Raw genomic sequence first — 468,915 nt, 5'->3', positions numbered from 1 at the left:
AATTGCCATGTGTTATTTCAATATATTATTTTGATATGAGCATTTATAGATTAGCCTGGAACTGGATTTTTTTCCTCCTTTTCAGAGAGGACCTAAACTGCGTAGAGAGGAAGAAAATACATCTTGTTCTTTCGGCAACTATCGATCTGTTAGATATTGTGAATACAACTTGTATATAAATCTATTAAAAAATGAAGTATATATTTTTTACACTGAATATTGATTTCATATATCGCCCTTTCAATCTCATCTTAATGTAGTATAGACTAATTTCTGGATCTGCGCAGTTGTTTTTCTAACAGATATTACTTACACTTTATTAATATTTTAATAATTAATATGTTATTATTTTAGATATATATATATTTTGCATATTTTATTTTTATATATTTTATATACATTTTATTTTACATATATGTTTGAAATAAAATGGAAAATTCTAAAACAAATACATTGCCTCAGCAATCTTTGTCAAGTTACATATTATGATTATATATGATGCGCTGATAGAATAAGAAGGATATTTAATCAGATTGATCGAAAAATTTATTTAGATTTCTGGTATATATATATGACTTTTATTATTGTCGCATTCAGTGGAGGCTAACTGCAGACCCAACGCAACAACTTGAAAATATTAAACGCTACATATAAAGTATACATATACATATATTTAGGATTAAAAGTTGAATTTGTATTATGAATTTAGCGCACTTAATTATTGTTTTAGGTACAAAGAAATATTTTATTATTTTGCTCCCAACTTTACACATTATTTTAATGCCGTTATTTATTTTTTTTTCTGTAATTATATATGTATAGTTTATAATCGTATATTAATATTTTTGTTCAAAAACTTTAGAAATGTTTTATTTAAAAAGTTGGCTGTTTAAACATTTAATTAAATCGATTAAATTTACTTGTTTACTTTGTGTTATTCCAATTTTGTATTAATTTTTCAATATATTAATAATTTTATTTTATTTATATAAATATATTTTAATATTTGTAATTTTATTGGGAATACCGTTAAGTTTTTCTGCGGTTGCGCAACAAATATTGGTATTTAATAAATCAACTGCATATAGAGTATTAATAAACTCGTTATTACCAATAACCCGTGGTATTTATCTTATAAAAACTTTTATGTATAAGAGTGTAATGATACCAAGTTTTTCGAATCAGATGTACATATAATACACTACTGTGCTACGTTCTTGACTTCTTGCACATGCGTCGAAAAATTGCGCAACGTGGTGGGGCTGCAGCCTGCACTCTGCAGCCTGCAGCGTTCGCTTTGGAGTTTGGACGCTTTCGTTTTCGTGCTGAAAGCGGCAGATGGGGCCGACGACGACGACACGTGAATCACGTGGTTCGTACAAGCAAGAAAAATATAGGTTAGATTTTTAATTTAACATTCCCTTTTTTTCTTTTTCCCCCAAAAATCCAGCTTATTGTTCGTAACATCGTAACTTACAATGTTTGCTATAAAATCTCCCGAAAATATATCCAGAAATAATTGTCACATAAAAGATAATAACGAGTTTAAAGAATACAATTTGTTCGAATTACATTTCGGAGCTACTTGTCTCCGCGGTGTCAACGTCAAATGTTTAACTTTTCGCACGAAAAATGTTTTAATGCATCGCTATAATTACAGTCGACATGGAGGCGCTCTTGAAAGAATTAGCTGTGGAACTGTACGAGATTCAGGCCGTGAAATTCGGGGAATTTAAGACGAAAATCGGTTTAAAAACGCCGGTATATTTTGACCTGCGTATAATAATCTCTCATCCGAAATTAATGGTAAGTATGTTACATATGTGAGCATCTTGATATATATATTGTAGATTTATATCAATGCAGGGATTAACTTTAATCTCGATTTAAATCGCTTATTCTTAAAACTAGAAGAAGATAAAAAGTGTAAATTAAACTGAGATTAAACTCTAGTTATTAAACTCTGGTTAACTTAATTGATGATTAACTCACTAGACGATATTACTTTTTTCAAGCTGGATAAAGGTACTAATTTTCTGACGCATAAAGAAAATATTAAAATACAGACAGCCGATTACATAATCAGAAATTAAATTGTTGTAAGCACTTTTGTCAGTTGAATTAATTTTCAATTGAGTTAATTGGAATTTAACGGAAGTTGCTTACGCCGTGCAATGCAAAGGATACTAATTTATTCTTCCTTATCGTAGGCGAAATTGGCGAGAGCTCTGTGGACACTGGTGGACGATCCTACGAAAGTGTCCCGAATTTGTGGTGTCCCGTATACCGCCCTGCCATTAACAACACTGATATCGGCGGAGGAAAATATTCCCATGTTGATGAAGAGAAAAGAGGCAAAATCGTATGGCACAAAGAAGTTAATCGAGGGTGCCTTCTCACCTGGTGAGACTTGCGCGATCGTTGAGGATATTATCACGAGTGGTAGTAGCATTTTAGAAACTGTCGACGCCTTGAAGAAGGAAAATCTGAGCGTGACGGAGACTTATGTGGTAATCGATAGGGAGCAGGGTGGCAGAAAGAATCTCGAGAATCATGGGCTCAAAGTCAAGAGTCTGTTTGTGACTACGCAACTTATGAAGTATCTCCTCGAGGCTGGAAAGATCACACCTGAAATGTTCAAGACTATCGATGATTATCTGGCAACAAATCGGGCACCGAGCGTTTCCGTTCGAGGTAAATTACTCGTAATAGATATTTTATAATTTATTATGCCGAGCACACTCTACATTCTAATTTTGTTCCAATCTTAATAACTATTGCGTTTATCTACAGGTGTGCCGGACGACAGACTGGAGCTGCCATATAGTAAACGCGCAAAATTAACGATGAATCCATTGGCCTCAAAATTGCTGGAGCTAATGGCATCAAAGCAAACTAATCTCTGTTTAGCGGCCGACCTAAAGGAAGCGGACGCGATTTTGGAATTAGCAAACGTGACGGGGCCTCATATTGCCGTGCTGAAGACTCATGTGGACATCATAGAGGATTTCAATGAAAGCTTTATTCTTCGGCTTAAGAAACTGGCGAAGCAGCACAGGTTTTTATTGATGGAAGACCGCAAGTTTGGCGATATTGGCAACACGGTATCGTTGCAGTACAGACACGGCTTGTACAAGATCGCCGAATGGGCCGACTTGATCACGGTGCATCCGGTATCGGGAGCGTCTGTCATCGACGCGCTGAAGAAAAGCGTGGAGAATATCAGCGAGCCCCGTGGCATTTTCCTGGTCGCCGAGATGTCGTGCGAAGGTGCGTTGACCACCGGCGATTATCCGAAGAGCGCGGTCTCGATGGCGGAGAAAGCCTCCGATCTGGTAGTAGGTCTCGTGAGCCAATCCAATCTTTCGGCGCAACCCGGACTGCTCCAACTGACACCCGGTGTCAAGCTGTCCAAAAGTGGCGACGGGTTAGGTCAACGATATAACGATCCGAGATCTGTTATCAATGCCGGTGCTGATTTAGCAGTCGTTGGCAGGGGTATCACGCAGGCGCCTGACGGTTATCTGAAGGCCACTTTAGAATACAGAAGGGAACTTTGGAACGCGTACGAGGAGCGGATAAATGCAATCAATATTACATAGTAATATATTGTAATTGATATATCATTTACAAATTATTTTTCTACAATTTTATCTTCCGTTTCAGCGGGATCTGCGCAAAGATATTTTTCTAGCGCGTATATTTTAATGAATATTTTAATTGTTAGATTTTCGCAGTTCAGTTTTTGCATATATTCCCTTTTTCGATGAAATAAAAATATAAAACACATATGTATGTACATACATACATATCATTTTATATGATTTTAAATTTTTCAAAGATAATCTAAATTATAGTAAAATAGAATGAAAAATTCTAAAACAGTACATTGCCTGAGCATTTATCTTTGCTAAATGATTATGACGCACTAATGGAAGAAATACATTTAATCGGATAAAGTAGAAAGCTTCTTTATATTTTTGGTAAGACTTTTTATCTATAGAATAACTGCAAAGACAATAGCAAGAAACCTACGAGTTTTTGAAACCACGATTTAATGTTAAAAATAGGTATGTATTTATTATTAATCGAACTTTGCATAATTTGTACAAATACACAATTTATTCCACAGAATTGATGATAAGTATATTATTTTTATATGAATACATATAACACATACATGTACAAAGCAAAACTCCGTCTGTTTTTTTTCCTATTTTGTGACAGATAAATCTAAAGGTGTTTACAGGGTAAGGCCCTTCTTCTCGTCGTAATTTTTTTTTAATTTTTTTAAATAAGTGATCACGAATTTGAACTTGGTAACCGTCGAGCACGTAGTACAGTATACGTTCAGAAGTTATTTTATTAAACGAATCCTCTGCGTTTTACGCATTGCTTTCTCACAACCCATCCTGACGTGCTAACAATCCCTTTTTGAAAAACTCATATTTTTTAAATTTAAAATGCAGTAGCTTCTCGCGCTCGCGTGTAGATAACAAATATAACAACATACACATTATGAAACTGAAATATCGAGCGAATCTCAATCTCTGTTATCAAAACATGAATTTAAGAGAATTAAAGTAAAGATGAGATTTTTGAGAATAAGCTGCTCGATCTCGTTCGTTGCGAATCGCAGATCGCCGAGAGAGGCGGCACGCGGCACGCGGCATCGTCCTGAAGTCAGTCGCGCGCCATTCGTCAGCGAGTAGCGGCGATTTTTCCGTGCGATAATGCACGTCAGGTGTCAGTCGACAGCCGCTTGTCGTCGCGCGCGGATCATCGAAAAAAGGGGAAGGAGAGAGAGAGAGAGAGAGAGAGAGAGAGAGAGAGAGAGAGAGAGAGAGAGAGAGAGAGAGCGGCACGACAGATCCTTGAATCTTCCGCAAAACCTAACTGATAACGAATGTCGCGAAGGTGACGGCAACGATAAGCTGAGCCCGAGCATGTCGGCGTGACATATATCGTTCGCACCATCGTTAACCAGGTAATAAAATTATCGCTGCGCAATTTGTATAATCCCGTAATCGCGCCATGTGCCGCCAACTTCGCTCCGCTCGCCGTTTCGAAACGCGAAAGCGTGGTGTCGTCGTGTCGTCGTCGTCGAAATGATCGAACGACGGACGGCGCGCGGAACGAACGTGTCCAAAACTTTGAATACTCCGAGTAATCAAAATTACGTATGGATATTCTACGTAATCCTTTTGCAATAACCAAATTCCGCAGCGTATACATTCGAATTTCTACGATTCCGCAAAAATGGTGGACGTGACGTTTCACGGGCTGGCGCTTCTTGTCCGCCGATTTTAGAGAGCCGAAGCATCGTCCTTCGTCCCTCATCCGTACACCGGCGCGGCATGACGGAGACGACGACGACGCTGACGGAATTCGAGGAAAGCGTGTCCTTCGACGCGGACGATCCGGACTTCGCGCCGCCAACGTCGGACTCGGTGCGAGATGTCCTCCGCGACGCGCGTCGCTTCGCCGACGCCAAATACGACGTTAGCAAAGGTAGGCTAACACACCCCGACTGCCTCCTAATCGCTCTCCCCTCCCCACCTCCTCTCGTCGCCGGCGGCGTTCTTTATTTTTAGCCTATTTTTAGTCTAATCTTAGCCCTCACTTTAAACTCGCCTTACAATCGCTTCAATTTACGGCGGACTAATGATCGTAATGGAAGAGGGGGGGGGGGGAGGGACTGAACGTTAGAAAGCGAACGATATTCATTACCATCGATTATTTTCACGGTATTGAACTTCGAACGGTGGTGTCGTTTTAAAAAGAACGCCCACAGCTTGTGCTTTCCGTAAATAACCTACGCCCAGAAAGTAGTCCTCTTTCTTCTCTTCTTTTCCGTTTCTTCGCGAAACGAGACGTGCAATAATAAGGCGCAAGTTTTAGAACAATATATTTTTAATCAAACTAAACGTCAAATCAATTATTTGTTTATCGATTGAAAATCAACGACAAAAAGTTCATTATAATTAAAAAGAAAAGAACTCGCGTCGTTACAAAATACAGCGTGCAATCGTTTTATTGTATTTTTAGACCAGACTGTCCCAAGGTTAAGCAAAATCGATGCCGAGATTATGGGATGTCGATGGCGCGATGAGGTGTCGTTACTTCACATTGCAATATTACGATATTACATAAGACGATAAGTACATTTTCGACTCGTGCGGTTATGAAATTTTGTGGAAAGTAGATAAATTAAAAGGAATTGACATTCCACTTTCTATAAATTTATATTCTATAATACTCACACGAACGTCGATGATATCTCGATATCGAGAACGCGATCCTAAAAAACTCTGCCCTTTTCTACTATCCTGTCTATCCTTCCATCCTCTTGCAAGTGAAGAATACAGTTTTTCGATAGAAAAACCATATTGTATTATATACCGCTTTCTAAGTCACGCTTTATTCGGTTATATCGCTATACGTTTTACACTCTAAAGATCGACAAGATTGTCTATCTAATCGCTTCTAAGATATACAAGACGCGAGGTATACAATGGTGACGGTTTGTGACGAGAAATTGTGACGAGAGATAAAGAGAAATCCGCGCGAAATTCGAGTAGGAGATCTCCAAAATAATCGGCAATTATCTCGAGGAGATTGGGTATTTCTCGTTTCGCCGCTGCAAATCCAGTGTGTCATTTTAACTGAAGTTCTTTTTACACATTTCTTTTGCCGTTTTAAATCACGTCATTTAACACGGTTGAACGTATTAACTTTCAATTTGATTAATAACGGGTTAATTTAATTAACATATGCAACAAAACATGTAAAACGAGTTTCAGTCAAATGTGTCATTATCAGACGTTTATGCGTGTAGAAGTAACACACTTGGATTTATAGTGTCCGTTTTGCTTTCACGCACAATCAGAAAATTCGTGTACTTTTGTGAAAAAATATGCTGATTAAAGTTTTTGTATTAAATAATCAACATGTCCATGTGTGTGTAAATTTAACACATATCTGCTATGTCAACTAAACAAATATAAAATGTAAAATTATTAAAATGTTTTAAAAAATATATTAAAGTAACAATTTTTTTGTACATATTAATTAAATGTGTTAAAATTGGCAGGAAAAGAGTGCTAATTTTACTCTATAGTTGTTACATTTGTAAATTATAAAAAGGACATTTCTTATGTGTTAATCTCATCATAAAAGTTACGTTAATGTACACCCAATTAACTCCAAATTACGATCAAAATTACATTTCTTTTCTGTTGAGAATATTTTAACATGGTATCTCAGCGTTACACTTGACACAAACACATTATGTTAAATTAACACCAAAATTGAGTGGACCGTATGTTAAACGTAACGCAAGTTTTCCTGTGTCTTAATGTGCAGCGATGCTCGTGTTGGCGCGTGTCGGTGTGCCCTCTCGTACATTCGTAAAGCGGCCACCGGCCACGCGCCACGTCCGTATCAGCGCGGCGCGTGACCGATGCGTGCGACATCGCGACTCGACGAGCGTCGCGCGTGTTAGATTTTAAAGTGCGCAAAATGCGAAATTCTCGCGCGCGCAATTTTCTCACGGATATTCGGATACGCGGCATTCCTGATGAGTGATGAATAACGAAGAAGAGAGAGGGACGCGCGCGCGCGCGCTAGCGCTTCGGCGCTCGATCCGTTCTTACGCAAAGACCGACCGCTCGCACTTTCATCCGTCGATCTTTGTCCGGCCGCGGCGTGATATGAATGAATTAACGATGACACGGCGACGGAAGTGCTACATTTGCAAAGCGAAATCTTTTGCGTAACGGAATTTTCCTCGCGCACGTTCATTCGGGCCCGGTCACGATATATACAATGTATAATCCGAGATTATATATTCTTTGTAGGAAGGGAAAAAAAGTCCATCTTTTATTTAAAAAACATTTAAAACGCGTGTCTGAAAGAGATAGCACAACTCAGTGACGTGTTTGCAATAGCTTTTGATTTTTATGTGCCGTCTGGATTGTCTGGACTTTATCTCTGGATTCGAATAAAAACATGCACGAATTTTGATGCGAGAATATGATTAAGTCGGTACATCGCTGAATATATGATTTTATCTAAGCTTCTTTATCGCTCTCTTCGATTCATATAATATAAATGTATAGGCGGGATAAAAGCATTAAAGTGAATCGCGAGAGTTTTTATAAAATTAGGTAAACATTCGTGAAAAATCAAGATCGTTAATTCTGATTACACAGGATCAGGTTATTTAATTTTTTAATACATTTTATATAGACACAAGATTTTTTTTAAATCGTAGATTTATATTAAAACGCGAAGCGAGAAAGGTGGGGACACGGAGAGAGTCGTAATATTTTCGAACGAAGACTCTCACATCTCGAGAATCGCGTATTCAATTTCGCGGAATCAATTCTCGCTCTGTTGGTTCTGGCTAACAATCCGCCTACTCTTTGCATATATTTCCATGCTGTTGCGATAAACCGCGATCTTCTCTCGCGGAGGGATGAATCAGCGCGCAGACGAAAATGAGGATCTTCTCGGAAGGATCTCCCGCGCGGAGAGAACGCGCGCGGCGCTCCTTATCGTTCTTGCCCCATCCCCCGTCGTCGTGCCCCGCGCGCGACTCTATTATTATATTATGCTAACACGCACGGCGCGGCGAAGGGCACGAAACTCGATCTACCGACAAAATTGGATCCGCGACGGCTATCGCCTTCCTTCCCGAGAACTCGACGTACGTCGGAACCGATGCCGGTGGTAGTGGTGTTAAGTATACGTCTCGCACGTGCGCTAATCGTGCAAATAAAGAGCATCCTTTGTTATATGCGATAGGGGTGGAGGGAGGGTAGAGAGACGCTCCTTTGTCGCCACCGAAGGGTATATCATTTGGGTTCTTGGGTAGGTTCATTGTAAATGACGAGGATTGTCGAGTATTATTTTGCAAAAAGGGAGAGTCTAGTGTGTATTAATATAGCACAATTAAAGCATTACGTGTCTAAAATTAATTAAATAAAAAATTATATGCCGTAGAGTCATATATTATTCGATCTTTTTATTTCAAAAGAAAAAATATATTACTTTATTAATCTTATTACGTATATATATATATATATATATATATATATATATATATATATATATTGTGTACGTGACTGCATTTTCTTGAAAATAAAAATAATAAATAAAATACATGATTTCACATATAGATATATCGTATATTTTATTTGCTATTTTTATTTTTAAAAGAATACACCCACATATATGTATAAGGATATGTTTTTTCTTTCAAAATAAAATGCGATTATACATATGTATAAGGATATGTTTTTTCTTCCAAATTAAAATATCAAATAATATACGATTATACATATATTTTCTGCAATGCTACGCACACCAAACTAAAATTAATAAATTATATAATTATATTTCATACGTTACATCTTCTTTGTGAAATGTTTAACTTTAGAGAAAGATTAAACGTAGAAATTAATTAACTAATTTTTTGTTTGACATAATTTTGCACGTATATAGATTTATAATTACCGCGTACAGTTCTCTACCCTATCAAACGCATCGGTTTCTCATAATCGCCCGTTAGATGGCGACTAAAAGCCTTTTTCTAAGTGGAGAATATTGAAGCTGGATAATCTTATGACTAGTACTCAACCTTGTATTCTTTTTTTTATGCAATATAAAAAAAATGAAGAATATATTGATGAAAGTTAAATCGAATCTTACAAAAAGGCATCACATTCATATGTCATTGCATATCGTACATATGAAGTAAATGAGAAACATGTAATTAATGCGTTTAAATTTATTCCTTTACGTATTTCGTTTCTCTGCGCAGTGAATTTTTTTTAGCACTTAACGGCCTCAGTTTTTTATTTGCGTTGTTGCACAATCTGCTACGCATTGCATGCACGGAAAAGAAAAGATGTTGAAGAATTGCTTTCGATGTAGAACATATTCTGCTAAAAAAAAGCAGACAAGTTCAAACCCGAGAGATTGAATTGCGCGTGCACGAGTGGTTCTCCTTACACGTGCGCACGTGGCTCGTGTACACGCGATGAATTCAATAATACACGTGAACCAGCGAATTCACCGGGAATCCCTATTCCGCAGCGCTTCTGCCGCTTCTACGTTTCTGAAGTAAATCGAGCATAATGAAACGCGCCTGAAAGAGAACTAGGAAAAGATTCACAGATCACGAGGCGCAGTTAAAGAAATGGTTGTTTGGCCGCTCGTCCCATTTGTTTTGCTTCTTCGTCTTTCCATTTACAATATTTACATCAATAAACTCGGAGAGACTCGTTTCATCATCCCGAGAGATCGAGAAAAGTTGGTTTCTGTTTTTTTTCTTTTTTTCTTTTTTTTTGCGCGCGAAATTTTCTGCGAAAACAGGATCGCCGGGTTTATCGAAGACCCCCTGCGCGTACGTATAGGCGCCACGACCTCTCAACTTTCACATTAGCGTCTGTGATAACGATAATAAATCATATACCATACTACGTATATGCTGCGGTTAATTCAGAAATTATTATCGCTTTCTTCTCGATTGACCTCTACGTGAAGTTAATTCCATTTTTAGAATATGTCGACAAAGTTTTGGGGTTCTTGATATACGTTCCCCAGAAAACTTTTGCTACTAAAAGATAGAAATCCAAAGGTACATATGTAGTTGCACGAAAATGATGAAATAACTTTTTTATTTTCGATTAAGATGAAAAAAGTGAGTTGAAACAACATATTTTGGACTTCTGTACCTTTTTACGTGTAATAACTCTAAATTGTTTACTCTCCTCTCGTTCTATCTGAAAATTCATTTTTATTACGAAATTATTCTGAATTGGAAAAATATACGTTTAAGGGTGAATGCATTCAACAACGCGCGTTATCGGCCTATCCTATGAAAGACTTCGGTTTAAATTTATCTCCCAGCAGCGAACTCGTCGCTCACGCACTTTGCGATCCGAAGACTGCGTTCGCTATTTGGGCGCTTTCGTGCTGATGAAAGCGTCACAGTCCATCTTTATTGCTCATTACATGTTGAAAAAAGATGGAGTGATGCTTTCAGCACGAAAGCGTCCAAAGCGAACGCAAAAGTGCAGCGTCTATATAGACGCGTATTATTTGTTTTTTCGTTTTTTTTTTCGTGGTGACAACGGCCGATATATATACCGCGTTAATAAAATGTTGATGCGTTAAATGGAAATGATCGACAGACGTGCCGTAATATATTCGACATAATAATAAATTCTGAGGCGATGCACAAAAAAATTTGTCTACCGAAAAAAATCAAGCCTATGTGACAGTCACTGTTTTTCCTTATTTATCAATTTTATCTCTTTTATGTGACGTAACAATGTAATTAACGTTATTGTATATTGGTGGTAATAAATTAGGAAAGAAATATATTTATTGTCACGTATGTGTAAAGTGACGCGGCGGTTTAAATATCGCACGAGTTATTTATGTAACCAGGCAGTATAAAATATGAATATTTATCCGAATCGTCGCGGATGCACCTTCACATCGCGACATTCGACATGACCGTATACTGCTATTATCGATTATATAAGCGTTCGTCGTCTACAATGCGCGATATCGCGAAGATTCCACGAGTCAGTTCGCCGATATACGTATAATAATTCGATCGCGTTTCCGCCCGACGACGCGCAGCACGACGTCAATTGTAATTTTACGTGGCCTTGTATTGTGAAAACCTCACGGGCAGTGGCTAAGCTATAACTTAACGCGATAATTACATAATGTCGCAAAAAATACAATAGGAGATACCTAATTTTCAGTATTTTCACTTAATGGTAATTAAATGTTCTTTTTCAAGGAATTCTCACCGCACAAGTTTTTTTTTATAAAATATGTTCGACGAATCGAATTGAATTATTATTTTAAAATCCTCTCTTCCACGACAAATATTATTCTCATTAAGCGATTTAATAGTGAGATAACTTTATTAATGGAAGTCGCATTTTTCTTTCTTATATTTTTCTCAGAAACATACATTTTTTTGCCGCCAGTGACATATTGCGATTTGAGAAACTCTGTATCACAGAGAATAACTGGAAGCGAGCGTTCTTGGTGCATGAGCCAGAAGTATGAAACCTAATATATCTCCAAGGAACTGCCTTTGTCCGGGTATGTCAAACTCGTTATCGGCGTGATCCACTTAATGAGACGAGCGGCAATGGAGGCGTCGGTAGGTACGCGTGCGGCCGGCGGCGTAACGTCAAGTTCGCGCTTTAATGCCGTGACGGTCATCGACGCATTCTGTGTCTCCCGTCTCTATATACATATAACTATTTGCATTTACATATACCAAAGAAAATGAGAGTTCAAGAAAACAAGATATACAAGACGATAAAAAAATGATACGATATAAATAAGTTTTTATCGAAGCAATAAAATCTAAAAGCAAAATAAAATCGATATAAATAAGAAAAGCGAGATGACGATGGAGGAAATTTCCGCAGAAGTCAGCTTTAATAATAACTTCGACTCGATTTTAATATGACAGGATCGTTTCTCTTTTTTTATTGTCCGTCTGGTTGTGCGATTCGAACGGAGTCGTGTGCGCGCGACGACCGCGACGCCGAGATTGCAATGTCAATAACAATCCCTGTTGTCTTGAGTTGGCGGGAGAGATAAGTATGACGAAAACATACCGGGGCGATACTCACTTGGGGGTCTGATAACCCCCATCGAGGAAGCCACCGCTTTTTTTCATCTTATTTATCACTGACACTATATATATATACACATATATATATATATATATATTGTTTTCTATATTAGGCATTAGCTTGCATGTGCGTGTACGGATATGTGGCACGACATTTACACAACGAATTGTGTAACAATAATCCCGTCAGTTTACAGCAGAGTTTTATTTTAAAAGATAACAGCGACTCCCCTGCGTCCTCCGTGATACGTTGTTGCCAATCTCACGCATCTTCAATAAAATTCAGATATACCGTTTTATGATTGTCGAGATAAATCGGCAAAATGATGCATAAAAGTCCCGCTTTCTCCGAAAAAACTCTAGCGATCTAAAATGCTAAATTATATAAATTTATCGAAAATCGACCTAAAAAGAGGGAGGACCTCCAACGTGGGGCATCTTTCTCCGCGGAAATACGATATGTCGTCGTAGAAAATGCAAATTGCTCTTCTCTCTCTCTCCTTTTCCGTATTTTACATGCGTCGTGCACATATCGGGCAGGAACGAGTTTTCGTAACGATCTCTCGGGACGTTTATTGATGTGGACACACTTTTATTTTTTGCTCTATTAAGTCTTTATTCAACGCTCTAATCACGACGATGCTGCCGCGACTTTCCTTCGAAAGACGTAGTCACCTTTGCATATATCTTCTTTTAAAGAGTATTTTTATCCATCTTTATTCACGCGACCTAATTGTTTGCCTCACTTGTTTCATCTTCCTCATTCCGGAATATTCATTCCGGGATGATCGTCACGGGCGAACCGTAAGAAATTCGCTTTTATCTCGTTCCGCGCACTTACTTAAGCAAAGCGAATAATTTCTCGAGGTTTTCCTACATACGTGAAGTCCTACGCAAATTCAATTTATGCAGCCTCTACATAAATTGTTTCGAAGCAACGACGTAACATCGTCAGGAGACAACTCCGTCATCCATTCATCGCGGGGTTTGCGTGTTCAACTCTGCCTTTATAATTTTTTTTTTAATTCTTGTCAGAGGTTCCGCACCTCCTACGTAACGAAACTAATTAATGAGTTCTTTTCTTTACTCTTTTTTTCATCGTCGAAAATATACAACGACGAGTGGTTTGTGTCGTGTAACTTTTTTTTATAATTATCGATCTTAGAGAGAGCGATGAGCGAAGGATATTGGATTACGTGCGTTTCATTATAGTTGTTGAAATGTTTATTGAGGTATCGTCCTTAAAGCTAAGCTTGTCGGCAGAGTTCAACTTCTTTATTTAGACGGCCTATTCACCGCCGGGCCCTCCTCTATATAATGTAGAAATTACGCGAGTACACATGCATGCATACGCCATATGTACGCACACGCGGACACACACGCGCGAGAATAAGCAATTTCCTTAAACGAAGGAAGTGGGCAAGTGCCTAACCTTCTCTCCAATAAGAGTCACAACCTGAATGGCGCTTTACAAGCGGTAAAATGCATTCACGTGATCGGCATCTCGGGTATATACTTGCAACTTGCAACTCGCGCTGCGCGTGTACTTACCTGCCGTGTCTCTTGATATGACGTTTCCCAAGTAACTCGAATCCCACGTGTCGTTAGATATCGATTTCGTGGCCACCGGTCTACGCATCAGGATTTCAATTGGCATTTATAATGTACCCCTCCATCGATTTTCCAAGTTATATTAATTAATCTTTACTGAAGTTGTTGCAACTTGATGCTGAAAAGACGAACGACGTATTTTGAAAGTATACATTATGTATAATATGTACATAACGTTTATAGAAAGTATATTTTTGTACGTAACGTAGCATAAAAATTCAAGAAAAGATTTTTCATTACACTTTTATCGTCGTTACGTTTTCAGTATTATTTTATGTTACACGCGTATAAAATACTTTTTGTAATTTAATGCATATAAAATTTGAAGGAAGCGTGTTTAACATATATTTCACAAGGGGAAATTCTATAAGATTTGAAGAAAGTATATTGGAAAGCGGTAAACTCGCTCAAAATTTCACTTCAGTCTGATCTAAAGAAGGTGAACCTGGATGGTCAACCGAGGAATCTCGACGAATGTTATTCTTATTGCGGTTTATCCCGGCGGTTTCGTCTGCGCGCGTAGCTCATCCTGACCGAAAAAGAACACCGTACACGGTAGAACGGCTATTTTTAGCAGCCGGTGTTGTATGTCCTGCATCTTTTATTAGCTAAGCAGTTTGCGTTGAAAAACATTCTTGACAGAATTGCTGATAATTCGGACTGCATACGTAAAACCACTTTGCAAAGAATTGCACGCGCGCGCACGTGTATTATGTAATCCTATATCGACAATAGATCTTATCGCTGATCTCGAATAAATTCTACACGATTGACTTTGTAATGATACAAATTTGCTTGATTTTGGAATAATACGCAACGAATTACTTACTCTGCTATTTACACTTCTAATGATCTAATAAAAACAGGTCTTTGGTCTTTACGAAAGGTTTCGTGGAAAATTAAATCGATTACTTACAAAGTCTTTATCTTAATCTTATTGAAGATATTTCAAACTGCAGATTTAAATGGACTGCTGCTTGAACGCTGATTAACACATAATATCTAATTTCGTCTATTTTTTGAAAAACGGTAAGAAACGGTAATTCACACAATTTGTAACTGACATTTCTACGGACCTCGTCGTTCGTCGACCATTTTCTCAGACGCCAGATGGTCCTGAGATCTGTTTGCCTCCGATGCGAAATCACCTGACTGCCGCTGCCGGTGCAATCCGGCTCGCATATGCTTTGAGAAAAGCTGCGTTAAGAGAATAGTAGCAGTGTCATCATGTTTACCCGTTCAACTGTGTTTACGGCGAAATACGCATCGTACGCTATACCATATGTCGACTATATATATGGCCCGCTAATAAATTAAATTTATATTTAGCCACGAATAAATCGCGTCGTGTATAAAAATAGCCACTTCCAGGTGCGAGGTGGTCTTTAGTTTGTCTGAACAATTATTTCGCTTTACTTACGCGCTTATTTTAACCTGCAGTCCCACCTCGAATTCCTATAAGGTGCTTTATATTCTTCATTATACCGGATATTGTTTGAATGGCTGATTTTTTTCAACCTATTCTCGAGTTCAAACTCAAGCGAGCAACATATTGTCATTTCTGAAGAAAATCACGTTATATAGAAATATCGCGTACTATATGCACATTTATTTTTATTTGAAAGTTACATTTATAGTTTGCCTCTTTAATACTAATTCTAAATAAAGTAAATTTAATTAACATTTTATATGCAACCCGATAAAGTTACATATTACGCGGAACAATAAGTTTAGAGTGAGAATAATATTTGAATGAATATACATATTTTTGAAAACTTAATGACTCAGGTCTTTCTTGCGTATGTCGTCGCACGCACTTGCGTGTGTATTTTAATTTTTCTGCGCAAAGAATTATATTTGACGCAATCGACATTGGAAATGCAAATATTTGCGATTTACGTCGCGAAAAAACCGTCGATCTCTCTTTACCCCTCTCAATCGGGCGGGCCTGTCGTTAACAGAAAACACAGATTCCCCAGCATTCTACGGCTCTTATCTCAGGTGTTTGAACTCCGTTGAAATGTCAGATAAGTAATGAGCGCGTTCGGAAAAGTATATCTTTTGTTGCAAGCTCGCTATATACTGGTACGATCGCGCTCGTCATCGTCGACCTCGAATTTCGCAACGGCACACGCGCGAAACGTGACCACGAACGCGCCGCGAAATCGTTTATCTGATAAGGTGCGAAAAGTGGCCGCGTTCTTATACGGCAGCCGATTTCCTTTCCGTTCTCTTCACCCAATAATAATTTAATGAGCGTTGATAACTTAAAGATAACTTACAGATACGGGATACGTGACGTAGATGTAAAAAAGAAAAAACCGGTCGATCGTTTTTCGATCGGTCACGCTTATTTGCATTGATAAAGAACATTTAAGCGAGCAACATTTTATTTCAGAATTTATAAAGTTCAGAATAAACGAGACAGGAAATTACATGTATATAATTTATAGTGCGATATTATAAAATACGGCGCATACATATATACCATTATATTAAATTGTTGTACGGATATAAATTACTTTTTTATTTTCAGTTAAATTATTATTATTTACTTATGTTTCTATAAATATATAAGTATACATATGTTTCAAGATTAAACAATTATCGAATTTTTATAACGAAATTTGCGTAACTTTTTTCTAAATATAAAATATACATTTTAGAAATGAAAAAAATTGATATTATATAAAATAAGATTTGTGAAAAAAAATACTTGAGACAAGGGGAATCGATTAGATATTTATATTTGTGTCCGTTCACGTGATCACAGCAAATGATCATGCTTTGTTTTCTGTTTGGGAGAAATTTTTGGTTCGAGGAACGAGAAATGAGAAAGATTATGACATATCATCAAGAAACGAGTCACCAGACCCGATAATTCCTACGATAAAGTGCCGCTGGCATACATGGGTCCGAACGTGCGCGCAGCTCTGAACTTCAGCACGCGTGATAAATCACGCAGACGAGACAGAAATTTACTGCGTTTATTGGGGCAACGCACGCGCTGCAAAAGTGATTTACATACGATGAATGATGAAATTATGAAGCTGCAATGAGCGAATCAGAGCGAAGACGCGTGACCGGAATCTCTATTTCGAACGCGGCGTGTGCAGTAAAAATTACCGGAGTTTCCTGACCAATCGATAGCCGTAACACACCACGCAGGACCTATGACCTTGGTGTCTGGGAATTATCTCGTTCTGTAATATTCGTAGGAATATTACCACCACTCCGCTTGGATTCCTTCAGTGTACTCCCATTTAATTCCGCCTCGCTGCTCTCAACTCGCTGATTGCAAATTGTTAACTAATTTTGACCTACGATACACGCTCGCGAATTGTGCTGTAAAGCCAGTATTATACAAATTTATATTAAGAAAAAAAATCAAATTTAGATTTGAAAGAAATGCAGCAGAATTTGATGCTTGATAATTTTTGCTATTACAAAAGTTTATAGAATAAAAATTCACTTAATATATTAGCTGAAATTCTTTAAGGGGATAATTTAACAGAATTCTGGATATGAAAGAAAGAATAATTACTTTATGTTTAACATATAATTAAAATTAAATGTTGCCGTATGTATGGAATTAAATATTATATGTATACAACGCTCGATCGTTAGATGTTTGTAGCGCGATAACTTTATATAGATCCATGTGCTCGCGATTGCATCACAAATTGCATAGGCTTGCACGCAAGCTCGGAGGAAAATTTATTTAATAATCGCCCAAGGTCGTATTTATTTCCGCATGTTTATATAATTTTATATAATTTCCCTTATTGTCTTTTTAAGCCAGTAATTGGAAATGCGACTTGAAGCGTCTAAAGAACTATCCGAGTTACTCGAATAATCGAAGAGGCCGCGACGAGAAGTCAGCCTGGAATGTCCTTGTGACAAAATCCGTGAGCGTGTAATGTAAGATTTTCATGGATCAGTCGTAGAAATTTTATCATCGCGATTTTTCGATTCATGGAAAAATAATGCGGTAGCGGCGGGGAACGCGTTCCGCATAAACTTCTCATATCAACATACCAAAGTATGCGAGAATAGTGCGGTCACGCATGGCTATATGGTGTAATCCTCGAGAATGGAATATTCAACGAAGCCCCTTAACGGAATCGCGGAAGGTTTGACGGAAAAGCGAGTGCGTCGTAATAAATATCTGAAACGACGAGGCGCAAGAATGCCTCCGGGGAAAATTTCAGCGAATCGAAGGAGCGAGGTCAAGGCGCCGGATAACGCGTAGCTCCTTTTGCCTTGTTAAATAAAACATAAGGTCGCGGCACGCAATGGTACGGATCATTTATTTATTTTGCCGTTCGTGCGGTATGGCCAATTACTGAACGAACAATCTTTCCCGACCGCCGTTGCCGGTCGAATGCACGCGAATCTCAGTGAACAAAGCGGCTGCCGGAAACGAGACACTTTAGCCACTGAAGGGACCATATACATCATGTGTAATTTATAATTTACTATTCAAATCTGATTTGCTAATAAAATATGCGTTAAGGTAATTTAAGAAGAAAGTCATTTCTCTTTTTTAAAACACGACTACTTTTTTTTAACATTGATTAGATTGTAAATCAAAATTTGATACAAATCAGACTTGAAAAATGAAAAGAACAATTTAATAAAAATACCAGTTCTCGACAAGCACAAGCGAAGTCATATGACGACCCTGCAGACAATTCCCGAGACTTTCAAGTCGGTCGTTTAAGGTCGACCATAATGAAGCGGTACATATAATTACCATTTATGGAAAAATTATACAATCACTGAAGCGATGCGAAAAACTGCGGCGAATCACGGTTTATGCACGTTCGTGCGAGTTGACATTAAGTACGATAACGAGATTCTTCCTGCCACAATATTACTGACGACATTATTTCGATTAAATTAGAAAAGCTTTTAAACATACATATATATGTATATGTATATGAGTCATTATATGAATGGAATATATTAAATCGAATCGTGTCTATAGACACGAGTAAAAATCGAAGATTTTCGCGTGTACCGATCTTGGTTTTAATTTTGCAACAGGCATTATTATTTTACTATCCTTATAGCATGACATATACGACATTTCGGATATTGCGGGGAGATACGTTCGTTCTGGATATTATGGATTCATAAGAAAGATGCGATTAATCAATTGACGTCAAACTTTTTTGCGGAATATAATAGGTACTAAAGAATTTTTTTATTAAGTGTTCGAATATGTTGAAATGAGAGAAAACAATCTTTTTGGCAAGTTAAGAAAAGCGAATATATATTACGGGTAAAATATGCTGACAAGATATACTCGCGGAATCGCATCTCGCGCGTTGTAATTTGCAAGCACGTACGAGAGGGGTGCATCGACACTCGGTGCGTCGTACGACTTATCGCTCGCTGCTCATCAATCCAATATGCCTTAATCGAGTTAGCCGGGAAAAGCGTTTCAAGGTCGCGATTTATTGCCTCGTACGCGGACGACGGGCATTGAGAGGCTGGCGACCAGGAGCGGGCGACGCGAGATGCAAAAGGCGGATGCAAGTTCTATAGAATCTATTTGCGATCGCGCGAAAATTTATCAATTACATTTACAGTAAGATAGATGTAAAACTGATGGACGTGTGAAGCTACTAATTGATATCAAACCCTGAACTTAATGGAGTTCACTGCGAATCCAAGGGTGTTATTTTTGCACGCATAAACGTATAAAAATTGACACATTTGACTAAAGCTCTTCTTATACATGTCTCTTTATGTGTCAAACTACGTCATTTAACACGTTTAATCGTATTATCATGTCATTTAGACGTATGCACGATTGTTACATGTTACGGTAAATGAAACGTTAGTTAAAGGTCGAACTTCTACTAACATAAGAAAAACTAATATCGACGACTTAAGTTGTCAATAAATAGCAATTAGTTGAAATGTTATCTGGTAAACTCGATATATTGGTGGCGATTATATATGGCGCGGAAAGAAGTGCGCTGCTCCAATGAGCCAAAGATCTGAGTTCAAATCCGACCAAAAATCGTCGGTTTTTATTTGATCGCCACCTCTCGGAATGGGTTAATGGCAACCCGCCGAGGGTGTATCTCTTGTCATGAGCACACCCCTCTATATTTGAGAATTGATCCTCCAGGTTGGACGCTAGGCTAACAACCTGTAAAAAAAATTATTGTTAAGAAAGGGAGGAGGCCTCGAATTTGATGAAGGCCGAACTTCAGGAGGCTCGATCTTGAGCTGTAGTGCCATTGAAGAAGAGAAATTCGATAAATTAAAAAAAAGTAACTCTTTGATGATATATATTGGAATCGCGGACTTACAGTCTAAGTCAAGCGCTTATACCTCTCATCACTACTCGCAACTACAGCTTGACTTCCCTTATGAAAATGTGCCCTTCATTGCCATTAAAAAATGCCATTGAATTCCCATTGTTCCAGACGCAATGGAAATAAAGGCATTTTTGCCAAAGATAAAAAGTTCCACACAAAATCCCATTGGTATTGCTATTGGTATATTGCCACTGGTTTTGCCGTTGGTATTGCCATTGGTATTGCCATTAGTATTGCCATTGGTTTAACACTGGCAATACCAATGGGATTTTGTGTGGAAATTTTTATCTTTGGCAAAAATGCCTTCATTTTCATTGCGTCTGGAACAATAAAAATTCAGATGGCATTTTAATAAATGGTATACTATTTTGTTTTTAATATAAATGCCTTCATTTCCCATTGCCTTTGGTTCAACGGACAATCTAATAGGAGCTCTTGCCTTAGGCGACTAGAATTAGACTGTGAGTGCGTGATTATACCTATACACATATATCAACAAAGTGTTGCTCATTTTTTTTTTAATTTATCGAATTTCTCTTCTTCAATGGAACTACATCAGCGTCTACAGCTCAATGCTTTTATTGACGCACGCACAAGTGCAACAACGATCGGAGTCCTCGCCAGAGGATATTCGAGATGTGCCGAGTACCGAGATTACATTTTGAAACGTCGGAAGCAAAAAACGCCAAGGATCTCACACAAGGTTCGTACGCGCCTCACGTGCGTTCCTCACATAGAATAACACCAGCATTCTCGGATCCTCTTCCTACTTCACGTCTCAAACTTTAAAACAGTTTCAAGCGTTCAAGCAAATTATCGTTTAAATTATCTTCCGTCAACTTCTCTCAATCTGCGATCTATGCAAAAAAATTCCCTTATCACAATTAAATTTATATCTCCGCGTATAAATATTTATCGCAAATTCGAATGTCCGTTTCGATAAATAAAGATTCCTCATCGAAAGCGTTCATTTCGCTTCGACCGTACTGGAAAAGGGCGGGATTCAAGGATTTTATGCGGATCACGAATATCGAGGAATTGCATCGCCATTTGCGAATCTTGTTTCTCCTCCTCTTCTTCTTCTGCTCTGTGTTTTCCGGGAAGGTCGGCGGCTGGTAGTTGAACTTGGAACCTGTGCAGAGCGGCCTTGGGAGGTCGAGGACTTATTTTCGCATGGGAACGGATTAGCTCTGTGTTATTTGCTCCTGCTGCGACTTTCTTTACTTTTGTGGAAATCTGGCGTTTCGTATTCTTGTTCAGAAATTTTCCTCTTCTTCTAAGGCTGTGTTTCGATATTCATTGCAAGTATTGAAAATCTGTGGTTTACGTTATGTATACATATATATATTATAGATTTTTACTATTGGCAGTGAATTTCGTAACGCAGGCAGCCTAAGAATGTATTTTGTTGTAAGAATGTCAGGTGTTTTAATAACTCTTATGTGGTCTTATTCTGGATCACAATATTTATTTCTATACTTCTGCCTTTTTTCCCATCTAACCGTATTATATCTAGTACCGTATTTTCGAGAGTTTTCGCAAAAGATTATCGTGACTGACGACACTTCATCATTGTGTCTGAAATGTTGTGTGTGTGTATGTGTGTGTGTGTGTGTGTGTCCAAACTTTCTCGATTAACTACTGTTATCGAACAGCAGAAGTTCGACAAAATTCTCGACCCTCGAAACTTATTTACTGGCTCCACACGCAACAATATCTATATACATAAAACAAAGTCGGGTTAGCTACAGCACTTATAACTCAAGAACGGCTGGACAGATTTTAATGATCTATGATTTGTTGGATTCGTCTCCGCCCCGAATAGCAGAATAACTATTAAAAAAAAAAAAAAAAAAAAAAAAACGCGGCCGGGGCGAAGCCCGGCGGGGCATGCTAGTTTTTCATAAAATAAGATACATCATAATTAAAATAAAGCTTGACGTACATATTTTGGCAAAATCTTATATATGTAATATATTCGTCTCCTTCTCTCTCTCTCTCTCTCTCTCTCTCTCTCTCTCTCTCTCTCTCTCTCTCTCTCTCTCTCTCTCTCTCTCTCTCTCTCTCTCTCTCTTTCTCTCTCTCTCTCAAGGCAAGGGAAAAATATTTTATACAACGCTTGAATGATCTCATCTCGTTTTCTGCTTCATGATTTCACCGGACGACTCGTGCGGCGTCCATCTCTCGTCGAAAATACGTAAAAAGAGCCGATCTCGATGGCAAATATTTTTCCCCGTGTGCAAATAATCTCGTGTTACCATCGTGCGATTCCCACACGGTCGATTTATCTTTCCGCGGAAATGATGAGAGACGAGAAATTTGTAGCGAACGGTATCGTGTACGCTTTCTTGGAAAATGTCGCGTTCGCCGGCGTTTTATTGCGTTTGTCTCTCTGAGAAATATGCATTTTACCGCAACCTTGCGAATGCATTTACTTACGCAGATTAAACGGCGCTCGCGCGGACTTGGAACAGTTGTCATCACGCGCGCGCACGTGCGATATATACATATACATTTTGTCATTGTTTTCATTTATATATCGATCTTATAAGATTGATCGTGAATTTTATCTACCTTGGTCTACAGGATAAGTCCATTATCGTGTAAATCTCGGTACCTTCATTTCTTAATTCTCCTTAGTAATTGAAACAACGCGCGTTTCCTTCGAGAGTTAACTGTGTATCTATTTTATTTCAGATCATTATAGATTATCCATATTAAATTACACGCACCAAAATCAACCAAGATTGAATTCAAAGAATAAATTGTAGATGTATTGTTTGTGTCATCCTTCTTGCATGTATTTATTCGAACCAAATGTTTTGAAACTTTTATAAAGATTATTTAGAAATATTATGTGTATACATTTTTCTAATATATGCAAATCTTATATAAATTTGTGTTCCACACGCTTACTCTTTCTCTCTAATTAGATGAAAAGATCTTGTAGAACTTTCAAGTTGAATTATGCAGAATTTTTTAGATAAGCGAAGTTGAAATATGCAAAAATTTTAAGATAGTGGAATGAAATACGCGCGCATGTATATCGCGTTGACATAATTTTTTTTACCGTGAGTCTGAATCGTCGTGTTATTTATTGTTTTTTACGTTTTTATTCGTTCGCGCGCGTGAGCGAGCGAAACGATATGTGTATTCGCGAGGTTGTTGCCTGCATCGTAGAATGCAGACATTGCAGACGTGAGAGATTCGCAAAAACCAACGTCCTCCTATATCTCGCTCTTCCTTCCTTTCCTCATCCTCCTTCCCTATTATTCTGGCTGGTTTCTATTTTGGCCTTTTATATTCTGCGAATCTCACCGTGGCGCGGATCCACGAGCCTGAATGTATTTACCGGGCGGTTTTGTGATTCCCGAAACGCGGCGCATTAAAAAACTTACGAACCTTGCACCTTGCATATGTCGTCTGATTTACGCTCATCCGTGTTTATGCTGTTATCTCATAAAACATGGCACGAGTTTTTCCGAATGCAACGTGGCGAGATGTATTCTTAACGCTTCCAAAATAAATTTACATTTCTATAGCAAAATTCAGATATTCAACTGCGATGAAAAAAAATATTAACATTCTATTCTTAAATCTGATCAATAAACGAGACAAGTCTCTCGGAAAAATTGATCATTTCCACTTTTTACAATTTTTTAAATTTTGTCATCAATTTTCTCATTTTATTTCATGGACATGATTAATGGATCAATTTAACTTCTGAGAGGTTCATGTATAAAAAGTATATATGTTTTAAGTGTTGACATTTTAAAAATAACATGCTTTGATCTTTGTTATCTTAAACTAACCACGGTTCCGAAGTGTCGATCCTAAAGAAAAACAATTGCGCGAGTGCCTAAATATACTTGAATATTTGTAAAACGCTGAAAATAGCAGACGTATCGACTTACGTGCGCAAGTGATAATCTTGAAGCAAAAATAAAATGTCTAACGTCAATCGATTTATCTCTATTTATTTGGACCCGCACAAGAAAGAGAATCAATATACCTTTTCAGGTGCGAGGTGACGTTCAGCTCGGTATATGCACGAGAGACCAATTCCGTTTTTATATTCTTTCCTTTTGCGATAAAACTTATCAGCGGGGCCAAGCGCGATAAAAATCTCTTATCGATGGAAACAACGGTGACCGTGCTTGAATATTCTAGAGCTTAATGGACCGATAACATGTATGGAAATTTTTCGTCCAACAGGCGTTTACAATGTCAGGAGAAATCCGTTTTTTTTTTCAGCAAAATAATTATAGAACATATAAAAAATATATATATTATGGAAAAAGTTATACTAGCATTCGTATACCTATTTGGCGTTTTACGAATATTCTGCTGTAAGTACATATCTAAAAAATCTGCAGTCATTTTCTCTCACAGCTGCGATTTTTCGTGATTAATCTCGGCTTATAATGCGTACATAAAATGTCAAATTAAAAAATTCTCAGATTACAGAACCAGCGATTTAGCACGGCGTTCCGTTACTTATAAATGCGCGCAATCATCAAACGCCTTCCTTTATTCTCGTTTTAACTGGGCGATCATTTAAGCCTGGTCCGATCGATTAACGTCACCATGAGACGATTCGCGACTTCTTGGCGACCGGCTCGAACTGGTTTCACTTAAGACTCGTGTGAGATGGAGACATTGTTCGACAGTTTGCGTACAACATCTGTGACAGTTAGTGATAAATTGGGATAATTCGACAACAGTAATAAGAAAAAAAAGTTGTTACCGCATTTCTCGGCTTGTTTTCAAACTTCGTTCGTTATCACACGATCATTCATCAATGGTATTTTTATCAATATATTACTGATATGAGAAAGAAAATTGTAATTTTGTATTTACTTGACATTTCGTTTTGTTGCAACAGATATTGCACAAGTAACTTTCTTGAAAGGTTACATTTTTATATTAGTTATGCTACTTTTTTTATTTATGCCGTTTTACACATCGAAATATTTTTCAAAACAATATTTTTCTATCCGATAGAAGTATTTGTAAGGGCATCGATACAAGATATTGTAACTACAAAATAAACAAAAAGAATTATTTGCACGATATATTTGGTTACAGAAATAAAATGTTTTATAAAGATAAAGAATTATACAATTCTCTTTTAAACGTATATATTGCTAAATCTCTGTAGGATCTCTATTTTTATTTGAAATTGATAATATCCTTTCACTGAAAATAATCCCTTGTTTTTTTGTGCTTGCATCGTGAAAAAATGAATAGCAGTTTTCTCTCCTGCACATTTAGATTTGTATAGAACATTATCGTTTTTTTTTTAATTTGAGGAATTTTTTAATTATGTAATTTTTCTTTACTTATCTTATTTGCGATTACTCATTTTAAAATTATTTATTTATTATTAAATTGATTGAGACACAAAGAACAATCTTAATGAGCATTTTGATACCTTGTATCTTTTTAAGTTTATTCGGGATTAATTCGAGGCTGAAGGCCTTTGTTATCTACCTATACTTAACGTTCTTGAAAGGTGAATCCCCGAGAAACTAACGAAATTAATTTGCGAGCCAACGAATACAATCCTTGAGACACTCGTATTTCCTCGATTATCAATGTCAGTTTATCTGTTTGTTTGCTTTATTCATCAGATGTGGAATTGCTCGCAGGCCAGACGGTGATCAAAGGCCTTCCCGCGGCCAATCGTAAATTATCGAAATTGTTCCTGAACGACGTTCGCCGATCGAATTCTCGCATCGCGCGCGCTCTGTGCCGCATTATTTAGCTGAAGGCTGACGCCGCGGTCTTCCGCGGAAATTCATTTCATCATGCAATTCTTCAAATTTCAACCTGTTCCCGTCCTTGGATAAAACGCGTTTAATAGCGCATTTTATATTGTCGGCCGTTTTATATTGTCGATCGGTTCAATAATTTTCCCATTTGCTTCTGAAGTTACCAGGCCGTGTATAGCGATAAAGGAGCACTGCGTTTGTACGGGATATACATTGCGAAATTTAAAGTTAAACAATTACTCTCGTACAAAATGCAATATGCGTGAATACTATTATAATTGTCAGCTTTGTTATTACTTACACGTAGAAGAAAAAATATTCTTGATTTGAAAATATCTTCAATTTCAACGTGGAAATCTTGAAATGAGACTATATTGCGTTAAATAAAGAAAACTTACGAAACGAATAAAGTTATTTTATATAGTTCAATCAAGAAAGAAAAGTTGAAATAAAAAGTTGAAACTCTTATAAGAAGATTGTTGCGTATATAATTTTGATTTAACACTTCTTTTTTTTCTGTGCGGAACGTTTTATTTTTATCGTATGGTATCGAATTCGATATAAATAATCGTTCGGCGATTAACATCTAATATTAAAATTAAAAATGATAGCAGTGAAATACCGCATAAGATTTACAAAACATATCAGATATTATTTTTTAAAATTCAATTTGATCGAAGATTCAATCTTTGATAAATGTTTAAGATTAAATCTTCGATTTCAAATCGAATATATTTCTACGATAAGGAGCCGTTTAGAGACTTGTGATAGCCTCCGAAGTTCGTCACGATGTTTATCGCAATCATTATTTTGAATAAAACTTGCAAGTACGTAAATACGCGGCTCTCTCCGGATAGGGCTCGTGCGTACATTCCTTATATATTGTTCTTCATGAATTGCGTTTGTGATCATTTCACGTCGTGATAACGTAAGCTATTTGTACACACGCTCTCGTGACGTAAGAACGCATTAAGAGATGAAATCGCGGTTACATATATATATGCCGATATATACATTTTATGTAACTGCGCCGCTCTGTCGTACGAAACCGTATTCGCATGATCGGACCGACAATACAGGCAGTATTTCTTCTAAGAAATCGTATAAACCGTGTATGAATTCTGCGCGATTGCTTGTAATATCGTTATACATATTACTGGAAAGTTTTAAAGTCGTAAAGTAATTTTTTCGGTAATTTTTCATCGGCCGCCGCGTATCATAACGCGCGTGGAAGAGGAGCGTTCTCCTTTCCTTATTTTTTACGCTTCACGAAACATTTCTCGTATTAAATTTACATAAAATAATAACATTTGGCGAATCTTCTCGGAAATAAACGAATATTTTTTATCGGGCATATAATACAATATGTTTCGACGGTGAAGTTTTGCGAGCGATGCTTCAGATATAAATAAGACGTCCATTGCGCGAGAACGTTATTTTATTTTTTCGTGGATTTATACCGGACGTCGGATCGAATCGTGTCGGGAAGTTTGATAAAACGTGGCGTAAAACGAGTTACGAAAGCGCAGGATGAAAAATGTGTTAATCTCCGGCGTCACGAGACGTACGCCGCGCGCCGGCTCTCTCTCTCTCTCACGTGATCTTATCATCACATGAGGGGCGACAAAGGACAGCGTGAATAATTATTGCTCCGCGATATCGCGCGGTCGAGACGATCACGAGGAGCGGAGATAGGGAGCGTGTGGCTTTTATTACGCGCTAAATTATCACTCGCGAACTCGTTCGCCGGGAGCGCTGCCTCTTCGCGCCGTGTATGGATCATATATATATATACGTCGTCCGGATGATCATTTGCGACAACAATCGGAGTATTAATTGCGGGTGCATATACACCGTCCACGTGACGATTGCTATGACGATTGAGCCACCGTTAATTAACGGCGTATGTTGCTTTATGTGATTTACGACGGTAACGTGTCGAAGACACACGTGGGTATAGTACCGTAATCGCATTTTGTGAACTTCTCAGCTATATACTGTTATTTTCTATTGCATTGGTGGTATGTTCAAATAGAAGTAATCCTGGTCTATGTAATTTTATATTTTTTGAAATATTTTCTGGTTGGGACCAATAAATCAGAAACTTTTAGGAAAGAGAAAGTTGTTATAGCAATTACAACTTTTTATTGACGTTATCGAGAAATGATTGAAGATATCTCTTCATTACAAAGGGATTTGGTAAAATTTGATGCCTGATGTGAAAGATTTACACATAAAAATCATCTGTCAATATCAAATGATTATACTGGATGAAAGACGTCACACTGTTATTTGTTCAAGTGTCGCTATTGCCGCACACTATAAAACCGCGAATTTTAGAAGTAAACGGCTAATATTTGTTTGCACTCGAATGTATATAAGTCGCTTTCGCCATTGTAGAATTGCTATTGCGTTTCCTGATCCTATTAAAGCTTCTCGAAGCTTCTTACAGCTTTTAATCGCAACGATATATAAATATGATGGATTCTATAGTGTTCGATGACGTCATATATTAATGCCGTCACGACGGTGTTATTGAATCGTAAAGAATCACTGACGTCTTTAACCACCTTGCAAGGTCCTCGCATAATCGCATATCCGTGACGTCACTCCGTGAACTGACCAGTGATAAGTACTATATCGATCTGGAGTTATTTATTACACCATTCTTTTTCCACGCGATACACTCGATCGAGAGTGTATCCTTACCTTTTAATAAAAAGTGTATTTGCGCGACGCTTAATGCTCGTCCTGAGAAAAACTGCGCCGTCCGAGGTATCCGGTGGGCGTGGGAGGAAAAAGGAGGGAAACAACAAGACGCCGGCAGGGCGAGTCGGGAGATGCCTCGTGCATTTGCAAATAAGTGCGGAACACGCGCGAAGAAAGCATCTCGAATGATTGGCACGTGTCTCCACGCGTAGCTCGTTCGCGCAAGAACACGTGCGCCTGATGATCGGCCAATTCAGCGACCACACCTACACACTATACACACCCGCGACACGTGTGGGCGTTGGTGCATATCGCACCACCCACTTCCGCCCGGAAGTTCCGTGTGCAGTGGATCCACCCCAGTTCCACGGTCCACCACGCGTATAACGACCACGAGGAAAGCCCGAGGAGTCTTATATATACGGGAGCGAGAACGTGTCGGCTTGAGATCGATCGACGGGATTATCAGGAGGATCGAACAATGTTGCATATATCAATTCTCGGCGATCGTTATCGTTGCGGCAAAGTTTCATTGTCATCGCGGATCGTATTATCTCGAAGAGCGCTCCGATACGGCTCCGATTAATATTTCTTTCGTTTTATTAAGAGTCGAAAAAGTTTCAGCTGTTAATCGAGTTTTCATAGCACTTTCCCGCGTGCGACTGTATCAAGATTCAAGAAATAAATTTTTAATTGTACGTAACGTTCTGATTCGCGTCTTATCACGACCAATTCGATTCATTAACGATGAAAAGCTACGAGTTTCTATTACGGGAAGTTCATATATGGAAATTTCATTGAAAAAAGATTGCAGAGTTTGCCGCAAATTATAGATCGTTTAAAGTGAGCGTAATGACTATATTGAAGTTGTAGATAAATATTTTACTAGAATCCACTTCCTCGACGTGACTCCCGCACGCCCTTTACACTTTGCCGAGTTGAAAAACCCCAGGATTCATTGGACAAAGTGGTAGAGCACGCGCGCGGACTGAGAAAATTCACAGGGGAATGAATATTTTTAACGATCGTATTATAACAGAACCGTAACCTTTTCCACGGTGAATCATTATGCGCGCGCCGGTCGAAGCCTCGTGGCCTCGACGTACATACATACGTGTGCGCCCGCGCCGTACCGTTCAATTTGTTATGTACCAGGAAAGTAAGAAAAGATGTCGCAGATCGTAGAAGGAAAATCGTTCTTTTCTCCGCATGCCGTCCCCTTTTTCTTAAACCGCGCCATGGCCTTTCGGCGCCACGCGTAGTCGACAGTCGTGCGGCAATTCGCTCCGCGATTAGCCACTCGCAATGGATATTGCGCGGAAAAAGCGACAGACCTTTATCTTATCGCGTTTAGGAGGAATATTAGTGGCATTTAAGAAAACATTAGGCACCGTCTCATATCTGAAACGGGCCGTGATAATTATATGTACGAGGGAGAGAGAGAGAGAGAGATATATCCGTTTTAACTTTAAAGGCGCCATAGTCGAACGAATATTATCTTGACGCATTTGAGGCGCATGCAAATTATAAAATCGTGTACCATATTGTCGTAAATCGTCGACGAGTACGCTCGACAAGATCCGATAAATTGTAACGAGATAGATCATCGATATTTATTTCGCGCGTCATCCAGTCCGACAACATTCCGGATTCCGGACTATCGACCATCCACAATCGAAATCTATGTGTCACCGGCGTTGTAAATAATTCAGAATTTATTATGCAGAATGCGCGTATACATCTTTCGCGCGTAACTGGTACAAGGTGTCCCTCGTAAAAAAAATGGTACTTCTCGCACCACAGGTGCTTTATTTAACTTCTTCGATTAATCGCGCATCGCGATCCTTTTTTAACGAAAATCGTAACGGAAGTGTAATTAGGGGAGTTATTTAATATATTAATGATTATAAATTATATTTCCAGTTCTCGAAAGTGCGTAGGCGACAGAAACTTGATATCTTTATACGTATATGCTCGATACCACGCAAATGGAATTTAATTTCGCGTTAGTTGCTGCGTTTCATAATTTTGTTACAATGGTGGCAGAAACACAGAATTGATATTGCGATAAAGTTGCCGGAAAATGACGTTGCACGAGTCGCAAAGTCTAACGGTTTCTCATTCATCATCCCGAACGCATACGCGGCGACCTTAGTACTCGCGCTATAAATACTACCGCTTTGTTATAAATTATCTGTCCCGACACTTTCTAGACATTTTTAAAATGTCAAACTGCGTTACAAAATGTAAAAATCGTCGGTGTGGGAAATGTCGAAATGTTCCTTTCTCGTTCCATTCTTATCCGCGGATGATCCCAGGCGAGTTTTCCCAGGATACCTATATCCCCGTCGCACAAAGGATATACATCTCTGGGCATTATACTTTGAGGAAGCCTTCCGGGGCGTGAGAATTGAGGCGCAAAGTCGTTCGCTTCGGTACGAGCGAATCGATAATTCGATATCCGTTCCGCGAACTTATTCGACGACCAACGAGCTGGAACGTCAGCTCCGCGTTGGCGGGGCGATAAAAAAAAGTATATCTCTGTTCGACGAGCTCTCCTATACGATTTGTTCCTTTTCTGAACTTTCCTCCGTTTAAAATTTCTCAATACTCATTTAATTGGATACTCTTCGGCAAATTCAACAAATCTAAAAGAAAAGAAAAATCCAAACTGGTTTTTTACCGCAGCATTTTAAACCAAGTAAGAGATATTTTTACACGCAGAATATCATATACATAAATATATACTCTTTTTTATTATTGCAATACAAAAAATATTTAAAAAAAATTGTTTATCAATCGTAATCGGTCTTCGATATCCGGAGAAAGAAAGTTGACGTCGGGCATCGGATCCGCGCGTTGAGAACCACTACGGTGCAAGAGCGAGCGCGTACTGCGCCGCGCGCCGCGTCGCGTCGGCGGGCAGACGAAGAATTCGTGCCGCGCTTCCCCCACCCTCGGGGCGTCTCATCCCCACCACGTCACCTCTCTCTCTCTCTCTCTCTCTCTCTCAACCTACGCCCGCGCCGCCGCGGTGATAAAAGGACCCCGCCCGACGGCGGCGTCTCAGTTTCATCTGCGAGGTTGTGGGGTGTGCTACGTACCGTGCGATTTCTCTTGGACGTTTCACGTTCACGTTCCGAACGCCTCGTTGCGACTTGCGACTTGCGACCGTTATTAGGGATCCGACGTCCACGTCGTTCAGTGCTCCGCAGCTGGCGTGCCCGAGAGCTCGACAGCGCGAAGAGATTTTCCGAGGAATAGACGAGTATATAGGTAAGTCCGAGAGCATTCGTTCAATGCGGGGCTCCTCTTTTGGCGAGCGCGAGCGAGAGTGAGCGAGAGGGAACGACGCGCGTATCGACGCGCGGCTGGGCTCTGGCTCTGGCTCGCCTGACGCCTGCCTGGGTCTGGCGCGCGCGAGATTCCCGCATTTCCTGCGTGAGTGAGTTAAGGGGCTCGCGACGGTACGCGTCGGTCCCTTCGTCCCGAAAGGAAGAAGTTCAACGCGCGCTCGAAATTGGAGCGGAGAGGACAGAGACGACGCGCCCCGTCCGGAGTATTCCGATTGTTTTTCCGCGAAAATTTGACGGCTGATGAACTCCTTTATCTCGTTTTTCTATTTTAGATTGTGATTATTTCAAAATGCGCCGATCGCGTTGCTAAAATGAAACGCACCAATTCGCCCACGTTCCGTTTAACTTTTGCTCTCGAGAGAGGCGCCTCGAGGAAAGCGTTGAAAACTCCGAAGGGAGAAGCCTGACGCGAAAACCCCCGCGAGAGCGTCGCGACAAACGCGCGCGTGTCGCCAGTCGCCAGGTTGGCGAACTTGGCCTTGGCTCTCTCCGATCCTTTTATTTTTCCCCACGATATCGCGTTGTTTTCGAGAGCGGCTTCCACGACCGGCCTTCTTCGGCTCCTTCCTCCGCGTAAGCCGGAGAAGCCGCGTAATTCCGTTTCTCTTCCGACGCGTCCGCGGCGACCCTCCGAGGAGACGCTTTCACCCGCGATCTCGTTCCGAGAAAGCCAAAGAGGTCCGAGGGAGAGAGAGAGAGAGAGAAAGAAGGAGAAACGCTTTACGTCGCAATGTCGAATTACGCGGTACAGCACGACGCGCGGATGGGTCGCGTTGTTTGTGAATTCGCGCACACGCGTGCCAGTTGTCGGAAAGGAATGACCGAGCGACGGGACGGCACCGCGTCCGGGTTGTGAAAATGTCGCGAAATCGGGACGTAAGGCGTCTTTCGAAGACGTCACGCGTCCTTATTCGTGGGACATTTCGTATTGTGGATCTCACGCCGTAAATGGCGATGCAATTTCTATCCCCCTCGTCGCGAACGAAGTTTCGCTGGTTAGCCTCGTCCTCGACGTCGATAAATCAAAACGGCCCCGCGGATGGGGACGAGGAAGAGAGCGTAATTGGGACCGCGGATATATTCGCTCTACGAGACTAGAAAGCTTCGGGTTGAGGCGCGATTGATAGATCATGAATCGCCGAGAAGCGAGATAACGCAACGATCGGTCGTCGCCTTCGCCGGCGATATCCGTCGTCGCAAGACCGTTGTACGCATACGTTATACGTATACGTGTGTCTTTGCCCATGCGGGTGGGATCGTGGCGCGAAATTGCCACCTGGCCACTTGACGGTTTGCCAAAGCGGAGTTAAGCAATCGGCCGGGGCCGAAGGACAGCGTTATTTTGCGTCTCGCGGGCGCGGGGCTTTTTTTCGCCGCGCTCCGACGCCTGCCCTCGCTCGCTCGCGAGCCGCGAAGAGAATCGATACTCTCGCGTGCGAGAGACGAGCGCGGGTCCCTCGGCGCCCAACTGGCGGCTATCGACCGGAAGATTGCGTCGCTTCGCGTCGCGGCATATCGTGGAGAAAATCTCGATGCCGAAAAACGTCCGATCGCGCCCGCTAATTAAATCCAGAGCGATCAAGCAGAAACGAATCGAACTTTTGAAACAAATTGATATGTCCGGGGCGATCACCCGAATACCTGACGTCGAGAATTATTTTAGAGTCGTGCTTCTGATCGAGTTGAAATAAAATTAGATCCTAATTAAGTTGCGTAACGCGCTAATTGATGAATGTTGTTTGAATTGAAATCGGTTGAAAGAAAACAAAACGTAGTCTCTTGCGTAACCGTATAGTGCTTGAGAAAGGAAATTTATTTATTTATTTGCATTTCTTTTTGTATTTCTTTGTATTATTATTGATGTATATACAAGAATTCAAATGAAAATTTAATTAGCTGGGCCACGGAGAAAACAGTATTCGAAACCGATATATCCCCGCGACGTGCCGCTCTCGCACGATCGTTAAACTTAACTTTAAAGTAGGTACGCCACTTTCAAAACCCGAACGGCGCAGTTATCGGCGGCCGCAACGAGGTCGGTCCTTCCGCTCGTCGCTATACTCTCCTCGGCGTGTGTCGTAAGAAACGACGACGCGGCATGCAGCATTGGAGAGGGGAAACCCCCGTTATGCCGCCGGCATGGCCGCGAATTCCTAAGGCCGGAATTTTAATTTCTCAATCCTGTTAACGCTTCGCGACGTTCCAACGCCCCGAGAGTGACTCGCCCTCGTTGCCCCCGCGCGACTGACCGTACTTATGTACTTGTGCAACCGCCACGGTTGCTTTCCGTCCATCGGAATGCAGCGCGCATCGTCGAAGCGCCCAGCCGCTGGAGATATCCCTCTCTCATCGGACCTCGGTATTACGTAAAAGAAAGAAAGAATGACTCGGCGTCTGGCGGAGGGTCCCGAGTACGTCGAAACGATTAAAATTGCTCGACAATCCGCTTAATAAATAATCCATCGACTGCCGGTAGACACGTTTTTGCTCTTCTCATGGATCAGTCGTCGCTTGTTGGTTTCTTTTTTTTTTCTATTTTCATTATTGATCTCGCTGTTACTTATTTTTTTCCTCGTTGGACTTTGTCGAGAGCCCGTCCTCGGGGAGAGGCCGCGTCTTTGCTGACCGGTCGCGTGCAAAACCGCAGGCCGCACTTTCGCGCGCGCCGGGGAGTCCGCTTCCAGCCGACCTGATTCCACCCCGGCGCGCGAGCGGCCCGACCTACGGGCATTCGTGTGTGCGTGGGTGTTATCCAGAATAGCCCGGGGTCGATCGATATCCCCGTGCAGCTCCCGCGTGCTCCTCGTGGGTTGTTGGCCTGATTTCCACCTTACGGGAGAGCGCGGCGCGACGCGGCGGCGGTAGACCGGTATAGAACGGCTGCGGCGCTCTCTCGCCGCATTAGTGCGAAGAGCCGCGCGCCGCGCATCGGTTTGTGAACGTCTGGAAAGAGATCGAATGTTGATGAGAAAACGCGACTCTTGCGTGCGCGTGCGTGTCTTTTTCTTCTCTTATACCTTTTCCATATTAATGTATGTACGGTATATTCCGAGATTAGCCAACCGACGAATCGGCGAGAACGTCTTCGTTGAAACATTTCGCCGATTTCACTTTTCTGTCGAGGAAGAAAACGGCGGATCGACGCGACGCGAGATCAAGTCGGATATAAACCTCTTAACGATCCGCGAATGCGCATATGCCACTTGCATTGCCTTCACGCCCAACTTCTATTCCCGTCGCGTCTAAACGGAACGAAAATACGCTCGCGTGGACCGGATAGCCGTTTCGGCGCGCGCGACTGGTTTCGCAAACCGGAGCTCGTGTCTCGAGGGCTAATCTTAGGATTTATAATTGTTCGCGAGAGGGAACGGATATTCTGCTCGCCTTTAAGGGAATCGTGTCGCGCGACACGAAGGACAGAGAAAACGAGAGATGGGCGATTTTGATATAAATATTGAAATATATATCCGCGTGCGCGTGATTTGTTACGTAACGTTTGTACCTCTCGGGACGAGCTAATTACTTTTAACTTTTATTTGTCTTTTAACTCTAATTAGAATGATAGCGTATTTTTCCTGGGATCGCAGGTGTCGCGTCCCGCATCCTAATTACAGATACAAGTAAATTGAAGGATATAATTTGTGTCTTCTAACCGCTCGCGTCCTGATTAGAGCGCGATCATTAACGAAGGAGTATTGTGCCATCCCCGACGCGCATGGCCAATTAGCCGCAGTCCTCGAAGGTGACTTGCGAAACCGAAACGTCCGTAGATTAGCGATTAGCGGAGATTAGGTAGCCGCGCTAATTCGTTTACAAGTGTTCGTGCGTGCACGCATGTCGGAAAATGGGCAGGTATTTTCACGGAAGTATACCTTTTGCGCTAATGAAATTACGATTTCCGTAATTTTCCGGCTTCGTTAACGCGAACGTTAACAAACGGACGCGTGACCGTATATACGGATATGGAAAATTCTCTTATTTACGTTATAAACGAGACTGCAATTTTTCCATTCAATATTGGATATGTTTTCGACGATAAAAATTATTTTGTATATTCTTAGTAGTTGAAACATGTTTACCGTTCTCAGAAATTGTTTCTGCAACAAGATTATGACGTTCGAGTTTCCGACAAAACAATTATTCGTTCCGCCCAGCACCGATATATCGAGACGATTAAATCCGAATCGATCGTAGAGCTCTCCGTCGAAGACCGCGCGACGGCTCTGTAGCACGCTGTGTATGTGTATATTATTCTCTCCTAAGAATGACATCGACCGGTTTCAAACGTTATCGCTATCGCGAACCCACGCGCGCATGCATGCCGGAGGGGCTTCTCCGACGGGCGTTATAAATAATTCCAGGCGAGAGTGGCGTCGCGTAACGTCGTGGAATCGACGTTATCTGGCGACGTCGTTGACGGTTATGGCGTCATTCATCTCGCCTCGGGAAATCTGCCCCATCGACTCCGAGGCGTCGTCGTCATCGCCGCGTAGAAGATATATAGACGGGGTGATTTGTGTAACCGTGACGTTACACCAGACTTGAATCCGAGACGCTAACCCGAGAGAGGAAAAATGTTGCGAGCGAATAATGCGACACACGTTCTTAGGATCTTTATTCATCCCCGGTACTAAAAATCTTGGCAATCAAATCAGCGACGGTTGGAAAAGATCTCTTTCGAAAGACGTCGCGCGGATCGGACAATTTACGCCTCGATTGTAGATATCGATGCGACGGCGCAAAAACGTCGTTCCACGAAGTGCTTATTCGAAAGTCGGTTCGGGACTTTAGTCGGGGCGATCGACGCTCAATCTTCTTACGAGATTAGCCGCTCTCCGAGAATAGCGCGCAAATGGAAAGAGATAGGCTGTGGTCCACTTGACGCTATATACAAATGCTTTGAAGCGTTCTCTTCTTCTCCTTCTTTCTTCATTAGAAGAAAGGAGAAGAAGAATGCTTCGAAGCATTTGTATAGCGTCAAGTGGACCGCAGCCTTAGACCGAGGTACATATGCATGCGTATACATACGCGAATCACGAGCGGCATTAATAAAATCCGGTTATTTATAGACCGCCAGCTTTGTATATTTACGGCTTATATAGTTCTATTTTCGCGATAGCGTTACCTACTAATCCCACGGTTGCGGGGATACCTCGGTTTATCCTCTGCGATATTCCTTTCATCGGATGTCTTTCAATCGCGCTTTTTTTTTCCTTCCGTCTTCACACGCCCGCTTCTCCGATGTGGAAATTTGAGAGAGCAGGCAGATTTTCTCCCGCGTGTATTTTGCTTTTCCCTTGTCGTTCTCTTTCTCACGCCGGAATAATCCGGCAAAATCTTTTGGACGCAAGTCGAGTGTGATCCTTTTCACAAGTGATAAAATTCCACGGTACTTCCGTGGTGTGTATTTCAAAAATACTTTGCGTATAAAGTGAATTTTATTTTTTGAGATAAGTCATCTTACAGGGATTACGCGCTCGTCAAAGTCCGGTTGGCACCGCGACTCGTGAGAAATTGCCGTTACCTGCTTCGCGATTTATAACTCACTGAGTCATCGTCATCGGATCTCCTTGACGTCGCTCAAATAACGCGCAATTATACGTACGACAACTTTTGGGGTTTCCGAAATTATATACCATCAAGTATAGCAGTGTAGCGGAACGGGACGAAAAGCGGTTCCCCAGCCTTTCCTTGGCCGGATCGTGCAACGCGCGGTCCACGCGGTCCACCGCCAATTGGTCCCTCTAAATAAATCTTCATTGAATTCCGGATGAAAATGATCAATAATTATTAAGTCTTGCATCATTTCCGTTGAACATCTATCGGGAATATATATAAGCATTTTGCCATAGCGATTAATGAAAAGTGCATCTTCGTATCTTCGCGAGATGACGCTCAAGCGAGATATAGTCCGCGAATCACTCTGTTTACACGGAGCATCATTACGGTCACGCGTGATCGTAATTCGTTCAACGAGGAAAACGATGACCGCTCGGCTCCATGAGAGGGAAGCATGCGCCAGTATACACGCACAAAAAAAATAAATAAAACAAAAAAAAAGCGAAGCGTTCCCGCTAAAAATAAATTTCTCAATCGCATATGCGGGACGTTACACGGTCTCGCCGATAAGGTGCCCTCAAGGCCCGCTTAGATTTTCGCGAAACAGTCCGCAATTCTGGGAACGTCGCTCCGCAACCAAGCGGCCGATCTGGCTTTCGTCGTATCGCGTCGCGCGCAGAAATGCATATGCACGCGCGCACGATAAACTTTTATCGGCGCGGCTTTCGCAGTTACGCGACATACGCGTTATCCTTGCCTCGGCGTTATCGAGGTGTCGTACCTAAGGCGCCAGCGGGTCGCCACTTCCGTCCACGATTATGCCACTATTGAAACGATCTCGGAACGGTCCTTGATTCGCGTTTTCTCGCGCGCGCGAGGCGAGGGCGGCCCGTATATAGGCGCGTATCGATTTATCAACGAGGAATGCCGAGAATTCGTGCGCGACGGCGCGGGATGACTCGGGTTTTTATCGAACGATTACGCTATCGCGGCTTTAACGAGAATCCAACGCAGAAACATACGCGCGGACGCAATGCGCGTTATTCGCGGGGTCCCCCGGGGGGTTAATAAATGCAAATGCAAATCGATCGCCGCCGCGCGGCGTAGCGCAGTGCTAGGTGGCGACGACGCGAGATATCGATCCGGCGCCGTGCGTACTTTTAATATGACCCGCGACGAAATAACGCGAATATCGACAGCGCGATGTTTTTTGCAAGCGATATGTATCCTTGACTTTCTCCGCTTGTTCGTACTTGATCGCAAGACTGTCAATTTCGTAACAATCCTTTTGTAACGACACTCCCGCTGAACGTTGCCGTACTGAATGTGCCTGTAATTTTTTTTTCGCGCGTCGTCGATTTTTCAATTTTTCGAGTTTATACCCTGGAAAACCAGCTTATCTCGCGATGGAAAGATATAAGAACCGAGAAACGTGGCGGGTCGTGAGACACTATTCAAGTTGTAAGGTATAAGTTTATATTGTATCGCGCGAAATAAAATATTTTTTTCTGGATGTGAATCGCGCGCGATGTCGGTAAAACGAATAACAATAGGCGAATTCGAGTCGCCTATTCGCGCTTGCAGCGCTCGACGAAAATCGAAGGTGCTTCGTTAATATCGCGGACGCAAACCACACGTGTGTGTCGGCCTGTCGATGTGCTTTCTCGTAGAAAGTAAAAGCGTTAATTCCGTGCCAAGGTGAGATCGCGATGAAATCCGCTCTCGCGGACAGCTCGCGGTGCCCTTCGCTCGTTGTCAATTGCATACATACGAGGTTCTTACATACGGCATCTAATAAATCACTAAACCTAATCACGGTAAATCTCTAATACACGGACATTACGCGACAATCTCCGCGCGGCCTCGGTGTTTAAAACCTAAGGTACCTACAAATCACGAAATTGTCCCGACATTCGTAATTGCGGGACACGTATATGTATAGGAAAAATTTCTCGTTCCTCCGTTATTTTCGCGCGGAGAATGGACGGAAATGACTCCGCGATATTGCAATAAACTTTTGTAATAACTGTAGGTACACTCGGGAGCTCTCGAATTGGGCTTTGACGTATGGCGAAAGTATATAAGGCGGAATGATAATGATTAACCTTGGTCTTCGATATAACGCTAATTCTAATGGAATCTGTCGCGTAACTTTTTTTTTATACGTAACCGGGCCTGATCGTATCGTATCCGTGCGTCAATATTTTAAGATCTCTTATCGACGTTATCGGATTCCGGGGATTTCTTGCGAGTCATTTGTTTGCCGATGTTTCGTTTATAAAGCGGCATCGAAAAATCTTGGAAACTTCCGCGAGAGTGCGTCTGAAGAGTCTCACTTTGTTTATCCTACATGAGCATTTAGTCTCTGTTTTACATGAAATTTATTCGTCTGTATAAATTAATGTTGCTGCTGTTTGTCGTCTATTTTTGAACGAGTTAAAGTGGATTTTTTGTTCACATATAAACTGAGCTTTCAATAACATTCAGTTAAAATGAGACGTAAAATTGAGTGTATTTTATTCACGCGGCTCGGAAAAGATTTGCCAAAAGGTTTGGTTTGCTAAGAATGCAATCTTTTCGAAACTTTTCTTCAACTCACAACTATACGAAAGTTATTCATATGTTGATCTTTTCCAATTTTGAAAAGGACCGGAAATTCGTCGAAGAGATCGTTACCGTTCCCAGCTTTAACAGCGATATTTATTGCAAAACAGAAATAGGAGCTTTTCGCTGATGCCAGTGAATAGGAAAAGGTTCGGCTTCTTCGACACGACTGGCAATTTCATTGAAATAACTACTCACCAACGTTTCGACCACAAACTGTGGTCTTTTTCAAGTATACATAAATAGATTACAGCGCTCTTGCAAAACAATGGAGCACTTATTTCAATAAAATTGCCAGTCGCGTCGAAGAAGCCAAACCATTTTTGTTTTGGCTTCGTTTTCATTATATTTTAAGTATTTTTTTTTCCACTTCGTGTTTCAGTACCCACTTATCAGTGCGACATGTCGGTCACTTCCGTGCAACCAGCCAGCACCGAGAGCCTCTCCCGCCACGGGTGAGTAAAATAATCGATCTATAAATTCTTTCATGGACATCGGATTGGACTGAAGCGGACAAGTCGCGAGTTATAATTGCAAATATCTCGGACGTTGGTCGTCTCGCACGAACGAGTTTTCCTGCTACGGATTGCGTCGATATTGGGCGGGTTTTCCTGCGGCGAGACTTACAATTAGCGCGATATTAATCTGAATTTCAGATCGTCTAATGATCTGAAATGAGATATATCCCGACCTTGGCGTCGCGTCGATCTAACTTTTTCCCCGACACGAAACACGACCTTCGATTCCTCGGCGAAAAAAATGGAGCGCACATGCGGCGCTTCGGCGCTGAATAACAAGACGGTTAGAGAGTCGGGGCTCATTATCTCGCATTATTTATCTTATACGTGGAAAATGTATGGAAATACGTATGGAAATGGTTACTTAACGAGCAGCAAATGATAAACATCTCGTACCTCAGAATTGAAACCTAGAGTCATTTATAACTCGACTATTAATTTCGTCGCGGCTAATTAGCGCTATAGACGAGCGGCGCAATCTTAAATGCGTGGCGCGGGATGCAGCGGGGAAGGAGGAATATGCTTCGCGATTCGCGCGTTAGCCAAAGCCCGGCGATTTCATTTTCCCGTTTCCCAGCATCGAAGCGCCCGCGCGGCGCCATGAAACTCCTATACGCATTCCCATCAATTCCTATATGCATTGCGTGCACCGGAAACGCCAATCGCCCACTCGTTGTTGAGGATTGAAACGGAATCCGAAATCCACCGAAACAGAAAGCGATTAATTTGGAAAAACTGAATTGGACGAGAAGGAATGAAGGCGTTATTAATTCGATTACTTCGTAATCTCTCGTGTTCAAACTTTCGTGCGGAATCGCAATGAATTACCGACCAATTAAGTCCCTCAATTGAATCAAATCGCGCGGCTGAAAACGTCTGCAATTTGAAATACTCTTTCCGGGGATAATCACTATACTCCACCAATTATCCCCTAATCATCGTTGCGTCGCGACGGAAATATTGCGGCAAAAATCACGATAGTTTTTGTCTTCGGAATATACCAACGGTTACGGTGATACTTTTATTAAAAAATATTACATACGTGCGCGCGAGAACGGATTACTCATTATTTGAGCTATTTTGATTAAAGAGTTGTGCAATTAGCACGACGCAGAGGCGCTCGCAATCCCAACGATCTTTGCCTCGCGACTTACGGTCATTCAGGAAAACCTTCGTTCCGCGGCCTTTGTTCCCCCAGTGCCTATAATACATACGCCGATTGCATAGTCGTGTCGAGCGTACGAAAACACGAACGCGCCGGGCTCATTACGCGTGCGTTCACGTCGCCGTCACGTGAAAGAGAAGCGTGTTTTTTCCTTCCTGATTATACCATACGCGCACGTTCATTCGAGCTAATCGCAGCTCGCGGCCTCTTTCTTTCGGCCGGCAGGTTCAAGGCGGTTTGCTCTCGCGTATCCTTATCCTCGTCCCGTCGAATCACATCTTTGGCAATATCACGGAGCGTATACTTGAATTCGAAGATATTTAAATTCGCAAATTTGCCGTATTGGACTCTCGCTCTCCACGGACGAAGTACAGAGTCCCCGAGAGAGAGAGAGAGAGAGAGAGAGAGAGAGAGAGAGAGAGAGAGAGAGAGAGAGAGAGAGAGAGAGAGAGAGAGAGAGAGAGAAAGAGAAAGAGAAATTGAGGTCGGCGTTATGTAATGGAAACTTTACGAAAGAGATTGAGTTATAATGTAATTAGCATTAAGAGCTTCTCTAACGAATGACCGATTTCTTTTGGAAGCAAAAGTGGAACAATAGCGTTTTAATTATGAAACAGTTGCCTCAGGCTTGATTCTCTTCACGTCGGGTGTATGGCACCTGATGAAATCGAGCAGGCGACATAGAAAAGCTAGGGAAGAAAGGAAAGGGAGAAATGTCATTGGAATTTGTTTTATGAATTTAAATAGAATAGAGATTATTTTGTGAACTTGATAGAAGAAGCTATAGGAGAGATTCCAGAGATTAGACTGTAGTTTTTAACAATAATGAAATTATATAGTCTCTAAGAAATGGGTTCCGCGAGTTTAATGAACATTATACTCATTCGCTAGCGTAAAATTGATAGTCGCCTAATTTACATGAGTTGTCGTTTCGGTTTACAGGAGTAACATCTCGTTGTCCCGCCACAGCCTGTGCGGAAGCGTGGACGACGGTCTGCAGGGCTCGCATCCCCAGTACCAGGATACGATCCTGACGATCGAGGAGCTGCGCGCTCAGCTGAACTCCTGCTTTACGTAAGTTGACTTTTGCTCCGTTTGTTTTTTCACATCGTCATACGAATCGGCTATGCGCGGATCCGCGACGGACCGTGGGACTCGTGGGAGTTGATCGGCGGATTACGCAACCATCACGTTATCGAGTGACGTGTCACTGGACAATAGAATCCAGTACGATCCGGAGTCACGGCGACGGCTCCAATTCGTCGCGTCGCGACGCGTTTAATTTCGCTAATTCGGGAGAGAAATGTGTTACTCTTAATGAGGACATTATTACTCTCTTGGCTCGTCGTGGCCAGAAGTCGAGGAGGCGGCGAAATCGATTCGGTCCCTCGGAACCGTTTGACATTTTGGTATACAAATTCGCATTGTCGCGCGATTGCCATAGTGTGTCGAGCGTTTGGGGGACGTTTATCGGCGCGGAATTCAAGAAACGAGGCTAGTAGGTATGCCCAGTGCTTATCTGGTGACGCTTGACGCGGTTATTCCGATAAATCGATACCCTACATCGGGCACACGCAGGCCTCGAGATATGCAACGTACGGTATTTCTGTGAAATATTCGCGTGGGCCGCGCCGTATCTCGACTAATCAAACGCACATTCGACGTTCCAGAGAGATATTTCTTCGTCCGACAGAAAATTCTCGTTTGCCCGTTGATCTGACGCATTTAGCGATTAATCTATAATTTTGCGCAATTCTCTCTCTCATCGTAATTCTCCCACCGGTATCATTCGAACAGTATAATTTCGCTATGTATTATCCCTGTCGCGGTATCGACGAGCAAATCTCGCGTAAACCGGATGAGCTGATCGAATTGTTAAACCGCGTACGACCTTGCTTCTCTAAAAGACCGTCCTGCCGACGATATAGTTTTGCGATGCAAATCACCCTGCAGGAGTTCTCCCGCGAGCCGCGAGCGAATATCGCGTCGTTGTGCCGCGCGTCTTTCGGCCGCGTGTCACGCCCCTCTGTTATTAGCATAATCGCGTGTGCATTCGCCCGACGATTCATTATCGTTGTCTTGTTTTCTGCGCAGGTGCGGGGTATCGTGGAGCGAGGAGCACGTCTCCCTGGACTGCAGCGAGTGCGGCGGCTACTCCCTGCAACGGCCGTGCCCGCTCTGTGATGGGCGGTGCCACACCGCGTGGAAGCGCGACCTCACCATGGTAAATATCCGACTCTCCCTCCTCCGAGAGAAGAACCGATAAATTTCTCCGGCCTTTCATTAACTTCCGTTCGATTTCCTTCTCGTTAAATCGTTAATTGACACTTATCTTTATTTATTTTCTTTTTAATCTTTTCGACAGTAAAAACATCAAATTTTTTTGTGAGTTAATTGAAAGACAAGGATTCGTACATTGTAATTTATGATTCGGTAATAATTTTGGGTTTGGCTGTATTTTTTGCTGAGCTGAAGATCATTAAGCAAATAGCGACTTAATTCACGAGGTCGTCCCTGTTCTCGTTGCAGTCCCACGCGAGTGGTAAGGCGAGATGGATCGGTGAGTGTGGGCTGAGCTGCGGACCGTCCCTTGACGAATCGCTGGTGCCCGCGTTGGAGAAGCTGCGGGCCACCTCGTGAACGGCGCTGGCCCGAGCACCGCCAACCAAGCACAAGACTTAAAATCCATCACCATCCATCTAGCGTCACCCACTACCATCGTGTGCGAGACCCAAGAGAGAAAGAAGTGAGAGAGAAAGAGAAACGTGTGAATGCAGACCGTGGATGATATGCATTATGTTCCTGAGAAGGGCGGCTAACAAGGGAAAGAAGGACCTTTCGGGCCCTTCCTCGTGGGCTTCTTCCCCGAAGATACAAAGGCGTACCCAGCTGGTCCCTCGACATCGGGGACCACCGTCGTCGTTTATTCTCGTCTTTCAGACGAAAGTACAAAGTTAAGCGATCGACGTCCGAATTCTACAAAGAATTTCTACGTTATACAGAACGATTAACTGCGTTGTAGCGAACTGCTCGAATCGAGAACGGATTCCAATTTACTTTCAGGATTTTACACCTGTGCCGTGAAGTTCATTTCGATTTCTTCTCCAGCGAGATTTCTGCTCAGAAGATTGCACTAACAATTTCTATTAGGAAATACAATTTGATCTTTTTGTGGGCGATTTCTTGCCGCTGATATGAAATTACATTTTTGCTATGAAAAAAACTTCTTTACAAAGTTGAGAAATAGATAATTTGCCAAAGAGGAATCTTTCTGTTCGAGAATATGTCGACGTATCCATGAAACAGATTTGATTTTTTTTTTTTTTTTAATATTTTTGGATTGCAGATTGTCTTAAGTTTAGAACAGAAATATGTATATAATATAAGCGTAAAAAAATGAATCGGAATATTCGGAATATATTCTGGAAATTTTTCTTTCTCAATTTATTCAGTTTGAATCACTTATCCAGTTTGTGTATATAAAATACGAAATGTGAAACCACGCGATGAAAAATAAGAGAGTGTAATCTCAATTTATGTGAGACGGAGCATTTTGTCTTTAGACTTGATTAGTATTATACGAATTATATTTTAGAATTACAACAGCCAATGTCTTTGTGTAAAATAACTTTGGTAGTCGTGATTCCGAAATGTTTTTATACCATTCGGTTTGGCCGTTGTGATAATTATCTTGAATTATTTGCCACTTGCACACTTAGCAGAATTGAATTTTTTGATGTAACTTCCGTTTCATGCATCTGAATCGGTTAGTTTAGAAAATGGCGTAAATCCATACTTTTTCCACATTAAAACGGTCAAAAGAGTTTTTACGAAAATATTTATTCTAAAGATTTTTATATTGTACGTGTAAATAATATACTAACGTCCTTATCACATTATTAGTTGTCATTTGAAGGCGATCTTTATACATGTTTCATAAATAACATCCATTTTAAAACAATTTTAATTTCTAGACTCAAAGCACTAAAAAAAAAAACCGATTCACTTGCGAAAAATTCGATTTCTTACCGCGGATTGATTATTAAGAATGTTTTCCAATTTTTTGTATCAACCAAAATTGTTATAACATTTTTCCGAAGCGCGAGATTCGCACGAGCTAACGTCGCACTTCGGAAAACATACACGATAGTTCAAATATTCGGTCGTTCCTACAACGATGCGCGAGAAGCCTTTCACTTTACTTTTTTACGTAACGGAAGTTACACCTCGGCCTCTGTCGCGCGAAGGAGCGCGAGTTTGCATTACGAGAATCATAGGATAATTATTAGGCGACAATTTAATCGATCGAGCGATCTGACGGCGAGAAGCCCGTCCGGGGGCCTTTCGCACGGGAGCACGACGTATCGATTTCGTAGATGATGTTAATCATTCGGTATCCCTCGCTTTCAATTGTCACAACTGTATCATCGGCGAAATAATTTCGAGCTTGCGACTGTATACGATAAAAATTTAGTCGAAGTTTTGCCTCTCTAGCGAGGATTTAGTGTTTAACGTGACGTGATTCAATCGTCATAGCCCTAAGGATCGATAGGCAATCGGTGTGTTACGAATTCGAGAGTAGTTATTTCCACAAATAGCAATTAGAAAGTTTATCGTTCGATGCGTTATTGTACATCTAACATCAAAATTGGTACGGCGAGAAGATAAATGAGAAGGGTACGTAAATATATGGTTGTACCGTTTTGCATTGTAATGGAAAAATTATACGAATCTCCCCTGCGTCTATGAAAGTTTAAAAAGAGCCGGTTGTGTATAGCGTTTCTCGACAAAGATACGTCTTGCTCGCTTTAAATCGTCCGCTTTCCTGTCGAGCTTTTTTGCCAAACGGTCGGAGGCGTAGCTCGACCCTCAAGTGCGTGAGAACGTCTCGTTGAACGCGGTTCCACAATTGTATACTCGGCACAAAGAAAACTGCGAGCGCCAAAACCAGGCATCTTCATTCTTAAAAAAACAAATATCTAAACGATCAAAATCAAAATTATACAATTATTTATGATCTTTATCTTTAATGCGAATAATATTTATGTTTTAAATATCTTAGCGACAGAACGCAGATTTATTGAAATATATTCATAAGTTATACATACGAAATATGATGCGCTTATATCCTATTATTATTACAGTTATTACAATGGCGCTCGCAGATTTTTTTGTGTCAAGTCACGTTGGAAAGCATTTACGTCGTGCCAATGACTTTTTCGGACTTTTATTGTTTTATAAGAATCCCGCCTGCCGAAGCCTTTCTTAGCGAGATGTAGGAACAAAAAGGATGTTTTCAGACGTTTACCGACTTTCCTCGGTAGCGTATACTATATATATGTATTGCGAGTGCGAGTATACATGCTCATCAAAACATACATCCTCATTTATTAAATTAAACCGTAATGTGTAAAAATTGTCTGGAGTATTAGCTCTTGCGGTGAGCTTTAGTTTAATGCTTTAGAGAAAGTCCTCAGTAGTAGTTTTTATTTAACCTGCGAACTTCTTATTTATGACGAATACTGCAAAAGTATGGGTTTAATAAATACTTGCAAAAAATCCATTGTGACTTGTCAATACGAGTACCCTTTATTCTTATCCTTGTATAATTTAAGATAATTCCCCGAAAGAGAAGTATGAACCGTGTGTATTTGATATCTTCTCTCTTTATTTTATATTTATATTATCTTTTGCATTAGAGAGGAATATAACACCTTTCGTCTCTCTCATGGCAGTATAATCCTACTTAATTCAAAGCAGAAAGAGAGAGAGAGAGAGAGAGAGAGAGAGTCTCACAAGATTATTTTGTAATCCAGTATTATCTTAAACTACATTAGTGTTTATGAAAAATAAATAATCCACTGCTTAATAAATGATTTAGTTTCGCTAGGTAAAAGGTGTATCAACGCTTTATTGACAATTTTCGCGATTTATGTACATTTGCCACTATGCCAAGTAACACGCTCACACGATCTTTTTTTTACAAATCGAGACTATAACGGTATTTTGTATCTCTGTGCCGCGTATTTTACGTAAATCATGTTTTTACGAAGTACATAATATTAGTACCAACGCTGGAAGACAACATAAAAGCAGTTTCAATCAATAAAATGGAAATATGCGATTATTTATAAATAATTTTTATATTCGTTATTTTATTTCCTATCGTCTTTTTTTATATTTATCTAATATTTATTACGAAACTCTCTTGAGAAAACATAAAAATAACTTTTATTTTTATAAATTATTTTAAAAATAAGATTCTCACTGAAAAAAAAAGAATAAATTAGTAAATAATAATATAGTAATAAATAAACTGTCGTTATAGTTCCATAATATATTCTAGAAAAAAATAAACATTAATACCGCTTCTGTGTTGTCTTTTAGGATATATTTAAGTATACAGTCGCAACGAACAAAATATATACGAGAAAAAGCATATTGTCAAATAACTTTTTTAAATATTACGTGCTCATAATCGTATTTGCATATAAATAACGCCTACAGATATTCCAATTATTCGATCACTTTTCAAACAAAAACATAAGAGCTTATACGAAGCAATAACATATCAATTATCATCAATATTAATTGTCATAAATATTAATTCATTTTTTACTGTCAATCGATTCTTCACAAGAGCATGTACCGCGAAAAGGAGCACTTAAAAATCAAACAATTCTTGTACATCTCCATAATGACAAAAATACGTAAAAATAAACATAATAATCGTATTGGAGTACAGAGGTACAGCATCAAAGTACCATTACGTGCAACAATAACTCAAAATATCAACGCTCTATTTATAAATAAAAATTACAAAGGTTTATCATAATTTCCAATAAACACTCAGAAGGTGTACAGGAGGTAAATAATTATTTTAAGAAACAGATCTCCTGTCAGCAGAGTTTTTAATAAGTTCTTATCAAAGGTTTGCAAAAATCTTACTACACATAAATTTGTAATTCAAGCGAAATGACGTTCGCGATCGAGTTCGTTGATATTCGTTGACGGTCTGCTATCATTACACGCGAGAGTACGTTGTACTGGGATCGGAGCGCAATAAGAACGTGTCGTAGCTGGATACGTTGTATTATATTACAGGAGAGAAAACGTATTTCCTGAAAAGGTCCATGTTTTATATACAGACCTCCTTCTGTTACCGCGAATTGTTCTAGTTTCGACTATTACTTGTTGAACTGAGTACCGATTTCGCTGAGCGAGATCGCGCGTACTCCCTCACGTAGACGAGAGGACAATAATCTCAGCATCGGCATCCTACAAAGACCATTACTCCTGCTCGTGCGACTCACGGCGCAAGCGAGTGACAAGAATCAACTTTGGTGCACGATGAAGTTGGTGAGTGTATGTATATGTGTGAAATAAATTAATTAACAGGTTTGTTGCGCAATAGTAGTTTTAGCACTAGAATCGTCACGGCGACGATTTCTTTGCGCTAAAACCTCGGTCCAAATAATGCTCAATATTAGGCTGCGATCGAGAATTGCGCTGAGACCGAAATTCGGTGGCGATTGATGAGAATCCTAGAGCGATGGATTTTAATATTGTCCATTTATAGAATTAATCTAGTAGGAACGAATCGCTGGCGGAACTGTCGCGCATTCCTGTTGATCGAGCGTAACGTCGATCACCGGTCTAAAATCCAGAGACACCTTAAATAAATAAAATAAGATTAGAAGTTGTGAAATAGAGAGGTTATCGAATGAAAATATTAAAACGAAAAACAGTAATAAAAACCTACTAATTAATGTGAATATCGAGCGTAAGTACAAATTGAAAAAATTAAGAAAACGGGAGAAACGTTATTTATAAACACAGTAATTTTTAGATATCGATATCTCGATCTGCTGTCTATAAATGACGAGTAAAAAATACCTCTCCTGTTCTCGGATTGATTTTCGACAGCGTGTGTTTCCTCCAATGTTGATCGAAGGGTTTCGGTTGTTGATTTTCAATTGGTTTACTGTAATCGTATTCATCGATTCTCTGTTTATAATCCTCGCGAGCGTGCGCGCCACGACTCTCCTTTCTGTTCTCCGCCCCAAAGATGGTCTGCATCGCGTTGACCATGAGATTTTGCAGCTCAAGCGTCTCTATCAAATCGGAATTCCATATTAAAGATTTGTCAGCGACCTTTAGCTCGCCCAGTTTCTTGTAGAGATCGGTCATCTTCCGACAGCCTATGAAAAAAGTACATAATGTTTTCAATGCTGTTACACAACATTCATAAATTCTGCCGTGCGATTGTGTGCGAAGAAAACGTCAATGTTCTTTTTCTTTTCACCTTCTTTCAAAGTTTCGGCTTCTCTGAAGACCGCCGCATGCGTCTGCATGGTCTTCTGCATGGTCAGCCTCAATTCCGCGGTAGAGATGGAACCGTTAGCGTGTCTTACCCAGTCTAAATTAGCTACCGTCTCTTCGCCGGCGTTCTAAAACACACAAACAAGACACAACATATTATGTATCATTTATCTTGCAATAAAAATTAAATGTAGTTTACACATATACCTATAACGTTAATAGAAAGTTTATATTTGAAATAGTAGAAACTTACAGGTTTTAGGGGCCCAATCGCCTCACCAGGCTTATTCTCTTGGGCAATAGTCTTAGCGCAAGCACGCCCGAATACGACTAAATCCAATAGAGAGTTGGCACCCAATCGATTAGCGCCGTGAACAGATGCGCAAGCTGCCTCGCCGCATGCATATAAGCCGGGTACTACTTTGTCTTGATTGTTCTCCTTGGTTAACACTTGACCTTTATAATTCGTCGGCACACCTCCTGTAAATATAATGTTATTAGGCTAATCTTTTCCGTAGAATCGCGGAAATTGCTGTGAACAAAATAGTTTGTGATAAATTTTATTAAAAAATTACTCTGTGTCACGTTTGATAAATTATTCAGAATATTTTCCTACTATATAAAGAAACTCAACCGTGATGACTCCGATGGCGTCATCACTAGAAATGTCAGGGCTTTCGACTGAAATCATCAGCATATTAAGTGAAAGAAAAAACTCATCGCGTGACAGCTATTTTAGAGTTCCACTTTCATTGCAAAAGCGAAATAAAATTCATTTCTTTATTGACATATTGATTGCTAAGCGCGTATAATCTGCGCCAAATAATATTTCTCAACGATGCTTTAATAAAAAATATTAATTGTAACATCCGCATTCCGCAATTAAGTATACTCTTTATTATAGTCCAAGAGTCGTCATTAAAATCAATCATTAGAGACATTGATAGATATACTTACGTACCCATATTATAATGAACGGTGGGTAAGACGGGGATGGGTTCCCGGGTCACGTCGACGCCAGCGAATATCATCGCCGTTTCCGAAATTCCTGGCAACCGAGCGGCTAGCTGTTCAGGCGGCAGATGGTGTAGCTGCAGGTAAATATGATCTTTCTCTGGTCCAACGCCTCTAAGCGGAGAAAAAGAACTATATTTACCACGAATATTTCCGAACACGCGACAAAAGACGCGTCTTTATCGGCCAATGACTCTTACCTGCCCTCTCTAATTTCCATTGTCATGGATCTAGACACCACGTCTCGCGATGCCAGATCCTTCGCCACCGGTGCATAACGCTCCATGAACCTCTCGCCCTCGCTGTTTATCAGATAACCACCTTCGCCGCGGCTGCCTTCTGTGATCAGACATCCGGCGCCGTAGATGCCTGAAATGAATACAATGTGTTTTTGATTTGTGCAAATCAAAAGAAAGTACATGATATTAATTATCTAATAATTTTAATCGTACTTGAATACTGAAGATTTATTTCATTAAGTATTTAAAAGTTTCAATATTTAATTTCTCAGCAATTAAATGTTACTTGCATTATTATCAATTTCTAAGAATCATCGAAATACCTCAAATCTATTTATAGACATATCGATGTTACAGCAATAATGTGTTTCTAAAACGTATTAGGTATTAAATCTATACCTGTAGGATGAAATTGCACAAACTCCAGGTCCTGATTGGGCAGATTGGCTCTGGAGACCATGGCGGTACCATCCCCGGTGCAAGTGTGCGCGGATGTGCAGGAGAAGTAGGCGCGCCCGTAGCCGCCGGTGGCGAGCACCGTGTTCTTGGCGTGGAAGCGATGCAGCGTCCCGTCCTCCAGGCAGAGCGCGATCACACCGCGGCATTCGCCACCCTCCATCAGCAAGTCGAGGGCGAAATACTCGACGAAGTAATTGCAATCGTAGCTCAGCGACTGACCATAAAGTGTATGCAGCAACGAATGGCCGGTCCGGTCGGCCACGCAACAGCATCGATGAGCCTGGCCGCCCTTACCGAACTTGAGGGACTGACCGCCGAAGGCGCGTTGATAGATCTTGCCTGGTGGAAAGAACAAAAATGGTCCGTAATTAATTTTTATTATCATGATGGATGATATTCTTTGATTTTTATTAATATTATGATAACACTAGAAAATTTTTAAAACTTTTGTCTTAAATTCTTAGATATTTAAATGTAAAGTATATAAGGTTTTGTATTAAATGTATATTACAATGTGATAAATTTTGACGAAGATAATTTTAAGATTTATTTATTGTGAGTCAGATGGGTTAATATACAATATACATGAACTGATGGAATTCTGAAGCTCCTCTAGGTATCCTTATTCTCTCCGTTTAAAATGAAACAGAGTCTGTGATGACTCGTTTCATTTTAAAAGTCTTATGATAAGCGACAATCTTCAACTGCATGGCAACCGAGCAATGACATTTGTTATTTCCACGATATTTCGAAAAATTCGCGTTTTAATTTCTCGATTGCGGGGACAAATTCTTGCTCTTTCTACAATTACTTCTTATCTACGAGTAAGATGTATCGGTGCATACGTAAATGGTGATAGGGCAAATACACCTTTTTCGAGATTATTGGTAAATCATGGAAGACGACAATGGAAGGAAAGAAAATAATGAAGTAACGGCAGGCGTGGAAGAGGCTGGAACCGCAGGGCAACAAGAAAGAGGTTCTGATAATCAGTACCAACCGATAACAAGACCCCCCTCCTCCAGTCGTAAACGTACTCGAGACGAGTGAGTTACATAAACATAACCGATCTATAATTAAGTTAGACGTAATATATGACAGATGAACACACCTCCAGATTGCTGCCCTATATACACATATAAGTTACACTTATTTTAAAACATATTTAAAAAAAATATATCAGATTCGATCAAATTTTTTGAAAATACACACATATATAATTACTTCTTTATTTTCCATTTATAATAATTGTATGATGCATATATGTGCACAGAATAGATTCCAGGCAACACGACAGAAAGCCATCCCGCTCGCGATCAAGATCAAGCAGGCCTCCTCCGCGGAGGAGGCAATTGAGAAGTGCGAATGCTTTTCTCAATTTTATGCAAGACTTTAGGCAGGTAACGAATCGCAAAAATGGCATGGGGATAACATATGCGAGCGTTATGTAAGTGGAACAAATTACAGGATTATAACAAGCTGAAGGCAAAGGATCAGTTTCGTTTCGGTGGACAAGCGTGGCGACAAATGTCATCCGCGGAGAAGATGCCCTATGTAGAAGCGGCCAAGCAACAATCGCAGAACAATAAGAACAATAAGAACGCGCAGCAGAACAAGCCTAACAGCAGCGACTCCTCGAAGAAAGCCGATCAGAAGGACCAGAAAAAGAAAGAACGAGAGGTTCGTTCGAATTAAATAAGCATTCACTAATTTCCTACAAATTTTTCGGAACGGAATTAAAATTCTTTACTGATGTCTATATATATTTCCTAAAATTTTGCCATTAAATTATTATATATTCAGTTAATTGCATATCAATAATTCATAAAAAAAAGGAAAGTTTAATATATATGTTTAATATTTATATGTCAAAGAGAAATGCAAAATTATATAGAGCTTGATAGTTTTACTAATTTTATAATTTTTACAATCTATCATTACTCGTAGATAACATACGGTTGTTTACGTTTCAGGAAAGAAAAGAAAGAAGGCGTTCAAGAAGCAGGGGAGACGATTCCGACGCGGAATCAGATTCCGCAACGTCAGGAACAGGCGCGACTATGACCAGCGACGACGTCTCGGATCTGAGTTCTTAGACGTATATTTATTAATTAAACTAACAGCAACAAGAACGTTTCGGAAATATGTACGCGAAACAATTTACTTCGATTACGTGACACTAGTCCTTGGTATCGTCTTTAAATTTGAATAAAGTTATATTGGCCGCTTTCTCTGTATTTTCTTGCAACTCTCTCCACTTTTTAAAGTTAAACCGTCATACTCTTATTTGCAGATCTTTACGCTCGAACTCTAACCGGCCCTTCTCTATATCGCAGATTCTGTAATGATTTTATTTCCTAAGGAACCTTTCAATCTTTTTAAACTTTCAATTATTTCAATTATCTTTTTATTTTTATTACGTATAGATATGTGTGTTATTTTTTAATATTATATAAAATGTAAAATATATAATTAAAAAATACACCATCCGGTCCATTGCCTCCACTTTCACTCACCGTCGGTGGTGCGGCTGAAGGGCATGCCGCAGTTCTCCAGCTCGATGACGGCCTTCGGCGCTTCACGGGTCATGTAGTGAATGGCATCCTGGTCGCCCAGCCAGTCCGAGCCCTTGACGGTGTCGTACATGTGCCACTGCCAATTATCGTCCTCCATGTTGCCCAGGGCGGCGTTGATGCCACCCTGGGCGGCGACTGTGTGCGACCTCGTCGGGAACAGCTTAGTGACCACCGCGGTCTTGAAGCCCTCGGCCACGAGGCCGTAGGCCGCGCGTAGACCGGCACCGCCGGCTCCCACTACCACCGCGTCATACGTGTGATCCACCAACGGGTACTGCTTGGAGATCTCGTCGGAGATCTTGGCCGTGCGATCTGGCGTGCGGTGAAACCTGCGGTTGCCGAGGAGAAGCGGCAGTCCCAGCTTGTTCTGCGGAAAGGAAGCGAAGCGGAGATACCAAGGGCAAAAAAGCGAATCGTATACCGCAAAAGATTACAATGGAGCGTGTACTCTCATTAACTGATTCACTCGCTAGATTATTTAACGTAATAGCTGGCTGTAGGTATTTCCATTGCACATTTTGTAAAATTTTGTAATACAAAATTTAAAGATGTACGTATAATAAAAAATATATATATATTCGGATGTGTAATATAAAATTCGAATTTTATTGAGGTAAATGAAAGAATTCTAAGCAACTAGACGGAATAAGAAAAAAATAATACTGATAAAATATATTCGGATGCGCAACGTAATATAAAATTCGAATTTTATTGGAATAAATCAAAGAGTCTAATGTGCAACGATAACGACATACCTACCAGACATTGTTGAATTTGTAGTGTCAAATTATACTCAATTATATTTTTAACCATTCCTATAGGTCGCCGCACTGTTCCTACTCAATATTTTAGTTCGTTTAGTTTAGTTAACTAAACCAATCAAGTTAAAATAATATTATTTTGTGTTATAATATAAATTTCGATGCACATAATAGTTAAAAAAATAACAAAATGTTATTTAACACAAGGTATTTGATGTTTAAATTTCATCCTTTAATATTTTACAGCTTTCTGCTTTTATAGATTGTCATTTAGGAAGCTACAGTTTCCTATTTCATCTAGGATTTTTCAGCAAATTGTTAGGTAAGACGTCACGTGGACACGTTGTTATTTATAATGAGTCACGAATCTGCAATTGCGTATACGCGAGATCGTACATATATGTATTCAATTCGACATATGTTCTATTTATATGACCATATGGAGACAAGCATCGTCAATATAGACAAAACGTACCCTCATATTTTTTTTCAGATTATACATATTTTACATAATTAAATATAGTTGTACAGTACTTACATAACTAAACAATTTAATGCTATTTGCAGATAAGATTTTACGCATTCCACGATCGCGCAAGTATTGCAAGAACATTGCGAAAGGCTCGTGACGAAAATATGAATATTCCTTTTATTTATTCAGGATAAAAAGTGGAAGCATTACGCAGTCAATATAAAAAGATAAGATTGATGAGAACAGCGTTTAGGATAGTTGTAATATTGAACGCTGATTCGCAACTTTACGGAAAGCTGATATAATGTGCGCACATTTTTATAACGTTTTTACGAAATAATTTAACGAGCGTGTCCCTATACAAATAATCGCTTTAAAGTTATGTCTGCGGATAATTAGCGGGTTAATTAGTCGCCAGGAGAGAAACATCGATCGCGCAATGAGTCTCTTTACTTCTTCGTCGTGTGTATCGCGTCGCAAAATAATTAAAAGTGATAAGCGCACCAATGCTCGGGGGACACTTGCAGAAAACGATAATTTTCCGTGGCTTATCGTCAACTTACGATTATTTGTACGCAAAGATAAGGCAAAAAAAAAAACATTTCCGTTCGATTTTGAGATCGCGCATCAGCGATATTAAATGATCGTACGGTGATCTTTCGGAAAGAGAGATGAATGAATAATTCAACATCGCTGTACCAATTAAAATGCAAAGCTCTCGCTCGACCTGAAATATACCACGTTGACGAATCTCACCTTGGAAAATATAAAAAAGGAAAATTTTCGACTCGGCTGATTTGCTTCAATGTCTCTGTTTCGTTTCGAGTTTTAAAAAAGTAGCTTCGTTAAAAATTTAACTATAATCTACGTCGACGCGATCAACCGTTAAAGGCCGCGAGATATCGCGGAGGCGCGTCGATTATTAATCATTAAGGTAACGGCAATGTATTTCCACAGATGTAAACTTTATTATCTTTTTAATAAAACGCTCTCGGCGCGCGCGTATCTAATTCGCTGCCGTGACAAAAATCTTGATAAGAGATCTCGGCGCTGTTTGACAATCGCAAATATCTCGCGCGCGATAAAACTTTACCCTCACGTCCTATAACGTGAAGCTTTTCCACAAAATCCAGAAACCAAGACGTGAAAATAAAGCTCGATATCAATGTCGACGCGCGACGCGAAATCTCGTATCCAGGTGTGCCTCACGTTTATCTCGTATCATTGAAAAATTGTCAAATTTAATCTCGAATTAATTAAAACAATCTTTGACTGTATAGTCAAAGACAGTCTATATAATCCGTCTTCTCTATACTGTTAAATATTGAAGGATGAAATTTAAACCAATACCTTGAGTTAAATAACATTTTGTTATTTTTAACACAAAGTAGTAAGGTAAGTGTCCCAATGCCGGGACACTTAAGACCTGTGTCTGGACACCTTTATAAATTTAATTTTTAAATAAGTGTAACGCGAATTAAAATCAAAGATAAAAATATAATGCGAGAAAAATATTTTCATCTTTGATTCTTTGATTTTAATTTGCGTTACAACTTATTTAAGAACTAAAATGATAAAAATGTCGAGATACATAGATACGGGTCCGGGCATCGGTAAATTTACCTTATTATTTTAACTCCATTGGTTTAGTTAAATTAACGACATATCGAGTAGGAGTAGACCAAACGACTCAAATTAAGTATAATTTGAAACCACAAATTTAACAAAAAAAATATATATATATGTGTAGTCGAAGAAAACAATTAATATCGACGGCAAATCGAACGACGCGTCCTCCCGTCGAGATTTTACCGAAATAAGCCCTTCGCCGCCCTGGCCCTTTCGAAAAACCAGTATACCTCGCCGGATATCGATACCTCGTTCTCACCGCGCCGCGCGCGCAAGCTAATCGACATCGACGCCGAAACGCCGTAAAAGCGTGGTGATCTCGACTCGGGAATGAACTCGGAGTATATGCACGCTATCGAGCCATCGAGCAGCGCGCACCGTTAGACGCGAGAGCAAGCGGAGCAGCCCCCGTTTGACCGACGCGGCCGAGCATATGGAAATAGATCGGTTCCGTTCTACCCCACGGTGGAGACGGTGGAGTGTCTCTCGGGGAACGGGCGACGACGGGGGGCAGGGGTGTTCCTCTTCCCCCCGCCTTCGACGAGCCGAAGGGGGATGCCGCGCGTATTCGGGCAACGATCCCCGAGCAACGACGAGATTCCGCCCGCGCGTTTCGTCGGTCTCCGCGCACACCTTACGTAATTGATGCGCCGCGTCGCGCGCCACGGCGTGCAGCACCTCATCATCGCGGTTGTCCACCGGCGGGACGCGGCGAATAAAAAATTACGTAACGAGGCTCCGCCGCGGGCCTCCGGCGTGGCCCTGACCTACGTCACGAGGGTAACCCGTAACCCCCCCCCCTGCGCGGAGTAACGGTGTCGGCCGACGGGATCGTTCTTTTTCTTCCTTTAAGATGGCGCGAGGCCGCGCTAGGAACGCGCGAGGTTCTCTAGGCCCCAGGTGTGTCTCTCTCCGCGGCGAGAGACGCGTTCCAGTTCCGTCGGGGGGGGGGGGAATTCGAGTGTTTCGAGTTCCGGACCCGCGGGAAACCGCGGACTCTCCTCCCTCCCCCGGCGCGCCGACAGTTTCTCTCGGCCGGCCCCGCGCGTTCCCTCGCCGCGCGGGGTGGAAATCGGTGCGGCGAACGGGGAACGAAGCCTCCGTTGTTCGAATTGTTTCTCGCGAGCTCCCGGATTCTCACCAGCGTCGCCGCACCGGGCAAGCTCCTCGGCAGCAACGACGTCGACAGCTTCAGCATCCCGCTCATCTCGCACGTCGCCCCTGCTCCCGCGTACTTGGCTTCCCGCGCGTCCGAGATACACGGACCACCCCGACAGACAGACGGACCCGCGCGCGCTCTCGCTAACACGCGACTGACCGTAACTCGTAACCCTCGCCACCCGTTTATCGGCCCCCGGCTTCGATCAGCTCGGCTCGGCGGCTCGGCACCGACTGTGACGCCGAGCGTCGCCGGAATGCTGCGCGCGCACAGTGCTGCCAACGCGCCTGAAAACGTCCTTCGAACGTGCGGTCCGCGGCCGCATCGCGAATGAGAAATATATATATATATATATATGTTCGAAGATATGCGAGTTAATTTTGAAAATCGAGAGTCTAAATTAGAAAACGAACAGATCTTCTGTTCTCAATCCTTTCGTTGGTTTTAAGTTCCACAACTATACACGCGCAATTATATGGAAATGTCAGATATATATAGATGTAGAATTAACTCTGAAAATTCATATTTATATAATAAATTTGTTTGTCTCTCCTGACTGCATATTTTTAGAAAAAAAGGGACAACGATCTAGGAAATAAATTTGCATAAATAAAATTTGCTCCTTCGAATTAACTAGAACGAAATAGAAAACCATTGAGAACCGCGGCTCTGTTCGATTCGACGATCAATGTCGTTCTAGGCCACCCGGTATAATTCGAACGAGGGGGCGTAACGTGGCGCGTAAAACGTGGACCACTTTTACCGTGTGAATATAAATTAAGATGTGCACATGTAAAGACTACAATTTCTCCGGCTCTAGAAATTCGCATTCTTATCTCATTGTCAACAGCGTAACTTTTATCTACGTATATGTCACGTACATATGCATTAATTGCCGCAAAATAAACCTGTTTACATAACACAGCAATTTTCAAATAATGTGCTCGATCGATATTCCATTTTGTATATTTTATATATACTTTATTTTTTATGAAATAAAAATCGTAACATTTTAGAAACATTTAAGAAAATTTGCGACTAGGGTACAGATCATCATATATTTCTTGGATTTGCAGGCATGCGTAACTAATATGGATATTTAATAGAATATTACGTAAAGTTAGTGAAAATTTATATATGTCGTCTGTAAAAAGTTTATTGAGAGCATTTATCAGCGCAACAGTATAATTATATTATCAGCGAAGGTATAGTTAACGCTTTATATCTTACGAAACTAGGTTGCGGATGTAGTGACGTTGCTGAAACATGTTGAACCAGTTGAACCATGACCATGCTCGATGTCTTCTCTATATAAAAACAAAAAAAAAAGAGACGATTATGAAGTTTCGTCAACATTCTTGCATAATTTCTCTATCACAACCTCAGCTCCGGCAAACAAAGTTCGAAGGAACGTTTTACTAAAATTGCTTTAAATTGACATGGGCATTAATTATTTTTGCCAGTAAACTACTACTGTAAATCGACGCGTGTCGCGTGCGAGGCAATTTATGCAAGGTGTCCGAGATGAAGTAATATTTAAAAGTAATATATTTAAGGAAGAAATGTATTTTGACGATTTTCTCGTTGCATATTCCTCGATTTCTGATGGTAAAATATCTACTTTCCGTATTTCGTGGCTCCCATTGCGGGATTAGCGAGATAACGCGACAGCCGACTTAGATTCATAATCGCATCGCGTTTCCATTACGTTTCCAATTATCCGGCTGCTGGCGATTACTCATTTCTTGAGTCAATATGCGCGAATTGCAGGGGGCACGTGCTGGGCTTCGGTTTCGTCTAGAGTAGTGTCGATAACGGGCCGATAAGAAATATAAATCTGTAAACAGAGCGCGCCGTTAAAAATCGTACTAATCAATAACAAATCATTGAATTAGAAATATTTCTAATAAAATGCAATGAATCAAATGTGTATTTGATGCAAATCGAGAGACACATAGTCAGTTTATTTATAAATAAATATTGCTCATGTAATAATTATTAGTTTTCATGAGCAGGATTTATTAGTAATATATTTCAATATCTTCTGTAATAAAGCGTAAAAACTTTTTTGTATTTCTTTTAATTTGTAATCTCCGAATGGTTCGACTTTGTTTTACCGATGATACTCCAACGAGAGAAATTTAATTTCATTATTATTATTTTTTTTTAGCATTTTAACTAACCGTTCCATCCTCCTGAGCCCAAGTAAGCGTATGCTTACGCCAGTGTTCTGTGTAAGGTCGTTTCTTCTGTCCCTCGAGCGGTTTTGTATAGTCATATTCGTCAACTCTGTCCTAGAAATGAAATAAGCATTCACGACTCTCTTTCTCTCTCGATTTCAGTCGGTTCACAATTAAGATTGTGTTTACAATTTCGAAAAATTGCAGCCGGCAGCGTTACTTATTTGCATTAAATTACTTACTTGCATCTGTACAAATTTGAGATATTCTAATTTTTTTTCCATTAATGTAATTCATCTATTTGAAACTCTACTTGACCTTATAGTCTTCCCTGGCGTGCGCGCCTCTCGACTCCTTTCGATTTTCGGCCGCGTATACGGTGTGCATGCAGACGAGCATCATGTTTTGCAGCTCCAAGGCCTCGACGAGTTCGGTGTTCCAAATGAGGGACTGATCTTGCACCTAAAAAAAAAAAAACATTCCATAGAGATCCACATGTGCGTCTGGATAAAGTGGGTCTAGATAAAGCGTCTCGCATATGTGTATCATCGTTCTATGCAACGACACGTCATTACGCCGCCGACCGCGATGTAGCGGTACAATTATTCGTGCAATCATATATAATCGGGCTATCGTTAGTTCCGGACTATAATTATGGAATGCCCGTATTCGTGAGAGAGAGAGAGAGAGAGAGAGAATCTGGGATTTATATAGAATAAAAAAAAAGTAGAGTGTATTTCGTATAGTATTATAGTCACTTATTCGAATTTAAAATAAAAAACAAAGTGTGTTTCCGTATAATACAAGCCCCTATAATATAAGCCTACTGTCTCTATAACATAGTCTTAATATATTCTTATTTATATAGTTTCGTCATTATTCCTTGAAACATATTGGGAAAATTGTATTTACATATGCATCTCGTTTATATGTTTTAAAAGAGCTTCTAAATATATTCTTTATAAATAATTTTATCATTAAGATAATGAGGCGCGGTGATTAGCAGCTTACGCATAAGTCTGGCAGATCGCAGGTGTAGAGACGGGACATCTCCCTGCACGCGCGCTGCAAAATATCGCAGGTCCTTAATACCCCGCAGTATTTCTGCATCGTATGTCTCATCTCGTCGCGCAGCTCGGCAACGGGAACGCAGCCTTTCGCATAACGGGTCGCGTCGAAGCGACAAATCGACTGCTCGCCGATGTCCTGCAGCCAAATCACCATTTTTGATCACATGCATCTGTATGCTAATTCGTAACTCGTAAAAGGCGGACCTTCCTCGACCTGGACACGCAAGTTCTCGTTCCACGGCTTTAATAATACAGTTTTAAGCAAAGATTTATCCGTCAAAAAAATAAAAAAATAAAAAAATATGTAAAGAAAATAATAAATAAAAAATAATGTAAAAATAAATTTATAAATATGTTTTAAAAATTTATAAAGCAATTGCCACAAAATATAATTTGTTTAACTATAGCAAAGAGATTCTTTGCCGAATAATCTTAAAACATAGTGTCGCGAAATAATCAAAAATATAATATCATAGTTATGAGGATAGTAATTTGCGACACTGACGATATTGCGTTTTATTAATTCGTGACCACAAAAAGTTGCTTTTCGGAAAGATAGGAAAGAGAGGCGTGTCCGAAACGTCCCATAATTTTTTTTCCTTACTGATGACAGATCCTCGTGACGTTCGCCAGGCCTGGCGATACAGTCGATCTGGTCGGCGATGGCTTTGCCGAAGACGACAATTTCCAGGAGGCTGTTAGCACCCAGGCGATTAGCACCGTGAACGGACGCACACGCGGTCTCGCCGGCTGCCCAGAGGCCTTCGATCGGTCTGTCCTCCTCGTTTTCTCTCGTTAATACCTGACAAGGTGTCATTTATGTCGAAAATACAATTACGTCAAATAACCGCATCGTAAACGCCGGTAGCCGCCAATAATCTCTGTTGTTATCTGTGTAAACGTATTTACTTGGCCTGTATATACAAATAATTGAGTACGCACACGTTTACTTTTGTCAATAAAACAATTCATGTCTATTTCTATCAATGTTAGATTGACTATAATTTCGGTTCAACTTTTTATCGTTCTCTAACTCTTAGAACTATAGAGAAAGATAAAAAGTAAAAGTCAAATCTTTTTTAAAGAGATTAAAGTTAATCTGCTTTGATAGAAATAGACATAAGTGTATTAGCAATAGTAATACGATTATATAACTAATATTAACACACTTTTGTTTGATGAATAATGTTACATATAATGTCTAAAATAATACAGCGACCGAAAATAAATATAAAATAACGACCGAAACGGTCGACTAGGCTGGCAATTTTTACATCGGTTAGTTAAAAGTAATTAAAACAATTGTCCTACTAAGAAAATATAATTATATTGTTTCTCACTTGGGCACGCCAATTTGTAGGCACGCCACCCATGTTATAATGCACCGTGGGAATCACGGGGATCGGTTCCTTCGTCACGTCCACGCCGGCGAACACCCAGGCGAGGTGCGAAATTCCGGGCAACCTCTCGTGTATCAGCTCGGCCGGCAGATGATGCAATTGCAAATAAATGTGATCCTTCCTCTCCCCGACGCCCCTGCGAGAAATAGCGCGAGGCAATGTAATTTTCCATCAGCGAAAAAAACGCTCCCACATGAATCTCACGTGTTCTTACGCAACTAATTCAGCGTAATTAACAGTGTATTCCTACTTCCAGGAAGTTGATATGACGAAGTCTATTATCTCTTGCTCGTTTGCTTAAATATTTAAGTATCTATTGGCATAGAAATTATTTAGTTACTTCTAAATAAAAGATTCGCGACAGTAAAGTCCACAGCTACCACAAAGTTGAAGTAAATTTTCTTTCATCTATCAATCCTACTGCCTTTATACAAGATGTTCTAAGCATCTCCGCGAGTTCTCCATCCTTTCTCCCATATTTAAATACGTTAATTCGTTTGGTCTTTCAGCGGAAGGGGAAAAGAACGAGAGAATTATAGAATACAAAGGATCGCAGCAAAAACCTTCCGTCCAGTATTTCGGCGGTCACAGCTCTCGACACAACGTCGCGAGAGGCTAGATCCTTAGCCACCGGCGCGTACTTTTCCATGAAGAATTCTCCCGCGGAGTTGACGAGTTTGCCGCCTTCTCCCCGGCTGCCCTCGGTTATGAGTATACCGCTGCCGTAAATGCCTGCAGCGCGAGAAAGATATCAGTCGATCAATTAAGAGGAACCGGATAAGGAGAACGGAGTCGTCGGCGAGGTGTGTAAGCCGATCTGAAAATACCGGTCGGGTGAAACTGAACGAACTCCATGTCCTGCAACGGCAATCCCGCTCGACACGCGATCGCCATGCCGTCGCCGGTGCAGGCGTGCGCCGCGGTACAGGAGAAGTAACATCTTCCAGCACCGCCCGTTGCAATCACCTGCGAGATTTATATTATTATAAATTAATAAATTCATTTGTATCAAAATACACATGGTCAAATATACGAGTGGTAATGAAGCTGCGCCGATGAACAAAAAAGTAAATTATAATTATATTGTATATTACATTATATATTGTATACGTGTTAATAAATAATTGATGCGTTATCTTTTCTGTAAATAAAATAAAAAATATATAACATTGATCTTGTAGCCTTTTCTTACTGTATGATGAGCCCTGAATCGATGCAGAAGTCCAGTCTCCAATTCCCAGGCCAGAATACCTTTGCAGCATCGGCCGTGCATGAGCAAGTCCAGGGCGAAATACTCGATGAAATAATGCACGTCGTAGCGAAGACTCTGGCCGTAGAGGGTGTGAAGCAGCGCGTGGCCGGTTCGGTCGGCGACGGCGCAGGTTCGCAAAGCCTGTCCGCCTTTGCCAAATTCCAACGACTGGCCGCCAAAAGCACGCTGGTAGATCCTACCGTCTTCCGTCCGACTAAATGGACAGCCTACAATTTTTTTAGTATATTTATTTAATTGTTAACTTCAAATCATATATACATATGTATAAGTTAATACATATTTTGTATTAAACAAAAATATTAAAAAACCACTGTACTAAATAAAAATACTAAGAAACACATAATTTATATATATTATATATAAATATATTATAAATTGGTAAGATATGCATATACTTCATAGATAATTAAATTTAATATTGATGATATATGCACATATTAACATATACATGTTATTGCATACAGTTTCTGAAGATAATTATATTTGTGATTTATTGGGTTTTACCGTAATTTTCGAGCTCGTAGACCACTCGAGACGCTTCCCTCGTGAGCAGATGTATAGCATCCTGATCGCCCAGCCAGTCGGATCCCTTCACTGTATCATACATGTGGTACAGCCAATTGTCTTTCTTCCCGTCGGCGATAGCAGCGTTTATGCCACCTTGGGCAGCGACGGTATGTGACCTAGTTGGGAAGAGTTTTGATACCACTGCCACACGGTATCCTTTTTTACCGAGGCCAAAGGCCGCTCTTAATCCTGCGCCTCCCGCTCCTACTATTACCACGTCGTAGCAATGGTCTATCAAAGGATAGTTCTGCAAATCAGTAGCGTGAATAATTGAGCAATTGAAATAAATATGCTAATTGAAGAATTCAGAATAACCCATTATCAAAAGGCTCTAAAAGATTGAATGCGTTAAGAGAATATTTTAATTAAAATAAAAAAATATATATTATATAAAATTGATATTCGTGTTTTCAAAGTTAAATTTGTATATTTTAAAAAAGGACAAATAAAAATAGATAAAGTTATTTATATGAAAATGATTTATATAATCATGTTAGGAAATAAAAGAGGAGAGAGTGAGGGTCTAGCTTTTCTTTTATATGGAGTATTTAATATATTATCTATGAAGGTTTTAATTAAATAATTTTAATAAAATATACTTACACTGCCGCTATCGTCCACGCCGCATTTTGCCTTTTCCGCTGGGCTAACATTTACATGAAAGCTTCGCGAATTTCTGATTGTCGCGCGAGATTGTCTCACGAATTTCTAGGGGAAAAAAAATTATTGTTCACTCTTCAAATTAAAAATAAGATGCATTTCGTATTAATATAATAAAGTCCTACAAGTATTCCACGCGTTTGTATTAGTCGACTGACCGACCGATGCAACATCTTGGCAAATATTTTCTAGGTTCGAATGCTCTTTGACAACTGTCATGACTGGTGAAGCTCTTTCAGCTTCTGCATAACTCATTTGTCAGCTAGTAAAACAAATGAGAAAAATTTTAATATATCTTTACCGCATTTACAAACTGAATCATAATATACGTATATATGATTCTTTTCGTGAACAGTTTTCTGATGCAGATTTTAGGAAATTAAGATAAAAAGGATTATATATAAAATGTAGCATGGAAATGAAAAAAGGTCAGAGTTTCCTTTCAGAATATAAGCATCGCAGTTTATTGCACTTGCAAAAATACAGTTTAGGACGTACGTATGATTTATGTTTGTTGCGTATATAATTAGTTCGAGATGCATTCTTTCAAGTTAGAAGTCGAGTCAATTTTGTCAAACGCTTATCGCAATTACTCTTTGGTATACGTTACGAACACCAGAGAGCCAACGTGTTTGACGAATCACTCTTGTTAGAATCATATACAGGTAATCTTTGATTAGTACAGCTTATAAAATGTTATCTAATCATTTTCTCGCACCTCGTTCACTACTTTGAAAAAAATAGTTTCTCTTTTTCTTTCCAAAATTTAAAAAAATATAATGTTTGACGAAATGTAATATAAAAAATGATGGAATCGATAACTTTCTTTCTGAATTTGAAACCTATGCCTTCTATGCCAGTGGACATTCGCGAAATTCTCTATTTTTCTTTTATTTACCTCTCGAGACGTAAACATACCGATCTTATTATATATTTTTCGGAGCGTTCTGTATATTAACTCGGATTTTCAGTATGTATGTAATAAATAATATTTTCTTACCGCATTAAAGAATAAATATGAGAGTAATACTTCGTAAGATTCAATTGTGCATTTCTATAGTTGCACATATTTAATTTACTTATAATTAATTTCCTTTCTTTGCATTTTGCCGACACTTTGCATTTCATGATTCCTCATTAATGACACGTTAATTGAGCGAGTGTTGATACTTTTATAAGTACGACTCACCTAATCACTAGCGATTTCCTAATCTTATTTTACAACCTTATTTTACAAACTTTGTTATACGACATTAGACACAAGAATCCTGTGAAGATTGGGCGAATTAAGCGAGTTGATAAAAATTTGTTTTCGTAGAATTAACTGAGTTCGGGAGATATTATCTTAATATCTAGATCACTTAGCGCGAAGTGTATAACTAAATTTGAATATGATAAAAAAACACAAAGAAATTCATTTCAATATATTTTTATTCTGAATAATATATTAATTCTGAATAATATATTAATTTTGAATAATATATTATATTCTAAATAATAAATTAATTCTGAATAATATATTAATTCTGAATAATATATTATATTCTGAACAACAAATTAATTCTGAATAACCCGTGTTTTTTTAAATTCATGATTCGCCACTCACTAGAGTTAAAATGGATTAAACTAAATATATAACAATTTAAAGAGCGTTACCATTCACACTTTTACGAAATATATTAACATTGATTCTTCTTAATTCCCCTATTTTCAACAGGAAATATACTTGCTTGATTCTCTTCACTTGTATAAAAAGCTTATCAAAAAGTCGCACTTGTGAATTTGTAGAAAAAAGGAGAGAGTCCTCGATCGCTCGGCGACTCTCGGTGTACGCGTACATCATGTATTTGTGACAAAAAAAATCATATATATCGCTTACAAATATATCACTAGACTACTCAAATATAGCGAGCAAATCGACGCATTGTCTACAAAGCGAACTAAAGTAGATTAAAAAATTACTTCTCCGGCGATGTAAAAACGCTATCTACTAAAATAAAATTCACTCTCGAAACTCTGAGATTTATAAAAATCGCCTGAATTTTATAGCGATTATATTATCGTGATAAGGCAGTTAATCCATCGCCTAACAATCGGAGAATATTTTCAGAGTGTATTCTCGATCTCGCAAAATGCTTTCGAAAATGCAAAAATTACAGCAAACTTTTCCCTTCGAAAAATACTAATTGTATTCTCGATCTCGAGAAAACCGCTCTCGAAATAAAAAATTAGAGCATATACTCTTTTGTCCAAAGAATATTTTTTCGGTAATATTTTCTTCTTCGGTTCGTTTTCTCTCAAATATATCAAAAAATACAGCACGATTAACGCTCGGAGAACGATGTTCACAACGCGAGCCTCCTGACGCCGCACTCGCAGCAGAACTTGGCAGTTTCCGGAAATCGTTGACCGCACTCGTGACAGAACTTAGACATCTTGCACTTGGCCGCCGTTTGAATCGGCGACGTACCGTTTTCGGGCGCGTCCTCGTCGAGACGGTCGATCGTGTCGTTGGCGCTGCGTCCATGGTGTGAATATTTGCGATTTAAACTGGGGGGCACACACAAATAAAACTGAGCTTGAAGCATGCGAGAACAAGGAGAACGCAGATGTGAATGGACGACAATTATTAAGGATTACAATTGTTAGTCGTCAAAAAACATGTGACGGCATTTTTAGATTTGTATTTAGAAATATTCATATTTTATTAAATTTAGTTTTTGTAAAAATAACAAAGTTTTTTTTGCAACAGTTGTATTACTGTCATTCTAATGTCCTTTTTTATCAGTGTAGATAAATTTTAATCTCGGTTTAATTTACTTTTTATCTTTTTCTAATTCTTAGAACTAGAAAAAGATAAAAAGTAAGTTAAACCGAGACTAAAGTTAATCTGGCAATGGTGGAAATGGACATAATATTTATCTTCTATTTTACCGTTAACCGATCGATCGATGAAGGCGAAGGATGTGGGTAAACAGCAACTTTAAGGACCAACCTGCTGTAAGCGGAGTCGTTGCTGAGCTTGCTGTGATCCTGCGGCTTGTAGCTGTCGGGCGAGGACAGTTCCTCGTCGCTGATTAGACTGCCGTTTCGCTGTCTGTCGCCGCCGGGGCTGGACAGGTCGAAGGACTCGTTATTGAGGAAGGATCTCAGTCCAGGAAACGCATCCCCCTCGAAGGACGTCATTAACTCGTCGAACATCGAGTTCGATCGTTTGACGTCCAAGTCCGAGGAGGAGACGATCGAGTTGAGACTGAGGCTACTGCCGGACAGGGATGAGTAATTATTGTTTTTCTGATTGAGATTCTGGTCCGACGACCTTTGACCGTTGGCGATCCTGGAACCTTGAACCTTTCTCGCGTCGCTCAAGGTCTTCCTGTCGAGGCCCGAGTTGATCCTGGGCGCGGACGAGGCCCGGATCGAGCCGGATCGGTTGATTAACGGTCTCGCATTCTTCTGCGTTTCTTTGTCGAAGATTTTGCGCGGTCTATCGGCGCTGAAGATGACGCCGCGACGCTCGTCGACGCCCAGCGCCTTCGATCTGTCAATAATGATTCGTCTGCCCAATTCCCTGACGGGTTTCGGGCTCGCGGAATCTGTCGCATCTTTACCCGCGAGATCGGGCTTCAGGAAGACCTCGCGCGAGATCGAGTTGGTCTCGGTGGAGTCGCTCGAAAAGTTGGACATGAGATCGTCGAACTCAGTGGGTGGCGCTATGAGGGACGACCTCCTGTCGGAGGGAGGATATTTTACAAAGGCGGAGGAGTGCGAGAGAGGATAGAGAGTATCGCGAGTCTGGACTTTGGGACTCCCCGTCGTAGACTGATCGCTCGTATCCGACAGCAGGTCGTTCATCTGCTGCTCAGCCAGCAGAAAGGGATCGTAATCCTTGCATGTGCCGCTGAAATTAGAATCTCGATTAGTATATAGCCTTTAATTCTAACTTTTTACATCAGGAACTTTCTTGCATAAAACAACGATATACGAATATGATGCGATATGTGTGACGACAAAGTATGTTTCGCTCTAAGTGTTCTGCTGTAGATAAGCTGTAGACGTGCGCCAATCAATTTTTCAAACGACAAACATTTACAAACGCACATGCAAGCTCGAACGCGCGTGGTGCAATGTTATCCAATCTGCTTGCTGGACGTAAATTCTTTTTTTGAAAAATTTTGAATCAATCTCTCTTTTGAGTTAGTTTGAAGTAAAAAGCAAAATCTTGTAAAAATAAATGGAATTGTTGCTTTGAAATGAATTTTATCATGCAACAAAATTTTAAAAAGATGTGAAAAATAAAACTTTAGATATATATTTTTTTAAATAAAGGAAAATTGATTCTAAATTCCAGAAAACCAATACTATTTTCTGTCAATTCTATCTTCTATGTAGCGCCCTAAACTAAACTAGAATATGGATAATTAGCAATTAACATCAATAACATTCAAATAAAATATCTATTATATCATCCTCTTCCCGTACTGGTTCCATGCGTCCTGGAACTTACGTTCTAGCCTTAAGTACGAGATTAAAGTCCGGCCTTCTGCGTACATAATTGCACCAGGCGGGACGTGTCGCCAGATCAATTTTCCTACAATATTGTTGATACATTAACTACCTAACAACTACCTTAACAAATATACAAAAGTATATGACAAATAATACAAATAGAAATCAAAAGAAACGATTCTACCATTTACAGTGCAATGAGCAATGCCGTACATATTCTCTCATCAATCGCAATTTGCACAAACTTATACTAATTTAATTATTAATATTACAATAAAACTCATAATCGATCGTGCGAAGTCAGCATTGCAACATTTTATACTAATAAATTTATGTCGAAGTTATACGCTCCACTAAATATAATATTACTGAAATAACAAAAATAAACCAAATTGTTACAGTACTAATAACATATTCTAGAGAACAATGTTAAAATGTTTGGCAATGACAATTCTACTTATGATAAATAATTCCTATTACTTTCTCTACCTTCGATTGATTAAGGGTGGATTCAGGACAGGAGGGAGGATACGAATTCTAGGATTTCTCTTAGCAAGCTTGTATTCAGCGTGATACGCGGGATAGAGACTGGTTAGTCTGCTCCGCGAGACCTTGGAGGTCCTCTCCCAGTACGATCTCTCGGCATCTTCCCTCGTCTCCGCCACGTCGTCCTTTATATCAGGTAGATCCTTGGACACCTTGCGCCGCCTGCTCGGTCTGATTATCTCTATGGTCTCTCGTTCGTAAGCGCAATTCGCTTCGGGCCGTCTGATGCTCGCGAGCTCTACAAATTCGACCGAGGATATCAGGGAATCGGTGCTACCGCGAAGAAGATTCATGTTTTCCCTAATTCTGTGCTTCATCTCGATCGAATTGACCGATCGCTCTCGCGCGGCTCTTTTAGTCGCGCCGGAAGCGCGTCTTGGAAAATTCACGCTCGCGTTCAGGAAAATTTCGTTGCCGCGACTCCGTCGTGACTCCTCCTCTGCGTAGTCTGTCAATGTGACTGATGATCCTAAATCATTAGCGCCTCGCGCGTTACGTTCCCCGACACGCGCAGTATTATCGCTACCATAATCAAATTCGCTGTCTATGTTCTTCTTGCGCGAAACTTCACCTGTCGTAATTTCCGTTTTAATAATTGAACGACTGAGGAGCCTTGATTCGTCGTTCGAACAGCTGTTGTCTGAATCCACGTTGAAATCTGTCTTTCTATTTTTTGTGTTAGTCTCGATATTTTCAAAATTATCGGAACTGGAGTCTTTTTGACATTGTCCGTTGCCTTTAATGTGCACAGGTATGTTATTCATAGATACATTTGAGTAATTACTAGTGGTAGTTTCCAAATTTCGTGGAAACGAGTATACTTCAGAGTTTAATCTCTTCGAATTTCTCTTAGGCTTTTTATTACGGAGATTGGTTAAACCGTCCTCATAATTTTCCTCAACTATTTCAGTCTCTTCAGCATTTCTTCCACAATTTCTTTCTGGGCCAATACTTTGACAGGATGCAGGAAATGACATTTCTTTGATATTTCCGGTTAGATCTAACGAGTTGTGACAGCTATTGCTTTGACATGCTAGTGTTTCATCTTCAAGACTCGAATTGCAATTAGCTTGATTATTGTTATTGTTTAAAGATATTATGTCATTTATGTTAGGTTGATCGCATATAAAAGTTACTACGCTCCCTTTCAATTCAAGTGAATTATTGCAGCATACACCACTTTCGCATTGTGGTATTTCATCCTTAAAATTTAGATAATCTTGACTCTGATCAATAAAATTCTTTTTCTTCGATGCAACTGAATGCGTTTCGTCGAACGAGGGAGATTTAATTATTTGATCAGGCTCGGATAAATTTCGCTCAGTTTCTTCGGTATTGTTTGTACTTTCAATAATTCTCTTATCCATCGCAACCTCTCGATTTTCTTCATCTTCTTTATAGACACTTAGTCCATCCAATTCTGCAACATCTGCATCATACATTTTCTCAGTTTCTTTCGTATCTTCAGTATTTATTTCGATTTTTTCAATGTTACATTCTTCAATCTCTTCATAACTCGCTCTTCGCTTATTTTCCTCGTCTCTGCTGTTTATATTAAGTTCCTCCGTTTTGCATGCTATCTCTTCAATTTCTTCACCACTCATTTTCCAATTATCTTCTATATTTTCATCATTTACTTTCAACTCCTCTGCTTTACAGCCCACCATAGTTTTATCATCATTTTCTTCTTTATCTTTAATAGACACTTTTAACTCTTTTATTTGTTCGATTTTAGTCTCTTCGTCGTTCGCTACAGTTTCTCTCCTCAATTTTTCTTGATCGAATTCGCAGATTTCATCTTCCTTATCTTTTACGTAAAATTCTACGCGAGGACTATGCTTAATCGGCTTCCACTTGCTGTGAAAAATCTCAATATCCTCCGAGTCTCTTATCAAATATGTCTGATTTAGATTCTTAATACCGTCCAACCATGCGACGTCACTGTTCTTCACTTTATCAATCTCGCCGTCTATCGATTTGTCATCGGTTCGATCGCTTTCTGCAATTAATGAATCTTCTTCCATTCTATTTCTGTTTTCATTTCCTTTCTCTCGATCACATAGTCGCTCAAGATCAAGCAGCTGGAATTCCCGTGAAAAATTATGATCAACAACGAGAGTGTCAGCTTGAAGAGTATCCTTCTTACGGCTGATCTGCTTCCACGTTACTAACCGATCGTCCTTTTGCATGTCCCTGTGTATTCTGCAAGGCTGCACAGTCATTCCTAGAACTTTATCGTTCACGGCAATGTCGTTGATTCTTGGATGACCCTGACTTCTGGCGGAAACAATACTTTTTTGCATCCTGGCGGGACAGGCTTCTCGATTTCTCGCATCGTCGTTTTGAATGCGTTGGGAGATCGTTTCGTTTCGGTCGAATTGCCTTCTGGACGAAGCAATTGGCGACGTGATCTCATTGGAGGAGACCGGATTGTTAATCCTAGGTCTCGCAGGAGGTACGGGAAAGTGGAGAGAACGACGGGAAGATGTTGCAGGGTGGAAGGATCGGCAGGGCGTTGATGTCAGTAGGGAGTCGTGATCTTCCTCTGGCCTGAGGAGACGGAAGCAGGATCAAGGGCATGTGCCTGATAGTCATCAGGAGAAGGTTGTCGGAGTTAAGTACAATTTTACAAAATAGATAATTTCGCGAGAAATATTTAAAAAATGTGTGGTTGTTTTTTTTTTTCATCAGATATACTTCACAAATGTTCTTGTTGTAAAATCAAAAATACAAATATTTTTATACATTTAAATTGTCTCGCTTATTTTTTTAATCATTTAAGCAATTAATCATAGATTGCTTCTAAGCAGCCTCGTCCTCTTTCCTTCTCCTCATGGGCGGCACTAATAAGTCTATTCTATGTGTTCTACGCTTATTTTATTTTATACAAGCCATAGAGAGTTTCGGACTTTTTTTCAATATTTTATATAAAGAAGTTGATCAAAATCTCACCTATTCATACGATCGGCAAGGCGCGACTTCATAGGTCCGGATGAGGTAGGAGACTCCTTGAGTTGTCCAGGACGCCTTCTGTACAAGTCAAGTAAATATGTCAAAATAACTGGGCACCAGTTTAATAAATTAGAAAATTAAATTTACCAATGAGAAAAGTTAGAAGATCTGACTTACACGACGGCAGGTTTCTGCTTGACTGGACTCTCTCGATTGGAATTAACGCTCGAGATACTCTCCTTTGGTTTAACGAGCGCCGGTGATGACACTGAGGTCTTGGCGGCCTGATTCGTCGTCGAACCCGGGCTGTACTTCTCACGATTGATGGCTCGTCGATTCTTCAGGGTTGGCGCCCTGTACCTCATGCGAGCCTCTAATCGCTCCTTCGCCAGATTAGTCGCCGGACTCACCGGCATCCGAGTGACTCTGTCTTTGCACCAAGCCACGTGACGGTCATAGGCTTTGATGCCGAACTGTCGGTTGCACGTGGGACACGTGCCCTTCTCGTTAGCGCGTGTCGGCGCGCCTGACGAGGTCAGCGAATTGCATTGTTTGTGCGAATCCATCTGCAAGAACGGATTGTGGAGATGTGGAAGTTTCATTTATAAATAAAAGATATGAAAACAAAAGATATTTTGTACAACAAATTGCACAAAAAATTGGAGATTAATTTCTTATTTTTTATGTAAAAATACTTTTTTCTCTTTCTTTTTTTGATTTCATGTAACGCACTCAAAATTATTTAACGTAAAATTCAGTTTAAGAAAGAAAGAAATCTTCCTGAAATAATTAACACGTAAGAAGATCGTGAAGATCGGACTCACGACTTCGCCGCGTGCCTCACGGATCGTCCGCAGGAAGTCGTCGTGGGTTTTCTTCCAGGAAGACCTGGTCGTCCTCTCGTCCTGGTGATGTCGCCGGACCTCCTGCTTCGGCAGGAATTCCGCCAGCTCGGTGCCCTGAATCCTCTGCTTAGCCGAGTCGAAGGGTTTGCGCTTCTTGGCGGCGGCGCGCTCGCATATCCTCGCGTGCTTCTCCAGCGACTCCGGCATGAAGGTCCGCGCGCAAATCGCGCACGGCAGCAAGATCGGCGGCGGCGCATCTGCGTCCATTTACACACGGTCCAACAATTAGTGGGCCCCCGCAATTCAAACCCCTCGCGTAATAATAGTGGATGTTCTATATACGTATAGATTTTCTTTTTCTCTCTCTACAACCAAAACCGCGAACTCCGATCACCTGGTCACCGGCTGCGTCTGTTCGTCGTCAAACGAGATGACTATTTTCTCCGCGATTCAAACCCGTTGTGTCTTTGAGATTTACGATACGACGCGAACCTGACGCTCTTTTCTCACCGAATTAATAAATACTACATTTGCATTTTCTTTCATTTTTTTTTTTTTGATGTCCCATATACGCGATACTGCGGCATCTAATACGGAGATCCCCGGCACGCTAATACGGAGATCCGTTCTGACTCACCCCGTGGTAATCGCTATTCGATCTGACAAAGGCCACGAATCCGCGGATAATCGATATTTTCGCCGACAACATGTCGAGAGATCGCCAAATACGACGGACAGGTATGACACGTCACGTAACGAAACGCGCGCACACGTTTAGAGACGAAATCGTGTGAGTGCGCGACACGTGCTCGTCATCGCAGAGCTCGTCTCGAGTCAATAAAATCTAACATTTTACCATTTTATTTTTTATTTCTCGAAATAAATACGTCTCTAAAAATATAGCCTGCGAAGATCTCCTTTCACTATATACGCAATGATAATGTTTATTATATTACATTTTTATCTTTCCAAGCATTTCGATTTTTATTTTTTATTTCTCGAAATAAATAAATATCTGAAAATACATTCTAACTATATGTTCTACATGTAATTTAAATTTGTTATACATATTAAATTTATTATATATGCGTTCTTATATCTTTCATCCAGGCATTCCGTCAATAATCTCGCTTTCGTTCCCCCCCGGTGAGAAAAAAAAAACGCGAGATCTCGGAAGCACTGCGTAGCGATACAACACGCCGCGATTGGAAGTGTCGGGAGAATCTAAATTGCAAATTACACTTTCTTCGATCGGCGCAGGTATTGCGCAACGACTGTAGCTACAGTGTTCTCTTCTTGCGAGATCACTTCGAGAGTGGCCCAGTTATTACGAGCTATGCGTTACGAGATAACGCCGCCATTCAATGAGCCATTCATTTTCAAAGACGACGCGAATCCTATATACGTTTCCTTTCCTACGGAAATTTCGACGAGACGAGTATATTATAGACCGGTTTTTGCAATATTTTTGATTTACGTGACCGTTTCAAGGAAAGCGACGAATCCATTCCTCTAAGCACGTGGCATACATACGAGATCGCAAAAAGTAAATAAATTTTCCACATATACATATATGAAGCTTTATTTACTTTCATTAGATTTCCATATCTCCATATTGAATTTAAAAAAATCCTATTTTATCATTTTTTTAATAAAAGAAAAGGATGTCCGGAAACTTTTTTCTATTCCTGTTAATTCACCACAAACAGCACTTTCGCACATTCGAACCAACGATGAGCAGTAAATTCAAAAATAATCGAATCGTTGACGCGGGGAATACAATACTTCTGCGGCACCACGCGGGTGATTTCAATCGCGCACTCTCGCGCGACTCTTATCCGGTCGGATCTCGCGTCGAGGGAGAGACTCTCGCTTTCTCGGTCCCAGAGGGTAACGTTAAGAAGCGACCGATTCTCAGGTGCGCGTGTCGCGTGGACGCACCTGCGGCGCCGACTCGCGCGCCGACGAGGATGCCGAGGACGACGAAGAGGCCGAGGGGATCGCCCCCGCGAGAGAGAGACTCGGCTCTCTCGCCTCTCGGGCGAGCAAGCTTCCTTTTTTAGGCGTCATCGCGAGTTGCCTCGCCGCGAGAGTCACGCGTGTCCCCTATCCGTCACCAGACACACGCGAGAGTGTCCGTTCCTTCCGTCCTCGGATCTTTTCCTCTCTTTATCGTCCCTCCCCTCTTTCACGAGCGAGAGGCGACAGTTTCGTCACCTGTTACCGAGCTTTTTCTCGGTGAATTCGAACAGATTGTTCGATCGCAAATTGAGGGCTCGAAATTTTATTGTCACCTCCAATGCCGATGCGAAACGAGACAGCCAGCCACAGGTACGGGCTTTAGCTAAATGCGCCGCGCCACGAGAATGCGGTCGTCACCGTATTTGCCTCCGCGACGCAAATTTCACGTTATTATAGAATGCCCGTAGGATCACATTATTATTCACGACGTGCATGAAGTCCTTTTACATTATCTCATCTTTTATATATCTCGCCTTTTATACATATCTCAGTCCATCGTACCCTGTTAAATTCGTATAATAGTGTCAAATAATACTCAATTCTATCTAATTATTCCTATATATATAGGTCGCCACTGTTCCTACCCAATATGTCGTTAATTTAACTAAAACAATGTTAATTTGACTAAACCAATGGAGTTAAAATAACTTTTTCGACACACATGGTAATTAAAAATAACAAAATGTTATTTAACTCAAATATTGGTTTAAATTTCATCCTTTAATATTAAAAATACTGTGTCGCCCATTCTGTTCAAATCGATCTCTTTACGTTCCTCAATTTTTCTTTTAATTTTCTCATTCCGCCACCGAGATTTTTGCCCCCCTATTTTTCCACCTGATCTCCGGCAATTCCTCATTGCACGCGCGAGGACGTAACGACAAACAGCACGACGTTATTAAATGATCTCATCGCATCGAAACCGCTTATAGCGACGCCTACAAGTTGCTTTTGCTTACGTTTCGCTTCTACAGAGTCGCGCGAACTGACGAAGGTTTTTTTTTCTTTCCCACGTCAGAGTTATTGCCGTTCTTCTCCCGTCGTCTATCGTCTAAGGTCGCCGGGAGTCGCTAAGTCGGTGCAAATTGATCAGTATGCACGGCGGAGGCGCGTTATTACGATTCTCATAGCCGCTTTTAGACGTGCGTGCGCGAGTAGCGGGAAAATAAATATTTTCACTGACGCCGAACGTAAAATGAAAAAGAGATTCTTCAAAGTCGAATAGCTGTTCGAGAAACGAGGCAATAATGATTAATGATGATAATCGTGCGCAGCTATTGAAGCTATTCTGTTAATTTAAAGCTTATAAATCGCAGTTTATTTTAAAGAGAGAGAGATAAGAGGCGTAAGAAAACGGAGTTGTTATACTCTTGTAATAACAAATTTTAATATTTTTATTTAAAGAAAATTTTTTTGAAGCGATTTCCAATTATATGACGATAGTAACTCGCGGTACTCTGCTATAAGAAGTTTATATTGCCTTTATTTGGATTTGGAAAGTGAGTTTGGATGTCAATTTGTACCTGCTCGTTGCTGAACGTAAATAAGCACATATGACATTCTAAATATGTAATGTACAACATCAGCAGCGGCAGCAGTTAATTTCGAAAATTTCGAACTACGTTAGTTTTCACACACAACATTTCGACCGCGTTACAATTTATAAATATTTTTAATCATGGCACCGTTAACACAGTTGTATTCTTATCGCAAAATACACATCGCGAGATCAAATGCGAGGCCAGATAAGCACGAAGTAGTACATTCTAATCCCCGACAATTCGCCGATCGTTTAAAAGACTCGAACACACTCGCGCGAACGACATCCGATAGCTCGGTAATTCGAGGAATAAATTCGATACCAGGGAAGCGCGATGCTGGAGCAAAGGACTCGGGCTCACCTTCCTCGGGGAACAGCTCGATCTGTATCTCGCGAATGGACGATAGACGATTGAGACGATTGTTGCCGCGCCCGTCGTGGAACAATACCCCGCCGTAGAACGGGGCCTCGTCGTAGAACGGGCCCCCGTCCGCGAGTCTCTTCGGGACACAGCACAGCATCTGATTGCGAGCGCATCAAGACACCGACTGAGAACTACCAGAGAGTCTGAGAGACCGCGCGAGGTCGAGCCGGCACTCTTGTTGTAAGAGCCGGGCGCTCTTACAATCGTTGTAACCGCGAGTATATCTTCGCGACGGAAGTTTATTTTCGGCCCCGACTCGCCGTCTCACAAAGCGAAACTCTACTCCTTCTCTCGTCTCTTTCTTCGGTACACCTTGGCCGCGCGCTGGGTAAACGGTACAAAGTGGGGACCAGAAAAAAAGCATCCGACGGTTCCCATATTCTCTCCGATAAATGAAAAATTAACTCTGTACAACGTGTGTGTATAATTCTGATCTCCTTTTACGTATATATTAGAAATGGAAGATATTGCTTTTCATCGTCCAATATTCTGTCATCAACATTCTCCATTTTTCATTATTATTATATACAAAAACGTGAATTTGTACTTCTTTAGTTTGCCGACGCGAATATAAACACTTCGAAATATGGATGATAATTAATTTAAATTAAGCTTTAATAATTATTTCTTTCTCTCTGTGCAAAGACTCGCAATTTTCTTCGGCATATATAACTATTCTCCTACTTTACTTCTTCCTTCCATAACTATACATTGGTAACCACAACAAACCGTTTACTCTATGATACGGTAAACAACACAAGGCAACAGAGAAATTAAATTGTTGTAAAAATCTACAATATCCTCCGTTGTAAAAAGAAAAAAGGGAAAATATTTATCCAACCTAATTCTTTTTCCTTTAAACGGCTCTCGAAATAAAGGACAAAACGTAGCGGAGTCGGAAATATCTATAAGTATACGCTATTAAGGCCACAAGAGATCTAGCACGTGCATCTCTCTCCCACGCCTACGAGCACTCACAAAATCCGTATTAAAGCCGCTCCCTATTACGAAATAGAGGTCGATAGCTTCTCCGCCGTCCGGTTCCCCGCGATATTTCTCGTAACTGGCGCACCGGTGACCGCGGCCGCCGGTTATCCCTATAATTAGAATGGACGGGGACCGTCCGCGCGGAGAGCGAGAGCGCGTCGAAGAACCGGAAGCGAAGCACGACGACGGTGACGACGATGATGGGAAAAGCCGTGGAGAAAGCGGGGAATCGGCCCAGGGATCTCTCGGCTCCGTTTGTCATTCGTTCGTCGTAATTATGCACGCGCGACAACGCACACTCGCACGTACTTACCCTCAGCTTCAGCCATGTTCGTCGTTAAGGGAAACACTGGTCGTTATGGGAACGCCGTTCCCTCCTCGAGGCGGGGATCGCGGTGCGCCCTTCTCGAAACCCTCTCGCAATATTTCCAATTTAAATCTACTAGCGGGTAAAAGGAAATCTCCGCGCGTGAGTTCTTTTATAAAATTAAAAACAGACGCGTCAAAAAATTTCATAGTTAAGCCGCAAAACACAAGTCGTCTATATTGAAAAATGTTTTTAAAATTAAGAAACTAAATTAAGGATTAGCAAAAGTATCCACAGAAAAGATCTAGTTCGTGAATTACATTTAATGTGAGTATTTTTTATGAAAAAAGAAACGCACAGATAGCTCAAACGGAAAGTAATTTAAAGGATGTCAATTAATATTGCCCTAGTATTTTTTTCATTGTGATATATATATGTATTCTTATTTCTAATAGAGTCTGTAGAATTTACGGAGTATAAACTGTTTCGTTTTTAATCTTATTTGAAATTTTCTTCTTCCATTTCTTCTCTCTTCTCATTCGGACGTACGTCTGCCCCTTTGGAGCGCGCTCTTTAAATACGGACTTTGACATCTGTCATTCACAGAGATCTGTTTACAGATCTCCCGAGAACCGCGAGAACGGGTCAGCTGATCGCCACGCATGCGTTGAACATGCGCAGGGTGCAAGATGAATATATGTAGAGGGTGACTTCGACCAAACCCCGATTAATCTAATTTGCAATTAATTCAACTGGCGCAATTGCTTATTGCAAAACATTCAGCTTTATATAATTCGTTGTTCCTAATTAACCAAAAATTAATTATTTTATTATACAAATTATTTATATACCTATATTATAAACAAAATGTTAAACAGATATTATTGGTTGATAAGTTAATTATCATTGAGTAATTGTAAGTTAATCTCAGAGTTGTTATTAATTAGTATTAGAAGCATGGCACGATATTAAAATAAATATTGAATTTTATTGCATTATTATTTTGTTGGTGTTGAAATTTTTTGTAGCGTTGCAAAGAAGCTTTTATCAATCTCGAGATTGAGCGAATTTTGCTCAATTTTGCTCAAGATTTGCTATTTTTATACCGTTCATTATTTTACCGATAAAACAAATTTCAATTTCGAAAGGGTTTCCTCCTTCGAAACTTCGCGGGCGACAATTATGTCGTGTATTATATCGCATCGCGTTACGGCGTTGTTTATTATGCCTTGGGATCAGGTCTCGCGTCAGTATAGAACGGAGTAGAGTTCGAAGTACGCGATACTACACGTCTAACCTAAATTTCTTATCTGGAATTTCATATGTGAAATACAGTGCCGCGGCGAAATGATAGCCATCTCGAGATTCGCGATTAGAAACGGCTCCGCTGTTTCCCAGGTACTTTTTGCAATTATGTGTTTAATTTACAAGAAAAACTACATAATTATATAATGTCTGTGTACGACTACAGACTGCATCATCATTCGCGATTATACACGTGCACGTGTGTGCGCGCGTCATATGCATGTCACAGCATTATTTCACACGCGCTTGCTCGACGTTGATTGGCTCGTGAGAACAAGGAAGAATCGCGGGAACGTTTCAAACGGCGCCGCCAACCAGTTTCGTGATGTTATCGATAATTATTAATGTAATTGTTGACCCACATTTATTGTTCGATGTTGCAGGGAAGATACATCGCAAGGACATTATCCACCGAGAAGAAATATGTAGAGACGACCGAAAGAAATGGAGTAGAGATATGATTTATTTTTACTCTTCTTATAATTATATGTATATGTAGAATGTTATATCTAGAAGCGTTTCCTTTTATCCTATTTAACTCTGCTAACTATTATATCATCGAATATGTAATGAAAATCTTAAAAATTGAAATTTTAATTATTATTATTTACCATTTTTGCTCGTTTATAATCTTAACACACTAATTATTGTCAAATGTTGTTATCTTAAAATCCCAATTCTACCAGCAATTGCAATTACGATCCACATACACACTCTTTAATAGTTATTACAGTTATTATTCAGCTTGTGCCATCCGCGAGACTAATTAACTTGTCGGCTTTACCTCAGGTCAGAACCATTCGTTTGAGCGACTCTTCTTCGCGCAACTCCTTATCGTTGGAGATGCTGAAAACCCTGGTGAGAGAGATCAAGAGGGACGAGGACAACAAGGACCTCCGGTCGATCGTACTAACGTCTGAGCCATCAGGGAAAGTGTTTTCCGCCGGGCACAATCTGAAGGAACTGGTTCGTAGCGCTTGCGGTCTCACTTTTTTTTACAAGAGCTCTTCTTCATTGCACGGAAAAAACGGATCATCGGCTTGCATCGTTTAGACGGCTGTGAACGCCAAGTCCCACAGAGACGTATTCGAGATCTGTTCGGAACTGATGCGGGCCATCAGTCAGAGTCCGGTACCGGTGATTGCGGCGGTGGACGGTTTGGCAGCCGCAGCCGGCTGTCAATTGATCGCGGCCTGCGACATCGCGGTGTGCACGGAAAGAAGTTCGTTCTCCACTCCAGGGTACTCTTCGCTTATCGTCATTTAATTACCATCTTATTTAGTATCTCATCGTCTACTCATCTCTCTATACCATTAATTACTAGTTCCGTACATTATTGAATGCCATTAATTGCTATCGTCTGTTCGATGCTTGATCGCAGAGCGAATCTCGGGATATTTTGCTCGACGCCGGGTATACCGCTGGTGCGCAATGTCCCAAGGAAGAGCGCGATGTATATGCTTTTCACAGGATTGCCGATTTCCGGCACAGAAGCTTACGAGTGCGGTCTCGTTAGCAAAGTCGTGGCGAACGACAAGCTCGGTGAGTCGCGAAAAATAATCGAAAAGTCATTAGAAAAATATAAAAATTAAACTGAAGAATAGTAAAACTAATTCGAAAATATTTAGAAGTAATTTAGAAACGTTGTAAAGAGATGTAAAATAAATATTTCCCTTTCCTTTATCGGTATTTTTTAAGTTAGTGAGGAAATTATCTCCTACAATTATACATATTAGTATATGTAATATGTACTAATATATATCGATAGTATATTAATATAATAAAATGAAAATATTAATAAAATTAAATAATATTATTTTTAATAACACAATAGTATATGTTTACACAATTAATTTTGCACTTGTATAAATATTTTGTTATATTTTGATTTCAGACGAAGAAGTTCGTCGAATTACAGACGCAATCAACACAAAAAGCCGTTCAGTCGTGCATATCGGTAAAACGTTCCTGTACGAGCAAATAACTCTTGATATATCGACAGCGTATGCTCTGGGCACCGAGAAAATGGTAAACAATTTGAAAATGAGAGATGCACAGAAAGGAATACAAAGTTTTCTGGAAAAGAGAAAGCCCAATTGGTCGCATGACTATGAAAATAATTAATTATATCTATGTAATGTTTTTTTCGTATGTGTAAAGATTTTTTTACAATTAATATTAATATGATACTTTTTACTTGTGTATAATTTCAATAATAAAACAATTAAAAAATATTTTTTTATATGTAATTTATGTCCTTGATGACTCAACTTTAGGTGATACGATAAAACAAACAAATAATATCGTTATCGCCAAAAATAATAGCGGAAAAATTGTGATCGTGTAGTCAAAATGCGAAATAAGTCAAGCTCGTGAAATAAATCCAGGGAAGAGAAATACATATATTTTTCCTTACGTTGCATTTAATAAAGAAGCTAGATGCACAATTATCAAACATAACAAAGTACCTACTTCGAATTCTGACCAACAAGCATGTTAATTAAAAATAATATAAAATTAGTGGCTTAATTATATACGAGTATATATGGCTGAAACAACTTTTGTCTGCAAAGAAAAAGTTTGTATCTTATAATATGTAAAAAATCAATCAATCAAGGAGATATTTACTCTTTAATAAACTTATAAATTCTTAATCAAAAGGAAATGGTTTATTTGTTATTATTGAATTTGCATTGCGATCATAGAAATTAATATTAAAATTCCGTGTATTTTATTGGCAATTTATGTTTTTTCTACAAATGCAGATTACCTTTAATATATATATATATTTCGGTTATTCTCTTTTTTTAATTCTTGAAACTAGAAAAAGATAAAAAATAAGTTAAACCGAGATCAAAGTTAATCTGTCAGAAATTGATAGTTCTATAGAAGCCAAGTTCATCGATCAGATGATATGTTAAAGAAAAAAAAAATATATTAATCAGTATATGTGTTTATGTTAATCCATATCATACTGTCCACGACTGCACTCGGGGAGCGCGCTATTAAGGCCCGGGCACATAGAAAAACTTAAGCAGTAAGACGTACCGCTTACGTTATGTCTTAAGTTCTTGACTGTGATTGGCTGTTTTGCTCACTGCTTACGTTTTACTGCTTAAGTTTTTCTATGTGCCCGGGCCTTTAGCGTTATTTTTTTATTCTATCTTTGTTTTACTATCTAATGAGCGATAGTGCTAATAACGCGCTCCTCGGATGCAGCTTATATCATACTCAGCTAGAAATGATTAAAGTCATACTGATTAATCCATATTTCATATTAAGAAATTTCCCTCAATCTTTTATGTACAAATCTAAAAAACATACAATTATCTGAAACCGGCCCTTATATACACTTTACGTAAAAACTACAATATCGTGAAATGTATACGTGTGTTAAATAGCATTTAGTGAAAATACAAGAAATATGAGAGAGATATGGCACATAATATTTATTATTTAACTAATATTCCAAAATTTCCCATAATTAAAAAAATCCCGTATAATTGAAAAATATTATCTTTAAAGTATCTTTCTATTTTGTAAACTTCTATAAAATTACTCATTTCTAAAAAGTAATGAAAGTAATAAATTAAGTATAATAAAAAAAGAATTATTATCAAAATAAGTTTCAAATTTCGTCAAATTTTCCATTTATCGAACTCTTCCTATCAATCGCAAATTAATTACAGCGGATCAATTGGAAGACCATGTATCGAATCATGCAGAAAAATATATTTATCGCGCAGCTCACCCAATTATTTTATTTAAACGCTGAATTATACTAGAGCATATATATATTCAAAACGCTCACGTGCATCATTGATGCGACTGCCCTATTTATGATAACCGACAAAGAAACTATTAAAGAAACATTTATCAAAAGAAAAAACATGCGGTGAACGTTCGTCGCAAGATTCGCGCGTGGTAAAAAGCACGAACGTCGTTTATTCCTGGTCTTGTTTTGATTAAATTTGTTTGTTGCGATAACGCTTTGCCCTCCTTCGCGAGAAATCTTCGTTTGTGGTCCTCATGCTAAACCGATACGAAAGATGACGTCGAAATTTTTTCAACATCATTTCTATCTGATAAACGGTTAGCACAAACGATCGTTCTCTTTCTTTCCCGACTGGTATCCTAACGCGTTCATGATAAGAAACGTAAGCCGATTCTACGTTTAGTACTACGGTACTATACGGTATCGAAACACGAGAATATTTAGACGCGTGTCGTGTAAAATATTATTTTTTCCTTCTACAATCATTCGGACGCATTTGCATTTTTAAGCTGTCGTATCGTGGCATTCGTCTCCGTTACACGAGTCAGACTACGATACTATAAGTTCTCGTTTACCGAAAGACGATAAGACCGCGGGTTCGCGGTGGTCGAGCAACGTCAGTACGAGAATCTCGAAGTCTCGAAGGCCGCCGATACGCCGTTCTTATTAACCACAAATAAAAAAAAAAAAACATTTCTCTTTCTCCGTCCGTCTCGGCCGCGCTATCTTCCTCGATGTTTCTCCGACCGAGCTTATAAGTGACGACCGCCGTCGCGCCGGAAATCAGTAATCACTTTGGATTATTCCGCAGCGTATTCCGAAGCCGAAGAGAAGCGCACGCACGAGTCGCGAACAAATAGCGCGACGCAAAGCGAAAGTACGACAAGGACAAGGCTCTCCCTTGGTTGATGAATCTTACCGAGGCCACCATCGCTGGCGGCTGCCTGAGGCTCGAGGCTTCCCGGAGGAACGAAATTAGGAAGACAGGTCGGGACAGGAAGAGAGGAAGCACGCCGACAGCAAGCCTGGCGACACGAAGACAATTAACAAGAAAGCTGATAACAGAATTGCTTTTCGAGAGTTGCACTGGTCAGTTGGATTCGGCGAGAAACGTAGAAAAACATTTGCGTGCAATGAGAGCGCTGCAGTTTTAACAGCGCTCATACGAATCCCTTTTTGTATACGGGTCAGCTCATTTTACGTCCGCTGTACCTTGTTAAATTCGTAGTGTAAAATTATACTAAATTTGAGTCATTTTTCACAGTTTCTACTCCTTTCGCCACTACTCCTACTTCATCTGTCGTTAATTTAACTAAAACAACGTTAATTTAATTAAACTAATGAAATAAAAATAATACTGTCTTGTGTTCAAATAATAAATTTTGGCACACATAGTAGTTAAAAATAACAAAATATTATTTAACTCAAGGTATTGGTTTAAGTTTCTTCCTTCATTATTTAACAGTGTATCCTAACAGCAATCCTTTCCGCGGATTTACGAGAGAGCGAATCAATAATTATCCGCATTCCAATTCTATAATTTATTTGAAACAACAGCAGAGAACGTACAATTACATCATTTTTCAACATAGTCTCCTTGCTTTTCAACGCACTTGTTCCAGCGTTCCACAAGCTTGCGTATACCCTTAAAAAAATTTTTTTTATTTGTCCCTTAGCCATGTATATGTACCACTTCTTGCACCTTGGTCTATGGTAATTCGACGAAGTGAAATCTGGATATGTAGCGTTTGAACAGTGTAGACAACAATATTTGAGCACGCATTGTCATGCAACACCAACATGTGCAAGAAGCGGTGCATACGTGGCTGAAGAACCAAAACATTTTTTTCCAAGGGTATATGCAAGCTTGGGGAACGCTGGAACAAGTGCGTTGAAAAGCAAGGGGGCTATGTTAAAAAATGATGTAATTGTATGTTCTTTACTATTGTTCTAATAAATTTTAAAAATAAAGTGCGAATAATTATTGATTCTGCCTCGTGAAATAAAACGAGATACACAAAACTCGGAGGACGAAAGAGAGAACGAACGAGGATCGTAAGAAACAACCAATATAAATATACGAAAAATTATTATGTCAATTGGGCGCGATTCCGATTTATCATTCCCGTATGAAACAGAAACGTGCTTTGGCGGTAATAGTGATGGCGCAGTAGTTATCGCTACGAGCGAAGATCAAAGCTGTTAACAACACGAGAGGCATGATAGTAAAACATTAATAGCTATGTATAGAAAGATCGTAACCCATGCACATGCACGTACACATATACATATACATGCTTGTTTTGATTCGTCACATGACTAAAGTTCGAGATATATTCCTTGTGTATGCAGCATTTATTAATAACTACTAAATTAAGTAACTTTCTTTCTTTAGATGTGAGATATTTCTTAGTAACGAAGTGTGTGCTGTAATTATTGCATACCGTACATAAACATATATATTGAGGGTAAAGCCATAGTGGTGTAAGTCAATATTTTAACAAATTTGACTTACACCGTGGCACTATGGCCTTTACCCCTCCATAAGAATTCAAACAGTAAAATTCAAATCAATCAGTTTACCAATTATTAATAAATGTATTATAATTTTTATAAATCAGATTATCACGACATATGGAATATTAATTGCTGTGGAACGCACGGAATTTTGATTTATATAACAAGATGCGAGAATTTTGATTATTTAATCTTTTCTAATAAAATATATATCATTTACGACGATATTTATTTTTTGTAGACTGTGGAAAAATGTCTTCCATTCCGCAGGGTGCTTTCGCAGTATGGAAAGTCCGCGATAACGACGAACGCGCTGTTTCCATGTTCGCGATGGAGAAAAAAGAGAAGGCTGAAGAGAAGAAAGAGAATATATTTAATTCGAGGCCTCCTCTAGAAGGTAATATATCTTATATATAATATATCTTTATTCAGTTTCACTATTTTTTATAAATTCAATTTTTATTTCGGATGGGGAAACGCTTGATTTAACTTGAATTTACTCGGCTATTTCATTTTACTGAATTCATTAAATAATGCAGGTTGGGAACTGACGCCGCTTAAGTACAACAGCAAGCTGATGAACAGCATCTGGGGATTGTACAATCGCTATTCGGTGCACAACTTTAAGAAGAACACCGACGCCGAGAAGGGGGCCCGCGGTGGGGTGGCCGCGGCGATCTGGGGTGCCATTTTGGAAAACCAGCCCCCGGCCGCCAACGCCGCCGCCGCCTCCGCCACCGCGGAAGCCCCCCGGATTATGAGGACCGGAAATCGCCTCTAAACGCGACGCGGCCACGTGACTTCAAATAACTACTCAGAGATGATAGTTGGGAATGAGAGCGAATTGTGCAGCGCATAATTATCTAAAATGGGGTAATAAATGTATAAATACGCGTATTTAGGGAAAGTTACGTGTGTATAACGAAAGGCGTATTATATATACTAGTAATTATACATATTTTATGAGAGCTCTAAATGGCAATTTTGACACTTACACTTTGAATTTTCGTCTCGATTACGCTATTATCAAGTTATTTCAATATTGTTGTCTGTATAACATCTTTTTATTGCAAAGTTATATTTATTACTGTTTCGCAATAAGACAACTCAAAATCAATCGTGCTACGATACATTATTGCAACAAATAGAAAAAGACTCTGTTTCGTCTAGGGATGTATTATTCCTTGAAATCGAATCATCTGATCAATTTATCTGGAATCGAGACATTTAAATGCCTTAAATTTATTTTTTGCAGGCAAATATTTGTATGAAAAATCGACATGTTTCTTTTTAAATAGTGTCAATAACGAAATTATTGAAAATTGAGCTACGACTACGAAATATCGCGAAATATTCACGATATATGTAGTGACTGATAATAAATCATGTGATCATTTATATATTATTATAATAAAATTGATAAATGAATAAACCCCCCAAAGGTGTACGTGTCACATATATCAATTCATAATATTATACTACTATGTTGCGTTTCGATATTTACTGCCAGTACTAAAAATCTATAGCGTATGTGACGTAAACTATAGGTTTTCAATACTGACAATGAATATCGAAACGCAGCCTATATTAAAATTAATGCATTAATTTCTATAGCTTTTTATCTCGGAATTATTCAATGACAAGTAAAACTTTTAATTTTACCATCGTCACTGATGCTAATTTACGGCTACTTCGATCAAACATTGATTAATTTAATCGGTGATTTAACCGCGACAGAATTGTTTACGATAAATTTTTTAACTATATCCGTTCTGTCAGCGCAATTGAAACAAGTAGAAACTTGCACATTGTTTCCTCGTAGTTTTTAATTGTGCAAGTAGAAACTTGCACATTGCTTCCTCATAGTTCCTAAGTAAGTGTGCAAGTTTTTATTTTATTCGAGGTATAATTATCGGTATTTATTTGTTTTGGCTTCCTCATAGAGGAAGCTTTGTTAGCAAAGGTTCTGATTTCACACTTAACTCTTTTGGGGACTGCGTAAATAATTATATACATTCACTAAAAAATACTAAAAATACTTGTCCACTTAAAAACTAAAACAATACTTTATCGATAAAAAAAATCAGCCCGATATTATAAATATTTGAGATAGCGATTTAATTTTAATTCTATTATATTTTCCAGTTTTTTCTACCCCTATTTCATATATAATTGATTAAAATTTGGTTGATCAGATCAAGTTTTATAAAGCTTCTATGTATGTACGAATTCTTCGAAATTTCAAATGTGTGTAATACGAGATCTGATCAATCAAATTTTAATGAATTATATATGAAATAAGGGTAAAAAAAAAACTGGAAAATATAATAAAATTAAAAATAAATCGCTATCTCAAATATTGAGAAAACGGCAGCGTAAAACACATTTTTCAAAAAAAGGAAAATCTGCATAAAATCTATACCGGTAGACCGATTTCAATAAAATTTGAGGAGGACATACTTTCTATGATACTCTATTTGTGTGCAAAAATTCAAACTGGTATCTAACAAATTGTAGAAGTAGATGCGTGTACAAAAATCCGTACACACACACACACACACACACATACATACATACTTCCGGACATTTTTTATTAATATGATTTTTTGACATTTTAGAACATTCTAAACCTATTTCCATCAAAATCTCGAAAAAAAATTTTTTCACCATTACAAAGCTTCCTCTATGAGGAAGCAAAAAAATTAATAAATTCTGTCCACTTATGTTAACAAAATTATAGGTATTACTTTTTATAAGTTAATCACTGATTAACTTATAATTAACAGCAAAACTGTTCAAAGTAAAATTTCGAATTATATAATATTTATCACCCGTAATTTAATATTTTTTTGTCAAACAATAAAAACAATTAAATAGTTTTATCCATGTTAGTAAAATACTACAGGTATATTATTAATTGTAATAAGTTAATGAAAGTTTGATCGAAATCACCCAAAGTCACCCTCTGATATTATCTGTTGGTAATCGCGCAGCAAACTTCACGACGCTCCGTGCGACCGGTGCGACACGATGGGCGCGGGCGCGGAAATCGATCTTTCGATTTGTAAAAAGGTTCGATCGGCACGAGCCATCGAGGACGCGTTTTATCGCGTGTTTACTAATATAACGGGTGGCGTCTAATCGATAAAAGGGAAAAAGGAGGAAAGAAATGGCTCTCTACGACAATCAACATTGGCTTCTGTCGCACATCAGGGACAGCTTTCTCGCGACAGACGACACAGGTTTGTATGTACTTGTGACGAATCTAGGTTAGAAACGTCAATGGATTAATCGCGAGGCGTTGCACCAATCTGGAAATGTCCTGATAATAAGGTATTTCCGATAACACGCTTGTTGCAAGATGAATTGGATTAAAATTAATCGTTTATATGTCATTGTAACTCAGTAATAAATGAGCTAAATGTGTCAATATATATAGTGTTCCATGTATAGTATTATGCTCTATAATATAGACTGTGTGGAGCATAACAAACATAATAAATGAACTATAAACTATATAATATAGAGTCTATATTATAGTTCATTTAGAATTGTAATTATTTTGTGCTAAATACTTCGTATTACTCTCGATTGAAAGGTATGTGCGACATGGTGATATTGGGGGAGAATATTCCTAAACAGTTGAAGAAAAATGGAACACTGCAATGTTATCCCGGGATGGAAGAAAGCGACGATGAGGATCTGGACGAAATGGGAGAATCGTATGACATACAAATGGGTATATACTTCGCTTTCTTTTTATTTTGCATAAGAATACTTGTGTGTCCTATAAAACTCAAGTCAAAATTGATTCGGTTCGAGATTGTCGGCAAAATAATTTCGATGGCATATACATTTTCTTATAACTAGAACTAAATTGGAGCACGATCCAAATTATTTTCAATTAAATTCCTTAATTATGACGCCCTCTTGTTCGCAACATCGTTCTAGAAATGGAATTCAGTCACAGACAGAGATCTAACACTGCGCAAAGACTAGAGAAAATGGACATAGAAAGGAAAAAAGCTGCCAAAGTCAAGCATGTCAAATGGGAGCACAATCCTGATGCCGTGACGCCGACAGATCAGTCAGATCTGTTTCAAAGGAAAGATTTTCGTAGGAAAACGCCAGTGAAAAAAGGACAATCTCTTTTGTCGGAACAACTCGAAAAGTGTCCAAATTTACCACCAAATCCATTCAAGGAATATGCCAAATTTGACGGCAACGTATGTAATACTGATTTATCGTTTCCCTCAAATGAGCTCCAATTCCAAAAGATCTTAATAAATGAAAATAATGTATGTTACGCAAGATTTCTCATAGCAAAAAATAGAGATTGTGCATTATAAATTTTACAGCTTTGTGATCTTCATAAGAAACATAGATTTGCTATATATTTAAAAATTTCTTTTGCAGGCGCAGGTGAGCATCCCTGTGAGAAAATATAGGATATTCATGTGTATGCTGCCGAGAGAGGACAGGATGTATCCACTTCAGGTGGTGGTAACAGTAACAGCACGAGTATTGGACTTCATCGGGTTGATTTGCTACAAATATGCAAGTGAACGTCCCGATCATAATTTAAAGTCTGTATCAAGTTAATTCCCGTTTACAGAACCCATTGCGTATGCTTTATTTACGAAGTCTCGTCGGCCGTTAACAGGGAAAACATTTCACATTATGGACTGTACATCACTGAGGATGACGGTGAGATAGATTCGGCCTTTCCTTGTTTGGACCCGTACGAAACTATCTCCAAATTCGAATTCACTACGCTGGGCCTGATCGAGATGAAGCCGAGCGATAAAGCACGACACAACACGATCAGTTGCATTCAGGCGAAAAATGAGGAGGACCCGGAGGTTAAAAGCAAGGAGCAGGAGGAAGTTGCAAACGACCTGGCTAAGATGGAGGGTCACACTACTGCGATGGAGGCGCCGTTGTATCAATCGTACAGGTAGTTCAATATTTTACGTCAAATATATCGCTTTTTATAAAGTATTTCAATTGTTAGCATAGCTACATTGAAATAACAAGTGATTAATAAATAATTTAAATGAAATTATGGAAAAGTAATGAATAATTATACTGTTGAAAATTTTAAGGGCAGTATAGTATTGAGAATCAAGTTGTAAAAACAGTAAAAGAAATGGTACAAAGTAATTGTTGAGGTGTGTTGCATGAGAATATACACATCTCCAATTGCAGGGTATATATAATTAACAAGATGCGAGCAAAGACTGAAATTCATCTCGGAATATCGGGCGAGAAGATAGAGATAGATCCAGTGATAACGGGCAAAGGCGCTGCTAGGTTTTGGAATAGACAGCGAGCAGTCAGTTATCACATAGACAGCATCGCCTGGTGCGAAGTGACCGAGACTAAGGGGTCGAAAACTATATTTACGCTGGTTTATACCCCGCAATCCAGTGCTCCAGATAATTTTCTGAGTCAGTTATTTTCTTTTTACATAATTACATATTGCATGATGATTTTATTTCTTTCGATAAAAAAAAAAGATTTTAAGAAAAGTCATTTTTCGCAAATTTATAATTATTTTCAATTTTAAAAAGCTTTACAATGAAGATTTACGTTTCATGGACGATATTTTAATGTTATTATGGCGTTATAGGCCAAAGTCATTCACTTCACCAATCAGCATCGTTCAAAAATCACGATTTTGAAGCGGATTCAGCGACGGCCGAGGAGATTGTACGGAAAATCAATCACATATTGGAGCTGCACAGCAGCCAGTCAAGAAAGGAATATCTCGCGCAGAAGGAGAGGAAAGCAGCGAGGAGGAAGAGCTTTCATCTACATAGATGACAGCTCTATTGGTTATTCTGTGCAATCTTAGATTATTTGAAGCATTGAATATTAATATACCACAGAACGTGATCGTAAGAGTCGCTCTAACATCAGAAATATCTTTATACGATCGAATCAATATCTCGAATCTCCTTGACGTGCCAGAAATGGCGGAAAATAGACGGTCTTCTCTAGAAACTAGACGTATTCCATAGATATAAAGTTTAATGTTGTGTAATATCGGTAAATTATTTTGAGTATTTATTACATCTCATCTCTATCTCATTGATGCGAATGCGCCACAATTACGGTCGTCACGCACCAATAAGTATCGTATAATCGATCGAGCGTTTTCCTACCCAGTGTTGTCATATTTAATTAATTTAAGTGTTATTTATACTTTTACTATTGATGCTCCTACCTGTAAGTTTGTAGAATTGAAACAATAAACGATACCTAAAGCTACGTCTGCTTCATTGCTCTGAGATCTTGATAACATTTCCAGTGGCCTTGGATATATTGCTCTCCATTCTCTCCATGAATCTCCGGTTCAACCTGTGTACATGTTGACCGAGCGTAGACATCTTCAACGCCACGTCCAATAATTTCTGACTATTTTTGCAGATGTGTTCGTAATTGGGACGAGTCAAGACGAAAGTTCTCTCGGCTGCTGTCAGTACATTTATATCGAGAATCTGCCCGTGTCTCTCCGCGCTTGCTTTCTGCTTGGTTAAGTTTTTCCGTTGAGCTTTGCGACTCTTGTACTCCCGTTGCCAATCCTTTCGCTCTTGCCTGAGCTTCTCTACATATTCCTTCAGATTAAAAGTCTCGACATCGTCCTTAGCATTGCACTCTTCTTCATCTTTGTTTGGGTCTGCCGTAAGTCTGCTTTCGTTAATTGTAACATCATTGACGCCTGGAAGATGTTATTTAGTTACAGTTATTAGAGTAGTAATTGATCTGGGGAGCTCAGCAGATTCGTTGTACGGAAGTTAACATTTTCAGAATAAAATTGTTCGTAAGAAATAACTACATTTATGAAAGCAGTGCCATTAATGGAGACCGGTATATTCCGATCTCCAATTATTATGTCTTTAAATTCGGTGATGGTGTTTCGACACAAAAGTCTCTCGCGATCGCAACATGTCACTTCGCAGGGTGAACTAACCTCCATTGTGGTCGCGCGTCACGGTACGTGTTTGGAAAACCGACGATCTCCGTTTACGGACGGTCCTCTCGGATTTAAATTCCTCGTGGAACGTCGACGCATTAGCTGTAGCCATTATCGAGCGATTTGTTGCACCGAAGTGTCATTTCTCGTCAATGCTTTATGCTATAAAAGTCGCCGCGCATACAATAACATGGCGGAGTAATTTTCAAACATTTCAAACGAACGCTCGCACGGGAGCATATGACGCGTTTCAACCAATCAGAAAGACTTGGAGAATCAGCTGATTTCATTCGTGAATCACGTATGATGCCGATGCACATCCTAACGTAAAATACGTTACATGTGTAATTATTGCATAATAATATGATATTTAATACACATATAAATATAAATATTAATAATATAATATATATATTTGTATTACTACATACTTTTTATAATAAATATAATAATAAATATATACAACAAATATCAAACATTTCGCAATATCATGGCTACGATTTTAACGATCTAATAATCGAGCAAACCAAACGAAATAATTAATCGCGCATTTAAATTCTAAAATTCTCGTTTCACTTTCAACGGCGAGATAGACAAAATTAGCTTGGAAAAAATCACGAACAAAAACCGTGTTATCGCCGCGTTCAGTGGAGGATAACTGGCCTAATGATTTCACCTAATGATTTCATTTATTATTGGTTGATCGCGCTTCTCTGTGCGCGCATTGTCTTTAGCCTCTGTATGATATGTTATTTGTTAAAATTACCATCCAATGAAACGATCGTAGAGATCGTTGGGACGATCAATAGGCTGTGATCCATTTGACGCTACAAATGCTTTGAAGAGTTTTTCTTCTCCGTCTTTCTTTATTGAAAGAAAGAAGAAGAGGAATGCTTCAAAGCATTTGTAGAGTTAAGTGGACCGCAGCCTTAAATTAACAAAATTAAATTATAAATAATTTTAATTCTCTACGGAAAGAGCCGCTGCTTGGGTCAATCAATTGTCGTGTGGCCCGCGTTTAGTTCGCCTACTTCCGGGGAGCAGTCCAGCCAGACGGCGCTGATGAGTACCGTCCTCCCCCCCGCCCCTCTGTTTTCCTGGAGGGGGGAGTATGTACCCTCTTGCTGCCAAAAAGGGGCAAGGGGCAGCGCGTGAAGAGAGTGCGATGCGAAAATTGTCAAATATCGGGCGCATGACGGCGGTGTGGCGAGCCCGGTGAGAGAGCCCTGGCGTTGGTGGTGTGTGTGTGTGGCGTACGTAGGAAAACAAACCGGGACAAACATAAATAAAAAAAAGGGAGGAGAAACCAAAACAAACACGTAGCCGCGTTAGCAGCGCCGAGGAGTCGTGGCCGTGCACGGGGGCGCGATGTCGAGCACCCTGGAGAAGAAGATCATGAATCTGGAGGAGCGGCTGCGGGCGGAGAACGAGTCGCGGGACCGGGACAGGCAGGTCGGCGCCGAGGTCGGCGGCCCGGGCATAGGCCTGCACTCCTCATCGTCGTCGTCGTCGTCGTCGGCGACCGTGGGCCCCGCGTCCAGCCCCGCGCTCCGCAGACCCCGGCAACGTAAGCAGCCCGCTCTGATGCGCGCAAAGATCCCCGCGAGTCCATCCTGGATCCTCCCCTCATCCCGGATCGATGCGATCCACCCCGCCGGCCGATGCGTTGTCGCGTTCGCGCGCGTGTACAGGTTATGTTGACCGTCGCGCCGTTGATCGATCCCCGCACTGTTGATCTCGCGATTTAAAGACCCGCGGAAGCGATTCGGCGGGATCTCGCTTCTTCGTCCGCCTCCTTTTTATCGCCTATCGTTTGCTTGCGTCGAGCGTGGTTCGCTCGCTGTTTGATTTACTCATTTTTTGTTGAACCACTTTTAGATCCGTATACCGTAAACCGTTTATTATTGTAATTGAATTCTGATACTGAATCAAAAAATTCAGAGATTACTGGTAAGTGGCGCAGGATATAACATTACTATAGCTCGATGTTAAATATATATAGTAATATATAAGATTGATAGCTGAATTTATATATAAATTGAGAAACTATTCAATATAATATATGAATTTATTAACTGAATCCATAAGTTTGATGTTAAATTTTTGAAGAAATAACTGAAATACTTTTCAACATTGATATTAAGATCACTTCTGGTTATTAAAGTTAATGTAGAGTTATTTATAATATAATGCTGAATTATAAGAAAGTTTATGTTTGATTATAAAGAAATAAATATATGATGGAAAGAACGGAATAATGTATTAAAATGTATCACGCATCTCTTTACAGTTGGGGATATGGGTACCCCGACACGACCCAGAAGACAGCTAGATCTGCCAGTGTCGCAGATAACGCCGCCAAAGATGCACGACAGCGAAGTCGAGTTAAAGCTGCAGGAAATCATGAAGATGAACGGCATCCTGAACATCAATGGTCAGAGGTATCAGACAGAGATGAAAGACTTGGAACATCTGGGCGAACTCGGTAACGGCACTTGTGGACACGTTGTCAAAATGAGGCATAAACCGAGCGGCGTGGTAATCGCTGTGAAACAGATGCGACGCTCTGGGAATGCGGAGGAGAATAAGAGGATAATTATGGATCTCGACGTTGTGCTCAAGTCGCACGACTGTCCGTACATTGTGCAGTGCCTGGGTTGTTTCATAACCGAATCCGATGTTTGGATTTGCATGGAACTGATGGCGACGTGCCTAGATAAACTATTGAAGCGTAGCAGGCAAGCGATACCGGAGAATTTTTTAGGAAAAGTTACAGTAGCAGTAAGTTTCTTTATGCTTTCGTTTATTAAGTGTTTTGTCGCAACATTTCCAAAATTTCTATATTTGAAAGTCTTGGAGAAATTATAGTAAAAGAGAAGATATACATTTGAAAAGAAGATAATTTTACTGTATTATTATTTTCAAAGTTAAGATACCATTCTGTGATTTTTTTCTAAAAATTTGAAATGCAATATTTTGGAACGTTTTTATGATAATTTTGAAACTATTGTGGAAAGACGAATTTACATTATACATTCTTTCTCTTTAGACAGTAAAAGCGTTGTCGTACCTGAAAGAGAAGCATGGTGTAATTCATAGAGACGTGAAACCTAGTAATATATTACTGGACGAGACGGGAGGGGTGAAACTCTGTGATTTCGGAATTTCTGGCAGACTGGTCGACAGCAAAGCGAAGACGAGAAGCGCGGGATGCGCGGCGTACATGGCTGTGAGTAACATGTGTATCACAATGTAGAAGAATGTTCCAATTTCTTAAGTAATGGAATAACTTATCGTTTCGTTTTTTGTGCAGCCTGAAAGGATAGATCCACCAGATCCTACTAAGCCGGATTATGATATAAGGGCGGATGTATGGAGTTTGGGCATTACTCTAGTGGAACTAGCTACGGGAGTATTTCCTTATCGAGACTGCAAGACTGATTTTGAGGTAAAATTTCCATTGGAAATTTATTTCAGTTTCTTTGTTATTTTCGTGTGGACGTAGTTGTACGGAAAAAAATTAATTTTTAGATTTTTTTTTATTATAAGATGTACTAAATATGTGTAGTACTTATGTATTGAAGTTAACTGCATATTGGAGTCCTTTTGCTTTTAGGTTTTGCTTTCTCAGTGTGGAACTTTATTTTTAATATAGCTGTATCTTTTGAAAAAAACTATTTTAAAGTGGCTTGATTTCTTTATATATAACTTTATACAAACTTTATATATATATGTAACCACATCTATCTACTTATATCGTTTCTATACTTATTTTATTATTCTACTCACATTACAGGTACTGAGCAGAGTAGTACAAGACGATCCTCCGTCTCTTCCGGCGGATGCGCACTTCTCCAAGGAGTTTAGGAATTTCGTCAGCTGCTGCCTCACGAAGAACTACAAGCACCGGCCAAAGTACCACAAGCTCATGGAACATGCCTTTATTCGCAAGTACGAAGTTTTACAGGACGACGAGACAAATTTCGCCCTGACAAACTCCGGCTGTCAATGGTTCATACGGCAGTTAGAACCAAGGTGGGAACCAAGGTCTGATTGCTGTTCGTTGTACGCTTTTTTTAGATTAGACGTAATATTTAGGATGTTTAATATTGTGATAGGAAAGACAGGATAATGATATAATCATTAAAAACGCTAGCGTGATAGCGAGATCGCGAACTTTTAAACGTGGCATGAAATTTCTGACTAATAAAGATACTGATCTCTGGTTTGGTTATCTATATTTTTTTTTTATCTTTTGGCAATAACCAGGTTTAATCGCGTTTTACGAGCGATTTTTATAAAGACTTCATAAAGACTTTGTGCGCTTAACATATTCACAATCAGTGAGTTTTGAACCGAAGCGTTTTGCGAATTGGCCTGACGTTGGATGTTAACGATTGTACGAAGTGTCTTGGAATTATGGCGTTTTTGACTTTTAGCCAGCGGATTCTCTCTCGTTGATTGCTTGTTGACTTTTGGAACTAAAGAATGATCAATTTGAGAATTTGTCGAAAAAATTACGGCCGAAAGAAAGACGCGACATACTCCTGGAACATCCGGTATATATTTATCTCTGATACTGCTTTGGAAAAAAAAACCTGACATTTATAGTTCCTTCTTTCGAATTAAAAGTTTGCGTGCGTGTTGAATTGTGTTGCAGCGTTGAGCTTGAGGGAGGCAGCGCGGCGTAGCATCCTCCCTCTCCCTTATTCCTTTCTTCTTTCCTACTTCCGCTCCTTCCCGGACAAACTGCCTAAAAATCCCCGAAAGAAAACTTTAAAAAAAGTGAAAAAAAGAAAAGATAGACTACTCCCCGCTACTCAGAGTATCCAAAAATCTGGCCAATTTTCATTTCGAGTTGTTTGGTTTGTGCACGCGCCTGTTACACATCCCACCCTTCAACCCCTACTCACGGTAAGCATTGTTTTTTTATTTATTTCAATATATTTTCGTTTCTTTTCGTCTACTTTTGTTGCGTTTAGCGTACCGACTCGCCCACTCCGCCGCAATGCACGCATAATTTTTCCCTGTGCACATGCCCTTTTTCTTTTCTTTTTTTGCAGATTGATTTCGTGAAATAAATTTTTGCATCTGCTATTGCAGATCGGGGACGAAATTGATGCAGCGAAATTAATGTAAGCGTGATAAAGAGGATTATGGATCGTGTAGATATTCTAATCATGGAAATTTTAATTGTATTGTTTATTTCCTTTCTTAATTTTGTCAACAAAATTTTTATACATCCTAGGATTTCTTGTGATTTTTATGCAAAGTTTTCGCCGTGAGCAGCTCGTTCCATGACTTACACGACAATGCGAAAGATCTTGATTTTGCAGCATAATCCTCCAAAAGTTACCGGCACGGTTTAGAGATCTAATATATCTCTCTTAAAAGAAAACTTCTGTCCTCATCTGCATTTTGCATGCTATAACAATTAACGATTAACGTTCTGCTCTAACTTTCATTAACTCTTCTAGACTGAGGTTTTTTGCAGAGTCATCACGATACGATTATGGGATGATAATGGTACACACATATGCATATCGAGTCAGATCGCATTTTCACGTTGAAAGGAAATCACCGTATTTATAAATTTATCTTTGATAAAATTTCATTTGGATGGCAATTTAGTTCCAGATTGCCAGGAGGTCAGCAGCAGCGAGTTTCGGGTCATGTGTCTCTGAAGCAGACAGCCCATCTTCGGGCGCAATCCGAGATGCCAGCCTTCCTGAAAAGCAACGTCAATAGCATCAAAGAGTCACCGAATTCCGGCTTTCTGCCGTTCCATCAGCGTTCCAATAGCGAGAACGGCGCGAACTACGTGCCCTATAGTCCGTACGCTCTTCGTCGGAAGGAGATCGCTCGACCGTTCTCGCCGCCGAAGTCCAAGGACGCGGATCAGTCGGAGCCGAACCTGCCACCGCGACCTTTCTCACCCTACCGGCAGCAGAGCATGGTCACGAGGCACGATTACAATTCTTCGAATCGCTGCTCGACAACGAACGGTCAAGGTAGACAGGAAACGACGACAACGACGACGACGACGACAACGGCGGCGAGACCGTTCTCTCCTTACAGGACTCAGGACACCAGCGTGGACAGCAATGGTCGGCCGTATTCCCCGTATCGCAGTAGCCGTTACGAGGAACACGACGGTGGCAACAAGGCGGACCGATGGCAAGGAGGCGTCTCGAGATCGCTGAGTCCCTTCACCAGAGATTATTCGCCCTGGCGACGTGAGAATGTCGATCCACCCGTCATTCAGCCGCCACCTGCCACGTATGACAACAGCGGCCGTTACTCACCGTTTCTACAGCATAGAATTGCGCAACCACCGTTGCAGCAGCCCGCGACACTCCAAACCTATCCGCAGACGCAGAACATCTACGGTAGCCCAATGATCAGCCGCAAGAGGTAATTGAAAGACTTAAATTGGTTCACCTGTATTAAAATGCATTGTTATTTAGAACTCATTAACACTTATCAAAGTATAATGTGTAAGGTATTTTACAATTTTTATTTCTTTCATTTGCAAAAATATTTGCTGATTGACTATATATATAAATTAAATACTCTATACTCTTAATCTTACATCCTTCGTTCATTCTTTCATCTGTTTATTTAATTTTAGTCTAACCAATTGTATTTTTTATTATCTTTTAATGTAAAAGTTCATCTTTTAATCACCTTTATTTAATTTATTTTATAATTTAGTAGATATGCATAGGTTACCGCATTTAACAAATAATACCACATATGTTTACTTTCTGTATCACAATTCGCAAAGAATTTTGTCATAAAGCATCAGGTTTTATCATTTTGTATCAGGTTTCCTTCGGAGCCACCGCCGCAGGGATCCCATGGCTCCTCTAGTCCACAGTTATTAATCTCCCGTTTCGCGCATCAACTGAAACAGGAGTCACCGCCGTCGTCGTTGGTGATGCCACCGCAGCAGATCGTTGGCTCGAAGGAGTCCGCGAAGAAACGCTTCGCGTCCTACGTACGGCTCAGGCTCGGCAGTGAGCGCGCTCCTTCGCCAGAACCACCGCCGAGACTGAGTCGCGGCGAGTCTCCGCTTGCCCTCAGGAGGAACTTAATCGAGCAGGCGTCTCCCTCCTTTCCACGAAGGTGTGCATCTTCCAAGGAAATAATTCCTTATATAATTATGAATTATATAGTCATCAATTATATAATCATTGATCGTTCTTTAATGACACCAAAAGAGAATGTGTAATATGGCAGATGATTTGGGCTTCTTCTAGGTACGTCTCGCCTTCTCCGCCCCAGCCGCCGCCTAGGAGATTGTCGGAAAGCAATTCCGTGCCTGGTAGCCCGCAACACGTGCGAGCTCGTCTACGCTATACGCCTGAACCTCAGAGAAGACCTCCGCCACCATAACCCACCGCTACAATCATTAAGCCTTATTATTATTCCTTATTGGTGCCATATGTGACTACGGACACCCGGATGGCGATCGCGTGTACCATGGAGTAGTGAGGTGCATCGTTGTCCGGTAACGGTTGCGCGCACAGAGCGAGTCACGGAACGTGTAGACGTATATACACGACGTGTTCTCGAAACGTTTATAAACCAAATGAAAAACATGAAGAGGAAACGGAGAAGCGTGTTCTTAATACTCGAGCCGTCGCGAACTCGAAGTTGTACGCGAGTCGAAGACTTAGTACGGGAACGTCGATTTAGCGTGCGAAACGGCTGAAATCGCCGGAAATAATATTTCATCTTGATTTGACATTTTTCACGCATTTAGATTCGCGGACACTTCGAACGCGAGAATTGCCTTAAGAGACACGAGGACTTATACTCTAGCGAGTGTGAATATTTCAGATCTCTGAAAGATTTCTGAGTACTTCAGATTTCTGATCGAAGAATATTTTCGGAATTCCTTATTGATGTTAGGACATAGAAAAGAGTGAAACGCGTCTTTTTCGAGTTTAGAACGCTTCACACGCTAAAGTCGTAAATGTAAACTTCTGCACGGTCGAGTAGCTTAGCTAAATCGCGCCGACCGCCTCGGTTTGATTGATCCTGGCGCGCGAATGCTTGGAATGAATTATTTTCTACAAGATACCGTAGGAAGGAGAGTAAATAATTGCATAGATAAATCCTCAAAAGAACGATTAAATAGTTTCGGTACAAATTCTCGCCGAGCTCTTTGCCTTGTGACTGTTCTAAGTGGAAGGGAATAATCGATTGAAACTAGAATTAATGTTGTAAAATCGAGAATGCGATCGACACCCCAAGGCCCGCGTGCACGCGTTTTACGTACGTACGCGAGGGGGTTGTTCGCGCGACGTTTGCACGGCTTTTCTTCGTCGCGAGATGCGAATTGATCTACCTTCGTCAATAATTCTCTTCTCGATGTGTATTTATAGTGCAGTACGCGATGAGAATATCGATGCTCAACTTTTTATATCGTTTGCGTATTAAAGAAAAAAAGTACAGTGACGGAGGAATGCGGCATTAATCGCGATGCACCGCGATGTTTTTTCTAATCAGCCTCGACAACACAATACATACATATTTATGTATATTATATATGTAAGTGTATATATACATATATACATGTATATGTATATATATACACGCTCGTAAAAAAATGTACCTTATGAAAAAATATACTTGGCGCGAGACGCTACCGCGTCTCTCGATACATACGCAAAAAAAGTATATATGGTATCGTGCAAAAATGCGTAAACCGTTCCTATCGCTCTTCGTTTACGCTTCTTTCTGTCAATCTTGAGAACTTTGTCAAGGGAAGGAGAGAGACACAATAAACGCGCAACGAAACTCGCTCTCTTCTCTCGGACGGCCTTGCGGTACCTCTGCGACTCGAATTGCAGTCTGACATCTTTTCCACGATTTACTATTAATATTAATGACTTTATTATTGAAGCAACTTAAAGTTAAATACGAGAGCGAGTCGTAAGTTTACGAGTGCGTAATCCAATATCGATAGTCCAACCGAGAGGGATATTATCGTCAACACTTTTCTTCGCGACAAGAAAAGGGGAGGAAAAATAAGAAAAACGGAAGCACAATAATGTCGCGGTAGCACGTCTCGTATAGTCCTACGGGGGGGCAAATGTATATTACTTAATCAGCAGTACGTGCACGGCGTCACTCACACCAAACACACACACACTACACATACACACGGTTTTAGAATGTTGTAATTATTATTTTTAATTAACATTTAATCCCTAATTACGTTCAAGTCTACACTCGTAATCACCTTTGTCATTTATTTGACAAAAGGATCTGTTGCAATGTAAATAAACTTATATTTATACGAGTTATCCGCGCATCTCTTTTCCCATTTCCTCCTTCGCCACTCCATCCTCCGAATTCTCGCTTTAAAAGTATATCGCTACTATTTTTGGGTCATGCTTTTGTCATTTTAAATTGAATTGGTGCGTTCTACTATACATACTCGTCGTTCGTCGTTCGGAATAACAAAAGAATTGCGCAAGTCATTCGTGCAGCCGTCTTCACTGATTACGATGAAACGTATATAATAGTATAAAAATGCAATCTCTCTGACCTTTCGGCGTTTTCATTTTTATTCAATCGATTGGAAAATATCGAGTAATATTGAAAGAAACATATACTCCGTCTTAATTTAGTTTGATAGACCACATTACTTCACTGCTGCGCAAATAACTATAATTATAATATATACCAGATAGTATAATATAACTACATAATATATGGAAGAGATAAGAATTTTATCGTGACATATGGTTTCATTCTTATTCAAAGCATCGATTAATTCTCGAAGAAAACTTGCGTCCTTTCGAGGTTAATTTTTTTTTTTGCAGCACATGATTTATTATCGTGTACGTTTTCGTACACGTCCTAATTGATATTTGCAATTGAAAAATATTGAACCTTTTTTGTGTGCATTGGAGAAAAAAATATATTTCTCCTAAATTAAATTTAACAATATACATTATTATCGTTACGCTCTCTCATCTGATTACCGGACACACATAGATAAGAATTCACCGTGACATACTTTTAATTCTTATCAAAAAAATAAATTCCTTCCTTTTTTTTAAGAAGAATAAAGAGATGAATGCAAAAGAGTATATATATATTAGCGAGACAAATTCAGAAATATTTATATCATCCCGATCCTGCGTTGAAAATTAGGTATTCCTATATAACTTTATGAAACAAATCTCTCTGTCTTGGTTTTATTTTTTACGGAATTATAATATATAACAACATGACCTAGTTTAGTCTGTATAAGTATGATATTATACCCAGACAAAAACGTCTTTTAGACGTTTTTTAAGCGTCTTTTAGCCTATCTTATTTCCGTTAGACGTCTTACGTCCTCGCTTTTGGACATGTGTGTGCTGTCTGACGGGTATCTAATATATAATATAACACGATACATATATAATTTATTTATCATAATTTGTAATTATATATATATATATAATACTGTAGTATACAGGTATATCTATATTATATATATACCGGACTATATATATATATATAGTCCGAGCGATTTCTGAATCAAATCTCCTGTTGTAGGTCATTTAATCTAGCATTATTTTACGGTTCAGTATTTACGCAACAGTAAAACTTTGGCCTTTAATTTCCCGATACAAGCTCATTATTTATGGGAAAGAAGAGGTCCTGTTCGGGAGAGATGCCACATAATTAAGATGCTTTCCAATTACATCAAAACTCAGATAATTCGCTCATTATTGTGACGTCATTCTGTCTTTGTCATTCATTAATTGCCAAAAAGGATAGAACGACACGTCACAAGTGGGAATTATCTTATTTTGATGTAAATGGAAAGTATACCTATCCTTCGGTCTCTACATGTAAACATATTGTCTACAATATGAACGGCATTCCCACGCCGTCAGCGCCGGCGTGTTCAGTTCGGAGCGTATATATATATTTTTATCATATCATGCCACGTAATCTCTAAGCAAGTTTTTTTTTCGCTGACGGCTCATGCGCATTGAACGCTAATGGATTTTCCAGCTTTACGCCCCGCCATGTTAAGATCGCGCTAATTTGCATTCTCTTATACACGAGAGAGCCGATCGAACTTCGCGTCGGCCGTTTCACGGCCGAACTTTGTAACGTGTCACGTTACACCGTTATGTGTGCATGACGACTCATCGTGTGCGGGTATATATTCCTCGGAAAAAAAGTCGCGTCGCTCGACTATATTAATAGATATAAACATATAACGTTGAGATTACAAAAATAAAGAGGAGAAGCAAAGGTGCGAAAGTCTTCGAGTCGAGATTGACATTTTGATACGTAAAATATTTCCATGTAAAGTCGTGGAGCTAAATAAAATTCTCTCGATCTCGAGAGAACGAAAGAGATAATTCAGGATCCTGAATCTCCCAAAAATATTACACATACACCTTTGTGGCTCATTCGTCTTTCGCGAAATAAAGAAAGATATATTGCTATATAATTCACGCTCGGAATAATTCAAACGTGCGCGACAATTTTATTTTTACTACGAGTAAAGTTCGCTTCAACAAAAGGCAGAGTTGATCAACAATTCGTCGTCCATTTTTGGACCGGATCGTATATTGACTTATGACGCAAAGATAGAGAGAGGAAAGAATTCATTCTCCGCCCGATGAGTCGACTATGCGAACGTATATATAACGTTGTATTTGACGTATACGTGTGATGGTTACCTAATGCTTTAACAACGCGCGAACTTTAGGCGTTTTTTGTTCAAAATTGTACGTTTTAATTATGTACGCGTGTTTCCCATAAATTCTCTAAGCAGAGTAAGGCCGCGTGTGATACATACACACGCAGTAATGTAATATACATATATCCAGACAGCACCATGTCTAAAATCGGAACATATAAGACGTCTCAAAAAAGTCATTGAGACATCTTTTTGATATTGTATCGTAAGACATCTTTAAGGACGTCTTATGTCCCCGATATTTTACGTATATGCGTGCTGTCTGGGTATCTATTATTTCAATTATTTGACTCAGGCTCAGGCTATCTTCATCAGGGTCATGTTCCAAAACTCACTCTGGGTAACTAAAATCTATAGTTTACGTCACGTACACTATAGCATTTTAGTTAACTAGAGTGAGTTTTGGAACATGACCCAGGTGGGACGGCATTTATGACGCCGCGTGTACTAGATGAACTTCGTCTGACGAAGCGATCTACATGGGAATCGCTAATATAAATGGTTCTCTCTTCCTCTCCACCCCCCTCCTTCCTTTCATCGTCATGACCATTATTCTCGAAGACCACTCCTCTCGAGTCTCGATAGATGGAGAAACCTTATAAATCAAGCATGAATTAAATGTTGAAGGTTAATTTGACCAGACGCCGCGCGACAGCGGGCTGTAGGATCGCGGAGAGACAACAATCGTCGTCGTCGTCCCTGAACAATCAATATGGCTTCCAGTCGGCTCTGTGAGCGCGCCAGCCGCCAGCGTAGTGCGGCCATCTTCCTCTCTCTCTCTCTTTCCCTCTACCGTTCCTTCGCGGGAAACTTTTAGCGCGGCTGGCTCGGGCCGCTTCGCGCCGCTTCGGGATCGTCGATCCGATTAGACATTAGTTGAGCGGCCTCGGGCCTCGGGTCGAATCTTCTTCAACTCGCCGCGACTGAGCCGAGAGCCGAGAGCAGCTTGGAGTGGCTCGATCGGCTCGGAGCAGTCGGAGCAGCTCGAGGTAGTCGATGGGAGCAACAAGACACGCGTGCGTGCGGAACGCCTTTTATTCTGCGGCACGGACAGTGAGTAAAGGAGAGAGAGAGAAAGAAAGAGAGAAAGAGGGGCGGAGGGAAGTGGTGAGTGGCGTCCTGGCGTCCCGCCATCGGTGGCGAAGGAGAAGGAGGATCGCGTCGTCGATAAGCGTCGCCGATAAGCGCGTCGCGTCGGGGTGAGATTGATCGTCGCGCCGGAAAGCGGCGCGTTAGCGTCGTCCGGCAGGTAGGTAGGACGAAGACGAAGGGCGGAAGGGAACTGGAAAAGAGAAACACAGTTCTCCGCGCGAAAGACGGAAGGAATTGGAAAAAGAGAGAGAGAGAGAAAGGATAATTCGAAGGATAAGCGAGAAAGGAGCATGCACCGGTAATCGGAGAAACAGGGGCGGCAGCATGAGGTACGTCTCCGGAGATGCGCGTCGTCGCTCGTCGCAGCAGACTCGGTAGCTATAGCCGCGCGCACCACCAGGCATGGCCGACGTAGCGTCGCCGGAAGGCGACGACGGGCTCGTCGCCGCGACGCCCGAAGGGTGTCGAGCGCCACTGATGACGGAGACCGGCGGCGCCAACGGCGGGACGGGGGACATGGCCGTCGCCTCCGCCGCCGCCGACAACGGAGTTGTCGACGACAAGGTCAGTATTCATGAGATCCTCGAGGGGATGACGAACGAGTTTAACAAGAATGTGAGCCCGACGAAGAATGAAATTGAAAAAATGGAATTGGAAGAGAAGGTGATGTCGCTGTTGCCGTCGAGGATCGTCGACGAGGTGTCCAAGAGGGAAAGGGAGTCCGACGAGGTCAGCGAGGAAGCTGTTGAAGGTCCAGAGGATGTAGTTACCTTACGGACGCCGGAGGTGAATCACAAGGATGAGGAGGAGAGTTCGGCGGGCAAGCAGGAGGCTGTCAAGAAGGACAACAACATACCCAGGATCGTCTTGACGTTCAGGACCATCGACGAGAATACGGATCACGGCAAGAAGACCAAGATATCCAGTTGTTCCTCTAATCTCACTTTAGTTCCCGACGAGTTGGCCAACTGTGATCAAATCGGCGGCGTCTCGGTAAAGATAGAGACCTCTGATGAGAATTCCGACGTAGTGGAAGAGTCCCAAGCTGAGGAGTCTCAAGCAGAGGAATCCCAAGCCGAGGAGTCCCAGACAGAGGAGTCCAAAGTTAAGGAATCTCAATCGGAGAAGTCTCAAACAGAGGAGACAAAGAAGAAGGAATCTACAAAGGTGACAGAATCGAAAGTCGTGGATGAGAATAAAATAGAAACTGCAGAAGAGAAACAAAATAGTGATGCGCAACTTCCTATCCGGAAGAAGTCTGAAACCACGGAGAATAATGCTGAAAACTGCAGCGCCAAGACAACGCTCGCAGAAGGTACTGCGCAACAAGAAACTACCGCGCCAGTTACCAGGAAGAGAAGAATTGGGCGACCCAGATTACGAGCACTTAGGTTTTTTATTTTCCTTCTACTTACAATTTTTGAATATTTAAGCGTGAGATATTTGTAAACCCGTTTCCTTCATTTTCAGTGATTCGATACCTCGGGATGAGGAACCTCCCGGTCCCAAGCGTTCAGCTAGGAGGTTGTGTAAAGAGTCTGTAAAGAGCACTGTACTGGAAAGCGCCATGGCACGTAAGGAGAAGTCCAATTATACGGAGGAATACAAGAAAAAGAAGTACAACAAACCGGGTCGACCCAAGAAGATTGTTCCGGGCAAAGATCCGATCAAGCAGACACAAGTAAAACCGTCCGATGTCCGTCAGGAGATGGAGACGTCGCTGACGTCTGATAATAGCACGACTGAGATGTTAGAGTCTTCGCGCGACACTTCTCTACCCGAGAACAGCGTGAACGACAATGTTATGGAAGATTCGCAGTCGGTCTCATCCGACTTCGATGGAATGCCGAAGCTATCGCCGATGACGAGGAGCTCGGAATCACATACCAAACTGGGCAATTCCATCGGCAGTCCTAGCAGCGACGATACACCTTTGGCGGATATTCAAAAGCCTTTTTTAAAACCTGCTACCCAACCCGCCATTCGACCCAAGAGGGAGAGGGGACGTCCTCGCGGAAGCACTCAAGCAGCGCGGAAGATAGCAAAAGCGGATTTGTACGAAGGTGATGCAATAAGAAATAAATCGTAATCTCTTCCGGTCACAGCTGTTGTAATCAAAATCAATTATCTTGCAGATGGTTCTCCATCCGTTGCGGAAGCTGGAAAAAATAACGATTATCCTGAAGGTAAAACTTTAGCTTTTAACTTAATGGATATTAAGGTAGGTCCTTTCGCAGCATCTAGTCAAGTAACGGTCCGTCAAGAGGTATATGAAAACAAACATATTGCAATATTCCAATAATTATAATAATATATAATATGATTTTACACGCACAATTTAATTGTATTTAATTATTTACTAATTAAAAAAATATCAACCGCACTACTATTGTGATATTTTTGTTAATTAGTAAATAATTAAATACGATTAAATATTGTGCGTGTAAAATTATATTTTATATTATTATAATTATTGGGATGTTGCGATATGTTTGTTTTTAATTACTTCGTGACGGACTGTTACTTGACTAGGTGCTGCGAAAGGATTACCTTAAAAGACAAATAAAAAATTATAATAATTAAAATGAAAAGATTGCCGTTGAAGTATTAAGACATTATTTTACATTTCTCTTCTTTCTATCCTCTGTTATAAATGTGTATAAAGCAGTGTTTTATTTATTAACTATGTTTTATATCAACACTTTAATATACAGACATGCCAGTCAAACGAACTCGCCGGAGTATGCCGAGCCCAAGTCCCGCGGAAGGACAGGCATCAAAGCCGGAATCAACGGCGATTATGAGTGAAGTCAGTATTGTCATCTAAGCTGCTTAATCTAATATTAGTCTAGTAGATCGGGATTACAAATTCTTAAATATGAAAGATTGTATTAATATATTTATTTAAATCATTTAATTTTGAAACCTCGTTCGATCGGCACATGTTGATAAATATCATTACATCTCCATATAATACTTTCCCAATCAGTAGGAAAAAAATGTTTACAACAAACTTTGACTAGGATCCTTATTCTTTTTTCATCAATTTTAGACGTACGTGCAATCCATGCTGTGCCTATGCCAAGTGCGATCTCAGTTATACGTGACGATAACCGGTACCGGGGGACCACTCTACTGTACCGCTATCGACTCGATCGACAGCCGGGTGGTGGGCTGCTGTAACGAGGTGGACGCCAACGACGTGGCGATGCGGCGACCCAGCACACGCGTGCCTTTCATTATCCTTTGTCGTATGCACAAGGAACGACTGCTGCGCCACAATTGTTGTCCTTCCTGCGGCATGTTCTGCTCCCAAGGCAGGTTCGTGCAGTGTGCCAATGGTCACCAGTACCATCGCGAATGTGAGATCTATCCGAACAAGAAAGGCGTCTGTCCGCATTGCGGCAGTGAGACAGCAGCCTATGATGTGATGGTGACTATGAACGGCATGCGGCGGCCGGTTTTCATTCCTACGCGTAAAAAATTTTCCAAATTGCCATCTGCAAAGATGAGCTTACCTGGAAATGGTGACAACACGAAATTGGCTGAGCGTCCGCCCAGCCCGTTGATCAAGCCTGACGTTATCAAGATACCCGAACCGTCGATTAATGCTGAGAGGCCAGAGCGTTATACCATCATGAGTCTCTACACATCCGTGAAAAACGGGGATCTTGAAAAGTTAGTGAATGTACTAGGTAAGTAGATACTTGAGAAATAGGCAAATATTAAAATAAATCAATGATAATTGAGTTTGTGAAGTTGGAAATTTTCAAGCTTGGAAATCATATTCTTTTATATTTCTATTTTTATCTATTTACCTTAAATCTCTCATTAAATAAATGTTTTATTCAGAAGAGATAGACTAAGATAAGCTAAATGGAGTTTTATTATTTACAATTCTCCGATTCAGATTCTTTGTAAATTTATATTTTTAGCGAATGATGAAAATGTCATTTACTTTGATAGCTTAATTATCGTATCGATATAATGTACGATTTATGGTTTCCAGCATGTGGTTATAATGCAAATCACACATTCCGGGATTACGCTCACCGGACCGGTCTGCACATAGCAGCAGATAAAGGACATTTGTCATGTGTACACGTTCTGGTTCAAGCTGGTGCTCAAGTAGATGTAATGGATAGGAACCAATTAACTCCGCTAATGCTAGCCGCGAGTAAGGGTAATGCTGCCGTTGTGAAGTACCTAGTCAGGATAGGCGCCGATGTAACACTAAAGGGCGAGGACGGTATGACCGCCTTGCATATGGCTGCCAAGTCCGGTCACCTAGAAGTCTGCAAAATCATTCTAACTGAGTGTAAAGTGCCGAGAACATTAGTAGGTAATGTGTGTTGTGCCGATCTCGTCTTTAAATATAAACAATCTGTTTCTTGCTTTTTTAGTTTTAATGCTTTACGTTCTCTTACGTTTTTATTTGCAGATTCTGTTGACGATGGAGGCTGGACTAGTTTAATCTGGGCGTGTGAATTTTGTCATACGGATGTCGCACGGTATTTATTGGACAAGAAGTGCGATCCGCTTATCCGTGATGCCGAGCAGAATATAGCGTTGCATTGGAGTGCCTTCAGCGGCAGTTCCGACATCACGGAAATGCTTCTCAACGAGGGATGCGATGTGAACGCTGTCAACGTCCATGGTGATACTCCGTTGTACGTTTTGTGTCTCTGTTGTAGATTGTGTTCTGAAAATTTTTCTTATTTTTATTTTTTCATATTACGCGAACAGAAACATCTATTGTGACCAATGACTATTCTAAATAAGCTGAAGTTTTGAGATGATTCTCTTTAATTATAAAATAATATTTGATTTCTTCTTCTTTCAGACACATAGCAGCTAGACAGGATCAATATGCAGTCAGTGTTCTACTGCTAGCACGCGGTGCTAAAATAGGAGAGGTGAATGCTGCCGGCGAAACCGCGGTGAACTGTTGCGCTTTGGATGGCGATACTATGGCTGCTTTGAGATTGAACGCAAAAGTCAACGAACTCTCTGAGCATATGTGGGAAAAGACAGTTAAGATATTGACGAAGTAAGTATATATTATCAAGTACGCACGATTATCTGTATAAGAAAATATATGAATACGCTGTATAATTTTACGAAAAAATTGAATTTTCTTAATGGTTGTTGTCGAGTTAGATATATTAAGAATTTTATTACGCAATTTTTATCGAAAATATTGTTAATTTAGTTACAACATCAAAGATTACGTGTATAATAAATAAAAAGTAGCTTTATTTGTGTCTGATCTTTCGTTCTACAAAAATTTCATTATCTGTTTTTTTACAGTGACATTTCACGCGGAAAGGAAACAAATCCTATACAATGTGTTAATGGATACGATTCCGAGGACAAGCCGACGGATTTTCTTTACGTAACGGAGAATTGTTTCACGAGCAATATTAATGTGGACCGCACAATTACATCATTGCAGTCTTGTCGATGTGAGGATAATTGCAGTACCGAAAAGTGTTTATGCGGAAATATAAGTCTGCGATGTTGGTATGATGAGGAGGGAAAACTCGTTCCAGAATTTAATTATGCAGGTATCCCTATTTAAATATCAACATTAAAAAAATTTTATTCGTAAGAGCAAAAAAACTTTTTATAGGTCCATAAATACATTCATTGAATTAGTAGCAAAGGAATTTATTTTACGAAAATGATTTTATCAAGATATTAGCAAATAATATTTCTGTCATAGATCCACCAATGTTGTTTGAATGTAATCCGGCTTGTGACTGTAATCGTATTACGTGCAACAACCGCGTGGTTCAGCATGGGCTGACGCAACGGTTTCAATTGTTTCGCACAAAGGGCAAGGGTTGGGGCCTCCGAACTCTCCGGCATATTCCTAAAGGCACTTATGTTTGCGAATATGTCGGCGAGATAATCTCAGATTCTGAGGCTGATCATCGCGAAGATGACTCCTACTTGTTCGATTTGGACAATAGAGTAAGATACATAACTTTTACTTTGGTTTAGAAAAAAGAAAAGTAGTTTTGCGCTGCCAATATTCACGCGCATATTGTTTCCCTAATTCTTCTCTTAAGGAAATAATTTTTCTCTTGGATTTTGCCGTCTTTCAAAGAATGTAACACTATAATTTATTATTTAATTCTCTTAGAATCTGTTTGTGTTTTTATAATGGGATGACAGTTTTTTTGCTCTAAATTTTTTATACGCAGAAAATCAAAATCGAGTCGTTCCTTTGACAAAGTGACAAACTATCTGACGCATTCCAATTTTTTTGTGTGCAATCATTTTTACATAAATTTTAATTCTATATTTAGATACGTACATAATCTGAGATGTAAACAAGTTGTTTTGTCTACTCTATTCGGAGATTTTAGACACCTTTTTGAAAACAGAAGATTGTTGTTTTTCGAATCTTCTACGTTTACAATTTGTTTCTTTACAACTGTTTCTCATTGGTGTTCAGCTTATTAAATTTATAAGTCATTATATTCAATCTAGATTGACAAAAAAATTTTTTACTTTATGTGCAGGATGGAGAAACGTATTGTATAGACGCGAGACGTTACGGGAATATTGCTCGGTTCATTAATCATTCGTGCGCGCCGAATCTATTGCCGGTGCGAGTGTTCGTCGAACATCAGGATCTGCATTTTCCAAGGATAGCGTTTTTCGCTAATCGCGACATCGAGGCAGATGAAGAGCTCGGGTATGTTAAAAAGCGGTGAATTTGAAGTCATTGAGATGCCGAAAATCACTGAGTACTCTCACTGAGCCTCTAAATTAACTAACAGGACACAAAACATTGTTGCACTTTCCGTTAATAAATTGTTTAACGTTTTGTTTTTCGTTCGATCGACAGTATGTAGTTGTAGTTTTTTTTTTCACCTTTGTTACTTCATATTTCGTCTCTTAATTCTGTGTCGTGACTCAAATATATATTGTGACATCAGAGTAATCCGATTCTGTTCACTTTTTTTTATTAAAAATGTAGACTGACAAAATGTTAAGCTAGAACTACATCTATCGTAACGCTTTGATCTGGCAGCAATGAAGCCGTCGTAAACCGTATACCTATGCCAATATGTCTATAAACACATTTTTTTTTCGCATGTCGAGAAAGCTGACAGGTTAAGTTATGTTGTAACGCTACACAAGCGTCGTAATCGTAAGAGTTCAAGCTGAATCAACTCATACGATGACCTTACGATAGCTATTACGACGAGCGTTACGATCGCTTACGGTGAACATTACGATAGATGTAGTTCGGGCTGTTCATCCAATAAAGATATTTGATAATAATATTTAAATAACCCTTATAATTTTTCAACATATACTTCTATATTCGTTCTTTCATTTGATTATTTATTTTTCTAGAGTTCTAGAGAGCTAAAACAATCATAAATTGCCTTCTCATTTTTCTTGACATAATTTTGCAAGATTTCAAGATTTAATCTTTCTTTTTATTTAACGCGACTTCTAATTAGTATATATGACTTACTATATCTACCCAGATAACACAACGTCCAAAATCGGGACATAAAACGACTTAAAGACATCTAAAAGACGTCATATTATAAAACGTCTTAAATATGTCTTAATGACGTCTTTAAGTCGTTTTATGTCCCGATTTTGGACATTGTTTTATCTGGATACGTATGTAATTAATATTAACGCACGACGGATTAAGGTGACGGTATCTTTAAGAATATTCACACATCACAATCTGATCTGCTTTTTTTTTTACGTCGCGTACTTTTCTGCTAACATCGCACGATAGACCAATATGGATCTGTTTGCCCTTAGCTTCGATTACGGCGAGAAATTCTGGATAATAAAGTGCAAGTCCTTCACATGTACCTGCGGTGCCGAAAACTGCCGTTACTCTGAGAAGACTATACAAGTTACGCTGGATAACTACCGGAGAAAGATACAGCAGGAGGAAATGTTGGCAGCTCAAACCTCGTCGTAACCCTAATACGATTTAGCTTAATTATTTAGGTGTTTACGATTTTTCGCGAACGGACACGACGATGATAACGACGGCAGCGATCGTCCCGTCGATCATAGTTCTCCGCGCCGTGAAATTGATTGCCGCAATGCCCGCGGGGTCGTAAAAGTACAAATGCAAAACGGTGGTGGAATGATAAGCGTTTGATTAGGTTCTTTCATCGATGTTTCCTTACGCTGTAATATACCAGTCGGCTTCGCAGCGGTCACGTTCGGTTATGTTATTGTTTTTTGCCGAACACCGAACGCGCGCGCTCGTCCGTGTTGAGATAAAATGCCGGTAAAATAAATTGACAGCCGGTCTATCAAGATTGTTATCACTCATTTTTTGAGTATAAATAAATTTTAATAGTAATTTGAATAATAGTAATTTGAAAAATAACCCACGGAACACAATGTTCCAAATCGGGCACATGACGTCTTAATGACGTCATTTAGACGTCATGTGACCGATTTGGAATATCATAAGACATCTTTAAGACGTCTTATGTCCCGATTTGAGACGCGTGTTGTCTGGGAAACGACTTGCGAGAGTGTGTATATTAAGAAAGGGACAAATGTATATGATATGTATAATAGTCAGTTTATCAAAAAGATTTATGATAGATTTTTGCGAAGGTTGTTTTATTGGAAGTGTCTCCCATTTTCCTTGGCAGACCGGTGGTTAATACACGGAACAATTTTGTATTTTATACGATGAATCTTCGATTTGATTTGAAAGGCTGACGGAGAATGTAATAATTGTAACACGTTTTGCAAGATATCCTTGTTACATTCTCTCCTAATTTTCTTTTAAACTCAAGGAGATTTCAACATTATCTCGTCCATATTTTCTCTCAGGCTTGCTCGTACTTGTTTCCTACTACTTTTGCCGATCTTCTCCGCGAGAATTCAACGACTCTACGAGAAAGTGCCACGTTGATTTTTACTTTTTCTCCCCTTCCTCCCTTTTTTTAACGAGATATCGATGCGCATAATATATGACGATTAATAGCTAGTTATTGCGTGTGCGAGGGTGCGAAGGTAGTGAATTGCGTGTTGAGACTATTGTTATGGTCCTGCTTGGACGGAGTATGTGATTGCAGGACAGATAAGTATGTGAAGCTACCATCGCTTTTAAGTGAATCGATGTTGGAATGATTGCAGCCGCGTGTTCGTGTGTTCCTTATTATAAAGCGTCACGCTATTTTATTCCAATTAGTCGCTCATCTCAGAGTAAAGCATTTTAACGTTGGATTCACTACAAGCGATGTAATATATAAGAATACACCTTTTTGTACAAACGATCGACTTTTTGTATAATAAAAGTTGCCCTTTTTAACACGCGAGTTCTTATTTTATACTAATCTAATTGAAATAATGAAAGAGACAATTTAAAATTTTACAAACAGATTGAATGTGGGATTGAATTTTTCAATTTTTTTTACATTTATTTGTTTTAATTTTAATATTTGTGAAATAAACTTTTTTTATAGTAAGTGAGAATAAATGCATCTTCATCTACCCAGACAACACAATGTCTCGAGTTTGGATATTGTGTTATCAGGGTAATGTCTTCTGGTAAGGCCATTCTTTAAAACAAATTTCTCATTTCACATAAATTATTAAAATAGTACAAAGAAACGGTTGAAAAATTGAGCTAACTTTAAGAGTGTTAATTTCAAAGAAATATGCGCATCTCTATATCTCCTAAGTGGTTCTTTCACACGATTTTTCCGATTCGCATTCAAAGTCAAGAGTATACTAATGAGACATTCACTTAGCGAACCGGCGAAAGAAAATTAAAAGTACCATTATCGCGTCGGTAAAAAAAAAATCCTCGTTTTTCAAACGGAATGAAATATATAGCGCCCCGCGTCCCGCGCCCCGCGCCGACGGGCAACGGGCACACCTGCGCAGTGAAGCGGGCCGCGGGCGGCGGCGCGCCGGCGGCGCCGACCGCTGATTGGCCGGCGCGGGCGCGCCGGCTCGAAATTCAAGCGGGTCCCGCGGCAGTTAGTGTAGCGACTAGCGACCCGAGCGACCGTGGAAGCGAGCGCGCTTGAGGGCGCGACGCCACGCCGTGTAGCCCGCGTAGAATTATTCGTAGGTACCTTTTTTTCACCCGTTCGGGCGCGCGCGTCCGCGACGCCTTGCCATCACAATCGCTCCGCGTTTCGTCGTTATACACCGAGGTTCGCGTTCGCGCGCGATCGTGCTCGTGATTGTTCCGCCGCGAACGCTCTTTATAAGAAAGCCCTTCCTCCTCTCCCCCCCCCCCGGCCCCTGTCGCGACTCGTTTTTACGTTTCTCCCCCGGTTCTCCGGTTTGCGGTTTTCGCGTGAACGCGAGCGCGCGCGCGTGCTACTCTTCTCGCCGGTTAAAAGTTCTCGGTTCTCGGCCGGCGAAGGGCGAAGGGCGAAGGAAAGCGGTTAAACGTGCCGAAAGAATGTGCCGATCGTCGACGACGTGTCGACGTGACGCGACGCGACGACGCGCGGTCGAGTCAGTGAGCGTGCGACGGTGTTGATCACGGTGCTGGCTGGAGGCGATCGTCCACGGGCACGGGTGTTTAGTACGACGATGACGACCAGCTGACGGATGTGTCTCTTCTCTATCTCCTCACGGCGGGGCTGACGATTGAGCGGACAGTGGAAGGTAAGCCGGAACATATTTCTTTCTTGAGGGGAGGAGATGGGGTACGCGAGAGTCGAACGTCGGACGTTGAACCGCGCGTCGTGATATCGTGCTCCATTTTGCGATGCTCGCGGTCGCGATTTCACGGCGTGAATTTCACATTTCACGCGCCGCGTTCCAGCGACGTTCTCGCGTTTCCACGATACGAAGATACGAAGATTTTTTTACGGTAAAGTGAATGAATTTCTAACGGAGCGCGAATCTCAGGGGCCCATTATTTGGGCGCGCTCTATTCGCAGTTTGGGCCGTGAGAGCGTTTCCCAGACAGCACCGTGTCCAAAATCGGGACGTAAGAAAAACATTTTTTTTTTCGTAAGACGTCTTGAAAGATGTCTTGCGTCTTGATCTTGGACGTGGTGCTGGGTTCAAGCTTTCCGGTTGATTGCAGACGCGACTTTTCCGGCCGGCTCGTTGCTCGTTGTTCTCGCGATTGATTTCTCACGAAATTAAGCTGCGAAAGCTGGCACGAATCACGGGCGGATATTAATATCCCGCTGCTTCTCGTTTCCTTCCTTTCCGCGTGGAGCTCGAGCTCACTGAATCGTCAAGGCCCGGTTCCACGAACGTCGGTTAACTTTGAACTTTAGAGGTTAACTCACTCTTCGTCCCTTTCCAACGTCCCTCTTATCAGGGCTGGTGTTTCACCATCTTCGATGATTTCGATTAACTGTAATCTTCGATTAAACTCACTCTTCTCGTCGCTTTCTAAAGGGGCACAGTTGGAAAGAGATGGAGAATGAGCTTAATCGAAGGTTACGGTTAATCGACGTTGGTTGGTGAAACTGCAATGGCCCCTAGAAAGAGACGAAGAGTTAACCTAAGGTCAGAAGTTAACCTTAGACGTTTGACGTTTGTGAAACTGGACCTAACAATAAGTGTTCGAGCTCAGAAGTGTAACAATAATACTGTTGACAAGAATCGTGTAATTTCCCGTTTCCTTGATATACAAGGTGGGCTGAAAAAATGGCAAGGAAGGAAGGATATATATTTGTACTTTTAATTTGAGATAAAAATCGTCGCGTTCTTTAAACGGACGCTTCAATCGATCCTCGATTGTTAGTTATTCGAGGATTAAAGAATTTCGATGACAGTCTGTTTTCCGATAGAAGTAATTAAGTATTTTATTAATTTTAGCGGTAGGCAAATAAACGAAATAAATCAATTTATTTTATTGACTAGTCTCTTTTTCCTCTATGCGCGCATTTTTCTCCTATTTATAAATGTATTAAATGTATTAATGCTGTATAGAAACAATTTATATTGGATTCTTGATTCTGTATTTTATTTTTGATTGCAAAAATTGCGCTGTTTTTTTTCCGAAGTAAGATACTCTGAGAATATCCACATTTAAGATGCAGAGATTATACAATAACAAGTGAGACAGGATATGTATATGAATCTGTAACGATTAATTAGAGAAGATGCCCATTTTCGGTCGGATTAGCTCTTGGTAGCTTAATAATTATTTCTGTATGAATTTTGCATACCTTTTTCCAACTCGTTGTCAGTAAACTGCGCGCCGATTATTTATCGGTCTTGAAACACAGAGATTTTTGTTGGAACAGTAAATCCACGTACTTAAATTGATAATCGAGTTAACTTTTGACGCGCTAATAAGCATTCTATTTAAATCACGATAAAAAATTTATTGTGAAAAATATCACCCCAGCCAGGGTTCGAACCTGGACCGCACCCCACAATTCCCCCTAATACAGTTAAAAGTTAAATCGATTATCGATTTAAGTATGTGGATTTACTGTTTCGACAAAAAACTGTGTTTTAAAACCAACAAATAATCGATGCGCTTATTGAGTTGGAAAAATTCAAAGTATACAAAATTTACACACAAATATTATTATTAGGCTATCGAGATCCATGCAGCTCGAACGAAATTGGCTTCTCTAATTAATTGCAGATTATAATTTTGTATAATTAATACGGTATCAAATGTATAATTAATATAGTATCAAAATAGATTGTTCGTGCAAGTTTTCTACGAAACCTTCTACAAAATATTTGATATTTTTTTCCATGTAGATTCGCACAACTACATAGTTCAGTTAAAACGAGGCTTTTCAAACTTATTTCTTCAATATTTTATTCTTTTCTTCGTCGAGTATCGTTACGTTTGTTGCTCGCGATAGACTCCGACTTTTTATCTCGGAAAGTTGTGACCTTCCCCCTCTTTCGGCTACTCTTATTTCCCAGAATATCAGGTAATTACGAAGCCGGTGAGTATTAGTTCGAAAGCGAAATTCTTTCGATGAGGCAATGTTGCCCGGGAACTGATGGCTTTTTGTTGATTCCGACCCGCGTACAATTTACGAACTTCCGCGGAAGTCGAGGACTTGTATCGGAGCGGAAGGAAGATTTTTGCCGAAACGCAAATAAAACTTTTCGATTTAAAAGTTATTGGTCTGAAAAAAATTAAAGTTATATAGAGAATAATCTAGCGATTTTTGAAACGATAATTGCAGCCGCAATCATCATCTTGTTTCGAACCTTTAATATCTCGATGTTTTAAATTATTTCGATTACTAGTTATCTTTTTATTATCTTCGCAAATACTATTTAGATATAATACACATAACGTATCGCTGTGTTGATAATGCATCTTTTAACGAGGAGTTAGAATTATCTTTTTTTTTTAAGATAAATTTTGCAAAAATTAGCTATCTTAATTAGATTATAGAATTAAATTTTGATCGGGAGGAAATTATGTCAGACATTCTATATTTACTGTATATGCGAAATGATTTCCTTATTTGTGATTGCACGCGTATTATTTTTTCTATTGTCTGTTTTTTATAATGCAAGTTTTATTCGAAATGAAATTCCCCGATTTTCGCTATAGATACGACGATATACTATATTTTTAATCAGAGCAGGTTATTTTTCAAAAAATGACAATTATGCGAACTTTTAAGGATTAAATGTATAAAAGAAAAAATATAGATATATATGAATGTAAAAAACATGTGATGCGATATAATAAACGCATTTGCGTTTGTTAGCTTGTGTCGGTTTATAATGGTTTATAACTTCATGCTTATATATAAATATAAAAATTATATTTTTATAATACATAGCAAAAGCTGGTCGTTTAATTAGAAAGACTGATTTCTGTTGATTCTCATATTCGCTTACTATTTACCAGCGAAGCAGACTTGATTCTTTACGTGAACTATAAACAATGAAAAAACTTCAGTTTTCTTACCTTTCCAAACGATGAATATTCTAGGTTTTGTAGAAAGATTAATAGTATCGATACGTTTTTACTTTCCCTCAGGCTGTATTCTGTACACACGTATCGACAGCTGTCTGTTTGGTTGATAAGTGTCGTTGCGCAGCTTTTACATGATATGAAAATACCTACACAACGACACTTTACCAAACTTATCGATAGGTACGTGTGTACAAAATAAGTATTTAATCTGTTTGTTCTTTTTCGAACGGTGCACTCTAGTGCAATAAGTTAGACTGAAACAAAATATACTTGTCTCACTCTAACTTATTGTTCAGGAAGTTGTTCGAAAAAGAAGACGTACGGCGAGTATAAATTTGTATCTTACTTAGAGAAGAAAGAATTGTATTCATTATTATAAATTTACAGAAAACAGGGTTTAACGTTTTAAATAGAAAAATGTATTCTTTAGATATAAAATAAAAATAGTAGTTTGATTTATCGAGTTTTTAACAAAGTAATTTAACTGACATGTTTTTAATAATACAACTGTCAATAACGCTTTACCTGACCTGAAAAAAACTGGAGATTCTTTGTCTCTAAAGTACAGAATTATGAAACGTAGGGGAGTACAAGCACGTTTCTCTAAAAAAAAATATATTGCAGTTTCCTGCGGAATTTAATTAGGAAATCGCTAATTACCTGCATGATCGAAGTTCCTTGATATTCGCGGGCGTAAATGAATTGGTTCTTGAAAGTGCAGTTTTTCACGAGGTTTTGCTTCCCCGCTGTACATTCAAATATCACAGGAACTTTCCAACGACCTTTGAGAAATATTTTTATCTTTAAAGATCGTAATTTATAGCAACGTCCCCTTAAATCGAACTTTATGTAAAGCTTTAAGTGCCTTCGATTTTTCTTAATTAAAGCTGTGGGTAAACAGTTTTACTCTTTTTATATATTTCGTCAGTCAAGTTTTGAGTAAAATCTAATTTTAAGCTACTGTACGATAAATATTTTATATTATATAGACTGACAATGAGAGAAGAAAATATTTAAATAAAAAAAAATAAGTGTGACTGTGCTAATAGCTTATTTATTTAATATAATATATTTTTACACTTTTAATTTAAATAAAAATATCTAATTCTAAATAAACATGCGTATTAAGTAAATAAGCTATCAGCAGCCACCTAGATAAATATTTTTTTTCTCAGTGTACTCTTTATTTACTCATCGCGGTATAACAAGCGCGAGTAATGTATTTTGTTACAAGCCGGTTTGCTATATACGGTGAGTTACAATCGACAGATCTTGCTTAATTGGCCACCCGCCGCGTTCAAAATTGTTCTTTCTATCATATAATTTTCGCGACTGGCATTATCGCTCATTATTCACGACCTTATTTCGCTGCTTCTTGTTATTGGCCACACCATCGTTTCTTACTTTCTGAGCAGAGATTCTGTTCGTTTATGGGCGAATTATTATTTAGATACTATAGGAGCTTCTCTCTGCTTAGTTATCAGAATTTCTTCCACAAAACAAAGGACAGTTTGCAGAGGCAATCTTCGTAAAATCTGTTGCGTTAATGTAATATGATGAAGGGATGCATAAAGATGCAAGTTACTTTTTAATTAAGGTTGCTTAATTAAGTATTTTTATGAGAATCTCTTTTGTTGAAGAATTTTATCGCGTATAGGTTTAATTGTCATTCTCGGAAAAATTGTAGGATAATTTTTTTTGAAACTTTTTCTTGATGGGACTTCAAATAAGTTAGAATTTTACGTTTCTCTTTCTTTTAATTTCTCTCTTTCTAACACGCTGGATAATTAATTGTTTGAATATATGTTTTTGTATATCGAGATACAAATTTAAATAAAATTTCTTTTATAAATACCTATATACTTACAAGGGAACGGTTGGAAGTGTCCCTACCCGATTTGGATGCGCTTTGGATATGTTGTTGAGCATCAAAAAATATTAGACACGTATTTTTTTTGCGGCGTATCTCGACAAAAATAATTAGGTGGGTGTGGGGTTAATTTAATTTTTAGCGAATATCTATTTAATTTTTGATGCTCAACAACATATCCAAAGCGCATCCAAATCGGGTAGGGACACTTCCAACCGTTCCTTTGTTAGTGTCTTTTTCTTTGTAATTAAATTTATTATATTATGTACAATTTTTGCGTTTAAAAAGTAGAGAATAATAGACAATATAACAGAATTGGTATATAGATATATACGTGCAATATTAAAAATTTATTTTAACGCGAGTATTTCGCCGTGTCGTCATCTTCACAATATCGGCTCTAAAATATTGAAAATTCAAATACTGACGGCAATAAAATCCAAAATACGTATTAACGTGAAAATTCGTCACAATAGTCGTGAAACGAACGCAGGCCGTTAAAGGCATGGCATTAATTATAAATGTTCATAAATTTATTGTTCTTTCAGAGATGAACAAATCTTCACTGAATATTCATTGAATAGTAAGCCTCGCAAAAATTGATTACGATCGTTTTTTATAACGAATTTGCTACAGTAAAATTATCGTAATCCGAAAAATGTTGCTTTGCTCGTAATCAATAAATAAAAATTAATTTTCGCATCTTTTATCTTGTAGCTTTATATGTAATATAAATCCTTTTCTGATTTATTAATCTGATAAATAATTATCCTTATTTTATTTTTACTTGTATATATATATATATATATACATACAAGAAAGAAAGGTTTTAAAGGAAGAAAATAAAAACGATTAAATAAAAAAAAAAATTGAAGAGAAAAATATGCCCTCCATGACCTGTCGCGTGCAGATATCTCCTGTCGCTACACTCGTGTATTGACTGCTATTTACAAAAATAGGTCTTCCCACATTTGGCGATTATCTGTGATTACGTTCCACGATTTGTTACATGGTTTCATCGAGCTATACTCGCACGTCGCGAGAGAGAATCGATCTGTTGGTTTTCAATGCGGGCCGCGCGCGCGCCATTGCTACACTCTTTGTCTGATCCGTCATTTTTCGATATGCGATTAAACAGCACTGACACACGCCGGTACTCGCGGAAAAAATTCGGTGATCTCTTGGATACGAGATATTTGAAAGCTCGCGCGAATGTGCAATGGGATACGCATTTTAAAAACGCACAAGCGCTTTCAGACATGCAATTATTTACGAAATAATTGCGCGTTTATCGTTTATCTTGGAATTATTATTTGGAAATATAAACTGAGACAGAGATGAATTAGTAATTAGTAAAACTATACACAAACGTGTATTTTAGTTATAGGAACAATATTTATAGACGGGTTATTTGCGAACATTCGATACGTATATATAGTTTCGTTTGACAAAATTAACACGGCACGGAATATCCTCTATTTTGCTTTAAGGAACTAACGCATCCTGAGTCGGTTATGACCTAAATACACGGTCTGTATATATTCTCTCTGTGCAATGTAAACTGAAAAACGGTGAACAACAAAATGCTCCAGCGTTATCGTCGAGAAACAATTATAAGTATCGTGACTTTTTTTATAATACGTGTTTTTCCATTATAGAATTCGGTACTCAACGAGATAGGGCATCGTTCGCACGACGTCATCGCTATCGCGAAGTCAATGGATTTTCGTGTTTATCTCTCCGTCTTTCGCGGAAGCTTTAGAATATGTACATCACGCTCGTATACGCATCCAAGTCAACCGATGGTTTACGCCGCCTGCACGCGAAAGCTGCAGGGCTGGCCTTAGTGCCATGGGTTGTATTAATCACTCGAATTAGTACACGCGGAAATAAAGAGGTATTGAACCTTTTAAAATTTATTTTGGGGAACTATGACTTGCACTTGAAACTTATTCTTTATAAATCGGTATACTATCGAAGATATTAATTTGTCATTTTTGCTTTTTAAAAAATTAAAGCACGTTACTGATCAAAGAGAGAATGTTTCTGTTGTTTCTTCGATACTTTGAAAATTACCTTGCATGGATGTAAAATTTTGGTTTTGGAAAAAGATGTTTGAGAGTCTGGATTTGAAAAAAATTAAAAAAAATTTGTTATTAACATTATCTTTGTATAACTTGTTTTTGTAAATTTTACACATTATTACATACAAACTATGGTCGTTGTTTATTTTGTTATGTTTTTTTATGTTTTTTATCTTATGTATGAAATACAATAGGGTGAGAAATTTGAAAGTAATCTCTTCGAAAGTATCGGTCGTAGAAATAAAGCGAAAGTATAATTATCAAAATTAATAAGTAAGAAGCTTGTTGAAGAAAAATATCGATCTTTTTGTTCTCGCAAGTCCGCAGTCGGGGAACACCTTGCTCGTTCGCGTTTCTAAAGCTTTCTAGGTTTCCGGTAACGCCTTAAGAATACGGCACTAGAGCTTAGAGTTGTTTCCTTGCTGATTTGGATCTCCGCTTCCTTCGCGGGCTAGAGTCTTCGAACATGGCGCGCGTAATTTCTCTTGATCACCCGGTAACTTTAAGAAGGGTGCCGTCGCACGCAGATTTCCATTCGCAGATAGCGATCTCATCGTCGATCCGGTGTCCACCCGGATGATTGTATCTGAACGCGAAGCGAATGTGAAATCACGCGATAGTGACAATTTGTGGATACGTCCGATACAATCGGAACGGGTCATTCCCTGTGGCCTCAATAGTGCGAGAATTTAAGAGCCTTTAAAGAAATAAAGACTGTGATACTCTATAAATAAAAAAAAATAGGTACCTTAAAATACCGATGCCAATTTATAAGATTATTGCGTTCAATCTTAATCTTTACGTTATGTTACAATATTAATATTTAAAAAATGCACAAATTAAATAAATTAGTTAGAATGAAGAGGTATTGATATCGAATATATGAAAATGTGGTCAACGTACAGTAATATTATTCAATATTTTACCAGATAATTAAATTATAGATATAAAATTAAATTATAAATAATTAATTATAATAATGTATTAATTTTTATGTGTTTTCCTCCACATTAATTTATTACTTAATTTCCATATGATATCATCTTACATCATTATTTAATATTGCATATTGTCCTTGTGATTTGGTATGCAAATCGATTGCAACGTTATTCCGCGTTGTTGATAACGAACAAATATACATATAACACAATGGAGAATCGCATTCGCGCTTGTAACTTATTAGATATCTTCTCTATTATCGTGACAAGAAGTTATAATATAGTTTTGAGACACTCCGTACGTGGCGTACGTTCGGGATCTTATTACCTTCGTCGAAAGCCAAAAAGCTGTAACTATTACTATACGTTTACGCGAGCGTTACTTCTGTAGTAACTTACGATATATCACTCGTTTACGCGGAGTAAATTATCGTAAGTTACTACAAAATCTCGTTTACGCAAAGGAATTATCGTAAGTTACTGCAGAAGTAACGCTCGCGTAAACGTAGTATATGTACGGAACGTTAGTTCTCGCCTTTAGTATAACATAGATCGCTTTTTCGCTCTTGTCGCGTTGAAGCACCTGATTACGTTATCTTTCGCGTTCGAAAGTTGTTCCGTAGACGGATGACATCGCGACTATAGAAACACATTATCTACATTTAATTATCTACATTTATCTACAAACGATTCGTCGAGGATATTGTAGCTGAATTAGACATTAACTTAAACACTGCAAATCCAAGTGTGTTATTTTAATTGAAGCTCTTCTTACACATTTCTTGCCGTTGTAAATCACGTTATTTAATACGATTGAACGTATTAACTTTTAATTTAATACAATTAAACGTGTTAATTTAACTCGCAACAAATGTAAAATGAGTTTCAAGTCAAATGTGTTATTTTTAAGGTATATTAAGCTATATCTAAGCCAAATTATCAGAACACAAAAAATTTTATACGGAATTAATTTGCTAATTATTTGCTATTTTTTTGCTTTTAAAAGTAATTTTTTTGCTCCAGCTGTTAAAAAGTTACGAAGGGCTGGATAGCTTAATCTTAAGCTATCCAGCCCTTCAATAGCTGGAGCAAAAAAATTACTTTTAAAAGCAAAAAATAACAAATAAGTAATTAGTAAATTAATTCCATATAAAATTTTTTGTGTTTTGATAATTTGGCTCAGATAGCTTAATATAAGTACCTTTATTTTTAGACATTTATGCGTGTAGAAATAACACACTTGGATTTACAGTGAATGCGTCTGCAAATCTCTCTCTCTCTCTCTCTCTCTCTCTCTCTCTCTCTCTCTCTCTCTCTCTCTCTCTCTCTCTCTCTCTGACAATCGTCATTTAACGTGAAAGCCGCGTATTTAAAGGTGAAAATTGTGTCACGCGGCGGGTATGTTGATCGCGTGAATTGTCTAATGTCTAAATACTTATTGCTTTGTGCGACGCGTTCACAGCCGAAGCTATTCGATTGACGACGTGCGCATTCTTGCGAGCCACAGGGATTAAAACACGTTCCGACTTTTACACGCTCTTTTCTGTTTCATGTCGATATTTGCGTCTTCGAATACGTGGCTGCCTCCACATGTGGCGCCTGTATACATAAATACACACATATGTGCATTTATGCGGCGCCGCCGTGGTTTCACGAGTGGCTGACCACAAGCCACTCAGTCTTTTCCCATTTTCTCGGCCTTCCCGACCGTTTTGGATATACCTGAATAAACACAAATCGCGCGCATAAAGACGAGAATGATGTACCTGTCAAATCGAATTTGTAAAAAGTCATCTTTTTATTTTCAAAATTTCAATGTAATCAACAAAACTCCTACGGTTGGCTTTTTCTAAAAATAAAAAATAAAATGTAGGCGTTATGTTCTTGTACGAAAGTAACAATGTTTAAAGTCATGGAGTTGCTAATTTTATAATTAATTATTTTATAAGTGTTAAACATGTCAGTGTGGACATTACAAAATAATCTCTCATTATCTATTATTCTTTAATTGATAATCGTATTTTGACGAACTGTTGTAGATTCTTCTTTCCCTCTCTATAAATAATTAAGAGTAAATTGAAAAGTCAATTTCACATAACTATATTTATATATGTTTTATTGTGCTTTGACGTATATTGACAGGAAAAGGAAAAGAGAAAATTATGTACTGTTCGGCAATTTACAAGTGTTTGCTCAACGGGGGAACATGGTTGTAAAGGCAGAAACGCTATATTGACGCGTACCCGGGTACGAGCCTAACATCGCGATAGCAATCCTTTGATGTAGGGAACTATGGTACACGTGGCTGCAAAATTAGCGAACGTGGGCCAACTAGATTTGCGGACGTCTGCCATGGCTAGAAACATTAGGTTCTCTGTTTGCCACCGTCGTCAATTTATCGATCGAATCATTTTTCACCTCGATTGACATCAATATACCTGTTACTCGAACAAATAGGACATCTCGCATTAAACCGCACAAAAATGAGTTTATTTAATACTTATTTGTGTATGTGAGAGTATATATTTTTGGATATTCATATAAATTAATATAACTATAATATTGAGTATATAGTATATAGGATAAGCAGAATATATAAACACATTAATTAATTACATAACGTTTATTATCTCTTCAAAATGTATTTTGAAGAGATATATTAATTTACTTTTCACAAATATCTCTTGCGTGAATTGATTAAATGTAATTAATTTAAATGCGTTTTTAAAGTGAGAAAATTCTCTGCGCGGAGCAGTTGTTTCAATATAATGTAAACATAAACACAAATGCAAAGCTTTTTGCTTTGCGTAAAAAAATTTCCTTTTACTTTCAAATTCTACTAGCGACAAGTTATCGACTCCGTCAACTTTTATAGAGGATACCCGACTGAGACAAAACTTCGCTCGAAACTTTTCCGGAGGTAATTAAGAATTTTTCTTTGCTCCTCGTTAGGAGTTGCGGGATGTAGTAGGGGGGTAATCTTGGGGGTACAGCGTTTTGGCGTGTCTCGTATGCGAGCGAGAGGAAGGAATAAAGCTTAACTCTAAAGCGGGTTTCCAATTCCAAGCAATCATAATGGATTTTACCCAGGAGGTTCAACAACGTTGGCATACTAATTAGTGTCTCGGTCGCGCTATCTCGAGCAGCATGCAATGCGGCGCTCGTCTCAGAAGCATTTCGGAAGCCGCGACATAGCGAGTCTAATGATCCGGGGGAAATCGACATCGAATCGCGCGCAACAGCGTGTGCGTACGTACATATATACTGCCGCTTCATCGCGCATGAATAACGCCATTTGAGGCGCAACGAGTTTGCTTACACTGTTCATTTAATACATCGCGAATAATTCAACGCCGCCGATTGCGGATTCGTCGTTATTTGTGCCGCGTCAGTATATATTTGCCGAAGTACATACGCGCGAAACTATTTATACATCGAAATATTCAGGATGTTCTCGTTTGATGCAGTTTTCAGAATAAAATAAAGTCGCGATATGAAAGAATAAATAGAATGTTTAAATCTGCGTACTTTATTTTATACGAGGAATTACGTTTGAATTAATTTGGTATAAATATTTTTGTTCTCTAATTTACAATAGAAACTTGACGAAATCGCTGTATAAAAAAAGTCAGATCTTACTTTTTATTTTTGCAAGAATCAAAGAGAGGAATATTGGTTATTTAACAAATATTTAATAAAATATTTGTTGTGTTAATTATTATCTTAATATGAATTATTACTTTTGTTAATTTCCAATTTTATTATTACATATATATTTCCGAGAAAGAATACCTATACATCGTTTAATGTAGAGGTATAGCGTTATTTGACATCTTCATCCTAATTTCTCAAAAGGAAATAAATGGAATTTTCACTTCAACACCTCCGGATATACGTTTGCAACACGCCCCTGTTGCATCTGACCCGATCTCACGTTGTTGCTCCCTTCTGTGCAAAACGCGTGCGCGAGCAGAGGCGGCTGATGGATTTGCGTTGCATCACGAAGTAACGTCTGTTCAGGTTACTATGATATATTCCAGGCCGTCGGATGAATGAAAAAGCACCGCTTTGAAATTTTTACATCCGTCACCGTTGACCGTTATTGTCAACACTTCCTGTACGCTTCGTTCTCGCGATATATAAAGCGTATCAAAAGTTATCCGCGCTATTATCCACATCTCTCGAGACATCGATCTTTATCAATCGAAATTTTATGGGACGCTTCTTCTGGAGATCCCTCAACGTGTAATATTATACGCCATTGTAGATTCACAAATTAAAATCCTCTTGAAGTTCTTTGAAATGCAAATCACAGGGGGATATAAGACTTTAATTTATCTTATACTTAAACGCTTTTGGTCTATTATCGTTTGCAGAGAGCATTGTCATTTCCAAGACTTTTATTGTGAAAGAATCGATTTTGAACAGATCGTTTTAGAATATGTCGCGCAATACACGGATTTAAATCCAGATTTATTCGCACCGTATTCACGTCAGCCGATGACGGCTTTGATGAAAATCGGGAATGAAATTCGAATCGGAGTGCGACATTAAAGCTTTCATTTCACGTACGCCGTAGTGGGAGGGAATTTGCGAGGGATAATAAAACGCGAGGGAGTTTTCTCTACGAAGATCGAAGATCGGTAGAATAAAATAGCGCAAATAAAATATCTGGGAAACAAAAATATCTCGTCTCGGAGCGGCGAATGGGCTCGGGATATATTGGTATTAACGTTGATTCCATTCGCGCTGCCGGCGGATTGGTCCGGACTTTTGCTGAATTCCGCCATGAAACAAAACTGAAGCGGGCATTAATAGCAATTTTTACAGGTTCACGACTCTGTGAACCATTCGTGAGAGCCCCGTGTGCCGAGGGTGTAAACGTAAATGTGATTTCACAAATTCAGGATTTAAGATGCGGCTGTAAAAAAAGGACGTGACGTATTTTTATCGGAAAATATAACTCTGAAAATAAGTGGAAAAATAAAGCATAAAACTTTTGTTACATGTTTAATAACGTTAACGTATTATTCATTTTCATCTCTGCTTTAGTAACGAATTGGAAATGGCATTGATATCTTTGTCGTTTTGAATTGTCGCGCGATAATTGCATCACGTCGAAAGTGTCTGCAGATAATTATCAGTTATATTAATTACCATTGGACCGATAACTGTATAAAGTGGCAATTGTAATCATTACGCGTTGTTATTTTGTTCTGTATTTACTTTATGCTCTGCCATGCATTCTCTCTTTCTCGGAACGTTTCAAAATTATAAAAAAACATAGTTACCGACCCCCTTCAGAGCTCCTTCTATCGAAATATTTAAATCTCCTGTTTTTCCCTCTGCCACATTAATGAACTAACTCGTTACCTCCCACGAGTTGGTTTTTCCCGTCAGCATAATTTATTGAGATTGAATAGTCTTCTCTTGCGTAATGAGAATAATGCGTAATGTTGAATATTTAAGAGCAAACTTAAATAGTTTCTTTATATAAATCATCTTTGCTTCTTCTGTTTAAGAAAACGGTTTGTTTCGGTATTGAATATATTAAATACTCTTAAAAAAACTTCTTATACATAAAATTACTTTTAATCTTTTAATTAAGACTAACCCCAAGAGATTTCAATCTTATTAATTTCTTATACAATGACAATGAGACGAGTGAGTGTCGTGATAATATCACGTGGTAATGGGTCTTTGTTCGCGTAAGGATAATGTTTTGCGAGGGGCGTCAGGTGCTGTGCTCGCGGGAGAACCTGTGGCACACAGAAGGTCGGTCGACCGAACTGAGGGGTAAGGATAAGGACGAAGGGAGCGAGGTGGCCGCCGCCACCGCTGACGGGCTCGATGATGCCAGCCTAGGCAGAAAGACAGGGAGAGAGAGCAGGGGTGGCTATATATAGCAGCGCGCCCCGGGCATCGATCGTCGGACCTGGGAGTCCGGATTCGGCACTGTTCACTCGCTCAGCCTCGGCGCCTCAGCCCGCGAACCGTGCGAGAGTACTTCCGGTGCTCCGTACGTACACTACGGAGCTATCACGACGTTCGATCGAAAGTATTATGTTGTTGGGCAACATCGATTTTTTTTCTCTATTTAAATTTCACATTTGTGCACGCGCGCGCACACACATAAATGTGAAATATAAATAAATATATTTATGTATATAATAAATATCAATACGTAATTTTTTGATCCATTATATACCCGTGTCGGTGGAAAATATTACAACAAGATTACAATTTTTTAAAATAGCTCTTTTTATCTTTTATGCAAAAGCAAATAAAAAATATGAAAGAAATGTAAAATTATGTATGTGTGGATCACAGGCATAATACACACACTTTTTCCAAACATATTAAATAAATAGCAGTAGAAATGAACAAAACTAAAAATAGAAAAAATTTATACAATATTTTTGCCGGTGCTGTCGACATTAAATTACATTATTTATGTAGTACCTATATACATTTATTTTATATATTACTCATATATTAATTATATATACATTTCTCATTTAATCATATATATTTACTCATCTATTTATCTATATTTATTATTTCCAAGACTATAAAAGAAGATATATTATAGCATTAAATTGAGAAAATAAATGTTGGCGTATAGATTTTCTTTCATTAACTTTGTGTTGATTTTTTCTCAATAAAAATTCGATTGTCTGTTAGTGATTTTCGATGCTAAACATATAACTTTTATTTTAATTTAAAAACGGCAGACTTTATGCATGAGTATCAGCAGTAGCACAATCCGCGAGTAGTCAGACACCGCGTTGAACTCCGAAGCTTGTCGAGAATGATGCTCTTAACATCAAATACGGAACAATTTCATGAGCTTCATATATCGTGAAACTCTCGCGGTACACACACTGAATATTAATTAAAAACATGCCGCAGTTCTCTTACTCTACAGATTGCATCCTTCATTTATTTATTGCATATAGCCTTCGTTGGAAATTAATCCAATATAAGTAATGGTGCACTCTACGAAAAGTTTCCACGACAATATGAATTAATCAAAGCACTTAACGGCGGTAAAGCTGTTAAAATGTATTTTTCAATATAAAATTATATATAACGGGTGAGCAAAATCGAAATTTGAAAGAAATATATACAACTTTTAGTTACCGAAGGTTAATATCAGGATGATAATGAAAACGCGGCTTATAGGCAAGCGAATGTTAGGGAGCTTATGCAATTGTAATGAAATAAGCGGTAAGCAGGACTGAATACATCAAGCACGGTTTTATCGAGATTTTCTGTTTCCCGTGCGTGACAGAATCTACCTTCGCAGTCACGTGCCGTTTATTAAAATTCCATCTGAGTGCCTTTGTGCAGCTTTTTGAAACATCGTCAAACGCTTTATTCCATTCGAGAGAGGACTTAGAATTTTGAAAGCGAATACAAAGCCTCGTCACTCATCAGTATTTCGGCTGGATAGGAATTATTGAACGCGATTTTAATTTAACTCGGCGTTTCTCTTTATCATTTTGATTCCTGAATTTTCTCTGTATAATTAAAAGAGAATATTTCATTTAGGTTTGAAATACTGAAATATTTCTTTTATCTACACTGCATGTGAACACTTTATTCTAAATATTTATTAGCATTTAATTAAAATGCCAATTTTTAATTTGGTTGAAATATTGAATCACTTTAACCCAAATACACTGCGAATTAAATGTATCAAAAAATTGTGTAAATTATTGATTTGCTTTTAAATATTGAATATGATAGTTTTTCCGATTTAATCGGAATATTGATTTATACGAGTTTTATGTCGGAACTAATTATGTGATATAATTTTGTCTCCAAATTATTTTTAAATATTTAGAATAGTTAACATACTATAAATATAACAAACCTCTTTTAATTTTATTAAAATATCAAATTGTCTGATTTTTTATAAAAATTATTTTTTATTAGAGGAAAACTGCTTTATACCTAATCTATAAATCGATTTAGATTTAATATATGACCAAATTTGCATATATATTTTTCTTTCCTCGTTTATACAACGCAGATTTTATCGTGCAGAGAAACAAAGAAACGTGAGAGAATCTCGCGGTCTTATTTCCCGTGTAGTATACAATCGGGGGATGTATCGCGGTACAGATTGCTTCCGACAATTGGGTTTTACCTCTAACTCGCGACTTGTTGCACTTGCGAGAGATATACAGTCGTATGGATGCTGCGGCGTTCATAGCTATCGATGTCGCGCATCTGTTGCATGGGCTGCAAATTAATATCGATGTTACAGTGCATCTCATTCCATACCTTATACCGTACAATACTCTAATTTCGAAAATTAATTACAGTGAAGAATTTTAACAAACTGTCGAGATTAAAATAATTTTTGATTTGTAAGCGATCAAAGTTAATCAATGATATCGCGCCAGAATTTGCCAGTGATTGGCACTTTAATTTCTATCCTGTTATCTATTTTTTTAAATTCTAATTGATTTTTACCCCTCTGTTGAAGTTATAAATCGTTTAAAATGGGCTTTAAACGGTTAAATATTTCGTATTTCGCGATAACGAATTATACACGAACACACCGCGGTAATCAGCGCTCGGCACTTTTTGTGTAACGTATAGCGGGGCCGCTGTGGTAAACAAAATCGCCGCGCCGTCATTCGCGCGGCAAGGCTCGAGCGAACAGGTAATGTGAGCTGCTCCGCATTAAAATTCTCCGAGACGATCGAAAGAGTACGAAAAGCGCGAGAAACGAAACGTGCATCGATCTCGGCAAACAGAAAACAGAAATTGTCCACGCAGCTAATTGACGTCTATTAACGATTAGTTATCGTAAGCGTGTCGAAACAAATCTATCTATTACAGATAAATATTTTGCGCGATTTATTCATTTATAGAAGAATTCGAACCGAGATTCGAACGGGTGTCGAGAATCGTGATTTATCTCGTTCATAATAATTATATTATAATGCTTACTTCTTTAAATGTATCACCACATTACGTGTTAAATCGTTCGCTGATTTAGATGAGATACGCCTATAATTTTCGGATTGAGAACGCGAAACGGAAAGACGTGAGATATATATAGGCAACCGTATGTTAATTTGAATTTGCAAGGAATATCCAGTGTGGGTTTATTTCGTAGCGAATAAAATACTCGTATTTCATGGCGACGACGTGTTCTCGATTGTGTTTTTGGCTGCGGACGGAGTGCTGTTTTACGCGCGACCACTGTTTTGTTTTATACTCGGCGCGAGAATCGCGCTCACTCGTGCCGCCGTGGATTATCGTATTACTTTTCGAAATGCGATCATGACAAGTACAGATGATTGGCGTGCACGCGATCGTATTTTTGCGAGTGATTGTAGCATGAGTGCGAAGGAACAAGAAAAAACGGGAGAAAAGGAGAAGGTATGGGAAGGCATCGGAAGCACCTAAACGGCAGGGCGATCATGCGGTGAGAAATTTTCTTCTTTTCTTTGTTATTTGCAAAATAAAACCGAAATGATGTTTATCCGAATGATCCGAATGATGTTTATTATTATTATTTCATGTGCACTACAATTCTTTCGGAAATTGCTATAATTTGATTATGTCTATATATGTTTTACGGTGCAATGTTGTAGTTTACATTATGATAGTAGTTTTATATAAGGATTTTTATTCTAACCTCTAATAAATTATTAAAATACGCTATATTCAGTATGGAATATTTTATATTATATCGACATCGATAAGCAAATTGTGAGATAGCCGCAACATTATTACGAAACATCTTTGCGAGTCTTTGGAATAAGGATCAAGACAAGCTCTGTCAGACCAGTTTGCCGCAATATTGCTTGCCGCGCTCATAATTGCAGCCGCGGTTATATGCCGTTTAGCCTAATTAGTAAGAACACGTCGATGCTTTAGTTCGGGGAATTGTCAGGATGCGCCGAGCTTTCAGCATATACTCGCATGCGTATATGTGTACTCCGTTCGACTCCATTATTAGGCTCAATGAATTTATGTTTTAGCGAGACGCACAACGCGCGCGTTTCTCGCGCGCGTTGCTTTAGATTCACGTATAAAGATTTTTACGTACAAAATGCATGTGAAACCTTTCAAAATGCCATCACGGTTTGTTTGTTTTTCAAACGGTTTGCTTGTTTTAAGAAACTTCGGCTGTCATCCAAAAGAACAGAACAAAATAAATCAAAATGTTTTCGACGTATACTCACACTCACAGTACGATTTACTTTACTTATTTGAGGCATTGAACTTTTATCGTAGATACTGACAAATTTGTCTTAGAAAAACATAATAACTACCTTTTTACTTACCTGAAGATTTACTTACATTAAACAAAAAAGTATCGTAAAATTAATTATTTATTTCTGTGATTATATACGCTTAATACAATATACCTGATGGGAGAGAGATGAAAAAAGGGGACAATACTCCTAATTATAATTTTCTTGTTGCATATCCGCATTTGCAAGAGTTTGTCGAGTTTTCATTTTACTCTATATTCATCGGATTATGTTATACAATATACCACGAAGGTATAATTATTATTATAAACTATATATTATGTATAACTTAGGTAAAATAAAAACTGGATTATAGAATTAACGTACCTATATGTTAGAAGGAAATCCTCGATAGGCCAAGGAATTACGCGATAATCCTCGGTGCAGTTATTCAGAAAATCGTGATATCCTTATATCTTCAAGGAAGCAAGCAATATCTATTGTCTAAAGGTCCTTCTATTTCATCACAGGGAGTATCCCTCATTTCACGAAGAGAGGAAGGCGGCATTAATTATATACGACGCGATGCTTCCAGAAAAAATTGCTTGCTTCTCGATTTCCGAGCTCTCTCTCTTTCTTTCTCTCTCTCTCTCTCTCTCTCTCTCTCTCTCTCTCAGCTGAGGGAGAGAGCCATCTAAATTGAAATATGACTGTAATGCGTATACTCGTCGATTATCTTTTCTCAGCAAATTTCTTGTGCAAATGGATCTTTTATTTGCAGAGCAAAACGTGTTGTCGTTTTCAAGCTCTTGGGATGATATTGTACAAATATCATCTCCAGGAAATATACTTCTTTTTTTATTCTTGCTTCCTTATGAAAACATATATAATATAGAAAATTATTAAATATACAATGAAGTTATTATCTTTGAATAATTGTTATTATACAGTTTCAGAAGAAGTTTTCTGGAATTATTATTGCTATTAAAACCTTGTACAAAATTGTCTTTAACCCTCCGTGGTCACACCTATTTTTTCAAACAAAGAAGTCACTCTGGGTCATTTTGACCCAGTCGATTTTTAACGGTTGCCATTTTAATAGTATCGATCCGATCGGGTTCAAATAATTCTGGATCATACGTTGAACATTCTAGAATATAAAACAACTGCGGTTTTGTGAGAAATCAAATGGCAACATGTTGAAAAAAATCGTGAATGAGTACATGATTAACGGTCAAACTCTTGTAGATGGCGAACCAAGCTCCATTTTAAGCTAGGTATTTAGCTGATATTTAGATCCAAATGAGGGTGGGTCAAATTGACCCAGTGTGACTACGAAGGGTTAATATACGGAAGAAGACTTTCGTAAATATTGTTTGATTCTAAGTTCTTACACGGCATTAAAAATTACTAATTATATAAAATTTATTGTTCTTTGTTAATATTATGACATCTTTTGCTTTTTACAATCTATTTTTCGGGTTGAAAGTTGCATATGCGTTATATCGACGAATTGATTCGGTGGAAAGACATTGTTGTGAAAATTACGAAATCGTATGATCGTATCTTTGAAAGGCAGATTGTTTCAAAACGCCTCGTATTATCCGCGCACATAGAATTATGTACACATGCATATGTACATATATGGATACTGCGCGGAAGTCATGGATCGGGTTTCTGGTTTCTGCGCTAAGAAGATTGCGGCTCTGGTGTCAGATTAATGAAATTAATTCGCGCAACTAAGGCTCTAACGAGGTCGCGGTTCTTCGTTGCCATAATACATTGCAATTATACCCTGTGGGAAAATTTAACCGCACGCTCGAATTTTATTTACTATACGCGCAGCTGGCATCCGCACATATACTTAACAGCAACAAGGCAGAGTGAATTATTTTAAGAAATTTAAGCTGTATTAACGGGGAACCTAGCTCGAAGATAATTTCAAGTTAATGCGAATTTAATTAAAAATTGTTTTTCTCGTAATTTAAAAATTAGTATGAGGGGAAATAACCGGGATATTATACTTTCGCTGATATAATTTTAAAATTAATCTAATATTGCTCGCATCAATTTGGAATGTTGTTGCTAGATTGCAAATCGCCTGAAACACTTTATAGTCTTCTCTGTCTCGGATCCTCACTATTAGTAAATTATATTTCCAGACGCAGTTCTCGAGTAATTATAATTATACAATTACGCTTCGGATCATTATAGGGCGCGTTTTAATGAAAGATGTCTTTGTTCGACAGAGTAGCTGAATCCTTTTGAATAACCTTAGCGATACGCCTTTGGTCCTTTGTGCGCGAAACCGTAATACATTTCCTGCACGAAGGCACAACATATCCTGATCTTTGAAGCTATATCGTGTAGCTCGGCACAGAAACATCGTTGCTCGGCTCGTCACATGCTCGATAAAGTGGCCACCGGAATTCCTGTAAACTCGAAAGCACGCGTCACGCGCGCTTTGCAATAAGGCCGTGAGCGATCGCGGCGGTGATTCTCGAGAGAGACGCACCGTCGAGAGGCACCTCCGTTCTCTCCGCGATAAATTAACGGACATTAATTAATCTCGCGAGCATGCCTCTTCCGATTTTATGATTTATGTCTCGCCGTTTCCGTTTACACCGACAAAAACTGAATCAGCATTAGGGCGAACCGATTTGCATTTAAATGGCGCACCGGCACACATCGATCGAGCGAGCGCGTTGGACCTAAGTGGAACATACGCCTACATAAATTATTATAGGATTAAACTCTTAGCAAAGTGGTAGCGGCGCAGTGAAGCATGTGAATATTTTACGGAGCGATGTTTTGTATTGGGGGAGAGGGGGGACTTTCGCGAATCAAGTATGAACTATATCAAGCTAAACGGACAACGAGATCTCATCTCTCGATTAAAAACGAATAATCCGAAAAAAAAATTAATTTTATACTATAAATTATTTGTGTTTAGTTTTATTATATAAATAGATTACGGATTAATTACTAGCGCGTTAATACGAAATAAACTTGCTATTAGTTTTTCTTTATCAAGATGAAAATTCTATTTAATCTATCGTATTATTCACGAAAATTTGCAAGAGAAAGTTATTCCGATTATTCAGAAATACTCTCCCACATCGATAAAATGCCGACCCTTTCATCTTTCCTTTTTGCTTTTTTTTCTCTCGCCAGAACAGTAGTGTAGTGTCTTAGTATGTACGGGGTAAACGCTCGCGACATTACGGACACCCTCATCACACCCTCCCGGAGAGGAAAATTCGATATACCGTTCTTCTCTCGGAGGGGTTGATTGGAACCCGAGGCTGCTCTCAAGGGTGATTTTTCGCAGTTTCTTTCCGGACGGGTAGGAGCCAAGATTGGAGGTTGAAATGACGATAGAGGCGTTACAGCGACGTTACCTTTGAGGGTACGTTTTGCTATCGATGACGCTGTAGTGTGCGTTGCTTATCGGAACCCCACCGGCGCGGCGATCAATATTTTATCAGTGTGCTTGCGGTTCGGGTACAGTCCCAATTACAATTTTACATTATATCAATGTCATGTCGTGAGATACCCACGTCGTTATAATATAATCTCAAATTGAAACTCTTATTGCATTTAAAAGACAGGAATGAGAGGAAATACTGAGGTTACTTTTAAAAGAACAAATTATAAGAGAACTTTAGAATGAGTTTTAAAATAAGATAAAATCAATAAAGCAAATCTATATTTTATAATTAAACATTAAATTTCATTTTTAAATACACACATAAATATTAGGGAATACAATTTTATTCTTGCTTCTTAAAAATTGATGCTTTTTTCTGAAAATGCCTGGAAAATTCTCATTTTTTTCAATCAATACAGTATACTACAAAATAATATTTTGCAAAAGTACTGAAAAATATATAATTTTTAATTTAATGAAATTCATAAATTTTTTTTATAAGCAGTTGTTTGTTTGCTAGATAATACTGCTTGTTAGAAAACTTATAAAATTGGAATATTTTAATTTGATTATTGTTTGACTATTTCGCAACAATAAAAAAGCACATAGAATTTGGTTACTAACATTTTAAATAGATGTTGTTTTTCTAGCCATTAATGCACTAATGGCCGGTGATGAAAAAACATTACTTGACTGCTTTTTAGATGTATACCATAGGTATAGGATAAAATTCAGTCAATCCACTTTACGCTGAACTCGTCATAAGAATGTCCGTTTCGATTACACTTGCATATGATGCGAAAACGAAGTCCGTATACTTCGGAGATATTTACGTGCGGAAACTGGTGGATAATTACTATCGATTTCCCGGGCCGCGTTGTGTGTGCAAACCCCCGCGATGACCCCGCGGTCCACCTGTTGCTAGGCGCGGACTGTTGGCTTGTTACCTTTTACGATGCTTCCTGCGCTGCATCGAGAATCGAGATCGATACAACCATTGGATTTGAGATAGAGGAAATAAATTTAAAGTGCCGGGATTTTTATATTATTAACGAGAAAGCGTGCTCGTAACAATTACGAAAGAAAATGGATGTTGTATTAAAGATAAACTCTATTGCATTTTACAGAACTACGATTTGACAGAGCAAAGATATACATCTCGTATAAAAAGGAAATAAGTTAAAACAGTAAATTTCTCTAGAGAATTATAAATATTTTATCTGACAAAATCTCCGGGATTACACTGCAGTTTTGTAAGTTTTCTTTTCCTTTCCATTTTTTGAAATTTTTTTTAGCTTTGGCATATTACTAGTCACATATCTTATACATATATATATCTGGAGTAAAATTTACTTTAATATATCTTTTATTCTGAATGAGAGATCAATTTTTGTAAATTTTTTGTTTGCATTTTGAGAAGAGTAAGAAAAATGAATAAGAAATAATCAATGGACATTTTTATAGGATATTTTTACCGTCAGCAATTTGCTTGTCTGAATCACGCAAAGAATTCTTCGTTAACAATGTCGCCTTAATGAGAGCTGGCCTGAACGAATTCTGTAATATTCATAGCCACGAAACTCTGATCCTTAACGACAATGGTTTTGTCGCGACACAAATATTCTAGAATCTAGACTCCGGTCGATTGTTAACATTAATTATTTTTGCGTCTTAATTTGCCTGTTTTTTACCAAATGTCATGTCAAATTATTCTTAAATTCTCTCTAACAAATTTTTATATTCATACTTGCCATTCGTTATCCGCGTGTGTCTAAAATGATTTAAAATCGTTTACAACGCAAGAAAAGCAGAAAAGAGAAAATGAAGGAACAGTTGTGTTTATAAGATTCATTATTCTAGTCTTACTGTGCAAACTGCAGGCTGACTCAGAAATTTCCTCTAAAAATCTTTTTTATCTTATAAAATTATGAAAATGATTGAATTGAAAAAAATTAAACAAGCTTCTATATATCTGCATCAGTTATTACCACGAAGTGACAGAAGTGACATACGCTGTTCTACCCATTATCTTTATCTATCTCTGTAATGCAATCACAATTACAGAGTTCTATCGTCCTTTTTTATCGCGTAGTCTAGCCGACGTGAAAGCCTTCCTCAATATACTTCCTATGATTTATGTAGTTACATGAATTATTTGCATCTCTCTCGATCATATGCTGATATCCCGATCTCTAATTTCTGCATAATCACTGCTCGCAGGATTTGTAATCAGCTTTTTTTACCACGCGGATATGTTGACGTTAATCGCGAGCTCCTCCTGCGATGAAAGGAGATGCGATGAGATAAGAGTTATTTAGGAATCCTGTACACGTAAAATGGACACTCTTACGTCACGTTTGTGTTTACCATATAATAGACGAGATGTTCTGAAAGACGACTAGACTTACGCGAGCTTTAGATATTTACTAGATATTAACCATTTTTAGCAAATATTATTTAATTTAAAATTTATTTAATTAGATGTTAATTTGCACATAATTATATAATTTATTTACATATATTATGTATATATTATTTATTCAATTATGTATCAATTAATTATTCATTAAGGCAGGAAATATCGAAGATCATATTATATACGGGTATACAATGTTACGGGTATAGTGTTACTCTTCGTTAGATAACGCATATTATATGTATTATTTATATATGTATTTATATGATGTAATTTATATAATTAAGTGTATATACATATATATTTAATTATATAAATTACAGTATATATAAATACGCATAAATAATATATTAGTTATTTAAATAATTATATAACAGTGTTTTATATATATATATAAGTAAATTAATTATATAAATATATATATCTACGTAAATATATTTCAAGAAGATTTTTAATAGAGCAAATAGGTCGTCATTCTCTCTCCCTTCTCTCTCTCTCTCTCTCTCTCTCTCTCTCTCTCTCTCTCTCTCTTTGTCTATCTCTTTTATTTGAGTTAATTATCTGTCGTCGGAAGACGTCCGTGTGCATTGTTAAATCGTGCATTGAAGTTATGGAGTTATATATCAATATCGCGTGTTGCGTGCGGGGTATATGGAACGCGTATGAAGCACGTACTCGAACGTCTCATCGGATACAGCGATGACGACGACTACTGTCATTACACTATATCGTAGCCGGATTGCCAATATCAGGATTGCAGTACATTACGCGTGTAAATCCGGTCTTCGACTGAGGCGGAAAGTGCGGACGCGTTTTAAATTTACGAGCAGATATTGCGCGACTGCAATTGCTGTCCTGAAAACTGTCTCCGCCAACGGCAATCGAATGCCGTAGCGAAAAGTGGAAAATATTATTGGGTGCCGTATACAGGGAAATGAAGCAGTTTTGTTATCAGGCTGCCGAGGGCATAATATTAACGGATATTATTATTTGAACAAAGTATTGCCATCAATAAATTTAATATAAGACTTAAACACACAATTAAATCATTATAATTACTCCAGTATAAAATAACATAATCTTTTTTATACAGCTTAGTATAAATAAATTTGAGTGAATTTTCGGGATAAATCATCAATGATTTGCCCATGCGATAATTAATTTAATTTTGGATTATAAAACAATTTAGTGTTCTAAAAGTAAAATAGCGCAATTAATTTAATTTTGCTTATCTAAAATATTAATGGATTCAAACCTTGATATAAAATGAAGTCGTCGTTTATTAAAAATTTGTAATAAATAAATATATATATATATATATATATATATATATATATAATTTGATGAATGAATTTTAATATATTATAAAGCATTTTTTGCTTATACATTTTTTTTATTTTAAGACTGACCAGCAGCTTTATATACTCTTTTGACATAAACGCGCTTTTTTTTTGTTAGAACACGTAAATTGCGTTTAGACGATGGAATTTTCCCATAGGGAAAAAATGTCATCAGAGGAAAAGGCAAAGAAATGGAAATCCTTCGCCGTGAGTATATCACGCAGGCCGTTTTATTTAGCCGGAGGATTTACATTTTACCAAGTTTGGGGGGTTTACATTTTTTTTACGGACGCCTTCGCGGAAAGAAGATGGCGGGTCTCCTCTGAGAGAGCATCCGCCCGTGTTATAAAGAGGTCGAATATATGTTCTATATCTGGTGCTGTGTAGATGCGCTCACCGAGCATCAGTTCACGAATTACGATGTTTGTCGTAATTATGAATATCGTGTGTTTGCAGTCGCAACAGTGCGCTCGCGTGTTGAACGCAACTCGAGTTGGCGAATAAATAAGTTACAGAGCACACAAGTTGCACGCCCCCGCCGCGCCGCCGCGCCGTAGAGAGACGCGGGAACTAAACCACTTCTGCGCTCCTTATCTCGCTAATCGCTAACCACCCCGTGTAACATGCTCCCGATAATACCTGGCGGCGCATTGTGCGGTTCGATATTAACGTAAGTGGAGGAGATCCGCCGTGAGATACATATAAATCTGCCATTTAACGCGAGAGTTAAGCGACGAATTAATATTGCTGCTTTTGATTCTATCGATAAGGGTGAGCTTTTTTTTTCACTCCGAGTATTTTAGTGTTTCATCTGCGTGCCCGATATTTCCTTTTGGAAGTATCAATTATTCATTAAGGCAGGGAGATATCGAAGATCGTATTACGAGTATAATGTTACTCTTAGCGTAAAACTTTTAAATAGAATTCGTTAGATAACGTAATAAAAGATAACGCAAAGTTTATCATTGAACTGTTAAGTGGATGTTTGTCGGAGGTCAGAGCGTAATTTTGCTAAAATAATTGTATAATGTTTATAATAAAAGCGAAAAGAGTCTATGTCTCTTTTTCTCATTTTATTATTAACGTTAACGTCAACCGTGACGTAAGCGTTGTGAAAGTTTTACTCGGCATTTACCCATTTATCCAGGCTTCCTCTTCCCTCGTAATACTGAAAATAGCTTTAATTAAATCTCTTGCTCCTAATCCTCTATGTTTAAGTATTTGTGTGGGAGAATATTAATAATATACTTCTCTAAGATTCTAAGATTAAATCTTCTTTCTTTTTTGTAATACTTTTTTCCGGAAATAACTGTATATGTACTTATTCCCTAGAGGATGAGCAGTTATGTACAAATGTAATATATTATTTATACATATTGATAGCAGAGCAAGCCTGGAAAGCTTATTATGTTATTTTATATATTATTTAACGTGACTTGTAAGTCACGAATTGTTATTTAATGTAACACGAAATATACATAATAATTAGACATTACATTAACTATTCCTCTTAATCTTTAATATATTATATATTATATATATATATATATATATATATATATATAATGCATCGAGTAATGCATATTATACAATCTTAAATCTTCTTAAAAGAGATTAAACAGTCCAATATATATATATTCTCAAATTAAAATTATATTGCAAACTATTTCGCTTAAATTTTGTAGTTTATTCACGAGTGCAGTAATTCAAGACAGCTTTTTATTCTTCTCTTAATTACTTTTAATCATCAATTTTTATTATTATTATAATATAATAACTATTGTTATAATAAATTTATTATTATCTCGATAATTTCAAGAAAAGTCGAATACAAATTTTTGAATAATTCTTTGTTGGAGTCCGAGTGTCAACTTAAGACGTTGTATAGTAGTAAACCGAGTATAAAATCGACAAATCTGTCTTAATCCTAAAGGTCGAGACACGTTTAATTAGGATTCATTCACTCAAATATTTATGAGCGCGTCGTGTCTTCTTTCTTCGAGACGAGACGAGGTCCTTACGTCGCAAAAAGGATCGATTAATGCACGTGACGCGTAACGTGCAGAGAGCGGCTCGTAATTATTGTCGGCTAACGTGGGCGTTGTGCATCATTGCACGTTAATCGATGATCACACGCCGCGTTAAACGACGTCCGCTATAATTAGCAGCTCAGGTGGTCACTGATCTTTCGTGTCGGAGTTTTACGATTATCGTTTCTCGGCTTATCGCATCTAATTATTTTCGGGGGTGCATTTGAGTCGCACTGAAAATTGCGATGAGAATAAAAATATTATACTGATGAAAGGATGTATACAAGATGTTCCAATATAATATTAATCCAGTTTGGTATCGTCATATTATATCAAATCGAGTATAACGGTATGGTAATTCATGCTAGTTACGCATATTTTATGACAGAATCCGTTGTAGATAAATTATTTCTGTTATTGAACAGATATATGAAATTAATATCATAGTACATTTCATCATTTGAATAGATTGCTCATTGGTTTGAAGAGGTTATTAATTAAATTTTAGATCATTATACCTCTATATCTGATGTACAATTTGTTTCGACTTTTTTTAATAGAAATTTAATTTGATTGTTAACAGTCAAAACGTTTAATATTAACAATTGAAAAAATATTCTTATCGAGCTGTTATTCAATTTTTATTGCTTTTCTTAAGAAGAAATTAACTTTTTTTTAATATGCGATCAGTACACGATCAATACACGATTTTATAGTATATCATCTATTGGTGCATTTATATAATTGCCAATATGTTGCAAGCACATTTAATATGCAATTTGATTATTATTGAATTTCGATCGGAATTTATAGCTTCATCGATACTGTGTGTACATTTACACTATATTGTAACAAGCATAATTGAATACCTGTTTTATACTCCCGAATGTTCCATTTGCGTACTGCAACGAAATAATTTTGGCATTTGTCAATTGTTCTCTTGGTTATTATAATATAGAGGAACTGTACGCCTAATATCGTTCTCCTTATTCCTAATTTTGCATCTTATATTGAGACTGTTACGTGTTGCATTCTATCAGTGAGCAGTGGAGCTGTTGAACAAAGCTGCTTTGGACGATCTTTTGTTTTATTTCGATCAGAACTGTGATATAAAAAGTAACGTTGCCAGTTCATTGTTTCAACGAGGTTTCGAAATTTTGCAATAGGTGTCTTCCGTTATTAAAACAGCAAAAAAGTGTATCAAAAACGAATTTCTGTCATGAAAACATGTGATATTGTGTTTAATTTCGTTCCTAAATTAGAGATATTCGTATAATATTGCTAACCAATATTGTGATGTGCTTTAATCGGTTATATTTCTTCCTTGTGGTATTTCTAATTCCGCCCTCTATAAGGAATGTTTATTATATCGCCCACTTTTCCCAACTGGTCTGCCTTTGGAATACCTCTGACGCTCCCTCAGCTTCCTGCCCAATGAGTAACAAGATCTTTTTCCGAGAGTAAATCGGCCAGGCGGGATGCTGACCATATTATCCCACCCTATAGTTCGTGAAACTCCATGCATGGGCTTTCTTAATCGTTAAAGAGGATATTTTTACCAACCTAGCTTATGTGCCCTATTTTGAGTTGTTTCTATTTCCAGCATATATTGTGTGTCATAATTGTAATTTTAATAAAAATGTGTAAAGGTGCGATATTATAGGAATACTTTTTTCGATGTCGTCAAATGCTATATATTTTTTCGTTTTCCTTCAGAAAAGATAGTTAAAGTAAATTTTGAACACATTCATGCCATGGAGATCATAATCTTGGAATAAAATAATACGGTTTAGTTATATTCTTATTAGGAGTTTTTAGTCAAAATTTTGATTAAAAAAAATGGGGTACGATATTAGGCACGCATATTCCCCTGTACATATATTTATCTTATATTTATTTATTTTTTAATTAATTTTAATTTATTTTTCTTTGTTCATGATTATGTAAGAGTGTTGAAAGATTCTTGCGGGCAGGATTTCACTCTGAGAAATTTGAGAAAACCATCTCTGTGATAAATGAACCAAAATATAACACAAGGAAAGTTTCACGGAACAGCTTACTGAAAACGGGGGATTATAACACTTTATTTTCTTTTACTACTTATTGCCGATAACGTCCGAAAGAGTTAAATCTTTTCGAGTGAACGCAATTGGAAGAAGGGTACTTTGGAAGGAAAAGCACCTTTGCAATTTATCGACAAAAAAATGAGGAAAAAATATAGTTATTAAACTGCTCGAAATCGAATCGAATCTCGCTTAAAAAATATACTTGATTAAACCTATTTAAATTGTAAAATATTAAAAGTATTACACGGAGAGAATTTTCTCTTAAAATTTACCCTGAAATCATATGGTAGTTGTGGGACATGTACCACCAAGAATTTTATGCGAGCTATTCTGATTAATATCTACCATAATAAAAGATATTAATATCTATTACATTAAAATATAAAAAATATGTTTGATTAATTTTATTAAAATATATCTAGGAAATTTCAAGAATTTTTTAAAATTTACCAATTTGCTTGGTAATTTTTATCATGTTGTTTGTAAAATGTCTTTTGTATATTTTAAAAATTCCTTGGTTGCCAAGTTGTCCCAAGTTGTAGTGAATTTAAGGGCAAAATATAACAAAAAATTCTCTCCGTGTAGATATACGTGTTTTTTTTATAAAACATAAGTATAAAAAGTATGTTAATATTATTTATAATAAATATAAACAATTTCTAGAAAATATATCAATTATTTAATTTTTAATAAAATATATTTTAGAAATTTATTATGATTAAACTTTTTAATTTGTGAAATTGATTGAGTTTATCGTAAATATACGTTCGTAAATTACATGTTATTATGATATAAGTTTAAAAATTGAGTTTGTAAAAATTAAAATATTCATGTCAAAATTCAGTCCTCTTGCGAAAACACACAATTGCATGTTTTTGCAATAACAATAATTAAAATTCTTTTCAAACTCACCGAATTTAAATGTTTGTTCCACATTTGATGAAGAAACAATTAACAGCGACGAGTTAATTATGGGCCGACAATAACCAATATGCCGCGATGCAATTCCCGAGTGTATTTATTCCGTATATTTTTTGTGGCGGATATTTTCATGGAAATGAAATGTTTGAGTTGGAATAGCGGAAAAGCGGGAGGATGGAGTTTTATTTGCACTCCTGTCTATTTCTTATGCGACTTGCTTTTCACAATCCAGTTGAGCGCATGTAAATTCCATGTTGAGCGTTTAGTACCCGCCGCGCATCCTAGGGAAGCTGCAATCGATAGTCAATATACTTGTTGCGCTTCGAGGGTTGCCGGTTGGAAAATATGAGATGTTTGCTCGTTCGCGCGTTCGTGCATTTTTATGAGAAATCTTAGTAATAATGTCGGGAGGTAAACATGTTTATACGGCAAATATTCGATGGCAAATTAAAATCTTTAAACGTGTTTATTATTTTTAAAATTTTTTCTACGAAACTACGCTTATCCACACCCACGTAAATATATTCTATATACAAAAATAACATAATGGATGCAAATGCGTTCTGGACATTATTATTTTATTATTATGTATACAAAGTTTTATAATCATTATTAATAGTCCTTTTTTCATTATTACAACATTATTGCGTGATAGAAAGATTAGTATCTTCTTTTTGCTCTCTTCTCTTTTTTACGTTTCTTTGACGGATCTCTTGAAAATCCTTCGCTTCACAGAGATTCGAAATATCACGGCAAGTGTCTCTTGATCGTCGCGTTTTGGTGCTCATTCTGCTTTTAAGGCAGAATCTTCCGTTTTTCTGCTGTCAATCTTTATAACCAGAAATTAAGACGTCGGCAACAATTAGAGAGAAAAAAAAAGAAAAAGAGACAGATTGAATTTTCTTGTTTCTAGCGTGTCATCTATGTTGCAAAAGGATAGTAGATAATTTTTTGAGGTTTGAGATGGAATTATTTCGGGAAAGAGTTTATTTAAAATTACAAAAACGGAGGAAACGATTAAAAGGTTGCCGCTGATTCGCGCGAATTATCGCTTTTGCAGCACGATAACCATTTTGATATTAACGAGCGCGATATTTTACGCTACTATCGCTGCGCTAAATTTACAGGCTGCAATTCAGAACAATTATTACGCGCTCATCGAACGATACTCCTCGATGCAGATTAAATTTCTCGTCTTTTGACATTTGGAATTCTGATGCAATGTTTGTAATATTATATATAAACGTTGCGAAAAATTACTATTTTTAACGAGCATATGAAAAAAGGAGTTATATACATATTTGTATAAACATATTCGAAATTAATTTTGAAAGACGATTTTATATACTTTTATTCTTTTGTCTTTCAATTTCTTCTGGATATATACATATTGTGTAAAAGTTATTTCAAACAAACTACAATTAGCGTCAGATTTCAGAATTTTGTCTATAATTTTATACATATGTTTATCCTATCTCTTCAGATAGTTTTTATTTTAAATTCGCTTTAGACGATCTATAATTTACATGAAATTGCAGAATAGAATTCTAATATGCTGTATTGTGTGCAATACAAGAAAATATTGGAAGAATTAAATATGTGTGTGTTAAATATATCATATACTTAGTTTATAAAATTATAAATGGATTTTATTCTGAATTCTGGTATAAATTATAGACCGATTAAAGGGAGAAATTTTAAATTTAATTATTTTGAAATTTAATATGATAATTTTCATACATATATATTCTTGTACTTGAATTAAGATAACAGTATTGAATGAAAGTAATTCTAAATCAGTGTAATACATCAAGTTCGTACTTTATTTCTTATCTTTGAGATAAAGATACAATTGGCATTTCATAATTATGCAGCTTATGCTTTTATTAATTATGCAGCGTTTTTTGCCGTTGTGTATTTTCATCGATAAGTATTGTTTTGTTTGCGAAAGAAATCATGTTGATGCGATGTGGAAAAAACCATGCTTTGGCTATTTTTAATAGCGAAAAAACATGAGTGTTTATGGGGGAGTATCGCACGAACTTTCGGCCGACCGTATGTCTTTCTTAACAGCGCGCAGCCGATATATTTCCGTGTCTTAAAAAATGAATGCCGTCCATTTTCCCTGAGGATTTGAATTTATCGGCCAACTTGCCGTTACCTCGACGTCCGCAACCGTCGCCGTTGTTTGCCGAATGCAATTACGCGAAAGCCGTTCGATGTTTTTCTTCCGCGAGCAAACATTACGAATTGTTCGGCAGTAACAATGCTTTATTATACATTTATGCGGTAACATCGCTGAATAAATGCAGGGTGCATTTGAAATAGACGATAGCATTTTAACAGCGTGCTCTTTGAAAACGGGAGTAGGAAAGATTTATCAATCTATATATATTTTTTCTTATTAACTTTTAATTTATTTAATGCAGACAAATATTGTAAGGTTAAAAACTAAAATGCTTAACTATTTTATTAAAGAAAATATTGCGCAAAAAACCCGTTGTCATAATTACCCTTATTATTTCTTATATTAAACTATCGGTTTTATTTATAGTATCGCGGCGCGTTTACAATTTATGAGACACGATGAAATAAATGGTGCCATATACCATAGCGTGCTGTGTGACACATCCAATGAGCCATAAAACATAAAGATGATTATTATCGGTTAAATAACATATATCAATTTCATTTTAAGCGACACTGCAAAACGTCTTTCACTTTCGCAAAATAATTGCACGCGCGTACCATTTTTGATAGTACATTTTGTGTTCTTTTGGAGCATTTGATACTATAGTTTCTGTTTATTTTATTTCATCAATAAATTTTTTTTTATATTGAGCCAGTGCATTATTGTTTTCGGCTCTATTTTTGTTTTGGTTTTTTGGCTCCGGTTACGTTTTCGAGAAGTCCGCAAACACCAGCGAGTGTAACGTGAGAAACAAAAGAACGGTACAGATATGCCTATATATGACCATGCATGGTCTCGATATTTCCGAAAAACGTGAAATTGGCAAGTTTGCATTTTATTTACGATATTTTCACCGACGACCGTTCGTACGGTATCTCGTAATTTTGAGTGCCGCGTCACACTACATGCAATATTTGGAGGATGGGAAACCGCATTGTTACGTGGACGTGAACGCGAGGACGTGTCCGTGTGTGCGCTCGCACACTTTTCCGCGTCGAAGCAACAGGGTGTCGCTAGATCTCTGCCGCATTCGGAATATCTCGGAAAATGTACACCGGGTGACCAAATAATTCAATCTTTGTCGGATCATTTTGCGCGCAGTGTTTCAAGCGCTAAATACTTGATCCATTAATGGACTTTTCGTTGCCGTTTTCATGTTTCTCACATCTTGCTCTTGTTTTTAATTGGGAGAAAATAATCCTTTTAAAAAGAAAGAGAAATTAAAATGATGGTATGTTAATTTGATTAAAAGGGAAAGTCTCAAAATTAAAATAAATATGATCAAGAACAATTCGAAAATTAATATATATAATATAGTTTCGCAGTGGGGTACGCAGTAAGATGTTTTTAAGTTAATTACAATTTATGCATATTATTACGAAAGATTAACCATCCTAAGCAGAATAAGAAATTGCGAGACTGCAGTGTTAATGAAAAAGGAAGATACATTTTGCCGGTACGCATCGCCGAGTTCAAAATTAATGTTATGATCTTAATACAATTACTTCTTAATCTTCGGGAACGGTTGCAATTTTATGTGACACATAAACTTCTTTATCTTTTGTCTCGAGATCGGGATCTGAGTTATGAACGCGAATATTACGCGTTTTGTCTGAGGCTTAGACTCTGAGCACTATATGTAAAGCAAGTCATAATGAAATCTGCTGCCACTGGGAAAATCGTTGCATTCGCGATCGTATCCACGCGAAATATTGAATCGAGGTAAAAAAAAAAAAAAAAAATTTTGTTTTACAATACACATGAATGAATTTTGTGTCAAAGTTTTTTCGAATTCTCTAAAAATATTGTAACTTCAGTTCCTGCGCGATTCCATTGTTGAGGAAATCGTGATTTTATCGTTGCCTTTTATCGCTGCGTTTGACAGTTATGTTTTTTTTTGTAAACATATAACTAAAAATTCGTGAAATGATATATAGTATCTTCAAACAATATATCGATTAAAGTTAGAATATAATTATCATTTGGTTAATTTTCTGATAAATAATACACAATTAGAAAAAAGATAGCTCTTTAGCTAAATTTTAGCTGTGCATTCAGACTTACGAATTCTTGATTTAAAAAAACAGGAATATTTATATCTTGTTTTTTAATCTATTATGTATTTTCCGATTTTGTGAAGGAAATCTTGGTATATATATTATACCTTTATCAGCGCTACAGAGCATCGCACGTTAATTAATAGCGAGAGGTTTCTCGAGATTTTGCCATTACAGCGGTGTGAGCATATATATATACGTGTTTATCCGAGCTTCATGCGGGGAGAGCGGATAGTAACTCCCGGAGCTCTTGATACGTGTGTGGCCGCACGTGGAAGTGCAACAGCTCGCCGGTAAATCTTCGTAATTTCCAGAATACGCGCGTCGGTCGATCGGATACCGGGTGGCCCAGCGAAATTGAGTTTGCTCTCTCACGGTAGATACTTCATTAATCTTCCTAGCCTATACCCCCCCCTTTCAAGCTCCCTTTTGTATCGCTCGGGGTTGGTGAAACGCGAGACCACATTTTCTCATCGACGATCTCTCCCTAATGGAGCACGTGATTTTCTCAGAGCTTCTCGAACCAAGTTTTAACATTGATACACTTTTTAAGAGACAAAGCTCCTTTCTTTCGACAAAATAGTTTTCAGATTTTTTGCTTTCGTATAATATATAGCTTATTCTTTCTTTTCTTTAATTAATTTTTTGTCGCAGACAATTTTTTACGGTATAGATAAATTATTACGTATATCTATCTTATTAGAACAATTTCATAATGTTAATAATTCTCTTTCTCTTTTTTATTCTGTAACATTGTACCCGTAATTGGCTCACGTTACGCAGTATGGGATTAAATAATATTTATTACGAGATGAGAAAAGTTGTTACAACTTGTCATCTTAATAAATAGGACATTTTTATTATGTCAGGGTAATAAATAAAATATCGTATTTGATATTGTGCAACACAATATAATTAATATTTATTCATGATAATTGGAGCAATCATTTTGATAGAATATTATTGAATTTTTTTGTTTCAAACAGAATGGAACAGAAATATAAAACAAAATTCTTTTTCTTACTGTCTTTCTCTCTAATCCATTCTTAAGTTACGTATAAAATGATATCTTTTATACAGTACACCCTATATAAGATTAATCGTCTACGTTGTAAGGATTTGATTCTCATCCGTTCCTGTAGTTAGAGATAAACTAATCTTCCACGTTTGCTAATTTCTAATCTGCGCAGACCTTCTAACTCTATTCAAATTCATCGCAAATACGAGAATAGACGCAAATTCAAGGACCTTGATATCTCGGCATAGGATGATTTCACCTTAAAGCGATATATATTTAAAATCTCTCTGGTATATCTCTCTCAAACGAAACATATATAATTACATGTTATACCTATGTAACTCTTTGCAATTGTTCTGTTACATCAGTCATTCTCAGAGATATATTATCGTACGTGAACTTCTAATTTATTCTATTTATACATAAAGCTTATCGAGCATTGAAGAAACAGTAAATATTAATGTATTTGGTAATACATTTCAGATATTTTACATGTATAATACATTTATTTTTAATATTCACATTGTGATTTAATTACACATTGTTTTTAACCAGGCTAAAAATCTGATTGTGCATCGGACTTCAATCATTAAACAATTTTATATCCCCTAGTTACGCTACATACCTATTTTATATACTTTTATATTTTCTTATTGGATTAGTATAGAGTTTAATGAACTCGTTCTCATATATATAATTTTATCGAAATCGTCGCTTAACATGCAACATCGTGAATTTAAGTATCTCGTTAGTATATTTTGAAATGATATGCAAATTTGTCGTGGTCGATCTCAGTAGCGGCTCTCTCTCTCTTTCTCTTTCTCTCTCCTTCTCTTTCTGGTCGAAAACCAATTTGCGAAATTCTGCGACCCAGCGTGCCGCATCGAAGGACCGGCCGCAATGGCGGATTTTAATCGGATTAGAAATCGCTGAACAACTAAAAGTGACATATAATTTAACTCGCGTTATTTTCTCCCGTTATCCGTGGACAACGCGAATTAATCGGTTGCCGGCATAAATCGCATGGTAACATACACTTCTAGTCGACCATTGGATAATTACATTTTGTTTTTCGATCCGCCCGAACGTTTGTTTCGTTCAGCCGCGTGATTGTGTTATACGATATCGTGTTGCTGAGATAAATTCGGAAATGTGGGAACATAATAAACTATATTTTAATTTTATTTAATTATCATATTTTATATAAAACATTTATATTATTACACTGAGATAAAAAATTGTTAATCCCAAGAAATATTTAGTCCGATACGTTTAATTAAACATTTTAGTTAGTTAACTAAATATTAGTTGTTTCAACAATTTATTTAGTTTTTTAAATCAAGAATTAATTAATTCAACTAATGTTTAGTTAACTAACTAAAATGTTTAGTTGAACGTATCGGACTATAAATATTTCTTGGGATTACCAAATTTTTTTTTAGTGTATCTATTATTAATCTTTTTTACATCGTTTTAGCCATTTGTTTCTTTATTCTGGAACATTATTGCATGCGTAATAGTATATTACACTACAAGGGCCGAAAGTTGAATTTTCGGCCCTGCGCGTCATGATGCCCCGAGGCGAAGCCGAGAGCATCATGACGAGCAGGACCGAGATTTCAACTTTTGGCCCGCGTAGTGTATACGATTTTTCTTCATAGCCGGTCGAAAGTACGTTATTAATTTTACTTTTTAACTTTAAATGTTAATAAGCATGTTTTTGATGCCTGCCCTCGACATTTGCGGCACGGGCGAAGCGAGTGCTGCTGGTCGGGGGGGGGGGGGCAGGCATCAAATACATTCCAAGAGTCAAGTCTTGTCATATTTTGTAAAAATAAATTAATTCTATTAGCTTTCAAGTAATGTAACATTGTCTCTTGAATTTAATGTGCTTTTCAAAATTGACCAAACACTCCATAAAGTTGACGGCTTTAATTTTTTAGATAGGTCCTTAAAATACACAACCAAATTATTTTCTTCACAGTTTGACAGTGAAGTTTGTGTTCTATCTGCCACTTTTTATACGTGTCGTAAACAAGATTGTATCGATCAACAGACTTCTTTGGCAACGTATCTGTATTATTATCAATCGCGCTTCTGCATCGAAATTTCGTATAACTTCTTCCTCGTCTACGGATTCATCAGATGACATATTGGACAGAACAATATTGATGACTATTTTTAAGGTTAAAGAGCGTTAAGGTTTAAAGTTATAGAGAGCGCGCGTGTTACTTTTTACAGGGAGTAATGTTAAACTTTCGTCCCTGCTATTAGGGACGAAAGTACGTACTTTCGACCGAGGTATAAAGAAAAATAATGTTCTACAACTTTGTTGATATCTGTCCTATAATAATTTTTTAAATGTTATTTTATTTTGAATGTTGCCGCAATTTTTTTCATTATATAAAAAGCCTGGAACGCGTTTTCACCATAAAAGACAGCATTAGAGTTGGCACTAGATTACCATCGTACCGTTATTTACGTGCTTCCGCGTGAAACTGGGTTTATACGCGCCCCTGCTTATGTGACCATTCTGCGGTTTTATTGCGGCCCTTCTTTTACTTGCGAATTTAAAACGCGTCGTATTACCATACATCATTTAAATCCTTGTTGGCTCGAGATCGACTGCGAAAGTTTTCAAAGCGGTCTCCTCTTATTGGTCTTATATACGTATTGATATTGCCGCGGCGCTTTATTAAGACAATACATCTCTTGTATTCATTGCCGTTCCGCATTGTAAATGACGTAATTAACATCACTCTTGACAATTAATTAAGCAGACGTCTTATGACTACGTCACTTCATATTTTATATATGTATATGAGATAATTTCAATATTTTAATTTAGCAAAATTTTTCCTTCCTTTAAAAATATTCATTAACGTAGATGCAAAACAACCTTCTTTACATGCTGGAAAACTTTACGTGGGAGGTATTTCAAGTATTACGCATTTATATACGCAATTATATAAACGCGCAGAATCCTGGCTATTAACATCGCGACGTATTCACTGTGATATTTCCAAGCCGAGCTGAAAGCATGGCATCGCACGTGACTGCGTAAATGGACTGATTTGCCATTTGGAGCCTGGCCACATACGACTGTAACTATAATATACTGCGCGAGTCCAGTGATATTAAGTAAATCCTACTCATATCTCGGTTGACTACTACTTGCGCTTAATCCTTCGATTGCTATGACGTTAATAATATATTGTGAAATAGACGTTTGCAATCTATCTGTCGCGTTGCCACGTTTACGTAACGGTTATTATTATTATTATTATTATTATTAATTAACATATTTATAGTCATTATCGCTTTCGAATTACGCTTTATGCGCTTATAGGCAAAATTATTAAACCTGTTAAATCTAGCTGTCAAATAATTAAATCAATTAAACCTGGGAATTGATTCGTCTAAAAAATATTGCAGTAGGTAACTTGCTTTATGAATAAAATTGCTCTAAACCTATAAATACAAGATAACGTGAAAAATATATTGTTTGTATTTTTCACTGTTGTTGACGAGAACTTGGATGCGAGATCTTATGTTATTTTGTATTTTGTGTGCAGTGTACATCGCTACGGGCGACCAAACATATCCTACCCATCGAGTGATACGTAGTTCTATCTATATAGCAATATCTACTAGTTTTCGAGTAAACCAAGTAGGGATGCACGTGTGTGAGGTATTTGCTTCTCTCCGACGCGATCAAATCACCGCGAGGATGATCCTCGCCAAATATAATATATATATCTCGATTAAATGTTGAATAAATATAAATCCCGTTAAATAAATATTCAGTCATGCCGTATAGCGCGTATTCCTGCGCGATCGCGCGTAAACCACATCGCAAAATAATTGCACGTCGAATATTTGATATTTGACGCGTATCGCATGGATGCGGCGCGCGGCGGCACATATGATCCGTGGGAGAATAACACGCACGGTCGGCCAACGATATTGATTTTATTTCTTTTATGAGACCGGCGCGGCGGGCGCGACGGATTGATATCTCGTCCAAGAGAATTGGACGATCTCATGCGCGAACATTTGTTGTTTCCCGGGCAACGGTGAAACATGCGCAAGATTGACGCGCCCGCTACAAATATTCGTGGAAGGCTATTAATATCATCCGTGTCCGCGATAAGATGTCTATAGCAATCGACAGATCTGCTACGAGCGCTCGATATACTTCAAGTGTCGAGTGTCGGTTCTACTAGAACAGGCACTACATGTGTCCTATGAGATCCGTGCAATGTAGACACAACGCGACTGAATTAGTATATATAATTGAGCTTGTACATACCTTTGGAATCTTGTTGACTTTATTGAATTTTGAATTTGAAAATTTAACTGTCAAAATATATCTAATGTTAGTAGAAGAATATAAAAATGTGATTTATAAAATGACGCAATAAAAATATATATTCAGATTATGGACATTCAATCACGCGCATAATTAGACATTTATTTGATTTTCGTAAATATATAGGAGAAGCAATAATAAGTAAATTTTACTCGACAAAAGACTTACTCTGCTTTTTAAAATGTGCGCGTCTATTATAAATTGCATGCAAAATGACGTTGTTCATCCGCCATTGAACTGAAAATCGTTATCCGTAAAGTGCTGAATAAAGATATGGGAACGTTGACCTGAATATTACAGACATTGTTTGCTTTCATCACAGGGATGTACATACGTAACACGTATATAGTCTTTCGGCACAATAATACCTCCAAAAAAGCTTTCGACGCAAATGCATTATTATATTTGTCAAAATATACGAGTAATTGGATAAGTACTGCCACGTTTGATATATTTGCGAGCTGATTATTTAGCGGCGTTTCCGTCTTCTTAATATCATAATGGATTTGAACTCTCCGCAATCGATTGCGATAAAAAAAAAAAAAAAATTATAATTAACTTAATATAATTTATATTTTATTTCCCGCGGTGCGAGGGAGGTGACAAGAGGGTGCTTGAATTTCATTGTCATTTTCGATATTCAGCGACTCGCTCCGGGGAGCTCGGCTAATATACGGCAAGCTATAAGCTTTGAGACGCAAACTCGATTAAGCTTACATTCCAGGTTGGGTCGCGAGAGATATATTTGCCGGATAATCAGAAGACCGAGCTGCAACGGACTTATACCTAAAAAAAGAACGAGGAATTCAGTTTTGTGTGCTTGCCTTTGATATACTTCATTTTGCACAGCCTAACTTTGTTTTAACTTTGTTTTTAAAATTTGTCACGGGCATCCGGTCCTCATTCCATTTTTAAGAGAACTTGACTTGAAAATTAATCGAAAAACCTCACGTAGTGAAAATTTAGCCGCGTCGAAGAATATCGATCTAGGAGGAAGCTTTTTAAGAAGAAAGTCCTCTCGATGATCTGCCAATTTTCTCCGGACGATCGCTCGATTAGGTATAGATTTAGACTAACTCACGGGGATAAGAGGACAGGCAGAATGTGCCTCCTCATCGAATCTGCGTTTAGTATCTTTTGTTGTAAACGTTTAAACTTTCGAAACTTATTCGCGGAGTAATTTGACGACGCGGAATGTACGTACATTCTCGTTCGATTTAGACGGCGCCAAGGAATATATGATCGGGAAATAGTTTTTCCGATTGAAATCTGCATACATCATCCGACAATAGACTGATGCCAATCTTCTCCGACTAACGACCGGTTGGTACATGCTCTCAAATATTTTACCACTCTGGCTGTCCTCCAAATCATATCTTGCGAGAAGATCCTTGAACCTTAAGCTGCGCTCTAAATTGGTAGTTATCCCGGTAGTCCGCGTTCTATTTGATCTAGATTAATCTAGAATTAGAGACTGTAATAATAATATCTCCTTTTAGCTGAGAAAAAGAGGAAAAAATTGCACAAATATAAATATTAAATCGGATTAAACTTCGAGTCAAATAAATTAAATCAGCGAGAATGAAAATATTCGTTAATGGCATATATAAAAAAAAAGTGTTCAAAAAATTTAAAGATATAAGAAAAGAATAAAGTTTACATAAAAAAAAATCATACAAGTTATTAAATAGAGAATTGTATTATCTTTTCAGTGTTATACATATAATTTTCTTTTCGCATTATCACTTGTAAAATTGTCTTGCTATTAACTTTCTTTTGGTTATTTTCTGGTTTTTACGGATTATATATCACCATTTTTGAAATATCAAACCTTTTGTAATCCAATAAGCTTAATCCTTGCGAGACGTGGATAGCGCGCTTTATTAGATGTGTCTCCAAGTTTCACGGGGTAGGAGGTCACCGCGTGTTAAACGAAGGTCCTCGTCTCGCGGCTGTCACACGACACGTTAAATCGCGTCGTCTGTCGATCGGCGAGAACAAGGAGGAAAATGAAGGACCCTCTCGTGACGCGCGCGCGCGTGTCCATGAACACGGCTGGCTTTTCAACGGTCGATATTCGGCCATTGGCGGATCTGATCGGGAAATAGCTTTTCCGGCTGATGAAGCTCGCGACACGAACAATACGCTGCTGCCAATCTCTCCCCCGTTCCGACGACGATCGACGGAGGGAAGCGCGTACGGGACGTTCGCAAAATCGGGCATCGCGATGACGACAAGGACGGCGAACCGTCACCAAGTAACGCACAGGAGAGACACATTTGAGTCTCCGAGTATTATATAGTTACGGAAACTGTTACGTGAGGATTATTTCAAGTTTGGCATTTGTCTTTTCTACTATGACACAGTTGTCAGAATCGCGAACGTCGCTTTGTTAACGAATCAAAATAACATGTATTAAAATACATTCTCCAATTATTTGCTTCGTTAAATATCTCTCAGTAATTGAGACCCTCTATTTAACCCTTCCGCTTTCTGAACTTTTTAAATTTATTCAAGTTTTTTTTCTCAGTGTTAAAAAAAGAATAAACGCAAAAAGTACAAATTCTTTTTTACTGAGACTTGTTTCTTCTCGCGAATAAAATTGTTGAGGAATTGGATATGTGAAAAAGGTCATACTGTGTGTGTGAGGTTCGATCATTGCACGTTTTTACTGTAGTGCGATATATCACTGGGAGTTATATATATAGCGACGCGAATTGAGATAAGATATATGTAGGTATTGTTGCAATACCATTAATTACTGCTACTATATATGCGATAGTGATCTCTATTTTATTGTCGTAACTATTTAAAATTAGTGGAGATATATTCCTGGTGTAAGGCGTACTTTACGATTTACATATTTACATATATTTATAGGCGAGATTCATCACGAAACAATGCTTATTCATATGCGCTTTTGTGCGATCGTAATTTCTACCGACGAGTGAGAAAGCAATAGAAACCGTCAAGCGCTCGTTCGTCAAATTTCTCTTGGCAGCAGTCCACTTCGGTCGATGGGATTGGCGCCGGTTTATCGCATGATTATATCGCGATCTCGCGCTCAAAGTATCAACTTTGGCTATGTTCCGATATACGTTATTATACAATAGTTTACATACACTATAGATTTTCAGTATACTTGCAATGAATATCGGAACACAGTCAGTATATTTACTTTTTGGGAGCTCTTTCTTTTTAAGAATAAACACCTTAGTTAGCCTTAGTACAACGATGGGGTACAAGTTGAATTGACATCGCGCATTTCCGCGAAAAGTGTCGTATCTGAATATGATGAATAAAAATTTTACTTTTTTGCATAACTTTATAATGCCCAATGATGAATGTGACTAAAATGGGAAATAGAACCGTATGGTATATATAAGTATCGTGACTGCTAGATAAATTATACTGGCACAGACATCGTTTATACCTGCACGCATAAGAATAGCATGGGAAACATTTTTTTCAAGAGTCTTATTCCTTTCTCAAGGATCCTTTTTAATTTACGAGCTACGTACGCCTGAGATGTATTCTTTGTGTTATCAATCTGCCCGTTTACGATAGTTAGGATAATGGCCGAGGATTCACGAATCGCGTTTCATCCAGGTCACAATAAAAGTGTCGGAGCTGCTTTGGATACAGGAAATTTCAGAGCAGAGGATGTTTTTCTCGCTTTCGCATCATGGAACCAACTTTTAAATTTATAAATGTATTCATTCATTAACTGGTGTATTTTCTGGTAGAAATGCGAAAATTCGATCTCGCTAAAGCCATCTTTCAAGAGAATCCAATTTTTTTTTCTTTTTTGTTTCTTAATTAGGAACCGATTCCCGCCGGAGGAGTTTATGAATAGTTAGAATCAACTTTATCGTTACTGTTTTGTCGTTCCGTTCTTGCGTTTGCATTTCTCTGCAATAATTGTAATTCAAGTTAACTTTAATGGACGATTGCGCTAAAAGCGTTTCAATTTAAACGGCTATTTTTGTCACTCTCCTGATTTGCATGCAATAAAGCAAATTCACTAGTTTCTTCTCGCTTGTATAACACCGTGTTACTTGCTCCCAGGATCCTGTAAAGACACTCCTGGGGATAGTGTATATAGCCTCGAGGAGATACGTGGTAAAAAAAAAAAAAAGTCGAGTCAATATATTAATAAATTAAGTCGATGTATCGTTACTGCTCCGGAAGCTTCGGGAGGGATAAAATTTTTTCACGAAAAACAGCACGGAGGTGATAACTTCGTGTATTGACTCTTTATTTTCCAGCGGAACATTTCCGGGATTCTATATATGATTTTTCAGATTTGCGCTCGTATAACCACAGAGAAACGTCTTAAGACGTTTTTATATAAGAACTTATACTTCCGGAAGAGAAATATAAGAAATGCATCGGTTATAAATATTGCATCTTTTATATATCTCTCTCGCAGCTCTTTTATTATATAATAAGCAAGGTTATCGAAATGCAGAAAAATGCAACTGAAGAAGATAAAATTAAGATATAAAAAACACAAAAACTTAATTTTTAATTATGTTATATCGATATGTTATAATTTTATATAAAACTATGGTCTTTTTCATATAATCTTATATAGCATATGATCACGATAATTATACTATGCGATTGACAGTTTGCTTTGTTTGTACAATGAGATATGATAAATGATATCGGATGATAAGATTTAAAAGTTTAACGAGAGAAACGTATGACACGACAGAGGGGTTAATTATACGCACCATTTACGGACTCGATAAATGACCGTCGAATCGTAGGTACTAATCGTTTCTGGAACACGTGCGCGCCGATCATTTGACGATTAAATGTCGACGCGTGTGCCACGGGCGGCCGGTGGGAATTTTGTAAAGCGACGTTAACGCGAGCGTGCGTGGCATATGACGTTTATGCTTTCATAGGACACAGTATTAACGCGTGTGTCGGCTTTCGATGTTGTCGGCCGGTCAAGATTGCGTTACACGTGTTCTGAAGATTGATCGTTCTTCGTCGCAGACTGACATAATTGTCGCGTATAAAACCTCGTTTCGCGCGCGCTCATATCTTGACGACGAGATTTACAACTTCGTATAATGACGACCACAAGCTTCGAACTTACTTTTGGGCAAGTATATAGAAACTGACGAATCTGTTTGATCGTATTCAGACGAGTGGTAATGTTATAGTCTTCTATACGATATAAACTTATTGCATAAACAAATTTACGAGTGTGAAAATTTTATTTACAAAATACGAAAATTTGCATCCGTATAATATATTTCTATAAAAAGATATGATATTATAATGACAAAAATCTTTATTCAGAGGAAATACATTTTTTTGTTAAAGCTACAAGTTTTCTATCGTATTAATATAAGATAATGCATTTTCAGGCCTATCAGTAGTCAAAGTATAATTAGAGGATATATATATATTTTGGGTCTCCTCTCCTTTATATACAGTTCTGGAAAGTATACAAAGGGCGTCTTCAAAGGGCGACTCACCGTGCGCTCGAAGAATTCTCTGTGATATTGTATTTTCCGTAATCAAGTTCCGGTCCATTGTCGTCGGGTGAAAGAGCAGGTTGTTCAGTTTTTAGCCATATAGTATAGTCTGCGTAAAATTCCACGCGTCAAAAGCGCGCGCGGCAGGTTGCACAGCAGGCTGCGGACGATTTAGATCAAAGGAGCTGCAGGTGCAATTACCGCGTGCGCAGCGCAAACGCAACAGAAAATCGCAACGCAGAGCATGCTCTGTCTTTCTTACCCCCCTTCTCTCTCTCTCTCTCTCTCTCTCTCTCTCTCTCTCTCTTCTCTCTCTCTCTCTCTCTCTCTCTCTCTCTCTCTATTTCTCGCAAGTTTGTTTATGAAGTGTCGGATACAGACGGTTGACGAAATGAACCAACTGATTTTGCACAGAATCCGGATGAGAGAGGAATTTTCTTCTCTTCTCTGCTGTCATTCCTCTTTCTCCATTAATAGTCAATGAGAACGAGTCACTAGAGAAAGAGAGAGGGAGAGAGAGAGGGGGAGAGGAAGAAGGGGAAAATTAGATCCTGCTGAGCCTAAAGTGCAGGGCTGAGAAAGGGTGGGAAAACGAGTCAACGCGCGGATTATCGTTCGCTCTCGCCCAGTAAGCTCTATAGAAATTTATCCCGCGTGTATTTGCGAGATGCTGTATTTTCCATTAGCTCGAGATGGTTGTTTTCTTTAATTCAGCAAATTATTAATGACGATTTATCATACACGCGCTTATTGTGAAGTTTAACAATAACATAATTAAATATTTTATATTTAAATGCAGCGTTGGCACGCTCGTAATTAATGTAATTATAATTATATTATAAACAAAGCTTCCTCTATGAGGAAGCAAAAAGATGCACGCAAACTTATTACGTGTTTTTATTATTATCTCTCAACATTATCATTTGAAGAGTAGAAACAAGTATAATTTTAATGGTTATTGTTGATCTAATTTTAAATAATTTTTACTAAAGACAATACTATAAGTATTTTAGGACTCAACAAATATATTCATATAATATGAACGTCTTAATTTCGTTTAGTTTATATATTATGCATATTCTTTTAATATTTAGTTTTTATAATTTGCGATTTATAGATCAATTAAAGGTCATAATTGCATGGCATAAGATATATTTAGCTCATTGTAATCTCTGCATAACTGCGCCTTATGTCATGTCTACGGTGCGTGTAATTTAGGAGTAATTCGTAACATCTATCAAGATTTTGCGTAACTGTTTTATACTGCGCCGCGCCGTAGTCGGTTCCTTGTCGGAAGTTTCCACTCAAGCTGCACTTCGTGCGAGTTTCGGTTTGTGACATCGCTGTGACATTAGTTGAACTTTGCCATTATAGCCGGCCGACTATCGGACGCGGCGCGACTCCGCTACAGTTCTAGTGATTAAAATTTGAATTATTTGGGCAACTTTAACATTCGTTTGTCAATTTGCGAGGGTGGATTCCAGGAGAAGCGTAATGTATAATTGTAACGCGATGCGTGAACGGATAAAAAGGTCACGATGCACTGTTTCATCGAGTGCGAGCCTTTTGGCAATTCGTCGATTCGCATGAAATGACGAAGGCTTTTCACAAATCAAGTTACAGACGAGCAAGGAAAACTCGTATTGCATTTAATCTCACGTAAACTTTATTTCAATAGAATTCAGATTTAATTATGGTTCTATTATAGATATGTTTTAGGGAATTCGAGTATATAGAATAGACTCGCGGAACAAATGTATTTAAATTAAATCGAAAATCTATTCTCTTCGGTTTTTATTCGTTTGAATATATGCGAAGATGGTTAAATCAATTTTTACGAAATTACGTAACGTGTTTTATCGTCTATTTAAGCACGAAAGCATCCATCTTAAAATTTCATATTCGGAAATTTATAATAACATTTTTGTTGTCGATCGCGTAACGTCACGTAATAAGATTTATCTCATAAAGTAACAAAGAAAATGTATACTTTAAGAGCATTTTCGTTATACGCGTGGTACGCAATTAAAGCCTGCTGTATTTTTTTTCTAACGTGCACTCAACGTTTATCGATCAGTAAGATTGTTATTAGAGAAGAAAATTCGCATTTTATCTAAAATAATTAATCTGGAATAATTAATCTAAAATAATTAATTTGAACCTTATTATGTATGGAGAACTATTCGCTCTTATAAATATATAAAACACGGTTGAAAGTTTTCCACCCTAACAGTGATCTTATAAATTTGCTTTTCCTTTTTATTCCACGCACGACACTCTCGAAACGATTCCCTGATGCCATCGATTCACCCTCTTCTTTTTTCCCGTTTCTACCCCCCGGCACAGGAAACGGCTCGGGGGTAAAACTAATTTTACGAGATATCGGCCGATTCCTTCGATTCTTTATTAGATTTCCTATGTCGATGTGGTACTCTGTACCGAGTAGAGAGGAATTAGCGAACGAAAAATGTTCAGAGATGATTGCAAATGTTTTGGAATCTTTTGCTAAACGAGATTATATTGTTACTTTCGTGCCAAAAGTGCAAATGCGAAATCACAATTATTTTCACTTAGAATTATCGTATATAGAATTATCGCATTTGCAATCTTTTTTCGATATTCAGATGACAATCTTACGTTTAATAATTCAAAATAATCGTATCAGGATATTAATAATTTGTCTAATATTATCGTAAATATGGAAATACGTGAATTTCTAAAGGTGCGGATAACTTTATATTTGCAATAAAAATATGATCTTTATTTTCAAATTGTTTCGGAATTTATCTGGATTAAGGCGCAAACATTGTTATCAAGCGGACAAGGTATAAGATGAAAGAGAATTTGTATATATACGCGCGAATAGAAGCATGTGTTGTTCTGCTGTCTATAATAGAAGCAGAGGGGCAAAAAGCACTTTGGAAAACGAGGGAACTATAGAGGTTCGGCAAATTCGTATTTAGATGAGATAAACGAAAAAAGCTACGGCAGGAATACTTATGAAAAGAAGAGGTGGTCTGGACAAAGGAAGTGGAGAGATGAAAAGGATAATGGATGGAATAAAAACAGGATCCTTTGCGGATGGTTCGTGCGAGAATCGACGAGAGAGATTTTCGAGCGATATTCATTTTGTTAGACTAGAAAGAGAGAACGAGAAAAAGACCCGTACAAAGAGAGAGTATGCACAAATATATGTGAAGGGTGAGAGATAGAGAGAAAGATGGGCAGAGGGAGACTGGGAGGGTTAGAGGAGGGAGGAAACGAGAGAGAGCAGGGCAAAGGTTGCCGGGTAACACAGCGAGGGTGGGATAAGAGTTCCCCGGGGTGCCTAGCAACAGGTTGCTACCCTAAAATTTCGACCACCGGCTTTGGCGCGGCGTGCGGGAAGACTAGCTACTGCAACCTGCACGCATACGCGACCTACGTATTTTCCCTAAACTTGTTTACGTAAAGCGCGTCGATATACGCTCCTGTGCGCGGTTCGCCTTCGATTTCTCATTATCCGCCATGAAAGCGGTCGTGAGGGAGGAGAACGAAAATAAACGAATAAGCTTGTGTTTGCACGATTTCAGGACTCGTCATTATTTTCTAGTTTTCTTATTGTGTTTGTATAAATAATATAGAATTATAGACAAAATGACTATAATATAATTGATATAAAATGCAGAGTAGTTTACGTAATAGTTTACGTAAATAAACTTTTAACAGATGAATAATTACAGTTTAATAGCGATAGTGTACATAAATAACTGTAAAAAGAATAAAATAAAATTGCATGCGAGATGGATCTCTCGTGAATGGGAAATTGCAACTATAGATTTAAATTCGCGAAAAATTGTATAAATGATACATCATCTGTCACTTTTACATATCAATGTATAAACCGTCTCATAAATTTTTATTGAGTTACGATGACATTGTCTACGCACGTTATTCTCGATGCATTATATAATAACAATAGAGAATGGGAGAACAACACAACAAACCTGTTCTTGACTTATTCATATCGACTTTTATTTCATTATGCATTTATGCAGGGAATAAGCGAATGAATGGCTGATGCGTGTGTGTTAGACGAAGGCGATTCGGTGAAACGATGACATAAGCCTGATGGGATTAGTTTAAGAGAGAGAAAGAGAGTCAGGGTAAAAACTTTCAATTGATTATTTTCCAGCACGAATGAGAATATATCGCAACATGAGTAATGTCCATTCGCGTGAAATTTCGCGTTGCGAACGTGTTAATTGAGATGCGTGTAGCGTGCGCTGGTGTGCATGCCCGTAATGGATTGTAATTCTGTTTTGTTCATTCGATAAAGCCCGGACCGGATAATAATTTGTGCGCTCAAATAACCGTGCGAGAACTGACGCGTGTTAACGCCCGCGAATTGTCGACGAATATCTCGCGTCACGATTCAATCCGCGAGGAATCGACATCGACGGAAAATTGCTTTAATCGCCGTGAACGCATTTCACATAGGGGAGAGAGTATTATGCGGATCCGCTGGTGTAAAATGTAAAATATCCTCGAGACGTGAATTTTCCAATAAATCGATTTTTCTTCACTATATAAGGATTATCGTTGTGGTAATCGCCGAAATCACACAACTCTCTTTATTGTCGAAATCTCTCATTTTTTGTTTAATTTAAAGCGACATTTTATTGCGATTTTAATTTGACGCACGCCTTACTAAATAAAATATTTTGGTCTTAATCTCGATATCCATCTTGTCGCAAGATATTCCGTGGCATTTCACGAAATCATAATTTCGTAGTCTAAGCGCTTTGAGCTGCACCGTCATTTGGAGAACACGCAACGTGTAAACTGTATACCCCCGATATGCTCTTGATCCATGGATATATGTACTTATTTAGTGTACGTGCGCCTGCTTAGCATAATACGCTTGGTGGAGAAACTTTGTGAAACTCTCCGCCGTAATAAAGTCCTCGAATTTGATAGTTCAAGGAAACAACTATCATGTAACGCGGATGATTTACCGTATACTTTCCGCAACCGAAATGATTTTACTTTGAAATATTTACGACGTTCATCCACAACTCCGTATTTTCATTACGGCTGATTTTATCGAGCGTCGTTTAATCTTTTATCGTTCCCTAATAAGTGTCGGGTTGATATCGATATAAAATTCCGCGAACTTTATATTTATCAGAATATTTATGAAGGACAAACTATAATATATAAAGAGAAGTCTTTCGCACATTTTATTAAAATGCAATGTCGAAATATTACCCGCAGGAAAGTAGCATCTCTCCGAGGTTTTTCCTTTTGCAGACTTCTTACATTGCACCGAGGTACTAATTGCCACGGAAGTATTACGAATTCTTTGATGACTTTTCTGGTGCGTTTCTATTCATACGGCAGATATTCACGCAACTTGCATTTCCGGTTCGCCGAGGGTAGTGAACTCGGCGTGTACGACGATGATTAATCGGATTTTGCAATATCTAGATATAGCGGTGGCGCTTTATTTTCCATCATTTCAGTGCGCGCGACGGACGCTTTCAGGAAATGAAGAGAAAAGGTAGAAATGTGGAAAGGAGAATCCACGTTCGTGACATTTGAAAAGCCACGAGGGAGCCAATAGATATACAGGACGCGGCCGCGGATAAATAATTAATAGAATATTTTACGCACGTTGCCGAGAGATGATTCCTTTAACGTTGCTTGATGTGTAACACGAATGAATGGCGTGTAAATCCGTATCGAATTAAGACTCGTATACTTACCGTGGCATCGATGGGTTCGTTCTTTTCTCTTCTTTGTATTCGATACGACCGACTTTTTCCCATTGATCCGACGAAGATTAGTTCAGGCATCACCGATACGTTAAGGGAAAAAAAAGGCTATTAATGGCTGTGGCACGCGTGCCAGAAAATAGACGGGCACAAGTGCTCGATCGCGTGACTGCCGGCCGCCACCGATGCGCCAAGATTAGGCCAGTCAACGTAACCTAATTAACGAAAGAACGCTCTGTTGGGGATTTCTTCCACGCCTCGTTAGTTTATACCTTCGCAAATTTTTCTTTTAACCGAGAGCGGCGATTCCGGCCCGGACAGTTTATCGTTATACGTGATTCATGCGTGCCATCTGATTTTAAGTGTATCATGTTGATTTATGACCGGCGACCCTAATTTTAAAACTGAATACCTCAGATAAAATAATTTTTAGTCAGAAACGCTAGGTGCTCGTCACTCTTTTCTATTTTATTTTTGCTGCGATATCGTTTCCGACACATCACTATATATATATACAGAATAAACTGTAACGCGTTCTCTCTTTTTTTTTTCAAGAGGTTGAGTGTAAAAAAATAGAGATCCGAAGATACGTGTCAGCTTCACGTTTTCATTGTATAATACGAACATTATAGTTACAACATTTTTATTTTAATCAGGATTGACTTATAATTCTGATACTTTTTGATTGGTTTTTTTTAACAGAACTCAAGTCTGATCGAAATAAAACAGCTATGACGATTAAGCGTAAAAGATAAGGAATCTCTTTTAGAGTACTTTCTTGACTATTTTATCCCGAAGAGAAATTTTATAAATTATTGATATTTGACTTCCTATTTTTTAATTGTTTGAATTTATTTATTATACAAAATTTTAAAGAAAAGCGTCAAGAACTTTTTGGAAGAGATTTTTATCTCGCAATTATATAAAGTAACTTCTATTTAATTAGCACATTTATACATTTTCCAGGATGTTGGGTGGCGTGGCAGGTCGGCACGTGGCTTCACGTCGGCGTGGCAGCAATCCGCTGGTGCGTGGAAGTGTGGGCCTCATCGGCTATGGTGCCACATCCGGGATCGGCGGTGCTGCTGGAAACGCAGCTGATGGCGGCGCAACGCATTTGGATACGGTGCCCCGATATGCCGCCAGGAGACGGAGGGCTGTTACCACCAGCGATCACAAGAGCTGCGCCCTTATACAGACGCGGCTCAAGCTTGGCGATATTATGTGAGTGATCATCCTTCCTCTCTCTGTTTTTCTTATTTGGTTCCTTAGCTACGAGCAGTTACAACCATGTAGATATCCAGCTTGGAAATCTTACGACATAAAAAGGAGAAAAATGATTTTTTTGGCTGAACAACCAAGATCTCTTTTATTGATGCATCGTATTTGATGGTAATTAATATAGAAACGATATAATGCGCGCGATTATGATTTATTCGCAATTTAGTCTTCTTTTATTTGTCGATTATTTTGAGAATGCATCTACACATATAGTTATAGTAGGTTAAAAATAGAATATTGTTTATCGTCTACATAAAGTTAAAAATTTTTTAAAAAGCTCTTGAGGTCTTTGTTTAAATTATGATGATGGCTTTATTAGAATTGTAAATTAGAATTCTGCAATAATGTATTTTTCGATATTAAGGCATCACGTCTTAGTAAAAGATAATTTTAGTTTTCCATTATTAGCTATATTGACCGTCAATAGCTTTTGTGTGAAAATAATAAATAAAATACACATAGGGGTTCAAAATTTATGTAGGAGACAATTAATGCTATTGGCAATCGCGTTTTATTATTTCCTTTTTAACCGCATAGAACAGTCACCTAGGGTGATTTTTACATTTCAGTGTCGAAAAAATGAAGCTCATGTCACAGTATTTTTAATGTGTTTCTGTTATTTTTTAATTTTTTTTGTTTTTTTTTTTTACATTTTTTAGAAAATATTGAGTAAATCTATATACACACTGTCTTTAAATACTAATAAATTACACAGAAAGAATATATGTTTTATCATCATTATAGTTTAATTGGAAATAATCTTGTTAATTCAATAACAGTATTAGTGAAACAGTACTTATTTTATTAAAAGACATACTTATTCTATTAAAACAAAAGCATGACGTATTGAATTAACAAGATTATTTCCAATTAGACTAATGTTGTCGATACAACATCATTTTTTCTCCGTGTATAGAACGATGAAAAATATGCAATATGTAATTAATAACAATGATTTATAATTGGAATGTTAAAGTCGCCTCAAGTGACCGTTTACGGAAAGTAAATGAGGTGACTGCGTTTCTGATGAGTTAAGAGGTAACACGAATATGCCAAGAAATCTTAACGATATAACTAACTGACTCATGGGTACAACATATCTCTTATCACTTGAAATTTATTTCTAGTTTTTATGCTATCGCTATATCCGCGCGTAAACTATTTTACCGACATTGTTTCAACCCCTTTTACCCTACGATGTTATACCGACAAGAGTCGACTATAGATAACGTTGATAAGAGCAGCAACCAACATAAACTGTACTCTGATAAAACAGGACTCGTCGATAGGTACACGTTTAAATCGAGCTACAACCGTCGGTAATATTTCCTACCCCTGCATGTTCAACCCTTAAACAAACATCGGCAAGTATAGAATGTTCTTGCCTTGATATTGCACTACCTTAATGGGTTGCTATCTAAATGATTCACATTAATATCAACTGTCGAATTATTATTACTTACATATTTTACAATAAAAACCGACATTTGATATTTATTTTCTCTTTTTTTAAAAAATAAACTAGTTTTTCGATCTCTTTAAATTTACATCATTAATAAATTATAATAAAATTATAATAAAATTTTGAAAACTGAGCTAATTTTATTAGATAATTAATTTATTATTATAGATTACTATTTTCCTATAAAAATAGGAAAATAAAAAAATGCAAGAAAGAAATATTAGATGACTTGATTAGGTATATACCTACATGATGTAATCTTAATATATTAATTATCATGCAGTAGTACCTCGATATTACATAGATATTATCGTGATTTTTTAAGCTTTTTGCTCGGTTTTTACGAGAAAAATACGACCGATTTATCCGCTAAATTATCCGCCAATGATAACCCGAGCCTTCGGTCGCGTCGCGGAGATGGTGCCAGACGAGGAGCCGCGTCTGACCGTACCGGGTCATGCACTACTGCGGCCGAATTAAAGTCTAATGTAGCGAGGTGTCTGTACACCCCTCGCGTCGTTCGTCCGTCCGGCTCTACACACTATCGATTAGCCTTCGATTGTTCGGTCGTTACTTTCTATTTCCAGCAACGCGCGCGCCGTCGTTGGCCGTTCACCAGGGCGAATCTAATTACGATTCCATTAGCGATCGTTTCTGCGACCAATCATTTTACCGTTTTCCTGCGTTTTCTTTTCAAAACACTTTTTAAATCAATGCACGGAAAGAATTTTCTCTTAAAATTTACCCTGAAATCATGGTAGTTGTGGGACAACGTGTACCACCAAAAATTTTATGCGAGCTATTCTAATTAATATCTACTATAATAAAAAATATTAATATCTATTACATTAAAATATAAAATATGTTTGATTAATTTTACTAAAATATATCTAGGAAATTCCAATAATTTTTCAAAATTTACCAATCTGCTTGGTAATTTTTATCACGTTATTTGTAAAATGTCTTTTGTATATTTTAAAAATGCTTTGGTTACAAAATTATCCCAAGTTTGTAGTGAAGTTAAGGGTAAAATATAACAAAAAATTCTCTCCGTGTGGATGTCTTCTATTTCCGAAACGAGTACGTCGATCTTATGGACTTTCATGAATACCAAGTGATTCTTTCATTAAAAATTTAGCAATCCTATCTTTCGGTAAGATTGTCTCTTTTGTTCGAAGTCTTAATTATTTACTCATAATCACGTTTAACGACATTCTTTTTCCGTCTTTCCCGTTTGTTACTCGATAGTCTAATATCTTTTGTGATATTTATTATTATTGTTTCCTAAGATGATATATCCCATTGGAAAAATTGACATACGCTCACGTAATTGCCAGAAGAATTATCGTATCAACCATTTGACTATAGTATTCCACTTAGAACTGAATTATCGAATATCGATTCCAATTAATTAATAACGATGTCCAGCTTCAAATTTTATAGGTAATATCGTGTAAAAATACCCGTCCCATTTAAAAAATTAATATTTTACATTATTAACGTTTTGAAGTGTGGTATCTGGGCAATTTGGATAATGTCCCAATTTTGAGTGTTATTATCATTTTTTCGATAAAACCGAATTGGTAAAGCACGAATCGCGACACGACCGGCGATCGTGGAGAGGGTAAGCGTTCTCTCTCTCTCTCTCTCTCTCTCTCTCTCTCTCTCTCTCTCTCTCTCTCTCTCTCTCCCTCTGTCTTTCTCCCGACTTCTCGCAAAAATAGAATCAATAAAAGGAATCGACGTTACGTGGAAGTAGGTCTGCGCGCTATCCCGCGAGTCAACTCGACAAGGTTTTCGACCTTTGCTATTAAGGGACGTACCTATCCGAGCGCCGCGCCGCCGATCCGAGCACCCTCCTTTATTTATCACGCTCGCGATTCCGCGTTGTCTTCGCGGTCGCCGGCGGATCGATGCCCCGAACCGACGGATTTTATTAACGAGCGCGAATCGATGCTGCTTCGAATGCTTCGAACTCTATACGCGCCTGGCCGCGTATAGAGTGAAATTTGCCTAATCTGAGGAGAAGAAAAATATATCAGAGTGCATGCGAACATGTAGACGTTGTACTTAATTATACGTAATATTTATTTTAATATTATCTATATATTATTATATATAATTAATATAATTTTGCTTGATTTAAAAGAATATAAAAATTTGTGACAGTAAAATATAATTTATATATATACATATTTATATCAGATTTACTATTACAAAACAAGTAATGCCGACTGTGAAATGCATTTCTTTATTTCGTGTTTCGTTTTATAGACATATAGATGTTTAGAAAGTGAAGTTGATTCAAATTTTATCTTTCGTGATTAGTTCAAAAACATCAGTATGCATTTCAATATTCTAATTTACAGAGCAGCATTGTCCCATTAGTAAGTTTAACATAAATCGTAAATTATTCAAAAGTACTTCTGTAACTTTGTTTAATATTAAATCTTATTAATAAGAACAACAAAACTGACTTTTCTTCACGTTGCAGAAAATAATTTTAATTATTTATATTTAAGAAAGAAGACTCTTTACACGTAGATAATCATTTTTCGATACTCTTTTAATTCTGAATTTTGTAAGTACCTATAACGTATTTAAAAATTATAGAAAGGAGTTTCAAAAGAAAGCAATATTTTTTCAAGATGTCATGAAAGCGGCACAAAACATTTTCTACCCTCTGTGTATATTACGAATATTTTCTTACGTTATATCTATATCTACATCGAGCATATTTTATACTGTGTGCCGAGCCGAGTACACTTTTATTAGCGCTCGCATGGTTCGTGGGAGCGGCGGTCCAATCCTACGCATTGTCGGGGTATCCCCCGGCCATGTTAGGCGCATGCAAGAGCCCCAGCCGATACCATCTAACCCTGATCGGTCCTAACCCTGAAACCGGATCTACTCCCGTGCGCTTTCAAACACGCTACTTTTCTCGATTTTTGCACCGCTACAGTTCGCGTAATTATGCAGTAGTATACAGGGTGACTGTGAAACAATGTTTGAGGCTTTTCCAGTTTGAAGAAGGGAACATATGGTTGAGGGAATATGTGCCGTGAATTTTCTCTTTTGAAGAAAGTTGCTTTGTAAGATTGAGGCGAAAATAAGTAGAAACAATTTATACAAGTTGAAAATTTCTGCTGGCTTATATCTATCAAATTGGGACGTTAATTTCTAGTTAGTTTTGTAAGGCATTGAAGGATTCTGAAGGGTTTTTATAGATTTAGGGCAAAGTTGCTCCTGGAAGTGTGCGATCTAATCTTATCCTATATATTCTTCAAAATTATATGCTGGTGATAATATTTTCGCGAGGAGTGCATCAGGACTTTTTTCTTGCACAATAAACTTATTTATATACAGTGTATCTGTGTATTTGTATCTGTAACTATCGAACTTAGGCAAGGATGTATCTTGCGGACATTCTGTATTCGTCTCGTGCGAGCTCTCGATACCGAGGAATCGAGACGGTGGGTTCTTTAAAGATATTCGTAGCGGTTTTAACGATGAACGATTTGTGAAGTCGAACCGATCGACTCGACGACGTGCTCTCGCTGCTTTCTCTTCTCTTCCTCTCTATCTTCTTGCTGGCTTGTGACTTGATCCCTCCTTGTCTCGACGGTGAATCGAGTCGCGGAGTCGAGTCGACTCAGCGCGGTCGTGTGTTTCAGGCTGGCTGCCGGCTGCCGCCGCCGTGAATCAATACCCGCATTGCGCGTGCCACCTCTCTTTCTCTCTCCCTTGCCCAGCCTCTATTACCCTCTGCTCCTCTCTCTCTCTCTCTCTCTCTCTTTCTCTCTCTCTCTCTCTCTCTCTCTCTCTCTCTCTCTCTCTCTCTCTCTCTCTCTCTCTCTCTCTCTCTCTCTCTCTCTCTCGCTCTGCTTCTCTCTCGCCCTCAGTCGCTCTTCGTAACTCTCGCGCCTTTTCTCTCTCGCCGTTACCTTTCCTCTCTTTCTCTCTCGCTTACTTTCCTTTACCTCCTCCTGTTTATTTTTTCTCTCATACTTTTTCACTTTCTCTCCTTTTTCCTCATACGCTTTTCTATTTCCTCTTCTTTTCTTTCCATTTCTTTCTCTTTCTCTCTCTCTTTTTTACTTTCTTTCTGCTGGTTTCTTCTCTTTATTCTCTATTTCTTCCTCGTTATCGTCCTATCTTTCTTTCCAATACCCGCGCGCAATCTTTTTCTATGTTCTCTTCCATGTGGCAATCGGCAGTTTCCTCTATCTCTTTGTCTTCCTTAAGCTCCATCAATTCATTTGTCTTTATATCTCATATTAGGGATGAAGGATAGAAAGCTTCTAGCTCTCCGAGGATCGGACAATCTCCACGAGACACGCAGGAAAACCGCGGACAAACACATATAGGTATACGTGCGAAAAGCCACCCGCGTCGTTGGCGCCGCCAAGCTGACGTCTTTTCTCAACGCATTTTCTTCTCGGGAATGTGGAAGTACGAGATGCTTCACACTGAGTCGACTCGCTCGCGGCTTTGCCGATCCGCAGTCCAAGTTTCCTTGTCGCGCCCATGAGAGGCCTCATTTCACGCACGCACGCACGCACGCACGCACGCACGCACGCACGCACGCACGCACGCACGCACGCACGCACGCACGCACGCACGCACGCACGCACGCACGCACGCACGCACGCACGCACGCACGCACGCACGCACGCACGCACGCACGCACGCACACACACACACACACACACACACAGACTTACAACTTTTTTCCTCGACTATTTTAGGGCTTAGGGCGTTTATGCCTAGCTTCGAAAATTTACTGTTGCAGACAGCAGTAGTAAAGGTCTTTATTAGTCAGTCATGGAATGTACATTATTTAATGGTACATCTTTATCGATGATTTCGTATTTTTAATCAAATGTTGCCGTCTGCCTAATCCTACAATTGAAAATTGTAGTATTATATTGTAAAGTTTATGTATAAATTTTAACTATGCGCGCGTGTTAGAAACGCGAGATAAAGTTTATACCATCTTGTTACATTGATAATTAATATTTATTGCTGAATGCGGTTGTCTGATTTTAAATTACGTTTGCATACGGGCTAAGAATTTTAACCGCGATGTAGAGATATTTTATGCGCTTACCCTCATTCGTTCAATAATCCTTTTTTTGCGCCAACCTATATCGAGGCATTGCCACGCCGCGACATTGTAGCAATTTAAAGGGTTTAATCCGGCGATTAACGTCGGCGCGACGTCTCGGCGACGAGTATCGTTTTTCCTAACTTTATTCGAGCGATAATTTTTCCTCTTTATAGCGGGAATAAAATGGTAAATATACGGGATAAATATTGAGGTTTACCTATCGTCAAAGTCACCATCGTTGCTGTCGTCGCCGTCGATCGGACGATGTCGTCTCTCTTTCCCGAGGCTTTCTTGTTAACTCACGGGACAGGGGCAGGCCTGCGGAAAAATCACGTATGTGGAAATCGGCCCACGCGCCTTCCGTTTTATCGTCTGACGTCACTCATTTTTGAGTTATTCTCAGCGCAGGAGGAAGCCGATGCGCATGGGAAATGTGTTGCAGTCTGCCGCTTATGGTTTTTTGATTTTCTATCCGAATTAAGTTTGAAATTGGAAATTAAATATTTTTAACATCGTGTATTCGTTTCTTGGAAAAGAGATTGGAGTTTCGCGCAAGCAGAGAGATATTTTGGAAGATTTCTGATTTTGGTTTTGCGACTTAGATTGTGAACCAAGAATGGTAACATTTTAATTTTTAATAAAAGATAATAATCCTATGAGTTATTTTTATAATAGACATTTTTTTGAATCTTTTTTGAGAATTTTTTTCATTCGAACATTTTATTGTCGTTAACTGAGAAAATCGATTTTTCAAAGAGATAATTTTCATTTTTATTCAATAATTTAAAAGTAATCTTTTGAAATTAAAATAGAGAATAATGCTTATGTTATTGAATAACGGCTATTTTTTTTAAAGAATAATTCATTCATGGAAAGACTGGACTAATGATGCAGTCACAGTGGAATTTTAATTATGCGATAAAGCGCCAAAGACAAATACATGTAACACCTGTTGTTACGCCATTAATGTAAAACGTTTGTGCACGCGTTGAAAAGGCTTGGTTACAGAATTTTCTTTTTTCTAGAAGAAAATTCAGAAAATTTTTTCTTTTATGGTAAAAGGTTAGAGGCTCTTGATAAATCTCTCGAATTTTACGATTGTCTTTAATTTTAAGTTAATATCGCTATTAAGCTTAAGATTTATTTCTGCTTTTGTTTGGTTCTGAGTTTATCAGACTTCACCGAGCTTACAATTATTATCATCTCTTTGAAATTTCTGAAAAGGTCAGAGAACGCGAAGAACTTTACATTAACTAACCTGGAAAACTTGAGGAATTTACGATATAAAAAAGTTGCAGGGGGGAAAAAGTTTTTTCAAATAATTAGAGATTATCGCCCGTGGCAGGACTGACTTAGCAGAGCGGTAACTACTAACGGCTCACACGTCACCATGTTGACATTTTCCTGATATTTACGAAAATTAGATTGCCATTAACCGACGGACCTTTTATTTTCCCTTCGCACGCACGCATAGTTCACGCGAATCCCTCGGCATCCCCCGAGGCGCATCGATATATATTTTTAAAATATTAAGTCTTATGTGTAATATTTTTTAAGACATATATTCTAGCATTTTTCTAAAGTAAGGACAACAATATGGTAAACATATAGAATCTTTATTTTACGCCTTATTTACGCGAAAGAACTTTTTTTTACAAATAAAATATGGTTTTAATATTTATTTCTTTACGTTACGATTTCTTAAATAATCAGTTATCTTATAATATATTACATGTAAAGTAATTGTTTTATTTTGAATGAAGTATTGCATTTCCTCTCGTTTTTCAAAATGCCTACAATCGAGACGTAACCTTTCTATGATGTTGTTTCTTGTCTGCATAAGCAAACTCCTATCGGAACGATAAAGCGAAACTCCGGTGCGCGCGTGAAATTTACAAGACGGCAGGGACATTCTCGGCTTACACTCGATGAAATAAAAACGGAGCGGCGACATCGTCGCCCGCCTCTGCCGGGTCAGTAAACCCCGGCGACTGCCGCCATTACTCCGTCGCGTTCTCTCAGGAATAATATTTTGTAATAAAACGCCCTTGCGTAACGGCGTGTCCGGGTGGTTCCGGGTGGTTTCGGGTGTCTCGGTCGCTCCTCTTTTATTTCGCCAACCTTCCGGATCACGATATGTCGCTCGGAAATTTAGGGGGACGACCGTCGGAAGCCGTTAACGCGGCTGCGAGGAATATACTTCGTCCAAAGATTTGCGCCGCTAAATACGCCTCCCGTTAAATACGCCTCAATCAAAGGCTCTTAACAGCGCTCGATTGCCTCGCTTTAACATACTCGATTATATATCTTTCTCATTAATTTATACGTTGCGGAGATTGCACGTGAGCCGCTTATTTCGAAATACCGTCGCGTCTTGTTAAATATAACGTTAGGAAATATCACCACATTTATTGCTATGCCGTAATTAATTCATAATTACATGTAAATTATATTTAAAAATAAATTATAATTTTTTTCACACATTTTTGGTTTAAATAAATTTGATTATCTATAAAGAGAGCGTGGATTGCGTCATAAATGTCATCTTTGGATATGTGAAGGAAATAAATTAATTCTCGGGCGGCCGATCGAGAAAGAGATTGTACGACGTGGAAACCTTATTGTTCCATCCTTCTCGTAAGGAGACATAAATCCATTTGCCTTTGCTATTGTATATACCTATAGCTTCACGTCGCAAGCAATAAGAAAGTCTCATCATGGCAAGTCAATGATAGCTGGAACGGCGTCATATATCTGAATTAAATTACAAAAATTACTTAAAAGGAATTATTTCAAAAATTTATATTACGTAATATGCCTTCGAAAATATTTTTAATTCCTGTTACGCGCGCGCGTCTAAGGGTGTATGTGTGTACAAGTAAATAAAGTTGAGGATTAAATTGAGTTAAGAAAAATTTGCGTCTCAAAAAAGGCACAATAATTGGATAGGAGTAACTGGACGAAAATGAAATCTAAATAAAGCTTAAAGTATATAATGAATCAGGTGATGGCTATAGTCATATATGGAAAAGATCGTGAATTTTAATGCCCAAAGAAAAATCGGACCTTTTCGTTCAACTCGCTGTATCGAAGACCAACGGATGAACAGGTTTAATGAGGTTCGAATGGCTTGACTTACGAAGCTTCGTGTGTATATACGCTCGTCGCAATTCTGACACATTATCGGCATGCCGATAAAGTCGTTATATACACGACAGCGGATCGCGCGGTGCATTGCCCGGGTTGTTTTGCAGATCGATGGAGCAAACGTCCGGCAAACGTAAATTTCCTCGGCGATACTTCCTTCCGATTCTCCCGTGGATTTATATTCCTTCTCTCGCGGACTTTCCGCCAGGAAAGGACTGACCGCGCGCGCGGCGAACTTCGACGGACTTTATTTCCGCTCGGTATATTCTCCCTCAACGATCGCTCGGCTTATCTGGTTTTAAGGGGCCTTCTCGAATTGATATATATGAAGTCCGAGATGTAAGAAGTATAAGATAGTATGAGAGATGGCTATAGGCATCAGGTATGAGATGGATGTACAGTTTGTGGAATTCGCGTTATTATAAGCGTGTCTGAATTTTGTTAGAATCTTGAAATGAATATCAAAGAAATCTTCGCAATACAATATACTAATATATTTTTCTAGAAATCAGAAAAGAAAAGTGTCGTTTCGTTGAAGATTGCTATTAAAGAGGGTGTAATATACCAAAATGGATTCGGCTCCTTCATGTTGACAGCCCTATTGAGTTAGGACGTTTGTCTGTTTGTTGACAGACGGTGATATAGGGTCTTCGCGATCGAAGGAAATGAAATTATTGTTATCTCTGCTAGAAAAGGCACGTGCTTTCGCATATTGCTGGGCTTTCTACGTCGTCTGCTCAGCGGGATATCTTTCTATGGCTGGAGCTTTTCACATCAGGTTCCATTAAATCGTAATTCCTTCGCTTTTATATCTCGTAAACACGTATATACAATATAATAGCGCATACGCGTATCCGCCTTAACTAAATTATCTGCATACTTCTAACGAAAAAGAAGACTAAGAATTTAACGCCGTTTGAAAGATTGTGCATGGAAGAGAAAATGCGTGATTAAATTTAAGTAGAAAGATGAGAAAAAATTCAGTTGTATCCTAAAATAGTTAACCGATAAAATCTCTCCGTTAGCAGAATTAACGAATTTCAATTGAACTCATTAATATTAATGGTTTTTATTTTTAGTAAATTAAATAGACTGGAATTTTTAATGCTCAAAAATTTGATAGAAGATACAATTTTAGGCTCTAAATAAATCTGTCGTTTAATCGTAGCCGAAGGGGCGTCAAAGGTAGTCACTTGACAAAATCTACCCGCGATACCGAATTATCTTCCGTGCAGTCCCTCGTGAACAGCCGACTGGTTTTTAGCCATAGAAAGCCCATATGGCACGTTTATCGGGACGCGTTATGATTTCTAGGTCGATCCTCATTGGCCGATACGGACGTGACGTTATCGCGGTGCCGCTCTTTGATAGACCGATCGTGTGATTCGATTAAAATTCTCCATCCCTGTGTTGTACAATATAATCGCGCGGATGCGACGTTACAGCGGGCTACCCCGGCGAATGACGAAAGCCGCAGGCCAACGACGTTGTTTTCGTCACCGTCATCGTCGCCCTGCTATATCGAGAGAAATCGATCACCGACGAGTCGAGTCTATTGGAAAAGCGTGAAGCAACGAGACCAAATTGCGCCGATACAATGAAAATTTCCTGGTAAAGCCGACGACTCGTTTCGTCCAACTGTTTCAAATCAGGCACATTGGGCCTAAGGATGAACGGAATCCATTCCGACGTATATTTGCTCTCGTTCAACTTTTCGTTATTTTTAATGTAATTAATTATAAATTTTGGTCGGTATCTTACCGGAAAGCGGAGCGCACGCTTGAACAACAAGCAAGAAAGTTTCGGAAGCGAGGAGTGTGAACTTAACTAAAGTTGGGTCATAAAACTAGGAAGGAAATATAAGTGCTGCTAAAAAATTACAAAAAGAAGATAACGAGAGTCGCGCACGATTTTAGAACGTTAAGAAAATATTTTTAGTACTCAGTGTACATAATTCGATTTATAATTAATTAACTGAGAAAATTAATTAACCTCGATTGTTAGTGAAATTGTTTTTATATTACGTATCTCCGCAGAAGAGTACCGTAAATAATATATCTAAAATAATCATAATTAACGTATGTGAAATGTTAAGAGAGCCGTGTAATGCCAGCTGTAATAGCCGTTATCTGGGATTTTTGTTTGAATTCCAAACAGCGATGGTTGAAATACCATCGATGCCAATAGCGTCGTTGATGTCATTGGCATGCTTCTGAAATGACGTTACATTTGAGCTAACTAGTAGCCAGATACAGCACATACATAGCATACCCATCTGCCGTACGTTATCCCCGCGTGATACGCGGTGACTTTCGACCTTTAACGTAAGTTTGACGAGGGGGATGGATGAACTCGTAGCAAAGATAGTCATGTCCTTCTCGTTACACGCAATAGTTATTTCAATTTGCAAGATATCGTCGAAATCGATCTATAGACCGGTGACAACGACAACAATTAATATGATAACGATAAGAAACAAAGCGAACTGAAAAATATTATCTATTTATACTTTAGTAAACCTTTTTATCTTCATTATAGAAATAATGAAGAGATGATAAGAACTTTTTATTTTCCTGAATGAAGAAAGAATAATTGGGTATGATAAAAATCGAATGTTAAAATTAATAATGATTGAATTTTTACTTGCTAGTAAAAAATAAAAGTGAAGAGAACTTTATCTTTCTTTAATTTAGTTGACTGTGATATGCTTTAATTATGTGTATAATATTTACTTTAGAAAAAGACTACTTTTGTTCATGTTTTTTATTTACCTTGTAACGCGAGGATTCCCTAGAAGTGCCGTCGTACTTGACGCGTGAATTAAGTGTAGCCGTTTAATAAGTTAAACATCACGTCGTGCAACCACGATGCTGCAATTCTTCCGCTTTGATTCCCGGCAGAAGGAAAATAGTTTGTTTGCATTTTCTGTTTTCACGTTTCCTGCTTGGTTTTCCCTTCCGCCGAGAGAAGAGAGATGCAACGTATAGCCAGAAAACAAAGGTATTCTACAGATACAACCACGTCTCGCAGATGTATCTAGCTATCATAAAACCCCGCCAGCATACATTTCTTCTTATATTTTTCTAGTAAAAGATTTGGAAAGCTTGATTTATTTTACATTTCTGTGTTTTTTTACTAAAAAATTTTTACACGTTATGTTATATCTATGATTGATATGATATGTCACAATTTCGTTTTTTTTTTATTCCAAATTTCCCATTCAAATTTCTTGTGTCCCATATATTCGGAAGGCGCTTACTGAAGTCGTCATTCGATCCCTTTGTCACACTTTCGCGATCCACTTTTGAACATCAGTCTCTGAACGTTAGTTTTTTTGCTCTTCAAAGGCTTCTGGTCCCCTTAATTCTGCTTTGTGGAGTAATCTCATTATACTTCGCCTTTGGCGGCGAAGGGTTAAAGGCGTAGAGCCAAGCGAACGTATAAAAAAAAATCACGCTTTTTTATCCCCGCGCGGATGTGATGTAAAATTATCCAAAGTCGTTCTACTGTACTGTGCGACAACTTATCTTCAATTTCCACGACACCGACCTAACCTGTCAGCGGTTTGATTGGATGGGAATGGCTGAGGAATGAGAGTGGCGAGGGAGGATGCGGCAGTCGAGAGTTCGACGTCCCATATTCCGCCTAATCCCTGTCAATCGATCGTCTTTCAGCTTTTTGTTGTTCTTTTTAATCTTCTTTCAAACCTTCTACGATCAGGTCTCGTTTGAAAATAGTCCTGTGGGAATATTATCGCGGATGACTTTTTAGATAAAGTCATATTCCCACGTCCTCCGTACCTTCAATTAATGTAAATAAAATTATTCTGTCACGAGGTATAGTTTATTTTTATTTATTATTTTGTTTAAAGCAACTCGGATGGTTATTAGAGTAAAGGAAATCAAGAGACACGGTAGTGTCTCGCACCAAGTACACGCGGAGCGAGACCGACCGTGATAGTCAGTTATAGTAATTTTTACGCTGGAGAATATTTATTGAGTATAATATTAAACATACAGTTAATATTAAACATTATTGCTATAAAAAAGATAGGATAAAGGAAAAGAAAAAAGAGGAAGAGATAAGTTAGGAAGGAGCGTGAGTAGAGACAGTAATGGAAACAGCTATTAGAGCGCGCGGTTGTAAATAAAAATTGCATAACGGTGGGTATGTAAAGAAGAAAGATGGAGGCGAGGTGTGGATGGATGCGTGTTTTAAGTAAGAATTGTAAACCAAGTCTTTTCTTGGCGTATAGCTGAAATAATATATATATATATATATATATATATATATATATTGAACATACAGTTTTTGATACTTTCAGACGAAGCAAAGTATGTATATCCATATTTCACAAATGTAGTATATTTGATATATCATTACTCCTCATTTTTTATTTAAGATAGTAAATCTGCTTAAATCTATATTTTTAATCGGCGGTTTTATTGAAGAGTGCAGGTCCGTTCGCTTTAATTACGAGTGCGGTACAGCTCGTTGCGTTTATTGTCTCGTCGAGATACGATCTAAATGGGAAGAAGGATGAAAATGGGGAACGAGGACGAGATTCAGAATGAACAATGCAGTCGCGATGAGGCGGCCCTTAACCCTTTCGCGCCTAATGGCTTAGATATCAGGTCACTCCCTTTCCACCGCAAGTCATATCCCTCTTCTTAATGAAATGTGTACTTGGAATTGCGAACCGTATTTCCGAAATGTGTCATAATTGCAAAAAATCAAAATTTTAGTTAAATAGATAATAGAAAATAGTATGGATCGTATAAAAACTGCATTATCACTCATGATATGTATAAAGATAAATCTTCTTTGCTAATCTTCTTTATTATGACTTCGAGAGATTTATTAAAACATTTTATACAGTTATACTACGATAATTAACCGATTACGATAAGTATAATTGCATAATTATAATGATACATATAATACTGATAGTAATAATTGTTATTATCGATAATAATTGTCATTAATTGCATTAATTAATAGATGTGTAAGCGAATGATGGAAGATTATAGGTAACTCTGCCATGATTGATATTATATCAATAATATGAAGACGTTATTAATTACTCAGCGAATGTGGGGTACTATATTAATTCCGTGCATTAATTGCCGCGTACATTTATTAGTCTCTTTGTAACGTCGAGGTAATGGCGTAATAACGCGATATTCTTCGCGAACGTGGTAATTTCTAAATAATCGATCGGCCGATTCCCCGTGCGCAATTCTCTCGCGGGAGCGCCTCTTCTTCTCTCTAGCTCGGACAGATGAGAACAAAATAGTATCAATAGACAATAAAGAATGCAGTAATCGTTGAATAGCATTATCTCGCTGACGCTTAAAGCAGATTATATTTATATATCTATTGATTACAGAAGTACATAAATAATGAGCTTGATGCAAATATAGAAGTGCGAAGTATTGTATATTTTACGAAATGTCAATATAATGATACTTGATGGTTTTCTATTTTACGATTTATATCACGATACGAAGCTTGTGCGGGTTTTAATTTTCCGATTTATCGATTTTTCACAATTTTAGTACTTGACTTTGTTGCCTATATACATATAAAATATAAATATTCACAGTCGTTGATATATTATTCGATGCTGATATCGATATATTCTCTCTTCTTCGGACGTATATATTACATATATCGTTACTCGTCGTGAAGTTCTCGTGAACTCAGCATTGCTCCGATTGACAGATAGCAAAAACGAAAATTGTCTAACTTACCCTTTTTTTCCCACCATTTCGTTCTCAATCTTCAGTTACTGCTCTGATTTTACCTTTGTATACGAAAAAGTGGCAGGAACCGCGGTAATTAAGATAATTGGAGTAATAATTCCTGGCCAAGAGAGCGACGTCACGCGATACCGATGCTGATAATCATATTATATACTGGGTGCGCTAGACTTATCGTAACTCACTTTATTTGCAGATGTCTTGGAATAATAATGCAAATGCCGCTGAATAATAATGTTGAAATGCTTTATTTATTTAATAGTCCATAATAACTTTTTTAATGTTCTATAATAATTGATCCAAATAGTCGACAAAATCTAATTCCTTGCTCGGTTTTAAATAGATTTTATTTTAATAGATATATTTTCATGCCGGATTTAATTGGAAAGATATTGATGTTAGTGGTTCGATTTTAAAAATTGGTCAAAGAATTTAACATCCCGAACTGCTCTTTTTATGTTCGAGCTGTCTTGCATTATATTTAATTGCCGCGATTTGATCTTCTACTTCGGAATAATGTTTTCTGAGGAAATAGGTCAATCTGATTTTCCCAACAGTGCATTCGATCTTTCTGTTTCTTCAGCAGATTTTATCAGCGTCGCGATTTCATATAAAAATATTTTTGCAAATTTCTTGCGGATCTTTTTCGTATACACGCATTTTCGCATGCACACTGTTTTGGTTTTTTTTTTTAGCTAGAACATATACATATATATATATATATATATATATATATATATATATATATATATATATATATATGTATATATGTATCACCTTTCAGTTAAACTTTCGACATTCGAGTATGGTTTATTCGCGAACGGTATACTGCCGGATACCAACGCACTACTTTATTTTCTGGAAAGGGCAAAAATAAAACGCTTATAACGCATGTGTAATATTTTGCTGTACGCATGACCGACGCCCTATGGATTCTCTGCGTGCACGCACACGCCGCCGCAGTCATCTCTCCTGAAATAAATTGGATTCGGTACCCTTGGGAGATAAGCGCGCCATTTCCGGTTCCATTGGAATCCACGAGGGGAGAAGTCCATCCTCGCGCCTCAGACTGACTTAGTCCTGACTTTACGGCGGTGTATTATTGAGAGAAGTTGTTATATACCGCATGAGAGCTTGAAATCCAGGCAAACAGCCATTAGCAATCGATACTCCCGTAAACATCGAGATACTCGGCGACGAATTAATCAATTTGCGTCGCTCAATTTACGCCTCGCGGTTTATTTATTACCGCGTCTGATAACGCGAATAACGAAAATACACGTGACAATCGGATATCTTGATTATCGCGGTGTCTGAAGAGAATCCATAACGGTATATACAAATAATTGAAGAGAATCATCATCGAGGGAAGCTTTCTGAAAATTGCAGGTATCTCTGTAAAAATTTGTGGCAATAAATGTGCGGATAAATATAGGTATAGAACACCGCCGAGAAATAGTTACTGCTGTTAATCACAAGATATATATCTTTAGATATTCTCGTCAGAGATATTCACGGCATCTGCAGATAATTCGAAGGAATTTCTGGAAACATCATTAATGAAGATGACTTTAATTTAATCACATTGCAGTTAATCGAAGATATATTTTTAAGTGTTTATATGAATTTTATTTTTGGTAGTTAATTATCGGTAATTAATTACGTAATTAATCATAATTATTGCTTAATCTTATATTATTTTTCTTGATTTCATTTGTGATTTTTTTTATAATCATCTCGTCGCATGCTATTAATAAATAATCGTGTTGCTTTTCGACGATAAATGAAAGGAGCGACGCAATTGTACAAAAAGGATGAGATTAATATTCCGAGCATTCTCACGAGCACGTGGAACTTCGTTATCGATACTCTCGTGTTCAACAATATTCGCGCCGGTAGTATTCACCCTTGACGCGCGACACTATGGGGTTGATAGAAGCTGGGCGAATGATAGCTGTTCGTAAAAGAGACCAAGTGCATTTAACGACGGCGAGTTGAGGGCGAGTTATTAAAAGCTACGCTGACATCAATGGCGTGAATATAACAAGTGATCGAAGTTAATTCGTTAGTGTTAACGCGTTAGGATTAATCGCGAATTAGCTTGGCGGAAAACCCTAATCGCTGATTCGAATCTTTCGTTTCTCAGGACTCTCATGTTTTTTCGACACTGGGCGAACGTAACGACGACACGCAACGTTTGCGAAACGAACTGTGCGTAATTAACGAGAGTAAAAATTCTCGGGAATTCCGCAATCAACGACATCAATTAACATTTACGAGTTTAAAAATAAGCTGGCAATATCTTTTTGGTCTGCTAATTTTGTCTTTGACATTTGATATTTTTGATGGAAAAATACAATTGATATTTGTTACATAATAATAAAACGTGCAATAATTTTTTTGGAACTTTACTGCTTAATTAGCTAGCGTAATTTAAAGAAATACAATTGTTGCTAGACGAATTATAATGCGCAAGTATCATTTTTTTTGCAACATGCATTATTAACAAGAGTGATTATTTGACCAAACTGATGTTTAATATCGTATAGAGTTACATTAATTCATTCGACGTTTCGACACTATAGTTTTGTGTCCTTATCAAGAGATTACTAAAACAACGAAGTCATTTTATACATAAAAAATATATCGCACAAGGAACAAAGAACGTAGAAAGGGAAATGCATTATTAACAGCGAATAATATGTTTTTTGAGACTTTTATCTATATTTTATTCGAGCCCGATCGAATCAACAAAACGCAATGGTACCCTTGCGTGATCCGAAATGTCACCCAGAGAAGGTTCATCCCTCACGCAAACGGCACTGTTGCATGAGGGTTTGTAGGTAATAGGAGGGTAGCCACCGACAGAGAAAGAGAAAGAGCGAGACAAAGAGAAAACGCAGGGGGGCTTTCAGGCCGGGGATGCGAATGATGGGAGGGTGAAAAAGAGAGAGTATAAGCCAGTGGAGGGAAAGCGATGGACGAAATCTGGGTCGTCCTGCGCCGCGTACGGTTCGAAAACTCGGTCAAGTTTTCTGCACCTGCAGGTCGAATGCCGAGGCATTCGTGACAGCTGTCATTGTCGTGATCGTTGCTTTTCGATTCTCAATTTTTGTCTGTTTTTGTCTTTTTCCGACTGTCGTTTTTGCCTTTATACGTGCGTCCGGTCGGAAATCCTCCGAAAAGGGACGGTGGAAATTGTTTTACACGAGGCGAAGGGCGTTCCGCAAACTTTCAAAGGTAAAAGAATGCTACGTCTGAGGAGAGACCGCTTGGAAATTTTTCTTGTTTTAAGAATACAACGCGGTCTGGTATAAAAGTATGTAATGCGAATCTTTGTTACTTGGTTATGCTATCTTTTGAGCTTGAGAGGAGGACAAATATCTGAAATTTTACGCTGCATCGCAAATTAAATTGTGTACAGAATTATTAATTTGCTTCTAACAAAAGCGAGACGTGCGCGTCTTTAAGAAGAAGGAGCGGTAATGTTGTTTGTTAAAGACTATTATAGCTAATCGCAAGTCACATATTACATAGATAACTATCTGTAACTGAACTGCGAGTCTGAGTAAAAAGAAAGAATCTTTTGTGTCCCGATTCGAAGTTTCAAATTGAGTTTGTATTGAAATCTCGTTACGTCAAATCACAAGTGTATATCGCTGTGGACAATAATCCTGGATGCAATCTTGTTATAACGAAGTTATTTCATATGTTCACAAGAGTATTTTATTCTATATTTGTAATGGTATTTGTTAAAATTTTATATTAAATTTTATTTGATTTAAATATATATCGAAATTATATTAAATATAATTTTGATAATATCACGGAAACGTTTCTTATATCAGGAAGATATGAGTTATATGTTATGTAATACTGGGTGATAATCGAAAATTAAATAGCTGTTATTTTGTAATAAGTGGACAAAGTAAGATAAATTATACGCTCTATAGAAAAATTTCATCATTTTTATTAATACATAATGCAAATACACATTTTTGAACATGTAGAAATAAATTTTATACGGAAAGGTCGAAAATTCTGCTTCAATAGTTTCAGCAACTTCCTGATTATCCCTGAGTGTATAGCGTTTATTACAAAAAAAATTATTATACTTTATATAAACCCGTTATAACGAGATTCCCACCAACCAGTATTATGATGGAATTTTGTTTCTCCGATGCGCGAGGTTTAGCATCGACGATTTTTTTCTATATATATTAGCGCACGTCACGTGCTCGGCAGGGTGGTAACGGCGGCGGTTAATAATATCGAATTAAAAATAGTACACGGATATTAATAAGGAGGGCTTTTCTTCATGGCACGATGAAAAAACAGATCGATGAGCGCGAATGTACGAGTGTGGCGGGGCTCCTCGTTTTCTCTTTTTTTTTTCATAGATATCAATCGGACTGATAGCATCGATCGTCGTCGACTGGTTGACGTCATGTTTCGACGTGAAAGCGTGTATGTCGGTTCGGTTTCCGGTGGATTCCCATCTTTGATAGCTATAGATGTGGCGCGTGTCGAAACACACTTTCTCTCGGAAGAAGAATCCGGCGGATCTTTTGGGGAGATGCATCATTCAACGGATTTAAACGGATTTAAAGAGAGGAACTTGTGTAAACATTGGGCTGATCAGAAAAAAAGATTATTGTTATATAAAATCTTGAAAAAATTTTTGATGGGAAAACGAGTACCGAGACGAGTCATATTATAGATGATAATATATCAAGCAGTATAGATATATAGCATAAGATGTTACGCTATTTAATGTTGCTGGGTTATTATTCTTGTTGTAGCGTGAAATGGTTGGGAGTAAAATGTTTTTCGTGACGCTATACCAGTAACACATCATGCATTGTTATCTCTGTTACAAATGACGTATATAAATCGGAATCGACACGAATGTGTAGGACAAGAAATTGAGAAAGTACGAGAGAGTAGTGATATATGGGGGGGTCGATTGTTATTCAATCAAAATTTAAAAACAAGTGTGGGAAGAGATAGACATGAGAAATGGACTAGGATGCCGAACATCGAGAGGCGCAGTAGCAGAATAGAATGGACAGGATACAGGAATTGAGATATGGTATTTGAGGTACATATAACCGAATGTAACGGAGGACTGAAATATTTAAAAGAACAGGTCAAAGAAAAAGGTATGCCAGCGAGGAGAAGGAAAATTAGAATATCGCGAAGAGCAAAGAGAGTGTAGATTGCGTGGAATTAAAGCGGAAGCCTCGGCGTGAAATTGTGTTTAAATGGCGAAATAGGAAGCAAGTAAAGATTGATGGATGATATAATGGCGCGAAAGAAAATTGAGAAGAAACTTTGTAGAAATGGGACGCCCATTGCAGAAAAGATTTAAAAAAGAACGAAAAAGAAGATATTAAAATACGGAAATTAAACGAGCTTTTTTAAAATAAAAATAAGGATCATAAAAATATTCTGACATAATGATAATCTTCTATATTCCAAATCGTTTTTATTATTGCAGCGAACATAATCGACGTTCTTGTAATACTTTTGAAAAAATTATGTTGACTATAACAATAAGTCACATAATTGAAAATTATAAATACGTTTGTATTTTTATAATTGTCATGCAATTCGCGACACTTATTTTTGCAAAATAGAATTATATTAGACCAGTCGGAAAACTTGAATAGTCTTCGATCGAGATTGAAGCTTGATCGATCATGGACATAAACGTCTGGCGTGCCAAACACCATCGATTCCAACATGCGGGGGCACGTTGACGTGGACCCCGTTTCCACGACGAAGTCGAGCGAAGTCGAGCGAAAGTTTACATTCTAGGCTCGAGCGCAAGTATTTGTTAAAAGCTTACTCGATTTGTTGTCCGATAACTTATTCGTAATAGGAAGTAATGCTGCAATATACTTTTATCTTGAAATTAGAACCGTTTTATCTAAATAAATTGACTGTTATCGATATCTTACACGACAATTCTACGAGACGTTTATTTTGGTACTTAAAGTAATTGAAATCTTTCTCGCTTGAATATCGCGCTCGCTACGTTTGTACAATGGCTGAAAATTGTCGGTACATTTGTGGTTGTCGACGATCCGTTGTCGGCGGTAAATAATAGCGCGTGCGTGCGGAAAGCAGACAATAATCTCGCGTTTACTGGAACGTAAAATCTGACGAGCGTGCGCATTAGACGGGGAGAAGAGACGGCGCGCGGGGTAATATTTTCCTCAGAGGAATGCGGCCCGGCAAATCGATTTTCCGCGAATGAACCTTTAAAGTACGTGGCGAGGATGCCGAATCCTCACATTGGCGGGTACCTCGTAACTCTTGGTATCAACGCGACAGTTTCGGTTTCGCTGAGAGGAGAGGATGAGTCTCGTGAGAGAGGAGAATTACCGATGTTCTCGAAACGATTTAGCGCTTGTCGTGATCGAATAATGAAGATGAGCGACAAATAAGAGTAATATAGAAAGAATAAGAAGAAATTTTTATGAAATACTGTAAGAAAATAGTTTATTTATAATATCATAGTTTAATAATATATATTCATGGTTTAATTATTATCTACAAGAGAGAGGAAAAGTGACTAGAGATATAGATATATAATTACGAAGAAACGTAAATACTTCAGAATTTCGCTTATCTTATCTATTAGGTTGTCAACTTGATACAAACAACATGAAAGTAAACATTCAAGAAAATATCCAGAGAAGCGAGAGAATTAAGCTCGACTGCTTATCGTAATTAGTGTGCGAATGTTTAGGGAAATATATATTTTGATAAGAAGTAGATGTGTATAGAAAAGTAGGATTAAGATTGGAATATATCTCATCAAACGTGATTAGATACTGCAATTTTTTTTATTTAAAAGATTTAATTTTAATATCTTTTATTTGTTTTTTTTTATGAAAATATATATTTACATAAAAATCCGCCGTTTACTTATGATATTATCGCTATGTAGAACAGAGACTCAGAGTCAAATAATTGTAAGAGATAGCAATCGTTCCATATCTTTGATCGTTCAACATGGACAATTATTTACACAAGATTTATCTTTCTTCGCTTTCATTAGGTGATTTATCAAGTGTGGCTACTGTAAAGAGTAATTTGCAAATAGTGTAAAGCTATATTAATAGAACTATTTCCACTCCAATCGTCGCATGATCATCTCTCTTAGGAAATGCCCTGTGCAGAATTTCTCTCGCTTTCAGCGATAATCATCACGGATTTCATGAATGGTAGTTGGCAAATATTACGATAACGGAACTGATAACGGAAAACTGATTTTCCGCTTCCCTTCGTCGCTCATCGCGAAAATAATCGTTTTCCCGGGGGAAAACGTTGTGTACAGGATATTATACCTTTTTTCTCGCTTTCGGCTGCTCGGTCGGGAGGCTATCATCGGAACTGAATCGCGTAAACTCACCCCTACGACAGAACGCAATCGGTCGCGGGATGAGACGCGGGACCATTGCAGGTGGAAGAGGAGAAGGAGGAGGGAAAGCGAGGAGCAAAGAGGAAGAAGTAGGGTGCCGAGAGAGCGCTCGGTTGTAGGGAGGGGACGGTACGGGGGAGGGGACTGGGACGAGAAGGGTTCGGCCGGTTAGTCGTACGTATCGCATCAGGGTGCATGCACCGAGGAGGGGTAGGCCGCGGTAGGCGGGGGTCACGGAGTGCGCTGACCTACTGTTCCACATTCGTGCGCCGCGCGCACAGCAGCCTTTCCGAACCTCGTGGGGTCGAAGAGAAGGTAGAGGAGAAGGAGGAGGAGGAGGAGGAGGAGGAGACCGCGGGTTGCGAGGACGGACGAGAGCGAGGGGACGGAGGACGAACCCAGAAACCCAGAACGCTGCCCCTGCACCCTCTGCCGCTACCACTGCCGCCACTGCCGTTACCGCTGCCACCCCTGACAATCCCATTTCCCTTCCCCCTTCAGTCCTCTGCTCATCCTCTCGTTTTCGTTCGCGGGCTCCGCAGATTTAAAGCCGATTCCTTTATACACGTAAAATCGCGCGGCCATCGCGAGCGCTCTCTCTCTCTCTCTCTCTCTCTCTCTCTCTCTCTTTCTCTCTCTCTCTCTCCCCGTATGTCTTTGTGTTTGTTATTCGGGGATAGAGGAAGGAGTAAGGAGGGAGAGTTGCCCCCAAAAACAGTGGGCTGATTCATTTAGTTAGTTCTACGGGCATAAAAGAACGAAATCAATCGGTGTTTTGTTACATCGTTAGGTCAAGGAATCTAATTGCTTTCTATTTTGCAAATGATGTAATAACAAGTTACAATTTACGGAGCTGTTATGCCGTTATTTCGCCTAACAAGAAGGAGACGGGAGGGAGTTGGAGTTTGGTGATTTATATCTCGCATTTGACGCCGAATATATAATCCTTTAATTTTTGGGGATAACGTTATATGCGTTATCGCAATAATCGGGATTAGAGAACAGTACGACCACTTGTGTTCAGGATTATAGTTACATTCTAAATATATATATTTCAAATCCTGTATCACCTGTATTGCCAAGTTATAAACTTATCCTATATTACAAATTTATAAACTTTCATCGACCCTTTGTCAAAGCCGAGTTTTCCTTGAAAAACTCATCAAAAGATTCACGATTGAAAGGAAGTTGATCAGAGCAGTTGATCGGAGCAACCTCATGTGAACTCTCGGCTCGCATAATATCTTGATGTGTTCTAAAGTTACGAGTAACTTTTGATGGAAGATGGCAAAGTCCATTCGTAACTAAAGCTCATTTACAATATGGCAACCAGAGGATATTCAGAGTCCTTGTTGTGGTCTAACATGGTTCATGAAGTAATATGACCTTAAAATCCTCTTTCAGATGCTTGAAATAAAGACGATTTTATTGTATTATTTTTATTTATACTTGATTAAAGTTATTAATTCTTAATGAGCACTCTCAATAGCTTTTAATAATAAATATTAGTAAAAGAGTTAATAAATAAATTCTCAATTTAGATATTTTGAATAAGAATTAATAAATTAATTCTTGGCGAACAATTATAAACAATATATTTAGGACATGAGAACCTCTTCATCACGCGGTTCGCTTCGCGTCTAATTAATTAAGTTCTCACGCGCGGGTGAATTATGGCTAGGTGGACGATGACTTCCCGTCGACGCGCGTGGACTTCCGGTCACCTTTCTACGAGACGTCAAGAAAACGGTCATCAGATAACAAAGCGCTGCACGCCGGAATTTATTATCGTGACCGTTTAGCAGCGGCTCGGCCCAGGCCGTTACCTCGTTTCATTCGCGGCAAGGCCAATTAACGCTCCTCGAGTATTGAGACCGTTGAACCGCCTCTCTTTTCTGGGGCGCTTTTCCATCTCATCGAATTCCAACGAATTTCTTTGATCTTTGACGATTGCCTGATCTTTTCGGTATTCTGGAATTTTAACGCGGTCACGAATCCACGTGTACGAGACGATTATTTCTATTACCGTTGAGGTGTCGGGGCCCGAAGCTCGCTGCATACGCGAGTGCAACGCGAAAAAGCTCATCCCTACCCTTGAAAAGCGAGAGGGCGCATGCACCAGTAACCCCCGGCGGTATCGGTTCGACGCACACAAACGAGAGCGAAAGCTCACGCACGTTCGCGAATTGGCACGCACACCGGTGTGCTCGCGTACGGTGACACCTGGTGGTACTCGACGAGCTTGCGGTCTAAGCTTCGAAAAAGCCCGCCAGTTAAACTTGCAAACGGATAAATGGAAATTAACACGATTAGTGGAGGAAGGTATAGCACATGTACCACCGGCTGAGCGAAAGTATATTTTGTCTTGATAGCTATTATCTTACTCGAATAATCGGTTAAGCAGAAGAAAGCCCTCATCAAAAGGCAGTTATCTGTCTCTCTCTATGTAACTAGGGAAAAAATATATTACAGCTTGTTCCTTTTTTGATTTTTCAACAAATCTAATTATTTTTCGCAGTACGTCTATTTCTTTGACTCGGTTTTTGATAATTTATGGATATATTTTTATGTCTGAAAATATAACGTATGTAATATTTACAACTCGAACATAGTCCCTGTGACATTCGAAAATAGTGAAAAATAAGATAAATTTGATTACGTTGTTTTATCTTTTCGCAATTCTCGTTTGAGAGAAACGCGAGAACATATCTTTATCTTCTGATATATAAGTATAAAATAAAATCAAACCTCAGAAGATTTATAATTATATTCTATTATCACGTTTTGTGTGTTATGAACACCAAACAATATGAACAATGTCAAATGTTTACGTAAAATTATCTCTAATTCAAAGTAACGTAGTTTCTTTTTATAGCATAATTACGAATTAAATGAATACATACAAATTGAAGAACCGCGTCAATTTATAAATCAACAGTTTTAACTATTTTTAGAGTTTAATTTATCTTTTTTAAGTTTAATAACGCATATATTCTCAATATTGAGATATGATATTAGTTTAAATATTATTCAAACTTCTTAAATTTGTGTTGTCGATTTCGTCATAAACGATAAACGTCAACATAACCGCTGTTGTATATTAGAAATAGTTTGTACATATAGTCGTTTCCAAAGTATTTACATGCAGTATAATATCGCTTATTTGATTAGGCATACGAAAACTTTTATCTAGCACATCTACCAACTTTATATAACAACTTTAGTTAATTAATTGTGACATTTATTAGTTCGCAATTTATTAAAATTTTTCAGCGTTACATTACTGAAAATTAGTTATTAAATATTCTCAGAATTTATCTCTTTTTATTTATTTTATTTAGATATGTGTAAATTTTATAATATAAAAATAATATTTAAAATATATAAGTGATATGTGTAATATTATTATTTTAGCATTATTATTTTGATAATATATAATTAACATCTAATAGTGCAATTTAAAACAATTTAATACAATTTAATACTATAAACTTATGTGAAGGCAGTAAAATATATGCCTTCCATACAAAATTCGAAAAAAAAAGTTAAATAAAATCATCTTGGGTCGAAGTACACGATAAAAACTCTTGAAATACTTATCAAGGTAACCCTAGGGTATCACTTTAAAGAAACCCGGTCCTGGCGTCCTCTGAATGGGGGTTAATACGTAAGCGTGACTGAGAGGGACTTGCTAGAGGAGTGCGAGTGAGCGCAAGCTCATCCAGTAGAAAGGGACATCTAATGGAAGGTCAGACGAAGAAGGAACCAGTCGTCGTGTCGCTTGTAAGAGACAAAGAGGGAAATACATTAGAGAGGGATGAACACCGATGGAAGGAGCGAGACGGCGATTCCTGGAAAGAACGAGCGAAGCTCGCTCTGCGCGACGAAGACGATTGCCGTGCCGTTAGCGTGAGAGCGAGAGATAAACTCCGTTCAACGGAGGAGACCACGTCAGTGTAACGAAAGGAGACAGTCTGGTGATAGTTAAATAGTCGCGAGGGAGATAACGATATGTATAGAAGGGGGTCGAAGTTATCGGTGAGGAGGACAGAGATTGTTGGCGCGACAAGGATAAGCGAACGGACAGAGGGTGGGCGAACGGAGACGGCGGTGGTGGAAACGCTGGAGAGGGTGAGAAGAGGGGTGAGGAGATGGCCATGAGGGCCGAGCGAAAGAGAGACAGAGAGAGAGAGAGAGAGATATATGGAGAGAAAGAGAGTGTGTGTGCGAGAGCGGCGGTCGGGTGGTGGTGGAAGAGCGAGGGAGCGTAGTCGAGCGACCGTCCCGCTGTGGCCACGAGCTCCGACGCTCGGGGAACGTAGGTAGTGTGTGAACTTCCGGCCGAGTGAAGCGGACAGGGGTTGTAGTTATAGGGAAGGTGCCGTCGAAGTCGAAGAGTGATAGAACGTTTGCGTGGATCGGAGACGAAGTGGGTTTCGAACCTGCTGCTTGAAGCTGTAAACGGAGGACGATAGGACGGAGAAGCGACTGGCGCGCGCGAGTGGCAGAAGAGGCGGCAGAGAAGAGAAGAGAAGGAAGAAAGAAGAAGTGGTTTGGTGGTTAGTGCTGGTACGAAAACGGGCCCCGGTTCCACTGTCGTTGTTGTCGCGTAACTCGGGTCGGGTCAGTACTCGCCCGTCGAGTGCTCGCCGAGTGCGCGCGGAGTTGATTCGCGGAGGGTGACTCTCCCTTGCCCGCGGGGGTGTACCGCGCCTCGGCAGGAAGGAGAAAACGCGCCCTCGTGAGAACGGGCTCTCGCGAGGAAAAGAAAGCGTCGGGCTCGTTAGCTCTCTCCTCAATCAATCTCGCGAACCTCGATATTCCCTCTTCTTTCCCCTCCTTTTCACACTCACTCTTTTTTCACTTTGTCTCTCTTTCCACCTGTCTCTCGTCTCTCTGTTTTTTATCTTTCCGTCTTTGCCTTTCGTCATCGTGTTGGTGTCATCGAGACCGTGACGGCCGCCGGGGTGTTTGTTATGCGACGGTGGTACAGTGGCGGTTGACGACGACGACGACGAAGAAGAGGAAGAAGAAGACGAGGAGGAGCGCCCGCCGCCGAGGAGGACGTGGACGGGGAGGAGGCGGAGAAGGAGGAAGAGGAGGAGGAAGAGGAAGAGGAGGAGGAGGAGGAGGACGTGGCACAGGAGGCGAAGCAGCTAGCCGTTCCTCGCCGTCGTCGCGAGAGGAGCCGCCGAGAGTGTGCTGTGGTGCGTCGCAGGGAGGGAAGAGGAGGGGAGGGAGGCTCGAAAGGGAGGAAAGACGACGTCGACGACGAAGAAAAAGGAGCGGAAGAAGAGAGGCGGCGGACGAGGAGGTGGAAGACGAGGAAGAAGAAAAGGAAGATAGTGGCCGCCGCCGCCGCCGCTGCCGGTGGTCGTAGTGCACGCTCCGAGGATACCGAGAGAGTTCAGGGCTCGGGAGAGAGGATCCCTCCTCTCTTCACTCTTCTCTCTCTTTCTCTCTCTCTTTCTCTCGCTCACTCTGACTGTCCCGTTTCTCTTTCCCACTCATTCTCTCTTTTCTCCCTCTCTCTTTCTCTCTCTCATTCTTCCGTTCTTCTCATCTCTCCTTTTGGAGGAAGAGTGTAATTAATTGCCGTGAAACACAAGAGAAAAATAATCCAGGCGAAAAAGGAGGAGCGTACAGCGAAAAAGTAAAAGGGGTGCGAAAGGTGCTGCGTTGGTGTTATTTTCCCCTCCCCCGTTTTCCGTCCCCCGCCTTTCTCTCTCCCGCTCGCCCGCTCGCCCGCTCGCCCGCCCGCCTGCACCCCTCGCCGGTATTTCGAAGAAGGGGGGTTGGTTGTGCACGTCGATCGCCGGGGTGCCGTCGTGAGTGTGCAGTGTGCAGTTTGCCCCAATTCGTCTGTATATCTACCCTCTGTTTTTTTTTCTATTTCTGTAAAGTGGTGCCACAGCACGAAGAAGAGGGGATCGCCACCGGGGCAGAGGCTCGAACGCATGTAGGAACATGGCCGCATCCAGCCCCTGCCTCCCTCTAGAGGTGAGTCCGGTGAAACGGAGCAGGTTTCTCGTTTTCCTATAATTCGCTCGCTCGCTCGCTATTTTTGCCTCGATCCCGCGTAATGTCCTCGCGATTCTTCGCGGTTCGGCGAGCCGGCTCGAACCCTGAAATCCGACCGAACGTCCGACCGACGCCAGCGTGAACGAGCTCATGCGTTTGCCACCCCGCTGGCCGGGATCTCTCGGCCATCGCAGTGGCCACGTTTGGGTTAAAGGCTGACCTTTAAGCTGGTTTCACACAGCACGCAGCGTCAAATGTATCGGAATGGAGTTCCGTTTTTACGCCGGTTCTATATATTCTACTCGCAAATCACCGTTCAACATTTATCTTTGACGATGACCTAATCACACGTGCGTGCGAAATATTTCGCTACAACAAATATTTTCCGGTTGGTAGGATGCGTAGGATGATCGATTGTAGTATCGCAATCGGACTTTATTTGACTATTTATCTTCTTCCTCAACTTTCTAGTCATGATCACGTGTTGAGAGCATGTCGATTTCACGCCGCGTTTTCTCTTTCGGTATTGATATAATCATCTATACAAAACTTATGAAACCGGCTTTATGTTATACTAGCAAAGTACAATCGCGCGTAGCGACCTTTGTTCGAAACAATGCGGTATGTGACACAAGGCAGTTTATTTAACAATGACGGTCCGCGTGAAACTGGTTTTATATCCTGTTAATTTGCGCTCTTGGGACACACGCATCACAAATATGACAATAGTGATCGTGGAGCCGGTTTGGCGTGAAACCGCAGTCTCATGATAATCGTTTCAGAGATCCCCTGCCAGTTTCCTTCAGACAACAAATTAGTTGAATACAATTTTTTTTATAATTGCCAACAATTGCCATACATGAGATAAGAGAAATTGAGAAAGATGAGTTTAAATATACATTAAACGTTTTTCATAAAAATAATGTTATAAAACTTTTTGTGAAATTAATAAATAAAGACTTATATAAAATTTGATACATAGGCAATAAACGGCTATGACACGTAAAATATTTTTTAAAATGTTTTGGCTAAATACACAAAGATGTCTTTTTTTTCCCAAAAAATTTTAGGTTGACATATGTAACGAATTTTGGAAGGATTTAAAACTACTAGAATTATCTTTGTTTAAGCAAATTACACGAAAGTCTTTCTTAATATAGCGTTGTTTCCATGGTATTAATGTTTCTTTCTTTGTGTTAACTGTCATATTATAGCCTAAATTTCAGTATAATTGACAATCAAATGCGTGTTTGTGCTAACGTAATTTTTTCGAAGTTTCGCATTTACATAATTAAATAATTTATTATCATATTCGTCGTTTGTTATTTTTGATGCAAAAATAATAAGCTTTTCTGCTAGAACATATTATCCAATTACGCAAACGCGAAACTTCGGAAACTCGTGCCGGCTTATATTCAATTACCAATGACACCAAAATTTGAGTTTCAGTCATTATGTTGAAAAAGCGCGAAGAGAACTGCAAATTGCATTTACCGAAAGTTTACTTAGATTTTACTTAGATTACAATGCTTAAATATGGAGCATCGCTTTGGTTCTCTCTGATATAAATTTCATGCTGTATTTTTTCTTTCATCACAATTTAATTATTTGTTGCCACTCATTTTTATTATTATCCTAGATAGTTTTCTATAAGAAATTTTTTTCAGAGTAAAGTATATTTCTCTTTTAGTTTTATTCTCGCTGTTTATCTCCGTTTCGTGATTTTACTTTTAAAATAATGTTATTGCTATATTAGCAAGGAGAAAAAATAGTAAAATTAAATTGACGATTTCTCTCTCTCTCTAAACGGGATGGCCTCGTTTATTTTGCTCGTGCTATCAGCCTTTTAGCGTGTCAACTATCGTCTTGTCGTCTTGGCCAATGAAACAGAACGGAGCAGTTAAACAGTATAGAACGCTCCTCGGGGAAATTCATAAAAGGTATGAAAGGACCCTTTTGGCACGGCGCTTCTCATCGTTCCGCCTCACGTTGTTGTTCGCAAATTTCCTCCGTTTTATTCCACGCGCGCGCGCGCGCTTGGATTCGAAACCAATTAAAGAATATGTTGGAAGAAGGTGGTCTTTTCCTTGGATTTGCGAGATCAATAAAAAAAATCCTCGAATCTTCAGTGAAATGACAAATATTTTAAATTTTTAGAAATTTATCATGAGCTTTAATATTAATTAATATTCTTGATTGATATTTACCATATGTATACTTAAAGATATGTTCAATTAAATTTTATTCTATTTTTAATATTATACAACTAAATATATATAGTTATAGAAGATGTTTTGAACGTAACATGAGATTGTGCTTACAGCATATAAAGTCTTTGAAATTGATTATTATGTTATAATATTATAATAAAAAAGAAATTTGCGCCGATTAAATATCGTTTTTCGCGGTCAAATAATTAAAGTTATGATTTGTTGAATAATTTCGTAAGAATGCTTTCGAGCATACTGGCAAGTATTTACGAGTGTCTCACTTTCTGGTTTGGTTAGCGCGGGTAACGAGGATGCTTTTGCGTGCGATCGCGAGAGTGATTCTTTTTGGCACGACTTTCAGGAGAGTTCGTAGCGCGAGCAAAAGCTCATGAATCAAAAAAGAGGAACAGAGAAATATACATATATATACAGAGAGAAATATGATGAGAAATAGATAGAAATAGACGAAATAGCTGTTAGAAGGTAAAGAGTAATTCTTAGTAAGATTTTCAAAAGCCAATTTCATTGTTTCGTATACGATAACCTTGAGTAGAAAAACATAAATCGGTTTGTCAAGCGATTCGAGGCGACAATAATACTAGTCGCTGTTTGAAATTTGAAGAATGTTTACATCAACAATAAGGGACAGATCAAATCACAAATATTTCCGTGTATTCCATACATTCACTAATAAGACATTGTATTAAAGTCGATGTAGGAACGTCTTTGTTAAAGATGCTACATATGAAACTCGAATGACAGTAGATAAGGTCGATAAAGGTCAGCCATACGTCCAGTCTGAATCACTTGTTGCGAGGAAACAATTTATTTCGCTAATTTAATCTTTATTTTCTATAATAAAAAAGATAAGTATCTTAATATATTAAATTAACAGTAATGATTTAACAACATTAGGAAAATTTCTTATTTATGAAAATATAATAAATTTACCCAATATTTTTTTATAGCTTCGTTTGATATCTTTCTTAGAAAAGCTTAAAAAAAAAAAATTGTGATATTTATGACAATTTTATGTTATAAATGACAATATAGTATATGTGAGGGGAGAGCTTTTATAGTATTATTTTTTTTAATTTTCTCGATAATTCTTGTACATGAAATTATTGAAATTATTGTACATAGTTCTTCAACGTTAAATCTTCAATCAGCCTAACAGGGGATTAATTCTTCTTCATTGAGAACATATTGCAACTACAACGTAACACGCTGCACTTCGAATTATTGTTGTCCCCCTAATTCCGCGGGAATTTGTTTTACGTGCAGTATTTATCGCTTTAATTAAGGCAGTATAGGCGACCGTGCACGACATGCTGAGTACTCCTCGAAATACTCCGGTTTTTGCGCTCTCGGCAGAGGTATTTACGTGTATGTTCTGACGGCATTTAATCTGTTGTCATGTTCCCAGCAAACGTTGCTACCCGAATAATTCGCCCATCTCCATTTGGAGCTCTGCTCTTCGCGTGCCATTACACACAATTTCTTATTTCTTTTCCAATTCTTGAGGGCAACGGTATAGATATATCATTTTCGACCACTTCTCCATTAATCACTAATGATATTATGTGTCATCACTATTCTACTCTTGATCTACATGCAGAAAAGTCAACGAATCTTCGAATCATGTATAAGCTACGAAGAACGAAATCCTACAACTTTAATCTGTTCGGCCATGATGGTGGCACACGCCACCATAATAGAGTATTAAAGGTTTTTAGCTTAATGAAAATAAGTAGATTAATTCTACATTGATGTTGTGCTGCGTATATAAACACGTAAATTAATGTGTAACTTTTATCTGATCTGTCACATCCTCGCTCTCTACCCCCTTTTCTCCTCTTAAAAACATACGGACGAGAAACTCTTTGGCTTTATTTCTTGCCTCATCTTCGCACGTCGAGTTGAAAATACACAGCCGGAAGGATTTAGGATTTTGGTTAATGAGCGGAATTTCATCTTGATTATTAACTAACCTAAACTTGGAAACAAGTTTGTTAAGATATTTTGCAGTATTACACAGTAAGAGTTATTAAGTAGTATTATAGTAATAGTTATTACAGTAAAAGAGAATTCTACATATACATATAATTATTAAATTTTCTTTAAAGTGTACATTTTTCTATTATTTTTATCTATTTCTATAATTTCATAATGCTGTTTATTACTTTAAAATGTTAACTTTAAAATTTTAATGTTTTTTTTCTCAATTTTACTGAGTTTTGGGTTATTTGATTTATATATAAAAAAATGTCTTCCTTTTTGTTTCAGAAACATTGTTTTCTTCATGTTTCTTCTTTTACACTTACTTTTATTAATTTATATTTTTTTTATAATGTAGCATTAAACATGATATTTATATATAATTCCGTTAAAATGTCTAACTACGCTTAACTGAACTTTAACATTACTTCTTTAATTATTTTACACTAATTTATCAAATCTCTGATATTCTATTTATTAAATGTCCCACTTTGTCACTACTTTACTGCGCTGTCACTATTTCAGAGTTAGCTTCGTTAATGACCAACTGCTATGCGTATATAAAATTTTAATTTCACTTTTGCCCGGTTTAATTTATTAGACGTTGACTCTGGTCCTTTTATCGTATAAACGTCGCGTCTTATGTAACTTTCATCAACGATGGCCTAGGGATCGTGCCGGTCGACCGTTTCTTCTCTCGCGTAATCGCGTTCCCTCGTGTACCATCCCCGGTTTCCCCGATTCGATCGATCGATCCCCTCGGCACGCACGTACTCCGGAATCGCTCCAGTCCGCGAAGGAAGCCAATCGCGCTCGCGAACGACGAGATTAGAAGGCAACGCGACGCGACGCGATGCGACGCGACGCAACGCGACGAGACGCGCCGCGTCGCGACGCTCACGAGCGCGACAAATCAATTTCTGGCGCAACGTCGACCGACCCGCTTTCCGCGCATTGTCGTGTCGCAATTCGATAATTTCCACGCGACAATAATACTACCGTTACGTTGAGGGAAACATGACGGTACAACAATAGCGAAACGTGAAAAAATGCAAATGCGCGATGCTGAGCTTTACATACAAAAGCTGTTTATCTATATACGTACAAGGGTAGAAGGTGACAATTGAGAAGCTACTGAAACTAAATGGCTATTATTCTTTAATGAATGAACAGAGTGAGATGAATTAAACATTTTATGTTATAAAAATTGGTTAACAATTTCATTGCTTACATGATATATATGTAAGCTCAATGATATATGTTTTCGAAATGATAAAAAATCTTGCATATCGAGGCACTTTCGAGAATTACTATAAATATAGATACATTATAACATTAATAATAATTGTAATTGTTTTTCAGAGAATTCCGAATAAATTCTGTTTATAAAAACAATACACTTCTGAATACATGTCACTGAATAATACCACATATAACAGCCAAATTTTCAGCAATGTTTATTTTTACAAGTTTGTAAATGTATATTCTCTTTGCAATGTGTCGATAAATAAATATGTTAATAAAAATAACGAGTTTTTTACAGTATAATGTTTAATTAATTTTATTCTGTCAGTTTATTACAAAATAACAATTATTTCAGCAATTTCCCAGTTGATTATGTATTCTGTATATAATCATTTTTTAAATATCTTCGTTAAAGAATTTTTGGAGAAATATTATTCAAAATCTCACGATAAATTTATTATTAATAATAATGATAATGATTAATTAATGACTGTCGATGATAGTCATTAATAATAATGATGATCAACGATGATGGTTTCGGCCATAGCATGGAGTTTAATCGATTAAAGTGCAATAAAAAAATAATAAATACAAAATTTCTAATAGGTATTAGAAATTGTTAAAAATGTTCCATCGCGTTGCTTATCACAATTTACGAAAGATACCCTAAAGTTTAAATATATTATTAGCTGATAACTTCTTTCACGTCCTGAGATCAAGGGTAACTTTATTTATAGCATGAAGTGTCCGCGCCTAAAATATTTACTATTCGCTTTCGTGGTGCGTTGGTCGACGTAAATTGTGATCATTCAGGCACCCCGCTGCTTTTAGGAGTTGGCAGGCGTGGGAGTACGTAAGCGCCACGTGTGAGGAGCATAGAAGGGGTAGGTTTTCAGTTGGTAAGCCCGACTTCCTTCCCTAACAGTTAAGACGACGACCAATGCCGATTTCAAATACAGCAACATCCTAAACTACATTTTTTAATTTCCTTTTCCAACTCAAGTAAAGCTTATATTTTTCGGAGAAAATAAGTTAAAGAAACTTAAACACTAGTTTAATAACAATAGTTTTCCGAAAAAATACTTGATGCCTAATTGACATGTAATAATTGTAGAGCTTCTTAAAACTTCTCAAGAACATTCTCTAGGTATTAACATTCTGTTCTTGAAACAAGATAAGGATAGTTTTTATGAAATATCTTTTTATATAATTCTGTCTACGTTTATTATTAACAAAATAAATGATTTTTGACAGATAAATTTTTCATAATTAAGTCGTGTAGAGGTTGCAAAAAGAAGTTGTGTAGAAGTTGCACTATGTCAGTCAGGAGAGGTAAAGTAATATCGAAATAGCTGCGCGTCAATCTGAAGCCTGTATAGCTGAAACGTTGCTTTCACTTTTGGTATCCTAAAGCTGGACTGCTTGTCCCGATCATTTTTAAAGCCGGTACTGACGACGGCGACAGCGACGTCGATGGAATCGCGATGGTGGACGTCGCTCGCGACAGTGGTGGTGGAAATGGCGGTGGATAGAATGGAAGGGAGGGATACACAAGTCGCTCGATGGGGCAACGAGGGGCTAAGAGGACGAAAGGGCGGCACATGAATGAACGATCAATAGGTATATAGTTACTTGCTTGCTCCGCTGGTATACCTCTGTCTTCGGCTGTTTGCGTTTTTTGATGAACCGTATTACGTAATTTTATAATAAATGTTACTAAAAGCAAATATTTTAAAAAATTATTTATGACAATTAATCAAATTTAATTGGACATTGTGTTTTCTGACGCATCAGCTTCTTTTATACGGTTATTTAAATAAATTTTCTATGAAAATGAAAAAGAGAGGAATTACCCCCAATAATGGCATAAAAATTAATTTGTAAATTTAATTTTCTCATGCTCGTAAAAAAGATTTTTTAGATCTAAAAAAATATTTTTTGATTTGATTGAAAAATCATGATTTCTATTTTTTTTATTTTTGAGAGGAAATGTGGCAATGTAAAAATAAATAGCTATATTAATTACGAATATAAAACAAATATCCTCGTTTATTTCAAAAGCTTTTCAGAAAATGTACAGACACTCTTAAGGATGATACAATCGTGCGGTTAAGCGTGTCTTGGGGCGTAGCGAGGTTTTTTTTTGTAACTCTAACAATTGTCTACCAGTACAGCGCGATTAAAGGGATATCTGTTATCAAATCAACTGAACAGCAATTAACCAGACGCGATATACAACCGTTACTTAATCTTAACTTAAGATTATTCCTGTTAGATCTAAAGAAACATCGCGCAATTTCTGACAACTGCACCGTATGTAAAGCGTTTTCTATACATATATCACCTCTCTATAGACATGCATAGTCTGATTCATTCTAATTTTTTACGATGTTACCACAGTCGTTGCATCCAATTTTCCTTGTATGTAAAGTCACTTCTTCTTTCTATACTATTTTTACACAAAGTATTTCTGAGTATGTGAAAAAGGGCATATTATATACGTGATATGCGTGACAACGGGAGCGACAGAGGTAAATTTAATTCCTTTTTTACGAAGACACCGCTGTCCCGAAGTCTGCCGGTCAAGAGGGCAAAAGTTTATTTTTTAATGAATCACGCTATAAGCGCTATGCGTGCACACGCCTTAAAATCCCACGTAGATAATGAGGTTCGCGGATTCCCTCAGGGTTAGGCGACAACAGAACACTTTTATAGGCCCGTCGTGTTATCGCTCACTGATCGTAACCTAGTTTTAACAGCTCGGATAATGCCATTTAATTTGGCTAACGCAATTGGTCGCGTCGTTTCCGAGTAAACACGAGCGCTATGTGGATATACGTAACATAAAAATTTCTGTAAATATGTAATTTGATTGAATAGCAGTAATGAAATTTTTATATGATAAAAACTGATATTATTAATAACGATGAAGTGCTAATGGTATTCTACGCGCTCACAATTTACTTACGTTCGCGTCATAAAAGGGCTTCAATCTTACATAACATATACATGCACACACACACACATCTCTATTAATTACTATTATTAATAACGAGAGTTAAGAACAATCTCGCAAATTACATTCGCATGATACACCATGCACGCATGCGGATACTAATTGTAACATAAAAATTGCATTTACCTCGCGAATAAATTTTCACCCGGGCTGCAACTTTGAATAGCGATGAGACGCAAGTAGCAGAGTGCGGTAATAACTCATTACATTAGAAGTTGAGTGCAATGACAATCGAAACGCCACGCACGTCGCGCGTTTTCCTGCTTTTTCGAAGACGCCTACATCGCGTATTGTTTGCATCGCTTTCGGTTAATGCAATTTACACTGGAAATATGACTTTTTCGTCACTTGACATTTTCCGCAGCGAATGTAGCGTAGGTAAAAGCACTGTAATCAAATACAGCGGGGTAGCGTGACTTTTCGATCTGCTCTTGTATGCCTTTCGGTACTTAACGGCGTAGGTGGATGAGTGGACGGTTAAGTTACAATCTCCGCGACTAACAATAAATCTTCATGAATTATTACGTGCATCGCAAGAAATTGGATGACATTTGTTTAGCAGATATGTCACACAGTCGAAATTTTTCTGGTCACTGCGAACCTGGGCGTCAATGACACGGGATTTAGAGAGGGTACGGATAAAAAATGTATTATTACGTCAAGACATTTAGCAGTAAATAATAATGTTACTGACATACATTAACAGTCTTATGTATAACTATTTAAATAGCTCCTAACGTTTCATTTTTGCATGTAAAATAAGGATTTATTTAAATTTATCTTTGTATAATTGTATAACTGAGAAAATATTATATTATTATATACCAATGTATTGTTTTGGATTTGTTAGCTCACAATGTTTAATTTTGAATATGTTTTACATATGTGTGGGGGGCGAGAGATATTTACGAAAAATGTGAAAATGATATAAATTATGTGTCTAATAAGGGTTTCCAATAATAAAAAACGCTCCAGTCAATAATTCTTTCCACTAAATTATATTCTTAAGCTCAGGATAGCTGATTCTTGTGAATCGGAAAAACTTAAACTTTCCGGATGCCCGATGCCTGCTTCAGTTCTTCTAATCACTTAAGGTGCGAGTATGCGTACGTACGTGCGCGTGTGTGCGTGCGTGCGTGTGCATATGCGTGTTCCCTCTCTGCGTATATTCTGACTCGACGTCCGAGAGGGAGAGCAATCCAAGTCCCTCATCTCGTAATATCTTTTCTCCCTTCGCTTTTACTGCGTCTGCCGCTACCGTCGTCTCGTACCACTTGGCAAATGCTGGAGACGCGAAGTCGCCCCGACTGACCTTACTATATTGACAAGGACGCCTCCCCTGATTTATTAAGCCCGGAGCGACGTAAGGAAATGAGCTGCTGGTCGGCACGATAAATACCTTAATGGAGAAGAATTTACGTGGGAATAAGGACGCGAGCGCGGGCCCTTTCCTCGATATTTCCGCCTAAAGCGGTGTTTACATTGTCGTGGAATCACGGCCGAAATCACGCGTATACGTTCACGCCTCGCGCTCACGCCTGATTTCGGCCTCGTTCCACCACAATGTAAAATCCGCTTAAAGAACGAAATTTTTCGCATATACGCTGTCTAAGATTAACGTTTTGAATGTCGATGACAATTTGCTGAATTTGAATACAAGGACTTCAACCCCGTTATTAAAAGCATAAATATAGAGTATGCTGGATGCAGATACAGAAGATATAGCCTGTCATGGCGAGACATATAATAGTGCCAATCATTATAAGTAAACCAAATCAACTCCTAACGCGAGTTTGTAAACAAAAAGTGTTTTGTGTTTTAAATTAAAAAGATACATGTGTATACATACACAGATAAATAAACTGGGTTGCAATAAAGGTTAAATTAATACGAACTAATTGATTAAGCAGTGGAATGGTTTGATAAATAGAGCTATTTGTTCAAAGAATTGTAGAATCGCTTCCAACCATGTATATGTTGACGTGCGCGTTCTATGGAGACGGAACAATTTTTCTCTTCAATTATCATCAACAACTCGAGGCTACATCGTTTCCCGGGGAAAATGCTATAGTTCAAGGACCGCAGCGCACTGAGCAACGAGCGGGATTCTGTTCGCAACGTAGTATGCATGGGATCGACGCGCCGCCGCGTCGCCCATATGAGATTTATCATAACGAGGTAGCGCCGCTAATTAATAGTTAACTCGGGCAGGCCGTGCGTTTTCGATGCTGTTCGCGCATCTCCGATTCTGGACGGACGCGCCACTCGAAGCACTCTCGGTGCTTCGAACCAAGCGCGGTGACGGACGGCGTCAGGACTTGAGTGCGGCATTACCAGAGCACGTGTCATCGGAGAAAGTGGTGGTTCAGCTTGAAACCGTTGGATCTATCGTTCAATCCGCTCTGACATTGTTTAAAATTATATAGGAATATGAATATGACATTTAAGATAATAATACAACGAAAAATCATTAAGTTAAATATTAAGAATAATAAAAGTTTAGAATAATTTCTAAAAGAAATTCTGAAAGAATTTTTAAAACATTTTTATAGAATTTTTTTAAAAACAATTTTCAAAATGTTAATTATCAAATGAAAGATTGAAATATATTTTATCATTGCGTTTATGTACTAGAACTAGATTATAGGTAACATGTGAGATTCAGAAATGTTTCCTTGAAGAGAGAGAGGGGGTTTTCTGGTCCATTTCTGCTTAGCGAAAATGCGGAAACTCCGTCACTTTAGTTTGAAACTCCCTAATCTCCAACATCGAATATCTTGCTAATTAAATCTGAAATTAAATTTCCGTTCGCGTGCGCGCGCGCGAGAGTATAAGATTACAGAATATCTTGAAAAATAAAATTTGTTACCTTTTTAACGCTTGTAAAATTTAATTTACCGCACTATATTAGATCTGAGTTTTAGTTAGTAAATAAATTGAACATTTTAGTTATCGGTCAAGATGTTTCATGTTTGAAAAATGTCCTGACAGATACGGCGACGTTTTATTAATTATGTTTATATCAGGATAGAAAATAATATTTTACTGTTATTACACAAGTTATCTGGATTTTGTATATTCTGTAAATTTGTAATTCTGTGTATTCTGTTGCAAAATCATTTATTTTATTGACCATTAATATTGAGTTATAATATTTAAGATTTTATCGTTTATCATTAATTGCTTGCTTAATCAATGATTCGTGGAATAACGTGTAATAATATATGAAAGACAACAAAAAACGCATACACCGATGACATCACACTAATGATCGTATGTGTAAAACATGAGCGACGGTTATGCGAGCCGCAAAATTCCCAGAAGATCCTAGCCAAGTATTTCTTTAAATAGGTCATCCAGAATGCGTAGGAAATTCGATGAAAGTGAAACGCGAAAGTAAAATGTCAAATTACATTTTAGTCGAAACAAATAGAATTAAAGTTGCTAGATCAGATTAATATTAAAATAAATATTTATTTAAATTAATAAATTTTTATAAAATATATAACATCCTTTACACGCGATTAATCTTTTAATCTGCATTAACAATTAAAATAATTTTCTTTTTCTGGATGCTTTATAGTTAATTTTTTAATTGATTTTACAATAATGTATTATTGCAAATGCATTCTTGGTCGACAGAAGTTTCATGAAAGTTTCACTTGAGACACCTGCGAAATGTCACTCTCGCAGGTAGGTAGTGTAGCAACGTAATTTTCAAAATGTTCCCGGAAACTATAGCTTAATCAGGTTTACTTTCGAAATGTCAGAAACACGTGGCCCTGGTAAACCGAGAGGAGGGGAACCCCACACGCTCGAGTTATATACAGGTTACAAGGTTGATTCAGCTCGTCGGGCAATTCACAGAACGGTGACTTCACCCTTCCATTGACTTTGACGACACCGGGTTGCGAATTCCCGAAATTACACGCCCCGTATACATGTATATACAATATATAGTACATAATAAAATCCGCATGCCCCAATTTCAAGACTCGTTTCGAAGAAACGCGGGTGTACCGTCCCTAATCCAGTCTCTGTATCAATGAAAGCTCGCGCTCTTCTCGGAAAGGCTCTCGACTACCTTATACTCGCGTGTGCTAGCCGTTCATTGATAACTATCGTTGCGGGGTATACGCCGTTAAATTCGTGGAACGCTTGTACGTTTTAATTGATCTTTCGATTCTGGAAACATTTCTTATTGTTGAATGAAGTAATAACACATCAATTATAATGCGTTACCTAATTGCTATAACAACATGCAGTTCTCGGTTTATGAGAATTTCCCTACTTCTTCTAATATTAATTAAAATTAGTCGTTATTGTAGGGTATGAGATTCTGTATAAAAGAAAGAGCATATATTTCTCGTCTTCGAAGTAGAAAATCCCAGTTTGTCATCCACGAGATGTGCCCGAGATGCCGTAACGTTTAGCCGTAACGTGCATTTACTAGGGTGCGGACTAGTAGTAATAGCACCAGTGTTGAGTCAGACGTCTCGGATGTAGAATCTCTCGCTGCTAAACTCTTGTTCTACCTTTTTATTCTTTTATTTGCAACTTTCTCGAGGAAAGTTGTCGGTATTCAGTGGCCGATTTATTGATCTAGCCCATCATTTCAAGACTCTCTGCTCTCTGGCCATGCCGAACTACCGAAGGATCCTTAAATTGTTTTTTCGGCGGATTTATAGGTATTTATATATTTTTTTTTCTCTTGCGATAGTCTAGATGGTTGCAAATAAGATGATTGTTATAATAGACGATTTTGTTTCTACTAATATTTTCGTCAGGGCTCTGCTAAAATCATCAAGTGTTTTATAGCGACGCTCGTAGGCGCCAGGCACATACATTTATAGCATACTCTCCTCCTCCTCCTCCTCCTGCTCTTTCTCCTCCTCCTCTTTCTCCTCCTCCTCCTCTTCTTCTTCCTCCTCCTCCTCCTCTTTCTCCTCTTTCTTCTCCACCTCTTTCCTCTCCACCCATGCGCCTTCAACCCCAACGCCGCGCCGGTGTTACAACTCCCTCACTTACACGCAGCTTCTTCGTATATCTTTGAGAATAAGGATTTGAGAACTTGCCAACGCGACACTCGGTTTATTCTGACTTGCGTCGCGACGCCGTATTTCCTTCGATTTCCTTCTCGTTGTCTTCGGCTAATTTTCACGGGGACGAACCTTGTTCCAGATGGATTCTCCGGAGCCTCTCGTTCAATGTTTTCGTTTTACGTTATTATTGCGGACGCTACTGCATCTTGTAACTTTACGACAACCAAAATCTTTCTTTACAAGGAAACTAAAAACTCTCATAATTTTATAATAAATTGTTGTTTCTCTTTAAAAATTTTAGAAATAATAATTTATAAAACAAATTTTTACAAATTTTTAAAGAAAAAGATTTTTTAACTCTATAACAGTCGTACATAAAATTGTATTTATTTTTACACAGCGAAACATTAAAACATTAAAAAAGCTTAATACAATTTTTTCTGTTCCGAAAAAGTGCAGATTTTTAAACTTGATAGAATTTTAAGAAATCTTTTCTGCAGAGTGTTATCACGTACATTTTTTCTATAATTTCTTATTAATTCTTTATAAAACAGAAAATTAGAAGAAACTTTGGCAATATTAGTTTGGCAATAGTAATTTGGAATCACATGCGTTCCATAATCGCGTAATTATTATTCGACATCGCGATTCGTGCATTCGCGCAGCTTCGGTCTGCATGACTGATGTCGGGATTGTCGGGGTGGGTGAATCTTCGAATCGTCCGTTCGTGACATGGCAACCGATTAGTCAGAAAAACGACCCGATTGCGACTGGCTGCGATCTCCGATCGCCGCAATTTACGATCGGGTCGATTGACGCAAATATTTGCTCGGCCGTTATACTCACGAAAACACCAGTGACTCTTTCTTCTACTGCCGAACTCTCCGCGAGTTTTTTCGCTTTCGCGCGCAGCTGCAAGAAGTGCATTATACTCTGCGAAATATTGAAGTCTTGATCGAAAAATACTTTGCCGAGGTTGTCGGAAAGTTCATTATTTGGCGACTGACAAAACGGCTTGCTCGATTTGAAAAGATTTAGAAAGAACTAGGAACAAAAGAAATCAAGTATAAAGTGAAATTGGCAAACTATATTCAAATTTAACATTCTATTTTATTGGTTGAGTATTAATATTTAATTATGTTAGAATTGAAATTAAAATCGGTTAATTAATTTAATCCTGAGTATTTTGTTTATCGATATATAATTTTGTTTGAATAATATAGAATTTAATTAAAATATACATTTTGTGTGAACTTAGTTATTAGCAAGTAATTAACGCTTTTACCAAAAATTTACTAATCGGAATTTATTTTTATTAATTATGATGCGAGTAAGAGTTTATATATACGTATTACATTATTAAAGAATCGTTTTATTAACTCTTAGTTTTTTAAAATAAAATAATCATATTTTTAATATGTAAATTAATTAGATTTCGTGGTATTAGTACACTGAGGGAAAAATTTTGTTGAATCAACAAAACAATTTTGCTTGGCAACATACAATCTTCCGGTTTTATTAAATCGGCAAAACAATTTTGTTGATTTTTTAATTTATTGATCCAATTTATTTTATTGAATTTTGAGTACCTACACGTCTATTATTTGAACAAAATGAAATAATTGAATTCTGAAAATGGTATCATACGAAATCATTTTTTTCAAGTTAATGATCAATTTTGTTAACTCAATAAAATAATTTTGTTGAACCAAGAACATTAACGTTTTTAAAAATAGTAAATTTATTCAAAGAAATATTTAGTTAATGTTATATTATGTATAATTGATAGTATAAAATATTTAGTTAAAAAGAACAAATCAATATAGTCAACAAACAAAATAGTCAATAAGAATAAAAGAACAAAATATTTTGTACAAATATTTTGTTAAGCCAATCAAATCATCTGCTTAGCAACATACAATCTTCCAGTTTTATTAATTCAACAAAATTTTTTTTGGGGAAAAAAAAATTATTTCTCTCAGTGTAGTAAATGCTTAATGATCATAAGGGTTTGCGAGATAATGGGATGGTACAGGATATAACAAAAGGGAGACTATAACATACACTTATAAAAGACTGGAGGTCATCAGAATACGAACTCGAAGGCAACATAGGTAAATATCACTAATAACAACGTTCACATGTTTTAACACATGCAAATACGTATACAAATTAATAATTAGTATTTAATATGACATAATAACACTGAACAATACACTGGACAATTATATCGACAAATAATCAAGGATTCGCGGTTGAGAGATAATATACGATGATTTCCTATAGGGAGCAATGAAAGGGAGATCGTCTCGCGATTAGAAGACCGGGTGTTATCTGAACGAGCCTAATACAATACAAACCTACGAGCAAATAAATAGCGTTAATAGCATCGTCTTCACATTATAGGCTGCGTGTAAACGCATGGGGGCACGGATAAATGTGCTGTGAAAGCGGATGGGAGAGGGATGGGAGGCCAACAGAAGAGAGGTATCCAGCTATAATAGCCGCCTACATGCTCCAGCGAAATTACCTTTCGATCTATTTGCCTCCAGAAAGCGTCGGGTTACGTCAGTCGCCGCACTAGCCATTGGACGCTCGTTATTAGCGAACGTTTTTAGCTTGCGTTTACGATCAATAGATCGTTCACGAGATGACGCATCGACCGGACGTATCTGTGAGAATCGTTAAAAAAACGAAAAAAAATAAATAAAGAGAGACTTCAGGTTAAAATCTTTTACTTTAATCTGACGTGTTTGATAATATGTTTATTACAGTGTTTTTGACGCTTGATAGTGCAATGAGCCCTTGCGAAAGTCGTGCATTGTTCTCCATGAATATAATCGAAAAATAGCGGAAAAATGGAAGCGGCGCACGTGGTGGTGCATGCACTTAGGGCGCAAATTGCTCCACGCAGCATTTCAGTAGTAATTCAATATATTTGGCAGACAGGGCGGTATCTGCAAGCTCCTTATTTCACTCACGGCGAAAATAGGTTGGCACAATTCAATTTACTTCTGTTTTGGTCTAGCAAAATTCGTAAGCTTTCAGCCCGGCGCGGCGCGGCGCGAGCTCATTCATCATAATACACGGGAAAGCGGTAACTACGTTAATCCCGTGTACGCCGCCGCTTTTCAGCTTACAATTAGTGAACTCATTTGCGAGACTACGCAAACGAGTAACGCCAACTCGAGAACCGGATGTATTACCCTAGATTCTGGCTAGGGAAAAAAAAAAAGTATAAAGGACCAGTTCGCTCGTAGGGTGAATATACCGGCGAGATGAGATAAGACGGTATCGCGATTCGCGAGTAAGTGTCTCGCACGTGCCGCTTTGCCTCTCACCCCCCCCCCCCTCTCTCTCTTCTACCACGATGGATAATATATCGCTCTGTTCTCGCGCACCTACCCGTCGTGGATGTCACTCCGTTGTACTCTCGACTAAAGTCTCGTACCTGTCCCACTTACAACTTCGCAGGACGGATATCCTCGACGGGCCTTTCATGGGATTCGTTGGACGGAGAACTTTCGTTTCACATTGTAGAAGTCGCCTGCCTCGCGGCTTGATCAACCGTCAATTACCGGCTTGTATCTCCGGCCGTTCTGCGTTCAGTGTGTTTACGTCGTCGACAAAGGAGCTCAATCCACGAAGGCCGCAAGGGATTTTTAATTGATTCAAAAATATATACGTAGGTTTCTTTCTTCGCTCAAGATAGAAAGTATGAAATGGTTATCGTAATCGCGCGGTACTTTGACATCAAGTTTTTGCTTAATTTATTATCATTATCGTCCGGAATAAATAATACGAGGAAAAAATATCAGTTACAAATATCAGGTAACGATCGATTACTTCTCTCTACCGAATTAGATATCAAATTTTCCGTTTGAGTAGAAGCATTTGTAATCTTTTTTACATTTATTGCCCTTTCTGGATACCCTCCGGTCTATCCCGCCCAACACTCGCGAGTTGTATTAATCATTAATCATCGTCAAATCGAGCGCGGCGCACCGCACTCGATCGTGGTCATGATCGAGACGCATTCGAACCCAGAAGCATTCTGTCGACATACCACGATCTGCATGCTCGAGAGTACATATGTACAGTGCCGCCTAATAAATTCGCGAATGTGACACTTTTGTAGACTAATGAATCTCGTTTAACCGCAAGCTTTCTTCAGAACTCATAACGATCGTATGTCAAAGTCTTTCAAAGATGACAGATTTACCGCGAAATAATCTTCGGCGCGAGCAACGAACCTTAATTTACATTCATTTTTTAATGGATCTTTTTCTCGAGTAAACTTTTTAATGTAGTTTAAATCTGAAGTATTCAGAGGAGACGTCTGCTTAAAAATAGAAGTTAAAGAACTCGAAGGAACAGGTAAGATCTACATGATCAAACTTCTGTCCAGGAAAAAATAATTTGCGAAAATTTGTACGATGTAGGAGACTGCTTTCGTGTTTTTACCTTAGCGTGTAAGGTACGTTTGCTTGCACCTTCCGCTGTGAGAGCCTCTTACTTCGGTCATATTCACGGGTATACAAGGTATCACTAATCAGATCGGAGCGAAGTTTATGCGCACGAGAGAGGTCGCATGTCCAGGCGAGGAGTTTGTATTGCAACGATCTTACAAGTCCGGAGAATGAATCCGACACAATTCACCCATTAGAGCACCAATCTCTCACCGGTCTCTCGGCCAGTCAGTGCCGGTCTTGTACTTATACGCGAGAGTAAATTGAAATGGAATATTTAACGGAAATCTTTACAGTTCAGTTCACTTGCAGTAAAAAAATAAACTTAAAATATATGTAAATTTCTTATTGCATCTCTTATTTGATGAGAAACTATTGTAAAGAATTTATTTCAAAAAATTATTATAGAAGGTATGCAAAATAAAATTAGAAATGAAACGTTTGAGCGCCGTTTTTTTAGGAAATTAATTTGGACGATGATCACAGAGCCACTACTCTAATCTTGAATTACAACGTAGTATCATTCTTCAGAAAATATCTCTCTCTCTCTCTCTCTCTCTCTCTCTCTCTCTCTCTGTCTCTGTCTCTGTATATGTGATTCTTGCGTTATTACAGAGCTCGACGACAGGATATACGTGATTGTGACTTATTCTTGAGTAAAGCTCGAGTTATATCTGTTTCCCTTTCCAGCAGGCACTTTAATTGCAATTAAGATGAAATGGACCGTATAGCGATACGATCCTCGAGATTGATGTAGGCGGAAGCATATGCGGTGTCTTACTTTGCGCGACGTATCGTAAAGGGTGAAAGGTTAATTTGTCCACGTTTGCAAACGTGCGCGATGGCAATGTACCTTCCTGAAACCGCAACGCGAACGCCCACGACGCGACGCATACATACCATCGGTCACACGTGCGCCATACAAGTACAAGGTGAGGGGTGCCGGAGATAGCTACGTAGACGACAGTCATCTTCGTCGTTATCGTCGTCGTCGTCGTCGTCGTCGTCGTCGTCGTCGTCGTTGACGTCACCGAACGAAATGGCGCTAACGTGACGTCACTGGGGACGCCCGCTTCCCTCCGCAACGTTCCCCTTGACGCCGCTCTTCGTTCCGCAACGTTCTGACGCCACCCTCCCCCGCGTGCCGGGGGATGCCCGGGTCTCGCTGCTGCGGGGTGGGGGCGGCGACGACGCCGGCTGGGCGCCGCGACGGTCGTCATGGGGTTCGTGGGGGATTTTTGGCTGTTGCCGTCGTTCGGCGAGCCGGCGACACCAGGAGCCGGTATCTCGAGTAACGATCGCCGCCATCAGGATTACGACGCCCTCCTTCCTAAAAACATGTGTATGGTAATTGATTCGATTGAACGAGAGAGGGACGAGACGGCTTTTGGTTGACGGTGGACTACTCGGCCGGAATGAATCAGATCTTCCTCGATCGACGGTTATATACGTGCCCGCTGTACCGAATCCGGATGCAATCTGCATTGACGGTTGCGATCCAACGCGATACCCTTCGTCAGCGATGGTTGTAATCGCGGTGTTTTGCGCCCAGGAATCGATTGAGCAATCTGAGTCTGTCATCCGAGTGTTTCGCGCGTTATCGAATACCGCTATTAGCGGTTGCACGATGGCATCCGATAATTCAAGATGGCTTGCACGCGGTTATGAATAGACGGCGCGCGAGAATGGTTATTTGGGAGTTGCGACGGATTTAGAAATCTGTGCGAACTCCTGAAGGTGCAATTTCTCTTTAATAATGAAATAACGGCGAGAGTCTGCATGGCCGTATAAATAAATTGATAATAATTGAGTAACGATTTATTCGATGTATGGATAAATGAAATAGATGGAATTGAATAGCCAGACCTTCCTTCAAAGTTGATTCTATTGTGCAGAAAGAAACTCGATGTTTTATTAGAACTCGCGAATTAATTAGAGAAGAATCGCGTCGTTCCTCTAACGCAACGTATATATATATATATATATAATAATTACGATAATGTTTATTTTATATGAGCATTCTGTGTACTAATTTTGTGATGAAATTACCCATCTTAATTTAATATTGTTCATTATGGGGGAAGATGTTTACTCTCCTATATGCGGAATAAGTCGAAGGGCAAGCACGTGCGCGCCAAGATATCGAGTCGATCGCTGAAGATTATGTCAAGATTATATGTTGAAACGAGAGCAGAAAGGGGTTGATATTTTCCATGTATTAATATTTTACCGATCGAATTGCCTTTCGGTCGAGTGTACATACGTTCACACAGACGTATACGCACCCAATGCATAAAAGTGACCGAGTGACTTTCTGGCAAAACACACACGCCGGTGAATCTGTGCGTGGCGAAAGCCAGACCTGGCGCGTGGACCGATAACACTCGAAAGAGTTTCACGTCTCTCGCGAAAAGGGAAAATAATGGCGCGGCCTTTTGCGACGCGATGGAGGACGGCGGCGCGGCGTCGGTCGCGTTATTGCTGCCTGCCCGTCGATCCGGAATCGAAGGTCAATTATTTTTAATGTTCCTTCGCCTCTCTTTCGTCGGTGCCCGCCGGCTGGCCATCTAATACATAAATATTGTACGCCCGCGGATTCAAAGTTCGGCATTTTCAATCTATTATGCTTTCCCAGTTAATAACTAGATATTCTCGAACGAAGTAAGTTACGATTTAACCGTGTCATCTTTTCCAATTGCCAAACGGGGTAGATAAATAGAATTTTAAATATATCAATAAATAATTGCACACACGACAGTAAGATTGTGTTGGTGAAAAATTAGAAAATAGATATCACAGCGTCTATCTCATTAATTTATCGAATGTAAGCTTATATATATTTAATATTTAAGACTCCTAGAGAGAGAAGAAAAGAGATTAAATATTTCTACAGTTGTAATTAAATTGCAACGCAAAGAATCAAATTTCTCTTTGATCTATCATTTCAGTACAACGTTGCCCCAGTCTTTTTATGCATAAATTCATACTGTACCGACGTTCGCTAAAGATATTCGTGTCTTAGAAATGTGCATAATTAACGAAACGGATTACCGACGAATAATATAACAAATCGATAAGCTTTTACTCCGCGCAATCCCCGACGAGCTGGGGGTCAAGATAGAATTAGTATTCTTCCATAAATCTTCTCTCGGAACTCTTTGAGAATAATTTATCTTGCTCCAGGTATATTCCAGGGGAACAAATACCCTTTCTTTCATGCCAGTTGCTTATAAGATACGCGACTGAGACTAACGTTTGTAGCTCGTGCTCGTTACTTCAATTAGAAAGAAAATCAGGATCCTTTCTCCTTATTTCCGCGAACTTCATTGCACCGAGCACTTTTTATCCGGTTAAAGTAATTTTTATTCAGTTTGCCTTTCTGATTTCTTACGGCGATATTCCTTCAGACTTCAGACACACAATGTTTGACTCTTAAGAACTGGCACGTCCAAACTTATCATTTCCCCAAATAAGCCCTTTTCATCCGGCTACAAATCTCGCTGTTTTTTTTCTCTCCCTCACGGGTCACGAGATAAAAATAGCTGGAAGTTAAGTAAGCCTTACATCACCTCCCCAAAGGCTATTTTGAAATAGTTTCTGCAGAGTATGTTTAATGGTTGTTTCTATATGTTAAATGTCACCATATGCCACTGTTTCATCAATCTATTTTTCAAAATTGCAGGACATATTTTATGTTTTTCTATTCTATTTAGAGAAGTTGAGAACATTTGGCAAGGTTCTTAAAATAAATACATTGTTAGTCATTATTACTATTATTAATTAAAATGTTAAATTTAATCCTATAAGGAGACTTCGCAAAGCTGGATTCGGTAACGTTTTTGCGTATAAGTGGCTCTTACCTATAATACATCCTCTACACGCTGTGGCTTTCTCTCCAGTCCCGAAATATTCGCGACTGAATATTTATGAAGTAATGGACAGATGAAATGGACGGGGGGAAAAAATTTGATCGAGCTCTCCCGCTCGGCAAGTATTAATTACTATCGACGAAAAACAGGGGCGTCCGGTAACACGAACATTTGGCACGACTCGCGTTTCACCGTTATTTGCTAACCAGCAAAAAACTGCATCTCCGGCAGCGACGCGTTGCAATAACGTTGTTGCATAAATCGTGATCTACCTTCGTAGAGAGTCCTCGTCCCGCATGCGGTAATCCCCATCTCGCAAGTGCAGGACCGCCCGCGCGTCTGTTTTACACGAACAAGCATCGTCCGAGGATATTGCACATCGGAATCTAATAATTGCGATGACGATATAAATTTCCGGTAACGTGACAGACTTGAGTTGTAATTATATCGCGCGTTCATGAGAAATATATTTTGTAAATTAATATGTGAAAATGTATAAAAGAGAGACGACTTGAATTTTACTTCGACTTAAGGATTCGCGTAATAGAATCTATTAATAAATAAAAGATTACAAGGAAAATGTGATTTTATTTATTATTATTATGTAAGATTAAATTCTATAAGATTAGAGATCGCAAAGTAGTCATAGAGGGTAATAAGGACGGTCTAATTTCTTGTATGGGCGAGAATGTATATTTCGCTATTTTATTAATGATCAACTTAAACTCTCGTCTAATCGCCGAAGAATTATACCTGTTGCTGATGTAACAATCTGTATGATCGCAATTGAATTCTTCCATTACGTATATTGCTCTACTTCATGGCGTGCGTCCTTGTAAAACGGACACACAGACGAGTCGGCGGTTCATTTTCGAGAGTAGTATTGATCCCACCGTTACAGAACAAACTGGATCAATTATTTCTGTCCTGTTCTCAATAATTCAGCGATGTTAGGCTTAGGCACGGACAAGCACAGACGGCCAACAATCGCAGCCTGTTATGTCCATTTTTCGATATTTTATGCAAACTTCCTGGTATCCAATTTAGTCTTGGATATAGAAAAACAAGATCCCTCTCCCCCTATAACTTTTTAATTATATCTAACAAATTAATATAATTTCTCGAGACAAAAAAAATTATTTTAGAGTAATTTGTACAATTGGCACTATAAAACTCGTATTTGGAGATAGTATACTTTTCCAATAATTCAAATGTATTCAATTCAATCTTGTTGATTGGGGATGTAAAATTGGTCAGGTGTTAAGCAACAAGTGATAAATCATGAGAATCCGATATAACAATACGTTTAACTTCTTGCGTGTTTAATCCAAAGCTATCTCTAAAAAATGAGATAATTTTCTCTCTTATTTTTAAGCTTGACGACCTCCCCGCGGCTGGCATTATAATTATTTTTTACAAGTTTTATTTTACCGGCACCGCATTGTCGCTCGCCGCTCGGAGATGGCCGAAGAAAAGAACTGGATCGTAAAGCTGGAAAAAAGGCGCGGTGGGTAGTAGTTGATAAAATTGGCGGGCGCTCGCTATCCGTATACAATTCGATCCCCCGGATACATGAAATCGGACGATCTTGGCGCGCGAAACTTTTTCCTTCGAGTCGTTTCCCGTTCGGATAAATGGAGTTAGTGACATGAAGTTTACGCGACAAATCGCGAAACTTTATCTGTATCTTTATGCACAGGCTATTTCTGAGTGACATCGAGAAGAAAGCTTTCTCCGCTTTTATTAATACTCGGAGTAAATATTTCTCTAATCAAAATTTTGATTTTAATAATTCACGCTTTAAATTATGATATTTACTTAGAGTTAGAAAGAAGTAAAAATTATTATATGGAAAGAAGGAACGAAGAAAGAACACGTTCACTTATTATTACATGAACTATTACAACATTTGTTAAAATGTTTGATTTTTGTTCATTCACTTTATGTGCGACACCAAATAAATCTCCTGCGAAGAGATTTATTTTTAACTCGATATTTTATGGCTGTATTTGTTAGAGAAGGAATGGAACAGATATCGGCATTTCCGAAACGATCTCAAGCATTCTTTATAAGTTTTCGGGGAACACTTCAAATTCAACTGCGATTGATCGAGAGTAGATTTTTTCTCGAGTGCAAACTCAGCATCAGGTTTTTTCTAAAACATAAGTGAATCTGTGACGTTCATTTGGAATCACCTTACTAATATAATATTAGAAAATCATCTATTAGACTTGGCTAGTTTTTTAGATTTAAGTTAACATTTTTCAGGAATTATTTAAGTTTTATCAGTATTTAATATTTATATTTTTAATCTTTGCTTCTTTAAATTCTATATGAAATATTATAGCAGATATCTGAAAACTTTTGAAGATTTAAAGTATTTTTCTGATAGAATATGTCATTATAAATGAACATATATCTATTTTAGCCAAATTAGGATCATTAACAAGCTCAGCAAAATCAATTTCTTTTAACAAAATTTAAAAATTTGGATCAATCAAAGCTAACTCTATAATTGAAAGTATCTTATTTAAAATGTAAAAAGTAAAACGTGAAATATTAAAATTGACGGTATATGAAATATTAACGAAATTTAAATGTTAATCAAATTTGTCTTAAAATGTGCTCGCCTCAAAATTAGGACACACATATTGCGATAAACGAGGAATGTTTATCGCAGATAGATAATAGGTCGGTCTCCTCACTCTCTTCGGATCGAATGCGATTTTACGAGTGCGGCAATTTCGTCATCCACGCTATTGCGTGTACCGACGTATTTGAGGCATTATACGGGAGCGAGGATGCAACGAGAGGAGATTCTTGCCATGAATTATTGCATTACCGTGTGCCTTGATTGCTACTCACTCACTCACTCACCCACCCTCTCTCTCTCTCTCTCTCTCTCTCTCTCTCTCTCTCTCTCTTTCTCTCTCTCTGTCGCGCGCGGAGAAGAGCCACCGGGGTGCATACGGGGCGCTTGATGTCGCAAAAGTCTCGACTAATGCACTTAATTGAAACTAGAGCCGCCGCATTATGCACCTCCGTTCGCCATTAACGAGCTGTTTCATGCAATCTCACTGAGCCATCGCCCGCGATCAGGTACTCGGCTGAATAATTCTGTCGAAATTCTCTGCATACTTTGTGCATTTTTGGTGATTCATGAATATACGCTGTGCATCTTGCAAAGGAAAAGAAACGAAAACTTCAAGAATTTTGCTAAATACGTCGAAACTTCATTAAGAAAATGATATTTTAATAAATTACATATATATAGTATATAGTATAATGATATATATGATATATGATAAATTTAGAGCTATGCTCTTACGTTGCGCTAAATGTAACCATCTAATCTCGAAATTTGTTTTATACAGACGATTAGATGATGTTTAGCTGTAAATAGGCAACTACAGTTTTCAGTACGCAATCTATACTGTTCTCGAAGAAATGATAGAAGTCATAGTCTTTATTTCTTTAAACAATTTACCAAGCAAATTATTGATTTAATCATTAAAGGATTATTATAATACGTACCATTTACTGACGACTTGTTGACTTTTATATAAGTTGCGCATGCACTTATTTACATTTTAGCGAGCTTGTCAGTTTATTAAATGTCAGCTTATTAAACGAATAATTAGCGGAGATTACACAAATGTAAAGAAACTTACTTGTTTTGCATTTAACAATTCATTTATAGTCATAGTTGGCTTATCAATAGATCGCGTTTTCATCAACCCCTCAAGCTAAAGCGTCATTAGATTATTCTCATCCGATTCATCCGAGGTAGAACTGCTCTGCAGGCGATTGTTTTGCTTGTAGAAATCACGGTACGGTTCACGGTATCGTTATTTGACGTATGTCACGCGAGTAACCCCGATCGAGAGAGAGATTGCTCCGATATGCAACCAGCCACTGACCCCTTTCATTCTGTCTGTCGTTTCCAGGTTGGCAGCAGCGCAAGAGGCGGCACAAAGGGACCCTGGATACGCGAGTCAGTATTACGGGAGAAGATCGAGGTTGACCGGATTGAGGAGTGGTCTCGGTGACTGGACTAGCTTCGGAGGGGAGGTAAGGAGACAATTGCCGATTATCGCCTTTGTTTCCGTTGTCCTCCGATACGAAATGCCGTGATTGTTCGTCTAAATCCTGCAGCCCGTGACGTGGCTTTAGAATCTTCATCGGAGAATCAATCATCTAACGTCTCTGCAGTTGTGCAATTTCTCCTCCGAGCGATCTCTTCGCCGCTTATTGCTTGGGAAGTTGCTTGAAAAGCAAGCTTTATTTCGATGGCTTTGGTCGGGTCTAGAATTTGAACGCAAACTCAAAAGATATTTCAAAATCGTGGATTGTTAGAAACGATTTACCTACTTAACGATACCATCAGCGATAAGATTAAAGTGACTAAGAAACTGTTTTAAGTACACACTTTGAGTGTAAATTATATTACATGTCACTTTTAAATGTATGTGAGTATATGGTACATTACTTTTTTAAAATTTTAAACGCGCTGTTATTCGCCTGCTATTGAAAGGTCATCGTGTTTTCGGAGTTTTGTTTGAGCAGAACACCGGCGCTTTTTCAGGTACCTGGTCTGGTGGACATGGCGCCAGGCCGGGATCAGGGTGGAGGGGCGGGTGGCGGTGGGGGAGGCGGCAAGGGCACCACATCGTTGTTCATCCTTTCGGAGGATAATTGCATACGGAAGCACACGCGCTTCATCATCGAGTGGCCGCCCTTCGAGTACGCCGTCCTGCTCACCATCATCGCCAATTGCGTGGTCCTCGCCCTCGAAGAGCACCTGCCGAACAAGGACAAGACCATACTCGCACAGAGTCTCGAGTCCACGGAGATCTACTTCCTCGGGATCTTCTGCGTCGAGGCGAGCCTCAAGATCCTCGCCCTCGGCTTCGTCCTCCACCGCGGCTCCTATCTGCGCAACATCTGGAACATCATGGACTTCTTCGTCGTGGTGACCGGGTGAGAGTCGAACGCTTATTTGTCAGTAAAATCTCTCCCTTCGTCCATTTCCGTTTTTTCGCCTTTCAATCCCGGTTCCCTCCCACGGATCTTCTATCAGCGATCTTCAAATATTTCACGTGTTTTTGGAGAAAGAAGCTTCCCAAAATTGTCAATTCTTTTTATTGATTATTAAAGATCCCGTAAAATAATATTATCACGATATTCACATGAGAGAGTAAGCGACTTTTCTATTTGAACTTAGCATATCGTTGCATACTACTACATACATTTACCATTACTCACATAAATATAGGACAGATCAGTATTGATTATTCAAGAGAGACAAACATTGTTTCACCCATTAATTAATTTGCGGTCGAAGCGAGCGACAAAATAAACCTCTTTCCCTAATTACATCCTTATGAGGAAACAAGATGTTGGAGGAATCGGTTCGACTAACATTGCTAAACGAGACACTCTATGCCTTGCAGGCATAATTAGTAACTTGTATCTAATATAGCGGAATTTTGACGTAATCTGAAATCTACGTGAGAAGGGAAAGCGATGGAAAGTATTTTATCTTTTTCTTTAAAAATTGATGTATTATTGCATTAGAAATTAGCAGCATATATGATTTTATATAACTAATTTATTAAAAACCGATATATGAGCGCTGTTTGATCAAACGTAGTTATTACCGTTATAATCTTTTGGAAAATTTTGCTACACTGGCAACGCAGTCCGGAAACTGGTTTCTCCAGCCGTAGGAATTAAGGAAAAACACGCCGATCGCCATATCCGTTGGTCAGATAGATTCTAGAGTGATCCTTGGATTAGGTCGATGACCGTGTTCGCCGAAACAAACGTGGACGTCGACCTGCGTATGCTACGTTCCTTCAGGGTCCTCAGACCGCTAAAGCTGGTTTCGAAAATTCCAAGTGAGTCAGTCAGAGTTCTGCGAAAGAAACAGCAGCGACTTAAAAAACACCCAAAGAAAGAAACTCCTGCCAGTAACAAGTCGAGCTAACAAGTCGAGCAGCAAATGACCCAGCCCTCCGCTCCCCCTTTCAACCCCCCTGTCCACATTGTGTCTCCTGGCAATCTGTGTGCGGTTTTCAATAGTTTACAAACATAGTTTTAATGTTTCTCCGACGCCGAAACTTAGCTCGATCCCTTCAGTTTCGGCCGATTCCGCTGCTTTAGTTATAACCTGGTACGACGTCTAGTTTCGGCAAGCGAGAGCAGCATTGACTTGTCTATATATATCTATACATTATTACATAGTTCACGTCCTTCTGGTCTCCTGCGTTAGTTTTCTACTTGCGTAATGTGACGTCGTACGTTTTTACTAACCTTCGCTTAAAGGCTATGGGTGTCTTAGATCAGTTGACAAAGTTAGAGTTGATGATGGGTAAAGCTAGCTCAGTTGATCGATATTTGTTGGATAATATATAATTTGTATGTATATTTATATATACATTTATATATATATGAATTCTCCCTGTGTGCCTACACGTTGTGTTTCTAAGTATCTCGTCTAGATATATATTCTACATTCTTCATAGAAGGATTTGCGTGAACTAGCGATTAGATTTTATGACCAGTTTAGATTTATGCAATTTGATACATATACATTTCAAATTCAAAAAATGCACAGTTACACACAAGGACACCGTTCACATAAGTAAAGATTCTTTGAGAAAAATGTTAAATTTACATATATACAATAATTAAATTTTTGTGCATAACACAAACTATTTTTTATGATATTAAGTTTGTTTAATTAAATTTTTGCTGATAGACAGTGACATAAAGAATTATATTTTTTAAAAACGATAACAATTACAAAATAACTGTTGCATAGTTATGTTTTCTTGCAACAATATAGAAGATAGGTGAAATAACACGTTAGTTTTTCTTATATTTTCTAGACATTTTATAATGATTCTAATTTGTTCTGTATGCGTAGAAAAATAAACACGTAGAAAGCAGTCTAAACGCTGTTAGTCGCCAATTTAAGATTGAAATTATTTTCTCTAAATGTTAGGATGTAATTTGAATCGTGTCTGTGTGAAAAGAAATCTATTTATTAATCAGTAGCTGGTATTTCGAGAGTATGCTTTCTTTTTGGAATACAACGATAACGATTTGGTGGTCAATCGTCTCCAATTTCGTACGCCGAGGATGCGCACTCACGAACAAATGGACTCACGAACAAGGAAAAAAAGAGAAAACACACACACGCACACAGACGTAATGACCCACAGAGTGGGTATATTTAGCGATTAGCTATTTTTAGCTGCAGTTGCGCTAAATAATAGAGGCGACTATACATTGTTAAATGGATACGTGTCCTAGAGCAGATAACGTGTTCAACAGCGAGCCCTTTATTTGTTAAAATCCGTTCCCTTAGAAATTCACGACACAGACCGAATGGTTGCTTTGCGACTCATAATTCTAGATGATGATCGTCCTCTTCCAATTTCCATACTAGGACTAGCTCTTTTCGCTTCTACCGATGTTATCACAAGCTAGCCAGTTTTTCATTTATTGACAATTATCGTCATTAGCGTTATTCACAATGGAGAATTTCTATTTGCTATTTATAGCACAACATGGTTCAATTGTCATTTTAATGGAGAAGAATTCGCGTTCGTGAAGTTATAATTAAAGGCATTTAGTTGTTGCAGAAAGTTTTTATTTTATAATCTTCAATACTTATGCAATCTATTTTCAAAATTGAAATAAATCTCTTTCTCCGGTTCTATTTTCGGAATTAGAAAGAAATTAGCACTGAAAGTTGCTGTGAAATATTTTTAGTATTAGATTTGATTCCCATATTTTTCTTTATGTAGAATTGACAAAAGAAAAAACAAAGAAAAAAGAATCATCTATAGCACTTACTGTTTTTTTTTGGATCATTTTAATATTCAAAATTTATAAATTTATTTAAAATTCTCTGGAGTTTATATATATATATATATATTATATATATATATATATATATATATTATATATATATATATATATATAAACTCTTATATATATATATATATATATATATATATATATTAAAATTGGAGAATATAATGAAAAAAATAGTTTTAAACTTTCGAATTTACTGTCTAGCAGTGTGGAAAAGATCAAACAGCTTTATATAATATATTTTCTCTGGATTGAGGCGAATCTTTTCGAAAAGCTTCTGCTATTGGCGAGAGTCAGAAATAGATAAGTGGCGGTCGATGACCGTACGGCGAACTGATATCTTCGAGAAACTAGCGCCGCGAGTTCACGTGTGATTATAGCCACTATCACTAGCTCGTTCCAGCGTTTCACATTCTTCTAGACCTAGATATACAGTATTTTACATAGTCTAGAGAGTGTACGTACGTACATAGATACGTTTACACTTATACATTGATCCTACCCCTTCGCCTTCGCGGTGCTCTTTTCAGTAGAACATTGCCCTATCTCATCGGATCATTTATTTTTGAACATAACGTTAAGTTTGATAAAATAGTGGAAAATATATTTTTTCAGATATATCTCAAAAATCAATAATTTACAATGTTATTTAGTTATTTTTACGATTTTTAAAATTAGTATTGCATATCGAGATACTTTAATAATATTTCTTTAAAAATATCATATTAAAGTAAATAAAAATAAAGCCGCAGATTTATATAATTTCCTTCAAATTGAGATTTATATATTAAAGAATATAGGAAACACTCGGAAAAATAGAATTAGATATTTGTTTAACAATAAACTCCCCCCTTTCTTTAAATCTCTTTCAACTCTTTAAACATGTACATTTTTTATATTAAGCATTTGACCTTTCGGTTATAAATTATAAGGTCCATTTGGGATTCACGGACAGAGATTGTCCGCTATAGATATAGCTATTTATATCCATTTTGCGCTCAAAGTTTAATTCATTAGAGTTCTTTTGATCTTTCACATACAAAAAATTCCATCCGATCGTCCCGATAGCATTATCTTCCCGGGCTAGGCTAGAGAGAACGCTAGTTAACCATCTAGTGGACGTAGTATAAGTACTTAATTATTAGTATAATAGAGTAGTAAGTAGTAAAGTATGGCGGGGTGTGTGTGTTTTTGGGGCAGGATCATTACGTCGTTGTCGCAAGGCATACACCTGGAGATGGATCTGCGCACGTTGCGTGCGATACGCGTGTTGCGACCGCTCAAACTTGTCTCCGGCATACCGAGTGAGTAGCGCACCAGTACAGATTGGAAAGCGATCGAATTTTTTTGGGGACTCGAGGCTGCTCGGCTCGAGGAAAACCAAAGAGGTCTCACGTTGGCGGGAGAATTGTAAACGAGATTCCGTGAGACCGTCGTAAATAGCGCGTCGAAATAGATGCTCGTATTCACACCTTGAACCTAGCGTCAAAAGTTGTTTCCAAAGTTTATTATTTAAATGAAGCTTACATTTGTTTTGAGCGCGTTAATTTCACACGATCATTAAATTATCGAGTGTAACATAGAAAATTACATTATTTGAGTGTACTTTTTACATTAGCGATACTAGACGAAGGTGTGAGCGCGGGCTAAGAGCACATTTAGCGCTGTTTCAGTTTATTCATGTATTCTATTGCTATCACATGTTATGAATAATAAAAATATCAGTTCGAAAAATGTTTCAAATGTGAAATATCACTTTCGGATGATTACCACTTGGCGCTAAACGTGCGACAAAAATGCGCTTTCGTTGCTCGAGGAAATTTACTTGATAATGAATAATGGATGCTTACGACTCGAAACTTTGCCGTGTCTGAGATTTGGGTACCTCGAAGATCGAGTACGATCCGCCGTCGAGAATTACTTGTTTCTTGAATAGTGGCTACATAGATTTGAGAGGAAGCGAATTAACAGATATATGAAGTCAAGTAGATCAGAGTTAGATCACATTTAATCGCAGATATATTTATCTATCGCCTGTAGAATGCTTTCTATTGAATTAGATCGATCATTCGTTTTATGTTAGTAGTATTGCTTAAATAGCTACTACTGAGAGCTCGATGTTGTATTTAGATGCGGCGGAGGTATCCTAATCCTTATTGTTAGATGCAGGATCATTTCGAGTGGCAACAAATGCATATTTTTTAAAAATTGATTCAAAATTAATTTTGAGTCATTCTAAAATTTAAAATAATTTTTTTGAGAGTATTATAAAATCTAGATAATGATTTTTTTAACAATTGTAAATCATTGTTATAATTACTATGAAACAGATGAAATATTCTATTTTTTGCTACAAGCTGATTTTGTGGCTTTCAACAAATATTAATCTTGTGTGTTTATTATACAAAAAATCAAAATTGCATCACGTGCAATTTCTCGAGCAATGAGTAACGACAATAATGCACGGAAGTTATATCGAGTATAGAATTCCATATCGATCTCGTAGGAACGGTGGTTGGGCCTAATTACTCCTCGGTAATTTTTTTGCGAACAGGTCTTCAGGTGGTGCTCAAGTCTATCATCAAAGCAATGGCGCCGCTTCTGCAGATCGGCTTGCTGGTACTCTTCGCCATCGTGATATTCGCCATCATCGGCCTCGAGTTTTATTCGGGAACCCTGCATAAAACATGTTACAGTGTAGAGGACATCAGTGAGTGTATTCGAAGGTTCAGCCTTCTAGAAATTTTTGTCCAAACTATACTGCTTACAATATTGCTTGCTTTATTTTATGTATCTTTTATTTACCACACAAACGATTGAAAGAAAGATCTGCGAAAACCTTGAAATATATAAAAATATAATTTGTGTTTATGATTATTTAGAAAAAAAAATATATATATATGTTTTAATCTTTGGGCTCCTCAGGCCCATCTTCGCGTTAATATACTTGAGATGTTTTACAATGTTGGACGTTGCAGGTATAATCGTAAAGGAGGGCGAGCAGCCGAGCCCGTGTAGCGCGGACAACAAAAATGATGCCCCGCCCGGGGCCCACGTGTGCAACGCGAACATCTCGACGTGCTTGGAACGCTGGGAGGGACCAAACTCGGGCATCACCAGCTTCGATAACATCGGATTCGCCATGCTCACTGTCTTCCAGTGTATCACTATGGAGGGCTGGACTGCCATATTGTACTGGGTAAAGCAAGAAATATGTTCTTCAGTGTTAAAATTCTTTTCTCTCGTCCTTTTTCTATTTGTTACCGTACCTCTCTCTCTCTCTCTCTTTCTCTGTCTTTGCCTCTCTCATTTTCTCGCTCGTTCTCCTCTTTTTCTGCTAAAAATTCGCCCTCCCGTTTATCGCGCACGATTTGTCCTAACGCAGTATCGTTACACGAAAGATAAGATTCTCAAATGTCTGTGTTCCATAGAATGATGTTGCCCAGTCACGCCTTTATCAACCGTTTCGCGATTTGAGTATCGTATTTTTGTATCAAACAATAATTCCTTCCCTCGTCAATTTACCCTTCTAGAAGAGAGAAAATAATTATCGTGTTATACCAAACTGTTTTAATACGTGTACTTCCTTCCATCTGCTTCTAAATGTCTCTCTCTTTTGCAATTGTTGAGTTTTCACTTTGATGTAACTTATACATATACTTACATGTTCGCCTCTTTTCTGTGTTCGGCGTTAGCCGAATTTGCCGGCTTTCGGGTTAAAGAATCCCTTGCGGAAACAGCTAACACTGACGTATATGTTCACCTTGCTCAGTATAACATTGTCAATTCCAGCCCTCTTTTCTCGATGTTTCAATATTTGATGTTAATCCTACTTCTTATTGTGCTTGACCCTTTCGTGACAGAATTAAATTTCTTTAGCTCTCTTAGAAATAGAATTAAGTAAAAATTTTTAGTCTTTTAGCGCTAGAATACGAGTTAAATGCGTAATTTGTGAAGAAGAACAACGGAACACATTCCTCCGGCTGATCACGAAAGGGTTAATGTTCAGTCGATGGATCACGGAGGAGAGATTTTAAAATATTTTATTGTCATATTTCACTGTAAACAACAGATTATCTCGAAACCCTTCGACGTAACTTTACCGGTTGTAACACTAATCGTTATTTGTTTACTGAGATTTCGAAAAAAAAAATTTTCGATTGCCTCAATCAATTTTTGTAATAGGGTAGCCCGCGGTAAAATGTCAATCGGAAGAAAATGCCATGTTTCGAAACTATTTAAACATTTTCTATAAAAATAAAGATCTAGTATAGTTTTTAAATTGTAATTTCTACAAAACAAAGATTTAGTATATTTAAACTGTAATTTCGACATATCTTAGTCTAACACGTCGCCTGCCTAGTTTTGTATATCGCGTCGCATAAAAAAGTCACGATCGGTCTCGCTCCGCGTATACTTGGCGCGAGACACTACCGTGTCTCTTTGATATTATCGTTGTATATTACAGAATTCATATTATTATAACGATAAACTATTGTATAATATGATTAAATAAGACTACATTTTCAAGGATACTACGTCGAACAGAGAATTTTTTATTTTACATTGTTATCTAGCTATAATATATTATTATTATTCAGAATTTTACATTAGATGGCATTTGTTTTCTATAAACGTTTAAAAGAATGTTAGTAATGCCACGGATGAGTACAATGGTAGTCGACGTGTTAAATAACTGATAACTTATAGATTCTTCTTCGATATAGCGAGTAGTGAGTAGAGAGATGTAGTGAGTAGTCTCAGGTCAGTCTAAAAAAAATGGCATGTTTCTTTCGTATTCTTTTTCCACGGGTTACCCCCAGTAATACTGAAGTTTTATGAAGCCGACGTTGTCTTGCGTAAATGTGATCGGCAGATTTCCAATCTGCGAGATATATTTTTTAGATCAAATCTTTTCTTCATGTCGGATAAAATTCTTTGTGAGGGGAAATGAATATTATCGAATAACGATAAATAAATTTGAGTCCTCACACTCGGACGATCACATTTATCACGTCGTGTTTGGCGCAGCGAGATTACAGTGCCAGTGCCTCTGTGTCGCATATAACGTTATTAATTAATATACCTTCGGCTGTGTAACCGGTGCATATGTGTATATGCGACGTTGCTTTCTTTATACCGATTCTGATCGAATTTGCAGACAAATGATGCTATTGGCAGCACGTACAACTGGATTTACTTTATACCGTTAATCGTCCTCGGATCATTCTTCATGCTGAACTTAGTTCTTGGTGTCTTGAGCGGGTGAGTATGTCCCTTCTGACAGCATCTCGCGGCCCTTCCGCCCAGAGACAATTTCTGGAGTGACAATCCGGCAAGATCGCGAGGTCCATTACTTCAGAATGATTTTCTTTCCTCGTCAGGGAGTTTTCTAACGAAAGAACGCGCGTCGAACGGCGGGCAGCTTATCGGAAAGCAAAGACCAAACGCCTCTTCACCACTGCGTTCAGTTCCTACTTAAAATGGATTACTCAAGCAGGTTTTCAATTAGCAGACGTTGCCTGACATTAGTGTGCAATAAACCGTATTCTGTTAGCGTGTTTAGCACAACTGTGTTATGACCATAAATATAAAATAAATACAATGATTAGTCAATAATCTTAAATATTATTTATTTCTTTTATTAGAAAAATTTACTATGAATTTCTTAATTTGTAAATTACGGTTATATCGTATATAATATTGTGCTTTTTGATGAGTGTGAAAAAAATTCAGAATTGTACAATGCTGAATACGCGATGAGAATACGATGTAAATTGTATATTTAGAAATATGAATTTTTAGATATTGGCTCGTCTATTTAATTAATGCTAGATATTTTAAATATTTGATTAAGTGAAAATAACGCGTATGCAAGAGAGTAATTAATAATAATAAATCCATCACAATCCCGAGTATGGCTCCCATGGCGGCGTAAGCTAGTTTTGAAAGAATCTACGGAAGAGTATCTCGCAAAGAAAAATATCATTTTTTTTTAATACTCCCAATGGCATTCTTCTTAAACGAGTAAATATTGTTGACTTATTAAACAAGGCAGTATCGCTAGAATATTAACGGCGGAATGCCAGAAAGTCCTTCGCTAAACTTAGCTTTTATGCTCCTGAGTAAGCTGCCATGTCATTTGTATCACGCTTGTAGAGAGTTTGCGAAGGAGAGAGAGAAGGTGGAGAACCGGCAGACCTTCCTGAAGTTGCGAAGACAGCAGCAGCTTGAGCGCGAACTGAATTGTTATCTCAATTGGATCTGCAAAGCAGGTTAGATCAATCGCCGTAGAAAAAAACATGTGAATTAAAATGGATTGAACAGGAATTTATTTTGCGAAAATCTTAATTGTAGTTATTAAAGAAGATATGAAGCGCGCGCGCGAAAATAACACGGAATTTTAAAACCTATCCTAACCTGAAGAATAAAGCTAAAAACAGACGAAAAAATTAATTGTGCAATAAATGCACTCTATATTTTACTACCTGATTTCAAATATTAAAAATTAATGTTACATTTTTCAAACATATATATATATATATATATATATATATATATATATATTCCCTTATCAATCTATTTTAATTCACTTATTTTGTTAACAATGTGCTTGCAAAAGTTATAGCTCACTGCTTACGCTAGACTCTTTGCGAGTCGCTTTTTTGTAAATAAAAATATAATAATACACGCGAATTATTACTAATACGTAATGTTTATTTTTCAGAGGAGGTGATACTAGCCGAAGAGAGGACCACGGAAGAGGAGAAAATGCACATATTAGAAGGTCCATATAACGCCACGTATATCGATACCATGAATATTCACTTGCATAAAGTCGAAAAGATTTGCGAAGCGAGTTGCATCTCCAAAACGTGCTCGTACATATTTATATAGAATGCACCGTGTACTCAGAGTGCACTCAGAGTGATTCGCATTTCTTTCGACGCAGTCGAATAGATTTCAATTTTTTCCTTCGCTAAAAATGCATTGGATGCCTTATTCTTGGACAAGGCATCTCCATATTTCATGATTTTAATTAACTTTGTTAATAGCTGGTTTAACGGCATTAACGAATATCGATTTTAATATTCATTTTACTTTCGTTTCTTACATGCATCCTTTTTCTCTGGCGATACACTTGCATATGTTACATGCAAATGTTAAATAGTGGCATTTTATGGGATTCTAAAAGTTACCATGATCTACAAATTTGTATTTATATGCGATTTTATTCAATATATGAAATATGAATATAAATAATTTATAATAATAATAATAATAATAAGAGAAATAGGACTGTTACGATATATAATCAAATTAGAGTCAAAGCCATACGGTCCAAGCTTAGATCTTTGACAGGCTTATATTAATTTTCGTGTATTCGGGGAGGGAAGGTTTTTACTTCCAACAATAACTGTGTTTCAAGTCCGATAAAAAAATCGGCGCGCAGTTATATAAGTTGGAAAAATATATGTATAAACAGTTTAATTATATGATTCATGCTCATTTTATTAGACTCATTTTATTAGAGAACAAAATGAAAGACATCGCAATTATATTACCACATTTCGTAAATACGATTTTTTTGTGATTCTATCAATAATCTTTTCAATCGGAAATTTATACGTTTTGATTAAAAAAATAATTAGGTCGTAATTTACAAAGAATGTTCACGTAACTTAATCTACCGCTTTGTTTTGCGCAGTAAGAAGAAAAGCAGCGGCAAAGAAGAAGAAGCTAAAGAATCTTGGCAAGAGCAAAAGCACCGACACGGAGGAGGAGGAGGGCGAGGACGACCAGGACGATGGTGAGTTGTATTTGGTCAACTTGGTGTCCAGTTGCCAAGTATTCTCTTCTTGTTCACCTTTTTTACATTTCGAGTTGATGATTCTTCTTCAGAATATTCGAACGAACTTGTGAAATCGAGATCAAGTTCAAGTAGTAAGGGTTTTCATGATTTCTCAGTAGTCAGAACCTATGTTATATCAACCAACGATTTCCTCTGGAAGCGTGAAATAATTAAAAAGCAAATTCAATGAAATTTAGAGAAAATTTAATATATACAAATTTAAATTATTTTCTTATGATTAATATTATCTTAGTAATTAGTCTTGCGAGCTATAAAATTAGCTAAGAATTCAATTTCGTGTCTGGGGAATATAAAATAAGCTTTGTGATATGTTTTTTAGAATTTGTATGGTGCGATGGGAATCGTTGGTTCGAGATTTTGGCCCGCCTTTTCTCTCGTTCTAAAATTTTTCTCCATTTATTGGCACGTTAGCCTATTTTCACGTTCATCGACATGTTTGTTAATACCTTTTGTGGGTTTATGCCTGATTTATCTTTTGTATCGAGAGGAAAAGACAAGAACGACGCTGAAAATTATCTCCTAATTTTTGCCGATGAATATTCTAAACACACGCTATCAGATGCTCCTCTTGTTTCAGTGCCTAAGAAAAAGCTCAAAGGTAACTACAACCGTGAATGCCACGACTTTTCGCAAAGAGCTACGTAAAATAAGGCTGTATTCGTAATCTTATATAATTGTTTTATTTTTTGTAATTTTATTTGAGAGATTGTTTGTTAATAATACACACACGTACATGTAATATCGTGCGTACATGATCACAAGTACATGACTTAGATTCGGGCCACCGCTTAGTAAATGAATTACTTGATGCCTATTCACGTATGCAGGATGTATTAATTATCGTGCTCTATTGCACTTAAACATGTAAGAATTAATCTGATCGCATTGAAATCGTAGTTTAATAAGTAATAACGGACCTAGATAATTTTATTGGCAGCCCTAATTCTGGTTAAAGATATATTCTTTCAGCGCATATATTATTTAAAACATTTGAAGATCTGACAATTATATAAGCGTTTAAAGAGCGCAATGATTAAAAATTAATTAAATATCTAAATGTCTTTTATGTGAAAATGTCACTATTTGACTTCAAGTGCTCATTTGTAACAGTTATATAATTTTAATAAATTGATTTTTAATGTAAAATTACGCATCTTAATACATACAAAATTGTAGTTTGTTCTCTGCTCGCGCGTAAAAAGGATAATTGGCAAAGCATACTTTACACACCCAGACGAAGTATGATCGTCGCATAGCTAGATCACGTATTATATATCAAATTAAAATCGCAGGCTGTGATTACTCGTGGTAGAGGATGTAATTATTGCATTCTATGTAATTATTCGGGCCGATTTGCTGCTGATTTTGTGGCTGATATGTATCACTCGAGATCACGCGGATCTTGCGCGAGAGACTGATCGGAGAACTCGGGAGCTAATTCATTTTTATTTTTAGGTATTGCTTCTATTAGCTGGTGTGGCGATACATGAATATTAGATTTTTTTTGGGACCGGAGACATTCGCACAAACATTGTTACAAATTTTCTTTCAGGCAATTGAATCAAGGAAATAATATATATACTATGTGAATCAGAATTCATCTCACTGGCGGGGGGGAGGGAAGAAAGATAATTACAACACGTAATAATCTTTCTTTTTCCGTGAGATGAATTTTGATTAACGATTGATACCAACGTCGTGAGATTAAGTGCCAATGTTTCCGGCGGAAATATTTCTACATTGTTTAGGTGTACCGTGTGATGGTGGAATACTGATTAATGTTTTTATTATTATACAATTATGATTTTAGCTAGTTAAAGCTGACAGATCAGTAGAGTACCTAGTATTGTCAAACGAGGAATTGAATCCCTTGAGTAGTGTACAAATCCCGTCCTATAGAGTGTGATAGATAGGCTAATCTCAGCCTGTCGACACATAGTCTACACATAGTAACTAAGTAGCCATGATACATACGCATCGTCATATCATAGTCGTAACCGCTTGGTAGAGTAATTTAGTATAGAACTCTGTGTGTCTATTTTTACATCTATATATCTCGTTAAACCGAGAGGTAAATACAATTTTCTAACTCTTCCAGTCGATGTACGAAATAATTCTAGAAGTATTTGATTTCTTTTCTGATCGTAATATGCGTTTTTCCCCCAAAAAAAATTTTATAAGAATGTCACTATTCCCAATGTTCACAAAGATCTCAAAGAATTTTAAGTTAATATAGATCACATCATATTTTGGATCATGAAATCTGGATCCTTGAACTCACAATCGCAGAAATAGCTTAGCAAGTAGTATGAAACGTGAAGACGTAGTCATAGTGTAAAAGATTTCTCAAGTTAAACAAAAATTATTATGAACAACGTCAAAATACAAGTGTATACGATGCTGTTAATGCCGTTTAATTAACAGTCGACCGGTGTCTGTAAAATGTGTTCTAAGTGTCCCTTATGCTTGTATCTTACGCTAAAGAAGTGTTTTATACTTTGTAGGGTTCTCGAGAGCCTCCTACTTCAAGTCGAAGGTGAAGAAGCAGGGCACGTGCCTACAATTTTGGCGGGCCGAGAAAAGGTTCAGGTTTTGGGTGCGCAATTCCGTCAAGTCGCAGCAGTTCTACTGGTTCGTCATCGTTCTTGTGTTCTTCAACACCGTCTGCGTGGCCGTCGAGCATTACGGTCAGCCAGAATGGCTCACCAAGTTTCTCTGTGAGTCTCGCTGAATTTAAACTTAATTGTTACTCTATTTAACGGCTCACATAGCGTGTCAAAATTCGACTGCTTAAACTGGCTTACTAAAAGATACCTTGACAATCAACCCGCTGAGATCTGAATGTCGATATAACGGAAACTTATTTTATCTAAAAGAATAAAATATCTTCGAGAGTTAAGAGTCCCAGAAATTTTAATTTTCTTCTTTTTTTTTTATTCGCAGACATCGCAGAGTTTGTGTTCCTGGGCCTCTTTATGATGGAGATGTTTATAAAAGTCTACGCGCTCGGTTTTCGCACATACTTCGAATCGAGCTTCAACCGCTTCGACTGCGTAGTCATCTCGGCCTCGATCTTCGAGGTGATCTGGTCCGAGCTGAGGACCGGCTCTTTCGGCCTCTCCGTCCTACGTGCCCTTAGACTCCTGAGAATTTTTAAGGTCACCAAATATTGGAAGAGCCTGAGGAACCTCGTGATATCGCTGCTAAGCTCGATGCGCAGCATCATTTCCCTTCTCTTCCTGCTCTTCCTTTTCATCCTCATATTCGCGCTGCTCGGTATGCAGCTATTCGGCGGCCAATTCAATTTCGAGGACGGCACGCCACCCACTAACTTCAACACCTTTCCCATCGCACTACTCACTGTCTTCCAAGTGAGTACAATACAAATGTTATTACGATTCTAATAAATATTTAATCCGAACTTTAAATATGGAAATAATGTAAAAGATGATGAATCTTTTATTTACCGTGTTGTAAATAAATTGTGCTCGAGCCTTTTTCAAATATCACCTAATTTTATATTGCATTTTATACACTTTAATTGTTCTAAGTACGTGAAAACATGTAGTTGGCGTCGTTGGCGAGAAAAGTATCTGTTTCATAGTCTCGTTGGCTTTCGAAAGATAACCGAACATGCAATTCGTGTCGTTTATAATATAAATAAACATTAAATATATGATAGAAGTATAGTTTTTGTGTACTTTAGATGCAATAAAATTAAATATCTTATTGAGAGTAAATGCCATGTATATTGTTTAGTAAATGGTAGAAAAAAATAGACGTCCTTTTAGAATATTCTGACTGATGTAGTAATTGACGATGATAATGATGCAGATCCTGACTGGAGAAGACTGGAACGAAGTGATGTACAAGGGTATCGAGTCGCAGGGCATGGCCCATTCGCTTTACTTCATCGTATTGGTGCTTTTCGGCAACTACACTCTGCTGAACGTCTTCTTGGCTATCGCCGTCGACAATCTCGCGAACGCGCAAGAGCTGAGCGCCGCCGAGGAGGAGGAGAAGGAGGAGGACAAGGAGAAGCAACTGCAGGAGCTCGAGAAGGAGATCGAGTCGCTGCAGAGACCCGGGGACGGCAGCGCGCCGAGGGTGGAAATCTGCCCTCCAAGTCCAACTCAGAATTTGTAGGTCATCCTCTCCTTTTGCTATATTCGTAAAAATTTCGTCTCTTCTTGACGTTTTATCGTAGCAAATAACATATATTATTTACAATGAATTATTACTTTTTACGATTAATATGAATTGTGAAAGATGTTCTTCTTTCATGGAAGATTCAAAATCGAAATAATATACTTTCGCGTATTCTGTGTAGCAGAAAAAATTTTTCGACATTCCGCAGTTAAGAATAATTTAGAAGACGCGCTAATAAAATTAGCACGAAGTCGGTTTTTCTTGAACTCGAGTTTCTGTTCGTGATCTCTATGTGAGGTACAATAGGAAATTCCACAGAAACTTGGACATAAATTTGGTGACTTTGCGCAAATCTTAATTTTGCACAAGACTATATGATTGAAACGAATTGATTATTAATTATTCGTAATAAAACAAACGGATTAGTAATTATTTGTAATTATTTAATAAAAAAAAAATATATATATATATATATATATATATATATATATATAGATAATACATAATGTAAATAAGTTAAAAAAGAATGTAAAATTAAAAAGTGTGAAAAGCAATACTGATGGAGATACACAGAGTGGAGAACGACGTCTCGTCTTTTCCAGCAGAGACGGAAGAGTTGAAACCCAGACGTCCGAAGAGAGGAGGCAGGATGAAGACGACGACACGGGACCAAAACCAATGCTGCCATACTCCTCCATGTTTATACTGTCCCCTACGAATCCGTAAGTAATAATAATCCAATAATCGGTCTGTAATCCTCGCCATGAATACGAAACATTGTACTCTAAATCATAATGTTATTAAATCAATAAAATCAATTGACACTTGCACATAAATTAAAGAGCACAGCAGACACCTGACCTACTTTTTACTCTAGTACGATTATATTGTCTATTATTTATTTTGATATTTTCTAATATATTATAATGTATCTTATATCTATTATACATATATGTTATTCTTTTCATCTTAAAAACGATATCGCCGGAATAACGAGACTGTCTATTTGCAGCATAAGAAGAGCCGCTCACTGGGTCGTGAACCTTCGGTACTTCGACTTCTTCATAATGGTGGTAATATCGTTGTCGAGTATCGCGCTAGCCGCCGAGGATCCCGTTTCGGAACACGCTTGGAGAAACGAGATTCTCAACTACTTCGATTACGCGTTCACCGGCGTCTTCACTATCGAAATGGTGCTGAAGATTATCGACCTCGGCATCATACTGCACCCGGGCTCGTACCTGCGCGAGTTCTGGAACATTATGGACGCGGTCGTAGTGATATGCGCCATGGTGTCGTTCGCCTTTTACATGACCGGCAGCTCGGCCGGCCAGAACCTCTCGACCATCAAATCGCTGCGAGTGCTGCGAGTGCTTAGGCCGCTTAAGACAATAAAGCGCGTGCCGAAGCTCAAGGCGGTGTTTGACTGCGTGGTGAATAGTCTGAAGAATGTCATTAACATTCTCATAGTGTATATATTGTTCCAATTCATATTCGCTGTGATCGCGGTGCAGCTGTTCAACGGCAAGTTCTTCTACTGCACCGACGAGAGCAAGTATACAAAAGAGACTTGCAAGTGAGTATTATTGATGTTATTTGATTCGGCCTTTTCGCTTCTATTTGTCGAAGAAAACATTTCGGAGAGAATACATATAAAGCTAGAATATTGGTTTCGATAAGTAGGCGACATAAATAAATTTTTAAAAGAACTAATGAAGCAGAAACTAAAAAAAGATTTTTTGTTGCGTATTTATTCTCAAATCGTATTTTTACAAATGGTGCGAGTAGATATGGAGACTAATTTTGTTTTCGCGACAGAGGTCAATACTTCGTTTTCGAGGAGAATAGTATGCTACCGAAGCTCATGCAACGGAAATGGGAACCCCAGTCTTTTCATTACGACAACGTGATGGTGGCCATGCTGACGCTGTTCGCCGTCCAGACCGGCGAAGGCTGGCCGCAAATCCTGCAGAACTCGATGGCGGCCACGTACGAGGACAAGGGTCCCATCCAAAACTTTCGTATTGAAATGTCCATTTTCTACATCGTCTACTTCATCGTCTTTCCATTCTTCTTCGTCAACATCTTCGTGGCCTTGATTATCATCACGTTCCAGGAGCAGGGAGAAGCTGAACTGCAGGACGGTGAAATCGATAAGAATCAGGTAATGTCTCATGTCTATCTTCACTTGAATTAGTTTTATGTGCGTTCCATATTTTATTAGCTGTCTCTACGAAAACTTGGATAAATTAACAAGGAATGTGAAGTCACTCTATACGTCATAAAAATTAAATATATAAAATTATTATACATTAATAAATAATTATTTCTAAATATAAAAAATTTTCTTAAATCATAGATTTTTTTAAGTATTTTTAATATATTTTGTCGTTTGTTTTAACTTTTTATTTATTTTAATTTTTATCTATGTCGCATTTTAGACGAAAAACGTACATACGATTGCACGAAATTTTACTAGCAACAATAAGAGATTAACAATTCTGTGTTAATCTTTCAGAAATCATGTATAGACTTCACAATACAAGCTCGTCCGCTCGAGAGGTATATGCCGAAGGAGCGGAATAGCATAAAGTACAAAATCTGGAGGATAGTCGTATCCACGCCATTTGAATATTTTATCATGATACTCATCGTATTGAACACATTACTGCTTATGATGAAGGTAAGTGTCACGATCTCTCTCTCTCGTACTATAATTTCTCTAGAGAGATTCATTAATCAAATTATCGATTTTTCTCCCCGATTAGCTTCGATATAGGAAACGCGAATAAGGAAAGAAGAAAGTATTCTGAAATACGAATCTTCTTATGCGAGTGGTCGAAAATAAAAATTATACGTACTAAGATTTATAAAAATTCTTTTGAGCACTGGTGAAAGTAGCTCGAAAGGATTTTTGTAAACTTTGTGGCCAGCTTTGTTTTCGATTCCTCATATCGCGGCTCCAAATCGAAGGAGGCATAAGTGCAAATTATTATTATTTTTTCAGAATGCACGAGCAGCAGAGAAAGCGTTCTTTATTTTTTTTTTAATTTAAAATCAAAATAAGATATTTCCGAGTCAATCTAAAAATCCTTTTCTTTATACTTAAAGAGAAAGTAATTTGAGATAGTTTTTAACTTAGGAATAAAAATTTGCTTATGCCTCAGTTTTGGTATTGCGATGTATCGCCCGTTTATCTTTGCGTCCTGCGATACTTGTCGTTCCCAGTTTCTTCAATATCCGCGCGTTCTCTTGGCGTAAGACCCGTTAGGTCTATCGGCAACTTTAACCAATCGACAAACAGTCTCGTCTCTTGTTAGCATTAACAAAGATACGCGAGATCGTAAACGAGAATATGTCATGTCCAAGCAGAGTACGTAATACCGAATGACTGTACCATGTCTATATATCACGTTATATTACGTACGAGGACATTGTTGCTCTTGCCTGCTGACCTTTTCTGATCGTTTTCTCTGTATAACTGTACACCCTTGTATTTTATCAATACGTGTACACAGCTATGTCGAATTTTATCTCATCCCGTTCCCCGAAAACTCTTCCAGCAAAAATTTTTCCTCTCGAACGACATAATGTTTGTTTTCTTTTTTTTCGTTTCTACACCTTGTTTCCTGAATTCTAAAAATATTTTATATTTTTAATAATTGAACGATTAATGTATAGTGTTATATTTTTTAACAATAATTGATATGGAATTTACTTAATTTAAGAGAATTTATCTTGCGTTTTTTTCTTTAATTAATGCCTTATATTTCATGCCCAATATTTGATGAATAAGTTTTGCAAATGTAAATCAATGATACCTAAATCTTTAAAATATTAAATATTTTTTTATAAAACTTGATTATTTGTTATAAAAGTGCGTTAATTACGATTATTCTATAAATATATAAAGACTACATAGTGATCGCAGTATTTGAAAAAGTAAAATTAGCTACTTTTTAAAAATTTAATGTATACATTTTAATTTTTATAATTCTCACAACATAGATTTACTTACTTTCAACACAAATTTATTTACTTACAATATAAATTTATTCTCTTATCTCAATGTTTTAAAGATTAATAAAATAAAAATTTTTTTTTATTCGGTTATTCTGCTTTAACTTCGCCGTATATTTTCATATTATTTTTTTTCTTTATCTTAAAATTGATTTCTGTTTGATCCATCATTCCAATTGCATGTGTGATTGCCGCTGTATCCTTGTCTTCGACGAAGCAGACTTATTCGAAGACGTGCGAAGAAAAAACACGTTTTCGAACATCAGTCTAATCCCCACACATGTACAGACACCAATACAACGTGCGTTCGACTCTTGCATTTGCCTTGCTAATACCATGTTTTAACTGGTAACGGGGGTGAAGCGTTGCACCTCAACTCGTCCCCGCTTGGTATAACTGACTTAGAAAACCAGGGTGCCGATAGATTGCGCCTTTTTGGCGTCTATAAGCCCTGCACGTGAGAATCCACGTGTTAATTGTTCTTAGCACCCTTAACTCCTGCCCGTAAGCTGTCTGATTTTTTCTTCTTGATATCTCTCTCAGGAAATATAACAATCATAACTTTTTCACAAATAACTTAATAAATCTAATTTAATATTATAATCTAAATAGCAACTTAACTTTGTTTTTTTAAACTTAAAATCAAGTAATTGAATCTTTAGCTAAATAAAAGCAATGCAAAGAAATTTACAACTGTAATGAAATTACTAACAGATGTGTTCACTTATGGTACTTCTTTTATTAGTTTTCGATGAAAAAACTAATCAAAACTGTTTAACGATTTTATGATAATTACAAAATTATTAGAGAACCGCTCAAAAATTTTCCTAATTTAATAATTAATTATTCAACTGTTTTTATATTGTTCTCCTTATGTATTGTTTAATTTATTGGATCAATAACGATGGTTGAATAGATTTGAATGTTGAATTGAGTTACAGATCAAGAGTTTATTCTCTGAATATTATTCCCTGAATATATATATCTGTTTTATTAACTTTTCTGATTGTTAGTAATTACATATATTGTTACCATAAATCCCGCTGCATCTTTTCCGCGAACTTTGTCTTTAATTTGATTTGCTTTCAAATTCTAGTTATTCACCGTTGTTACATTCGACGAGAGAGAACTGACCACACGGATTCACGCACGCTTTCAGTCTTGAGCCGAGTCCTATACTCTAATCTGAGTTTCTTCATTTGGTTTCCAATTCCTCTAATTAGTACAGTTGAACGCACGAGATGAATATCTACCCTCGTTTCTCTGTCTCTCTTAAACGAGATCACAGCCTGAGCCTGAATTAGAGACATATATATACACACATACATAAACATTATGTTAATTCGAATCCTTACGCAACGCCCAATTATATGATTTGTGGTCGGACTTGTTTGCCTGAGAAAAAAGAAACACAGAATGTTCAGATTACTTCCACACGCACTGCACCTGGTCTTGAGAGCACATATCAAGTAAAACACGATGTGTTCACGTTGTTCGGCACGCTTGCACACGAGCGAGGAGACAACAATATTTTATTATTGCGCTGTAAAAGCAATTTGTGTATTTTTGACATTTTTGAAAGGAAAAATTTGTGAAATAGAAAATGATAAATAAAAGCAATAAAATGTATAAAATGATAAAATCAATAAAATTATGTATTATGTATTTGTATTTTATCTGAAAATATGTTGCCCGTCAGTATCTGGCGATTGGAATAATTAACGGGAATAATTGACAATATTTTGTGACTTACAGTTTTTGTTTTATCTATAATGTATGATGTTTCACTTTGAAGTCACAAAATGAATTATTTTAATCTCTCTCAGATATATATAGTAAATAATACATTCATTTATTTATTACCATAATATAATACAATGCAAATTAATTAGCACGATACTTTGATTGTAATTGATTGTCTCCTCGTTCGACATAGCTGCGGCTGATACGATGTATGTGTATGTGTATAGGGTGTCCATCCGCACTTTTCACACACGCGCAAAACTGCGTGTTGCATGCTGGCTGCCGTCAAGACACAAATCGACCGATATTAGAAAATGAACGAAACAGCAATATTAGATATCTGCTGAATGTGTGTGTGTGTTTTACAGCGACAAGAAACACACTCTGCACGAGACGTTCGCACGTTTCATCCTCTCCTTCTTCCTCCACAAAGAAAAGGAAGATTGCAAAGAGATCTGAGCACTTCGAAAAGTGAAGTTTCATGATTCCTGTCGATCCCTTCGTTAATTGAACTGCACTCTTTTCGTTCCGGAAGTCCATTCACTTTAAGTGTTTAAGTGTTTTTGTGTTCCATTGTTTCTTTTACATATCTTTCGATCGTTTATCTCTTTCTCTTTTTCCTTCTTTTTGTTTGTCACAGTCTTTATCGGTTTTTCGACTAGTTTCTTCAGACACCGACTCCCACCTACGGTCCCACACTCCGTGGGAAATAACGGCAGAAAGAGGGTCAACGACGTTGTTATGTTTAATAATAAGCTTACATTTTAACGCTTCTATTAATGTAACGATTCGAAATTTAACTTAGATTTTATTTTTTCTCAGATTTCTCACGAGTAAAACGTATATATTTTATATTCGTGTGTACGTTTAAAGTCTCTCTTTTTTATCACTGAAATTTTTACAAGATGTAACACGAAAGGAAACTATCGCGAAACTTCTTGTGTTACGTTAAATAATTTTTTTTCTTGTCGTTGCGTCCGACGGAGTCCGTCATTCAGAAAATTCCCGATATACAATCCATTGATCCAGAAGACCCAGTCGATCATCAGTTTACGTCAGCACACGTCTGATATCTCTCATAGCACCGTTGATGTTAACGGTGCTATGAGAGATATCAGACGTGTGCTGACGTAAACTGATGATCGACTGGGTCTTCTGGATCAATGGATTGTATATCGGGAATTTTCTGAATGACGGACTCCGTCGGACGCAACGACAAGAAAAAAAAATTATTTAACGTAACACAAGAAGTTTCGCGATAGTTTCCTTTCGTGTTACATCTTGTAAAAATTTCAGTGATAAAAAAGAGAGACTTTAAACGTACACACGAATATAAAATATATACGTTTTACTCGTGAGAAATCTGAGAAAAAATAACAGATCGATTAGAGAGACATACATTACGAAGTGCAGGTAATGGTACTGGTTATATCCACGTACACATGGTTATTGATATACGCATCACACTCGCCGAAAGACGAATTGATATCGCAGGAATGTAAGAGAACAAACGTTTTCATTTTTAATGTACACGCATACCGATTAGGCTCACATATAAATGGTACACATATAAATTTTTACGACAATAGGAAAATGTCCCCCCTTACATTTTACGAATAAGCGTACATCACTCGTACGTTTTTACGTATATGTGATTTTGCATATATTTCTCGCACTTTATCTTACACTCCGTACGTATGTACGACTAAACTGTGTACCAATTCGTGACACCCGAAGAGCTGACACGTAACATAAATCCGCGAATCATTCTCGAGCATAACGATTTATTTGGAATTTCATTATACACTTTTTCATTCTTACCTCGAGAAGCTTTATTTACTTGATGTTATTTGACATGATTCTGGTATTTGATGCAATTTCTACAGCGCTATGCAAATAAAACAAGCATGAAGGGGTTGATAATGCTTCAGCAGGTTAATTTCACGCGAAATGTTAAGATTATTTTGTTCAAAGGGTTTTTATCGTGGTAAATGTGTAAATATTATGTCCATTTAAAATTCTTTTCTCTTATGTATAAATTACTTTTTGTATAAAATTACTCGCGTTTTTAAACACATAATTGCATATTGATTTCATTAGCGGTTTTAACCGTGATATTAAATTTATAATCAACAGAAGAAACTACTAAATAAATTTTATTTAATATATTTAATTGCACAAATTGCAATTTTGAATTTCACAGTGTATTTCGTTCTGTTTTCAAGGCAATTTTTCATCCTGCTGGTGTGATCACCCCGTTTTACGGTATATATTGCGCAGCACAGAATGTTCATGTATCGGTGCACAGAATATCGTGGAAAAAAGAAAAACCGAGCCGCTTCTTCCTTCCTCATCCACGGTGATCGAAGGAGGGAAGAGGGTCGTGTCGAAAGAAAGCAAAAGAGAAAAAAAAGGTCTCGTCTACGCGAGACACGCGATTTTAGGCCTGTACGTACGTACGTATGTCTGTCTGTTCGGCCGTGTGTTTGTCAGTGTATGCATTGCAGTTCCATCAGCAAACCGAAACGTACAAGAACACGCTGAAGTACATGAACATGTGCTTTACGGGGATGTTCACTGTCGAGTGCATACTGAAGATCGCAGCATTCGGCGTGAAGGTAGGCTCCACATACCGCACAACATCCCACTCTAATCTCAGTATATTCCGAATAAAGCGAGATTAAAATTTAAAACTCTCGCCAAGTCGAGTCGTGCGAAAGGTGGCTCTCCTCGTGACCGTTCCCCGGAATCAGAAGGTCTGAAGAAATTTACCGAATCTCTTCGCCGCTGTTGAAATAATTGACAGTCGTATCGCGCGACATAAACGTATTGTTGAGATAATTAATAAACATTGAAATAATTTCAACGTTGAACGTATTTTGAGTATACGTAACATTAATTTCTCAATAAAACAATATCAGAATGCTGTAACAAGCGGAGGAAAATTGCGAGGGAGTCACTTTTCGCGTCGCCCGGTAAGTGCCGCTTATTAGAAGGTAATTTTAGAAGCGGTTCTTCGCGAGTACCGATGTAGCAATACGACAATATCGGGACACTTTCGGTACTCCGGAGATATCCGTACATATACTCTCTATCTCGCGCGTGTATACCTCTACAAGTATATATAGAGTATACTATTTAGTGAACTTTCTGTGCGCAGGGCTGAACAAGCGCTAGATGCTGTCGGAGTAGTTGTAGCGTTTCCATTTCTCAATATACCTTCGTACGAATATATAGATATGTATCTCGATAGAATTAGAATGGTATTTTTTTTTTTATGGTGCCCTACTGTGCAAGGATATAGCTGCAAGATTTAGATAAAAATTGTATTTTTTTTTTTATTACTCGTACTTTTGTTTTGTCCTTGGGATTGTATCAACAGATAAACTCTACAAGTACTTTAGTATGCAAAGAAAAAATGCTCAGCTCTGTACACGTAATCGAGCTTCAGGGCAATCTGAGAAGATTTGACGTGTAAATGCATTTTAAGGCACTTGAACTCCTCTATTCTCACTTTCGAATCTGAGTCTGAATATGTTTCTTAAAGATTCGATGCTAAATGGGAAAATACAACATTTTTATCGGTGTTTTCAAGCCGTATGTGTTTTTTTTTGGGTCATTTTATTCATTTAATGAATTTTATATTTTTTTATTTACTGTGGATATCTGAGGCCTTGACTTTCAAAAGAAAATGTTTGGTGGTCTTTTTAATATGGAGATCATAATCAGGCACAATCAATATAATTGAATCAAAGTTTTGACAAAAACAAAATAAAAAGACAAATAAATTAATTGGATATAAAATGTATTTACCACAAATGTATTTATACATTAAATGCTATAAGCAGAAACAATGCAAATCTTCCCAGAAGTCGTCCCCTACATTCATAATCACACTGAACACGATGATAATGGGATTAAATTATTAATTGTAAATTTAAAATTGCATTTTTTATTTCTGTTTATTTTTTTATGATATTAACTTATTCTTCTTTTATCCCGTTATGACAATAAGCCAATTACACTGACTTTGTACAAGATGCTGAAAAAATTCGCACTACGATCGGATATTTGCAAAATATCGATGTCTATCGATTGTTTGCACACATTTATACGCGCGCGCACGCGCATACTCACTCAACCAAAACACACACACACACACACACACACACACACACACACACATGCACACAGATATTCGATCGTAGTATTAAATATTTTAAAATGAGTTTCCGCGAAAATTTAATGTTCTGTGTTATTTTCATTACAATTACGCTTTATATCTGATGAAAGATGTGTAATAAGGCTCATAATTTACTGATAAATGCGCTCTTAGAGTTTTAATTAACATGTAGTTTACACTAACACACGAAGTGCAAAATTACACTTACAAATAATACAGACATTCAAAGATTCATACATCACAAACCTTCATATGGCACTCATAGATACTCAAACATGATTAATTGAGAACATAACTCTCACAATCGGGTTATTTTCAGTTTCGTCTGACTTCTCTTGCTCTTTCTGTTTATCTATTTCTTCTTTTTATTGTTCTTTTCTCTTTCTCTCTCTTTTTCTGTCTATATTTCTTCTTTCCATACTCCTTATCTCTATCTTCTGTGCATTCTGTTTTCTTGTTCGTCATTTTGATTTTTCGAAATACTTTCAAACCGAGAACGGGCGGGAAATTAATCCAAGAGGAAGCCTTGAAAGTCGAGGAAAGATGTACATAAAGAAAGCGTTGTTATTTTGACATCCCTTGCATGCCTTGCCCGCCTTGCCTGCATCCGCACGTGATCACTTGCACGAGCTGATATGTTTTTGACCCTCGCATGTGTACATCACAATTATTATGATTGCGTATTGTTGAGTTGGGAATGACTATAACGGCGATGACAGTAACGACAACGACGATAAAGATGATAATGACGATAATGATGATTACGTCATTATGTGATGATGATAATGATAACGATGAAAACGATGATCTATATGGTGATCGCGACAAAACTAAAGCCGAGAAGTCGCAAAAGCGCTCCTCGCTCCTATTTGACGCACGCATGTCATTGTGTTGTGGGAAAACGCATTAACTTCTGTCTCACACATGCACACACTCAGCACACACGGAGTTGAATGTCGTATTCAACGTACACACACACCGATCGAGACTTACGTATCATACGTATGACGAGTGTCTCTTGAAAAATCACCCTGTGAGAGATTGGTTAGACTTGCTTGGTAACTTGGCAGGGAGATTTCTTATTAAAAAGAAATAAATAAAATAATAAGAGATCAGATTTGGTTATTTTGATTAGAAATAATTTTATGAAACGGTTATATAATGGATAATTGCATTAAAGCAATCTGTAAAATAATATACATAAATGTGTGTTTGTAATATTTTTGGATGTACTTTGATATACAATATAATCTTTGTGTCTCTGTTATTTACGGTACAATAATGTAATATAATTATATGATGCAAAGGCAATGCAACTTGACGATCTACAAGATAGCGGTTGAAGTTGATGGAAAAATTTATCTTTCCCTACAAAGTTTTACATTTTGGGGATTTACAATTAAAATACGAACCTTTAATTTGGAAGTTTTAAGGAAAAGATTTAAAAGAAAAATACAAAGATGAAAACTATAATTACGAATTATATAGAACACGGTCTTACACACCGTGAAATAGAACTACAGCAATAATAAACAAACATTTCTCGGTTAAGTAACGTTTATCTTGTGGACGAAAAAAGAATATCTTTTCTTCAATTTAGTAGCAATGTTCAACTCGGACGAGAAAAATAGATGGAGGGACCAATCGAATACAGACTAATTAAAAAAAAAAAAAAAGGACGAAGGGATATACGTATAGATATATATGCAGGGCGCACAAAGAAATATTAGAGTCTGGGTTGTGTTACGTTTGTGTGTTGGGTGTATCATGTTTTGTAGTATCACGAAGCGCCGCCAGTTTTATTGGACTTCTTGACCGTCGTGAACATGGTCGTCACTTTCCTTTTCCTCATTGAGTGCATCCTTAAACTCGTCGCCTTCGGATGCAAGGTATAAACAAGCCTCTTAAATCACTCTAATTCCATCTCACTCTCACTCGACTCACACTGCAAATTTTTACCACTTGTAATTCTCATCGAGACCGACATCACTCACCGGTCGTCATTGATTCTCTGTGATGTTACCGGTCGGAGGATTCTCCGTGAAGAAAGTGGGGATCCTAAAAACTGGCGAGAGGAACAGAAGGGAACACGTCGAGACATCGCGAAACTGTTTAGCGCGAAAATGAAAAGTACCTTTAAAGTACCTTTAAGTAGACTCTTAAGTAGACTTATCAAGATTTAAAGTAAACTTGTGTGTGATATACGAAATTTCTACTAGTATTTTGAATGGTTATTAAGAGGTAGCAATTGCCAGAAAACAGGACACTTAAAATAATTATTATATCACTGAATTTCCTTCATTCGAATGTTAGAAATCTATAGGTATCAAATTTTAACATTAGTAAATATAAGGAATTAATAGAACTATTATTAAACGGCTTAATTAAACAAAAAAACTCTAAATAACTCTAATTAAGCTTCTAAAGGACAAGTAGATATTAAAATCTTGATTTGTTTGATTAATTATAAAACGATTGTTTTTTAAATTTTTATACAATAATTATTAAAAAGTAGTGCTGCAAATCAAATAGTTTAAACAAAAGCAGCGATTAATTACATTTTTACTGTGGAAAAATCGTCAGAAAATCGAAAAATGAACTATTTGATGCGAACTTTATACAAGAAATTTATAGAAATTGGATAATTAATTTAATATTGCGTTTTTTAACATACTGCGTAATATCCAACTGACAACTCCTATTTTCTGGCGAAAGTAGAAAAATGTTGAATATCAAGTTCGCGTGTCTCTATCTCTCTTACTCTCTCTCTCTCTAGTTTGCTTGCTATTACCGGCATGTTCCCGTAGATACTTTTCTAGAAGAGATCCCCTCACTTATAGCCGATCATCGATCACTAAAGCGTGTGATTTGGTTAAACGCTTTAAAAGAAATTTTTGCGAGCAGATGTCTTCGTCTTCATGGATCTGAAATTCTGCAAGTCTTCATAAATTCTACAAGTATTTATACATTGTTCCATCGTAATTGTACAAAAAATGAAAAGACTAAAACTTAACAATGAAAATTATGTAGAAATATCTTTTATTAATCATTTAGTTAGTTAAATTATATTAAATTTATTATATATTGAAATGCAAGAGCTCACATTTTGTAAAATAAACAATTGTTACCTTTGATAATTGCTGCAGCAGTTTGCTACATTTTAAAATAATATAAAGTTACTAATCGTCACAAAAGATTAAACGGAAATAATTTGAAATTATTTTACGACGAAGAGATCTGATCAACGATTGTCACAACATTCAGGAGCACCGTTCAGAAAGGCACACGTTACAGAATTTCAATCTAATAAGTATTACGTTCATAATAGGAGTGCTCACGAACACGGACACGCACACAACACACGTACACAGGCACTCTTACACAAAATAAATAGCGTACATTCAGAAGAAGCAGTTTGTGTTATACTTTTTTTTGTATTTCGAAGTCGAACTCGTAGTTTCTTTTCTAGTGGTAGCTAAGCAAACATCTCACAGACACTCGAGCTACTCCCAAGTTCGTTCAGTAGATTACTGAACATGTTAATAATTACTTGCTTGCTATTGATATTTATTATTATACAAATCAAGACACGACGAGGGATAAGAAGATTATAAAAGAATCAAACAGACAGTAATAGATCATTCGTCGATGGAGCATTAGTTTGCATACGTTATTTCTTTTATTTTTAAATGATTTTTGATTAGAATAAGCGACAGAAAGGTAAGAAATCTTAAATATATCAACGCAGAAATCTTAAATGTACGTAATGTGATTTAAAAAATATTCTCATGAAAAATATCACGCAAAATGATTTTCTGAAAGAAATTATATTTGACTATATCTTCTATATAGATTTTCGTTCATATTCACGAAGTGGAGGCATGAAATCTAATTAGAGCGATACTTCTTGAATTTATAATTTTATATGAAATTAGAAAACATCTGTTTTATTCATCGACTACATATTCCTTTTTTAAATTGCGAATCTTTTTTCTTGGCAATTCTTTTTTATTCTTATACTCTTCATGGTGTCTTGATCTTGATTCTGATTGCTTGTGTACAGAATCGTGTACCGATAATTATTTGAGTTTTGATCTGCATCTGTTGCGATGGAAAACGTGTCGGAGCTGTTTAGCGAGCTTTGGGGTAGTAGAAATGAATAATCAATCGAGACGATGAGACCACTTTGTTAATCAATTTTTTTCAACTGTTCTCGCGAGCAGAACTTCTTCAAGGACGCCTGGAACACCTTCGACTTCATCACGGTGATTGGCAGCATCGTGGACGCTCTCGTGATCGAGTTCGGGGTACGTAGAGCACCGGAAAGTAGCAGAAAAAAGAGTATAAGTGTGTTAATTAGTTATTAAAACCCGTAATAGAAATCTTCCAGGTATATGCACATGTAATCGGGAATCTCTCAGGAAACCCGAGGCTAGGCTGTGATTATGATTGTTTGCTCCGATGAGAAGTTATTCCGACGAAGTCGCGCCAAATGTCAGGATCTTGCATGTTGACGCAAATAAAAGTGATCATATAGTGTGGACGAGCTAGATGAGATGTTTTACGTTTTGGTACATTTGTGTATGCCAAATATAACATAATTGTATAAAATTTTTATAGAAAAAGAAACATTATTTTGATCATCATATTTATAACGAACGTTTAATTATCAAGATTAAAACGTAGATTTATATTTTAAGATTTGAAGAAAATAATGTTATACATTTTATCGCAGGATACAAGGGTGTTTTAATTTTGGCAAGAGAAAATTGAATATCGTTCGCCACCGCGATTGTTTCAACATGCTAGATTAATTCCCATCGAGACGAATTTGTCGGAATGCGCTTTTCATCGGAACACGCATTTATAAAAATGGCCCTTAATCGTCGCGGCAGTGTTGCTTGATGTGTACCTTTATCTTTTCATTTAACCCTTTTGCTGCTTACTTAGATTCGCCGTGCAAAACCCGTGTGACGAGCTAGCAGGTAAATTACGACAACCGAAGTACTTTTGTATTACCTTTTAGCTTCGTGCTGCATTCATACGCTACATACATACATCACACTGTACATCGCTACATTTGCACAGTATACATTTACGCAGTTAATATATAGTAAAACAGCTCTGTACATACATACAGATGTATACATATATACATAAACATGAACATGTTCCCGATACAAATCCTGTCCGTTCTTCGTATTAGGAACATTTCTTTCTATATCTGTGATATCTGATATTCTGTGACTTAGATTGACGAATGTCAGTTGTAGTTTGGAAGAAGGAAAGGAGCAAATACCGTGTAGGGTATATTGCCGAAAGATTCCTTCCAAATCACATAGTGATGTTATTTCGATTCCACTGATGTAGCGATTACAATCTAGCCGATAATATGTGTAGGATATGAATAATATTGATTTGCAAATCTCAGAGAAATATCCAGTAAAAAGTTTGTGTCGAAATCTGTATATTTGCTGCCTGCCGCTTGCAGAATATTTTTCATAAAGATATGTCTTAGAAGTACAGAATAGAATTATCGTGAAGTGAGTATTGGTCCTGATTATCAAAGTGAGCTGCTTACGAAGCTACTCATCGTTAATGTTGATTGCCAGTCGTTAGTATTTCTGCTCTTATTGTACAAAATGCCAAGAGTTGAACGATCAAAAACTCAATATTGGGGATGGAATAATCTCGCAATCTCACATATTTCTGTAATAGGACCAGTTAAGGGACGTGATCAGACTGTTCACTGGTAGCCAGCTAGAAAAGAAGGTATAAAATTACTATCTAATTTATACGTTAACGACATAAGTTGGAGGAAGTTATGACGTTGTAAGTACAGAATTAATATTAAATGCCGCAACTCTAAATTTAGTTTCGCTGCGTAGAAATCCAAATAAATCTTCTTTGTGACTCTTTTTCGATAAGCTGCAATTATGATTTCAAATATAAATATCTTTATATGTTATTATTGTTACATATAACAATATTACATATTAGCAACAATTGTGCTAAAATGGTGATGATAATCAACATAATTTTATTTCCGATTATTTGCAAAAAGACAACTGGGTTTCAGAAATAATATTTTCTTTTTCTCGAGGCCCTACCTAAAAGTCATTTTTTGGATCAATATGTTTTTATCCCGTTTATTTATCCTGTGCATGTACTTTTCAGAATACATCAACTATATTCGTATTACACTAACAGTCTCGAACATTTTACAACACTGAATATCACAAATTCAGATAGTCGTTATACACTGTAGTTACATTACCAGACAATATTTTAAAGGCATATGGATGCGGTGTCTAATCTATTTCGATCTCGACTTATTAATCGTCTTCGTTTAGATTAAGAGTCTTCGACGCAACACAATCGGACGTTCAATTGTTACAGCAAAAGGGTTAACATAATTACGAATTTATTACGCAATTGCGTTACAATAATTAAAATAGTTCAATTATTATACTAAAATATAATTCTTTATTAATGTATGTAATTAAACTTGAGAATCATCAACGCATTAATTTAGAACTAATCCATTTAAACTTGTATTAATATACAAATTAATTAATTAATTAAATCACACGAACGCATTAATTTGGAACTAATCTACTTATACTTGTACTGATATAAAAATTAAATTCGTATAAAGACGAGAATGATTTTTAATAAGGAAAAAGAAGAAAACCACTAATTTAATCTACTGAAATATAACAGAAATACAATTAGTTGTTTGTTAAAAAAATATCCTATTTATTTCTACAATAATACTAATGATTATTTATGATTATGAGTAGTTATTAGTGACTCTATCACAATTAGTTCCACCTTTTTTTCGAAGGTAATTTTGCGTTCTTAAAAAAAGGTCTTCTGAAAGTTCAACGAAGGTTTTACTGCCGCCCTCCTTTTTAACATCCAGCGAGAAAATGTCAGTTCACTCCGAGACAGCTTCGTTCGTGCATCGCCGAGGATAGGGAAATGCAACACGCCGAAACGATTGATATATCCTTCGACGCGTTGGTATGCAATGCCGAAACGTTGCACGTACGAAGCTCCGTCCTGGCGCGCAATAAGGAGTCGGTATATTGTGGGGTTAAGTGCAATTTCCTCTGTCCCCTGCAGGAGAACTTCATCAACGTCGGCTTTCTGAGGCTCTTTCGCGCCGCCAGGCTGATCAAACTACTCAGGCAGGGGTACACGATACGAATTTTACTTTGGACCTTCGTACAATCCTTCAAAGTAAGCACGTTAAATTAAATCCTGATTTTTTTTATCGTTGACTCGCATTATTTTCAATTTAACGTGCGACAATTATTAACTCGAATCTTATTATTCAGCATTCTCAATTGTAAATTTAGCCTTATTTATCATCAATTTCTACAGCTACGATTAATTATCGAGATAACGATAATAAAAATCTATCTTCTTTCAGGCTCTGCCTTACGTTTGTCTCCTAATAGCGATGCTGTTCTTCATCTACGCTATCATCGGTATGCAGGTATGAATCCCTCTTCCGTTGCTTCGATTTCTTTGGGAAGTCCCTACGAATTCCATTAAATGCACTTTTGGGGGCTGCAGAAGGGTGCAGGATTGAAGTAACATGATCATTTTAAGCAACTAATTGACTGACAGCAAGATCTAAAAGTTTAATGCGATAGAAAGTTATAATTGAAAAATATTACAAGATTAAATTTATTATTATACAGAAATAGATATAAGCCGAATAATAATTATCTTAATATATTCTACACGAAGGAAACAGATATGGGATATGTTTGGTCTCGCATAGAAAAGATTTTTTTTTGGTAGTTGATTTTATACGGAAAAAAAATAGTAGCTTCTTGAATTGATTAAAGACATACTTGGCCGATGATCTTCAAGATCAATGCCAATGTCGACAAAGTAAAGGAATTGCTACCGCTAACGTGCAACGTCATTTAGATTTCGCTAAAAGCGAGAGCCATGTAATTATCTCAGCTTTGAGTCGGGTGAGAAACGTCGAGGTAATCTCGAAATAGTTTCTGGCACGCGCAACCTTGCAGATTGGGAATTTTAAGTGACAGACAGCAGATCCCCCCGGTGGCCATTAAGTGACCCTGAAATTGTCCGTTGTCAGGTCTTTGGCAATATATCGAACAATCCGGAAACAGCGATCGATGATCACAACAACTTTCAGTCCTTCTTCGCCGGTCTTATGTTGCTTTTTCGGTGAGTCGAGCAGCTAGATTGACTGCCGGTTCGAACGGTGACGAATGAGACGACCTTTGACCAATTGTCATTTGCCTTTCGTACGAAGAAACAGCTACTGAAATAAGCTAATGGCTTTGCCTTCTTCTAAAATTAAAAAGCATTTTTTTTTACTCGTCCACTTAAAGTCTATCTTCGTACGTGAGAGGGAAACGATTTTGGTGCACAGCTGGTTTATCGTCGCGATCTTTCACGATGTTTCGCAGAATATGTATCGTAAGAGGGCCCTACGACGTCACGGAAGACTAGCATGAGAGATATTTACTTTCGTATCGGTCGTGCATTATAAAAGAAAAACTGTTACATGTGCCTTCAATGTTTAAATGTTTTATGACGCTTCAGTTTCGCTTATAGCAGTTATTTGGTAAAAATATAATATTATGAACGCAATTTCGATCACTAGCCGTCCTTTTCCGGCCCTCGGCGAAGCACCGTTAAAGATCTCGTGCGATACTGATGGGAGATACATAGTCGACCGTAGAGCGAGAAGTCGAGGGGAATATATATAAAAGTGTGGTCGTAACTTACCTCTAGAGTAATGCTTTGTTGGCATGAGCTGTAACGCGAGAGTAAGCTGCTCGACGTGTTAATCTGTTGTGACTCATCCCAATTAGTAACAAGCCCTATAGAAAAGTCTGTTTCTTATAGTGATGCCTGCGTTAAAGTCTTGAAGTTTTGATTAAGGTGGTGCTTGAGAGAATGAATTTTATTACAAATTATATTAGTTAGTACTTTACTTGTATCGCATAATATGTATATTTACATAATATATAATTTTTCATAAACTTATATTGATTATAGCTGATGTTCTGCCGTTATTAGAACTTGTTAGGAAAAAACCTTTATAAAATCAGAGTTTTCAAGGACGTAAATAATTTAACCGTTTGTTTTAACGCCTAAATTTAATCACGATTCTCTCGAGTACACCGTGTACTTGTTGAAAGAAAAAGTATGAGAAACTGTAGTTAGAATTGAATTCTATGATACTACATTTATATACAGAACCGCATACACAAAATACTGTGATCGAAGCGATACAAAAGATCGAAAATGGTGGTCATCCAGCGAGAAGGAAAGCAGAGGACATTCCAATTATTTCCGTTCGATATTCCGTTATTACTTAAAGAAAAAAAAAAGCATATATATTTGGTGACGCAAATTTGTAATGCCGCTCGTGCCTTTTGGCTGCGGCCCTCTTCTTTCTGTGGGTCTCAGGTATTCGGTAACATCGCGCTGGATGCTGATACTTCTATTACCAAGCACAACAATTTCCAAAGCTTCATACAAGGTCTGATGCTGCTTTTTCGGTAAGTAACGCCCGACGCCAGAGGAATCTAGCTAACTGTTTAGCTATTGACCTTGAGCCACGCGATTGTCAGCGCGATTTTGCAAAAACGATCGAATGAGCTTTCACGCTCTGCGGCAAGCTACCTATCACTTATCATTTTGTCACGATTTGCGAGAGCACGATGCAGAAGACGATCCAAGTTTTCTCGGATTGTGATGCGAAAGCAGATTGATCTTTGGTGACGTCCACGTAACGAGGATTTAATTAATGGAATTGCTTACGTGGCACTGGTCATGTATTGCAAGTATTGCAAAAATAGATTGCACCGACTTGTTTTGTTTAAGATGTGGAAAAATTTTCAAGATTTTAATTTCTCTTACACATTCCCACTGCAATATATATTCAACAAGATTATTTAATTATATATCGAAATTAAAAAAAGAAAACATTTAGACATTTTATTAAAATTACATTCAAGCTAAAATATAAATATAAATATAAATACTACCTCCGGTCCAAAAGTAGTCAAGTCGTTTCTCAACTTACGCCATTCTCACGTTGAGCGTCCCAATTATCACGAGTATCGCGGAGTCTTCTAATCGTTTAATTCGTATTATTTCCGGATGTATGTTCACAGCAGGCCTTTTCGCTTCGATCCAACCACGTACTGTAAAGTTCCCAGCACTAAATCGAGCACAAAAGCAGAATCAGACTAAATGACACGGCATATTCAGAGCAAACAGAATAATACACAGCAGCCTCGTGTAGAATTGAGTTCGCCGTATTAAGTTCGCAGTATATCTAGTATCGCCTTTGATGTTGCGTAAACTGTCAGGGCCTTATGCATGACGCGCTTGCAAGAGGACTGGGCCCAATTGTTTGTTTCTCCTCAGTCTCGAAACAGAATATATGAAAGTACTGCTCGTTAAAAAATTATTAATAATAACCTATTAATAATAACCTTGAATCAAAATATTTAATAATCGATTTTTATTTTATGTAATTAATTTTTTTATTTATTTTTTTATATATAATTCTTATGTACAAGTAGGATGCATGTAGCAATTTATTAAATTTAGGATTTTATTAAAGGACTGAGGAGATTATAGAAATTAAATTTAACGTGTCCTGCAAAAGAGGCAATGTCTTAGTTTGCCAGAATATCGCATGAAATTTTGCAACTATTTTAGTTTAACTTTTTTTGCAATTGCAATAAGGTGCTGCTTAAAAATACTAACTTGGGATTGTTTGTAGTACAGAAGAATTTATACTTGAGAATATATATAAATATTCACAACACAAATCCACTCACGATGAAATTGATTTATTTTCTAACTTTCTAACAAGACAGAATGAAATAAGTGTTTCTCATTGTCAGTAATAATAACTTTTATCTTAAATTTCGAAATCTTGAAACATTTCGGTAAACTTGATTGTTTTTACGAGATAATAATATCGAGTCCCTAATGGACTGGCGTATTGAATTAATTAAACCAAAATTTAAATTAAATAATTATCAAATATGGATTTGTGTATACATAGCCGTATATATTCTCAGGTATACAAGTCGCCAATTTTCTGCAATAATCTTGGCGACTTTGTTGGGTATTTAACATCGGTTAAGTTAGAATTGGAAGGTCTGCATGCGGTTGAGAATATTAGCGTAATAATCGCGGCACATGTGTGATGCGCTAGGTCGCTAAAGTAATCACAATTCTTGTTACAAACACCGTGACACGAAAAGCGTAAAAGAAACGCTCAAGATATGATTTTCTCAGGTGTGCGACGGGGGAGGCCTGGCCGAGCATCATGCTGGACTGCGTAAAGGGCCGTACCTGCGACGCGAAGGCCGAGAAGGGGCCGGAAGGTTGCGGCTCCAACATCGCCTACGCCTACTTCGTGTCGTTCATCTTCTTCTGCTCGTTCCTCATGCTGAATCTCTTCGTCGCTGTCATCATGGACAACTTTGATTATCTCACACGGGACTCGTCGATCCTGGGCGCCCACCATCTCGACGAGTTCGTGCGGATCTGGGCCGAGTACGATCCGAATGCCACCGGCAAGATTCACTACACGGAGATGTACGACATGCTGAAGAATATGGACCCGCCGTTGGGGTTTGGCAACAAGTGCCCGAATCGGCTCGCGTACAAGAAGCTCATCAGAATGAATATGCCGATGGACGGTGACGGCAAGGTGAACTTCACTACAACGCTGTTCGCCCTCATTCGCGAGAATCTCAGCATAAAAATGCGATGCGGTAAGTTCATCGAAAAAGAAAGTGGCTATTGTCGTTTTGCAATAAACAGTTGTCGATAAAATAAATTCGATTTTCCTCAATTTTTGTGTCTTTTCAGTCTTTTGTGTTTAAAATCAGAGTCAACGATATTTTAATCTTTTATTCTTAGAAAAATGTATTTGTTAAGAATTACATCATAATATAAACGTTATAAGATAATATATGTTATCAAATGCCTTATTATGCATTTATTTCTTTTTTATTTGTCATGCTATTGCAATAATTATTCATACGATATGTGAATAATTCCAACTCTTTGTTTCAGCCGACGAAATGAATCAAGCCAATGAAGAACTGCGGGACACGATCAGGAGTATCTGGCCTTTACAAGCGAAAAAGATGTTAGATCTTTTGATACCTAGGAACGAAGGTAAAGTTCATTCTTCACCACCCAACGATATGCATTTTGCGACATTGATGATCGCGCGATGATTTTCTATTTTCAGAGTTGGGCAGAGACAAGGTCACCGTGGGTAAGATATACGTCTGCCTTCTGATACTCGAAAGTTGGAGGTCGACGAAGTTTGGTCAGCTAAAGTCCACCGAACTGGTGAGTCTCTCTCTTTCTTTTTGTCTTCTGTCGAACTAAATCTATATATTTTTCATAAGAACGACGGCAGATCTTAAAGATACGTTCCTAGTATTAAGTTTCTCTCGTGTTTCTTCAATTACGATTTTCTTGTGTGACTTTCCTGTTTCCAGTAAGCAATTAAATGTAAGAGCAATATACGTAAATCAATACGTACATAAATATGTATTAAAATAAATGATTTTATCGTGTGTGCCTTCTAAACTTTTGCTGCGGGAAAATCGAAACGGAAAATCGAAATCGAGGATCTCGATTGAGAATGGAGCTCGAGCGAATGTTTGTCGTTGACTTCCTCGTGATAGGACAGCCGTGCGCGAGTGAAACTGCGAATAGAGTATTTTCCGAAAATCTCGTATAGTCTAGCTTGGATCACTCGGAGCTTGGATATTGTCACGAAAACTTTTTCGAGTACAAATGGAGATACTTTTAATAAATAAATAGATATATTTGAATTAACTTGTAGATTTATTAGAATCTGCACTAAATATTTAAATTGTACTCTTGATATCTTACGTAAAAGTTGATTTCAAATTTACTGGAAAATAAATTTAACTATTCAAAGGGATAAAATAGCAGGAAGAAAATAATGCCTTTCCACTTGTAGTCCCATTAAACTTAATGGAACAGTAAGAAACACAACAAACTATTTAGTCGAATTATTTTCACAATTATTTTATTTTCACAACTGTTCACTTTATCCATAATAGTTAAGTCATTGTTTGTAGAAACAGTTAGATGTGATCTTACTCGAACATTGTATCTTAATGAAATTTGTGCAAGTAATTAATATAGATTATCAGCTATCGATTGTCATTAATCTATTTTTAAATAATTTATTAATACAAATCATCTATTTAAAATTGATGTTAGATAAAAATTACGTTTATATTCATCGAAAAGTTTCTTTTAATGACAATCGATAGATCGATTGAACGAAGATATTTGTATATCATAGATAGCCTGAAAATTTTGAATGGATTTTGATTAGACTTTTAGATAACAGAGAACACGATATTTATTATTTTTTTATTGGAGATCTCTAGAATGAGAAAATAATTACGAATTTTTTTAAGCAAACGGATTAATGATATCTAGAGTACTTAACAGTGATAGTTAATTTACCGATCGAATTATTATTATTTTTTTTTTTTAATATACTTGGATCGGAAAGATGTTCACACAAGTTCCAATCATCTCTTTGTGTCTTTTTTCTTTGTTTTCCAGAACGATAACGATCTTATCGATAACGATAATGCTGGGCAAAGTCCTGCAGCCCAGGCGGTAGTACTTACTTTTTCTCTTACTTATTATCTTATCTTAACACTGTTTCGTTTTTCTTTTGGCTGTACGATTTGTGTTTAAATTCTAACCACACTCGTCCGTTTTGCATTAAATACGTACTGCAAAAGTTTCCCCGATCTCTTTATCGATCTTCACTCTAATATTTTCATAAAAATATCTCATTATTATTCAAGAAAAGAAGCGAATCTTTTGCAGCATATAATTCATTTGTTTTTTTGTAAGATAACACTTTTCACAGTCCAATTTTTTCTATACTTCACTCTTCACACACATTATCCAGAGCACACACGACGGATGCAGAAGAAATGCATCGCGCATATTCAAAGTGTCTCAGCGTAACGTGATTTACGGAATAACTTTTTTCTTTCTGATTGTGAGACTAATAAATTTTTTAACGCAACACTACTTTTTTTATCTCTTTGATGTGTTTTAAGCAATAAAATATTTACGCGAAACACTTTGTGCAAGATAATCTGTAAATTAATTATTTTTATTTTTGATTATATATGGTAAGATGATATACTACTGTGCATCTGGTACCTACACCTTTTTCTATTTTACACCGCGCACAATCTTTTTTTTTTTACTCGTCATAAGTGTATACGATTACTTTCAATCTGTCTTTCGTTTGTAAAGTAGCCCTTTATTTAACACTAACATAACTACACATACACACACACACACTACACAAAAGCGTAGCGAAACAGCTGTTGTCATCATTATATAATCATATAAAATCATATAAAATTATATAAAATCAACATAATCAAACATCATATAAATTTTATTCTTTAATTAATTTCCAATTTCGGAATAAACCACAGTTTCGCAAAATCTCATGTAACATTACGTTATGTTGTCATATATTTGAGAAACTTTTTAAGATTAGAGAAAATGAAAAGAGAGATAACAATCATGTTCCGGAATTAGGGTAAATATAATGTTTGTACATCTTTTATTCAATTAATGAAATTTAATCCTAAAAGGCGAAAAATATTCATAGATGATGATAGAAAATATAATCAACGATGAAGAAGGTAGCAAAAAAAATAATAAATGGCTGTTTTGCGTACGATAAATTAACACGGCAATACATTTTAGTCTAGGCACTTATATCATGTTAGACACGTAATACCTAAATAGATCTTTAATCAGGCTCGTACACGAGCTAGTCTTAGATACTTAGCCTTTCTGCAGAGAGGACTTTTTCTTTTTCTAATCGCACGTTTTCTTTTATCAAGCTATAGTTTAGGATAACGTCGAAGAATAGCTCTCACTTCGATCTATATATCACGAAGGGAAGACGATCTCTTCCCCCCCGTCTAACTTTCGGCGAGGTTCCGCACGTGCGAGAGGCTCCCGCAGTGATATATACGATTATGACACGTTGTCAGAGTTGTTTTAGTCGTGTTGTTGCCAGACACGTGGGTGACACGTGGCTACATACGCACGTGTACGCGCGTGTAGATATATCGGCTCTTTGTCGACCGGCAATACCGGTATAGTTATGTGTAAGTAAATCACCTCTTAGAGCTCTATATTTCTCGAGCCTATTTAGAGCGAAAAGTAACCCGATGAGCCAATCGATTCTCGAACGTATACATATTTATAGCCCGCCTTTTGCCTCAATCTATGACAAACGCCTCTTAGACATGTACTGTACTCTTTTCTTGCCAAGCAAGCCTTTTTTTCGATTAATTAAACGTATAGTTGGACGATAGCCGATTCTTTTAGAGCGTGACGTAGAAACTTCCTTTTCATTCTGCCGGACTGTCCGTTTTGCTCACGAGCGTTTGACGAACATCTCTCTCTCTCTCTCTTTTTTTTTTATTTAGTTTGATGCGAACTCTTTGAAGTAGTAGAAGTTGGAGTTACATTGCTCTAAGCATTTTAACTTCGTGCTCGTCACAAGCTCAAGTAATCTATAACATCCTAATAATAAAAAATTATTAGTTATCGCGAAACTATTGGTGCAACAATGAGTATCTATAATAATTAACAGTCATTAAAAAAATCACCGGAAAGTTATAATCATCTATTTTATTATTAGGAAGTCATTGCGCTGTATTGTTTACACGCGGACATCGATTGCTTCGCTTGATCTCAACAAGAAAACAGATTCGAGGATCATCTAATATCTAAGCAAGTGAACTCATGCGCAGCGAAGAATTGGAAACTTGAAGTTTGTCGTTTTCTCTTTTCTTAGATGCTAGATAATCCCAAACGCATTTTTTTCTTACGCGGTGCGAAGTTAATGCGGCAGCTGATGATAACGCTCCTGCTAGCTAATGCCGAGAAGATTCTTTTTTTCCTGGTTTCTTACGAGTTTTATACTGCAGTAGTGTAGAGAAAATCAATAGGCACTTTATATTTGACCAGTGATATTTCAACAGTAGACTCGTAGTCTTACCCAACTTATCAGATCACTTTCTACTAGAACAGTTTTCTGCTTTCTACTAGAGCAATTTTTCGCTCCTTCAGTTACACGTCACACGTCATTTTCGACACACTCTCTCTCTATATTATATACAGACACACGCACGCGTATTAACGCGCACTGACACAAAATAAATCACCTTAACACACAATCTGTGATACATAGTAAACCAAATATCTTTCACATAATAACAATTTATTCAAGTTTTTGACGAATAAGCTATTCCGCGAGAATCTCGATAAATTGCTCCTGTAAATCGCGACTACGGCGAGCAACCCGAGCGTGTTCGACGATGCTTACGAAAAGATATATACCGTATAAATGTTGATAAATATTTCGTAAACATTGATGATCACTTGCTCTCGTGGCAAGCAATAATTTGTAGTTCGATAGACGAAAAAAAAAACGATTTATCCGCATCTCATTTGTTTGCATTTTAATAAGTGTCTTTCGATAGATGCAGCTCCTGTTTTTTATACGGATTTAGCAAGCACTTGACAAGTCACCGATATATGAAGGATGTCCCAAAAACGACGATATTGCTAAAGCAACAATAAAAATATTCCAATAAAAAATTTCTCGTTTTCACGAGAATCGAAGGCGGAAATAATCATAATTAAAACGTGCAATATTTTGGAACATCCCATATAGCGGCATTTTCTAGATTCCTCAAACCTTGAAATATACTTTTATCTCAGACCCGTTTTTTGCATACCAAGCAGCAGAATTTCAATTTTGTCCACGATTATTTGGCATATCTGTATAATCTTTGCGGCGTGAACTATCCGATGTTCTACCACGCAAACACAAGTCGTCCGGTGGTTGCTCGCGGCGTTTAGGATGTTTACGATTATCGCAATGTTTAAAATAAATGATACCGCGCACAACTGTGGTAGAACATCGGGACTTCGCCCGTTTCGTGCATGCTTACTATAAACAATTGCATTCTTGCAGTACTATTACGTCTCTCAAAAAAAGATTAACCGCGTTTCCTTACTAACGCATTTTGTGTATCCACTTGTGTAACACTTTCGTATACGAGGGAGAAAGGGGGGAACAAACATTTCTCATTCTTTTTCTTTTTTTTTTATATACGTAACATAGTCTCGATCAACATATACAGGCTTTGCGACGCTAATACAAAATTTGTAATCCCGCTGCAATATACCATTTATACGCTACTGTTTCGCAATTATTCTTGCATTTACACACGTTCTCTCGAGCGTATATATACAGTAGTTCGAGATGTGGAAGAGTCCGCCGTAAGATATCGACACAAGTAAACGCACCATCACGGCATGCCTTTTCTCTAGCATGGCCGCCTTCTTTACTCTGAGAATTCTTTCTCACCGTTTTTTACACTGTACTTTGACTCTTGACTTTGAATGCTTCCGATCTTTATAAGCGTTTTACATTCTACCACGATTTTTCGAGAGACCCACCGACGAGAGGTAACGCTAAGAAAAAAGCCTGTATGTGCCTGTACATATCTATATATATATATAGTTTTTATTATATATATATGCGGAGGAAACTAAAAAAAAACGGAGAAAAAAAGCGCAAAAAAAAAGAAAAGAAAGAAATTGTTGATCGAAAAATGAGATCCCAGTCGATCAGCTCTGATAGCCCGGTGTGCTTTCGCACGTTTCGCAATTTAGCCATCGGCCTTCTACAACTGCCTGCTGGACATGGCGGCGGTAAATCACACCGGAAATAATCACGGAGCCGGAAGTAGGGCGAACAGCCTGGAACCGGTGATGCGACCGGCCATGGACGTGAAGCAGGAACGACTCAAAGAGCACATCAGGGATGAGGAGGAAGGGGCCCTAGGCGTCCTCGCAGCCGCCGAGCACAGACGTCAGCGTAGCATCAGGTATGCAATTTCTTATTTGTAAAGGTGAAATGCGTTAAAATGCGAAATGGACGAGATAAAAGAGGTTTTTAATTAGATTAATTACTTCTACACATCGGTAGACAATGCAAATATTCTTAGAGAAACTTTTTAATAGCCCGGTTCTTTAAAAGGCAAAGTAATTGATTGAAATTCATCGATTTCTTGATCTGTATTCCAATTTTGTCCGATTTAGATATATAAATCAGAATTTATATAATTTACGGTTATTTGAACGATAACTTAATTAACGGACGCCTCGCAAATTACGAAAAAATGTTAACAATTTTATATTGTGTGATGCATAGTCTATTTTTTTTGTCAGCATATATTTCTTTGTCGAGAATACACCGGAGGGTGGCGGTCGCTCTGATTTCAGAAACAAAAAGGTGAACTGGAAGATGTCTCGCCAGTACGATATACTAGGCAGCAGCGGAGAGAGTAGCCAGGGAGGGGGTGGGTCTGGGGTTGTACTCGTAGTTAATGGCGAGGATCGCGCCCCCGAGCTAGAGCCATTGCTGGCCGAGGTGTCCTCCCAGCGGGATGATCAAAACAACTACTACCACGACCATCACCATCACGACCAATACTACTACGATACCGACAATGATCAATACTATGACCATCACCAATACTACCACCACCACCACCATCACCATCATCATGACCACCGACCACCCTCGTACTACCAACACCAGAACACCTACGCACCTCGCTCCTCGATCCGTTACCAGAAGGTGTCGGCTCGGTCCAAGCTCAAAAGAAAAAACTTTCCTCGATATTTCGAGATTGTCCTTCTCTTCCCCCCTTTGACCCTACCGGAAATAGATCGCGATAGAAAAAAAAAGTCGGAAAAGACCTTGCCCGTTGTCTCGCTCAAAATGTCAGTCATAATATAAGAATCGCGACCGTGTGTACGATGCGTTTAAGATGTGTTAGTTCTGTAGCAACTGCAAGATGTTTCTGAACCGGAATGCTCTCGGAGCTATTTTCCTTGAAACTTTTGTCTTTTTTTCTGGAATTAATCTTATTTAAAGAATTAAAAGACATAGTATTTTTGATTATAAAACTGATAGCTTTTGAATAATAATGCGTTAATTTTTATTAAAATAAAAAGTTAATTTTATTCAATATAACAAGCCAAGTTTTTACATTAGAGATGTTTATTTAATTATTTTTGTCTCTTTTAATAGTATAAAATATTTTTATGTACACATTAAAGCATTTATCGTTAAAATAGATAAGACATTTCTCGATATTGATATTTATTCTTTTATCGCGAATGTTAACAATTTAATGATAAAAATTTATTGAGATACAGAAACATCCTGTAATCAAATATAGATCATGTAGACCGTTCTATTTTATCTGAAAATAATTTTAGATTAGGATCGTCTCTTATCGCGAATTTGCTCTACTCCATTGATCTAAACTAGGATGCTCGCACTTAGTATATTGTAATTAATTGTGTCACCTAAAGTATTTTTAGAAAATGTGACCTTCTCCCTAAAAAAAATGCTTGTAATAACATCTAGATAAACGAAGAACGCCCTTAGATAAAAAGTCCTGTTAGTATAAAATTAGATTTCAGAAAAAACAGTTAAACTCCCGCTAGACGAATTGGAACACACCTGTGTTTAAATTAGATTAGGACGAACCGTTTTGATAAGCCAATCGATGTTCTCTATCAATCCGAATCTCAATGTTTCCGATCCTTAAAGATTAATTATTCAAGAAACATCGCGCGGATCGAGAGGTATTGCCCGTGATGTCGTGATCGAGAACGCTCAAGACCGATTCGGAAGTGGAATCGGAAGAAATTGTAGTTTGACGTCGGACGAATCGCGTGCTTTTACCACTTGCAGCGCATCGCGCGAAATTTCTTTCACTGCTCGCTGAAAGAATCGATCTTGATCTTGAGTGTGTTTTAGAGCCTCCTGTAAATAATAAATGACACCTAGAAACACACGCTCTAGCGCGAACACCACATAGAGAAATAGTCACGTCTATCACCCGGAACGTTCTTAGCGACTCTTCTCGTGTCGATACATAGAACAGCTTCCACCCCCTTGTCCCTTGCTGCTTTCGGCCTTAGGATTATATCGCCGGAGCAACGAAGCAGTCAACACGATCGCGCGACTGCCTCGTTCTCCTCTCGTCTGTCACATTTTGCCTTGATTCTTTATGTCCACGTCCCGGTAAGTAAGTAAGAGAGCACAACTCTTGCGAGGGATACTTCCGTCACGAAGAGGAAGACACCTCCCTTTTTCTTCCAATCAAGCGATCGGAATTTTACTGACGAGTGCATGTGCATGAGCGAGACTTTTCTAACTTGCATGCCATTTAACACACACATATGTATGTACCTCTGTGTGTGAATTACTCTTACTCCGCCTTATATCTCTTAATTTCTCCTGATTTTTTTTGCGAAGCTACATTTAACTTTGTTAATAGTGATAATAGTGTAGGCTGAAAATTATAAAGAGAAGCAGATCGCACGTGTTAAATAAAAAAAAATATTGTCCCGCGTTTTCTTCATGTAACATTGATCATTATGATTGTCACTGCGACATTGCGCAATAATAAAATTGACAGTTGGTAAAATTTTACCAATGTTATTAATTTTATTAGCGGAAAATATATTTATTCAATTGTTACTTTGATTGATCTAAAATCTAAACTGCTCGTAATTTTTACAATATATGGATACACTATGTATGTGAATAATATTTCATTAATTATAGGTTTCTAATACGAATGAGCCGAATGACGAGTCAAACGTGCGTCTGCTTTTGAAATTCCGGAGACAAAAGGCGTCTCGATAGTCGGTGTTGCGATAGCTTCTTGTTCGGAACGCGCGCGAACCGAACAGCGCGATATTGCTAAAGACAAAGAACCGGCAACACACCCCGACTCCCCCTTCGATTCCCGATCCGATTTTGAATTACGCAGACAAACTACTAAGTCGCAAGTCTGTTCTCGTTTAGGAGCTGCAAGACGTCATACCGTCCGACTCGCGTGCCGGTAGCCTCGAGAGTCTCACGCATCCTGGTGACAGAGTCCTTCGTCCGCATCATCCCTCGGGACCTCCTAAACGTTCGCGATCGCCAAGTATAAGGTATTGGGCGTAGTGTGTAAGCAAGAGAGTCTCGAGAAAAGGAAAGAAATGCACACGTGCGCATTGTTATTAATTAATTAATTAATGTTATTAATTGATACGAAGAATTCTAAGGAAGGGCCATTTGTGGGCGACTAATTGTAATAGTAATTTGAGAAATGAATGAAACCCGAAAGTCTAATGTCAAATGTAAAAGAAATTAATGAAATATATATTTCAGTAAAATATACTACATTAAAATCGGGGAAATTAAACTTCGATATATTCCAAATCAATGTATCAAGGATGATGTTCGAAGACACCGATGTCTTCGATTTTCCATCAGTACTTGATTATAGACATGGCTAACGTATTAGCTGGATTACACGACGCTACGCGACGCGTTGTGATTTTCTCACTCGTTGTTGTCATAATTTGCAGAAGACACTCGCCAATAATGCCTAGATCGCCATCGCCAAGGCGACACGGCCGGTACGACCATCACGGTCATTATCATGAAGGACCAGGGTTTAGCGACACCGTTAGCAACCTCGTCGAGATACAAAGGCACACACATCATCCCCACTCGTCACAATATAATCATCGGCATAGGATACGAGGTACGACGTACCGGCGATAATTCCGACCAGCGAAAGCCACGACGGTGCAACGATAAGTCTTTTTCACGGAACCACGACAGCGAACTCTATTTCGTGTTGGTCATCCCCAACCGGTTTCTCTATTCTCGTTGTCTTTTATCAGCCTGGATTATACTACGAACACAGCATCCTTGTATTTATTCTATCACCGTAATCACCGATACCTTCATTTTCTTGGTGTTATTTCCATTATATAATTATTATTGATTATTATTGATTATTATTAATTATTATTGATTCTTATTAATTATGATTAATCTCCAACCGGCTTGGTGATATATTTAAACTTAAACTATTGTTTCAGAAAATCTATCTTCTACGAAGATAACCGCGATTGTGCATACACCGTTCTATTACACTCTTGAAAATTGTCAATCAATAAATTTTGTAGATTGCAATTTGTTTGGCGATCAGTGGAAGCAACGAAAGAGAGTTCGTGGTCACGGTTTTTTATATATATAAAAAAAAACATGAATGTTGCTATAATGTTGATTTTACTCGAGGCAGAAAAGCTCTGTGTGATACTCGATGTAATACGTTTCTTCATTCTGTTCTGTTATGCGCCTACACAGACTATTACGACCACTGCGACTATTACGACGATGGTAATTTCTTTCACAACTCTCCTCTTCTTCATTCCCTTGTTTCCACGATGCAATTATGATGTTACTACATAATCAATACGATCGTTTGGCTTTCACAATTTTTTCTTCGTACCTGTTTTGCGATGATACACATTTACACGTACACACAGCAGATACACACACACACACACACACACACGCAGAAGACACCACAAACGCAATAGAGATTCCAAACAATCGATATGTACAACACCAACAGCATTAATGTTTAACACGTTTACATCGAAAGCGTTTCTCTTCTTGTTGCTACTCGATGCTTATTTTACATTAGAGACGCTGTTGAGATTATTAAATAGTTTAATCGATCAAGGAAATTGACTAATCGATCGTCTTAGATTATATTCGATCGTTATTGTAATCTGTCGATATGTTTTCATAGTGCGTTCAGTTCTAAAATACAATCCACAAGTACAATTTTTATTTTATAGATTAATATAGATAATTGACGCGATAGATATGTTTTGAAAGATGTAAAATGTATGTGCCGATCGTATTTTTACAGCGTATTTAATTAATTTCACATCCTAGTTTTCAAATAATTATATTGTTACGTCCTCGTGTCTCCTACAATCCGCGATATTCGATCGATATGAGGCAATCGATGTGAAGCAACAAAATCATCTCTAGAATTGATGAACGATCAAATGATAAACAAGGAGACATCTGAGAGTCTGAGCGGGTTTCGTGAGCGTTTGCGGCTCTTAATCATCAATCTTCGCATTTCGTAAATCATTAATCTCCTAAATCAGTTTCTTTCATTCCCGCGAGTAAATTCGTGAAACGGCGCTCGGGCGTAACGATATGAATTTTAGAATTGTATGCAATTGAGGCATAATTTAGCTTGTTTGCAAGAGAATTAAAGAGTTTGAGGATTTTGCACAATAACTGTTGAGATTATCACGATTATTGACGCACCCGTACTTTAATAATTTAGTACCGTAGAATGCGTGCGCATGCGACACGTTAGATGCCTCGTAGAATTTAAACACGTTAATATCTAGAGCACCGGCACCGATATGTGTTTGCACTATTGATTGCACATACTTGATTTCACAGCATTACAAACACGAAAACACTACAAGCATGTTGCATTAATCCTCCTTCGGATAATTTCAAGATAACTAGCACATATTTGGTATTTTTTCTCATTACTTTTCAAAAATCGTATTATCGACTCGTAATGATTAATTTCGCAAAATGTAGAAATCAGAAAAATCACATCAGTTACTCCATTATTAAATTAAGTTTTCATTATATCACATTTAATAAACATAGTCGACATTCTGTCTTAAAACAAAAAAATAGTTAGCCCTACAAAGAGTTAGTCACTATTAATAGAGTTACATATAGTGTTAGAATGATATCATTAATTCGTCAATCCTGAATCCTTTTCGACAAATCGAGCTCTTCGACTTTCGCACAGAGACCGAGTGATTGAATCTAGATTAATTTTGTTTCATTGTAAGCCCTTTAATCAGACAATATTATCTTTACGAGCGAACAGTAATATCGAAAATTACTATCCGAAAATTGTCCGGTCCCCGTATCAGGTCCCTAAACGGCTTCTCAACAACCACACGCTTATGAATTACTTGTCGAGCAACCCTTGCGCCGTGTGTGAAAAAAGCCCCGCCGTTTAACGATTGTGCCGCGCGTACAGTGCAGACCGGAAGACTTTAACGAGCGTGTTCACATTAGGTCCATGGAGCGCCTCGACAAGTCCGGCCAGGTCGCCGAGTCCGGTTCACAGGATCGAGCGCGGTGGCCATTACGGCACGACGAGTCTGGAGCAGCGTTCGAGGAGTCCCAGCCCGATAGGCGGTCGTCCGCATCATCATCATCATCGACATCATCCGCATCAACACAGCTATCCGGTGCTGGTCGCGAGGAGAGGCCAGGGTCGCCGGCTGCCGCCGACGCCGAATAAGCCGTCGACCCTACAGCTGAAACCGGCCAACATCAATTTCCCCAAGCTGAACGCCTCGCCTACCCACGGACCACACGTCATGGCGCCGCCGAGCGGACCGGCCCACGTGCCGGTGGGACCCATGACCGGTCATGTGCTGCAGCATCCGCATCCGCCGTCGCACATGCCGCCCCCCAGCATGCAGCCGAGCCATGACCCGTTGAGCTTCGAGCAAGCTGTCGCGATGGGCCGCGGTGGTCGTGCGCTACCCAGCACGGTGCCCAACGGTTACAAGCCACAGATCAAGCCGCAGCCCAAGAGAGCGCCTAGAGAGAGGTAAAGGGTTCTTGCCGCCTCTTTCTTTCCCTCCCCCTCATTTTATTTTCTCCATTATTAAAATTAATTATCTTACAATTAATCTTTGTTTGGCTTTTCTTGAAGTACCTCTTCAAAGTCTCTGAAATTCATTGATTTTATATTAAATTGAGAAATGATTTACAAATTGTCTTAATCTATTTGCCAACACGTTTTTGAAAATATATAATATATCTATTTCGCTCCAAATTGTAATAACGTCTTGATCGGACGGATAATGTTTTTGAGCAGGTCGAGGCACTCGGACAGTGACGACGACGATTGGTGCTAGCCAAAGTGGGACCCTGGACGGTGGTCCGGTAACGTGGACGCCCCCAGGCGTCTCAGAGTTTGCGCGTGATAGTCGTCCACGTGGGACGCGCGTTGATTTTGATGTGAAGGCGAACGAAAGTGCCGCGGTCGACGAAGCTTCTGGAGGCTCTCCCTCCAGATTTTGACTGGCCAAGGAACCGGTTACACGAAGGAGTTATTCCGGTCACGGCATTGCGGCAACCGAAAGAGATCTAAGAGAGTTGAAAACGGGAAAACGATTCCAGGCGGACGATGTTCGGAACGATCTCCGATGGCTAAACACGGCGACCGAACAGGGTCAGCAAACACACACCAGAGAAGTCGATTTCTGTGCGAACGCACGAAAGGGGAAATCGGCGGATGCTATCATTCACATGTCAACGTCGCACGAAATCCGCGAACGAGGAGGAGTGCGACGCGCGTAGTTCTACGAATCGATCGAAGTGCAATCAAACGAGGCCGAGCTCGGCGAATCTCGAAGATCCGATCTCGAAGCCTGGAGCGCGGGTTAGAAGAATCGGGGGAAACGATCGCCTGGCGCGATTGTCCGAAGATCCGAAGGGATCGTCCCCAAGATGAATTCCATTCCATCGCTGTCGTTGAAGACGCTCTACATTGTCGCGAACGACGTACGGCGAAACGAAAGAGATGGATCTCTCGAGATCGCACGAGCGACGGCTACGTCGAGAGACAAGGTGGTAGGTTGCAGTGAAACTCGTCGTGTACGACAGTGATTGAATAATTGAGCGGACGTTCCGGGAGAGCTCGAACCCTCCGATATTATTCGCGAGTTAATATTTCAATCTTACCTCGGTCCGATCGAGCGGAAATCGTCTCCGAGGAAGACTTACTTTTTATACGATTTTCCGGAGGAGAGACTCATAGAACGCCCGAATTGCGCTGTGATCACCACGAAACGTTCTCTTACGTACGTGTGTATTTATGTATGTATGTATGTATGTATGTTCGTATGATTATGTGCGTGCGTGCGTAAGAAAACCTCCCCCACGAAATCGTCGGAAATCGCGACTGATGTACCGTATCGTTCCACTTCCACTCGTGAAAGCGCCGATTAAGTGATGTTAATTGTTCAACGACGACGTTAATTGAAGGACAATCGAAGGGAGATCGAGGGAGTGGAAAGTGGAAAGATCAAATAGCAATTGGTTTCAGAGTTCAATAAGGTTCTTATATCGTCAGTTTCAGTTTTAAAAACTGAAGATTTCGAAATAAACAAAGTAATCCGAAATGATGATGTTTTATTTCGTAATCTGAAAATGTTTCGTGTCTTTTCGCTGTAAGTAATCGTCAGACGATTCGTCGGGAAATTTGGTCGCGCGAACAGAACGGACTGGTAAGTGGGTGTTTTCCGACGAATCAAGTGGGAAACCAATGAGGAAAAGGTTAATAGGATTAGAAGTTAGGTCAAAGGTCGAAACAAAAAAGAATTCTATATAATAATTTTGCCGGGATTCTGATTAGCTCCATTTCACCATTAACAAAATCGCGCGAAAGCGATGCCCTAATCAAATGCGAATAATCAGAAACCGCTTCGCCGAGAGAGATAGAAAGAGAGAGATACGCAAGGACCGCCGCTATGAAATATCGATATTGTTCGCAGTCGCGGTTCTTGTCAAATCGAAACGCGAGACGATCGTAGTCATCGCAAGGATAAAATCAAGAAGCAGGAAAGGAGGAGAACGTCGTCGTTAATTCGCGCGGATGTTGCCTCGCGATTCGTGCCAATCAAGAGTGATTAGGAGAAAGTTCAGGAAATAAGGACTACGATCGAGGAACGCGCACTTGAAATACGGGATAAGAAGGGAAGAACAGTTGTCGCGAGATATCCGAGGGGGGGGGGAGACGCGTAAGAGAGAAAGAGAATAGACGCGGAGAGGTAAAAACAGTTCTTACCATACGGTTTTCAAAAGCACTCCTGTAAATTACTGCGTATAATTGAATTACAATATTTATTACTTATCACTGCTAATACGGTACCGTTATTAAATTTAACACCCGCAGAAAGAGACGAGAAACAACTACTTCACTCTACTATTACACTATTAACTACTAACTACCGCTACTACCATTACTACTATATTACGATTTACTACCGCTACTACCACTACTACTACTGTTACTATTACTACTACTATTGCTGCTGCTACTATCACTACTACTATTACTCTATTACTACAACTACTACTATTACTAAACTATTCTACTATCGTCGCTATTAACGCTGTTTACTATCATTACTGTAATACTAAGTGTGCTAATTAACGAAGTGCGCGCGATTCGTGAGAGATAAGCGAGGGACATCACTTTATGTAATTAATTTGTCTTTAAACTCGTGAATTTTCATCATGTCGTCGATCGTGCGTTTATACGACGGGTGACAGAACAAAGGAGAAAACAAAAATAGAGAAAAGTCGAGAGAATTATTCGCAAAACGAAAAGCTTGATAAACGAGCGTATCCGAAGCGTATCCGAAACGTATCCGAAACGAGATTCCGTAATAAAGAAAAAAAGAAGAAGAATCATTTATATTATACATAAAAACACATTTAACATACTGCCAATCGTACGGGGTGTTTTAAGCGAAAACACAGACACGAGAATACGTAGATGTACATAAACGTACGTTTCTTTTTTTTTCTGCGACACGTATAAATATTATGATATATCTGTACGTAAGTGTACATACATACTCGGTGAGCGAAAGAGAGGGAGAGAAAGCGAGAAAACGAAGAAACGATTGAATGGATGTAAGATAATTGAATCGACATATTTGAGAAGCGAGGCAGCTCGGCTATAATAATCAAGTCGCCAGACAATGATAGATCTTTCTTCACAAAGTATTTTGCTTTTGTTTTGCTACTTTGATTTTTATTTATTTTTGTGTAATCATCAAAGATAGCTACGGCGTTTTTAAGGAAAAGCTTTGGAAGAAACAGGGCCGACTTACTTCGTTTCTCAAATGATTCGATTGATTTCCGACGCGCTGCTCTGTGCTTGTTTGCGTAATTTTCGTGTATCGGCTAAGTCAAAATAAACGATAATATTGCCACTACGTAACGACATTAATTAATGTAAGTAGTTAAATCGAAAAAAATGTGTGCATGCAATGGGGAAATTCACGTGGGGAGAAAGAATGGGAGTGAAAAAAAGAAAGAAAGAGTGACTGATTTTCCAGCGTGATCGGCATATAAAGATCCTTGGTGAATGAACGGACGTTAATCATCGAACTTGTTTGTATTATTCAGCGATTAAAAATTCAACAATATATAATAAGATCAATTTTTCCAAAGAGAAGATTACAGACTTATCCAATCGCTTTAATATATTGTCTGATATATATATACATATATATAGTAATGTAAAATAATAAAAATTAATAATAAAAAGATAATTCAAGAGAGTTGGGATAATTGATATCTTCATGACATTAATTATATTTCCAGGTCCAGAAAAATCATATTTGAATCAGAATCAAATGCTCTCTCTTCTATGATATAAAGACGTTACTTTGGAGACGAGAGAGATAGATACAGAAAGAAAGGAAGAAGAAAAGAAAGGATCACCGAGGATCTCGTGAGCGCATTTTTAATAGTGACGTATAATCAGAGTCGTGTATTTTCTTCTTTTAAGTGCTTTAAAAACTTGATTGTATATCGTATCGTGTATAAACGTCGTTAATCGCTATGAAGGTTTATAATTAGAATCAATAGGAATGAATGCGATATAGAAAGGAATACTATATCAGTCAATTCGCTAATATTGGTCCATAGAATTGTCTTTTTTAAATTATTTTTATGCTTTTCTTTTTACAAACAGAATAAGAAATAAAATCAGATTTACTTGCTTTTAATATTCGAAAAAGTTAAAAGATTATTGAGAAGTATAAAGTTTACAATTTGTCTAAAAAATTTTTAGCTGGTATTAGCGAATTTCTCAAGATAAACTGAGATTGACAATGATTCATAAAGATCCGCAACATTGTGACAAAATTGAACGATTACAATGCGCGCGCGTGTGTGCGTGTATGTACGCGCGAATAAGATTAAATATTCATAAAAATGTTTTTCTGTGATAAATATATTTCGAAAAAAACGTAGCCGGTCCGACGATACGGTCGATAAGCCAATTTGCGGATCCAAAAGTACATGTTAACTCAAGAAGTGGAGAGAAAGAAAAAGAGCCGCATTTAACGCAAAAATGTCGTCGAAGTTTCTTCTCTTTTTTTGAATTCCGAATATTGTGTTTGTGTTCAGCGTGAAATAAAAAATAATAATATTCAATAACAATTTAATCATTTAATTCTAATATTTGTATTCGTGCGAAAATTGAGATTAATATAAATGCGGAATCAAATTAGACATGTTTGTGTGTGTGTGAGATGCAAATCGTCGAACTTTTAATTTTATTATGAATGAATAGGTAAATTTAATATTAAACATGAAGTGTAAATGCGGCTCAAAGAAAATACATGGATGAATCGATAGATATATGATTTTTAAACGGCAGAAAGCGAAAGATAAAGAGAAAGTGAGAGAGAGAGAGAGAGAGAGAGAGAGAGAAAGGAACAAAAAAAAAGAATGCAGAATGTGCACGTATAATGTATGCCATCATTTAATATACACGCAGTATACGTATGCATATACAGAACGTATATATGCGTGAAAGGGTAATGGAAAAATTCTTTCAATCTTCACAGACTTTCTAATGTCGTAAAAGGATGATGACCAAACTCGTAAACAAGGAATTAATCAACCGTACGTGTAATCTGATATAAATATTAACATAATTACTGTTTTTAAAAGTGTTAATTTAAAGATAAACGTGAGAATTTCAAGACGAAACCGTGATTAAATTATTATTAAATAATATAACAATAATGTAATTAATGTTAATAATGAGATACCGATTATAGTCCTAAAAACTAGTATAACTGTAATAATAATAATGATAGTAATAATACTACGATAAGGGTAACAATAAGGATAACAATAACGACTACTCTGCGACCCGTCTAACAGCATCCAATGGCAGGCGATAACAAAAGACTCTTATATTCTTAGATACGTGGCAAGATGTATAATCCCGCGCGAGAGATTATTATCAAATGTCGAATTGAAAAGTGTGCGTGATTAGGACGAAAAGTTAGGAGTTTAACAGAATTTAAAAAAAAAATTAAAATAATAGCGTTAATAGAATATAGTATCCAAATTCGTGTCGACGCGACTCGACGATCTTCGAAGGTATCACGTGATCGATGAAAAAAATAAATAGATATTTTATTTGATACAATAAAAAAGCGCTTATATATATAAATAATGCAAAACTAGTTTGACGTTTTTGATAATTATATTATGTGCTAGATGTTGCATATACATACTAATTTTCATATGTTGCAATTGTATTTTAGTGGACGTTTCATAGGTTTTATATAAAAAATTAATTTATTTATTATTATGGTAAAATATAATTGATGAAATCCGTTAATCGTTTATTACTATCGACGAACAAAGAAGAAAACCATATAAATAAATGGGATAGTGAACAAAATTAATTGGCATTACTAAATAATTAACAAAATAAATCCGGATTATTTCTTCCAAATATCTTTTTCAAATTATGAAAATTAAAAACAATAATTACTAATATTTTTGTTCTTTTTTTAGTTCCAAGTCATAACTTCTTACATACTTCATCATATGTTTTGTAGAATTGTATAGTGCACTTAAATACGACCTCACAGCACATTCGATCAAATCGCGATCACGCGAGCCCTCGACGTGTCGTCGGGTTTTCAGTGATATTAAAACGAACTAACGCTAACGAGAAAAAATAGATAGGAATCGCGTCACGACACCGCAGAAAGTTCTCTAACGCCGGACGTCCAAACGTGCAGAGCCCGCAGGAAAGAAATAGGGATGAACAAGCGGGATAAGCGAAACATTTTCCACATTAGAGAATTCCATTGATCGCCGCCGATAAACGACACGTGCGCGTTCCGCGTACGTAGACTATAAATATATACGTATACATAAATTATGAATAAAGTACATCGGACACACACATGAACAGACAAAAAACACACACATACAGAGTGAGGTGCTTGCGGGAAGCTCGCTAAAACAGGTAAACAGAATATCCGCTTCATGACGGTGCGCATCATTCATCCGGTGTGAATCCATCCGGTGCACGCTGCAAACGAAACGGAAATAGAGAAATTCTCTCGGCTTGCCAGGGAAAACGAACACGGAACACGAAGTAACACGCGTTAGGCAGTGACAGTGAGAGAAAGAGAGATTTATCGAGTTGTTTCTCGACCGATATATAGCATATTGTAAGAGAGCAGGGAGTATACACAAATGAATTGCGCAGTGTGCGCACGTATAACTTCATCACTTTACTTGTATCTATAACGCAAACGTATAACCGCGATGGGATTAGGAACTTAATAAAGCGCGAGATTTTCTCGGGCGAGTAATGAATAAAGACAGAAGAAACTAGAAGAGAGAAAATTATTATCGTTAAGTTTTTCTACTTTATCTATACATATATAAATATATAAATACGACATATATAGAGACATACATATGATGCGTCTAGTCTATAAATATATAAAACACGTAAAGGATACACGCATACATGTTGCGCATATATATAATTGGTATAAACGAATATTGAAAGCGTATAGTGCGAGACATATTTGAACGCCCTGTCGATAATAAATAATCATAATAGCAAAAAAAAAGAGGCCGCAGGAGAGAAAGGAGAGGCGAATGTGAAGGAGAGAAATTTTTCGTCGCTATAGAATCTCTCGGCGTGTCGGTGCCGAGGCTCCGTAGAGTTTCATACTTTTGCAAATAATCGAAAAATCTCGTCGATAACACTATATACATTTATATACATATAAATATATACATATATATTATGCCGGATCTCTATATACGCATATATGTATACATATTATAAATATATCCAAGAGTAACCCGTTGATATGTGAGTCTGAATCTAATTAAGTCATATGTGTAGCCGTGGTATATGAACGTGATTAGCGAATTGAAGTGCAGAAGACGGAATCGTTGCAGAACGTCAATTTCTTCCGGTCGGAGTGCTTTCGCGTTTCTATATACTTTCTGGCATATGCGTGCACGCGGGTATCGCAGTGTTTAAAAATTAAAGACGCGAATTGAAAGAGTAAAAAGTCGGAACACAATATAGTATATTTATTAGCATCCGACACAAAAGTCATGATAAACGTTGGAGTACATAATTACATGGATAATAAAGTATTCTCTGAAATGTAAATAGAAAAATTAATTTTTACTTACTTAGTTTTATTTTATAATTTTATGTATGTTTAATTATTCTTACTTAATTAATTTTTATCTAATTGGAGATAAACTTCTATAACAGTTTTATCTGTTGTATACAATTTTACCTGAATAGCCAAGTTAGTTGTAATTTTTTAATATTTTGTCGACACTTGTGCACGCGGCGTCCGAATGTAACGTAGTTTCGTATAGTAAAGCGTACTGAATGTACATTCGAGAAACCGAAGAATCCGAAAATCAGGGCTGACGTTTCTTCGTTGCGCAAAGGTCGTAGAGAGAAAATGGGAGAAAAAAATTGTAACACACAGTAAATTATTAATTAGTAACAAAAGTTGCCTTAATATTACACGTTCGCAAAACTAGAATACCCGAAACGCGCGAGGAAGATATCAGATCTGGGGCTCGATTCTCTAACGAGAAACGTATGCGTAAACTCTGCTCTAACAGAAAAGCTGCAAGCTTATTAGCTAAAAACTGTGCGATAACCAATCAATTTGCAGCCTTTCTGTTAGATAAGAGTTTGCGCATACGTTTCTCGTTAGAGAATCGAGGCCCAGAAGGAAGATATTAGAATAATAGAGACTGTGGGGAGAAGAGATCGCGAAAGCTCTTCGAGTCCCCACATATAATTCGGACATTCGATGAAAATATGAAAAGGCGGCTGGGCATCGATTGCGATAACAAATCAGTAACGCATTTAAAATTTGACTAATCAATTTAGAATTTAGATTGTCAGATTCAAATTAGATAATATCTGATCGATAATGTAATTTTTATTATACAGATCATATTTCTCTTTCCCTCTTTTAACAAATGTTTCAACACAAGAGAATTTTACATATCATTTATATATATATTATTTAAATGTTTACTTCCAAACCGTTTTGACATGTCTTATGCATCTTTTGGACATAGATATTGTCTGACAATGAATTGTAATTCGGCACGCTGCAAATCCCTAGCTTCGTCCGTATGAAGATCATCGCGCCTTTGCGATTTCGTCGTCGCCTCACAAATTTAGAAATAAAAAAGTCCAGTGATCGAAAAAAATAGAAACGTAAAGACGAAACGGATAAATCGGGAAAGGAACGCAAAGAGACGGAAACTCAGAACAAGTTGACGAGTCGGAAAGCGAGCAACCGCTGGCCTGTGTTTATGTTACGTATATATGCGTGAGTGCGTGCGTGCAATGCGTGCGTGTATCGCGTATAGATGTTGCAACGAACATATATGAGCGACTAAACGCGAAGGAAAAATCGAATAAAAGGAATAAAATGAGTGTCGTATCGTCGCATGTCGCGAGAAGCTCGTCCCGCGTTTAGCGCTAAAAGTGCGACTCCGAATTTTAAACAGAGTCAGAACGCAGATGATTGAAGCGAATATATATAACGTATATAAAATCGATTTTTGACATATACTTGTTGTGGAATGTTGAAGCAAAAATCGATTTCAACTTTCGTGTTCAGTTTTTCGTATTGAGCGCTAAACGCGCGACGCTATAGTGGCTTTGATAGCCGCGTGCCATTGCGAGCATCGTGTAAAAAGCTTCGGGAAAAAGTGAAAAAATTGAAAGCTTTAACTTTAAAATAAACTAATTTAAGAAAAGGGCACGCGTAGAACAATGCGCGTCGTGATGCACGAATGCGGAAGCACGACGGCGGTGAAGAAAGATATCAACGCTGCCATGCGCGCGATCGTCTGGCACGATTCCGACTGCTTCTACTTATTTCTCTATTTCTCTCTCTCTCTCTCTCTCTCTCTCTCTCTCTCTCTCTCTCTCTCTCTCTCTGTCTGTCTGTCTTTTTCTATCTCTCTTAATGCGGTCAGATGACTTGGCACGCTGGAGGAGCGCAGCATGCAATTCAAGCTCGTGAGAGATCGAAAATTTGCCGAGAACTTCCGAGAAATTTACAAGACGCTAAAATTCGGGCTCGAGAATTCACGAGAAAGCTCCTTTGTCCTTTTTCGCGAGCTCGAGAATTCAGAGCGAGTCTCGTAAACCGAAAGCCGGGTTGTTTTTCCTGGGTGAGAATTCGCGAAGATGGCGATCTCGGGCGCGCTGCGCGGCGTCCCGTCGTGCTTCCTGTCATTGTAAAAAGTTTTACTGTATATTACCTATACATATACGTAGACGTAAACGTACGCGAAAACGCTTAAAAAAAAAAGGAATACTTGTTTTTTTCTGAGAAGAGATCGAGCGAAGAGATTGTATGTATATTTAGCAATTAATAATATAATCATCGTGCGCTCGCGCGGACGTCATGCTGAATTTAATATACAAGATTCAGCCAATTGTAATTGAAAGAAAAATCTTATTTCTTCCGTCGTTTCTATCTGCAAACTGTGCAACAGTATTTTCTTTCGCGCCGCAAATTCTTTGATGAATTTTGAAGTTTATTTAAAGAAAACTTTACGACGTACAATACCTAATAATCGCAAAGTGGTTTGATGTTTAAACTTGTTTACTATAATTAAAATGCGGGAGTATAAGTGGGCATTAGCTTATACTTTTTAGAGATCCTGAAATATATTTCTTTCTAACTTTAAATCAACAAAGTGAAAAACGAGATATATTAAACATCGAAAATTTAGAAAAGCTCGTGAAACAAACTTCCGGCGAATTTTTGAAGTTATCGCTTGTAAATTCATCAAAGCATAACGAATTGATGTCAAATTCTATACGTGTGAAATATTTTATCAAATATTACGTTCGAAATACGATTCTTATTCGCACGGCGGAAGGAAAATATGAAATTCAAATTGTATCAAAAAATCGTAGTCTACATGAAGACGCACGCGTGACGCCACGATTATATGTCTCATTTCTCTTCTTCAAGAAATTAAATACACGTTATGCACGTGAAATGTACCTCTGCCAATAATATCTATATGCGGTGTGCTGAGAGAATGAGAGAAAGAGAGGGAGAACGAAAAAGAGAGAAAGAAAAATGAGAGAAAGAGAGAGAAATATATGTGTTGAAATATTGAGTGAGAAAAATATCTGTCATAATTCTTTAAAGCCCTCGAAAATACCGATATTTGAAAAATGTGTTAGTGTATAAATGAGAAAAAAATTAAAGAGCTTGCACGCAAGAATAAGAGAACAAGAGAAAACCTGAGAGAGAGTGAGCGAAAAAGAAATAAAAACAGAGCAACAGGGAGAATATAAAGACATAAATATTATGCATCGCTACTGATGTACTATGCTGTAAACGCGCGAGAAGCGGAAAACCTATCTTATATATAAATATTATACATATATATACATATATATATATATATATATATATATATATATAGCTAGTTCAATTTGCAAACTTAGTGTGTATCGTCGCTTCGAAAATGCCCATTACTCGCCAGAATCCAAATGAAAAAACCCGACAACCGAGATTTCAAGTTCATTCTTTTTTTAAGAAGAAAAAACTAAATAAAATAATGTGTTAAAAAATATTTCGCACGCACGACTTTTTACTTGACCGCAATCCCGATTTTCTGCCGAAGGTAATAATGACAATTCAAAAATCGTTATAGAAAACGGCGAAAGAGTAAATGAGAGGGAATCCGATCCTTCAATTCACAAAAAGCTATGTATAAACCCTCTAATAATCCTATAAAACTAATAATCCTTTAAAGATTATAAAATGTTAAGTAAAAGTTAATTAATTTATATATATACATATATATATATATATATATATATAAATTAAATATAAATATAAACAAAATATAAATCGGGATGAGAGAGAGATATATATATATCTTTGTTCAACGGAACAGTAAAAAATTCGCACTAAAGAGAAAGATTTTTAGTTGTATATTTAAAAAATCGAATTTTTAGCTAATCGCAAGAATATATACTTAAGCTTCACTTTAATTTCTTCTTTCGCAAGAAGATATCTTCTATTTTTTTTTTAGTGTTTTTATTCTGCAGATATGAAGCAGTTATCATCCGGCAAATATCTTCATCCTTTCCAGCCGCTAGATGGGTGTAGTGCACAGATGTTCGAATCACCGAGGTTGACCGGAGGGGAAGTGGGGAACCAAGCAACCAAGCAACCAAGAACCAAGACCATTTATATTTGGCATCGTCAGCTGGCGTCGTCCAGCGTCATCGCGTTCGCGATTTAATATTCGAACATGTATAAACGTGGGGCGTTGATAGTTTTGGAGGGTTGCGACCGGGCCGGTAAGTCGACCCAAGTGAAGATGCTGATGAACGCGTTGAACGATCTGAATATCCTCGCGAAGGCCCGAGCATTTCCAAGTGAGTAGACCGCGTGTCGTGAAATTAGGTTATTTTGCGCGGGAAAAGTTCCTTCTATTGGTAAATTCAAATCAATCCATCGATTAGCGAAATATATCGAAAAATAACAATTTATGAAGTACGTATATATAATCCGGGACGTTGATTGTTTGTCATTGTTATATTTGTTGTGTCATCGTCATTGTTATTGTTACATATATGTGAATATGGAGCATGTGGAGTGACGACTTGCGCACGTGCGCACGCACAAACTCGACGGATTGTATCGCATTGTTTGAAAAAGCAGAGAATCGACAGTGAAAAGAATTGATTCTGTTACAGAATTAATTACGTCAGTCAAAGAATAAACAAATAATTTATTTATAACCCAGAAATCTTGGTCTAATAAAAATCATAGCTCTAATTGTAATTGAAGAAACATTATTTTATTCTTCTTTATTCTTCTTTATGTTTCTTTTGCAGACAGAAAGACCCCAGTTGGAACTATCCTAAATAGCTTCTTGTCCAAAGAGATAAACGTGCCACCGGAGGCGGCTCACTTGCTGTTTTCTGCCAATCGCTGGGAGTGCAAGGAGGACATGGAGAAGACGCTTCGATCCGGCGTCACTCTGATAATGGACAGATACGCAGCTTCTGGTGCTGCGTATACGGCAGCCAACACCAGCAGGAGTCTCAACTGGTGTCAGCAGGCCGATATGGGTCTTCCAAAGCCGGACTGCGTGGTGTTTCTCAAAGTATCGAAGCGACAGCAGGAGCTGCGCAGCGATTGGGGAAAGGAAAGGTTTGAGCATGACGAGTTTCAACAACGAGTCAATGCCAATTACGAGAAATTACAAGACGATACTTGGATCGTTATAAACGCCGATCAAGATGAATCGGCGGTGCATGCCGAAATACTACAGAAAACACTGTCTGTTATTCAAGAGGTTCAATATCGTGATATAGAATTGCTAGGTGATTGAAAATATTGACAAATCTCTGTTTCCACATGTGTCTTTACCTCAAAGAATTACTACATTAGTAATTCTATGTGGTATTTTCTATTATCTTTAATAAAATCTTAATGAAATGTTAAATAAATCTCTTCTTAAATAAATAACTTTATTTTAATATCTAGAAATTTTTACGTAACTAGGCTTTATACATCAATGATACTGTAAATCATGTTAATTGTTATTTGATAGATATATAATATTGATTAATATATAATAACTAAGATATTACATTATTAAAATTTTACAAAAATTGGAGAAATTTAAATATATATATATATATATATATATATATATATATATATATATATTTGGACTGCTTAATAAGTTGATTTTATATCTTTGCCTTAAAGTTATTTATTTTATAGTTTATATATCAAACTTTGCAGTAATAAAAGTCCAAGTGCTCATTTCGATTTTTATCGTCAATAAATGACATTCAAGCATATCAGATAAATTATCCCTTTTCGTTTCGCTTTAAGTAATATGATCTTTATCGAGAAAAGCGAACGTTAAAGAAAGAACTGGGGATTGTAGGCGTATCTCGGTTAAGTTAGATGTTAGCGTAGAAAAACCTGGTTCTATCATAAGTTGCGACTCACTCTGTGAGCAGTATTTGTGACATTCCTTTTGATGATGATCCAGGTGGAGCAAATATACAACCCTCTACTGATGTTCCAACCTCTATTCAGGAACTATCAGATTTAGGATCAAAATTGATCCTATTAAACTTGGAAATGATCAAGAATTTAGAAGACCAACTCTCTGTTTCTTATCAGAGGAAAATTCAGAATATTCCTAAAGGACTATCACAGAATCTTGTTCTACAGATTCAGATTGAGCTAGTTCAATGGAAGGAATCAATAGAGTCTGAAATCAAGACAAACTTCCAGCAGTATCAAAAGGTAATTTCAGATTCTAATATTCTTCTAAAAAATGCAGGAGAATTGAAGGAATCAAGAGAGTCTGAAATCAAGAAAATCTCCCAGCCGTGTCAAAAGGTAATTTCAGATTCTGAAATTCTTCTCAAAAATATAGGAGAATATATGAGGGCAGAATTCAATAGAATTCTTACAAAAATGGATTTGTGATCATTATCATAAGTTTCGACTCGATCTCGGCAAAATAAACCCTCCGGGTATTTCCGGAATCGGCTCGCACACTTCATGCGCGTGTGTGCATTTGTACGTGTTCGCGAAATACATTACGTCCTCGGGGCATGATTGATGCTCCAGCACGTTAGTATTGTGCCATAAATGAAACTATAGGAATTGCGACAGTACTTGGAATGTAAAAAATATGAAGAAAAATGCGTGTTACTGTATTTGCAACAATATTAATAGTACAAAGTTAGGCATAATATAAATATTTTTACACCATATGTATACAAGTTGTAATCTCTAAATCTTTTTGTATTTGTATTATACATCTTTGATATGATATAAGTTGTGTTTATTATATTTTATTCAGAAAAAGAATCATCGAGAGGTGAAAAAGTGCTAATTCCTTTATAAAGAAGAGAACAAAAGTTTAAGCTTTAAAGAGAAAGAAATCGATGATTAACATTGATTCCTTCGTCTTTAAGAATATAATCGCCCGCATTGTTACACTTGTAACTGTTATACAGGATCATTTATAAAGATTGGAACTTGATTATAGTAACAGTTAATTAATCCTGCTCCTTTCTATATCATAATCTTAGTTATAACGCACAGACTAAAAAAAGAAAGGAAGCAATAAATAAAATTGGAGGTTTTGGAATTTTAGTGTTTAGAATTTTATGTATGCCTTCTCCTAATTATATTTACCATTTTTATCGATTTTCGAAAAATTAAATTTTTATATTTGAGTCCGCAAATTAAAAATTTCGAGACTTTCTGAAATCGCGGTTCTTGGAATTTTATAAGATTTATAAAATCACAAAAATAATATTTTGTTGTGAATTATCTATCGTCTAAAGTGCACTTTATGCTGAGAAAACTCGAGATCTACGCTCATATCCTCGAATGAGTATGGCAACGGAAATCGATTATGTTGAGTGTAACGACGGTTGCTAAGTTGCAAGATGATAAATTGCATCTCGCCTATGTGCTGTGTGTAATGATGTCTTTCGTGCAGCTAGAAGCAAGCACATTAAATGCGCTTCATGCAAGCGTACTCTTGAAGAGGATATACGTGTAACTTACAAAATACGAAAGTGCATACATATATACTACAGTCTGATAACAACAAAAAATCCGAGTAGGCAGTGATGGATCTACACCGTTCTCTGCATAGTGTCCTCGGCTGAAAAGGTCAGTGTTAATTAGTATATTTTAGAACGCCTTAATGTCTCTATAGAATCTTTAATAAATCTTTTCTTATCTTTTTTTAAATGAGAGTTTGGCGGAGGAAGGGCTTTCCTTAAAATTTGAATAAAACATTTATCCCAAAAATTTAACAAATAAATGAATTTATTTAGCCAATTTTTATTATATATTGAGCAAATAATTATTTAATTTTAGCAATTTTAAGTTTAGCAGATTTATTTAATAATAAATAATATTTAATAGTTTAATAATTAATTATTTAGCAGGTACTTAACACTATCTAATAGATCGCATATAATCTAAAGAATAATAATTTAATTACTTAACAGATATTGTAAGTAAAATAATTCAAATTATATATCGATATATTGAAATATGGAACAGATTTTTTGTTGTTGTGTATGTATGTTTTTTGTTAATTGGCCCAAATTCTTTTGCATCAAAGCATCAAATTAGTTGCTTTTTTATACATAAACTCAAATAATTTTAAAAATTGAAAGTTGTCTTCCTCTTATTAGAACGCGAAGTAAATCTGTTTATCGCTTTAATCATAATTTCCCCTTCTCGGTTCTGACTGTAAATTATTGCGGCCTTCTGTGACGACAAGCTATTAATCCTTCAGCGTCGCTCATGTGCAGCGATATGTGCGCGCCGAGTGTACATTGCAGGTCGTATTATTCAAGAGTTGAGGATATCGTCCGGGAAAATCGCGTCCTTCCCCCGTTACGAATCCTTGGACGGCAGCGCAACTTTGTTTCGTACGGAAACGCGACCCGGGGAAATTGCATCCGGCGAAGAAATCCGGCGGAAGCGCACAATAGGGCCTCAAGTCTGAATTGATGTGTTTCCGGGACGATGTAATTTTCCACGTGGGCGGGGCCGCCATTTCGCGAATTACCGGGAAAACTATTAACTTTCGCTCGAACTGTAAGTTCCATATTGCTTGCTCGATTGCGTATCGCGAGAAAACACGAGTTTACGCGCGAGGAGAATTCTCCCTGTCTCTGTATAGCGCGCGCTATGTTATACCTATTCTACAAATAATGAGTCGCAGGAAGTTTTCTTTTCTTCAAGCGTTTATTTCGTAACGATTGTGGTCCGTTATAGATCATAATTAATAAATCGTTGTCGAACGTGAGTACGTTCATCGATGAGAAATATTGCGTGAAAGATTTATAATTTAATAGCGTCGTAACTTTCGTTGTTTTTCAAACTGTAATTGATTGCACACGAGCCTCTGTAGATTTTTAGATCGATTCCCTCCAGATCCGTCATCTTTCTCTAAATTTAAGAAAATGGCGTTATTTTTTGGGGGCTTATTTCTTTTATAGTGACATATTGGAAAAAAGATAAAAAGAAGATAGCATACAGGAAAAATAAAAATATCGATCAATAAAACCAAATCAGAACTTCATTGAAATCAATAAAAATTATCCTCTATCGTCTTTTTATACATCTTCATTACACAAAACTTCGAAACATGTATAGGAAAGTTATATAATATTACGATTATTGTTTCGTTACTTTTTTCAAAGAATACATTTATAATTATAAGTACATTCACTCACTGTATAAGCTGCTGTGAAGATATCGTCTTTAGTCCCTCCTGGGCCTTATGGTAAAGATACTCCTCTCCGTCTCGCACGAGCGCCTCGGTCTCACTGATTGCGGTACGCCATTATCACTGTTTGCGGAAACAGTGGTGGTTACGGTTCGCGCCAAGTCAAACGGGCCGAAGACGAACGCCGTCTCGTACCGCCTCATCCAATCGGAATCGGATCTCGATCTTTTCCGCTCCGGTTCACCGTCGTTAGAATTATCTCGAGATTCCTCAGCGTTGACAGAACGCCTTTTCAGCGACTTCTGCGGAAAACACCCGACATTTCCGCCCGAATCGGTCGACTCTATCTCGTCTCTCGGGCTGGCGCGGGAAACTACCCTCACGTTCGGCTCCTTTGTGCCCAAATCGACGGCGGAGGTATCGTCGAACACTTGTTGCAACGCGACACTGTCGTCGTTCGCGATATTGTCGACCTCCGGGCCTACGATCGATCGCACGTTGCTCAACACTCGGCTATTTTTGCACTTCTCCTCATTATTGGCCGTTTTATCGAGCGTACAATCGCGTTCCGTATGCGTCCTCGATTCGTCCAGGTTCGCTCGCGTCGTCGGGCGTACGCCACCGGATTTAGAGCTCCGTGCTGCACTTTCGATCGTCCGGGTGTCGATGACCTTCGGAGGCCTCGCCGACGTTGGAATAACGATGATATCTTCATTTTTCCCCGACAGTGATTCATCGCTCGACTTAGCCTCTTCGCAAAGGTCTTCGTCTAATTGAGCCTCGTCATGCGATCTCTTCAGCAAGTTCTTTTCCTTCTTTCCAAGAATCAGGTCCCGTCTGCTCGAATCGATCGCGAAATTGGGCACATCGTCGAATCTGACGGTTTTTCTAGGCCTGAAATTATAACTGTGACTCCTGCCGGTAGATTCGCACCGTTTATGCGACGCATTAGCCGAGAGATAATCGTCGAACGTGACGAATCTTCTGAAAGACATCCCCGTCTCCAGGTCCTCCCACGCGTTGCAATGAATTCTCAGGAAACAATTGTCGGTTCGAAAGCCCGTTCGCTGAAAACTGGCGATAATGAGATCGCGCGGGACTTCCCTCCACGCTTCCATCAAGCTTCTCACTACGTTCTCGACATTCCATCGGCGTTTGTCTCCTCTGATTCCTTTCACATACCTACGACGAATATTTCCGATAGTTCCCTTGCGAGATAATTAAGTCTTTGAAGCGCGAGCTTCCGTTTATAACACAAAAGGCATTTCTACATATTTCGAAAGTTGTCTAAACATGATGAGAGAAATTTTGAAAATTTTACATTCTATTAGTCTTATATTTTACCAGATAAAGTTACTGCAGCCTGCTTTGGTTGATCTACGGTCTGTTTGCGTCTTTTGCATAAAACCCCTGAGAATCTTTACATTATTATCAAATCTTGGAGCATTAAAATTTATTAACCCCTTGAGTGCCACACCATTTTCCTCGAGTAATTTTAAAATATCAAAAACAAAAGATTCTCAAAAATTAATGAAAGTTTATATAGAGAGTTTATACAGAGAGATTTTTGATGGTGCTGATGACGAATTTCAAGTCAATTTAAAAAAAAAATTGGTAATTTTTATGACAACTCTTAAACTGATGTTTAAATTAATAGAAACAGTTGCTCTAGATCCCCTCATGAGCGTACTTGCGTCTGTAGGCCATCTTGACGAAATGGAAGACGTCTCTCTTCAAAGGCCTCAACGACGGCGGAAAATCGTCGGGGAAAAAGACGTGCCTAATGTTGCTCAATTTAAAATTTCGAAAAGAACCGATGCGACTCCTGTGCACCAGCAGCAAAATCCTTCGACCGCTGCTCGACATACGACAATTCAATCGGGTCAACCATTCCCCGAAGAGACCGTCGTTCATTGAGGCGTTTTCACTGTGACTGTACATGTGATCCTTGCCCATTATCGCGGCGGGATAAGAGCCGCAGATCAATAGCGGCAGCTTCTCGGTGCCGGAGGCGTTGCAGCACAACAGTACCGTCGTCTTTTTCAAACTCGTTTCGAGTTCATCCTGCCGCGTCGGTGACACCGATAACCCGATGGGCGAAACGTCCGAGTACATCGTCAATTCGTCCACGTGGAATAGGTCTTTGTGCTTGTATCGCGTGATAATGGATCGCATCATGTCGATCCAGAGTCGGTAGTCCTTGAAAATCGGCCCGGAGGGTTCCTCCAAGTTCAGCGAGAAGCCGTATCTCTTCAAGAAAGACGTCAGCCACTTTTCGGAACATTTAAAGTCTAACCGGAAATCAAAAGTAAACGATTTAAAGGGAGAAACTTATAAATCCCAGCAAATACCAAGTAACATGCAATTTACATGCTTTTATAATCCCCTACTCAACATATATTTACATTGTTGAGTAGGAAATTATAACTAACATGCAAGTTGCATGTTTTATTAATGTCTGCTGGGATGTGATATGACGTTACAACGATGTTCAAAATATCCGCGCCAAATATTATTAATAATACACGCATTAATAACATGCATTAATAACATAAGTTTTTTTTACAATATTTAAATGTTGCTCTATATAGGGAGCAAATATCCGAACGCCAGAGTTAATTGTGTACGGGGTAAAAAAGAAATAGAGAGGACGGATGTTATTCTTCCAGGCAGGGGAATAAGACGAAAATCCCAATCGGGAAAAAGGCATCGTTTTTCTCCTGAACTAAACGGTAACATTCGATACTGCTATCACGGTACGAGCCTATTATCCCTTCGATTGTTACGCGATACGGAATAAGTGAACAGTCTTCGTGGACCGTCGGATTAACCCCGTTCGTGCCTCGAGCCCTTAAAGCAACGCGGGAATGCGGGGGTGGGGGGGTATTCTGAGGAAACGTGCCAGTCAGTCCGTGCTCGCCGGCCAATTCGAGGGCCTTGTCACGTAGGAGATGCCTGTCGAGGGGATCACCGGCAGCGTGTCTCTTGCAGGTCCATCTCAACAGATCGTCTTTGATCACTCTCATGACGGCCGTGTCGCATTCGGTGTATGGCTTCCAGGAGTTCCAGGACATTTCGATTCGCTCGAGCGGTCCTCTGTGGCCTCGCGTGCTGCCAGACTTGACGTTCCGGGAGATTTTTTTTGGCGGATTGTGGTTGAAACGGGACAGGGTTGGGTCTATTGGGGTTAAAAGTTGTTGACGGACAGACACGTAACGGGCGATTCGCGCTTGTCCCGCGGGAAACCGCGTTGACAGATACATTAAGCTTCGGCCGTGCTCTCGTTTCGTTCTGTTTGAAATTCTTTAGAAAGGTTCTCCAGTAAATCACGCGGGAATTGAGCATGCATGTATGTGTACTGTATACATATATATATAGTATATATGTATACACACGTCAGGCATACAAATAATTTTGTGTTACTAAAAGAGCCGGTTGTTCCAACCTGTTGGTAAAGCTAACTAATAGTTAAATCATATATGTCTATCTTTGTCTAATGTAAAGGATAAACAAAGACATATATATTATTTAACTATTAGTTAGTTTATTAACAGGTTGAAACGACCGGCCCTTAGAGAGATAAGCATTTTCTTAAAATAAAAATGAAAATAAAGCTAATACTTTTTATAAGGTTATCTGCGTCATATATAGTTTATGAATTTAAAATTAATTTAATATAATTTAATGTGACTTGTATAATGGTTAAAATAATTGTTGCGATTTTAATTATTTTTTCTTAGAAATAATTATTACAATTTCTTAAAAAAACTTTTAATATAGTTCTCTAAAGTGAATTCAATCAGAATATTTTCACGGAAAAATTATAGGTATTTATTCATATTTCTTCTGAAAACATTAATTAATTAATTTCTGAATTTAATGAAAAATATCTAAATGAGTACTTTATAAAAAAACAGGTTTTAATGAGTTTCAGCAAAGATATAATATGTTTTTGAAGCGATTATTACTTTTCGCGAAAATGTCTTAAAAGTTGCAAATAATGACAGGAAAGTGGCGCAGAACGCGATTTTACGTAATGAAATTAGCGTTTATTCTTCGAACAAGTTTCCAGCTGAAAATTAAGCCATTCCATTATTTGGTTTCGGTGGATTTAATCACTCGCGCCGATCGGAATAATTAATTAGTTGTCGAAACGAAGGGTGAAATAAACGGCGGTAAACAAACGATAATCTTGAGGCGTTTAAACAATAGGGGACATGAACGGTTTTCCTCCCCAACCCGCAAAATCTCGTTTAATTTGTCTTATCCAGTTAAAATAAAATTGATTAGATCAATAATTAAACTTACATGAAAAAAAAATTCGCCGAGAATTTCTATTCAGTTTGCGTTCTTATACTTTTAGATAGAATCTAATTTATTCAAGAATTTATTTCTCGAAATGAATTTTACGAGATAAAAACCCAAAACGCGCTCGCAACTCGCCGGCCTTTTTCCATCTTCATTTATATTAAATTTTCGTTCAAGAGAAGTTATAACGTGGACACCGCGGACGGACGTGAATACTTTTCTCGCATTTCATTCCGAGATCACCGGAGACCGAGAGCGCGTGAATGTTCGCAACTTATCGCTCTTAATACACGTCCTTTTCATGACATGTGTATTCTCTTAATATGCAGACTATTTCTGGATGGTGGCATTCAGTCGTCTCGTCGCCAAGTTTTTTCGACGTTTCCATATAATTGCATGAGAAACGGGAACAGCGACGTCGCGACGCTGAGTATTTGCCGTCAGCATTCACGGCATTCTCCTTTAAAAGCACTCCTTTTCGCTCTACTCTTCCGGTCACTGACAATTCTTCTTTTTCGTTCCAATTAAACTTTGTCGTGGGAGGCAAACTTATAGCTACAAGATCAAAGAGAGTATATTTACTGGCACAATTCTACTTAAGTTAAACTTAAGCTTAACTTAAATTAAATCACTCGCTGCTTAATGTCTTCGTAATATCGTGCCCTACTAATTATTAATTCTGTGGAGTATTACCGTGCGACACATTAATGTGCATACTGCAGTGAACAATTTGCTAAACGTTCCACCGAAATTCGTTTTTGTTGTCAAGAGGAATTATTTCGATCTGTTAACTCTTGTATTTTGTATTGCATTTAATATCAATCGATTTTCAATCAGATCAATAACTGACAAAGTTTAAATAATTATATTATCCAGATAATTACCCAATTAATATTTCATCAGTTTTTATAAACAATAATTTTTATAAACAGTTATAGAAATAACAAAGAAAAAATTGCTTGCTAAAAACGTCCAGTCTATACGTACGGAATTTATTTACGTCGTTTGCATTATTTTTGGGGCTGGTATGTAGTCTCATCACTCGCCGAGTAAATATATGAAAATACGTTTCGTTCCTACCACACTGTTTCGAGCATTCGTTCACATATCGTCCGTCGAGGTTAAATTATACATTTCTCGGGAGCGTTGTCCGAACGGAATAGTTCTGGAGACCTACATGCTCGGCTACATTCAACGTCTCTTCGCGTTCTCTCAAGTTGGAAAGTTCATGTTATAATTTGATTATTATTTTGCTTTCTGTATTACGATCTTGATGTTACGGTTTTTCATTATTATCTTACGTTATACCAGAATACACATATATTTATACGTACAATACTTATAATTTATCAAAATTATTTTACACAAAGATATATATAATCAAAAATAAATTTTTCTTGAATTATATATATTTCAAAAACAGTTCATCATTATTCGATTATCATTTCATGTTATATTTCTGCTATTTTAACATTATTATTGTTAACACAATAGACATGTAATTCTTCAAAATTATTATTTATATAGAAATCAATAACAAGTATTCATTATTCTATTCTTGAGATAAAATCATTCACTCACTCTCTTTGTTTTATAAAAGTTTTATGGGAATCGAAAGGAACTGGAGTACACTACATCCCGTGCAATAAAATCGGTATACGGCGATGCGGCATAGCCTTGAATACAAACATCAGGCTGTCTCTTCATGCTATACAATTACAACTATACGCGAGCGCTTCGACCGGTTATCTCCACCTGTTATTCTTCTCCGCTGTTCAATTATTCATTCAGAAATAATATTTAATGGTAGTATTCGCGCGCGTACATTGTGTTTGTGTGCCCGTCTCGCGGGTATGCTTATACGTGACCTGCTTTATCGCGCGTGTCGAAAGCGCCATGAAACGCCGAGTCCTCGTATAGTCCTCGCGAGAGTCTCGCGACGCCGTCGTCCTGGACAATCGATGCGCTTCGAGCGACGCGACTTGTCGCGCAGTGTGAGTACACGCGGGTCCGGCTGAAACATTCCCGAAAATTTCTAATTTACGCGACGTAATGATTTACGCGGCGTGCACTGCGGTTGCGAAGGGATGATCCCGGTAAATACTTTGGGCTCTCGGCCGGAAGCTCGGCTGTCTATTTTTAGGACGTTGAATTTTGGCGCAAATATGTACTATTTCCGAGATCATATAAATCTTTTTATTCTCTCTATATCTCTCGGCGTGGTTATATATTTTCCGGATTTATAACGTTCTCGTCGTCGGGGAAAGTTGACGTCGAACTCGCGGAAAAAGTTTCGAGCTATTACGACAGTTTTGGAATAGTCCTCGGGCCACGTTAAAATTCGCTTAACTTCCGAAATAAAGAGTGAGAAGTGCTCTAGAATTTTGCGAACGTAATAGTTTATCGCGCCCGATCGACTGCGTTTTAAGAAGCGCTACGGCTTAAGAGAAAAATATAAACTTGTCTTCTTTCTTTAGATTTATATGCTATTTCTTCTCATAGTTCTTCATATGTTCTGTGGGAGGAAATCCACGATAAATAAAACTGTGGAGAAAAGAGTAAGAAAAACGTAGAGATTCTCCGTTTTTCTTACTGTTTTTCCTTCAGTTTTATTTATCGTATAGCTTCACATTGTCCCACGACGTTACGTTTTCTAGGACAATGCAATTGATCGATGAACGTAGTGATTTCCGAGACACCAAGCAAAAGCGTACAAACTTTTCAGGACTTCGTTGACTCAATGTTCACTCACGAAATTGAAGATGGACCCTGATTGGAAGCGTCATTATCGACCTTTTGCGATTGTAAACTTTGCTTTCGCGCCGCGTTCTTCACACTAATCGACTTTGACAAATAATTAACTTCAACAGATCTGTATGTACGAAGGAACAACGTTACAGTAAAATTCTCACGATAATGGAGCATAAGTATGAATAATTCACAGAAATTTTAGACTTTGTAAGATCTTTACTTTGCCTGACGAAACTACGACGACTCAGTTTTCCGATATAGGAATGGACAATATAGATAATCGAACTCGTACTTCTATTACAACGACGTCTTTACTTCTACTTTCGGCGCCACATTACAATGCTATTTTCTTATTCCGTATTATACCGCGTACATACATCCACTCGCTCACGCATACCGTTCTTCATTCACGCTGAGGTGACCGTCACGTGCCGGTTATGATTCGGATTTACAGTAAGGTACTCATCTGTGTGCTTGTATAATATAAAATATTACGCTTCCCTCGTTGGCTCTCTCGCTTGTTCCGGGGACATTCGCTTCCTTCTCCTTGATTCGCTGATAACATGCAGGGCGCATACCGATCAAGATCCGTATGTAGTTCGGTCGCCGATCGGAGAGATTCAAAGGTGGTTGCGTCGGGCCTTCAGATGTGTGCTTAGCTCGCGGTTCCCAGAACGAAAGAGGACGAGCGAAGCTCGGCCTCGTCGATCACCGCGGATCGCGGATCGATTGACATGCGCAGATTATTCGCTTTTTATTAAACAACTAATTAATATACAAAATATAATTTCAGTTATATACAAAGTTATTTTTTTTTTTTCAATATTTATCTATTCTTTTTCTATTGCAATGTATTTTTATTATATTTTTTTTCCTCAACAGTATATTATTGTATTAATATAATAATGGAGCTATTCGAATATACCCTTAAGATGCGTCATTGTCTTTATTCGTTTTTTTCTTTAAATGCAAATAATTGTGCTGTATACGTGTTGATAATTATATATACTTTGTAGACGGGTGCAAGTTCTACTTCATTAGCGAAGTCCCACATCAAGAAACTCATGTCTGCTAGATCTTGTTGATTCGAAGTTGATCGGCCATGGAGTTACACGCTTTTCTTTTTGACGTGGAGACCGTGTTTGTTAAAGTGAAAAAGAAGAAGCTGAAGAAGCTAGTAAAGTTACGCGGTCCAGACTCGCCTCTTTACAGAGCCATCTGGCCGATGATCTATATCGTACGAGTGTTCGGCTTCGCTCCTTACAACTTCTCGCAAGACCGCCTGGTGCCGTCGAACATCAACCTGATCTTTACGGCAATCGCCACTACTTTCTACAGCTATGTATTCTACCAGGTGTTTAGCAGATTTCCAAGTATCAGGAGAGGAAACGAGACTCTTGATGCAACAGAGAACACAAAGGTCAGTGAGAAATTAATTAAAATAAAGCAGAAGACTACTCGCGATATATATGTTATCAAAAATAAATAAATCAAGAATTTATTTATTTATTTAAATTCTTTTTGAAGAGAAAAAATCTGCTTTAATGCGTTTATCTTAATTTGTATTATTCTTCCAAATTTAAGTTAAGCATCTGAATTCTAAGTGATCAAAATTAAATCGCTCAGATTATCACAAACTACAGCGTGGTAATGTACGAGTTGGGCTTGACGGCATTTACAGACGCAGCTTCGTCAGGATTTGGAATGCGCTACAAGATTTTGACGAGGAGGTCCGACAATTGGGTTATCCTCGCAGAGAGACGCGGACAGCGGTCGTCGCGTGGATCCTCGTAATTGTGACCGCAGTCATCTGGACCTCCATTAGTCTCATCGGAATGTACGCCTTCGCAGAGAAATGGACTAATAATGTAGCATATATGATGCCCTATGTCGGTACGTCGGTGGATATCTACAAGTTCGTGGCGATGGCTATTTTTCTAGGCCAGCGGTTTCATCACCTGAACACGATTGCGATGCAAAATCTACCGTTTACATCGACGAGGGGCAATGGAATGATCATTAGCAAGAAGGTTTCATTTAATCTTCTTAAGAATGATATAATTATGATACGTACTATATAATATAAAAAATAATAACATGTAATACATAATTTTATACGTATATGCATATAAAATACGAATTTTTATGTCAGAGTTAAACAACTTGGTGGTAAACAAGATTATGACAGTTTCTATTTGTTTACAAAAGATGATCCTGAGTATGCATAACGATTTGATGATTGCCGCGGAGGACTTGGACTCGCTGTATTCGTGGTCGCTACTCTTTTGGCTGATTAATCTGAGCTTGCATACCACCAGCAACATGTATTTTGTAATTCAGTACTTGTTCACGAAGCAGTGGGAGGTGCAGATGTGGTCGCTGGTCTCCTGCTTGTCCGCGTGGCTACTGGGGTTCCTCTTTCAGCTGTTATTACTTCATATCGCCTGTGACTTCGCCTCAGCTCAAGTAAAACTTTTCTGCCGATGCTAAGTCAAATGTTCCTTTATACTTTAGGTAGCGATAAAAAGTGTCGAGATAACAACGCGAGAGTGCGATGAGAATTTATAATCAGTACGCGCAAACTTTGGACAATGTTACGTGAAATAACGGCCGACATGTGCACGGATATTAAATAGAAATATATTTAGAATCATATAGAAAAGCTTAATGTGTTTAGATATAAAAAAAAGTAGCGTATTTTTAATTAGAGGATGCGAGAACATGATTTATTTCAGGCTAATCGCATGGGTCCGATTCAGGTCGAGTGGCAAGCAAAATTGATGAAGAAAAATGACGTGAGTAGATGAAGTAGATAAAGCCGTTACAACTTGAGGATACATTATCTTTTCATTTCTTCCAATAGAGATAAAATCCAATTTTTTATCCAACAAATGTAATTCTCTGTCTAATTATGATTTCATTTATTTCGTTAAAGCATGTTTCGTAACTTTGTTATATTTACATATAGCAATTATTTTAATACGATTGCAATCTGCATAAATATTTTTCTCTGAACACAGGATTTCGTCCAATTGTCGTTGCAATTTCTGAATCGAAGGCTAAAGTTCTCCGCTGGCGGATGCTTTTACGTGAAATTGCCGTTATTATGTTCGGTAAGAAACTAAAGCAATGCGAAGTATATTTTAATTATGTAAAAAATATATTCTTTGGGCTTTATATATATGTTAATTATAATCAAGTTTGTGACCTCTATTTAAACAATGCAATAGTTGAATACCTCTTGTTGTGAATTACGTAAGAATTTCGATTAGGCGGATTATACCGCGAGTATTCTACTTCCTGTGCACGCGAGAACAATCGCAAGTATTTAGCGATTAATTCCGCGATCCGTCGCTTAAATTTCAACTTAGCTAAAAGTTTGAGAACGTCGTTACTTTCATACATATGTAAAACACGTATGTCGAAGAATTAAAAGGTTTAGTAACAATAAACGCTTCGCGATACGAGTAAATGTAAATTATCGCGTCAAGATTTCAAAATTGCTGAATTATCCAAATATTGTTATTTTTGTAATTAGTACAAAATAAAGGATTAGCTTCAAGGATTGCGAAGTGACTTTATATCGTATTATTAATTTACGAATATCGTTATGATAGTATTATAATTTGTACTATTCTGTTATATTTATTCAGATATATATCGAATACCATTCTCGGACTTTTTTTATTCGGATATTGGAAGATCATTACGTGACCAATATTGCTTTCAGATTGCTTCAATGATGGCCACGTATCTGGTTATACTACTGCAACTTTAAGGAGAGAGCGCGCTGGCAATAAAAGTAAGGGACAAATCGCAAGATTTCCGTATTTTAACTATAATTTCTAACGTTTGTTCTAACGCGTGTTCTGTTAAATCGATATAAAAATGTCAAGCCGATGTGAAAAATATTGATTTGGAATCAACAATTTTCAAATAATACCAGATTAGATAAATATATATGATATAAATAGGATTGAATTGCATTCTTCGTGCTCGTAATATCATCGACACCAACATCTATTTGTTTAATTTTACAGTGAAATAGATTCTGGATGCGAGAATAATCGATGTCACATTCGACGTCTTTTCACGTTCTCTCAAGTTGGAAAGTTCATGTTATAATTTAATTATTATTTTACTCTCTGTGTTACGATTTTGATGTCACGGTTTCATTATTATCTCACGTTATACCAGAATACGGAACATTATTGTTATTGTTAAAACAATAGACATGTAATACTTTAAAATTATTATTTATATAGAAATCAATAAAGGGTATTCATTATTCTATTCTTGAGATAAAATCATTCATTCACTCTCTTCGTTTTATAAAAGTTTTATGGGAATCGAAAGGAACTGGAGTACACATCCCGTGCAATAAAATCGGTATACGGCGATGCGGCATAGCCTTGAATACAAACAGGCTGTCTCTTCATGCTATACAATTACAACTATACGCGAGCGCTTCGACCGGTTGTCTCTACCTGTCATTCTTCTTCGCTGTTCAATTATTCATTCGGGGCCGACGTGGAAGAATATTTAACGGTGGTATTCACGCGTGTAAATTGTTTGTGTGCGCGTCTCGCGGGTATGTTTACACGAGTGGCTCTAATCCTGCTTTATCGCGCGTGACGAAAGTGTCATGAAACGCCGAGTCCTCGTAGTCCTCGCGACGTCGTCGTCCTGGACAATCGATGCACTTCGAGCGACCCGATTTGTCGCGCAGTGTGAGGTGTGAGGTGTGAGTACTTAACACGCGGGTCCGGCTGAAACACTCCGAAAATTTCCAATTTACGCAACGTAATGATTTACGCGGCGTGCATCGCGGTTGCGAAGGGATAAATCCCGCTAAATATATTGGGCTCTCGGCCGGAAGCTCGGCTGTCTATTTTTTTGGGACGTTGAATTTTGGCGCAAATATATGTACTATTTCCGAGATTATATAAATCCTTTTATTCCCTCTATATCTCTTGGAGTGGTTATATATTTTCCAGAGATTTATAACGTTCTCATCGTCGGGGAAAGTTGACGTTGAACTTGCGGAAAAAGTTTGAGGTTTTACGACAGTTCCGGAATAGCCCTCGGGGCACGTTAAAATTCGTTTAACTTCCGAAATAAAAAGTGAGAGGTGCTCCAGGATTTTGCGAACGTAATAGTTTATCGCGCCCGATCGACTGCGTTGTAAGAGGCGCTACGGCTTAAGAGAAGAATAAACTCATTTTACTCTTGCTTTGGATTTATGCCATTTCTTCTCGTAGTTCTTCATATGTTCTGTGGGAGGAAATCCACGATAAATAAAACTGTGGGAAAAGTAAGAAAAACGTAGAGATGCTCCGTTTTTCTTACTGTTTTTCCTACAGTTTTATTTATCGTATAGCTTCACATTGTCCCACGACGTTACCTTTTCTAGGACAATCAATTGATCGATGAACGTAGTGATTTCCGAGACACCAAGCAAAAGCGCACAGATTTTTCAGGACTTTGTTGATTCAATGTTTACTCACGAAATTGAAGATGGACCCTGATTAGAAGCGACATTATCGTCCTTCCTGCGATTTTAAACTTTGCTTTCGCGCCGCGTTCTTCACACTAATCGACTTTGACAAATAATTAACTTCAACAAGGAACAACGTCACAGCAAAATTCTCACGATGAGAAGAACGGAGTATAGTATGAGTAATTTACAGAAATTTTAGAATTTATGTTTTTAATGTTCATGCTTAAACAACTAATTAATACATAAAATATAATTTCAATTATACAAAGTTATATTTTTTTATTTTTCAATATTTATCTATTCTTTCTATTGCAATGTATTTTTATTATATTTTTTTCCTCAACAATATATTATCGTATTATTTTAATATAATGGAGCTATTCGAATATACCCTTAAGATGCGTTCTTGTCATTCGTTTTTTTCTTTAAATGCAAATAATTGTGCTGTATATGTGTTGATAATTATATACACTTTGCAGACGGGTGCAAGTTCTACTTCATTAGTGAAGTCCCACATCAAGAAACTCATGTTTGCTAGATATTGTTGATTCGAAGTCGTCGATCGATTTTCCCCCGGACATGGAGTTACACGCTCTTCCTTTCGACGTGGAGACCGTGTTTGCTAAAGTGAAAAAGAAAAAGGAGAAACTGAAGAAACTAGTGAAGCTACGCGGTCCAAACTCGCCTCTTTACAGAGCCATCTGGCCGATGATCTACGTCGTACGAGTGTTTGGCTTCGCTCCTTACAATTTCTCGCAAGACCGCCTGGTGCCGTCGAACATCAACCTGATCTTCACGGCAATCGCCACTATTTTCTACAGCTATGTATTCTACCAGGTGTTTAGCAGGTTTCTGTTAAACCAAAGTATTAAAAGAGAAACCGATCCTCTTGATAGAACAGAGGACACAAAGGTCAGTGAGAAATTAATTGAAATAAAGCAGAAGACTGTATATACTCGCGATATATATATATATATATATATATATATATATATATATTATCAAAAATAAAGAAATCAAGAATTTACTTATTTATTTAAATTCTTTGAAGAGAAAATCTGCTTTAATGCTTTTATCTTAATTTGTATTATTCTTCCAAATTTAAGTTAAGCATCTGAATTCTAAATTTCTAAATCAATGAAAGTTCAAAGTAATGATCAAAATTAAATCGCTCAGATTATCACAAACTATAGCGTGGTAATGTACGAGTTGGGCTTGACGGCATTTACGAGACGCAGTTTCGTCAGGATTTGGAATGCGCTACAAGATTTTGACGAGGAGGTACGACAATTGGGTTATCCTCGCAAAGAAACGCGGACCGCGGTCGTCGCGTGGATCCTCGTAATTGTGACCGCGGCCCTCTGGATCTTCGTTAATCGTCTCGGAATGTACGCCTTCGGAGAGAAATGGACCGACAATATGGGATACATGATGCCCCACATCGGCACGTCGGTGGCTATCTACAAGTTCGTGGCGATGGCTATTTTTCTAGGCCAGCGGTTTCATCACCTGAACACTATATAATAAAAAAAGAAATAATAACGTGTGATACAGAATTTTATACGTATATGCATATAAAATACTAATTTTTATGTCAGTGTTAAACGTTTTGGTGGTAAACAAGATTATGACAGTTTCTATTTGTTTGCAAAAGATGATCCTGAATATGTATAACGATTTGATGATTGCCGCGGAGAATTTGGACTCGCTGTATTCGTGGTCGCTGCTCTTTTGGCTTGCCAGTCTGAGCTTGAATACCATCAGCAACATGTATTTTGTAATTCAGTACTTGTTCACGAAGCAGTGGGAGGTGCAGATGTGGTCGCTGGTCTCCTGCTTGTCCGCGTGGCTACTGGGGTTCCTCTTTCAGCTGTTATTACTTCATATCGCCTGTGACTTCGCCTCAGCTCAAGTAAAACTTTTCTGCCGATGCTAAGTCAAATGTTCCTTTATACTTTAGGTAGCGATAAAAAGTGTCGATATAACAACGCGAGAGTGCGATGAGAATTTTATCAGTACGAGCAAACTTTGGACAATGCTAAGTGAAATAACGGCCGACATGTGTACGGATATTAAATAGAATAATATTTAGAATCTTATAGAAAATAATCTGTTTAGATATAAATATAAAGTAGCGAATTTTTAATTAGAGGATGTGAGGACATGATTTATTTCAGGCTAATCGCATGGGTTCGATTCAGGTAGAGTGGCAAGTAAAATTGATGAAGAAAAATGACGTGAGTAGATGAAGTAGATAAAGCCGTTACAACTTGAGGATACATTATCTTTTCATTTCTTCCGATAGAGATAAAATCCAATTTTTTATCCAACAAATGTAATTTTCTCTCTAATTATAATTTCATTTATTTCGTTAAAGCATGTTTCGTAACTTTGTTATATTTACATATAGCAATTATTTTAATACGACTGCAATCTGCATAAATATTTTTCTCTGAACACAGGATTTCGTCCAATTGTCGTTGCAATTTCTAAATCGAAGGCTAAAGTTCTCCGCTGGCGGATGCTTTTACGTGAAGTTGCCGTTATTATGTTCGGTAAGAAACTAAAGCAACGTAGGAATTTCGATTAGGCGGATTATACCGCGACTATTCTACTTCCTGTGCACGCGAGAACAATCGCAAGTATATATGTAGCGTTTAATTCCGCGATCCATCACTCAAATTTCAACTTAGCTAAAAGTTTGAAACTGGATGAACGACGTTACGTGCATACGTATGTAGGACACGTATGTCGAAGAATAAAAGGATTAGTAACCATAAACGCTTCGTGATGTTAAGACCTACGTTTTTCTCATCTGGATGTTACGAGTAAACGTAAATTATCGCGTCAAGATTTCAAAATTGCTGAATTATGCCAGGTGATTTCGTGGAAAATTAAACACGTTTCTCACTACGATGTTATCACGGCAACTATACGACTTAAAGAAGAACGTCCATTTCCCGTATTCTCCATGTCGCGTTGGCGGTTCAATCGAGATAATTAAAGCGTCACGTTTATGTGATATATTTCTATGCAAAAATGTAGATACATTAGCGGCAAAGATAGCAGTCATATCGAAACGCGAGATAAAAATAAACGTTAGAATTTATATCGAAATATAAATTAAGAACGAACATAATGTGGTTTTAAATCGAAATATCGCGCGCATACGCGTATAAAATAATAACTGTACCTCACCGCGTATATAAATATATAATTTTTATTAATTTTTGCGTGCGATACTTGCAGAAAGGATTTCGCTTGGAATATTAACGACGTGCGTATAATAACCACGAGTAATTATATATTCGCTTTTATATTTGCAATCAGTAAACAGGTGTTAAGAACAAATATCGCGACAACAAATCCGAGTGAATGTTTGAAATACTATTATGATAGGTACGTAGTAAAGCTTAATTGGCCCCGGCCTAGTATTCGAGAGGGATTCGGGATACATGTTAGTCTAAATGCGCTCCTAAATCGCGTAACCGGAACACATCCTTCGATTTCACCCCTCGGTTTCCCGTAAACTGAATGAGGCTCTTGTGTACTCGAATCGGCACGTTGCCGTTCAGAATTGATACTTGTGCGAAACTTTACAGCTAGTAATGCAATTGTACGAGCACGTAACTTCGAGAACATCCGACAAGCCTCAAAGCTGCCATCATAGCTTCTACTTAACGCGAAGCTTCGATTTTCTTGCAAGAAATGGTCTGTGAATTGACGATACTCTTTATATTTACATCGCAAATTATACAGCGTGTTCTAGACGCATTTCAGGAATGTTTAATGATAAGTTACAATTTGCGTTGCGTATTTTGGACATTGTTATTTTTATAATCAGTATAAAATAAAGTATTAGCTTCAAATATTGCGAAGTGACTTTATATCGTATTAATTTACGAATAGCGTTATGATAGTATTATTACCTATAATTTGTACGATTTTGTTATATTTATTCAGACATATATCGAATACCATTCTCGGACTTTTTTTATTCGGATATTGGAAGATCATTACGTGACCGATATTGCTTTCAGATCGCTTCAATGATGACCACATATCTGGTTATACTACTGCAACTTCAATGAGAGAGCGCGCTGGCAATAAAAGTGAGAGAAAAATCGCAAGATCTCCGTATTTTAACTATAAATTTCTAACGTGTGTTCTAACGCGTATTCTGTTAAATCGATATAAAAATGTTAACCCGATGTGAAAAATGTTGATTTAGAATCAACACTTTTCAAATAATACCAGATTAGATAAATATATATGATATAAATAAGATTGAATTGCATTCTTCGTGTTCGTAATATCATCGACACCAACATTTGTTCTATTTGTTTAATTTTATACAGTGAAATATAGATTTTGGATGCGAGAATAATCAATGTCACATTTTTTCTTTGTTTCCGATGAATCCTCAGAAGCTCGTTTTTTCCGTTCGACTACATCCGCTTTAAGCTACTTTCGCTTTACTCATTGTCAGTAGTAGCACGATTGTACGCTGCGACGGTGAGGCTGCGCGCAACAGCATTTGCATGCGAATTATTCCCGTCACTGATTACAGCAGCTTTTTTAGAATTTAATACTCAAAAGAAGCTGTATTTCCCGTTCGAAGAAAATTTTGAAAATAGCCGCATCAAGATAAAGCAAAATCGTAATTGAATAGCCGGATCTAAAAGGATTTATCGATTAAATTATATAATACGACCTGAAAAGATTTCTATTCCATTTTGATGACACAAGGATATACGATTTTACATGCGAGTAACATAAATAATTTTTAGAGAAGAGTACAATACAAATAATGCGTAAATAATTTTTAAATAAATTGCTTTTTAAGACCGGCAATCTTGCTCAATATCAACTTTCATAAATTCTCAATCGCGTTATATACACAAAGCTTTACTATCGGTTACTTTCATTGCATGTTGCGCCGTGATGCTCCAAGCTGACGCGAAGAAAATTAACAATTTCATAAATTGCAAAGTGCTGTTACGAAGAATTGTCTTGCGAGGACTTCGCCTCGAGTAAATTATTAATCTCGCGCACGCAATTTATGGTCGATTTGTTCATCGATCGGGAAAATTGTTTATATAACTATTATGTAATATACGGTTATCCGAGGTTTCAAAACGTGTAGAATGCCACGAAATGATCTCTCCTGAATTATAAATAGAAATGAGAAGTAAGAGAAATGTGTGGAATGAAAAATATAATAAAAATATAATTATATATTATTTAATAATAAATTAATACTGTTTTATATTATTTACGTATTACATTTTTATATTGCTTTAATTTCACGTATAAATTTTGTTACTTTATTTCGTAAATTTTCTCTTCAAACGAAAAGTATTGAACTTTGTTTTATGTTTTATACCAAAGTACAATTATCATAATCATAGTCGTTCATGCGATTAATGAAGTTTTCACAAAATGCAAAGTTTAGCCATGCCGTAAAAACACAGTATCTGCATTCTACAAAACTTCTTTGCAGTAATCGAGGATCGTTCATAACGCTTGAAGAATTTCCAGAGTAGTTCAGCACACTAAAATTTCTGCAAATTAGAGTGCCACGAAGAAAATGTTAGAAATATATCTCGATAGTTTTCTGGTTCATAGATATATCTTCATAATGATTCTTTTCGTAAATTCGAATAAAGGTTGAAGATTAATCTTAAAATTTACCTATTTTTTCAAAACTAATTAAATAATATAAATTTAGTGAGTATTGATCATTCTCTTTTACAAGAAATTGTTCAATAAAAATCATACATACTTATATCCGTTCCTTTATATATTTTCCGTATATTTTATTTTATTAAATTTACTTACTCAATTTTAAAATGTAAAATCTCTCCTTAGTTATTTAAAAACTGGATCGTTTATCTCTACTTATTTGTTTAAAAAATAATTCAAGAGTACTAATATATACTTGAAAATGTATCGCTATTAAATATTTCATTATTATGGCTAATGAAAGCGTCAAGTCACTCATTCCTGCAATGTATATCTCTCTTGTATAACAACGGGCAAAATCCATTGTAAAATTCGTCTTTGCACAGCAAATCGACGATCGTATACGATCTATGTGAACTGTCATAGAGAGAGCTTTGTATTACGATCGCAACGGAGCGTCATTTATAAAGCCGACAAACTGGATTCTATCGCCAAAGCATCTTGGTGTCGTTGATATCGACACATTTTATTAGTTGACCGTCAAAAGCAACACGAAAAAAACCAATTTCGCTACCGTCGCACGTGAGGACTTTCGAACAACCGTCGATCGACTTGCGTTGTTTACGAGCGGCAAGGGTCTGGACATTGACAAATGGCGGGCGGATAGCTCAGTCGTTAAAAGCGAGGAAGGAGAAAACTGAGAAAACTGAAATATATATCGGTCATTTCCCAGATTTCAACAACATTCACCTTTCTCTTCCACATTGTTGCTTCATTTATAAAAATAACGAGTAACTCTCTTCTTTCTTTTCTTTCCACTCATCGAATAATTCTTGCTCGAATAAACACACTTATCTTCTTTTTTGTGCAAAGAGATGCTAGCTTGCAAGAGGAAAAGATGGAGAAAATGAGAAATGTTGAAATATTAAAATCGAGGAAAAATATAAAGCCCCGACAATCTCACGTGTCTGACATATTTTCCTTCATATATTTCATGTCTCTCAGTGCAACGCTCTTGAAAAATTTGATAAGTTTGCATCAAAGCGTGAAGTAGAGTGGGAATTCGACACACAATGGCGAAGAGAACATTTAAATTTTTATAGAAAAGAAATTCGAAAGAGAAACTCCATCGTAAAGTATTTTCTTCTATTTTGACGGAATAATTATGGAATCTAAATTTTAATTAAATATATTACAGGCCGTGAGACAAAGTCAGAGAAATAAAATTACATTTAATTCTCTCTCTCTCTTCGGTAGCAGAGTATAATGATTTCATATTGTGTTAAATTAGAAGTGATAAAGTTAGCCAAAGGACGTGACGCGAAAATAAATTACTCTACTTCTGTTAGGAAAGGTTTTGTTGATGAGAAAACCTAATTCTCTAAAGTATCAAAAACACCGAAGAGAACAAGGCGAGCTGCTTCAAACAATATTCTCGTCATCTAAATTCTAGCTTTGATGCAAATTTTACTAGATTACGTCAAAAGCTGCAGAATGACGTAGAAGTACGCTTGCACTGCTGCAAAGGAAAGTAAAACGATCCCAAATTATTTTATAATATCAGGAAATGTCGAGATTCGACATGATCAAAGAGATTATCCTCCGTTAGATCAAAAGTGCTCGATTAGATTTTTTAAAGCTATATTAGAGAGAATTCTCTTTCCTTTTCAAAGTATATTCTCTCATCTTGAGAAAGTGCACCACGAGTAAAGTGCGACGCATTAAAACATCATATTCTTTCTCGCTAAAATGATTAATTATTTTTGAATAATGTTTTTTTAAATAATCAAGAATTTCATCATGCAATTATTTCAATTACATGAGCCACGAAGAAAATGTTGCTTATAAGAAGATAAGAATATTACTATCAACAAAGATTGAAATATTTCAAAAGTGTTGTTGAGATAAAGAAACATTCACGCACGCAAACAAAGTATTCTAGTGTTCTTCGCAATATCCTTCGACATAGCAAAAGATATTATCTTAGAATAACATGATAGCTCGGTAAAAAGGGCGGAATGCAAACAAAGTGTTTTGCTTACGGTTTAGATGCAATCTCTTTCTAACCCCGGCGTTCCGTGTCAATTTGAAGTCATTGAATTTGCATAGTATTACTTCATCTTGCTTGCGGCGGGATAATCAGAGGATCCAACGTAAATGATACGGAAATTTTAAAGGAAAATGTCCACACGTGGCTGTAATAAAAAAGAATCTATTTATTCTAACAATTTTATATTTATATATATATAACAGATATTAAATATTAAATTTATAGAACTACGAGAGATACTATAATACAGCGATTGAATCATATCGAATATTATATTAGTTTTTCTTAAGTTTTTCTTAAATTTTTAAATTAAAAAAAAATTTATTTATGCTTCTGTTTTGTCAAACAATCTTAAAATACGTAATATTAAAAACTAATTATTTTATCTCAAAGATTAGAATAAATGCCTACAAATGATGTATATTAATTACTGCAATTACTAGGGTGAATAATTTTCTTTATGTATATATAGAAATATATGTAGAAAAAATAAATATCTTTTTTCTATTTTAAATAGAATTAATCATAAATTAATGCTTCATTATCATCTACTTAGGTAGCATTTGCTTATTAGAAAGCAAAAGCTTTAACATTTTCCTTTTCTTTGCGTTAAACGCATATTTAACGCGATCTTTTTCTTCTTTGCCAATACATTTTACATGCATATGATTCCCTCGAATATAACCTGGATTATTATTGTTCTCGAGTACGCCATTACTTCAACAACGGTTGGGAGAGTTTTTGACGTTATTGACAATGCCTCAATTTTCTCTTTGTGGAAACATTCATGAAAGAGGGATATGAAGGATATGAGGAACAATGGTGAAATGCAGGTACCGTAACCGTAATATTAAAGACTCTAGATACGCGTTTTTAAAAGAGAAAAAAAGACATGTTTTCTTCATCTTGTAAAAGTGCATTTTCGCGCACAAGGAGGCGAGTACCTCCACACAACTGTGCAAAGAAGGGACTATAATAATTCATGTCCTCGGGGGATTACGTTTCTCACAGAGTACCTGAAAACTCTCCAAGTAGCTTTTCATATTATCCCCATTATTCTGAGAACGTTTGGACAGATATAATAATCCTATTTTTTATATGCTTTTTCTCATATTATTTCTCAGCCACAGTTTTAGCGTTAACAATGAACTCTCTGTTCCGGCGGTTTCTTGGGAAAACGCGACGCTCCGTTTATATGAACATTATGAAGTGCGAACAACGGCCGCTGTTAAGGAAAAAGGGAAGAAAATGAGAAAATCGTCGTCATCGGCAGTCGGCAATGTTACCACGATGGCGATGCATCTATTTTCCACGCCATCGTTCCGGAAAATTGCTCTTTTCACCGGCTTCCGCCGACGTTATTCTCTTTCAAGCAGATGCACGCGATCTCCTTCCTCTGCACGCAACGGGTTCAAACTGATCGCGCGATAGAGAGAGAATAGGAGAAAGATATTATTATATTAATTAAATAGTAGTGGAGGTTTCTCTCTCTCTCTCTCAGTTTCGCGATATCTATATGGAAAGGAATGAAAATCCTACCTTATAAAAAGTTAATTAAGTTAAACATTTTTATTTAAAAATCAATTTTTGGAGTAAGATGAATTATGTGTAAAGTTGTTATTACGTAAAGTTTCGATTGTGGATACTTTTGAAAAATTTCATTTTAATTTTTAATGTTTATTAAATTATTTTTCAAATATAGTAATTTACTTAAATATTTTCTATATATATATATATTGGTACATATATTTTATAAGACTATCTTAAATTAATAAAATATTGTTGCGCCCGTGCTGAGACGCTCGAATCTTGCGGCGAATTGCGAAGCGTCCCTGATGACCAGCTGTTTATTGATTTATTGATTTACCACGGTTGTGTTGTTTTGTTGGAAGTCTCCGTCTCCGAGCGGACGTGACAGCTCGATTCTGCGTTTCAATCCGTTTGCTCTAATAAACGAGTCTTTCCTTTTCTTACATTGTGCCGTCTCATTGTCCGCGAGTGCCGGTTGCGCGAGTGAATGAGAGTGCGAGCGGTGAGACGCGAACGCGGACTCGGCGAGCGCAACAATATAAACTTTTGCTAAAGGAAAATTTGAAGAAGCAGATCGAGAAAGATTTTTTTGTCTTACGTCAGTGTGATTATATTCAATTGATTAAAATGTGATACAAGAACGAAGCGTCCGCGATTTCACCACTGTTGTGACTGGCCTCGTCGTATTAATTTGCATTGGTTTAAGGGGGTTTACGGGTTTTACAGGGAGGTACAGAGTTTGATGTTAATTCGGTTAAACGAGTTTGTTAATTCGCTTCCTCGATAGTGGGAATTGTCGCCTCCAGGATCTGAATAGTATAAACGGTAGAATCCTTATAGGATCCTATAATAGGCAGATTTACGGCTCGGTGGACCGTAAATCTGCTTCGATCTTTTCTCTGAATGGTCAAATAATAGAACTTTTCCTGTCGTAAAAATTTAAATACGGCTTATCGAAGGTAGATATTCGTGATTCATACAACACGATTTTCCTGTTAGATATAGGTACTTTATTTCCGAACAGGATCGGTATAATATTAATCATCTGTATTCTCGATGTAGGACGTAAAAATAATGCGCTACTTTTTCTTTCAAATTCGTTGAATATTGGTGCTCTTTACCATAAAAATGTCGCGGAAGTATTCAAGGAAACAGAAATATTGTTTTTCCTTTTTCTTTGCGACGAAAAAATTGACTGAAGAGAAAAATTGGTTGAAGAATCCATAGAAGAGAACGTCCCCGGGGATCACTTTTTGTACGTACACGTGTGGGCGAGTTTCAATGGATGTATAACTTACGTCATTGCCCATTTTTAAACGTGGGGGCGGAAAACGCCCCTACCTACGTCATCGAGCGATTGTACGCGATATCCTGGCTCGATATTCCGAGAGTGAGTCCGGCAAACATTCAAAGGAACGAATATTTAATGCTTGAAATTTTTGAGTTTAAAAATTTTAATTTTTAACCGTAAGAGAGACGTTATGACATTATTAATTAATATTTTTTAACAATGTTAGCATTCCTCTCGCTTTATATTCCTCGCGAAATAACGTTCTAGATTTTTGCGAGACAGTATAGAAACGTATCGTGCTGCAATATTTTTAAAATTCAATTAATTTTTTGAAAAGAAATGATCCTGCCCATTATTTATTTTATAATCCGCGACCGAATCTTATATTTATCCCACAGATTAAAATGGATACATCGAAATAGAGGAAAAATAGAAATGTAAGAATTCTATATAGCTAAATCCTGATTTTGGAGATCAAAAATATAAAAAACAACTTTCTATTAATCCTTTCCAATCGTCAATTTTTTTACGATCGATAGTTTTGCGATAGTTATAGTATGTACATACATACGTGCATGCAGCGAAAGATTTAACGGATACGATACACGAGAATCAAACTGAACGTAGAGGACGAAGAACGGAGCCGATAAATTCGGTACGGTTTTGAGGATTAATTGAATTTCACGAGACAAGGTAGATGTAGACAATAATGACATTCCCGAGTTTATCGCTTGTCATATTGATACCACTCAAAAGCAGCTGTCAGTTTACAGTGTTTACACTAACGACATGTTATCGACAATCATAATGTCGCAGGAGTAATTATAAAGTTCCAGTGAATGTTCCTCGACAAAGAACGTAAATGATATGATACTGTCGAACTGATCTCAGATGGACTAAACAATTCTTTTAACAATTGGTTTCTAAAAAATATTGTTCTTATGACACCATTTAATAATTGTGATTAATTACTAGTAAGATTGACAATATTAAGACATTGCTTTGATTTTTTAAGATTAAGTTAGGATAAAATAAATGTGACTCTAAAAGAAAAGATGCTGCGTTTTAACAATCCCGCGGAATAAACGTATTTGTCGTCGTCGAAGGATTAAAAGAGTGACTGGCGTAAGCTCTATGACGGAACTTAAATGGGCAGTCGCTCTTCGAAACGAATAGCTTCTCCCGGGAAAATTTTACGTGATTCTGTAAAGTAACAATAACGTCTCTCGGTACGTCGTTACGTACAGTTTCCACTACATTAGAGAGTGCCTCCAGCAAAACAAACATGTACAAACATATCCCATCTTTACGCGTTTGTCATCGTCCCGCCAGATGATTATTGTCGGGAGCGCTATATATAGCGCTATATGTATATGCAAATTTCATGCAAATTGACTATTAGGCACACTACAAATAAATTTCGTCGTTGCTCGCCTATCACTAAAATGTCTATTTTGCCGGTGTTATTGTGCTGACGCGACGATGTGTTCTTCATGCATATCATTAATCTTAGATTCGTAAACATCTCTGATAAACGTCTAACTATTATGGAAGGAACTGGGGAATTTGAAGCTTTACACCAATGATTTTTGTCGAATTGGGACACTTCTCCAAGGATGTGTATCGACAGTACCTTAAAATAAAATTCATACAATTTCGACAAGTAATTTGACAAAATAAATCCAATCTTAAAGAAATAATTTATACCTGGCACTAATTAATTGTAATAATAAATATAATATGTATATATATATATATATATATATATAATAAAGAAAATAATTGAAGAATTTATATATATATACTTATCAAAAAAAATATTTACAGTTCTAAATATTTGAATAAAATATTTTGCATATATTAATTTTTCGAGCACAATATGTACAATCAATTGATGTATACAATATCATATCAAAATGTCACTTATCCCTTAACAATAGTAAATAATACATAAGTTTCTGCTTTAAGAGCTGCAAAATCGCTATCGTACAATTAATAATTCGTTCACTGCTACTCGAGATCTTCTTCAACATTTCCGAAAGAAATGCGAGAGACTCGAGAAGCGTATTTTTGTCAGTAAGAATAAAGATTACATGATATCGCTCTTCGCACGGCCTTATCTTTGAAAGAATCTTCGTCGTGTCATTTCGCGAGAAACGAACGAGATCTTCACGATATCGTGAACCTGTCGTGTATTTGAACCTACCGATTTCGACGAGAGAAACGGACAAGTAAATGGAACTGCTGGCACATGTCAAATATCTTTTACCTTTCGCAGCACAAGAAAGATTAATTGAATACAACATTAAAAAGCTGAAGAAGAGATATTAAAAATGTGCGATGGTAATTCGCAAAATTTACGAAGAATGAGCAAGATGTTATTATATTAGTTTTTTCCAGTAGAAAAATTTGCGAAAGATAAAAAATACGTCATCGCTCAACTTCTCTTTGATGGAAATCTCTCCGAATATTCATGCTGACGTTTTTTCAAAAAAGACAAACGAGACGCGTACAAATCAAATTTTTAACTTTTTGGAACACATTTTTAGTTGCGGCACATTCTTTTAACCGTGCAACAATAATCTCGCATCGAAATCGGTAGTATAAAACTACAAAACTACAAAAGATAATTATCGCAAGATTCAACTTTGTTGAGCATCGTCGTAGACATGCAAATAGATTTTAATAAATAGATAAATATATAAACAAGAGTTTATCAAACTATCAGTCAAAAATTCTTAAATCGGAATTCGCTTGAGCATAACAATTGTACAACGATACTTCGAGATTTGCACAGTGTCAATTAATATCAGTACATCGGATACGAATCGAATTTTTAACTTTCCGGGTTACATTTTTATAGTTGCGGCACATTCTTTTAACCGTGCAAGAATAATCTTGCATCGAAATCGGTAGTATAAAACTATAAAACTACAAAAGATAATTATTGCAAGATTCAACTTTGTTGAGCATCGTCGTAGACATGCAAATAGATTTTAATAAATAGATAAATATATAAACAAGAGTTTATCAAATTATCAGTCAAAAATTCTTAAATCGGAATTCGCTTGAGCATAACAATTGTACAACGGTATACTTCGAGATTTGCACAGTGTCAATTAATATCAATACATCGGGACGAATTGACGCGGTAAACCCGTCGCTTGGTTGCTAATGATCTGTCGACCATTTCGGCGCTTACGCAGCGAATACTGCAAACCAAGCTTAAATCGAAGTGACTCTCGCTGACCTGACGGTAACCAATGGCATTGAATCGAACCTAAATCTAAGTAAAGTGACGTGCGCACAATTTGAGCCATAAATAATTGTCAAACGGTCGTAAACTAATTTTCGAACACCAACATTCGATTGTGAGAGAAGCTTGATCGTAATTTAAATAGATTACTATCCAGCGTGACGTATTTCAGCGAAGTTTGATTAAATCGCAAAATTCCACCAAGCCGAAAGTTTCTCCCGAGGGGAAGAGACCGCCGGTGCTCTCTTCTAGGCATCGGAACTCTTCTCGATCGCCCGTGATTTCTCCCGTGACATGGAGAATCTAAAGTTCCTTGGACTCACGGTGGCGTAACGGTGCGTGCTGGGCTCTTTCGGCACGTGTGGATTATTGCGCCTGATGGTAGATAAGAAATCCGTGCTGAAGTTGCACAACGTATGAACGTTATTGACCGGTGTCTGCTGAGGAACGAGCCCATCGAGCGCCGACGTTGACTTGCACGAACGTGATCTGAATGTATCCACTACATTGCACATTTGTCTACTTTTAAGGCAGTTCGATGGTGAAACAACTTTTGCCAAAAGTGATAGGTTTTATTTTTTATATCGAAAAAAGGAACTCTCCTGAATCGATTAAACCCAGAAAAAAGATAATTCACCGTCCCGTTCTCAAGATATATTTAATTTTAAAATTAGGTGATTTTAATGATTTTAACATTGGTCTAATAGGAAAAGAGGTTACTTTCCTATGAATAACACGAGTTTGCGAAAAATCTTTTGCCAAAAATGTCCGAACAATATATGTATATCGATGGAAAGAGGACACTGTGAGGAAGCCTATAGTTGAAGGTGAACACGATCCACCGCACAGTTTTTTTTAAATTAATAATTTAAAGTTGAAAACTATAGTCAAGCGACGCGTTAACACACACTTAAAAATCTATTTCAGGCAAAATATTATTCTACAACGTAAAAATTAATTACTAATGGTCTTTTTACGTCGTTACGAAGCTTTGCGCGATGCGTTATTCTATTTTTTTAATAATCATATAAATAAAAAAATTATAAACATTGTTTTGACTTCAGCCCTTTATCATCGAACTACCTTAATCGATTAATTGTTTCAAAAGCATTGCACATTATTGAGCTATTTGTGAAGTATTATTTTATTATTTATCATCTTTAAATGTGTTACAGAAAATAGAACATGAAGAAAATCAAAATAAAGTTTCGTCTTTCTCTAATATTATTGCCAATCTATTATTATATCTTAAAATATATATTGTGTATCGTGTTATCATATATTAATATATATATATATATATATATCACTGGTCTTTTATGTGTAATATTGTTATCTCAACTCGACGGTTCGCGTAAAGCTACATGGTCTGTATCTCGCTGCGCGTACACTTGGCGCGAGACACTGCCGTGTCTCTTGATATTATTACGTTCATATTTTTACGTTACTACATGGTGTTATTACTAATAACAGTATTATTATCATTATAATTACCTCGGTATATCGCAGTTGTTATTTGGAGATGAAGCCAAACATCCAGACATCTTGGAGTACGAGATACTCAATTCAGCTTGAGACACAGGCGACGTACCTGACGGTTCCAATTCAAGCGTATCAGATTCAGGTTCCTTGGCGTTGCATCTCATTTCCCTCTCCTCTATCAACTCCTCCGTTGTTTGATCCAACTTTGTCTCCGCGACAAAGGGGTGTTTGGGAATCCCGTTTCGGGTCAGATAAGGATGCTTGGGAAGCGGTGAGTGTCCACCGGAGGCTTTCAACTTGGAAGAATTCTGGAGCATCGGGCTCTTCAACGAAGATTCGACATTCCCGTGGTTTTCTTTGTAGGCGGTGGTTGCGCCGCGCAAAGGTACCCAGTGGGTCGTCGAATCGGCAGGCTCAGAATCGCTCGCGAACTCTTCGCGGGACACTTCAGTCAAGACCATGCGAGAGCTCTTCGATCGGGTCTTGTCGCTGACGCAAGCGTTTTTCGCGCGGCCGAAGGTTCCAAAGGTCGGCGGCGTCAATAGCCTCTCGTTAGGATCGGAGCACCAGGACTTCTGCGAGGAAAAGGACGAAGAGGACGGAAACCGATCGATAAATCCCGAGTCGGAGGTACGCTCACTCGGCTGCTTCTCTTCGGCCGATTTTTTCCACACTTTCTTGTAGCTCAATAGTTTAGCGTTGAATGCCGACTTTAGTAATTTCTTCAGCGGTTTCTTTCGAGACAGCTTCTCGCCCAGAGCTGATATCCACGTCACGCGGGTGTCGTTGTCGAGCTTGATCGGCCGATCTTCATTCGGCGAAACGCCGATCGCTCGCGGTGTCGACTTTCGGTTGGACGACGGACTTGGAATCAATTCAGGATCTCGAAGATTATCTCGAGCCTCTGGAATATCTTTGGAAGATGTAACGGTTACGTCTTGGAAGGATGAGTCCAGCAGCAGACTACCGTCATCATTATTTATGCTTAACATGTTATTGTGCGACGACCCCACGGAGGACTTCAACGATGACAACGATGATGAAGTTGAGGAGAGTTCGAGTTCGTCTTCGAAGCCGTATAGATCGGCTTGTAAGTTTCTGTAGCTATTATTGGTGCTTGAATCGTAAGAGCTTGTTAAAATATCTTTAAGAGGATCCTCGCAGTCCGAGTCTTTGTCTTCAAAATTCTCCAAAGGACTTGAGCAAATCATTAATTTGCTTTTCTTCGTTTTACATTCTAACTTTTTATCCCTCTTCTTCGGGTTCCGTGTCTCATTCCTCCTCGAAGGACTGGATTGTACGTTCATCGACAGTTCGCTCATGCAGCTGTACATATTGATCTTAGGAGGGGATCTCGGCCATGTCTCCGAAACTGCTTTTACGTCGCTCTCCGAATGATACCGATGAAGAATAACAAAATCATCTTCGACCTCGCGTGCCTCGAATGAAGTCAAAAAGATCTTGGATTTTTTCTTAAAGTCGTTTCGACATTGCGCGCTGGTCGCGTCGTATATCGCGGGACTCGAGCCGTTTTGCCCTACGTTCTTCCGATTCTTGACGACATCAAGAGCGTTAGAGAAACTAGATCTTTCGTCAGTTCGTTCCCGTTGACTGTTTTCGTTAGACGCTCTTACGCTTGACTCGTAAGCTTCGACAATCTTCTTGACGAAGTTGCCGTCGCTCGAAGTCGACAACTTCGATGCGGTATGCCGGCAGCTGGCCGACGTCGAGAAGCCCGTTTCGAACTCCCGGATCAAGATCTCCATGTTCGGCATATTCTTCGGTATTTCCGGCAGCACGCGAACTCCGTTGACGGGCATGTCGACGGCGATTAAAAGTCCACTAAAGCTCGCTTTTGAGACAGAACAGTCCGCGTATCCAATTCAATTTGCGTTTCCTCGATCGGTGCGGAACTACGAAGACATCAGATGCAAGAATTTTGTATATGAATTTTTACTAGCAAGAATATTTAATGCCGAATTTAACAAGCATGTGTATTTACATATATTTTAGAGACAGTTTTGTTTCAATATTTAAAAAATATATTAATAATAATAATAATAAATAATAATAAAATTAATAAATATATAAATTTATTTTTGTTACATTATACCAAAAGACAATAAAAATTTTATTATTTAACTTTTTCTGTTTCTTCTCAAATAAAATTTTTCTTGTAATATTGTGGTACTAGATATATTTATTTACGCATAGCTGATGGCTATTTGCAAAATAGATTTTAGTTGTTGATTATGGGTGCGGTCAACTTGACGCTAGAAATACTTTGAAGCGTTCTTCTTCTCCTTCTTTCTTCGTTGAAAAAAAGGAGAAGAGGAATGCTTCGAAGCATTTGTAGCGTCAAGTTGACCGCACCCATAATCAACAACTAAAATCTATTTTGCAAATTTCAAGAGATAAATAAATGTCTAATAATATTTAAAAAAAAAGCTTAATTAAACTAATTGTAAAAGATAAATTAATTTAATTCGTTTTTAGTAATATTGTAATTCTAATAAAACAGATAATTTCAAATTTCTATAACGCCTTTTTTATAATTATTTATTACAATATACTAACTCACTTAAACTTTTTGCTATAATTTGTTATTATTTTATAAATAACGACAAATACTTTATAAATATATTAGATTATATAATCGTAAGTAAAATAAATAAAATATATATATATGTCTTAATAGAATAGAGTTTTTAGGACATTAAATTAGGTAATATAGTATTAAAAATAAATAGTTCATAATAAAAATAAAGCAAGATGCGGAAGGCGGCTGACTTTATAAGATGTCTCCTTCCGCAGAACAGAAGACTTTTACTAAAAATCATAAACAATTTAAAACAGGAAATTTCAGAAAAGGATAGGACATATAATATTATCATAAAAAATTTAGAAAAAGAACTTTACGAAAAAAACACGACACATAAATTGATATGTACCGGCGAGATGGCAAGTTCTATTCAGAACCCTTATGCGAGTAGGAATCGTTAACAAAAAATTTAATATTAAAACATGTAAAACGATAAAACATTTAGATGAAGTAGTCCGAAAACACAATTATCTTTTAACAAGGTCAACTAGGTAATTCTGAACGTACAGAAGAATTCATAGAGAAGCCACAAGAAATTAAATTCACAGACGTTAAAATAGGTAATTTGTTTATTTTCAAAGTGCATTTCTAAAGATGTGACGACTTATATAGAGGGGGTTTTTTCGATTTCCCTCGGCGTATTATTATTATCAGTTCGAATTTTGTCACCTGCAAGATTACTCTCGATTTCATCATATTTATGGGAAATAAACATATACAGAAAAAGCAAACAAAATCATAGCCCACTCGCCGATCGGCGCGTAATCATTAATATTCGGTTTTTGTTCTCTTCTTATCCGGAGAATAATTCCGTTAAATTATGTTTCTACGAAAAGAAAAGAAATTGTAAAGTCTATAGGACGAAATACTGCCTTTACCTCAAAATCCAATATCTCTTGAAAATATTTGTAAATATGTTAAATAACTAATTGGAGCGTCGACAGGGAACGATTAATCAGCTAATCAGAAGCATCTGTTTTTCTATGAAGCGTATAACCTCGTTTTGCCCATCAACATCAATTCGCTCGGTTCTAATCTGTTGCAGCGGTGATTATGCAATCCAATGTATTTATTTCCGTCAAAGCGACTGATTATGAGCTTTCGTAACGGCAATCAGTTGCATGTATTTCCGCTACCTTTCATGGATATAATAACATAATGGAACAGAAAACATACGAGATTGAGAATTTCAAAATACACAAAAGATGAAAAATAGCAATCAATCATATTGATATAAATATTTCAATATCCTTCTTGTTTTAGTTTCTATTTGTCGCCACTATTTCGTTTCCTACTTTATTATAGTTGGAGTTATTAAAGTTATTACAGATAATGGGTATATTTTATACGCCTGATAATGAAACACAACTATGACATAAACAACCATATGCATAATTTTATATACATGTAATTAAAAAAAGGATGTGAAATCTTTAAATTAAATTGCGCCAATTGCAAAGAGAATATGTATATTGACAAGAGTGATTATTTGACCAAACTGACGTTTAATATCGTAGTATTACATTAATTCATTCGACGTATCGACACTAGTTTTGTGTCCTTATCAAGAGTTTACTGTTATAAAGCCCTTACCCTTACTCTTATAATTATATCAAAATATAATTATATATAATTATATATGAATATATAAGCCAATTAAAGCCAAAAGAAGAAGTAGGAAGCTACAATCATGTGTGTGTGTGTGTGTGCGACCACTGCGACCATTTGTTTATTTATAATTGCAGCAATTACCTTCACTGCGGCTGCGCCAAAAATTTTCGCAGAAACTGCAGGGGTGACTTTCTGAACGCATTTACAATTGGTTAGCGTAGCAAAAAATGACAAAGAGCAAGAACAAAATAAAAAATCTGGTAAAAAGTCGAAAAAGGCAACTATGTCGTTGGAAGAATTTAATAGCATGGGAACGAGTGTGACGGTCGCACCGTTAACAAATGAGCCTGCTCCGGATAAGTCGAGAGGTATGAATGGTATGATTTTGTCAAATAGCTTGAGAATGAACAGAAGAATTGTATTATTAATGTAAAAAACAATTTTTAACTGATAAACTGATCGCGTGTTTGTCTTTTGGCAGAAGTAGATGCGGAATTCTTTGAAAGGATAGAGAGGGAGACGAAAGAAGAGATAACAAAGGGAAAAGAGAAGGACATATTGAAGGCCAAATCAAATAAAATCGACGATGATATAACGTTTGCGCAGTTAAGACTGGAGATAGAGAATCGGATGAAATAATTTAATCAGCCAACTGAGGACCGAGGTGCATACGCTGAAAGAAGAGTTGACACAAGTTAAAGAGAGAAATAAAAAACTTTATCAGATATTGTCACACGGCGAGAGTAAGTATCACATTTCTACGGTATATATCGATCTCGATACATTAGTGGTACGTGTAAACTTTCGTTATTTGCAACTGTCTTTTTTTCTTTTAGTGAAGGATAAAGCGTCGGTATTGGCTGAAGTAGCAAAATTACAAGAAATACGAGACGAACTAACATCTTTGCACGCTCAACTGGAACAAGAAAGATCTAAAACACGTACATCTAGTGTAGATGTAAAAACATCTAAACAAACTGTACGTTCGAAACGTTGTTTTATCGATTTTTCTTGAAAAGTATTAGACAATTTTGTGCTTATCGCATCTTACATGTTTCAGAACAGATCTGAGATTAGGAGTCGTCTTATATTTTTCTACGTTACCAAAATATATTTAGTGCTACGAGTTAAATTTGTTGAACGTCGCAAAATTCAAATAAAAAAAAAGACTACTCATTTGTAACTTTTGTGGTAAAAACTATACAAGTTTTATTAATAAGCGTAATGTGTGACGTTCCACGTTAATGTCCCAATTTTCGAATTCGGACAATTTTTGTTTCTGCCCTATGTAATCATCGTCATCTACTCATCATCTCCATAACAAGCGAAGACACCCTACCCCACAAAATCATACTATTAGTAATAATATTAACATTTGTAATACTGTATTATTTCTGCAAGCATAACAAATTCTTTACGAAAAAAAAATTACTTATACAAAATGTTTCAATCTCGAAAAAAAAAACCGTTGTGTTATTATATTTGCTAGATAGATAGACTCTTTCTCTCGTGTTATTTTCCTCTCTCATGAAAGAGCTGCAATATGTCGAGGAATTTGAAAGACCATATACAGAATTTTGAAATGTGCGTTAGATAGAAGTAATATTTCCATCGTACAACGGTCCGAGTTTTCCAGGATTCACTACTAACATTAGAGCGACTGCAGTTCGCATGGACGATAGCATGAAAAGAACATTGCGCGAAATAATACAAAACTTCGGTACAACGTCGCCGTCATGTTTTCTGCAGCAGAATCTGCGGAATAAATCTTGGTGAAATATGCAAAACGAGGTGTACCCCGCCCCTGACGTTTGTAGTGTAAAAATAACGCGCGATAATTATACGCAAAGATACACTGTTTGCTCCCTTTTACAGTTAGCGGGACCATATAAACCGCAAAGTTTTACGTCACACCGCGCACCGAATATAAAGAAACTGCGGACGGTTAATCTTCACGACAGTTGCAAAATATGGCTCTATAGCTACAAACAGATCCGTCATTTATAAACTTCCATTTGCGCAAAGAATATAAAACAATTAATATGCTTAAAAGTTCATATATTACATGTATGTATCATTGTGTTTAATATTCATGTGCAATGTTAACACGTTATCTAACTGCTTAGTAAGTTTCGTATGTTTTATCGTGTACGCCACAGTAGAACTTTATTCATTATTATAAGCACATATAATAATAATGAGATATAGTATAATATATAGTTAAATAATAAGATTATATCCTCATAAACAATACATTAAATAACTTTTTAGTTTATATTATCATCTAGCTATTTATCATTCTTATATGTTAAATGGCACTTATTTTTTTACAAACGTCTCTTTTTTTAAATTTTGATAGCGATTACCGGTCAGGTACCGATCACGAATGATTTCTATCGCGGTCAAGTGTTTTTCCACAGAATCAGGATAGTGCTGGAAAATTATTATTCCTCGGAGATTGAAGCATCAACGTAATATTTTTCTTTTAGTATTCATCCGATTCGTGCAATGCGATTCTGCGCGAATTTTAAATCTATATTGATTACTAATCGCCATCAAGGCGCAAGAGACAATAAATTCTACGACTCTATGTAATTGGTTTTCACGAAAGATTTATGTACTCCTGCAGTTAATGGAACGTAGAACGCGTAGCGAAAGCAACCTTTTGTAACGATAAAATGCGGTCGTTCAAAACGGAGGTCGCGGACAGCCGAAAGAATGAATCGCGGCATAACAATGCTCGTTCGAAGTATGTGGTCCGTGTGATCGAAAAAACACGGGATTCTCTTTCTTTTCTATTTTTCTGCCTTTTTTGTTTTGCGCGAATGTCAATGCACACAGAAGATTAATTACTTTTCGGTGTAGCAGATGATCCACCTTTTGTCCGGTTCCCGGTTTCACGGTGAAGGATACTTCATTATGACGCATCGTCGACTTATATACGTTAGTACAACAAAATCATTAAAACAACCTGGGAAAAATCCATTTGAAAGTTTTCTGAAAAATTTGCAATTTTAAAGGAGTTGTAATAACGCATTATGGGTGCGGAATAGGACGCTCTTTGACATTTGCAATTACAATGCATTATCTGTAAATTTCAAAAGAAAATTGTTATGCTCTGAAAGAGATTATTTAATGCCGTCAGTAACACAACATTTCTTTTCTGTATCAATAAATTAAGATTAATAAACAAAAGAAAGTAGGATTAAACTTAAAATAAGTAAAATAGGAACAGGAGAAAATCTTACTAAACTTTGAATACTTAAATCTTATTATACTCTATAACTTTATAGGCATATATATATATATAAGTAATGAAAATTTTGCAAGATTTTCTTTTTGTAAGATTGCCTCGTGCGTAAAATTTCATCCGTATTTTTTTGTCACCGTTGAGACGAGGCATTCCGGTAAACCCAATCGAACGTTCACACGGATTATTGGACGGTTTACGGATAATTGGAGAGTTAATCGAGATCTCGGATAAAATTGCTTCGGAGAATCTCTCTCTCTCTCGCGATTTCCCAAAGGTCAACAATGAGAGAGAAACAGGACTCTTAAGCAATGTGTTTCACGTTGGTCGAGCTTAATTCGAACTCGTGGCAGCCGCGAATGAAAATTAACGTACCATGAAATCCGTGTGAAAGAATTGCATTTGAAAACACGATCTAAAAAACTGAAAAAATTGAGCTTAATTATTTTTGTTTAATCAATTGTCATAAAAAATTGTATGTCAAAAAACGAATTCATATATCGTAAATCTGTTCTTAGAGAATTAAAGTATCTTATTAGTAACTAACTTGTACATCAACATTGCTAAAAATATGTAGCTCAGAATTCTATAGAATAAAATTATAAATGTTCTCTCGTTACACCATTTTAACATTCAATACACAGAGTGAGTTTCTTTACAGAAATTGTCATAGGTACACACAGCTTGTCTTACTTCTCAATTTCTCGCGTCAGCTGCATGCATCAAATGCAGTTTAAAGTGCTAATGGCTTAAACTACTAACTCGGCGGCAGAAATTTGTTATGGCTTATGGCGTAATGCCTGCAATTAAGTATACTTTTCAATCCTCGAATACTACATGAATTTGAATATTGAATCCCACGTAATTTATATTTAAGCGTGATTTAATAATTTTCGCAGATTCTCTTTCTACGAAGATTCTAGACGCGGTACTCGTTTCCAGAAAGTACTAGCTGTTTTTAATAGTCAATACACGGAGAGTTATTGAAAAATCATTATAGATACACGCAGTCTTCCTTTTCCATTTCCCACAGCACACCAAGTGCATACAAATGCATTCTAAAGCACTATAACAGTGTTACGAAGTCAATGGTAGGTGCTTTCTACACCGAGATGACATCCGGGCACGTTCGTTGAATAATGGACTAAAAACGCCCGGAAGATATCGCGGAAATTTATTGCAATGGCAACGACAAGTAACGGTCATCATACGCTAGTTATTTTATTACTTCCAGGTTGGAAATAACAGAAATGAGTAAGTGGGAAATCTATTAATCCCATTCCCATACGGGCGGTGTAAACGTCCGCGCGGTTATTTATGATCACCGCACGCATTGCGAATTTTATATTTTCACGCAATAGTTAGAACGCCCAATTCATACTTATATTGCGCGATGGTAAAAAAATAATTAATTTGCAATGATAAAATGTTACACCACTTAACCTGAGAAAGTCTTGATTCGTATTTATTGACAAAGTTTTGAGCTAACATTTCACCGATCGAGCTAATTGTTCTTCGTTCGGGAGATCTCCCAGGCTTCGCGATTAATTGGATCGGCCAAAAATTTAATAAAAAATTAGGAATTAGAAAAAAATACCAACAGAAAAGATATCAAAAATTAATAGAAGTAAATTAAAGAAAAAAATAGAGATTTGGATAATTTTGAAGATGCAATTTAACGTCAAAAATCAACAAAAGTTGAAAGTTTTTACAACAAAGAAAATTTACTTAATTTATATAGCATATATTTATAATACAAGCCATTATAATATATATTTATAATATGAGCCATTTGAAAATATGATAAAAGTATGGCTTCTGTGGCAGAGCTATGCAATAATAATATATAAAAAATGTAAGTGTGAATAATGTTATACAAAGCCTTTAATAGTGAAATCTTACTTTGTATCCAATATACGTTTCAGTGTGTATTGGAAATCTCGACCGAGTCGCGTGAGTTCGTCAATTTAAAACCGAGGAAACGTACATTTTACACGACGGGATATTGCACGAGGATAATATAGCAATTGGATTCACCGATTGAGCTAATTGTTCTTCGTTCGGGAGATCTCCCAGACTTCGCGATTAATTGGATCGGCCAAAAAAAATTGGTACAAAAATATGCTTATTTAAGAGAAGAAGACGTACACTAACAATAAGTTATATCAATTTAGAGGAAACACTAATTCGATCAAGACTAGATTTTGGTAGCCTAATAATATTTGCGTAAAATTCTTCGCCTTAGCGAATGCACGCAAATATTATTGAGCTATATCAAAGTCCAGTCCTGACCGAATTGGCGTTTCCTTTAAATCTAAATTGATTGTAATATCATAGCGGCCGTGTTTCACTTATTATTATTGTTATATTGTTTCTGTTTTTGATGTTATAATTATATATTTACGAATTCACTGGTGTCTCGTTTCAGAACTTTCAACTGCCTCCTGACCAAAAGGTAAATATATTAAGCATGGCATTACTGAACAGTTTAAGTAAATTGCTTCGGCATTGATTAAAGTATAATTACGAAAAATATTTTTCTACCTTATATATATATATATATATATATATATATATATATACTCGCTTATTATAAAACTCTCGCAGTTATATTCAAGTAAATACATTCGGAGATTATAACGGAAATAAAAGTAGATAAAGCCGTTTACGGGCGGACCGTTCAAATAATCGTCTTGTAAATAGAAACTGATTCTTTTTTCTGAGCCCAGCGATTGTAACGCGGTCACATAACGCGGGTTACTGACGTAATTACATGCTCTTTTCCACATGTTCTGCATTAATTTATTAGATTGTATGTTTCACAATCTCGGGGATAAAATCGCCGGGCGAGAATCTTATTTACGACGAAAAGCTTAAAGCCATAGGTCTTCAGAGCTTTCAGGGAGAGGGCCGCAAAGATCAGGGCAACAAAGCGGGCGCTCTTAGCATCCACTTTCGCTTCCCCTTACGACAACCCACTCCCTGGCTCGAAACTGGGCCATTTGTTTATTCCTACCTGGGTGGTTGACCTGGGTGTTGACGAAGTAAATGTGTCAAGTGATCCGACGTCGTCTTCTTCAAAATAAAACGCTCCTCTCAAGATTCCTCGTACAGGTCACTCCTTCACGCGATCGCGTGTCAGGCTTTCGGCTACTTTGAGATACGCGCGGATAAAAAACAAATTCCTCGCGATCTTTCGCTATGCTGCGAAGAGAGACAACACACTGTTTTCTCGACGTCGAAATAAAGCATGTAATAGCAAATAGCGGATCCAAACGTTAATTGGATAAAGTCTGTCGAATAGAAGACAATAAAACCGTAAAAGCTAAATCTTAGAAGAGAAAAATTACAAAGAATAAGAGACTAATCGATCGTCACGAAATTTGAGCGATGCTAACACATTCACGTCCTTTCAAGACGAGCTCTAGACCGAAACTGTACGAAATAGGCAGCTGCGCGTAATAAGCTTCGATTGTACACATACGCACACACACTTGTTATTACTTTCTTCAGGAATGTGTCGAATACTCGAGAATGGTACTTGTATACATACACATTTCTTACATAGCTACGTGATTCGAGTTTGCGATCTCTCAAGAACTCTATAGGATGTCGAATATTTCAAATATTCGGAATAATCCGAAATAGTACTTGCTTACATACATTTATACGTGTTTCTTAAACTTCTTATATGACATACCGTTTCTAATGTTGATCCTCCTTAACAGAAAACAAAGTTTATATTTTCAAAGTTTCCCTAGAGAATTTTCTTTATGAAATTTCCGTCTTTCCCTGATTATTTCAGATAATTATAATTATACATGGCAGATATTATTTCTGCTAAAGTTTATTAATATTGATTAAAAGATAGGTTTTTCATTTTCTATTTGCGTTCTTCAAAACAATTTAATTCTGAAATGTTAAGCATAAAGTTCTATATTGATTGTCTATAATTATGTATCCTATTAATTATTAAAGATTGATATAACGTATGATCAAATCGATGCAATTTACGCACTATTAATCGCGTTGTATTGTCAAAGCCTCTTTTAATTTTTAATTTCTTGTGCCTCTAATTGTTAATTGCAAATTTTATATTTTCACGCTAGTTAGAACGCTCAATTCATACATTGCGCGATGTTGGAAAAATAATTAACTTGCAATGATAAAATGTTACACCACCTGAGAGAGTCTTGATTCGTATTTATTGACAAAGTTTTTAGCTAAGATTTCAATTAAAAAATTTTGAGAATAATATATTAATATTTTTAATGTCAAATCAGATAAAAATTGCAAATAAAATTGCGATAAAACTTGTAAGAATTAATAATACCTCTCAAAAGTCTGATTCGGGAAATACTAACTCCATCAACCAAAAGTTTAACGTATAAAAATGGATCATGTGTGTTATCTGGCTTAAAAAGTTATTCTCTACAATTTTCAAAACTGTGGAAAAATAATTGAGATGCATCAATTTTAACTTTTATTTTAAAAATGTCGAAACAATGCAATTTTATGTAGTTTCGTCGAAGGAAAAAGTTCCTTTCCTGCACCGCGGTTATTTTTTTACCGAGCTCGTGGCTACAAATTGACGGACATTCCGGCGCCAGCATGTAAAATTAGCAAACGTCGCGAATCGCACTCGCGATTTATTTTTTCGTCGCATACATGGTCGACTGTCGCTGAATTTATTCTCGCTTATATTGGCCGCCACCCAGATCTCAGTCCATTCTCCCGTTGCAGTCGCGCTTGTTAAAAAATGCGACGTGAAAAAAAATGTACCGTAAATTGGAGTCATTTTGTGACCGCGTTATTCCAATAATGATGCCCGAAAGGATAAATCCGGATCCAGAGCGTGATAAATATAGCCCCGTGTTAAATAGAAAGCAAAAGCGACTGATGACATTGTTATCATTATACTGCAGCTGATTTCGGTGCATTCGCTAAAAGTTGACGGTGGCGTTCTTTTTAACTTCTCAATGTATAAATCTTCATAAATTTTACCGTCTATTCTACTTTCATGTGCATCAGAAATCAGTTTCTGAAATCCTAGGATTGTAAAATCAATTCTCTTCGTAAAAGAGTCCCTTTAAAATTTTATCGTATTTTATCATACCTAAATAATACCTTGCCAAGAGACACGATAGCGTTTTATACTTTTTCCTCTGACGTAGTTGTTTGTTCGCTGTTAAAAAAAATTAATCCTTTATTCATTTAATAAATATTTAAATAATAGATATTTAAATAATAGAATTAATAATATTTTTAAATAATAGATTTATCTATAATATACTTGGGGTATTTTCTATTTCATTTCACTTATTCTTCACATGTCATGCTTATTTTTTAATTATTATTTTAAAAAAGTATTATTCTTTTTATTAAGTAATTCTATTTTAATTTAATTCTATTCTTTTTTTAAAGTTTTATAATCAGTGTCCTCCCACATATCCTCTAGCATTTTACGTTAAAGTATTTGTCTATATATATACTTTCGCGTGCAACGCGCGCATAATAAGCCAGTTTTATGATAAATGCTAAAAACAGCTAGTAAATATACTTCCCAGAGGAAATCGCTCACGACGCTTCTTTTTTCTTCATCCCGGGAAAGTTTTCTGCGGGACACGTATAATAAACGCAATCAAGAAACTAATTTCTCGAAAATTGTGAAGCGTCTCGGCGAAACTTTGCACAACTGCACATAAAGTGGCAAAAGTTAGCAACATTGTTGTAGACACGGAAGCAGCGCATGTGCAATGGCGCTAAAATGACGCTATTCGACAAATTAAATCTGTAATTGTAATTTTACAAATTACTGTTGGAATTAATTTGCGAACTCATTAACGGAGAAACGACACAATATTTAAAATGACAGACGATATCGTAAATATTTCATACAAGTACGGTGACGAACTGAATTACTGCGATATTAAAGTGGGTTCTATTACTGTTTTTATTAAAAAAAAAGCTTAATTAGTATTTGATGTTTGCTACTGTTACACGAATCTTGATGAGTTTGGAGTCTCAGTCCGTCTCATGGTGGTATAACAATTGTTACAATCCGCACAAATTTTGTTGTTGCGTTTACTATGTAAAATACAATATTGATTCCATGTATGGTAATTCGGATTGTATACACGGTGTACCGATTATGTAACGCGATTAGTTGCACGATGCTTCGCCGAGACAACTAAATGTGATTATGCTACGACGGAAGTGCTTTATACTTGCTTGAAACTCAATTGGAGAGATGAGAAATGCATTACGTCCAATACTGTCGCGAAGATAATCCATCTCGTGAGCGATTTGTCGTTGAAGTTGCTGATAAAAACTGACATCCAGTAGGAGGGCGTCATATTCGATGACTGACGTCAGACGCGATTTTATAGAGTAATATCGTATGCATAAAAGGAACTTTTACGCCTTTTAAACTGAAAACGTGCAAATTATTCTAAAATTAATATTTTACGAATGGAGTAATTTTGACAATTTGGTAAATTAAAGATGCATTAAATATCCGAAAACAGTGAAAAAGTCAGGTTAAAAATTACGTTAATTTTCAGATGGATTTCAATAAGAAAGGAGCTAATTATTATTTCAATTTTTAATTATTTCAAAAATATAAATATTTTTAGTTATAGATATATACACACACAATAATTTATGAATTCGTTGTTATAAATTAATTAAAAATCGTCACACTTTAACGTACGTTAAAAAATTGCAGAATAGACCCACAAAACTTTTTAATTGGCCAACATTCTATTTAGAAAAAAATAATGCAATTTAATAAAAAAATCTAAATTAGGAATTAAAATAATTGCCGGTAATTCCGAGACATCTCGTCGAAAAGATATTTCATTACGAAATACATTGTGTTATGCAATAGCTACGTAGACATTGCATTGTCAACTTCCAAACTGAGACGACTCATCAAGCAACTAAACTTTGTTTGGATTCAACATGCGGAGAATTTACCCGAGAAAAGCAGAATTTCATAAACGATGCGTACCACGAATCTCTCGATAACATAGAATTCTATATCATCGTCAAATCGTGTCAGGAAATTAACTGTCTTATTTCATACGTACATACATTGACTTAAAAAAAATGTAATTTCAGAAAACATAATATCTAAAAAAATATAATATAAAAGAAATTTGATATTATTGTGCTGCAGAAAAAAATCTTAAGGTATTTTAAAGTTTAATGTATTTTTCATATTAATTTGTCATATTTTTGAATAGTTTAACAAATTGTATTGAGATTGACATAATTAACTTTGGACGTTTCTATTTCTAAATTAACTTCTACCGGTTCAGTGTTTCGAGAACACGCAAATGATGCATATTGGCAGTCACTTTATAAACAAATTATAACATTGGGCTGATTATCATATCGAAGTTATTCGTCGCGCAACGCCGACTAATCCTTTTTTAGTCGTCGAGTGAATTAAAAAATATATTAAATTGTACATGCGCACGCGGCAGACTTTAATCTAATGGGAGTGAGCTCGAGGTAAACGCATTCAACTTGGTCAATTTAACAGTTTCGTACTATAGTTATTCGAAACACCCTGTCTGTCTCAATGTTACTTACGTGTGGTGAGAAAGTTAGTACAACGCGACGTTCGACCACAATTCCACTTCAATGTGATTCGAATATAGTACAAGTACATATATACTCAATCTATTAGCATTACTCAATCTACTGTCATTATAAACTCCACTTCGTCGATTTGCTCGATTTCTCTTAGACAAACTAAAATTACACCGCATTCCGCAAAATTCAACAAGAAATAAGCAAAGTAAAATGGTGCAAGATTGCTGTCACTTAATTGAGATAATAATTTTGTGAGCAAACAATCTCATCCGCGCAATTTTTTTAAATTAGAGAGTGCAAGCAAGTGTAAATATATATATATTTTTTAACTAAAATAAGGACGTAAATATCAATAATCATATAACTATGTTGACTTTAATGCGAACCAATCCGAGTGACTGTACATTAAGCCTTAAATAATATTTAACACTGTTATTTCTTTCCATAATCATTTGTTGTGTGCATGTAACGTCTTAAAATTAATTTAAATTTCCATAAGCCACTAGTAAAAAGAAATATCTTCTTCAATAAAAAAAAGTTTGACTACTTTATATTAATAAAATTATTAAAGTTCTGACTTTATTAATAAAATTTAAAATATATATATATATATTTAATAAAAAAGTATAAGCATATGTGCCATACTTTTCCTTAACAATCTATTCCTCCACTTAGATACAAGTTATAAGTATTCTGCATTTAGTATTAAGTTAAATATAAATAAAGTTTAAAAAAATAATAATAAAAAAGATGCACTTTTTAAAGTACGAGTTTTTGCACTATTCGATGAAGAATGTTCTTAACTAGAGGATACACGCTTTTGGATTGCTCTGTATGTTACTTTATCCGCCCCGCAATGCGACCAGCATCGTAGTAAACAAACATAAATTGATTGTGAAGTTCCACCGGCGCGACGATGGTCTCCCGGTCGCGTTCCCTATTTTGCACGGGCTTGAAACGTGCTTACACAAGCACAGTGGTCTCACTTTAATTGCATCTACCAAGTCCGGCTTTAAACAGATCTATTCTACTGACAGCAGATACACACGCCGACTGGCGTGTTAGATGACGTGTTAGAACTGGTAGATGACATTTTTCATTCGCTATGCACACGCGCTATTCTGATGCTATTCACGGCAAATATTATAAAGGAAAACGTTAATAAAACAGTTGTCTCACGTGCAATTTTATCTCGCATATTTATAAGTTCCACATAAAATTTTAATAATTTTGTCCATTAATGTACCTTCGCGCGTAAAACGCTACGCTTATTGTATATGCAATCATGTGCATATTATTCTGCATATATAAATTAGTATTTTTCCATTTCGCGTGGATAAAATTTATATTTGTGCGTTTGCAATTTTACATCCGTGATGTGAAATTCGTATTTGATGTATTTTGTATTCAGAGATTTCCTTAAAGATTCTCGAGCTGTTAGTGAGAAAATACTTAAATAACTAGTGTTCACATGAATGTGCTGACAACTTGTGCGATTCAGTGAATTAATTTCTGCTCCAAGATTTAATTAATGCAACGCTATATAGCAACGTAGTACTGCGCGATTATGTTATTGCATACCTGTTTATAAAAAGTTTACAACAGATATAAGGAAATTAAATTAATCAACTAATGAAATTAACAACTATATAGAGCGATCAAAATCGCATCGATTACAAAACTCACTTGACTAGCAATCAGGTTTAATTAATGTAATATCGAAACTTTGAGTATTAATTGTCGTGACGAATTACAATTTAAGTTAATTAATAACCAGCCGCAACTACTCGTGCTTATCAATGAAATCTATAGAGGTAATTCTAAATATTTTAATCAGATAACTCACAGTCTCCCAATTGTGTTTACTACATCTAGATTATTTAGGCCAAGTAATTACTGGAATGCAATTTCTCCTCCCAATCGCCATTTACAATCAAATCAAGGAATATATCTTTAAATTTTTCTGCAAATGGATAATCCCAAATTAATATTAATTGCTTCGTCGATCGATACAACTTGGCGTAAATTTTGTAAAAACTCTGTAAGTTTGAGCCTAAGGATGGTAGGATTACAAAAGAGATTTAAATGCAATACATTGTATCTTTGCAATACATTTAACGGTTTGATTTATAATTTTCCGTTTAACAATGTTTTTGGACGGAAATGTCGATTTATAAATAAGACTATTAAACTCGGTGAAAACAAACGTTTCTACGGTCTCTTTATATACAGCGTGTTTATTCTGTGGAAAGGAAAACGTTACGCGAGATAAATAATGCGAATCAGCAAGGGATCGGGTTAACACTAGAAAGATCACTATATATCTTCGCAAAGATATTTCGACTTCCCCTCGTACAATCAAATCAATTACGCCCTACTACCGATAACCTGATGATCGAGAGGGAAAGAATTTGTGATAAAACTCGTGCGGGCATGCTAATCGATTGCTTGCTTGCTCGCCGAATGACACACTCGATTTAACTCTGATCGGTTTCTGATAATACTCTCAATTTTATTCGGAACACTCGTCGCATGTTACGCGGAGCCTGTTTCGTTTTTCGATCAAACTCCAGGGTGATCGACGTTATTAGAGAATTTTTCGTGTAGATAGAAAGAAAATAAGCCTTGTAGAAAGCTTAATTTTTTAATATACAAATATGTGATTAATACGTTCAACAAATTTCTAGGATATTACGGCGCCAATATCTATTAATATTGTTATATTTACTTGCAACATTTTAATTAATAATAACAAATATTTAACTTGTAACAACCTTTTTTGCTCAACCCTTCTGACGTTTTGACTGTCTCATTTTGTGATAATAAATATTGTTATTATCAGTATTTATTATAAATTTTCAGCGTACAGCTACAAATCACTCATTAAATTACCGTAATTACAATACCTTTTCAAAAACGTTATTACGGTAGAACATTTTTATTACTCGCTCTGAACTATGTCTTTTATAAACTTGCTGTTTTCATTAAAATTTAATGAAAAGTTTTCGTGTTCAAGTAAACAGAACTGTAGAATAACACAAATAATTTACGTGCATAATTAATAGCCGTGAACTTGCAGAAAGGTATAGTTAATCTTTTTTACCCTCCCGGGTGTGGCAGAATCCAAGCGTTTCTCGACTCGCTCGTTAGTATAATTATACATTAAGTATAAATTTTAGTCATTATATCTTAAAGTATAAAGCAATTGAATAAATATCTTATTTAGACATCGTTTATAGATAAAGAAATTGAAAGGTATGTATATTAACAATGGTCTGTGTCTCTTTATTGATTAAAGAGAATTATCAACTCTACATTAACAAACATTATAGTGCCTGAAAAGGTAAAATCAGAGTTGAGAGAAAACTTTAGACAAAACAAATACACAAGAACGCCTTTTTAAAAATTAAAAAATCGTCTATAAACGATTCACAAGTCCTGATAAAATACTATTTATAATCTTATTAGCTATATGTATATCTCTTTTACATATATTATACATAAACCTATTTTAATATATGTACAGTTTAATATATGCATAATTTAATATGCATAGTTTAATATATGCATAGAAAATTCTTAATTTTTTCAGCCGGTACTATTTTACATATTTATCTATACATATTATACGTTTTGATTTGTTGCGCATATAGTGTTTTATATGTCACAGGTACAAGAACTGAGAAATAGTATTCTGTTTGGAATTCTATTGTGAATAGAATCGTTTAAAATGAACTTAAGTTAACAAAAAGTCCGAAGAAATTTTTGGACGAGAGGTAGAGAACCCACGCCAGAGACATAACTCACAATCAGTCGAGTTCGTAAGTGGCGAATCCGTAACGAGCATTTCCTGATGCTCATATTTAACTAAAGTTATTGCCGGGAAAATGGTTGGGCGAAAGGAGCGAGGGGATAAAACCGACTCCGCGCATTGATCAAGTATTTAATGAGATGAGCTGATAAACTCACGGCCATCAAATAACTTGTCGTCAACGAAAGCCGTTGATATTAAAACCGCATCGGATCACCACGAGAACGGTTTTAGTGTTATAGAATGTAACAGAATGTTACAGAGTGTAACAGAATGTGTTACAAAATGTGCGAAACTATTTACGAGCAAGTTGTGAAATCGAGTATTGATTTCGCTTCGTTATACGTTCCACGAGTCGATAGTAATCTATCGTACGCAGTATCGCATTATCGTGTTACCTCATCGTCGCCCGAAGGCTCCGAGAGGGAAAGGGCAAAGGACTCGCGGGACTGGAGAAAGCTCTCGTTATCATATATCGGTGAAGCTGTGATTGATATCTCGTGGGCGAGAATGCATGGCACTTCGGAGGCGCATCTGTCGCGGCGGTCAATTTCAATACTGTACTCTATTTCTCGATTATTTTCGTCAGATTATCTTATAAAGACCGGATTCGTCGAGTTCTTACGCGAGAACACGTAAATACGTTTTCCAATTTAAAACCTGAAACAAGACTCGACAGAGGATAAATGATAAAATGTCGAATCTTTCTTCCTCTCATTTTCTTTTTTTTATCAATGCGATATGTAAAATAAGATGTTGATTTAGCAGATGTGCTATTTATAGTTTGTACCTTGAAAATAAACCGCGTTTATTGAACAAAAAAAATACAATACAAAATAGAAAAGTGTGTATTGCACTGATATATTATTATAATAAAAGCTCATAGATGCAGATGAGAGGGAATATCTATAATTATAAATAAAACGATATTAATATATTTTTATATACAATTGTTATTTAAATAAAAGAAAAATATTCCAATTTAATTAAAGGATGAGTAACAAGAACAAGACTTGGACTTTTACTACTACGAAGTAACTTAGAAAGATATTGCCGAAGAAAAGTGTTGCTGAAACGTCCCATTTTAGCAATGTTTGTAACAATATATCTTTTTGAATTTTAACAAAATCTTGTTGCTCGTTATTGGCTGGTAACCTTTATTTTAACTTAGAAAGATATTAATTAGAACAATCACAATTGCAATAATCTTGAAAAAAAAAAACAATTAAATGTCATGCATTTCAAAAGCCGAATTATCCTTCTCCTTTACTACACTAAAAGGCCTTGGCATCAAAAAATAAGTTACATCCTCTGATGGTTACGATAAATGTAATTGATACCACTTTGCCGAGAACGCAATAGTGCGCTATTAAGCTAGCTTTTATCCCTCCTCTCGCACTATTGTTCACTTTCTTGATGTGGATGAAAGCCATCAGGGTCGGCTCTAAAACTTTCTATCGACCCAAGCAAACAAATTTCTGATATACCCTTTATCATAACCCTAACCGATACCCTAACCTTTCTATAAATTTGGTGTTTCATGTTTATTAATGTTTACATTCTGCGTCAATTTTCTGTTGAATCTTCAGCTTTTAGATAAAGCGGTTAAAAAATAAAAATTTGTATTAAAATAAAAACATTTTTTCAACGACCTAAGGATCTAATTCCGTTACAGATAAATTAATTTTTTTCGTGAAAAGGACAACATATTTTTTGAAAAAATATAATATTTAATTTTATTACTAAAATGTTTAAAATATATTTCAAGCGAGAATAGAAATAGAATGTACGTACAAAGATATTCTGCAGTTTCTTTTTTTCAAGCCATTTTCACTTTAAAGCCAGCCCCGTACAAAAGCGACACGACGGTTGTTTCGATTTCACGTGGATGCATCCTATATAGACGTTCCGTCTGCGTAACTGCAGATGGCACGACATTGATGACCCTCATCTGAATAAAATATGGCTTAATATCTCTTCATTCTCGTCCCCGGCAAAAAGGATACGCGGAAGACGCGTACAAAAAATTTCATCTCGATGCCCGATATAACATCAATCACACACATTCTCTCTTCGAAAATAAATCAAATAGAAAAAAAAACGTCATCTTGGTCATCAGATATTTTTACAATTACTGTGAGAAATGTTTTTCCAATATATGTCTCTACATACGTGTACAACTTACAATTAGTCATCCACATATTGAATTAACTCGTAAATAAATACTATAAATTTATGCAAACGTTTAACAAAAGATATTATGAATTATCTTGTGTGAGATATCCGCCGTATATAATTACATATACGTATAATAATAACAACGTATAATCTATCGATAGGACATACGTATGAAGGTATAAAATTGTTTGCATATATATATTTTACATACGCCTGTTGATTTGCATGTTTTACATGCAAAATGTAAATTCGTAATTTAAATGTATACAAGCCATACTGTGAAAACTTTGCATTTTTATATTTTCGAGGACAAAATGAGACACAAACGTTCTTCCTGTACAATAAACCGTTCCTTTTGACACACTTGCGCTTTTGTGTGGTTATAAAGAAGAAAAAAAATTCATTCGCGACCCTTCTTAGATAAAGAAAATTCTTGTGGAGCAGAGGCTGAACATAGAGGTTGAACTTTGAAACGTGGGTATTCAAAGCCTCTGTCACATCTTGTAAAAAAAAGCTAGAAAAGTTTTATCTGTTCAAAATGAAGAAGTAAAAATATTTAAACAGATATAAAATGTCTCATGCGTTTCGCATAAAACTTTGTTATAGATTCTCTTTGTGAGTTAGTGAGAAAAAAATCATTCAATTTTTTTAGAGATGTTAACTTAAAATAATTTAATATCTTATTGAACATTAGTGCTGGTTTTACAACCTTTAGGGGTATTTAAGCTTTAAGCCGTAAGAAATTGACCAATTACAGTCGAGTATTTTCCTCACATTCCACTCTCTCTCTCTCTCTCTTTCTCTCTCTCTCTCTCTCTCTCTCTCTCTCTCTCTCTCTCTGTGATTGGTTCTCAATTTCTTACGGCTTGGGACTTAAAGCACTTATTGTAAACCAGGACTTAAGTAATAACCGTAAAATAAAAAAAAAACAAAGTGTGAAATAAAATAATGTAGTTTTTAACGTCAAATTTCTTAGCAGTTAAATTTCTTAATAATTTGATATCTTTCTTTATATATATGTATATTGATAAAAGCAATATAAATAATATAATTTTCTCTAATTCTTATACTTTTATATTTTATTGTCATTATAATCCACTAAATAAGAATAACAGTGCTTAAAAAGACCTTATATTTATTATATAATGTTTCCTTCGCAGAAGATGGAATGGCAGTAGACGAAAGACATACGACACGTATGGAAATCGTGCGGATGAAGAATGCCGTTCTCACTCTAGAAAAATATGAATGAGCCGAGTGGAAAAATGCGAAGTTTCGCGGAGGAGAAAACATCGGGATACGATCGGTATTCCGCCGAGGAACACGTTGCGAGTATATACCTGCCGCGAAAGAATAAACATCAATCGCATAAAATCTCTCACATAATTTTTTACTGAACCTGGTAAAGGAATTCTCGTGAAGGAGATGGAAGCGCTTGTTCTCTTAAGTATATTACGAATTCAGGTCAAAGATCTAAAAAGTCAACGGCGTATTTATAAGAGCGCACACAATGATGTATCTATAATTTAAAAAATAATATAAAATTCTCAATGTATAATAAAAATTATTAATATTTCGATATGTAGCAATAAAGTTGATTTCTTTCAATCCACATTTCGCATTTTTATAATTCAAAGCCACATTTGCTAAACCTCAATTTTCCCTGTATTTGACGTGAAATATTAAAAATAGTGAATTTAGATATTTAAACCGTTTATAGCATTTAACCAGTCGCATAAATAGACCTCATCAATAAATTCGGCGGGATTATAAACATCGTTCGCTTTTATAGTTTTTCTATGTGCACCGCGGGTTAAAACCCCTTACGGTCGGAATAGAGAAAAAGGTCGGATGCTGGGTACTACTTATAGATTTCGCTGTTGGCACCCGAATGTCTGGCTTCTGGCTCCACTTTGGCTGGTTGAATCGATGATTCACGAAGACACAACTTGCTGTATAAAGTGTGATTCTACATGCGCGCAATCATGTACACATGATGTTCCAGAATCAGTAGATAATAAATTAAAAACTTTTCATAAATTATTTCATAACAATCATGTGCATCCATTAAAATTATTGAAACTGCTCAATTAATGAAACTTATTTATCCTCTGTGATAATTCAATATAAAATTTAATCATAAATTTAATCATGGTAAATATATGTTTGTATATAAAAAGCATCTTAGTTTCTTACAATTCAATTTAATCAAGAGGCTTCAACAATAACGAAACTTTCAGACATTTAATTATCAAAATGCTTAACGTTAAAAGTTGAAAAACCATAACTAATAATAATTTACTAATAATAAAGTATATTAATGACGATAACAATATTGTATAAGATTTTCGCAAAATTGATTTTAATTGTGTTCTCAAATCAACGGTGATTAGACACCCTATGTATTGCCCCAACGAACAGTGATTGTCAAAGTTTAGAAAAACATTTGCGATTTATTGCACGCGAAAATTGCATGCAACTTCGGCAGCTTCGGCCGCCATTCTCGAGTAGTTTCCGTTGTCGCGGATATACAAAGTTAAACTTTCGCGTAAATATAATGTACCGCGGTCGCTGAAATATTGCGTCATGTTCAATCATGCATACAGACTATCACTGCCTTTAAAAAATTACATTGCTTATCAGCTAAAACTTCCGAATAGACGACTCCTTTTCAAGCAAACTTTTCAATTTATACTTAAACAATGCGCTATCGTCTTAGCATTTAATAGTAAACTGAATTTAACTTAACTTATTGTTAGTACATTTAAAAATCGTTATCTCTTTTTTCAATTAGTTTTGTGCAAACTTAAATTTTAGGCTTTAAATATCCTCGATATATTTGATATGATAAAAATGAAAAAGTTTCATCAAATAGTAACTGCGTTATCAAATTTCAACAAAAATAAAAAATTTGTTTTTTTTTTTTAACACCCTAGTAGAGCGATTCTATTGATTTCTCCCGTTCTAGTCTACGGAGAACGCAAATTTATTTCCTCGAATTTCCTCGAACGTATATCTTGCCAAATTCATCGAAACAAGCAAAGAAGAAAAAAGATCGAGATTCTTTTTCGTCGAAAACTCGACGAAAAATTTTTACACGTTGCAATTGACAGTTTTTTATCGTTCACTATATATCGATTCAAGTTTTTAGCTACGTGTATACATTCCGGAGCTGCCTTAAATTACAAAGGCAGCATCTGGCGAAGCTTGAAAGCCTTGCCGCATGATGGATGAGTATCAGACTCTTCCTTCTGTCAGGGTGCTCCAATATTATCCTAGGGGAAATAAGTGTCACCGTATGCAGGACATGTTGAAAGCCTCTTAACTTTCTCAATAACATATATATATATACATATATGTATATATATGTACTGTGACTGGCGCTTTTATGACTTACGACACAATTACTTTTCATGCGGATGCAACTATAAATTGCCTTAATAGCAAAACTTTTTCTACTAAAGTGTACTAGCTATCAGCATTCTTCAGCAGCGGCTGATTATTTTAAGCCACGAGAAAATCTTAGCTAATTTTAAATTTAAGCAATAATTCGGCAATAATCGGATAAATAATAATTTCGAGCATTTACACGGACAAATAATACACTATTTTACCATTCTATGGCTGAGACAAGAACAATATAAAAATATTTAAAAACTGAGCAAAAATAGAGAATTTTATATATCAGTCAATGAAAATATATGAAATATATATTGCATCAATTGCATCTGTGTCGTGTAAAAAGTTGATGAGTTAACGAGATCTAAGAAACTTTATTAAAAAATTATAAAAAATAAATTAAAAATGACTGAAGTATGTATATCAGAAAATCAATTGTATCAGCATTTGGGTTAGATTCCGATAACTCTGGCGCCTTAATTTGACGATGGTTTCTGGTAGTACTTTTAATGCTGAACAAAAAATCATATAGGTCTTATAGGGCTAACTGCTCTGGTTTTCGAGATAATGCACTGATTTTAACTGAATTATTTTAATATATAAAAAGTTTCATGAATTTTTGGGTAAATTTCCGTTTGAGAGCAATCAGTTTCCCCTGCAAACTTTAATTTAACCACCCAAAAACGTTGAAAAGCATCGAGTACATATTGCAGAAATAACAGTCAAAATAACCAAAGGTCGAGATAAATATTGCCAGTAGCGTTTTACAGACGAGTCGCATAAAAAAAAAACACGTAAACACAAGCGACGTGATCGTATTGGAAGGATGTCGTTCGAAAAAGGTCCACAAAGGTAGCAACGTGGTTAAAATTTGAAAATTTGGCATTCTAGCGAGTGATTGAAATGAGTGATCGTTGATTTACGCGCCGCCATCGAAAGAAATGTAATTAACACGTTCGCGAGTGTTTTAACAAGCTTCACTTCACCGCAGATTGCCTTTGGCTTCATTTAAACGCCGACATCACGCACGAGTGACGCAAATTGCCCAAAGCTCGATGCCATTATCGGCAGACTGATTTTTACACGACGCTAATATCTGAAGTAAGATTTACTATCTATAATACAGTCTTTATCTTTAGAATATGTCTTTAAATATGGATTTAAGAATAAATTAAAAATTTAGAAATAAGTTTTTCAATTGAGCAATGTTCAATAAAAAAATGCAAAGAAATACGGTTGCAAGCAATTGATATAAAATTGTATAAATTAGGAGTCCGTTTAACGAATCAGGAAATATTTTTCTAAATGAAATCACAACGCTTCGTGATTGTTTCTTGTCTTACTACCGTCGCCGCGTTGATTTAAGGGGCGAGCTACTCAGACGTTGTTAAAGTAATGCTCTGCATCCGCCTACGGTGACGAACGGTTCATCCTTCATCTTCTCGTTTATTGTACGAATAGCGCGATCACGATCGCCAGAATCGTCTGGCCGCATATTTATAGTCGATTCTCGACGAAAAACTGCTGCATTCTGTAAAAACAAACGAGATTTACGGATCCCGAGAATCGCGGGCACCAATTTGATTTAGTCATTTAAGAAGCGGATATGAGAGAAAGAAACTTTAATTTTGACAACCCCCTGGAGAAATTCCTGGAACGTCTCATTAAAAAGATTGAACTCATGGCTCACTGCGAAAAATTATTCGCAGAGGTCTCGTAGTATAGTACCGTCTTAGATATGCGCCTCATAAAATTGATTAATCGACGAATCTAAGCGAACGATATATCTATGCAAACGTTCTATCGTGCTGCAATCATGCCTATATATTGACACGTGCAATATATGTATATATAGTGATGTGCAGAAGTTGGAATCGACCGACGGAGAAGGTTATATATGTCGAAAAGATTTAACTAATGTTATATTCCGTAGATATAGCTTGTTTTAGCGGACAATTATTTAAAATAAATGGCTTACACAAGAGCTACATAAAGCATAAAATTATTTGTTCATTCGTATTAAATTATTTCTGCATGCACTAATTATTATTATTAGTTTTATGATATTTATAAAATCGAAGTTAAAGCTTTCAACGCGGAGTATATATATATATATATATATATATATATATATATAATTCAAGAATGGTATTAAATAATTTTTTTATTTAGCACAATTATTAAAATGTGCAAGTATTAAATAGATATTAGAGAGATAAAATGATTGATATTAAAAATAGAAAGAGTTGAGTCACACACACACACACACACACACACACACACACACACACACACAGATCTTACTAAATATAAATAAATATAAAATTATCAAGTTTTTTTATATTATATCCATGAGCACGTGAGAATCGTGGAAACATACGGATGAAATCGATCGCTTATCTTTCCATATTGCGGAATAATCCTTTTGAAGTTACTCCGCGCGGCGTAAATCTAACTTGTATATGGTATTTCGTTCTGTACGAGAGAAAATACAATTCTCCGAGCTTCTCCGAGAAATTCGATTGAACCGGCGATGCGAATGGCGTCACGCGATTTCGAGCTAGAAAATCTTCCCCCAAACATTCGCGAACGGAAGAGACGAACATAATACCTCTTCGGTGAAAGACACTCAACTTCCTTTGTGCATACATATACATATATATACACATACGCGTCTTTTCTAACATTTTCAATCAAACATTTTAAAGTCAATTCCTACGTTCTTCGCATTGATCGTAATTTTTAACTCAGAATATATATAGATATCTTTTATTTAGAACGAGAACAATAGACTGCAGGATCGCGCGACAAATTCAATGAGTTAAAAATTCGATCATGCATTATTCATATTATAAAAATTCAATTAAGATTAAATTTGACGGTCCTCTTAATTTCATATCTGCATTTACATTCTGTTCGATATTCCCATATATATATATATATATATATATATATATCTTTCTTATCTATATTATAAAATACACAATATAGTTGCAACATCTCTCACGAACCAAGTGATTGATTTGTGCACTGTAGTTGACAGAATGTTTTGATCATTCAGAAATTCATCAGCTATATCCACTGAACTCCTGGCAATTCGTTATATCAAACGGCGAGTTTTCATCCGTATTGCGATTACATGAACTGGACCGGCGCGGGCGCGGCGGTGACCGGTGGAGACCGCGTTGAATTATAGCTATCGCTTATTCTTCCGTTGCGATGTTTGGTGCGCGAATACCGAGAGATATCACGGTTATATTTCTTCTCTTTCACGCGCTCGGAGACAAATTTCTTGCGTTTTTGAATTTCGGCCAAATAATTGACGACTCGTTGATTAATTGCAGTTTTAAAGATTTTCAGATCGTAACATTTTTTGAAATTTCCAAATTTCTTGGTAATTATCGATTAAATTGTTATAATGAAAAATAGAACGTTGTAATAATGAAAGTAGACTAATAGTTGCATCCGTCTCTGCACATATATTACCATATATTTTACTTTTAATTTTTTATATCTAATATATGGACGCAAAAAATACAAATTATTTGTTATATTTTTGTTTAAATCATATTATTTGTTTATTATTTTTTATAGTTTATATATATTTTTTTATATATTTTATCTCAATTTTATTTTCTTTGCACAGTGCAAAAAATTCAGAGTAAAAAAATAAAGTATCGAAGTTACTATACTACATATATTGCAGATTTTCTCACGCTGGAGAAAATCAGAATTTCAATTAACAAACGACGTTTTCTTCACATTTGAATTAGATGTGTCCAAATATGAATATCTAAATATATAGGTCATGATATTACACACAAAAAAAAGGGTTAATTTAACCTTTACATGCGCAGCTTTGCATATATGTAAAGCGACTTTTAAATGCTCCGTGTACTCTTCCATATGAAGTTTGAATTGAAAAGCGCTTTGCACATCTGTAAAGGGCTTTCTCTGCATGAACTTCATCGTGTCTGCTATAGGTGTCGCAAAAAAAATTAGTAAACAAGTTTTTAATTATTTTTTTTAAATTAATAAAGAAGAATTTTTTTTAAGATTTCTTAAGTAGTCATTATTTATTTAAAAAACTCAGAATGCTACGAAAAATTGCGTATTTCAAAGTTAATCAACACCAATAATAAGTAATTCACCTGAATAGTGAACACGATCAATAGTGGTAATAAAAAAAACTAATGATAACTTAAAAAAATGTACCGGTACTCAAAATTTGTTTAATTTATAATGATCAAACAACTGTATTTCACATATACATGTATTTCGAGTTATCAACGAAAATAACAACGTGTGTTACAACCTAATAGTTCTCCGTCGTTAACCCATTTACATCCACAATCATTCTCATAAATAGCTGCACGCCCTATAAGTGTGTCGCCTACCAAGCAACGCTGATGATTACTAATAGCACTTGAAATACGATTACAAGGGCATAAAATGACATCGTGTTATGATTTATCAGTTAGGTTGTAAAACATCGTACGCGTGATAAAACTATATAAAGTAAGCCAAACTGTTTATAAAGATATGAGATTCCCTATCTTTCTTCGCTTTCGTAACTTGACCCTCTTGAAGGCAGGGAATCCAAACCTAAACGATACACGACTCGCCTAGAGACCTCTTTATAATTCGCCGAAAAATTTTCGAGATTTTTGTGGCGTCCCCCGTAAATGGGAATTCAATGTTGATATAGCAAAAGGAAAAAGGTCACGATTGGGAAATTCGACCTGTCCGTTATCGACCCATATATCAGTCCCTCCTTTAATCTTTAGGTACTTCCATTGCACGATGTAAGATGTAAGATACCTTTCCTTTGTTTCTCACTGTCATAAATTTCTATAAAATAATTTTTTTCTTCCTTTCTATAACTATATGAAAATAAAAAAGAGTATTTTTAGAAGCGTACAACGTTTCCAGTAAACACCGATCAGTTATATTATACATCTACGTTAAAATTTTTCACTCAAATGCAATATATATGGTAATTATGTTGTATATAGCATTTACCTTGTTGGCTGATGCTCAGTGTTTACTGTGTTGTTGGTAATATAATTAATAATGTAAAAGTGTTTTTGTATTCTTAAAAATTTTAAATTGTTGTAAAATAATTAAATATTATATGGCTGTCAACGCCAATTTTAAAAGTTTGACAATGCTAAAGATATCTAAAAAGTAAGGCGAATTTTCAGAATATCCTTCGACGGTCGTAGCAAATAAATCATCTGAAGAAAATCATGCTGCTGGCGCACGTGCAACGTGCAACTTTCTTGCACGATTTATATATTCAGCAGCCAACAAACGTCGTGCCCGCGAGTACTTTTAATAACTTTTGGCGCACAAATCGCAACCGCAACCGCAATTGCAGCCGTGTTGTATCACATTAATTATGTATACAAATGCATTACAATGAGTAACTTAGAGGATGATTTGATTAATCATGTATTCAGATATAGGCGAATATAATTCGTGGGACTTCATCGATTAAAGCGATACATTATGGAATCAATTACGTGAAACGTTATTTTGTATAACAATCGGACAAATCAAAAACCGGAAAAGATAACGAGAATTGCGAGAATAGCGCGGATTGGAGTCGATTATATCTCCACATTGCAATTAATCGATTGCTACAACTAATCATACGCGCAATTTCCGTACTACACTGCGTGTGACTGTGTAATATTCGCTATATAGTTATATGACTATGCATCCTAGAATTGCTCGATAAAATGTAATAAGCGGTTAAAGCACAAAGTACAAGATATATTCTAAGAAATTGTAAGCAAAAATAACTATCTTGCAATGTTTGCAAACCAAAATTTATAGCAAACTTTTATTCTAATACGCCTGTAACGCACATATGAGTTATTAAATAAACTTTTATAATTTTTATAATTATTTTCTTATTATCTTCTTATTATCATATTTTATTTATTTAATTTACTTATCAATATTTTTATATCTTTTGTTATTTGCTATAGCACAATAAAAGCATCGTGCATTTCAATTTATATATGATCGTTAATTAATTTAGCTTTGTTGCCTCTGGCAATACCTTTAAACTAGCTTATACATCGGGCGTTTCAACTGGGACCATCACTAAATGCAAGCTTGTGTAATTTTGCCTTATTGTGCGTTATCTGAGTCCTGAGGGCTAGAAAACTATAATACATCGGTTGTTGCTGATCAGTGACCCAACGCAATTAATCTAGTCTCGTGAATAATACAACAATACCATTCTCACGCGGGATTCATCGGTAATCGCTTCCCTATATGGACGTTTACTCGAAACATAATTAATGTTACTGCAGTATGATAAATAACAATGCAACCGTTCTCTCGAGCTCGTTCTTTTGAAAAGAAAATTGCGCGATGGGTTATGATAAAAGCATTGCAACTAAAACTTGATTCATTAAGCTTAACAGAGAAAACGTAAAAGAAAAGAGCAGTTCTATATTTAAAGAATATATTTAATGTAATCCGAGAAAAAAATAGGTATAATATAATCAGATGTAAATAGATATGAAAAGATCTAAGTAACATGTAATTTTATATGATTTTATATATAATCAAATCCGAAATTTTGAATCTGATTATATATAATCATATATAAAATTACATGTTATTTAGATCTTTTCATATCTAAATAATATAATAATGCATTTATACATCTGATCATATTATATATACCCATTTTTTTCTCGGGAAGAGCAGTTCTATATTTATAAAGAATATACTATTAAAATTATAATTAAAACAATTTTATTGTCTTGTTATTCATTTTAGATATTTAATTATATTAACAATCCTGAAGTTTGAATCAAAAAGAATAATGCATTTCTCTAATCAAGAGATAAAAACATTTTTTTCTCTAAGCCATATTTTTTAATAAAAATTTTATTTTTATTTGTAAATCTCAAGCAAATTCCAATAACTTCAAAGTTCTCTTATGCATCTATCGGTACTTTCTCGCCTCTATTCAAATAGTTTCGATTATACTTTTACAAAGATAGATCTACGATCAAGAAATTACGTTTTCTATTGAATCGTATATCGGTACTATATATACTAATCTATAACCATGAGTGACAGCGTTACATCGCTATCTATTCGCTGAGTACGTAGTTCTGTTACTGAAATCGATATTACGGCCAGGCTAATTTCGAGTACAAAAAGTCCGATAAAAGCGATGATAATCGACGATAATCGACTTTCTACTCTTACGTCTTTCTCACTCTTATCGTTGTGGTGTCGTAAAACAATTCGCGATAAATACTGGAACAGGTCTCGTAATTCGACGACCAACGCTTTATCGTGTACAATCCATGCTGTGGTTTATCGCGATCACTCAAAGGATATATATGCCACGATAAATCACAACCGGAATTAACCATAGAGATCGTGACGGCTCTCCCGGCCCAATGTTCGGACTTTATTTTGATTTACGCCACGGATAAATCCGCGGTTAGTGGCATCGTGTAAAGATAATCGTTGCCTCGTGCCCTCGGAAAGATTGTCTATCATATTGATGGGCACGAAAAAAGCAGAGGGGAAGGAGATATCTATTTATTATTCTATAAGGTCAAATCCCGACAGAATAAGTATAAGCATACGTGTTCAGAGAGAGATCTAAATCACTACTTTATCAGTGTGGGTTAAATAACGTACATGAGTAAAACACGTGTAAAACCACCCTCTATAATAATTTCCGTAAAATTCTAGAAACGCGTCATGTTTAGAGCAATTTTATTTTTAGCCTAAGTAATTAGTAAAAATAAAATATTAAAATATTAAAAAGTGTATTATTTCAATTATTATTTTGCATAATTTTTTGCTTGCTTTTAAATAAGAAAAAGATTTGAGTTAACGGATGAATATTTTTGCAAGTTGAAATCTGAAGAGAAAAAAAATCAAAATTAGAAGGATAAGCTATATAGATTGAGGAAAGAGGTATATCGTTTCAATACGTCTTCATACGCCTGACATATAAATAAGGAACGAGAAAACAGGAAAAAGGGCGACGAAATTGGGTGAATCATAAAAGGAATATGTTGAAACGGGACATATCTTGGAGCTCGTATAATAAACTCCAACAAGTGGAAATTCGTGCGAACAAAAATACGAGGACAAAAACGCCAAAAAAATATCGGAGAGGAAAACACAGGAGCGCATGATATCAAAAAAGAAGATGCGAGCAAACAAAAACTCGAGTAGGAAATAGTATATCGCTTTAGTGCAAAGGTCAAAGTTTAAAATAACGATGGAAACATTTTTTTAAATATCAGATGTTTGTGAATAAACGAGGTTACAAAATTTCTATTTGCTGAATTTTTTTCATAATCAAATATTTAGAACTTTATAATATAATTTGTGCTTTGCAAGCCTTTTAAGATTATAAGAATTAAAATTATTATTAAAAAATTAATTTTTCTCGTTTTTAAAAATATGTACGAATTTACATTTGAGTTATAACTTCCTAATTAATCTAAATAAACACCATTATAAAATATCGCAGATGCGTAGTGCGGTGATATCGACGATTAATATTAATAGTATGCGATACGCATACTATTAAACGCTAAAAGTAGCGTTTAATATATGGATTTTAAAATATAGATTGTGCAATCGTTTGCATAATCAAAAATTGCGCGATCCAGTTCCTGAATAAATGTTCCTGTAAAATGTTTATTTTACAAGAAATTCAAAGAGCTGGACACATGGATAAATAAATTTTTCCGTAACAAACATTCGACATAAAATAAGGCGAAAAAACCAACAAAAGAATTAAATCCACGCGATATATAAATAGTTAAAGGTCAGGTTCATGGATCGTCGATCAAATCAGATTCAAGCATGAAGAAAATATATCTGACAAACTTCTTTAGCGTTGTTCTATGGAGATTTAGCAATCTTCTTGATTCAAATATCTCTCGGAATCTGATATTTTCGCTCTTCCTCATTCAAGGAGATTAAAATTGAAATAGAATAGTGAAAATAAGTTTAAAAAAAAAAACAAGAAAGGTGATTGAATATCTTTTCTATTGGATATCGTTCAGCAATCCTTTTCCTATATACACGTCGGGTAAATGTGAAGTAGTAGGGAAATCTAAAAGACACAGAGAGAGAGAGAGAGAGAGAGAGAGTGCAGATTTAGACGAGAAAAATAGAAATAATAACATCAAGTGCGAAACGTAGTAAGAAACTTTTAAGTCAGAGGCAACAGTCGTTACCACCTCGGAGATTATCAAGGGTAACAGGTCCCTCTGATGCAGATCAAATTTCATTAGAATGTAATCTCGTCGAAATGTAATCTCCGAATCAAAATCCCATCGGATTCGTACCGCCCTTCTTGCTCGTCTCGTTTGATTCTCGCGCGCAAAGAATTGAAATGATATCATAAGTATCTCGGATTCAGGCGCATGCATGTATATACGACAGAGGAATATAGCTTCTATTTACGTTCTTTAAGTTTAAACTATAGCGTATTGCGACGCTCGGTTTCGAGAGCACCTATAATGCCGCGTATGAATGGCGCAGGGAACGAGCCAGACAAACGGGCCGGCGAACGAACGCGCAGACGTATATATACAGACGTGAGAAAGAAAGAAATGTGCACGCGTGATGGGAGAACGGAGATGGCTTCCGAAAGTCAAGTCGGAGCTAACAATAAGTCGCGTGATCCTCCGAAAGGGTGAAAGAGGCGCGGAGGAATAACGCCGAAGCCGAAAATCGAGAGAGAAAGAACCGGGAGAGGAGAGGACCGGCACAACACGGGGGCGAGAGTGCGCAGGCGGCACTCACTGCCAGGGTCACTCTCGTCGCACTCGCGACCATTCGCGTAGCGGTGCGACGCGAGGCGACGCGAGGCGACGCTACGCGCCGCGACGCTTGCCGATCCTCTTCTCCTGGCTAGACGCACTTCAGTGCGCCGCGAGAGCGCTCCGAAACCGCTTGTTGATCTTACCGCCTTCCGTCGGAGCGACCAACGCCGCGCCGCCGCCGCGCCGATCGTAAAAAGCTTCGGAGGAAAGTGTTGAGAGTAGAGGCCAAAAGTAAACGTCACGGAGTAGAACGTGCCGTGGAATAGAAGAATTAAATATTTAATGATTGGCGAGAAATAGTGCGTCGTTGAGATGCTTTGGCTTTAAAATCACCAGTGTTCGTCATGCCAACTAAGATGAAATGATCACCGATGAACTGATCAATGAGTGTGTAATCGACGATAAATAATGAATAATAGTAAACAATGAATAATGAGAAATAAACACAAATTATTGAAAAAAAGACTGTTAATTTTTAGCAATAGGATTATTAATAAACAGTTACCGATAAAATTATTAATAGATGGTTAAAGCAGAATGCTCGTAAAAAAGTAATGATCGTATTTAAGATTGTTAATAGATTTAATGTGATTAACCAGTACCATGGCCAACATTTTCTGGAGAGTTAATTACTAGTGGTCACCAGCAAGATTAATATTGATTCGAAACTGGTAATGATTGGTAATCATACTCGAGCTTATACATGTGCGCTTACCGAATTAGCAGTAAATGGAAATCAATTTCAATCAAATTCAATTAAGCTTATACTATGAGTGATTGTTATGTGAGTATTAGGGTTATTGATAGAATAAATAAAATCTGACGTGAAAAATAAGTGCTGTTGATAAAATCTTGAAAATTTCATTAGACTTACTAGAGACGATACAAACCCCCCATGCGGACTTTGATAATAACCATCATAATCGTTTAATGGATAAAGAATACCGCGAAACAGTGGCATCAACTAACGTGAAAATTGACATCTGGTATATGTTCAGCAGTAAAGTTATTTTCTCTTTCTTTCGACGAAGAAATGATAAATTAATGGATAACTACTACAAAAATATTCCGGAGGATCGAAAAATAATCAATCGAAAACTTTTTCAAGAGAAAAACCTGAGGTTGATCTGAGCTGATCAAGGAAGCTTCACAAATATTATCCTTTGGAGACAACGGGCTTCTTTTCTTTCCTTTTGAGGAAGATAAGATGACTCATTCAGGAAGAAACAAGTGTATTAATGAATGGTGTCTTAGAAACATCCAAGTTATACAAAAGACGATCAACCCCGAGAGTTTTTTAAGAATTAAAACTAATCTTACTTGAGACTCCAAGAATCCTAGGCTCAGATTATTACAGACTCTTCCTTTTATTTCTCATTATGATAGATTATGCGATACAACAATGAAGATACAAGTTAATTAAAAAGTTCTCTTCAGAAAATAAAAGAATTTACTTAAAACAAGGGAAACTTTGTGAAGTTTTTTGTGAATCAAGACCCACACAGTTCATTAGCTCTTCGATTCAAAATGAATCAGAATTGTAAATCTGCGAATTAATTCAATATAAATTCTAGAAGTGTGTGACTCACTAAAAGCGCGAGGAGGAACTCACGAGCGAGATTAAGTGATACAAATCGGTGATTGGCGTGTTTGTGGACAATACCGGAGCGCTAAGAAACCACCTTCGAGGAAGGCGGAGTGACTCATCGATGAGCAAGGATCAGCGATATCTTTGAGCGCGAATTTTGCGAGACGTTCCTCAAATTTTCGAGCGAAGTGTATCAGCAGAAGCGAGTTCCGCGATTCTCCCTGCTCTTGATAGACAAAGTTATGATTAAGTCCGATGTCGTGGAAGTGACGCGAAGTATATACTTGATTCTATATGCCCACGCGAACAGACGCGACTCACGGTGATGAGAATGTCAGGTGACGCAATGATAAAGTTCGAGTGTCGCATGATCGACGAGGAGACTAACGACAGGTGATTATGCAGGTGAAACCCCAATCGAGATTTCGCGAGAGATCGCGTAGCGTCCGCCACGGACGTGTCTATTAATAGTTTCGCGTACAAAATTTCACGACATGCTTCTATGCGAACAGCACAGCAATTTTGTGGATGAATAGCATGCGACGCTGCGTTACATGCCGTCGTAAATTTTTCGCGAGCAATATATTTCGACATAATCGTGATAATCTCTGAGAGAATGGACGAGATTTTATTTTTTATCGTATAAAAATTTCACGATTAGATACTTTATTTCTCGGTGCAAAATTATATTTTCCAGCGCAATCTTGTTGCAAATATTAAAAATAGATCAAAAGTTATTCACAAAAATTATTACAAAGCTAAAATTTTGTACGTTTGTACTTATATGAATATCAGTCAATAAGATGAAATTTTTACTCTCTCTCTCTCTCTCTCTCTCTCTCTCTGTCAATTGTGGTAATTTAAATATATTATTAACAGATGCAAGAAAGTTGATTAACATACAAACATCAGATAAATAATTAAGACATTAGATATATATTTCAAATATTAATTTTAAAATCAGTTTACACAACGAAAGTTTATATCTAACCTTATTCTTTTTGTGGATAATTTAGTTCATTAAGCTCATTTTTTATTGAAAATAAGTATGCTTTCTCCGATGATGTGACAATAATATCCAGTTAAAAATTTTATTTTAGATGGAAACTTTAGAACACATTATGCATCATCGCTCATAAGCCAAAGTATTCTCTTCATTGCGTAGCGCATTAGTTCATTGAGACGCAAAATGGCTTCTTTTCATCCGGGCGCTCTCTACAATATAAAGCATTGTGACTTTCATGTATTATGATGGTATTTCAAATCTTATCATGGCTATATGTATACCTATATATTTTACATTTTATACTCCACTATATATAATGTAACTTATGAAGAAAATATCCCAATGAATTCGATAAAAAATCAGAATTTATACTCCCCAAAAAAAGCAGCTCATCTCAGATATCTATTTTCTTTCACGTCTTTTTCGACATCTGAGTAACGAGGCTGGCTCGACCATTAGCTTCACCCTCCTCGAATTAACGCTTATTGTTAGCCTCCTGACATATATCGAAAAAATCTTATTTTCGCAATAAAATTATTTTATAAAAATTATATAGTTTCGCAACTTTATATATTTAAAAAAGAATTTCTTCTGGGGTGTTACATAAATATAAAGCAAAATTACATTGACTCAATATACTCAACTTATCGATAACAAAAAAATTATTACGTTAAAAGACACTAAAACGAATTTTATATTATAAATAAACTGATATTAGAAGTTAACTAAATTCCCGGCGAAATTTTTCACAAAAATATCTTCCATTTGCATCTACCACTTTTATCATCTTAGAGGTAGCGCCATACGGATACCGCGGCGAAAGAATGTCTCGTCTTTTGACGCGATGAAGTTGTCTCATTTTTTAGCATCTGCTTCATTTGTAAAAAATTAAGTATGTATCGGAGAGGCTGTGCTGCATCGACCGGAACAAGTGATAATCAGACGACGCGATATCTGGAGAACATAATGCTGCGTGGGGAAGTACTTCCTATTCGAGATTATACAGCGTTTGTTTGATCTTATGAGCAACACGAGGGCTCGCATTATCATGGAGTAAATTGTCTTTGCGTCGTTTCGAGGCATACGACGGCCGTTTTTCTTGAAGCGAAACGTTACGTGCATCAATTATACCAGTTTAAACGAGGCACATAAAAAAACGGCCGGTAAAACGACGCAAAGACAATTTACTCCATGATAACGCGAGGCCCCACGTTGCTCATAAGGTCAAACACACGCTGTATAATAATTTTATTTTAAAAAATGTGTAGATATTTTGATGTATTTTTCTCGTGATCTCATATTCTATATATTCGCGCATACAACATAATAAAGCGAGCTATAATATTGAAACTAAATATAGCGAAAATAATTACAATAATACAAAACGAGAAAAGTGATACGGATAAAATACAACGTTTCTTTCAAATAAATTTTTCCGTAAAAATACGCGATCGCACACACACAAAAATCTACGACCTTTGACGAGACTTATTGCGATCTCAAATTGCACGACGTAATGAGAAAGCATTCAGGAAATAAACGTCGCCTGCAGCAAGATTGAATTATGAGCGGGGAAAGCGGTAAAAGCGAACAAGTGGAGTGACAAATTACGATTACGATAAAGAGAATCGCAATTTTTATACATGAAGTTTATAACTTCCGCTTAATAAGGCAAGAGGCAAATCGGAGAAAAAAGACAGAGATAATACAACGGGAATTGCACATATGTATAACGAAACATCATAAATGACATGGTCTTAGAATTCATGATCAAAGAACCAACCACAATCACCAAAAGAAAATTATTATGTTCTATCTCAAATGTAAGTCGCTTAACATCATGATCCCGATCATGACTCGAGATAAATGTGATTTTAAATTTAATTTTTTCATCTGCAACACTTGCTTGATTTCAATTTTTAACAATAATATTGCAAAAATGAAAAGTTTTATTCAAGAAATATACTGCTAAATAAGAATAGGGTAAACTCGGGTAAGATGGTCATACGACCATGTTCATTCGATGTTTCATGGCGAGCTAGGTTGAAAAAACATAGGTATTGGTCATCTTTCCTGTATGGCCATCTTACCCGAGTTTACCCTAGGGAGTCGATTAGTCTATACGATCAAAGATGATTGATTTTGGTAAAACTAATAAATTTAATAAAAATTGTGATTATAAAAAAGTATTCTGAATTATAATATTCGTTATTGTCAAATTTTTAAATGTGTAATTGGCATCTCCTTAACAAAGTTCTTAATTTTCGAGAATAAAAATAAACGATTATATTATTTTCCATTAAATAAAATTAACTTCATAATAGAACAGATTCTGTTGACAAACTTTTTTTTATTGTTGATTTTACATTTTTAAAATAAAAGCTTAATTCCTAATCTATTGACATTTTGTCAGCAGTTTTGTTTCAGTCCTTATTATGTCTAACACATCCAGTGGAAAAGTTAAACAACGATAATTTAAAGCATTGCAGTCATGAATAATGATGCGTCAACAGTACAACCGACCTTTAAAGGCAGTAATGAAGATCTCTAAGGATTCATAGCTCTTAATGTCTATATCTACACGTGATGCAGGCCCTTTTAGATTATTAACCCTCAGAGAAAGAGAGAGAGAGAGAGAGAGAGAGAGAGAGAGAGAGAGAGAGAGAGAGAGAGAGAGAGACCAGTTATAAATAGCCAGCTGTGTGTGTAATACAAATAAGACCAGCATTTAGGCAATCGATATTTATATGATCGGATCGATAGCCTTAAGTAGATCGAGAGCTTTAATTAATTAACGATCTGATTTATGGTTTAATCCTAGTTAAATCGAAATTACATCTATGGAAGATATACTGTAACATCTGCAATATCTATAATATTTAAAATATCTGTATCTAAAATTTTAAAGAAATATTTATTTCGGACTGACCTTGTATGAAGCTCTCCTCTAATTATGCATTTGAAATTTATCGAAGGATTTGAAAATCCAATATTTAACTTTGCGCGACTATCTCTAGAAGTTCTGTAAAATAAATTTGACTCCAATTTTAAGAGAAAATTCGAAAATTCTCTTCTATACCATGAGTAAAAGTTTTACACGCTGCCCAAGAAAATTATTGTGTCTCATATCCGTTTATTATTAAATCCTTTTCTGGCTTTAATATATTTTCTATATTTAATATATTACCTAATGAAATTCTCGTTAAAAATCAACTCAGAAATTTATCACAGAAAAATTATTCTCTTATACATTTCAGTGTAGCAAAAATAAACTGTATAATCATTTTTTTGTACATAAATAATTTATAAACATATCTCTGTTACACTAATGAAAAAAATGATATTTTATAAAATTAATTTACAAACTTTGATGTGATAATACGGAAGAGGACGCTTCATATGAAACCGGTTGCTACCGCCATCGAGACCGCCATGGTCATTGCGCGCGTATCATTTCTCCAAAATTTCATTAGCAAACTAAACGAAAGCAGGATCAATTTGAAACTTCGTAATGGCTAATTAAAGAATACGTGATCGTCACGCTTTCGTTAAACTGCTGTAATTGCATCAGCAATGACGAAATAACTGGTGTAAAACTGAAGCGAACAGGCTTTAATAAGTTATCGAGCGAAAATTTAACTTCATCGATACAACTTTCGTTCTGTGATAGGATTAACGTTATAACAGATGCACGTAAATGGCAAATGGCAGCGGGAGCTCGAAAATGTCATGACTATATTTTATTCTTTTCATTATTTATTATTCCGATTACGCAATACGAGAAATAAAAGAAATTAAATTATGTAAATCACCAGGGGTTTCTAGAATTAAAAATTTTCTTCGACTGAGAGATTATTACCGATTATATTATTAATTATTCTCTGATCGCATTAAATTTCCATGACATACATTTTTCGCTAAATTTAAATTTAAAATTGCTTAAACGGGATTTTCCAGCAATCATTTGTTGCTTAATTTTTTATTTAAAATATCTTCTAACAAAATACAGGGAAACTTATTTTTCGCTCGTTTGAAGCAAAGGCTATAATGAGAAGTAAGACCATTACACGAGCATTAATAGATGTTACGGAAAAATCATATCGAATTTTTATATGTCCAACTATTCACTGTGCTCCGATCACAGCCGGACTTAAAACACATCAGTTATCATTAGAACGTTAAAAAACCCTTCCTTCCCCCCACAATTAAATCGACACGATTTAATTATTAAAAAACTGTAAAGAATTTATTGCGAAAAATGTGTTACAATAATACATATAAAAATTCGATATGAATTTTTCCGTAACATCTATATTAATGCTCGTGTAATGGTCTTACTTCTCATTAAGATACAGAGAATTTGTATAAAAACAAAAGAATGAATTCAGTTAACTGTGTCTTTTCATGCAATACAAAATTTAACGTAAATATAAGGAGTTATATTTCTCAATTGTTAAGAACAAAATTAATCCACGGCGAATCAGTCGATTATTGCGACTGAACGGTCGCGAATTGACCTTTGGCCGGAAAATTGACACGAAAGCGGGTCGTATTCTGCGAAGTAATTCGATCGCGCGTTTCCCATCAGGATTGAATTTTTAACCTCGCCTTGCACACATCAATCATCCCGCTAGATTCGCGAAATTATTTTCGCGACGTTTCTTCTCGCATCCGCGATCTAAAGCGGACGAATGAAGAATCAATCGCGCGGCTAATGTATACGTATATAGTACAAATCGAATTCACTCACAAGTGAAGTCGTCGAGGCACCCTCGCCGCTGCAGCGCCGCTGTTGCAACCACCGCCATTGTACGCCTCGCCGTTGCACCCCCGCCGAACTGTTCCATTGTTCCGGAACACTCGCTCACGCTGCTGACGCATCGATCGGAAAAGCGCGCAGTTACAATTACAATCGTATGCTAATTAGCATTACATTCACGGCATTCGCGACGCGATTTCGACGAGCGGGCAACGCGGGACGGAAATCGATCGCTCGCCGTTTTTTTCTCTGGCACACGTACGCGCACAAACGGAGAAACGCGCGGCTGGGCTGGCTGCGTGGCTGCCCGTCGCCTAACGATTTCGACGCTTCGCTTCGCGGCACTCCCGACGTTCATTACACGCGCGGCGATGCGACCGGAACGAGCGAGCAACACGACGACGCGAAGCCTCGACGGCGGCGACGGAAGAATTCCCCAATGCGGCCAGTGCGAAAAAAAACGCGTCACGCGCGGCCAACTTCGCGCCGTGTGGCGACTCCGCGGAGATCGCCGCAGCCGAGTCGAATCGATGGATCGATCGATCGCCGCGTATCGATTCGAGAATCTATCTCACGCACATCTGGGTCCGCACACATGGGCCGCGTTCAGAAATTCAATCTGGGTATAACTCAAGCCCATTGCACAATGCCAGACAACAAGCAATAGGAATAGGAAGTGACCAAAAAATCGTTAATTACAACCTAAAAAATTCGAATGCTACGATCGGTTGGCAACAGGCAAATAGGCACAGAATTTCCAACGTGACGGAAACTCTGTGTCTATTGCCTGTGTCACTGTTTATATATATTCTGCATTTATACGTGATTTCTGATTTATATTCCTTGTTCCTATTGCCTGTTGCCCGGCATTGTGCAAGGGGCTTTAAGGGCCACTTCGACTAAACTCCGATTAACTTAATCGTTGATTAGTCCACTGGAAACGACCAATCGCATTTGCTCCTTAAAAAGATTGACAAATGCGATTGGTCATTTCCAGTGAACTAATCAACGATTAAATTAATCGGAGTTTGGTCGAAGTGACCCTTAAGGCCGGTGTTCATATAGTCGGATGTTATATTTAAGACCGTCTTAACACAATCTTAAAATGTCACAAACTAATCACAGAACGTATTATCAACTTAAGACATTACTTAAGACGGTCTCGAAATAAGATCCGACTGGCTGCGGTCCATTTGACGCTACAAATGCTTCGAAGCATTCCTCTTTTCTTTTCTTTTAACGAAGAAAGAAGGAGAAGAAGAGAACGCTCCAAAACATTTCTATAGCATCAAGTGGACCGCAGCCTATAAATACCGGCCTAAGCTACAGTTTACGAATTACGTCACATACACTATAGCGTTAGTATAAGGCCTGGGCACATATAGAACAACTTAAGCAGTAAAAGACGTAAGCAGTAAGGCCTATCTACATAAGACGCAGAACGCGAGTCGCAAGACACACGCACAGTCTGCATGTCAATCTAACAAAGAGGTTAGGTTGACATGTAGACTGTTGTGTGTGTGCTTGCGACTCGCGTTCTGCGTCTTATGTAGATAGGCCTTTTAAGGAAATCAACAGTTTGGATTCGCTACTGCTTACGTTACGTCTTGAGTTCTCGACTGTGATTGGCTGATTTGCTTATACTGCTTGAGTTCTTACCGCGCGCTTAAGTTTTTCTATGTGCACGGGTCTTTACCCTAGGTGTGCCTATAGGCGTAATTCCTGAACGCACTCCTGCGTATTCGCCCGCGATCGCGATGAAAAAAAAAACGCGACGCGGTTCACCGAGCGCGGTTAATAATATACGCACTGCGTGGTTCGGGGACGCGACGCGCCGTGACGTCACGACCGTGACCGTGCCAGTCAAAACAATAAGGGACGTATGTACGCGCGTCGTTGAATAAGCTTCGTAAACAAACCCGCCCGTCATCCGCCCGCGCGCGCGAGAAAGCCCGGAAGATCTCGATTTGTTTACGTAATAATCTAATCTCGATTCTGCTCCGTCCCGATCGCCCCCGATAATCCCGATGAGGATCAGCCGTTCTCGGCGTCGCGATTCGCGATACACTCGGCGCCAGTGTCGCCGCTTACTTCGCGTCGCTCGCGCGTTTCTTTTTTTTTTTCTCCGTAAATCCGTCGGAAGAATATTCGTTATTCGTTCTCACTAATTAGCTCTCATTAATTGGCACGCGCGATCGTAAGTATTTAGCGATGCTTAATTCTTTTCGCGTGTTTCTCGTATGGGTGAAACGAACAATGGCACGGGACGCGCAGCGTCGGGAAGCAGCGAGGCAGCGGTGGCGGGTGAGTAAATTCGATCACCATGTTTACGGGGCGATCTAATTGCTGTTCATTCAACTTTTGCTCGGTGACGGTGCAAAGTATTGTCTCGTTAAAATAATCGCGCACCGGCGAATTAATTTATTCTCTGTTATCGCTCTGCCCACGTGCGGCTGCTAAATCTAAAGGATTAATAGTACAAATTTAATAAATCGTGTAGATTTTGTGTACAAATTCTAAAAAATTGTATTTTTGTAATTCGAATTAATCTCCACAAATAAGCTAACATTAAACGTTTAGTGCTCGTTCTAGTTTTATCAATGTAATTTAGGCCCAGTTTCACACAAGCGTCGGTTAACTTTTAATCTTAGATTAACTCACTCTTCGTCTCTTTCTAAGGGGAACGTTAGAAGGAGACAAAGAGTGAGTTAATCTTTGTAAGATTAAAAGTTAACCGACACTTGTGTGAAACTGGACCTTAATAGTCAACTAATTGAGTAATATTATGAATATTTCGAAGATATATAATTTGCTATACTTATACTCCTACATCATTTCAAGTATATCGAAACCTATGTGAAGGATTGCCAATTGCCGCACAAAGCACTCGAAATTGTTGCAATAATTTATGTTCGTGTTCATAATCTATATTAATCCTTTCCTATTTCCACGTCGAGTCCATATCTACATGCAAATTACGAGAAATAAATTGCTGCGACAGTGTCAAATTAGTTTTTGAAATCCTGAAATTAGACTCTCTTAATTTGTCACTTTTTTTTCGAAGTGAAATACACTTCCGTTTATTAACAGAGATAACGTATGGGATCACAATTCTAAAGTTAACGCGAGACGATTTATTTATTCGAATAAAATCGATTTGTATCCCGCTCAGAGACAAGTCGGCAAACATTGCCGTGTATAATCCCAGTTTATCGCTAGTAATTTTTCGTGTGTGTTGCATTTATTTTTATATATGATGAGTGTATATATTCTCACAACGTAAATAATTTGAATTCCGTCGCTATCGGGCAATATAGGTATATCTTGATAACGTAAATAAATTTTTCATGTCGCATCGTCATCCGACAATAAGCCCTGACAATTTTATCCGTGATAAATGACACGAAAGGTAATTATTTTCATTATGTTATTTATACGATAGAAAGGATCGACGGAGAACAATCGCGGCATTATCCTTTATCCGCGTTTTATCTTCGCTGACAATGCAATAACGATTCCGTCAAATGCTTTTAGATGTGTCATTGTCAATTTTATCGCCAATTTATATACTCACAATCAGATACATTCGATAGTATTTTATTATTAACGAAACTTGTTACTGTATTAAATATAAAAAAAAATGCAAAGATCTTCGAAAAAGATAAACAAACTCTTAACGTCCTTCTTCGTCTCTTTATTGAGATTTATCGAAGAATCTTATGTTATCTTCTCTGACCTTGTTGAGTTCGTCGGCCAAAATAACCAATTGTGTATATGGCACTCCGTATAATGTGATCTCCGCGATGTCATTTCTGGGATTTCGCGATAACCGATTCGATACAACAATATCGCTGTAACGATGTATTCATCCTCTCGGCAACTGATAAAGTTGATCGAATTGTGCGGAATTAATTGTGTGCTCCCGATCTGTCAATGTGACACGAGAGATATCTGATATACGCAATAATAATGTTTGTCAGCGAATAAGCGTGTTCGATTGTAATATGTCTATTTCTGTATTGATATGTTTGAATTAATATGTTTCAAAACTAACAAAAAGTTACACAGATGCCAAAAAGTCATGGATAAATGCATGAATACATCACGTACACGAAGGATATCACTGATGCATTTTTGCAAACGTATATATATTTCATGTAGTTCAATTAACTTGAATTTTAAACAACAGATTTATATACCAGAAAAATAACAATGTCGAATAAAATATTGTTTTTTACTCTGACAGATTTCAAAGTTATAAATTCAGAAATTGTTGTGAGTTAGATAGCGGACTATAAATAAACAACGAAGTTTTGTTATTTAATTATAATTGCAGGTAAACTTTGCTTCAACAGCCACCTCTCTCGAAGCTTGATCTGTCGAACCGATTTGTTTAACGTTGAAAATAAACATATAATATAATTTATGTTCAACGATCGTACTTGAATTATCTCGAAATTGAACCACAGAGATATTTACGTGTTCCACAAAGCTATCATATTCTCACTTTCCGAAATTATCCGAGAAAAGTTAATATATACACATATTTCCATAAATCCTGTGTGTATCGATTTCCATATCCATAATTCATCTCGCAGTCTCTTTGACTAACGAGCTTTTGCCAGAAACCATGATAATTATAATGAAATAGCGCCGACGAAGCGTGTAGTACCTGCGTACGTTAATGCAAACGCATTTGTAGTGCGCGCTGCTAAATTCCGATTAACTCGATCGTACACCGCATTACGGAATAACCAACATCGAACGCGTAAGGTAAATTCGCCGGTTACGCAACATCCGTACGCGAACATACATGCCAATAGAGGAAGCACCTCTTGGCGTGAAACAGGATAATCCTGCTGCAACGGCTCTTGTTAAAAGTGTCGGCGTATATATTATGTTTCACGATTATACTCACACATCGTGCTTCTCTCCCAGAAATGAATTTTGGCGAAAATTTAAAATCTCTTTCTCTCGTAAAAATGCAAATACGCGGATTAAAATAAATTCCTGTGAAAAATAGAAACTTCTATTGAATGTATAGCTGTGCCTTCTCCAAATTCGTTTTGTTGCTCGTCGTGTGCAAATTAAAAATAATTTTAATCCTAATTTTCATCCTTTTTAATTAATGCTGCGCTTATAATGCTCGTGCAACGCAAACATCGAATCACTTTTTATTTACCAAAAAGAAACCAAATGTATTTTCGTACTAATGGAATTTATAAATATATTATACATATACATATATGTGTCAGAATGTAAACAACAGAGCTGTTTGAACGGATATACACGTTTATCGTTTATTAAAATTGTAATAGAGTTTATTAAATTCCGTTTTGATCCAAAACATTATACAGAACAGTTCATATGGGGCCACTAAATACTGATGCATGGTATCGATGAAATTTTTATAGCCCTACAAAGTGTTTTCGCGTTTTTTTTTTCAATAATCGCGTTTCCCCCTCGCGTGGTACACAATTTCCAAACAACATTTAATATGCAATCTGTAAACAGCATTTGATATAGATACGACAAATTTGTAACGACGCACATATGAAATTTATTATAATTACAAAAAATAAAAGAAACTGCTTTTTCTTCTTAATATTATTTTTGAAAATGCATCGTATATCACGCTTTTGCATTTTTCATCATTTTTACCTTAAGTCTTCGTCTACATGTATATTGGAAGAAAGCACATAACGCTTATATTAAACCTTCTAGCTGCTCATTAATCACAGAGACGCGATATCGTTCCCCGTTCCCCATTAAGCAATACTTACAATACCGCTATATATCATTGTTTTTCCCTACCAAACTATTGCGTAAATAGTTGCGATACGCTATCAGCCAAATGACCATTGAATACAAAAAGGCTACTGCTGACAGGGTACAAAAATAGATCTGAACACTGTATAGAATACAGAATGTCCGAAATAGGTTACCCCAAAAACAGTGAATGTAGCTTCGCCGACTGTGCCATTTACGACAAGAGCTTTTTTTTTTTCCCCCCAAGATTTACGGTATGTAGACAGGATGCCCTAGAAAACGCGCGTATTTCTACGGAAGATTCTGTGTAAGATCGTACCAAGATCCTCTTCAACATATTTGTAAGATCCATTAGTAAAGATTACTTTGGTATATGTAGCGCGATCTTATTAGATATCTTAAAAAGTAACGATAAGAAACATATGCAAATGTCTCTCTCGGATTTTTATGAGTTTGAGATATATTGCAGTATATAGGTCAAAAATAGAAGATACAAATTTCTTTATTTATTATGTGCTCTTACGCACGTTAAAAATAGAGCATCCCTTTGATAAAAATCGACTTTCTAAGAGAATAGCAATAAGAGATATGAAAAAATGTTTTAAACATAGGTTTTATAGCGTCAAATCCGCACTAAAAGTTTTTTTTAAAGGTGTTAACTGTGTGCAGAAGGGTGTAAACTGCGTATTAGATTTGCAAAAAGGTGCTCGCGCGGTACGCAAAATTTTATATTCTATTCTATTTTATATTCTGCGTCTGGAATGCCGTTCTCATGATCACCGCATGTGCACGCAAATCAGGAGAAAGCTTTCATAGTTGGAAGCTCGTCGAGGTCGCATCAAGCTTCTCTGCTACTATTCATAATGATATACGAGCAATTTAAAAAATAGCTGTTTAAAAAAAAAGAAATAAGTACGGAGAGAGTAAATCATTTGTCACCGACGCTGACAAATGATTTCCGTCAAACTTCTGAATTTATATGGAGAAAAGAGTGCGCGAATTTACGATTATAGTGGCGGAAACGGCGATTTAAACGCGAAAACTACCGTAATATTTTATTTTACAGTAAAACGGAGCTTCTAGCTTCGATCGATTTATTTTTTTTTTTTTGCTTGTTTTGTAGGGTCTATTGAGCACATCCGATTTTCCATTTTTAGAAAAGCGACAACAGATAAAAAGTATCAGGCATCAACAAAGGTGTATATGAGAGCTTGCGATGTATATATACGTGGTCTATAACTGACGGATTGTTATCTAGTGGTTTTCCGCAGAATTTTTCCGCAAAAATTCGTAGTTTTGAGTTAACACAAAATGTATTGTACTTTGTTTGACTAGAAATTTTATTTTTTCTTTAATTGAAAGAGTTTTGTGTTAATGCCAAAAATAGAATGTAAACATATATGTTCTAAATATAGTGCGCTTAAAAATACATTTATCGAAATATTAAAATAAATAAAATTGAGAAATGTTTTACATATTCGCAATGCTAATAACCACAAGTTTCAGAGTCTTGAGACATTCGTGCCTATTGTTCTGAGACACTTATGTTAGAAGTTCCGAATCAAAAGGATAACTGTCATTAGGGTTATATTAGGGTGAGGTTTAAGATAACGATGGGTTTGGGGATTGTTGAAGGAAAGCAAATGCAAATGAACGCTGCGTGCATAATTTAATGGGGCATACAATGAGTACCAGGGAATCGTACGGGAAAATCTCTTTCCGCGAGAAACTTTTCAACGATGGAAGAAATACGAAGGAGAATGCGGTGCTTTTTTTCTTAAAGTTTGTTTAGCAGTTTAGTGCTCTTGTGTTTCTTTATCACGTTTATGGGATTTAAAGGGCACCCTATCTTAAATTACAGCTATTTTTGCACAACTCAAAAAATGCTTGTGTAAATAAGCATCTTATATGATAATAAAAGATTGTCATAAATCAGTTTTCAAATTCAACTTTTAAATCATTTTTGCTTGTACCTTCTTGGAATCTTGAAGTTGAATTCCGTACTTAAAGTGTGTATTAAATTATGCTAATTAACGGAAACAATTAATAATGTTTCAGATATATCAGAAAATTATAAACATACTAATATTGCAATACTTGATTGTGCGGATGCAATTTGTGTAACATGCAATACGGTCGCTTATGCCGGAAATTGAACAACTTCGAAATGGTCGTGCGTCCATTTTTGGTAAAAAAAAAAAAGCCTATTTTCATCTACATTTCAGGGAGAATTCAATAAAAGCATATTTTCCATCAAAGGCAATATAAAACACTGTAACAAGTATACCGTATACAGTTCGATTATACCTACCATTCAATTACTCGTTCTATGCGGAAAGGTTATTCTATCATTTTTCACTACTTCCGTGAAATTTGCTATTGTGATATAATGTAATTATTTTCCATTGATTGATGTACACAATCATTTTATGACTTTTGAATTAATTCTAAAATTACGCCCTATATCTCTCGCTATCTGAATATTGAAATCATTTACGAGAACGCGCGTGAACGCTCGATTGCAACTATGCAAAAATTTCGCGCTTTGTTATTTCGCACGATGTGTATTCATAATTCGGCGAGGCGAACGCAACGATTCGCCGGAAAAAATCATCGTGCGTCCAGAGACACGATCTAAAAATAATGCAAATGCATTTTCTACACCTATACGTGTCTCCCAACTCTCTGAACTTTTACGACGGAGAGAATGGCTGCTTCCTTGCTCGTGTAGGGGAAAATGGGGTGCAATCAGCCGTCTTATCATTTATATTGTGAAAACAATTTCACACACTATTGCTTCGAGAATTGTACTTAAGAATTGTTATCTTTCGAGTACGAAAAGACGCTCTCCGTTATAAAACAAAAACGTGGATAACAAAAAAATCACGGATAATAATTATGACAGAAAGCACAATATGTCGGCGACGGATAAAGTCCGGCTGAAACCGGATTGTTCCGTTTCTCGAAAATGTTCCTGCAAAAAAATATTTCCGTAAAAAGAGTTAATCTCCAAATGCATTGCTTTTATCTCGGCAATGAGATAGACGTGGAGTTTTGCAGCCAGAACCACGTCAGATTATACTTCGCTTCCGAAAAGATAGATGAATCTCTCTCACGCGTGTACGAATTTGGGCAAAAAAATGAATTGTAGTTCCCAGGTGGCTATATGCAAATGAAGCAAATGAAAAAAGTCGCGTGGTCAACAGGAACACCTGATGCATGACTCGGAACTGTGAATTTATAATTCTGTTATAGATTTTATAGTGGCATTTGTGGCCATCCAGATTTTATGACGAGGCGATACCAACCGTAAATGATTAATAAAATTAAATCACATTATATCGATACATTATATACATTATACATATATGTATACATATTTTATTCTGTTATAAGATTGAAAAATTGCATGCTATACATATATTAAGTTGATATATAAATTACTATATTGTGTAATTTAAATTAGATAATAATGTCACAATTTTGTCCAGTTATAAAACAAAACTTGATATATTGCGAATTGAATTAAATTTTCAATGAAGCAATGGTGTTTATTAAATTACGCCCAGATAAATCGGATAACTGAATCAGGCTAAATTTGCATTATTATATGAAATAGCGGTTTACAGAGATTCTCGCTTATACCAATAACTATATGTATAATACTCGTATCCTAGTTTCAAGGTTTCGCTCTGCATTTGCGAGGAATGTGTGCTGGATTTACGTTAAAATTTCTAAATCTGATTTTAACACGCAGAAAGATACATGCGTGTTCGTAAATAAAAAAAAAGAAACGATTTGTGAAAAATTATAAAGAAAAAACCAATAAATAAATAAAAAAAACAAGTGTGTTTGTAAATTAAAATAAAGATATCACATGAGCTTTAGAAAAAAAATTTTTTTTAAAAAGGTTGTATTCAATAGAGTTTTAAATCTGGATTTATATATTTTTAATTCTGTAATAATAAATTTTAATAAAAAGAATTAAGATTAATTTAATTCTATCTTATTATAAGAGATAACTCGATGCAACGGTGCAATAAATGACATTAAGAAAACGGAAAGTCTTTTTAAATTATTACAATAGCGTGCTCAAGATAGTTTAATTCCAGCCCCACTTTTTCCATTTCCAGATGTGAAAAATTGTGCTTCTTTAAATATGCTTAAGTAGAATTAAATGGAAGATTAAGACGATTTAAAAGTACGTCGCGCAAATATATTGCGAAAAATCGGTGATTTAACTGGAAAGAGCAGAATTCTTAGAAGATTATTTAGCGTTAAGATAACAGAGGATTAAAAAGAACTGACTCTTTTATTTGTATAAATTAAAACATATTTCAAACGAATTTTGAAGATAAAGATATTGAGGTAAAAAATGATAGCGCTATAAGATTAAAACTATGTCTTCAATATGCTAAAAAAAAAGATATAGTCCAACGTTGTAAACTTTAATACTTTGAATATTTAGCAGCTTTATTTTGGAAAAAAATATATATTATCTTACGGGAGACATCGCACAGAAGGAATCCGTAAATTTTGACTATAAAAGAGCCTTTGTTTTATACCAACTCACAATTTCAGAAACTTGTAAAAAGCACCGTGCTTCCCACCGTAACGCTTGAAATTTTCCTATAGTTATAAACACGCATCGTGTTAAGCTGTGACGAAAAATTTCCTCCACTCACGCATCAACGTTAATGATGCAGGAGAAAAAAATTGCTTTCCCACCTTCAATATCAATGCACTGGAAAAAACCTACGCAACAATTATTCCAGACGTTTAAACAACGGACGTGTTCATTCTGGCCCTGTATTTTAAAAATAGCACAGAATAGAGAAAGCTTAAAAAGCAATTTATTGAGAAAAATTAAATTCAAAGTAGAATTGTGGCATATTATGCATTTATTACTAGGTGCAGTGAAATAGTATTTAAGATAACTTTGCATATAAAAGAAAGACAGTGTTACAAAGCGATTCTTTCAGAATTTAATTGTTTTTATTCATCTTAATAGATAGAATAAAATAGCCAACGTTTTTCTCTTTCGTATAACATTTTGATAAGTACGAGGCATATAAATATTTGTATATCATATTTATGTATTAAATAAATCGATTACTGTGTATATGTGTTAAAAGAAGTTAAGAATAATTAATACATTAACTATGTTAGGTCTTTTATATTAATTATTCTAGAACTAATAACTTCCAAGTGTGTCAAATAAGAAAGCCAAAGTAATCGCGTAATTCCGAATTGAGAATATCAGCATTTCATTCGGATTTATGCAGTCCTAACTGCAGCGAACTGCCGTGGTCGGTGCTCGTAAATCTCGAGATGAATATATGCTACCGGTTGTAAACCGGATTACACTTGTATACTATCTCGCGTTTATACAACACACCCCCGACACGCTCCTCCAGTCGTTCTCTATATATGAATGGCCCTCGCGATGATAACGGTCTGATCCCCGTGTATCTCATACCGAAGTACGGTTTGCCCCGCGGTTTCTCGTAACCAACCAGTTAAAAGCCTTTCCTACGATCTGCCCGCGCGATATTCTAACGAGATAACGATCGAATCGTATTTCTGCCGGCTGAAAAAGACCTTTGTTCGCTCGTCGCGCACAGAAATGTTATTTTCTAGAGGTGAATTTTCATATGAATTGTAGATCAAGATAGCGAACATAGGACGTTTACGTATCTCATTGTGTATCATATATATATATATATATATATATATTTGAAATGGTATACGTATCAAAATCCGATTGAACTCGGTTAAATCGAGGTGCGATTTCAATCTATTTTATAATAACAGGCGATCTTCTCTCGAGTAACACGGTACTTGAATTGTACGGAGTTTCGAATGGCACGGCAAAAAATTGTGCCTTTTTAAAAGTTTTTTTTTTAATGATCACTTGAAACCAAGTGCCCAATTTTATATGGATCCGGAGTCCTTGAATTGCATGGTTTTTAATTGAATTTAATTAAACATGAAACGTGATCTCCAAATTGAGTATGAATCCTATAATGGTAAGTCTCGAGAATAACACATTAATCGTACTCGAGGGTTACCTGTATAATGCCATTTTATTGTTCAGATACATATTTATTCAGAATTTACTATTTTTTTGTAATAAAAAATAAGAAACAAGTGAGAGAGAAATCCTAATATAATCATGTCATGGCACTAATATTTTTACACTGAGAAAAAAATGTTCTGGATTTTAGTAAATATTAGTTTGCATACAACTGTGACTCTATTTACTAAAATGAAGAAAATTTTCTTTTTTATTAGTATAAGTGTATTCACTAGGAAAAAAATATACTAATAAAAAGGAAAATTTTCTTTATTTAAATGGAGTCACAGTTGTATGCAAACTAATATTTACTAAAATCCAAAACATTTTTTTCTCAGTGTATGCTTCATTACCAACGAATAAACTTTATAACACGAGATAATTCAGTAAGACTCGCGTGCATTTGTTTCCTCTCATCCCTCGTGCCCTTATACTGCTCTTATCGCGAAGCGTAAAGGGCGATATTGTTCGTCTAGAAGCCTGACGCGCGACATGTACCCATCAGGCAGTGTCGGCATAGATAAGTAGAACTATGTCTTCTGTTGATTAAACGAAGAATAAGACCGCCTGGCGTACAATGGTGGAGAAGCGCTGATAAAATGCGCTTTCTCGCTTGATTAAATACTGAAATAGCGGTGCCGCGCAGCCGAAAACACAAACGCGCATCCGCGTCTGGCCGCGTAAGTTAGTCATTGTCGCATCAGGCAAAATTGCGGCCGTTAATCTGATCATTCCAGACTTTTACTTAGCGTCGTTATACCTCAAGAATCTATAGAGATAATAGTAATTAGTAATAGTATTTAGAATGAAAAGGATCATTTTTACCTCAAGAGAAACCAGAAAAAGCTAATTACACATATAATCGAACACAATGAACATATTTATGAAGCTACTACAAAATAATTATTTTAAAAAATCATAAAAATTATATTTTTAAGTATTTTTTTTATGTTACAAAATTTGGATTTTAAATATTTAAAACCAAAACAGAAAACTACAAACAGAGAGAAAATCTTTTTTTGATATAATAATCTCTTAAATGACAATTAAAAGTAAGATTTCTTGGGTAATAACAATATTAATAATTAATACTAATTAATATATTAATATTAACTAGTTGTTATAAAATACTGTTATTCCAACTAAAAAATTATTTTACATAAATATAAAAAATTATTATTAATATTAATAATTTTATATTTGATCCTACTTGAATAATGGTGGTATGAAAGAATTAAAAGGTAAAAAGAGGTATAAAAAAGAATAAAAGGTTCAAACAGATTTTACAAATGTAAAATCGCTCTTCGTTTTTTTCTCTGCACGTTTCCATTTGTGTTTAATCCGATTTGCGTATAAAACGAACGAGATAAAGAAATATTATCTATCATAATTCGTGCATTTCTTCGCCGGAGATTTCACTCGTCTTTACGGCAATGCAGACAGATTGCTGCTATATATAAATGTTACGACTTTTCAAATGCGAATTCTACATTGTGAGTGCTCGTCATCTGGAAAATGTGGTCATCAAATACAGACGCGGGAGCAATCCCTCGGAGTAAATTCCATTCCTAAGTTAGATGAGACTATAAATATGAGAGCAAAAAACATATAAACAGATAACAAGAAGAGATTATTTTTTACTCGCTTCGAATAATCATCACTTTAACAAACAGTTTCTATTTGAAATTTAAGAATTGTTGAAAGTTAGTAAGAAATTTTTATTTTGCTTGTAAAATTCTGCTGAACTGAAGTCTCCTTGAATCTGAGATCAGTATATCTATAGTCATCTATTTGCGTCCGTGATTTCAAAACTGTGTATCTGAAAATTGTAAGCAAACCAAGTTTGCAGGCGAATTCTCCCTAAGTTAACTTCATGTTTCGTTTATAGCTCAGAGAGAAATAACGTGCAAAATGCTGTGCGAAAGATAACGAGGCTCCTGATTGATCATGAATTTTTAATTTCCACTGCCAATGTTTGCGGATACTCCGGGATACTCGCCTGTTTGCAAACATCGTGGATATTGGAATCATATATGCATTATAACCATGCAAACCAGCTATTATAATAGTTGCTCACTCGTTTCAGCATTTTTCTGACGATTAACGAATAACGGTCGTGGCGCCGCTGTTGGCGCAATGCTGTCGATCGGGAAATCATTCGAATTCTTCTGAAATTGAATTATTCGAACGCGCGGCATTCTTTTATGCAAGAGAGAGATAACTAAATTAATTACCAATACCGTCGATGGTTGATTTCAATGACATATTTCAATCTCACTAAGTATTTTAATGAAAATAATATACCTATATATTTATGCAGATATTGTATCCGTTGAGAATTTTCCTTGATAGAAAAAAATGCGTTAAAAAGTTCGAATTGTTCATCGACTCCGAAATGACAAACCGATCTCGCTGAAACCCAGAGATACCTCAGAGATTCCCGATGTATCTGAATCTCAATTCAGAATACTATCCGCAGCTAGATAAAGCCAATTCAGAGAGATTCCTTAATGGTGATATGTCTAACTCAATCTGTATGCCGTTCGATATATGGGTCTCAGAACCTGCAGGTAACAGATTCGCTCTAATAGAAGTGAAAATCATACTGTTCTATCACCTGTCACGTTACAACCTCGAGCCCGACATTAAAACTAGACTTCTTACGATGTTGAATGAAAAAAAAAACATTCTTCATGATGGCTGAGAGTGACCTATGGTTGAAGTTACGAGCGAGAAAGTCGAAGACGTAATGCTTATCGAACGGACGTTGAAGTTGAAGAACATGTGATGGACTTGTGATTCATTCAGTATTCATTCCATGCATAGAATTATATACTTAAAGTTGGACTTTCAAATTATGTCGCGAGAGTGTTTAACCTTTCTTCCCAGTTAAACGTTGTAGAAAAAACTTAAAAGTAAAAGTTTCAGGAAAGTTATTTTACAATGTAACATAGCACAGACAAAGTACATACAAAGTACACATGATACCCGTATTGGTCTAAGTAAAGAAAATTTAAGATATAATACGAAACTTTTTTGTATGCAATACTGTGCATGATACTCATAAATTGATGTTGACTGTTTCAGTGCAGTTACAACTTTAAAATTAATTGAATCAGAAAACATTATATACAACTTATTAGTTAATATATTATTTAACTTAAATGATTTTATGAATGGTTATGTGTAAAGTATTATGAAAAAAGTGGCAATCCTTTTTAATTCAATTTGATTTGTACGATAAATATAAAAATAAGTCCCAAAAAGAATCTATTAAAATGTTTCAAGGAAAAATCGCGATTTTCAAGTTATACAATTCAAGATAAGATTTTAAATAACATTATCGACAAAATGACACCATATTGCTTTGATAATTTACGAAAGAAATAATCAAAGTGAAAGAAACGAATGATATTGCTTTTTGAAAGTAATATCAAAATCGTGATATGGCGATCCTTTTGATGTGGAAAACTGCAAAGTCACACGCGGTAGAATGGCGATCGTAACTTCACTTAAGTTCCAAAGTGCAAAACGATAAATTATACGGACGCGTCGTCGAAAACTTAAATTACTACCTCCAATCTGCCGGTGAAAATCTCGGGGATTCCTAACTGCGAGGACGAATGGTAGAAGTGGCAGTTCCACGTCGGCTCGGAACTTAGTTACACCGAGAGATCGCCATTATTTCGAATAACATTCGAGGAAAGGATCCATTTGGATTCAGCATCGCAAGGAAAATAATGTCCGTTGCAAACCCACGTACCGAAACAAGAGACTCATGTATAAATGCGGAAGCCGTAACAAATCAGATTTGCGAAGCAGAAAAAAGTACATTTTCCAGATGGAAGAAGAATTTAATCGAAATCCTAAGAAAGTTACTTTTTTTCTATATAAAAAAAAACTTTTATGGTGCAGTAAAAAATAATATAAAATTAATGTATTGTTCTTAAAATAATAAAGTAATGTCTTTATATTGACAAAGAGCTACATATATCAACAGTATTTTTGAAATAACGTAGAATCATTTATGAAATCACTTATGCTACAGAGAAATTATCCTACTTTTTTAATTATTTTTTTTTAAATTGTCATTTTTTTCTTTATTGACGTTTTAATTCAAAGTATCTGGTTATCTGGCTCGATTACCAAGATTGGTTCTTAAGTTTTAACAAACGTCTCGAAAGACCCCCATCACCAATGTCAATACATTCTCAAAGAAAATCCCCGACGAAAATCCTTGATTTTCCCGATGAATGCTGATGAACGTGAAGAAAAGCTCCGTGATATGTATCCCTTAACGTTTCGTCTGCAAGAAATTCATCTTGTCTCTTTCGCCAACAGGATAAGATAGATAAACAGACTAAAGGAGAAACGTAAAGCGTAAGAAAAGACCTTGAAAATGAAAGACGAAGTAAACATTATACCATCTTTACCCCTATTTATCGCTCGAACGATTCTTCGCCATCGTAAAATTGTATCTGGTGTGGTAATCTTGATCTCGCGCGACGAGTTTTGAAGAAAAAATCCCCGGAATAATCAAATCTATAAACGGAATCTCTTAAGGATAATCCTTATTTTACGGCTTTGGCGGATATATATCTTTTCAATACTCTCGGATATATAGACTGGCTGTTCCACTGCTATTGTGAAATTTGTGACTATCAAAAATAGTTGAAAAGAAAAAAAATGCCGTTTGTTTCCACATATGTGATAGTAATAATTCTCAACTTATAATCAGATGAAACTTGAGATACTTTTTAAGATAAGAATTTCAAACGTTTAAAATGTTTAAACGTTTAAATGGCACGAATAAATTTGTGTTTTGTTATTTAATTTAGAATTACAAATACAATTTTTTCTGCTTAATAACTTATTAAAATTTCTCATATCTGGGAAAATTTGAACTTTAAAAGTTAATGAAGGCACTGCATTTTTAATATAAACTTGGTCGCGGATAAATACATAATCCCACGAAAAATTTTGATAAATTTTTTGCAAACATTTTACAAGTCATTATCATATCATTTCGAAAAGGAAATCATTCATTTATTAAAAACATGTACCTACTTTCCGCGTCCTTGTTGTTATAACAGAAGTTTACATTATCCGCAAATCGCGTCCTTCCCGCTTACAAATTGTATTGGCAAACTGGCCTCAATGGTCGCGTTAAAGAGAGCACGCAATTTTAATTCGTCGTAAAACTACCATTATCTAAATTACGTGTCTGTAACGTGTAATGGCGACACAGGCGGACAAGGAGAGGAAAAGGAATGGAGTAATTCCGGAACAGACTCCCATAATTTTTAGAATGGCCTCAATAAGATACATTAAACGTTGCTAAATAAACCAATTTTTTTATGAGAACGTAGACACCGGCAATTAAGGTAAAGAACCCAATTTCCGTAATATTTTGGCGATATTGAAAAGCCGTGTTCTCGGAAACGAGATACCCTAGCTGGCATCTCTTGAATAAAGGTAGATCATTTTTATCTCCGTGTCGTTGATTGAGTTATACAAGCCAGATCCCTCGCGACAGTTTGCACCTGCGAGAACCATTAATCGTTAATTCAATGGATATAGGGGAGGCACATTATAATACAAATTCTTCGAACGACATACGCGCTATATAATCGTCGATTGATTTCACATCATGCATATCAATTTCAATTCCGTATTCCTTGTCACGAACTGTGCCGCGAATTCATCGACTATAGCTACGAGAATTTTCTGAAGACAAATATAAGTATAGGTATGCTAAATTGTATATTACGAGATCTTTGGAAAGTTTGGAATTTGTGATATCTATAAAAGAATAAAATAAAAAATTGGTTCTTAATGTGATTATTAGCCGAATCGTACCGAGTGTTCTAAAAATGGAAAAATCAGATTTATCAATTTTGAAAATATTGCAATTTTTCAATCGTGTGACGCAAAATTGTGTAATTATACAAGTCAAAATGTTAAGGATGTTCTATAGGTACCATCCCAACCAAAAGTATGTATAGGAAATATTAAAAACTCTGATATTAATTCTCCAGGGATCCAAAGACAAAAAATGTATATAAATAGTTACGGAACATCTAATTTAATGTAAAAGACATAGATTTAGTGACTGTAAATAACTGTTACTACTATTTTTTTTAAATTTCAAAAATAAAATTGTAAATCTTGTTAAATTAAATTGTTAAATTAAATTAAAATTGTTTTAAATTTTGTTGCTATATTTTTGTTTGTTGATGATCTGCTTGTGTGTAAAATATTATTATATTGGTAACATTTTTTAATGTTTACACTTTTCTCTGTAAAACCCTTTGTAAAACGGATATTCAAGAATTGATAACTTTTTATCTAAATTGTGAATCGATTTGAAATTTAGCCTCGAACTTTGAAAGCGAATACACAATATATGGTATTAAATTTTCGTCAACTTCGTTACATTTTAACTAACTCTTTAGAACACCCTTAAAGGTTGTTGAGAAATCATGACTCAAACACATGCGAAATAAATGCTTTATTCTGATCAAAACAGATCCTTGCGGGAGATTTATCGCATTCGTAAAATTGCTTCGTAGAATTTTTATGATGTAAACGCAGCGGTCAACAGCCTCTCAACGATGATTTAAAAGAATTATAGAAGTTTCGAAGCATTGTCTATAAATTAAAAAGATTTAATTTGTCTCCAATTAATTATTTTGTAGTTATTTAGATCGACATCTCGGTCGTTTTATTTAGTCCTTCACTTAATTACTCGGATTGGCTAATTCAAATTAATCTTGTCAAGTTGTTAAAAAAGTAGGTTAAATTACGCGCAGATCCCTTCAATTGTTGAGCCCATCAAATGCGCCATTCTGATCGCAGGCACGACGCTAATGTTATACGAAATAAACGGCGGTCGTTTCGCTGACTGACGTCACGCGGGTCCGTTCCAGAGCTGTATGTGGCTCCGGTAATTTTTCGTACTATAAATCCATTATTTCTCAAGAGTGCGGGGTGGAAATAGCTATCCAGCGTGTGTGGCTCTTATTTAGGGAAGACAGGACGGGGGGAAAATCTGCGAGAAAAAAATGAGGCTTGTCGTGAGATGCCATCACTTGGAGCAAACATATACCATCTCTCTGCTCCATCTGCTTCATGTTCACGATAATGAATTCTCTGCCTCACTTTACTAAACTAATAAGAAGAAATCCATTTTTCCTGTGAGAGTTTTCGATTCTCAAGATAAAAAGACCCGAGAAAAAAAATAGGTATAATATGGTCGGATGTAAAAGTAAATTATTAGATATGAAACGATCTAACTGTAAATAACATGTAATTTTATATGATTATATATAATATAACATAATATAATGTATAATCATATAAAATTACGTGTCATATATTTCGATCTTTTCGTATCTAATAATATATTTTTACATCCGACCATATTACACCCATTTTTTTCTCGAGGAATTATATATAAATAGATATATATAGATTTTACGAAGTTTGTCTATATCTCGTTTGTTTTTAACGTAATCTTATTATAATCCGTGTAATATTAAAATATAACATAAATCCGATATAATTACATTAATTTTTACATATTTTTTCCGTTAAAATAAAAAATTGGCACGAACAGTGCCACAAACAGTTTTCAAATTGCATGGAATAGAAAGTGGAATGCGTACTTTCATCTTTGTTAGGAGAATTGCGAGACGATCTCTGTGTTTGCTCCGTATGACCTATATCTCTCTTATACGATTTATTAAGAAATAGCTTCCTTCCGCGCGGTGCCGAGACGCTTGATTTTCCACTCGGCAAACACTCGGCCTCGCACCCCGCGAACCTCATCTACTTAAAAAGAGATTATATCGCGGACAAACACTTTGTAAGTACCCTCGCGCCGCTAACGGGATAGAAATAAAAAAAGAGCCTTAATCTCTTCTTCGTCCATTAATTTCGCGCCAGCGCCAGCGCAACCGCATGCCACGCACGGTAGGGAGTAAATCGAGTCATTAGACGACTATTTAATTTCCCTTCTCCATATTTAATATCCCCATGTTCCAATTTCGTCGCTTAATCCTCGTATCAAACTGGAGAAATCTAATTTTGCATTCGTCGAGCGATCTATCTCTTTCTCTCTCTTCCGACAAAAGTTTACAACTAAAATTGACATAAATCAAGATTAGACCGACTTTATTTCTTTATTTCTTACGTGGTCTATTCTACGCGTCACATGACAACCGCGACTGCGCGGAGAAAAACTTATTTAAATTAAAAATTACGATTCAGTTCTCTAAATTAAGATTTCTTTTCCGAAAAGTAGAATTCCTTCGCGCCATATATATGCGCTTATACCGGCGATGTTTTCGCCGCGTTGGAAAAGCGTTCTTGAAACTTTTCAATTGAAATGCCAGTCAAGGTATTGGATAAAGGTTTCCTCGGTATTTTAAGTAAATACAAGAGCAAATAATACACTGTTCTTTTTCTTCCTGTTTTGTACCAATCCCGGCTCGCTTAATTCAAACTTAATTTGCTACGACCGAACTTGCCGCTTTCTTCAAGGAAGAAACGGCGCAATGCGAATTACGAACTTTTGAGAGAGAGAGTGTGTGTGTGTGTGTGTGTGTGTGTGTGTGTGTGTGTGTCCATTCGCGTTTCGCGAAGCGTCAAAGGCTTCGCGCGGTCTCGCGGAGTTCGCGGCAGATTCTCGACGAACAGCATTCTCGGCGGGACAGTGTTTGGCGGGTTAAAATTAGCCGAGGAGTTCCTATACTTAGTTGACTCAGAGCTCCGCGACAGAGAGAGAGAGAGGCTACTCGTATTTTTAGAGGGTTGGCAGTAACGAAAGCGACAGCTGACCATTTTACCGAGCCGACGATAGGCCCTTTCCACTTTACGCTTAGAGCGAATTATCATCACGCACACACAGTCTCTATGCTCCTATCTATACAGAAAAGTCTCCAAATGAACATCGTGGAACTACTGGGTTCCTTAATTGAAGTTTTTATACTGTTAAATTACACTTATACTTATTAATTCAGAATACAACTGATAAGAATTAGTAAATAAAAAAATACAAATACATGCTTCCTATAATCTTTTTTTTTTTTCCAAAGAAATTGGATTTGATTATCACGAAAATACGTTCTTCAGAACTCAGCATTGTACTTAACATCAAATGATTATACATACCTATCGAGTAATTTGGATAAAGATTGACAAGGAAAAACAGGTTTTGCTATAAAAAATTATTGTTAATTTTTATTGTAATATATCAACAAAAACTGCTTAATAAAAAAACTGACAAGATTGTAAAACAGTCGTTCGAAGCTTCAACCTGAATTGGTCGAGCTGAAGTTTTAACGGATAAATGGAATTTTCCTGTAACATTTATTTTCCTGCCGGAACGGCAAGTTAGCACAAGCCACGAAGGTTGTCCAAATATTGCTGGCACCTCTTGTGAACATAATAATATTGAATTATCGGACAGCAGTTACGCTCAAACGAAAGCTTTCAATAGTTGGCGCCAATATTCTAGTTCAATAGTTCGAAACATCGATCCCGAAGAGTAAACGCGCGCGCTGCTGATACAAAGTACCCTTTCCGTATAAAAGGAATTTCCCATTGCACGGCGATAATAATATTACTAGAGGAATTCCATGCGTTTCTCTCATACGTGCACTAAATTCGATAATTTTTCACGAAAATTGCAACCTGGAATCTCATATAAAATTCAAAATCTTGATGTATTTTTTTACGAAGATAATGTCTATATTTTTTAAAAATAAAATACTTTTTGTAGATTTTAATGTAAAACTTTTAATAACTTTCTTCATATATAGTAAAAGTTGTGATTTTCTTCGTCAATCTTTATACAAATTAGATACATAAATTTGAAAATAACAGCTTATATATATTCTTTCGAAATTATTTAAATACTTATTTTTATTAAAAAATATATTTAAATCGTAATGAGATATATTATGTATTTATAAATTCTCTTATATTTTTATATAACATAAATGTATAGTTACAAATCGTTTATAATTTATACGTTGCAATGGTTGCAGTCCATTAGTTGATTGTGCGAAATATCAAATCCAAAAGAGAAGATAAAGCTAGAAATTCTATTAGAAACAGATTTTATCAAACTATCCATCCATGATCCACGTGTACACAAAGTTCCTAACGAATTCGTTTAATTAGCCTCAGTATGAATAGAGTGATCAGAACGTATTAATAAAAGCAGTCCTCACAGGGACAGCCCTCACTAGACTGTCGCAATCTTAGATTCGCTTGTGGCCGACCTGCCAATTTCGCAACAGATGGCTCTTGTAAAAGCAGTGATGATCAGTTTGGAATACGGTATTAGCCACGATAATTTCTACGTGAATTTACGAGGCTACGTTGACACATTTGTTCGAGTACTAAAGCGTTTAACATCACTTATTAAAACGAGCACCAGACGCTCTCGACGAGACGCCTCCGCGAAATGTCTGCGTGGCGACTGGAAATTCGAATCTCGTCTGTGCTTTGTTCATGACGCATTCTAATATCATTGAAGATTGTATCACCCTTCAATTAAAGGTATTCGAGCTCTTCTGCTATTAATCGGGTGATGTAAAAAACGGGTATTTTACATTTGCGGCAACAGAATAATAATTTTAACAGGGAAGAATGGTTTCTCACTAGAGAAGTGAATCCGAAAAAAGGTACCTGGAGAGGTAATGACGCGTGGATTCTTTTGAAAAATGATCATCCTACTATCACACCAAAATAGGTCATTCGTGAAAGTGACGAGGCGCGATAAGTATATAGAATGCGAAAATAATTCCGCTGTTTTTATGACTGCGATTGAGATGTCTGGTTTATACTGTGGTTTATATACAGTAGTTGTAACAGACGGTAAAATGTGATTTCACCGTCAACAGCTTGGTATCGCGAGAAATATGTTTTGTCATAAGAACATTCATCCATCATCCCTTAACCGATTATATGCAGCAGCAGAAAAATGGTAAAAATAACAAAAGAATGGAAAATATATTATAATTTTTGTCTCCTTTGGAAACTGTGCTTCATAAAAATAGAAAAGGATGCATGTTACTGAGAATACATTAAATATATAAAAACCTATACGCACAAATCGATAACGGTTGGATTTAAAGCATATTCTTTCGGAAGGTAGTTACATAGACTGATGCGTAGAGGAAAAATAAAGCAATGAAGAGATAAAAAAAAAAGAGAATTAAAACGATCTCGCGGGAAAAGATTGCTTGGTCAGCAAATTATATCGCGTATAATTAGCGTCCGGCTGGGTTGCCTCTCGCGCGACTAATCGAGGATTAACAACCGTGCAAATGGTTAGAGTGTATCTGCGTGGATACGTTCATCCTATTACTCTTACAGTAAATTTTTTCCACATTATTTCGCATCGCGGTAGCAGAAATCAAAGTGGAAAATAGATAATAACGTTTTATTGATTTGTTATGCGCAAGTTATACGAGCAGTTCTTTTTCCTGTTTGTTATACTTCCACGTCATTGTTCAAAACTGCTATTCTTTAGACTTTAGAGGATCTCCCTGCTCGTCCCAAATAACGAGGCGCAGAAATACGATCCCATTTCAGGGACGATATCGTAGCCTCGACAGCAAGATTGATGCCGTTCGGGTGCAGGCTCACAGCAAACGGAGTCACGTAATTATGCAAATACGCGAAGCAGAACAGGATTCAGACTATAGGAGCCTTGCGCTTTCTTCCGTAATGTCCGCAGTGGAAACGATGCTGGTACCAGCTGCTGCGTTCACGCTTCAACGTTATTATACCTACAACTGACACTAATCCCATCTCATTTCCTGACCGCTCCACTTTGCGGGGGCAACGAAACTAAGCGTAACACTGCCGCGACCCATTTGGTAAATAAAAGTTTCAGCGATCCTGTACGTGCGCCAATCTTTAAGACTCCGACGTTCCGTTGACTTAACACTTTAAACAAGATAACGTATAACATCGCATTTGTAGAGGAGCATCGCGATCGATTTAATTAAGCCTCTCAATTAAATTGAATTGAAACTTTTCAATATTTACGATACTTTCCGCAGCTTTTCAAAAATTCATTTCTCTCGATTTTAAAACCAGATGCTCAATTTCAAGAATATCCAAGAGCGACTTAGCTTTGAAAGAATTAAATATAGTTTCTTTATTTTCCTGACAAGTAGCTGTTGAAATATGCTCATTGGCGATAATGTGAATAATTCGAATTCCAATATAAAGCGAAAATAATTCTTTGCTCATTCGAAGATTAATATTCTATAACTTACAGAGGTCGGGAATTATTAAAACGCCTCGGCAGCGAAACAACGGCGATTTTTTTTTAGCTTCTAGTAACTGTCATTAATATACATGCGTTACCGCAGTGTGATTTTCGCGTATTCTATATCTAGACTATCGTTTCGTACATCGATATAAATACTATTCTTCGGTCCTCTGCGCGGTCGAACTCTCTGCGAGAGCTGACTATGCCGTCTTCGCTGCAACACCTACGGCAATGTCACGTATACGTGTACACAGCGCCCGGAATAAACTCGCGAAAAAAGATTTATCGACGCGTCTGACGATGGTACAAGCGGAGCTTTTGTTCGCGAACAATCCGCTTAGCCTCCGCGCGCGCGCGCGCGCGATGATTCCGTATTTCTTGTTAACGCTAACGCGGCGGATATAGACGCAATAAATAAAAGGGAAGGTAGGAACAATTAGAAAATGAGGCGAAGCTTTTTTTTAAAGCCGATTACTTTTCTCTAATAAAAGGAGAGCTAAAATGAAAAATTAAATTAACGACTGTTCTTATACACTCTTTGACGTTTCGAGGAGATCTGTAGTTTTAATTGAAATAAAAAAGACGAAAAATAGTCCATTGCATTGCATAATAAAAATAAAAGAAAGAATATATCGTCGGTATCATTGTTCTCCGAGACATATTTTCTGGTCCAAAAAATTCGCGATCGCCAGCCGCGAACGTAGAGCTCGTGCTTAACGAAGCGAAAGGGGGAAAGAGATATGCTACTGCAATAATAAAGCTTCGAATTAATTTGCGACGTAGCCGAAACAAAAATGCATCTCTTGCTAGCCGCAAATTGCGGTCGGATATATTTCGCGTTAACTTGTGCTTCCCGTAAATCAGCCTCTGAATGCATTCCGGGCACGCTATCGCGTATCTTAGCTCTTATTCTCACAGCTTTATATCTGTCTATAAGGGAAATTAATTTCAAAACAAATATTTTAATGCTTTCGTAATATATATAATTACGACAGTAATATTTTCAGAACTGACAAAAAATTGAGAGGAAATTAATTAACGAAATTGCTCCGCGCGACAAGCGGGGTATTTGCATAATAAAGTTAACAATTTCTTTCTCTCTAGGGGGTGTAAATTTTATTATCCTTTCCAGAGATAAGTTTCGTTCTAGAAGAAAACTTTGTTATCGCTTATGCAATTGACTTCCGTTTTGCAATGCGACTTCACTCTTGGTCGGATAATTTTATTTTGGAATAAGGGATGAAGGGGCAAATTTGCAGAGGGAGAGCACTTTAACTTCTTAAAAATACTCGAGATACGGAACTGTGTAAAAATGCTGGAAGAAAGCTATATCAAATTTTCCGATTTCGAGAGAAAGGGGTGTAATCTAAAAGTTTTATCATACAGAAATATCATTTCGGTTTTTGCTACACATATAAATCATCGTTCCAATACTATCACGTGAAGTACGTTTCGTTCGAGAAAGAGTGCTGGCTATTCACAAAAAGGCGAAATGCTATTTCCGACAACAACGCAATACAGTTCAAGGAAAACAGAATAAAAAAATTCGAGGGTAAAAATGTGACCTAAGAAGTTACTTGAACGGGCTCGCCACAATGGAAGAAGAGCCCGGTCACAGCTTCTATATGGATCGAAGAAATATTGTGTTTTTTGCTTTCCGGTTTCTCGGTCGAGGAGAAGGGATGTGTAACATATTTTTCATAAGAAATAAGGCATGACACGCGCGTGCCATTAGACTGAAGGGACAAATTTCGGAGATCAGGGTAATCCCGAACATTATTCTCTCCTCGCGTGTGTGCGTGCGCGCAAAATATGAGAAATATATCCGATATACTTTAACATAACAAATCTATAAATAATAAAACATTTAATTTTCACGAACGTAAGAAGAATATTGTATACACGACAACTATATGAAATAACAATACGGTGTATTTGTTTAATAGCCACGATATTTAATAGAGCCGCTCCTTTTTCTGTAAATTGAGTGTAAATCATCAACATTTGCACGTACGTTGCGAATTCAGGCACGCTAATTGCACGCGCGGTGCAACGGACCCTCGATTACTGCGAATTAATTCTAGCATGCGCGTATCCCGCATGTCCCGTGTGCGAAGTGCGAATACGTCGGGCGTTTCTGCTCGGACGCGCGCAAATATCGCTGTTATACGCAACATTATCAAAGAGGTGGCCAGCCATCTCGGCGTTCCTAGACGTCGACACGTGCCAAGACCGAAAAGCAGAGAAGATATTCGTCCGATTCCCCATCCCTCCCCTCCCCGATGTGCGAGAAACACCGACTCGCAAAACTTTTTCGCGTTCACGTATGTATACGGGGAAGAAGCGTTTAAAAATAAATTGATCGACGGGCATTTCGTCGACCACCCGGCGGGAATAGATCAGCCGGAGCAAATTGGTTTTTGTCTTTAAGTCATTTAAGTGACACGCGCGCGCGAATAGCGGCGGCACGGAGTAATTTACAATTGAGTATTTATTTGGACCCCCACGGTGAATCCCGGAGTCGGCGTGATCTGAACGTCGAAGAGGCGAGAAACATCCGTGTAGTATAGGGAATATCTACAAGATTGATCTCCGCGCTTCCAATTTGCTCCAAATGTCAAGACATTTATGGGACTTTCCAGAGTAAGCGGAGTGTGTAACGATTGCACACGTGTCAGATTTTCATCTATTTTTATGAGGGAAAAATCCTTTTCTCGTGGAACTAATATATTATAACATTATAACTAATATATAAGAAATCAAAGTTTCGTGGTGAAATTTTTCTTACAATTAGATTAATTTAAAAATTATAAAAAATCCCTCATATTATGTAAGATAATGTGAAAAATATTGCCTTAAATAAATATTGAACATTAGAAATAAATCAGAAATACACATGCTTGATGTAAGCTGGCTTCGTGCTATTTATATCCTATTAATGGTGCATTTGTATATTTGTTAATATATACTTATACAATATGTATATATTAATTATTTACTCCGGTTAGAGAGATTGAATCAACATATCACCTGCACCTCGTAATAAATTTTACTACCGCGTTTAATAGTTTTTAGTGTTTCTTTCTATAATTATCTCTTTTGCATTTAATAAAATTATTATTATTATTATTATTACTAATTAAATAAGAAAACAAGATTTTAAGCCAAATTTACAGAAATTTTAAACAGAACCGAACAGAAATTAAATAAGAAATATCGATATACTATTAAAGGAGAAGCCTTTACTAGCGCTTAAACTAGATGCAGGGATTGCAAAGATGATTACAGCCGTTAAACTGCATGCGATGCAAACGGCGGCGGACATTGTTGCAAATTGAAACGGAGATGATCGGAAACGCGGAAAACCGTAAGCGCGCGCACGATTGGTGATGCGGAAATCGAGGTAGGTATACCGCAATTGCCGATACCTATGCAGGTGCGCCGCGGCGCGCACATGTCGTAGGAGATCGCTTCGAACGGACGTGAACGTCGTCGTCGATGAAATCAGCAGCCGTGTGCTGCCGTGCAGAACCATACAATCGGTATTGTGCGCAAGATGCGCCCTTTGTGTCCTTATATTATACGCATACGTGTGTGCCTGCGATGCACATATGCAAACGTAAATGTACGCGTCGCAAACCACGTAATCGTACCCTTATCGAATCCGTCACGATCGTCGTAAATAAGATTCTCGCCCGGCAATTTTATCCCCGAGATTATGAAACGTACAATCTGATAAATTAATGCAGAAACATGTAGAAAAGAGCATGTAATTACGTCGCTAACCCGCGTTATGTGACCGCGTTACGATCGCTGAGCTCCGAACAAAAGAATCAGTTTCTATTTACACGACGATTATTTGAACGGTTCGCCCGTAAACGGCTTTATCTACTTTTATTTCCGTCATAATCTCCGAATGTATTTACTAGAATATAACTACGAGAGTTTTATAATAAGCGAGTATAAGGTAGAAAAATATTTTTCGTAATTATATACTTTAATCGACGCCGAAGCAATTTACTTAAACTGTTCACTACCATGTTTGATATATTTACCTTTTGGTCGGGAGGCAGTTGAAAATCCTGAAACGAGACACCAGTGAATTCGTAAATAATTATAACATCAAAAGCAGAAACACTATATAACAATAATAATAAATGAAACACGGCCGCTATGATATTACAATCAATTTAGATTAAAAGGAAACCCCAATTCGGTCAGGACTGTGGACTTTGGTATAGCTCAATAATATTTGCGTATGTACATTCGCTTAGGCGAAGAATTTTACGCAAATATTATTAGGCTACCAAAACCTATTAATCTTGATCGAATTAGTGTTTCCTCTAAATTGATATAACTTATTGTTAGCTTACGTCTTCTTCTCTTAAATAAGCATATTTTTGTACCGATTTTTTTTCTGGCCGATCCAATTAATCGCGAAGCCTGTGGGAGATCTCCCGAACGAAGAACAATTAGCTCGATCGGCGAATCCAATTGCTATTATCCTCGTCAATATCCCGTCGTGTAAAATATACGTTTTCTCGGTTTTAAATTGACGAACTCACGCGACTTACTCGATCGAGAATACTGTGCCGACTTCCCATAACATGTCCTATTTACATAACTGGATAAACACGACCATGTCTGTTTGCAAACAAGCCCGGTACCTACCCGAAAACTCGGATGTACCTACCTATATACGAAACGCTGCGGTGAACAATTAATAATAATGTAATTACGCAGTAACTATTATTCTGCTCGGTAACAATGATGAATTCACACTCGTTGAAATGAAACTTTAAGTTGCAACGATTAATGAAGAACGCTCGAAATGATAAGGAGAGAATAAGGAACTCCTCGACATGTAAAACAGAATAATATTGAAAATCGATAAATCTCACGGTTACTTACATTACCATAATCCTTGCTCATGATTCCACGATATTAGGTACATGTATATAGTATCGGTCAAAAATATTGCATCGCTTATGGAAAGGAAAGTTGTTACTTTAATAAAGAAAGACGTATGTAGGGGAACGGGGGGTAGCCCCGGACCTTATTGAAATTCAACTATACCGCGTGTCTATGGTCATTGTTTGAACATTCTGCATATGTCGAGATACGCCAGAAGGGCATATTAGAATGTTTAAACAATGGCCACAGGGCACGTGGTATGCTTGAATTTCAATAATGTCCGGGGCTACCCCCCGTTCCCCTACATAAATGTTGAAAAATTTTAGTACTGTTATTTTAGTACTGTTATTTTATGCTTTGATTTTGTTGTTTCATATTATCGTTGACAATAATGAGAAACAACGCAATTAAATCATCGTTTCTTTCTCAAAGTATCCCTATCAAAGCATAAAATAACAGTACTAAAATAAAATTTTATATTCTTTATCGTTATATAAGTTCATTATGATTCTTCATTAAAGTAACGACTTCCCTTCTCATTCAAGCGATCCAACACTTTTGACCGGTACTGTATTTCTTTATTCCAGCGGCGATTTAATTTAAATCTTTAAATATCTATCTCATTTAACTCGTAGAAAACGCATTTAAATTGCTTTTTTAAAAATCTAACAATATTTTCTCCCTTTCAGTTTGCGGATTACCGCCTTTCAAGTTACTGCGACGGAGGATTCGGATGGCAAAACGGTTCGCGGTTCGTCGTAAAACAGCGATACATCGTAAAAGCCTCTACGCGAAACTCTCTATACGGAGACGACAAAGCTGATCCGATTTTCTTCACGAAACACGATCGAGAATAATATACAGAGCAAGATAAATATCGGGCAGAGAAACGACGAGGATCGTTATGGTACCCGGGCTCGCTTCAAACTCTTCCGAAAAGCAATACGCGAGCTCGAGCCATCAAGTCGATATTTGATGACAAAGGTAAAAAAGCTAGTTCTTTCTTTTTCTTTTTGATAAATTTTTGTAATCTTACGTCTTTTTATAAAAGAAACTTTAGCGATCTTAAGCTTTTAGACTCTCTCGAATCGCTTGACTGAGACGAACGAAGCATTTTCCCCGACTTTTTTCTAACAAAAATGCAATCAATCGGAAAGAACGTTAACGGATATACATAAGTGACGAAACTTACATATACACGGAAACAGATTTACGTCTTGAATCTTAAAAGTCAAGTAATGTACGCGAGACGAATGTATAGTATGTTAGCGCGTAACGTTGAATCGTACCCGTTTCCTTCTTTTAATCTCAAAAATCCTATAATGTTAAAAGTCTAAAACATATATTTGTTTTTAACTCTACAAATTGTAAATATCGTATTTATCGAATAATTTTTAATCTATTAGTTTATTAATATCCTTAATAATATAAAAATGACAGAAACACGACAATATTTAAGGATCACATTAGCTTGCGCCAACACGGTAAAGAATGATATAATCAAACCAAAAATTACATGAATGATTCGCAGTTGAACTCGAAGAGTGCGACGATTCGACCAGAATTGAAGACAAGCAAAAGAAAAGGATAGGCAGAAGAAACAAGGAGCTCGCGAGGGTGAAGATGGTAACGTGAAGAGGCGGGATCAAAGGGGCAGTACAAAGTGATAGAAAATTGTTGAACGATGAAAATAAGCTCGATGACGACGACGGTCGCTCACGATTATTACGATGTTGGTGGATTCACGCAAAACTTCAGCAACACCAATAACAGCGGTAACGACGAGCAGCAGTTCGAATGTATGCTGCCGGTCAATACCAACGGCCTGGCCGTTTTCGTTATTTATGGCATATTCGCCAATCTGATCGGTCTCTTTGGGATTTTTGGCAACACGATCTCGATGATCATCCTGTCGCGGCCGCAGATGAAGTCGTCCATCAATTATCTACTTATTGGACTGGCCAGATGTGACACGGTACTGATCATCATTGCGGTAAGTGCGTCTCTCTTATACTTATACATCATGCACTTTCTACGCCAAAGAAATAAATACATTTAAATTTTAAGGAAAGAAAAATTATGTAAAAGCGTAAAAAGCGCACTTTTTAACAGTCAGGAAATATAATCTTCAAAGAACTAGAATGATTAATGTACGTGAAAAATTGTACTTTGCTTATGGCACGCTTTATTTCTTAGCACTTAAAAAAATTAGAAATTACGTAAAGGAAAACATGCTGATACCTCGTTTAACTTTGTGAACATTTTTTACGAATTCACATTAACGCGAAATTAAATTTTATTTTATATACGGTAGAATTATTGTGCGGGATCGTAAAATGCTGCGGAATATTGCATGTTTAATGTAAAAGAAATAACGGTCAAAGTTAATAGCTACTTTAGTGGGCTGGTCGAGCTACTTTTTGCCCTTATTATGAAGAAATAACATGAAAGAGTTTTTTATTGTACCAAAATTAAAATTTTCGCTTTAAAGGACATTTTATTAAACAGAACAACGGATTTTATCAAATTAATTTATATCATTTATATATATCGGATATTATATTATTTTACATATTAGCCTGAACATTTTTTAATTATATTTATCTAAAATGTATCGCTCATATATTTTTTAAAAAGATAACGAGCCAAATTAAAATACCTTTAAATATCAGAATAGGGTTATTTATATTACGGTCAACGATACGATGAATATTTCATGTATGGCTCCGCATGATTTATTTATAAAATTCAATTAAGTATATTTCCGACCCTTCGTATATTTTATGAGATTTATTTGTAAAACTTAAAGACGTCTCTTCAAAAAACGTACCTTTTCTCTTCACGATTCCAATTGATGCAACGTGTGACGAATCGCGACCCGCAGAACGGAAAATCAATGTTTAATTGGCACACATGACCAGAAAACGATTTTCAATAGGATCGTGGAACGCCTCGTAATTGCCATCGAATGACCCAGCGTTTACCGTCGTCGCGTCTGGCCGCTGCCGATCAATCATGCGCACCAGATAAAATTTAAGAAAAAAAGAACATGCATCATTCGCATCGTTCTCTACCTATTGAGTCGCATTTCGAAGGGCTTATCTCTCTCGCGATGCCTTGTTATACCGTTATCTTTTATTAACAATAGCTTTCGAAACAATCGAGCTCGCTCATTTCAAAAGTGATACGATTTAACGTATTCAGGCACTACATGTTTAATCCTCTTTGCCAAATATACGGGACATTTCAGAGAATCATCCTGCAACGCGCGATGACAAAATGCAGATGACAAAAGCGCCGTTTATCAAATCTATTTAAATACTAATATTAGTTAATAATATATTAATAGTTTTGAAATATGAAATGGGGTCTTTTTCATGAATTAAGCTTTACAGATATATTGCAAAACTTTATTCTTTATTTAATTTTAGACAGATCTTGGTTTAATGGAGTTTTAATTCGAGAGTCGCTTTTTATATTTAATGTTAAATATAAAAAAATTTGGAATTTGATGAAAATAGTATAGTATAGTATAAATTATTGGCAGCAAAATTGATTTGTTTATTATTAAATCTCATTGTTAAGAAATTTAATCTCGTAAATTCAATTAATGTTTTGCACACGACAAGAGTACTCTTTTATTATTATAAATATTCTTTGTATTATACCAGTTTCTTTCGCTATAATGAGTTAAAAATGCGAAATTCTCGTGTATTTACTTTCGTTATACTGAATTTGACAATTAATTAATTTTCGCCATACAAAATAAAGTAATTAAGGATCCGAAAAGATTAATGACGTTTGATAACAAGTGTTAAATATCGAAATTCAATTTTCATAAAACATACCCACCACAGGTCATAATACCTTCGTCGTAGAAATTAGCTGCAGACCTCTCGTTTTAATTTTGCCTTTAATCCCGTGTTTTTATTCGCAGTCGTAAATTTCCGACATAGCCGAGCTTTTTATTAAAATAAATTCTCTTTAATACAGCCCAGTAGCACGTACCGGTTTATCTCATATAATTTCAGCTATTTCTTTCTAAACATGTAATTTATATCTTTATCTCCACTCTCGCATTTTTACATACGTTTATGTTTCCAAATTTATATAATTAAAAAAAGTATATAAAGAAGGAAACTTGTTGATGAGAAACGTTAAAAAAATATTGGTAGCAAATTTTGTAATTTGCATGATTAAATTTAAACATTTTAATTTTAAAATTCTCTTTCAGAAAAATTGCGTATATTCAGTCTCCAGCCAGTAAAAATAAACTGAATAAATTATGGTGTATTTAATTATGATCAAATTCATATATGTATTTAAAAAAGTTATATAAATTATGCATTAAATTTTGAAAAAAAAATTTATAAGACAAAGTAAACCAAATTCGCGTGGAAAATTTATTTTTTAAATATTTTGCGTTGAAATATATATATATATATATATATATTCAAAATAATTTCTATTAAAAATTCTAGTTTCGCGCAGTAATAGAAGATATAACAAAAAGAGCAGATGTCACGTATCAAGTCTTATTCTTCTTTAGAGTAATTTCACATATCATCCCCCTAACACAATCCTTGTCAATATAAATTCGCGCTGCAGAGAAAAAGAATTACTGTCATCAAAAATGCATGGCCTGCCAGGATGTCGTAAAATAATATGGATCACATGTCGAGCTTATGTAAATAAGTCACCACGTGTTACGCGGTTTCACATTTTCGCGGATAAAGTCAAGACTGACGCTGTGACGGTAAACAGGATCTTCCGGTATAAAAGAGATGAGCCAGGGGGAGTGGAATGGTTCGTACGCAAGATCCTGTCAACCCTCTCGAGGTCACATTACACAAACCAACCTGGTTATTAATTAATTATTCGAAGCAAACTCCCTTGACTTCGCACTCTCCCTTACTAACGAACTATTTAGGTATTCATCAATCAAATGCCGCGAGCGTAAACCGCTACACGTCTATAAATAATTGCACTTTATAATAAATAACGGTCAGAAACATTGCATATTCTTTTTATGGAAACGTGTTCTAAAACTAATATTTGCAAAAAGTAACATAATTAAAACAAAATATTTTTTGACAAGATATATTGATAAGAGCAATTTGATTAAACTGTAGAGATATTTTTAATACCTCACAAATTAAGACACCAATAAACAACGAAAAAATTGACTTTGTACTACTTAATTATAAGAGAGCATTTTATTAATTTATATTTTATCGCTTATTAAAAATTGCAAAAGCCGAATGTGAATAACAAATGCCCATGGCAGAAAAGAAAATTAAGTATATTATACATAAGAAGCCCCTTTATCCTTATCGTATCTATAAATTATGCATTTATAGATATTAATCTATGGATTACCGGCAATCTACACGTATACGGGCGCGCTATTCGACTATAAGTTCATCGTCTATCCGAAGACCATCAAGTACCTGTATCCGCTGTCTTGCATAGCGCAATTTGTGACGGTGTATCTGACGTTAACGGTGACTTTAGAAAGATACATCGCGGTCTGTCATCCGCTAAAAGCCAGATCCTTCTGCACTTACGGACGGGCACAAGTGGCGGTGCTGGTCATAGTCACCGTCGCCGTTATTTACAATCTACCTAAGTGAGTAATCGATTCTAACATTGATCGTGCCTTCTCTCAATCTATAGTCGTTAGATAAGATAAGAATATAAGATTAGTATATACTAGAAAAAGAAAAAGCTTTAATTATAAAATAATTGTGGTTAATCTTTGATCTGTTCGTGTTGTTTGAAACGATATAAAATATTCGTAGCGAGGAGAAAGATGAAAGAAGTATTTGAAAGACTGGAATTATTGTGCAAATTAATGGAGAAATTAATTTTTGAATTTACTTAGATTCTGGGAAATCGAAGTGTTCAACGAGAGGCACTGGAAGTATAATGTCACGGTGTACTGCGTTAAACCAACCGAATTGAGGAGCAACGAGCATTATGTCACCCTGTACATCAATTGGATGTACTTCTTCGTGTACTACATGTTCCCGTTCATCACATTGGTAATTTTTAATACGGCCATTTATCGACGGGTGAGTAGTATGAGTAGAGCTCAGCATCGTCATATAAATCCTGATTATTTCGCTAAAATAATGTTGCACGGTGATCGATTTTTATGGAAAAATATAATATACCTCGCGAAAAAATTTTTTCTTCGCACGCGTGTACGTGAATTTTATTTTTAATTTAATTTACTTCGGGTATATATAAATTATACAGAGCCGATAAAACAATTGCAAAATTGTAGTAATAAACTGATAAGAGAAATTAAAGCAACAGTCTACTATTTTATTGCGCAAGAATGTCGACTGTGATCGTCAAATTTCGAAATTGGGAACATATAGCAAAAAACGTTGACAGCCCAAAATGAAACACGAGCCGGATTAAACGTGAAGTATCGAGCAGCATGTCGGCGAGCTTCCCCGATAGAACTAACATTTCCCAGATTTTACCTCCGTTTTATTAAAACTTCTTTTTAGAATTCGCCCAATAAGTCATGACAAAGGAGCAGGAAAAGAGGGCGATCGGGCCGATACCGCAATAAGTTCGCGCTACCTATATGACATAAAAGTACAAATAATAAGCCGGGGCGACGAAACCAATATAGTGTATTCCGAGTGTATATGTCTCTTTGATATACGTGCACATGCTTAGAATTCGCGGGCACGTACAAGGGCAGCGAAATTCACGGACGGCTGCCCTCGCACACGTGCCACTTATTGCAGCTCCAGACATAAGCAATATCATCCTCCTTCTCCTCTTTCTTAATTCTTCGACGAAATACGTGAAACATTTTCATCAGCCGGAAGTTAACATGCGTTAAATATTTGCGAAACAATTTTTGCAAACCAATTTCATAAATAATAATAACAACGCAGTATTATAAAATCGATAAAAGCTAAAATTTTACGTAGATACATTCTTCGCCTTGGCAAACCACATGCCGTTACTTTCGGACATAATGCAGTCTCGAATCTTGGTGCTGATGTTCTAGTTTTGGTCAACACTGCGTTATGTCCAAAAGTAACGACGCGCGTGGTTTGCCAAGGCGAAAAATTGTACGTAAAATTCGCTTGTCAGATAATATTATTAGACAATCAAGTCCTGGCCGCGATTAACGGCGTTTCCCTTTAATTTCATTGTGTCTCACGTACGGTCGTATTTTCTTTTACTGAAATAATAGTTTCAATATCAAAGCTAGAATAATAATTTCAGGTCTCAATATATCATGCTTTCCTCTAATGAATTGGATTAAAAAGTAAACATAGAAAAATATAAATTAATATAACAAATAATTTTATGTAAATTATATTTTAAAATTTTCTATAAGATAAATGTTTTTTTTTTTGTGAGAGATACCTTTCCTCTGTACGATTTAATTGGCGAGAAAAATGGGAAGAATATAAATTGGGACGATAAAACTCGATATAGATTGATATAAGGATTATATCTTCGCGATTTTAAATGATTTCTCCAAGATAAGAACTTTATACATTTTTTCGAGTACGTGATATGCATTTTCAAACAACATCGGGGCGCATAATATCCTTTGCGATAAGATTTAGCCGCAGGGTCGAATTGAAACCGCACAACCCTCGGGGTGTCCGAAATTACAAAGCGCCGGTTGTCGAAGGACCAACTATTTCCCTCAGCTTTCTCTTATCGCGAAACTTTACCGTCTATATAAACTTCGCTCTTAATTCCGGGATCAGGATGAGATTTTCACCGACATATTCTGCGGGACAACTTCCCTAGCCTTTACGCGGACGAAAAGCGCGTTTCCGATGAGAAATGCTCATGCGGCAAATGAAGGAAGCCATTTAATCCCGTCTTGAAATTCTTACTTCCTGGCAAAGTTTTGCAGTCTCTCTTGCAGTTTCTGTTCCCGTCGACAAACCGCGACTAAATAACGAGAAAACGCGAACGGAATAAAGAGCGAACGCCTTCGCCTTTGTCGATCAAAGTAAAAGGCGCGACAAATATGAATGCTCTCGATAAATAAATGAAGAAATATTAGCGCTAAAACTTATTCATGCGCTATAGAAATCTGGTTCAATGAGCTTTTGAAAAATATGTAAATCGTCGTTAGTCATCCGTTCCGCGAGCGACGGGGTGACAGGCGTGACTCAACGCCCCGACGAGGAACAAGAGCTGCGAGACAAACGTTCGCGCCAGCTAAGGATATTCGCCCCGCTTTATTTACAAGACCACCAACATTCGCAAGGAGATACGATTCGCATTGCGCGTTTTCGTCTCGGCATATATGTATTACGCTCGTGCTCGAGGGGATAATAATTTCATTAATAACTTGACGCGGGCACACTCGCGCGAAGAGAGCGGTACCGGGCGGTACCGAGTGAACCGGATACGGTAATCCGAGGCAATTCGGCGACACGCGACGCGCATAATAATTCGCCGGAACGACGTAAAGTCTTAACGATAATAATTAGCGCTGCCATTTCAGCGTCGTAATTGTTTTAGCAGGCAAGCACGCGCAACTCGCTCTCGCAAACCGCAAAATCAAAAGAATGCAAAAGACGAGCCGATATAAATAGACAGGAATTCGTGCGGCGCGAAATTGCAAAATTCTTCGAAATTTTGAAGACTGATTTATAATTTTTGAATTTTGTTCTTAGTATTTCGTGTATCTTTCTTTTTCTATTATATATATTGTGTACCTTATATATATATATATATATATATATATATATATATATATATATTGAACAATCAAGTTAATTAATAAATAGATATATTTATTCATTTACTTTAGTTTTTCCAACGTGGTTAATTAATTAAATTACTTAATAAAAATCGCAACTTGTTATAATGAACATGTATTTTAAACATTGATTATAATACAAGTCTAATTCTCTCTCTCATAACTAGTTTTGTCTATTTAGTCTATGACTATTACATAAATCATTATTGATTTTGGCAAATTATTTCTGATGCCCGACATAATGCAATTGTTATGCTTTCATGCACAGCTTTCCGCTTAGTTTAAACCATGTTTGATATATTGGGATACATTGTGAAAATGATTAATATATCGGGACCGTTCTACAAACTGCATATTTCATCACCTTTAGTAAATCATATGTCATAAACAATGCATCCAATCATTTCGCGCATGTGTCAGTCGTTATATGTACAAACACAGTGCGCTCTGTTGAAATACACCCGTAATGTAATTGTCGTGTTTTTATCTTGCAACTTCTCAATCTGCTTTGGTAACTATTTCGGATGAGCCACACGCCGCCTGGTCTTTCGGAAGATCCCGAAAGGTCCAGAACCGAAATCCCGAGATTAATCATTCTCGCGCACGAGAATCCCAGGCGTTCGTCTTTAAACGTTCCGCCCCGTTTGGCGTCGGTAGTAAAATATCGCAGCCCGTTTGGCATTCAGCGCTTTCTCACCGCGTTTCCCGAGCACGGCGTGGGCGAATTTGGAAGCCGCGGAACAAGTATCGGGAACAGCGAGGCGGGATGCGAACGTGAAATATACGCGACGGGCGCAAAGCTCGCGAATTCTGCGCGAATTGAACGTCCTTGTTGATGTCCCCCCTTTGCCTCTCTCTACGACCGATCAAATGTTATCGCATGAGGATCCTGGTGTAGAATAACACTCCAGTGATGAGAGACACGGGCAATCACAAGTATATTGACGGTTCTTACAGAGAGAGAGAGAGAGAGAGAGAGAGAGAGAGAGAGAGAGAGAGAGAGAGATCATGTCGAATTCTCATGTCAGAGCTGTGAAGTAGGTTCTAAGATTTCTCTCTAAACGAAACAATATAGCAACATTTTGTATGGAGAGAATGATCTAAGAATGATCAAGATTGAGAGAATGATCAAAGAAAGAAAGAATTTAGAATTCAAAATTATTAATCCCTCCCTCTCCTCCCTCTATATATATATATATATCGACTTGAATATAATTGATATACGAATATAATTAGGCTAATGAACATTATCGTCAATCATTTGTGTATTTCGAAAACAATCTTGATATTGTTGTCACAAAGAAATTGTTAAATTAATCAAAGTTTGTGATTAAAATTTAACACAAGAGAAATTGAGCATTCTACATAAAAAGAAAATACTATTAACGTCTCTTAACTTGAAGAGACTCTACGTCAGATAATTGTGGCCTATAATATTCTCAAAGCATCTTCTGACTTATTGATGTCTAATATCCAGAATTTTGTAACTACATGCCTATTAGCATTAATTTATAGGATCTAACAAATAACTTTGAAATATCGCGATGATTTTCACGTTGTAAACTTCACGTCGTCTTTTCGGGACTGAATTGAAGGTCGAAACACCCGATTTTTCACAAGTTCCGTCGCGGAATATTTTTCTTTGTTGAAAGAACGATCGTAAATTCGAAAAAAAGCAGGTCAGGCACGGTTAAAGGTACGTCACGCCGGGGACCACTGTGAACACAATGTGTTTCACATAACTTCGCGTCGAAACAATATGTGATTCGCCGCAAAGTGAACAGTAGCTACAATATGTCCAGAGTGCTATTATCATTTTTTATATTGCGCCACGAAGGACGAAGGCGCTGTTAGAACTACGTAATTTCAATACGTCAGGCCTTTCACAAACTCTTTGTTTTATTTCCAAAAAGTACGTGTTTACGCAGAAGATTAATTTATTTAAAAGATGATTTTTTTATATATCAGCCATCTAAAAGTTGCGATTATACTTTATAAGAATTTCCGAAATTTTGAAAAAAGCCTTTGTAAAGTTTATAATACTCAATTAATTTGTTAATAATAAATTGAAATTTCTATTCAATTTATATGTAATGAATATATTTATTTAATATCACCTTTTCTCCAACGGTCTCTTGTGTATGCGCGGGAAATTGCGCTCCTTGTTTCATCGTGTACCCCGAGAAAACAAGAACCCGCTCATTAACCCTTCATCAGCCCTGTAATTAGTCGCGTTTCTTCAAAGGCGCCGGTCGATCTTCTCTTCTCCACGCTGTCCCAAAGTCGGTATGACTTTCTACTTGTCACCGTGTGTATTACACCGTTGAACGACACTCGAGAATTTTACGTCGGAAAAGTGTCTATCCGAAACTGTTGAAGAACTTATAACGGCAATTCTGTATTATTAGTCTCGCGAGACGAGTAAATATACCGTCGTAATTCTCGTTAAAAGAACGCCATTGGCGCTTATTAAATACATCTTTCTTCGTGAAGCGAAGAACTTTAGTTTTTCATATCAAAGGCGATAAAATATTTATTATTGAAGCAAATAAATGTAGAAAGCTGTTTTTTTATAGCGGTAATGAACATTGATGTGTCGCGTGATAAGATATTAAATTTCTCGATAAGAATAAACTCAAATTAACTAATTTAATTTAGATGCTTACTTTATAAGTGAAACTTTATTAATCAGTTTACGTCATATTTCGTGAAAACTCAAGATAAAAAAAAAAATTAATGAAAGATATCTTTTTATAACATAACGATGTTGGTTTATCTCTCATAATATATCTTTAGGCGTACGTCGGTTTTCAGGTGAGAAAGGCGAACAGAGACCTTCAGCAGCTGTCACGTCACCAACGTCGCGAGATCGGCTTAGCGACGATGTTGATGTGCGTGGTGATCGTGTTTCTGATCTGCAACATCCTGCCGATGATCACGAACGCGCACGAGACGTTCGTCGGGGATCCGCCGGAGTTGATGGTGCAGATCGGCAATCTGCTGGTGGCCATCAACAGCAGCATCAACTTCATTATCTACGTCATCTTCGGCCGGAAGTTCAAGAGGATATTCCTCAAGCTCTTTTGCTCGTCCAGGCTGTTCGTGCCCGGTCGGGACAGTCCGGAGTTCCAGACGTACGACGAATCGATCGTCACCAATACGACGAACATCGAGCTGAGAAACTCAGTCAGGCACGGCCATCTCAATCGCGCCAACACCATCAGCTGGAACAACAACATCCACGGAACAACGATATCCAACGGCGGCACCAGGCAGCAGAGCCTGAAGAGCGGCAGACCAGTCAGCCCCGGCTCCTGCGTTTATTATCCGGGCAAGAATCTGACGCGAAGTCCTAGTCAGATGTCGAGAACGTCGAACAGTCGGAACAATTGGAACAGGAGGGAGAACGGCGATTCCACCCTGTAATGGACAACCGTCCCTCGCGCTTATTATGCAATTAAAAGTCTGCTAAGTGTTTTAACCAAACGTCAAGAACTGATTTTAGAAGCAGTGGAAAAAAAAAAGTAAAATGACAATTTCAATGCCAATGGACGACAAATGCTAGTCCTTTGATATGTTATCTTGCGAGAAATCAACGGTGTGTCTTAATTGCTGGTCGAGATCTTTGGTTAATCAGAACTGATGGAACAAAAGAATGATTAGCTTCATTTTCTATAATATGTACATATTATAGCTTGCTGCGTTTTCTGGCATGTGAATTTGATGAGTCATCCAATTAAAAGAATGTCAAAAAGGACCAAAGCGATGTAAAAGATAATAATCAGTATTATTATCTAATGTTTTTGAATTATTTAAAATATTATCCAGTCGAAATTGAAGCAAAAAGACATTCGGAAGAAGCAAGACGGACAATAGCTAGGCTATTTTATATGTCGTAATAGATAATAAATCAATGGAATTATTCTTTATCTTCATTATTCAATCAAGAATCCTGCTGAATCCTATAGCAGGGTATTACGAAAATCCGCAAAAGAAAAGATAGAATAAGAATGATGATAGAAGAAGAATGATCAATGATGCGAATCGATATTAACGCTTTCGTATACGTTCCCGCAGTATACGTTTCCACGGTTAGCAGTTCCAACGTTCAGGACATCAGAATGGATGGAGAGGTGTAAAGATAAGATGGGGCAATTCAGCGCTGCAGTGGACAATCGATATTATTGTACCCTTGGGAAGAGTTCGGACCAATCCTTACGCTCGAACGTGGTAATCCTGCGGGATGGCACGGCTTCGATATAAAGGAAAAGAATCGTTAAGAATAACAGTTATCGCATTTCCTATCGCGGAAGAGCTCAGAAAGACCTAAGTCTGCTTGCAACGATGATCTTTCAAGCGATCCGAAAGTTTAATCTTGCTTCAGGGCGATCTAGTCGAATGTTAAAGAAAGAAACTGATGCTAAATCCTATAGCGCCGCCGTTTTGAATACTTTAAATTAAGCAGCCGCTTGATTACACTAGTCACTCGTGCTTAGTGCTTCTGTCATTCTCGAACATGACTTTTCTTATTGTCAAAGACGCATATAGCGACATTGGCTTGATAGATTAATATAAGCGTAAATTGATAGATTAAGCAAAAAGATTTTCCTTTTTCGTGATAAAAGACGTTAGGTATACCAAACGAAATATCCTATCAAAATTGAAGTGAACTCGCGATAGAAGTAATAATAATCAAAAATAAAAATACGTATCACAGTTCTAAATTTTACCAAAATAATATATTGTATAAGGGAAATTTGCAAATTTTTCTTTTCAGAACTCTCAGGATTTTATCTATCACAAATTCTTAATTTTTAGTATTAAATATCTTGACAATTAAAAGATTGTACTAAATGTCTAATAAATTTTAAAAAATGTTGCTATTACATATATAAATAAATTATGTAAACATATTTATTAGAATAAGGATAAAAGCCTCTCGCAAAAGGGCAGGAATCTCTATCAAATTATATTATAATTTCACGATAATCTTATTTTGCTTTCATTCTTGAAACAAAAAAAAAGCAAAATGAAATTTTATTAACAACTCATATGGCTATGTTTCAAATGAAATGTAATACAAACAGACTATTTATACTTTTGATAAAAATTTAAAACAGAAGTTGAAGCTCACATATTTTCTATCCTCTCCGAGCTACGCAACAAAATTTGCTTGGAGAAAAGATACAAAAATTTAATCAACATTAATAAAGATCGAGATTTCAGGGTTTTTTTCATAACGTAATATCTTAATTTAGTCAAATTCCTTAATTTTCAGTCTTGAAATACTCTTAAATCGTTTCTCGCCATAATCCCAATTTCATTTAATTTAATTCTTCGTTACCTAGTGCTTAAAATCACGTCCTTTTTTTCTAAGCATCCTTTATATATTATGCAAAAACTTATAAAACTTAGATGAACATGATAAAAAAAATTTTGTAAGCGAGATAAGCCAGCAAAAGGTTTCGAGAACGGAAGTCAAACTTCATTGGAGAAGTGTTACGCTCCTACAAGTGTAACCTTGAAAAAAAAATTTTTGAAAGTGATCCGCTAACTCAGACCGAGAACGTTTCGCGAACTTTGAGCATGTCAGTCACGTACTAAAGCTCTCCGGGGAAAATAAATCGAATTTCAAAGTCAGAAGTACAGAACCCAATAGTGCGACATTCCCACGGGGAGAACTTTTGTCCTGGCTGCGGAGAATCCTGTATCTTGCATGCTCGAACTATTGCTCTTTGAAACTTGAATACTGATCAACCTCAACCGACAGTCAAACAGTGACGAAGAAAGATGGTCCCATTATTGAAATCCCAAGAAAAAAAATACGGCTTCTAAATGCCACTTTGAAAAAGACTCAATTTAATTTAAAAAATATTTAGAAGCTTTCATAATTTGTCAGATATTTCTCGAGCATAGTTTGAAATTTAGGGTGATTTAGACGGCTACATACTTTATCAAAAATGAGAATGATTCGATAAAATAATAAAAGATAAGATCAATTTCCTATATTTTTCTTAAAGTAAACTCACGATATTTTTTAAAATTTATTTTTACAAGACAAAACAACGACATATATACTGTACATATTTCCTTTCATTCGTGTGTATAATTTAAAAAAAAAAAAAAAAAAAACAACAACGTCAGAACTTAACCAAAGAAAACTGTGCTCCTAGTTGAATACTCAAAATATAAGTGTTAGCCTTCTAAATTTCACGAATATAATATTCGCACTAAAAAAATAACGTTTATCATATAAGCGCGAGCAAATATAGATGTATTTTAAAAACAGAGAATCGTTAAAAACTAGACATTAATTTAAGGATTGTAAATATATTTCTATCTACGAATTTATCAAATAATATCTATGCTAACTTTTTAAATACTTCTCTTTTCCCCTGCTGCAAAAAATTATTTATTTACAGCTCGTACGATACTCTTTACTCTATAAGAGAATACCGATAAATTAGTGGCACTGTCAAATTCGTAATTTAGTTTACGGGTAACTGTACAAAATAAGATACTGTAAGATTAAATTTAAATTAAATTTAAATCTTAACAATTTCCGAACATATTCTTGCTAAAGGGAGAAGGGAAGAAATTAGATTTAAAAAGAAAAACAGAGGGAAACAAAACGCTCTCACATAACTATACGATAAAAGAGTTTTGACATTCTAGTCACAAAATTTCTATCAAATCCATTACAAATATGTATACTCATAATATATATGATCTGTATATACGCTATACAAATTCATCTTGCTGTTTATCATATCCTATAGCTATCTCGACATTCTTGTAAATATGACATAGGAATCATCAAATAGTGAATGGCTGGGAAAAACTGCGCGGATTTGTGTATGTTTGATTAGATAAGGATATTAATGTAAAATTTATTCCAAAATTTTTTTAATTATTAAACGCCCTTTTATGTTTTTCCCTTTATATATGTCTAATGATACATGAAATAAATGAAAATCGAAATATTTATAGCACTTAATAAAAACTGAGACATATGTATGAATTCTAGATATAATTTTCTTTTATAAAAAAAAATGGTGATCCTTGTATATGTAGGCTTTTATTCCATTGCCAAAGCATATTGTAAACATTTGTTTTCACGTAGCTCTCCATCTCCTCTTTATAATCTATAAAGCAGCTATATAGAAACACATTTCGCCACTCGTGTAAACGATGTCCCCTCTACCACTCAAATGTGCTTTCAATCAATTTTATTGTACATAAAATAAATTCGCACAATCGATGCACGAGTTACAATTATTCAATCCCTCGTAACAAGATGTTAATCCATATTCCATAAAAGACCAACATTCTAACAAGGAGAAAGATTACAAAGTATATATCTCTGCTTAGAATTCCACCAATATAGTTATATCTGTATATATCTCTTGAAACATTGAACAAAGCGTGATGAATCAAAGAAAATTAAATCACAGCTTTCAAAATATTAACTGAACAGGAACGGAGTAAACATATGACGAAATATAAGTATACGATAGAGATTAAAAATGTACCCTGTTTATCTCTCTCTTCTGTCAGCATTCTGTTTTATCTAATATTCACCTTCTATTATTACATTCTATTCTATTTCAGTAAAATAAGCAACAAATATGAAACCACTTTCCTGATCAAAGGCGACTGTTGAATGTCATACATTACATTCGTTCTTAGCAAACGGTTATCCGTGACCATTAGACAGTTACGGACTAACTGGACCGAGCACCAAGAATGAGATAGATTTACAAAAGGATCTTTCGACTACATTTATTTGAAGAATATTATGACACGGCATACGTATCGTTATTACATAATGCGACTGCGGTCCCGTTCACGAGCTACGTCTTTTTGCTCTTCGGCCTCATATAGAAGTACAGGACGATCAATCCTATACCAGCGTACGTCGCCTTTGTCACCTGCAAAATAAATCGGGCGCTCGAAAATCCATTCGTAGGCAAATGAAGAAACTCGTCGCGAGCCTCGTACAATAGTCGACGAACAATTTTTAGGTTAAGTCACACTTACGTTCGCCCGACCGTACATGGTTTGGCTGTTGAAGTGTTTCGCCAAACCCGTGAGCTTCTCTTCGCCCTCGGCCATTTTTTCACGGTGGAAAATTCGATTTCAAACGCAAAAATTCTGACAGAAAGATCGCGAAACGCTCGGCGAAACGTCGTCGTGCCGCGAACTCGTTCCGCTTCGATCGTAATCGTCCGCTGAAGTCTGGACGCCATGTTGCGAGATATATCGAGACATCGAGAGCGGATCAGTGGATCGCGAGCAGCAGACCAAGCCGCTGAGTCGCAGTCGAATGTGATTGGCTCTTACTTTTAGAACCAACCAATCAGCGCAGAGTGTTGATAAGGCGAACTCAACAGTTGTGTCTGCTAAGCGCGGCCTATATCTTCCTGTCTTTGAAAAGAATTCTCGCGGAGATAGGCCCGGTTTCACCAACGTGATTTAATCTAATCGGTCGATTAAACTCACTCTTCGTCTCTTTCTAGGGGAACAGTTGGAAAGAGATGAAGAGTGAGTTTAATCGACCGATTAGATTAAATCACGTTGGTGAAACCGGGCCATAATCTTTCATTTATAAATATTATTTCTGACCTTCTCGAGGTTTCTCATCAATTTGCCTCCATGAGGTAAATATGAATTTATAATTTAATGTAATTTATCATCTTATAATTTATAATAAATTATCTTATAATGTCTGATAATTATTTATTTATATACTATGATATTATTTATCTTACAATATTTAAGATGGTCATTTGTATTGTATCTTGTGATATTTATGATAATCATTTATATTGACATTACACTTATGATTAAAATTTACCTTATACTATTTACAGTATTTACGATAAATATATATTTCTCTCTAACACATTTAATATAAAATTTAAATATTACTATAAAAAATATAGAGATTATATTGTGCAACGCGCAGCAACAATTATTTCCTTAAATTATAAGAAAACAGCTTAATGTAAATCTTGGTACATTCAAATATTTTTTTCATTTCCAGAAAAAAGGCACTTGATAAGAACTTTTTTAATGTTCAGGATATTTCCCAGGCAGCATTGTATCCAAGATCGAGACATAAGATGTCTTTTAGACATCATGTCATAAGACGTTTTAAAGATATTTTAAAGACGTCTTGTGTGTCCCGATTTTGGACATGCATGCTGTCTGGGTTGACACAGATGGGTATAATAATCATCGCAATTTTTTTTTTTTTTTACGATATATTTAGCTTTTCTTTACCAAATATATTGTAGCAGTTCTTACGCTCATTATATATCTTGTCATCATATAAAAATTACAAAAATAGCTCTTATTATTACTTAAAACCTAGTTAATCAGGTAACAACAATGACTGATCTAATTGTAGGATTATATATACTTAATCGCCCAAAATAATAGTAGAATAAAAGAAAATATAATCAATTACGTAGAGAGACGACCAAGAGCAAGAATTCTCGTTCTAATGTAGTGAGATTAAACTGTCCTTACACTGAACTTTTCTCTTTCCTCTAAGAGCCAATTACTGAGGAAAGAAAAGTATGGCAAGTTATAAAAGAAAAACAATTTTACTCACGACATCTAAAACCGGACAGCATCTTTGCTTACTACCGATATATTAAGTATTGTTTTCGATTATATATAAATTCCAAATCAACATAGTCAGTATTAAAATTTAAAATATAGAGAATGCAGAGTAGCTTTAAGACACAACATAAATATCATTTGTCCTCGTTATATATAAACGTCAAAAAGAAATCAAACTAAAATATTCTAATACACTGTTATAAGTATGGCAATTATAGTAATTTCTTATCAAAGGAAATATTGATAATGTCACATTATTTGTACCAAAACCATACATCACATTGAACATCAGTCAAAGAAGTTAACAATAAATCACGAGATTCATTTGCTCGCCAGAGCAAAACTTTATAAATCTATATATGTCAAATATTCATATATAATTTGAACATAGTAGAATACGTCGTCTGAAGTCGCGATAAGTGACAATCAACATCTAGGAAAAAAAAAACTACATTAATCAAATGTTCCATATTTTCGTGGAGACTGGAGAGTACTTGGACAAATAATATTCGTACAAATAATATTATTCATCTTGATAACGATAAAAAAAATCTTCCGAATTGTTTTTTATTCACGAGAATATTATATTACATATAAATCGTCGTTTGTGCATTCACGACTTCATCAAAATCTATTTCAAGAAAGATTCACTTTTAAGACGTCACATTAAGACAGCACTCACCCACAAGGTAGGTAAAATGGAACCGTCCAGAAACTCGTTCTTTTTAAAAGCATTCTCTATTTCTTCACGAGGAACTATTTTCAGTCTGTGCAATAATGCCAACGCGGATTGCAACGAAATCAAACTAATGGAGACAATCCGTTTTTCAGAATCACGGGGAACATTTAGGGGATACCTAGAATGGCAAAAGTATATTCTCACATTAATATTTGTAAATGTTGTAATTGTAAATGTTATGCGAGATGACGCACGGCTCCGTCTAAGAGCGATCGACTCGTAATCAGGAAGGTTTCCAGTCCAATCCCAATTGTTATCCCATATGTGCCTCAGTTTTATAAGTTTTATATTGATTGTGTTCAAAGTGAAGTGATGAGTGAAGGAGTAGGAAGAATGTAAGAGAAATATAACTTGTTCAAGAAATCCAAATTATTTCAATAAAATTAAAAATGGCAATTGTAAATATGAAAATATTGCAAATTTACCTGTCCAATTGTGAAAATTGTACTGGATATTCAGATCTCTGAATTTCTTTGAAAGTAACTTTTATATTCATCGCTTCTAATGTGGCCAATAAACGAGATTGCAACTTGAGATTCGTAAAGGCCTCTACGAACTCGCATGTCAGTATCCAACCATCCTGTTCGATGTTAAATATAAACGTCACACCTTTAACTGAGTCTATGAAGAAATTACTAATAATTAGTTCCGTATATAATGTCAGAAGACAAACGGGTTCAATCTAAATCAGCTAAATATTTAAGTGTAGTGTCGTACCAATTTTCTGAAATACAAAAGAATCGATGTCACAAGTCCTCTGCTGAACGGATCCATGTTCGATGTTGCAGGACTTCGCATAACCATCTATTGGCCTCTCTTTGTCGTGGCTGTCTTTAAATTTAAAAATATTGCTCGAATCAGTCGCTTCAGTCATCTCTCGAGGTGCGAACTTTCTGCCGTTATCGCAGTTCCAGTCTTGACGGGAGAAAGTAGTCGGTATGCCAAACGCAGGGTTCTCATTGTGATTCGATACAGGAACGCTGTTTTGGAACCTTAAATTGGCCCAATGTTCTGGAACCTCGGTTTGAGTCCAAGATTGCAACGACACAGGTTGTCGCAAATTGTTCACGTTACTGTTTTGCTGGTAATAAATCGGTTCACCTTTTATTACCGGCTGTGAGCCCTGCGTGTAATATGCCGGTGGTCGAGTGACGTAGTTCTTGTCAACTTGCGGGTTATCTCTCGTTATCTGATTTGTCACTTTGTGCTGCTGCGTGTACGAAACAGCAATATCGTTCGCAACCTGCGATGTCGGTTTCTTATCTTGTCTTAATTCGCGAGATTGAGCGTTCTGAATGTTATCGGAATTATTATTGCATGTGTTTTGCCTTGCATCTGCGTTTACTTGCTGCTTCTGCGTATTATACATTACCGGGCCGGATTCATAGACGATTTTCGGAGTGTAATTTTCACTGACATGAGCATTCAGAATGTTATCGAGATTATTGCTGCATGTATTTTGCCTTGCGTTTGCGTCCGCTTGCTTCTTCTGCGTATTATACATTACCGGACCGGCTTCGTAGACGATTCTCGGAGTGTAGTTTTCACCGACATGACCCGCAGGCGTAAAGCAATTGCTCCCCGCGTGAATATTCACAGTTTCCGTGTTTGGAGCGTGGCTGTTCTGTGGATTTATAGCCGAGAAATACGATGTGATATCAGCATCGTAGTTATGAGACGTACGCTCATTCTGCGTCTCCGGTACCTGCATCCCGTTAGTCATATAAAACTTGAAGGGATTTGTATCTTTGAGCATATTGGCGAACTGAATATTTACGGTGTCCAGAAATTCCGAGGAATTACTGCTAGCACTCGTTAGGATCGCTGGAGATACCGGCGTCACAGGAACGTTTTCGCCATTCTGATTGGTGTTTGGAATGAAGGTACTAGCTGGTGGTATGTGATTAATGAATGTTGGAGGTGCAGGACTAGCAGTTGGAGGAGGCATTTGCGGAGAAGGTATTTGCATATGCGGATTGAGCTCGTCCGATTGGCTCCAGTTGGATTTAAAAGTAAAACCGTCTGAGCTGTAACCCAAAAACGCAGCGTTACTCTGCGGTCTGTCATCGCCGTTCGCGCCAAACGGATTTGACATCAAGATAGTATTTGCATTGAAGTCCTTCGTGAAAGTTTCACTATTTAAATTATACGACGCCTTCGGCGCGGAACCAGCATCGTTCAATGTCGTCCCGCTCGCAGGATTGGGCGTTGAAGGAGTTTTCGTGCCAGTGGAACAATCACTTTTTTGTTCTAATAAAACCTTCTTTGTAATCGTTAAAATTTTGTTCAACTGAATCAGATCCTTGAATGCGAGTGAAGGTTTCAGCGGCTCATAAAGGATATCAGCCACGCTACTCTGCAGATTCTTGGTCTCATTCCAGAGTGACATGTATATCTGTTTGGCATCATTATAAATGAGTTCGTCAGTCAGGAACGGATTCGTCGTCGCCTCCGCGTCGTTAAAGACCGCCTTAGCGTTCGACGCATTCGCGAAGGAATAACCGTTGTGGAAGTTTGTCGATGATAAGTTAGGCGGAACGCGTTGTTCACCGAGAGGCGGAAAACCAGGTGGCGGTCTCACTGGCTGTTGCTGATGATGACTGTCATAATGTAGCGTTGATTTCGGTGAAACCAAAGGTACCTCGAACGTCTCCTCTGTCGATGTTGCTTTGCAGCAGTTGTCGGGCATCAGGTTCTCCTCCGCGAAGCAATATGTTGGTAATTGGTTCAAATTGTTTCGCACATACCTCATTATGCTCGCCATGTCGACGGCATCAGCCTGAGTGACGAAAGCAAAAGGGAAAAGATCAAATAAAGTGATACGTCTGATAAAGTCGTAGTAAAATTTTGGATTTTAAAAAATAAAAATGAATATACGGATATCAATCAATCTCTGAATATCTAAAGAAGCTCAAAGTATAACAACCGATTAAATTAGGCAACTTTAAGTAATAATTCGGGAAAAATTATCACTTTATGAGATCATATTGTTTTTATACTGACTAGTATAATAATTCCACACACGCATACTTTTTACAGACTCCAAATTCTTTATTAGAATGTAATAGAATGACAGCCACGACGACATCATACAAGGTTCAAATTTTTCCCAAAATTAAACTAAACTGATATCCTAATATATATTACATAATCACAAAATAGTTACAGAAATAAATATATATACATATATATATATATATATATATATATATATATATATATATATATATATATATCAATTCTAGTTCAACCAAATAGTTACAGAGATAAATATATATTAACTGTAGTTCAATGTCATTTAAAAAATTATATAATTATTAATACTTTAATAATATTTAATGGCAATTAGAAATTATATTAGAAATAGTACAATTCAATATTCTGATAACATGTATATTATTAATAATTGTATAATTATTGGTAACATTTAAATCACGTTATAAGTGATCACATATACATATATATTCTGATTTATATATTTTGTGTGATTATAATTATATTATAATATAATATTTCACACGCATTTTTTAAGTAAAAAAAAAAAAGATAATAAGAAAACTGATCGTATGATTTATGCGCGTATAATATTCGCTCTCGTGGCGTAAATTTTCAAATTTATCGTTCTAGATTTCAGTTAATTGCGTTGCTTATGTTATGTGCGCGATGTAAAAAGGAAATTGAGTCTTCAATAGATCCTGCACAAACATCCCATACGCTCTCATCGGATTCTACATCGCAGTCATTGACGACCGGAGCAAATGCTACTTCGGTCACGTTCGCGTCATCATTCATCGATTTGCACGTTTCGAATACGAAATCCGATTTAATCGATTCATTATCCCTCTTACTTTCGTCACTTTTATCGTCATTAATACTTTCTCGACTAGAAGTCAGATCGTCAGAATCCAATTCAGTGTTATTATTCTGTATATTTTTCACGATCTTTAACATCTGTTGCATTAGTTTCGGAACGTCCAACGCCGTCTGATCCGCCGCATGCAATTGATATTTTGAATCACCAATGTTACAGGATACAGGAATAGAATCAGACTGATTCAACTGATGTTGTTTCGTGTCATCAACATTTGAAGCAATTGAATCAATTTCCAAGGACTGATTCAACTGACGCTGCTTTATGTCATCAACGTTAGAAGAAGCAAGAGAATCTGTTTCTATGGATGAAAAAGTTATTGCTGTGGAATCATTGTGTGATTCATCTAATGTTAACTTTTTAGGCAACTCCTCGGACATTGACTTCTTAACCAAGCTGTCTATCTTGATGCGATTATTTATATCCATACAGTTAGATGCCTTAGATTGTTCGTCGTTTGATGATATAATGGTATCGTTGGATGTATTGGCACTGTAAGACGACGATCGAATTTGCTCGCTGCTAGAAGATTCACTTGAGTCAACGAAATTGGAGTTTGTCCACTTGCGACTTAATTTGTCCAGTAGCTTCTTGTATCCAGGAATGCATGCTTTATTATTTGTATTGGACTCAAGGGAATTGTTTGTATTGCGTCCAGACATTTCTTTGTTCACGTTATCTTTATTAGATGTATTAGAAAAAACTGACTCCGAATCTGTATTGGAATTTCCGTCCTGTATTTTCTGATTGGCCTTTGTTTCGCATACTTTGCCATTTCTGTCTACTTCCCGATTCATTTCCCTCGAAGAAGTTACGTCATTGAATTCAACGATATTTGTACTGGATTTCGATGTATCTTCAGATTCAACACTATCATACAATGTCTTCATTTTATCGTTTGGTTTAAACCTTACTGTGACAATTTGGTTGGGTGTTGTCGTGTCTCTCATCGTTTTTATAAAACCGGACACATCGTCAAATCGCTGAGAAATATTATCCTCAGACAGGAAAATTTCCTCTTCCATACGGGTCATGTTTAAAAAATATTGTTCGCCAGGTATCTCATTTCTCTGATTATGCGAGCCTGATTTATCTTCTACGTCGCTCTTATGTTCTTTACTTGACATATCCAAATTATCAGGTACTGTATCAGTTGCTTTATTCTCCTCTCTTATTACCGACCAATCAAAGGGCTCCATCAAACCACGTCCACCATACAAACTCCTAAATGTTCCAAAATCTTTCGTATCATTATTTTCATCATCGGAATCTCTCATGCTGAAGTCCATGTAACCGGAAAAGTTATATATTTCACTGTTATTCTGCAATTTTACTTTCCTACTTGAATCGATTTGTCTTGCATTATCTTCATCTGTGTTTGTCCCGGACGTGGAAGTGCTCGGTTCAGAATCGGATTTCCGATTATGATTCAACGTTTTCAATTTTTCCAACAATGGAACTTCGGTAGGTGTCGACTGCCCAGTTTGCGGATAATTTTTCGACTGCGATCTAGTATCCAAAGCCTCCGGAGACTTAGCATTTAGAGACTTAGCAGACAAAGATTTGTCATGCAAAGATTTAGCATCCAGCGATTTACTGCATACCCTTTGCAGGAACACTTTTTTGCTGTTCGGGACGTTATGCAAGAACTTGACAGTATTGTTTTCGATATCTTCGCTTTTTACATCGAATAATCTATGCGTTCTCTCATCACGCGATATCAAATTATTTCTATGTCGCGATTTATTGCCAAATGTCTTAATAGACTTAGAAGATTTGATATTATCGCATGTCATATAATATATTATGTCTAACATACGCACCGTTTTACCCACTTGCGCTAGTCTTTCATTCACTAACCAATCGTTCATACGTACATCCTCTTCTTCGCTTGTATCGGTCAAAATGACCATCATGGAATTGTGCTGTGAAAACAATCAGATAAATAATTTTATAACAATTTTGCAATTTTATAATATTAAGTTGCACAATGTTAGAGACTAAAAAATAAGATGCAAGTAATTTTCTATTGTTCTTTTAATATCAAAAATAAAAATAAAAAAATAAAGATATCAAACAAAAATAATTATAAAAATATTACGAACAAAAACAAAGATATTAATAAAATTATAAAATAAATAATTCAAAATTAAGAATTAAAACATTTTGATGTTTTAACTTTCAGAAATAGAAAAACTTACCTCAGGATCAATAGTAACTATGGTTGCAGCTAGAAGAGTATCCTCAATCTTTTCACTGAATTTTTCAACTACGCTCCTTTTCCAGCGATCACCAACACATGGTTTAACCTTAAATAAGCCGCAAGGTATTGCTTGTGCCGGTAAAAAGGCAAACTGTTTATGCAAATAATATACATCCTCGGGTGAATATGTCTTCAGAGTACCATAATCATAAAAGAATACCTGTTTTGAAAAATAATTATTGCATATCACAATATAATTTCTAAAAATTAATAACATTATTTGTCGGAAACTTATCATTTTGTTTTGCTTCCTCATAGAGGAAGCTTTGTAATGGTGAAAATTTTTTTTTTCGAGATTTTGATGGAAATAGGTTTAGAATGTTCTAAAATGTCGAAAAATCATATTAGTAAAAAATGTCCGGAAGTATGTATGTATGTGTGTGTGTGTGTGTGTGTGTACGGATTTTTGTACACGCATCTACTTCTACAATTTTTTAGATACCAGTTTGAATTTTTGCACACAAATAGAGTATTATAGAAAGTATGTCCTCCTCAAATTTTATTGAAATCGGTCTACCGGTATAGATTTTATGCAGATTTTCCTTTTTTTGAAAAATGTGTTTTACGCTGCCGCTTTCTCAATATTTGAGATAGCGATTTATTTTTAATTTTATTATGTTTTCCAGTTTTTTCTACCCCTATATTTCATATATAATTCATTAAAATTTGATTGATCAGATCTCGTATTACACACATTTGAAATTTCGAAGAATTTGTACATACATAGAAGCTTTATAAAACTTGATCTGATCAACCAAATTTTAACCAATTATATATGAAATAGGGGTAGAAAAGACTGGAAAATATAATAGAATTAAAAATAAATCGCTATCTCAAATATTTATAATATCGGGCTGATTTTTTTTATCGATAAAGTATTGTTTTAGTTTTTAAGTGGACAAGTATTTTTAGTATTTTTTAGTGAATGTATATAATTATTTACGCAGTCCCCAAAAGAGTTAAGTGTGAAATCAGAACCTTTGCTAACAAAGCTTCCTCTATGAGGAAGCCAAAACAAATAAATACCGATAATTATACCTCGAATAAAATAAAAACTTGCACACTTAGGAACTATGAGGAAGCAATGTGCAAGTTTCTACTTGCACAATTAAAAACTACGAGGAAACAATGTGCAAGTTTCTACTTTTTTATTGCTTTAGTGCAGTTTATACCACACTTATACTAACCGTTACTCTAAAATCTGGTTTTACACTCCTAATGATCGCTCGGTGCCACCTATTGCTGTAAATGCACGCACAATTTAGGTCCTTTTTCAAGGCAATTTTGGCAATGGTATATTTACTTTTGTTACACTCGTAGAACTCCCTAAAAGCAAGATAATTCCGATAACTCAGATTTTACTATCAACATTAATAAAAAAATTTACAAAGATTGGTTAACTGCACATGTACTTACGTTAGTTCATCCATCATTTTTTCAAAATGTTTTCTATTTTCTCGAAGATGTATCCAAAAAAAGTTTGGATGAAACAATTCTATAACATATACCCCCAAGTATTTTCTGTTGCGTTTTAATTCAACCACCGATATTTTGTCAACCTTATCGTCATAATTCATCACGTCATTAGGAGCGAAGTTCCTGGTAATGGTAGGAGACTGTAAAATTACATAGATTATTATAATAATTGAATTATCATGTTGCATTACAAATATTAAATACCCTTCCAGCATTATACAATAATCAACAAGAAATAATTAATTATTTAATTTAATTAACATTATATATAAAGACATGTGAAAAGAAAATATTATAGATGTATTGTTATATGGTTTAAAGAATTATATAAAAAAGACATTTTGAAAAAATACTATAGATGTATTTTTATATGTTAAAAAAATTGCTACTCATTTGTCCTCGTACTTAAGTATACCATTAGGATTTCTATTATTTAAAATAAAAATTGGACACCCCAAAGGTTAACGCTCTTAGCTTGTACTTTCCACAAGAAAATATACTTTGCTGGCAAATTCTAAATTAAAAAATATCACTAAACAAATACTAGTAAATAACTTGTACGTACAACATCTGCTGGGATCGGTGCATTATCCTCGTCATTACGCAAAGTTGGCGCTATATCAATAGGCTCTGGAACTACTGGCCTCTTATCCGCGCTATACAGCATGAAATCACCCATCTTGTTAACCTGCGTCATGTAGAAGATTTGCGGCAGGTAAGACGTGAATTCGCGCACACTGGCAAAGCCCAACTGACTATAATTCAGGCACACCTTGTACTCGCGTAAGTATAAGTTTGGCAGTTCGGCACACCAAATGCCGTCCGGATGTTTCCGCATCAGTTCCTCCAGTCGCAACTTTATTCTATCACTTATCAGTTGGGATACATCAACGTTGGCAGTCCTCATTTCCGTGTTGCCGTTGCCATTCATCATGGCAAAGGCTTCCCTATCACTTATTTCCCCGTTCGTTTCTGCACGCCTCTGACAGTTACTGGCAGAATCAACTGGCAGAAAATCATCGTCATCACTAAAATACTCTATATAATTCTCGTAATCCTCTTGTCCGGCAGCACATACAGTTGGTGTCGGAGGCGATTCCAAGTCGCTCAGTGATTTGCTCGGCAACTGTGGCTCTTCCATCGGACGCTGCTGCTGGGCCGCGTTGTGCGAATCGTTACTCAATATCGGAAAAATCATGTTGCCATCCAGGCGCAACTGATGCGACAGCAATTGTAATTGCCCCCGTAATTGCTGTGCAGTAATATTGACGTTTGACACTGACCGCTGTACGATCGTCACAGCGTCCTGCAGACTCACACCGTTTGGATGGTCTTTGATATGTTGCATAAGCTGACATAACATATCAGGTGCGATGTGAAATTCCTGAACTGGCCTCGCGTAATGATGAGGACGCCGATTAAATGGCGGACGAAAACGGGGTGGGCCGTTGTATCTGGCTCTCGGGGGCTCTCTCATCCTCTGGCGTGACACCAACGAGCTGACGTGTCTACTTTTCTCCGACGGAATCCCGCGTACGTAGTGACCGCCGTTGTACTGCTCGACAATGAAATGTTCCGGGAAACTTTGGAGAAATTCCACTAAATTGGAATAACCGAATTGACGATACGGTATACGGGTGTTCTCCGCATCATAATAGTCTCTCTCTAGAAGCGGTACAGCTGTGGCGCCTTTCCGGGAGACCAATAACGCCAGGATAAGCTGGCGGATCTCGTCAAGTTTCTCGTTGTTCATCTTTGAAAAATCTCTGTTTGGATTTATAAAAAAAAAAAACTCTTATTATCATCTTCTATCGTAAAATCAAAACGCTCATAAAATAAAATAAAATATTATATTTAATAAAATTTTAGAGAAATATGTTGGTAAAGGGAGCGTCTCATTTGACCACGTTGCGATTAGTCACAGCCACAACCCCCCGGTGCAAAAAGTTTGTCCACTGGGGCAGCCAATCAGATATCTTTATTTTAAATCAGTCAATTAGCGACGTGGTCAATTGAATCCCACTTGTTGGTAAATTATCAATCATACGAAAGGGTAAAAAATTGATATAATTTTTTAGCGCGTTATTCTACAGGGGTACGTTCAAGAATTACGCCTAGGCGCACCTAGGTAACTCTAATGCTATAGCGTAGCGTGATGTGAACTGTAGCTTAGAGTTAAGGCCTTGGCACATAGAAAAACAAGCAGAAAAACTCAAGCAGTAAGCAAATCAGCCAATACAGTCAAGAACTTAACGTTGATTTCTTACTGCTTCAGTTTTACTGCTTAAGTTTTTTCTATGTGCCAAGGCCCTTACCCAGATCGAATTTCTGAACGCAGCCCAGAATTACATAATAGCAAACTTTTATAATCTGCATGGGGCCCTATTCTCGAATCGTTTTCATGAAACTCGCATGCGAAATTCAATGCTTTTCAAATAGAAAGTCACATATGAAAATCATTAAGGCAGGCTCGAGAATACGGTCCCTGCCTATATATTGCAGCGAAAACAATCGTTTTAGTTTTCACTTGTGAAATACTTGTGAGGCACACGTGTCGAATGATCGAAGACATAAGGCAAGGTTCGTAAGGGTCGTGAAACACTTGAAAAACTTAAACGGTAAACGAATCAGCCAATCACAGTCAAGAATTTAAGGCATAACCATATCGCTTTCTCTTTCTCTATTATATCTCTTTCTGTTCTCTCTTGCTTTAGACAAAGGCTGCATTTCGAAATTCACTGTCAGCAACTTTCAGTACTGAAAATCTATAGTGTACGTGACGTAAAATATAGATTTGCAGTACCGACAGTGAATATCGTAATGCAGCCAAAACTGGCAGGCCAATCGAAACTGGCCGTCTTATGGTCAGTCTCTTATTACGAAGTCTCTGAGGCTGCGTTCGTTTTGAACGCTTTCGTGCTGAAAGCATCACTCAATTCTTTTTCAACATGTAAGGAGCAATAAAGATAGACGCTCTTTCAGCACGAAAGCACCCAAAGCGAGCGGAGCCTAGGCCTAACGTAAACCGTAGATAATCCAAACTGTCGTTTCTCTTCCTGCTATCGTTTCACCTCTCGAGTCTTTCTATGTGCCAAGGCCCTAATCTGATCTTGCATATGTATGTGTGTATGTATGTACATAAAATCGTTTTAAGTCTAATATTACATAATCTCAGATTTAACCGGCCCCCGCACGATCTATAGTTCGTGTCAGAATTCCATTCTATAACTTCATATACCATGTACCAAGTAAAAAAAATTAAGGAATCAGTGTACACACATACGGGCATAAAATATATTAAAATACAAGCGCGCGCATGAAAATTATATTAAAAAATACAACGTACGTGAGAAAATTCTCATAAAAAGAAATATTCTGTAAATAGAAATGCGTTGGATATTTATCCTCCCACGTGTTCAATTTTTCTTACACGTCTGAAACTTGTGAGCTTCAAATTTGACTCAAAAATCCATCTCACATAAAAAATGTTTTATCGGTAGACCCTATTATTAATGTCATTTCAAAAATATTAATCTCTATAGTTAATATTCTATCGATAAAATTACTTTTTTTTACAAAAAAATGTATTAGAATGGAATTACAATAAAATTTAGCAAAATTTAAAGCCCGTGTGTGTATAATTTCAGAATATAAATAATTTATTTGTACTTGAGGTAGTTCTCCGGTTCTTGTACTAGAGAAAATCGATTTTCTACAGATTTTCTTGAAACTGTACATATACGTTAATTAGGTGTGCTTTATGCGTGGTATAAACTTCAGTACCTTTTGTGGTATAAAAAAATCAAGATACCGAGCCTCAAAGTTTCAACTTTTACTAAATTTTGGTAAAAATTGAAACTTTGGAGGCTCGGTATCTCGATTTTTATACCGCAAGAGGTACCGAAGTTTATACCACGCATAAAGCACACCTAAATTAACGTATATTCACAGTTTCAAGAAAATCTATAGAAAATTGATTTTCTCTAGTACAAGAACCGGAGAACTACCTTAAAGACCTTTGCCAATAGGCCTGTTCGTTTTAGCTGAGCTTCTTGCGCAGTTTATCTTTTCTCTTTTTCTCTCTAACGTGGAAAAAAAAAAAAAAGGAAAGAGCATACCTATAGATAATGCGAAATTAAAAAAAAAGTAGAAGCAAAAATAATCTAACCTCAAAAAAGCAGGAGATCGAGGATGCGTTAGAATTTCATTGAGTTGGAAAAATTTACAAAAAGCCAAAGGAAGATGTTCTTCTCGAAGGCACGAGAAAACGTGTAGGCGAAACGAGACGGTAAGCAAAAAAAAAAAAAAAAAAAATTGGGACACGTTTGCGATATCTTTTCCACGCAAACGCAAAGGCTTGCATAGAAAGCTGACGCAACCGGCGCAACGTGCAAAACACGCGTGCAACTTCCGTTAAAATATCGTTTCGCAGGTTCTAGCGATTTGCGACAAATGTATCCGCGAGGCTCGAGGTTCACGCGAATCACGCGTGGGTCGGACGCACGCTGTTGGAAATAGGTTAGGGCGGTAGCTGAGACGGAAAGATTCCAAGATTTCTTCAAGTATACGGAAAAAAGAAACGCGAGCGCGCGAGCAAAGAGAGAAAATATTAATGTTATCTGCGAAGTTTTTTATCCGTTTAGTCTTACCTGGCAACGTATCTCCATGAAAATGTACAATTTCACGTGCCGAGTCTTCGACCTGCCGCGCGGATGCCGCCAGCCGCCGTTGCCGGTCGCGCAATCGCCGTATATCCTTGGATCTCGGATCGGATATCGGATTGCTCGGATCCTTCCTTCCACCTTCTTTTTGCTCCTACCACCTACTTCGAGAACGGTATATGGCGGTCTGACGATGTAAACTTCAGCAGACCTCTATGGCGTATAGCGTATTCTTCTTGAAGGACGCGAAAGGAGAAACGAGACTGCGCTGTGCAACGTCGAGAGAGGGAGGGAGGAAATTAGACAAAAATGTGCTTAAAAATTTACAACCATGTTTTAAGCGGATTGTAGATAAGACGGGGATTTCTAGCTTCCTTTATCTGGCGATCGGCGAATAGCAAAAGTAGAGATTAGAGATTATTCAAAACTTTCGAATACGTGAAGCAGGGCTAGCAACATCGGCCTATCTCCTCGAGGCTCGAGTCCCCTCGCCGCCGCAACTTGCCGATTGCCGACGCATTTCTACTGGGAAAACTGGTGCAACACTCGGCTTGTTCGCGTTGCTTGAAATCCCCAAACATTTTTGCACTTGAAATGAGATAAATATAATATTCGGCCGTTGGAGAGAGAGAGAAAGCGAAGATGCTGAGTGCAAAAAGTGCAAGCAACGCGATCAGACCCACTGGTGCAACACTGGTGCACAATGAGTGCAGTTTTAAGGCCTGTTCGTTTTGTGTCCATTTCTATAAGAATTAGAAAAAGATATTGATACGATGACATATGCATATAAAAAAGTAAACCGAGATTAAAGTTAATCCATATTGGTAGAAGTAGACATTAGCTTGTTGTACAGTTCATCTTTCTCCTTTTTCTCTTCAACGTGAAAAGAAATAAAAGAGGAAAGAACTGTGCAGAAAGTTCAGCTAAAACGAACAAGCCTTTATATTGTTCCAATGTAAAAATCAGTTTACATTTTTTTTTTCAGTGTGTTTAATGTTCCGTTGACAAAAATTTGTCAAAAAAATTTTGAAATAATATTAAAAAAGTTGAATAATAAATTTTTTCAGATAAAAATTACAAAAGTGAAGAAAATCCCTATATAAGCTACAATTTCATTTGTCGAAATCTAGTAAATCTGTTCAATTTGTAAGGGCCAATCCAGACAAATTTGCGCGCATATCTATATGCATATTATAACCATGCACCCAAGGAGCGCCAATGCGTATATAACGTGCTTTAATGGTGCGTCTCCACCTGACAATGAGAGTAAGAACTCTCGAGAGCAAAAAGAAAGAGAGAGAGAGAGATACTCTCGAGAGTCTCTTTCTCTTTCTCTCTTTTTGCTCTCGAGAGTTCTTACTCGCAGGTGGACACGCACCTTTAAGGAGTTCCTATAAATAAATTTATAAATAAATTAATTAATAAATTAATAAATTTTTGTCGGTATCTTCAATTTCGCAGACGTCTTTGAAATGTTGTATTCTTTTACCCTCTTTCGCATCAACGTGAAAATTATTTGTGTAATGTGAGCGTAGACGCTATTAGCAAATGCATGTGCTTAAAATAATGTCAATGACCTGGATTATCTTCAGGCACTCGTATTATTATCGTTTTAAAATACTTGGACAACATAAAGAATAAAGCAACAGTGAAGAAGCAATTCTCTTTTCGGGCCGTCACGAATAAAACTTTCAATGTCAATATATTTTTTTCTTTTTTATATAGGCAATTTGCTCGTAAACTTTCAATATTTGTAAAACCAACTTAACATTAAGGGAGATATAAAGAGACGCCACGTAGAGCATGCAAGGTTTCATAGCGGACATCCTGAAGTTTATTAGGCTTCTTTTGTATCGATTTTGTATTTATGTGTCAGGTATATATTTGTAGTAAAGTATTCCTACGTGAATTCTATTTTCGAATCTTCCACAGCGTATTCATTCTATCACATAATTGCCTAAATTATTGGTTTAAAAGAGTTTGCTCGGTATAAACATATAATTTTTATTTTATGTAGCCTAAATTTTTTTTTTTAATCAACTATTTGTGAGCTCATGGACTTGTAGGCTTGATGGCAGCTATCAGATTATCTCGTTTTAATCAATAATTATATGTCGAATTCGGGAACAGGCCCGTTGGCCCCTTTCGGTAAGATCTATGACAAACAACAAGATTGTTATAACAAGTGTTCTTATCTGATGGGCATGTCCGTTGACTGCTTCTCCTCTTTATATAAAGATTTATTGTGAAGTGAAAATGTCAATACAATTATGTCATGTACATTCAATATTCAATCCAGGCAATAAAAAAATCAAGGAACATGTCTGAGAATGTATGAGAGAAAAAGATCAGAACATTTTTTAAATATCTTGTATAATGTCATGTCACTTAAATGTTCTTCTTCCATGTAAAATTAGGCTTATGAAACGATTTTCAAGTTATTATTTCTTAGATTATACTGCCGTTGCGGGATATAGCTCTCGTCTTTTGCGTGTCTCTTTCAAGATTTATAATTTATAATCGGAGAAAAAAACGGTCTAGCCGTCAAGATATATTTCTCGCCTACATGATATCATTGTCATCGTCTTTGATATTACAGTCTCAGATCTGCATTTGCCGAAAGGCCTAAATGAAATAGTACTTATAATGTCTCCCAATTAAAAATAATTATATAAATTATTATAATGAAAGAAATATACGTGAGTATAAAAATCGACAAAATATTTTTCTAATAAATATAAATAATTGTTATATATAATATGCATATATATTAGATTTCTTTGTTTATATATTTATTATAATGTTTATATTTTGGTAATTTTCACAATATTTACAATGTTCAGTGTCAGACATCAATTAATATTTCCAAATCTTTCTTACGTTATCAATGCTCGAATTATTTTCGAAATATTTGATCGAACAGTCATAGCCAAAGATTACGGCTAGATATAACGTCTGTTTATCGCCACATCGCGCTAGGTACGCTTCTTTTAAATAATTTAAATTTTAAATGTAAAATTAATTACTGGAGATAAAAAAATGTAAGATCTATTTTCGTGTCATCTTTTTTACACCTGTCAACAAGAAACTTCGTGATCGTTTTATGTACAAAAAAATCTGTGATCACGATTGATATCATTGCTGATACGTATACGCATATACATACATACATGCCATGCGGATACGTACGCATCTGAAAAATATTTGAACAAAGAAAAATCGATATATTCCCTTTTTCTGTCTTATCTGATGGTTAAGTGCGATCGGAATGTCGCTTTTCCAATCAATATTTGTGGGTGTGAAGTATAGCTAATGTGCAATTAAGAATTATATAATTACTTAATTAATTAAATATTGATAATTGATTAATATATTAAATTATGCATCCACTCTTGAGAAAAGGCATGTTACTTGAGTGAATAACTGCATCAAGATAATGAAAATCAATCTATATAATAACAGCTGTCATTTATGAGTTGTTAAAACACGATTCTCGCGCTGACATATGTATGGGGTCTGTTTATCGTCGCATCGCCCCAGATACGCTTCTTTTGAATAATTTAAAACGTAAAATAAATTGCTGCAGAGATAAAAAAAATGTAAGATCTATTTTCGTGTCATCTTTTTTACACCTGTCAATAAGAAACTTCATGATCGTTTTATGTACAAAAAAATCAGGTGATCACGATTGATCATTGCGGATACGTATACGCATCTGAAAAATATTTGAACAAAGAAAAATCAATATATTCCTCTCTTCCGTCTTATCTCTGATGATTAAGTGCGATCGGAATGTCGGTTTTCCAATCAATATTTGTGGGTGTGAAGTTTAGCTAAGGTGCTAAATTATGCATCCACTCTTAAAAAAAGGCATGTTACTTGAATGAATAACTGCAGTTATTCACCTCAAGTAACATATGCCTTTTCTTAAGAGTGGATGCATAATTTAATATATTAATCAATTATCAATATTTAATTAATTAAATAATTATATAATTCTTGAGTGAATAACTGCAAACGTATATTTCTTTTAGCGTTTATATGCAAATAATGTAATAATGCCAGTTCCATTTTTAAACAGAAGAAGCGAGGATAAAAGTAATATCTTTGTTTTGCAACAAAACAGGCAACGATTTCAGTGTATGTATGTACATTTATGACATTCGTGTAATATTAAACGTTAATAAGTTTAGGGAGAATAAATATAGCGCGCACTTTGTAGCGTCTATATGCAAAATAGATACAGGTAAAAAAAGAATATATTGACTTTGACCTCAGCTCTTGCTGAATGCAACAATAATTTGTGCTGCATGCTATTGTGCTGCAGGTGATGTCATTATTTGCATAACATTAACAATTAAGTGTTCAAAAGTAATTAAGGACGAAGTATAGTTGATTTTGCGAAAACGTTCCTTCGCGTTATTCTCCCTAAACTTCCTTAATTAATTACTTTACTCCAATTCTTATAACTAGAAGAAGATAAAAAGCAAGTTAAATCGAGATTAGAGTTAATCCGCATTGATAAAAATGGATATATTAGAGAAGCACATTTGTTTATCGCGTTCGACGATATCAATATGTACAGAAACAATATTTAATATTTATTAGTGAAATACATACGTTTGCTCCCCTCAATGTGTCATATGACCGTGCCCTCAACAACGAAAAAAATTAGCGGCCCCGCTTGCCGCGCGAGGCCGGGGCCGGGGATCGCGGCCAGTAGGGGTAGAATAGAACACGCCGAGGGGGTCTCTCTTTCCCCCTTGGCAAACGGCGCGGCCTGTATTTAACGTTCGCCGCGCGGACGGCTGGAACGGCAGTGCTCCGCTTGCGCAGCAGCGTGTTACGTCGCGGCAGAGCTCCCGTCCGAAGGGACACCCGTCGTCGAAAGCCCCCCTCCCCCCCGGGCCAAAGCTCTCTTTTTTTCTCTCTCTCTCTCTTTCTCTTTCTCTCTATCACTCCGGGTCGAGGAAGCGGCGAGCGAGCTCTCCCGTCTGCGGTCGTCGATAATAAAAAGGTTGCGTGAGAGCCGAGATAATAATCGTCGCGGGTCGCCGAAAGTAAAGGAAGTGGCGGAAAAACACAGGGGGAGGAGAGCGGAAGGAGTTCGCGCGCACATCATCAGGGAATTCGTCGTCCTCGCGGGCGCCGAACCGAAGATGCCTCCGTCGTGCTTCGAGGTGATCCTCGTCGGCTTCATCCTCGTGCTGCCGTTCCTGTATGAGACCAGCCGCACCTTCCGCTACTACTTCAAGTTCCTCATCTACTACGGCATCGTGATGGTGAACGCGGTCCTCCTCATGCCCGTCATCTCGCTGCGGCCCGGCAACGTCAAGAATTTCCTGTTAGTAGTCTACCATCAGTGTCTACCCGCCGATCGATCGATATTGTTATGTTGCCGTCATACCGCTCGCGCGGCCCACTCGTCTCTCTCTCTCTCTCTCTCTCTCTCTCTCTCTCTCTTTCTCTCTCTCTCTCTGTCTCTTTCTCTCTCGCGCGCTCCGTTCTCCAAAGCTCCGATTAATTTCTCGCCCCGTAAGTAAGTATTTACGGCAGTCACCACCTTCTCGCGCCTCTTTTTGTTTTTTTCCAGAGCTTGACAGGACAGGCGTCGCGGCGGAGACCGCCGGGTCGGCCAGGAGAATTTATTGACCGGCGCTCGCTGCTTGTTCAGTGGGTGGCGGTGATGATATATAATGGTGGTGGTGGTGCCGGCGCGGTGTTTGTGGTTGTTGCTGCGAGTACCGCGGCGATGTCGAGCGGCGACAATTCCTGGAGACGGGAAGCAGGGGGCTAGGATTTAAACTTGTTGTGCTGTCTCGTACGGAGCTGTGTGTCGCGTATTGGAGAAAATAAGCCGCTTCCCCCATAACAATGGCAGCACTCCGCCACAAATAAAATGACAAATGTCCGACGAGCGACGATACTCGTAGTCGTCGCCACGTAGGGACCAGCCGTGGCGAAAAAGTCGCCCAAGCGCGTGAGAGTAATTATATTGAGGGATGGCGGGGATCACTTCGGATCAGCGACACTCCCGACAGTAACGACTCTGCTATATTTAGCTCGTTGACATTGAATATTTTTGCTAGCTCAGCTGTCAGTACGCTTGGAAATATCCGAACATTTTGGGTAATTGTACCACTTTGTACTGTCCAAATATCAATATTGAACCTATTAGAATTTACATATGTGTATATAAATAGCAACTGATTGTTAATTAAACGGAGTAATTATAGTGAAAAGAGAATAGGGACGATTTTCAAAACCACGCAACGTTTCAATATATCGCGACATTTAAATTTTTTAAAACACTAGATGTAAGTTTAAATATTTTAAATCAATTAATTGTATTAAAATCCGTATACACGCTAACGGCATTAATATTTATTAATTAGGCGGAGTAACTTTAGGAGGGGAAAGAGTAAATTTTGAAATCTTTCGATTGCTTTCCATTTACACTCAAGTGATCGCTGAGTCACTCACAGTTACGTGAGTATTTTTATACTCAGGTAAGATAAGTCATTTTTTGCACTTACCTGCTTATTTTGGCGACAAAGCTATCGCGTAACAATTAATACAGATTCGTAGCCTCACTTTTAATGTGAGTCTATTATAGATTCATTAAAACACACGGTCTCGATTGTGGATAAAAACTCAGTTGAATCTCACTTGCCAGCATGCAAAAAGAACGTGCATTCAACTGAGTTACGACGTCACAAGTGAGAATTATCTGAGTTTTAATGTATAAATGGAAAGCAACTATTGACACTTATAAATCTCTTTAAAGCACCAATTATTGTAAAGTTGAATTTTTTTCAAGTATGATCCCTTAACAGAATTGTGTCGATAGCTCTATTTCTAGTTAGTTTAATGTCGGTTTTGTTAAAATTATTTTTTTCATCAAATTGTTTTGTATCTTCCATGTCTATGTAAAATGAAAAAAAAGGGCAGAAAAATGGCATTTATTTTTCAAAACGCGTAAATCCTCGTGATCCTCGTTCCCTGAATCATAGGTGCATATACCGATCAACGATCTTGGTAGAGAATAAATACATAGTATTTATTGCATATAAAGTTCTAAAAAGTTTCTCTAATAGCCTTTTAACACTTAAAGAATTTAAAGAGCTCAATATACGTACGGTATAAGTAAGGTTCTCGATAAGTATTTTATCGCCTTGACTCATATCTTTGAAATTGAGTGAGAGAGAGAGAGAGAGAGAGAGAGAGAGAGAGAGAGAGAGAGAGAGAGAGAGAGAGAGAGAGAGAGAGAGAGAGAGAGAGAGAGAGAGAGAGAGAGAGAGAGAGAGAGAGAGAGACATGCCGCATCAGCATTGGACATCCATAATTTATACTTAAAAAGTTAACCACTTAGTGTTATTAAAGGATTATTTATTTTTTTTCTCAAAACTTTGGTCAGAAATGTGATCTCTCTTGTGTTGACTTATTCATATATTAACTTATTTTAATTGCATATTATGGCTGCGTTCGCTTTGAGCGCTTTCGTGCTGAAAGCGTCAGTCTATCTTTATTGCTCATTACATGTTGAAAAAAGATGGAGTGATGCTTTCAGCACGAAAGCGTCCAAAACAAACGCAGCCTATGAATTATATATTCTTAAGTAGGATTCTTTAGAAGGCTGATGTAACTCTTTTGCAAAAATACAGTTGTGTTCCAAAAATGCAAAAAAAAAAATTATGATCGTTTGCACATTTTATGCACGATTGTATTATGATTTTCTACGCGATTATTAATAATATACGAAATCGTGTTTAGACGAGCGAAAAATAAAATAAACATTTATCTTATCTCATAACACACGCGCAAGATAAAATTGAAATAAGTATCTGAAGAACAAACTAAGCATCTTTTATCTTCAGACAGTTAATTTGTTATAAAAAAATGTATATTAATTATACTTTTATCACAATTAATATACAATTAAAAGTTAAATAGCATCTGTAAACCTGCTTGAACTTGACGAAAATTAGGAAGATTCTCCTGTTTATTTTCTTGTCGGCGTTCAAATTATTAAAAAAATGCCCGATTGTTGCTTCATTAAGTTGTATTTATGCTAAAAGATGTTTTCTTTTTCTTCTTGCAGGCTGGCATCGTCGTTATGCCATCACATAAGTGGTCTGCTAGGTCTGCGATGGGAGCTGCGAGGAAGGGAGCACTTGGAGAAGAACAGGGCATGTATAATCGTGGCGAACCACCAGAGCTCACTGGACATTTTGGGGATGTTCGATCTCTGGCCGGTGATGGACAAATGCACCGTCGTTGCCAAGAAGGAAATCTTCTATGCATGGCCGGTCGGCCTGGCCGCGTGGTTGTGCGGCCTGATTTTCATCGACAGAATGAACTCCGAGAAAGCGCGATCCGCCCTCAACACCGCGACGAAGGAGATCACGGAGAAGAAGGTAAAAGAAGGTCGCGCGTGAATCGTGTTTGGCCACCATTCGCTTTCTATTATATGCTTTTCATCACGACGCTTTGTAGATCAAGCTGTGGATATTCCCCGAGGGCACCAGGCACAACACCGGTGAGATACATCCGTTTAAGAAGGGTGCCTTCCACGTCGCGATCAGGTCGCAATTACCCATACTACCAGTTGTATTCTCCTCTTATTATTTCTTATCCGCGGAAGAGAAAAGATTTGACTCCGGTAAGTAATTGTGAGGCTACAAAAAATACAGAAGCTCGAAAAATATTTAAAAAATAAAAAAGAAATTCTTATATAGAAACTTTAAATCTTGAAGAATTAAATTTTAAAGGTATATAGGTCGGTAATAACTTTGTTAATTTGAAAAATTTTCAATTTTCAAAGACCTTATTTACATTTTAATAAATGATAAATCGTATGAAAAAAATTAATTATTAAAATTTAGCAATGACTTATAATAGAATAACAGAATTGCCCCTCTAGAAAGAGACCTGTGAAAATAATTTCTTTAATTACTTGAAAATTGCACGAGATTATCAGAAGTAGTTTAAAATCGACTTAATTAAAGGACACATCCTCGTGACGACATTGCCGCCCATCTCAACCGAGGGACTCAGTACGGACAACGTGGAAGAATTAATAGAAAAAACGCGAAGCGCCATGAGTGAGGTGTTTCACGCGACGAGTCGCGAGATTCAACAGTCCCTTTCTGTCCGGTAAGACGTACATCGAATGATCATTATTGGACTATAATGAGAACGAGCTCGTCTTACATAAGCGAGCAAGTTTACTTCTTTACAAAAGTATTAGCGAATAAGCCTCCACACGCGGGAACCAAAGACTAAGCGTCCGATTGTTAACGTTCTCTTATTGTATTATTGATAATATGATATAATATCTTAATTTATATTTTAATATGTCTCTCCAAAACCCAGAGAAAGTGGATAGCGATTTCATACGATACACCCGTCTACATTCTTCTTTTTTCTTAATTTTTTTTATTCATTGCGTAAATCGCGCAAGAACGTAGACGGTTTTTCACTAATCGTAATTAAGTTATCGAGTAATTTTTATTGTTGATGTACAATACATCATTTGCGATACACGAAAGTTTGGACGAATTGATTGCTGCGTATAGAACGAACGTTTTAGTTCAGAGATATGCGTTTTAAAGCGAAAGGGAAAAAAATGCGCATGATAAAGTAAGTATACAATCGGAAGAGTTATATGCGTCGCTGAAGAATTATAAACCTCGTTTCTTAATTAATTAGACGTAACTTGAAGAAACCGCATACATGAAGTATATGGTACATACTCTTTATCGTGAACGCGAAGAGAGCGAAAAAGAAAAGGAAGAACTTTCGATATGTATATCATGATTTTTCATAGAGTTACGGGTTGTAAATATGATTCGTTAATTATAATGCATTTTTGCATAAATTGTGAAAACATTACTAACGTTTATACTTAACTTTGCACTAAATTCCATTAGATATATTTTGCTATGTATAAGATACGCTTGTACATTCCCACTCGTCTGTTTTATGCTTCCACTCGTTTCTGTATGATTATCTGTAAAGCGATTAAGATACATATGATCATAGGAGAAATGCACTTTAATTTTAAATGTCTAAAAGAGGGAGAAAATTTCGACGTTCTTTCAGAGTGATTTTCTGAATGTATATTTCCTCGTAAAATTTAACTTCGGTTGTTGATTGACTGGTCATTGTACATCGAGATAATTGTTCATAATCGAGATGATAAGAGAAATAATATTTTAATCGGAAGATAATGTATTAAATTTGAAGCACATTGTGCTGCAGTGTACATATGTTTCGCGATTAGTTATAATTGCGATATCGCGATAAAATAGTCGTGATCGGCGCGTTCCAGGCAGCAGAGTGACGTCAAATTACGTATTAATTCCGTCTTAATGACGTTAGAGAACGTCATTAAGACGTCTTTAGACACGTCATATTGCTCCCTGGGGTGGTAATCTTTTCGACATTAAATTTTAATCCTTGGACATTCCTCGAATGATCTACTGCACGTTTAAATAATACTCGTAATATGGACGAAATGCGATATCCTATAATTAAGGTAATATCTTCTTTTACTTTACTTTCCAAATTGTGTTCAGTTTAGCGTAGTTTACGTGATGCTTTTCTGTTAATAACTTGTCGCAGCAGTTTAATGTAACTAGCACCACAATGATAGCTGACAATTAAAAATCTAGTTGACAAAAAAAAAAGTATTACGCAAACTACGCTGATATTTTTCTTCCAAGAGTCATTGCTTCAGAATATATATGCTACCACAAATATATTCACTGGCACGTGTCTCGGTTTCCGATATTATAAAGAAAAAAACGAATGAGTTTGTTGCAGAATCATAAACGCTTGCTCACCAGCCGCAAATTCTAGCTATCGCGTACGTTATAACGATCAACATATGATCATTCAATCGTTTGCGCGACTTCCGCACTGTGGTACCGTTTACGTTCTGCATCAAATATAAATTTTCTTATAAGCTGCAACGGTCATACGATAGCACAATCCGAACAATATGCTATAATCGTTTTTGTTTAGCTGTTAAAGTGAGAGTAGTGCACTTTCGCATTGACTTTCAACAGCTTCCTGTAATTTTTAAATGGGTATATTCAAATAGAAAACTTCTGCTTAAGTGTCCCAGATAGCAAAACGAGTGTGCAAAAATATGCAAACCTATTGCTGAAAACAATTTATATGTATTGTTACCACAAACATTGCGTACTTAAACATGAAAAAAAAAACTTTAATATGACATACAAATTACAAACGTTTCGGTCTTACTTTTAGATCTCTTCAGTGTCATACATAATAAATAAAGTTAAGATCGAGTTGCGTAAAACACATAAGATAGAGTGTCGATGTGTTCTTTAAACCAATGGTCAAGGTGTAATATTGACGCTGAGCGGGGGAGCGCATTTGCGGGCGCATTGCAGCTTTACATGCTATTCGCGCAAACACTCGTCACGAGTTTACGCACATATTTCGTAAATATGACAGGTGTTTTGCTCTCTGGGATATACAAATACAGATATTTTAAGATTTCAATTACCCCTGATCAGTCGAATGTTCTACAACGCATTCAAAAAGTCACACACGAGCGATCTATATATACAAAAATCGATCAAATTTCAAAATTTATGTTACGACAGTGTTATGTCCATATTATATGTATGTTAATCTATTCGGAAAAGTATTAATCTTGTTTATAAATTCTTTTTATAAAATTCTTTGAATTTCCGTGCTACGCGATTCACATTAACGTGATCGCACACGATCCTAACCGGCTGGTTATTTTTAAATGCGTAACACGAATTGAGTTGTGTTACTTTAAGAATGTGAACGGCTCATTTAACGAAACATGTATCCTTTTAAGAATCGTTTTTAGATTAAGACTTCGCGTACACTCTTCTCGCGGCTGTTATATGTTACTATATTATTATATGAGATATTCGTCATGAGAGATGATTAAGCTGCAGGAATATTTTTATATCATGACCAAAATGAATCGAGATATGTGGCCATTGCGAAATATATATATAATCTTGTTTATCAGATACTTGTTAGTCAAAAAGACGTTTCGGACGTCAATTTCGATAACAACGTATCAATACGTGAAAGCATCGCGACATCGACATCCGATAAAGAAACGTAATTTATGAAGAATGCCATTTGGAAAATTCCGAGATCTCGTGTTAATCGATCATAGTTGCAATCAAGTAAACGGAACACTTTCGAACGCGCGAATCGGTCGCGTTAGAGTGTTATCTCTTCCTGATTGATTAAAAAAAACGCACAATTTTCAATCGTACGCTGTTAACGCTGCGTTTAACATACGATTTCTAGTATAATCGAATAATGTTTCGTGCATAAATAAAAATAGACAATTTGGAGTGAAGTTTTTGCAACTTAGAAACTAAAAGAAAAAAAACTTTCTTTTTCGAATCTTCAAGTAATGTGTCGACGTCTATCCTTCTTCTCGAGAATAGCATAAGTTTCATTATCGATTTATCAGCATGTGCTGCTTAATTATGTAAAAGCGATTAATTGCAGATACGTAAGGAACATCTGTGATTCGTTGTAAATTACTTAAAAACATCTTAACGATGCTACTACATTTAACCAGAACGTCGTCCATCAAAGATTTATCGTCTCAGTGCCAATTTGCAAAAAAACACATGATAGTTTCATAGGCAACGCATCATTCCATTCTTACCTTAGTAGACGCGGAACTGTAGATTTGAGGTTTTTTTTTAACTGCAAATGTCTCGATCGTTTTATGAGAGAACGTTATGTAAAACTAGCGTAGCTTATTACTTATATTCCAAAGAGTTTTGTACTTGGGCTGTGCATTTGTCATGATGTAATATTAATATAAATCAATTGACCATGGTATTCGATTGAACACTTAATGAACGTTAAACGACATCGCAAACAGTATTCAACGAACTGTTGCATCTAGGTCATACAAGTCCTTTATTTATCTGCGAAGCGCGATCCACGGTTGATCGAGCTTATCAAGAATGTTTTGTATATTATATCGATAACAATCACGATGTAAATTGAAGAATGGTTTGCGAAGTTCAAGAGCAGATAATAAAGATACCTGATTTTAGTTAATTGAAGCATGCTGTTTTATTGATTCCTCCAATGACACACAATAGATGTATAATAATCCGTCAAAAATGCAAATGCATGTATTTAGCAATTATTAGCGCAATATGCATATATTTTTTCCCAATAGTTCAATATCAGTGCTGTGACAATGGTGTAACTTTTCTTAAACAACAAAATGATATTTATTTACACTCATCCGCAATCATAAGCATGGCACCAAAAATTAAACATTTCACAATTAAATAAAATTAAAATATAATTCTTTAAAAACATTAATAAACATGAAACTTTGACCGATAAGTGGATTCTCACAACTAAATCTTCGGTCAGGCTGGTATTATAATTTAAAAATATTCATAAATCATGTGTAAATGCTTACAAAATTTAGATATATAAATTTTTATTTTCTTTAACTATGCAATTAGATTTAAAAAAATTTTCTTTGAAAACCTTAACTAATAGTTACACCAATGTCGTTTATTTACTCTCTTTACAACAAAGAAAAGATAAACCGTATGATTTTCTATACTCTCATTACCTGAGCGTTCCTCTAAAATTTATATTACACTTGCCTAATGTATAAAAAAAAGTTATACATAAAACATATCTAGATCATAGCTAGATCGGTACCAAAATTACAAGTCCAAAGCCGCGCCGTTTCTCTGTTTCTCCTGGTTCTCGGTCCACGCCTTCGCTATCGTTTTCTTCATTTCATCGTCGCCATCCTGATACATCTTTTTCATGAGATTCATCAGACTGGCGCTGGGATCGTTATCCTCGCCCAGCTCGGGCATGGACGGCGACTTTGCATCCTTGATTCTCTTCTCCACCAACGTGACGTGCGACCAATCTCGGGCAATCTTTTTCGCGAGCAACACGACGACCATGTCGGTCTTCACTTTAAAGGTACTCTTCTCGGTGTCGATCTCCGCGCACAGATTATTGATCGGCAAGTGATAATTTTTGTTGTCCAGACCGAATACGCGCAGATCCAGCGATCTCTCTGTAAAGCCACAGACAATGGCTTCCTTGGGCAGCTGGTGAACGTTGTTGAGCGTTATGTAGATCTTCATTGTCGTGCTCGTCTGGTCCCACCCATAGTTGTTCAATTTTACCTCGTAGCACTTTTGGGCAGCATTGAGTGAAGGCGCTGTCACCTTGACAGACGTATCTTTCTGTTCCAACTTTGTCATTGCCATTTGCAGTTTCCTGATTTCCAGCATCAATGTATCTTTGTTTCGTTGTCTATTAGCCTTCTCGAGTAAGCTGTTGAGCTCCTCAATATCTAATCTCATCTGTGGGGAAAAAATACTGCTTGATAAAATTTATCCAGCAAAAAAATGTGATTAATTAATTAAATTAATTTGCGAGAACCTTCAAAAAGCCTTTCTTCTCATACTTAAAAATTTCAACTCATATATTAGTAAATTTTTTAAAACATTTTTTTTTATGCATATATTATGGATATAAATTATTCCGAAGAATTTCTCAATTGTGTCGGAAAGTGAATAATTATGCATCATAGCATCATCTTAATACGTCAAAATTTGGTTATAATTATTCTTTCTTCCAAAAATGAGCATAAATAGGATTTTATATGCATAAAGTGTAAAAAAAGTATAACAGAAAATTGACAATAACGATAAATATTCACCTCGTCGGCCTTTGTTGCCATTGTTGATTTTAGAGCGTCACTGAATTGTGCAACAAATGTCACAAATTTTTACACGACAGCGGGATGCAACGGATGTAACCGGTGCAGGTATCCAGACGATCCAGAGACTTTTCAATGCAGGATGTAAGAGCCCGTAGAACGAACAACGAACCTATATTCGAATCTTCCAGAGCCTTCCCTAGTACCATTCGGGCTTCGGGCGATTCGGCGACAAGTGCTCGGTTCTGTACATACATACAGTTCTGTAGCTGCACTATGGCCTAAGTCTTGCACTCGATATGAGATAGCTATATGTTAAGCGTTAGAGAGAAAAGAAGAGGAGTACGGGAAGTGCAGTCGAGGAACAGCTCTTTTTATCATGGTTGCACCTTTTTATCATGACTTTGGGCACGTGCTATATACATATAATATTCTAGCAAGTACTCTTATTACATCATATCCTGTCATTTGTAGCTATATTGTTACTTTTGGTACATACTTAAAATATATACACAATTAGACGTTAGAGAAAAAGAGATAAAAAATTCAGTTACAAAGAATAAAAACTGATTATTGGAGGAAACCGAGAGAAAACCTTACGGTGCAAAAAGCAGCAACAATCAGGCAGCCTTACATCTTGATGAAATTAAAAAAGAATTAATAAATTACATTGACACAAAAGAATAACCTTGGATTAATTTTTTTTTTTTTTAAATTGACTCAAACCCCATGTTGGTAACAATTTATTTTTTACACTCGGTTGCACGGTATTTATAATACAAAATTTGGATCCGGCGCTCTCTTAGGAGAAACGGGCATCCGTACGAAGGCTTCAATCGCAATCCAATTATCGCTTTTACATACATTATTACAGGCCACCAAGATGTCAATTACGCTAATTGGCCGACGATTATTGTTCAACGGCAGCATTTGCAGCTATGCTGGGATTGTTGATGACCTCTCCCAGGCTCTCGAGCAGTTCTTTTCTGTAGTCGTCGAAATCGCCGTCGATAGCGTTAATCTGTTGGTTCTCGATCACGTAGAGACAACATTCCGTATCTCGAATCAGTCGTTCGTCGTGCGAAACGATGATAACACCACCTTTATACTCGTTTATGGCGTCCGCCAGGGCGTCGATGGACTCTATGTCGAGATTGTTGGTCGGCTCGTCCAGGATCAGCACGTCCGGCGCGTTTAGACAGAGCTCGGCCAACGCAACGCGCGCCTTTTGACCGCCTGACAAGTCCTTCATCTTGATGGTATGCGCGTGAGAGCTGAGGCCGAAAGTGCCCAGTTGCTTACGCGCCTTTTCATATGGAAGATCGAATAGTCGCATTAGATATTCCGCCGGGGTCTCTTCGGCAGTTAAGTGCTCGCCAGAATGCTGGTCAAACCTTCCTATCCTCTGTAAGACATAAATTAATTTAAAATAACAGATTATATGCGATATATAGTTATTAAAAGAAGTTAAAAATAAAGACAATTAGACTTTCATTTCATCCGACTAAAATTGGCAAATAATCATCGTGACAATTCGACCATTGATGTACGTTAAACGTTAAACGTCTTGACGATTAAGGTCACGATGATTCAATCGTAGTCGGATGAAATAAAAGTCTAATTGTTTATTATATTGTTGGCGACAAATTTACTTTAGGTTTAAAAATAAAGATTTAAAAAATGTTTGAAAAATAAAGAAAGCATGATTTAGTCGTTTAACACATGCTATCTTGCACTTACCAGTCGATGATTCTTTGAAACTTCTCCCTTCTGAGGCGTTATGTCACTCATTAGTAATTTCAGGAAGGTAGATTTACCGACGCCATTGGGGCCTAGTATTGCTACTCGGGAACTCAAGTCTATACCGAAATCCGCGTCAATGAACAACGGTTTCTGTCCTTCGTAACAGAATGTTACATCTACAAGAAATTAAATATACAACTTATATATTTTTGTTACGTTACTTCGTATTGATGATGGTTTTCTTCTCAAGTAACTACCAAATGCAATTTGATGAATAATTGAGCAAATAGAAGAGCTAGTTACATACTTTGCAGACCAAGAATCGGAGGTTGCAACGGCGGTGGATCTGGAAAAGTGAATTTCACTATGTATTCCCTTGGCTTTTGTAACAGTTCCGTGGGTCCGGTATCCTCTTCCTGTTTCTGCATCTTCGTCCGATTCTTTTCTTGCTTCCTTGTGAGCGCCTCTTTTTGTCTCTTCTCAGCTTGCTTCTTACTCTGCCCGGACGCTTTGAGATCCTTCAAGCGTTTTTCCTGCTTCTCATACGCCTTTATCATTTCCTTTCTCTTTTGCTCGTACATCTTTTTAAACATGCTATAATTTCCCTTGTAATAGAACAACTTTTGCTGATCCAAATGTATCACGTCCGTGCACACATTGTCCAAGAAACTCTGGTCATGCGATACAACTAGCAGAGTCTTTTTCCAGGCTTGTAAGTAGTTGTCCAGCCAGATTACCGCGTTCAAATCTAAATGATTTGTAGGTTCGTCCAACAGCAACAACGTGGGCTCCAAGAAGAGCGCTCTCGCCAGCGAAACGCGCATTCGCCAACCACCAGAGAAGTTCTTCGTCGCGCGATTTTGCATTGCACGATTGAATCCCAAACCGGCGAGGATCCGCCTGGCTCGCGGCTCCGCCGAATCCGCTCCGATGACCTTCAATTCATCGTACACCTGAAAATAACGTACAAATCGTATTAGTCCAATTTTTCAACAGTCACAACTTCTTCGAAAAGAAAATAAAGTTGAAAACATAGAAAGAGAAATTGACGAATAATAAAATTACAGATTATCTTTTCCTATAACTTATCAATTATTTTTCAGAGAAAAAGTTCGAAGTTCATAAAAACGATGATTTAAATTACCTCTTGCAATCTGTTCTGCACAGTGGTATCCCCTTGTTCTGTCAACTCCTCCAACTTTTTGCATTCCGCTTGAAGCTCCGTGCACTTTACATCAGCTTTGAGCACTACTTCTACAGCCGGAGTATCATCCGCTATAACTTCTTGTTCACAATATAAAACGTCTATCGTAGGCGGAATATTAAAGGCTCTGTTGGCTATATGGCGAAGCAAGGTAGTTTTGCCGTGACTGAGATAAAAAAAGAATATAAAAAATGATATACTGTTGGTAAGAAACGTTGCTTCTTTTACAAAATATGTAATTTCTATAATATATTATATATAATATGCAAATTTATTAATATTATGATAATCCATAAAATATTTGACCTAAGGGTTAGATACTATAATTTTTATGCATGTAAATTATAATACACTGAATTTTTCAGACTCAGTTGAATACTTTGATACACAACTCTGGTAAAAATGCATACTTTTCGGCAAATTTGTTAGAGAATCAAATGTCAAGGTACAATTGCAAACTTGAAATCTGCTTAAATTGCAAATATTTGAATAAGTAGAAAATTCTTAAGTTTTATGAAGTATATAGAGATGGATAAAGATTACACACTACATTTTTGTACATGTAAATAATGCACTGAATTTTTCAGATTCAGGTGAATATTTTTATACATAACTCTGGTAAAAACGCATACCTTTCAGCAAATTTGTTAGAGAATCAAACGTCAACGTACGATAACAAAATCAAAGTCTGTTTAAATTGCGAATAATTGATTAAGAAGGAATTCTCAAGTTTTGTAAGATGTAATTGCCACTTGTAACGCTTGTTTTATAGTAACAACTGAGATCTCTGAAGCCTGTTGGATGCAGCAAAGCAAGAGCCTACCCGTTCGGTCCCACGAGGCCGTACCGCCTGCCCTGCGCTATGAGCAAGCTGGCGTTGGTAAAGAGCTCCTTGCCCTTGGCCGCTATGCTGAAGTTCTCCACCTTAATATCAACCGCGTTGTCCAGCTGCTGATTACCGCGCTGCTGCGTCTGGCTCTGCGAAATTGTGAAATTGGACTCGAGCTCGCTGTGACCCTGTCCGCCCGCCCTCGTCATCATCTCCACCGTCCGCTCGTACTCCTGCTGCTTCTTCAGCTTCTTCTTCTCCTTGTGCGTGAGCTTCTTGCTCGGCGTCTCCTCGCCGAGCTCCACGTCCGCGAGCTTCGTCGCGACATCGTCGGCCGCACCATTCTCGATCGCGTCGCCGTTCCTGCTTCTGGCCTTGCTCGACATCGCTCACGGCAGACACGGCCTCACGCGCGGTCGTCCGTCTCCAGCTGGTCCAGCACGACGTCGCACGCCTTAACCTAACCTAACCTCACTTTTTCCGCGTGCGCAGCACAGCACGTACAGCGAGGCGAGAGGCAAGGAAAGGTGGCTCTAGCAGTCTCCCAATGGTAATTTGCTCTTCTATCCGGCACGTGATGTCATCGCACATGGAAACGCAGTGACTTTCAGTACTGCCAATTTCACTTCTTTCACTGGCAGCAGCCTGGGTTTATCTTCGAATATACCGAACCAGAGAGAAGGATGAGAGTATGAGAGGCGCAATGACGGCGATTTTCTTGGAACGCTTTTGCAGGCCGTACAGTAGCGCCACACATCCACTTTCAGAAATTGGAACTACGAGTCACATCCACTTTTCGATGCTGTCGATGAGAATTTGGTCCATGTCCGTGCTATGTATACATCCACTTTTCGATACATCCACTTCTTTCTGACCGAACGCACCGAACTACGGCACTGTACGGCACTACGGCCACTACGGGACGCGATGTGAGAATCGTTGAGGTGCACAGCTGATTCTGAGAATTGTTATTTACATTTTCGATGACAGTAACGTTGGTTGGATGTTGGATAGCGGCGATATTTCGCAATTGAGCGTCACCGGCTCGTTGCGTTTGCGTAGACCCGAAAGTTCTCGAAGACGATGTGATCATTGTGATCGCGAAAGCCGTCCTCTTTGAATAGTCCCGTCGGACTGCAGCAGGTGGAATATCGCGCGCGTGTCGTTTTGTTATTCGAGATACTTTAATAGAAATCACGAGGCACCAAGTGAGTTGCAAGTCGAACGACATAATCTTCTTTTCAAGGCATGTCTCTCCAAAGTAGATCTGATGGCCGTTATTACTGTATTGTATACTTTTGTCGACAAGGATGACCTTTTCTTTGTCCAGGCAAGTTTATTTTATAATTTATACCATTAATTTATCGTGTCCCTTGGTCTATCGCGATTAGCCAATTCATCCATCCCTCACATGTTTAGTGTTGCTTGTGGTTTATCTTTAGTCAAATCTGTCGAAAATAGATTTTGCAAAGTGTCTGCTACAAATCTTGCCGGCAGAAATCTGACGGAATCTGTTAGCCTATTGTGATAACAAATTGATAGCGGAAATGATATTCCGTTTTTAATGATTACGCGAAATCAGACAGATTTTGCTTAATCTCTACCGGCGAGCTCTGCTAGCAGAAATGAGTAATACAGATGCGGTTGATGCTAATCTACTGTAATATTCTGCCCGCATCTGCTTGCGAACTGCTAGTGTACCGCAGACATTTTACTTATTGAACATACGTTTAATTTTAGTGATCTCTAAGTTTTATCCTGTTTATATTTTGTTCAGTAATATATTTATATATGTTTATCTTTATAAGGATGATATATGTAAATAGAGAATAATAATTAAATAAGTGCCATTGGACCTAAACATGTAGCGAAAATGTACTTCCACCTTTTCAACTTCCACTCTCCGTTCCTGTACCAGTTGTTTCAATTTAAATGTTATCTATCAATGTGGAATGCGTCATAATTTGATCCGCCACCTATTTTGGATGCGATGAAGTAGATAGCAATCCTAATGGTAAGATTAGGTTCAGAAATATCCTCCGCAGCTTCGCTCATGATTGCAGAGTGCTGAGTATGGCGAAGGGAGACAAGAGTAAGTTAACGAGAGAAGATTTTGATGCTGGTCCGTGCAGCTTTGACGAGATCGAGCCGGGCTTGTTCCTGGGTAATCTGACGGCTGCCACAGATGTTGACTGGCTGAAGGACGCTGGAATAACTCGTATATTAACGATAGATTCATGTCCGTTGCCAAGAAAGATCCAGGAACGTCTTCCGAATTTAATCATAAAGTATATTCAAATGACGGATATGCCGCGAGAAGATCTGCTGACGCACTTCGAAGACTCCTACGAATTCATCGACCGTGCCCTCGACTCTGACGGCAGGGTACTGGTGCATTGTTACTTCGGCGTGTCGCGATCCGCTACCCTGGTGATCGCGTACATCATGAAGAAGCGCAAGTTGAGCTTCGTGAATGCGCTCCAAGTGGTGAAATCGAAGCGTCGCTTTGTCGCGCCGAACCCCGGCTTCGTGGCGCAGTTGCGGCTCTACGAGAACATGGACTACGGCGTCGACAGTACCAATGTGCAGTTCAAGATGTATCGTTTGCAGATCGCCGCCGACAAGGTGCGCAAAGCTCGCATTCTTCCCCAGAGCTGCGTCGACCTAATCAAGCCGGATCCCGCGCTGACAACCATGCGTCCTGAGCCGTCGGTTTATCGTTGTAAGAAGTGCCGTCGCATCGTGGCGAGCGCCAGCAACATTTTGCCCCATGCACCGCGCGAGAAGCAGATCTGGCGGCATATCAGCGTCAAAAGCGTCCTGAAGGACGGCGAGAGCTATGACAAATTGATCCAGAGGAGAGACGACTCGGCGCGAGTCGAGCTCTGCGACAAGATCTACTTCGTAGAACCGTTGGCCTGGATGCCCGACATTACGCATAACGTTGAGGGCAAATTGAACTGTCCTAAATGTAACACAAAACTCGGCGCGTACAGCTGGATCGCTGGCAGTCAGTGCCCCTGCGGAAGCAAGATCGCACCGGCTTTTTATCTGGTGCCGTCCAAGCTCGACTGGAGTAACGCTGTGCAGAATGTTCAAGTAACGGTATAGTACTGAGGCACATAATAAAAAATATGTTGGAAATAACAATCGTAACAATCGACCTTAAATGAATTTATGAAGATGGAAATCTCGAATTTTATATTCGATGAAATTTTTCAAGGTTGTTGATATACTCGTCAAGGCAATACAAGTCGGGAAAAATGTTGTAAAAATGTTGAAAAAGCGTCCATTTTTAGACGCTATAACGTTTTGGATACCTTGTAGGTATCCTTTTGATGTTTTTTGAATGTTTGTCTTGTTAAATTATAACATCATTATCAAATGGTCCAACATGATTGATGTAGTCGTTGATATTTAACCCTCGGCAGGTAATATATATCTTTTTAAGCTGTAAAGTTCAAGTTATTCCATGTAAAATATTGTCCAAGTTAAAAAAAATATATCTAAAATCTAAAAAATCTTAAAAGAAGAATTAATAAAGAAAATAATTTTAATCACCACTTTATGAACGTGAGATCTTGCGTTATTCGCACTTTACCTTTAATTACACCAACATTTTGTGCCACGAGCTTAAAAAACTCCATAGTACCTGCTGAGGGAGAATAATACATTGAGTGAGACACAAAATACGGATAACGATCAATATGTATACGTCGGCTGACTGTATTCTAATCCTGTGCCAATATATATTTCGATATGTGTACATATATACATGTATTTGTTACATATATCTATATGTTGTGTACTTTTCTGATTATATACCTATATGTATATATCAATGAGAAAACATACCCGAAGACGTTCTCCGATCTCAATGTTTTTATTGCACACGATGTTGTCTATACCATCTACATATATCTGTATAAGGCCACGAATCCGTGTAGAATGCCGTCTGTATATCCTGTACTTAAAAATATTCCAATACACTTCCGCATATAACTTAATATGCTACTGTATCGACGGGAAAAAGAAGCGCTATGACTTATTTACTTGTTACCCTGTGTGTTCAGAACTTACAGCTTAAACCTAATCTAATCAGTTAAACATCGTCGTTGGTTGTAAGGCACACGATCAACGTTGGACGTTTGCAGCGATAATTCGTAGAATATCCGAATTACCTTTTTTGCACATAGCCCCAGGGATGCTAGATGCTGCGCGAGATCATCTTGAATTGACTACGATCTCAAATTTATTCTTAACAGTCAAGCTTATCTTTGGTTTGAATGATTCGAATAAACTCTGGTCACTTTTATAAAAATCCCAATAAATTATTCTTCACATATCTACGTCACTTCATATCTCCAGAATATTGGAGTAACTCGAACGGTCTGTTCCGCGAGAGAAGAAAGTTAATAAAATCGTAATAAATATTCCAGTCTTCAATGCACGAATTTATAACTGGATACTTCCTAAGGAACAGTTTCGCGCCGCGTCTTAAGTCTTATAACTTCGAGGAGAGAAGATCATTTTTCATATAGGTATTTTTTTTTTATAAAAATATTTCTTTGTGTGTGCGATTTAAGTAAATTCGATCTCGATTTCAAAAGCTTAAATTCTCTCGAGCTAAATTACATATTCAAAGACTTAGCGTTACATTCTCGCGTTCTCGGAGACTCGACTTCCAGGGACGGTGTCACATACTCGCGTGCATCGCTGGATACGTCGAGCCGTAGGGATGCGCCCGCAGCCTCAGAGCGCTCAGACCGTTCACGGCGGCACCGTCGAGGGTGCCGTGGTGGATGTCGGCCTGATGATGATGATGATGGTACGGCGGCAGGCCGACGTTCGCCAGGCCGCCGTTCGCGGCGAAGCCGTGGCAGCCGGCGGCGGTCGCGGCGGCGGTTTGCACCGCGTAATGCTGCGGCGTCGCTCGCCAATAATCGCCGTAAGAATACTGCGCCGTCACTTGGGTGGTAGCAGCCGCGCCCTGCGACGATTCCGCGTTGCTCTCCGCCGGATGCTGCGGAGGATGCGACACCCTGATCGGGCGCAGCGGTAGCGCGGCCTCCATCTCCCTGCCCGCGGAGACGCCCCGGCTCATCGCCGAGCTCCGCTCGTTCCGTCGGAACTTCGCCCGCCGATTCTGGAACCACACCTGCACAGAAAAAACGACGTGGTACTTTTGCTGGCGGTGCTTTTAGCTGCGCTGTCGATTATTAGATGAAATCCTCTGGGGATTGACAAGAATGAAAAATGATAAAACGAACTCTCTATGTGCGATGTTTTTATGCGCGATTGGGGGATAATAAAAGAAGAAAACCAGAGGGGATATATCTGCTATTTTTAACCCGGGAGAACGGGTGTTTGATTTTTTTTTTGCATAAATGGTCACCTGGGATTTTTACATCTCAATTAAAAGTCATTGTTATTATTTTATTACATGTTGCATATTTTTGATTGTTCTATAATTTATTACTAATTGAGGACAATACGTAGGTATATATAGTTTTACTCAATATTTTCTAAAAAAAGAGAAAAACAAAATATTTAAAAAATGAAAGGAGCACATTAAAATTACTGTGCGCTTTATTCTTTTGATACTGGGGTGTTAAATTCATTGGATGAATAAAAATTTCAATAAAATAAGGACTAGAGAGAATTCCTAGAGTAATATTGCAATTTTATACTTCTATGCATGATCGCGACAATAAGAAAACATAATTTTTAAGAATCAATTATAGAATTGGGGGCGTAATTGTTGCTGAAAACGTGTCTGGATACGCATTACAGTAAATTCACAATAAATAAATTCAATTTAATGACCCAAAAGATTAACGCTCCTCAAAGTCGTGCTTCAACGTCTCTGCGATGGTAGTTTATTCATTTGCGGATCTTAATTTTAGTCATCTATATAACGTGTAAGTATATATTTATTAATTTAGCTTCACTGATTAGGGCTCTTCATCGAGTTTCTTCCGAATCTCTCAAAAGCGTACGCCTGTCTCTCAAATAAATTCCACGAATTGAAGTCTTAGAATATAACTCAAACAAATCCGACTCAAAGGGCCACGCCGCCTTTTAGGAACATCTTCGGCGAAAATCTAATGGATCTGACATGGCCCGACTCTATCGCAAATGCTCCTCGTCCGACATCACTCGCGAGGAAGACCAAGCTTGCACAAGACAAATAAATTCGATTTGAAGAACGCGCTCTCCGCTCTCAGAGAATCACCTCTTCTAACGAAAAACCGTCGGCGAAACAGTTGATACGCTCTCTCGCGCTATTGACGCGCCTTCTCGTCTCGCGTTACTCCAAAAATCTCGCGTCTTCGAGCGGGAAGACGCGGCGGCGCGGCGGGGCCGGAGGGATGGAAGGACGCGGCGCGCCGACCGAAGACGGGACAGCGTGACGGCTCCTGGCAGGCGTACCGACGACGCAGACAGACGCGTGTACCGTGTACGCGGCATGGACCGCTGGCGACGGCGACGGCGACGCAAACACGTGCTCGACGCACGACGCCGGAGCGCGCAGATGCTGGAGCGCGCGTCGCCGTCCGGCTAATCATAGCTCTCTATCTTTCTCTCTTTCTCCCCATCTCTCTCGCCGCTCTGACAACCTGTCTCCTCCGATTTTCTGCCTAGCTGTCCGCGACCTCCACCTTCCGCCGCCTCCTCCTCCCCTTCTTCTTCATCTTTCTTTCCCTCGTGTTACTGACGACGCGTTACGTTCGGTACAAGAGCCTAACACGTGTGCACGTCGTGATACTTTCTCGGACAGCTAGTCTTCTCGGTTACCGAGTGGAAGACAGCTTCAAAGAGCGGTCCGCTCGTTCCTCTGTGGGTTGGTCGGTCGCTCGGTTGATTGGCTAGCCGGTTGGTGAACATCTCGAGGCGGCGGTTTGTCGTTCCGCCGCGTTCCATCATCCTCGACCAAAGGGTGGAACAAAGATCGAACTTCAATGTGCGAATGATCCACTTTCCCGATGTATCCCAATTTGATTCTTTATTTCCGTTTATCTAATATTTTCTGGATTTCAATTCAGTTGTATGTTCCTCGAGACAATCAACGTTATGAGCTTTTTTCACACACTTCTATTATATATTTAGATTCTTAAAGCCAGTAAAATAAATGAGACTATGGGGTACAAACGTGTTTATATAATCTAAATTACGCACCAAGAGAAATTGACAATGCATCAAATATTTGTCGGACGAAATAAGCATTCGAAATGATTATAGGAAATGATTTGTTAATTGCTTCGCACCAATCCACAATTCACGCTTTCGTTATTTATATGACATAAGTAGAAATATAATCTAAAGAGATCAGCTCTCAAGCAATACAATTTATGTATTTATTATATAGATAGTATATAGTTTTTACTGTGCATTATTAGAAATTAGAAATATTAAAGTAAAATTGAACATAAAAAGTCAAACAAACCAGAATTTTTTATTAGACTGTAAACATATATATATGTTAAATGAAATAATAAATATAAAGAAGAAAGGAGTCAATTATTTTCTTACAAATTTCTAGATAGATTTTTGATATACGTATACAATATATTTCTCAAAAATTTATAAATCTATTTATCAAAAGAAAAACTTTCGTTTACATCTGTCCCGGCTTTTACTTTTTACCATAGTGGAGCATGCAACTACATTACATTACATTACCTGCACTCTGGCCTCCGATAAGGACACCCTAGTCGCCAGTTCCTCGCGGACGAAGGCATCCGGATAGTGCGTTTTCTCGAAGACCCTTTCCAACGCGGCTAACTGTTGCGCCGAGAAGGTCGTTCTGCTTCTCCTGGGTCTTCTGTTTCCAGCAGCAGAAGAAGTCTCGCTGCAATCTATGAAACGTAACAATTGTCAGTGATATCTCACCGTCAATGCGGTCTTCGAAATATAACTGTAAATTTCTTTGTTCATTTATTTTCCTGATAAAGAGTGGCATATTTTCCTATTAGGCATCTTTAAGCATTAGATTGTTATATAATTTCTGCTATTGTATATTCACGTTAAATGGTTGTATAATTTGCTTTTCGAGATTTAAAAGTTTCCAGTGTTTTATTGTAATTAAATGTGCAATTTCGAAAAGAGCACATCTCGCATTTTTTGGCTTATATAGGTCTTTTCACGAATATTCACTCTAATCATATAATGTAATACCTTAAAAATATTTTTTCTTTCATATTCTATTATGACTGGACTCTAAAATGCAAATTGTATAGTTTTGTATCACTGGGTACAATGGTTTAAAATTAAATCAATTTTTTTTTCGTTCCTGAAAAATTTTAATTTTCAGAGATGCGCCCTTTTCGAAATGTGCACATTCAATTATATTCGACGGAAAATATCGAAACCTGTTATTTTCGACATAATAGAAATATCGTTCGCGCAGAACGAACGTCAATCTCGATCGCTTACGGTTATACATATACTTTTCGCGCGAGTAAAAACGTTGCTGCGCGAGAAGAATGCGAAATTATTTTTCTCGATGGTCTCTCTATCGCACAGCGAAACGTGGCGGTCTCGAAGATGCCGCTCGCGATACCGGCGGCCTGCATCGAAAAAAAGAAAGGAAAAAGGGGGAAAAAAAGGAACGCGCGCGCGGGTCGGCTAACAGCCGCGGCCATTCTTTGAATGACTCCTCTATACTTGGGCATTCATCAAAGCGGCATAATGCGAGCAGCATGACTGGAAACGCGCGATTTCGATGAAATCAAGTGCGTCGTGAACCGCGGATTAAATGCGAAGGGACACGATTAAATCACTCGCAATAGATGCTGCGTTCTCATGCGCTGGTAACGCATTTTCCATATTCCGTAAAATTCCATTGAAATTAATTGTGCGAGTATTATAGTATACGTACAATTTCATAAAATTATAATTATAGTGAGATTCTAGTTATACAAAGTAATAATATCGAGTGCTATTTTCGAATAATTAACGATGGAAAATAAGAGAAAGCAATAACTTTCTTATTCGCAAGTTAGTATCAAGAAACTTTCATTAAAAAGTCTTTCGTTATGAGAACGTTTAATTAACAATTTGCTAGATAATTAAACACAATGTCCCGTTTTATATACAATTATAAAATACCATACTTTCGTATTCCTTACCCAAGGAGTGCGTCGGCGTGGACAGCAGGCGCGAGACCGTGAAATCCTGCGGAGTGTGCGAATTCGCGAGCTGCGACACTATCGCGCCGCCGTTGTTCGCGCCTTGCTCCGCGTCCGTCGCGGCTAACATTTTTTTTCTTCACCACCGCGCTCTCTTTTGGCGCTGCACCTTCCCTCACGTCGGCATGGCAATCAATATACGAATACCATTGCCAAGTTCTCCGCTCTTCTCTCGCGGGGTCTTCCTAATTTTTTAACACATCCTTCACATCCCGCGTATTTATATCACCGGCGTCGACGCGAGCATCGTCGTCTCAATTTCGCGAGATAGAATCTCACCTGCGAGATAGAATGTCTTGAAATATTGATACATTGCAATTATACTCGAATTAACAATATAAAGTTACATTTTTACTATTGTCACTTTGCTATTATTAGCGCCAAATTGCACCGTGCTATATACACCGTTGAAACACGATGTAATCCGTCTCGAAGCTGCGACCAGACTCGCGGTTTAATTTCACGCGACATGATTATTCAGCCGGGATTCTCAAAATATCAGCCAGAAACTTAATATTAGCGAGGCTCGGAATTGTAGTGGAAATTCAAAATGCACGAAGATAATCTGGACGAGCCAATTCGCGACGTGATATAAGACGTATGAGACGTGTGTGCGAGATGAATCTGAGATGTGTGCCGTGAAACGCACATTTGTGTATCGTTCTACTTTGGATGATATTCAAGCGAGATATAGGTTTACAGTGTAAATATTGTGAGAGGCGCGATATCGCATGTCCACGTGCTGGTGTTCCACCACGATGTCAAACGAATTTTCAACATATGTATAATAATAAAAGGGTGGACCTTGCGGCGTTACGTTTTAAGGGACTTTTTTAAGCCTATACATGTGTCCGAAAAGACAGTAATTTTCCATATGATGACTCTAATTTCTGTCACTCTCGCTTATTCATTATACATGGCTGTATATTTTTTGTTAAAACAAAAAGAGAAAAGGAAATATAACTGTGTGGTAATCAATTTCTTATAATCAATTTAATTCTTATAATAAATTTATTTATTAATTTTTCTTGGTAGATATGTTTACAATATATATAGTGAGTCTTTCTTCTCAAGTATATTTTTTCATACGTGATAATACAGATTAATATTATTAATATATTAATGATAATAATGTAATAATTTATGACAAATTCTCGTAACACACATGATTATTCAATCATATCTAAAAAGTCAGTCGTTTTAACGATTTAATAATAATATCTCCTTCTCTTTTCTCTTCTTTATATTTCTGGCGAACCAATCTGCAGCATTTGTGATCATTTTCCATCTGAGACGTTATTATATAAAATGTGACATCGAAATTACAACGATCAGCGTTATGAATTATGGTCGTGTTTTACCGTAATATTTTTTGCGAATTGGCTTGATTGTAGCACATATTCTCGTCATACGTTTAACCGTTTAACGTTAAATCGGGTAATGCTATTTATCTCACGTTGACCCTGAGCGCAATCTTCGTATCGGGAGATTAAAATTTGGAATTGGGCGTCCGCATTTAGCACTAAGTGTGGCTAAATAGAGGTGTGACGTATTAGAATCTAGGTCTATTCGTAATTTGAACGAGGCAGAAAAGCAACAAGATGATAATGATTTGGTGCAAAGCAATTCCAATCCGCTACAATCAACTCAATTTCTTGAAACAGTCTTTTTTCAGAACTTAAATCAATCTACATCTACTTTTCTCAGTTGTAATTATTTGCTTTAAATTGAAATAGAAAAATATATGTGCACACGTTGAACTATAGAATTTTGAATCTTTTAACGAAAGATTTCGGATAAAAGATTTTATTAATTTAACGTATGTGATCGATAAAGGATGACGATTATTTGTGGCGGTGAGTGTGCGGAACCCGCACGTTTATGCGTAATTTGTCTCGGGAAATGTTAATTAAAGCATTTTCGAGCTCGAGCGTGACGGTGCAATTAGGGCCACGTGCCAGCGGTTGCAAAGTGTTCGTATAGACTGTTTGAAATTCAACCGTATATAAATAATTCTCTTAGTAGATCTGTCTTGCAAAATTTAACCGAGTATATAGACGTAAACACCGTTGATAAAGTACAATAATTTAATATCGTTCTCACGATGAAATATGTTCTTGGCAGTTTAAGCACCTTCTGTAATGTAAAAATATAACAGAAAATGTGTATAAGAAACATCGAAAAGTTATTACGTTAAACCCAAATACGTTGCAAGAAAAACGTATTTTAATTTAATTATTACTTAGAAGTAAAATAATAAAAAAAATTAACACTTTTTACAGACTGTTTTCTATAAAAACGATTCGACGAGAAAAGTGATTGACAAAACATGTGCGACAGAAAAGAATAAAGCCTCCGGCATCACTGTTAATAAATTATATCTTATATAAACGTACATTTTTTTTCATTTTGCATTTATTATAAATTGTCGTTTTATTAATTGACTGCGATCGATCGTTCTAAAATTATCGCTAAAATCTCAAGAACACGGCAATACGAATTGAATTGTCGTCGTAAATTATTCTCGTCACAGGCGAATGCCTTATTGCACTTACGGCGGTAATTTTATAAAGATATATGTACATGTTAATACACATGCGTCGTCCAATTTTCGATTTGTCACGCGCGTCTCATTCAATATTCAAGTAAAATTCATCTGGCTTCTTTCGCTGTCGGAAAATATGCTAATTTCGATATTTATGAGCGTAATCAGGCGGTTAAAATCCGCGCACGCGTCCCAATTCAATTACAATTCGTTACGGGCTTCTGGTCGTCGTTAGGTATACACATCCGGGGTTCCGAATTCCCTCACCGCCCGAATAATAATTAGAGCGGTGATTTTTCTAGCTAGAGAAGTTCCCGACTGCCCCAATTATTAGAACACGGATCTTTGATATTTATTGAATTTTTTTTCCGAATTGACCATTTTTTATGTGATTGCCTCTTTATTTTCTTGCCATTTATATTACTGATCAAATAATTAGATATATTGTGCGTATTGCTAATACACATAAGTATTAATTATAATATACAAATGCACATAAGTAATATTGTTATATTTATAAAAAATTATAAACAATATAAATGCCTATAATACATATGTGTACAACTGAATTTTTATCTAGGTATAGAAAGAATTGACTTTTGAAAAAAATCTGAAAATCTCGTGACGTATTTGAATTTTATGCTAGGCCAATCAATGACCTAGCTGAGGCAATTCTTATCGAGTGTCGATTAAACTTATTAACCCTTAAACTACGGTACCCGGCAATTGGCATTTTATCGCGCGACGACGATCATGATTTGACCTCAGCTTTCCTCACCGATTATGGATATATTGTTCTACATATTTTTTTTTCTTTCTTTTCCCTAGCTAATTCTTATGTCAGCAAGATACTGATAAAATCGAGTAAATAAAGTAATAAAAATTGAAAAACAATGATGTCGTACTTTATTAATGCTTGGGTCTTGATTGCGGTATATTTATGGAAATACGTCGAAAAATTCAAGTTTAACGATTAGAAATTAATCTCGTTCTCACTGCTGCGCAAAATCACGAGATATCCGATACTCCGGAGTTTTACGATACCAGTTGACATTTCACAATTGGCGCTTTCCAATCAACGTAATTTTATACTCTCGCAACTTCTACACCGAGTTTTGATCAAGTTCGTTAGTCTTATGCCTCCTATAACTTCGATCATAAAATTTCCTGACATATATACCTGATACCCGCCGACTACTACCCCACTTTTCCCTCACGTTTTCTCATCAACCTTCCGCTGGACCAACTTTTATCTCATAAAGCAAACTTGGCTTGAAAGTTCTCTATTCACTTCCGAACTTAAACGATCGATACACGTCCGTCATAGATCGCAATTTGCGTTAAGCGTGACGTAAACTGCGGAGACCGTAATTTCCACTGTCGCGGAGTTACAGCGGCGTTACAACCTGCCGATCGGGCTCGTCCGATCGCGGGATCGCGCTCGAAAACGAAGGCGTCATTTTGCTCTCGGGCAGCGAGATGCCAACTGACTTGGCCGAGTTAAGACGTACTTAAAGGTCCTCATCGGCTCTCCACCTCCGATCTCTCTTTCTCTCTCTCTCTCTTTCTCTCTCTCTCTCTCTCTCTCTCTCTCTCACACTCTCTCTTCCTCTCTCTCGTTCTCTCGCGTTCTCCGCGATCCTCTCTCGGCTCGCGCTGTGTCGCTCGTCGCCCGACGAGCGGAGGGAAATAGAGCGTTTTAAGAGTAGGTGGAGATTTCCGTCGCAAGCTCCACCTTCATTAGAAGCTCATTGGTTTCTAAATGGCCACCGGCGGCCTCAGAGGCGGAAGGACGTATGTGCACGCTCTTTTATTAAGATGCGCCGCAACGCACGCAGAGCGCGGTGAGGCAATCGACTTATTTTTGTCGGTGTCACTCTAAATGCTATACGTTCTCCGCAGATTTGCGTAGCGATTGGATAGAGTGCAAGAAATCCTTCCATAAGAAAAAAAATTAAAACGTCATACTTGTGTAATATATGGCTCTGTCTGTTATACAGCTAAATCTAATATACGAATAATAATTAAAATAATAATTATTTATATAAGGATTAATCCTTTTTTTTGTACAGTTTCGATTAAGCTTTCTTAGATACTATTTATAATCTAATATAAGATCAAAAGTCGTCGTGGAGCATCTTAGAAAATCAATTTACAGCTCAATGGAAATTTGAAAAAAGAAAATAATATAATAATAAAAAAAATAAATAAATTATTTATCGTATTATATTCTTGTGTGTGTCAACGTGTTAATAAAATATTAGCGTGTTAGCGGTGATGTATGGGCGCCGGCGTTCTCGCGTGGTTTCGACTTTCAAGGATATGTTCCAGCAGCAATTTTTATAAACCAGAACACAAGTCTTCTTCATCATCTTCCTCCACCACACACTTCGACCTTCTCTTCTCACCGGCGGCTGGTATCCCGTTACACAGGGGTGTCGTGTATCCTTCACAATGTTCGATATACAGGGTCGGGCCATTCAGAATGATCCGAAAAGAATAAACGCTGAGGAAAGGATCTTGTTATCCATTTTTCTTGTTAACTGATATAGCTGCTGTCCCCAACTTAGCGTTTTGACAAAAGAAGTTCCAATTAAATAAATTAATGGTTTTCTATAGCATATAATTTTAATAAGAATATTATTTATCATTACAGAAAGAAATTATTGTCACAATTGCTATTTTTAAAAGATTTTTTATAACAGAGTAGAGAACTAAAGATTTCTAAATATTAGGGATCTCTTTGGTAATTTTTTATTTGTTATTTGATTTATGTTATTTTGATTCCCTCTCTGTTTGCAATCCTGTCATAACATTTGCAATCGCGTTTTTATATGCTCTTCCAAATAACTGTAATTTATTAAACATGTTGAGACACTAATGTCAGATTAGAAGGGGGCACAGTTAATTCTTTCGAAAATCTTGGTCTTTTTTCCCATAATAAAGTCACATAGAAAAACTCAGTTTTTTATAACTTTGCTTGTTTAGCGGGTCAATAAAGTAATACCTCATAATTCTTTTATAGAAAGTTAGGACTGGAAGGCACACCATTAATATTGAAACCGCGGCGACTTGTATAAATATTAAAGTCGCGAGAAAATGTGTGCCCTTCGGGAAAAAAATATGATCAACTCACCCTTGAATTGTAAACTGGGTAAAGGTTGTTTCTGATCCCTTATAATCCATTGTTAACACCCCAGATATTGTCGGCTCCATCGGCTCTCTCCCTCTCTCTCTCTGATCTGATTCCTAATACCAGATCAATATCGAATATCAAATAGTGCAAACCCTGAGAAATTTTACTTCCTATTCCAGATGATTGATACGACAACTCTCTGGAACGACTTTTCGTACGAAAGTATAATGCAGCGAGTTAAGGTGAGATTGCGCCAGCGAGAGAAACTTTACGACACAATAAAAACATTTTTAGGATCTTCTAGAATAGTGTTTTGAAATCTTTTTCTCCCAAGAGCGAAACACTTTTAAATAGAAACAATATTAACGGATAAATAGATATACATGCATGTGTGTATATATTTTATTGCGTAAACTTTTAATTGATTTATAATATAAATTTAATCTCAATAGTATTAATCTCAAAACTCTTATATCCTTCTTTTTTCGGTACCTAATCGATGGATCTTCGCACATTTGTTGCGTTTATCAACTTTAGCGACGCGGGGGCCGGAAAAATAAACTAAAAAATCTAACGCTGTTTTCAATTACGTGAGATTGACGCTTGTAAAATTAGAATGCGCAAATGCGATTCCGTCGGCGTAAGCAAATTGCGCAGCAAACTACTCCGTTTTGCCGTTACCGTCGCTCGTGACGTTTCCATCGCGACGTAGGGATGCAGAAGAAATAGGAAGAAGAAAAGAGATGGTAATTTTACGGCGCGAAACGGTTGAAAGTGCGTTAAAAGCCGGACGACTGAGTGCCGACAGCTGACCGCGCTATACCGCGGAACGTCACAAAGTTACGCACTCTTCCTCTCGACATTAATGTACACGAAAGAAGAAGAGTGACGAGTTTAGATGCCAAACATTACCGCGTAATGCTATGGAACAGCGCGCTGGAATTATTTAGTATTAATAATTAAATTAAAATCTTTTTTTGAGAAATTTCTATTACATTTCGAAGAAATAAGCGAACAACTAGATTTTATATTTCGGATAGATTTAGGGAAGCTTATTTCAACAAAAATTTAACATCTAATGTAATATAATTGATAGACTAATTATATAAACTTAATATTAATGTGAGAAAGAGTATACGATCGGCCATTCAAAAATGACCATCATGCATTCAAGTTCGAATCTTCTGCGTAATTAACAGCGTGTGATTTCGAAGCCGTTCTGTATACTTCGAGAGATAGGAATGATGTTAGTGGTGCGCGAGGATATACACATCACGCAACAGCTATATCGTCCTGCGATTTTATATGAGGCTTTTACGAGACCAAAGTCACGCTTGATGCCTGCCTCAATAAAATCCGCCAGCTACTTTTGGGAACCGCTTAAAGCCGAATTATTTCGACGATAATAAACCGCGACGTCGTGTGGGTCGATTCTGCGACGATTAATGAACACTTAACGCCATCATCGCTCAGAACAATCGTGCCGTTTGCACTTCCGCGAAATTCGTCGGACTCGTAATTCCGTGGTGAGGTAGCAGTTTAAGTTCGTCTATTCTTCGCAGGAAATGCAAATAATCTTGTAGGTCGAAACATTTTACATGCAGAATGATTTCCTGGGAGCAGGTGTCCCAATGAATTCGAAGTTTGCTTTCGCAAACCAGCAATCGCGCATAAATTGCTGAAATCTGTGATGGGGGATTTAAATCTGTAATATCTAATAAAGCTTTTATTGGTTAGAAAACTAAATTAACTAAGTCAAGCCAATTACAATTAATTATTCGTACCTAATCACAGTTGAATCTGTATGAAACTGTCTTTGATTAGGAACATATTAGGAACGTACTCTTAAAATGAAGTAGAGCAAATCAGTCATCTGTTCACAACTCTCGTCGTAACGTTCTTGTTTATCTCTACATTATCCCTTGTACTTTTGAACGTTTTGCACGTTTTCTACATGTCTACGTGTTAAAATAATCTTTCTGATCTCTTATCCAGACCACTCAGAGATATCCTCCTAGAACGCGTGAAGGAAACGGACTAACTGTATCTCGTTTTCGATTAGACCTTAGACCTCCGGGATTTACAGTGCAAAGTCGTCTCTCAAGACTCTTCCCGGCTCTTCGGTGCGGGATCTCCCCGTTTCGGTATTCGGGGGAATCGTCTTGTTTTCTCGAAAAAAAAAAAAAAAAAAAAAAAAAAAAAGAAGAGATATAAGCCCGCGAGCTCTCGCCGTTCCAGCAACGGCGAGACGGACGCGCGCGTCGCGACGCCGTGACACGTACACGTCGCGCGTCGTCCGCGGAGAATTATTAGGCGGGCCTGGAGCGCGTTTTCTCGCGGGGCCGTGTCGTTCCCGCGCGACGACGTCCGTCGTCGTTGTCGCCGTCCGGCGACTTTTGTTCTCCCGCAGCTCGATCTTCTTGTTACCTTCTTTCTCTCTTTCCCTTTCTGTCACGTTCCTTAGAGAGCTACGCGATCGCCAAGGAACTCGTAATCCCCCTAAAAATCTCAGCGTTCACAGTGGCGCACGCTGAGTCAGGACACACATATGCGAGAATATAAACAGGACATACGGGGATATGCATAAATCTGTCACAACGTTCACGAAAAGTAGACGGATTAGGAGGAGAATTGGTAGAGATCCAACTCTGCAAAGTCGAATTCATCACCTCCGATGAATCGCAATTATAATTTACTTTAGGAAGGTTTGGCTTAAAATTTAGTTCCTGAGTTTCGTATTAAAACTTGCAAAGTTGCCACAATCGATGTCAATGTTGTCTGCGAAAGTATTTTAAATTTCTGTAGAAGTTGTGACTTCCCCTTCCTTCAAATTCTATATGTAATTTCCCAACCCTTTCATTTCGAGTTATTTTTACTTTTCTGTATAACGACGGAAAAACGGATCAACGATGATGCGTGTCGTCTATCAACCGAAAAAGATCCCGTTCATGTTTTATTTATGTAAACGGAATTGTTCTTCTTTACCGCTCGTTCCTCCCGCGGGATTTAATTTGCAAAGCGTGCCCGGCTATTTTTGTTTCTTCAATCTACCGCGAGACTTCGAGAGAGTTTCGAATTAAACAAACCAAGACAACAAAAGGTTCGTGAGAGGACTCGAGGGCTTGCGGGGCTTGCATGGTGAATGTCCAACGTTCTGTAACGCGAGGAAGGGTCGCGTGAAACCGCATCTGCGGTTTTCTTCACCACCATGACCCAACGATGGGCGAGTAAAGTCGTTTACACATGTGCGAGAGTACGGCGAGGAACGTCGTGGAAATGCCGTTTAGGCTATTTTCCATAACATTTCCATATCCTCCGGATGGCCACTTCGTCGTCGGACGACTTTCGGTCACCACCTTGCGCCGTCCGTCAGTAACGTGTAAAGTCTGTCGCGTTTTATTACGGTATATGAAGCGACTGTTACGAAGCGACTCGATACGCATCGGGTGCATATTGCGTCTTACGCCAAGTTAGCTTACTTGTCGTTCTTACTTGTCGAGCAGCAAGTAAGTCTAGTATCGACGAGATTTATGTTCGATCTTTGCAATTGCACAAAATAGAAATTATTTAACGAATTTTCAACACAATGGATATTTTAATAAATCTTAATACATTTTTTTATCAAAAGGTCTGAATGTTTTGTAAATTAATTTTAATGACACGTCCCTTTTGTCGCGATCACGCATGACGCCGATGCTGAGAAACGTTACAAATCGATAGAGGCTCCAGACTGACTTTTTGTCGTGAGTCTCTTTTCGAATTTGCCTTTCCTCGCGAGCTCGTGAGGGGAATACCGACGTGCAAATGCACCGTGACGCCTTAAATTTCGGCAAAGAACGATGAATTCACGGCGTGGAAAGCCGAGGTGACCATTGCGCGGCCACCGTGAAGCCATCGCGTTAAGGACGATCAAAAGGACAAGGGGGCCTGAGAGCGTCGACGATGATTTTGGCAGGTCACTAACGGTCGGTTCGTCGTTACAGTTGCAATGGCACTCTCTCATTGCGAAGAATAGGTGACATATAAAAACGTTAATTTATTTTATAATATTTTATTCGCCAAGAATAGTGTTTTAATAATCTTTTTAATGTCTGTAACTTTTTATAATGTGTGGCTATTAAAAAATTATCAATGGTAGATGTAACTTTGAGTTAAAATATAATAGCAACTTCTTAGGGACATGAAAATATCGTTATGATGTGTTAAAAAAATAAAGAGAGAGAAAAGGAGAAAGAAAAAGAAATACAAAAAGGAGCAAATAAATTTCGTCTTTCAATAAATATTATATATCCAACGATAAAAGCGCATCTGTATTGTTTATGTTTATAATTCAGAAACAAGAAAAAATTTCAGATATTTTTCTCAAACTGTAGATAACAAGAGCTCTTTCTTACTGATACTTGGAAAAATAAAGGATAATTCAGGTCGCTCCAAATCTGACGATGCGATGGAAGATTCTACAAGGACCATTTTTCGATACAAACGAAATTCACTCAGTTAACACGCCTTTTTTAAAAGTGGAAAATTAATTTGCTATTTTTTGCTTTATTATATTTTGCTTTAATATATTTTAATATAGCTTATAAGCTATCCAGCCTTTCGTAACTTTTTAATAGCTGGAACAAAAAAATTATTTTTAAAAGCAAAAAATAGCAAATAATTAGCAAATTAATTCCATATAAAATTTTTTGTTTTCTAATAATTTGGCTCAGATAGCTTAATATACCTTATTTTAACTCAGATTTGATGATGAAAAATTAGCAATAAATTGAGTTTCTAATCAATATGTAATAAAAAGTTGAGAAATCTTTTAAAAATTAATTTTTTGAGGTAAACAAAAGCGTCCACAAAATCGAGGACAAGGCCAACACAGATAACGTTCCGGTTACTGTTTTCCTCGAGAAGAAAAAGCGAGGAAAGCTGAAAAATCTCTCCGACGAAGGGTGAGGAGTAACGCTCTATCTTTCGGTTCACCCCTCGTTCGGTCAATTAGAAGTGTCATACGTCATTCCCGCCAATTAGTGGTGGAGAAAGCGGTGTCTCGTCCGGAGAGATGCACCGCCGCTTTAAACTTCTTTTTCTCTTTAACATTTCGTTTCTTTTGCATAGACGCGAGATGACAGAACGAGAATAATTTTACGCATTATCTTATGCCCTAGTAAAAATCCTGTCGTCGCGTATTTTTTGCTAGCAAATTTATACCCCTAAAATTTGTGACTATAAGTATCTACCGTTCAAAAATCACAAATATTAAAAATTGATATTATTATAAAAAATCTTGAAAATTGTTAGATAATAATATAATTGTATGCACAATTTATATGCTATTATTTTTTATATATTATATTAATATTAAGTAAAATATAAATTTCGGATTTAATGACGAGCGAAAAATATTTATACTTTTAAATATTTACTGATATTATTATCAATGCTAAGATTTTTTACTTTCATGAAAATCTGTAAATTTGAGAGATAACAGAAAAGCGTTTTTAATTTAAAGTATATCGAAGAAAAACCTGAAATGGTTATCATAATGAATGATATTATCTTGATGGCTTATTGCTCTAAAGAAAAAAAAGATGATTTATTCATGTCCTCTATCGCGTGATAATTAATAATGCATGCATCGCGATTGATAAGAAATCATCCAGTGTTTTTAAAGCGTCAAATAGATTAGTATCGACAGCAAAGTATTGTACCGAAGCATTGATAATATCGTGAAGGGGGTCGCGTAGAAAAGTTACAACACGTGGCGCAATTTCGTGGCCGGCGTACATTCGGGTAAGTACACGCGGGGGTACGCGGCACTCCCTTTTGGTTTAACAGAGCGTGAACTCCGTTATACCCGCCGTCGCGTCGGTCGACCCCCCTTGGCCGTAGGGGGCGGCGACGGTGGCCAACACGGTCAGCGGTTAAAAGTAAATTACGCATTCATGGTATTCCGCGTGGTGTTGCGCAGGCTACGTAATATATGTCAAGGGTTGTGACCACCTCGGCACAAAGGGAGGGGGCGTGCATACACGTGCATAATGCGAGCGGCACAAACGCAGCGGCACATTCGGCGGCGGACCGCTCGGGGGGAGGAGTGCACTCGCCACGGTAATGTCGAGAAGCTAATTACGGGCCACCTTATCGTCCACGCTTATCCCGCCGACGTCATTTTTAACCGTGCACCAGCGGAATATTAACGGCGCGAGACGACATACGGTATTTGGTATTTTTCGGTGAACGTATACGGTAAAAGTGGCGATCAGTACGCAAAATACAATAATGTATCCAGGAAAATTGACCATTCCCATTAATGGGGATCGGGAACCATTTATTTACTCACTCTATATTTTAAAATATAGTATTAACATTTAAGTATCCGTTTGTAGAAAATTATATAGGTACTGTTCAACACTTGTGTGTGTGTGCGCGCGCGCGCGAAGAAACTTATGTTATTTACAGGAATATTTATAAGAAAAAATAACCGTTAAAAATATGTTTAATACAGAAAATTGATACAATATATTATATAATTTCTCTCAATATTCTCCCCAAAAAATTAAATTTTGAATTGGTCAAAAGATTCATAGGCGAAATATAACTCGTATGCATTGTGTAATAGTATTTCTTGTTCGAAAAAGTTGACAGAATTGTCTCGAAAGCATTTTTATAAAGTGAAACATCAATATAATATAGCTCAAACTGACAAGAACTGACAGTTGCTGGGTAGCCTTTTATTAAGTTGTGCCATATGGCTATTCAAAGAAATGTTGCTCGTTCATTGCCCTTAATATGTCGATCAATCGTCCGCGGCTCACTTTGCGGGGAACTGTGGGATACACCTTGATTCGCGATCGGCGCTCTACAATGGAGCCGCGCGCATTCTCGATCATTCAACGTAACAAATAACTATCCGGTGACTAATGAACTTCTTTTTTGAGCTAATAAAAAATTTCTCGATCCTGCAATATGGATCGACCTTCACATGGGAACCCTTTTCTTGTAACGAGAAAGCCTCGAGTTACACAGCAATATTTTTATCGTATATCAAAATGTACATTATATGTATGTCACACACTATTTCAATAAAAAGAAAAATATTATTTCTGTATTAAAATGTTCTCAATAATTTTTCTATAAAGATATATAATAGTTCGTAAAAAAATATATATAGGTACTGTAAATACGCAATAGAAATATGAAACATTGACGAAGGTTCTTTTTATTATTTCAATGCAGTTAGTTTTATGTTACTAATTGACTAACTTTTCTAAATAGTACCAAATATGAAAGAATTATTTATGTGAAATAAAAAGTGCAAATCGATTATAAGAAGGCTGCTTTTACACAATATAAAAACTTTGATCATAATCTTTGTAAAAGCGACTACTGACGCGTTAACTTTTAATGAGGCTGTAACCTCCGAGCGTTCTGCAAGATTACATAGAAACTTGAAGCATTCCTTTTTAAAAACAACGCTTTTGTTTCAGCTATCATATACAGCCGTGTATATACGACTTCTTTCAACTATATCGTTTCAATTACGAGTCCTGTTTCCTCCCAGGGCCCAGGGCAGCAGTACCGAGCCCAGATGCTTTCACTTACTCGAGCGAAAGAGGCGCGGAAGGCAAAAAGAAGGGCAGGAAAGAGGAAGGCAGAAAGGATAAACGACAGGATTGTGTACGGCGGATTCGCACATAATAATGCGGCCAGGATAATGCGTTACACTGGCGATGAATACTCGCCGATGTATCGTATTATGATACACGATGAATACGGGATGACAATGCGGGACTTGATTCGAGAATGCATGCTCGTTATCGGGCCCAATACGGCGGACCTCCTGTAGCGATACTGGACCGTCCTGGGACCTTGCTTCCTTTCACACACTTCCTCCCATCATCCTGTCGTCCTTCCGCCGTTAAGGACCACCCTTAACTGCCGTCGCGAGGGAACGATGAGGGGGCGGTTTTATTTATCAGCGTCTCCTTCAATTTTCTTTCCGAAATGTAACAAAAGTTCTGTCACTTTAAATAGAATTTTCACATGTGTACCATCATCGGTCTTCTTAGGCAGTTTTGCACCCTACTGTTCCTTCTGCGTACTTTGTGTATATTTCCAACTTTATTAGAATTTCTTTAGTCCATAATTTGGATACTGTCGGTGTTCAGAAATGTTCGACATTTCAGTTTGAGAGAAGTCGTATTTTGAAATTTTCATATTCAAATTCAAAATTTTTTAAATTTTTTTATTTGAAGAAATGGATTGTTTTTTGCCATTGTTTGTGTTCAGTATTTTTGGGTATTTTGTTAAGAAGAAATAATATGTAAAAATTTCCAAGCTTCTATACATTTGTCAAAGATTAAAGACGACATAGCTCAGGGAGTTATGTGTGATGAGCGATGGGGTTTCGTGAAAATATTCGAGCTGCAGTATTCTTTAAAGCGAGATAGTGTCGTGAAAAATAAATTCTTTCTCTGGAGGTGAGAATATCTTCGCATTCCACGTACGATTCTCACGATTTCCCAGATGGCAAACAGCATAAATATCGGGAGCCCAGGAAATAAACGTCACATCCAGAGAATTAAATCTAACTAGCGGGATGCGATATAAAGCTGCATAAGACTATAACAGATAAGAGCGAAGCCAAAGTTTCCTCCCGGAATAGAATTCGCGAAACTTGCAAATAATTCGAAACAAAAATAAAATCAAGATAAAAAATAATATATCGTTGTAAAAAAAAAACAATATTTATAAAAAAAGCGATCTGTGAAAATCATTTAATATTATTATTAAAATTATTTAAGAAATTAAACAAGTATATATATATATATATATATATATATACGCGACAACAAATATTAAATATATAATATAGCAATTTTTTAATGACAGTTTACTTAACAAATTGACTATCCTGAGAAACTATCCTCGCACATTATTAATTATATTAAGGTCCTTTATTTCTTGATGAATTACATTAATTTGCGTCGAAATAAAATAAGTGAAATTTTACTGACGATAATTTTAACATCTGATAAATATATTCCGTAAGTCCTCGTGAATATTTAAGGATTAAATGGTGAATCCCGGCAGCTTTTATTAATAGCACAATCAAACGCTTTCTCTCTCTCCAGTCGTGCGGTCCCGTCAACTCGCACGCTCCGTCGCTCTCGTTCAACTCGTACTTTATTTTCGTAACGGAAGCTGAATCCTCATACGCGTAGCGTACAACCGTACTCCCATGAGAGGCAGCCCTGCTATCCGTCTCCTTCAATATTCATGCCGCCGTGGAAGAGAACCGCGGTATACGGAAAAAGGCAGAGAGAGAAAGAGAGAGACAGAAAGAGAGATCGCAAAAGCAGATGGAGCAGACGTGCGCAAGATTTAAATGCGCGACAGTATTCTTAATCGTAAAAACAAAATCTTGCCTTGAAAGAGAATCAATGTCACTGTATATATATATTTAAAGAAATGTGTTTAATAATTATATATATTCAACTTCTTTGGGATAAATATATATATATATATATATATATATATATATATATTTTTTTTTTTTCATTAACCAAACATTCAGCTAAATAGATTAATAGTATGTGATAAGACTAATGTCGATATATTTTTGGCAGAAAATAGATTGGGAGGCCATTATTTATGGTAGCAGTGTAAGTAAATAACTAGATATTATTTTTGAATTAATTTGAAGTAGATTTAAAGTATGTACAGAGTTTGTATTAAGAGATTATCTTTCTAAGCTTAAAATTTCTAAGAAGTAAAATATTTTTAATTAATTTCAATATAAAGCTTCTTAAGGAGGCTCTTACCCGGCTGCTCTAATCAATGTAGCAACCGAAAAATTATCATTAATAATTGGTTATAAAATTATCGGAAAATTAAATAAAAAAATAAATAATGATTTTTACATAGTGTAAGAGTAAGTTATATGTTCTATTAGTGTAAATATTAAAATTTATACAATAAGTCAGTTGACTACGTCAGTGCTAAAGAGCAGAATAATAACATGCGCGTGTTACAACGTCGTCTGCAGCAGTGTGTAGCTAAGTGAGGTGTAGCCGTGTAGCGTTGTAGCGATTGATGCGATAAAGAGATGGAGCCAAAAGAAAGATGTAACTTGAGAATGCTGAGAGGGAAAATGAAAGGAAAATTCTCGAAAATAAAGGTTGTCAATCCGCGAGAGAATAATTATGCCCCTACCATACAGCGCAGAGAAAAGACATGTGCAAGTGAGGTTAGAAACTTCGCGCGATTTTGACACTCGGAAGATCATTCGCCTAACCTGTCGTACGTCATATTAAAACTACAATATCTTTTATAACTTATCGTCAACACCAAGTTTTCTTCTTATCATTAGAAAGATTATTATTTTAACTACAATTCCTTAGTTTTTTGTTTACCTGGCTCGCAAACTTGCCAAGAAAATACATCACTTCCGGTAAAAATTTTAGTGTTTACCATATGCCCTGTGTTAAAAATGCGAATTTCAATACTGATATTTTTACAGTTTTTATCGTCAACCTATGCTCAAGTTTTGGGCATCGGTCCGTTGTGGTTCACTTTACAACATATATTAATTTCATAAAGATCTGTCATATTATGATCGAGGTAAGAGCCTCCTTAAGCCAAGTTATATAATTTTACGATAATAGATTATTACGTTCTACGTAATACGTTCTCGCATTAATAAGTATTGTGACATTAAAATATATACCAAATAAAATATATATCAAATATGCAGGGATTTATTATACGATTATCACACGAATGGATCTCATTTCTATTCTCCGAGTGGTCAAACTGATTTCTCACACGTGCAATGTTTCCATGTTACGCATCCTGTCACTAATGACACTAAAGATTTGCTACCTGTGCAAGTTTAAGAGAGAGATTTCATTGGTGAGGTTGACAAACGGCAAACACTGATGTTCATTCGTGCCTAGTCACGCGTGGTATGAAAATATATTTGTACATCAGATGATCGCACCTCTACGGATCGTTTTAGAAAATTAGTCCTTCGAATCGACTTTGGGGAAGGGAGATGACCCCTTTGTGCCCTCGAGCTTGGCCCACGGGGCCCTTCGGACTTCCGAGGAACGTGAAAAGCTCGTACGAAAGGGGTCGATGGTATCTCTAAGGCCAGGACAGTATTTGAAAACAAGCCCCATGCGAATATGATGCTCTTTCCTTTTCGGGTTCTTTCTCGCTTTCTTTTTCTCTCTCTCGCGGCAGCGCACAAAACCGTTTCGGGCCCCGTTTGGACGGCGGCGGAACCCTTTTCCGAAATTAGGCTTTGCGGACAACGGAGGGACCGTGAAGAGGAGACACATCTTCTCTTCCCTAGTCCCCCACTCGAGTGTCTAGACGACGAAGAATGGAGATGAGAAGCGAGTTTCTCGACGTTGCGAGACGCTGTTGCGACTAATGACCATGTAACATTACATTTGCTGTTGGAAATCTATGAAAGCGTGTAACGAAACGCGGTATTCTTGTAAATTGCGTTATTTATATATATATATAATATAGGTATATAATATCCATATAATCAATAAATAATGTAATATCTATCTTGCGACAATGGTATAGGACTGTTTTAATATCATCATTATTATGTATTACTATATTTCATCATTTTCTACATGTCCTCTTATTAGTTTGTGTCAAGTCGAAGAAGATTATTTGCACAAATCGTGCAAAATTACGAAAAGAATTAAAAATATGCTCCAGTTGTTGGTATAGAATACTTTAACATAATAATAAAATACAACCCTATTAAAAAAGATGACGAAACTCTATCGTCTCGTCGGTCATTATTCACCTATTATTATAGTCGGAAAGAATATATGCATGATTGATGCACAAATCTTGACGTGCAACAGAACCTGTTGGCGAATAAATCCGTGTTTCTTATTAAGGGATCAATTTGGCTCCGGCAGAGGATTACTGATGAGACTTTTTTCAGAAGGCTCTTAGCCCAAATTAGAGTTCGCAATCACAACCGTCAGATGATCCTTTTACGTCGGCAGCATGTAATGAAAATCTCTTGAGGGGATAAAGAAGAGAGAAGGCTATGATGCTTACAATCATTTCGACGGGTAAAAAGAAGATTACTAGATACGTTGCGAATACATCGTTAATTATGTTATTTTCAAAAAGTAATCCGTTCCGTGCGTCCCTCCACACGTTTCAACAATGTATGAGCGCACACGTGGTCACGTTAAGCATGATGGAAGCATGATAAGAAAGTTCAGGCACCACTTGTGTCTACCGATCGTAACATCCGTGATTCGCCCTAGGTCTCCCTAATTTGTCGGTTATATTTCATTGTCGTTAAATTAATGAAATTAACGCTAGAGGGAAAATTTTTTTCAGAACACGTGCGAG

General features: G+C 37.2%; 26 protein-coding genes, 2 long non-coding RNA genes and 1 pseudogene across 72 annotated transcripts; 16 read left to right on the top strand and 13 right to left on the bottom strand.

The window, feature by feature from the left end:
• The first annotated feature begins 1,216 nt into the window (after positions 1–1,216).
• R-l (rudimentary-like) lies at positions 1,217–4,134 on the top strand. 2 transcript variants are annotated; one of them, XM_077417790.1, is made up of 4 exons: positions 1,217–1,397; positions 1,661–1,806; positions 2,211–2,694; positions 2,794–4,134. In XM_077417790.1, exons 1-4 carry the CDS (start codon positions 1,232–1,234, stop codon positions 3,600–3,602), a joined length of 1,605 nt encoding a protein of 534 aa, XP_077273916.1. In that variant the 5' UTR covers positions 1,217–1,231; the 3' UTR covers positions 3,603–4,134. The 2 variants fall into 2 exon arrangements, with proteins under 2 accessions (XP_077273916.1, XP_077273917.1); XM_077417791.1 differs by having other exon boundaries at positions 1,296–1,372.
• Positions 4,135–4,743: 609 nt separating this feature from the next.
• Pino (protein pinocchio) lies at positions 4,744–47,874 on the top strand. 2 transcript variants are annotated; one of them, XM_077417809.1, is made up of 6 exons: positions 4,744–4,987; positions 5,311–5,511; positions 41,013–41,085; positions 43,256–43,387; positions 44,408–44,537; positions 44,843–47,874. In XM_077417809.1, exons 2-6 carry the CDS (start codon positions 5,358–5,360, stop codon positions 44,951–44,953), a joined length of 600 nt encoding a protein of 199 aa, XP_077273935.1. In that variant the 5' UTR covers positions 4,744–4,987; positions 5,311–5,357; the 3' UTR covers positions 44,954–47,874. The 2 variants fall into 2 exon arrangements, with proteins under 2 accessions (XP_077273935.1, XP_077273936.1); XM_077417810.1 differs by lacking the exons at positions 4,744–4,987; positions 5,311–5,511 and adding an exon at positions 32,222–32,387.
• Positions 13,630–15,580, bottom strand: LOC143904065 (uncharacterized). The gene is made up of 3 exons (XR_013258853.1): positions 15,367–15,580; positions 15,207–15,274; positions 13,630–14,408 (listed from the first exon to the last, which is right to left on the bottom strand). It is a non-coding gene; the product is annotated as an uncharacterized LOC143904065 (long non-coding RNA).
• Positions 47,875–48,204: 330 nt separating the features above from the next.
• Sdha (succinate dehydrogenase, subunit A (flavoprotein)) lies at positions 48,205–59,146 on the bottom strand. Its single transcript, XM_077417787.1, has 9 exons — positions 58,927–59,146; positions 54,864–55,290; positions 52,288–52,686; positions 51,850–52,018; positions 51,597–51,763; positions 50,889–51,115; positions 50,619–50,763; positions 50,210–50,514; positions 48,205–49,986 (listed from the first exon to the last, which is right to left on the bottom strand). Exons 1-9 carry the CDS (start codon positions 58,990–58,992, stop codon positions 49,900–49,902), a joined length of 1,992 nt encoding a protein of 663 aa, XP_077273913.1. The 5' UTR covers positions 58,993–59,146; the 3' UTR covers positions 48,205–49,899.
• Positions 52,690–54,847, top strand: LOC143903824 (uncharacterized). Its single transcript, XM_077417808.1, has 4 exons — positions 52,690–53,393; positions 53,621–53,747; positions 53,815–54,027; positions 54,321–54,847. The coding sequence occupies exons 1-4, from the start codon at positions 53,242–53,244 to the stop codon at positions 54,441–54,443; spliced, it is 615 nt and encodes a 204-aa protein (XP_077273934.1). The 5' UTR covers positions 52,690–53,241; the 3' UTR covers positions 54,444–54,847.
• A 165-nt stretch (positions 59,147–59,311) lies between the features above and the next one.
• LOC143903814 (succinate dehydrogenase [ubiquinone] flavoprotein subunit, mitochondrial) lies at positions 59,312–66,135 on the bottom strand. Of its 2 annotated transcripts, none has more exons than XM_077417789.1 (11): positions 66,038–66,135; positions 65,372–65,681; positions 64,787–65,073; positions 64,422–64,560; positions 64,158–64,326; positions 63,535–63,730; positions 62,799–62,996; positions 62,136–62,330; positions 61,443–61,586; positions 61,128–61,238; positions 59,312–60,781 (listed from the first exon to the last, which is right to left on the bottom strand). In XM_077417789.1, exons 2-11 carry the CDS (start codon positions 65,472–65,474, stop codon positions 60,695–60,697), a joined length of 1,629 nt encoding a protein of 542 aa, XP_077273915.1. In that variant the 5' UTR covers positions 65,475–65,681; positions 66,038–66,135; the 3' UTR covers positions 59,312–60,694. The 2 variants fall into 2 exon arrangements, with proteins under 2 accessions (XP_077273915.1, XP_077273914.1); XM_077417788.1 differs by lacking the exon at positions 66,038–66,135 and having other exon boundaries at positions 59,312–60,251; positions 60,653–60,781; positions 65,372–65,606.
• A 394-nt stretch (positions 66,136–66,529) lies between these two features.
• On the bottom strand, positions 66,530–80,456 carry LOC143903811 (uncharacterized). Of its 4 annotated transcripts, none has more exons than XM_077417786.1 (7): positions 80,233–80,456; positions 74,926–75,203; positions 74,279–74,667; positions 74,102–74,179; positions 70,602–70,685; positions 69,090–69,995; positions 66,530–68,644 (listed from the first exon to the last, which is right to left on the bottom strand). In XM_077417786.1, exons 1-7 carry the CDS (start codon positions 80,246–80,248, stop codon positions 68,440–68,442), a joined length of 1,956 nt encoding a protein of 651 aa, XP_077273912.1. In that variant the 5' UTR covers positions 80,249–80,456; the 3' UTR covers positions 66,530–68,439. The 4 variants fall into 4 exon arrangements, with proteins under 4 accessions (XP_077273912.1, XP_077273909.1, XP_077273911.1 ...); XM_077417783.1 differs by lacking the exon at positions 80,233–80,456 and adding an exon at positions 78,870–80,156; XM_077417785.1 differs by lacking the exon at positions 80,233–80,456 and adding an exon at positions 76,536–78,850.
• Positions 80,457–81,436: 980 nt separating this feature from the next.
• LOC143903823 (enoyl-CoA hydratase domain-containing protein 3, mitochondrial) lies at positions 81,437–83,765 on the top strand. Its single transcript, XM_077417807.1, has 6 exons — positions 81,437–81,624; positions 81,915–81,980; positions 82,321–82,497; positions 82,585–82,772; positions 82,913–83,073; positions 83,426–83,765. The coding sequence occupies exons 1-6, from the start codon at positions 81,574–81,576 to the stop codon at positions 83,653–83,655; spliced, it is 873 nt and encodes a 290-aa protein (XP_077273933.1). The 5' UTR covers positions 81,437–81,573; the 3' UTR covers positions 83,656–83,765.
• Positions 83,766–86,086: 2,321 nt separating this feature from the next.
• LOC143903826 (uncharacterized) lies at positions 86,087–89,264 on the top strand. Its single transcript, XM_077417811.1, has 3 exons — positions 86,087–86,395; positions 88,065–88,220; positions 88,363–89,264. The coding sequence occupies exons 1-3, from the start codon at positions 86,215–86,217 to the stop codon at positions 88,602–88,604; spliced, it is 579 nt and encodes a 192-aa protein (XP_077273937.1). The 5' UTR covers positions 86,087–86,214; the 3' UTR covers positions 88,605–89,264.
• A 1,605-nt stretch (positions 89,265–90,869) lies between these two features.
• On the top strand, positions 90,870–94,096 carry Sin1 (SAPK-interacting protein 1). Its single transcript, XM_077417792.1, has 7 exons — positions 90,870–91,065; positions 91,422–91,562; positions 91,775–92,049; positions 92,240–92,409; positions 92,487–92,780; positions 93,032–93,273; positions 93,456–94,096. The coding sequence occupies exons 1-7, from the start codon at positions 90,993–90,995 to the stop codon at positions 93,647–93,649; spliced, it is 1,389 nt and encodes a 462-aa protein (XP_077273918.1). The 5' UTR covers positions 90,870–90,992; the 3' UTR covers positions 93,650–94,096.
• LOC143903827 (uncharacterized) lies at positions 91,566–95,027 on the bottom strand. The gene is made up of 2 exons (XM_077417812.1): positions 94,800–95,027; positions 91,566–94,547 (listed from the first exon to the last, which is right to left on the bottom strand). The coding sequence occupies exons 1-2, from the start codon at positions 94,912–94,914 to the stop codon at positions 94,105–94,107; spliced, it is 558 nt and encodes a 185-aa protein (XP_077273938.1). The 5' UTR covers positions 94,915–95,027; the 3' UTR covers positions 91,566–94,104.
• Positions 95,028–95,904: 877 nt separating this feature from the next.
• LOC143903809 (uncharacterized) lies at positions 95,905–104,115 on the top strand. Of its 3 annotated transcripts, none has more exons than XM_077417778.1 (8): positions 95,905–96,369; positions 97,093–97,583; positions 97,852–98,031; positions 98,116–98,250; positions 98,599–98,849; positions 100,434–101,216; positions 101,631–101,930; positions 102,065–104,115. In XM_077417778.1, the coding sequence occupies exons 1-8, from the start codon at positions 96,171–96,173 to the stop codon at positions 102,198–102,200; spliced, it is 2,475 nt and encodes an 824-aa protein (XP_077273904.1). In that variant the 5' UTR covers positions 95,905–96,170; the 3' UTR covers positions 102,201–104,115. The 3 variants fall into 3 exon arrangements, with proteins under 3 accessions (XP_077273904.1, XP_077273905.1, XP_077273906.1); XM_077417779.1 differs by having other exon boundaries at positions 95,906–96,369; positions 98,599–98,837; XM_077417780.1 differs by lacking the exon at positions 95,905–96,369 and adding an exon at positions 96,390–96,752.
• Positions 104,116–107,236: 3,121 nt separating this feature from the next.
• G9a (histone-lysine N-methyltransferase G9a) lies at positions 107,237–116,950 on the top strand. Of its 2 annotated transcripts, XM_077417663.1 has the most exons (13): positions 107,251–108,186; positions 108,286–109,013; positions 109,093–109,685; positions 109,758–109,808; positions 110,337–110,431; positions 110,675–111,317; positions 111,632–111,964; positions 112,064–112,292; positions 112,466–112,672; positions 112,933–113,189; positions 113,348–113,598; positions 114,153–114,328; positions 115,426–116,950. In XM_077417663.1, exons 1-13 carry the CDS (start codon positions 108,025–108,027, stop codon positions 115,589–115,591), a joined length of 3,891 nt encoding a protein of 1,296 aa, XP_077273789.1. In that variant the 5' UTR covers positions 107,251–108,024; the 3' UTR covers positions 115,592–116,950. The 2 variants fall into 2 exon arrangements, with proteins under 2 accessions (XP_077273788.1, XP_077273789.1); XM_077417662.1 differs by having other exon boundaries at positions 107,237–109,013.
• On the bottom strand, positions 111,779–114,159 carry LOC143903771 (uncharacterized). Its single transcript, XR_013258801.1, has 3 exons — positions 113,945–114,159; positions 112,050–112,324; positions 111,779–111,917 (listed from the first exon to the last, which is right to left on the bottom strand). It is a non-coding gene; the product is annotated as an uncharacterized LOC143903771 (long non-coding RNA).
• A 694-nt stretch (positions 116,951–117,644) lies between the features above and the next one.
• Positions 117,645–287,487, top strand: Cac (calcium voltage-gated channel subunit cacophony). 16 transcript variants are annotated; one of them, XM_077418697.1, is made up of 35 exons: positions 117,649–118,266; positions 170,708–170,965; positions 225,753–225,876; positions 226,391–226,785; positions 230,893–230,996; positions 232,247–232,402; positions 232,671–232,891; positions 234,854–234,957; positions 235,852–235,967; positions 236,420–236,479; positions 237,401–237,502; positions 238,143–238,163; positions 240,070–240,282; positions 240,509–240,936; positions 241,400–241,707; positions 242,320–242,436; positions 242,727–243,290; positions 243,533–243,878; positions 244,233–244,397; positions 249,985–250,095; positions 255,884–255,967; positions 258,789–258,905; positions 259,099–259,164; positions 261,129–261,220; positions 262,980–263,461; positions 263,766–263,870; positions 263,947–264,050; positions 265,314–265,370; positions 269,487–269,701; positions 270,099–270,456; positions 272,707–272,837; positions 273,258–273,436; positions 274,048–274,080; positions 275,818–276,361; positions 276,632–287,487. In XM_077418697.1, the coding sequence occupies exons 2-35, from the start codon at positions 170,709–170,711 to the stop codon at positions 276,669–276,671; spliced, it is 6,519 nt and encodes a 2,172-aa protein (XP_077274823.1). In that variant the 5' UTR covers positions 117,649–118,266; position 170,708; the 3' UTR covers positions 276,672–287,487. The 16 variants fall into 16 exon arrangements, with proteins under 16 accessions (XP_077274835.1, XP_077274823.1, XP_077274822.1 ...); XM_077418696.1 differs by lacking the exon at positions 249,985–250,095 and adding an exon at positions 253,439–253,549 and having other exon boundaries at positions 242,317–242,436; XM_077418711.1 differs by lacking the exons at positions 249,985–250,095; positions 261,129–261,220 and adding exons at positions 253,439–253,549; positions 259,783–259,874 and having other exon boundaries at positions 242,317–242,436.
• A 572-nt stretch (positions 287,488–288,059) lies between these two features.
• On the top strand, positions 288,060–291,079 carry LOC143903968 (thymidylate kinase). Its single transcript, XM_077418110.1, has 3 exons — positions 288,060–288,301; positions 288,764–289,255; positions 289,939–291,079. Exons 1-3 carry the CDS (start codon positions 288,175–288,177, stop codon positions 290,382–290,384), a joined length of 1,065 nt encoding a protein of 354 aa, XP_077274236.1. The 5' UTR covers positions 288,060–288,174; the 3' UTR covers positions 290,385–291,079.
• An 858-nt stretch (positions 291,080–291,937) lies between these two features.
• Positions 291,938–296,816, bottom strand: LOC143903974 (uncharacterized). Its single transcript, XM_077418119.1, has 4 exons — positions 296,066–296,816; positions 294,854–295,454; positions 293,171–294,345; positions 291,938–292,883 (listed from the first exon to the last, which is right to left on the bottom strand). The coding sequence occupies exons 1-3, from the start codon at positions 296,424–296,426 to the stop codon at positions 293,199–293,201; spliced, it is 2,109 nt and encodes a 702-aa protein (XP_077274245.1). The 5' UTR covers positions 296,427–296,816; the 3' UTR covers positions 291,938–292,883; positions 293,171–293,198.
• A 222-nt stretch (positions 296,817–297,038) lies between these two features.
• LOC143903966 (uncharacterized) lies at positions 297,039–304,397 on the top strand. Its single transcript, XM_077418106.1, is given in 8 exon segments — positions 297,039–301,642; positions 301,849–301,897; positions 301,900–302,252; positions 302,431–302,688; positions 302,958–303,017; positions 303,243–303,335; positions 303,953–304,024; positions 304,263–304,397. Coding segments are annotated over 7 exon segments (1,179 nt in total). The 5' UTR covers positions 297,039–301,324; the 3' UTR covers positions 304,001–304,024; positions 304,263–304,397.
• Positions 304,398–305,766: 1,369 nt separating this feature from the next.
• Positions 305,767–310,007, top strand: LOC143903973 (uncharacterized). Its single transcript, XM_077418118.1, has 7 exons — positions 305,767–305,901; positions 306,202–306,634; positions 306,899–307,238; positions 307,312–307,634; positions 307,900–307,959; positions 308,185–308,277; positions 309,763–310,007. Exons 2-7 carry the CDS (start codon positions 306,302–306,304, stop codon positions 309,811–309,813), a joined length of 1,200 nt encoding a protein of 399 aa, XP_077274244.1. The 5' UTR covers positions 305,767–305,901; positions 306,202–306,301; the 3' UTR covers positions 309,814–310,007.
• An 8,076-nt stretch (positions 310,008–318,083) lies between these two features.
• LOC143903963 (uncharacterized) lies at positions 318,084–363,433 on the bottom strand. 2 transcript variants are annotated; one of them, XM_077418095.1, is made up of 3 exons: positions 362,650–363,433; positions 321,029–322,929; positions 318,084–320,023 (listed from the first exon to the last, which is right to left on the bottom strand). In XM_077418095.1, the coding sequence occupies exons 2-3, from the start codon at positions 322,834–322,836 to the stop codon at positions 319,783–319,785; spliced, it is 2,049 nt and encodes a 682-aa protein (XP_077274221.1). In that variant the 5' UTR covers positions 322,837–322,929; positions 362,650–363,433; the 3' UTR covers positions 318,084–319,782. The 2 variants fall into 2 exon arrangements, with proteins under 2 accessions (XP_077274221.1, XP_077274220.1); XM_077418094.1 differs by lacking the exon at positions 362,650–363,433 and adding an exon at positions 331,496–335,129.
• On the top strand, positions 325,432–330,241 carry LOC143903735 (uncharacterized; annotated as a pseudogene). Its single transcript, XR_013258797.1, has 4 exons — positions 325,432–325,597; positions 325,711–325,972; positions 326,066–326,208; positions 326,290–330,241. The product of XR_013258797.1 is annotated as an uncharacterized LOC143903735 (transcript).
• Fmrfar (FMRFamide Receptor) lies at positions 355,346–407,304 on the top strand. 7 transcript variants are annotated; one of them, XM_077418102.1, is made up of 7 exons: positions 355,346–355,692; positions 356,880–357,286; positions 392,402–392,696; positions 393,244–393,705; positions 397,073–397,341; positions 397,597–397,786; positions 403,273–407,304. In XM_077418102.1, exons 4-7 carry the CDS (start codon positions 393,397–393,399, stop codon positions 403,900–403,902), a joined length of 1,398 nt encoding a protein of 465 aa, XP_077274228.1. In that variant the 5' UTR covers positions 355,346–355,692; positions 356,880–357,286; positions 392,402–392,696; positions 393,244–393,396; the 3' UTR covers positions 403,903–407,304. The 7 variants fall into 7 exon arrangements, with proteins under 7 accessions (XP_077274228.1, XP_077274226.1, XP_077274227.1 ...); XM_077418100.1 differs by having other exon boundaries at positions 356,692–357,286; XM_077418101.1 differs by having other exon boundaries at positions 355,346–355,976.
• Positions 407,305–408,244: 940 nt separating this feature from the next.
• Positions 408,245–408,725, bottom strand: LOC143903972 (ATP synthase F(0) complex subunit k, mitochondrial). The gene is made up of 2 exons (XM_077418117.1): positions 408,517–408,725; positions 408,245–408,407 (listed from the first exon to the last, which is right to left on the bottom strand). Exons 1-2 carry the CDS (start codon positions 408,589–408,591, stop codon positions 408,330–408,332), a joined length of 153 nt encoding a protein of 50 aa, XP_077274243.1. The 5' UTR covers positions 408,592–408,725; the 3' UTR covers positions 408,245–408,329.
• LOC143903962 (uncharacterized) lies at positions 408,516–423,510 on the bottom strand. 9 transcript variants are annotated; one of them, XM_077418087.1, is made up of 11 exons: positions 423,105–423,509; positions 419,228–420,221; positions 419,021–419,143; positions 418,396–418,595; positions 418,167–418,305; positions 416,918–417,139; positions 416,540–416,641; positions 411,563–413,624; positions 411,271–411,466; positions 410,789–411,113; positions 408,516–410,539 (listed from the first exon to the last, which is right to left on the bottom strand). In XM_077418087.1, the coding sequence occupies exons 2-11, from the start codon at positions 420,206–420,208 to the stop codon at positions 410,477–410,479; spliced, it is 4,413 nt and encodes a 1,470-aa protein (XP_077274213.1). In that variant the 5' UTR covers positions 420,209–420,221; positions 423,105–423,509; the 3' UTR covers positions 408,516–410,476. The 9 variants fall into 9 exon arrangements, with proteins under 9 accessions (XP_077274213.1, XP_077274209.1, XP_077274214.1 ...); XM_077418083.1 differs by having other exon boundaries at positions 419,021–420,221; XM_077418088.1 differs by having other exon boundaries at positions 410,789–410,963; positions 419,021–420,221; positions 423,105–423,506.
• A 4,384-nt stretch (positions 423,511–427,894) lies between these two features.
• On the top strand, positions 427,895–436,228 carry Agpat1 (1-Acylglycerol-3-phosphate O-acyltransferase 1). Of its 2 annotated transcripts, none has more exons than XM_077418111.1 (4): positions 427,895–428,460; positions 431,218–431,533; positions 431,613–431,778; positions 432,125–436,228. In XM_077418111.1, the coding sequence occupies exons 1-4, from the start codon at positions 428,276–428,278 to the stop codon at positions 432,274–432,276; spliced, it is 819 nt and encodes a 272-aa protein (XP_077274237.1). In that variant the 5' UTR covers positions 427,895–428,275; the 3' UTR covers positions 432,277–436,228. The 2 variants fall into 2 exon arrangements, with proteins under 2 accessions (XP_077274237.1, XP_077274238.1); XM_077418112.1 differs by lacking the exon at positions 427,895–428,460 and adding an exon at positions 428,750–429,156.
• LOC143903971 (calcyclin-binding protein) lies at positions 436,214–438,132 on the bottom strand. The gene is made up of 2 exons (XM_077418116.1): positions 437,875–438,132; positions 436,214–437,515 (listed from the first exon to the last, which is right to left on the bottom strand). Exons 1-2 carry the CDS (start codon positions 437,893–437,895, stop codon positions 436,856–436,858), a joined length of 681 nt encoding a protein of 226 aa, XP_077274242.1. The 5' UTR covers positions 437,896–438,132; the 3' UTR covers positions 436,214–436,855.
• A 472-nt stretch (positions 438,133–438,604) lies between these two features.
• Positions 438,605–442,265, bottom strand: LOC143903964 (ATP-binding cassette sub-family F member 1). The gene is made up of 5 exons (XM_077418097.1): positions 441,645–442,265; positions 440,762–440,987; positions 439,925–440,570; positions 439,615–439,793; positions 438,605–439,279 (listed from the first exon to the last, which is right to left on the bottom strand). Exons 1-5 carry the CDS (start codon positions 442,034–442,036, stop codon positions 438,785–438,787), a joined length of 1,938 nt encoding a protein of 645 aa, XP_077274223.1. The 5' UTR covers positions 442,037–442,265; the 3' UTR covers positions 438,605–438,784.
• A 166-nt stretch (positions 442,266–442,431) lies between these two features.
• On the top strand, positions 442,432–445,686 carry Mkp-4 (dual specificity protein phosphatase MPK-4). Of its 3 annotated transcripts, none has more exons than XM_077418107.1 (2): positions 442,432–442,980; positions 443,714–445,686. In XM_077418107.1, the coding sequence occupies exons 1-2, from the start codon at positions 442,961–442,963 to the stop codon at positions 444,759–444,761; spliced, it is 1,068 nt and encodes a 355-aa protein (XP_077274233.1). In that variant the 5' UTR covers positions 442,432–442,960; the 3' UTR covers positions 444,762–445,686. The 3 variants fall into 3 exon arrangements, with proteins under 3 accessions (XP_077274233.1, XP_077274234.1, XP_077274235.1); XM_077418108.1 differs by having other exon boundaries at positions 442,433–442,858; XM_077418109.1 differs by having other exon boundaries at positions 442,433–442,858; positions 443,696–445,686.
• On the bottom strand, positions 445,376–454,887 carry LOC143903970 (uncharacterized). 2 transcript variants are annotated; one of them, XM_077418113.1, is made up of 4 exons: positions 454,567–454,887; positions 450,782–451,120; positions 449,334–449,509; positions 445,376–446,808 (listed from the first exon to the last, which is right to left on the bottom strand). In XM_077418113.1, exons 2-4 carry the CDS (start codon positions 450,909–450,911, stop codon positions 446,347–446,349), a joined length of 768 nt encoding a protein of 255 aa, XP_077274239.1. In that variant the 5' UTR covers positions 450,912–451,120; positions 454,567–454,887; the 3' UTR covers positions 445,376–446,346. The 2 variants fall into 2 exon arrangements, with proteins under 2 accessions (XP_077274239.1, XP_077274241.1); XM_077418115.1 differs by lacking the exon at positions 454,567–454,887 and adding an exon at positions 451,189–451,590.
• Positions 454,888–468,915: the final 14,028 nt, after the last annotated feature.

Source organism: Temnothorax americanus, unplaced genomic scaffold (genome assembly GCF_048541705.1).
Source record: "Temnothorax americanus isolate GAGA-0224 unplaced genomic scaffold, ASM4854170v1 Scaffold5, whole genome shotgun sequence".
NCBI lineage: Eukaryota > Metazoa > Arthropoda > Insecta > Hymenoptera > Formicidae > Temnothorax > Temnothorax americanus.
This window is presented reverse-complemented; position numbering and strand designations above follow the sequence as displayed.

What these genes read in the sequence shown, in the direction of transcription:
- R-l (XM_077417790.1), top strand. Translation starts at nt 1,232, where the DNA reads ATGCGTCGAAAAATTGCGCAACGTGGTGGGGCTGCAGCCTGCACTCTG. An exon ending in TACAAGCAAGAAAAATATAG is followed by an intron (nt 1,398 to 1,660) that starts GTTAGATTTTTA and finishes CTATAATTACAG; the next exon opens with TCGACATGGAGGCGCTCTTG. An exon ending in TCTCTCATCCGAAATTAATG is followed by an intron (nt 1,807 to 2,210) that starts GTAAGTATGTTA and finishes TCCTTATCGTAG; the next exon opens with GCGAAATTGGCGAGAGCTCT.
- Pino (XM_077417809.1), top strand. Translation starts at nt 5,358, where the DNA reads ATGACGGAGACGACGACGACGCTGACGGAATTCGAGGAAAGCGTGTCC. An exon ending in GAGAGCCTCTCCCGCCACGG is followed by an intron (nt 41,086 to 43,255) that starts GTGAGTAAAATA and finishes TTCGGTTTACAG; the next exon opens with GAGTAACATCTCGTTGTCCC. An exon ending in CAGCTGAACTCCTGCTTTAC is followed by an intron (nt 43,388 to 44,407) that starts GTAAGTTGACTT and finishes TTTTCTGCGCAG; the next exon opens with GTGCGGGGTATCGTGGAGCG.
- LOC143903824 (XM_077417808.1), top strand. Translation starts at nt 53,242, where the DNA reads ATGGAAGACGACAATGGAAGGAAAGAAAATAATGAAGTAACGGCAGGC. An exon ending in CGTAAACGTACTCGAGACGA is followed by an intron (nt 53,394 to 53,620) that starts GTGAGTTACATA and finishes ATATGTGCACAG; the next exon opens with AATAGATTCCAGGCAACACG. An exon ending in AGAAAAAGAAAGAACGAGAG is followed by an intron (nt 54,028 to 54,320) that starts GTTCGTTCGAAT and finishes TTTACGTTTCAG; the next exon opens with GAAAGAAAAGAAAGAAGGCG.
- Sdha (XM_077417787.1), bottom strand. Translation starts at nt 58,992, where the DNA reads ATGAGCGGGATGCTGAAGCTGTCGACGTCGTTGCTGCCGAGGAGCTTG. An exon ending in CTTCAGCCGCACCACCGACG is followed by an intron (nt 52,687 to 54,863) that starts GTGAGTGAAAGT and finishes TCTTTCCACCAG; the next exon opens with GCAAGATCTATCAACGCGCC. An exon ending in AGCCGAAACTTTGAAAGAAG is followed by an intron (nt 50,515 to 50,618) that starts GTGAAAAGAAAA and finishes CTTTTTTCATAG; the next exon opens with GCTGTCGGAAGATGACCGAT.
- LOC143903814 (XM_077417789.1), bottom strand. Translation starts at nt 65,474, where the DNA reads ATGTATGATACAGTGAAGGGATCCGACTGGCTGGGCGATCAGGATGCT. An exon ending in CGTTCAGTTTCACCCGACCG is followed by an intron (nt 64,327 to 64,421) that starts GTATTTTCAGAT and finishes CTCGCGCTGCAG; the next exon opens with GCATTTACGGCAGCGGTATA. An exon ending in ACGCCAGGGAAGACTATAAG is followed by an intron (nt 61,239 to 61,442) that starts GTCAAGTAGAGT and finishes TTTCATTTCTAG; the next exon opens with GACAGAGTTGACGAATATGA.
- LOC143903811 (XM_077417783.1), bottom strand. Translation starts at nt 79,029, where the DNA reads ATGCTGTGCTGTGTCCCGAAGAGACTCGCGGACGGGGGCCCGTTCTAC. An exon ending in GTGAGGCACGCGGCGAAGTC is followed by an intron (nt 74,668 to 74,925) that starts GTGAGTCCGATC and finishes CCGTTCTTGCAG; the next exon opens with ATGGATTCGCACAAACAATG. An exon ending in AACGACTCCGCTTACAGCAG is followed by an intron (nt 68,645 to 69,089) that starts GTTGGTCCTTAA and finishes TGTGCCCCCCAG; the next exon opens with TTTAAATCGCAAATATTCAC.
- LOC143903823 (XM_077417807.1), top strand. Translation starts at nt 81,574, where the DNA reads ATGATAGCCATCTCGAGATTCGCGATTAGAAACGGCTCCGCTGTTTCC. An exon ending in ACGGCTCCGCTGTTTCCCAG is followed by an intron (nt 81,625 to 81,914) that starts GTACTTTTTGCA and finishes TCGATGTTGCAG; the next exon opens with GGAAGATACATCGCAAGGAC. An exon ending in CGTGGCGAACGACAAGCTCG is followed by an intron (nt 83,074 to 83,425) that starts GTGAGTCGCGAA and finishes TTTTGATTTCAG; the next exon opens with ACGAAGAAGTTCGTCGAATT.
- LOC143903826 (XM_077417811.1), top strand. Translation starts at nt 86,215, where the DNA reads ATGAATCTTACCGAGGCCACCATCGCTGGCGGCTGCCTGAGGCTCGAG. An exon ending in GCTTTTCGAGAGTTGCACTG is followed by an intron (nt 86,396 to 88,064) that starts GTCAGTTGGATT and finishes TATTTTTTGTAG; the next exon opens with ACTGTGGAAAAATGTCTTCC. An exon ending in TTCGAGGCCTCCTCTAGAAG is followed by an intron (nt 88,221 to 88,362) that starts GTAATATATCTT and finishes TAAATAATGCAG; the next exon opens with GTTGGGAACTGACGCCGCTT.
- Sin1 (XM_077417792.1), top strand. Translation starts at nt 90,993, where the DNA reads ATGGCTCTCTACGACAATCAACATTGGCTTCTGTCGCACATCAGGGAC. An exon ending in TCTCGCGACAGACGACACAG is followed by an intron (nt 91,066 to 91,421) that starts GTTTGTATGTAC and finishes CTCGATTGAAAG; the next exon opens with GTATGTGCGACATGGTGATA. An exon ending in TGCTCCAGATAATTTTCTGA is followed by an intron (nt 93,274 to 93,455) that starts GTCAGTTATTTT and finishes ATGGCGTTATAG; the next exon opens with GCCAAAGTCATTCACTTCAC.
- LOC143903827 (XM_077417812.1), bottom strand. Translation starts at nt 94,914, where the DNA reads ATGGCTACAGCTAATGCGTCGACGTTCCACGAGGAATTTAAATCCGAG. An exon ending in GACGCGCGACCACAATGGAG is followed by an intron (nt 94,548 to 94,799) that starts GTTAGTTCACCC and finishes AACATCTTCCAG; the next exon opens with GCGTCAATGATGTTACAATT.
- LOC143903809 (XM_077417778.1), top strand. Translation starts at nt 96,171, where the DNA reads ATGTCGAGCACCCTGGAGAAGAAGATCATGAATCTGGAGGAGCGGCTG. An exon ending in GCTCCGCAGACCCCGGCAAC is followed by an intron (nt 96,370 to 97,092) that starts GTAAGCAGCCCG and finishes ATCTCTTTACAG; the next exon opens with TTGGGGATATGGGTACCCCG. An exon ending in CCAATGATCAGCCGCAAGAG is followed by an intron (nt 101,217 to 101,630) that starts GTAATTGAAAGA and finishes ATTTTGTATCAG; the next exon opens with GTTTCCTTCGGAGCCACCGC.
- G9a (XM_077417662.1), top strand. Translation starts at nt 108,025, where the DNA reads ATGGCCGACGTAGCGTCGCCGGAAGGCGACGACGGGCTCGTCGCCGCG. An exon ending in AAAAGCGGATTTGTACGAAG is followed by an intron (nt 109,686 to 109,757) that starts GTGATGCAATAA and finishes ATTATCTTGCAG; the next exon opens with ATGGTTCTCCATCCGTTGCG. An exon ending in TCCAGAATTTAATTATGCAG is followed by an intron (nt 113,190 to 113,347) that starts GTATCCCTATTT and finishes TTTCTGTCATAG; the next exon opens with ATCCACCAATGTTGTTTGAA.
- Cac (XM_077418696.1), top strand. Translation starts at nt 170,709, where the DNA reads ATGTTGGGTGGCGTGGCAGGTCGGCACGTGGCTTCACGTCGGCGTGGC. An exon ending in TTACAGTGTAGAGGACATCA is followed by an intron (nt 232,403 to 232,670) that starts GTGAGTGTATTC and finishes TGGACGTTGCAG; the next exon opens with GTATAATCGTAAAGGAGGGC. An exon ending in GGTCTGATGCTGCTTTTTCG is followed by an intron (nt 261,221 to 262,979) that starts GTAAGTAACGCC and finishes TGATTTTCTCAG; the next exon opens with GTGTGCGACGGGGGAGGCCT.
- LOC143903968 (XM_077418110.1), top strand. Translation starts at nt 288,175, where the DNA reads ATGTATAAACGTGGGGCGTTGATAGTTTTGGAGGGTTGCGACCGGGCC. An exon ending in GAAGGCCCGAGCATTTCCAA is followed by an intron (nt 288,302 to 288,763) that starts GTGAGTAGACCG and finishes TTTCTTTTGCAG; the next exon opens with ACAGAAAGACCCCAGTTGGA. An exon ending in TCGTGATATAGAATTGCTAG is followed by an intron (nt 289,256 to 289,938) that starts GTGATTGAAAAT and finishes ATGATGATCCAG; the next exon opens with GTGGAGCAAATATACAACCC.
- LOC143903974 (XM_077418119.1), bottom strand. Translation starts at nt 296,426, where the DNA reads ATGTATCTGTCAACGCGGTTTCCCGCGGGACAAGCGCGAATCGCCCGT. An exon ending in CGGCGAGCACGGACTGACTG is followed by an intron (nt 295,455 to 296,065) that starts GCACGTTTCCTC and finishes ATTTCCGGTTAG; the next exon opens with ACTTTAAATGTTCCGAAAAG. An exon ending in AAGATGGCCTACAGACGCAA is followed by an intron (nt 294,346 to 294,853) that starts GTACGCTCATGA and finishes TATTCGTCGTAG; the next exon opens with GTATGTGAAAGGAATCAGAG.
- LOC143903973 (XM_077418118.1), top strand. Translation starts at nt 306,302, where the DNA reads ATGGAGTTACACGCTCTTCCTTTCGACGTGGAGACCGTGTTTGCTAAA. An exon ending in GCGGTTTCATCACCTGAACA is followed by an intron (nt 307,239 to 307,311) that starts CTATATAATAAA and finishes AAATACTAATTT; the next exon opens with TTATGTCAGTGTTAAACGTT. An exon ending in AATTGATGAAGAAAAATGAC is followed by an intron (nt 307,960 to 308,184) that starts GTGAGTAGATGA and finishes CTCTGAACACAG; the next exon opens with GATTTCGTCCAATTGTCGTT.
- LOC143903963 (XM_077418095.1), bottom strand. Translation starts at nt 322,836, where the DNA reads ATGCCCGTCAACGGAGTTCGCGTGCTGCCGGAAATACCGAAGAATATG. An exon ending in AACAACTGCGATATACCGAG is followed by an intron (nt 320,024 to 321,028) that starts GTAATTATAATG and finishes GGATACATTCAG; the next exon opens with ATCACGTTCGTGCAAGTCAA.
- Fmrfar (XM_077418102.1), top strand. Translation starts at nt 393,397, where the DNA reads ATGAAAATAAGCTCGATGACGACGACGGTCGCTCACGATTATTACGAT. An exon ending in GTTATTTACAATCTACCTAA is followed by an intron (nt 397,342 to 397,596) that starts GTGAGTAATCGA and finishes GAATTTACTTAG; the next exon opens with ATTCTGGGAAATCGAAGTGT. An exon ending in ATACGGCCATTTATCGACGG is followed by an intron (nt 397,787 to 403,272) that starts GTGAGTAGTATG and finishes ATATATCTTTAG; the next exon opens with GCGTACGTCGGTTTTCAGGT.
- LOC143903972 (XM_077418117.1), bottom strand. Translation starts at nt 408,591, where the DNA reads ATGGCCGAGGGCGAAGAGAAGCTCACGGGTTTGGCGAAACACTTCAAC. An exon ending in CCATGTACGGTCGGGCGAAC is followed by an intron (nt 408,408 to 408,516) that starts GTAAGTGTGACT and finishes TTTATTTTGCAG; the next exon opens with GTGACAAAGGCGACGTACGC.
- LOC143903962 (XM_077418083.1), bottom strand. Translation starts at nt 420,208, where the DNA reads ATGAACAACGAGAAACTTGACGAGATCCGCCAGCTTATCCTGGCGTTA. An exon ending in TAGTTACTATTGATCCTGAG is followed by an intron (nt 416,642 to 416,917) that starts GTAAGTTTTTCT and finishes TTGTTTTCACAG; the next exon opens with CACAATTCCATGATGGTCAT. An exon ending in CCATTTTACCTACCTTGTGG is followed by an intron (nt 410,540 to 410,788) that starts GTGAGTGCTGTC and finishes TTTTTTTCCTAG; the next exon opens with ATGTTGATTGTCACTTATCG.
- Agpat1 (XM_077418111.1), top strand. Translation starts at nt 428,276, where the DNA reads ATGCCTCCGTCGTGCTTCGAGGTGATCCTCGTCGGCTTCATCCTCGTG. An exon ending in GGCAACGTCAAGAATTTCCT is followed by an intron (nt 428,461 to 431,217) that starts GTTAGTAGTCTA and finishes TTCTTCTTGCAG; the next exon opens with GCTGGCATCGTCGTTATGCC. An exon ending in AGGAGATCACGGAGAAGAAG is followed by an intron (nt 431,534 to 431,612) that starts GTAAAAGAAGGT and finishes GACGCTTTGTAG; the next exon opens with ATCAAGCTGTGGATATTCCC.
- LOC143903971 (XM_077418116.1), bottom strand. Translation starts at nt 437,895, where the DNA reads ATGGCAACAAAGGCCGACGAG. An exon ending in TGGCAACAAAGGCCGACGAG is followed by an intron (nt 437,516 to 437,874) that starts GTGAATATTTAT and finishes TTTTCCCCACAG; the next exon opens with ATGAGATTAGATATTGAGGA.
- LOC143903964 (XM_077418097.1), bottom strand. Translation starts at nt 442,036, where the DNA reads ATGTCGAGCAAGGCCAGAAGCAGGAACGGCGACGCGATCGAGAATGGT. An exon ending in TCCGATTCTTGGTCTGCAAA is followed by an intron (nt 439,794 to 439,924) that starts GTATGTAACTAG and finishes AATTTCTTGTAG; the next exon opens with ATGTAACATTCTGTTACGAA. An exon ending in TTTCAAAGAATCATCGACTG is followed by an intron (nt 439,280 to 439,614) that starts GTAAGTGCAAGA and finishes TATGTCTTACAG; the next exon opens with AGGATAGGAAGGTTTGACCA.
- Mkp-4 (XM_077418107.1), top strand. Translation starts at nt 442,961, where the DNA reads ATGACCTTTTCTTTGTCCAG. An exon ending in ATGACCTTTTCTTTGTCCAG is followed by an intron (nt 442,981 to 443,713) that starts GCAAGTTTATTT and finishes TCATGATTGCAG; the next exon opens with AGTGCTGAGTATGGCGAAGG.
- LOC143903970 (XM_077418113.1), bottom strand. Translation starts at nt 450,911, where the DNA reads ATGTTAGCCGCGACGGACGCGGAGCAAGGCGCGAACAACGGCGGCGCG. An exon ending in CACGCCGACGCACTCCTTGG is followed by an intron (nt 449,510 to 450,781) that starts GTAAGGAATACG and finishes TACGTTTCATAG; the next exon opens with ATTGCAGCGAGACTTCTTCT. An exon ending in TATCGGAGGCCAGAGTGCAG is followed by an intron (nt 446,809 to 449,333) that starts GTAATGTAATGT and finishes TTTTCTGTGCAG; the next exon opens with GTGTGGTTCCAGAATCGGCG.